The 576,716-nt window shown below is 47.5% G+C and overlaps 1 protein-coding gene across 1 annotated transcript; it reads left to right on the top strand.

The window, feature by feature from the left end:
* Positions 1 to 236,409: 236,409 nt before the first annotated feature.
* On the top strand, positions 236,410 to 485,364 carry LOC138521623 (transmembrane protease serine 5-like). Its single transcript, XM_069634585.1, has 14 exons — positions 236,410 to 236,852; positions 239,219 to 239,278; positions 357,169 to 357,304; positions 359,013 to 359,150; positions 371,458 to 371,607; positions 381,331 to 381,475; positions 382,241 to 382,360; positions 406,872 to 406,915; positions 407,444 to 407,609; positions 409,247 to 409,416; positions 431,370 to 431,465; positions 483,973 to 484,115; positions 484,536 to 484,688; positions 485,233 to 485,364. The coding sequence occupies exons 1-14, from the start codon at positions 236,829 to 236,831 to the stop codon at positions 485,251 to 485,253; spliced, it is 1,566 nt and encodes a 521-aa protein (XP_069490686.1). The 5' UTR covers positions 236,410 to 236,828; the 3' UTR covers positions 485,254 to 485,364.
* Positions 485,365 to 576,716: the final 91,352 nt, after the last annotated feature.

The raw sequence follows: 576,716 nt of genomic DNA, 5'->3' as shown, positions 1-576,716 counted from the left end.
GCCCTTACGGTGTGTGAGGTCCGCCGATGAGTGGTGCATGTGTTGTGGGATGTGGCCTGGTCACCTGTTAGTCATGTAGTGTTAGGTGTCGGCCTTACTTCATCACTGTGGGATTTGGTAATCATGTGCCGTTTCACTAGCTCAGGAGCACAGTGTTCGGTGAGGTGCACATCATGCACTGGCGTCAACATTTCCACCCAAGTGGAGTATGCATCTCCCCCCTCTTCCCACCCAGGTGGAGTATGCATCTCCCCCCCCTTCCCACCCATGTGGAGTATGCAGGTACCCATCTCACAACCCCAATGCACTGCCATGGCCCAGTCAGGCAACTCACCAAGCAGCCAGGCACGTCGTCCAGCATGTCGCTCCATATAGCGTGGTAGCGTGGAGTTCCGCAGGACCAAAGAGTCATGAGTTGATCCTGGATATCGGGCACAGCAGTGTGTGATGATCTTGCTGGCGCTGCATTCCATCTGCATGTTGATGGTGTGGTATTGCTTGCGGTTGCGATACGCCACCTCCATGGCATGCGGGACCACCAACTCCACGTGGGTGCAGTCAAGGGCACCTATACAATTTGGCATGCCTGCCAGTGCATGGAAGGCAACTTTTGTATCGAATAACTCCTGGGGAGTCAGTGGTAGGGATATGTAGTCCCTTGTGTGCTTGAGGAGGGCATCCAGCACTTGGTTCAGTATCCGGGAAAATAAGGGTTGTGATATGCCTTGCATGTGCCCCACTGTGTGCTGGTCGGTGCCTGTGGCAAGAAAGTGGAGCACAGACACTACCTCCAGGAGAGGGGGGATGGCGGTGCGTATTTCTATGAGGCTCACTATGTCGTCATGTATCAGGTCCACTATGGTGGTGATGGTGTCACGGTCAAGCCGGTACAGGGTGTGGATCTGCTCTGGTGTTAGGTTGAAGGGGGTGGCTCTGATGCGAGGGATTGGGGGCTGCCGACGTGGTAATGGTGGGGCATGCTGGGCCTGTCTCACCCTCCTTCTCTTCCTGTGTATCCTCTGTGGTGGGGGCTGTGGTTGTTGTTGTTGCTGTTGTTGTTGCTGCCTTGCAAGCAGGGCCTCCAGCTCCAGTAATGCTACTGCTATTAGTATCATCTTGGTGTGGGAGGGGGTGTGGTGTGTGGGTGTGCTCCTTTTGTGCTGTGCCAGACTCCATTGCCTCCACCTGTGCTGACTCTATGCACCTGTGGCTCTTGGAAACACTGCTCAGGGTTCTTAACACCTTCTCGGAGATGCCGGTATTTACTCCATGCCGGTAAGGTACTTTTCGGGCTTCAGGAGGCTGTTATTTGCATGTCCGCATTACTGGGGATCAGCTCCGGTTTACGGCATGCCGCTAATATCAGCAAGGTGTGTCGCGGGCGCGACCCTAGACCGCTATTTACGGCATCATACTTTACGGTGCCGTAAATAGCGGTCTTGTTGGTCAGAATAGCCCGTAGCGGTAAGCGATGCCAGTAATCCTTTACCGGCATCGTTTTTCCCTTACCTCAAACCTCGGAATGACCCCCATTGTCTGGGTAGATCATCGGTACACTCTTTTGCCACAATCAGTTCTCTTCTTAGAGCATTGGTCTCTTGACGAGCCGAATGCACCTCTGCTCTGAGTTCCCCCAAATGCTGGGCTAATTGGTCAGTCTCTGAGGTTTTCTATGGCGCCCAGTTAGAGGTTTGTGTGAAGGCTTTGCATTCTGTTACGCTCACCTGGTCTCCACAGGGGCACCGAATGGAACTGGACGGTCCAATGCTGAATGGCTCCATGTGCCCCCTCTGTTTGCCCCTTCCGTCACAAAAAGCAGATTTGCCTTAATGTTATGAATGGCGGACTCTCCATCCTGCGACTGTATGCAGGGGTGCGTAGCAGTTCAAGGATCTAGTTACTTCACTGATCCTGAAGAGTTCCAGACAACTATGACTCAATGGGGTAAGTCTTTATATCAATGATATGGCGGCTTGCTTTAGAGTTCAAGTTGTAAAAAGTTCACTCTTGTGCCTCTTCTTTGCAGGTTTCCCCTTGGTGCATAAAATGAAGCGGACTCCTCCCCAGAAATGTTGAGCTGAATTCTAAGGTAAGTTTCCACACCAGTGTTATGCGATAATGTCTTAACATACCGATTGTTCTTTTGTGCAACTAACCTGCTGTTCATTTTCTATTCTGCAGGTGAGGTACCTCTGGGGCGGAGAACGTGTGATGATGTCTTGAGGGACCGCAAGGAAATGCAGCCTTCAGGTGAGTAGTAGCGCTGCGTGTGATTTAAATGTCTTTAATGAGGCCCTTCCCCGTTGCGCAGCTAACCTGATGCCTTATCTGTGTTCGACAGGTGCGGCAGCTCCGGAGCGGCGATCAAGTGAAGTTGCTTCGATGGATCACAAGGGTGATCTGCCTTCTGGTAAGTATTAGCGTTGCGCAGCGTTGTAATGTTTTTAACGTGGTCGAAGTGTGGCTAACCTGGTGTCTTCCTTTTCAGCTCAGCAGAAGCGGAGACTCCCGAGCGATCGAGATGGAGCATCAGGTAAGAGTCTTGTTCAGTTTCTCCCCTCTCTTCTTTCCTTGCAGGTAGCTCGTGAAAATCAGGACTGGCATGGCTGAAGACTGGCTTGAAGTTAGCAGACACGGTGAGCGTTACGCTGCAGGAGTGCAGAATAACGCAAAGCGTGTTCTGTTCTGAGGGCGTGGTTCAAATAGCCTTCCAGAAGTAGCCCCCAGGTAAAGTAGTCCCTCCAACCACACCCTATCAAATAGTCCCAGGTAAAGTAGTCCCTTCAGCCTGCCTCAGACTGGTCTGCAAGTGGTTCTCTTATTTTGTAACCTGCCTTGCCTGAAAGGGCAGTATGAGACTGGCGCCAACTGCACCAGGACCGAGTCCAGGAAGCTCTTAGGCAATCCTTTGGGGCCTTAAAGGTCCACATGAGTGCCAGTACCCTGGGCAGGCTGGTCTGCTCCTGATGTCTGGGGGCAAGCACCGTGGCATTACCTGAGTCCTGTTCTTCTTCTTCACCCTTGTCAGTTGCTCCAACTGCTTTCCTGGGTGGTTTCACCGGGCATTCTCGGAGATAGTGACCTGCCTTACCACAGTATAAACAAAGCTGCTGCTGTCTCCTTTCTCCCTTTCTGCCTGGGTGAGTGGGCTCCGCAAGCCTCCGATTTGCATTAGCTCTGATCCTGTGATTTGGTTTGATTCTCACGGGGTCGCACGTAGACCGGCTGCGCTTCGGCCTGGGCCCGGTTCATCTTCTGATCCTTCAATCTGTGATCGAGCTGCACTGTCAGGTCGATGTATTGAGCACATCTTTCCGGGGGATTTACTACTTGGGCTAGTACGTCCTTAAGTTCCCCTCGCAAGCCTCGGTAAAAGAGCGTCATTTTTTTCTCCTCTGGCCAGTTAGTTTGTGCTATCAGACGATTGAAGGAACCGATATATGTTAGTAGGTCTTGATTACCCTGCTGTAGTGATAACAGTTCATTGTCCAAAGCCCGCCCTTGAGTATGCCGTGCAAATAGTTTCTCCATTTCACGCTGGAAACCTCTGAAGTCTTGAAGCAAAGGATCATCCTGATTTACCAAGGGTATTGACCAGTCTGCTGCACTCTCCCAAATATGAGAGTAAAAATGCCACTCTCGCTTGATTGTTGGGGAATTCCCCAGGTCTGCACAACAAATGTAAGTGACATTGATTCATAAAGATGGCATACTTATTCGGATCGCCTGTGAAGCGTTCTGGTGGGGCCAGGGGAACCGTCCCTGGAAGAACCACCTGTACTGACATGGGCTGTGGAGGCGCGGCAGGAGGGGCATACCCCGGCAGTGGGACCTGGCCTGCCTCTGCCTGGAGCATTTGCCTTGCTAGTTCATCTCTCCACTCCCGTTCACATTTACATACCTCCTTAGGGCATTGGTTTCCTGTCTTGAGGCTTGACTTCAGCTCGTAACTCTCCCAGTAATCGGGCCAACTGGTCAGTTTCAAAAGTTTCCATAACACCCAGGCAGAGATTCGAGAGGCTTTGCATTCTGTTATGCTCACCTGGTCTCTGCGGAGGCGTTGGGGCTCAGTTGTAGCCCTCCTGGGGTGAGGTCGCTCGGGTCCGACTTTGCCCTTATGTGGTGACTGGTGGTATTAGGTGATGCTGTTCGGGACTGCTCCTGTTGATTAGTTTTGGCAAGCACTCCGTCCTGCTGCTTCTGGCAGGGGCGCTTGTATTATTTGGACTGATTTCCTTCACTGGTCCCTTGCATGTGGTAGTCCAGTCCTGCTGCGACTAAGCCACTATACTTCAGGTAAGTGTTCCTGTTTCCCTTTGTCTTTTGTTGTATTGTAAAGTTTGTTGTCTTGTATTGCTGTCCGTTCCACTTTTGATGTTTGCTCTTTTGCTTTCTTCCCTTGCAGGTGATGTTGCCGGCCTGGCAGAAGCTGCAGAGCTCAGGGCGACAGCCGGAGGGAATGAGGAATGAAGCTGAAGCGGTACAGTAGCTGGTAAGTTGTTAACTAGGGGGCGCGCTGGGTTCAAATGGAGCACGGCCCTTGGGCAGATGTTCTAACCTATCTCTCTTCTTCTTCACAGGATCCGAGTTCATGGATGCAGAGCGCGATGCTGCGGTGTCGGGATAAAGATCATTGGATGTCAGGAGATGTCAGGAGATGAGTCTGCAGATGAAGCAATGAAGCACCGGTTTCCTGGAGGTGAGTATGCAGGAGAACGCCTGGTTTCAAAGGTAAGTAAACTGGTCCAAGTGGCCGTGAGCGTCACGTTGCATGCGAGTGCACAGTAACGCGAAGCACCGGCCTGAAGGATGGAGCAGCTTATATAGCTGAGCTTCTGAAGCCACACCCACCAGGTTCTGCCTGCCTGCCACACCCTACCACACCCGATGAGTCAGCACATGAAGACCATGCCTAGGGAGCCACACCCGATGAGTCAGCACATGAGGATGTTCTCTGGAATAAAGGCTTTCAGCGCCTGGAAAGTTCTTGTAAAATAAAAGCACTCCTGCAATGAAATAAAGTGTTCCTGTTCACATCTCTATATGAGCCAGGGCCCCTGTGTTTATAGATCCCAAAGGGACATAAGTAAGTCAAGTGACCCACTTCCCCATCACTAGATGGTGTGGTTTTTGTTTTCTGGGGCCTGTGGCCATGACAGCCACCTTACGCATTCCATTTCCACTCAGCTGCCCTATATTTGTGTTTAAGGGCAGCCAGATCAGAGTTGTACCAAGAGTTGCACTTTTTGGAAGGCTTCAGTCTGACCCTCATGACAGGGGCAAGAGTATCAAGGGTGTTAGAGATAGAGAGATTGAAGTTAGTGGGGGCTGTGTTAGGGTGTGAGTCAGCCACAAGATTAGAAGGTGGACAGTAGGTGGAGGCAAAAGCAGCCGCTGTCACTCTTTTCATGGGTCTGGTGACTTTGAAATCGAGGGACCGCGCGAGGTGTGCCGATGCAAGGGCAGAGGAGAGCTTCAAGTGTGAAGAGAGAAGAGAGTGATCAGTCCAAGAGAAGAGGTAGTGAGAGGGATAGAGAGAGGGGTGTCGGTAGGAATGATAACATCCAAAGTGTGGCCCACTGTGTGCCTGGAGCCAGAAGGTAAGATAGAGAGGAGGAGAAAATCACATAGGTTCCTGAAAGGTCCTGAGGAGTCAGGAGAGTCCAGATGGCGGTTGAGCTCACCCAGCAGGAGGAGTTGAGAGGACGAGGAGAGTAGAGAGGAGGCCAGGTCAGCCCATTCCTAGAGGAAGAGAGTGGACTGTCCAGATGGCCGGCAGAAGGTGGCCATGAGGAGAAAAGATTTAGGAGAGAGTGAGAGCCTGCAGGCTAGGCATTTGAAGGAGGAGTAGACCTGAATGGAGATGATTGTCATGATGCCTACCTCCGGGGACCCAGACCAAGTCCAGCAACCCCGGAAGCAGGCATCAAGTTACCCCAAGCAAGCCCAACAACCCCCGCTAGGGGCTATTTGGGAGCAGTACTGGCGCCTACGGCGCCAGGCTCATATGGAGAGTCAGTCCTGGCGCCATACGCCAGGCTCATAGATTAAAACGTACCTGATGCAGACCATGCTGCAAGAGCTCCAAGCCAAACGAGGCTTGGAAGGGACTATTTTACCTAGGGACTATTTTTTTACTCGGGTGGGGCTGGGGAGGAATACTTACCTGGGACTACTTTGGAGGCTTTTTAAACCACGCCTGAAGAGCAGCACACACTTCGCGTTATTCTGCATCCAGCAGCGTAACGCTCACCGTGCCTGCAAGACTGCATCCAGTCTTCTGCCATGCCCGCCTCGAGTTTGGAGCTCCTAGAAAAAGGGAGAAAGAAGGAGAAAAGGTTAGAACAAGAGCAATACCTTTAATCGTTACCTGAATTCCCGATCCATCGCGCCTTCGAGCTGGAAGAAAGAAGTTATTTTATGCGCGTCGCCTCGCCTGCTGCAGCGCTGCGCTGAACTCACCGGCCTTCGCACCATCTTCATATTTCACCGCATCCTCCTCCATGTTACTGCCGCACTCCGGTACCTAAGGAGAAGACAAGAACAAGGTGAGCCAAGGGAATACACAGAGGAATACCCCCCATAGACTTACCTGATTTTACCACAGGGGGTACTATTCTTCTTCACGGGTCGGCGCAGCTTCCACTGCATCCTAGCCGAACCCCGGCCCCTAAGGGGAAACAAAAGGACAGCAAGGTGAAACAAGGGACTAACAAGGGGAACCCTCCTCACCACAAAAGGCTTACCTGATTTTACTGCCGGAGGCATTATTCCCCGAGACTTCATACTTTCTCTCAGCGCCTGAATAAGGGAGAAAGCAACAGGTTACATATGGACATTTTTTTATCGAACTGTGTTGGATAATACAAATCCTTACCAGAACATTACCGGTTACTCTTCAGTAGGGTCAAGCTGCAACCTGCAAGGAATCGGACAAGAGTGAAAGTCAGGCATTTGAACTCTTACGAACTACATACTTACGGCGTCTTGCCGGGAATATCAGAGTCAATATTGTCCTGGACCTCACCAATTCCTTCGAGCCAGTGAAGCAACTGGTTATCTACGTGCCCCTGTGCTCAATGCAGGATGGAGAGCTCATCTTTTCAAATCATCAGGTGAGACTATAAGAGGGAACATCCAAGGTGATCAGTGGGGAGAACAGCGGGGTGGGGGGATTTATGCTCAACTCCACGGGTGGTTAATTCCCTTTCTCCACTTGCAGAAGAATATTCCTACGGGCCAAGCAAACGAAGCTAGGTGGGCAGTCCAGTCCGTCATCTCGGCCCTATGCATCACATTGGTGGAGACCGCAGCAGTCCAGTCCATATCAATGATTCTGTGGGAGCCAGGTGAGCGTAACAATGATAGACACAGGTATCCATTCTGGGAAGATCAACGTCACCCCCCCTCTTGAACCCTTGGGCCTCGCACAGAGAGGATTATGTATCCATCAGGGAGGAGTGTGGCAAAGCTTGTGACAGAGCTGTCCTTGAACCATGTCTCTGTGATAGCAAGCACATCAAGATCTATGCGTTCAAGGAGGTTGCAGATTTCTGACGAGTGTCAAGAGAGAGTTAAGCATGGCAATATAGAGCAGCTTGCCATCTTTGAAGGTCTTCCGCGCTAGGGGTGCAGGGGACGGTGGTCCACCCCCAAGGGTGGCAAGAGAGCCAGGGGGATAGTGGAAGATGGCGGAAGGGGCCAAGACCGACAAAGGAGCTGGGATAGTGAGGCAGGGCAAGGGTGCCAATGTGGAGGAGGAGGAAGGCACAACAGGCAAGGGAGCCTGTGCAGAGAAGGAGGAAGGCACAGCAGGGAAGGGAGCCTGTGCAAAGGAGGAGGAAGGCTCAGCAGGCAAGGGAGCCTGTCTGGGAGAGAGGTATGGTTTGAGAATCGAGGTAGGAGCCTGTCAAAGGGAAGAAGGTTGGGTTGAGGACCCTGAACCACGATGGTTCCATTCAGATAGACATTAATGATGACCCTGGAAATGGCGAAGAGGTCAAGGAGATCCTCCCAGCGGGTGCCACCATTAATGGGAGAAGAGGCTAGAGGAGAGAGAAAGGCAACCATGTGCCGCGTCCATAGGTCGGGTGAGGTAACGATAAAGAGAATGTATGCGAGAGTCTCCCTGGCGGAAGCCATGACATAGGTGTCTGCAATAGGAAGGTCTGGGTTGGAGCCCAGTATGTCTTTCTTAAGTTTCTTCCAGACAGATTTAGTGAATGGGGAGGGATAGGAAATAGAGAAGCAGTTAGAGAAGATAGGAGAGAAAATAGTGACATAGCTAGCATCAATGGCGAGGAGGGCACTTAACAGGCTGATGTCCTGAGGCACATGGGAGGGGGGGGTGTGGAGCAAATAACACGGGGTGGGGACAAGAGGGTATGAAGGGGGGGCACTGAGGACAAGGTAAGGTGTGCAGAACTTAGGGCAGGATGTACTCAACACCAATCACTGTTTGTAAAAAGGTAGTAAGTAACAGTTGAGCACCTAGCAAGAAGCGGTTGTAAGAATGGTAACACCAAGTACACCGTCAAGTTCAATTTTAGTTAAGGCAGAAAGAAACCCATTGCAGTATGTGCACTCAGTAAAGTTCCTTCCTAGCTAAGGCAGAAGGAAACACAATGCAGCAAGTACACACAGCCAAGTTTGAGATTGTGCAAAGCAGAAAGACCACAGTGCAGCGAGTAAGGTGAAAACACAGTTCTGAGCCTATCCACTTGGCAAAGTAGGCAAACAGTAGGATGGAGGCACAACTAAAAACAATTTTCAGGCAAACAGGCACTTTCGAAGCAGGAAGGAGACACAGCTAAAAACGATTTTCAGGTAAACGGGAGCTTTCAAAGCAACAAGGAGACAGGCACAGACGTAGAATTGCACAGCAAGTGCAGGGCAGCAGTAAAGTAGTTGTTGACAGTGGGAATGACTCACAGAGAGTGAAAGGCAGCATGCAGAGTCACCCAAGAGCATGGGGCATCTTGAAGGTGGATGACTTGGAGGCAGAAGAAATGAATTCAGTGGCGCAGAGGCAGCCACTAATTGCACTACTCACGTGATGGTCAGGTAGGGATGGCACAATCCTGAGGGGCATGGCAAGGGTGAACCATCTCCTGCAGCCGCTCGAGCATGGACACCCAGTGCAAGGAAGGGGGATCTGTGTACTTCCAAGCACCCTTGTATAGTGATCAGTAAAAGCAATTATTAGTGGGAAGACCTTGTTTCGAAGCTGTGTTTTCTGCGGCCTTCAAGGTAGCCAGGGCTGCTGGGTGCACAGTACAGTCTCAATGCGTCATCAGAAAGTTGTTGTCACCAGGTTAGTGCCCCCCAGAACTCTTGATCAAAAACCTGTGTCTCTGCGCCTGGTAACTCAGGGAGAAATGGGAGACAAAGCAGCTCTACTCGGGCAGAAGTCGGCATGTGTAGTTCATTTGTGGAGGTATGCAAAGTTGACCAGGTCGTTAAATGTAAAGTTTGCACATTGCATGCAAGCCAATCCAGGCCATGCAGTCCTGGAGTGAAATCTCTGTCAGCTAATAATGCTGGGCAGCCCGCATCCGCTGCGTACTGCGATCCCATCTCGCAGCACCACAACATCAAAGAGGACGCATCCGGCTGTATGCTGTGTACCTAAGCAGGCCTCGGCGTGCAGCCGCTCAGCACACTCCACATGTCGATCTCCCATGCAACGGGACCACTGCCTCCAACACCGCAGTCCTGTCCTGGAGGTAGTGGTCGCCAGTTTGGGCACACTCCCATGCCTCCTCTCCCCACACCATTTGGTCATCACTGAGGCCCCTCTCCCGTGTGCCGAAAAGTGCAACGTGATATGGTGTTCCGAAGGGGGCTGCTTTTTTTTAGTAATGTAGCCGCTCAGTCTCCCAGGTGGCTTCGAGTCTCGGCACCATCCACAGCTCCTAGTACATTCCACTGCAGCTCCACTCGCAAGGTGGGGGGCAGCATGAAGAGCCGTTGCCCCTCAGTCAGCCCGCAGTATGCGCTCAGTGAAGCGCGGTGGCCATCTTGGTTGGGTGAATGCCTCGGGATCAGAGATATTTTGCCTTCTAGAGAGGGCTGCTCCCTGCGCTCACAACCCCAAAGGCAACCCAATGCCACCTCGGACCACAACAGCAAAAAGAGGTGCAATAAATATAAAAGCAGCACCGCTGGACGGATCTTTTGCAGGATCTCAGCAGGATCTGGTCAGGAGCTCATCCCAAGCATGTTTGCTTGAACCTGACCAGAGTCCCGGGAGGGGCTAAATGGTGCCTCTACATTGTTTGGGATCAGATTAAACATAAAACAAAATGACCACTTGTGTCAGTGTGAGTTAACCCCAGAAAAACAGGGTATGTGAATTACCCTAGGTGTGTTCAGGCCATGATATCATACACCCCCACAATGAAAAGGTATGGAGGTGTCCAGGGAGGAGACAGATGGTGCCGATACATTGGTTGGGACCACAGTAAACACACAACAGGTTGACCACTTGTGTTAGTGTGAATTACCCCAAGAGAAATAGGGGATGCAAATTTCCATAGGTGCAATCAGGCCATCATATCTTGCACCCCCCATAATCGAAAGGTATGGGGGTGTTCCGGGAGGGGCTAGAGTGTCCCTCTACATTGGCTAGGACGAGAGCAAACACAAAACAGGATGACCACTTGTGTCAGTGTAAATAAACCACAGGAAGGCAGGGGATGTGAATTACCATAGGTGTGTTCAGACCATGATATCTTGCACCCCCACAATCAAAAGGTATGGGGTGTCCACAGAGGAGCTAGATGGTACCTCTACTTCAGTTGGGTTCAGATTAAACATGAAACAGGATGAGCACTTGTGTTAGTGTGAGTTAACCCCAGGGAGGCAGTGGATGCGAATTACCAAAGGTGCATTCAGGCCATGATATATTGCACCCCCGCCCCCCACAATCAAAAGGTGTGAGGGTGTCCAGGGAGGGGTTAGATGGTGCCTCTACATTGGTTGGGACCAGATTAAACATAAAACAGGATGGCCACTTGTGTTAGTGTGAGTTAGCCCCAGGGACGCAGGGGATGCAAATTACCATAGGTGAGTTCAGGCCATGATATCTTGCACCCCAACAATCAAACGTTATTGGGTGTCCAGACAGGGGCTAGATGGTGCCCTTACATCATTTGGGACCAGACTATACATAAAACAGGATGACCACTTGTATCAGTGTGCACTAACCCCAGAAAAACAGGGTATGTGAATTGCCATAGGTGCGTTCAGGCCATGAAATTATGCACCCCATAATGAAAAGGTATGGGGGTGACCAGGGAGTAGATAGATATGCCGATACATTGTTTGGGACCTGAGTAAATATAAATCAGGATGACCACTTGTGTTAGTGTGAATTACCCCAAGAGAAATAGGGGATGCAAATTACCATAGGTGCAATCAGGCCACATTATCTTGCACCCCCACAATCAAAAGGTATGGGGGTGTCCCGGGAGGGGCTAGATGGTGCCTCTACATTGGTTGGGACCAGATTAAACATAAAACAGGATGACCACTTGTGTCATTGTGAGTTAACCCCAGGGAGACAGGGGATGCCAATTACTGTAGGTGTGTCAAGGCCATGCTATATTGCACCCGCACAATCAAAAGGTATGGGGAATCCAGGGAGGGGCTAGATGGTACCTCTACATCGGTTGGGACTCGAGTAAACATAAAACAGGATGACCACTTGTGTTAGTGTGAGTTAACCCCAGGGAGGCAGGGGATGCGAATTACCACAGGCGCGTTCAGGCCATGATATCTTGCACCTGCCACTTTCAAAAGGTATGGGGGTGTTCCGGGAGGTGGTAGATGGTTCCTCTACATTGGTTAGGACCAGAGTAAACACAAAACAGGATGACCACTTCTGTTAGTGTAAATTAACCACAGGAAGGCCGGGGATGTGAATTATCATAGGTGTGTTCAGACTTGATATCTTGCAGCCCCCACAGTCAAAAGGTATGGGGGTGTCCAGGGAGGGGCTATATGGATTGGTTGGGACCAGAGTAAACATAAAACAGGATGACCACTCGTGTTAGTGTGAGTTAAGCCCAGGGAGGCATGGGATACGAATTACCATAGGTGATTTTAGGCCATGATATATTGCACTCTCCGCAATCAAAAGGTATGGGGTTGTCCAGGGAGGGGTTAGGTGGTGCCTCTACATTAGTTTGTACTAGATTAAACATAAAACAGGGTGACCACTTGTGCCATTGTGAGTAAACCCCAGAAAAACAGGGTATGTGAAATAGCATAGGTGCGTTTAGGCCCTGATATCATGCACCCACCAATGAAAAAGTATGGTGGTGTCCAGGGAGGAGATAGATGGTGCCGATACATTGGTTGGGACTTGAGTAAATATAAAACAGGTTGACCACTTGTGTTAGTGTTAATTACACCAAGAGAAATAGGGGATGCTAATTACAATAGGTACAATCAGGCCATGATATCTTGCACCCCCCACAATCAAAATGTATGGGGGTGTCCCGGGAGGGGCTAGATGGTGCCTCTACATTGGTTGGGACCAGATTAAACATAAAACAGGAGGGCCACTTGTGTCATTGTGAATTAACCCCAGAGAGACAGGGTATGTGAAATAGCATAGGTGCGTTTAGGCCCTGATATCATGCACCCACCAATGAAAAAGTATGGTGGTGTCCAGGGAGGAGATAGATGGTGCCGATACATTGGTTGGGACTTGAGTAAATATAAAACAGGTTGACCACTTGTGTTAGTGTTAATTACACCAAGAGAAATAGGGGATGCAAATTACAATAGGTGCAATCAGGCCATGATATCTTGCACCCCCCACAATCAAAATGTATGGGGGTGTCCCGTGAGGGGCTAGATGGTGCCTCTACATTGGTTGGGACCAGATTAAACATAAAACAGGAGGGCCACTTGTGTCATTGTGAATTAACCCCAGAGAGACAGGGGATGCGAATTACAGTAGGTGTGTCCAGACCATGATATCTTGCACCCCCACAATAAAAAGGTATGGGGTGTCCACGGAGGAGCTAGATGGTACCTCTACTTCAGTTGGGACCAGATTAAACATGAAACAGGATGAGCACTTGTGTTAGTGTGAGTTAACCCCAGGGAGGCAATGGATGCGAATTACCAAAGGTGCATTCAGGCCATGATATATTGCACCACCCCACAATCAAAAGGTGTGGGGGTGTCCAGGGAGGGGTTAGATGGTGCCACAACATTGGTTGGGAGCAGATTAAACATAAAACAGGATGACTACTTGGGTGATTGTGAGTTAACCCAGAAGACAGGGGATGCAAATTAACATAGGTGTGTTCAGGCCATGATATCTTGCACCCCAAAAATCAAAAGTTATTGGGTGTCCAGGCAGGGGCTAGATGGTGCCCTAACATTGGTTTGGACCAGAGTAAACATAAAACAGGATGACTACTTGTGTCAGTGTGAGCTAACCCCAGAAAAACAGGGTATGTGAATTACCATAGGTGCATTCAGGCCAAGATATCATGCACCCCCACAATCAAAAGGTGTGGGGGTGTCCAGGGAGGTGATAGATGGTGCATATACATTGGTTGGGACCTGAGTAAATATAAAACAGGATTACAACTTGTGTTAGTGTGAGTTAACCCCAGGGAGGCAGGGGATGCAAATTACCATAGGTACGTTCAGGCCATGATATCATGCACCCACACAATGAAAAGGTGTGGGGATGTCCAGGGAGGAGATAGATGGTGCTGATACATTAGTTGGGACTTTAGTAAATATAAAACAGGATGACCACTTGTGTTAGTGTTAATTACTCCAAGAGAAATAGGGGATGCAAATTACGATAGGTGCAATCAGGCCCTGATATCTTGCACCCCCCGCAATCAAAATGTATGGGGGTGTTCCGGGAGGGGCTAGATGGTGCCTCTACATTGGTTGGGACCAGATTAAACATAAAACAGGAGGAACATTTCTGTAATTGGGAGTTAACCCCAGGGAGGCAGGGGATGCGAATTACCATAGGTGTGTTCAGGCCATGATACCTTGCACCCCCACAATGAAAAGGTATGGGGGTGTCTAGGGAGGGGATAGATGGTGCCTCTACATTGTTTGGTACCTGAGTAAATATAAAACAGAATGACCACTTGTGTTAGTGTGAATTAACCCCAGGGAGGCAGGGGATGCAAATTACTGTAGGTTTGTTCAGGCCATGAAATCTTGCACCCCCACTATCAAAATTGTTTGTACTGTTCCTGTTAGTGTATGAATGCTGCACCTCTGGTACATGTGCATAGTATTCAATGCTGTGGTGTACGGTATGGGTCATGATTTGCCAGGGCCCCATTGTTTCCATGTAGTTTTGCATGTAGGTCTGATAAAATGTCCTTTCTAAACATAATAGAATATTCTCTGCAGGCGCGGGTGAAGATGTGTGGGGGACCATTTCAACAATTGGGGGCTCCCCTTGCTTAGAGCAGAAAGCAGTCTGAGGCTCCTCTGACGAGGAGGGCATTCATTATAATGGAGATAAAGATAGGGTTAATAGCCGCCAATTATCTCGAGCCAGTAGGGAGCTGGAACACTGAATGACCGCTGAATAGTTGTGAATGATCCTTCTTCATAAGAAAGTGGCTGATGTGGAGGAACCAGTGTTGAAAGTAGGTGATAATATTTCTTTTTCCTCAATGGAAGTGACTGCAGGATGGGCTCCAGCAGCAGCTTGTTAGATGAGCACTGCAAAGCGCATACTGTAAGACCCAGAAAGTGAACAATATATCAAGGAATATATTGCTGTCTTATTACACTGCTGAGTGGCAATATGGGGGCTGTTGCTAGGTGCCCCCTGAGGCTCGAGGAGCCTTTCATTTGAAAGAGTTGAAAAGCCATGCCACCATCCCTGATTCTCTGCTAATGTGCTATTCTCATTGCTGACTAGCAAAGTACACAGAAAACATGTCTGGGAAGAACCTAGCAGCTACTCACCAGGGCTATACAGCCGTAGAGTTTTGTTAACATAAAACGATAAGTTCATAACTGGTTTATAAATACACATGTATAAACTGAGCTAAATACAACTGTTCCATTTACCTGGATGTGGACGTTTGGCAGTAGATTGTGTTGTTGCAGAGCTTGCTTGGTGCCCCAATCTTTTCTCCAAGACTGGCTTGCAGAGTTTAGGTAAAAGGTATTACGTGCAGATGTAATGCACTAGTCCCTGCGCACTGATTTTTTTGAAGGGCTATTCCTGGCACCTTTTCTCCCTATGTCTGGTCCCATTTTTAGAGGCTCGATATCATAGCATAACAGGACAGAGCAGAGTGTGGGGCAGTACTCTGGATGGCCCAAGCAACTTCAGTGGCTGGGAGCAACAAGGGAGAAAATGTAATGTTGGTTCTACCACAGTTAGTCCGCTATACTAGAATCTCTGATGCACTGAATGGATGGTGAGACTATGTCTGCCTGTCAAATGAAGTGTTAAGAGACTGGGGGAGGACCAGTGCAGCAATAATGCAATTTTATGTGACAGTATTGGAGCTACTAGCAGAGGATCACCAGGATACACCAATGTGTCCTTACACTTATTAAAACTGTCCTATTTTAAGGGTGTAAACGTAATCATTTACAAGCACTCACATTTTTGCAGGTGACGTCAGGGTGTGATTACAATATTTGCCCAGGATCACACACTTACGCAAAACAGCAAAGAAGGGATTTTAACCCACTCTGCAATTTGGGCACCGCCACCTTCTTCCGCGCTTTACTTGGAACACATATTGAAGTTTTGGGTGTCAAGATGTACAATAATACTGTCCTATAGAGTTTACTTGCAAAATACACAAATTTCATAGTAAAGCATCATGACAACATGTAAATACTTATAGCAGCAGCATGTTGGGCCACAATAATGTCAGTGTACCTTTATTTTACACATCCTGAATGGAAAACTATAAGATGCAAAATATCTATTTACCCACTTTATTTTCAGAGCTTTAAGGCACACAATAAAAGACGTGTAAAAAACTCACTTATGTTTGGAGATCCAGCGTGTTATGCATGGTTTTAAGAACATTCCACTGAGGACATGAAAGCACACTTGACTTTTTAGCATATCAAGCTATTAGACGTTATGGGTATGAACACATTTTCAAAGGGTGCTTTATTGTGTTGCTCCCTTTAACCGTCACAGATTTGCAAGGTGACTGACTGGTGGTCTTTCAGCCTGTGTGTCTGGGGGGTTGGAGGGGACATTTCTTGATCATCTGACCCGAGCAGATAGTAGATTTGCCCAGAAGAAACAAAATGCGCCCAGAAGCATGTTCCTGATCACTTGAACTGTTAAGGGGCGCAGAATCCCCGGGCCCCAGCTAATATTATAGGAGCGTGGGGGGGGGCTTCAGCCCGTCAGCTCAATGACTTTGTGCACTCGTGGTGTTGTACAGTGCTTTAAGTGGGCCGGGGCCTGCCAGGGCCATGCCCCTGCAGTCTCCAGAAAGTGGGGCAGGGCCGGGGCCCTGCCGGAGCCCCCAGTCCCACACAACATTGGCAGGACACATTATCCCGCGCGGCCGAAGCCGCGACGGGAGATGCGCCCGCCATTATGTCAGGCTAGCTGACAGAAATGCCAGCCAGCCACAGCGACGCTGAGGCTGGCGGTACATCTGTCAGTCAGTGTAACTTCCTCTGATGGCCCCTCATCAGGGTCAACAAGGAAGTTACTGTCCCTTTGTTTGCCCTCCCCAGGTGACTGACCCTCGCGAACCCACGGGCTCTGTGATCTAATATGCAGATTAGATCACGGAACCTGCGGGTTCGCAGAGGGTGAAACAGAGCAGAGATCACAGAGCCCAAGGCGCCTTTCTCCGTTGGCAAAGCTTTATAAAAGATGCCTTGAATTGTGTACCTTTCAAGCCATCTTTTATAAACCTAGAAATATTTCTATGTTTATAAAAGACGGCTTGAAATGTACACAATTCAACGCATCTTTTATAAAGCTTTGTCAACGGACAAAGCCACCTTGGGTTTTGTCCGTCATCAACGCTTTATATATATGCCTTGAATTGTTTACATGTCAAGCCATCTTTTAGAAACATAGAAACATGTTACAAATGTCTATGTTTATAAAAGGGCGCTTGAAAAGTACACACACCATAGTAAGGTAAGCACACAAGTGTGCGTAACTTACTATGGTTTGTGCGCTTTTCAAGCCACCTTTTATAAACATAGAAATATGTAACATTGCTACGTTTATAAAAGATGGCTTGAAAAGTACACAAACCATAGTAGTACGCATACAAACATTTAAATGCTCACATGCATTTATATATTTGTTTGTGCACCTTACTATGATTTGTGCACTTTTAGGCCACGCCCACAATGAAAGCCACGCCCCCAAAGGAGCCCCCCCCTCAATTTCTCACCCCACTTAAAGCACTGGTGTTGTATGATATTCACAACAAACTTAGAGAGACCAGAGGTATTATTTTTAACGACCACTAGTAAACAGCCCTTTACCGAAATGTTTGTTTAATATTACACTATGTTTACAGGGTCACTTGCTTCCCCACAATCCTATTGTGATTTTTCCTTTCTTACATATGATTTATACTCATTATATTGTCATATACCACACCAATTTGTATCAAAAATATTCATTTATTATTTTTTAGCATATTATTAATAAAAAACTTTTTTTATCTTTTCTGTTATACAATTGTAGAAATTTGTCACAAAATGTATACACAACAAACATCAACTCAATAATTTTCAATTTGAATATGCACATTCAATAACATGTAGTATTTAATTATTTAACAATTATTTAGAATAAAAATGTCATAGGGATCTGTTGTTTGTTCTCCGCTCTCATAGAGAAGTTCATCCGAGTCCATAAAACATTTCAATCTATGTTCATATCACCCATGCTTACTCTCATACTGCATTCATACCATACCCGACATGTTTCATTCCTTTCACACTTTCATACAACTTACAAGGAAATTCTTCAGGGGTAAAAAATCTACCACATTTCATTGAAATGCACAATGTTGTTTGTCTTCTTATAGGTTTTTCCTAGGGATCAACTGTCAATGAGGTCCCGTTTATCCTTCCATAAGGTCCAAACATCAAGCAGATAGCTGTGGGAAGCAAGTGTGGGATATTCGAATTTTAGTATTCAAATCAACATCCCGGCTGACATTTTTATTATGTACAACCTGCTACCTTAACTAGTAACAACAAGGAGTAGCTTATTCTATTGGCTCCTTATTCACATCTATTAAAAACATCATCTCTCCATCTAATTTAGTGCAGGTCACTCGCCAAAATTTCATTTGTGGCAGGCTTTATATTACTATTTTTGATTACTCAAAGATTTGTCTCGCCCTATGTATTATCGATATACATAATTGTTTGTCTTGAGTGAGTTTACATAAATTACCTTATTCTTGTCCACTTTTTTGTTTTATCCAATTCGTATGGCCCATCTATTTCTCTGTCAACTTTTGTAGGTTACTCTGTTATGTCGACCTGGGTGCTAACTGCCAATTGCGATCTGAGGGAACCACTATGCTCTTCCCCTGTTTAAAAAAACATTACTTAATTACTAAGGATTTTGTTAGCCCATTTTTATTTCTTTATTTACTTCCATCCTACATTAAGTCATTTTGGTATTTCTCATACTGACCTAATATTCTTTTCAATCTGGTTCCTGATTTTAGTGATTGTTTACAGCTCCTGCCATGTTTCTGTCTACTGGCTGGGTCGGGTTAGATCGGCTAGTCTATCCTTTGTGCGAAGTGCTCCACTTCTGTTTTTCTACAGTGGAGAAGCAAAGCGGGCACAGAGTTTTACTCTTTGGGCGTATGTGTAATCAGGTGCACTTCTAATAGTTTTATTACTAAAGCCGTTCTTACCTTGGCATTGTCTTCATGCTCCTGCTCTTTCCAGGCTCCGGGCATCAGCTTTCATCCCTTCTTTGCGGACTGTCTCCCGTCTTTTTCTCACGGCTGGCATCTCTATCCGTTTATGTTGGTAGCCTGCGTCCCTCAATGTTGTCCGCCTTCACTTTTTATAGCTTGCCACTGTCCATGTGACTAATTCGGCATGTGATCCATGGGCGCTATGTTAGTCAATCGCCTTCTTGTTTATTCTTTTTTGTGCATTTGCTGCCTTCGGCCCCCTGTTCTCCACACTCAAGGGCTCCGCAAATCAAGCCAAGCGACGCAGCCAACCTCACGCTCCAGATGGGCGGCGCGGCGCCCGTATTCACTAAAATCCCTTCACGTGTTTCTTGCTCCGTAAGTAATTGTGAACGAACCCTCACAGGCTCATTCTTTTTGTCGTTTAAAAACGCTTTGTAGTAGTGAATACACTATATATTTCTAATTAGTTTGGCTTCTATAGAAATAACGGGCTCATTATTTGTATCACCTAGAGACGCCTTGGAGTGGTGAAGACATAATTATAACTCACACTGTCATGGGATAATATATTCCTTAATTAGATTCTGTTAGAATCTGACTCCCTTTCCATTATCGTGTATACTTCTTGGCACACAATGGTTACTACTATCCCCATTGTTTCTTTTTCTCATAGGGTCACTCTGCTGTTTTAATCCATTTCCTGAGAGACAGATGAATTGTCATTCTGTTTTCTCATTCAAACCCAATTCTATGCTTTTAGTTAGGAAAATTAGTTCTTTCTCTTTCCGAGCTAGTTTTCTTCTATCGAGGTTTGAGTCATTTGTTTGCCGAACTGAATATACAATCGACATCTCAAATCTTCCACTTTGTGTACCATCTCTATAAAGTGTTCCACTAGGGGGGCGGAATGCACTCTGTTTTTTATGCAGCTTTTGTGTTCTGTGATCCGAGTCTTAATTTTTCTTTCTGTCTTCCCTATATAAATCTTTTTACAGGGGCACCAGATCACATAGACTACAATGCTAGAGTTACAATTCGTCACGACTTTTTGTTTCCATGGATTTTTCAAGCCTAAGTCTATTTCCGTTGTTTTATTGGTTTGTTGGCAACACACACAGGATCCGCATGGGTAATGTCCCTCTGATGCCCGGATCCCCCATGTTTCTGTTAGGGTGTAAGATATTCTGCATCCCCCACAGATGACAGGAATGGGCAGGCGTAGAGCTACAAAGATCATCACTGGACAACCCCAGGAACAGAGTTGTTGGAGGGCGGGCTATGGGCGGGGTATCCAAGTGAGCATGGCTCCAGATTGCAGAACACTGCCTCCCTCATGCTGCCATGGGGATACAGGATATCATACAACACCATCTTAGATCGTTTTACAGTTCACAGCTTCTAATACCGAGCTAGAGGCCTAACATCCCTCAAGCAACCGTGTAAGCAATGGGCGCCATGCTGGTGGTGGATAAAACAGCCATGCAATTCCCTGCTTTTCCTATGGAGCCACCAGCATTTGCAACAAGACATTATCTATGTTATCCTCTGCGTTATCCCAAATTTTAAGAGTAACGGGGGCTTGGCGGTACCTGACACAAATTATATTTCATTTCACGTTGGTACATTAAAAGTGTTTTCTAGTCTGCAAGACTTTTTCTTATACTGAAATCCTTCCAAATGACCGCTTCTTGTACCTGCTACCGTGTTAGTTATGTCTTGTTTTTTTATTTCAAGCTGCTCCTGCTTGGTAAATATTTTATATACTAGAAATGATAGTGAAAACAACCCTTGGACGTGGTTTGGGAGGTGGAAGATATCTCAAGCTTAAAAGAATAGTGTTTGTTTTGTTCTACATTTTCTTTGAAGTATGCCTGTTTCATGCCTCTCAACTCTCACGCTTTTGGCGAGTGTCACCCGCCCTTTAGGTAGCTAGCTCCCTCACGGCCTGCCTACCCTCCCAAAGTTTGTTTGCAGTAAATGCCAAACAAAAGTTTCAGACATTTCCCTTACCTGCCAGGAAGGTAGAGTACCACACCCTTCATAAAACCTCCTTGCCAATGTGAGTGGGATAGTAGAGTTTGCAAGCCCTGATGTGGGAGAGTTTCCTGGGTCGCTAAGAACCCACAAACATAACTGAAAGGTATGCTGCATTAATGGAAAATAATGTCAATAGTGTCTATTATACACACTTGAGAATGTATGTGTTTGTGTGTGGAGATTGAGTTTACTTGTTCTGGAATTTGGGGCTGCTGCATTGTGGGGTTGGGCCACTGCACTCTGCCGTGGGCCAAAGAATGATACTTTCCCCACAGGCCAAACGTTGCCAGTCCCCCTCTCTGTGGCGACCACAGATATTGGTGAGGGTTATGTGAGGAAAAACTGCTGTTCGTGGCTCATTCCCAGGCCCCTTCGGGGATAAATGACATAGAAGTAAACTACATTTATCATGAACGCTTATGCACTGGCTGCAGTCAAGTGATCATGCACTCCCTGAGGGACACAGTCACGTGGTAAAATGTACATTCTGCATGGTTGAACTGGTAACAGGCTTTTGGCTTATGTTTCCCTGGAGCTGATTATGGATTGTGCTTTGTGTTTGGTGATTTCTCTTTGGACTGCCTATCCTTCAGGCTAAGTTTACGACAGCCAAGGGAAATAGGATGGCGTTACCTATGCATTGATATCTATAGACTAAGAAGGCCCATTTCCTGAATGTAAAATTGAAGGGAAAAGTGTGCCGTGTTTAGTAGACATTAAAGCGAATCGCTCAGCAATCCGATCCAATCATTTCCGAGATGTGGTGCTTTCCACCAGTGTGTTCGAGTCCCATCTCTGATTAACACGCTTTTCTCCTAAGCCTGCTCTGCCAGTATATATGCTGCGGTGAGATTTACTGTGTAAATGGAGGAGCGGGATGTATTGTACTACAGAAGGCTCATTTCTAAGCATTCCAGGTGACAATGAGGTAGTAGTTGTGTTACTGGAAATCAGTGCAGACTGATGAAGTTAAACTGAGATTCGAATGCATTATTATTTAAAGTACCTAGTAAATTGTGGTTGCAACATTTTATCTATTTATTTATTGTGCATTTGTAAGGCGCTTATACGGCAAGTAAACTGTGTTTCAAAGCTCCCACAGGGCAACAGGGAGGGAACATGGGATAGAAAAACAATTAAAACACCGAAGGACAAAGACGGACCTACTAGGCCTTGTTAGCATTCAGAACGTGCAAGTGCAGAGAGAGGAGAGGGGGAGAGGGAGTGCAGAGTAAGTGCTAGGAGTGCCCGTGCTCGTGATTGAGCAGCAGATGTAAGTTCCCAGTGGAGGAAGTGATATGGAGAGGTCCCATGCCAATAAGTAGGTAAGTGCAGGCCTACAGTGACATAGGCCAGTGGGTGCCAAGGCAAGTGCTGGGAGCGGCAGGGTGCTGAAGGTGATTGGGTGTGGGAGGCCAGGGCCAAGAAGGACACATAAGGGCCCTGGTCCCCAATCTCAGCAATTGTGGGATTAGCAGAAGAGGGAGGAAGGGAAGGAGGAGGTGAAGAGGAAAGTCTTGAGGAGCTTCCGGAATTTGAGGAGATACGGCTCAAGACAAAGAGGAAGGGGGAGGCTGTTCCAGATAACGGTGTCAGCTGAGGAAAGAGATCTACCAGCAGCCCTCTGTTAAGCAAAGCACTTGACACACATGGGGCCTCATTCCGAGGTTTGCGGTAAGTATGGGTTTTTACCGGCATGGCGGAAAGACCGAGTCCGGTCTGGTACAACGCTGCAATTTACAGGCCATTCCGACTTCGCGGGCACGAGCTTTCCGCCATGCCGGTAAATCCCCTAGCGGCATACCGCTAAAGGGCCCGTAAAACCCCTTAGCGGCATGAAGCGAGACGGTCGTTACAACACCGCCACCGAAGCTCTGCTATCCGTTATTAGCGGTGACCGTAATTTACGGACACCGTAAATTACGGTCACCGCTAATTAACGGATACGGAAATTACATCATCGCACAGGAACGGGAAGGAGCGCGGCGGCCATCTTTAAAAACACAATCCATTGCCATCCCCTTGATACAGAACCCGGAGGAAGATTCTGAACCTGAGACTTCCCAGCATTCACCTATATCATGCCGAAAGCACTCAAAAAAGGAGCCGCACGCCTCCGCAAGGAGCGCTTTACACAGGATGAGCTACAGGTCCTGGTAGACACCCTGCATGCCAATGCAGAAGTGGTGTTCAGCACTGATATGCGCAAGGCCACCATAGCAAGAAAAAAACAAATATGGGACCTGGTTGCCCAGAGGGTGAGCGCTGTCGGCAACACCCCCCGCACAACAAGGGACTGCCGCAAAAGGTGGGACGACCTCCGTCTCAGGGTGCGGGCCATCCTATCGGCCAACAGGACCCAGGCCTTGGAGACAGGAGGAGGCCCAGCATCTCCAATCAAGATGATGCCCTGGGAGCAGACTTGTGCCGACATGATGGGCCCTGAATCCATCGAGGGGGTCGGCGAGATGGAGTGCGGTGCCCCGTCATCCGCAGATGGAGGTGAGTGTCATGAGTGAAGACAGTAAATGCATTCCCAATTCAAGCCACCGCCAAGGGATGGGCAAGCAGTCATGTCACATATGCCCCCCCCCCAATCATGCCGTAACAAGTGAGACCCAGGCTGATGCCACTTGCAAGGCTACAACCCATACTGCCCATAGCACACAAAGAGGCAGTCACTGTGAGTCAGCACAGTACTCTTCCAGCTTGATTGACCCAGACACCTGCATGCATTTACCATCCTAGCCCAGATCAATGTCCCACTCACCACCCAAATGTCACCCAAACGCTGCAACACCATTCTCATACCATAGCCTTGAAGCGATGCTGACCCCCAAATCATAGCTAATGCCATCTCTCTCTTCCACCCCACAGGCAGCGGACATGAAACTGAGGGCCATGAAGCCACCCAGCCCTCCACCTCCAGGGGCACAGGCAGGGGACAGCGGAAGCCTGTAGGAAGGAGGAGGCCACAGGCAACGCCATCTGCACCAGCAACCCCCATGGAGGCTGCACAACCCCCACCCACACCCCTACCCATGCCTGCACTGGGAACGGACACATACCCCACAGTCCACTCGGAGGAATCCAGTGTGGCAGGGGAGCACGCTGCCATGTGCCTCATCGACGAGCCGGAGAGCCCTACATCGGTTCACCTATCTGACGTGGGGGAGACATGTGACACAGCGTACAGGCCGGAAACACCATCTCACACACAAGTCGCAATCAGCGACTCTGGGGAGAGTGACACCCCAATCCTTACAGGCCAAGGAGCACCACCTGCCTGTCCTGTATCCTCCTCCCCTGCCGAAAGCCCACAGAGCCCTGCACGGTCAACACCACGGCTGGCTACCACATCTGCCACACCATCCACGGATGGAGTGCACGGGCAGAGCATCACAGCCCTGCTGGAGGACTTCCTACGGGACAACCGTCAATCACATTCACAATGCCACAATGACCTGCAGGCCCTGGGTGAGGTAATCACTTCAAACACCAACCGCCTCTGTGAGGTGCTGGGCCGGATTGCTGATGCCCTGGAGGCAGCACACCCAAGACCACAGCCCCAGTGGGAGTACCCACCATCACAAAGTTCATCCACACAGACCAGCCCTGTCCGCCGGTCAATGCGGACACTCCGCCGCCAGAACATGAATCCCCCTGGCTCCGGAAGTGGCCAATGAACATCCTGGCACACACATTTGGGAGGGGGAGGGGGGTGAGGGTGTGTCATTGGGAGTTGGGGGGAGGGGGAGGGGGGTGAGGGTGGTGGTTTTGTTGTACACGTTCAAACTTAAACTTTTTAATACACTGGTTGTTCATTCACTAAAACAGAGTGGACATTGATCATTTTGCTTGTGTATTTTAATGTCGCACAGTACATGGTGTACATGTATCCCCACACCCCGTGCCCAATGTCCTCTCATCCTGAAACCCTCAGCTGACTTGTGAGTCAGAAATATTGTCCAATCAATGCTTGACGCACAGAACGTCCCTCCTGTGCATCGGGACCCGGCTGCTGTCCTGCCATTCCTACCTCCTCCCCCTCATCGTCATCTGGTGGTGGCATTTCCACGTCAGGGGGCAGTGGCACGTTCCAACGGATGCACATGTTGTGTAGCATTACACATGCCATGGTGATCTTGGACACCTTCTCGTGGCTGTAGATGAGTGCCCCACCTGAACGGCTGAGGCTACGAAATCGTGCCTTCAAGAGCCCGAAGGTCTGCTCTATCACCACGCGTGTACGGGTATGGGATCTGTTGTAGTCCTCCTCGTGCCTGTTCTGTGGGTTGCGGACGGGGGTCATGAGCCACGGCTTCAGAGGGTAGCCAGCATCACCTGCATGGAAGTGGAAAGGAGGTAATCGTGTGTGCCCTCATGGTGGAAAATTGTACTGGTCATGCATGGCCACAGATGATTACCGGGATGAGCATGCATCCCCCCCTTCCCGGCCAGGTAGAGTATGAACCCCCCCCTTCCCAGGCAGGTGGAGTATGAACCCCCCCCCTTCCCAGGCCGGTGGAGTATGAACCCCCCCCCCCTTCCCAGAACTACTCACAGCCCCAAAGCAACGCCATGGCCCATTCAGATGACTCACCAAGCAGCCAGGCACGACGTCCGGCATGTCGCTCCATGTAGCGTGGTAGTGTTGAGTTCCGCAGAACCAAGGAGTCATGAGTTGATCCGGGGTATCGGGCATTGCAATGTGTGATGGATTTACTGGCATTACACACCATCTGGACATTGATGGAGTGGTATTGCTTGCGGTTGCGATATGGCACCTCCATGGCATGCGGGACCACCAATTCAACGTGGGTGCAGTCGAGGGCACCTATGCAATTTGGCATGCCTGCCAGTGCATGGAAGGCAGCTTTGGTGTCGTAGATCTCCTGGGGAGTCTGGGGTAGGGATATGTATTCCCTTGTGTGGGTGAGGAGGGCATCCAACACTTCTTTGAGTATCCGTGAAAATATGGGCTAAGAAATGCCATGCATTTGCCCCACTGTATGCTGGTAGGTGCCTGTGGCAAGGAAGTGGAGAACAGACACTACCTTCAGTAGAGGGGGGATGGCAGTGCGTATTTCTATGCGGCTCACGATATCATCATGTATCATGTCCACTATGCTGGTAATGGTGTCCCAGTCAAGCCGGTACAGGGTGTGGATCTGCTCTGGTGTGAGGTTGAAGGGGGTGGCTCTGATGCGGGGGATTGGGGGCTGCCGGCGTGGTAATGGTGGCTGCACCGGTAGGGCATGCTGGCCCTGTCTCACCCTCCTTCTCCTCCTGTGTATCCTCTGTGGTGGTGGCTGTGGTTGTTGTTGTTGTTGCTGTTGTAGTTGTTCTTGCCTTGCAAGCAGGGCCGCCAGCTCCAGGAATGCTGCTACAATCGGTATCATTTTGGTGTGGGAGGGGGTGTGGTGTGTGGGTGTGCTCCTTTTGTGCTGTGCCAGACTCCATTGCCTCCACCTGTGCTGATTGAGTGCACCTGTTCCTCTTGGAAACACTGCTCAGGGTCCTTTACACCTTCTCAGCGATGCCGGTATTTACTCCATGGCGGTAAGGTACTTTGCGGTCTTGTGGAGGCCGTTTTTTCCATGTCCGCTTTACTTGGGATCAGCTCCGGTTTACGCCATGCCGCTAATTACGGCATGGCGTGTCGTGCGCGTGCCACTAAACCGCTATTTACGGCATCGTACTTTACGACGCCGTAAATAACGGTGTGGTGGGTCAGAATGGGCCATAAAGGGAAACGATGCCGGTATTCCTTTACCGGCATCATTTTTCCCTTACCACCCAACTCGGAATGAGGCCCATGGAGTTGGAACTGGAGGAACGTAAAGATCTAGAGGGAGAGTATTTAGTAAGAGCAAGTTGTGGATAGTGCGGTCCCCGGCCCCAGACAACCTTATGGATGATGCAGAGGGTTTTGAATTTGATCCTTTCAGCAACCGGGAGCCAGTGAAGAGTTTTTAGGGCTGGAGAGATGGGGTCCCTGGGCATGAGGCCAAGGATAAGTCTTGCTGCCCTATTCTGGAATAGCTGGAGGAGTCGTAGAGAGGAAGAGGGTAGATTCAGGAAAAGGCTTTTGCAGTAGTCTAGCCTAGAGAGAACCAGAGCTCTACAGACATTACGCTTATGGGTGACAGTGAGGAAGGGGTGAATTCCTTTGAGAAGGAAGAGTTGAAAGTGGGACTTCTTGGCAAGGTCCTGAATGTGAGAGAGGAAGGAGAGAGAGGAGTCAAAGATGACTTCAAGTTTTCTGGCTTCGGATCAAGGAGATGTGGGAGAGCCCATAGAGGATGGTCAGAGTGGGTGGAAGAAAGACGGAGCAGGAGTCCCAATAGGAATGATCTCAGTCTTGCTGGCATTGAGGCAGAGCTCGTTGGCAGTGCACCAGGACTGAATGGCAGAAAGGCAGTCCGGAATGACGGAAGAAGTAAGGAGTGGGTCAGAGGGAAGTTCGGGGAGGCCAGCTTCTCGAGGAGTTTCCCAAGGAAGGGGGTGACAGATATAGGGTGGTAGTTGGCTGGGCAAGTGGGGTCTGCTGAAGGTTTTTTTCAGGAGGGGCGCACAAGGGCGCTTGAGGGAGGAGGGGAAAAAACAGTGGCAAACGAGTGGTTGCAGAAATCAGTAAGTGCAGGGGAAAGAGAGCCAATGTTGTCCTTAATTGTCCTAGAGTGTAACCCTTACCTCTGGTGCCCTGCAGGAGTGTATTCTCCTCTGCGTGACCTCTGGTGATGTGCTGCATGCCCAACCCACTCTCTTCCCACTGTTCGGCTGAAAAGGCTAATTGCCCAGCGAGCGGGTGAATTGGGAGTGATTTGGAGGTCTGGATATGGTAATTGTGGTTCAGGCCCCTCTGGTGGTATCTACAGGTGAACAGATAAGAGGAAAAGGTAAGCACTGTGTTTTCTGCTTTCCCCCACCTCTCCCTAGGGTGCACTGGCTGGTTGCTCACCTTGATATGCAGGTGGATGCAGAATGTCAGATGGGCATCTGTCTCCTAGTTGCTTCACTAGAAACAGAGGTCCAGACCAGCTGCGGCACTCCTGATGCCAATGGTAAGTGTCCTGCCTTGCACGTTGTCTGTGCGTGTGGTTTAAATATTCTGCTGCTTTGCGCGTTCTAAGATTAGTCTGCGTGCGTATTTTGAAAGTGTTCTGCTGCTTCTGATCAAGGTTGCGCTGCGATGCGGAGCGCGGTATGAAATTGTCTTTCGCAGTATGTTTGCAGTTTAAAGTCAGTTCGGTGGAAACTAATGTGTTTTCTTTTCTCTTTAGAGTCAGTTTGCGGCTCGTTATCTCCAGATGGTGCCCCCGGTGAGGAATCAGCTGGAGTGAGGTAGAACATTGCTGCGCTCCGGGCAGAGGTAAGCAGGAATGTGATGGGGGCATGCTGGAAGGCTCCAACTGCTGACAGGTGCTTAACGGTGTTGTTTCTTCTCTCGTAGGTGGTGCCGTCCTGGAGTAGAGCTTCCGGATCGGATTCGGGAACTCTCACAGTAAGTATACTGATTGGAGTGGCTCCAGGACTGCGGCTTCAGAGTCCTGATCGGAGAAGCTATGAGATTATAGAAGAGCCGCAAAGCACGTGGTGAGTTCCATGGAAGCAAGCGTTACGCTTCTTGAACTCAACAGCCAGAGAAAACGCTAAGCACTTCTACATAGCTTATATAGCCCTGGGCTGCACCCAGCATCACTAGACCACCAAGGATACTGTAGACAAGGATTGCCAGGGGCCATCTTGGTTTCCATATGGCATCCTACTCCAGGGGCCATTTTGGAAGTGGCAGCTGTCCATATAAACAGACTGCAGCCTGCACTTGCGCCAGCCAGCAACCCTCAGTGTCCAGACTCTACCTACACTACATGTGTGTATTTTGGGGTTCCTACTAGGGATCATGATAGCACTCCCTCCCAAAAGGCCCCCCCCCCTAAGGAGAGCTACATCTGGCCCTGGACGCTCCGGGTGATTGTGGTGGCAACGGGCCAAGAGACGAGAAGCATGTATGTTTTTGGCTGGTTCCCAAGTCCGGTCTAGTACACTATACCCTCTCCAGTCAACCAGATAATAGAGTTTTATCAGTAATATTTTGGAATCTAGGATATCTCTGACCTCATATTCGGCCTCCTCTCCCTGCACCTCTACCCGAGGGGGTCGCTTTAGGCAATCCCGTGTACCTGGGTGCATGGGTTTTAACAGTGACATGTGAAAGACTGGATGTATGCAATGTGTGGAGGGCAGTACTAACTTCACCACCACAGGACTGATGATGGCTTCCATGGAATATGGACCGACATACCTCGGCTGAAATTTCCTATGCCTTTTCAATTGGATATGTCTTGTAGCAAGCCACACTTTTTTTTTCTTTTTAAAAAAAATAAATATATGGTTTGAAGTCAAACCTGTACTTATTGTGTTTACAATCATCAAACAGGTATAACACTTTCGACAAATGTACAATTTTTAAGCAATAGAACAAAATTAAAAATCTACCAGATCATAAGTGAAGTAATTAAAAAGTAATCATACAATACACTAATTTTCACTCCACCCTTTTAAGTCTATTTAGGGGATTTAATGATGTTGAACATCACCTGTCGTTTGCTGTGTAGCTATATAGGCCCCAAGGAGTTGATAGCTCTGTGGCTCCATCCTTGATTCACTGATTTACGGGTGTGCCAAACTTACACTCTAACGCTAACATCTGTTAAGCGTTTTTCAAAAATAACATTCAGAAATGCCAAGAGAACCATAGCCCAAGACACTTTTTCTCCTGAAATCAGTAGTGACCACCAGTCTTCCAAATCAAGTGTACGGATGTCTACCACAAATTTCCCAAGAGATTGTGTTCTAGAGTCCTTGAGTGCTGGGAAAGTGAAGACCAAGTGATGCAGTGTTTCTCTTTCCCAATCACAGAGTCTGCATGAGAAGTTCCTCTCCCCTCTTGGACTTCTTACATCTAAGATTTCCCTTGTTGGGTACAAGTTTAGTCGAAATCGCATAAACTGGTGGTGGGCCAGGTGATCCGGAAATTTAACCAGGTAAGGCGGAAGGGTGCCCCTTGCCCTGGTTTCTAGTCTCGCCCTGCCATACAGTTTACAGCCGTCTTTTGTCTCCATTGAAATAATTCAATCTAAGTCCAGCAGTTTTTTCTTGACAGAGTTTTGATTTTTTATGAGATCGTCCAGGGTAGAATTGACACTTGTCAGATGTGAGATACAGATCTTCTTCCAGAGGTCTGAAAGAGGCTTTGACTTTGCCTCCTGAGCTCTTCTCAGGACCATCAGCCGTCCTTCTCCTTGGGCAGTCATGCACTTACTAAGTAGTACCAAGGATATCCAGACGGCCACGATGAAGAGTGAGTTTAACCCAAGTTCTACTCTGATGGCCTGTATTGGGGTTGAATTTGGGAGGGCGAGTACCCTTCTCCAGAAGAGGCCTTCCAGAGTTGGCCATAAGTTGCAGGGTAAGGCCAACATTGCCTCCACACCGTACGTCAGGATCAGGGTAATCTTTTTAGTGTAAAAGTCGACTACTGGTTTTGGAGTGAACTTACAGTATTTTGCTTAAATCAGTCTTGCCTGTGCCGCCAGGGTTTTTACCTTAATCCGCAGTGTGCTTTCATAATGACTGTCCATCTCACTGTTACCTATGTCCACTTCCAAGTATTTCAGTGAGGCAACCTCGAGAATCATTTCCCCTTTCTTATACCAGGTATGCCGGGAATGTTTCCCACCTTTCCTTCATCCCAGTGTCAGGACCCTTGACTTTTTAACATACATTTTTAAAGCGTTAGTCTCAATATAACTTTCCAGAGCACTTAATTGTCGTTGTAACCCTATCTGGGTCTGGTCCATGAGTATATAGTAATCTGCGTAAAGGAGACAGTTTATGTCGTCGCCCATCAGCCTTGGCGGGAAACACCTTATGTATGCGAATGCCGTACCAATATCAGAGATAAATAGGTTGAATATTGCAGGGGCTAGCCTGCAACCCAGTTTCAATCCATTCTCAGTGTTAATTGGTTTTGTCTGATTTCCTTTGGCGTCCAATCTAGCAGAGACTGATGTTCCCGTATGAAGTGCCTGAATCGGTTCCAAGATGTTATTTGGACATTTCTAGCTGGTCATTTTCCACCACAGTTTACCTCTGTCTACTGGGTCAAATGCTTGGGCGAGGTCAATTGATGCAAGGAAGATTTTACTTTTTTCCTTTGACTTTGCTCTCATTTTTAATAGATTTATCAGAAACAGGTTAAGGGCCGTTCTTATGCCTCTGACAAATCCTGTTTGCCAGATGTCGCGATGTTTAGAAGCCATCCTCCAGTCCGTTAGTTCTTTCAGAAGAGCCACTGCAAAAACCTTCCCCATTGCGTCCAGTAGGGCGATAGGTATGTAGTTGTTTGGATCAGACCTATCGCCCTTCTTAAAAATTGCCACTACAATAGAATGAGCCCAATTCTTGGGCATCTTCTTTGTGGCTTTTATATGTGAGAATAGCTCCTCAATAAACATAGCCCACTCTTCTGGATTGTTTTTCATCATTTGGTCGGTTACACCGTTGGGACCTGCAGCCCTGGAATTGCTGGCCTGGTAGACCAGTGATAGAATTTCCTCTGTATCGGTGTTAAAGGCCCAATGGTCTGGGGCGTTTAATGTTATCAGTGTTTCGATGTTACCAGAGCTTTTAAATAAACCTATGAAATGAGTGGCCCAAACATCTGCCGATACTGCGTTAACAAGGGATGATTACTGTGGGCGACTCAAATAGTTGAATGTCCTCAATATTTCCGTGGTGTTCTTGGCCGCGATCATCTTTAAAAAAAAATCTGAGTCTTGTTGTAGCAATAGTAGTTTGTGCAATTTAACCCAGGTTTTGAATTTCTGTTCAAGTTTTTTTCATTTCCAACCTTGCATTTGTTGAATTCATTTTCACCGGTTTTCTCACTTCCTTTTGGAGCTGTTTTTTCCTGGTTGCAACATCGGAGTCATAACGGTGTTGCTTGACAAATGTTGTTTTCAGACTCCCAGGGCTTCTTTCCGTAAGTGCCAAAAGGATGGCCAAATATTCATTTTGCTTGCTGGATTGTAGATCCTGTACTGCAGCTAGTTTTTCCCTCAACGCTTCAGTCATACTGCCTATTTTTGCTGGAGCTATTCTTAGCCTTGTACCTCCAGAGTTTATTTTGATCTTCTGGCATAATTGGGAGAAACTGAGGTGTGACCAGTGGGTGAGAGTCACTTTAAGGATGTTATGGTCGCTCTATATGGTTTTCACGATCTCCAATGACTCTAGACTATCAAATAGTCTACCTGAGGCAAAGAAGTAATCCAAAATCTTTTCCTCCCTACCCCTCTTCCAGGTTGGCGCTGGCGGTATATCCCTATGCAGTTGGCCATTTATCAATTGTATGTTGCATGCAGCCAGTTCTTCTCTCCACCTTTAGCCTTTGGTTACTGTTGGAGAGGCATGCAAAGGGAGGGTAGTTATTAATTCCCCCAAGGCATCAAAGCATTGTAAGTTAAGATCTCCGCACACGATACATTCCAGGTTATCCCAGTGTTCCATAGTATCATCAATTAATTGTAACACTTGTTGTTCAACCTGTTGTGCCATGTTCGAGGCCGGGTTCCAATACAAATTTTGAGTCATAATAGTTCCACGCGGGTGTTCCTTTAGTTCCTGGATCAGTGGGGTAGGGTGCATGATTTTCAGTACTTTTCATACCTCTAATGTGTTTTATCGCCGTAAGTAGGCCCGCCATGGGTCTACCTTTAGGACCCTTATAAACTGGATTAAGGTATAGCGAAAACCCATCCAAGGCTAGTGCTTCCATCAGCCATGTTTCCTGAAGAAACACCATGACATACTGGTCGAATTCAATGTCTCCTTTCCTAAATAAGTGCTGATACCCTCTTATATTCCAGCTTCCCAAGGTCACGTGTGGGGCGGATATCACATCCTTGAGTTTTTGGCGTTATTGCTTATGCAGTGTAGTTGCCAAAACCCCTGCAAGCCAGCTCCAGTCTTCTTCTTCAACTCTCCGTTTCTCAGTGTCCATTGATTTCTTTTGGTTAAAGCCTTTAATCGTTATACTCAGGTCCTCATTCTCTTGCAAGTCAGGCAGAGTTTGGCGATCTCTTAATACTACTGATGATTTCCTTGAGTCCTTCCAGGATGACTTTGTATTAAACGCTGAAGTTTGTTTTTTGAAGTGAACTGGTGCGTTCCTCTGCACCACCTGGTCGGAAAATGTTGTTTTTTGGGTCAACGAAAAGCCCATCTGTAGTAATCTGCCAGCCTCCTTTATCAACAGTTTATTTAGTTTGTCTGAAGAAAGGTTGATAATTACCTTATACAAGCGATGTTCATCAGGAAACTCGATCAGTAAGATTTCACCTGAGTTTATTGATTTTAAGGAAGAAATGGAGTGAAAGAGTCTCAAGACGTTAGCCCTGTTTAATGTCAGTCCTTCTTTTATGTGCAACACCCTCTGTAACAGGAATTGATGAGCACCAAAGGTTTGTCCAGCAGAATCATGATTTAAATTGTGAATTTGGTGTCTTTTTCTAATTACTTGATTCTCTGTCTTCATTTTCTTATCTTTTTCTTCTTCCTGTTGCTTAGTCACCAGACTTTTCAATCTGTCTTCCAGGGTCTTAAAAGAGAAGCCATACTTCCCTATGATTATCACGGGGTCAGGTTTGCTTCTTTCAACACACCTACTGTGGGATGTCATTCTATTTAGTTTCTGTGAGTTCACTCTTTGGCCTCGTTGATCTGCTAATACTCTCAATCTTTCTTTGAGAGTCCTCGAAGGCAATGCATCCTTTCAAGGTGCAAATGGGTCCAATTTACTTCTCTCTGCCCACAGTGGAAGTTCTTTTCATGCTTGCTTATCCAATTTCTCACTACTCCCATTGATTTTGGGGTTTTGAGGATAAGTTCTGCTTCTGGCAAGGCTTTTCAGTCTCTCAGTATTCTCATTTATATGTTCATTTTCCGATTCACTACTGGAGGTATTAACTTCAAGTATACTGTCCCGTAAGCTTCCCTCATGTTGTGAGTTCTCACAGTCCTTTTCAATGGAACGAGCGGCATCCCAACTCCACCCGTGTTGAGATTCACTTTCTACATATGAATATGCTCATACGTTCATTAGATCCTCGTAATCCGAATCATCCATTTCGATTATCAGGGATCCTACATTTTGAGGTAGACAGTGAGCTATATCTGGCAGTATTACTTCACTATCCTGTTGTTTCATTCTCTGCATTTCTTCCATTTGTGAGTCGAAGCCAGACATAGCTGCTGCAAGGTTTTTTTAGCAAGGTTTTCTTTTTCCGAGTTGTCACAGTTGGGTGAACTGGAGTTCAGGCTTTTTGTCATGCAGGACTACTTTTCACGTTGCTCTTTGGAAGTAACACCTTAGGTTGTTTAAGAGGTTTTGGTGGGGCTACGAAGCTTAAGGTCCCACTAGCCTATTTGCTTGGTTTCACAAACATGTTAAATTGTTTCTTTATCAACGCCTTGGTCGCTAGCAACTCAGTTTGCGTGGTAATCTCAGCCTCTCTTCTTATGCCTTCAAGCTTGTCCTTGGTGGCCAAACTAATAGGTACTACATGAGAGTCTGTTTGTGCTGGTAAAGGCTGATTACCTGCTACTTCCCGTGCGGCCATGTGGGATACTTTACTTACTTCTTGGCTCATCCTTGTTAGTTCCATGCCTTTTGGAGTGGGCTGACAGTCTGCCCTGCTTCCCTGTACTACAGAGGTGTGTTGTACTTCTGAGTAAATTGTGTCCAATATACTACTACTATTTTCACTTCCTTGCGACTTTTTTCACGTTCCGTAATAATTGGATTTATTATCGCATGTAAAATATCAGTTATCTGAGAGGTGTTCTTATCCAAATTCGATCGTAGGGCCGTCACAAACCCTTCCATAAAGATCAGCTTTGTATGTAGCAAGGCAAGGACTGTTGTCTGATCCTTTTGTGCATCATTCAGCGATTCGTAAAGTTTTATGTTTATGTTTATTAGGTTTATATAGCGCTTTAACCCAAAGCGCTTGTGTTATGAATGGTGACATTGAAATTGTGAGGGCCGCCTTTGTACTTGCGTCTATTCCAGAGGTTTCCTGAAGGCTGTTACTGGCCGTAACCTCAGGGGAATTTCCACTTGTGTTTGTGGGTAAACCATTATCAGGCGAGGCTTCCACTTGAGCTGCTACCATGTCCAGTAAAAGGTCCTTGTCCGATATGGCGTCCCCATTACCAATCCCGTTGTCAGTGTACTTCCTATGACTCTTATCCAACATTCCTCCATCGCTTACCAGTTCAAAACAAATGTGCTCAATGTCTTTTCTTTTTTTTGCTCTCGTTCCCTCTTGGGTTCCCATTTCCATATTTGAGGGTCGTAGCTGCTGTCTTGAGGGGTCCAAGTCATTCGCTCAGGCTTTTAAAGCTGGGGAAGGATGGACAGTGTCTTTAGTCTTGTCCTCTCAAGGGGCTATTACTCCCATTGCTTCAGTAAGTTCTTCCAAATGCTTCAAGACTAGGGGAGTATTGTTTGTCGGATGGGGTATGTTCACTTTTTGTGGCTGATTGAGCCTGCTCCTTATTGAAGGTGGAGTCAGAAGTGGTTGGACTTTTAATTGTTGAAATTCCAGATATATTTAGTGAAGCCATTACTCAGCTATTGTCTCTCTGCGAGTCTGTTTTTTTTTTATAAAAGAACTTTTGCTTTGAGAGTGGGACTGTTAATAGCCCACTTGGCTGCCACACTTTCTTCAGAGAAGGTTCCCACAGTTCATTTTTTTGAGGGGGGATAGGCTGTCCTCGCTGACCAAATGTAAAGATTTGCGAGGCACAAGGGGGTGTTGTTCCCTGAGTTGTTCCTTGATCTTTCGTCAGGTCTATTACTCCATTCAGATGTACAGTTCCTTGCATCAAAGGAGTAGCCATTGTTGCACCCCCATTACTAAAGTCTGGTGGTTCTAGGCTCTGTGCGCTTTCCTATGGAGGAACTTCCACTGAATCCAGAACGATTGCCCCCGGGTTTCCCGACCCATGCAGGTCCTTAACAGACATCAAGTTCATCGGAGAGGGGGTGCATTGACCAATCAGCACTGAAACCTCAAAAAGGCAGTGTGCCCTTTCACTTTCAGTCACCTTCTCCTCTCGGGGTGGTATTTCCTTTTGTTTGGGTGTAACGGTGTCCTCTGGGATCAGTACCTGGTGGTCCAGTTGACCAGGGTTTTGCAGCTCTAATTGTTCCATTACTCCTCCAATCAATAGGTGATTTGCAAGTTACCTGCAAGTCCCGGGCTAATTCGGGTCAAAGGGTTTGTACCCCGGAGTCCCCGAAAGTCTCTAACAGCCCTTTTGTTTTAGTCCGAGTTGTGCCTTTATTTAATTAAATGTAATTACATTTGTGCCTCACTTTATCGCCTACTTGGTATTTGGGTTCCTTGGTTCTCTTCTTATCAGAAAAATATTTGTGAGCTGCTTTTGACTCCAGGAGGGCTTGGGTGGCCTTTTTCAGGGTTTCCTTAATGCTTGTGTGTAAGGTGCTAACGGCAGGCATGTCTAATGGCATATTCAGATGCCCATAGGAGATCCACCCAACTTGAGTCTGTCTGAGTAAGCATGCATCAGAGGTATTGTTTGAGAGTTTGGTTTGTCCTTTCGGTCTGGCCATCAGTCTGTGGGTGCTGACAATCTGGGCTTTGGCACAACAGTTTTTCCAGAACCTGGAAACAAATTGACTTCCCCAGTCTGATATCACCACTGAGGGAAAGCGATGCAGTTTGAAAATATTTGTTAAGAAAGTCTGCCCACGACCCCTGCCCTCAATAACCCCTTGAAGGCGATGAAGTGTGCCATCTTAGTTAAGAGATTGACAACAACTAATATGGTGTTGTCCCCGTTGTAATGAAGTCCAGAGAGATGGTATGCCAGTGGGCCGGTGGAATGGATAATGGATGGAGTAACCCCTGTGGCTTGCTTCTTGGTGTCTTGTTTCTGGCGCAGATGTCACCGGTCTGTACATATTGCATAACATCTTTCTGCCACGTGGGCCACCAGAAATTCTGCTGGACTTTTGCCATTGTTTTTGCAATACCTGGATGTCCTGCTGTCAGTGCATTATGGTAGGTTTTAATGATCTCGTTATGCATAGTAGAGTGTGGTAGATACATTCTTTTCTGATAATACGGGAGGCCGTTCACTTCTGTCCGTTGAGTTCCCTGTGAGACCCAGGCTTGTACATGATAAGATTTCATGATTCTTCTGACTTCATCCTGCAGCTCCTCAAAAGAGAGTGAGCTGGTTCCTGTGATTCCCAATAACTTTTCCTGCGGTATAATTGGTAAGGGCGTAGGACTTGCATAAGCATCATCTCCTTCAGCATCCTAACAAATTTATGACAGCACATCTGCCTTCCCATTCTTTACACCAGGGCGATAAGTCACTGTGAAATCGTATTATGCAAAGAACTGAGCCCCCCGTAAGTGGCGAGGAGATTGCACCCTGGCTGTCCTTAGGAATTCCAAGTTGCGGTGGTCTGTAAGGACTGTGACTGTTTGACGTGCTCCGAGGAGATGATGTTGCCACTCTTTAAAAGAAGTCTTAATAGCAAGTAATTCTTTATCAGTCACAGCATAGTTCAGCTCTGCTGGGATGAATTATTTGGACCAGAACCCCACTGTATCTAACTGGTAGGTATCAGGATCGCGTTGGGACAAAACTTCCCCCATAGCCACGTTTGATGCATCAGTCTCAACCAGATATGGGAGTTCAGGATCTGGGTGCCTGAGTACAGGTGCAGTGGTAAACCGGTGTTTCAGTTGCACATAGCCCTGCTCAGCTTCAGGGGTCCAATTAAAGGTTTGTTTTTTCCGGAGTAAAGAAGTGATGGGATGAAAGATGTCTGAAAAATCTGCAATGAATCGTCTGTAAAAATTAGCGAACCCCAGAAAGCTTTGGACTGCATTGACGGAAGTTGGTGATGGCCATTGGAGTATTGCTTCCACCTTGCGGTTATCCATCTGGATCCACTGGGAAGTCAAAATGAACCCTAGGAATTCTACTTTGGCTACGTTGAATGCGCACTTCTAAAGTTTTGCAAACAGATGATGCCGGTGTAATTTCTCCAAAACTGCTCTGACATGGTGTATGTGTTCTTCCAGTGTCGTGGAGTAAATTAGGATGTCATCTTTGTACACCATCGCACAGACATCCAGTAATTCCCTCAGGACGTCATTCATAAAAAACTGGAATGCAGCCAGGGCGTGGCACAGCCCAAAGGGCATTACAGTGTATTCGAATAACCCAAACCTTGTGAGGAAGCCGTCTTCCACTCGGCCTTCATGCAAACCAGATGGTAGGCTCCTCTAAGGTCGAGCTTGGTGTTCATTTTTGCGCCCTTCACTTGGTCCAGTTACACCGGGATTAATGGCAAAGGATACTGTTTTTATGGTATTTTTGTTAAGTACCCTGTAATCTATACAAGTTCTGAGGTCTCCTCCTTCTTGGCGACAAAAAATAGAGCAGATGAGGCGGGTGATTTGGTTGGTCGAATAAACACATTGGCCAGGTACTGGTCTAAATAAAAGTGCAGATGCTAGTTCTCCTTCTCCGTAAGTGCGTGAATGCGACTGTATGGAGCTTGGGCTCCCGGAACCAGGTCGATTTGTCATAAGGCCTGTGGGGCGCCATGGTGTTGGCTTGGTCTTTTTGGAAGATGTCCTAGTAGGTGTAACGCTCACCTGATTCCCGTAGAGGCGCCGGTCTTGACTGGGCGTATACCGTATCTTCAAAGGTGATGTGTAACACACGGCTGGCTCTTTGGGCTGGACCTCTGTGCACTGTATGTCTGACTCGAAGGGTAAGATGTTTTAGGTAAGTGAACGCCGTGCTCTCCATCTGCCTCGGGGCAGGGTGCTGTAACCAGTTTCTTCACTGGATAAGGGGAGCAGGCCTCTTGACTTCAGAGGACTGCTGTCCGTCGTTTACTGCACGAACGGTAAGTTTCGAGTAATTCTAAGGTCTTTAAAGTCTTTAGTAATGATGTTTCTTGTTTTGCAGGGTTCCGGCGATGGCGGATGACGGGCTGAAGTGAGTTGAAGATGGAGCCCGTGTGATGAATAGAAGCGCCTGGAAGCACGTAAGTAAGCGCTTGTTGCCTGCTTCACGATGCGCTCTAACTGTCTTTTTATTTTGCAGGTACAAGTTCGGAGCGGCTGCAGGGTGCCGGAATACCCACTGGGTTAGATGTGGAAAGGAGTAATGGCACGTGAGTATTAAAGTTCCCCAATGTCTTTAAACGCACCTTGTTTTGTCTTTCAGATGCGGGATGCAGCGCCGAAGGCCTCCTGAGCGTGCGAAGAGTTGGTAAGCTTTTGTCTTTCAGATGCCGGAATGCAGTGTGAAGACCACCGGAGCGCACGAAGAGTAGGTAAGCCTTTGTCTTTCAGATGCCGGAATGCAGCGCGAGGCGTTGGTGACAGCCGATGGACCAGGTAAGTGAAGAGCTGTCACTGAAGACTGTAATGCTAACCTGTTCTTTCTTGTCTTTATAGGTGTTGCTGAAGACTGGATTCAGGATGGTAAGCCTTTTTCCTTAGGCCCAGGATCAGATGCAGAAGACATGATGAGCGTTCTGCTGCAGAGGATGCAGAATAATGCAAAGCAAGATTCATCCATCGGGTGTGGTTTAAATAGCCTCCTGTAGTGCTTAGGTGTCTCCTTCCACAGCCACGCCTATGTAAGAAAAGAGTTCCTGCTTTCCAGAAGAGTTCCAGTGTTCTGAACCTAGGGTGTGGCTCCTGCCCCACCCAACAGGAAAAGTAGTTCCAAACAGAAGAGGATCAGAGGCTCAACTGGCAGGCAAGTAAGCAGCATGGTCTGCTGCAGGTAAGTCCACCCAAGCATTATGAGCCCGGCGCTTCCAGCGCTGGGACTGGGCATATTTATGAGCCTGGTGCCACTGGCGCCAGGACTGGGTCCAAAAGGTCCCAATTGGGACTGGTTGGCACTCGGAACCTGGGTTATGGATCTGCTTCCAAGGGAGTTGGGAAAACCCTGACCTTTTGGAAGCAGAGATCATGACAGTACCCACCCTCAAGGCCCCTCCCAAACCGGGCTTCTCCGGGGGTTTTGGCTTGTCAGGAAATGTTCGGTGAAATCTTTTGATTAGGCGAGGAGCGTGAACATATTCAGCAGGTTCCCAGGATCTCTCTTGGGGGCCGTAGCCTTTCCAGTCAATTAGGTAAAATAGTTTAGATTTGGAGATCTTGGAGTCCAGAATGCTTTTGACTTCAAACTCGAGTTCTCCATCAACTAGGATAGGTTTTGGAGATTTAGTTAGTCGGGTTTAAGGTTGCACGGGTTTTAATAGAGAGACGTGGAAGACCGGATGTATCTTCATGTGCGGGGCAAGTCCAACTTGACCGCTACTGGGTTTACTATGGTAGTGATGGAATAGGGACCAAGGTATCTTGGGTTGAATGTGCGTGGCCCTTTTAGAGGTAGATATTTGGTGGATAACCAGACTTGATCCCCTACTTGATATTGAGGGGCTTCCTTCCGATGTTGATCTGCTCCTTTCTTGTATTGTTCTTTAGCCCTTTGAAGGTGAGAAACAGCTTCCTTAAAGGCTTGGGTGATTGTAGAATGCAGGTAGTCTACTGCTGGTGTTTCAAGATCTTGGAGGGGATCCAACTCCGAGGTTCGAGGGTGACTGCCGTACAAAAGAAAAAACGGGGTTTTCCCAGTTCCCGAATGGACAGAGTTATCGTAGGCATATTCGGCTATCCAAAGGATGTCTTTCCAAGTTTTTTCAGTTTGTTGCAGCATGCAGCGTAAATACTGTTCCAGAGTTTGATTGGTCCTCTCGGTTTGTCCGTCGGTCTGAGGGTGGTGACTGGTCGATAGTCTCACATCAATTTGAGCCGACCGACAGCAACTTCGCCAAAAATGAGAAATAAATTGACTACCTCGATCCGAAATTAGAACCGAAGGAAAACCGTGCAGTCGGACGATGTTTTCGAGAAATTCTCGGGCCGGAGTTGCTGCTGTTGGCAAGCCTTTGAGCGGAATGAAATGCGCCATCTTGGAGAATAAGTCCATGATTACTAGAATCGTATTTTATCCGGAGCATGGAGGTAGATCGGTGATGAAGTCCATAGAAAGCGTATGCCAAGGGCGAGGTGGGATGTCAATAGGGCGTAAGAGGCCTGCTGGTCTTTCCTTTTGACTCTTGTTTTGGGCGCATACTCCACAGGACATTATAAAGTCTCTGATATCTTTTTTCCAAGACGGCCACCAGAAGTAGCGCTTGATCTTTTCTGAGGTCTTGGCCATACCGGGATGTCCTTCCATCAAAGAATCGTGATAACAAGAGATTACTTTTTTCTGTTAATCTGTGCTGGGTAGGTATAATCGTTCTTGGAAATACAATAAGTTGTCCTTTACTGCAAAGTCCTTTCCCTGCAGATGCCAATTCTGTATGTCTGCTGGAGTTACAAGTTGCCTGGCTTTATCCTTAACTTCCTCTATGGATTCTGTGGCGATTACACCCAGAATTCTTTGTTCGGGAATGATTGGTACAGGTTTAGGGTTGATCAAGTGTTCTTCCACTCCCATCCGAGAAAGGGCATCAGCTTTACCGTTCTTTGTACCAGGTCGATAGGTAATTATGAAGTCAAACTCGGCAAAGAATAATGCCCAACGGAGTTGTCTAGAGGATTGGGCTTTTGCGGTTTTCAAATATTGCAGGTTTCGGTGATCCGTAATCACAGTAACGGTGTGTCGGGCCCCCAGCAGATAATGCCGCCAAGCCTTAAAGGCAGACTTGATAGCCAGAAGTTCCTTGTCAGTAATCGTGTAATTGATTTCAGGAGGCGAGAATTTGCGGGACCAAAATGCCACGGGATGCAACTGATTGGTTATCGGGTCCTTTTGTGATAGAACTGCCCCCCATGGCAAGGCTTGAAGCATCAGTTTCCACGATGTAGGGGAGTTCGGGGCGAGGGTGTTTTAAGATTGGTGCAGAGATAAATTTAGTCTTCAAATCCTGGAAAGCTTGTTCCGCCTCGGTAGACCATTCAAAACGTTTGTTTTTCTTTAACAAGGCAGTGATGGGCTGGACTATTCGAGAGAATTCGGGGATAAACCTGCGGTAAAAGTTAGCGAAGCCTAACATGCTTTGCACACCTTTTACGGAGGATGGTGATGGCCATTTGAGAACTGCATCGACCTTCTTTGAATCCATACGCACTCCGCCAGGTGATAATATGAATCCCAAGAATTCAACTTCAGTCACGTTGAAAACACATTTTTCCAACTTAGCGAAAAGTTTGTGTTGACGCAATCTTTCGAGGACCATTTTCAAGTGTTTCCGATGTTCAGATTCCGATGAAGAATAAACGAGGATGTCGTCAATGTAAACAACAACACACACATCTATGAGCTCTCTGAGGACATCGTTCATAAAATATTGAAAGGCAGCCGGGGCATTGCAAAGTCCGAAGGGCATGACCTGATATTCAAATAGCCCATACTTGGTGCGGAAGGCCGTCTTCCATTCATCGCCCTCTTTTACTCGTACCAAGTGGTAAGCTCCTCTAAGATCCAGCTTTGTATATATGCATGCTTTTCTGACTTGGTCCAGGAGTTCAGGGATCAAAGGTAACGGATATCTATTCTTAACGGTGATCTGGTTCAGGGAGCGATAATCTATACAAGTTCTAAGGTCTCCTTCCTTTTTTGGAACGAAGAACAAAGCTGAAGAAGCAGGGGACTTGGAAGGACGAATAAACCCATTTGCCAGGTATTTATCCAGGTATTGTCGAAGGTGAAGGTTCTCAGGCTCGGTGAGAGCATAAATTCTACTACAAGGAGGAGTAGATCCAGGTATCAGGTCTATCTGGCAGTCATAAGACCTATGAGGAGGTAGAGAGTTAGCCTGATCCTTCCGGAAAACATCTTGGTATTCTAGGTATTCGGGAGGTAACTGGGGAGTCTCTGAAGAAATTGCTGCCAGTGCAACACCAGGTGGAGGGTGACAAGTAGAGACACATTCTGGAAACTGGACCGTTCTTGCTCGCCAATCGATCAGAGGATTGTGTTTCTCTAACCAAGGTATTCCTAGAATAATCTGAAACTGAGGGGCCTTGATCACATCGAACACGATCTTCTCATGGTGTCCATCTTGACTTACTAGCATCACCTCTTGAGTGGTATGCGTTACTGGCCTGGAGGCTATCTCCGTACCATCCACCGTAGTAATGACGTCCTTTACAGCCTTGGGACAAAGAGTTAGATTCATCCTCAAAACCATTTAATGATCCACATAATTGCCGATGGCACCGCTGTCGACGTAAGCTTCAATTGCATGTAATCGATCCGGATTATCAGGGCTAATGAGGACCATAGGTATCACGAAATGCGAGGTCACGGAACTGGTTTTCACGCTCGGCAAGAGGACCTCTATTCTTGTCGGGCGAGGTCGTTTCCCTGCTCAGAGTTTGTAACTTTGGTAACTGCAGCTCCTACTGCCTTCTTGGCAGGTTTCACCGGACAGTCTCGAAGAAAGTGCCCTGAGTTTCCGCAATAGAGGCATCATTGCAACTGTTTTCTCCTTTCCCGCTCCTTTTGTGTTAGAGGACCTTTCAGACCCCCTATTTGGATGGGTTCCCCAGAGTCTACTCCTTTGGAAGGAGTTGGCGGTTTGGAAAATACTCGAGCATCAAACTTGGAACGATCGGCCTTCCTGTTCTGCAGTCTGTGATCTATTTGAACGACTAAGTCTATATAGTCCGAACAATCTTGTGGGGGATTCACTACTTGGGCTAAAACATCTTTGAGCTCTCCACGTAGACCTCTATAAAACAGCGTAATCCTTTTGTCCTCAGGCCATTGAGTTTCCACTATCAGTCTGTTGAAAGACGCAATATAAGCCAAAAGGTCTTGATTACCTTGTCGCAACGAAAGAAGCTCATTGTCCAAGGCCTGCCCCTGTGAATGTCTTGCGAACAGTTTTTCCATACTGAGCTAAAAAGCTTGAAAATCATGGAGGACCGGATCATCTTGATTTACTAGAGGGATCGACCAGTCTGCCGCATTGCCACTAAGGTACGAAAGCACGAAAGCTACTTTAGCTTGATCAGTTGGAAAGGCTGCTGGCCGGCATAAGAAATGCAACCGGCACTGATTGATAAATACTGCAAACCTCTTTGGGTCACCAGAAAATCGTTCGGGCGGAGCCAGAGGTACATTCCCAGGTAGGTTGATCTGCACTGGATTCATAGAGGATGTAGAAGGAAGATTTCCCCCAGATGCGGGTAACGGGGTCTGTCCGGCTTGTAACTGTAGCAATTGTCTAGCGAGATCATCTGTTCGCTCCTTGGAAATAATCAGTTCCCTTCTTAGAGCGTTCGTTTCCTGACGGGCTGCATGCACTTCTGCCCTTAGTTCCCCAAGTAACTGGGCTAGCTGGTCGGTATCCGAGGTTTCCATAGCGCCTGGACGGGAGTTTTGTGGTAGGCTTTGCGTTCTGTAACGCTCACCTGATTCCCGTAGAGGCGCCGGTCTTGACTGGGCGTATACCGTATCTTCAAAGGTGATGTGTAACACACGGCTGGCTCTTTGGGCTGGACCTCTGTGCACTGTATGTCTGACTCGAAGGGTAAGATGTCTTAGGTAAGTGAACGCCGTGCTCTCCATCTGCCTCGGGGCAGGGTGCTGTAACCAGTTTCTTCACTGGATAAGGGGAGCAGGCCTCTTGACTTCAGAGGACTGCTGTCTGTCGTTTACTGCATGAACGGTAAGTTTCGAGTAATTCTAATGTCTTTAAAGTCTTTAGTAATGATGTTTCTTGTTTTGCAGGGTTCCGACCATGGCGGATGACGGGCTGAAGTGAGTTGAAGATGGAGCCCGTGTGATGAATAGAAGCGCCTGGAAGCACGTAAGTAAGCGCTTGTTGCCTGCTTCACGATGCGCTCTAACTGTCTTTTTATTTTGCAGGTACAAGTTCGGAGTGGCTGCAGGGTGCCGGAATACCCACTGGGTTAGATGTGGAAAGGAGTAATGGCACGTGAGTATTAAAGTTCCCCAATGTCTTTAAACGCACCTTGTTTTGTCTTTCAGATGCGGGATGCAGCGCCGAAGGCCTCCGGAGCGTGCGAAGAGTTGGTAAGCTTTTGTCTTTCAGATGCCGGAATGCAGTGTGAAGACCTCCGGAGCGCACGAAGAGTAGGTAAGCCTTTGTCTTTCAGATGCCGGAATGCAGCGCGAGGCGTTGGTGACAGCCGATGGACCAGGTAAGTGAAGAGCTGTCACTGAAGACCGTAATGCTAACCTGTTCTTTCTTGTCTTTATAGGTGTTGCTGAAGACTGGATTCAGGATGGTAAGCCTTTTTCCTTAGGCCCAGGATCAGATGCAGAAGACACGATGAGTGTTCTGCTGCAGAGGATGCAGAATAACGCAAAGCAAGATTCATCCATCGGGTGTGGTTTAAATAGCCTCCTGTAGTGCTTAGGTGTCTCCTTCCACAGCCACGCCTAGGTAAGAAAAGAGTTCCTGCTTTCCAGAAGAGTTCCAGTGTTCTGAATCTAGGGAGTGGCTCCTGCCCCACCCAACAGGAAAAGTAGTTCCAAACAGAAGAGGATCAGAGGCTCAACTGGCAGGCAAGTAAGCAGCATGGTCTGCTGCAGGTAAGTCCACCCAAGCATTATGAGCCCGGCGCTTCCAGCGCTGGGACTGGGCATATTTATGAGCCTGGTGCCACTGGCGCCAGGACTGGGTCCAAAAGGTCCCAATTGGGACTGGTTGGCACTCGGAACCTGGGTTATGGATCTGCTTCCAAGGGTGTTGGGAAAACCCTGACCTTTTGGAAGCAGAGATCATGACAGTAGGCTTCATATTCTGGAGGTAGTTGCCCCATGATACCGATCACCACCCTGGGTTCCTGGTTATGTGGTCCGGATCCTAGTTCTTGAACTTTGACATCAACAGACGCAGCTGGATAACATGCCTGAGCACACTCGGCTGAGAAAGTCAATGAGTGGGTTCGCCAGTCTATGGCCGGGTATCACACTCCAACCAGGGCATGCCTAGTATGAGCTAGAACTGGGGTGCATTAATTATGTCAAAGACTATGGGCCTCATTACACGGATGGCGGAGAACCATGGCGCTATTAGCGCCATGGTTCATGCCGGTAAAATACCGGCACCGCCTTGGCGGAAAGGGGAATTACCGCCCCATTCCAAGGTTGGTGGGGCGGTAATTCCCCCTTCCACCATTGCCCTTCCTCATTCCCATTTTTGCCCCATAGGGCTCAATGGGAATGGGGAAGGCGCTAATTACGGTACTGCAAATTGTGGTACCGTAATTAGCTCCCTGGGTCCCTTTGCGGGTTGGTTTTTAACGCCTGCAAAAAGCAGGCGTTAAATCCCCCAACCCGCAAAGGGACCTCGTAGTAAGGCGGTAAGGGTTTACCAGTGCCGGTATTTTACCGGTACCGGTAAATCCTTACCACCATCCGTGTAATGAGGCCCTATGTGTTCCCGTTGGCCGTCATGGCATAACAATACAACCTTCCCTGTACATTGGGGTACTGGCCCGCCCGAATGACAGTTGTGTTCCATCCATGGATCCAATGTTGTATGCCTTTTCCCTTCTTTGAATGGGTACACCAATCCGTAGGGCAACATGTAGTTTCCCACTGTCCCACAGTCAATGTATGCTTCCAATGTAAGCATCTGTTGAGGCTGCTCGGGGCATTGCAGGATTACTGGTGTTGTAAGATGCAAGACCGTTGACGTCCTTTTCTTTCCCGACAAACTGATCTCTATTCTTGTCGAGCCATAGAGTTTTCCCACAGCTCCTTTGGTTCTGATATGCTTCAATGGCTCCCAGTGATTTACAAGGTATCTTTCTTGGGCAGTCATTTAAAAAGTGTCCTGCCTTACCGCAATATAAACAGAGGTGTTGCTTCCTGCGTTGCTCCCTCTCTTCCTTGGTTAATGGGGACATACATACAAAGGTCGTCCCTCAAACCGAGACCAGTCAGACCGTCTTTCCTGTAGCCGCTAATCCAGATGTACCACCAGATATATGTATTCTGCACAGCATTCAGGAGGGTTCACTACCTGCGCCAAAACATCCTTTAATTCGCTTCGAAGAACCCGGAAGAATAGGGTGGTTCTCTTGCCTTCGGGCCAGTTGGTCTCAGCCACCAGCCAATTGAATGTGGTAATATACACCAACAGGTCCTGGGATCCCTGTCGAAGGGCCAGCAATTCCCCATCCAAGGCATGCCCCTGAGTTCAGCAGGCAAAGAGTTTATCCAATTCCTGCTGGAAGCCGATGAAATTGTACAGAATAGGGTCATCCCGGTTAACCAGCGGAACCGACCAACTGGCTGCATGCCCCCCTAGATAAGACAGGACAAAGGCCACCTTGGTTTGGTCGGTCGTGAACGCCCCTGGGCGATACAGGAAATGAAACCGACACTTATTCATGAAAATGGCTTGTTTTTGTGGGCCCCCCAGGTATCTCTCAGGTGGGGCTAAAGGGACGGTAACTGGGGTAGTCACTTGGATCTGAGGCGACGCTGCTGCAGCACCATCAAGTGCACCTGGTAAGGGGGTCTGTCTGGCTTCTGTTCTAGTGAGGTGCTTTGCCACCTCCTCTGTTCTCTCCCTCTTGACTACTAATTCCTTTCTCATTCCGTTGGTCTCAGAGCGGGCAGCATGTACCTTTGCTCTGTCTAACAATGCGGCTAACTGATCAACCTCTGACGCCATGACACCCAGGCAGGGCGTATGCATGTGGGGTTAGCGTTCTGTAACGCTTACCTCTGGTGCCCTGCAGGAGTGCCTTTTCCGGCAGGGGCGTTGCTGGGGGGGGGGCTCAGGGGGCTATAGCCCTGGATCTTTTAGTTGTAGCCCCAGATAGAAACTCAGGAGCTTGAACCAAAAGGCCAGCTAGCCCAGAGTCCTGACAGCCTGGACATTCGCGTAGCCCCTGATCTTTTCCAGACCTAGCAACACCCCTGTTGTCCGGAATCCCCTCTGAGTGACTTCTGGTGATGTGTTGCATGCCCAACCCACTTCCTTCCCACTGTTCGGCTGAAAAGGCTAATTGCGTAGTGAGCAGATGAGTTGGGAGTGATTTGGAGGTCTGGATATGGTAATTGTCGTTCAGGCCCCTCTGGTGGTATCTACAGGTGAACAGATATGAGGAAAAGGTAAGCACTGTGTTTTCTGCTTTCCCCCCACCTCTCCCAGGGTGCACTGGCTGGTTGACAAAGCAGGGGTGGTGTTCACCTTGAGATGCAGGTGGATGCAGAACATCAGATGGGCATCTGTCTCCTAGTTGCTTCACTAGAAACGAAGGTCCAGACCAGCTGCAGCGCTCCTGATGCCAAAGGTAAGTGTCCTGCCTTGCATGTTGTATGTGCGCGTGGTTTAAATGTTCTGCTGCTTTGAGCGTTATAAGATTAGTCTGTGCGCAGATTTTGAAAGTGTTTTGCTGCTTTTGATCAAGGATGCACTGCGATGCGATGCGAAGCGCGGTATGAAAGTGTCTTTCACAGTTTGTTTGCAGTTTAAAGTCTGTTCGGTGGAAACTAATGTGTTTCTCTTTTCTCTTTCGCGTCAGTTTGCGGTTCGTTATATCCGGATGCTGCCCCCGGATGAGGAATCAGCTGGAGCGAGGTGGAACACTGCTGTGCTCCGGGCAGAGGTAAGCAGGAATGCGAGGGGGTGTGCTGGAAGGCTCCAACTGCTGGCAGGTACTTACCAGTGTTGTTTCTTCTCTCATAGGTGGTGTCGGGCTGGAATAGAGCTTCCGGAGTGGATTCGGGAACTCCCACAGTAAGTATACTGGTTGGAGTGACTTCTGGACTGCGGCTTCAGAGTCCTAATTAGAGAAGCGATGAGATTACAGAAGAACCACAAAGCACGTGAAGAGTTCCGTGGAAGCAAGCGTTAAACTGCTTGAATTCCACAGTCAGAGAAAACGCTAAGCACTGGGTGTGGCATCAGGGGGGGGGGCTTATGTAGCCCTGGGCTGCACCGAGCACCACTAGACCACCAAGGATACTGTAGACAAGGATTGCCAGGGGCCATCTTGGTTGCCATATGACATCCTACTCCAGGGGCCATTTTGGAAGTGGCAGCTGTCCATATAAACAGACTGCATCCTGCACTTGTGCCAGCCAGCAACCCTCAGTGTCCAGGCTCTGCCTACACTACATGTGTGTGTTTTAGAGTTCCTGCTAGAGATCATGACATAGAGGAACACAGGGAAACCTGTTTGGAGGAGACCTTCATGGGGTGAACAACTCCTTTGACCTCATCAGGTGTGATAGGAGAGAAGGAGCAGAAGAAGGAGGCTGATAGGCCATAGGAGGCAAGGGGGTGACGGAAGGTGGTGGGAGGAGGGAGTGTTGCTCAGGGATGTCCTGCGTTTTTGTAGTGAAGTTTGTGACCAATGCATTGCAGAGGCATTGGGGATTGAGGGTATGGGAGGAGGCTGCGGAAGAGTTGGCTAGTTCCCTGCAGATTTTAAAGAGTTCAGAATGTTGTTGGATTCTCCAGAGACGCGCACCTGGATGTGGGTCCTTTTCTTGGCACGGATGGAAAGTCTGTATTGTCTTTGGAGCAGGCGACAGGCCAGTTTGTCAGAGGGTGAGTCAGAGGTCTGCCACTTCCGTTCCGCAGTTCTGCACTTGTGTTTCAGGGCTGCAAGTTCAGAAGCGTACCATGTGTTACACTTCGAGACAGGTTTCAGGCAGATCCTCATGACTGGGGCAAGAATGTCCAGAGTGTTAGTAATGGCCAGATGGAGGTTGCTGCGACCAGAGTCAGAGGTAGAGTCTGCAGTGGGGGGAGAGGGGAGAGATGAAGGTGGATGCGAAGGTAGTAGCTGACACTTGTTTCATCGGACAGATGTTCGCGAATGAGATTGGCAGGGCTGGCGGAGGTATGGTCAGAGGACCGAGAGGCCCCTGGTGAGAGGTGAGAGTGGTCTAACCAGGAGAGAGGAGTGATCAATGGAGAGGCGAGTGAAAGATCAAAGTGAATGAATGCATCAAGATTGTGTCCAGCCGAGTGAGTTGGACCAGAGCTGCAAAGGTCACGGAAGAGAGTGGTTGCCATGATAGAGGAGTCCAGATGGATGTTGAAATCGCCCATGAGAAGGAGTTTAGAGGTGGTAGTAAGTAGAGAGGATCAGAAATCAGCCCAGTCGGAGAGGAACAAGGTGGTAGAGCCAGATGGCCTGTCGATAGTGGCAATGGTCAGAGAGGAGGGGGGAGGGATTACCAGCTTGCAGACCAGGCTCTCAAAGGAAGAGTAAGGCTGGGTGGGCATGAGGGAGGAAGGGACCCACTCAGGGAAAATCAGGGCAACCTCACCGCCAGCATGGTTGGGGCGAGGCTTGGAGATGATCTTGTAGCCATCAGGGAGAAGGGAGTCAAAAGCAGTGACTGAGCTGGCATTGTATGTAAATGAAGTGTGTCTTATTGGAGATGCTTAACCAGAAGGAATGCAAGCTATCGCAATGAAACTGGGCAGAAGATCTAAGTAGATTATAAACCTATACGAGTGGGACTCTCTGTACAGATAGTTAAAGAACATAAAGCCTCAGTTTGAAAAGTGATTTGCTCAGGATCACATAATGTATGAAGTGTGGAAGATGAAGATGTCAGAATTTGAGGAATATGAGAAGTCTTTGTTGCAACAATTGTTCATGAAGCATGCATCCATATCTTTGTCAGAAAAGGGAAGGGAGTTGAGTCAGTCCCACAATCGGGTTCAGTGACATGCAGGTCGGGTATAGATCTCAGCAATAGTCAACAACCTGCTGATATACCTTTCCAGATTGGTACCTCTGTCTTGTGTACCCTATTTTCCTTACACATCACCCTCCAGTGTCTTTTCCTTGTACCTGATCCTTGGTACCCCTTTTACCCCCTTACTTACAATTAACTTTCAGATCTCTGTTGCCCTTTTGCACCATTCTTTAAACCTTAACTCAATCCCTTTACCTTGCCTCACACTTTTTCCCTTGCCCCCCTTACATTGCCTTCACACACATATAGATAGTAGACCACCTTGATTTGCCAGTTAGCCTATGGGGTCTGCAGTTGGACAACACATACAGAAGGGACAGAATTGGCCCTTTTGTGCATATAAAAAATGTATGGTATGAACCACCACTGTAGTGTATTGTAATCGTCATTTATATAGCGCCATTTTCCCATTTATATGAAATCAATGTGCTTTGTGGTTGGAATGCCCTCGGGGACCGACGTCCAGGTTCAGAAAAATGTTCTAAGAGTCGACTTTAAGATGGATGTGCATTTGGCCGAGATTAAGATTTAGGAGGGCTGACTGGGCTCTATTAAGCAGCCCAAGAATTTTGGTATGTGGGTGGGTGCTCTGGGTGGTCATGACAGAGTGCTAGTGCAGGATACTCGATGCATACTCAGCTAGACCAAATTTGCCATAGGTTGTCGCTGTATGATAATGGCAGACATGCTGAGGCAAGTCTGAGGTTTCAGTGCGAAGCTGGTGGCCAGCTAGAATACATTTGTCATAGCCGTAGCTGCATTCTAGACTGCGTGGATGGAGAGCTGTGCCTGCGGCAGATGTCCACAGAAGTGGTGCATTTATACATGCCTGAATAGGGTTTAAAATGAAGATTCAATGAGCAGTAGTTAAATCTAGCCCCTGGATCTTTGACATACCCAAGTAGGCAGGAGTTACCACTGGAGAACCAGAAGCAACCCAGTACATCAAAAATCTAACTTCCACATGCAATTCACACTTTAACGTTTTGTCAAGTTTTTAATGATTTTGTTTAAATGTGTGCTAGATGTGGCCTCTTCTTTGTAAGCATTCTCAAATACCCAGTTATGTCACATGTGACTGTTTGTAAGGTATCAATTGTCCTAGGGAGCCAAAAGTAACTCCTGGTTGCTGATCTGGCTCTCCTAGGCTAGAGGCAGGAGCTAAATAGCTCCCAGCTCCCCTCAATTTCGAACCCTGTCTTAAACTCAGATAGAGTTTAACTTCAATGTCACTGTGAGCAGATTTTCCTGGCCCTATGGGCTGGCTACCCCCAAGTCTGCCAAGGCGATAGGCTGGTTGTCCGAAAGCATCTTCTAGTAGGGGTAGCATGCTACCATGGAAAAGGACCTGTTGAATGGGATTCTTTGAGTACAATAGGAAAATAAATTAAATAGACATAGCTACTACATTTCTTCAACATTCTGAAGAAGCTTACCAAGTAATCTAATAAGTGCAATGTCAAGGGACACTTGCATGTAACCACTGTGTGTATCAATGGCTAACCTAAGCAGTTATAAGTGCACTGTTGATGTTTCTGTGAGTCTGGGGTGGTGTTTGTGTGCTAGGGCCGTCATGGGAATGCAGAAGGAGGGGATTCAGGAAAAGGAAGGGAATAGCCACGTTTGAGGGGCTTTCTGAATGTGAGGTGGATTAATGCAGTGGATGTGGAGAGGGAGAGAGTTCCAGATGGTGGGAACTTGGATAGAGAAGGAGGATCCTCCCAATCTGGTTGAGTTACAATGGGGGATAACGAGGAGAAGTTCTGTGCCGGATCTGAGGATCCTAGTGGGTTGGTAGCATATGAGTTTATTTTGGAGGAATTTGGGGCCAGTGTTGGGGATGGCACAGTGAGTAATGCAAAGGTAGGCCATCGACAAATAGGGTGCCAGTGCAAGACTCTGAGTGCAGGACTGTAGTGTTCTCTAGGTGGGAGGCCAATGAGGAGATTGACAGCAGCGTTTTGTATTCTCTGGGGTTTCCTAAATTGGAAAGCCGGTGCGCCTAGATAAAGGAATTTTGCATAATCTAAGCAGGAGAGGAAGATGGTGAGGATGGCATAGATTCTGTGTGGGAAGATGAGGTATGATAAGATTCGCCTGAGGGTGCATACGTGGACGAAGCAGGTTCTGGATACAGAGTTGATGTCTTGGGAGAGGGATAGATTTGAGTCAAGTGTGCATCTGAGGTTTTAAAAAAACATGTACAAAATCCATTTCTACCTTCCCATGGAAGGTGAAAGTATTTCTGAGATACTGATGGAGGTATCCCAGAAATACTACCTCATGCGGTGGTAAACTCTGAATTGGGTGGATTTTCAAAAACTTTCTCCTGCAATATTTCATAAAGTCCCGACGAGTGCCTCACCCCATCTAGAAAGAAGCTCTGCAGCACTCTGTTCCTTAGAGGAAGCCTGGATTATGGCCGCATACCGACTAACTGTCCCCTTTTTTAGGTCTGGGATGTATAATGTCTTGTTGCATTTGATGGATTCCTTTGTTGTAAATACACAGTTCATATTCTTCTTGCTTCTACACTTTCACTGGTTTTTCCATCGCCTCGATTCACATGAGTTTTGCCACATGCTCATTCCAATAGTCTCTGCATACAGCATTCACCCTTTTAATTGCTTCTTCTCCGAATCCTATGAGGCCTCCCGCCATGCAGTTTATTGTAGTCTCTTCTCATCTATTTCCCACAAATCTTGCACCCTCTAGCTTCATGCATGGCCGTTGTAAGCACTGTGTGCTTTTAGGATTCTGCGCACATTGTTATCCATCAGGGCGAGTGGTATGCTCACGCCTGGAAAGTATTACGCAGTCTGCATAATGTACCTTGGTCCTCCAAGAGTGGAACCTCTTGTGGCATTAATACTTTGGGGGCCCCAAGGCATGTGTTATCAATGAGCAAATGTAACGGTTCCCATTAACCCTCTTTTTCCCCACCAACCTAATGTATGCGTAGCAGGTATTACTCAATTCTGGATGGTGCACATCCTCTATTACATCCAAACCTAATCCTCAATACTCATCATACTTATTTCTCTTCACTTGTATCTTAAAACGTTTAAATGTACTTGAATTTGCAAATATATCACTAAATATATTAGGGAATAATAATGACATGGCAAGTTTAGTGACATTTGTCATCACCTTTTGACCGGTATTCATAATAATAACAGTCACATTATTTTTCGCTGTCCCCCCATTCAATGATGACATATTGACATTCAGCGATAACATATTCACATTCAATGATGATGATGAAATGTTGGCATTTCTCTGTCCCCCCTCCCTTTTATATTCTCTTCCCATATAAAACTATATCCCAAATATATCCCTAATGCAAACATAGATAAACTAACAATACAGATACAAGGACAATTGTATTACCATTGCAAGAGCTATTACTGGATCTAGATTAGATTACTGCAATGCCCTCTTCCTGGATACCTCCACCAAAAACATGGCTAAACTACAAGTAATACAAAACAATGCTCTGCTTGCTGCCATCGAAATCCCAAAAATGGAGCATATCACAGCCGCCAGCAAACAGGCGCACTGGCTCCCAATCAAAGAAAGAGTCCTCTTCAATGCCCTTACTCTCACCCATAAGTGTGTCCACCACACTGCCCCACCATACCTCTCAGAGAGAATACACCCCACAATCTCCACAAGACCGACCAGAGCACCCTATACCAACATGTTCTCAATCTCCAGAGTCAAGAGAGCCCTAGCCGGGGCCACTAGCTTCCTTTACCTGTCAGCCCTACTATGGAATGCCTTGCCACCATTCCTGAGAGGAGAATACTCTCTCTTAACATTCCGCAAAGCCGTGAAAACATTACTCTTCACATAGGCACAGACTAGTTCTGCTGCACAAACCCTTCAGCACCCGTCTTGCAATGTATCATGTATCCATGTATCTCAAGACTGTTTCTTATTTGAAATGTCTACCTGAATTACATGTATAAGTCTGCCCTGTAACCAAACCACCCACAAGTAACAGCGCTGCGATGCCTTTAGGCTGTATGTGCACTATATATTAAAAATAAATAAATAAAACAGTGCATCACACAAGTATAAGAGGAAGAAAATGCAAGTGCAACATAGTGCTCACAGCCAGAATGCTGTGAGCGGGCCTTAGGCACATCCGCATATATCTGTATTTTCTTGATGTCAAAAGGGCGGAGAAAGACAAGAGGTGCGAAAAGATAGAGATAAAAAAGTGGAGCTGAGGGGAAAAGGAATAAAGAAATAAAGTGCAAACCGTGTATAGCAGTGTTGAAAGGGTGATAGGTATGAATAATATAAACACAATAAGAATAATACAGTGAAAATGTGCTGTTATAAATAATATTGCAATACTACTGGTTTACCACTGGGTATATACATATGCACAGGTAAGTCTGTTGTTTCGACGTGTCCGTTTTCTGTCACCGCGTTCACATCTCGACTTCTCGTACAGGGGGTGCAGGATGGGGTGCCTTCCGGACACCTGAAAGGTGTATCCAATACCGTTGCTCCTTAACCTTTACCGTCAGAGGAGTGGCACAGACAACGGTGAAAGGACCGTTGTATTTAGACTCGCTCCATCTGCAGACAACTTTTTTTGATGAAAAGGTGATTCACTGGGAACAGCTGTAGTGGTGGTGATGTCTCTGGGGTAGATGCAGCACTGGTTGCATCTTCAGACTGCAGTGGTGCTATCTGTTGAGAGATAAATGTTATGGCTTTTGTTAAGGCAGAAAGATAATCACTGAACTCATCCCGTAGAATGGACTCAGCCCTGTGAGCAGCTGTAAGTGATTTCAATCCGGCACAGACCCAAGTCCCGCCCAGCACACCCTTCTCCTGAGACTCCCCCCACTCCACGGTCACACTCAGCCAGGAATCAGGCTAGTTTGCAAAGGTAAATATTTATTTATGTACTTAGAATTCAAATCACAATATATTTTAATAGGTAAACAACAATCACCAATTGGGTGACAGAACACTGAATAGTATATTTAATACACTAGGAATCAAGGAATGAGCATAAAAGAAACACAGCACACAAAAGAATACTTTTGTGTTGGGTTGGATCAAATGGCACTATGGTTAGGAGTTCCCCCTGCAACACCCTTCAACCCACCAATAGGCAATGTAAGGAGATGGGAGGAGAGAGCAGGTATTCAGGAATAGCACAAATCAAACAGAATATCAGTCCCACCTTCCCCCTTCAAACACAAGAGAAAAACGGAATTGACTTTTTAGCTGTCAGCATGGCTTTGAAATTGTCTTTGGAATTGACTGGGCAAAAACACCAAATGTGGTCAAAAATACTTAAATTATCATAAATTCCTATGAGAGCGGCTTTGAACAGTTGCAAACAATCACAGGCAATGATTTAGTCAGAAGAAAACTTTTGAAATCTTAAAGCCCAGGTGGGAAATAAATTACAGCTATTTCACACGTGTAAAATTTCTCAGAATGTAAATCGCGGCAAACTTTTCCTTATGCGATATTCGCTATAACGGGGGAATCACACTGTTTTGCAATGCGGTTTTGAGTTCTATGGATAGCTAAGGGTGTTAGGGCCAAGTAGGAGTTGAAATATCGTTTCTATCATAAAAACAGAAGGAGTTATAGAGGTTTTAATGAGAAGCGTTTTTACAAAATAGGCGCAAGAATGGAAAACAGAAATGCACTTTGAAAATGAAAGATGGGTTTGATTACACTATATTATGACTATGAAACAGAGGATGCCACACATGACTCTCCACAGTTATGAGGCCAGCATAACCCTTCACATGGTGGATACTCAATTTCTTTTTGGAATGTACTTGAGTTACTTAAAATCACTAATGACTTATGATTTTATAAAACAAATGAGAGAAAATCAGCGCAAGAAAGGTTCTGACAATTCTATGATTCCGAATTTACAGATAGGATGGGTTGAGATTGGGATAAGACAATGCAGAGATATTAGGGTCCCTTTTCTTCCTATTAATACTCACAGAATAGGTTATTAAATTGGACCGTCAGTTCTGGTCATGTATTGGATCTGGTCTAGGAAGAAAAGCACATCAGGCATGGGATCGGATCAGATAGGCCGGTCACCGGATTTGCACAGGATCTGTCCTTCTTATTTGTGGATATTTCAATCAGCTGGATAGCGAGTTCCTCAGGCAAGCCTTGTGGTGGCCAGCCAGAGAACTTCAGGATACTAGTTCAAAAGGCCTTCTCACACCACAGCGCATCACTGGGTTGCAAGAATATGTTTGAGGATTTGGGCCTTGCTGAAATCAATAGTTCTCTACTGCTTTGCAAGAGTCTTGGCATCTGGATCTGGAAGGATGTTAGAGCTGGATGTAGAATGCTGGATCAGAGTGCTTCCCCGGAATCAGGAAGGTGAGTGAATCAGTGAGTCCCTATGTGTTGTCAGCTGTCTCTATTTATCCTTTCAAATGACATCACAAAATGGGTCTATGGGCCGGCTTAACTCAGCTTGCCCCTGTGAACTGGGATTGGATCAAAACCTCATCTCCGTCTTGCAACTGAGTGATTGGATCAAGGCCGGATGATGTCACATTTTATGGTTTGCTTTACAGTTCTTAGAAACCTCCCTTTAGCCACTGGTCTCAAAATCGAATTTTATACTAAATATACATTTCTACATTGGTTACCTTTACACAAATAACACACAAAGATTCCATATTTCACATAGCATCTGTTCCTCAAAACCCTGCAGCTGTGGGATCTTGTTTCAACTTTCTACAGAATTGTGTCCTTTTTGCTATGAACACAATTTCCAAACTTTATGCAAATGTCCACAAATGTGTGTGTTTAACATAGGGATGTGTGTGTAAATTTTCACAATTCTAGGATTAATACATTTCACATAAAACCACATATATTGCCATTCCTGTCCAGAACATGTCACACAGTTCTACCACCTCTTAAAACATGCAGCCAAAAATTAGACTAACAGATCTGTCCTTGGTATTTTTTTCACAACTTTGAATCACAAGTTTTGAGTCTTTAAAAATTGTTCTTTGTTCATGCTTAACAGCAGATGGTACGCCACTTTTTCTCTCCCTGGAGCCAAGGAGCATCCCCCTCCTTGGGGAAGTTCCTTCCAGGAGCCATTTATGACCCTCGCACACCTCCGTTTCCTGGGCTGTAGGGTCTCCTATTGTTCATTCTCTTTCTGTAGACAAAAGTCTGGGTTAACCCACAATTATCATCTCCCTGTTAGTTTCAGCTGAGAGAATTTCCCTCCCTCTGGGAGAAACCTGTTTGTCCACTTCCAAAGGGTTGCAGCTCAACCAAGCTAATTTATTCTTAATTAAAAATCAGGAAAAACCAAACTTGTTGCATCAAACATAATATGTTACTTTCTTGGCTTGAAGTCTGTGGGATAAAAAAAACAACTTAGATCTCTATTCTTTTTAGCAACAATCCTTTTTATGCTTGCTAATCCGGCAGACTTTTTAGTTTTAGATCACTTTGAAGTTTCATCAGTAACTCATCTGACAGCTGTCATTCACAGGTAGCTCAGGGTACTGCACCCAGATTCTGACAAGGGCTGTCAGTTTACAGACAATCCAGTTTTTCGGAAGAATGTTTTGCTCTTTACATTAGGACTCTGTATGTTCGCAATACTTCATTAGATTACCTGAATTTTAGCACCAAGCAAGATTTTGAATGTTGAGAAGTTTTGTGTTATAGGCATTTTGGAGTTTTTAGCAACAAAGCAAATGTCATTTATATGCACATTTTGGAGTTTCATTTGCAAAAGCGCTGCTTCTTTCTCTGCCCTCTGTTGGCTGGTCATGGAGCCCACTGGCACATTTTCTGCAGTGTGTGCTCTATTCCACCACACATGCACCATGGGGGGCAGGTTGTGCATCCATCTTTTTGTGTGTTTGAGAATGCGTTTTTTGTAGGTTTTTGGCATGCACAAGAGTTTTGCCGCCACTGTTGCAGTTCCTTGCACCATACTATCAGAGTGATGCCGCATAGCATAGCAGAGTGGATCAATACATCCCACACATCTGAAGCTTTTCTTATTGCAGATAGGGGCATGTGCATTCGTCGTCCTGTTAGCACCTCATGAGGTGATAAACGGTGATCCTTGCAGGGCATCGTGTGCATACTGAACAACACCAGTGGCAAACAGCGCCCCAATTCCTCTTCAGCGTTGTGCACAACTTTGAAAGTTTACTCTTTAACAGTCTGTTGATTCGTACTACAACCCCATTGGCCTGGGAGTGATACATTGTGCGCATCCGATACTAATGCCCAATAATGCAATGACTTCCTAAAAGAGTGAAAGGAAAAAGGTTTTGGTGGGAATCGGAGAACCTGGCACTTCGAACTGAGATTCTAAGTAAACTTCTTGAGTTCTTTGTTAGAACCCATGATGGAAGAATCAATCCTATTTAGGGTTGGTTTGCATTAGTGTTTTTATTAGTGTCCATAGGCACCTTGAACACTAATACAAAAAGTAATGCAAACCAACTCAAAATATGGTTGATTCTTCTCTCATGGGTTTTAACAAAGAACCAAAGAAGTTTACTTAGAATCTCAATACAAAGTGATAGGTTCTCTCAATTCCCACCAGAACCTTTTTTTTCCAAACCTTTGGGACACATGAACACTGTCCCATGAGAATCTACAAACTCGCAGCAGGACGTATGCCACAACAAGAAAACTCTGATCAGCCCGGCAACCATATGTTCCCAGTGCTCTAAACTTTGAAAAACTTCCTTTAAGAGCTCATTAAAGGAATGGGTGGTGTTATCTGACTGCAAGACATCACAAACACCCCAACGAGGGAACACCTCCCTTACTAAACATTTGGCAGCATTTTTAGCACCAGGATGTGCACAAGGGCCAGCCTCGACCCATCGTGAAAAAAGACATACCAGAACTATTAAATACCTTCACCCATTACACAGCTCCCCCATATCTGCATAGTCGATGTGGAGCTCTCTGAATTACCTAGTAGGGCAGGGCAAAGTACCTTGTGTAGTTCTTAGAGTGCTGCCTGTACTATATGTTTGTCAGGTTATGCAATTTATCACCATAGTGGTAGAACCTCCTTGAGATTGGGAACAAACCAGGCCTCCTGTATGTCTGCAGCAATGTGTTGTTTTGACAAATGTGCAGGATGGTGCAATTGGTCAAAAGCAATTAACAAGGGTCTGTGCAGCATAACAACTTTGCCTGTGCTATCTTGCCGCCATAACAAATCTGTAGGGGACTGTCTACACACTCACTTCCTCAACATCTCTTTCTCCTCTTGGGGTGCCTGCATTTGTAATTCATTGATCTGAGCTATTGGAAGGGAAGTGTATGGGGCTGGGAGCTGTTCCTGTCCGTGTGTCACTGGATACTCCAAAATGACACCCACCGGGAGATACGGAGCTAGTATGGCGTTGCAGAGGGAAAAAGTGTATGTGTCATTGGTATGGGTGGCGCATTGGACCACTGCCATCACAGAGTGCTGGGAAAGTGCTTTGGTCTGTTTTTTTTCTTCAATAAAGCTGCTGTCATGATCTCTGCTTCCAAAAGGTCAGGGTTTTCCCAACTCCCTTGGAAGCAGATTCATAACCCAGGTTCCGAGTGCCAACCAGTCCCAATTGGGACCTTTTGGACCCAGTCCTGGCGGCAGTGGCACCAGGCTCATAAATATGCCCAGTCCCAGCGCTGGAAGCGCCGGGCTCATAATGCTTGGGTGGACTTACCTGCAGCAGACCATGCTGCTTACTTGCCTGCCAGTTGAGCCTCTGATCCTCTTCTGTTTGGAACTACTTTTCCTGTTGGGTGGGACAGGAGCCACACCCTCGGATGTCATTACTACGGTGGATGGTACGGAGATAGCCTCCGGGCCAGTAACGCATACCACTCAAGAAGTGACGCTAATAAGTCAAGATGGACACCATGAGAAGATCGTTTTCGATGTGATCAAGGCCCCTCAGTTTCCCTGAACCAGATCACCGTTAAGAATAGATATCCGTTACCTTTGATCCCTGAACTCCTGGACCAAGTCAGAAAAGCATGCATATATACAAAGCTGGATCTTAGAGGAGCTTACCACTTGGTACGAGTAAAAGAGGGCGATGAATGGAAGACGGCCTTCCGCACCAAGTATGGGCTATTTGAATATCAGGTCATGCCCTTCGGACTTTGCAATGCCCCGGCCGCCTTTCAATATTTTATGAACGATGTCCTCAGAGAGCTCATAGATGTGTGTGTTGTTGTTTACATTGACGACATCCTCGTTTATTCTTCATCGGAATCTGAACATCGGAAACACGTGAAAATGGTCCTCGAAAGATTGCGTCAACACAAACTTTTCGCTAAGTTGGAAAAATGTGTTTTCAACGTGACTGAAGTTGAATTCTTGGGATTCATATTATCACCTGGCGGAGTGCGTATGGATTCAAAGAAGGTCGATGCAGTTCTCAAATGGCCATCACCATCCTCCGTAAAAGGTGTGCAAAGCATGTTAGGCTTTGCTAACTTTTACCGCAGGTTTATCCCCGAATTCTCTCGAATAGTCCAGCCCATCACTGCCTTGTTAAAGAAAAACAAACGTTTTGAATGGTCTGCCTAGGCGGAACAAGCTTTCCAGGATTTGAAGACTAAATTTATCTCTGCACCAATCTTAAAACACCCTCGCCCCGAACTCCCCTACATCGTGGAAACTGATGCTTCAAGCCTTGCCATGGGGGCAGTTCTATCACAGAAGGACCCGGTAACCAATCAGTTGCATCCCGTGGCATTTTGGTCCCGCAAATTCTCGCCTCCTGAAATCAATTACACGATTACTGACAAGGAACTTCTGGCTATCAAGTCTGCCTTTAAGGCTTGGCGGCATTATCTGCTGGGGGCCCGACACACCGTTACTGTGATTACGGATCACCGAAACCTGCAATATTTGAAAACCGCAAAAGCCCAATCCTCTAGACAACTCCGTTGGGCATTATTCTTTGCCGAGTTTGACTTCATAATTACCTATCGACCTGGTACAAAAAACGGTAAAGCTGATGCCCTTTCTCGGATGGGAGTGGAAGAACACTTGATCAACCCTAAACCTGTACCAATCATTCCCGAACAAAGAATTCTGGGTGTAATCGCCACACAATCCATAGAGGAAGTTAAGGATAAAGCCAGGCAACTTGTAACTCCAGCAGACATACAGAATTGGCATCTGCAAGGAAAGGACTTTGCAGTAAAGGACAACTTATTGTATTTCCAAGAACGATTATACCTATCCAGCACAGATTTACAGAAAGAAGTAATCTCTTGTTATCACGATTCTTTAATGGAAGGACATCCCGGTAGAGCCTCAGAAAAGATCAAGCGCTACTTCTGGTGGCCGTCTTGGAAAAAAGATATCAGAGACTTTATAATGTCCTGTGGAGTATGCGCCCAAAACAAGAGTCAAAAGGAAAGACCAGCAGGCCTCTTACGCCCTATTGACATCCCACCTCGCCCTTGGGATACGCTTTCTATGGACTTCATCACCGATCTACCTCCATGCTCCGGATACAATACGATTCTAGTAATCGTGGACTTATTCTCCAAGATGGCGCATTTCATTCCGCTCAAAGGCTTGCCAACAGCAGCAACTCTGGCCCGAGAATTTCTCAAAAACATCGTCCGACTGCACGGTTTTCCTTCGGTTCTAATTTCGGATCGAGGTAGTCAATTTATTTCTCATTTTTGGCGAAGTTGCTGTCGGTCGGCTCAAATTGATGTGAGACTATCGACCAGTCACCACCCTCAGACCGACGGACAAACCGAGAGGACCAATCAAACTCTGGAACAGTATTTACGCTGCATGCTGCAACAAACTGAAAAAACTTGGAAAGACATCCTTTGGATAGCCGAATATGCCTACAATAACTCTGTCCATTCGGGACCTGGGAAAACCCCGTTTTTTCTTTTGTACGGCAGTCACCCTCGAACCTCGGAGTTGGATCCCCTCCAAGATCTTGAAACACCAGCAGTAGACTACCTGCATTCTACAATCGCCCAAGCCTTTAAGGAAGCTGTTTCTCACCTTCAAAGGGCTAAAGAACAATACAAGAAAGGAGCAGATCAACATCGGAAGGAAGCCCCTCAATATCGAGTAGGGGATCAAGTCTGGTTATCCACCAAATATCTACCTCTAAAAGGGCCACGCACATTCAACCCAAGATACCTTGGTCCCTATTCCATCACTACCATAGTAAACCCAGTAGCGGTCAAGTTAGACTTGCCCCCGCACATGAAGATACATCCGGTCTTCCACGTCTCTCTATTAAAACCCGTGCAACCTCAAACCCGACTAACTAAATCTCCAAAACCTATCCTAGTTGATGGGGAACTCGAGTTTGAAGTCAAAAGCATTCTGGACTCCAAGATCTCCAAATCTAAACTATTTTACCTAATTGACTGGAAAGGCTACGGCCCCCAAGAGAGATCCTGGGAACCTGCTGAATATGTCCACGCTCCTCGCCTAATCAAAAGATTTCACCGAACATTTCCTGACAAGCCAAAACCCCCGGAGAAGCCCGGTTTGGGAGGGGCCTTGAGGGGGGGTACTGTCATGATCTCTGCTTCCAAAAGGTCAGGGTTTTCCCAACTCCCTTGGAAGCAGATTCATAACCCAGGTTCCGAGTGCCAACCAGTCCCAATTGGGACCTTTTGGACCCAGTCCTGGCGCCAGTGGCACCAGGCTCATAAATATGCCCAGTCCCAGCGCTGGAAACGCCGGGCTCATAATGCTTAGGTGGACTTACCTGCAGCAGACCATGCTGCTTACTTGCCTGCCAGTTGAGCCTCTGATCCTCTTCTGTTTGGAACTACTTTTCCTGTTGGGTGGGGCAGGAGCCACACCCTAGGTTCAGAACACTGGAACTCTTCTGGAAAGCAGGAACTCTTTTCTTACCTAGGCGTGGCTGTGGAAGGAGACACCTAAGCACTACAGGAGGCTATTTAAACCACACCCGATGGATGAATCTTGCTTTGCATTATTCTGCATCCTCTGCAGCAGAACGCTCATCGTGTCTTCTGCATCTGATCCTGGGCCTAAGGAAAAAGGCTTACCATCCTGAATCCAGTCTTCAGCAACACCTATAAAGACAAGAAAGAACAGGTTAGCATTACGGTCTTCAGTGACAGCTCTTCACTTACCTGGGCCATCGGCTGTCACCAACGCCTCGCGCTGCATTCTGAAAGACAAAAGCTTACCTACTCTTCGTGCGCTCCGGAGGACTTCACACTGCATTCCGGCATCTGAAAGACAAAAGCTTACCAACTCTTCGCACGCTCCGGAGGCCTTCGGCGCTGCATCCCGCATCTGAAAGACAAAACAAGGTGCGTTTAAAGACATTGGGGAACTTTAATACTCACGTGCCATTACTCCTTTCCACATCTAACCCAGTGGGTATTCCGGCACCCTGCAGCCGCTCCGAACTTAATAAATAAAAAGACAGTTAGAGCGCATCGTGAAGCAGGCAACAAGCGCTTACTTACGTGCTTCCAGGCGCTTCTATTCATCACACGGGCTCCATCTTCAACTCACTTCAGCCCGTCATCCACCATCGCCGGAACCCTGCAAAACAAGAGACATCATTACTAAAGACTTTAAAGACATTAGAATTACTCGAAACTTACCGTTCGTGCAGTAAACGACGGACAGCAGTCCTCTGAAGTCAAGAGGCCTGCTCCCCTTATCCAGTGAAGAAACTGGTTACAGCACCCTGCCCCGAGGCAGATGGAGAGCACGGCGTTCACTTACCTAAGGTGAGAGCGTTAACCTTCGGGGTTCTACAGGAGAAGAGAAAGGGAAGAAAAGAGAGACATTCAATAACCCAGTTCATTAATCCCATATTTTCTATCTGCAGACATCTTACCCTTCGAGTCAAACATACAGTGCACAGAGGTCCAGCCCAAAGAGCCAGCCGTGTGTTACACATCACCTTTGAAGATACGGTATACGCCCAGTCAAGACCGGCGCCTCTACGGGAATCAGGTGAGCGTTACAGCTGCATGTTGGACCAGGGTCCCATCAGTTCTTCTGAACACTCTCCTTTTCCACGGTGCCAACTCTGAATGTACCGTCATGCTAAGATAAGCGGAATCAGAATAGATGGTCACTCAGCACCCTCGGGGCGTGAGATCGCTTCAATAAGCACTATTAAGCTCTGCTGCCTGCGCTGAATAATGCATTGCCGCCTTTTTTGCACCACTACTTCATATTCTCCATCCACTAGGTGGACCACTGCCACACCTGTTTGTTTCAAGCCTGTCCCCTGGTCAATATTTGCTGACCCATCAACGAAGAGTAACCCCCCCCTTCAAGCGGACTGTCTTTTGCTTTTGGTATGTCCTCCTCCTCTCCCTCAAATGTTACACAGTCATGCCTTGCAAGGACTTCCTTAGTACACAATTCTGTTAAAAAGCTAGCAGGGTTTACTGTCTTAAACTGGATAGCATGATTTCATACGCGGATGCCCACTGAGTGGTCAGCATTGATGAAGATGGCTCCAGAGTGGCAAATACACTGCATGCTCCACATAGAATGTTACGGAGCACCCCAGGTTAATAGTGGAGCTTAGTCAGTCGCAAATGCAACAGCGGCAAAGTGCCTGTTTGTAAGGGAATTGTCCCTGCCTCACGGAGTCCAACATCCCACTGTAATAGGCCAGTGGCTTGTGGCCCATTGTGCTTTTTTGGGTGAGCAGTGCTGTCATCATCTGGCCGATTGTAATGGGAGAATAAGTAGAACTCTTGGGTGTAGTCAGGGGTTGCTAACACTGGGACAGTCGAGATTACCTCTTTCAGCTCATTAAAGCTAGTGATCATGTCCTCTGTCCATACAAACTTGTCACTTTTCTGTGCCTCTTTAAGCCCCTGCAACAAAGGCCTGGTGTATGCTGCATAATCTAGAATCCATGCCCTACAGTAATTACACAACCTGAGGAACATTTGCATTTTCTTGACAGTCTTGGGCTGGGGAGCACTGCACATAGATGCAGCATGTTCTGGAATATTTTTCTTCCCATGGATGGATAGCAATTGCCCCAAGTAAACTACTTCTTGCAGACAATATTGTAAGTTTGCTTAGTCTACCTTGTACCCTTTATATGCTAAGAGCTGCAAGAGGTCGACCCTGCTGTTCACTGTCACTACAAATTAGCAGATGCTCACAGGGTTGGGAACTGCAGGGGATTCTGCCTGTACAATGTCATTCAGAGGGCGGAGATCCTGAATCACTCTCCAACTTCCCCCCTTGCCCTCTTTTATGGGGTATAGAGCCGTGATGCATGGGAAATTGAAGAGCACAATAATCCCCTGATTTACGAGTGCAGTAATGGTGTCGTATTCCCTCCTCTGCTTCTTTGGATAGTGGATATTGCTTCACTAGGGACAACACTGCGCCTGGTCTGAGTGTGATTCTTGCGGGTGCCACTCCCTGCAAGAGCCCTACATTGTGGGCACTGATAGTCCATAACCTCTCAGGGACCTGCTCTAAGTCTTTATCATTGAACGAGGGTGGAGTGGCAAGGACCATCAAAGAACATTGCACCTTACGATATTGCACCATAATCTCACAGGGGATGAAAATAGCCAACAGTATCTCTCCCTCATTGGCCCGATCCTCAAACAATTCTGTATCTGTTACTTCTTTTAGCGGTACTGTTGCTCAATATACAATGCAGTGCGCCACTCACATCCATCTAAATCAGTTCCCACTACAACAATCCTTTTTGTGGACACCACCAACCCCTGCAAATCCAATGAAAGTATCGTGCCTGCCACAAGCTCTGGGGTCAAAAGGGACCTAAAGATGAAATCCGAAGGTATCCACCAACATGCCTTAACAATTTGGGGCACGGCATCAAGTAAAACTGAAATCCCATACACAAACATGTTGGGGTCAACAGAAATGCCACAAACCACCACCTCCCCTCCTCTGGCCTGTATTATCACCATTGTCCTCAGAGCACACATTACAGTGTTATTCCTTGATCAGTGAAGGAGATGGTTATATTCAGTTTACTCAGGAGGTCACGCCCTAACACATTTCCTGGGGAGGTTTCTGAATATAGTAAGGGTGCACGCACCACTTTTCCTCCTATTTTGATAGCTACTTCTTTTGTGCACGGAACCGTGGTGATAGCCCCAGAGAAAGCTTGCATGTCGAGAGTTTCACCTGATAGTGGGAAGTTTCCCTCATGATGCTTGATTTAGTTGCACCTGTGTCAACCATAAAGATGAATTGCTTGTTTCCTATCTCAACTCCTGCCAAGTGTTCCTCATCAGGGTGGGTAGTCATGGACAGGACTGGGCATGCAAGAGCTTTCTGTGGGCTGTCCTAGTCATCATAGGTATTGGTACCAGGAAACATGAAAGGGTTACCTGCCAGGAAACTCGCCCCCGATAAGGTGCCACTGTCCCATTTGGGACAGTATTACTTCCAGGCATTGGGCCACCGTATGATTGGTTCAGCGGTGATGCCTGCGCTGGGGTGCTGGGTGGGGCAGGCAGTTGTGCTTGTGGAAGCCACGATGGCAGCTGTGTGTATGCTTGGTGTATTTTGTATGGAATGGACGTGAGCATCTGGGTGCACGGAAGTGTTGTTGTTGTGCTGGGCCTGCAGGGGTGTATGGATTATATCCCGCCCCCATCCTGCTTCTACATTCCTTCGCAAAATGACCCCATTTTCTGCATCCCCAGCACTGAACTGGTCCTGCTCACCCCCTCCAGCCCCACTGCTGCAAATCCACCCCTGACCCCTCTACTTCCTTGAAATCCCCTTCTTCCATGTTGCTGACCTCCTTGGTATCACTCTGGGTACTGCAGCTGAGGTCCATCGCTCCATTGCCCTTGTCCTCTGCCTGGCCAAAACACTGCTACTCTTGTGCCGGTTTGCACTGCTGCCGGTTCTGCATCATCTGTTTGTGTCACTGGTGCTCGCGCCCTTTCAACTGCTATTTTTGCAAAACAATTTCTGTACCAGTTTCACTTCCTCAGCTTGCAGCCTTTGTACCATTTCCTTTTCTGTTGCTTTTATTTGTTTACAATAATAATAGTCTGTATTTTGGCCCATCCTTTCGCTTCTACGCCTACTATCTTATCGAGAGCTTTCTGCACTTCCTTGGGTAACCCCCGTTTAATAGCAAAACAGAAAAGCGGAACTGATAGGTGCCCCTAGTCTTCCGTCTCAGCCCTCCATATCTCCTGTACCTTTAAAATGCACTGAGCGGGGTCTTCATCATCCCCCATTTTATATTGCATTATGGACTACAAGTCCGGCGTGTCGGGATATGCCCGCCACAGTGCATCTCACACATGCACTATGATATTATTGAAAGGTGCCCCATCATGTATGTCTTCATCTAGTTTCACGTCCTGATATCCAGCCTTAACCCAAACATCTCCTGTCTGATCTCTTACAATAGCTACAAGCAAACCTTTTATGTCTCCCACCACTAAATGTATTCCTGTTGTCTGTTTTGTGAATGCATATATCCACTTCCCAGCCCCTTCAGAGAAGGGCGGGAAGGCTTTAATCAGGTTGTTCTTATCCATCGGAGCCCGGGGTACATACTGCACTCTCCCGGGGCCTTTGTGTAGTAATGGCAACTGCATGCCCACTCCCCTTCTTCTCTTTCTGCTGTCACTTCCCTTTTTCCTAGCCACTGCTGCCCGCCCAAACCTGTTCCTCAACTGCGTACCCCACAGGATCTTTACCCGTAGGCTGACTGCCAGCACCTCCTCCTCATCTTCCAACTCATCCATAGTGTTCCACTCCTCCTCCTGAAAGTCTGTTTGTATCTCCATCTGATCTCACTGTCCCATAACCTACGCTCCCGCTCCTCGCTCATCACTCTTCTACTTCTCAATATATACATCCGTAATTGGAGTGCTGTCTAGTCAGAACAAAATACCTGTGGCCCTCCATTCATCTTACCCATACCCAGTTTACTCACTTTTTCCTGGAGGACCTGCAGCCATGTCAACTCTGCTTGCACCATCTGTAAAGCTTCTTCTAGTTCTTTCTGGGCGTTCCTCTCCAGTGGCATTGCAGTGCTTGTGTTAGTTTGATATGGGGGTTGTAATATTCCTAGGGTGGGGGTGGGGCTGTGGCGGTTGAGTGCACATATGTGGGGTTTCGTATATCCTGTGGCAGGAAGAGTTGAGTAAAGCCCTATTTGGGGTGGGAGTAACTGTGTTTCCTCGGGTGCTGCTGATTTAACTACACTTGGGGCTGCGGTGCTATTGCATTGGGACTTGCACTCTTATTCTCTACACCCTCTATCATCTTCTACAGTTCTAGGATCTCTTTCCTCCTTCGCAGCTTCTTACCCTGTATTTAGTAGCCAAAAACATGTACATGTGTTCCAATATTCCGCTATTATTAGTACCCTGTTCTGGCCATAGGCGGAACATCCCCTCTGTGTCTTTGACACCCACTGCTTGTGGTATTTCTCAATCTTATCTTTATACAATGGCAATGCACTGCACATGTACTCTAACTGAGTCATTCCCCCGATGTTGACAACTTCTAAGTAAAAAAATAACAACTCGTATTCAAAATACAATTCGTCAGCAATGTTCCTACCAGTCGTTCACTTCCCGTTCCCCGGTAGCTTCCTACCAGTACTCCCTACACAGACAAACTCACACTCACACCCACCTCACACCCAATATACACACTACTTCTTCCACAGGCCTGCCCTTGGCCTCCGCTTGCTGCACAATAAAAAAAATGTAACACTAAAACAACAAACTAAAATAACAACCACTACTTCCTCTTATTCCACCACCCAGAATACACTGGTCACAGGAATCCGAGCTCTCTAATTATATGGAACCCCTACTTCTTTATTCTCTTATCACAATTAAAATATGGCCCCACTTTCTTCCCTAGCTCAGAAAGGATCCTTCTTCTCATATACTTATAACAATAATAAAAAGATTAATAAATGCCATGTGGCCAATACACATCAATTTACCTCACACTCTCTTTCCTTCCCATGCACAAACCCACACAGCACTGTCCCCGTTCCCCCACTTCTCATTTAGCATCATTCCCCGTTGTCACCTGCAAGAGGTGCACTTACATCTGTGTGTTCACCCGAGCTTCTCCGTCACGGGGTCCCAATAACGGCCTGCACCCTCCTAGGAGCCTGCTTCAAAGAGCCAACAGGAATTCTGTGAAAATGGCTCCTGTGCATCACTACGGGTTGCGAGCTTGGGACTGTTCACTGCAGATGTGCGGCCTGGAAGCCTCTGTCGTTTGCAGAAAATCTGGGATAGCATTCGGGTCAGAAAAATGTAGAGAAGCCCCACAACGCTCAGATTACAAAAAATACAACCCACTAGGGAAAAAAGCCCAGCACACCTCTTGCAAGGAGAACAACGTTTATTCTCATAAAAACAAGTATGCGATTGGAGAGAACTCTGCTGCCACTGAGCGCTCTGGCAAATTCAGCATAAGCAACAGTTTTTGTAGATGAAATGCCTCTCACCTGACATACATGACATAGGGCCTCCTTACGAGTAGCACTGTAAAAACGGGGTCATTACCGGCATGGAGGAATGGGCGGGTCCGTGCTCGTATGATGACACTAATAGCGGGTGATTACGAGTGCGCGAGCATGCAGCAACCCCCATGCCGGTAATGGCCATACCGGCATGCCGCTAAAGGCCCTCCAACCCCCCGATAGCGACATCACGGGACCCGCCGATACCGCCACCGCCTAGGAGGAACCCCTAAATACTGACCCGGTAATAACAACCAGGCTTGCAATACCGGACCCGGAAGTAACGCCATCGCGTCGGAACGGGAAATGGGCCGGCGGCCATCTTTAAAAACACAATCCATTGCAATCCTCCCTAACCACCAGTTGTTTCCATGAGAGCTCAGTGGCAATACTTCCATAATGTCTAAGGCAACCCAGAAGTCTACCCCCCGGCTGCGGAAACAGCGCTTTTGCGATGCTGAGTTAAACTTGCTGGCGGACACCCTTGCTGCACATGCTGATGTCATCAAATCCCAGAACCTGAAGCGTGAGGTGCAGCAGCAGAAGAAGGACATCTGGCAGGAGTGTAGTGTAGTGTCAAGGATTGCAGGAAGCGGTGGGATGACCTCCGCCTCAGGGTCCGTAACATCATTGCAAGCAACAGGAGGGAGGCCATGGCCAAAGGCGGGGGTCCCCATTCTCCTGCCAAAATTACCACCTGGGAGGAGACCACAAGCACCTTCATAAATCCGGAGTCCATCGAGGGATTTGGGGAGATGGAGACGGGTGCGGCATCATCACCAGAAGGAGGTGAGTGACCCCGCAGATCCCTGTAGGGGAAACCATGACGTAGCACAAGTGATGTGGAAGAGAGTCTAGGCAAGGCAATGCATGTTCCAACACCCACATGAACATATCCAAGTCCAGATGGCGGGCCAAACCCTGCCAGACAGAAATGCATGCTGAGTGCCAATCCCATAACCAACACACAGCCAACACGCATGGACCGTGCCCAAGTAATACATCACACAAACCCCAACTCAACGGCATGCCACCTGCCATGCAGCAAATGGCAAAATGCCCCCTCAGACTACCCTGTGTGACACACCTGTAAAACATGAATGCATGATTAAATGAATAATGAACAACACCATAGTATGCTTCTGGCATGTAACACCATCACTGATGCCCTGCATCTCTTCTACTCCCCCAGGCACCGATGGAGAAGATGCCAGCCAAGACACCACCGCGAGGGCCTCCACTTCCCCCCCATAAAAAAGGGCTACTGCCACCACCACCTCCGGGGCAGCCACGCAGCCCACACCTACAGCCAGTGTGCCTGACACAGTCGAGACCCAGCTGCCCACAACCACACCAGTGGAAGGTGAGTCCCTACAAGCACTGGCCACCACTGAAGATGACATGGAGGAGAATGTGGACTAGGAATGAGTCACGGAAGTGACATGTCCACCCACCCCAAGCCCCGTGTCCACCCCCCGTCCCAAACTCAGCCCTCACCGACCTACAGCAGTGCTGATCCCTGCCTGCATGATTCGGACCTGAGCCACTTCCTGGAGGACAGCACTGAAAATGCAGGCCCCATGACAGCCCCCCCCACCACTCCTGCTCCCACCAACGCCCTCGAGTCACGGCTGGCGAGGGTGGAGGCCCGACAGGAGTCGATATTGGAGCTCCTGCGGCAATACATAGCGGATGGCGAGGACACCAGGCGGAGAATTGCCACAGCCATAGCGGGGACCACTGCCGCCATTACAGCCAACACAGCCGCAGTGAATGCCTCGGCAGTGCTTATGAGGGACTGTCTGGGGGCCATAACACAGGTACTAACATGCATCCTGCTGCACATGCAGTGGCCACGACTTGCAGCAGGCGTGGAAGTCCCCACCGACTACTCATCAGCCACCACACCTGCTTCCTCAGTCCCCACCAGCCATGTGCGTCCTACCAGAAGGAGTGCAAGGCGCACCGAAATGCAGCCCCCGGAGGGCAAAAAGTCCTGCAAATAGTGTGGGAGGACAATGGGAGTGGGTCACATGTTGTTGGGGGTGAATGGGAGCATTTGGGGGAGTTTATTGGGGGGGTTTGGAGTTAACTGGGGTTTTGGGAGTTCACTGGGGGGGTTTGGGAGTTCACTGGGTGGGTTTAGGGGGTGGGGGTTGTCACATTTGATGATCTTTGCCACCTTCTCAGGCCTATAAAGGAGTGCTCCACCAGACCTGCTTAGGCAGCGGGACCGCGCCTTCAACAGGCCAAAGGTCTGCTCAATCACTACACGGGCACGGGTGTGTACCCGATTGTACTCCTCTTCATGGCTGTTCCGGGGGTTCCGCACAGGAGTAAGTAGCCACGGCCTCAAGGGTTATCCTCCATCACCTGCAAGCAAATACAAATAGGTGTGTGTCACTCTGAGCTGCCACCTTCAGGAATCACAGTCATGGCCGCAGCTATTTGGTGTGGACATGTACATGTCCCTCTACGTATGCACGAATGTCATCTAGATGCATACTATACTGCTATGAGGTCTGGTTGTCTGGATGGCGTTCAATAGATGATGCAGGGTGAAATGATGCATGCTGAGGGGGATGCACTGTGGTTGTACGACAATGTTTAGCCTCCCATTTATGCTGTGTATACTACACTGTGCATGGACACAGTAGCCACATTGGCACAGTTGCAATCCTGTTTAGTCATGCATTGCTTGACATACACATGGAGGTCAGGTTCTGCGTCTTACATGTGGTCATTGATATGCGTTAATGGTCCGATGTGTGCCAATGATGTGTCCTGTTGGGATTGGGGAGGTTCAGGTCAGGTGTCATTAGTTCAGCTTGCATTCTCCACTCACCGTCCATTCCCACCGAGGTGGTGTATGCCTATCCCCATTCCCACCCAGGTGGGGTATGCATCGCAACACATCCCTACCCCAATGCACTGCCATGGCCCACTCAGGCAACTCACCAAGCAGCCAGGCACGTGGTCCAGCATGTCGCTCTGTGTGACGGGGTAGCGTGGAGTTACACAGCACCATGGCATCATGAGTTGATCCGGGAAATCGGGGGCAGCAATGTGTGATGATCTTGCTGGAGTCACATACCATCTGCACATTGATGGAGTGGTATTGTTTGCGATTGCGGTACACCGCCACTACGGCATGGGGGACTACCAATTCGACATGGGTGCAGTCCAGGGTACCAACACAATTGGGCATGCCTGCCAGTGCATGGAAGCCTACTTTGGTGTTGGCTATCTCCTGGGCAGTCCGTGGTAGGGATATGTGTGTGCTAGTGTGCTTCAGAAGGGCCTCCAGAACTTGGGTCAGCATCCGTGAAAATAGTGGTTGTGAAATGCCATGCAGCTGGCCCACTGTTTGCTGGTAGGTGCCTGTGGCCAGGAAGTGGAGCACAGACACCACCTTCAGTAGTGGGGGGATGGCAGTGTGTATTTCTATGAGGCTGCCAATGTCGTTGCCTATCATGTCCACTATGGTGGTGATGGTGTCCCGGTCCAACCGGTTCAGGGTGTGGATCTGCTCAGGTGTTAGATTGAATGGACTGGGTCTGATGCGAGGGATTGGCGGCTGCCTACGAGGGACTACTGGCTGCACTACTGGTAATTGCTGGGCCTGTCTCACCCTCCTTCTCCTCCTGCGTCTCCTCTGTGCTGCCTGTTGTTGCTGCTGTAGTTGTTGTTGTAGTTGCTGTTGTTGCTATAGTTGTAGCAGTATAGGCATGTCCTCCAGCGCCATGATTGCAACAGCTAGTGGTAGCATTTTGGTGTGGGAAGGGGTGTGGTGTCTGGGTGTACTCCTTTTATACTGGGCCAGACTCCATTGAGTGCACCTGTGGTGATTGTGTGCACCTGTGGCAGTTGGCTTGAGTGCTGATTGCTGTTTGCGGGTGGTCCGCAATGCCTGTATGGCCGGCATCGTGCAGCCCCTGATTACCTCCTTTGGAATGCCGGTATTTGCATGTCCCCGTGGGTTGTGATTTCCTCCTATTACCGGCATGCCAGTATCTGCTCCCCAAAGGGGCGCATGTACACAAACATTCCAGTATGAGGGGGCACGGTACGGGCGGTGCCGGTATTGACAGGTTGTCGGGTCGGAATGCCCCGGACCCATTAACGATGCCTCTATTACCATTCCGCCTTCCTTTTTTCATTACCTCCATTCTCGTAATGAGCTACTACAAATCCAAGTAGCTGGTTGGTGCGACCCTATACATAGGCAGCCTGCTCCATGGGGGATGCCAGGCCATTGGTCCCAGCTTCATCTGCTCGTCTTCTTCCACGTGGGATTCTTCTTCATACGTCTTTAAGCGCAGAGCTCATAATTGCCAATTAAAAAACAGTTCACTACATCTCCTATCTGTGGCCCAATGTGCACCTGGTACTGCAGACCTGGGCAGAGGATACTTTTGATGTCACAATAACTCTAAACACACTGGAATGCTGGGGTCTTGGGATGGAGGTATCTGGGCACTATAACTTAAGGTTTGGACTGGTGTAAATCGGAGCCTTGTGCCCTCCTTCTCGTAGGATAGCTTTTCACAGGGAGCTCTCGGCCCCCTCATGGCCTTGCAGGGCACATTGCTTCTGAGATACAAATGCTAACAGTGTGAAACAATGAAAGGTGTATGGGTCTCCACAGGTTTGGTTGTTCTCACAGCTGCCTACATTACAACCCGGCCCTGCATGCACACATGTATTTCTCTGTTCTGGGACTGGGCCTACTACCCTGGCTGCAGCGTGGCGCTAGGCCTCAATTCCAAAATGGCTATTGTTTTCTAGGATAGCGTTTCAGTCTTAGCACTATTTACACCAAAACATATACTGAGCTAGCCCCAGGGCAGCTTATATCAATGCCTATCAAGCACCTACAACAGACTTTTATGCCTCTGCCTCATCCGAAACCTCTTGGGGGCCTGGGAAAATTGTTCCCGCTCCTCAGCAAGGTAGCAGATGTGGATGTTGGTCATACACCACAGAGTATGTATGTGGAGAGTTATTGTATGTGGATTCCGCTGCTGACGTGGTGGGGCTCTGTTGTGACAGAATGGCTCTCAGCATAGAATGAAGCATCCGCTTCTATCGCAAAGGATAGCTCAGGATTGGGATGCTGTAATACAGGTGCAGTTATAAGGCATCCAATGCTTCTTGAGCTTCTTCTGACCATTTGAAACCAAGGGACAGGCTGGTTAAGTGTATTAGCAGTGCTACTATTGAATGAAACGCCTATAGTTGGCGAATCCTAAAAACGATTGCAGGGCTTTTAGGGAGGTGGGAACAGGCAAACCTAGAATGGCTTTCACTTTGGAAGAGCTAATGTGTACCCCTTTTGCTATTAATACGAGCCCAAGAATTCCTCTCTTTGTTATGAAATGTACACTTCTTGGCTTTTGTGTACAATGAGTGTAAACACAATCATTGCAATTATTATTATGGTATTTATTGGAGGCAGACCCAGCTTCGAGAAGCAATGGAGTGCTTTACAGAGGTATACAACAATACAGATGTGCAACAGTGCTTTTCAGAGGTAACAAATGCACAGATATACAGCGGGGGTAGGATACATGCAATGCCTTTGTTACATGGCCAACATGTTTGTCATATGATGGGGGGACCAAAAAATCATCCTGGTAAAGTATGACATACATATGTAGAATTTCATGGAATATGTTATTCACAAACCTTTGAAATGTAGCAGGGCCATCACAACAACCGAAAAACGAAACCAAGTACTCAAAACCGCCATACCTGGTACAAAAAGCAGTTTTGCATTAGTCTCTGCAATGAATATGCCCAAAATTATATCCCACTCTAAGGTTCAGTTTTGTGAACAGGATCACCTTATTTAGCTAATGTGACAGTACTTGGATCAAGGGAATCGAGTAGCAATTTTTAACAGTAATCAAGCTGACCCTCCTGGAGTTGATACAAGCCTGATGGTCCCCTTCTTTTTTAGGAATGAAGAAGTCGTCACGGGGGACTCTGAGGGGTGTATAAAGTCATTCTTCAAGGCTGTATCGATGTGCTCTTTTAGGACTCCATCTTCTTTCCATGGTAAAAAATGCACTCTATCACAAGCTATTGAGAGCTCTACAATAATCAAACACAGGTGAGAAGGGAATTCAGCCCTAGAGTTAGAAGGGAGTGATTTAAGGGAATATGCATCTCATGTAGTATTATCTCAGTTAATAGATGTTATAGCATTTCTATTGTTGTCATTTGTTTGTTCAAACAGAAAAAGAATCCTAAAGGCTCCAAGGTATCAGGTCCACATGCTGGGAAGGTATTACGCTCCCGAGGAGTCCAGGTAACCGTTACACAGAGATGGTGTTCGCAGCCAAGGACAGAGGTCGGGTGGAAAATTCCTGATTCCCGAGGCGGTGATCCACCTGCAAAAAAAAGAATATAATCCTCATAATTGTAGACATAAAGACTCTGTTTTGTGGTCCTCGCACAGGTGACCCAGCAGAGCCGAACAATGCCTTTTTATTCATGGTGAGAAGAGGAGCTGTTCCTAGCGTAGCGACAAGATTAATGCATGCGTTGTCCACCAAAAGCTGCAACCTGCAGGCACTCGCTCAGGCTAGGTCATCAGACCAGTGGCAGCAATGGGGACACACAGGGCCTCATTACACGGATTGCGGTAAGGGAATAACGATATCGGTAAGGAATACCGGTATCGTTAAAAACCCTTCCCAATTACGACCCGGCCAACCGCAATTAGCGGCACCGCTAAGAACGGTGCCACTAATAGCGGCTAGTCCGCAGGCGCGCGACCCCTCATCCCGTAAATAGCGGCATGCTGCTATTAGCACACCATCACAAGCCATGCGGACATGCTAATAGCGGCATGGAACAGCCCCAAAAAGCCCATACCGGCATGGCGTAAATACCGGCATCGCGAACCACCCGCTAAGAGAAATGAGCAGTGTTCCCACCTGCCACAGGTGGACACAATCAGCACAGGTGGAGGCAATGGAGACTGTGGCAGCACAAAAGGAGCGGCATGGAACAGCCCCAAAAAGCCCATACCGGCATGGCGTAAATACCGGCATCGCGAACCACCCGCTAAGAGAAATGAGCAGTGTTCCCACCTGCCACAGGTGGACACAATCAGCACAGGTGGAGGCAATGGAGACTGTGGCAGCACAAAAGGAGCACACCCCTTCCCACACCCCTTCCCACACCGAGATGGTTCCAATACTAGCAGCATTAGATGGGCTGGAGGACATGATTGCATTGCAGCACCAACAACAACAGGCAGCACAGAGGAGACGCAGGAGGAGGAGGAGGAGGGCGAGACAGGCGCAGCAAGCCCCACTAGTGCACCTAGTAATACCACAGAGGCAGCCAGCAATCCCCAGGATCCGAGCCAGTCCATTCAACCTAACCCCTGAGCAGATACACACCCTGTACCGTCTGGACCGGGATACCATCACCAGCATCGTGGACATGATACATGACGACATTGTGAGCCTCATAGACATCCAAACTGCCATCCCCCCTCTACTAAAGGTGGTAACTGTGCTCCACTTCCTGGCCACAGGCACCTACCAGCATACAGTAGGGCAGATGCATGGCATCTCACAACCAGTATTCTCATGCCCGCTGCCTCAGGTGCTCGATGTCCTCCTCAAGCACACAAGTGAACACATATCCCTGCTACGGACTGCCCAGAAGATCTCCCACACCAAAGTTGGCTTCTATTCACTGGCAGGCATCCCAAGTTGCATCGGGGCCATCGACTGCACCCATGTGGAATTGGTGGTCCCACATTACAATGAAGCAGTCTACCGAAAAAGAAAGCAATTCCACTCCATCAATGTGACTCAAACAAGATAATCACACATTGTTGTAACCGATATCCCGGATCAACCCATGATTCAATGGTCCTGCGGAACTCAACGATACCACGCTACATGGAGCGACAAGCCGGACAACGTTCGTGGCTATTTGGTGAGTAGCAGGGCAAGCACATGGCAGTGTGATGTGGGTTGTGATTGGGCGGGGAAGAGATGCATACTCCAACTGGGTGTGATTGGGGGGGAAGAGATGCATACTCCAACTGGGTGTGATTGGGGGGGGAAAGAGATGCATACTCCAACTGGTTGTGATTGGGACGGGAAGAGATGCATACTCCAACTGGGCGTGATTGGTGGGGGAGATGCATACTCCAACTGGGTGTGATTAGGGGGGAGAGATGCATACTCCAACTGAGTGTGATTGAGGGGGGAAGAGATGCATACTCCAACTGGCCGTGATTGGGGGGGGGAGATGCATACTCCAACTATGGGTGTGATTGGGGGGAAAGAGATGCATACTCCAACTGGGTGTGATTGGGGGGGGGAAAGAGATGCATACTCCAACTCGGTGTGATTGGGGGGGAGAGATGCATACTCCAACTGGGTGTGGACTGTCGTCTGTAGAACAAATGGACATACAGATGTAGGCCAATGTCTACCAAGGCAGGCCACAATTGACCAGAAACAAAACAACATGCAATTTGAAGCAGTACAACATTGAAAACAATCCAAGATGCCAAACATGACACATCCATCCACATTGCACATCATACCACACCCCATATGACACAAATCAGCAACATGGCACCAATATGCGATTAGAAAATTTGCGCTGCACAACATCACTACAGCTATGCGCCCTTGAGTGCATGCGAAGGGATCACCTCTAGCCATTGTACTGAACCACACCCCACACCACTACTGAATTGATGCTTCACAGCATGGCGACATCGATTTCAGAATGGCAGTACACTAGCAGTGTGGTACCAATTTTGCCTGGGCCCAGGAACACCTAAGACCTGTCCACACCCAGGACAGGCAATTACTGGCAGAGGCATGCATGGTGCATGTCCACTTGCAGGGACTAGCTCACCTTCTCACATTGCAGTTACACAGATCGTCACCATGCATGCTGGGATTCGTGGATGCCAATCACAATGCAAACTGGATTAGTGTGATATGTGCAGGTTGCACTTGAGGTGAACAGTAACAAGTCCCCATTCTTCCACCCATGCAGGTGATGCTGGCTATCCCCTGAAGAGGTGGCTCCTTAACCCTGTACGGAACCCACAGAACAGGCACAAAGAGGAATACAATCGCGCACATACCCGTACCCGCGTCGTGATTGAGCAGACATTTGGACTTTGAAGACATGGTTCCGGTGCCTAAGCAGGTCGGGTGGGGCTCTCCTGTACGGCTATGAGAAGGTGGCCAAGATCACCATGGCATGTGTCATGCTGCACAATATGTGTATCAGACAGAATGTGCCACTGCCCCCTGACGTCGAAATGCAACCATCTGATGAGGATGATGATGGGGATGAGGAGGGAGGGGACGGGGCTGCAGGTCATGCAAGAGGCGATGCCCAGGATGGACGCGATGTGCTTCAGCATCTGATCAACCAAATATTCTGAATCACATGGTTCAATGGATGGATGTGGGTATTAGTGCACTGGTGTTTGTGGTGAAGCGCACAATGGGCCCTGTCCCCCAATAAAGTTCACATACACAATGATGAAGTCCAAGCTTGTGTCTTAACTTGGCACCAGCAACCACCCTTTCCCCCATCCCCCCACAACACTCCCAAAACACCCTTTCCCCCTTCCCCCACAACACCCCCACGTGTGGCTTGCACAACGTTGGTGTCCTGCTTCACATGTGCCAGCTAGATCCTGCTGGCCCTACTTCCCATGCCCACCACCACCATTAGGAGGTTGGGAGGGTGTGCGCCTCATGGTGCGCAAGGAGCGGCGGCGGGGGCTTGTCTGCCTTGCACTTGCAGAGGAGGAGGTGCCTGGTTGTTCCTGTGGTGGTGGTGGGTACTGTCGGTCCATCGCGTCCGCTATGCGGGTGAGGACCTGCCTCAGTTGTGCCATCTCCTCGCACAGCCTGTTGGTGCAGGCTTCCATGCCCTCCCTCGACTGCCTAGCATTCTCCCTGAACTCCTCCCTCAGACGGGCTGCCTCATCTAATGCTGGTCAACCAGCGCTGTAATATCCTCCTGGCGCTGCCTGATGGTGGCCAGGTCATGGCCACTGTGTCCAGCTCATGGGGTGGCTGCTGCACCTTGGTGTATGTCTCGGCCATGAGGTGAGGGCACCTGTGGGCTCCAGCACCCTGCCATGGTCTCGTCGCCAGACTGGCCATGGCTACTGGATCGATGTGTTGGCCGTGGGCTTGCTTCTCTGGATCCTGGGGGGCTGCGGGTCTGCATTTGCATGGGCAAGTCACTGGTCTCCTCCACGTCAGACAGCGGCGCAGTGGCTGCTGCCTCACCAGTCGAACTGGTGGCAGCAGAGAGTGGGCCCTCTGTGGGTGTTTCCTGTGTTGGGGGGATCACAGCAGTGGGTGCAGCAATTGTTGCAGCCGTAGCTTCAGGTCTTGGTGCAGTGGCTCTCTTGCTGTGTTTGCCCCTCTGCAAGTGCTCACTCATCCCTGTGCCCCTTGATGTGGTGGCGGTGTTCCCTGTCTCCTGTGCCCTGGCTTGTTTTTTGGCAGGGGGAGCCTGTGTTGCAGTGTCCTGCTCATCGCTGTCGGTCTGTGAGCCTGTGGGGGACAAAGAGGGGGATGGCATTGATGATGGTTCAACGTGCTTCATGCAGATTTTGTTCATCATGCTGTTCTGTGCATTGGGACTTCATTAGTGGGCATTCAGATCATGGGGCTGTTGGGTGGGTCATCCATGCATGGGTCTGTGTGGCACGTGTCTGTGGTGATGCGTGCATGTGTGTGTGTTGGGGTGTGACACTCACATGGGCAGGGTTGCGTGCATGTATGTTTGTGGCCGCATCCATGAGGTGATTCTGGGCTCACATTTGGGGGGTGTCTCACCTTTCACAGTGCATTGTTTCATGTGTACACTCACCGCCATCTGATGTTGTGGGCGCACCACGCTCCATGTCCCTGACTCCCTCTATGGATTCTACGCCAATCATGCTGGCACAGGTCTCCTCCCACTCCCTGAGTTTTATGGGGGAATCAGCGCCACCTCCTGTGGCCATGGCCAGCTTACGATTTGCAGACAGTATGCTGCGGATCCGGAGGCGGAGATCGTCCCACCGCTTCCTGCAGTCTTTAACGGTACGGGTGGTGGTGGCCACCACACTGACTTTCTGGGCCACCTCTGCCCAGATGGCCTTTTTTTAATCAGGGTCTCACACCGCATGTCAATCGCGGAGACAACATCCGTGTTTGCAGCAAGGGTCTCCGTCAGCATGATCAGCTCATCATTTGTGAATTTCTCCTTGTGCTGGCAATCTGCGGTTTTCTTGATTGCCTTGGTCATTGTGAGGGGATCCTTGATGCTTTGTGTTGTATTGCCGGTTCGCGGCCGGCGCGCGGGGGCTGGTATTACGCGGGTAGGCCGCGCGGCCTGTGGCGCAGCTCCAGCGGGAGCTCGCAATGACTCACACCCACGCTGGATACTCGTTCGCCCGGAACTGCTCCCCGAACGCGGGGGCGGGGCTTTTATTAAGGACGCCCTGCGTCACCGCGTAGCGGGACGCAGGGCGGAACATAACATTCCTCCTTTATTATAAAACAAAACAAAACACACAACTCAAACAGCCGACCAACGGCCAAATCGAGCATAAGCGCTCAGTCTTCAACACTCAGCCACCTTGCCATTGGGTTTCATGGCACTAGTGCACCAGTTACCACACATAGTCACTTAGCTTGGCTGGCGGTCTCGTCGTGGTTCTCAGTCGGTATCGTCCTTCTCGGGGGTCCTTCCCCCTTGCTTCAGACTCGGTTCCATCGTCGCTGTTCGGGTCCTCGAGGCCAGGTTCATCCACCGGTTCCCAGCTTCCATCCCGCACTCCATCCTCCTCGGGGATGGCCTCCGGCTCTTCTTCGCTGGGTGGATTGTCCATGCCTTCCCGATGGCATTCCTTATCAGTCCATAGTGTACGGGGTATGGCTTTGAACCATGACGCATTTCTCGTCACTTGGCGGTTACCTCGTGTCACAGTGACCATGGTTCCATGCCGGTTGCTGACGGTCCATGGAAGTTCCTCGTACCTTGTGTCAAGTTTTGACTTGGAAGGGTTGCGTAGCATGATAACCTGGTCACCCACTTGATGATGGGACGGCCTCGCTCTCCGCTTGCCACTCATGTGTTCGTTGGCATCCCTCCTCCTTCTCTCGGTGCGTTCTTCGTTCACCGTGTCCGGGGTTCTGCTTGGGTGATGCGGGATCGAGGATCTGATGATGGTGCCGAACATGAGGTCCGCAGGCGGTATGCCGGTGGTGCTGTGAGGCGTGACCCGGTAATTTCGGAGGAATCGGAAGAGATCAACCTTCCAGGGGCTGGCGTTGGCCTTAGACACTCGGAGTACCTTATTGATAGTCCGCATGAATCGTTCCACGTCCCCATTTGCCTGGGGGTGTCTTGGGGTGATGTGGTGATATTTCACATTGAGGTCCTGTAGGTACCTTTTGAAATCCTCTCCCGTAAACGGCGGGCCATTGTCGCTTTTGATCGAGATGGGTAGTCCATGGGTTGCGAACATTTTCTCTAGGGCCGGAATGACCACTTCAGCTGCTGTGGACTCTACTATCTCAACCTCCGGGTATCGGGAGTGGTCATCGACGGCCACCAGCAAATGGAGGCCTTCCCGGAGCTTGCAAAAGTCAATGCTGATGGCCTCCCAGCGAGAGCGGCCCCGTTCTGCCGATATGATGGGTTCCGGGTCTGGCGGCCCCCCTGTTATCTGACAGGCTAAGCACGTTGTGATGAGTGTCTCGACTCGCTCCTCGATCTGGGGAAACCATACTCGGTGCCGAATGCGGGCTTTCGTCCTTACCAGTCCTTGATGTCCCTCATGTGCTAGGGCCACTATCCTGTCCTGTAGTTTGAGAGGGATTACGATGCGGTTTCCTCGAAGTAACAGTCCACCCTCCGTGACTGACAAGTCTTGCCGGACTGTGAATATGCCTGACAAAAACCCTTTTGCTTCCGCTGTTCTGTTGTGTGTATGTCTCATGAAGGTCTTCCAGTCACCGGACAGGATGGCATCTTTCACCAAGTCGCAACACGGGTCTTGGTGTGTTTCCGCCTCGATTTCCTCGATGCTCACCGCTTTGGGCCTCATTGCTCGCACCACTTGGCATATGTGTTCCTCTGTTTCTGCCGCTACTTGGATCTCTTGTTGAGTGGCCTCTCGCGGATGCCTGGATAGAAAATCCGCTGGGTTCCCGCTGCCTGGTTGGTAGACGAGGTTGAAGTCATATTGCTGGAGGTGCAATAACCACTTGGTTATTCGTGCCGGAGGGTGTGCTGAGGTTCCCATGAAAATTGGTAGGAGGGGCTTGTGGTCCGTGATCGTCGTGAAGTGACGTCCATATAGGTAGAGGTGAAAATGCCGGCACCCCCACAGCACGGCGATGGCCTCCTTTTCGATGTGCGAGTACCTTTGTTCGGTCTCGGTGAGGGCTCTCGATGCATACGCGATCGGTCTTTTCTCCCCTTCCCTCGTGACTTGCATTAGGATGGCTCCGAGCCCCACGGGGCTGGCATCCACGAATAGTTCTGTGGGCAGTTCAGTATTGTAGTAGGCCATCTTGGTGTCCGCTGAGAGGGAGTCCTTGATGTTTTCGAACGAGTCCTGGCATGTTGGCCCCCATTCCCACTTGACGTTGGCTTTCGTGAGTTCCCGCAGTGGCTCAGATAGTGTGGCCAGGTTTCGGATGAACCTCCCGCAGTAGGTGGCCATGCCTAGAAAGCTGCGCACTTCCGTGGGTGTCATCGGAGGGCTAGCCGCCTGGATGTCTGCGACCTTCTGCGGGTCCGGGGAGATGCCTGTGCTGCCAAACTTGTATCCGAAAAACGTGATCTCCGCTTTGAGGAACTCACACTTTTCCCGATGTATTGTGAGCCCAACCTCTTGTAGTCGGCCCAGTAGGGCGTGAAGCCTCTTGATGTGTGTCTCTTTGTCGGGGGCGTGAATCAGAATATCATCGCTCACGTTGAGGACACCAGGGATGCCCCGGATGACCTCCTGGATGGTCTGCTGGAACACCTCCGCAGCTGATGATATTCCAAAACTTAGGCGTTTGTACCTCCGCAGCCCCAGATGCGTAGAGAATGTTGTTATGTATCGAGAGTCTCTGTGGAGCTTGAGTTGATGATACCCCGCCTTTAGGTCAATCTTTGAAAATATCTTCGACCCTGTGAGGTCAGCCACAATCTCGTCGATTGTTGGGGTTATGTGGCGTTCCCTTTTAATGGCAGTGTTGGGGAGACGCATGTCTATGCAGATCCGCACCTTTCCAGGCTGCTTGGGCTTCCGTGTGACTACCATTGGGGAGACCCACGGTGTGGGCCCTGTGACCTCCTCAATGATGCCCGCTTCCTCCAGTGCCTTGAGTTCCTGCTCCACTTGTTCCCTCATGTGGAACGGCGTTCTGCGGTGCCGGACGGCTTTCGGCTGCACAGTCTCATCAATATGCAGTTTGATGGTCTTGCCTCTTAGACAGCCTATGCCTTCTTGCAAGTCAGGGTATTGGTTAAGCATCTGCTCGATCTCCATTTCTTCGTTGACATGGCAGACGAATTGAACCACTCCCAAGTCCTCCGCTGCGTCCCCACTCAGGAGGCTCTCAACACCTGCCTTCACAACATAGACTTTGGACCATAGTCTGTTCTCCCCGTGTTCCAGCGTGGTGCGGAACCTGCCAATTACCGGCAGGGGCTTTCGACAGCCGTATGCAAAGAGCAGAGTGTCGGTGCTTTTCAGCTCTGGTGGAGGGCTAGAGTCAGGAAAATGCTCTCAGGCATTACGTTCACCGAAGCGCCTGTGTCGATGGTCATCTGAACGCACTGATTTTGGATGGTGACCATGCATTTGCGCCTTCGGGTGGCTTTTCCTCGAGGTCCACGGTCCTGGCATAGTGCAGACACTAGGTATACCTTCCTTCCTTTCCTGTCTGTGTCCTTGGAGGGGGCCTGCAGCATTGCCGAGACATCGTCCCCTTCATCCTCCGTGGAAGAGCTGGCCACTGCGACCCTTCTGGCACTGGCTTGCTTCTTTTTCTTGGTCGCGATCTTCTCCGGCTGGTTTTGCTGAGGCTGTATGGGGGTGTCCGTTGATCGGCATACTTTCGCGTAATGGTCCTTCCGGCCACATGCCCCACACGTGGTGCCTTGAGCAGGACAGTTGCGACGGCCATGTCGTGGGCCACCGCACCAACCACACTCAGTGGGTCCCGGAATACGCGGTTGCCACCTGTTTTGTCCGTATCCGCCACTGTTGTCGTCTCTCGAGGATTGTTTGGTGGCGATGCGGGCCACCATAGCCGTGTTGAGAGCAGGTTGCAGCCTGTGTAGCGTGGCCTCCATGTTGGCCGCTCTAGTGTGTGCCAGTTCCCTCTGACGTCCTAGTTCAAGGATACGCTGTAGGGGGATGCCCTTCTCGCTGAGTATCAGGCGCCTCAGTTTTTCCGAATAAATCCCGTTGATGATCTGCCTCCTGATTTCCCTCTCCACATTTGTGAATTCACAGGACATGGCTAGCTTCCTCAGGCGGGTGTGGTACGCATCAAGGGTTTCCTCCGCTGTCTGTAATGTGGTGCAGAAGAGAAACGTCTCATAGTCTGGGTTTAATTGAGGGAGAAAGTGATCGGTGAGGGCGTCTTTCGCGCTTCGGTACCCATCTAGGCCATCATCAACGTTCAGCGAATTGAAGATGCGCAGTACCTCATCACCCACACTGAGTAGCAGGTGTGCCTTCAGTTTCCTGGGCGCAGTGATCTCTTTGCACTCCATCGCCATCTCGAACTTCTGGATCCATAGCTGCCATCTGGGTCCGCATGACGACGGGTCCGTGAATGGGTCAAACGGTTGGACCAGTGTCGACGAAGTGCCTTGGGTTCGAGGTGGAGGCGGCGTCATGGACAGGTTTGCCGCAATTCTGGACGGCGTGGAGGGCCCAGGCGTGGATGTGCCGGCCGCCATGCTGGCGTGTACCTGATCCGTGTTGTCGTGGGTGCCTCCGACGGCCACCAATGCTGTGCTGCGACGTCTGCCTGCCTTGGAGGTGCCGCCGTGTCCAGGCGCCGTGTTGCAACTCCTGGCCTGGCACTCCCCACACTCTGTGGTGCTGCTCTCCTGTGGTGGATGGGAAGAGCTGTGGTCTTGGAGGCAGAGCTCATGAGTGTATGAGAGAAGAGAGAAAAAAAAAAAAATTTTTTTTTTTTTTTTTTTTGGGGTGGGGGGTCACGTGTGTGATGGCACCCCCACCGGGTGTCCAAAAATTAAGCCGCGATGGCTGTGTGTCGTTGTGGTGCCTTCAGAGCACCGAGCTTATTGTGGAGCTCGTCTCTCCTCGTCGCCATTGTTGTATTGCCGGTTCGCGGCCGGCGCGCGGGGGCTGGTATTACGCGGGTAGGCCGCGCGGCCTGTGGCGCAGCTCCAGCGGGAGCTCGCAATGACTCACACCCACGCTGGATACTCGTTCGCCCGGAACTGCTCCCCGAACGCGGGGGCGGGGCTTTTATTAAGGACGCCCTGCGTCACCGCGTAGCGGGACGCAGGGCGGAACATAACACTTTGGTATGGCACTTGTGTGGAAACAGGTCCTGGGGGCAGAGGATGGCAATGGATTGTGTTTTTAAAGATGGCCACCGTGCTCTTTCCCGTTCCTGTGCGATGACGCTATTTCCGTTTCCGCAATTTTACGGTGACCGCTAATAGCAGTGACCGCTATTTGCGTGTTGCTGGAGGGCAGAAGTGCTATTAGCGCTTTCGTCGGTGCCGCTAAGGGTCTTTAGCGGCATGGTGGTAGGGTCATTACCGGCATGGCGCTGTGCTCGTGTCCGCGTACTCGTAATGGCACGCAATTAGCGGCCTCTTGCCAGGGCGGACATGTTAATGGCGCCATGCAGGTAAGGGCAGTATTTTACCGCATTCCGTGTAATGAGGCCCATAGTCTTTCTCATTACCTTGAAAAGGTACACTGAACGTTGTTAGCAGAACAGGGTCTGAGGCCTGGAGGAACCCGCTCCTGCCAATCCAGAAACTCAGATCTTGGGGTGGTGTAGAATGTTGCATGGGCCAAGGAACTTTGTGCGACCCTCCAACAAAGTAATAGATCGTTTTTGGGGACGTCTCAGGCAAAGCCACCTGACATGGTAAACCAATGGGATACCTAACATATGGGACTTCTGTAGGTAATAACACCCGAGCTAACAAATGGGGATGCCCTTTAGGTTTGAGCTCCCAGCTCCCCTCAGTTTTGAACCCTGATAGTCTTGTATTCTTTGGTATCCCAGGATCAAGTGCCCCAATAACAGGTCAGATGTACAACAGAGGCTGTCAGGGTGTAGTAGGAATACTTGATGCCAGAGAGCAATGGTCTGTGAAAGACTCGAAACTAACCTCTAGAGCCCTTGGGACCGATTCTATACGAGGCTTATGTAACTGAAGCCATGGAATAGCGAGGATGATACTAAACTGCAGGTCTGCTAGCAAGTCAAAATATGTCCTCTTGGCACTCAGAGGGAAGGAACATAGTGAATAGCACAGCTTATTGACACACTGGGCCAGGGGCCAAGGCTTTACCGTCAACCAGCTCCAGTTCTGTTTTGTCTGGAAGGGAATGTACACATCCCTCTCAAGAGTTATATCAATATAATTTCCAGTGGCACCGGAATTCAGGGTTTGAAATTGCCAGGACCTAGGGGCTATTTAGCTCATGGTTGTAGCCAAGGGGAGCCTGGTTAGCGTGAAAGAAACAGCTACCAGGAGCTACTTTTGACACCTGGGACAAACCTAGCTATGTGATATTAACTGTATTGGTTTGGGACTGTATATAAAGGACAATAAATAACACACTTAAAGGACATTTAGAGCATACTGGATAATATGAAATGGACAAAAAGTTAGTTCGCATTTTGCATACAGTTAGTTTTGCTGTGCACTCTGTACTAGCTCCTGGGTCCCCAGAGGTAGCTCCCTCCTAAAGGGTTGTGCCTGATACCCAGGAGCTGCTTTCTGCTCCTGGCCAACAAATCCCAATTTCAATCCCAGTGAATTTAATAGCACCTTTAGCTGGGTCGGGTCCTTACCAGAAACAAAAACTGTGCTACTACAATATAATGTGCCGGATTACACTGTTGGGGTTTGACCATGCGCCAGGCTCATCTAACAGCTTGGGGAATGCTGAGGGTATGGATGAAACCACTGCAAGGGCATATTTCATACCTTCACTCAAGCCCAAGAAAAAAACAGCAGTTTTCTTCTGTTCTGGCCATGCTGTTTCAGTAGTCAATTGATTGAATCAGGATATATAATCCAATACCCCAGTTCTTTCCTGTGTAAGGTCCAGAAGCTCCAAGTCTTGGGCCTCAACCTTGTAGCGGATGTCAAATACTTTATTTAGTTCTCTCAACAAAGCATGCAAATCATTGAGAACGAGGGTATTTGCTTCCAACAACATGTGAGCCCATGTGATGACCATGCCTCCCAAATGAGAGAGCATAATTGCTGCCTTAGTCGTTGCATCAGGGAAAGCGGCCAGTCAGCAGAGGAAATGCAATTTGCATTGATGAACAAGTGCAGTATTTCTGTGGATCTCCAGAAAAATGCTCAGAGGGAGCTAAAGGGGAACAGGGTTGGGACATACATTGGGGCAGTCACCTCAGGAGGTTGTGTACCCTGTAGGGGGGTTACTTGGGCCTGCATCACCAAACTCTGTCCGCTAGCAAAGGTAGCCAGTAGCCAGGTTCCTTGTGTAGTATCTAAGCAATGATTTGTTGCAGCATGAGATGCAAACATATTGGCCCTTAATTTGGCTATTGCTTGAACCAGGGCATTTATAAGGCTGCATAAGGCTGATTTCTTCATCTCAATAGGGAACAAAAGGCTTCATGTTCTGTCGTGGTTACCCAGCTAGTGCCTACCTTACCAGACAGAACCTCCCCAGTTAAGCAGAAGAAAAAATCTTACTCCTAACTGACCCCCCAGGAAGAGGTAGAAGAACTCCTTGGTTAGCCAATAAGGCAAAAGGTCTGAAATCCACCTGGCTTCTCAGGAGCCTGCAAGGGTAAATAAAAAAATGCAAGAACAAGTAATGATGCAAATCAGTTCAGTTTCCCTGACTCTTTCCCCTTTTTCACCTGAATAGGGATCTCTGCAGGTCCATAGGAAAAGCAGAACAGCAAAAGGGGAATGAAGCCAGAAGGGGCATTAAGATGATATGATATGATATGGCATTTGTAACGCGCCTAAATACAAGTGTTTCAAGGCGCGAAAGATGGACAACTCCCCACCCCGCGGATAACTTCAAGGACAGGGATAAACGCACTGGAGCTGTCCTGGGTTGCACAAGGGTACAGCTAGGGGGAGAGAAGGACCCGTCCCTGTAGTCAGTTCTGTGATCCCTGTAAGAGTCTTTACAAAGTCCAAAAGATATTCAGTTAAATGTCAGAGTGGAAGCATGATTATAATCCAGTGTTTCAAATAGAGAAAAATTGTACAATACCAAATCACGACCAAAACCCAAGGATAATCTAACTCAATCCAAGTTCAGATTTGACCCACAGACCTATAATGTTCAGTCTGTGTGACTAATTCCCTCGGGCGGGAGTGCTACTGGACACACCCCCTCAGGTACAAACAGGATTTGAACAGAAGATACAGTTGGCAAGATAATTAACACAATTAGTAATGGCCAGATAGTAAAAGAACAAGAATATATTGAAACAATCATTTCACACACTCATCATAATTTATGACATTCCTGATGGTTAAAGAACTCCAGAGAATAATCCTTCCTTACTTTTGCTAAATACCTACTTGGTTTTAGACACTAGAAAAACAGGACGCTCTGGTCCAAAGCATGAATCGAAAAGCAGTATCTTGCGACCCTTGTGAGACACAGACATGAATCCTTTCTGTTGAAGAGGGGGTCCCTGGAATGGCCCTCATGTCCAATATGTGAATGTCAGCCCGAAGAATGAGAAACGAAAGATGCAACTCACTGTTTGGCCAATCACCAGGCGCGCCAGTGTATCCCGCATATGCAAAGAGATATTCTCTGAGACGACACTTTAAACCTTACCCAGTTGATGGTTTCGAAGAGATAGGTGCCTCATCGATGGATCAGGTTGACTGATAACAAGATCCAGCCGTGATGACGTCTTTAGTGACAACCCATCGTAGCAGCATTAGTCACGAAGCAAATTTGCATTCCTGCACGAAGATACGCAGACACAAACACACATACACAAAGAACATGCTTACACCCTCTATAGATAGAGCACAGATACATGTACATACTGTCGAGAGATATTCCTTTTCATTAGCCAAACGCAGAAACCCAAGAAAGCCAAACATAGATGGACTGAGCTTGCAACCGCTTTACCGCAACTAATCAGAAGGAGCTACGGGAACGTGTAAGGGACCTCTAGAGCTCTAACACAACTAACTTCTAAGAAGATGTTATAATACATAGGGAAACCATAGAATGATTGTAGTGAATGCACATAAAACCACAGGCCTCAAAATACATGGAGGGAAAAGTGCAGTCCCTGCAGCAAGAAGCACAGAGATGGTGTTCGCAGCCAAGGACAGAGGGTGGGTGGAAAATTGCTGATTCCCGAAGCAGTGAACCACCTGCAAAAAAAGAATATAATCCTCATGATTGTAGACATAAAGGCTCAGTTTTGTGGTCCTCTCACATGTGACCCAGCAGAGCCGAACAATGCCTATTTACTCATGGTGAGAAGAGGAGCTGTTCCCAGCGAAGCAGACAAGATAGATACATGCGTTGTCCACCAAAAACTGCAACCTGCAAGCACTCCCTCAGGCTAGGCCATCAGACCAGTGGCAACAATGGGGACACGTAGTCTTTCTCATTACCTTAAAAAGGTAAACCGAGCGCTGTGAACAGAACAGGGTCTCAGGCCTGGGGGACCCCACTCCAGCCAATCCAGACACCCAGATCTTGGGGTGGTGTAGAATGTTGCATGGGCCAATGAACTGTGTGCGACCCTGCAAAAAAGTTACAGATAGTTTTTGGGGAAGTCTCAGGCAAAGCCACCTGTCATGGTAAAGCAATGGGATACCTAACATATGGGACTACTATAGGTAATACCACCCGAGCTACCAAATGAGGATGCCCCTTAGTTTTTTGGGGATGGTGTTAATGTTTCCACATCACCGTGATACAAAACCGGGTGACACACGCTTAGACGCTGAGATTGCCAGAGATGTTGTTGTTTCCTGTAAGATCCCTGTCTATTGGAGAATAAAAGACAGTTTATTTGCCCCATGGCTGAGTTCTCTGTTATTGCTGGGGGGAAGGTTCTGAATGGCCCCCAGATACTATGCAAACTTGTGGTATTGTTGATGCGAACACCCCCGTCCTCTGGTATACTATTACACTGTGTTTTGTCTACACGGACGCAAATTCTCAAAAAGAAGAAAACGAAAGAAAGGACCCACTGACGTGATGACGTTCACCATCAGAACGTCCCGTTCTAGACCATAGTTGGAACATAGTAGTCATGAGGGCTACTGGCAGCATCGTGCACCCAGCCACCAAGAAGAATGTAAGCCCAGCGATAATAGCCAGGGAATGCGCCCTGCAAACTCCCAACCCTTGTAGGTGAGCATTATGGGTGCATGATCCGCTGCTGATCCCTAACAATCTGCTTGCTCATCTGTCACAGCCTCTCAAATCCCTAACAAAGCCACTCTAGCATCCAAGTCCAAAAGTCACAGCAGCACCTCAGTAAGATAATTGGAAATTCCACTCCAATGCACCTGAATTGGGGACAAAACCGGGATCATGTAGAAAAATGAACCAGTGGCACTCAAGCATTTAAGGCGAAGGGCACTTACTGATCCTACCGATTGCATGCAGCTTCTCAGGAGAATAATACCACATATGAAGAACTTTGAATTAGATCTGCCTTATTCTCACACTGATGGCAATCTCCCTGGGGAGAACAAGGCATCCAAGGCATTTTCGCGCCTTGAAACACTTGTGTATAGGCGCGTTACAAATGCCATATCATATCATATCATATCATATCATATCATATCATAACCAAAGCTCATCCTCCAATGCACCATCTTATACAGAGCAAGCTATAATACCTGTACTCCCCAATGATGGTCATTGTTATGGACAATACCAGCTGACACAAAAACAAAAGTAGATCGCTAGCGCACAGGGAAACTCTATCCTCCCCTCCTGAGGGCCAACAAAACCCTCCAAGCACTGAATGTTGTCTCAACCAAATATCTAATGTTTTAATATCATGGGAGAACAGCATCTGGAGACTCAAAATACCTGAAGGGTTGGTTTCATGTGAATTCCCTTGAGACCACTTTTGCCAAAGACCGGTTTCCCAGGTCCGACTTTGGCACTGCAGGGAATATAGTTTAATTCTTCAGCCTCTTTACCCTCCCCTTGTGTGGGGGACACCCTGGCTGCCCGCCCCCATTGGCCCCTCACCGCTTCACTCACACCCCAACCTTCTCTTTTTAAGTGAACACCCCAAAGGCCCCACTCTCCTGCTAAACCCTGCGCCTTTGTAATCTATAAGCCCACCTCCCTCCCACAATCCCCATGCCCCCCCGCAAATGTAAACCGACTTCTCTGCACCTCATTGTCTCCCTTCTTACCTTTTGCGGTTCCAGCGCCAACTTTTCCTGGCTCTCCCCAGTAATGCACAATAAGAACATGTGCTATTCCTGAGAAGCCACGATTCAAGCAAAGCGGGCATTTGGGAAATCACCCACAGTTAAAATGGGCATTGATCTCACTGCTATCGCTGTCTGGTGAAAATATCTCAGAGATATGCCCATTATTTTTTACTAATACCTGTGGTGCAACCTCCAACAGCTGTACCCTACCCAGAAACAGGTCAGAACCCGACTTTGTACAGCATTTGTCAAATGAAATGACCACTCTATCGAATCAAAAGCCTTGCAGGAGTACAGGGACAGCAACCCCAACTCCATATTTGGGAGTTCACCCAAGCAGGCCAAGGCATTGAAAACCCTCCCCAGGTTCTTCCGCATGGACCTGTCAATGATCAACACACATTGGTCTCCTTGTACCAGCAAAACAATGATTCTTAATAATTGTTTTTCCAAGACTTTTGCTTTATTTTCTACTCCCAAATGAAGAGTGAAACAGGCATGTAAAAGTCACATAAATCCAAAAGCCAACCTCTGATTTAGCTTGAGAAAACCAGCCCTCTTACTGCCCTTGTACAAATTATGTAAATACTTGCTGATTTTTCCCACAATAACTCTGTTGGGAGCCAGTAGATTTGCCCTGTTGTAGTTGGTGAATCCAATGTGCAGTCTCGGACCCAGTAAAGTTCATGTCAAATACGGCCTTCTTGCCAAGGAAGGGACAAAGAGGGGATCATTACCGAAAGCTGCAAATAATTTAGCATTACTAGTTCTGTTACTCATATATAACTGAGCATAGTATCAGGCAAACATCTTGGTGATTTTTGCACCATATTCAACTTGAAGAGCCTTCTCATTCTCTCTGCCATGTATTGTATTGTATTTGCGCTTTGTGGTTGGCACACCCTCGGTAACCGTAGTCAATGTGCAGGAGAAGAACTACGGAATGCTGGAGGTTTGTAGTTCTATTTTAAAGGGCCTATCTGCCAAACAACTGGTCTATCGTGTACATGTCATTGTTGTCTGTTTGTCATGTTTGTTTAAAAAAACACTGCTTCTGTTTCTACTACTGTGTTGTGTTGTATCAGTTGTTGCATTTGATGGTATGGTTCTATGATTCTCAATTTGTCAGGTTAGGTTTAACAGTTTGGGTTAATGTTTGGTTTGCTTCATACACAGGTTAAAGAGGAGGTTTAGATCCTCATTGCATTTTCATGTGATTTAGGCATATGGCCACCGTGGGATGTTACGGTTGATTTTTGGTTTTTGAGCAATGGAGACATTCTGCTGTCTCCAGGTTGAGTGAGTTTCAGAGTCGCTGCACCCGTGGTTCATGTGTGCCACCACATATACACTGTTTGTGACTAGGTGGGTCCAGGTATGGTGACCACATCCAGGGGATGGCCACAGGAGGCGGTCCGCCTTCCCCCATCAAGCTTGTCATATGGAGGGAGATCTGCAGCGCCATCATGAACATGGAGTGCATCAAGGGTGTCGGACATGCGGAGATGGGAGATGTAACTACGGATGATGAAGGAAAGTCTCCTTTACTGTAATTCCAAAGTCACACCACACACCTTCCTCCCCAACCACAATAGAGAAGTCCAAATACCAAGTAGGTGGCACTGCATTCCTGCTGCATCAGCACCCACCTAAACCCTGACACACCACACATGTCCCCATAATTGCCAACACAAGCACCAACTGCCTGCGCGCACACACATACACATCACTGTACAGCTGCAGCCCTCACCACTGTGCCACCTCATGGCAAGATGCACACATCACCTCCACCAGTTGCACACCTGACACACCCACCATGTACATACACACAGTGTAAATATCAATGCATCAACGTACAGAATGGGTGCACATTAGTTCATCAATCAAACACATCATGGCATACAGCCCCTGTGCCATGGCCACAACACACAAACCACTACACACCTGTAGACCACCCAACAGAAGCCATGCACAACATGTCCGCACCAGAAGGCTGCTCCGACACTGCACCACCCCCCCCGCTCCCAGTCCTATGTGTACCATGCCAGGCCCTACAACATGTCCATGAGAATGTGCATGACTCCGAATGTACTAGCATCAATGTATGTCGGTTGTATGCACGCCCATGACTAATGGCCTGCCTCACTGTCCCCCACAGGCACAGGAACAGACAGCGAGGGTGAACACACCACAACACCCCTGAAAGACGCTGCACGTCTGGACAGAGGCAAAGACAACACCTCCAGCCAGGAGCCATCCACCTCCACGATGAGCCCGAAGCGTGCCACGCCTTCCATGCCACAGTCCCCTGCCAAGAGGACACACAGGCCGGTCAGCAGCCAGAACAGCTGCTATCTGCCTCTAGCAAGTCCCCCAGCAAACTCTGAGTCCTGGCAGCAAAGCCATCCGGCCTACATCCACTCCTGGCAGCAATGCCCCCAAACCAACACCTATTCCTGCCACAAAGGCCCCTTCAGCAAATATCCACATCAAGGGCACAGAAGCTACTGCAAGGGGAGGAGCCGGAATCCCCTGTGGCCAGTGAACACAAGGAGGCACATTCAGCGGTTCAGAGTGAGCAGGGGGAGGTGGCGCAATCCGCACTTCACAGTGAGGAGGAAGCAGCAGACTCAACAAACCGCAGCCAGCAAGGGGAGGGTGAATCAACACCACCCAGGCAGGGAAGCCCACCTAGGGCACCTGCACATGGCCCAGGTGCGCACTGCACAGTGAAGGATATAGCCCCTGACACCTACAGCGACAAAGCTGTCTTTAGCTCGGAAAGTCTTCACAGCCCACCTCCCCGGCCAGTAGACGGTCCACAGCAGATTAGGGACTTTGAGGGGAGACTGACACGAATGGAAGGCCGGCAGCAGGCTATGCAGGCCCTGGTGACCCAATTTGTGTCGGACGCAGAAGAAACACGGCAGGCCATGCAGGAAGGCCTGCAGGGGAATGCAAGGATGGTCAGTAGGGCTATGTAACACATGGACAGGTGCTTCCGTGAAGGCAATGCTGCAATGTCTGCCCTGGAGAAGTCCATCACATTATTAGCAGCCGCCATTGCTGAGCAGCGCAATGTAGCCACAACCCCGCAACCCGGTCCATCGTCGAGTAGCAGACTGGCCAGTTTGATGCAAAGGAGCCCAGTGTGCCACTTGCAGCGACTTGTGCGCCACATAGAGGCTAACTCCCCCAACCCCCGAAAAGGTGGCGTGAATAGGGGAACTCAGAACTGCATTTTGGGTTGCAGTAGTTGTGCAGTTGTGTTTGTAGTGGGGGAGGAGGATTTGGGCTATTGGGTGTGTTGGTAGTGGGGGAGGGGGCATTGGGGTATTGGGTGTGGGGGTAGTGGCAGAGGGGACGTTGGGGTCAATACAAGGGGATAGCACTGGTAGTTCTGCAATGGCCCTTGTACTTAGTTCTTCAATTATCAATACAGCAGTTATGAAAAAAGAACATTACGGGACATTGCTTCTTGAGTGTGTGTATTAATAATAATAGAAATCAGGGTGAGAGGTCACATATTGTATGTCTATTTCATGGAAGCTTGTCGTTTGTGTTGAAAGAGTGATTAGATCACAAAGGAATGTTTCAATCTAATGTGTTTAATTCACGTATTTTCTTAAAAACAAATGTGGGGATAGAGTACCCAGAGACATTCAGACTCAATTTTACAAAGATTACAATACAGGTGAGTACAAACCAGTCAAATGGACTGGATTCAGATGAACGAACATGTTTTGCTTACATTTAACGACATATTGGGGTTCATTATGACCAGGGCGCAAAGGGATACCGGGCACCGGTAATGACATCGGTGCCGGTAATCCCTTTGCGCCCTATTCCGAGGTCCCTTTGCGGGTCCTTCCCTTAACGCCTGGTTTTAGCAGGCGTTAAGGACGGGACCCGCAAAGGGATACCGGGGTCAATAACGGTACCGCAATTTGCGGTACCGTTATTGCCGCCTTCCCCTTCCTATTGAGCCCTATGGGGGCTCAAATGGGAATGGGGAATGGCATTTCAAATGGGGATTTACCGGTCCCACAAAGGGTGGAATGGACCGGTAAGTCCCCATACCACCATGTCGGTGGCGGTACCGGTATTGGTGCTAGTCATGGCGCTAGCGCCATGACTAGCACCAACCTCGGAATGAGGGCCATTGTGTTTTACAGATACATGGTGAACACAGAAATAATTTTTGTGAACTTAACAAGAAATCTGGCAGTGTGTGGTATTAACACTGGAGCAGTAATGGAATCGTCTACACCAGGGTTGTCCAACATGCGGCCCGAGGGCCGCAATACGGCCCTCCAAGCCATGTTATGTGGCCCTCGAAGCCCAAGAGCACAGACAAAGCTTTAGGGTTACTTTTGTACACTTTGCATTTATTTTATACGCAGTGAGTGTTGTGGCTGCAGTTTCAGGGTAGGAATCGTAGTCCACACACATTACGATTTCCATTGGCTGAGAAACAGCCAATGGAAATACTGTTACCATGCAAGGCAGGTCGTAGAGGTGGCAATAAATACAATAAATACATGCCTTGCACGGTAACACTATTTCCATTGGCTGTTTCTCAGCCAATGGAAATCATAATCACGTAATGTGTGTGGGTGGAGTTACGGGCACACAGAGCCACCTTCACACATCTGTGTTGCCGAGCCCAGGGCAGAGCCTGCCTGAACAAGCAGCTCAGCCCAGCCCAGGTTCACAGTGCCATGTGCGGTGCACACCGAGGCCTAGTTCTCCTTGCCTCCAGCAGTGCGAAGTACTGCCTGCTATAATTTCTGACGTATGTTTGCGGCATGCAGTGTTTTTGAGCCTCCAAGATACTGCTGGCCAGATACACCGAAACACAAGTATCTGGCCAGCAGTATCTCGGAGGCTCAAAAGCAGCGCGGGTGTTACGCTCCCCTGCACCCCACAGGCGCGTCGATCGGACCTGGACAGCTGTGGTCTCCTTCAACGTGATGCGTAGTGCAGAGATGACTGTCTGGACTGGCCCGCCTAGTCTTGTCTGCTGGACCCGAAGAAGTATTTTCCCTATATTCGTAAAAGATGAGCTCTCCATCCTGCGTGTCTTGCAGGGGCGCGTAGATACCAGTTACTTCACTGGTTTGAAGGCGTTGGGAGAATTCTGGTAAGTATTGACTCTGAAGTCCCTGGCGGGATTGGTAAGTATCAAGTTCAAAGAGTTCAATGTGCCCAATGTTCACTCTTGTCCCCTTCCTTCCTTAAGTTGCAACTGAGTTCGTGAGAAGGTGGTCTCGTAGCTGGAATAATACCGCCGGTGGTAAATCAGGTAAATCTATGGTGGTAAGAGGTTGTATTTGTTGATTCCCTTGGCTCACCTTGTTTTTTCTTGTGTCCCCTAGGTTCTGGATTACGGCGAAGAAATGATGGAGACAGTGCCGGATCGAAAGATGCTGTGAGAACTGGTGAGTATGGCACCGTGCTGGAGCTGGCGAAGCGACGCATGCAGGACTGATGTACTTTCCAGGTCTGGAGATTAAATGGTTCCGGAATTAGGTGAGGAATTTGAAATAAGTTTGTTTTCTAACCTTGTCCTTTTCTTTATTCCTTTTCTTTTCCGGATTCGAGGCGGGCGTGGCAGAAGACTGGATGCTGGCAGCAGGCACGCAGGCGTGGCAGAAGACTGGATGCTGGCTGCAGGCACGCGGGCGTGGCAGAAGACTGGATGCTGGCTGCAGGCACGGTGAGCGTCACGCTGCTGGATGCAGAATAACGCGAAGCATGTGCTGCTGTTCGGGTGTGGTTTAAATAGCCTCCAAAGTAGTTCCAGGTAAGAAGTTCCCTAGAGCCACACCCGAGTAAAAAATAGTCCCTGTAACAAAATAGTCCCATCCAGGCCTCATGTAGGCTTGGACTCTTTTGCACCATGGTCTGCATCAGGTAAGTAAAGTCTATGAGCCTGGCGCCTATGGCGCCAGGACTGAACCCAGACAGCCCCTAGCCGGGGCTGCTGAGGTTTAAACAAATGTCTGGATGCCTGCTCCCGGAGCTGAGGGCCTTGGTCCTGATGCCCGGGGGTAGGCATCATGACAGCGGGCCGCCTTAATGTTTGAACATTCCGCCTGGGGAGGGAGTGTACAATTTGCATCACATTTTGACAAAAACCTCCCCCTTGGGTACTGTTCAAATTGCGTCACAAAAGGAATGATTTTCCAGATGATTTTACCGCATGTGGGAATTAATTCTTTGCCAAAATGGCTAGCCAACACAATCACGCCATCCATACTCGGAAAAGCAGCACGGCAGGTAAAATGCCTGGGGATCTATCTAGTTTTTGTTTTCGCAACTGACAAGTGCTAATCTGGAAGAGGCAAAACAGCCTTTGGGAGGTGTCAGTGCCCTTGCTGGAGAAAGGCCAGCTGGGGAGTGAATTTTCAGAGCGCATAACACCAGATCTAAGACACTGTGGGCTTTACAGCAGACACCATGAGGTCAATTCCTTCCTCGGTTCCTACAATATGGCCCTCCGCTCAGCTGGAGTGATCAGAGTACTGGCGCACCGGCCGCCCCTGGGCGCTGGGAGAGGAGGGCATCCGGCCATGTCTAGTTCTTCATACTTTAAGATTGTGCTCACATTGCATTTCTTCAATTAGGTTCACCCTTGCGTGATCGCTTTTCCACATTTTATCTGTTGAATTGGATTATGCTTCTTTCATGAACACAGAAGTAATTAATGTATTACAGTAGATAAGCTGCCATATGTATTGGGCACACTGCACAAGCAGCATCAATCATTAACACAGAAGTAATTAATGTCTATTACAGAGATATGCTGCCATTTGTATTGGGCACACTGCACAGGCAGCATCAATCATTACCACAGATGTAATGAATGTGTATTACAGAGAATAGGATGGCATATGTATTGGCACAACACTGCACAGGCATCAATCAGTAACACAGAAGTAATTAATGTGTATTACAGAGATAAGCTAGCATATTATTGGGTACACTGCACATGCTCAGGTAGCATCAATCATGCTTTGTACAGGACAATGCTGGCCTAAATTGGGAATAGCCAGGATAGACATGTTTCTACAGAGGCATATTGTGAGCACAACCAGCATGACAATTTGTTACATCAGTGACAGTGCTGTCTTACACTGTGGACACATAGATCATTCAAATGTATTGTCTGCTGTTGGTGACATGGAATGTTCATGTTCCCCTTTAGAACTGATTGTAAACTTATGGCTTTTTGGTCACCTTTTCTGCTGTAAAATGCACCATTTCGACCCCATATTTGAAAAACCATCCCTAGATCCTTATAGCTCCCTCGCTACGCTCGGTCACCCCCACTATTTCAGGTAAATATTAACACATATACACTGAAAGAAATCACAAGCAACTGACCTTGGATCATTTGATGGAGGAGCCCCCTTAGACACTCACTGCCCCTGACACCAAAAGCTATCTTTGGGACTGCATGGCTCATCATTGCCTGTGATGCTATTGTGTCAAAGGTCACACAATATTGTTTATTTTTTTGTTTAGCAATTTTTATTAGGCTTTGTAATGGATAAATACAGGATATAATCATCAACAATTAACCATTAAAATACTTGCTAACCAATAGTCCAAGATACAAATTTAGGTTGAGTTAACAATTAAAAAGGCACAATGTAGTGTATCAAGGTTACAATAAATGTAGAGCTGCACTAAACGTTCCTTGCAAAATTCTAACATAAGAATTTATTGAGGTCAATATCGCTTTTTAATATATTGCTTTGAGTGAGGTTGTTGACTCTTTGCTCGCCGGCCCACTGGGTGACAAAAAGCTAATGCTTCGGCCCCACATTCAAAAAGGTTGGACAGGCCTGGTCTACACTGTGGTGTTTCGGCCTATAGTCAAGCTGTTCAATGAAGCTTGTGTGTGCAGGCCTTCACCAGGACGTGTGAAAAGGTAGTTGATCCAAATCCTAGGTCCTCTATCTTAGACTATAATCTGCTATGGCAAGTACGTTGATCCACTCTTGCATAGGTGGGATCTGGTGTGTGAGTAGCCAAGAAGAGATAAATGGTTGTAGCAGAAGGATTATTGCCTCCTGATGGATATTGTTCTTTTGAGTCTTTGCCGGGTGTCTTGTTGGTGGAAGAAAAACAGCTGTATCTTGTATCAGCTGATTGCTCACGAGAGTAGTTGGAGGTAGGGAGAGCGAGTCCTTTAGTCTGCCGAGTCCACGGTCAGTGCAGAAGAGTGTGTGTCAATTTAATTATGTACAGTGACCAGTGCCCAATGTGACCCATCCCCAGTGCCCTTGTCTTCTCCAGTCCATCGGAGGTAGTGGTCAATCACATCCTGCCGTGTTGCACGTACCTCATTCACATTGTGCCGATAAGGAATTCCACCATCTCTCCCATCATTATCCTCATCCTCAGGTGGCACCATGTCCATGTCAGGGGGCGGGGGTTACGTTGTGCTGGATACACATGTTGTGTAGCATGGCACATACTTACACAATTTTACCCACCTTCTCCGGGCAATAAATGAGTGCCCCTCCAACCTGCTGAGGCAGCGAAACCGGGCCTTCAACAGCCCAAATGTCTGTTCAATGGTGACACGAGTGCTTGCATGTGCACGGTTGTAGCCCTCTTGGTGCCTGTTGACTGGTAGCCTGATGGGGATCAGGAGCCACGGCTTCAGTGGATACCCGGCATCACCTGCATGGGAGCAATAGGAAGGGTACGTGTGAGTCATATGTGATTTTCATGTTACCACTCGCTGCACAGTGTTCATGATCACATGCAATTAAGGATTCATTACTGCACATGACTTCTTCCATTTTCAGAGACCCAGGGATGCATACTTAGGGACCTTCCAATGTTTGGGGGGGTGCTGTTGACATCCCAAGGACCATTCATGTGTACCTGCACTCTCACAAATCAGGTCCGAACGTCCATAATGTCCTCAGGTTTCATTGATGTGTCTCCGATGGGAATGGCCTGGGCATGTTCAGTGCATAATTGCGCATCTGCCTATTGTGCATCATGTAACAAACTGGTGTCCACCGTATGCAATCTACTGATACATGTGAGCATGTACATGTTCATCGACACCTTCACCTATATGAATTGTTCAGATTCTCATTGGTGGTGTGGGCCACGGATGAAGGGTTACGTTTCTGTGATACGGCTGGGTGGAGCTTGGCATGGTGGTAGTAAGGAACTTTGGAAGGGAACTAATCCTCTCATTCATTTCTTGGTACTACTACATGTTTTAGGATTTCATTCATTTCCATGCTTAACCCATTGTACTTGGAGGTGTCCCTTAAGGTGACACGACTGTCATACTGATCTGTGGTATACCTGTGAACTGAGTGCAGTGACTGTGATTTTGCTGTGTGACCAATGGATTTAGCTCTGGCAGGGCATCATGACTCATGATTTCCTTTGCTGAGATCATGTATTTCATGCATTTTGACTGCAGGCTGGTGCATTGTGGTACCTGTGGTTCATGTTTTCAGATGTACCAGATGCATGTGCTGGTGTGCGCACTGTCTCTGTTGATTGCATGTAAACCCAGCTGTGTGGGCCTGGCACATATGCAAGCATAGCCTGTGTTGCACATTCTGTTGCTTTTACTGAGGTCACAGATTTAGCCACCCAGGACGCAGTGTGTGCTCTGGTTCCATTCTGTGTGTGTGATTTTATGTCGTGCAGGTTGGGGATGTAGAGGTTGGCCGGTCTGATTCCTCATCCAGCTTTGACTTCTATTGCCCAGACAAGTGTCTCTGCACTCCATTGCATGCCTTGTGATGCTTACGACTGTTTGCTGGAGTGATGATGGAATCATGCCTGTGGCGTCCACTTGTGCTCCTCATGCATGAAATCTTTTGCTATGCTCCAACCCCTCTCATGGGCCAGCCAGCAGGCACGTTGTCTATGCTTGTGATCCCCCCTCCCCAATCAACACTCCTCATGGGCCAGCCAGCAGGCACCTTGTGTATGCTTGTGATCTCCCCCCAATCAACACCCCTCATGGGCCTGTGGTTGCACTCACCCAGCATCCATGTATGTTGTGCAGCGTGTCATGCCATGTAGCAGGGAAGGGTGGAGTTGCGCAGCGCCATGGCGTCATGTGGCGAGCCAGGGAATCTTGCACAGCAATTCGTGATGATTTTGCGTGCATCGCACACCATCTGTACATTCAGGGAATAATACAGCTTCGTGTTTGGGTGCACTACCTCCACAGCATGCTGAACAACCAACTCCACATGGGTACAGTCAAGGGCACCAATTACATTTGGCATGCCTGCCACTGCATGGAATGCTATTTTGATTGCATTCACCTCCTCTGCAGTCTGTGGTAACTTGATGTGGTTGCTTGCCTGTTTCAGAAATGCATCTAGCACCTGGTTGAGCGCGCAGGAGAAACTGGGTTGTGAGATTCTATGCAGATGCCCATTGTGTGCTGATAAGTGCCTGTGGCAAGGAAGTGTAGCACAGACGCTACCTTCAGCAAGTGGGGGATGGTTGTCCAGATATTGATCAGGCTCACCAGGTCATCATGGATGAAGTCCACTATTGTGGTGATGGTGTCCCTGTCCAGGCGGTACAGGGTGTGGATCTCTGCAGTGGTTAGGTTGAACATGCTGGCCCTTAGGCGAGGGATTGGTGGCTGCCTGCGGGGTACAATTGCCTGCACAAGGGGTATGTGATGGCCCAATCTCACCCTCCTTCTCCTCCTGCACCTCTGCTGCATTCTCTGCCTCACTGCCACCTTAAGGAGTACCAGTGCAAGCATGTTCTCCAGCTCCAGCAGTGCAAGTGCTATTGGTAGCCTTGTGGATTTGGGTGGGGTGTGGTGTGTGGGAGTGCGCCTTTTGGGATGTGACAGATTCCATTGCCTCCACCTGTGCTGATTGTGTGCACCTGTGGCAGGCTTCTACACAGCAGATTACTATGAACGCCTGGGCCGCGATGCCGGTGTTAACAGCATCATTGTTGCCATTATTCCTGGAACGTCCATGCCGGTGATTGCATGTCCGTGCACCTCCTAATTCACACTTAACTGTGGCATGCCAGTGTCACTGGCACGGCAGCCGCGTGTCGCCGCTCATACTGGCACCTGAGAGGCCGGTCACGGCGGGTCCCTGTCGATGCCAGAAACACAGGCCTCGCGGCTCGTAATACTCCGGTCCGGTAAATGATGCCGGTACGGCTCTACCGGCATCGCTTTTCCCGGACCAGCAAGCTTGTAATGAGGCCCAAAATCTGTTTTCCAGAGGGCATGATGCAATACGACAAACAACAAAGTTCCTTTCTCCTTAGGGTTTCACACATACAAATTCTCCAGTGATTTTCTGTTTACCCCAGGTCCCCCTCCGCCGGGCTAAAACCCACCTTCTTAGGATTTCACACATACAAATTCTCGGGTGATTTTCACTTCATACCGGATCCCCCTCCATCGGGTACAGACCCACTTTAACACAAAGCTCTCAACTGATCTCCCTTTTCCAGGTTCGGACCAACTTTATCAACTTTGCCACAAATGTTCTTACTGTATCAACATTGAAGACTGTCAATTGTGCGCGGGGTTTTGCAAGACCCGTCGCATGACCACTTCAATTCACAATTCTCTATAACTCTTTCACTTTTCAGCTGGATACCTTACAGAGACCTTTGATTGAGCACCCCTGTGGTGCCGGACCACTCTGTCAAAGGTATCGGATCTTCGTTTCAAAGTTCAATCACTCATCAGCAGTTCAACTTTACTTGCATCTTTTATCACACCTATTTCAAACAATGTTCGCTCCAGTGTTCACCATACAACGTTTCCACTTGCAACCTTGGCTTCAACACAGACCGGTCTTGTATCACTCTCCCGAATGCCAGCACGCATGCCGTAAAGACAGACCTCCACGAAGCTCCGTCCGCGATCCTGAGACTAATGCTTAACTTTCGCTGATTCCAGGTTCACAACACGAGTTGAGGCCAGAATATTGTGGGGGAACCGATTGCCAGCACTCGCCAACAATACTGGGCGGAATCGGAGTGCGGACGACGGAAAACGGGAAGCCCGAAGCCGAGCCCCCTGGGACTCCAAGATGGCGGCGCCCGCCGCGGAGTAAGATCGAGCCGGCCTCGGCCCCCCGGGTCATCCTACGGACCGCTGCAGCTGGGGTGGCCGCTGTGGAGGAGCCTGTCGCCTGCTCCGCCGACGGACACTCGAGAGCGGGAGGCCGACGTTGGTTGCTGCCGCGGCCGCGGAGGTCGGAGGAACCGTGGCGTGGGCGCGGCCAGGAGGAGGTTGTGTCCGCCGCGGACGCTGGAGCCTGGAACACAGAACAGCTCCAGCGGCATGAAGGTGAGCGCGACCACGATCACAGCTCACAGCTGAGCGGAGTTACGGGGAACGGTACAGAAGGCGGCGGGACACTGAAAGCGGGACCGGGTTCCCTTCACGACACTTCCTAACGGGATCACATGAAATTGCCCCATACGGCCTCCCAGCAGCCTGAAGGAGCGAAGGCCTAACGCTGACTCTCGCGAGGAGGACTGGCCTAGACCTGTGGGACCCCGTTCGCCCTAGAGGCTGCCTGATACGCAGGAAGTTCCAGGTGAGGTAGACCCCAGCAGAAAGATCCCACTCACTAAGGCCTGAGGAAGAGAAGGGCGAATAATATACTGGGAGCCCCAGGGAGCCTGACCCACAGGCGGCGGGACGACACCTGCCTGCCAGTAACCCATTGGAGACGCAGGCAGGAACCAGAACTAAACTGATCGCTACCTGCAGCCCGGGACTTATTTGCACCACTACGACTTCCAGAACTAGGCCCTCCATACAACCTGTGCCCACAGCCACTGGTCAAGATCTTGAAACCTAATTGTGGAAACACCAGCGACCAGAAACATCCGAAAAGCTGGGGTTGGATCCCTGGGTCCAAAGTTCCCTTGAAGCCCACACGTAAACTTTGATACAGGGGTCGTCGACAGATCTGCACTCTGCAGGGGGTAGCACTTGTAGTCCTCAAACCAGGAGATGTCTCCCCCCAGGACCAAGCCGAAACTAGTCACGATGGACTCATTCACGACGGTCAGACCCCAACGGCAGTCATCTCAACAAGACCGAGAATTCCCTGAAGACTCGCCTCAACAAGAGGAAGACCTTAAACACACGCAAGTCCTCCAAGCAATAGCCGCCCTCCGCACATCACTCGAGGGACGGCTTGAAGAGGTGAAGTCAGACATGCAACTCATGCGACAGGACGCCCGTAACCTAACGGAAAGAGTTACGGTGACAGAGACCGCTCTACAGGAAAATGTTGAGAGCACCCGAGACCTAAAGATGACGGTCAGAGATCTAGAACAAAAGGTGGCAAGGCTAGAGGCCCGCTCTGAGGATGCAGAAGGTCGGGCGCGCCGTAATAACATTCGTATACTGGGGATCCCGGAAGACCTAGAAGGTCCAGACCCGACGACCTTCATTGAAACGCTCCTACAGCAAGAAATAGGGGCGGCGAACCTCTCCCAGGGGTTCTCTGTCGAAAAGGCCCACAGGTCTCTCCAGAAACGTCCCCCACCTGGATCTCATCCACGCCCAATCATAGCAAAGATTTTAAATTTCAGAGACCGCGAAACCATACTGCGGTTCTCTAGAGAAGGCGGGGAGATAAAAAGAAACGACTCAACAATAGTTATATACCCGGACTACACCCCTGCAGTACAACGAGCCAGAAACTCTTACATTCCAATAAAAGCCCGGCTGAGAAAGCTCAACTTGAAATACATGCTCTTATACCCGTCACGTCTCAAAATTCTATATAAAGGGAAAGCAACGTTCCTAGAGACCCCAGCCGCAGCAAACATGTGGCTTGAGCACAACAACCTGGCGGACGACAAGGAAGAACCACTGAACTCAGATCGAGGATGACCACCCACCCCCCGACGAACGCAAGCAGAAGGCAGCCCCTGCAGATAACAAAAGGAAATCAACACGAACCGTAGTCGGACGAACCACTATGAAAGTCCTACTACAAATCTCGCAACATCGGACGCGAGATCGGAGGAACACGCAAGCGGCGGACAAACAACCCACCCCACCAGAAAAGGTGTAAGCAGTTTGCTCACACACAATCCTGATCCGGAAGGCCAGGAGTGGCCTGGAAGGCTCAGGAGCCCCTGAGCGCTGTAAGTTAAAAGCAGCTGCTAGGGTCTGTTTGGAAAGTTTTGTTTAGTTTTTTCCCCCATTCAACACAATGGGATTTACACAAGTTCAAAAATCTCCAACCAGCGAAAGACTTGGGGCCGGAACGAGAGGACAGGTGGGGAGAAGATCAGGACAGGATGGAAGGACCAACGAGGTCAACAGGAGACGGACAACTGTGAGTGTTACTCAACTACCCCGCAATGGCGGCTAAAACAAATATAAAAATATTGACCTGGAATGTGAGGGGCCTGGGTTCATACCCACGCCGGAACAGAATCAAGTCCTATTTAAACAGAAAGAGGGTGCAGATAGCGCTACTGCAAGAGACGCACTGCACGGCTGAATCCCTAGCGAGGCTAAGTGAACATTGGGGAGGCCAGGGGGTCGGAACTTCATACTCTAAGTATGCTAGAGGGGTATATACCTGGATTCACCCACAACTCCCTTTCCAAGTAATTAAGTCCGAGGTAGACCCAGAGGGAAGGTTTGTAATACTATGGGGCAGGCTAGAACAAATAGATATTTGCATAGTGAACTCTTACTTCCCCAACACTAACATCCCATCGCACCTAAACTCCATGTACGCCAAGATTGCGCCACATAGGCATGAAATCCTTTTTTGGGGGGGAGACTTCAACTGTGTCCATGATCCGATAATTGATAGGTCCTTCCCGCATCCAAAAGGGCCCTCAGCGGCCACAACAGCCCTCTCCCTGTTAGTCGACAGGCTACACTTGGCAGATACCTGGAGAGAGTGTCACCCTGACGCTCGAGGGTACTCATATTTCTCCTCTCCGCACGGTCTCCACACCAGATTGGACTATGTTTTCATAAGTAACGAACACCTGCCACAAATAGAAGAAGCCCAATATCTGGGCAGAACCATTTCCGACCACTCGCCACTTCTGGTGGGTTGGAATCACACTGGCCCCAGACCTCCTATCCCAATGTGGAGAATGCCGATAGATGCCCTGGGAGATCCGACATTTAGGGAAGACCTACACAAATTCATAGAAAGCTTCATAGAAAGAAACACCGGAAGCGTAGATCGCTTAAGCACAATGTGGGACGCCCTAAAAGTAGTAACGAGAGGGGAAATAATAGCAAAGGCAGGGGGCATTAAGAGACAACTTACGGACGAGCTGATCCACTGGGAGCAGCAAATAGAGCAATTGGAAGCAGCCCCGGGCGCCACAGAACAAAGGGAGGATAGCCTCAAAGTACTCAGAACTAACTCTACCTTAGCATGGAATAGGCTCGCCAAATTTGATTATGCCACCAAAACTAATAGAATACACACGGAGGCAGACAAACCAGGCAGAATGCTAGCTTGGCTCTGCAAGAAAGAACACCCCAGACATACAATCACTGGGGTACAAACTGAAGAGGGGGGGATAGCACAGACCCAGCAAGCCATAAACGATACCTTTAAGGGCTTCTACGAACGCCTTTACTCTCATAATGACCAGATCCCCCTAGACAAAATCATGGACACCCTCGAAGAGATTGAACTCCCCAAGATGCCCCCTGAACAATCAGAGGCCCTAGATGCAGAAATCACAACCGAGGACATCACAGAAGCTATTAGATCACTAGCTACTTGCATGGCGCCTGGGAGCGATGGTCTGCCCACGGAGTTTTATAAGGCGTATGAGTCCACCCTAACGCCCCTGCTACACGAGGTCTTTCAAGAAGCACACGAGACAGGGATATTACCCGATAGCATGAGAGAGACCCTCCTGATCCCGATTGTTAAGCCTAATAAACCCCCTGACAGATGTGACTCCTACCGCCCGATAGCAATGCTTAACTACGATGCGAAAATTCTGACAACAGTGTTAGCAAGTAGACTGGCCAGAATTATAGGGGGAGTAGTACATGAAGACCAATGCGGCTTTATACCTGCCCGAAACACAACCATGAATTTGCGCAGAGTGCAGCACGTTATCACCCAAACTGAAGCTTGCACAGAAGCATACGCACTGCTGTCCCTGGACGCCATTAAGGCGTTCGATTCGATCTTTTGGGAATGGCTATTGGCGGTCCTGGAGGGGTTTGGCTTCGGCCCGAGGTTCATTAGGTGGATCAAGATACTATACACGGAACCTAGAGCCAGAGTAAAAACTGGGAAGCACATATCGGAGGTCTGGAACATATGCAGAGGATCTAGACAGGGTTGTCCCCTCTCTCCCATGCTCTACGTACTAGGCCTAGAACCCATTGCTATCTATTTCCGTAAGCAATTTTTTGATGCTGGGATCCGGCTGGGAGACACTGACCACATTATCTCTCTCTATGCGGACGATATTCTTTTATTTGTTAGAGACCCATACTACAATGTGCCCACGATGCTGGAGGTCCTAGACAATTTCGCGAAGGTTTCAGGAATAAAATTCAGCAGAGCTAAATCCTGCCTCTTCCCCCTGGCAAATCTTAAGGGACAGGAAGAATCGGAGCTTCCCTCGGTGGGAATACGGTGGGAACATACCTCGTTCAAATACTTAGGCATACACATAATGCATTCCCCGGAACAAATGCATGAGCGCAACACTAAGGCTGCTCTCCCGGTCTTGAGGAAATCTATAGCCTTCTGGGCAAAACTTCCCCTATCCATGATGGGCAGGGCCTCCATAACTAAAATGATCGTCCTTCCCAGATTCTTGTATGGATTTCAGAACGTACACTTCTACATCAAAGTGCCCTTCTTTCGCCTACTGGAAAGTATGCTGAGAGATTTCCTGTGGGGGAAGGGAAGACGCAAGATAGCGCTTACCACGTTGTCATTACCGTATACTCAGGGGGGAATCCAACTCCCGAACTTTGAAAAATACTATCTGGCAGCGCAGCTTAGCTTTGTCACCAAGTGGCTAGCAGACGATGCCACATCGGAAACCCCTCTCCTGCAATCATTGGTCTCCCCGTTGTATATGAAAGAACTTTCCTGGGCCCCCACCCACCTGATAAGAAATGCCCCCCTAATGGTCACTCTTGGACGCAAAATCTGGCATAGGACTGAATCCCTCGCCCATGTCAAACACCAATACTCCCCGAACATACCGCTTGTCTCGGACCTATGCAGATCCCCCGGGGATCTGCAACACCTCAGGCACTGGGAACAGAAAGGGATATACTCATGGGGGGACTTATACACGGAGGGGGTGTTCAAAGAATTTGAAATACTTCAAGAAGAAAATGATGTCCACACAGGCCAGTTTCTGTGGTATCAAAAATTAAGATCCACGGCACGCGCCAGATGGTCGACATGGCCGGAGGAACCAGACACAAACCCCCTGCTTACGCTACTGTATGAACTGGGAGAAGGAGGGAGACCAGTGTCTCAGATCTATAGCTACCTAAATGATACCCCCAACCCACGCAGTGATGGACTGAAGTCCAGATGGGAAACAGACATAGGCCGAGAATTAACAGTTGGGGAATGGGAAAGAGCTCTGACATTTCCAAAAACAGTATCCAGAAATCATAGATTTAGACAAATACAATTGAATCTTCTGCATCGGACATATCTAACCCCATCCAGGCTGGCCAAACTCCATAAAACCCAGAGCTCCAAATGCACCTGGTGCGAGATGGACAATGCGGACCTGTTCCACGCATTCTGGCGGTGTGCCAGAACACAGTCCCTGTGGTCTTTAATTCAGCAGACAAGTGAAAACCTGGGGCTGACCAGATATAAATGGACTCCTGCGGAGTGCCTACTCGGCACATACCCCAGACCAGCAAAGCTAAAGCACCTCGTTAGATTAATGGACATTATGTGCATCCTGGCCAAGAGGACAATTGCAATGTCCTGGAAGAAACCATCGGGACCGCAACAGAAAATCTGGCACAGTGAACTGAAACGATGGGTGCTGGCAGAAACGAGAGCCTGGGAGGAAAGCGTGGCCAGATCCACAGATGTCTCGAGCACGACCTTAGACGCCTGGAAAGGACTCACAGACCCCTTGTTCTACCCCTCCGACGATAAGCCCCCATGAACCAGCACAAACCCACAGTGGGTAGACCCACGGACAGAATTGGACCCCTCGAGGCAGCCCATTCCAAACTTCATGCGATCCCTGCCACGGGAAGTTTCCCCCCCCCCCCTGAAAGTCCCAATCCCCCCCTGTGCCCCACTCGGCACCGGCTTCTCAAGATACAAACATTTGGAGATAGTTAAAGTTTTAATGTTAAGTTGTAAATGTTAATAATCCGAGATGCAATGTGATTTATTGTTTGATGGCACTCATGGCACTTTTCCTGTGCTTGTAATAAATAATAAATGCCAATAAACAGATTTGAAAATAAAATAAATCACTCTCCCGAATTCACCGGCTGTGTTGATTTCACGAATGCTGCTTTGATGTTGGAGCCAAGGACAGTACCACAGCGTGTAATTCTCCCAGCCTTGATTCTTGATGCGGGACGTCCCCAGGTATCTCCGACACACGATGCAGGATTTTTCAGCTTGTTTTCCTGGCCTTACGCTTTCCAACCCTGAGGGCTCATGAAAGCAATGGTTCCTTGTCGAAAAGGTCAAGGGAACTTCCCTCCGTGCAATCCCCTTCTGTTTCGCCGTCTTTCTCCTCTTGTTAAACTGCCATATTGGAATTGCTGTTTCCTCGTGTGCTTTGCCTCACTCAGAGCATGCTCTCGTGCTCCGTCTTTTATCCGTGTGTGGAAGCTTAATGGAAGTCAGGTGTATGCGATGGTCAGTAATTGCCTGACCTTGCATGACCATTGTATTGGGACACATCAGGTATTCAGCTCGGGTGTTAGTCAGTTTTCTCTCTGTCTGTGAGAAAGTGTTCATGTTGGAAAGGGGTGAGGGGGTTGGAGTTCCTAAATATCCCATGGGGTGAAGGTGTTATAAGGAAGGGGATACTGCGTCTCACCATCTAGTGTCCCACTCCCCGAAAGACCCCTCACACAGGTGATCCTCCCGCACTGGTCCACCCCCAGAAACTGGATCCAAAAGTGATGGCCGTGTCCTGGCCACCTGGTTGACAGATCCCCGGGGACTAGTGGGTGAGACACCTTCTGGTTTCTCACATATGCCGTTACCACACAAATCCCTGGCCTATACCAGACGTCTTTAATTCTATGCCTGCAGGACTGCCTTGTTTAGGGGATTGACCCTTGAGGTTACTAGTCATTGTGATTTCTTTTGCGTGGTTAATTGACTTTGTGTTTATTTTCTTGATTTAGTGGTGGCACCGTTGAGATTTTTTTGCTACTATTCACCAGCGTCCTGTCCATGCTACAGATAACTTAGGGCACATACATACGTACATGCTTTTCTTCCATGCACGGGGAGGCCTTGATTGACCAGAAAGAAAATGTTCCTGCATAAACTACATTTTTGTCATTGGCCTCCTGCCTTCATTGCTTTACCTACCACAACACTGAGAGCCTTGTGGTCTATATCTGTGTAATAGTTTCTGCTGAAAAGGCGATGCAGATGGATCTTGGCCAATTGGGAGTTAAGTGCCAAGTGTTATTGCGGAGGCAACCCTGAAGCAGTTCCTTTTGTACATCTTGTCTTACTTTATCTTTATTTTCAGGAAACTCTATCAATCCTTGCTTGCTCATGTCTCCTCTTATTTACCACCTCTGCGGTCGGTCTTTAAGCTGTCACCACCAGTAAATACCAATTGCCGGGAGGTTCTATGCACTACCCCTCTTGATCTGCAGTACCTGCGGGCCTACCTCCCTTTGTGTCTCCCCACTCTTTTGATTTCTAGACTTAGACATGGGCTCTGAGCTTTACAAAACACTAATTACAACTGCAGTAGGGACCAATGCCTTCTTCATGTTTTCAATATATGGGGCATTCACCTGTAAATATTAGAAAGAGTGGAATTTCAGTGACCGCTGGAGGGGTCGTTTCATGCAAATCACCTTGTTGTCTTGCTCAAGACTTTGGAACAAAGAGAGTATAAGCTGTCAGATGGTCATTGGTCGTCTTATTTCGCCTGGTACAAAGTGTCTACAGACAGATTGCATGAATATCAGACTAGATTGCTTAAGAACTCTCAGGCTAGGTTAGATAAAGAATTAGAGCAATACAAGCATCCCTCCAAGCAGGGGCGTTGCTAGGGGGGGGCTAAGGGGGCTATAGCCCCTGATCTTTTGGTTGTAGCCCCGGATAGAATCTCAGGAGCTACAGCCAAAAGACTAGCTAGCCCCCAGTCCCAACAGTTCCGACATAAGCTTAGCCCCGGGTCTTTTCCAGACCTAGCAACTCCCTTGCGCTCCAAGGCTGTCTGGCTGGCCAGCCGGCCAAACATTAAACATACTCGCAAAACAGGCCTCTACCCAAGTGTTTGTGCAGGCACTATTAAAGAATCCCTTTCAGAAGCACCATACTCGCCTCTTTTGAGGGCCTGCACACCACCTACTCTACATCAAATGGATCCACAACCCCCCATGCCACAGCAAGTCATGGCAACCCTCCCCCTTCCCCACCTCCACTTCGGCTGCCAGCGGCCTCTACCTACACACCACCCTGGACTTGTTCACAACCAAGTGGGTTCCCACCTCAGTCTTCATCCACTCCCCTGCCGACCACCCAATCTTGCAGGGACTGGTCAACTCTTACACTTAACTCCAGACCAGGACAAAGTTATTCAACTGTCATATTCATCCATGTCTGAGTCACCCTTGCTACACACTATGGATGCCTCAACAGCCTCTGCTGCAGCCACCACCCTTATGCCTATGCTCACCTTCCATCGGACAAATACTGAGGCGGAATCTATGGGAATTCACTCTCCGTGGAGCTCCATTGACTTATACCTTATGGCAGAGGAACTCCCCACGTTGCCTGATAACCCCACTGCTTTCATGGAACATTTCAACACAGTAATTGACTGTTATGATCCCACCACTGGGGACCTAAAACAACTCCTATAGACTGTGCTCAAAGACACTATATACAAACAAACTATAGACAAACTGCAACGGCCTGTCACACTGGTGGATGGTGAGGCTAGTTCTTCTAATATTACCGCACTTACTGCCCTCATCAAAGAGTAAAACCCTGTCAAAGCTGACTGGTCGAGGATCGCCACTTGCAAAATAAATCAGTTTTAATCTTCCTCTGACTACCTATCTAGAGTAACAGACTGTTTTACTAAATACTCTGGCATTGCTTACGCTAGGGAACAAGCTAAACTGGCATTAGTTTCTCATTTTGTGAATAGTCTCTTTCCTGAAATTTCAAACAAAATTAAAAATGTGCAAATTCGGTGGTAGGATGAATCTATTGAGAAAACACTGCAAGCAGCTCAACATTTCTATGACAAACTCAAGTGCTAGTGGCTTTGCAGATACAGCATGCTCAACAAATGACTGCCTCTGGGGCCGAGAACACCCGGGTACCTCACACAAGCCCTATGCCCAACAGATTCCTTCACCACCTTATCACCAGGGCCACCTGCCACAGCACACTTTTGCACACCCATTTTTGCCTGCCCAGCAGCCCCTGCCACAGCAACCTTTCTGCAGATATTGCAAGCAGACGGGCCATCTCATCCAGCAATGTCCTACCAAACCTTCCAAACCACAGAAATGTGGTCCCACTACTCCATGCAATGATTTAATTCCCCATAACTGCTAATCGCTACCCTACACCCACACCACCTCCTCCTTCTAACAGGGGCTACCAGGACATTCAGATCTCCTATGGTCCTTAATGACATTGCAGAGGGACCCTGCCATGCTGTCTGCTGCTTTGCTCCCACTAAACCGGTCTGGTCCCCATCTCAAATGTGACATCCAAGGGAGGAGCGTGAACTGTTTGATTGCCAATATTGTCAGGCGCCTCCCGCTGCCAGCGGCTGAATTTCCAAATCTGGATGTCTCAAAGGAAATTGTCAATGCTGTTGGCATATCCGGCACCACTATCCCACACCCAGTATCACATTCATTGTCTATTTCCATTGGTCCCCTAACTGAACACCATGCCTTTCTGTTAAGCCTGTGCTCACCTGCAAATCTGTTAGGTAATGATCTGTTATGCAAGATGCATTGTGCCATTTATTGTTCTCCTAATGGTATTTATCTAGAGGTTCCACACTCTAGGCAAGCTGAATGTTTGATTCTCCTCCAACAGCCCACTCACCCAGAGCATCCTACAGAGAGTCCTGCACTACTCACAACCGCACAATCTACACTGGTACAGCATTTTATTGACTCTGTGCCAGTGGCCCTCTGGGCAGCACATGCCAATGAGGTAGGACACATTCTCTCTGCTAAACCTGTTCGCATCACTCTCAATCCAGAGGTGCCTCTCCCACATGTGCCCCAGTACAGAATATCACCACAAGCAGAGGAAGTTATCAAGCCTGTCTTCTTTTCTCCCATTGATCAGGGAATCCTCTACTACACCACTAACCCTTGCAATACTCCGATGCTCCCTATTGAGAAAAATTGCACCAGCAAATTCTGTTTTGCTCACGATTTATGAGCACTGCACTTAATAAGGGGGGTAATACCTTCACATCCGGTGATCTCTGGCCTCCTGACCATTCTCTCCTGTGTCCCGACCCACAACCGATTTTTCATTTGCATTCATTTTGCCTCTGCCATTTTCTCTGGTCCCCACCCACCATGACTCTCAGTGTCTCTGCATTCAAGTACGTCTGCTCACTTACAGGTTCCTTTCAATGGGTTTTATTGACTCCCCAGCTCTCCTCTCCCAGATTCTGCAGAAAGGCCTCCAGGATGTCACCTTTCCGAGGGGTTCCACTATGATCCAATACATGGATGACCTCCTGTTAGCATCACCTTCCTTTCAGGTCTCCCTCACCAACTCCAAAGTGCTCCTCGCTGCCTTCCGCCGACCATTTCCTTCTCACTTCACCCCCACCCCCCTGTGCCTCCTCCCGTTTTCACTCCTTCCAGCTCTTAGCTCCTCTACACTGAAACTCCCTTCCTCTTGCTATCCGTTCTTCCCCCACCTTCACTTAATTCTGCACTTCCCTTAAATCTTTCCTTCTCCATCCTCCTCCTTGAAACCCCTACCCCATTCTACTTCCCCCTTCTTTACTCTTTTCCCTGACTCTCTCCCCTCCCGTCCCCTAACCCCCCTCTTCTACCCTCCCTTTCCTCCTCCTGCCCTCCTCCTTCACTCCCCCAACCTGTCCCACCTCCCTTTCCTCCCTCCCCTTCAGTTAATTGCTCTTTTCATTGTTTGTTTGATTCATTTTGTAATGCTTCAACAGTTTTATCGTTCATGTTTTATGTATTATGTTGTTCCATGTACAGCGCTTTGGCGTAAGGCGCTTTATAAATCAATAAATACAAATACAAATACAAAAGGTCACATAGTAAACAAAGAAAAATTGCAGCTCTGCCTACCTACCTACAGTCCGCTACCTAGGACACAATATTTCCCACGGCGGTAGGTGCCTTGCCCCCTCTCGCGTGTCCTGCATCTTACAATGTCCCATTCCAACCACTAAAAGGCAGCTGCTCTCCTTTTTTGGAATGAGCAATTTTTGTCGCCCCTGCATCCTTGATTATGCCTGCACCGTTGCACCTATGCAAAAGATGCTGCCGGACTCCGAGCTTGGCAAACTCACATGGTGTCCTGACGCTTCCACAGTCTTTGCCAAGAACAAGACTGCACTCTCGATTGTGCCCACACTCACCCTTCCTGACGCCTCTAAATCATTCACCCGGTTCTGTGATGAGAAAGAGGGGTAGGCATAGGCGTACTCACACAGAAACATGGGGACCTACAATGACTGGTAGCCTATGTTAGCTCACAGTTAGACCCTATTGCTTCCACGTTTCCCAAATGTCAGAGTGGTAGCTGCTACTGCCCTTCTCCTTACAGAAGCTTACATCGCCCTAGCACACCACATAAAAGTAGCAGTACCGCACTCTGCATTGGCATTCCTCCTCAGGGGTAGAACACAACGCCTATCTGCTGCACGTCTCATCAAATATGAAAAACTGCTCCTCTCTGCCAACATCACTCTCATCAGATGCACCCCACTCAGCCCTGCCTCCCTCCTGCCTACACCTGAGGACGTTCACCCGCATGATTGCCTTGCAGCGGTTGAGGTTGTATCATCACCAAGAACAGACCTCAAGGATATCCCCCTCCCCAATGCAGACCTCATTCTCTTTGTTGACGGGTCTCGTCTTAGAGATTCCACAGGTAGTATACAGGCAGGTATTGCTGTTTGCACCTCCTTTGAAATATTAGAAGCTTTTCAGCTCCCATCAGTACGATCAGCACAAGTTGCTGAACTCATTGCCTTAATATGGGCTTGCAGAATCGCCACACAACGCACAGCCACGATATACACTGATTCAATTTACGCGTTTGGTATATCACATGACTAGGGTACGCTCTGGAAACATAGAGGTTACCTAACTGCACAAGGTACTCCCATTCTCAATGCACCCTATGTTGAAGCCCTGCTTAATGCGATTCTGCTACCAACCTAGTTGGCTATTGTGAAGTGCAAAGCACACACTCGACTTTCTGACAGCACTGTGCAGGGGAACGAGCTGGCTGACGGCCATGTGAAAATTCGACCCTCCATGGCCTTCAGGCTCCTGATTATGTGCTGCTGTTTCTCATCCCACAGGAGGACCCCTTGGCATCTCTTTCCGTCCTAGCGAACCTCAAAGATGTGCCCCCCCCAGGCTGAGAAACAGGGCTGGGAAAAGCATGAATGTGTTTGTTGCTCCGATCGCCTGTGGAATGATAACACAGGCCTGTTGGTGGCCCCACTAGCTCTCCTACCATCTCTTGCACATGTTGCTCACTCTGTGTCCCATTCAAGCAAGGGAAAGATGACCTCAGAGTTCCAGAGATGTTGGTTTGCCCCTATGTTTCCCTCCATTGCTCAGAAATACTGTTCTCACTGCCCAACATGTGGAACGCTGAAACTTCGACATGAAGCTCTGCCTTGCCACGGTCTGCCAGGAAACCGGCCTAAAATGGCCTGATGCCCTCCCTCTTGTCCTCATGGACCTAAGAAACTCTGTAATCTGAGTATATGGACCCCCCTCACAAGATACTCATGGGGATGCCCAGGAGAATGCCAGTTACTCCACCACCTTCCTCTGAACTCTGTGACTTACAATTGAATGATGATCTTGTGGCATTCTATGCAAAAGACTAATGCTCGTTGTGAGTTCTGACTTCCAGCAAATTCAAGAAGCTCTGCATCAACCGCTTAAAACACTGTGCCACAGCCTCCGGTCGGGAGACTGGGTGGTCCTGAAAGTGCATCATCGAAAATCATCCCTGCATCCTCGCTGGGAAGGTCCTTTCCAGATCATTCTGACCACCACACCACTATAAGCTGTAGTTCTTAAAGGAGTACCAGAAGCTAAAACACTGATGACTCTGCATCCAGCACACCTCTACTACCTCTCCCAAAGTACAACTTGTGGCGTTCTGCCACAATCTCACCTGACATCAGCAGGTGAACCATCGCTCTCAGAGGTTTTGCTACCCTTGCCTCCAGCGGGTGGCCCATTGCTCTCAAATGTTTTTGCTAACCTTGTGTCCTGCAGGTGGCCCATCGCTCTCAAAGGTTTTTGTCACCAAGCAGCCACAATAACGCTGCACGCACCTTGAGTGTATGTGGATATGTCCTCCAGCCCAAGGGGGTTTTGGAGGTCAGCGAAAGGTGCCCAGCGCCGCAACTGATTTCTTCCAGTTCTACGCATCTGTCATCGTCATCCTGCCCGGGATTCTGACCCTTTGCATCATCGTCTCTCCTGTCTATGGGTCCTGTAACCACTAACACTCTTTGGAACTTTTGGGCATAAGGCCCAAATCTCCGTAGGGTTGGAGTGCTAAAGATAGAAATAGTGATGCTATTGCATTAGTAAATGTGAAGTATTTGCACCATGTTGCTTTTCCTTACCATGATATTTGCTCTGCCTCATCCTACATCCACCATCCTACACCCAGACACCAACATGTTTCTCAACTTCTCTTGGGCCTATGCTGACCTAATGAAGGCCTCTGATTGCTATATATGCTCCCACACTCCTAAGTATTCCAGTGGGAGGGATTCCCTTAATCGGCGTCCCGTTCAATCTTGCTGAATTGTGTTATGACCTCCTTATCAATGACTCTTCTTGTCCCAATAAGACCCACCCCTTTCCACAGGGATTCTTCTACCCCAGCTACGCCAATACATTATCTCCTAACATACCGAATGCATTTGTTCCACACGCACTGATCTCTTTCACTGCTTTCAAAAACATTTGGTTCACTGGCCTCTTCCATTCTACATGGTATTTTAATCATTGTTGTTATAATTGCTGCCTTTGCAATGGTAGTTTTTCCTATTCGCTGCCTTCTGTCATGCTGTGCTAAACAGGTGTCTCACTTGATCACTGAGGCCAGACTGCTGGCACTTGAAATGGAGACGTCTTGGCTTAAGGAGGATGCCTCAAAAGACGTTTCCAATGACCAGAAAATGTTAAATGTGTTAGGACATTTGTCTGACGTTGAGTTATATGAAATTTCTAATTAGGATCGTAGAAGGTGACGACCTAGGCCTCTGAAGCAGCATCCATTCGGTAACAATCCCTAGGCCTGTGTGCCATATCCCTATGTTACCAGTGTATCTGGGCCTCTTTCATTGATGCTATACCCCAATCCTGCTCCCTGCGGTCTAAGCCCTGTCTCAGGGACGACCAAATGGTGGATTGATGTGGCTGAATTATTATTATGCTATGCTATGTTATGTAGGGTTGTTATACTATGCTATGCTAGCTTAGGCTCTGCCATATAGTTAGGCCTCAGACCTTCCATGTCCCCTCCCTCTGCACACAGCACCCCAGACATGCCCAACACCCCTCCTGTGGCAGATAACACATCAGCCCTTCTCTTCTGCTTATTCTCTACAAGTATAGCAGTAGCCCCATCTATGGGAGATAACAGTATTATGCCGCTTATCCATAATATAACATGATGTCCTCGCAGGGCTGCATCGCAAGGTCACAAGTAAGATGGCATTTCTTGCCAAATGTCTGTAATATCGTGCCAAGTAGCACCCCGCAATGTGAAAGTGCTATAAGATATTTGTGTTTGCCTATGATATGATATATAACCAGCACTCCTGGGGTGGTCCCTAGAGAGCTCCATGTGCCAACTTCCTGAACACTTGTCCTGCTGTGTTCCCTGCTGTGTATTTGCTATTTAATAGAAGAAGCTTGGTTTACGCCAGTCTGTGTCTGATCTCTTTCTTAGCTACAAACTGAGGATGGCCAATGGGGCCTCTTGGGAAGGGGCCCAATCTTGGCCACCACAATAGGCATTCCCTTTGGCAGCTCAATTAGATCAGGAGCTCCAGTCTGCTTGCCATCCCCGGTCCTTGTTCAGTGTGCAACGCTTTCTCCACTGTCAGAAGTAGAATGAAGTTGGCAATCATGGCCCTTGCCCTACAATGAGAACTGAAGCCCAATGACGCTGCATGCTGTGCCCCGAACCACATTGCATGCCAATGAGCACTGGTAGCAGTCATTGAATGCCTTATTCCAGATAAGGCATCTGGAGATAAGGGGGTGGGGTCCTTCTTCAGTCACCCTAAGGCACAAATCGATCAACCACTAGTTGAAAAAGACTGCACCGCGTGTGAGTGGTTTGCTTTCCCCACCACTACCAAGCTTTTAATCTGAGGAATTCCAGCACCATCAAGAGAGAAGACTCCTCTCCTCATTGCGGCTGCCAGCCATGTCCCCAAATCAGAGTATTCTTAATGAAGTAAAAATATATTTGTAATTTTAAAACAGATATTTCTTGTAATGGCACTGCTAAAATCAGTCACAACACACCTATCAGGCAAACCAATTGGAAACCAAGCAGTAAAGCCTTCAGGTCCTTCAGGAACTTCCCAGTGGAGGCACGCACAGAAGACCTCACATAGGCTGATGCAGCTTTGATGAACCAGGACTGCAACTCGCTTCTCCAAGAACTCAACACCCCCCTCACAAACAACATCAACCACCATCCCCTAGTTAAATAGCGCACCCTCAAGCATAAACCTTCAGCACCCTGTTACACTCAAGAACTGAACCTCAACAAACAAACCATCAGAAAGCAAAAATAATGGGCAAAAATCCTGCAGAGCATCCAACCTCGCCCTGCTCAAGGAACTCTGTGCTATATGAAGGTGTAAAAAAACACTGCCATCAACTCTTTCTTCATTAACAAATTCAACATGATCTGCCAACACATAGTCACCAATGCCACAACTTGACAGCACACTAAACAAACCATGTTGCAAAACCACAACTAACTGGAAAACTTTCAAGGTACTGACTATGGAAGACCTCACTTCCACCTTAGCATTCCCTTAAGGTCAAATTGAATGCAGATGACATCCTCCCTGCCTCCTTACTCAAGGCTCTCCTGGCTGAAGCACTCCTCCCAATCCTGACAATCAGCAACAGCTCCATAAATCAAGGCACCTTCTCCTCGGCCCTTAAGACCCTACAAATCCTCCCGCTTCTTAAGAAACCAACACTGGACCCTGATGATCTCAGCAACTACCGCCCCATTACCCATCTTCCCTTTCTAGGTAAGATACTTGCGAAAGCAGTAGCCACAAAACTCCTACAACAAGGCAATAACCTCCTCCGGTCCTACAAATCTGGCTTCAGACCCCGATGCATCACAGAAATGGCTACCGTCAAGGTGATTGAAGATGCCCTTACAATCCTCAATGATGGCCATCCCTGCCTCCTAGTTCTGCTTGACCTCTCTGCAGCATTTGACACAGTAGACCACGAGACACTCGCCAACAATCTAAATTGCTGCATGAGGATCAGCAAGATCGTCCTCATCTGGTTCAAACCCAACCTTGCGAACTGCCAACAGTTTGTACAAATGAATTCTTTGAGATCAGCAACTCTACCCATCACCTGTGAAATACTGGCTGCAAGGATCCATTCTGTCCCCCGTGATCTTCAATCTTTACATGGAACCACTCTGAACCCTCCTCTCTCCAGATGACGCAGAGATCTTAACTCCATCTACCACATCATTCAAACTTGGATGGCCACGCATTTCCTCTGCCTAAACGATGACAAGACCGAGCTTCTCATTTCCGGTCTGCCCACGGTGCTCCGCACTTTCAACCAGCAATACGCATCCTTCACCATCGATGGTATCTGCATACATGTCTCCCAATCAGTAAAAACCCTGGAGGTTTACCTAGATGCATACCTCTCCATCTCTCAGCAAGTCAACGCCATATCCTCCTCAGCCGTCCATACCACTAACCTAATCAATGCCTGCAGACCCTTCCTGTCAAGGGACAGCTGCCTTACCATTGCCCGCACCTTCATTGGTGTGAGACTTGACTACTGCAATGCCCTGTTCACTGGCATAGCCAATAAAAACCATTCACAAACTGCAAGTGATCCAAAACAACGTGCTCCGTGCTGCTCTAAACATTCCCAAACACTAGCACATCACCACGGCCAGCAGAAAGGCGCACTGGCTCACCATACAAGAAAGAATTGTATTTAAAACACTGACAATCACACACAAATGCCTCTCCAAGACTGCCCCTCCTTACCTCACCCAGAAACTCACGAGAGCCCTGTCGACAAGACCAACCAGAATGCTTATGCAAAAAGGCTCATCCAGCCTAATTTCAGACTAGCAACTGCGGGAGGATCTAGTTTCCCTGTCATCGCAAACAAGCTATTGAACAAACTACCCCAAAGCTAAGAGCAGAACAATCCTACTGGCCCTTCTGGAAACAATTGAAAACTTGGCTGTTCATGTAATTGACCCTAACGCCTTGCCTCCAGACAAACAACCCTACCCCTTCTCTGTAACACTATCTAGAAATGATCTTTCAATTGTCTGTTATTTTGTGTTTTTCCTTTCTCCCATAAAAGCTGTGCCTTGATGCCCACAGGTTTAGTGCGCAGTACAAATGCAACAAATAAATAAATACATCTACCTCAAGATATCCTCCATCGAAGACATCCACAGGCTCAAGGCCTGCCTCACATTGATCCAGTCCTGGATGTCCATTGCTTATCTGAAGCTCAACCCCTCCAAGATGAATTCCTACTGCTGACGAACAACACGAAACACCCCGACATCCAGACCTGGGTCTCTGCTATGAACCTCAAGGTATTCATACCCCAGCTGGCCCCCGGTGCCAAGTCTCTTGGGTTCAACAGCAACAGACACCTCACGTTCAAACCGCACTTAGCAAGGAAGACACAAACAGCCTGGTACCAACTTTCTCTCCTATGGAAAATCAAGGCCTTCATCCCCAAAAACAACAGAACCGCTGTCCAAGCCTTGGTCCTCGCCCACCTGGATAGTGGCAATGCACTTTTGGAAGGCCTTGTGGCGACTACCCTGGCACCCCTGAAATGTGTCCTGCATGCTGCAGCAAGACTCATTGAAGTACTCTGCAAATTCGACCACATCACTCCGACCTTCATCGAACTGCACTCGATTCGACTGCAAGCCTGTATCATCTTCAAATACTGTTGCATCATTTACAAGGCTGTCATCTGAAAGTACCCAAGCTACCTCATTGAGAAACCCAGCATCTCCAGAGGCCTGTGATGCATCAGAAGTAAGTAAATGGGCAGACTTGAATTACAACCGCGTAGGAAGGACAGAACCAGAAGACAGGTCTTCTCTGTCGATGCACCAAGACTTTGGAACATCCTCCGCATCAACATCAGACGTGCCCTATCACTTCTACAGTTTAAGAAAGAGCTCAAGACCTTGCTCTTCAAAGAATGGCTCCTCCTTAATAGCTAGGTCCACACACCATGCACTCCCCACCATACCTGAGACTCTGTGATCTGCTCCCCACTGTCTTGCCCCATGCCTCCAATTACCCACCCTCCTCTGTTAGCTCCCCGCTACTTTTTTCACTGCTTCCCTCACTGTGTTCTTCCCCAATGATTTTAAAGCACTGTGTTGCTTCCCCAAACTAGGCCCATGCTCAATAAATACCCCAATAATAATAAGGACATACATTTGCAGGGCTCTTCTTTGATGCACGTATTTTGTATGTCTCGGACATGAATACATTAAAGAAGTAGTACTGGTGGCATCAAGATGCACAGGATGCAGACACCTGTGTACTGTTACGCTCTATTTTCTGAGTGTTAGCCTGATTTTAGGGAGTTATATTGGCAAATAGGTCTCTTATTTGGAGTCCTGGTGTGTGTGTGTATCTACATTTCTGAAAAATGTCAGAATTTGGGTGACCATGTTCAGTCTCATAGCACTGTTCATCCACTCAACTATTTCCACCTATCTCTTTGAAATCTTTCCTGTGTGGGGTATAACATAATTTGACGGAAGTAAGCAGCATTGTCTAATGCAACTAACAAAGCTTCAGGCATTTGCCCATGAGAGTTGTCTGATTTCTGGGGTATCCAAGATAGGTGCTGGCCTGAGAAATCAAAAAACAAATAAGGGTGCAGAGCGAACCGGGAGCACTTTCAATCTCGTAGACTTTATGAAATTGAAACTTTGGCAATCGTGATTAATCCGTGGTATCATCACTTGTTTCCCGGCAATTACCTCCTCCCATGTGGCCAGGGGCAGCAGCCGCTACCTGATCTTTACCCTGGTGGCGGTTACATGAGGGAGGACCACAGGGGTGGAGGCAACCTCCGGGGGAGGGTTATGGTATCATCGGGTGAGACATAGTATCCCCCTCTCCTTTCTGAAGATACACTTCCGATTCCCCATGCCCGGACAGCCTATTGTAATTCCTTCCTTTTCCACCCTTGGAGAGTAGTACACATCTTTTGTTACACCCCAAAGGCCAACTCTCAAAATCTAACCACCCTTGTTAAAATTATGAAATACACTTTTCACAATTCCACATACTCTTCTTCCAAACCTACTTTGCCTTAAAAATCCATTGCAAACATTCATACAGTGTTTTCAGGAAGCGACTACTTTTCCCACAATCCCCACAACACTGGGAGAAGGAAGAGGAGCGAAGTAATGCAGAGCATGGGAATCAACAGGCACAGGCAGCGCTTTAGTTGCAGCGAGTGCACACCTGTGCCCAGGACATTTAAATCACTGAAGTAAGGAACACAGGCAGACTGCAGGCAGGAGCGAGTTGCTCCTCTCTGTGCAAAGGAATGTCTGCAAGAAAGTCGGTGGAACCAACCAGCTCGGGAACTTGAAGGGAGAAGGCTTCTGGAAGCAGATGACACGCAGCGAGAATGCCAGAAGCCAGTGCAGGGCTCCTGTGTGTTTTATGGCACCGGAGAACAGCGTTTTTCTCACCGGAATCCCATGTGAAGCAGACAAGCTCAGTGGAAGCCTCTGGAAGGAGGTAAACAGTGGAGAAACGGTTGCCAAGCAGAAAGCAGCAGGAGATCATCACCGACTGACCACAGAAGAAACAGGAAACCCCATCAAGAACTGGTGTGACCACGAAGGAACAGAGGGAACAGTGGGGTGTATTTACGGCCCTTCCAAACTGAGATAATTATACATAGCGAAACCAAGAGAGAGAGAGGAAAGGAGCGGTTTATAAAACCAGAGAAAAAGAATGAAAGAGCAGTTTTCTAAGAAGGCGACTTTCAAGTTTGTCAATGCATGTTGCAAGCATATAAGAGAGACACTAAAGAGGCCATATATAGGAAACCAAGGATATTAGCAAATAAAGCCAAACAGCGGAACCATCAAAGATGGGAGAGTGATCAGGAGCTCCCATATGAAAAGCCCTGGCAGGAGAGTATACCAGGTAATTGTGGGACATAGATTAGGCAAGTTGTTATTTGTAACCCAAGAAAGCAATGAAGAACCAAGGAGAAGGGGAGAACCCTCTGAAGAAGGATACCCATCCTTGATAGACTTCTTTTTGTTGGAGTTATAAATCTTTCCTTTCTTTTGAACATTTACAGAGCACTCAAGGCCAAAGAAATTATCATTTTTACCTTAGAATTCATTTGTATAGAGTGTGAGGGTCAGTGTAGTACCTTGGACACAGAACAGTTTTGTTTTGGACATTATGACACTGACAGATCCTGGGTTTTGAGTTTAGTTAGGGAAACTCTATTAGTGCAGGGGCAGTGAGGCCTTTCCCCAAACCCATTTGTTTTCTAATAAAAGTCTTTAGCCACAATCATGTTTAACTTGCGTTCGGGTATCATTCCTGTCTCCTCACAGAAGTCTCTTCAATGGAAAATTGAAAATAACTAGCAATGTCAAAGCCAACAGATCTATGATTGATGGGGAAATGTCAAGGCTTCTACATGAGGTTGGACTTGGAGAAGACAGACTTGGGCAACAGGGTTGTTTCAACCAGAATTAAACTTAACCACTCTCTTGATGGCGGAAAGACTGAGCAGTTGGGCCAAACTAAGGTGGGAAGATAGTACAGTTAACACTCACAAAGATGATAAATAAAAAGGCAGCAGACATGTAAGCACAAACATAGTCTCATGTATTACCCTAATAATGCCTCACAGTCGTGCAGGGGTGTTGGGTTACAGGTTCAAGGAAAGGCAGAAGGATGGCATATCAAGGCCATGTCATCTTTTAGAGGACTTAAAACACGAGTAGTAGCCATTTTGAATATATGTTCCTCCTAAATGCATTACCACAGCTAAATTGGTGGTGGCGATGTTGCATCTGAAAAAAGGTAGCAACTGCCACCAGTCTATTGCATGGAAAGCAACAAAAGGGTTACTTCTGTCAAAATAAAGGGAACACAATGGGCCTCATTACGAGTCCGGCGGTAACCGCGGCGGTAAAACCGCCTGGTTACCGCCGGACTCGTATTACCATTCCGCCTCCGTGATTCCCAGAATTACCGGGGCATTACAACCCCGGTTTTCCGGGAATCACGGAGGCGGAATGGTGTAAATCCCCATTCCCATTGAGTCCTATGGGACTCAATGGGAATCGGGATCATGGAAACACCGGCAGCATCTCGTAATGCTGCCGGTGTTTCCTCGTCCGCCTGCATGCGGGAGGTGTTAAACCCGCCAGGTCAGACCTGGCGGGAACATCACCTCCCGCCTGCAGGGGTCGGGATCAGGCGGTCCGGAAACAACGGTGGCGGCGGGTTTACCGCCACCGTTATTTCCGGACCGCCAGGGTCGTAATGAGGCCCAATGTGTCCCTACAGTACTCCATGCACAATGGCTTGTGCTGCACAGGAAAAATTACATATGTTATAAACAGCCATGAAATGACATGCCCTGCACTGGTTGGCACATGGTCTACACTGTGCACCCCAAACGACACAGGAAAGCGGCCCTTGGAAGCCTCTGCAATCACTTCACAGAAGGTGAGGTGTCACACCTTAAGAAAAACACATGCCAGAGTAAAGGGAGATGTCGCCCAGTACTAGTAACCTACAACAAGTGACCCAGTGTCCCCAGAACAAAAAGGAATGCAGCAAGGAGTGAGAATGAGAAATCTCACTCGCCTTCAAAACCGAACTAGCTTTGAAAAAGTACAGGGCAGGTATTTTTGGGTGTACCCGACTTTTCCCAACTACAACTTGGCCCCAAAAATGTTCCAGATTTTTTTTGTTTTCACTTTCTTTTTTAAAACACTACTATGGCCGGATTTGGTATAAAGAAGAGGGCCATGGCGGGGAATGTACCTGCTTTTGAGGTAAGAAAGTGGCAAAAAAATACAGCAAAATGGTATTTGGCGAACAATACTTGGAAAATATTCATAGATCCGTATTTTTGTCCTGTAGGGGATGTACAAAATATCCTATACTTCACATTAACAAAGCTGAACCTATGGACCGCGCCAATTTTCTTTTAATACGTAGTAAATGTGAACAGTAATCGAATGCACTTTAAAACAAAAAGGAAATCAGAAACCCACATGACAGTTGAAAGATGTCACTTCAGTTTACCACTTCATCATGTGTGTGGTGCTGCCCCCTTGAGGGAAGCGCACGCGGCGGCGTGATGTTGCACGCTGCCCTGTGCATTATAAATAAAGGGGGCCTTCCCAGCCGCGATAATGCGACTGGGGAGCCCAAACTGAACAGACATGTGCGGCTCATTCTGTGGGGTTAGGGACTCACGGGGATCGCTACTTGGGTCACAGAGAGACCCCCAGCAGTGGCGACGAGGTCGGTACGTTGCCCGGGCTTGGCGGTGAAGCATGACACAATTTTTGAAGCAGAGCGGATGATTGTGATTATTCGTTCCACGCCGCGGGCCGGGTAGACTCCACGCGGCGGGTGGCCATTTTAGAATCCTGGCAGGGGATACTCACGCTGCGGTGCTCCGGTAGGGCCCGTGTGGGGCATCCATGCCTAATTTTTGGAAAATGTGATAGCAGGCAGCTATATCTGTCCAAACATGCCCAGATTTTGAATTTATTTTGATTTTTGGGCGAGCTACGTCGAGTGAAGGCGAGGAGCTGGGGGGAAGGATGCTGAAGGCCTGCTTAACCCCTAAATCTCGCTTGCTCATTTTTTGGGACATTCATGCTGGATTGTGAATCCACCTTGCCATCCTGCAGCTGAGGGTCTTCATCTTCATTATCTCCTTCATCATCATGCCCAGCTGCTGTGTGTAAAATCACATTTTGGACCGGCGACTTCTGTGGCCTGCAACATCTGCTACTCATCATCATCATCATCATCACGTCTGGACAATTACCTTTCTCTGTGTGTCTGGACTGGTGCACTCCACGCCCCCCAAACCCCCCTTTTGGGCCTGTGCTGGCTGGGTGAGTTGCAGCCCCCAGTTCATTTTGGGGGTGCCTGTGCGCTCTAACCCATGAGTGCACCTGGTGACCAGGGCGGTGGGCAGCCTGCAGATCTACAGCAACCTCAAGTCCAGCCCCAACCTCAGGCTCAACCTGTTGCTCAGCCAGTGCCCCAAGTCATGGCGCAGATGCGGGCCCCTGAGGCGCTCCAGCCAATCCTAGAATTTGATGTTTCGGACCCCCCATCCAGCATGGGGCCCAGTTGGAAACGGTGGGTGGACCGTCTGGACATGTATTTCAGGGCCACCATGGAGACAAATGATGACAGTAAGCTGGCAACGCTGCTGTATGCTGCTGGGCCTGCAGTGCAGGAGATCTTTGAGTCACTTCAGACCACTGATGCCTCTTATGGTGCCGCCAAAACAGCCCTCCGCAATCATTTCATACCACTCGCCAATGCAGATTATGAGAGGTTTGTCATGCTGTCGGCCAGACAGAAGGAAGACGAGACGCTGGACACTTTTTATGGTCGTTTCAAATGCCTCTCCCTGGCATGTGCGTGGGGTGACCCGGATGACATGATTGGAACACTCATGATACAGGCCTGTTCATCGGCAAAACTAAGGAGACAGGCACAGAGGGAACCGGGCACCACTCTTGCTCGCATCCTTGAACTGGGACGCTGCCATGAAGTTTCAGAGGCTAGAGCGTCCAAGATGGAAGCTGGAACACGCCCAGTGAAGACGGAAGAGGTGTGTGCGGTGGGGCGTGGTGGCAGAGGTGCCAGGAGGCCAGGTACCAGCATCTATGACAGGGGCGGGAGAGCTGGTGAATCTTGCCAAAAGTGTGGCTGTGACCTGCCACACCCCGTCGAGTGCCCAGCGGTGCGGCCTCGCTGACCACTATGCTCGTGTGTGCAAGGCGTCCCTGCCCGTAATGGTGCCCAGGGGCCCGGTTCGATCGGGGTTCCTGCGTCAAGCCCGCCCACCTAACGTGGCACAGGTCGACCAAGGAGAGGATGGTGCCCAAGCAGAGAAAGAAGAGGAAGAAGAGGAGGAGAATATCTTCTTTGTGTCAAGTGTGGGGGCTCGAAAGTCAAAAAACAGACGACAACCCAGGTGCGTGGTGGCTGTGAATAAGTCGCCCGTCTGGGTGCTCGTAGACACGGGGGCGTCGGTCAACATGATTGCCCGTGGATACTACGATGCGATGGTCACTCCACCAAAACTGGTCAGCCCGAGAGCCCGCATCTTCGCTTTTGGAGGGTCAGAACCGATCCCATTGGATGGCGCATTCGTGGCAAAGGTTGAACATGATGGGTCAAAGATCATGACAAGATTCTATGTGACACAGGTGAGCATGAATAGACTACTGAGCTGTTCTGCGGCAGAGGCCCTAGGCATTGTAAGCTTTGCTTACTCCGTCTATCTGGACGACATACATGATCTATTGGACAAGTACTCTGCCCTGTTGCAAGGAATCGGTCAAATGGCCGGCGATCCAGTGAGGCTGCACATAGAGTCTGTGCAGCCCATAGCTTTGAAACATCAGAGGGTGCCCTTCCATCTCAGGGACCAAGTAGACAAGGAGCTGGACAATCTAGTGAATTTAACATTATTGAGAAGGTCGAGGGTCCCACACCATCGGTATCATCGATAATGGTGGCGAGAAAACTGAAACAACCTGACTCAGTAAGGATATGCATCGATATGAGGCTACCCAACAAGGCCATCAAGAGAGAAAGACATTTGACGCCAACGATCGACGACATAATTGCGGAAATGCAGGGGGCTCGCTTCTTCTCGAAGCTAGACCTCCGGGTCGGTTACCACCGGGTCGGTTACCACCTGCATCCGGAGTCAAGGTATATAACGACCTTCACAACACACAGAGGCCTGTATGGGTATAAGAGACTCAGTTTCGGCGTGTCATCGGCAGCTGAGATGTTTCAAAATATCATCAGGGGTGCCCTAGCTGACCTGGATGGAGTCCTAAACATCAGTGACGACATCCTGGTGTTCGCCAAGACTGAGGTCGACCACTTACGCAAGCTGGCCAGGACTTTCGAGAGGCTGCAGTTATTAGGCCTTACGCTCCACAGGGAAAAGTGAGAGTTTCTGCGTCTGACAATCAAATTCTTTGGATTTGTGTTCAAGGAAGTGGGTGTGTCACCAGATCCAAGAAAAGTAAAAGACATCAAAGAGGCCGACCACCCGAGAATGTATCGGAGCCACCAATGAGAATTGAACGCTGGATGCTCGCAATCCGGGAGTACGGTGTCTCCTTGGTGTACAGACCTGGCGCAAACAATGCGGCGGACTACCTGTCCTGTCACCCCGGGGATGGCAGCAATGAATCACCAGACGCTTGTGCTGAGGAGGCGGATGACCACGTACGGATGGCGGTGGAAGCGGCCCCCCCAAATGCATGCCCCTCGAGCACCTGGAGGCGGCAGCAGCCCAGGACGAGTGTTTTCAGGTCATGGAAAACTGTGCTCGAATCATTGGCCGGACGCACCCAAGAAGCCAAGGTGGTGCTTGAACAATTGTGGAAGGTGAAGGAGGAACTATCGTTCTCGGCCACAGGCCTCCTGTTGAGGGGTGACCGCATTGTCGTGCCCCAAGCCAAGATCCACGAGGTGATAAGTTTGGCCCACTAGGGACATCAAGGGGCCGCGAAGACTAAGGCCCGACTGTCACGATCCCTTCCACGCACACACCAATACATCATGTAGTCCCCAAGGCGCTTCCCCACCCCCGTCTCACTCTTCCCTTTCTTCCCCCCTTCTCCGGGACTCACGTGGACTCTCACACGCTTTGCGAGCGCGCCGGCGCCTGGTCCGTAACAGGACTGCTGTCAGGCTACGGCCGTTTCTTCATTGGCAATTACCCTGGCACCTAGGATCGCGAAGGGCTAGCATTGAGCTTCCGCGTCACGGGACTGTAAGGTCACGTGACGCTCTTGCCCGATCATGTGACTCAGCCACACATCACGTGATCAGAAGCGCGAGTACTTAAACACGGAAACCCAGGTACTCGTTGCTTCACAGCTGTGCTCTGCATCCTGTTTGGCGTTACGTACCTTTGGATCACAGACTGCTCACGGAATCGACCTGGCTTGCTCTACTGGTCTCTTCTTGGATCTACCCCTTTGGATTTGTTTGCATAGTGATATCCGGCTCTTGACCATAGACTGTTATTGGATTGCCTCCTGGATCTCCCTCTTGCACCTTGGCTCTTTGGACTTCTTGTCTCATAGCTCCGCAGTTCCTGCTAACAGGCGAACAACTGAGGACTACTCCTCTTGGGGTACTTCAGTCCACGTGGGTCCCGGACTTCTCCACTATGTTCACTACCTCTTCCTTGACCCTGGTTGGTAAGACCTTTCTGCTTTTTCTAAACACTGTGGTTACTGTTTATTGCTTGGTACTTAAATCCGCATTTTCTTGCAGCAGCGTGGGGTCCCAGAGGTTTGCGGTCCCGGACTTGAACAACTTCGCCTGTGGCCTCAACAGCTGCACAGAGAGTGGCTTTAGGTTCTCTCTGTGCGGCATTTGGGGACGGAGGCCTCTTCTGCCTACACGACACTCAAGTCACAACAGACTGTGAAGCCTATTGTCGTGTAGGCAATGGAGGGGAACGCTGAAGACCCCATGACTGCTATAGTCCAAGCCATTACAGTGCTACGAGCCGATATGGCAGCAGCCAACACGGCTATCCATCAACGTCTCGACAACATACAAAGTGTCAGACACCCTTTACCCCCAGATGCAGAATTCGGAGACACACCCCATGTCTCCCAACCCGTTCCACCTCTGATTCTCCCACCTCAGAACCCCGTTCCCGTGGTACTACCTACTCCGTTCCCGTTGGCAGCCCCTGAGAGATACCATGGGGATCCCAAGAAATTCAGGACCTTCCTAAACCAATGCAAGTTGCACTTCCTGTGTCGACCTCAGGCTTTCCCAGATTCCACCACGAAAGCAGCGTTCACCCTTTCCCATCTGGCTGGGATGGCCGCTGCATGGGCCAACCCCTTGTTGGAGAATGACAACCCGGCCTTATATGACTTCGATCTCCTCGTCACCGAGATGTCCAGGGTTTTTGATACTAGACACAAGGTCCAGTCTCGAGATCTGGAACTTCTGGATTTGTGTCAGGGTAGGGGTTCTCTCATTGAATATATAACCCGTTTTAACCAGCTCTCCGCTGAAACTTCCTGGCCCGAGGTCAAGAAGGCAGTAGTCTTCTATAGGGGTCTCAGTAATCCCATGAAGGATGCCTTATCAGTAGTACCCTCATTACCCACTGCATTCCAGGATCTGGTTGACTTGTCGCTCCAGGTGGACGCACGTAGGTCCGAAAGAAGGGCGGAAGCAGGTTTCGCTCATTCCTCCACACCTCACACGGCAGTTCCTTCCTCTGACTCCTCTCAAGAACCCTTGCAGATCGGGGGCGTCAGGAGCCCGATATCTCCCCTAGAAAGGGAATTTAGGAGGGTGGATAACGCCTGCTACTATTGTGGTTACTTTGTTAAGGAATGCCCACGCCGTCCCAAACTCAAGCCACAGGGTTTTCAGATAGCTCGATCATAGTACCGGGGACGGGATCGAGCTATACCACGTACACCCCGAATCCAATACCCTCTTTCGGGCGTATCCGGCCCATTCATGTACAAGCCACTCTACAGCCCACAGCGTCAGTTTCGCATCCTGTTACTCTGATAATTGATTCAGGGGCAACGGGTAACTTTATCGACATTTCCTTGGCCCGTTTATTAAATCTGCCCCTCTTGACCAAGACCAGGCCTGAACCAGTACATGCTGTAGATGGCTCTTCTTTGATTTCGGGCCCGGTAAAACAACAAACAGCCCCTTTGCTATTGAACATACAATCCAGACACAGGGAGACCATAAGTTTTGATCTCATTACCATGCCACAGTTTGGGCTCATTCTGGGAATCCCTTGGCTTCAGGAACATAACCCCCTCATTGATTGGAAATTGGTTTTGGTTCACTTTGAGTCGGACGTCTGTCAACATTTCTGTCTTCCCACAGACACACTCAGCGACAATCCTGCTCAGGCTATAGCTCAGCTTCGGTGCAGGATCCGCAAGAAACACCATCAGAACACGTAGTCGGGTTAGTGGTGACAGACGTTCCCCAGGTATACCGAGATTATGCGACTGTGTTTGACCGTGGTTCCTCTGAAACACTGCCTCCACATCGCCGTACGATTGCCCCATCGATCTACTCCCTGACACAGTGATTCCCACAGGGCGGATCTATTCCCTCTCACCATCTGAAGAAACGACTCTCAAGGAGTACATTCGGAAGGCCTTGAGCCTAGGGCACATACGACCATCCACCTCGCCTGCAGCAAGCCCTATCTTTTTTGTGCCTAAAAAGGAAGGCAATCTGCGCCCATGTGTAGATTATAGACGCCTGAATGCTATAACGAGGAAAGATCTGTACCTTATTCCCCTCATCACGCCCTTGCTTGATCGACTCACACACGCTACCATTTTCACCAAACTGGACCTCCGCGGAGCCTACAACCTGGTCCGCGTCCGTTCCGGGGACGAATGGAAAACCGCTTTCTGTACCCGGTACGGCTTATATGAATATACAGTCATGCCTTTTGGGTTGTGTAATGCCCCGGCGACCTTCCAGAGGTTTATGAATGACATCCTGAGCGATATCTTAGATGTCTACGTCGTGGTTTACCTCGACGACATCCTAATCTTTTCTCAGTCTCTTGAAGAGCACGTGCGCCACGTTCGTGAGGTGTTATCACGCTTACAAAAACACTCGCTAAATGCCAAACCGGAAAAGTGCCTGTTCCACGTTGATAACGTTGACTTCCTCGGGTTTTGTATCACTCCCGGGGGGTTGTCCATGAACCACTCCAAGGTTAAAGCGGTTTTGGATTGGCCTATTCCTGCGAACCTGAAAGCTCTTCAGTCCTTTCTGAGTTTCGCGAATTTCTACAAGAGGTTCATCTCTGGTTTCTCTTCTATAGTGTCCCCCCTCACCGCATTAACCAGTCCTAATGTTCCCTTTCTTTGGTCTGATACACAACAGAAGGCCTTTGATTCACTGAAGACTGCTTTCACCACAGCCCCTGTCCTCCAGCATCCCGACTCAGAAGTCCCTTTTATCGTGGAAGCCGACACCTCCTCCTTCGCTCTTGGTGCCGTCTTGTCCCAAGCATGTCAGTCCACGGGTCGTCTGCACCCGGTTGCATTCCATTCCCACAAGTTCACCACCCCCGAGTCACACTACACCGTGACCGAGAAGGAGTTACTAGCGGTTATGGACGCATTCCACGTGTGGCGACACCACCTCTTGGGCGCCAAGCATCGAGTCACGGTGTTCTCTGATCACCAGAACCTGCAGGATTTGGCGCCCCTGAAATGTCTTAACAGTCGGCAGGTGAGGTGGCATCTTTTCTTCGCGGCATTCGACTTCCAGATCCGACATCGGGCTGGTTTTGCACACGGCAAAGCCGATGCGTTGTCCCGCTCTCCTGGGGGGGTTTCTCTGCCGTTATTCCCTGACACATTGTTAGACAACACTAAGGTCATTTGCCTATGTACCCCCTCAGTGCCCTTAGTGGACGCGGTACGCAAATGGGTGTCCTTGCATCCCGACCAACTATCAGAGTGGGATCCGGTATTCCAGGATGGTCTCCCGTTTGTGCTGAACCGCCTATTCTTACCCACTGCCGATACACGCAACATGGCCATGGAATGGTCGCACGATGCCTCTGTGAATGGTCATCCTGGCCAACGCCGTACGTTATCCCTCCTGAAACGTTGGTGTTGGTGGCTGGGCATGAAGAGGGACGTGGATTGCTACGTCAATACCTGCACCATTTGTACACAATGCAAAACCCGTAGGGGACGCCCATTAGGCCTGCTTCTCCCTTTACCAGTACCCCCGAAACCATGGCATACAGTAACCATGGATTTTGTTACAGAACTTCCTCGGGTACAGGGTTACGACACTATTTGGGTGGTGGTGGACTCTTTCTCAAAGATGGCACGCTTCATCCCCTGTAAGGGTATTCCCTCCGCTTCCGTCCTGGCCACCTTGTTCTTTGATTCTGTCTTCTGTCTCTTTGGGTTGCCCTCTGTCCTTATATCTGATTGGGGTTCTCAATTCACTTCTCGCTTCTGGCGCGCTCTGACCAGATTAATCGGTATTGATGTCCGTTTCTCTTCGGCCTACCACCCGGAGACGGATGGTCAGACCGAAAGGACGAACCAGACCATGGAGCAATATCTCTGCTGTTTGATCCTGCAGCAGCAGTGCTCTTGGTTGCGTGCCCTCCGACACGCTGAATTTGCCTACAATAATGCGGTTCATGCATCCACTGGGTTCTCCCCCTTCTATGTCCTCTATGGCCAACATCCCCGCACGCTGCTGGTCCCTGACCTCGCGGCCTCCACCAATCCGGCCGCTAGTGCCTGTCTTAGGGATCTGTCCTCTATCCACGCCCAGACTGCATTACATCTCCGTGAGGCCCAGTCTTCCATGAAGGTCCAGGCATATAAGAAGCGGCTGTTGGCCCCGGCTTTCTCGGTGGGTTCCCGGGTGTGGCTTTCTACCCGTCACTTGAGGTTAGTGGGTTGCAGGAAACTTTTGCCCCATTTTGTGGGTCCCTATGTGGTGTCCCGGGTAATCAACCCTGTCACGTACCGCCTGGTTCTCCCGGGGTCTTGGAGGATCCACCCTGTGTTTCACGTCTCCCTTCTCAAACCGTGTCCGGCCCCTTCCCGCTTGCGCGCCACTGCTGCCCCGGTGTCCTTGGCATCCCTGGACGAGTATGAGGTGTCCTCCATCCTGGGCTCCCGGGTCTGCAGGGGGCGCTTGCAATATCTGGTTGATTGGGTCGGTTATGGCCCGGAGGAGCGCTCTTGGGTCCCTGCTATTGATGTCCACGCTCCCCGGTTGGTGGCTCGCTTCCACCGGGATCACCATTCCTGCCCACGGGGTTGTGGGCCTTTGAGGGGGGGTTCTGTCACGATCCCTTCCACGCACACACCAATACATCATGTGGTCCCAAGGCGCTTCCCCACCTCCCGTCTCACTCTTCCCTTTCTTCCCCCCTTCTCCGGGACTCACGTGGACTCTCACACGCTCTGCGAGCGCGCCCGCGCCTGGTCCGTAACAGGACTGCTGTCAGGCTACGGCCGTTTCTTCATTGGCAATTACCCTGGCGCCTAGGATCGTGAAGGCCTAGCATTGAGCTTCCGCGTCGCGGGACTGTAAGGTCACGTGACGCTGTTGCCCGATCACGTGACCCAGCCACTCATCACGTGATTAGAAGCGCGAGTACTTAAACACGGAAACCCAGGTACTCGTTGCTTCACAGCTGTGCTCTGCATCCTGTTTGGCGTTACGTACCTTTGGATCACGGACTGCTCACGGAATCGACCTGGCTTGCTCTACTGGACTCTTCTTGGATCTACCCCTTTGGATTTGTTTGCATAGTGATATCCGGCTCTTGACCACGGACTGTTATTGGAATGCCTCCTGGATCTCCCTCTTGCACCTTGGCTCTTTGGACTTCTTGTCTCATAGCTCCACAGTTCCTGCTAACAGGCGAACAACTGAGGACTACTCCTCTTGGGGTACTTCAGTCCACGTGGGTCCCGGACCTCTCCACTAGGTTCACTACCTCTTCCTTGACCCTGATTGGTAAGACCTTTCCGCTTTTTCTAAACACTGTGGTTACTGTTTATTGCTTGGTACTTAAATCCGCATTTTCTTGCAGCAGCGTGGGGTCCCAGAGGTTGGCGGTCCCGGACTTGAACATCTTCACCTGTGGCCTCAACGGCTGCACAGAGAGTGGCTTTAGGTTCTCTCTGTGCGGCATTTGGGGACGGAGGCCTCTTCTGCCTACACGACACTCAAGTCACAACACCGACTACGCCTCAAGGTGTGGTTCCTGGAGTTGGAACGGAGGGTCGATGAATATGTGCCGCATGTGTCTGGTGCCAGGCAGCGTCTCCGGCTATTGAAACCATGCCTAGAGGGATGCGACCGTGGGAGGTGGTGCATGCAGACTTTGCGTCCACCACACTGGGCACACACTTCCTGGTGGTGGTGGACGAGTACTCCCGCTACCCGGAGGTGGAGTTTGTGGACTTGGTGGCCTTTGAGTATGTGGTTGTGGCCCTCGAGAAAGTATTCGCCTCTCATGGGTTTCCTCATACCCTGTGCTCGGACAATGGGGCGCCTTTTCAGAGTGAGCACTTCTCAGAACTGATTGACGGGTATGGGGTTCAACACCAGAAGATCACCCCGCTCTGGCCAAGAGCCAACGGTGAGGCGGAAAGGCTGATGAGAACTCTGAAAAAGACATTCCGGATAGCGCAAGGCCATGGGCGCTGTCTGCAAAGAGTGCCATATCAGTTCCTGAGAGTCTACCGCACCACTCCCCACGCGTCGTCAGGGGTGGCCCCAGCCGAGGCCCTTTTCAAACGGTGCCCCCGAGGGCTGCTGCCCGAGATTGGCTAGAAGGAGCCTGAAGTGATCAACGACCAGCAGGTGGATCTCGATCGCAGGCTGCGGACGGAGTAGGAGAATGCGAGGAGAGAGCTCCGCCCGCAACGTCTAGAACCTGGGGATGAGGTGCTCATAAGAAATATGCACCCCCATGAGAAGCTATCCCTCCTGTATGAACGGGAACCGCTGGACATGGTGGCCGTCAAGGGGTCCATGGTGGCGGCCTCGGACAGGAGATCAGCAGTCACCAGGAACGTGAGCTTCTTTAAGAGACTAGGGGACACAAGAACTGACCCACCTCAGGAACAAGAAAGTATGGAAGTACCCGCCACGTGCATTATAAATTAAGGGGACGTTCCCGGCCGGGATAGTGGACCGGGGAGCCCGAACTGGACAGACGTGTGCGGTTCAGTCTGTGGGGTTGGGGGCTCACGGGGATCTGTACCTGGGTCACAGAGAGACCCCCAACAATGTTGGTAGTATTTTCTTGTGCAATACGGCAGGATTCTAGTAAAATAACAAAGGAAACAGTACAGTCTTAATTGACACTACCCAGTGCAGGTTATGTAATCTGGCCTCCGGTTTGTCCATTGCAACAATGTCCATAACCGCCAGCAACCGACCGTTACTGGACGAATGCGCCTACCTGTGCAGGGCAGCTAGCTTTACCACCTGGAGTGGACTGGGAACCAAAAGAGGGCCTGGAAATCATTTTGAAAGTTGCTGCATAATTACACATTTTCAGCAAGTCCAACACTTTTCGTATGAGAACATTTGAAAATAAAATAGGTTGCCACACGAAAGGAGCCCAGGGGGCAGAGGCTTACTTGGAAATCTCCAGAGTTCCCTCTAGGTGAGTCCACCCCTGGTTACCACCAGCTGCAGGCAGTAACGAGGTTTGGAGTTCCTTACTTATTCATTCTGTTGTGTAACGCGCTGTTTGCTGTTGTGGCCGTTGCAGAGCGGAGAGAATGAGATACGCTATTTATTTTCTGCAGGAAACGATCACAAACTTGCTATTTTCTGGCTATTTACTGGCTGCTACTCGGACCCTGGTCTATTTGTTGCCCAGTTTACCCTTTTTTCCTTTCCTCGTGTGTGCAATGATTACACATACATGCTTCGATGTGCTTGTAAAGAACGAATCATGCCAATGCCTTTGCGATTCTTCCTACAGCCGTGGTGAGTTTTCCCCGGGCAGGCGGACGTCCGTCCGTGGTGCCATTACTTTCCCGCGAGGATAGTTTAGGGGCAACGTGCTCATCATGGAAGCAAGATGACACAGAGCAACACCGGTGTTGTATGCTATCCTGCCTCCCATGGTAGCTTGTGGGAGGCAGTGTTCGGCAATCTTCGTAGTCACGCCCACTCGATGGCTACAGCCATACATACAGCCCGAAATGAAAATCTAATGTAATAGCCTGCCCTCCTACATCTCTGTTCAGGGATTGTCCAGAGCTACCAGGTGGGCGTATAGCCCGTCCACTCATCTGCACACACAACTCCAGGTCACGCTCTTCATTGAAAACGCTACGAACGGCCCTTACGTGCAAACCAACCTCTGTTACTGTACACACGATGTAGTCAATGCTTCAGGTCATGGAAGAATCCCAAGTATTGATTTCCAGTCAAAGGGATGCTTATTCTTGTATATTGCTACCGTTTGAGCTTTGAGTCCTGGATTAAAATGGCGTTTTCCGCGACCCATCACTGTAAAATCGGCCTTTATATCTGTCAGTGGGTGAAAAATGGACTCCCACAAGAGCAGCATATACTAGAACGTTTTCCTATGGAATTGTGCCATTATTAAACTCTTCTGTGAAGTGTCATTTGACGCATGGCGGTACCCATTGCATAGAATCTACTGAACATGTTCTTGATCGGTGTATTAAGGCAACACCTGTGCCTTAAGTGGCACTACAAATCGAGCCGGGGCTCATCGAGGGGGCGTGGCCTAACAACGGGGGTCTTGATGGCCCGTTAGACCACGCCCCCTTGACGAACCCCGGCTCAATGGGCTACTGGCACCCAGGGGAGTTGCTAGGTCTGGAAAAGACCCGGGACTAGGCTGATGTCGCAACTGTTGGGACTGGGGGCTAGCTAGCCTTTTGGCTGTAGCTCATGAGATTCTATCCGGGGCTACAACCAAAAGATCAGGGGCTATAGCCCCCTTAGCCCCCCCCTAGCAACGCCTCTGCTGGCACCCCTGCCAGGCAGCCTTTTGTAGAGATTAGCACCCTCTCCCCTTTGGGGGAGAGGGTGCTGATCTCTGCATTTATTTTTATATAGGCTTGCCTGGCAGGGGACAGCGCCTCGCCTATTCAGCCTTAATGGTGGCGCTGCCCCTCGCCAGCTGGGGAAGGGCAGTGTCACCATTAAGGCTGAAAGGGCGAGGCCACTGGAAGCAGAGGCCTTTTTCCTAAAGACTGAAGCTCCCGCGAATCTGCGGGAGCTTCAGTATTTAGAAAGCAAGGCCTCTGCTTCCAGCGGCCTCACGTTTTCTCCATAATGGTGCCGCCGGCCCACGTGCATCACTTGATTAAAGGGATGCCTCGCAGGTGCGGCGCCACCATTATGGCTGAAAGGCATTTTTTTCTGAAGCCTGAAGCTCTCGCACACGAGCGAGAGCTTTAGGCTGTAGAAAAAAATGTCTTTTCGTGTAGTGGCTGGGGCTGCCAGGGGAGATTAGTGTGCCCCGGCAGGGCCCTGCCTCAAAACGAAATTTCGGAACCTGCCGGGGCTCGGCCCCGGCAGGCCCCGGCCCACTTAAAGCCCCGGGCAACACACTGCAGATACAATATGCCACTGCCAGACTGGATAACATGCTTATCTTTCGTGTTCTCAGAACACTGCGTTTACACAAATTTGAGATTTTTAATCTTTTTATATTCCTGCCCCAAGAAGGATAGCACCCCCACATAATGCAAAGTAATCTAATGATACAGAGGGTGATGTGCAATATCCTCTGTAACCCTCCCCACAATATCCACCTGTCTGAATCAGGCGTGCCTGTAAATAAGTGAACACAAGGGAGGCTGCAGTCTTGTGGCAGGATGGATGCCATACTCCCACTTGTCATGAATCCTCCTTGCATGTTAATTCCACTCTCTTTATCACGGAGAATGGTCATCATGGTTTCCACAGTTATGTTGCCTGTTTGAAAACAATTATAACGCACATCAGCAGGGAAGTTTCTAATCCATTTGGTGCCCAGAGCGAAACACTAGGAATACACCCCCCCCCACACCGCACCCCGCGCGCCAACCCCAATGCACCCGGCGCGCCAACCCCAACGCACCCCGCGTGCCAAACCCACTGCACCCCGTGTGCCAACCCCACTGCACCCCACGCGCCTACCCCACTGCATCGCACCCCACGCCACTCCCAAACTACACCATTAAGGGACTCCTACCCAAAGTCAAACAGTCCGTTACACAAGGAATGAATTGCCATTTGCAACAGTGCGCCACTTTTTCATTGGTGCCCAAGACAATTGTATGCCCCAGTCCCACTTAGGCTCCAGATAATGAGGACTGGGCACACCAAGAGACCATAAATATGGCACAGGATGCAGTATATACAACCAACAAAGAACACAAGATGCTGAAGGGGGTTTGGAGGCAACCTAAGCCAAAAGGGCAATGACAAGGAGACACCCGAACACAATAAACAATGACTTTAAAATTCTTTGAATGGGAATCAAGTGTATGCTTTGATACAGTAAAGTCTGACTGTTAACTTGTTATAAGGATACATGGAACCAGATTATTTATTTATTTATGCAATGTTTGTCGGATACAGGTATCCGATAAACATTGCATAAATAAATTAATTATCTGTGTCCATGTACCCGACAAACATTGCATACATAAATAAATAAACCGGGCCATGGCTTAAAGAATATTTACTCAGCAACACTGATCAAAAATATTATCAGCATGAAGAAGTAACTCATCACCAGTACCATGGAAGTGGTTTAAAGTGGAATTGATATATAGTTTGGAAAAGAAGCAGCATGAAAGAAATAGCGCTGCTTTAAACTATTATTTTGGGAGAGGCAAAGCCGCCTACAGTGCACGCCCACGCCCCACACCACCTCCCCTACCATCACAATGTCAGCACAAAACCATTCAGTGACTAATGGCCCACCATTAGCAGTTTCCTGCCTGCATTGTTATGGGAGGGGCTGTTTTAGCTGCAGGGGACCTGATGTGTTTTAATTGTTGTGCTTATGCCCCCACCCCAAGTGGCGCGAAAGTGGTCAGAGGAAGCCTCTGACTTCTGTAATGTCACGTAGTACTTGTGTACTACGTGACATTACAGTCGGAAGCGGCAGCGGCAGAACCTGACCCGCAGAACTTTCCCCACGGCAATGCGCCGCCCCACAAACTGGGGAATTTAATCCCCTCCAGAAGCTCCAGGGAGCAGGGTAATTGCGAACTCCCCTGGCGATTGCGCCCCGGGCAGCTGCCCGCCTCACCCGGGCCAAGACACGGGCCTGCACCTCAGTGTTAACGATTTCTCCCAGTGCATGGATTAGCATTCTTTTTTATTTATTTTTCCATTTGTGCTTTGGTTTCCAGCAAACCGTGCACACGAACATGAATATTTAAAAGTCTCCTATGCACAATTAGACAAACAATACAGGCCATAAATATAAACCATCTCCCCAGATAATACAAAATCATACACAAATATAAACTAGTCAAGTCACAAAGCATTCTTGTTGCAGCTCAATTAAGCCTACACATTTCACAATATCAGAACAATTAAGTATCTGTTAAGTATAAAAGCAAAATTCTATAACTTTTTTCCCAAACCTTTTATTTAAACAAGGATGCGAGACATACATAGACAGTAAAATATGGCTGAATGCATAATGCACAACATTCCCGGGTCCAACAAGCCATCCCACCACCGAGGCCCTAATGCGATAATGCATAACCCTGTTAAAATAACTAAGTACCACACCAAGGACATCACATCAGGGAATAGTTTCAAAGTAGAGATGGTTTAAATGTTAGGGAGGGAAAATTCTGGTAATAGTCAACAAATGGGAGCCAGAAATCTAGATACCCAGGCAGCGCATTGTTTTACACATGCTGTAACTTTTTCATCAACCAAGATGTCCAATACCTTAATCCACCATTGTGCCAATACTGGCCCCATAGGAGCCTTCCACGATCGTGCTATTGATATTCTAGTTGCTAAAAATAGTTGTTTCGCCAATTGTGCTCTGCAACCCGATTTAGGGTACACATCTGCCACTGAGCGACCCGATAGGCCAACTAGTGGAGCGAGGGGTAAATCCACTGCAGTTCTCTCCTTAATGTCAGACAGTACAGCAACCCAAAACGTGTGGCTCACCTGGCAGGACCACCACATATGAAAGTATCTTCCCGAGGCCGCACCCCCTCTAGCAAGCCGAATTCAAAGCAGCATTCATTTTATGTAAAGTTAGCAGAGGCCGGTACCATCTGTAGCAAAGTTTATGCATACATTCTCTATTGGTTAACATCTATAGGAGGCGTGGTTTCTAGCCCAGATCTCTTCCCATAAATCCTAGACAGGGTGTCCCACATCCGCTTTCCAAATGGCAATGTAGGAGCATCTGGCGGTTAGTAAGTTGCCTCCCAAAAGTTTATAAAAGCACAAGATTGTACCCCCATCTACGCCATCCTGTTGGGTACATTCCAATACTCTCACCTCGCGCGTCATCTGGCTACTCACACTTGTGAAATCCAGTGCCGAATATGACCATATCTAAATCGTTCGCCTTTGGCTAGAGAGAATGGAGCCTTACATTCAGACACGAGAGAGGAGAGCCCTCCTGGTACAACTGATGCAAGCTATGCACACCCCCATTATGCCAATTTGAAAAACTATTCACAAAGAATCCTGGGTAGAATTCTGCATTACCAAAGACTGGAGAGCACGGTCTGAAACCCGGATTCACCCCCTTCTTTATAAAAGCCATGCGCCAGTAATACAGCAAGATCTTTGTCGAGCTCAAGTGTGTCTCAGATCGGGGAGCTTACTATGGTCGATAAAGGGTAAGAAAGATAACTGGCAGGAGGAGTTGGCTTGCTCAAGAGCTACCCATCTGTGAGGGGACCTCCAAGCCAAAATGTGCGTAACCCGAGCAGCCACATAATACATGAGAAGGTCCAGAGCCGCCATTCCTCCCCTCCGGGCATCGCTTAAAACCTCAGCTTTTGGAACTCTAGGCTTTTTGCCCACCCAGATAAATTGTAGGACGCTACGCTGCAGCATACGTACTTCAAGGTTGGGTATCTTGACTAGCAAGGCTTGACAAAGATACAAGAATCTGGGTAAAAGATTCATTTTTACTGCAGCGATTTGTCCCTTCAGTGATATTTCCTGCTTACTCCAACGTTTAAGATCTTCTGCAAGATCCTTAAGCAACCTTGGGAAGTTGACCCAATATACATCCTGCGGGGAAACAGGAATCCTCACCCCCAGGTACTCAATAGTGTCAGATGCCCACGGAATTCGGCAGGTGGATCTCGCAGCGGCAATGAATTGCTTGGGCAATTGCACACTTATGGCATGGATTTCTAGTAATTGACAGAGAAGCCACTTCAAATCATCTTAATTCAGACATGACAGCCTCAAGGGAGGTTGGTATATTAGTTAACATGAGCAGGACATCATCGGCATAAAGAGGCATTTTGTGTTGCACCCAAGCTACCTCAGTCCCTGTGATCTCCGAGTTGTCTCTGATCCTTTGCGCAAATGGCTCCATTACAAGAGCAAAAATAAAAGGAGACAGTGGACAACCCTGCTTCGTTCCAAGAGCGATAGGGACAGGGGCAATTAACCCTTATTCGAGTAAAAGGTCAATGGTAGTTAGCCAATGGGCCAAATCCAAAAGCAAGCAGAACCTCACAAAGGTAGGGCCAGTGCACTCTGTCGAATGCTTTAGTAGCATCCAGTGTCACAGATTTCCCCTTTTCTCACCTCTTTTCTCTGTTTTGCGGAGTCCTTTGTCGAGGTTTTCTTTCGAGCAGTTCGGGTCTTGTACAAGCCCACTCGGCCGTCTTCGGATTCCCAGATTCGATCAGCTTCTTCGTCCAGGATCTAGGAAACTCCAGGAAGCTTGGAATGGAGACAGCACACGGAGGCGATCTGCGCGGAACGCGAAGAGACAGGATCAAGGAAGGTAGTAGGAAAGGAGAAGGAGGAAGGTCCGGGGACCAGGAAGCAACACAGTTCAGGAGTACGAACTACGGACTACGTCAGGCCACAGCTATCGGTAGCGTTGAGACGTGCAGAACCGCAGGGGAGTGGCTAATTTATAGAACGTGCTGCATAGGACGTAAAGGTCGATAGACCGCGTTCTGTGTATACGGCCATGTTGGGTGTACTACAGCGAGTAACCCCCGACGTGCCAGGGACCAGGAAGACCAGAAGGGCCGTGATCGATGGATCATGACAGCATGCCCCCTTCTAAAACCCGTTCCACCGGGTTTACCTGGATGTATTCGGTGGAACCTTCTGAGCAATCTGGGGGAGTTTAAATTCAAGACTGGTTCCCAGGTACGTTCACTGGGTGGATAGCCCTTCCATTCCACCAGGTATTGAAGCCGGCCTCGTCTATATCGGGAGTCACAAATACGAGAAACTTCATATTCCAGCTGGTCATCGACAATCACAGGACTAGGTCTAAGAGTAGTCCGGGTGGTTTGGTTGAATGGCTTCAACAGAGATTTGTGAAAAACTGGATGTATCTTCTTCCAGGAGTCCGGAAGTTGGAGTCGAAAGGCCACAGGATTAGCCATCTCGAATTACCAATTTTACCGCCCAACTCAGAATTTGAAATGGCCGCCCAATGGCTGCCCAATTCCAATACCAATTGGGCGGAATTGGACGGCCATCAAGGCCGACATGGAGACGGCTCAGGCCTTGGGAGTTTTGCAGCAACGACAGAAGCCCTTTCGGAACTCCGGAGGCAAGCAGGGTGCCTCCAAAGGATTCGGCGGCGGCTCCTCAACGTACCGCCAGGTGGCCCGTTCCTCGTCGCAAGAGGCCTACAGAGGACGCGGCAAATCAGGAGGATCTCGTCGTCGTCGCCAAGGAGGCCAAGGCGGCAAGGCCGCTGCCAAGCAGCACTGAACCAGCCGTAGCGTCGGGCCCCCACCTGAGCACCCCAGTGGGAGGCCGGCTGGCGAAGTTCGTCAGCGTGTGGGAGTCCATCTCCACCGACCGTTGGGTGCTGGATGCCCTGGCCCGCGGACACACTCTCGAGTTCCTAAAGAAGTACCCCCGCATTCCACCCGTGGCCAGGAAGGAAAACCACATCCCTCAACTGCTGTTGGAAGTAAGGGCGATGCTGAAGAAAGGAGCCATCAAGCTCGTCCCAAAGAGGCTCCGGGGCTCTGGGGCTCCGGAGTTTGCTCACGATACTTCCTCGTAAGAAAGAAGACCGGTGGTTGGCGACCCATCCTGGACCTGCGTCGTTTAAACAAGTACATCAAGGCCCAGAAGTTCCGGATTGTCACCCTCCAGCACATGCTGGGACAGCTGGAGGAAGGCGACTTCCTATCGTCGCTCGACTTGGAGGATGCCTACTTTCACATCCCCATTCTAAAAGGACATTGAAAGTTTCTCAGATTCGTAGTCCAAGGGCGGCACTACCAGTTCAAGGCCCTTCCGTTCGGATTGAAGTCGGCGCCCAGGGTGTTCACCAAGTGTCTAGCACCAGTGGCGGCGCGGCTGCGCCTGCAGGGGATCCACGTTTACCCCTACCTGGACGACTGGCTCATCCGAGCAAAGACAAGAGAACTCGCCGTCGGGCCCACAGCGAAGACTGTCCAACTGCTCACGGATCTGGGATTCTCCATCAACTTCTCGAAATCCCACCTGGTCCCGTTGCAGGCCGCACTGTTTCTGGGAGCCAAGCTCGGCACAGTAGCGCGATTGGCCTCTCCTTCGGAGGAAAGGACGAAGGCCATCCTGGGCAAGGTGCAGCGCCTGTTGGTCATGGACGTGGCCAGGGTGAGGTCCATCAAGTCCCTTCTTGGCATGATGTCCTCATGCATCTACCTAGTGCGTCGTTGCAGGCTGCGGATGCGTCCACTGCAAGAGTTCCTCGACACCCGATAGATGCAAGCGGCGGGCAGCTTCGAAGACAGGATCCCGCTCTACGAGGCTTTCCACCAAGCGATCCGGTGGTGGGGCACCCACGCGCATCTGGCGGCAGGCACGGACTTCCAGACCCCGGCACATCAGGAGACGGTGACGACGGATGCCTTGCGGAGGGATGTGGAGCGCACACCGGAGATCTCCACGCAAGAGGCCTTTGGCTCCCGGAGGAGAGGTCACTACACATCAACGTCCTGGAGCTCCGAGCCGTGTTCTGGGCCCTCAGGTCGTTCCTTCCATCCCTCAAGGGCAAGGTGGTGAGGATCTTCACCGACAACACCACCACGATGTTCTACATCCGGAAGCAGGGAGGCACCAGATCCCCGGCCCTCTCCAAGGAGGCCCAGGATCTGTGTCACTGGGCCGTCGCCCAGGGGATGTTTCTGGTGCCCTTCCACCTGGCAGGAATAAGGAACACCATCACCGACTCACTCAGCAGGGAGCTGCGCTCGTGCCACGAGTGGGAACTGCGGCAGGATCAAGTAGACCGGCTGTTCCAACGATGGGGCAACCCCCAGATTGACCTATTCACGACGGCGGCGAACACCAAGCGCCAGAGGTTCGCCAGCAGGTTTCCCGAGCCGGGGAGCATGGGCGATGCCTTCTCATTCCCCTGGGATGGCCTGTTCCTGTATGCATTCCCACCGTTAAAGTTGCTCCTGCGACTCATCAACCAACTCAAGCGGTCCCGGTGGAGGATAATCCTCGTCGCACTGGCGTGGCTGAGACAGATCTGGTTCCCGGACCTTCTGGACTTGTCAGCGTCCCCTCCAGTCAAACTGCCGACGGATGCAGATCTTCTCGCCAGAGAAGGAGGCGCCATCCTCCATCACGACCCGAGGTCGCTGAACTTGTAGGCCTGGCTCCTGCAGCACTAGAGTTTGGAAGGTACGATATCCCGGCGGACTGCAAGGAGGTGCTTGCAAAAGCCAGGGCGTCCTCAACTCTCAAGTGCTATGGACACAAATGGAAGAGGTTCTCTGTCTGGTGCCGGGCACTGAAGATTAACCCTCTACGGATTATGGCCCCTCAAGTGCTGCCGTACTTATTGTCGCTGGCCAAGGCGGGGCTGGCCTATGCCTCCATCAAGATCCACCTAGCGGCTATCTCCCGCTATACCAGAACTCTGGGGCGCTCATCCCTGTGGTCCCTTCGCCTGGTGAAGGAGTTCATGAAGGGATGAAGGGACTGTTCTGATCGTTCCTGCCGGTGAAGGCTCCGGCCCCGGCATGGGAGCTCAACGTGGTGCTGACCAGGCTCATGGGGCTGCCATTCGAGCCGCTGCATTCGGCACCGTTGAAGTTCCTGTCATGGAAGGCAGCGTTTCTTGTGGCCATCACCTCTGCACGATGAGTGGCAGAGATCCAGGCCCTCTCCTGTAAACCTCCATACCTGACATTCCACGAGACGAGGGTGGTGCTGAGGACGTACCCCTCCTTCATGCCCAAGGTGCCGTCGGACTTCCATCTCAATGGTGTTACCTGTTTTCTTCCCATCGCCTTCGTCGCCGGCCGAGAAGACTTTGCACTCGCTGGATGTAGCTATAGCGAAGTTCTACGTGGACCGCACAAAGAGTTTTCGGAAGACATCACAGCTATTTGTGAACTTTGGACCTGTGAAACAAGGGAAGGCCCTCTTGAAGGCTTCCATTTCCAGATGGCTCTCCGGCTGCATCATGCACTGTCACCGGTTGGCAAACAGACCGTTGCCCGGCCGTCCGAGAGCCCGTTCGACCAGAGCGATCGCTGCTACCACAACGTTCCTATCTGGTGTGCCCCTGCTGGACATCTGCAGGGCTTCTACGTGGAGGTTGACGCACACCTTCACAAGATTCTACTGCATCGACCGGGATTCCAGGGAGGAGTCCAAAGTCGGCCAGGCAGTGCTGCGCAACCTGTTCGCCTGAAGGTGGACCTGGTGAGGAGGTAAGAGATGCTTAATGTTGAGTTGATGAAATGCTTAATGTTGAGCCTTGCCACCTCCCGTGGTTGTGCATGTGTGTACAGCTATGTATTCTTATATTCATGAGCATGTGAATCCATGCCAGACACCATGCTGGAGAAGGAACACGTTACTTACCGGTAACTGTTGTTCTCCAGCATGGGTCTGGCATAGATTCACATGCGAACCCTCCCTCCTACCCCTCTGCGGCTCTTCAGTTGGTCCTACTGCCACTTTACGTGCTACCAAATCTGAGGATGGCTGTCAGGGGAGGGTCTTAGAGAGAGGGCAGTCATTGGCTGGGGGCAGTATGACCCAGAGACCAGTGATTGGTTACTACTAAGAAAGACAGTTCAGAAACGAAACTGAAACTGATTTTTTCTTTACCGAGGATTCCCAGCCTGACGACGGGGAGTATTCATGAGCATGTGAATCCATGCCAGACGCATGCTGCAGAACAGTTACAGGTAAGTAACTTGTTCCGTCTCCTCTAGATTCTGTATCCTCAAGAACACCTGCGTACGAGTGAAACTGTATGCCGTGCTTCCTCAGAATGTCCATGAGTAGTTTAACATATAAATCAAAAAGCAGTGGAGAGAGGGACGATCCCTGCGGAACTCCACAGCTTTGTAATCCTGAATCTGACAAGAAATCTCCAAGTCGAACTCTTTGTTCTCTTCTAGAGAGAAAAGATTCAAACCATTGAAGAGCTTGTTTCCCTACTCCACCCACTTCTCTCAGACGTTTCAGCAGGGTCCCATGGACAACCGTATCAAAGACGGCGGACAGGTCCAACATGACCAACAGGGACACGCCCCCCTGATCCGCCGTCTCCAATAGATCGTCCCAGACCGTCAGCAACGCCGTCTCCGTCCCAAAACCTGGTCGGAAGCCGGATTGCAGTGGATCCAGCAGATTCTCCTGATCCAGATGTTCCTGCAGCTGTGCTGTCACAATTTTCTCCAGAATTCTCGATGGCCATGACAATCCTGCCACTGGCCTGTAATTCTGGACATTCTTAGGGTCTAAATTAGTTTTTTTAGCAGCGGCGTGACCACAGATTTCTTCAGAATCATCGGTACAACCCCTGATGTAAGAGATTTGTTGACAAATTTTGTGATAAATGGGGTAATATCTGGAGCTATTCGTTTAGCTACTGAAGATGGAATAACGAAGAGCACATCATTAGTAGCCTTCAACGCAGAGAGCAAGGTGCAGACCCTTTCCTCAGATACTTCCGTAAACATAAATAGCTTCTGATCCGCCCCATTGTCTTCATCATGAGATATGAATTCTGGGCTAACCTCCTCTGTTACTTCCAAATCCTCTTTGGGAAGTAATGGTTTAATTTCCATAATCTTTCCTTGTATTAGATCTATTTTATTTATAAAGTAATTATTAAAAGCATCCACCTGTGCTTGTGATGATTCAGGTGCTGCTGACGCACACTCAGGATTTGCTAACTGGGAAATAGCAGCGTACAATTCCCGTGGCCTGTTCATGACTTTGTCAATTTTCCCCGTTATAAATTTAGCTTTGGCTTCAAAAATGGCTTTTCCATATTCTTTTTGTGCGCTCTTTACCTGTTCTAAAATTCTCTCTGTACGATGTCTTCTCCATTTTTTTCTCTAAAGATCTCACCTTTCCCCTTTTCTTGGCCAAATCTGGCGAAAACCACGGGTTACATGGCTTTGTTTTGTTGGAGCTGGGCCTGTTCATTACATAGCATAGTCATGATTTCCATGCCTTTATTGAAGAACTCCTCACATGGAAGAGCCTCTCCAATCTGTGCCAAAGCATGTTTCAGAGTTTCCCCTGAGATTTTCAATAAATCTTTTGGCTTGCGGAACTGCCCCATCCAATTTCCCGTGTGCACTTCCAGAGTTTTTTTATGCACTCTCAATTCAAATACTATGGCATAGTGGTTCGTCCATGATATTGCGATTGTCTCAACATAACGAATTATCTTCCCTCGATATAGCAGGACATCAAGACAATGGTCCTGGCAATGTGAAGGGGATGATGCTAGAAGTTCCAAAGCATGGGCTTCCAGGGTCTCCTTTAATTCTCTCCCATCCCCAGATGTCACCTCCTCAGCCCATATATTGAAGTCCCCCAAACATAACAGCTCGTCATGCTTATTCCCCGTGTCTGCCAGAAATAATTCTATAATTCTAATTTCTCCAGGAAAGCCTGTGCTGGGCCAGGAGGTCGATACCCAAAGATAATTTTTATAGTTTTATTTGAAGAACACTGAATACAAGCATGCCCCATCTGACTTGATGGTCCGCACCGTGGCAGTCTTCAGTGTCAACAGCCATTGCACCTTACCCAGCATGGCCACTATCCTCTCTTCCAAGGGGGCGGTCAGGCAGGAGACCAAGTTGAGCCTGGCCCCCAGAAATAGCGCGTTCTGCGATGGTATCAAGCAGGATTTTGGATAGTTGACGGAGAACCCCAGATCTGTCAGCAGCTGAACGGTCCTCTCCGTGTGTTGAACTGCTACTTCCCTGGACGTGGTGCGGATGAGCCAGTCATCAAGGTACATGTACACATGTATCCCTTGTAGTCGCAGAAGGGCCGCCGCTGGCGCCAGGCACTTCGTGAACACCCTGGGTGCCGAATTCAGTCTGAAGGAAAGGGCCTTGAACTGGTAGTGCCTTCCCTGTACTACAAAGCACAGGACCTTCAGATGCTTCTCGTGAATGGGGATGTGGAAGTATGCATCCTCCAGATCCAGTGATGACAAGAAGTCCCCTTCCTCTAGTTGGCCGAGCATGTGCTGCAACGTGACCATCCTGAATTTTTGGGACTTGAGATATTTGTTAAGGCGCCGCAGGTCTAGAATGGGCCTCCAGCCACCAGTCTTCTTCTTCACCAAGAAGTATCTGCAGTAGACTCCGGAGCCCACAGTCACATTGAAACCAGCTCTATTGCCCCCTTTTTTAATATGGCCCGTACTTCCCACAGGAGCGGAGGGATGTGCTGCTCCTGCCGGGCCACCAGTGGTATCCACGGACACTTCTGCTGGAACTCTAGAGAGTGTCCGTGGGCGGGAGCGTCCAGCACCCATCGGTCGGTGGAGATCTTTTCCCACTCCCTGGACCAGGTCAGCCCCTTTTGCCTTTGAGAGGGCGGCCGCCACCAGCTCGATCCTCAAGGATGACTTAGTCTGGACCACCTGGGCCTTCAGGGGCAGGTCGGACACCTTTCCCTGCGCCTTGGTCTTCTCCGGCTTCTCCCGCAGCTTCCCTGGGTTAACCGATTTCCTCTTCAAGGAGGCAGATGGCGAAGATGAACGTGCACTGCGCATCGTGGGACAGACTTGTGCAGAAACCCAGATGGAAACAGACTTGCAGTACTTGGCCTTGTCTTGGGCCCCCGCGGATCGACCACCCTCAAAGGACTTAGAAGCCAGCTCTTCGGACCGGCCGGTCCTGTGTAAGGCATGCCCCTGCTTGCCGCACAGGGTAGAGGCCTTGGCGTTGAGCCATGCCGCCAACCTACTGTGACTGTCCTTGACGGTTAGCATTAGATATCAAAAAAGCGCAAAAACGTAGAAAAGCTCTCTGAGCACAACACGCGGACTCCCAACACTTGAACGTGCAGTAAAAATTTGAAGATGGCTGCCAGTGGAGGGGCTTAGGGAGAGGGCAGTCATTGGCTGGGGGCAGTATGACCCAGAACTCAGTGATTGGTTTATTGGAGAAAGACAGTTTGTAAGTGCAAGAAAACAGTTTATTCTTTTACCGAGGATTCCCGGCCTGACAACGGAGAATATTCAAGAGCATGTGAATCCATGCCAGACCCCATGCTGGAGAAAGGGAGATATGAGCCAGAGATCGATCCTTGAGAAAGTCCTATATACGTGTAAAATTTGTGTTGTCAAGTTCTCCCTTGTGCAATAGCCTCCACAAGTAAACCAGATTCATTTCCCTCAGAACGTTAATTAAAGACTGGGCCAGTTTAAAGTCTGTAGCAGAGGGTGGGTGTGATTAATCATGGGGTCAGGCACTACATTATAATCCCCCTACCCCCACCACCAAGATCACTTGTCCATCTGCAAAAGCAGTCCTTTCCGACAGAAAGTCCACCAGGAATCCACCCTGCTTTTCACTGGCGGAATAAAGAGATATGACAGTAAACAGATGACCGCCTAACAAGCCCGTGACCCCTATAAACCGACCCCCCGGGTTATTCTTCCCTCCCAACTCAACAAAGAGAATTCACCGGAAGAATAAGATCCCTGTTCCACCTTTATTAGTACTGAAATAGGCCAGATATTGTTTAGCAAAGTGTCGATTGCGCAGTCTATGAAAATCAGAGTGACACATGTGCGTCTCCTGTAACAAGGCTATGGAACATTCCTTGTCCCTCAATCGCTGCAACACAGATTAAAGGGGGAGTTCAATCCGTGCACATTAAAAGCAAGTTCTTTAACTCTGGCCCAACGGGGAGTCCGCTAACACGACCTCAGTGCTAAGTGGAAATAAGAGATAAGCTTAAAATAAGCAGCTGTCACACTCTACAAGTAGCAAACTGAACATGACTCTTACCATCCCGCATCCAATTTTACCTCAACATTTACGAGAACCCTTCCAAAAAAGCCCATCCCACACCACCAACAAGAAAGACTTGTATAAAAATAAAAACGGCTCAGAAGAGGAGCTATTATCACAGACCGGGGCTATTGCCTGCTGTCACCAGGCCAAAACACAGTTGCAAATCAATAGAGAGAATATTCATGCCATCGCCAAGTCCATCCGCTCACAGCCTCTAGATCGTCCAAACATTTAAAGTGAACCAGAACCTATAGAGATAAGTAAAAAAAAAGCACCCAGAACTACTTCACCTGCATGGGGCCAATCACCTTCATTTTACTCCAGAGGGGCCACCAGGGTTTCGCGCCTTACCAGCTCTTGACCACAATCCCCTCTGTGGTTTAGGGACACAACCTCATGAGGGCCAGTTGGCCATGATGACAGTAAGTCCTAAGCCTCCTGATGTGAAGTTATTGACCAATGTTTCCCCTCCAAAGTGAAGAATAGAGCAGTGGAGAAGCCCCATCTGTAGTGAATACCATCCTCCCTGAGCCACACAGTAAGTGGACAAAGCATCCTGCGCCTCTGGATTGTGAAAGTCGCCAGATCCTGGGATATCTGAAGGTCAACGACCCAAAAAGTGAAGGCTGGTCTGCACGTGCCGCTTCCATGATGCGCTGCTTAAAGGTGAGGAAATTGACTCTACTGGGAACATCAGGTGGCTGGCTTGATCCGTCTCACAGAGACCCTCAAAGACTATGGGTATGGTCCAGTTCCACCTTGGCATCCTCAGACAGTCAGAGAAGAGACTGGAAGAGGGCGCAGACCTAATTCAGCAAATCTGAGTCACTTACAGATCTATGTATGCTGCATAGCCTGACATTGTTACGTCGTGAATGATTGTCGATGTCCTCCTGCTTGTGTTCCATGGCCTCACACCTCGGAAGGCATTGGGAAGCATTGCAAGACTCCCAAGGTCTGCTCAGAAAGAGTCCTCAATGTCCCTAATACACTGTTCTGCCTCCGTCACACATTTGTCAATTGTCACAACTTTAGAGGAGAGCTCGGCAACACTGTTTTGGAGTGCCCGCTTCAGTTCCCTTAGCAGGTTAGCCAGATCCGGTTTGGTAGCCAGTAGAGCCATGTCCTCTACCCTCTCCTGGGGACACTGCACCAGCAGGACAGCGTTGTCAATCTTCTTAGGTCCTTCACAGGCATGTACCAAGCACGCAATACCACCACCTGTAGGGGTCTTTCCCCTCTTTGCCATCACAGCCTCCAGGTAACAAATCCAGGGACCGGAGGTAGCCCCAGCACCAATAAAGAGAGATCAGGCAGTATGTGATCTGTGCACAGGGACTGAGGGCTCTTAACTACAACTCTCGTGAAGAGAGATAAGGCAGCATGTAATCCATGCACAGGGACTCCAACATATACCACTATCACCCATGTAGTAGGAGTCACAATACACCCAGGCACCACAAACCTAGGACCAACCAAGGCCCTCATGGAGATGCTCCGTATGCGCCAAGAAATGAGTCAGGCAATTGGCAAGTCCTCGCGGGAAGCCTCCAAATGCCAGAGCACTCACCAGCTGGGCAGAAAGCATGTAATTCAAGGCAGCTCCCAAAGTAAGAGCGGAGAAAGATGCAGAGAAAAAACAACAGGTACCCCAAAGGAAATGCTCCAGTTAGACAGCTTAGTGCAAGTTACAGTCCCAGACCCACGCATCACTGCCCTGGAGAAGAGGGTCAGCTGCTCAGTTTATGGCGAGCAAGGGTTGCAGGCGCCATGTTGGAGTTGGTGCGGTCCCCGCTCCGCTGATTCCAGGATTCCCAAGCCTGTCCAGCGAGGGCTGTGGGTACCGAAACTCAGTCCCTGCATGCCTCGAGGCTTCACCTAGCCAGAGTGAGGATTTTTAGGCTCTGGCGACACTTATGACGGCGCCATTAACACTGAAGGCCCGGCGATGTCCGGAGACTGTTAAGGAGGCATCCGTGCATGGGCCTCCCAAGCCACACCCCCCATCAATAACTTTTAAACATGTTTCACAATGGATATTTAAATGATTGTAAATTTGTACCAAAACGCATCTTTTTTATTTTGCATAGAATCTTATTATTGGTTCAAGGTCTGCTACAGAAATAGAGAATTTCACTTTTGGCTCTTACCCACCTTTAAAGACAGCAAAGATCAGAAGAAAAAAAACTCTCCAAGCATCAACCATGCCACCCAATGTTGCTAATCCATACAGTGACTATACCAGTTTCACATTTTAGAAAGAAATCAACACAGAAACGCTCACCACATTAAACAACTATTCCAAGGTCGAAAACAACTGAGTATGAGGTAGAAGGGATTAAGGAAAAAGAGTTATGATGGAAAAAAAAGGCAAGGCACTTAAACCTTACCTGGAAGAAGAGGAACAACAAAAAGAACAGGAACATAAACATCACTGAAAGCTTTAAGAGATCGTAGAATAGCCATATCCAAGCCAAAAGCCCAGCTGGTGGATACCGCTCAGGCTATCATGAGAACCAGACAATATTACTGCACCCAAGTGAATAAAGGGAACATAATGCTGGCCTATAAACTACGGCCGGCCAACACTAGGAATAGTATACTGTGTCTTGCTGATGAGAGAGGGCTGGCCAATTACAATGAAGAGGGGAAACCAATCTAATCCAAATTATTTCTGGGAGTGTGCTAGAGTGCAGTCTACTGCAGTATTGTGACTGCCTGTTTCCCTGGGACCTGGTTGCTGGAGGGCTGGTTTTGGAGTCGCACCATCCTTTGAAAACTTCTCGTAGCGCTGAGTCCTGTGGTGGAGTGCGTTAGAGGGCAGTCTGCTGAAGTCCGTAGCGAGAAGCAGCCAGTAGATGAGTCAGCGCTGGACCAGAATTGTGGTGAATGCGTGCCCAGACAGTTATATTATGCCATGATCATATGATTTTCGAAGCAAGACGTTAAGAACTCTGTTAAACAAGGACTCTGTAATTAGAGACTCAAAGCTTAATGACCCAGATCTGGGCAACCTGGATTCTCCCCAAGCACTAAACAGGGAAAGTGTTTTTGCTCAAATATTAACAAGCAAGAACGTGGCAGCCAAACTGGCTTGCCTTACCTGCGCTAACGACCCAAGTCTGGGCAACCTGGATCCTATCCAAGCACCAAACGGACAATGCATATTTGATGAATCCGATGGAGTCATCACTGTTTACCCAGCGGTGTACTCCTTCCATGTAGCCAGGGGACGACAGCCGCTACCTGATCCTGACCCTGGGGGCGGCTATATGAGGCAGGATCACATGTGAGGAAACAACGACCTGGGAGATATCATGACTTAATTGGAGACGTGGGTTGTTCCCAGGAGAAAGACCCTCTGATGCCCAAGACCTTAATGGCCTATTGCCATCTGTTTGTTCCCCCTTGTAGAGGAAGTAAAGAAACCTCTTCCCAATATTCTTGATGTCAAACTCCCACCTATGACCTGAAAAATAAAAGCTCCAACAAAACCCCTTTTGCCTCTGGTGCACCTTTATGTGAGACTGCTCTTTCATGTAAAACCATTGAGAGACTATCCAAATACTGTGGGCCTCATTACGAGGCTGGAGCTCCCGAAATGAAGGGTGCCGGTACGGGACCGTTCATTATGGGAACCCTATTACGAGGTTCGGTAAGGACGCCCTCAGGGAATCCCTCCCCAATCCCAAAGGACCCTCCACCCAGGTGATCCTCCCTCGCTCGTCCACCCCCAGGGTTGGGATCCAACAGTGATGGCCCTTCTCTGGCCACCTGTAAAGAAAATCCCCCGGGAATGGGGGGAAGACCAAGTTTTCCACACCCCTTACAGTATCGACTCCAAAATTGCTGAGTAACGCCATGGCAGCTAAACAGGCTTGTCTTACCCGTGCTAAGAAACTTGCCTCATTAACTGTCACTGTGACAGGGACGTATTTATTAATTTTTTGACTGTTAGGTGTTTATACAATAAGAAAATACTGTTTCAAAGCGCCCACAGGGCAGGGAGGGAGCAAGGGTGGGAAATACAATAAAAAAACACAGTATTTAAGAGCAGGGGGAGGTAGAAAGAACAAACCTACTATGCCTTGTAAGTATTCAGAATGTGCAAGTCCAGCAAGGAAGAGGGAAAAGGGATTTAAGTGCTGGGGAGACCGAGCTCATGAGTGAGCCACCAATGAAGTGCTATGCATGTTGAGTGCTACACGGACTGGGGCCGCAGGAGTGCGATCCTCGTGTGCAGATGCAAGTGCTGTGGAGAGACAGGAGCTTGGCAGATTGCTGTGGGAGGTCAGGGCCCCTAGAATGCATAAGGGCCCAGGACACCAATCGCAGGAACTGTGACGGCGTTGTATGCAAAGATAACTACTTTCTTTGCTTTTGAGAACATTGAGCACCTGCAAGAACCGCATACATTGGGCTTATTAGTTAACCAAGACCAGGGAGAGCCAAATGAAATTCTGCACGCAGACTTTTCAAGCCTGTGCCAAACGGAGAAGGAGTTTTTAACAAAAACAGAGTCCCTAGCAGAACCCAAGCGCTTTTCTCAAGATTTACTTGTTGGGTATTCTTGTGTTTTGTGCACCTACCACTGGACTGCAGCAAGCACAATCTGTTGGTGGCAAGGGTTGGACTGCGCTCCTTAGAATCACCCCCTGTGAAGGGAATGAAATACGCTGCAGGAAGCTGAAGCAGCCACCAATCCCATGCATAAGGGCCACACCTTTCAACCTGAGCCAAAGCCAGATCCACACCCTGTACCAGCTAGACAAGGACACATCACTTCCATAGCGAACCTGATCCATGACGACTTGGTCAGCCTGATCCATATCCGTACAGGTACAGCCATACCCCGCACTTGCTCAAGGTAGTGTCTGTGCTACATTTCATAGCCACGGGCACATACCAACACACTGTGGGTGAACTGCATGGGATATTGCAACTCTGTTTTTCGTGTGCCCTGTTTCAGGTCATCGATGCACTCCTGCGTCACGTTGGAGACCACATCATCCTACACAGGACTGCTGACCAGGCCAATGCCACTAAAATTGCCTTCCATGCCCTTGCAGGCATGACTGGATCTCTGTTCTGCCTTTGATATGGTCAACCATGCCATCCTGCTCAACCGTCTCCGTGATAACCTGGGTATCACTGATCACACTGATCAGGCCCTGGCTTGGCTGACCTCTTTCCTCTCCGATCGACACTCCCAGGTCTAACTTGGATCCTTGCTCTCCTCTATCTCTACCTGTCGTGTTCCCCAGGGGTCTAACCTCTCTGCCTGGCTGTTCAATTAATACCTGGCACTTCTTGCCCACCGCATTGCTGCTCTCTGCCCCAACTTTCAGTTCTATGCGGATGACACTAATTTCAGGCTCCCTTCTGCCACCTCTTCTCCCTCTCTCATCTCTGACTGTCTGTCCGCTATCCAGGTGTGGTGCATCGCCAACGACATCTGCCTTAATGCCAGTAAGACGGAGATTCTCCTCATCAGCACACCTGCTCCCTCCTTTACTGTCGCTCTCTGGCCAGCCTCTCTTGGCCCTCTTTCTGTTCCCACCTGTGAGGCTAAAAACCTCAGGATCATCTTCGACTCCACACTCTTTTTCTCTCCTGACATCTCTGACATCTCTAAGAAGTCACACTACCAGCTGCACCTCCTCAGAGGTATGCTGCCTTTCCTCTCCTTCCTCCAGAAGTTCACTGTCTCTAGAGCTCTGGTTCTCTCTAGGCTGCACTACTGCCTCTTTCTTAATCTGCCTGCTTCTACTCTGCGCCCTCTGCAACTCATCCAGAACAGGACTGCAAGACTTGTCTTTGGCCTCAAGCCCAGGGATCGTATCTCTCCAGGACTGAAATCTCTGCAATGGCTCCCAGTGGCTGCGAGGATTAAGTTGAAAACCCTCTGCATTGTCCACAAGGCCTTCTGAGGCTTGGAGCCTCAATACCTTCAACTCTCTCTTCCTAAATATCTTCCTTGTCGAGCTCTTTGCTCATCCTCCTCGAACTCCCTCAGGGTCAGTCGCTTCTCCAAGCAACGAGTTTGTGGTATATCTCTTTCTTCAGCTGGGGTCTCCCTCTGGAACAGCCTCCCTGAAACTTGAGGAGAACGATCTCCGGTTCCGGAAGCACCTCAAGACCTTCCTCTTTGCTTCTTCTCTCCCACTTTCCCTTGCTGAACTCCTGACTGAAACTGCATTGGTCAGCTGGCTACCCTCTGATCTCGGGCCCAGGTCCCCTGCCCCACCAGTTGCACACCTGAACTGCCTCCCAGGCAACCCCTGCACTTGGGGGGCTATTTCAGTATCCCTACAGTCCCCTACCAGCTCTTGACACTTGATGTCTGCACTTACCCCTGCACTTGCCACAAGCTGGCTGCACTTTTACCTATTGTTTTTATTTTATTTATTTTTTACTGTTGATCCTATGTATTGCACAGCCACCTCCTCCCCCACACTTTTCCCTTTCCCCCCTCCCCTGCACTTGTGCAATCTCAATGTCACCTGGCCTAGTAAAACCGTTGTCTTTGTCTTCCCTTTGTTTCCCCTCCCTTGATTCATCGCGCCTTGAAACACTTGTGTATAGGCGCGTTATAAATCCCATATTATATCATAGGTGTATTGGACGGAACACATGTGGAGCTGGTGGCCAGGCATGCTGTGGAGGCAGTCTACCGGAACAGAAAACTCTATCACTCACTGAACATGCAGATGGTGTGTGATGCCTGCCACCTCATCACCCACTGCTGTGCCAGATTTCCTGGTTCAACCCACAACTCCATGGTGCTGCGCAACTCCATGCTGCCTGGGGACATGGCACGTCACAGTGGACTGCGTAACTGGCTGCTGGGTGAATGTAACTACAAGGGCATGTGCACTGTTGAATTATGGGCACTTATAACACCAATCAGCAGTGGCTGTGTGCAGTGTATGCATTCCTTTATATGTTGTTCAACTATTCTGCGCTCATGCAATTAGCAAAACACCCTGAAAGCGCACAGAGGGCAGACAGGGTTGGTAAAGGGGAAGGTAGACCATGAATTAGAGCAAAGATCAATAATTGCTACAATAGTACAACAAGTAATGATAAAAAAAGGTAAGGGGAGGCAAACCCCTTACTATTGCTAGTGAGTGCATTGAACGTGCAAGTGTAGAGGGGGAAATCAAGGTGCAACACAGTAATAGCATTCGTGAGTGCAAGGGCTTGACAGGTGTGTCTCAATTGAAGAAAATGATCCAGTGCATGCGTAACAACATCCATTCCGTACACCAATACGAAAATCACTACATGTACCAGAATGCACCACACAAGTGACAAAAAGAAGCACAAATACAGTCAAGAAAACCCACACCACCTGATGCAAAGACAGAGAATACATATGCTCCCACCCACATACCACTGTTGGCCTGCACACCAATTACCCGGGTCCCCTGCCTGTTAGAAGTGCACGATCACATATGCTTCGGATTGGAATTTTAAATGATTCGCAGTACATATCTATGATTTAGTGTCACGGACATAATAGTATTATTGCATTGTAACACAATACATCAGTTCCATTTGTGTGAGTTGTACTGAAAGGGTCAGAGGTCATGTTGGCTGCTGCAAAATGGGCCACTTCATGGTCTCCTGTCACGTGAGCCTAGGATGGAAATAGAGTTCAGATTGGAGTCCTAGAACAACGATAGTGAGAGACTGCACTCCCATATATTCCCACAGACAAGGAGGCTTTGCAAGGCCAATTTCTAAAACAATCTTCATGGCAGAAGCCATGGTTGATGAGAGATACTGGGCTAATTGTGTGGGGAGGTAATGTCCAGTCCACCTCCTGGCACCTGGGTTTGAGCTTACGTGCTGCTAAGTGAACCGAATGTTCCAGACATGGCACGAGCGTGCCAACCAATTGTAGAGGGCCATATAGTGAAGGGCCTTATAGTTTGAAGACCAATGATAAACTGTGTACTTTACAAGTTTCAAGAGGAAGGCATAAGTTGTCCACCTGACAGTGGGCAGCAAATCACAATCCTACTCCCTATGCAATGTATACTTAGTTGTTCCCCTTAAGCCTATCACAGCCTTTGATAGGTTTCCTATTATTTGCCATGCAGTATGACATCACGTCTGACGTATTCTTTGCATTTAAGGATGTTTTTATAAGAAAATCGTCAAGAGCCTGAGCGAACGTCCGTTGATGTCCGTTGTAACCTCCCTGTTTTGGATAATTGTTAATAAAAGAGTACCTTTGCCATCTTCCCGAGTTGGTTCCATTATTTGGACTCAGAATTATTCTGCAACCCCATCCATTGCATGCACGTTACTAAAGAGCCATATGCTCACGTGGTAGCAGTGCGGATGGTTGAAAAAGATCCAAACTAGTTTGTCTCCAGAGTTTCGGAGGATCGGGCATCAACCGCCATTAGCCGCAAGATCACAGGGTTTCCTGTGGGGAGCGGCCGATAGAATTAAATTTGCAATAGGTGTGTTCGGTCCATGATATCTTGCACCCCCACTATCAAAAGGTATCCAGGCGTCCAGGGAGGGGTTAGATGGTGCATCTACATTGATTGGGAACAGATTAAACATAAAACAGGATGACCACTTGCATCAGTGTGAATTAACCCCAGGGAGGTAGGGGATGCGAATTACCATAGGTGTGTTCAGGCCATGATATCTTGCACCCCCCTCAATCAAAAGGCATGGTGGTCTCCAGGGAGGGTTTAGATGGTGCATCTACATTGGTTGGGACCAGATTAGACATAAAACAGGACGACCACGTGCGCTAGTGTGAGTTAACCCCAGGGAGGTAGTGGATGCAAATTCCCATAGGTGTGTTCAGGCCATGATATCTTGCACCCCCCACAATCAGAAGGCATGGGGGTGTTCCGGGAGGGGGTAGATGGTGCCTCTACATTGGTTGGGACCAGATTAAAGATAAAACAGGATGACCACTTGTGTCAGTGTGAGTTAACCCCAGGGAGGTAGGGGATGCGAATTACCATAGGTGTATTCAGGCCATGATATCTTGCACCCCCCACAATCAAAAGGTATGGGGGTGTTCCAGAAGGGGGTAGATGGTGCCTCTACATTGGTTGGGACCAGATTAAACATAAAACAGGATGACCACGTGCGCTAGTGTGAGTTAACCCCAGGGAGGTAGGGGATGCGAATTACCATAGGTGTGTTCAGGCCAAGTTATCTTGCACCCCCCACAAATAAAAGGTATGGGGGTGTTATGGGAGGGGCTAGGTGATGTCTCTCCATTGGTTAGGACCAGAGTAAACATAAAACAGGATGACCACCTGCGCTAGTGTGAATTCCCCAAGAGAAATAGGGGATGCAAATTACCATAGGTGCATTCAAGCCATGATATCTTGCACCCCCCACAATCAAAAGGTTTCGGGGTGTTCCGGGAGGGGCTAGGTGATGCCTCTACATTGGTTAGGACCAGAGTAAACATAAAACAGGATGACCACTTGCGCTAGGGTGAGTTAACCCCAGGGAGGTAGTGGATGCAAATTCCCATAGGTGTGTTCAGGCCATGATATCTTGCACCCCCCACAATCAGAAGGCATGGGGGTGTTCCGGGAGGGGGTAGATGGTGCCTCTACATTGGTTGGGACCAGATTAAAGATAAAACAGGATGACCACTTGTGTCAGTGTGAGTTAACCCCAGGGAGGTAGGGGATGCGAATTACCATAGGTGTATTCAGGCCATGATATCTTGCACCCCCCACAATCAAAAGGTATGGGGGTGTTCCAGAAGGGGGTAGATGGTGCCTCTACATTGGTTGGGACCAGATTAAACATAAAACAGGATGACCACGTGCGCTAGTGTGAGTTAACCCCAGGGAGGTAGGGGTTGCGAATTACCATAGGTGTGTTCAGGCCAAGTTATCTTGCACCCCCCACAAATAAAAGGTATGGGGGTGTTATGGGAGGGGCTAGGTGATGTCTCTCCATTGGTTAGGACCAGAGTAAACATAAAACAGGATGACCACCTGCGCTATTGTGAATTCCCCAAGAGAAATAGGGGATGCAAATTACCATAGGTGCATTCAAGCCATGATATCTTGCACCCCCCACAATCAAAAGGTTTCGGGGTGTTCCGGGAGGGGCTAGGTGATGCCTCTACATTGGTTAGGACCAGAGTAAACATAAAACAGGATGACCACTTGCGCTAGGGTGAATTACCCCAAGAGAAATAGGGATGCAAATTACCATAGGTGTATTCAGGCCATGATATCTTGCACCCCCCACAATCAAAAGTCAGGGGGTCTCCCAGGAGGGGTTAGATGGTGCATCTACACTGATTGGGACCAGATTAAACATAAAACAGGATGACCACATGCGCTAGTGTGAGTTAACCCCAGGGAGGTAGGGGATGCGAATGACCATAGGTGTGTTCAGGCCATGATATCTTGCACCCCCCACAATCAAAAGGCATGGGGGTGTTCCAGGAGGGGCTAGGTGATGCCTCTACATTGGTTAGGACAAGAGTAAACACAAAACAGGATGACCACTTGTGTCAGTGTAAATTAACCACAGGAAGGCAGAGGATGCGAATTACCATAGGTGTGCTCAGACCATGATATCTTGCATCCCCACAATCAAAAGGTATGGGGGTGTTCCGGGAGGGGCTAGGTGATGCCTCTACATTGGTTAGGACCAGAGTAAACATAAAACAGGATGACCACTTGCGCTAGTGTGAATTACCCCAAGAGAAATAGGGGATGCAAATTACCATAGGTGCATTCGGGCCATGATATCTTGCACCCCCCACAATCAAAAGGGATGGGGGTGTCCAGGCAGGGGCTAGGTGATGCCTCTACATTGGTTAGGACCAGAGTAAAGATAAAACAGGATGACCACTTGTGTCAGTGTAAATTAACCACAGGAAGGCAGAGGATGCGAATTACCATAGGTGTGCTCAGACCATGATATCTTGCACCCCCCACAATCAAAAGGTATGAGGGTGTTCCGGGATGGGCTAGGTGATGCCTCTACATTGGTTAGGACCAGAGTAAACATAAAACAGGATGACCACTTGCGCTAGGGTGAATTACCCCAAGAGAAATAGGGGATTCAAATTACCATAGGTGTATTCAGGCCATGATATCTTGCACCCCCCACAATCAAAAGGCAGGGGGTCTCCCAGGAGGGGTTAGATGGTGCATCTACATTGGTTGGAACCAGATTAAACATAAAACAGGATGACCACTTGCGTCAATGTGAGTTAACCCCAGGGAGGGAGGGGATGCGAATTATCATAGGTGTGTTCAGGGCATGATATCTTGCACCCCCCACAATCAAAAGGCATGGGGGTCTCCAGGGAGGGGTTAGATGGTGCATCTACATTGATTGGGACCAGATTAACCATAAAACAGGATGACCACGTGCGCTACTGTGAGTTAACCCCAGGGAGGTAGGGGATGCGAATTACCATAGGTGCATTCAGGCCATGATATCTTGCACCCCCCACAAATAAAAGGTATGGGGGTGTTCCGGGAGGGGCTAGGTGATGCCTCTACATTGGTTAGGATCAGAGAAAACATAAAACAGGATGACCACTTGCGCTAGTGTGAATTACCCCAAGAGAAATAGGGGATGCAAATTACTATGGGTGCATTCGGGCCATGATATCTTGCACCCCCCACAATGAAAAGGTATGGGGGTGTCCAGGGAGAGGTTAGATGGTGCATCTACATCTGTTGGGACCAGATTAAACATAAAACAGGATGACCACTTGCGTCAGTGTGAGTTAACCCCAGGGAGTTAGGGGATGCGAATTACCATAGGTGCATTCAGGCCATGATATCTTGCACCCCCACAATCAAAAGGTATGGGGATGTCCAGGGAGGGGCTAGATAATACCTCTACGTTGGTTAGGACAAGAGTAAACACAAAACAGGATGACCACTTGTGTCAGTGAAAACTAACCACAAGAAGGAAGAGGATGCAAATTACCATAGGTGCATTCAGGCCATGACATCTTGCACCCCCACAATCAAAAGGTATGGGGATGTCCAGGGAGGGCTTTGATGGTGCATCTACATTAGTTGGGACCAGATTAAACATAAAACAGGATGACCACGTGCACGTGTGTGAGTTAACCTCAGGGAGGTAGGGGATGCAAATTACCCTAGGTGCATTCAGGCCATGATATCTTGCACCCCCCACAATCAAAAGTTATGGGGGTGTTCCGGGAGGGGCTAGGAGATGCCTCTACATTGGTTAGGACCAGAGTAAACATAAAACAGGATGACCACTTGCGCTAGGGTGAATTACCCCAAGAGAAATAGGGATGCAAATTACCATAGGTGTATTCAGGCCATGATATCTTGCACCCCCCACAATCAAAAGGCAGGGGGTCTCCCAGGAGGGGTTAGATGGTGCATCTACACTGATTGGGACCAGATTAAACATAAAACAGGATGACCACGTGCGCTAGTGTGAGTTAACCCCAGGGAGGTAGGGGATGCGAATGACCATAGGTGTGTTCAGGCCATGATATCTTGCACCCCCCACAATCAAAAGGCATGGGGGTGTTCCGGGAGGGGCTAGGTGATGCCTCTACATTGGTTAGGACAAGAGTAAACACAAAACAGGATGACCACTTGCGCTAGGGTGAATTACCCCAAGAGAAATAGGGATGCAAATTACCATAGGTGTATTCAGGCCATGATATCTTGCACCCCCCACAATCAAAAGGCAGGGGGTCTCCCAGGAGGGGTTAGATGGTGCATCTACACTGATTGGGACCAGATTAAACATAAAACAGGATGACCACGTGCGCTAGTGTGAGTTAACCCCAGGGAGGTAGGGGATGCGAATGACCATAGGTGTGTTCAGGCCATGATATCTTGCACCCCCCACAATCAAAAGGCATGGGGGTGTTCCGGGAGGGGCTAGGTGATGCCTCTACATTGGTTAGGACAAGAGTAAACACAAAACAGGATGACCACTTGTGTCAGTGTAAATTAACCACAGGAAGGCAGAGGATGCGAATTACCTTAGGTGTGCTCAGACCATGATATCTTGCACCCCCACAATCAAAAGGTATGGGGGTGTTCCGGGAGGGGCTAGGTGATGCCTCTACATTGGTTAGGACCAGAGTAAACATAAAACAGGATGACCACTTGCGCTAGTGTGAATTACCCCAAGAGAAATAGGGGATGCAAATTACCATAGGTGCATTCGGGCCATGATATCTTGCACCCCCCACAATCAAAAGGGATGGGGGTGTCCAGGCAGGGGCTAGGTGATGCCTCCACATTGGTTAGGACCAGAGTAAAGATAAAACAGGATGACCACTTGTGTCAGTGTAAATTAACCACAGGAAGGCAGAGGATGTGAATGACCATAGGTGTGCTCAGACCATGATATCTTGCACCCCCCACAATCAAAAGGTATGGGGGTGTTCCGGGAGGGGCTAGGAGATGCCTCTACATTGGTTAGGACCAGAGTAAACATAAAACAGGATGACCACTTGCGCTAGGGTGAATTACCCCAAGAGAAATAGGGGATTCAAATTACCATAGGTGTATTCATGCCATGATATCTTGCACCCCCACAATCAAAAGGCAGGGGGTCTCCCAGGAGGGGTTAGATGGTGCATCTACACTGATTGGGACCAGATTAAACATAAAACAGGATGACCACGTGCGCTAGTGTGAGTTAACCCCAGGGAGGTAGGGGATGTGAATCACCATAGGTGTGTTCAGGCCATGATATCTTGCACCCCCCACAATCAAAAGGTATGGGGGTGTTCCGGGAGGGGATAGATGGTGCCTCTACATTGGTTGGAACCAGATTAAACATAAAACAGGATGACCACTTGCGTCAGTGTAAATTAACCACAGGAAGGCAGAGGATGCGAATTACCATAGGTGTGCTCAGACCATGATATCTTGCACCCCCCACAATCAAAAGGCATGGGGGTCTCCAGGGAGGGGTTAGATGGTGCATCTACATTGATTGGGACCAGATTAACCATAAAACAGGATGACCACGTGCGCTACTGTGAGTTAACCCCTTGGAGGTAGGGGATGCGAATTACCATAGGTGCATTCAGGCCATGATATCTTGCACCCCCCACAAATAAACGGTATGGGGGTGTTCCGGGAGGGGCTAGGTGATGCCTCTACATTGGTTAGGACCAGAGAAAACATAAAACAGGATGACCACTTGCGCTAGTGTGAATTACCCCAAGAGAAATAGGGGATGCAAATTACCATGGGTGCATTCGGGCCATGATATCTTGCACCCCCCACAATCAAAAGGTATGGGGGTGTCCAGGGAGAGGTTAGATGGTGCATCTACATCTGTTGGGACCAGATTAAACATAAAACAGGATGACCACTTGCGTCAGTGTGAGTTAACCCCAGGGAGTTAGGGGATGCGAATTACCATAGGTGCATTCTGGCCACGACATCTTGCACCCCCCACAATCAAAAGGTATGGGGGTGTCCAGGGAGGGGCTAGGTGATGCCTCTACATTGGTTAGGACCAGAGTAAAGATAAAACAGGATGACCACTTGCGCTATTGTGAATTACCCCAAGAGAAATAGGGCATTCAAATTACCATAGGTGCATTCAGGCCATGATATCTTGCACCCCCACAATCAAAAGGTATGGGGATGTCCAGGGAGGGGCTAGATAATACCTCTACATTGGTTAGGACAAGAGTAAACACAAAACAGGATGACCACTTGTGTCAGTGTAAACTAACCACAAGAAGGAAGAGGATGCGAATTACCATACGTGTGCTCGGACCATGATATCTTGCACCCCCACAATCAAAAGGTATGGGGATGTCCAGGGAGGGGTTAGATGGTGGATCTACATTAGTTGGGACCAGATTAAACATAAAACAGGATGACCACGTGCACGTGTGTGAGTTAACCTCAGGGAGGTAGGGGATGCAAAATACCCTAGGTGCATTCAGGCCATGATATCTTGCACCCCCCACAATCAAAAGGTATGGGGGTGTTCCGGGAGGGGCTAGGAGATGCCTCTACATTGGTTAGGACCAGAGTAAACATAAAACAGGATGACCACTTGCGCTAGGGTGAATTACCCCAAGAGAACTAGGGGATGCAAATTACCATCGGTGCATTCAGGCCATGATATCATGCAACCCCCACAATCAAAAGGTATGGAGATTTTCTGGGAGGGGCTAGGTGATGCCTCTACATTGGTTAGGACCAGAGCAAACATAAAACAGGATGACCACTTACGCTAGGGTGAATTACCCCAAGAGAAATAGGGGATGCAAATTACCATAGGTGCATTCAGGGCATGATATCTTGCACCCCCCACAATCAAAAGGCAGGGGGTCTCCAGGGATGGGGTTAGGTGGTGCATCTACACTGATTGGGACCAGATTAAACATAAAACAGGATGACCACTTGCGCTAGTGTGAGTTAACCCCAGGGAGGTAGGGGATGCGAATTATCATAGGTGTGTTCAGGCCATGATATCTTGCACCCCCCACAATCAAAAGGCATGGGGGTCTCCAGGGAGGGGTTAGATGGTGCATCTACATTGATTGGGACCAGATTAAACATAAAACAGGATGACCACGTGCGCTACTGTGAGTTAACCCCAGGGAGGCAGGGGATGCGAATTACCATAGGTGCATTCAGGCCATGATATCTTGCACCCCCCTCAATCAAAAGGTATGGGGGTGTCCAGGGAGAGGTTAGTTGGTGCATCTACATTTGTTGGGACCAGATTAAACATAAAACAGGATGACCACTTGCGTCAGTGTGAGTTAACCCCAGGGAGTTAGGGGATGCGAATTACCATAGGTGCATTCAGGCCATGACATCTTGCACCCCCCACAATCAAAAAGTATGGGGGTGTCCAGGGAGGGGCTAGGTGATGCCTCTACATTGGTTAGGACCAGAGTAAAGATAAAACAGGATGACCACTTACGCTAGTGTGAATTACCCCAAGAGAAATAGGGGATGCAAATTACCATAGGTGCAATCAGGCCATGATATCTTGCACCCCCCACAATCAAAAGGTATGTGGTGTCCAGGGAGGGGCTAGATGGTACATCTACTTCGGTTTGGGACCAGATTAAACATAAAACAGGATGACCACTTATGTTAGTGTGAGTTAACCCCAGGGAGGCAGGGGATGCGAAATTACCATAAGTGCATTCAGGCCATGATATCTTGCACCCCCACAATCAAAGGGTATGGAGGTATCCAGGGAAGGGCTAGGTGGTGCCTCTACATCATTTGCGACCAGAGTAAAGATAAAACAGGATGACCACCTGTGTCAGTGTGCGTTAACCCCAGAAAAACAGGGTATGAGAATTACCATAGGTGCGTTCAGGCCATGATATCATGCACCCCCACAATGAAAAGGTATGGGGTGTCAAGGGAGGAGATAGTTGGTGCCGATACATTGGTAGGGAGCAGATTTAATGTAAAACAGGATGACCACTTGTGTCATTGTGAGTTAACCCCAGGGAGACAGGGGATGTGAATTACCATAATACATGTAGGGGGACTGGTGGTGCCTCTCCCTGCATATATATGGGGTGAAAATGGGGTTGAAATAAAAAAGTCAACATTTAGGGGGTCATAATAATTGGGGCACAGTAATCACATAGATCTGTCTTGGAAGCAGACACAGAATTGATAGTTGTAGCTGTAAGGGGAAGGGGATCTTTCCGTTGGAAATGTCCCATTGTAGTGTGTGATGGCTGAATGCATGAATGCCGAAGAACAGCACTGCTGAGGAAAAAAGGAAAGGAATTACACAGACTCTCACTAGTCTGCATTTCATCCCCATACAAACAGCCCAAAATTTCAGGTAGGGGGCTGTAGCCTCATTAACCCAATGGTGTTGTATCCATGACATAGCGCAGCCCATACCAGTCACTTGCAGCAGTGTGTGATAGTGTGCACAGTTTACCAAGCCGGGGGTGAACAGGGAGCTTAACAAAAATTATGTAAAATACTGGTGACTGCCCTTCCCAATAACACATGCTGAAGGGAGACCCTACCGTGCACCCCCCTGCATTATGACAGAGTTGTGTGACTAACTGAGCCCCACCTCCCCCTTTATCCTTAAGAGAGGCTCCTGCAGTGATTGCTCGTGTTTTAATGTTGGAATCAAATATAGAAAGGTTAATTATGCCATAAAAAATGTTTAAGCGCCCCATCTGCTGTCACAGTACAACCTTTCCTATTTTGACTGTAGTGGGATGTTGGAATAAAATATAGAAAGGTTAATTATGCCATAAAAAATGTTTAAGCGCCCCATAGGTTAATTATGCCATAAAAAAATGTTTAAGTGCCCCATCTACTGTAACAGTACAACCTTTCTTATGATTATACCATTTAAAATAATAACATGTGCGCAAATGTACAACTGAGTGAATGCTAGGCTCCCAGACTTTGCACAGTATCAAATAAAAAACATGGGAAGCCGTATATTATACCATACAGTATGATATTCGGCTTCCCATGAGAGAGTGAAGGCCCTGAAACAACGCCCACAACAACGCCCACCTGGTAGCTCTGGCCAATCCCTGAACAGAGATGTAGGAGGGTGGGCTATCACAGTAGATTTTCATTTCGGGCTGTATGTATGGCTGTAGCCATCGAGTGGGCGTGTCTACGAAGATTGCCGAACACTGCCTCCCACAAGCTACCATGGGAGGTAGGATAGCATACAACACCGGTTCGATTGATGGGTCCTCGCTTAGAAACCTCTGGGTATTAAGCGCGTTATAAATAACCGTCATATCATTAGCCCCACGCCAGCTCGAGGGAGTCTTTCAAGTGCTCCCCCGAGCGGATTTAGTGGGAGAAGGTGGCAGGTGCCCTTTTGCGCAGGTGCATTTAATGACGCAGCACCCTATTTAGATGCTTACCTACCCACTCTGGTGTGGGAGCCAGGATATTTCATTGGAATAGGGCGCTCATGCATTGTATTTTTATTGTATTTGTGTTTTGTAGTTTTAGCATGAGCAGCCTATTCTAGTGATTAACTTCCTGCCAGGCGCCGCAGCAGGGAGTTAGAAAAAAAATGTGGCACACGCCAATTTCTTTTTAAACAGCCGGGGCGCTTCCTCCTCTAAAGCAGGCCCTGGTGTTCCCCATCTGATGACGATGCTTGTGCACTTTTTAAAGTGTTTTTGCACCACTTTAGCATCATTTGTAGGTCTTCAGAAGTCAGATAGCGCTACTGAATGCAAAATAAGGCACTCCCATCATTTTTACAATAGGGGTGGGTGACATTACTGTTGGCGAAACGAAATTGGAGAAATTTGACGTACATTTTGTTTCAATGTGAGTGTTATGATGAGCTAAGGCATAACACTGTAAGTGTACTAATTTAAGTTCTATAGTAGATGTGTATTACGTAGGAGCTCCACTATGAGCTCACGCAGTTCCAAGAATGTTTATGTTTATGTTCTGTTAACTTGTGGAGGTCGGGATCAGTTGGGGCTGCCGCTCTGACAAGGCCTGCTGTCGCTTTGTTACAAATAAACCTCAATGCGTGTTACTGCTGCCTGGAGCCTCTTTAATTTCTTTAAGTCAGATAGCGCTACTGAATGCAAAATAAGGCACTCCCATCATTTTTACAATAGGGGTGGGGTAACATTACTGTTGGCGAAACGAAATTGGAGAAATTTGACGTACATTTTGTTTCAATGTGAGGTGTTTTTTTCCTCCTATTCTGCCACTTTTCCTGGTAAATGATGTCCTGTGACATTTCTTTTTTTCATCAAATTTCGCTCATTTTGGGGCCAAAATGTTTTGTGGCCCCTTAAAAACGAAATTTTGTGAAAAAGAAATGCCATCGGGAAAAAGTATGAAATTGCTAATTTGACTCTTGTGTTGAAATTGTAGAATCAGCCTAATTTGCCCTGAATTCGCGAATTATTTCACAGCATGAAAATGTGCCCATTTCTCCCAACACTATTCAGCAGAAAAGTGCCCAGGTTTCTTCTGGGTGTGTTATGTTACTCTGCCTTCATACTGCGCCAAAGCATTATTGTAGTAGTTTAAGAGCACTTGACCCTTGTCCATGGGGTACTGCGCCCGCTTATGGTGTTCCTCCAGACGTGCTCTGCTTGGCCAAAAGTCAGCAAATCTGAGGAATGCAAGCAGGGAGTGGGAAGTTAGGCAAAGGAGGAAATGCGTTGTGTAAGGGTGGATGTGTGTCACTCCATCTTATATGGACTGTTTACTGGAGTTAGAGAATAGATATATGTATTTAGATAGCATACGTAATTTGGTTCCAAGGCACTTTTTGGAGACCTATGAAATAAATATCGATTAGTGCTGGGCGTGTAAAGGGTTCGAGAACGTTCTCGGGTAATTCTGGTAGAGGTGGCGGCTTAATACATGCTCTGCATCATTACTGCATGTATTCCCCGAAGGAACTTCTGGGACTGCCAATCCAATCTTAAATCAGAGGCTTAGTCCAACCGTTGAATGGGCATAAAGGGGAAAGTTGTTTTTGTGGACGAGGATGAGAGGTCGAGGGAAGGCAAGGGATTTCAGAGAAAACAAATAGTCTGGGTGCGAAAGCAGAAGGAGGAAGCTACCCTACCTCTCCCCAATGGCCGTCCACCTCTTTCTGAATGAGTCTGCTCCTCTGTGACCATCCAATTATGTAATTCTCCTCTGCATTCCATAATAAATGGGAGGTTGAGTGGGGTTATGGGCAGGATGGGAAGCTTTGCTTTATGGGAAATGCAGTCATGTTGTATTTGTCTTTCCATCCCGTGGCATTTTAACGTGCATATTACATCGAATATGCTCATTGAATTGTTTAGGGGGGTGTGGGAAATATAGGCAATAGACAAAAATAAGTGTGCGGGGGGACCCACCCCCCCAAAAAAAAACGATGAGCATTTTCGTTGGAATGTACACGTTAAAATGACGGGATGAAATTGCAGGCGATGCAATGACATGGAACTGCTTTTATACGGTTATTGAACGCTGCCATGCATTATAAACATAATAAAAAGAAACCTACATGTCCCTAATGCGGTAGAGTGGTCTACAGGAACCAGGGTATGTGTTTTTCAACTTGACGCTCTCTCAGCAGAGTGGTCTACAGGAAACGGGGTCTGTACTTTTCAACTTTACGGTCTGCTTCTTAACTTTACGCTCTCTCAGCAGAGTGGTCTCCTGGAAGCAGGGTCTGTACTTTTCAACTTTACGCTCTCTCAGCAGAGTGGTCTACAGGAAACAGGGTCTGTGTTTTTCAACTTGACGCTCTCTCAGCAGAGTGGTCTACAGGAAACAGGGTCTGTGTTTTTCAACTTGACGCTCTCTCAGCAGAGTGGTCTACAGGAAACGGGGTCTGTACTTTTCAACTTTACGGTCTGCTTCTTAATTTTACGCTCTCTCAGCAGAGTGGTCTCCTGGAAGCAGGGTCTGTACTTTTCAACTTTACACTCTCTCAGCAGAGTGGTCTACAGGAAACAGGGTCTGTGTTTTTCAACTTGACGCTCTCTCAGCAGAGTGGTCTACAGGAAACGGGGTCTGTACTTTTCAACTTTACGGTCTGCTTCTTAACTTTACGCTCTCTCAGCAGAGTGGTCTCCTGGAAGCAGGGTCTGTACTTTTCAACTTTACGCTCTCTCAGCAGAGTGGTCTACAGGAAACAGGGTCTGTGTTTTTCAACTTGACGCTCTCTCAGCAGAGTGGTCTACAGGAAACGGGGTCTGTACTTTTCAACTTTAGGTCTGCTTCTTAACTTTACGCTCTCTCAGCAGAGTGGTCTCCTGGAAGCAGGGTCTGTACTTTTCAACTTTACGCTCTCTCAGCAGAGTGGTCTACTGGAAGCAGGGTCCGTACTTTTCAACATTACTCTCTCTCAGTAGTGCAATGCGCTGATCGAACAGACAACCGGGAAATGGAAACTGCATGGTTGAGCACTCTATCCACCACAATACACTCTGCTAGTCTACTACAAGACCTGGAACTGTCACACGCACATTTCAGCAGGACATCCCCAAACTCCACAGTGCTGGTCTGCTGGAAGACCCGAACCAGAAATGACAGTCTTGATGATGGATACCATGCAGCTGAAACAACCAGCTCGAAGACTACAACGTACAAGGTCACTAGGTGACCAGGGTCCGGAAGGGGGGCCCCGGGGGGAACGCGAAGCGTTTCCCCCCGGGGAGTATTTTGGCGCTGCACACGGCCAGCGAGTGGCCGTGGGGGTGTAGAGCGCCCCGCCCGGGGTATTTAAGGGATCAGGGAAGGTTCGGGAGGCAGGCGACGGTTAGGACTTGGCGATTGCACAGGTCCCGTTGCCTGCTCCCGAGGCTTCCCTGTGTCCCCTGGGCCTAGTGGCGGTTTAGTGCAGGTGAGATAGGGAGTTTACTAGCGGAGGGAGGTTAGGTATGTAAAAAAAAAAAAAAAAAAGTTCGGTTGATTAACAGGGTAGGAGGGGTGCCGTAAATAAGACACCCCTCGTCTTACCGTTTTCTCCTGCTTCCGCGTCGTTGAAGCGGTAGTGCGCGATCGGGGGGGCGTGGGGGCGCCGTTTTATTTGGTTAGAGAAAGGTTTACTTCCTTTCCAAACCGCGGTCCGTGTGGGCATTGGGGCCGAGGGAGGAGCGGAGTGTCTGGGCTCAGCAGCGTTGTCCGCGGGGCGCCTGGGTACTACTTCCTCGCCGCCTGTGAGCGTCAGGTCCGTGTGCGAGGGCGTGTTAAGAAGCGCTCGCTCGCATAGGGGGCTGGGCGGCGTGTTAAAGGAGCCGTGTCCCGTTTGGGCTTGCTGTAGTGCGGTGCGCCCGGGACACAGACAGGTGGCAGTGTGGGCCTGTTAGCAAGTGCTAACTAGGCCAGGCTCTTGGACGTTCAGGACTCCTGCTCCTGGATTGGGTGGTGGGGAGGGAGAGGGTAAAGTAATTAGGGGTAGTTAGGAAGGTATATAATAAAAAAAAAAAAAAAAAAAAAATTATAATTCATAACTTTCAATTTAGCAGCTAGGAAGGACAAAATAAAAAAAAAAAAAATTTTTTTCCAGTTTAGGTAGGTTAGTTTAAAATTTGTTGCCTTTATTAATTGGCACTAGTAGGGAGACTGATTGCAGGGTGTCAACTAGGTGGGGTGTGTTTATTGGGGTTTTTTGGGGGCGCTTAGCTCCTTTCAGGTTTGAAGTTTTTCAGGGCCAAAAGGGCTAGTTCACGGGTAGGTCTCGGCTCGGGGGCATTAGGGTGTTTAGGGGAATTTTTAAAGGGTGATATCTGCTGGGCACACACATTTTAGTGTGCACAATGACAGGCCGGGGGGCGAGCAAGAAGGGGCTGGTGGATGCCGGGGCCCTGAAGAAGGCCCTGGAAATCATTAGCAGGGCAACTAAAGCCCAATTGGAAAGTGCGGTGGTAGCTTGCACCCCTACGGCAGGAAAAGGGGAGATGTGGGAATCTAGGGGCAAGAAGATGAGGAGGGAGATAGACAGGAGGGCAGATGGGGGTTTAATGAGTTCAGGGGGTCAGCCAGAAAGGGAGGAAGGGTATGATAGCTCCAGGGTAGAGGGGAGTTCTCGTGAGGGCGGAGACCGAGGGAACAACAGTGGGGGCAGGGGTGGAGGGCAGGTGGGTGTGGCAGGGCAGAGAGGAAGAGGGGGAACATACCTGCAGAAGAGTGTGGGTGGGAGAAGGAGGGGGAGGTCCCCGTCAATTGAGGAGGGTAGGGTGGGGCGCGGAACGGCCCCCCCGGATAGGAGGAGTGGGGGCGGAGGGCGCTGCGCAGCCCCCGCTGTGCAGATGGAGGTTGAGGGTTTTGGTACGGCCCCTCATCAGTCAACGCAAGGAGAGCCTAGAGGGCACAGCACGGCCCCTAGCAACGAGGATGTCAGGGTGGAGGTCGGAACGCCTCGCCCAAGAGAAGAGGACCAGGCAGAGGTTCCCACAGCCCCGCCGAGAAGACGTCAGGGGAGTGGCGGGGCGGACGCCCCGGGCTCGGAGGAAGATCTGCAAATAATCTCGGGCAGGAGCCCGCATCCTTAATGGTATTTAAGGGGTGATGAAGTTGGTTGGGATGAATATGGGGGGCAATGGGAATTTGAGGATTACAGGGCGGAAAGGGGAAGGGCGGAGGAGAGAAGAAGTTCAAGGTGGGACGGGGAAAGGGAAGTACAAGGGGGTCGGGGCGAAACGGGTCGAGGAAATTATTGGCTGGGCGATTGTGCTGACATGTTTTGTCCCCGCAGCAGGAGCCCTCTGAGAATGGAGAGGAGGAGCAGCGGTGTGGAGGCCAGGCCGCAGATGGCAGGCGTGGAAAGAGGTGAGAGGGAAAGAGAATGGTCATCTGCATGGCAGAGAGGGGTCACAAATAGGGGGTTGGGGGATGACCGGGGTGGTCTACAAGGTGTGTTGAAGGAAGTAGGGGTGCAGGCGTTTGGAGCTGAAGGGGTTGGAAAGAACATTTGCTCAGTGGAGGTCCAAACGGACAAACTGGTGGAGCCATTGGTGCTCGAAGTTCAAGCTGGAAAGAATAAGGAGTGTGAAGTGAAAAGAAGAGAGAAAAAATGGCCATACATGGGGATAACAAAACCATTGGGGGCGCACTTGATGGCAGCGACCAGGGAGAAGATTCAGGCAGGGGAATTTGTGGATGTCTTTAAATTGCTCCATAGGGAAGTGAGAGCAAAGGAGGGGTCTAAGGAGGAAGAGAGGGAACTGGCGTCACGCCCAAGGGTCCCGGTGACTATTGAGAATTGGACGTCGGCGTTTATTATTTATGCCAGTGTGTACTGTGAAAAATTTCCGGAGCGTTGCGTGGCCCTGCTTAAATATATGGACGTAATTAGGAAGGCTTTCACGAGTTTTGGGGGTTTTGCCTGGGTACGCTATGATGAGGAATTCAGGGCGAGAATGGCGGAGGATAGTCAGGTGGTCTGGGGGGAGATAGACATGGATCTTTGGCTGCAATGGATGGCGCCAATGAGCCCTGCCCCGACATTACACACAGCAAGTGGGCTGCCTGTGCCTTACCGGCCCTTTCTTGGTCGCCCCGCCCATGAGGGGGCGGGGGGAGGAGGCGGAGGACAACCCTCAACAGCATGTTGGGCGTTCAATAAAGAAAACTGCACGAGGTGGATGTGCAAATTTAAACACGAGTGCAGCAGGTGTGCGGGTCGGCATCCGGTTACAGATTGTTTTCAGGCAGGGGACAGTGGGTCAGGGCGAGGAGCGGGGCAAGAAAGGGGGGGGGGAAGGTCCGCATGCCAGGTAAATCGGGTTGTGCTGGTAGGTCGGGCTCAGTTTATCGTAAAGGAGGTGGGGGGCACAAGGTTTGATGAAAGGTTTGTTGGGAGCAAATTAAAGGGGGCAGGAGAAAGGTGAGGAGGAAGATGCGTAGGTAGGGGAGGGCCCAGGGGGGAGGTAACGGTGGAAATTGTTAAGGGAGAGGTAGCTGTCGTTGGGAGGGCAGGGTCGACGGTGGGGAAGCCCTCACGCTTGCCGCACGACAAGGTGAGTAGGCTTCAGGCTGCATGGACGGAGGTGCGGGAGCGCCTCTGGTGCAGCAGGGGGGAAGTGAGGAGATGGGGCTGCATGGACGGGGGTGCACTAGGGCCCCTGGTGCAGCTAAATTTAAAATTAAAAAAAAAAAAAAAAAAAAAGTGGGGCAGAGAAGCGAAGTGCCGGAAGAGGAATTTATGTGTAATGGTCTGCATGGACGGGGGCGCAGGTTTGGCCCCTGGTGCAGCGGTGGAGAGGAGTAAGGAAGAAAAGGGGCCTGCATGGACGGGGGTGCACTAGGGCCCCTGGTGCAGGCGGGAAAAGGTGGTAATGGATGCGAGGAGCTTGAAGAGTTATATGGAAGGGACTGCATGGACGGGGGCGCAGGTTTGGCCCCTGGTGCAGCGGTGGAGAGGAGTAAGGAAGAAAAGGGGCCTGCATGGACGGGGGTGCATTAGGGCCCCTGGTGCAGGTGGGAATAAGGTGGTAAGGGATGCGAGGAGCTTGAAGAGTTATATGGAAGGGCCTGCATGGACGGGGGTGCACGTGGGCCCCCGGTGCAGGGGGGACAATGGGTGCGGGGGACAATGCAGGAATGTAAAGGAATAAACTGGGCACAACAAGTGGAGCAAATGGTTTATTGCTTGTAGGGGAGCGGTTTGCGACTTGTTTTACGTGGGTATTGTTTGGGGGCTTTCAGGGTTTTTGAGTTGGTCGGGGGAAAAGGGGGGGTAGGGGGACTGCAATGGGAAGATGTTCAAATTACAGAAGTAGGTTTAGGCATCAAGATTAAAAGGCTAAGTAGGATAAGGAGGGAAGGGACTCTTGGGTTCGGCTGGGTCGTGGGAGCAAGGTCTTATGCCCAGTTTCAGGTGCTAGGGGTATTGCGGAAGGAGTTGGTGGCAGTGGGTGAAAAGGAATAGGTTTTTGGGACTCATTACTTTAGGATGGGCGCAGCATCTGAGGGTACCGGGCTGGGTTTTTTCAGAAGCCAAGGTGAAAAGATTGGGTCGTTGGAGGCTGGGAAATACAAGGGGTACGGCAGGGAGTTTGATGATGGGGATGCTGAAAAGGTGGTTAGGTTTTTGCGGGCCAACTGTTGTTGAAATATTTTGACTTGTCAGTGATTTTGTATTTTCTTTTTCAGATGCTGCGCGAAAGGAAGGGGAGTTGGCGCAAGTTTTGATTTGTTGGCCATTCAATTGTTAAGTGGGCTGGGGAAAGAAGTGGGGGAAAAGGGGTTTGGAAGGTAACAGGGGTGCAGTTACAAGGAAGTGGTGGTGAGACGGCACGGGTTGGGGGGCCTGCGGTGGGATCACCTGCTTCCTGTATTGGCAGGGATGAGGGATGCTTGGGGTTCCAGAGGTGGTGATTATGCATGCAGGGGAGAATGACCTGGTGAGAGATACGGGGTTGGCTCTGCTAAGGAAAGTGAAGAGGGACTTAGTGTGGTGCGGGAAATGTGGCCTCGAGCAGTGGTGGGATGGACTAAGCTGTTGCCGCGATGAGTGTGGAGGGGAGTGAAAAGGGGGGAGCAATAGAACGGGCCAGGAAGGGGATAAACAGAGAAAGGGTAAAATTTTGTGCCTCGGTGGCAGTGCAGGTCATGGACCATAAGGAAATAACATATGAGGGTCTCCTTAGCTTTAGAGAGGTGGGGGTACACTTGTCCGTGTATGGGAATAATCACTACCGGGCGGACTGGGGTGCTTGGCTGGGAGAATGGGTAAAAAGTTTGAGGTAGAAAAGTTGGGGGGGGGGTTGAGAAAGAACTCCTCGGGGGAGGGTTTTTCTGGTGCCGGGGGCATGGCCCCTTTTGATGTGGGGGGAGGGAAGCACAATGGGGGAATGACACGGGAAAGGAGGGGGTGGCGCTGTTTGCACAAGCAGGTCACCCCGGGGGATCAGGTATTGAGCCTGGAGGGGCATGGCCCCTGGGGAGAAAGCGGGACGCCTGGAAAAGGGGCAAGGATACGGTAGGATCCAAGGGATCATTAGGGAGGAATGGGTTATTTAATTATTTAACTGTTGGGGGAAAATGGGAAATGTTTAAGTTATTTAATTGATTGTTCAAATAGCTATTTAGTTTGTTAGGCCATGGAGCCAGTTAAGCGTTTTGATTGTAAGCTTTGGCCTGTCACATTAAAGCGACCTTTTCCACTTTTAAATGAGTCTGGGTTTTTGTGCAATAAGCCAAAAGGGGGGCCCCGGGGGGAACGCGAAGCGTTTCCCCCCGGGGAGTATTTTGGCGCTGCACACGGCCAGCGAGTGGCCGTGGGGGTGTAGAGCGCCCCGCCCGGGGTATTTAAGGGATCAGGGAAGGTTCGGGAGGCAGGCGACGGTTAGGACTTGGCGATTGTCCCGCCCTCCCACCCCTTCATTTTTGTTTAGGGAAGTTAGTTATGTAATGGGGGGGGGACGTTCGTCAGAGGATTATGAGGGGGAGGTGGGGGTTTATGGTTTAGGGGTCTGTTAAGAGGGCAGGGTTGGTAGTTTGGTGTGACAGGTCAGGGCATCGGGAAAGGTGTGTGTAATATTGTTGCTGATGTGGCAGGTCAGGCTGGCTGCAGGTCACAGGTAAGAGGAGTTTGGTGTAGAGGGGAGTTTCAGGGGGTCAAAGTTGGTCGGGGTGCCGGGGGCATGGCCCCTTTTGATGTGGGGGGAGGGAAGCACAATGGGGGAATGACACGGGAAAGGAGGGGGTGGCGCTGTTTGCACAAGCAGGTCACCCCGGGGGATCAGGTATTGAGCCTGGAGGGGCATGGCCCCTGGGGAGAAAGTGGGACGCCTGGAAAAGGGGCAAGGATACGGTAGGATCCAAGGGATCATTAGGGAGGAATGGGTTATTTAATTATTTAACGGTTGGGGGAAAATGGGAAATGTTTAAGTTATTTAATTGATTGTTCAAATAGCTATTTAGTTTGTTAGGCCATGGAGCCAGTTAAGCGTTTTGATTGTAAGCTTTGGCCTGTCACATTAAAGCGACCTTTTCCACTTTTAAATGAGTCTGGGTTTTTGTGCAGTAAGCCAAAATGTGCACTTTGCAAATGTCCTGATACTGTCATAGGTCAAACCATGCAAAAAAGTAATTCCTCCTGTTACCTGCACAGTTGAGACTGCACCTTGCAAATGAGGATGACATCTGAGTAAATGAAGCTGTCACAGGTCTAATGCAGAGCTGTCAACTGACCCGCAACTCGTGGGTTCGACCCGCAAAAGAACAACAAACTGTCAGGAAACCCACGAGCAGGGAAGGCTGGAAAAAAGGGTTATCACTTACTAAAGTGATCATCCTTTTACAGGCAAAGCGACCCTTTCATTTCAGTGTAATGGCTTTACTGAGCCCTGCTTCTGCCAGTGACAGAGCCTTGGCCTCCTGTGACCTCCTAAAGACAGCAGATTTTGCAGCCCAGAAGTGTAAAGCCTTGTGGCCTGACTCCAAAGCGCTTAAATAATTTTTGTGTTTTATTTGTAGATCTGGCAGCAAGTTATTAGTGTGGCTGGATTGAAATAAAAGCCAATTGCAAACAAATAATTAATGGTCTGATATCACACGGGCCGCGGTAGCGGGCATGTAGTTATGGTTAAGTTGCTAAACCCATAGGAAGACCAATTTTCGGCAGCTTATAATTTCCCTCCCCCTGGAGGAATCCTCACCAAAGCTTGCAAAAAATGTATATGGCCCACTCTGAATTTTCTCAGCAAGTTTCGTGAGGTTTCGTGCAGTGGGGACAAAGTTATAGGGGGGTGCCAAATTATTTTTTTTCCATAGACTGAATGGGGAAACATTTTGCGCACGGCTACAGGGCGAACGGCTGGACGGTTTGTCATCAAATATGCGGCAGGAGAGGGAGCTTGGTTCAGAAAGTGTGCTTTTGTGTGTTTGGTGGAAATCTGACCAGTACTGTTCGTCTAAAAGAATTAGTGATATATGGCTCCGCTCGGCGGACCCATTTCCCTGTTCGCTCCACGGACAGAAGTGTCATTCGCTTGACATACTCCGGCGTGTCGGCGAACATTGGTGGTTGGCTGGAGGGAAGCGTGCTGTGTGTCAAAATTGGAGGATAGTGTTTTGGTGTGGGTGCCAAGCCCCTAAGGCATTGTGTGCATGGCTGGGGCTCTTGTACGTAACAGTGTGGCCACAAAAATTTGTCATATCTGGCTCCGCTCCGGCGTCCCATTTCTCTGTTTGCTGCACAGTCAAGAGTTTGATTGCACTGCAGTGTGCGGCGACGTGATGTGCGTCATAGGTTTTCGATAACGCCGGCATGTTGTATCCGAGGACAATGCGGCGGCGAAAGGGCCTGGAAAACATACTTTACGGCCTCTGGTGGTGGGATGAAGGGATGGAAAGTGTGGGGGAGCGAGAAGTGCTTCATCTGATATATCTCATTAGAAGAAGACGGTGGTGTGCCAGCGGTATCGGTGCATACTACGCCAATTTGCGGTTACCTCAACAGGCAACAACCTTTTGTGGTGATTGCAGGCAGCCTTCGTTATGGCATGACAGCTCCAGCGACGATCTCTTTCTGTGATGAGTGGTGGCAGGCTGACTTGCAGAAGGGGAGTGCATTCCACATGACATGAACATTTAAACATAATGTGTACTATGGTGTGTTGTGTGTGGTAAGTCCATAGCCCCTTCGATGCATGGCTGGAGCCCTTGCACAGAAAATTATGTCCACTGGTTGAAAAGGTATGTCCACTGGTTGCAAGTAGGTGTCACTTTGTTGCTTTATGTGTGTGGTTTGGCTGCATTGCACACATTGTTGGTTGCATTGGTATGATGATTGTTAGAACATCCTACAAGTTGTCAGTGTATGGGTGGAGATGCGGCAGTGAGCAGTCCTGCAGTGTGTCCACTGGGTGCAGTGATGGAATAGTGCCATATAGAAGAGGGTACGTTTAAACTGGTTCTTATATGTGTTTGGGTAGTCTGCATTGCACAGATTAGTAAGTGTTGTAGTGCACTATGCAGTATTGGTTTTATGCACGTACTACAGTGTTGGGAGCAAGACCAATATTGTGAAGATTTTGTTGTTTGTTTGGCATTAATACAATGCTTTGTGAGTGGAAGTGGGTACCAGTGCTAAACACTGTGGTATGTTTGTGCATTATGGTAAGTGGAACATGTGTGTTTGGAGCCCTGCTTTATGGTGCAGCAGTTGGGTAGAAGTGCTGGTCCCTATGTTGCCTTTGTGAAATCTGGCACATGGCTACATGTTCGCCTGCATGGTTCTGTTATTGTCATGATGCCTGCCTCCAAGGAGCCAAACCAGGCCCGGCACCCTCAGAGACAGACACCATGCATTCAAGGGAAGTCCCAGCAGCCCCAGATGGGGGCCCTTTGGACTCAGTCCTGGCGCCGTTGGCGTAAGGCTCATAGGGGATATCAGTCCTGGCTCCATCGGCGCCAGGCTCATACAGAAGTAGGTTGGGAGTAGTGCTTGGTGTAAACTTACCTGTGCAGACCATGCTGCAACTTCCAAGACTGGAAGGAACTATTTTTCTAGGGACTACTTGATCTCTAGGGTGTGACCGGTGGAGGAATACATATTTCTGGGGGAAGAATACATACCTGGAACTACTTGAAAGGCTATTTAAGCCACACCCAAGCAGCAGACCACGCTTCGCGTTGTTCTGCACTTAGCAGCTGGACGCTCACCGTGCCTGCTCCTGCCTTGGTCCTCCATCACGCCTGCCAGCATCCTGGAAACACCTAAAGAAGAAAAGGGAAGATGAACAGGTGAAAACAAGAACCTTACCTGATACATCTGCTCTCCGGATTGTGCACGCCGACGATCCTGCAAAGAAGGCAAACATTTTAAACGCGCATCGCGTCGCGCGCAGCACGCTGCATTTCACTCACCTGCACGTGGCGTTTTCGAGTCCTGCGACGTCCATCCGGAGCTTCCACCGCCATCCAGCACCTATTGGAAGGAAGGAGAAAGAGAGGTGAGAAGGGAAACACGAATCTAAGTAGAACTTACCTGTGGTTCAATTCCCTCTCCGCCTTCGGGTTTGTGCCATACCTTCGGCATCTCAGCACCCCGGACCCTAAGGAGAAAAGAAACAGACATTGTATTAGTGAGAGCATGTGAGAAGATTAGCAATATGCTCACTCAAGACTTACCCATTTGCAAGAGAGACACAGCAGCTCTTTTCGGGTCAGCGCCTTACCTCCGGCATTGCCGTACCCCGGCCCCTATGGGGAAAAAGACATTGGACATTAAAGGAGATACTTAAAACTGCAAAGGAATCTCTCATCGGAATTCTTACCAGAATTTGGCTTCATCCAAATCGCCTGCAGCCCGGAATCTTCTCCAGCACCTGCGAAAGAAAAGAACAGATGAGTGAATATAAACCCAAACTTGCCATAAACATTTGCGGTACAACGGGAATGGACAAACTAGTTTAAACTCATCAATCCAGTGAAGTAACTGGAATCACAACGCGCCCCTGCATCAGAAGCAGGATGGAGAGCTCCTCATTTTGGTCCCTAAGGTGAGTCTTCGCAGGGAATCCCAAAAGGGTTTCACGGAGGGAGAGAAGGGAAGTGGGAGGTCGGAACATCACCCGCAGACTATTAACCCTTCCTTTTCACACACAGTGGGATATTCCTCCGAGTCAGAAAAGCCAGGTTGGGGAATCCAGTCCAGTCCATCTTCCGGGTCTTACGCATCTCTGCAGAAGAGGTCACAGCAGTCCCAGCCACGCCCGCGCCTCCGTGGGAGCCAGGTGAGCGTTACAGTTATGTTGTTGTGGGCAAGGTCTAGACTGCTGGGTGCATGGCCGAAGGCCGTAGGCCATACACCCAACAGTCTAGGCCTAGGTCTGCACCACAGCCACCACAACATAATGCAGCAATGCAGTTGTAACTCTGCATGTCTTCGAAGGTGGGGACCTTTTCACAATGGTTGTGGAGGACATTGTAGACTTGGTAGAACAGCAGAAGTGAGAAGTGAGCTGCTATGCGTGCATAAGCATATGGTGTAGGTCATTGTACGTGTTGCACATTAGGGAGTCACACGTGACCATTTGCGTTTGCTAGGGTTTGCCCTTTATAAGATCCTTCAAATGTTGCGTTGAAAGCATGGCTGGAGCCCTTGCACCGACAAGTATGTCCACTGGTTGCAAGTAGGTTTGACATTGTTGGTTTGTGGTGATAGTTAGAACATCCTACAGTTGTCGGTGCTTGGCTGTAGATGCTGCAGTGAGCAATGCTGTAGCGTGTCCAGTGGGTGCAGTGTTAGAATACTGTCCATATAGAAGAGAGTACGGTTGAAGTGGATGAAATATGTGCTTGGGTAGTTTGCATTGAGCAGATTAGTAAGTGTTGTACTGTACTCTGCATTATTGCTTGTATGCAGTTACTTCTTACAGTTGTCGCTGCATGGGTGGAGATGCTGCAGTGAGCAGTCCTGCAGCATGTCCACTGGTTGCAGTGTTGGAATACTGTCCATGTAGAAGAGGGTATGGTTGAAATGGTTCTTATATGTGCTTGGGTAGTCTGCATTGCGCAGATTAGTAAGTGTTGTCGTGCTCTATGCAGTTTTGCTTCTATGCACTTACTAGAGTGTTGGGAGCGGGACCATTGTTGTCAACATTTTGTTGTTTGGTTTGCAGTAATAGAATGCCTGGTGAATGGAAGTGGGTAGGGGTGCCAACCAGTGTGGTATGTTTGTGGATTATGATAACTGGAATATGTTTGCATGTATCGCTGTTTTATGGGGTGGCGGTTGGGTAGAGGTGCCTGTGCCTATGTTGCCTTTGTGAATTCTGGAACCTGGCTACATGTTCACCTACATGGCTCTGTTATGTTGTGGTGGGTGTGGGCAAGGCCTAGACTGTTGGGTGCATGGCCAAAGACCGTAGGACTTAGGCCATGCACCCAAACACCTAGGCCTTCACCACAGCCACCACAACATATTGCAGGCATGCAGTTGTAACTCTGCATGCATTTGAAGTTGGTGACTTTCACAAAATGGTTGTGGAGGACATTGAAGACTTGGTAGAACAGCAGAAGTGAGCTGCCATGCGTAGATTAGCATATGGTGTAGATCATTGCACCTGTTGCACAATAGGTAGCCTGTTACTCACCACACAGGCCGGGGCGTTGGCTATGGAGACCCTGGATGTTGGAGAAGGTAGACAGAAGCACTCCCTTCAACTTTTCAAGCCTAGGTCCATCCTGGACCAATGCCTCCTCAACTTGAGGGAACTCTTTATTATGACGTGCCCCTCTGCTGGGTAGCGAACAGACACAGGAGCCGATCAAACTAAAGAGCAGGGAAACACACAATGCAAAACTACAATGCTGTAAAGGAAAATACAACAGGTTAATAGTAGAAGATTGTGAGAAGCAGTAGAAAACTCTGGTTCACTATGCTTATACCTTATGGATATATTGCTACCATGAATAGAAAGCCCTATAAGGAACAGAAAAACCCAGAGTTACTTAAGAGAGAATGAAGGTAATCAGAACTAATTACAGAAGAATAGAAACTCAGTCTCACCCCCAACAGGATCTTGAATAAACCCAAAGTCCTTGGAAATCCAGAAACAACGACAGGATAAAATAACAAACAGGAAGTTAGTTAGGGAAAGTAATCCCGAGCGGCACAAGGGTCACACTTGTGCCAGGTTGGTGCACACACACACAGCAGATCGCCCAAAGTGCACTAAAGTATCCAGATAACGGTTCACTTAAGGACAAATGAAGGAAGGAAAATAGTAGGAGGCAGTTGATATATGGCAGAAGTAAGTGGACAGTAGCGGAATGGAATGTAGGAAGACAAAAGTCCCTTCTTATTTATTCCCCAAGCTGTTGACAGTGCTTAGAAAGTAGAAACAGCGCTTACCGGTGTACCGAAGGTATTAAGCTTGCAGCGTCGGCAGGAAATAGCACTGAATCAAGCTGTGCCACTCGTCTGTCGTTGGTAACCAAGACGCTGAAGTAAGCTGCACCGGGCGAAGAGTGCGTTGAAAGGAGTCAACGCGGGATCCAGAGACAGTCCGGGTTCGGCAACATGCGGACTGAAGAAGTTCCGAGGTAAGATACGAAGGCAGACCAAAAGGCAATCCGGGTTCGGCAACATGCGGACTGTGACAGTACCAATGAAAGTATCGTAGGAAATCCACAAACCAGTCCGGGTCAGAGATTGGAAGGTCAAAAAAGTACATAAACACAGAGAGTTCGGAATCCGATAACAAGCCGCGGTTAGGATCAAAGGAAGACAATTCAGAAAGTGTAGATAAGAGTAGTGCTGCATGCGGCCGTGGCCAAGTTTAACAGAGCCACATGTGACCATTTGCGTTTGCCATGGTTAGGCCTCTATAAGACCCTTGCTTTAGGAAGTGCTTTAAGATATTGCGGCTTGAATGGAAGTGCTCAGCAGCACACATGTAAAATGTGGCCAATGTACACAGGTGCCTACATACCGTTCAGCACACCCAATGCAACATTATGCAGTCATGCATGCAAATATGTGGCCAGGGTGAAAGCTGGCAGGCCCAATTGCAGATGGGGAGTGCATTGCACATGACTTTAGCACTTTAACATAGGGTGTACTATGGTGCGTTTTCTGTGGCGAGGGCCTGGTGCATTGGATTCATGGCTGGAGTGGAAAGGGAAGAAGGACTATCCCTGCACGGCCCTCACTGTAGCTGGGAAAGCGCACGTGCCACATCCTGCCCTTTTAAGCATGGTGGGCATGGAAATGGAACTGTAGGAATTAGCCAGGTGTCAAAGGTGTGCCTCACAGGAAGGGCCGGTACTATTTTTCCCCATCAGTCTGTGCAGTGAGGGTGGCAGGCAGCGATGGAGAGACACAGAGTCCTAACAGTGGGTGATACCTTTGTGTAAGATCTGTACAAGTATGCCACGCAAAGAGGCATGGCTACTAATTTTGCGTTAGAAGGAGTGGAGGCTTTCTGGGGCACTGTCTATGAGGACAGTTTCGGCAGTATGGTTGACCTTTGCAGATGTGTGGCCTTTGTCAGTACTGTTGATGTTGTCTTACTGTATTATGGAGCTCTACATTTGGGTACATGTCGTGTGAACATTTGCCCCGTCGCTTAAAGAAGTTGATGGAAGAAGTGATGCAGATTTTTCCCACTGCCAAGGTGGTTTTCTCAAGCAAACCACCAAGAGGAGCATGGGACCATGCCAGTGTAATTTTTCCCCAGCCAGAAATCAGAAGATGTTTCATTAACAGAAGCATGTGTCAATTTATTTCCACTGCTGGGATGTTCTCCACTGACTATGACATCATTAATAAGCGAAATTTGCACCAACATGGCAATGCTGTTTTGTTTTACACTGTGTAAAAAGGGTTGAAGACAATCCTGTAACAATGTAAGGAGGCAAACAAAAGAGAAACTCAGATAAAGACCAAAAACAAAAAAGGTTCTTTGTAAGCATGTAAAAAAACACAAAAAAAGAAAACATCTTTTCCGAGGGACCAATAAATACCCAATCCCCTAGCCTGTTTCACACTTCTTGCCCCCTCCCTCCTCCCACTTCCTAGCACAATAACACTGCAGATTCCGCAGTAGTTTCAGGATTAAACATGCCACATCTGGCCCTTTTCAGGATAGTAGTCATGGAAATGGGAATGTGGAGGCAAAGAGATTGCTCAATAAGGTTTCTGGGTGTGGTGTGTACCGAAAAACTGGCAGAAGGTCTCTTTGTACAGAGAAATGCAGAAGACTATGGTGGAAGTGTGCAAGCTAAGGGGCAGACATCCTGTTTGTATGCATGCACTGTATGTACTTGTTTGAAGTTGATAACATACACTTAGTGTTGCTTTTCTGCAATCATTTGTCCTCAAGTTTGCAGTAAGTGCAATGCTGTGGAAAAAAAATGTGTGATGTGTATTAGGGAAGTGGCAGGCATCCTGTTGTTCTGAATGCAATGTGTGTGTAATATCATATGATGTGATATTGTATGGTATGCCATTTATACTGTGCATATACACAAGTTTTTGAAGGCGCGCCGAGTTAAGGGAGGGGGAACAGAGGGGAGACAGAGACAACAAACCCACTAGGCCAGGTGTCACTCAGCTCGCCCAAGTGCATGGGGAGAGGGAGGAGAAAATGCAGTACATGGGAAGAAGAAACAATGACAATAAGTAAAAATATGGCCCGATGGTGGCAAGTGCAAGGATAAGTGCAAACATCAGGTGGTGTTACGCTCACCCGACTCCCACGGAGGCGCAGGTCTGGTTTGGAGTGTTGTTGCTTCTTCTATGGTGAAGCGCAGGACCCGGAAGATGGACTGGACCGGACCTTCGAATCTGGCTTGTCTGGCTCGCAGGAATATCTTTCTGTATGTGAAAAGGGAATATTAACAATCTGCGGGAGAAAGTATAAGCCTCCCGCTCCCTTCTCACCCCTCTACGAAACCCTCTTGCGACCCCCACGTGAAGTCTCACCTTAGGGTTTGAAAGGTTGAGCTCTCCATCCTGCTTCTCATGCAGGGGCGCATAGTATCCAGTTACTTCACTGGGATTTTGATTGTAGAGGGTTCAAGTTTTGTTTTCCCGGTATAGTACCGTAAGGATTCTGTTAATGAGTATGATTCCGCAATAATAATTGTTCGTTGTCTCTTTTTCAGGTGCGGAAACTATTCCGAGAAGAGCTGTGGAACCGAAGAATGAGACTCTGGTGAGCTTGATGAGAGTTCTCTCAGTGTCCTTGTATCAATGCGCTCACTAACGCTGATGTTTTTTTTCCCCATAGGGGCCGGGGTCCGGAAATGCCTGGATGCGGCACCGACCCGAAACGAAGCTCAACCCAGAAGAAATCAGGTAAGTCTTTAATGGGCGTTTGGGTAATGTCTTTTCATGCGCTCACTAACGCTGATGTCTTTTTTCCCCATAGGGGCAGGGGTCCGGAAATGCCTGGATGCGGCACCGACCCGAAACTAAGATCAATCCAGAAGAAATCAGGTAAGTCTTTAATGGGCGTTGGGTAACGTCTTTTCATGCGCCCACTAACGCTGATGTCTCTTTTTCCCCTTAGGGGCCGGGGTCCGGAAATGCCAGGATGCGGCACCGACCCGAAATGGAGTTGGAATAACCCAACAGGTAAGCTTTGTAATGGAAATTAAGGTTTCCTTGTTTTCTTTCCCCTCTCACCTTTATTCTTGTCTTTTTCTCCCTAGGCGCGGTGATGTGGCTGCGAGTCCAGATGTCGCCGTAGAACGTGGTGGTACCTTGTACAGGTGAGTGAGATGCGGCGCTGCAGCGATCGATGCAATGTGCTTTTAAATGGATGTCTTCCTTTTCAGGACCGTCTGCGAGATGTCTCCGGAATGCGGATTTAGCAGGTAAGGACTCTTCTTTACCCTTTTCTCTTCTCTTCTCTCTTTGCAGGTGTTCCAGGATGCTGACAGGAGTGGCAGAAGACAGAATGCAGGAGCAAACACGGTGAGCGTCCAGCTGCTAGATGCAGAACAACGCGAAGCATGAGTTTCTGCTTGGGCGTGGCTTAAATAGCCTTCAAAGTAGTTCCAGGTATGTATCCTTCCTCTCAGGTATGTATTCCTCCCCTGACCACACCCGTGTGGTTAAGTAGTTCCAAAGATAATGTAGTCCCATTCATGCCTCAGAAGGCCTGGATGTTGCAGCATGGTCTGCATCAGGTAAGTTAACACTAAGCACCTTTAACACAAAGTCCCCTTTTATGAGCCTGGCGCCTATGGCGCCAGGACTGTGGCCCGATATGAGGCTGGCGCCAAAGGCGCCAGGACTGAGTCCAAAGAGCCCCTACTTGAGGCTGTTGTGACTTCCCTTGAAGACATGATGTCTACCTCTGGGGTAGCTGGGTCTTGTCTGGCACCTTGGAGGTAGGCATCATGACAGTACCCCCTCCCAAGGCGCCTCCCAAGGTCGTCCTTTCCGGGGGTTTCGGCTTGCTTGGGAATTTTCGTTGGAATCTTTGCACTAATCGCGGGGCGTGTACATGGTCACTTGGTTCCCAAGATCTTTCCTGAGGTCCGTACCCCTTCCAATCAACTAGATAGAAGAGTTTTGATTTTAACATTTTGGAATACAATGTGTCCTTAATTCCCCATCGATTTGAATTGGTTCAGGTGGTTTGCTTAGTCTGGTTCCAGGCTGCACCGGTTTTAACAGTGATGCATGAAAAACGGGATGAATTTGCATGTTGGCTGGTAGATCGAGTTTAAAGGCCACCGGGTTAATTATAGCTTTGATGGGATAGGGTCCAATGTATCTGGGATTAAAAGTCTGCGGTCCTTTGAGAGGCAAATGCTTGGTTGCCAGCCACACCTGGTCTCCAATCTGGTACGAAGGTGCTTCACTACGATGTAGATCAGCATTTTCTTTGTATTTTTTCTTGGCTTGTTGCAAATGAGTTGTAGCTTCCTTGAAGGCTCGGGTTATAGTAGAATGCAAATGATCAACTGCAGGCATTTCCAGGTTTTGAGGAGGGTCTAGGTCTGAGGTTCTAGGATGATGACCATACAAGGTGTAAAAAGGGGTTTGTCCTTTTCCAGAATGTACAGAATTGTTATATGCATACTCTGCGATCCATAGAATATCTTTCCAGCTGTTTTCAGATTGATGCAACATGCACCGAAGATATTGTTCAAGGGTTTGGTTAGTCCTCTCGATTTGACCATCGGTCTGGGGGTGGTGACTAGTGGATAAGCGTACATCAATTTGTGCCAGTTGGCAACATTTCCTCCAAAAATGGGAAATAAATTGGCTTCCTCGGTCTGAGATTAATATGGATGGAAAACCATGCATACGAACTATGTTTTCCAGAAATTCCTTGGCCAAGATGGAGGCTGAAGGTACCCCTTTTAAAGGGATAAAGTGGGCCATCTTGGAGAACAGATCCACGATTACCAAGATAGTGTTATATCCATAGCAAGGAGGCAGGTCGGTAATAAAGTCCATTGACAAGGTGTACCAAGGGGCCGGTGGAATATCCAAGGGTTGTAGGAGACCGGCTGGTCTCTTCTTTTGACCTTTATTTTGGGCGCAAACTCTGCAAGACATCACAAAAGATTTTATGTCTTTTCTCCAGGATGGCCACCAGAATTGTCGTTTGATCTTTTCCTCAGTTTTTGCGATACCAGGATGTCCTTCCATTAATGTATCATGATAGTGAGCAATGACCAATTCTTGCAGTTCTTTGTTGGGCAGAAATAACTGCCCCTGGAAGTACGGTAAATCGTTATTAACGGAAAAGTGTGACCCCTTTTGAGTCCATTCTTGCAAGGCTGTGGAATTTAAAAGTTGTTTAACTCGAGTTTGAACGTCCTCTATAGTTTGTAAAGCGGTCAAGCCTAAAATTCTTTGTTCGGGTATAATTGGTACTGGTTCTAAGTTTGAATTTGTTTCATCCATTCCAATCCGAGATAAAGCATCCGCTTTGCCATTCTTGCAACCAGGGCGGTAGGTGATTATGAAATCAAATTCTGCAAAGAATAAAGCCCATCGGAGTTGGCGGGATGATTGGGCTTTGGCCGTTTTTAGATATTGCAAATTCCTGTGATCTGTAATCACCGTAATGGTGTGTCTTGCGCCGAGGAGGTAATGACGCCAAGCCTTGAAGGCGGACTTAATAGCTAGTAATTCTTTGTCGGTGATTGCGTAATTGATTTCAGGAGCCTTGAATTTCCTGGACCAAAAGGCTACAGGGTGCATCTGGTTAGTTTCTGGATCCCTTTGAGACAAGACAGCACCCATGGCCAAACTGGAAGCGTCGGTGTCAACAATGTAAGGGAGATCTGGGCGCGGATGCTTCAATACAGGGGCGGAGGTGAATTTTGTCTTTAGGTCTTGAAAGGGCTGTTCTGCCTCAGGAGTCCATTCGAAACGTTTATTATTCTGTAAGGGGTGTTATGGGTTGAACCACTCGAGAAAATTCCGGGATGAATCTTCGATAGAAATTGGCAAAGCCGAAATTCTAGAACTGCCAGCTTCAGGAATGGCTGCCTGAAGGCTGAGCTCCTGCACCTGGACTGAATCCCTACCCTACACTGAGATGGCTGAACCAGCTTCACCTGATACGAAACAACCTGCTAAGAGGCAGAAGGGGGCTGGTGAGAAATCCTCAGATGAGAGAGATGAGAGGGTTGATAAAATTCTGGACATGCTCACAAAGCTGACCTTGGATGTGAATGAGATTAAGGACAAGATGTCCAGCGCAGAAGAGAGATACTTGGAGCTCACTTCAAGCTTTAGCAGAGTGGAATCTCATCTGACTAATGTGGATGACACAGTGGAAAGGATGGGAAGACAAATCAGGGATTTGCAATCAAATAATGAAAGACTGTTTCTGAAACTTTCTGAGCAGGAAAATTTTTCCAGGAGAAACAATCTAAGGGTGGCTGGCCTTCCTGAAGATTTGGAGAGGGGCAAGCCACTTGAATTTATCGAGAGAGTATTGATTTCAGTTCTCAAGCTGGACCCTAAGACTCACCTAGAATTGGAAAGGGCACACAGGAGCTTGGGACCTAAGCCAGCACAAGGCCAGCGATCCAGACATTTTGTGATTAAGTTCCTGCGCTTTCCAACCAAAGAAATGGTGCTAAGAAAGGCCCGTGAATTACGTGACCTGTCTTGGAATGGTCACAGAGTGATGATATTTGGAGATCTCAGTCGGGATGTCTTGGATAAAAGAAGAGAATTTAATATGGCCAAAGATAAGGCGAGACTGAAGAACCTTAAGTACTACATGGTGTATCCTGCCATCTTCAGGGTGATCAAGGATGGCAGGTTGTTCTCCTTTAATGACAGCAAAGGAGCTGAGGCCTTCTTGAGTGACCTGGAGGGGACTGAAAATGGGAATGATCCTGAGCAACCTATGGAGGCTCTGGAGGCTACTGTGTCTGCTTCACAGAGAATAACAACGAAAAAGAAGAGATAGACTACCTGGTTAATTGAAGCAGTGGAGTTAGTGTTGTGTTTTTTTTTTATTGTGTTTTCTTCATTTCATTGATTTACATTTGATTGTCATCCACTGGTAATGATTTTAGACGTAACGATCGTTAATTACAGTTGGGATTGATTTTTCGTTTCAAAACACAGTCACGGGCCATTAGAGGAAAGGACGTAGTGTTTTTGACGTTCCTGCACGTCGTTTCATGTCACGGGGACATGATTAATGGAGGCCGACGTGTATTCGGAAGGACGCGCGTACGAATGGAGGACACTATGCTGGGGGAATGATTTGGCGGTATGTGGAACGTTTTACACACTCATGAATGAGGTGCTCGGAAATGTTGGGTTTCTTCCGCTCCCCCCCCCCCCCTCCCTCCATTACCCCGCCTCCGGAGACGCCTGTATACTTATACGCGGGCTTTAATTGAAACTGGGCCTCCCGCTTGCACACATATACAATTGCGTGACCTTCCCTGAGCCTTCCCTGAGCCTCCGTTTACATTGACAGCTTGCCCATGATGGGGCTCTGCCAGATACTTGAAAAACGCAGCAACACACCATATTCAATTGCGCTGGGATAAATATGAATATGGACTGTGGTGACTGAAGCAGGGATTGACAACGCGCTCATGGAAACTTACGGCGCCGCATTATCATTCACTTTGTCTGGTTTGACTGCTTTTGCCCTGGTGACTACAGTCTTGAGGAATCATATTAAAGGGCATGGAAGGAGGTGTATTGAGGCACAATGGGGGAAGTGCAAACAGACATACTTTTTTAACCCCAGTTACATGCAGATGTCTTCTAAAGTGGCCACACACCTGAACCGAACGGGTCATGAATCAGATTCTCCTGCCTTATGTGGTTCATGCACAGTATCATCTCTCTTGGGATACACTGTACAGGGCATTTAGTAATTGGCTGTTTGACTGCCTATCCACAGCACACGGGATACATATCTGTAATGGAGTGTTTGAGACTGTGGTGGTTTGGGGCGAATGTGATGGGTCAGGGTATTCCCTTTAATCTGATGGCAATAGTATGGTAAATTCCTTATTACTGGATGTGCATAGTTAATATAGGAGGTGGGAAGGAAATTAGGGGTATGTTATGTATTCAATGGTCCAATGGCTCGCTGTGGACCTTGCCACGACTGGACTGGAGCTATTCTTCAGCAGTGGTCTCTGAGATGAGGAGGATATTAGGTCTAATGGTATACGGTGTCTCTCACTGACCTACGTAAGTGGATGTCGGGTATCATAAGTGTAGGCATTCACCTATGGTCTGTTTTTTAGTAAGAGTAATTGGGTTAATGGGGTAGTAAGGAGGATCGATGAGTTTTGTGGATAGTGTTAGGGGTTATGGGAATGGAATATTAGTATAATTGTCATTGTATATGCATTGGGTGTGGATTTTGGGGTAGTTGCAGTTCGAGACTTTACTGTTTTTTGTAAATAACTGCACTCATCATCACCTTACAGTCTTGCGGGGTGTATTGTTTGATTTGCTATTATGTGTTCTTGAAATTGCATTGTCTGTGTTTGTTTTGTATTGTTTTATGTGGTTTTGTGGAGTCTGTATGCTTTACTTTGACTGCTCCCCTTTAGTTTTTGGTTTGGATTTGTCCAACTTTAGTATGATTGGTCAATATAGCTGGTGTGATTCGAGTTCAAATGTCGTTGAGTGATTTGAGAATGTGTACCTGGAATGTTAAGGGCCTGAATATTCCGAGGAAAAGGAAGGAAGTACTGAACAGACTGAGGAGGGAAAAGACGGATATTGCCTTCATCCAGGAAACTCATTTGTTGAATGAGTCAGTGCATCTACTCCGAAATAGATGGTTTACTAAGACCTTTTTTAATTGCTATGGTTCCAAATCAAGGGGGGTGGGTATACTGCTGCGCAAAGGCCTAATGTTTCAGGTGGAGAAAGTGGTGATGGATGATGAGGGGAGAATACTTCTTATTGATGTTACGTATGAAGGCAGATTAATCACAATTGGTTCGGTCTATGGTCCATGTAGTAGTGGTGGCCCTTTTCTTAAGATGCTATCGACACTATTAAGGGAGATGAGAGGGGAACATGTAATTTTAGGAGGTGATTTCAATAGTGTGATTGATGGTAAAATGGACCGTTCGGCGCAGTGTAGATTTACTGCTGGAAGCAATAGCAGATCCTTTAAAGAATTTGTGGATAGTCAAGATCTAATTGACGCTTGGAGATTTTTTAACCCTACAGTGAGGGAGTTCTCCTTTTACTCACCGGTGCATGACTCTCATTCAAGGATTGATTACTTTTTTATTTCTGAGCGGTTAGCTGAGGGTTTGCGGGGGGTGACCATAAAAGAGAGGAGTATTTCAGATCATTCGTTGATTACGATGCAGTTGGGTATGGGACAGGATAGGTCGGGGTTCACTAAGTGGCGACTTAAAACTCATATTTTACAAGAACAGGGGATTGCTGATTCTCTACACGGTTTCACAAGGGATTACTTTGATATTAACATTGGGAGTGCATCTGAAATCATGGTGTGGGAGAGCTTCAAGGCGACTGTGAGAGGGGAGCTGATGAATATTACATCGCGGGTGCGGAAAAAAACCCTGGCGGAGATTCAGGAATTGGAAAGGGGACTAGAAAAAGTGCAGAAAGATTTTGCAGTGTCCAAACGACCTGAGGATAAGTTGTTGGTTGGACGGTTTAGGGACTTACTTAAACAGAAGATGGACGACCAATATGAGAAAGGTATGTTTTTTATGAAGCAGAAGTTTTGGGAACGAGGTGACAAAAGTGGAAAACTGTTAGCAAATAGGTTACGGGGACTAACGGATACTTCTTTTGTCCAAAAACTAGTTGATGATAATGGTGTTCATATTAGTAAGAAGGATGAGATATGTAGTGGTTTTCGGACGTTTTTTGAAACTTTATATCAAGAAGATCAGTTCCCAAGTCAGGTAGACATGGACTCCTTTTTTGATAAAATTGTCATGCCAAATTTGAGTGTGGACCAAGCTGAAATGATGGATAGACCTATTGAGGAAGAGGAAGTGTCAATAGCTATTGGTCAGCTCAACAAGGGTAAATCACCAGGGATAGATGGCCTTCCGGTAGAGTTTTATCAGACACTTAGTGGGGTTCTTGTCCCGCACCTGTGCAATCTATATAATGGTTTTCTGCGGGATGGTATGCTTTGTCCCACTATGAAGGAAGCTTGTGTAATTGTTATCCCGAAGCCGGGGAAAGATGGTAAGAGATGTGAGAATTACAGGCCGATTTCGCTCCTGAATGTAGATTTAAAAATTTTCAGCAGGATTCTGACTAATAGGTTGAATATGTGCATAGGCAAACTGATCAGTGGATCGCAGGTTGGTTTCATGAGAGGCAGGTATGGTTATGATCATATTAGGACATTGATAGATTTGATGGGCCTACCAAAGACAAAGACCAGAGATACATTGTTGTTATTCATGGATGCAGAAAAGGCATTTGATAGGGTCAATTGGTCCTTCCTTTACCACACACTCAAGAGAATGGGATTTGGGGACACATTCATCAAGATCATCAAGGCGATGAATTCCAATATTAGTGCAAAGGTGTGGGTCAATGGGGTTATGTCCTCCTCTTTCTTGTTATTTAGGGGAACTAGGCAGGGTTGTCCATTGTCCCCGTATCTGTTTAATCTGGCCTTGGAACCTCTCATCCTATACTTGAAACAAGAGCAAGGTCTTCGGGGGCTTAAATTTGGTGATGCGGAAATGAAAGTTCTCTGCTACGCTGATGACATGACAGTGATATTGTCTAATCCGGCTGAGGGATGTGTACTACTTAAACAGATGTTCGATGAGGTGGGACGTTTATCGGGCCATAGAATCAATTGGGGGAAGACTGCGGCTTTCCCTTTGGATGTTAGTGTCCCGCGTGATGTCTTGGGCTCTTGGGACTGTCACTGGGAGGTGGGAACTATGAAATACTTGGGTATACATTTAGTTAGGGATTTGAAAAGAATGACCACTTTCAACGTGTCAAGGATACTGGAGGTACTTAAAAGAGACATATTGAGATGGGGCCGGCTGCAGTTGGGAATTTGGGCCAAGGTTAATGCTGTTAAAATGGTCCTTTTGCCAAAGGTTCTTTACATCATGCAGTCCATTCCCTTGAGGTTTACGAAGAAAGATGTTGCTTCTATTGATAAAGTTTTTCGGGATTTTCTTTGGGGCGAAGGTAAACGGCCCAAGATTCCTAAATTTATTTTGCACGGTCCAGTAAAGGACGGAGGATTTGGATTCCCGAACTTGATGAATTATTGCACTGGTTTTCTCTTGAAAAAATCGACCCCATATTTCTCTGAGATTCGTGAATATGTTCCCAATTGGTATATAATTGAGAGTCATCAGTTTTCGCCTTATGCGTTGAGAGACCTCTATTCAATGTCTAAATTGCCCGCCTCAGTACAGAAGCTGCCCACAATGAGTGCGACTAGGGAAGCGGTGATGCGCTTTCTGGACTTTGGAGAGGAAAATGATGGGTTGCACTATGATGCATCTTTATGGCAAAATGCATGTTTACAATTAGATAATAGGCCCTTATGCTGGAAAAGCTGGATAGGTAGGGGCATTCTTAGAGTCCGTGATGTGTGGCATAATGGTGACATGATCCTCTTTGAACAGTTAAGAACTTCTTTTGGTATTGGAGCTAGAGAAAGAAATCGTTATGTGGCCTTAAAGAGGCTCTTGACTGAAAGGACAGGGATGCTGGATGGAGGCATGAATGAGAGGCCTGCATTGTGTGAACTTCTCCGATCAGCATCGTATGGAGTTTCAACTTATCTGAAACTGATGCCGGCAGATGAGAGTGATGTGAGAGCTTGGGATAAGCTTCGCCAGGCCTGGGTGGATGATCTTGGGGTGGACATCTCGGTTCGGGAATGGACGTATTTACTTCATGTGGGAGTACAAGCAAAGATGGACATGCAACTGCGTTATATCAGGCAAAGGATCCTCTTTAGACTATATTGGACTCCGTCCAGGATGGCCAGATTAGGTCTATCGGACACTGATTCATGTTGGGGTTGTGGATGTGGTGTGGGCTCTTTGATGCATATGTTATGGACGTGTCCGAGAGTTTCTGACTTCTGGACTGGGGTATTGGATAGACTGGACCTTGTATTAGAAGAGAATCTTCCTCGCTCTTTCCTTTCAACTATTTTGTTATCCAACAGAGGTAGAGGAGACGGAGCTAGGGATTGTACGGAATGGATCAATAAAGGGTTGGTTTTAGCAATGAAACAAATACTACGGGTCTGGAAGTCAAGGAAGAAGCCGAGTGTGGATGGGTGGTTAACAGATATGCAGGTATTGTCAAACTATGATAAAGTTTTGCTTATTGGACAAGGTAGAGAAAGCCGTTACTCTCGACTTTGGGGACCTTTCAATGATCTATTTGGCTGAAGGTTGGGATCTAAACCCGGGGGGGTAATTCCCTCCTTGAGTTGGGGATGCTTTGATATGTCTGGAGTTGGGGAGCTGTTCCGTTGTGTGTTTGTTATATGTTTTGGTTTCTTGTTGTCTGTCTTAATTGTTGAGTATCAGGAATTTTGGTTCAAATTGTATTTGTTTTTTGCAATTATTATCGAGGTTCATGTGTTCAGCATTATTCTGTTTATCTATTCTAAGTTTCTTTTAAGATTTTGTGATTTGAACATGATGCAATGTACTGGAGATCGTTTTTTCTTTGTTTGTTGTTCGAATCTTTAAATAAAGTGATTAAAAAAAAAAAAAAAGAAATTGGCAAAGCCAAGCATACTCTGAACCCCTTTAACAGAGTTAGGAGATGGACATTTGAGGATGGCATCCACCTTTCGCGAGTCCATTCGGACTCCTTTAGGTGTCAGGATGAATCCGAGAAACTCGACCTCTGTGGTATGAAAAACGCATTTTTCGAGTTTCGCAAACAAGTTGTGCTGGCGCAATTTCTCGAGAACTGCCCTGACATGTTTTCTGTGTTCGGATTCCGAGGAGGAGTATACCAGGATGACATCGATAAATAGGATGACACAAACATCGATAAGTTCCCGAAGAACATCATTCATAAAGTATTGAAAGGCGGCAGGTGCGTTGCATAATCCGAAGGGCATCACCTGATATTCAAAGAGCCCATATTTGGTGCGGAATGCAGTCTTCCATTCGTCGCCTTCTTTTATACGTACGAGGTGATAAGCTCCTTGGAGATCTAACTTGGTGTATATACAAGCATCTTTTACCTGGTCAAGAAGTTCCGGGATCAGAGGCAGAGGATAACGATTCTTAATCGTTATTTGATTTAGGGCGCGGTCGTCAATACATGTTCTAAGGTCGCCTTCTTTTTTCGGCACGAAGAACAGAGCTGAGGAAACAGGAGACTTTGACGGGCGAGTAAAACCGTTGGCAAGATACTGATCTAAATACTGACGCAAATGAACGTTCTCAGGTTCAGTAAGAGCATAAATCCTACTACAGGGCAGTTGCATTGGGTACCAGGTCGATTTGACAATCGTACGACCGGTGGGGACGTAACGTGTTCGCCTGTTCTTTTTGAAAAACGTCTTGGAACTCTTGGTATTCAACCGGTAGTTGTATCGTGGTGGAAGTTACTGTGGCCAGACCCATATCTGGATTTCTTGGATAACAAGTCAGTTCACAATCAGGAAAGGTTATTCTCTTTCCTCGCCAGTCAATTCGAGGATTATGTGTTTCTAACCAAGGGATTCCTAGAATTACTTGAAATTGTGGGGCCTTGATTACATCGAACACAATTGCTTCCCGATGTCCATCCTGTCCCACTAGTGTCATTTCTGTAGTGGAATGTGTTACCGGCCCTGAGGCTATTTCGGTTCCATCTACTGTAGTAATGACATCCTTGTTAACTTTCGGACGGAGAGGAAGATTAATCCTGGAGGCCAATTCACGATCTACGTAGTTTCCAATAGCTCCACTGTCGGTGTATGCTTTTATAGCATGCAACCGCTGAGGCTGTTTCGGGTCCACGAGCACCATTGGCATGACAAAATGCGTGGTCAAAGAGTCTGTTTTCAAGCTCGGCAAGCGGACCTCTACGCTTGTCGGGCTTGACCGTTTCCCGAATCAGGTTCTATTAAATTGTTGTCCGTGGCTCCAACCACCTTCTTAGGTGGCTTTACCGGGCAGTCTCGTAGAAAGTGACCAGAAGCCCCGCAATAGAGACATAGTTGCTTTTGCCGTCTTCTCTCTCGTTCCTTCTGCCTCAATGGTCCTTTAACACCGCCGATCTGCATAGGTTCTGAAACGTCGGTACTCTTAGGGTTAGTGTGAGTTTTGATCAGCACTCGAGTTTCGAACTTGGACCGATCTGCTTTTCTAGTTTGCAGTCTGTGGTCAAGTTGGACCACTAAATCTATGTATTCTGCGCAGGCTTGAGGTGGATTTACTATTTGAGCTAGAACATCCTTAAGTTCTCCACGCAGGCCTCGATGAAATAGTGTGATCCTTTTATTTTCAGGCCACCCTGTTTCTACAACCAGCCTATTAAAGGTGGCAATATAAGATAAGAGATCTTGGTTACCTTGTCGTGAGGATAGTAGTTCGTTGTCAAGGGCCTGTCCCTGAGAGTGTCGAGCGAATAATCTTTCCATGCTCGCCTGGAAGCTTTGAAAATCCTGGAGAATTGGGTCATCCTGACTTACCAACGGAACAGACCAATCGGCAGCACAGCCACTGAGATAAGATAATACAAAGGCTACCTTGGTTTGATCATTAGGGAAGGCCCCAGGTCTGCATAGAAAGTGTAGGCGACATTGGTTCATAAAAACGGCATATTTCTTGGGGTCCCCCGCAAAACGTTCAGGCGGGGCCAAAGGCATGTTTCCAGGTAGATTGATTTGTACCAGGTTATTCAAAACCATTGACGAGGCATTACCCCCAGAACTAGGCAAAGGAGTTTGTCCTGCTTGACCCTCCAACAATCGTTTGGCCAGGTCATCAGTTCTTTCCTTGGATAAGATTAATTCTCTTTTGAGAGCATTAGTTTCCTGGCGGGCGGAGTGTACTTCTGCCCTTAATTCCCCCAAAAGCTGAGCCAGCTGGTCTGTCTCGGAAGTTTCCATAGCGCCCGGGTGGGAAATTGTAGGTAGGCTTCGCATTCTGTTACGCTCACCTGACTCCCACGGAGGCGCAGGTCTGGTTTGGAGTGTTGTTGCTTCTTCTATGGTGAAGCGCAGGACCCGGAAGATGGACTGGACCGGACCTTCGAATCTGGCTTGTCTGGCTCGCAGGAATATTTTTCTGTATGTGAAAAGGGAGTATTAACAATCTGCGGGAGAAAGTATAAGCCTCCCACTCCCTTCTCACCCCTCTACGAAACCCTCCTGCGACCCCCACGTGAAGTCTCACCTTAGGGTTTGAAAGGTTGAGCTCTCCATCCTGCTTCTCATGCAGGGGCGCGTAGTATCCTGTTACTTCACTGGGATTTTGATTGTAGAGGGTTCAAGTTTTGTTTTCCCGGTATAGTACCGTAAGGATTCTGTTAATGAGTATGATTCCGCAATAATTATTGTTCGTTGTCTCTTTTTCAGGTGCGGAAACTATTCAGAGAAGAGCTGTGGAACCGAAGAATGAGACTCTGGTGAGCTTGATGAGAGTTCTCTCAGTGTCCTTGTATCAATGCGCTCACTAACGCTGATGTCCTTTTTCCCCATAGGGGCGGGGGTCCGGAAATGCCTGGATGCTGCACCGACCCGAAACGAAGCTCAATCCAGAAGAAATCAGGTAAGTCTTTAATGGGCGTTTGGGTAATGTCTTTTCATGCGCCCACTAATGCTGATGTCTTTTTTCCCCATAGGGGCCGGGGTCCGGAAATGCCTGGATGCGGCACCGACCCAAAACTAAGATCAATCCAGAAGAAATCAGGTAAGTCTTTAATGGTCGTTGGGTAACGTCTTTTCATGCGCCCACTAACGCTGATGTCTCTTTTTCCCCTTAGGGGCCGGGGTCCGGAAATGCCAGGATGCGGCACCGACCCGAAATGGAGTTGGAATAACCCAACAGGTAAGCTTTGTAATGGAAATTAAGGTTTCCTTGTTTTCTTTCCCCTCTCACCTTTATTCTTGTCTTTTTCTCCCTAGGCGCGGTGATGTGGCTGCGAGTCCAGATGTCGCTGTAGAACGTGGTGGTACCTTGTACAGGTGAGTGGGATGCGGCGCTGCAGCGATCGATGCGATGTGCTTTTAAATGGATGTCTTCCTTTTCAGGACCGTCGGCGAGATGTCTCCGGAATGCGGATTTAGCAGGTAAGGACTCTTCTTTACCCTTTTCTCTTCTCTTCTCTCTTTGCAGGTGTTCCAGCATGCTGGCAGGAGTGGCAGAAGACAGAATGCAGGAGCAAACACGGTGAGCTTCCAGCTGCTAGATGCAGAACAACGCGAAGCGTGAGTTGCTGCTTGGGCGTGGCTTAAATAGCCTTCAAAGTAGTTCCAGGTATGTATCCTTCCTCTCAGGTATGTATTCCTCCCCTGACCACACCCGTGTGGTTAAGTATTTCCAAAGATAAAGTAGTCCCATTCAGGCCTCAGAAGGCCTGGATGTTGCAGCATGGTTTGCATCAGGTAAGTTAACACTAAGCACCTTTAACACAAAGTCCCCTTTTATGAGCCTGGCGCCTATGGCGCCAGGACTGTGGCCCAATATGAGCCTGGCGCCAAAGGCGCCAGGACTGAGTCCAAAGAGCCCCTACTTGAGGCTGTTGTGACTTCCCTTGAAGACATGATGTCTGCCTCTGGGGTAGCTGGGTCTTGTCTGGCACCTTGGAGGTAGGCATCATGACAGTGGTGTTGAAACTGTTAGGGATACAGAAAACAGTCCCCAATTGCTGGGTTTGCAAGAAAGGCAGTGCAGGGGTGAGACTGGCGGGGGAGGTTGCCTGGGCCCGAGATCAGAGCGTGGCCAGGTAACCAGTGCAGAATCAGTTTAAGCCATGAAGTCAGCAGGGGATAGGAGGAGAAAAAGCAGAGGCAAAGAGAAAGGTTTTGAGGTGCTTCCGGAACCGGAAATGGTTCTCCTCAAGTTTCAGGAAGGCAGGGAGGCTGTTGCAGAGGGATGCCCCAGCTGAAGAAAGAGATCTACCACCAACTGGTTGCTTGTTGAAGTGAGTGACCCTGAGGGAGTTGGAGGCGGATGAGGGAAGAGTTCGAGCACAGAGATATTTAGGAAGTGAGAGTTTCAGGTATTGAGGCCCCAGGGGCCCAGAAGGCTTTGTGCATAATGCAGAGGGTTTTGACTTTATTCTTCGCAGCTACTGGGAGCCAATGCAGACATTTCAGTCCCAGAGAGATGCGATCCCTGGGCTTGAGGCCAAGCACAAGGCGCACAGTCTTCTTCTGGATGAGTTGCAGAGGGCAGAGAGTACAAGCAAGCAGATTTAGAATGAGGCTGTTGCAAAAGTCTAGCCTAGAGAGATCCACAGCTGTGGAGACAGTGAGCTTTTCGGACGTTGCTTAAGGTTGCTAACATACATTCAGTGCTGGTTTTGGTGCCATCATTTTACGATTTATGTAGGAGATGCGTTAATGGGGAAACAAATTCCTAGTATTGTCAGAAGGAAATAGGAGACTTCCTGTATCGATATTACAAAGGGAGATATGGGTAAATGGAAACGCGTCAAGCATATACAATTGAAGCGTCACTTGACGGTAGTGGATGGGAGAAAAAACAGTAACGCTCACTGGCAGATACCGTGTGCACACGCACTTATTACAGAGTTGTAAACATACTGCAGAAAAAGTTTTCATATATCCACTTTGTGGTTATGGGTGCTCATGTGGATGATTGTTGATGCACACATCTTACATTCTTTTACTGAACTTTCTACTGGATGTACTTTCCAATGACACAGCACTTGGAGGCTTAGTGTGCAACGGTACTTATGAAGTATTGTACAGTGACAGTGTTAGATGCTAACGTCTTGGATGCCATTGGTGGATGCAGGTGTGACTATTTCACAGTACCCAATCAGGCAGTGATGGACAAATAGTGGAAAAGAAAGAAGGACTGCTCCTGCTTTACTGGGGCGCGGCCCCCACAGTACTTGGGGAAGCACACATGCCACATTCTGCGCTTCTCACCATGCTGGCCAATGGAAATGGGACTGTGGGGATTGTCCAATCAGGTGCTCAGGGTGTGCGTCACAGGAAAGGGCGTCAATATTTTTTCATTACTCTTTGTAGTGAGGGTGGCAGGCATACTGTTTTGATAGTCGGTGATGCCTTTGTGGAAGATCTGTTCCAGTATGCCGTTGAAAAAGGCTTTTATGGCAATTTGGATTTAGAGGGAGTGGAGGCTTTGTGGTGCTGTGGCGATGTGTGCAGTTTCGGCATTCTGCTTGCAGAATGTCAACGAGTGGCCATTTTTGCTACTGTACATGGTGTGGTCATGCGCTATGGAGAGTTGCATTTGGGTTCCATGGCTTGTTCCCGTGTGTGCCGTCAACTGAACAAGTTGCTGAAAGCAGTGAAGCGCATTTTTCCCACTGCCCAGGTGCTTTTCTCATGTATACCACCAAGAATAGTATGGGACTATTCCAATGATTGTTGTCGCCAGCCAGAGGTCGGAAGGAGTCTTATCAACAGAATCATGTGTGACTTCTTGAGTGCTGCTGGGATGTTCTCCTGTGAGAATGACAACATTGGTTCTCGATATATACATCTTTTCAATGCAAATGGCATTTCTTTGTCGACCAGTGGCAATGATATTTTGTTTTACAATCTACAGGCTGCACTGAAGACCCTATTGTAAGAATGTGAGCTGAACTACAAAACACAAAAATACTTATAAAAACGGAAAAAAAGGAGTTTCTACGGAAGCACCTTTAAAAAAAAGGTTATTTTCAGAGCCACCACTACTAACGAAGTCCCCTACTCTGGTTGAAATGTATTCCCCCATTCCTGCACGCGGAAAGCACGAAAAATCTGCGGACATCGCGAGATTTGCAGGGTTGCACGTGTCACATACGACCCTTTTGCAGATGTCGGCCATAGAAATGGGCCTGTGGAGGCTACGGGATTGCTCAATAAGGTTTCTGGGTGTGGTTTGTATGCACAGACTGCTGTACGTGGTGTATTTGTTGACAAAAATGCAGAAGGTGCGGTTATGGCTTTGTGTTTCACAAGCCACAGCGTACGGTTTTTGGGGGAGGTCTGAATACATTAATTGAAAGTAAATGGAAAACACTGTGTTGTGGCTGATCATTTTGGATTATATCATGTGGATTTGTACTTCTATGGAGTACCTACATTGAAGTGATTGATTTTGGTTTGTCTTTGTGAGACTTTGCTGATGCGCGATCATGCCGACATTATTGTTCTTCATTGTGGAGGTAACATTTCACAACATGTTACATGAGTTTCAGTGCCGTTTGCGATGAAGGAGGCCCTTGCCCAGGTCATGCATCTTTTTCCGATCTCCTGCATAATCTTTTATCGCATTACGCAGACACAGATGTGGCCCTGCATCCGTTCATTGGCAATTCCATTGTTCAACTCTGAAAGGAGCTTTCTTTATTTTCTTTTTCCTTTTCCAGTTGATTTCTATTTATTTTGGTCTTTAACACACGACACAGAAGGAACGGAAGGCAAGGGCCGGTACGGAAGGGACCGCACCTACAGGGACAACATAGGGGACGTGCAGAGAGAGGAAAATGTTGGGTGGCTCTCACTTAAATAGGCGGCAGTCATTGTCATGCTCCCGGACTGACCCTTCCCAAGCACTTCCAAGTTGCTTCCCTCTATAGAGTAGCGCGTCGCTGTACATGCACAATACAATGCCCTTTGCCAGGTAAGGTTCTGTAGCACAGCATATGGTCTGCAAGGATGTTTTAAAGATCCGCTGCCCTACAGGAGTATCCCTGTTGTTGGCTGCAGCAGATGTGGAGAATGCTGTAAATGAAATTACCCTACTGAATTGTTGGAAGGGCAGTACACTGCCCCCTGGTCCCTTGTGTGATTTCAGTTCTCGTCACATGCAGTAAAGACACTTCATGGTACGGCATTAGCCGTAGGACCAGTTTTTACAGAGATGAATACATTCTGAAATACAAGAATGCTAACAGCATCGAGAAATGCAGCTTCATTACGTGGAACAGGAAGATATATATTGAGCGATACCCATGCGGCTACAGAACTTTTCTAACCACCACTGATATTATTTGCGCTCCAAAGAATCTGCTGTTTGCTTACTTCTCTTTACATGCACTAGTATGTGAGTGACAAAGCCACACCAGCTTTGCCATTTTGCAGACTCACTACAAACTGTCACTACGACATGCAGGCGAACCCTTGGCACTTTGCATCACAGTGCTCAGTGCAGAGACAATGGGCCTCATTACGAGTTTGGAGGCAGCCATGCCGCTATTTGCGGCATGGCTGCCTCCAAACTCGGGTCTGTGTCCAGGTTCCTTCAATGAGGAACTACCGGGCCATTCCAACCTTGGAGGACCCGGTAATTCCTCATTCAATTTACCCACCCCCATTTCCCATTCGAGCCCCCATAGTTCATAACAGGCCCAATGTTAGCTCCCTGGTCCACTCGCGGGACCCGCAAAGGACGTCTGGTCTGACCAGACTTCCAGAGCGGGTCCTGCGAGGGAACCTCGTAATAGGGCGGAATGGGTTTAACGGCACTGGCACCCTTATGGGCGCCGTTAAACCCATTCTGCCTGGGTCGTAATGAGGCCCAATGTGTCAGTTTCACGGGTCATGGAAAGGCAAGCGGCACATCAAATTAATCTGACATTTATCACGCCCACTGTACACTGGATGTTGCTGTTCCTTGTTTTCCAGTGGGCCTCATACAGCCACCCACGTAGTCACCAGGAGTACTTGAAATGTGGTAGCCTACCATATGAATCCATAGGGACTGGCGACAGGGGTGCTGTTACCAGCACACAAAGAATGCCCTGCGCATGTGCATAGCTGTGCAACTGACAAATGTGCACTCCCACAACTAATTAAACATGAATTAGAAGATGCGGCCATGCGGCCTGTACTGGAGTACTACTGATACCTGCATTGTGATTGCACATATGCCGCCCAGGTTCAGTTTCCCTAGGAAACCTCCATATTGCTTACCTGCAGTCATCTCGGACAGTAATGTGCAGCACAGACTCACTATGCAATGTTAACACCAAAAGAAAACCACTCACATACTCACCAACACTTAACATGTACACCTTTAATTTCTAAGATACACCAACACTATTAGGAAAGGGAAGGGGTAGCACAAATGGATACATACACAGGGGAATTTGGGCTTTCCCCAAGCTCATCATGAGGGCAACTAAGGAGTCAGTGACAAAACTTTGTTAATGGGACATTATGGTTCAGTTGCGGTACCAAAAACCTATCACCTTTAGAGAAAACACTATGCTAAAGCAATGTTCCGGTTACAGTGCCAAACTAAGAACCTATGAGATTCACTAACGAAAAACATTGTTAAAAGGACGTTATGGTTAAGTTGCGCTACTAAAAACCTAGCACCTTTACTGAAAACACTATGCTAAAGCAACGTTCCAGTTACAGTGCCCTACTAAAAACCTATGAAATGCACTAACAAAAAACATTGTATAAAGGACGTTATGGTTAAGTTGCGCTACTAAAAACCTATCCCCTTTACTGAAAAAACTATGCTAAAGGAAGGTTCTGGTTACAATGCTCTACTAAAAACCCATCAAATTCAGTGAAAAAACATTGGTAAAGGGATGTTATGCTTCAGTTGCCCTAAGAACAACCTAGCAAATGCAGGGCAAAAACTTTTGTTACAAGGACGTTACAGTTACATTCCACTAACAACAACCTATCCATACTATGGTTACAAGTAAACCAAAAGAAAAAAAAAGATATTTGCCAGTTATGGTAAGTTAAGCAACCATAATTCGTGCCACCACTGTGCACTGCTAAGACTAACACCCATGACATCAAAGATGACATCACAAATGTCATTGACGCACTGTAGTAGGTCTGGAACCCTTGCTGTATTATTGCTGAGAAGAACATAGCAGTCCTGCTGAACAGCTTAGGTGATGGCGGTACTTTGTCGAGCGCAGCTTCTGATTTGCCCCATAGTTAATTTCCTTGTCTCTTTACTCTCCGTAATGTGGCATCTTTGGTGATGTCATGACACGGTGGTAGTGTAGTAGGTGATAACGATCTTTTCCTTCATTTTCTGCGTTCATCCATTTTCAGGAAGTCATCTATTTTGACATGTTTCTGGGGTACTACTAGCGAGGGTAACTTGACATGCACCAGGTAGCAAATCCCTCCCCAGTTAGGTAGCAGTTTGTCGTATGCTTTTGACCCACATGCCCAATAATGGTCCATCAGTACCGCATTGCCTGATCCGATGTCTCCAATCTTCTCTATCTGCCTGCATATTTCGTTTGCCCGCACTTCAATATCCCAGTCATGTTGGTAGCATAGAGTCAGTGCTGTTAGAGGGAGGATTGTTAGTGGTCCGTCTTCTTTATCCAGCCATGTCAGCAAGCTTGCACTCCTGGCCCATTCTTTGAGACATTTGTCATTTTCTTCCTGTACCTTGTTTACTGCAGCTTTTGTCAACGTTAGTGGCTTACTTCCCACCACTCCATCTACCCATCTTTGGTATATATCTTTCTGAACACCAACATCTGAGAACGTTCCCAGCAACCAGGTTCTCCGCCCGTTTCCCTGGTGTTTCATTTGCACGGTAGGTAGTCCAGTGTCACTTCCTTTGTTTCTCCTTTCTCTGGTCTGTCAGTTATATACCGTAGTGCTTGAGTGTGTTGCCAGTAGTTATCGAACATAGGCAATGTCTTAATGAAGCTATCCTCATACAGGTATGTTGCCTTTGATCTCCATCGAAGTCTTGCTGTTTCCCCTTGGAATCTTCCTCGTGTCTGGAACAGTGCGAGATATAGGAGACATTGCGCCATTGTTGCTGGTACTTCTGTGGCTACAAAGGTTCTGGAAGCGCTCATGGCATATGGGATCAATGATCAGACATAGCAGCTGTCCTGTGCTGTGTTTGCCAATTTTCAACATGTGTTTGTACCACATGTTGTTTGTGATGTGCACCGTACCAGTGAGATATGTGTCAACCCCATTAACATCAGTACCGGCACTATGCTTACCTCTCCTTACCTTTCCTTCCGTCCTGGTCGTGCCATCTGACCAGTGCTTGATTCTTGCAGCTTGGATAGGGGGAACGTTAGTATTGGGGGTTGCAGAGACAAGCAGGGCTGAATACAATTGCCAATTTACAGCGGCTAGTAGTCTGGTGGATAACATGTGCCACACGGTTGTCAGAACCAGTTTTATTAATACAGCCATTACTATATATATATAAATATATATATATATATACTTCTTACCACCTTATCCAGTTGTTGATGCGATGATAAAGTTGCCCGCCTGAAAATCAGCACAAGAAGCGTTATTATGTTAGTATTTGTAAGTATTTCAAGCCCGGGTTACTAAATAGTCATTTAATGCCCATGCAAATAGTTCCTCCCAGATTTTACGTATTGATCTAGTTCTAAGTATGGGTAGGGCGTCGTGGAGTCGTGGGTACGTTTGGGCTACGTAGTCTATAAAGGAAATATAATACATGCATTTTAGAAGAGATGCGCTAGCTCTGTCAAGATGGGCACATGTGTTCGGGGCATACGGTGGTGGCTTGTGCGTAGGATTTGAATAGCCCTCTGCTGCGGTTAATTCACAGGGCTCCGTAGCTTCCTTTAGCTCCCTAATCGGGTATAATCCCTGCCCCTCCTCCTCGTCCGCATTGTCTGCGAAAATGCTGGGGGGGGGGCGGATCACAGGAGTCCCCTACCTCTTCCTTCACCTCCTGTATGCTCAACATCCCAGGGTAATACCCCTGAAACATTCACCACAGCTCAAATATTTCCATGCGGTTTGTTATCTTCTTCCCCTTGTATGTGTTGTGTAGGTAATTAAGTAGTGACTACATCCTTCGAGAAACTACTGTTAGGCGGCCACGGTACCGTTAGTTTCCCATCCATGCCCTTAGTCCATTCTACACTATATTTTACTATTCTGTCTTCATAAATGGGCAGTGTCTTACAAATGTGCTGGAGTGGGGGTCAGTGCAGTCTCATGGGCCCCATATGGTGCTCCTCCCCCACCCCCCTGGTACATCCTTGCCTTTACTTGCAGTTTTACCTGACCTCAAATTGATGATTTCGAGTTTCCAGTGTCAGGACAAGGGTAGAAGATTTATTTGTTAGGCAGTTCAACGTTTAATCAGCAATACGTGAGGCCCTTAACAGTCACACTTCTTGTGAGGCGTACTATCGTACCGCCCGCATTTATGGAGCTGCCACGATCTGGCACACCCCCTCAATGTGTCCGGCCCCCTGTGACCGTACACCAGTGTGGCATACTATGGTACCACCCTGCCTTCGCTGGGCTGATGCCGCTCGGCACGTCCTTTCATCACAATGAACACTTCGTACACGTATTATGCACAGACCCGCCGCCATTTTAATTCCACACATAAAAACCCACGATCCCCACAGCTGTCTTCCCACCTCCCCCGGAGTGGAGTATACGTCATCAACCAACTCTTTTTGTAATTGAACAGCACCCATCACGTTGTCTGACGTGTGATACGCTTCCTACCCCGGAAACGTAACCAGTCAATTACCTTCCGCAATCTTAAGATAGCAACGGCTAACTTGTACGGGAATCCGACATCTATTTAGCGAGCTAAAATGCTCAATTAATTGGAAAACCACATCTATACACCGAACTACAATGTCGATTCATCAGAAAACCATGCCCCTATACACGTGTTCACTGTCCAGATCTATTGGCACAACAATCCTTCTGTCACCTGGGGACCTGTCTCCTGCCCCCAAAACGCTCACCAGCACAAGAAGGAACTACCTCTGCTCCGTTCCCTACACTCGTACACGTGCCAACCTCTGCCTCGGTACCGAACGTTATGACAATGTTATATCACCCTCCACCCTAGTTACGCATCATCCCCCCACCCGTACAATAGGTTGTTGCTAGTTGTGTGGACCACACTTACTTTAGGTGCACGTCTGCAGGCGTCGCTCAGCTGCTCGCTCCCCTCCTACTTGGTTTGTCTCGCCTCTTCTGGCCTGCGTGTGGACACTCGCCAACCGCGGGTGGGATGATTTTTGAAGTCTGCTCCCGATGTCCAATCTCCGGTTGCGCTGTCCAGTGGTGTCGCAATTTTGCAAGGGTCCTGCAGTCCTTCGAGGTCCGACGGCGGAGGGGGCCACACCTTACCGAGCTGACGTCACAAGCGATCTCGCTGGGGTCTCAGAGCGCATCTCAGCAATGCCTCCAACTTGTTAGAGTCCTTTCTGGGGTTGGCAGAGCCGTACCTAGGCTCCGTGGACCTCCAGCTCACGGAAGGCCCTAACTCCTTCCGATGTTCCAAAGAAGTCGAGGTCCACACAAGGAGCAAAGGGTTACTGCTGTTTTATTATAGCAAACAGGCAGGGATAACACACATGGAGCAAAATCCAGTCCAAGCTCATCTCATCGTATTTGGGCTTGCAGGCCACTTTTGTACAGTTGTGACGTCACACTCACGTCACTCATAAAAATCCGTCCCCGAACCTAACGCCACCCCGGGTTGGCACCCAGAGTGGCAGGTCCAGTATAGGGCTTAAGATTATTGGTGGCCACTGTGTCAGGTGGTGTACTTGGATCGTCCCTAAAAATTGCTACCTGAGAAATGTTGCATTACAAACCCTGATGATTGGCCGGAGATTCAGGCCGCCATCTCCTAACCCCAAGTATCCTCATTGGTCAGGCCGTGGGCCCCCAAGCCTGGGACTATCATTGTTCCCAGCCCGCAAGACACCTGCTTTCGTCCAATGTGTATCCACAAGGTGTGACTATGTGACGGTGTGTAACAATGGGAGGTCTTACTAATGCCATGAGAGCGGTCCAGTCCCAGCACATGTTGTAGATGGATTGTTGCAATTTTGTTGCAAGCTCAGTCCCAGACGTGAGACGACTGCATCGTCTCAGCTTCGAGGCCTTGGCATCCTGTCAGGTCGGCCGGATCACGTGTGATAAGACCACTGGTGCAGCCGAATTACTTCGATTTGATTATTTGATTTGTATTGTAGCTTGGAATTTGCTCCCCTGTAGCTGGGCCCACCGTGGTGCGGTGAGCTAGGAATGTCACTTGCAACGTCGTGGCCTTGGCGGTGGCGGTTCCTGCGCCTGCCAGGGTTATTCTGCTTGCACAGCAACTTGCAGCCTCAGGATTTCTTGTGAGATGATTCTCGTGTGCTGGATTTGTCTGAGGCCTACTTCAGTTCTGGTTACACATTTGACATAATTGTCCATAGGTTAGGGTTTGTCATGGTTGGTCAGGTCTCTTGAATGCTCCCGTCGACCCATAGGGTTAGTAGCATGTAGCTTCTGCAAGCATATACATGAGCTCTTCTGTCTTCTTGCGTTTCTGCGGTGCAGTAGCGAACCTATGTGGCAAAATAACAAACATGCAGACAGTATTTATATGTCACTGTCATCTAGCTCATAGAACTGTACGCGTATGTTCTTTGTGTGGATTTGTGTGTGAGAGTCCCGACTGTGCAGGTTGCACGTGTGCTTCTTGTCTAACGCGATTATGTCGTCATGGAGTCTCTAACGACCTGCAGCAGGGCTTGAGGATCGTCAATCAATTTGGTATATATAATCATCTCCAGCTCGGTCTTGTATTTCGTTGCTTGGATTGGATAGAGATCGTACCACAGCAGGGTTGTATGGTCGAGTGGCTGGGTACCGTTCATGACGTGTGCTTATGCTGGGAGCAGTGGGGATTGAGGCGATCTCATGTGGTCGATAGCTATTTTGATGGGGTGCTTCTTCCGGTTGGGAGCCCCATCAGGAGGGAAGGGACATTCAGATTTTTCCTCTTCACACTGTAACCAGAACCTTCCTTTAGCATCGTTTTCTCAGTAATGGGGATAGGTTTTTAGCAGTGCAACTTAACAATAACGTCCTTTTAACAATGTTTTTTGTTAGTGAATATATATATATATATATATATATACATATATATATATATATATATATATGTATATATATATATATATATATATATATATTCAGTAAAAAAGAACTTTGTTAAAGGGACGTTATGGTTACGTTGCACTACTAAAAACCTATGCAATTCAGTAAAAAAAACTTTGTTAAGGGGACGTTATGGTTACAAGTAAAATCGAAAAACCCCTGAACTTCACCAGTTATGGTAAGCTAAGCAACCATAACTCATGCCACCACCGTGCACTGCTAAGACTAACACCCAGAACATCAAAGATGACATTACAAATATCATAGATGGCATCACTGATGACATCACATGTGCATTTACATTTCATACAAGGGGTTGTGAATGTAATGTTGTCAAAAAAGTATCAAGGATTATCGGGAGATGTGTAATACACTACATAGTTCATTACGCAATGTAGTGTTGTAAAGAACATTCCATTGCAGTGTGCTTTCTAGTACAGGAACCTATTCATACAGAAATGTAGGTACAGTGCGTGTGCGTGGTCTTCGCAGCTATGTGTTATGTACAGTGTTAGCGCATGTGCGTGGTCTTTGCAGCAACGTGTTTTCTACAGCGCATGTGCGCGGTCTTCGCTAGTACGTGTTTTCCGTTAACTCCTGTGCGTAGTTTTGTTCAACACGTGTGCGTGTTCAAATAAGGCGCGTGTGAGCTCGGAAATGCGCCTGCGTCGTCTTTGTAGCTACGTGTTTTACACAACACGTGTGCATGCTCTTCGCAGCTACGTGTTACCTACAGCGCCAGCGCGTGTGCGTGGTCTCTGCAGCTACGTGCTTTCTACAGCGCGTGTGCGCGGTCTTCACTGGTACGTGTCTTCTGTTAACTCCTGTGCGCGGTTTTGTTCAACGTGTGTGCATGGTCTTCTCAGCTACGTGTTATCTACAGCGCGTGTGCGTATTCGGATAAGGTGTGTGTGAGCTCAGAAACGCGTGTGCGTGGTCTTTGTAGCTACGTGTTTTCTACAACACGTGTGTGTGCTCTTCGCAGCTACGTGTTATGTACAGCGCCAGCGCGTGTGCGTGGTCTTCGCAGCTATGTGTTATCTACAGCGTGTGTGTGTGGTCTTCGCAGCTACGTGTTATGTACATCGCGTGTGTGCAGTCTTTGCAGGTATGCGTTTTCTACAGCGCGTGTGTGCAGTTTTGACTGCTACGTGTTTTCCGTTAACTCCTGGGCGCGGTCATCATTTCTGCACGTTTTCTTCAACGCATGTCCATGTTCGGATGAGGCGCACGTGCGAGTTTGAAAAAGAAAGTGTGTGCCCATTTTGACTGGCGCGTTATATGTCAAGAGCGGGTGAAGTAGTTCTGTGCATGCGCTTTACTGTGTGACCGTGATCTACACCGCTTCGTGCTTTCTTCGCGTTTGGATGTTGTTTAGTTAACAAGTTTTTGTGCTCATCACCCCTCATCTTCCCAAACATTATTTGATCAGTTTGACGAGTGCAATGTTGTTTTTATTAATATGTTTTGCCGCCATGTCCGTGGACACCGGACGAGAATCCAAGATGGCGGCGTCTCCAAAAATCTGACGCACTTCACGCTTCACCCCAGCCAATCGGAGAGCATGTCATATGTCCGCGAACATCACGCAAGCCGGTTGGCCAATCCGTGTCCTGTTTGCAGAGCGAACAGGGAAGTGTGTCCGTGGAGCGGACCTAGATATCACTAATTTTTGTGCCTTACATTTTGGTCATTTTCAAGAAAACTACTGGACGGATTTACACCAAATTAACAAATTAACACGCTTTCGGGACCAAGCCGCTGCTCCTGCCGCAAATTTGGTGTAAATTCGTCCAGCGGTTTGGGCTGTAGGCATGAGCAAAGTTTTTTCCCATTATGTCTATGGGAAAAGAAGACGTTTTGGGACCCCCCCCCCCATAACTTTTCCCCCCCTGGACCAAACCTCACCAAAATGTGCAAACAAATTCAGAGTAGGCCATATACTTTTTTTGTAAAGTTTGGTGAGGATTCGTCATGTAATATATATATGAACAAAAAGAAAGATTGGAAGCCAATCAGGGGCACAACGGCACTCCGGCGATGCTCTTGATGAAAAACTGGATATCACAAAAAATCCACAGACAGTCAATGTGTAACGTGCAGCCAAAGTGTCCTTTATTGATTTAAAATGCATGGACAAGGGAGGCAGCAACAGTTTCAGTGCAAAGAAGAACGACGCGTTTCACCCTACTCGGGCTTCGTCTGCTATGTGATAGAGAGAGAGGACTGTAGTATTATAGACAATGGTGTGTAAGTCCATTTTCAGTGTTTAGCACTTAGGTGAAATAGCAGTTGTCAGACAAAAACACGGCCATGTTGACTACTCTTTTAGTGCCCTCATTTGAAACATATTGTTAAAAATACAATATTATAATTCCCCTTGAATTTGTCCCAAATACCAATTTTCCCTAGTGGGTTAAAGGTGGACAGTTAGCACGGGATTATTAGTTTCATATATGTTCCATTCCGATTTTCCTCCGTTACAAAAATTGTTTAAAGGAATAATTGTTCAACATTTAGCGCTTACAAAATACATATTACAAAAATTACTATTAAAAATACAGATAATTCATATGTATTAAAGTGCTGTGTGCTATGTAAACATCAATGGACTATTGAATAACAAAGTGCTAAGTGCTATCATAAGAGTGCATTTTGTAAAGCCAAGTATGATTCATACATAAACCTGGGAGGCTGTATGTCACCCTTGCGGGTGCCTCTATGGTATGTTCTATAATACGCATTTCAACATGAGTATACAGAAAAAAACATGAAGATCAAAGATATTTGTTATAAGTATTCATAATAAAGCACATGAGTCGATGTAATCTAACAATGGAGGCAGTGTGTTACCCTTGCGGGCGCCTATATGTTGTGACTTAACCAACCCATATCTTAGATAGTCTAATAAAAGGTAACAAATGTAAATACAAAAATATATGTTACCTTTTCACATTATTATAATGACATATCAGATATGTTAAAGTGCTTAGTACTATATGTTAGAATCACATCTCATGAATTAATTACAAATATATAAAAAAAAAGATCCTCAATGTGTAAATATGTCGCTTAATAAGATAAAATCCACAAGTAAAAATTCAAAGTGCAGGGTGCTGGATGTTACAATCATATACTAATATATTATACTTAAGGATTATTTAAGAATGTAGGTCACAATATTTCTAACATTACGGTTATTAGCTTATCATTGGTCTAAATCATATTAGTTATATTAGAAGCAATCCGTGCAATTCGTAAATGATTTTAAACTTTCCATACAGTCCACTACTTAATGATAGTACATTTTGCATATTAATGAAGACAAAACACGATTTCTATGCATATAAAACATCCTCTCCTATTTTCCAAACAAGTGTGCTAGAATAGTGATTTAAAATTGTTACTAAATAAGGAAAAACAATAAAAAATGAATGCAAAAAAACTGCAAACTGATGCATGAACGTCCAAATCAAACATAATATACTAGAAACCTTAATTTGTTATGTTTGCACACCGGGTATACAGAGATAGAGGGTACTCAGAGAGTTCGTACAATCACAGAAAGAGCTGTGTCATCATATAAGTACAACACAAAACAAGATCCCAGGAATACATATAATTCTTCGTCACGATTGTGATCCCGTAATTTGGTGTTAAAATCTACTATATATCTAGATTACCTTTGTCTTAGAGTTCGCAATCTGTCCCCTCCTCTTGGATGGATTCCCACTGAGTCAATGATGAAATATTTAAAGGATCTAATGTCATTTTGATGGACCGCCTCAAAGTGTTTTGCAAGTGGGTAGGACATGTCATGATTCTTGATTGCACGTAGATGTTGCAATATTCGTAGCCTAGCTTCCAGCTTCGTGCTACCAACATACCACAAGTTGCAATCGCAGGTGATCACATAGATAACAAATTGTGTAAAACATCTCAGATCTTGTTTGATTTTAACTTCTTACTTAGTTCGGGGATTTGTGAAAACTTTGATGTTCATCCCATGACGGCATGCTTTGCATTTAGCACAGGTGTGGAAACCTGTTATTCTTGTTGTTAACCAGTGTTAGTACTTTGTTTGGGTGACTGGAACATACTAGGTGAAACTTTATTTTGTATAGAAGGTGGTTTTCTGTATGTCACAGTGGCATGTGTTGGCAAGTGTGGACTGATATCAGAATCTTGTTTCAAAAGGTACCAATGTCTTTTTTAGATCTGTTTTTGTTTCTTTGGCTCCAGAATTAAATGTGGTAATATATCTGAGTGAGAAATCTTCATGTGGTTGATCCTTTGTTTGATCCTTAAGTATGTTTTTTTTGGCCAAAATCATCTCCTGGGTTTTGTTACAGGTTCGGTCATAAGCTTTATTCATAACTGTTTTCTTATAGCCTCACCTTAGGAATCTGGCTGCAGTCTTTTTAGCATTGGTTTCCCATACTTCATTCTCACTACAGTTTCTTTTCACCCGCAGGAACTCACCATACGGAATACTATCCTTAAGACATTGTGGATGTGCACTTGTAGCATGTAATAATGTGTTGGTGCTCGTCTCTTTTCTGTGCAGCTCTGTACTTATGTGATTTCCAATAAATTTCACCTTTATGTCTAAATAGATTATTTCCGTTTTGCTTTGATGTTCCGTACATTGTAAGTTCTGCTGATTTTGATTCAGAACATGAAATAAATGTGTCCATTCAGTAATCGTCCCACTCCAAATGATAAATACGTCATCAATATATCTTTGCCACATAATTACTTTGTCTGTGTGTTCCTTGTAGTTGTCATTGGAGAAAAAATCTTCTTCCCACGCACCCATATACAAATTTGCAAAAGTTGGAGCCACTGCTGTGCCCATTGCCGTTCCACAAATTTGGTTATAATATTTGGAATCAAACATGAAAGTATTGTGAGTCAAAATAAAAGAAAGCATATCCAGAAGCATAAGTGAATGTTCTCGGTAACTCAAAGATCTTGTTGACAGAAATCTTTTAACTGCTTGTAAAACTTTAGAATGGGTAATACAAGTATAAAGAGAGACACCATCTAACGTGACCAGAAGAAAGTTAGATTGCCAAGGAATGTGTGCTATTTGGTTCAAAAATGCTGTTGTATCTTTTGTATAGGACAGTAAAGTTTCCACAAAAGGAAACAAGAAATTATCAACAAATAGAGAATCTATTGATGCCACAATCGGTCTTGCCGGCGGTCTAGTCATTGATTTATGGATTTTTGGTACAAAGTGTATGATTGGAATCTTAGGATGGTTTTTGGTTAAATAGTGTTTCTCTTTGATGGTCATGAGTCCTAAACTATACCATTTATCCAACATAGTATCACACTGCACTTTATATTCCGGGTAGGGGTCACAGGGTAATTTGACATAATTACTTGTATCATTCAATTGCTTTTCTGCTTCTTTTTGGTAGTCCTTGGTATTAAGGACTACCACATTTCCACCTTTATCTTACCACATTTCCACCTTTATCTGAAGATCTTATAATAATTGATGTAACTGCTTGTAAATTTTCCATTGCTGCATATTGTAATTGTGTTCAATTCTGGGCTATTCCCGGTCTGATCACCAGTTTTTTTAGGTCATCTGTGACAAGGTGCTCAAATAGGTCTATTGTAGGACAAAAAACATTAGAGGGATTGAATTTGGACTTGTTCTTCATACCACTAGGAACCGCCATGCAAGTATCTATTTCTGTTGGTAGTTCAATTTGCCACTCATCTTGTGCTGCATGGAGAGGAATCTGGGTGGTTTCCTTTTCTCCTAAATGTGCAAGAACTCTTAATGCTGGTATATCCCTGATGTTCAAATGTGATGGAATTATGTTCAAACCAGGCATTGATACATTATCCAGATTGGCATGAAATTTGGTCAATCTCAATTTGCGGATAAACAGTATAGACCAATTCTTACTTGGGAATAGTCAAAATTAGCAGTAGGGCAAAAAGAGAGACCCTTTCCCAATACTTGTTGTTCGTACGGAGTCAAGGTTCTGTCTGATAAGTTAATTACTTGCATTATGTCTTTTACTGGGTGTTCTTCTTGTTTTTTCCAGAGGTTGTCAGACGGCCTGTCGACTGCTCTCTTTTTCTTCCTCTGTCCCCGACGCCCCCTTGTTGACCTCCTTTTGCTGACATTGTTTTTTGGAGTTGCTTGCCTTTGTTTGTATTTCGCACTTGTGTTGTTTTGCCCACTTGGTGTAATAGTCTCATTTCCTCTAAAAATTTTTACCTAATAGGGGTATCTTCACTACTAGAGTTTGAGACATCTGTGGAAGTGCTTGCATCCTCCTCTAGTTCTGATTCAGTCAGACTTGCGCTTTCATCATTGGCCTCTGCCTTCTTTTGAATAGCTTTGCGTACATTGTCATATTTTCTTGCAAAAGTATAGATACGACCTGTGGCATAGTCTTCCTTATCTCTTAAAAACTTTCTCTGTTTGCGTTCTTTTATTTCTTCTTCATATTTGCTAATGCTAGTCTGCATTTGGATCTTAATTTTATTGGCTGACTCAGCATCTGACCGTTATATACATCATGCTCAAGCACTTCAATCTCTTTAAGTGCTTTAATTCTGTCACTCTTGGCATATTTGACCAATATTGTCAACATTTTGAACGAGCATTCACTGGTAGCTTCCCCCCATTCATTTAACATTGCAGGGTCAGGATCCTCATACGTTGGTATAGTAAAAATTCTAAGGCCTCTTGGTATTCTCCGATTATCTAAATAATTTTGTAGTGACTTAATTTCCCACCATTTATTCGTTTCCTTTTTATGTAGTTTCTCCAATTTCAACATCTTCTGTTGTATCGTTTTCATTTGTTGCGGCAGTGCTTACTCAGCCTGTTTTGGCAAATGTTGCAAGGTTTCATTGAATAAAATGGACGCCTCTGCATTCCTGCTGCCTTCCTTGTCTGCCATTGTAATGCGCTTGATTTACTAAATAAACAAACAGTTACATATAGCTGCTGCGGATAAGCTTAACGTCTTTCTTTTTCTATATATATATTCACTATGGGGTCGATTCATGGAATTAATGTGCGCCGAAAATTCCCGCGCAGAGGTGCCAAAACGTGCAAATTGCAGTAAAAGTGCGAAAATCGCAGTGCAAGTGCGAAAATCGCAGGAAAACCAGCGCACATCGATTCATGGAAGTCCGTGCGCGAGAAAAACATTGGATGGGCGCTAAAAATGTGAGCTGCGCACGCCGGCGCACTGGTCATCCAACAGCGTGCACCACGGCCACTGCGAAATCGCACATAGCGCGGCGCACATCACACAAGTAGGCGGAACACGGGGCGTAACACTTGGAATGGGGAACAACGTGTGAAAATATGGGCGTCACGGGGGAAGTACAGGAGGCAAGTGCGCGGAACGCCCACACGCTCGCCTACAACCCGTATTCATGGAATCGAATAGGGCAAACCAGCGCACGGTCAAAGACGCACACAGGGCCAAACAAGTATGCCACAAGAAAGCAGGCGGTAGCGCCCCTGCGCCTGAAAAAAATGTGCGCCAAAATGTGCGCTAACAAAAAGCACCCATATACAGCCATGATGAATGGTCCATACAGTGGCCCTGTAGGACAAATGAGGTGCAAAGGGGTACCGACAAACACGGACACCCGCTGTGTGAAAAATAGCGTGTGCGTGTGTTCCTGGGTGAGCGGGAAGTTCCACACGCGATTGGCCTGGGTACGTGTACTTCGGGGTGCGCGGGAAGTTCCACACGCGATTGGCCCGGGTACGTGTACTACGGGGTGCGCGGGAAGTTCCACACGGGATTAGCCTGGGTACGTGTGTTTCGGGGTGCGCGGGAAGTTCCACACGCGATTGGCCTGGGTACGTGTACTACGGGGTGCGCGGGAAGTTCCACACGGGATTAGCCTGGGTACGTGTGTTTCGGGGTGCGCGGGAAGTTCCACACGCGATTGGCCTGGGTACGTGTACTTCGGGATGCGCGTGAAGTTCCACACACGATTGTCCTGGGTACGTGTACTTCGGGTGCTGGGAAGTTCCACACGCGATTGGCCTGGGTACGTGTATTCCGAGGTGCGCGGGAAGATTCACACGCGATTTCAGCAGGGTACGTGTATTTCGGTGGTGCCGGGGAATGCTACACGTGATTTGGCCGTGTGGGTCCTCCCAGGTGTTCCCTATACACCCTCCACGGCCCCTGCAGGCAGCCCACACCACAGGGGACTACCCTGCACCCCTGCTCATGTCCCACAGGCAACCCATCCGCCATGGCCATGCTCACCAGCCAACCCACATGCCACCTTGCACTACTGATCACCAACACATGTCTCCCAGCACCCCCACGCCCCAGCTACCAGGGGCACCCTCCACCAGGCCCCCACTCATGTCTCCCATCACCCCCACCCCCCAGCCACCAGGGGCACTCTCCACCAGGCCCCCACTCATGTCTCCCACCACCCCCACGCCCCAGCAGTGCAGGGTCACCCTCCACCAGGACCCCACTCATGTCTCCCATCACCCCCACCCCCCAGCAGTGCAGGGGCAGCCTCCACCAGGACCCCACTCATGTCCAACTCATGTCTCCCATCACCCCCACCCCCCAGCCACCAGGGGCACCCTCCACCAGGCCCCCACTCATGTCTCCCACCACCCCCAACCCCCAGCAGTGCAGGGGCACCCTCCACCAGGACCCCACTCATGTCTCCCATCACCGCCACCCCCCAGCAGTGCCGGGGCAGCCTCCACCTGGACCCCACTCATGTCCAACTCAGGTCTCCCATCACCCCCACCCCCCTGCCACCAGGGGCACCCTCCACCAGGCCCCCACTCATGTCTCCCACCACCCCCACCCCCAGCCACCAGGGGCAGCCTCCACCAGGCCCCCACTCATGTCTCCCACCACCCCCACCCCCCAGCAGTGCAGGGGCACCCTCCACCAGGACCCCACTCATGTCTCCCATCGCCCCCACCCCCAGCAGTGCAGGGGCAGCCTCCACCAGGACCCCACTCATGTCCAACTCATGTCTCCCATCACCCCCACCCCCCAGCCACCAGGGGCATCCTCCACCAGGCCCCCACTCATGTCTCCCACCACCCCCACCCCCCAGCAGTGCAGCGACAGCCTCCACCAGGCCCCCAACCATGTCTCCCACCACCCCCACCCCCCAGCAGTGCAGGGGCAGCCTCCACCAGGACCCCACTCATGTCCAACTCATGTCTCCCTGCACCCACACCCCCCAGCCGTGCGATTTGCCTGGGTACGTGTATTCCTGGGGTGCGCGGGTAGTCTCTCATACGATACCATCAGGGTACGTGTATTATGGGTCCGCGTGAATTTCCACACGCGATACCAGCGGGCTACGTGTTTTACGGGGTTTGCGGGAAGTTCCACACGCGATTGCCCTGGGTACTTGTATTTCGGGGTGCTTGTGAACTTCCACACGCGACTGGGCCTGTGAGAGTGGGGTACGTGTATTCCAGGGGTGGGTGGGAATATTTATTCGCGACTGGGCCTGGGAGAGCGTGCTACGTGTATTGCAGGGGTGGGCGGGAATATTCACACGTTCGCCTACGACCCGTCGAAAAATAAATGGTCCAATCCTGAAACACGTACGCCAGCATGAAGCAGGTGTACGTCGACCCGCGCAGCATAAAAGTGCGCGCAAACAACAAACATACTCAGACGCCAGGATGAATATACCGTTCCTAGCAGCACTGTCTGTGGGTTACCAAAGGAGGAGGAGGAGGATAGTGAGGGCCCGAATTTTCACTCCCAGAACCAGCCTTTTTGGGATGCCTGATGACCAGGTGTATGGGAGGTACAGGTTTCCACCATACATAATACTGGACCTGGTCAGTGAGTTGGAGGATGACCTCACATCACCCACCCTGTGCTCCCAAGCACTCAGCCACCTGGAGAAGGTCCTCAATATACTGCACTTCTTGGCCACAGGATCATTTCAGCGGACAAGTGCCATAGTGGGTGGGGTGTCACAGGCCACGCAGTCACGCTGCCTACACCAGGTCTTGAACATCATCACTGCACGACCATCAGTCTGTAGGCACATATACCTGCCCAGGACACCTGCAGAAAGGCAGGCTACCACCCTCGATTTCTACGGTGTGGCACAATTCCCAAAAGTGCTAGGTGCCATTGACTGCACCCATGTGGCACTACGTCCCCCCCAGGCCATCTGAGCACATCTATAGGAACCGCAAGCACTGGCATTCCATCAACGTGCAGGTAGTATGTAATGCCAAGGGAATCATCACCTCAGTATATGCCAACTATCCAGGGTCCACCCACGACAGCTTTATTTACCGAATGTCTACCCTAAGCCGGGACGTAGAAGCTGGGCGGCATGGCGATACATGGCTGCTTGGTGAGTATGAATGCCACTGCACATGCATGCATGTCAGATGCAGAGTTATGTCACTACCCCACTAATGATACCCATCACCTCCTCACCAGGGGACAGTGCCTACCCTCTGAGCACCCACATGATGACGCCAATTCGGAACCCCATCACGCCTCCAGAGGTAAGATACAACACAGCCCATATTGCAACCCGGGGCATAGTGGAGCGCACATTCGGAGTGCTCAAGTCACGCTTTCGCTCCCTTGACCGTTCTGGCGGGCAGCTGTTATATGCGCCCCCAGTAGTGTGCAGGATCATAGTGGCAGCATGTGTCCTGCACAATGTTGCAACACGCCGGGGCCTGGCTGTGGACATGGTGGTGCCCCCACATCCCCAACCACATGCACGCCCGCTGCGCATGGGAGGGGAGAGGGCACGGGGTGAGGCAGCCCGTACGCAGCTGGTGGCTAATTACTTCACATAGAAATCACACCCCTGTGGAGTGCACACAGCCCTGGCACATACCATTTGATAAGCAATGATGACTCGACCTGACAATTATGATGAACAAAGGGACAGTCAACTGTCAGAACCATAGCAGCCTGAGATTGTTCATGTGGAAGTGTCAGAATGTGTGCATCCCTACCTACACAAACACCACCAATGCAGTGTCATCAAAAGACACACTTCCATGCTGCAGAAATGAATACCCACTTGCAAAATACTACATGAAAACAGTGCCATGTCACCCAACCCCTCCCCGGCACGGCCACACAACACACCATGGCATGTCATGCAATGTGAGAGGAAACAAATTAATCCCCACAACATGCCCCAAGTGTCACCAGCTACAGTGTCCCTAATGGAAACATAGGCACACATGAAATGCTCACAGTAATGCAGGACCTACAACACACATTACCAAATGCTTACCAAGAATACCAATCACCTACACAACCTCCAACCTACCTTAAACATGACATTACAGACTTAAAAATTTGCTAGCCTCACTACCTGATGATGCCAGCACTCCGAACACTTCCAAGTATACAGTGTTAGCGCCACGCAAGAGTGTAGGTGCACTGCTTACAACATGGACTCCAGTTCCAAGGTGGACCGCCTTGTGAAGACATGAGAAATGGACCTGCAAATTAGGAGGATGAGATGGATGCAGAGGCACATATCAATACACCATGCAGTGTACAATACAACAACAACATGCACTATGAATGTATACACAGTATTGACTACAGACTGCCCACACATCGAATGGGAGTCCAATGTCACCATGTACGTCAATGTCACTTGGGCACACCCTTTGCAAGCCCATGGAAACGGGAAGCAGGAGGGGTGTGTGTCACAAAAACCCAAGCATCTGAACCAAATTCATGACAAGGCTGCATGTGCCCAGCCACAATGCAGCGTATGCCCACGGGAGCCACACAAGGCAACACACTGTCCCAAAAAAAAAAATAATAATAATCGAAAATGGCCATTAATGGGCCCGGGGGGATGGGGGAGGCCACCCAGGAGGTCCGAGGACAGGGTGCAAACCAAAACCCACGTGTGTGGATCTTGCGAAAAAAAAATACCTCCATGGGCTCATGGCCTACACGGCTACCCTATTGTGGGAGAATCACTGCTGTCGCTCTCCTCACCCTCTGCAGCTGCATCAGGAGGTGGTGGCACTATGGGAGGCAGCCCACGCAAAGCCCTAGTCTGTTCCTCCATGGCTGCAAGCATGCGGGTGTGGTAGGTCTTGTTCTGGAGGATAATTGTGCGGAGGTCCCCATGCAACAACTCATGGGATGCCCGGACCTCCGCCCTAGTTGCCTGCATCTCAGCTGAGAGCGTACGTGTGAGACGCTCCAGCTGCTGTTCTGTCCTTCTGTTTGTTGAAGCCTCAAGCTCAACAAGAGTCGTCCTGAGGTGAAGGAGTTCCACCCTCAGGGCTTCCCTGTGGCCCTGGGACTCTATGGAAATGGCTTCCTGCAAGGTCGCCAGTGCCGCCCGCCTGTCCCTGTCGGACGCCAACATGTCCTCCCTGTGTGACTGGCAGATGGAGTCTGTTGCCTGCTGTAGTCGCTCCATCAGCCTTTCGGGGGGGACAATGGAAGTGGCCACCCTATCCATGGCCTGAGCCATCATCTCTGATGATGCTGCCTGTTGGGTTGCCATACCGTATATGGATTGCTCCCATGCGGTATTGCCAGGTGGCTGACGGCCACCATGTCGGCGGGCACCACACCTGTCTGGGGCAAGGCGAACTGCACCTTGCTGTGCCGGCACTGCCTAAGGCTGCAGGACTGCATACCCCCTCTGATCTGCTGGCCCAGGAACAGGATCAGATGTCGCGGAGTGTGACCCTGCATCCGTAACCACCAAAGGCGTTCCTGCCAACACTGACATCCCCATTGAGGGTTCTAACCCTGGTGCAGGTGGGTCGGACAGAACAGAATCCCTCGCAGGAACACTCACATGCGACGGCACATAGTCTCATCATCCGAATCGACACCTGAATACAGCTCGGGGGAGGTGCAGCCAGAGACACCCCTTGAGAGCACGACCTGCAGCAGTTGTGGGTTCTCACCCACCAGCACACCACATCCCTCACTGGTGGTCGGTCGGCCCTCAGACCCCTCCTGGGTCTGCACCATCTCCACAACCCCAGCAGTATCAAGTGCGTCATCCCCTGCAAAGACATAAAAGAAAACAAATGGAAACAGGCATTAGCACTATGGCACACAATTAGGGCTGAGAGGCTACAGAAACAGTACTTGATTGACACATGTCCCACATGACTAAAAACCTCCCATGCATGCACCGTCACTGCGTGTGAAGGGTAGGCAGATGGCACACATTGATGATACCAAGATGGAAGATGAACACATTTGCTGCATGCTGCCTAGCAGTGGCATCACACATTGGCCAGTGATTGGCAGGTCAAATACACATGCCATCACACAGATGGCATGTACCCTAGCCATGAAGTGAAGAGGGAGAGGGGGGCACCAATTGTTCATTCAGTCCAGTTTGCTCATGAAATTGATTTTTACATTGAAATGGTTCAAATGTTTAACCTGGAGCTGCCAGTCCAAAATGGTCCTCTAGTACAGGGACATGTCTAAACAAATCATGTCCAGGAAACAAAGCCAGTCCACTGTACCATAGCCATGTCAGACATGTGACAATAGGACTGAGAAATTCCGAGTAAAAGTGGTGGTATGCAAACAATCTGCCTGAATAAACAGAGGTAAATAAGCAACAATATTGTGGCAAGATGACACTCCAAGGGCAACTGGCGTGGTGTTGGGCTGGATGTCTAATGTTGGCAGAAGGGATTCTGCTATACCCAAATGCTGGTGCGCAGAATGTATAGGATGAGGCACATGGGTGACCCAAACCACTCATGCACACACACCCTCACCTGGCACCCAAACAGAAGCACTCCCACACACACCATGCACATGGATGACACACACATGCATGTGCACTCACCGGACAATGCCTCGTAATCTGCCAGTTCTCCCACGCCTTGGATCTGTTCCTCCGTGACGTAGGTCCCAGCAACCTGCTCATGTGGAGTGAGTTCTATGTTCTCTGCGGGAGACCCACCTCCAGTCACTAGAGTTGCGGCATGACTTGAGGCCAGCTTATTCTTTGCCCTGCGCTTCAGGTCATTCCAGCGCTTGTAGCATTCAGTAGCTGTGCACCTCACGATTCCAAGGGCACTTATGATGTCCTCAATGGTCTGCCAGTGTGCCTGATGTTGTGCATGTGTGGTCTTGGATTCCGGAAAAACAATCACCATTTCGCGGTCATGTGCGGACACATACTCTACAAGTGCATTCAGTTCGGCCTTATTGAAGCTGGGGTTCCTTGACGGTCCGGACTGTGTAGCCGTGTCTGGGGCATCAGCCTCTACTGGACGAGCACTCTTCCTCTTCCGCTTGGAAGGTGGTGGGGATCCTGAGTGTCCTACGCCGCTCTGGACACTAAGGGCAGGAGCCGCGGTGGACTCTGTACTAGGAGTGTGGGATTGCACACTCAGCATGGGAGTTGGTGCAGGCATTAGCTCAAGTGTGATGGTGTAAGGGGGAATGTCAGCATGATGGACTTGGACCGACACTGTCCTGGCTGGGTGTGTGAGAGGTCGGGTGGATCGAGCCGCAGCTGCCCCTGCAGCCTCCCCAGCCTGCCTACGCGGGGCAGCAGATGACCTAGCTGCCCCTGATCCACGTGGCCTGATGACACCAACGTTCACCGGCGCACGTGGCCTAGACCTGCTGACCTGGAAGTCAGCCATGGATTCACCCTGTGCCAGGTCTGGTTCCACAGTGGGCTGGTCCAACAAGGGCTGAGCATGGATGGTGTCAGCCACGTTAACCTCAACCAGGGGGGGGGCATGTGTGTCCCTGACTGCTCCTCCACACATGGGGGGCTAGGGGCACCCTGCAAGTCATGGCCACGTCCCCTACCGGATCCACCACGCCCACCACTTGGGGCTCGGCCACCTTTGCCACCCTTAAGGCTTGTTCGCCTCCCAGCCATGGCACTGATGTTATTGTGCGAATGGGAGTCGATGTGAACTATTGTCCTTGGCCATTGGGGGTCAAAGGGGTTGGGTACCAGATGGTAATCGTACCCTAGTGCTCTAGCAAGGCTGTATGTCACCCCTGGGGAAAGATGACGGGTCACGCAGCGCACAGGCACCCCAAAAAAGGGAAGTAAGGTACACGCAACCCCTCCTAGACCACGTGCGTGGAAAAATAAACCTGCACTACGCTGTGGCACCCAGAAACACAAGAATGAACGTATGCGTGTCACACGCAGCCTAGAATGACCTCTGAAGGTGTACGCGACACACGGGGCAAGCACAGATGTTAAATACGTGCGCGACTCACCGTCTGCCAGGAACAAAAGCGTGAAAAATATGATCGTGTGCGCGTTGGCAACACCCCCACCAAAAGAAGAATTGTACGCTGTCTGAGGAGACAGGACAACAGTAGAAGGGAACGCTGTTTGAGGAAACAGGCCCAGGAAAAAGAGGAAAAGAGAAAAAGCTGTCAGAGGTAACAGGGAGTACGAACTGGAAACGCCATGAAGTAAATCGCGTGTGAACCGACAAGAAGTATAGATTTCACCCACTCGCTCTCCACGAAAAGCACGTACAAAGAAATGGCGTTCTACACGTACCTTTTATACACACGTCACAGATGCGCATACGCGATGAGGCCATTTCCACCAATTACACGCTTTGACACTCGGACATGTATCTTTTTTTTTTACACGCGCCATTCTCTACGGCCATGCGCGCGACGTCACAGCTGCGCATGGGGGCCTTTGGGCCAATGAAATCGCATATGCGTGCAGACGCGCTTACGCGCTAAGGGCCTTTCCTCGAATTACACGCAGACGTGCAGGACTTTTCACGTGCCAAATCACTCCGTATCAAGCTGGTCACGCGTAAGCACACGGAAGACCACGCTCCTGCCCAGAAAGCCGATTTACTGTCCCCCAGAGCCCCAAGCACGCTCCCACCTCTCATCTGCTGCTGCCTGACTGCCTGCTGCCCACGTGCCCTGCCATTTGCTGCCTGCACATCAGCCAGGGGTGCTGTTGCTATGACCACCCCTGCTGGAACCGAAGACTCCCGACTGGGATTCCATCGCTCCACAGCCCAGCCCCAGGACCAAGTTGCCCACCCACTCCTGCCTCTGGGGTTGTCATGTCGGGCACTGCAACATCTGGCACCACTGACAACCCCCGGCCAGAGAGGCAGAGGGGCACCAGCTTCAGTGCCAGGGAAGTTGGTGTCCTGGTGGAGCAAGTCCTGGGGCAGTATGATGCCCTCTACGGAAGGGTGCGCGCCGACAAGGAAGGACGGACTCGGATCTGGACGGACATCGTGACTGCCATCAACGTGGAGGGGGTGGCAGTCCGCGACTTCCAACATGTCAAGAAGCGCTGGGAGGACTTCAGGTCCAGGACCCTCAGCAAGGCCCGGCGCCTCTTGAAGGCAGCGGATGCTAAGGGGCGCCGGGGCCACTTGTCGTAAGATCAGATGAGGGTCCTGGACGCATATCCCCAGCGCTCCACGTCCAGGTCCTTGAGAGGCAGACCCGTCTGGAGTCGAGCGCTAACACATGCGAGGGCTGTCATGTGTCAGACATGGATGGTGCTTGTGTGTGTAGGCTTGCATGCCAAATGCAGTTGTGTGGGCACACATGTTTGGATGAATGTGTATGTAAGTAGGCATGTTCGTGATGTCACGCATGTATGTTGTTTTCAGCTGCATGTATCCGCACTGTGTACATGTGCATGTGTGTGTATTTGACAAGGGTGCAACAGTGATGCAACATGGCTGCATGTGACAGCCGGATGTGGAAGCCTGATTGGCAGATGTGACATGGATGCCCATCGGAACACTGCGACAGTTGGCTGAGGTGTACACATGCATGCAAGTGTGGTAGTGTGCGTGCATGTGTAGTGCACTCCCTGTGTTGCATGTGATGTCTGGCTCACCTTTGCCTGCTCATGCTGTTGTATGTGTATGGATGGTGCTGGCAGTTGCGATGTGGCTGTGGTATGGCTCATGTGTGCATGTAGAAATGACATGTGTGTTGCCAATTGTGATGCCATGTCTGGGGTTTGCCAATGCCACTCATGTGCAGCTGTCATGTGTGTATGTGTCCATTGTACAGTGCTCTGATGCCTGTGTTTTATTTCTCCCTGTCTGCAGCGTCAACTGATGAAGAGGGTGGAGAAGGTGCTATGGAGCACAGCGGCGGGGATTGCACTGCCAGCCGGAGACGCAAGGCCCGGCTCCCCTCCCAGGTTGTGATCTCGTCGGGGAGTGAGGAGTCCGGTGCCGCGTCCCAGGCCGCAGCTGCCGGGGGGAGGTCCAAGAGGCGGAGGTCGAAGTTGGACTCCTTGGCAGCAGAAGGGGCAGCTGGGACCCCACAGGGCCCAACGGGGGAAGATGGCACGGAGTCATCCAGGTTGGTGGGGGGTTTGGTGGAGGAGGAGGCCATGCAAGCAACAGAGACGGAGTCTGGAGGTGAGGATTCCACTGGTGCTAGTGGTGCAGTGCAGGACCAGGGACAGGAGGCAGCACAGGTCGCCGCGGAGGTGCCTGTGTGCAATCCTGTCCCTGATCCTGTCACTGTATCATCTTGCACCAGCAGGGATGCCTACTTCGAGACCCGTTTTCGGGCAGGGGGTGAGCGCACGACAACTGGCCTTCCTCTGCCTGCGGACATGGCTATCCGGGTCCGGGTTGAGCCTGTCCTGACTGGTGTGGCGTTGCGTCAATGGGCCATGCAAGGTGACCTGCAGTCTTTTCATGAGGAGACTGCACGTCATCTCGAATGGCTCGTTGACCGCGTCGGCCTACTGGGACAGGTCACCCAGGCCGGATTCCTCCGTTTGATGGGGCTTGCTCAGACCCCCTCCTCAACTGAACCCCCTATACGCCAGTCATCCTCCGTGCCATCTTCCCACCTATCAGTCAACTGGGTGCCCTGTGGAGCTGCCTCTGACGGTGCGGCCAGGCTGGTGGAGGAGACATCCCTGCCACAGTCGGGAGTTGGACGTCCAGCAGGGGTGGCCACATCAACGACTGCACCCCAGCAGCGGTTGGGCCACGCCATAGACGCGGAGCGGCAGCGGGCGGAAGAGGCACGGCTCACGATGGTCAGGGCGGAGAACACTATGCGGAGGGCCCTGAGGCGGGCCGAGTGCCTCGAGGCAATCCAAAGGGAGTTTGGGGGGAACATGTGGACGGCCCTGCGGACTCTCGGGGCCATGGAGGAGGAGCGCCTCCGGGACATTGAGCAGGAGTTCGATGATGCCCTGGCCCGGAACATCCCAAAGTGAGCCGTCGGACTAGCCCGCTGCCCTTGTAAATAGTTCTGTAGTTAGTGTTAGGTTTCCTTTGGTTTAGCATTTTTTTTGGACCTTTTGGACAATGGGCCACGATTTTGTATATATTTTATTTTTTTAGGTAGTGTTATTTGATAGGTTTCATTTCTTCGGTTGGGATCATGGACCCTGGATTGTTTCTCTGTATATAGTTGACTTTTGGATTTTCATTTTTTTTTATGATTTCCCCATGGAGCAATGGTTTTCGATTTTAATTTTCCATTGGATTTACTTTTGTGGACTGTGACTTTGGACACCTTTCGTTTGCATTATGATTTGTGGTTTTGCATTATTTCACGTACCTGCTGTTTTTAAAAAAAAAAAAATTCCATTATTGTTTGATTATTTTTGATTCAATGTATGTTGCGTTTAATACATATTTTTTCTTCAAACTTCAATGTGTAGTATCATCTCATTGGTTTCATGCATATCATGATATGGGTTTTGACATTCACTGACACCCATTGGGGGTATGTGAGGGACATGTGTTCATTTCAAAACTTGCAATTGGGGTTATATTATGTTTTTGCCATTTCTAAGTGGGTGGATGCAATACTCAGGTGGGTGTTTGGCATTTGGAGGCTGACCATAAGGGCCAGGGATCTAGATTGTGGTGACATGTTGGCTGGGGACATGAGTGGGGGCCTGGTGGAGGCTGCCCCTGCACAGCTGGGGGGTGGGGGTGATGGGAGACATGAGTGGGGGCCTGGTGGAGGCTGCCCGTGGATGCTGGGGGGTGGGGTGATGGTAGACATGAGTGGGGGCCTGGTGGAGGCTGCCCCTGCACTGCTGGGGGGTGGGGGTGATAGGGGACATGAGTGGGGGCCTGGTGGAGGCTGCCCCTGCACTGCTGGGGGGAGGGGGTGATGGGAGACATGAGTGGGAGCCTGGTGGAGGCTGCCCCTGCACTGCTGGGGGGTGGGGGTGATGGTAGACATGAGTTGAGGCCTGGTGGAGGCTGCCCCTGGTGGCTGGGGGGTGGGGGTGATGGTAGACATGAGTGGGGGTCTGGTGGAGGCTGCCCCTGCACTGCTGGGGGGTGGGGGTGATGGTAGACATGAGTGGGGGCCTGGTGGAGGCTGCCCCTGGTGGCTGGGGGGTGGGGGTGGTGGGAGATATGAGTGGGGGCCTGGTGGAGGCTGCCCCTGCACTGCTGGGGGGTGGGGGTGATGGTAGACATGAGTGGGGGCCTGGTGGAGGGTGCCCCTGGTGGCTGGGGGGTGGGAGTGGTGGGCGACATGAGTGGGGGCCTAGTGGAGGCTGCCCCTGCACTGCTGGGGGGTGGGGGTGATGGGAGACATGAGTGGGGGCCTGGTGGAGGCTGCCCCTGGTGGCTGGGGGGTGGGGGTGGTGGGAGACATGAGTGGGGGCCAGGTGGAGGCTGCCCCTGGATGCTGGGGGGTGGGGGTGATGGTAGACATGAGTGGGGTCCTGGTGGAGGCTGCCCCTGCACTGCTGGGGGTGGGGGTGATAGGGGACATGAGTGGGGGCCTGGTGGAGGCTGCCCCTGCACTGCTGGGGGGTGGGGGTGATGGTAGACATGAGTGGGGGCCTGGTGGAGGCTGCCCCTGCACTGCTGGGGGGTGGGGGTGATGGGAGACATGAGTGGGGGCCTGGTGGAGGCTGCCCCTGCACTGCTGGGGGTGGGTGTGATGGTAGACATGAGTGGGGGCCTGGTGGAGGGTGCCCCTGTTGGCTGGGGGGTGGTGGGAGACATGAGTGGGGGCCTGGTGGAGGCTGCCCCTGCACTGCTGTGGGGTGGGGGTGATGGGAGACAGGAGTGGGGGCCTGGTGGAGGTTGCCCCTGGTGGCTGGGGGGTGGGGGTGGTGGGAGACATGAGTGGGGGCCTGGTGGAGGGTGCCCCTGGATGCAGGGGAGTGGGGGTGATGGTAGACATGAGTGGGGGCCTGGTGGAGGCTGCCCCTGCACTGCTGGGAGGTGGGGTGATGGTAGACATGAGTGGGGGCCTGGTGGAGGCTGCCCCTGCACTGCTGGGGGGTGGGGGTGATAGGGGACATGAGTGGGGACCTGGTGGAGGCTGCCCCTGCACTTCTGGGGGGTGGGGGTGATGGGAGACATGAGTGGGGGCCTGGTGGAGGCTGCCCCTGCACTGCTGAGGGGTGGGGGTGATGGTAGACATGAGTGGGGGCCTGGTGGAGGCTGCCCCTGGTGGCTGGGGGTGCAGGGGAACATGCGTTGGTGGGCAGTAGTGCAAGGTGACATGTGGGTTGGCTGGGGGGCATGGCCATGGTGGATGGGGTGCCTGCGGGACATGTGCAGGGTAGGCCCCTGTGGTGTGGGCCACCTGCAGGGGCCGTGGAGGGTGTAGAGGGAACACCTGGGAGGACCAACACGTGCAATTCACGTGTGGTGCTCCCCGCGCACCCCTGGAATACACGTACCCTGATGGGATCTCCTGTGATACTTCCTGCGCACCCCTGAAATACACGTACCCTGTTGCTTTTGCGTGTGATACTTCCCGCGCACCCCTGGAATACACGTACCCTGATGGAATTGCGTGTGATACTTCCCGCGCACCCCTGAAATACACGTACCCTGCTGCTTTTGCTTGTGATACTTCACGCGCACCCCTGGAATACACGTTCCCTGATGGAATCGCGTGTGTTACTTCCCATGCACCCCTGATGTACACGTACCCAGGACAATCGCGTGTGGGACTTCCCGCGAACCACTGAAATACACGTTCCCCGCTTGGCGTTTGCTGTTTGCCAGCCCTGTGAACTGGTCCAGGGTTAGCGTAGCCCTTTGTGATGATTTGGGGATTTTGAAGGCTTTTCCTTGCGCGAGGGCGTTCTTGGGGCGTAACTGGCGCTGCTGCAGGGTCGCTGCGCCACTCTGCGCCACGGCTGGTTTCGGAGGCTAAAATCCATGAATACGCTGTGCGATGAAAAGGATTTTTTCGCACGCGGCTGGCGCAGTGTATCGCACGGGGACACTGTGCGCCAGCCGCGTGCGCCATTTTTGTGCGAATTTCTATGAATTACCCTCTAAGTGTTTACAATTGGGTTAATTGTAAATCCAAATAATGGTCTTGTCCCATCACTACATATATTAACAACTGATGTTTCAAATTGTCAAGAAAGTCACTGCTAGTGAAGACACATTCTCAGAACAGCCTCAACTCGGAGTATCTACTGCTTATATTTTCTATTAATCCCTTATTGAAGAGTCTGGGTCCTCCCTGGACATCCTTCGGGCCACCCAGTTTGAAGGCCACTGCTCTATATTCTGATTGCAAGATCGGCCCTGGAACATACCTTTCTGTCCTCCAGTTTACCCTCTGTAAAGGATGGAGGGACTTTGACTTAAATGGAGTGTAAAAAGGTGATGTCAGGTAAACAAGTGGTGTCAGGTGTCTTCCTCGCCCCATCCCTGCCATTGTCCGGTTCCAGTTTCTAGGGAAGCGCCTATCACTCGTGTGCACGTGCCAGCCAGGTGTGGCGTGTAACAATATCCGCCATCCAACCCCGGGCCCTCCTGCCTGGGGTATCCGGTTTAACCATCCTCTCTCGGCGAGACTGGACAGCATGTCAGCGAACTCATGAGGACGTGGGCACACAAGAAGGCAAAATTACACCCGCAAAGACGAACAATCAAATTAAACATCCATGGAGGGAAAACCCCTTTCGGAAAAGAGACACCTGTTTGCTTCTTTTTTTGTCCATGACACTCAGAAATGACAGGAACACGGACTGCACCGCACGACGACAGAAGCAAGCGGCGTAGAATTGCACTGTCGATGCCCTGGAAATAAGCAGCCACCCCGGCGGCTTTTGGCATCACTTCTCGGTCTTGTGAGTTTGGCGCTTTGAAACTGGCAGGTGTGGTACTTCGCTGACAAAGGCCACACAATGATGGCGTGCCCGTGAGAACAGGTAGACGGTACATCTTACTCCGCGAGCATGGGAGAGAAGGCTACTACCCGCTGAGGACTGCCCACAGCATGGCATGCATGGCGCCATTATGACACAGGTACACAGAGCTTGGCTGGGGGCCGGTGGGTACTGTGGATAGGGGTGGAGGAGTCAAGGATGCGTGACCCCACACCCCAACACCTACCACATTCCCTCTCACCTACGGAAGCTGTAGAGGCAGGCAGGAGCTTAGAGGTGCTCAGGGATGGACTGGGAGCCAAAGGTAGCCCTGGAAAGGGGTTTCAAGTGAGCCCCGTTTTACACTGGGTTAGAAAAGGCAAGCGCACCCCGTCTACGTAGGGCTTGGGGGCTCACCACCAGAGAAAATGCGCAAAAATGGGTCCAAATAAATAATTTGTAAGCGCATCCATATGTTATGAGTGGGAAAAACATACTGGAAGGTTACCACCACATTCGTTGCAACACAGCGATATGGGGGATGAGGAGGGGTGGAAGGAAATGTGTGGGATGGCTAGGAGGAGATGACAAGAGGAGCAGACAACCAGGGTAACCGGGCAAAAGAGGTCCACGGTGCATAGACCCACTGGGAGATCTCCCAAGTTCCCTGCAGGCCAGTCCACCACTGTTGGGGCTGCCATCCCATACTGCCAATCCTCCTGTCCAGCTTCAGGTTCCTGTATGAATGTAGTCTCGGGGAAGATGCCTTGCTGGCTTACCCCGATCACTGGCAACCGCGTCCAGATGCCAGGCCCATCTGTAAACCTTGCACTCTCTACTTTTCTTCAAAGTGGCGCCACGCCACTTGTAACAGGCAGGGATTGTGAACTCCACTCACCAGATGCCTAAACTAAAATGAGGGGAGCAGTCTGATCACTAGTAATCTATGGTTGAAAAACATCTAGGCTAGTGCTAAACATAACTGGCCAGTTGTTCATGTACCTCGCAGTGCCCGGGGTCGTGGTGCTAAGTGCCGCCATCTTGTAATACATGGGAAGTGAGTAGCCACTGGCAGATAAAGTCATTAGGCAAGAGATGGCCAGGTGTGGAAGCCAGGATTGTTACACTATGTATGCCCCTCCCGACACCCACTTTTGGTCTGTTTTGTGCTACGTGTCCTGTGTGCAAATGTGCCATTGTGCAGGACGGTGGTTCTTATGACAGCCCTTCAGGGGAGGGTACTTGTGATGTTAGGGACCAGACGAGCGCCAGTGTCTGCTCGGAAGCCCTTCTTGGGGGAAATTCTAGCATGGTACATATGTTTGTCTGTTTATTTTATATAGCGCTCGGGACCCAGGAGTAAAAGGGCGCTTACTGTGGCAGGTTACAGAAGTACAATATATACAGGTGATGCAGTTAACAACAAATGGGGTAATATACAATATACAACATATACAAACAGTGATATTTAAAGCAAACTATATGGTATGTACAGTATGACATATGGAATTGCTTTCAGAAATGTGTTTTACTGCCGAAGTTACTGACCTTAGAGCATATGGGCGTGAGTTTTAATCCAGGCTTCTGCCCTTGGCCCAGTGATTGTGTGAGCCTGTGTGGGTCATTTTGCGACAGTTCATTGAAAACGTAAATGAGCGCCATAAAACGTATATATACAAACAAATAAGCGGGCTGTCTAGTATTGTCACATTTTAATTGGCCCACTGCCCGCAACCCATCCAATTCTGGTGTCTGTCATCTGGTCTCAATAAGACGCCACACACCCAAAGTGTTGTTTGTACAGGTCCGCCTGAGAGGCTCGGGGTGGGGGGAGGGTGGTGGCCACGTGAGACGCTCCTTGTGAAATAATCAGCTACACTTATTGGAATTGGTTCCACAATGTATCAACACCCCAAGAGAAAAGATCTCCTGCTGCGCCTAGAAGACCACAGACCACCACCTGGGCTCGGATGCACGGAGAGCACCACCAATAAGGGCATTAGCGCATGTGTAAAGTGCTGAGTGGGTAGTAGGGTGGGTGTATAGAAGCATGTAAGTTCACTGTGGGAAATCTGCATATGCTTCCAGGGCAGGGCTCTAAGGAGGGCTGTGGAATGCTGCTATGCCGCCATTTACAGAGTTCCATACACGGTATTGAGTTGTTTTTTTTTAAAAAAAAAGGTCTGTAAGGGGCCAGAGCTTATGTGGAATTTGGACAATTGTCTGAGAGGGTGGCGCTTCTATCAGGCCAGTTTGCCTCAGGTAGAGTCATATAGATTTCGTGCTCAACCTACCTTCTCGCTGACCTTTAAGCCTTGTGGTTTGACTGCAACATCCCTAGTGGCAAATTGGGCGCTTGCCAGACCTTACGATTTCTCTCTAGGCCAGTAAAATGCGGTCACAGACTGCCAGTTAAAGTCTTTTTGGAGTCAGAACGTGAAGAGGGAAATTCATGTTCTAGACCCCTTCGAGCTATCTGATTGGAGCCTGGTGTGACCTCTTGATCTCTGGTTTGTCTCCCCACAGCTTGAAGCCTCCACGAGAGTCTCCCTGTTTGACATCTTTCCCAGGACCCCCACTGGACAGGTAAGAAACTCTCTGCTGTATCCTTTCCCCCTGCCTGATCCCACATACTGTTGGGAAACAACAGATCGCTAAAATCTGCCACACAAATGGAATTCGCGCCTCACTATTGAATGTCAACAATGGTCCAACCTGTGAAGGGCTGGTATGAGCGCCGTGGGAGACCCGGGGTAGGCCCACCCGCCGTTAATAACTACGCAGAAACAGGTCTGTTGCCGTCAGACTCAAGGCGCGCTCTGACCCTTCAGACGCAGGAACGCACCCTTTATTAGAAAACGTGCAACGGCTCAAAGTAGCCGTCACACCATCATGTGATGCATTACATTCCTCCCTTTTTATAGGGAAGAAAAACTGAAAACAACACATAGGGCCTCACTACGATCCAGGCGGAAAACCATGGTGCTAACAGCACCATGGTCCATGCCAGTAACTTACCGACTCCGCCATGGAGAAAGGGGGAATTACCACCCCATTACAAGGTTGGCGGGGCGGTAATTCCCCCTTCCTCCATGGCCCTTCCCCATTCCCATTTTTGCCCCATAGGGCTCAATGGGAATGGGGAAGGCGCTAAGTACGGCACCGCAAATTGCGGTACCGTACTTAGCACCAAGGTCCCTTTGCGGGTCCCTACTTTAACGGCTGGTGTAGACCAGCCGTTAAGGTCGGGTCCCGCAAAGGGACCTCGTAATCAGGCGCTAATGGGTTAACGGCGCCGCAGCCTTTTACGGCGCCGTTAACCCATTAGCGCCAGGGTCGTAATGAGGCCCATAGTCAGTTAAGAAAATAGCTCCACAATATCAATGAACATGGCACGACCCAACGTGGCTGTAACATTAGATGACCAGTAAATTACCCTGAGTGTCCTGCCTTTAGCCAGGGTAGTCCAGCCTCACTTACTCTGACATGACATGACATAATCCTCAAAGTGGGTGGGTCACCTTCTACTTTCCCAACAAGGGTACCTGCCACCTCTACTCTCTACCTCCCATTGCCTGTTCACTTACCAGGACAGGGCCGTCAGGCTCTTGGGCAAGCATTGGGTCATCATCACTCTCAAGGCTCTGGGCATCTTTCCCCTCCCTTACCTCACCAGTGTTTAAGTACCACTGGGCGGATCGACTGGTCGATGTGTAATTTAATGGGTTCGCTGCTCGTCTTCCCGATCCCCACAAACACGGTCTTGAACTTCTCCAGGACGGCATTAATGTCTTCGGTGTACACCCCATATGCAAAGTGCACAATCCCTAAGGCTTCAGCTGCATCACAGCTTAACAGCGTGTCCTTACTGATGTCTGTGACAAAGAATTTCTCCTTGATCTGATGTCCGTCATGTGTCACTTTGGTTATGTAAGCGCCCTTCAGCGGAATGGGTTGTGTGCCCCCGAATGTGAAGATCTTGGCCTTTGCAGTAACAAGTGTTGGCAAGTCTGGAAGAGCTTCATAGGGCTTCATTACACGGATGGCGGAGAACCATGGCGCTATTAGCGCCATGGTTCATGCCGGTAAAATACCGGCACCGCCTTGGCGGAAAGGGGAATTACCGCCCTATTCCAAGGTTGGCGGGGCGGTAATTCCTCCTTCCACCTTTGCCTTTCCCCATTCTTGCCCCATACGGCTCAATGGGAATGGGGAAGGCGCTAATTATGGTACCGCAAATTGCGGTACCGTAATTAGCTCCCTGGGTCCCTTTGCGGGTTGGTTTTTAACGCCTGCAGAAAGCTGGCGTTAAATCCCCCAACCCACAAAGGGACCTCGTAGCAAGGCGGTAAGGATTTACCGGTACCGGTATTTTACCGGCACCGGTAAATCCTTACCGCCATCCGTGTAATGAGGCCCATAGTGTTGCAATGCCATCACGCACACTGATCCCCCGTGTCCACTAGGACTGGTGTCTCTGCTCCTTCAATGGCCACCATGCATTTTGGTTGTCTCTTTTTATTTTGTCTTCAGTGAGCCGATACTCGAGATGAAGAATACCTCCTCCTCTTCCTCTTTCTCTTCTGCTATGTCATGCTCCTCAAAGTCGCCCCCTTGTTCCACCACTGCTACTTTCTGTTGATGCCTCGAGATGTTGATGCTTGTCCTTCTCAGACCTCTCGGGATCGCCACTGGAGTGGGGGCCTTGAACATTCTGGTGAAGTGTCCAGTTACTCTGCAGACCCTACCCTTTGCCTGGCATTCACTCGAATGAGGGAGGTCATAGCCACACTTTGGACAGGGTGTGGTATTTTCCCCCCTCTTTCTCCTGGGAGCCCACCTTGGCTTTGCGGCCGTGGCCCTTTCTGTCGGCCCACCACACACACCTCCTTCAGCTTGAGTGAGCAGATTGCCACGTCCATCTTGATGACGCTGACCTCTATCAGCTCATATGACCTGCCATCTCCGGGATGCAAGAAAGCGTGAACACGGGCTCTCTCAGTACTTGGTGTCATAGTTTGCCAGAGGCACAACCCTGTATGAGCTGGTTGTGGACCATCACTTCCTCATTCTCCTAAGCATATGTTGTTGCAAGGTGCCTGAGGCATCCATAAAATGTGTCAAGGGATTTGTCCTCCTTCTGCTTGGCGGTGCACATGTCGTCTTGATTCACCAGCGGCATGAAATGCTCCCTCAGGCAGTCTTTCGCTGCTTGGAACGAGTTGTCAACTGGTGTGAGGGTTTTAAAGATTTTATGCACCTCTGATCCAGCCGAGTATACGAGGGTGGACACTTTTGCATCCCCATCATTCTCCCCTGTGGCTCTAAAATACATGTCTAGTCTCTCAATCCAGAGGTACTATTTGGGCCTCAGGCTTGATGGATTGATGCATGTCGTGTCAAACTCCGGCATTGGGGCCAGAGAGCCTTGATGGAGGGGTCCTTCTCTTGTTCGAACGGCACCTTCTGCAGGTCCTTGATCATGTAACTGAGCGTCACCCTCGTTCTCACCCGTGGTTCCCTTCCTCCTGCAAGTCTACACGTGTCCGAGCACACAGGCACCTCCTGAAATGTATAGGCCGCAACTCCCATGTGCTAGAGTGCACAAGCACCTCTGGGCAGGCAGAGGCCGAAACTCAGAACGTACTCCAACATCAATCTGGGGCAGGATACCTTTCCTTTGTGCTCCAAAACACCTCCCGAACTCTTGAGCTCCTTCTAGCGTCCTCACAGCCTTTACCCTCCTGGTCCTCACATTCACTCTTGCACCCTGTTCCTTCCCCTGGTATTGATTGAATCCATATGCATTGTACATTTTTTTAAATGGAGAACTGGTCCCTATTTTGGGCCCTCTGCGTGGTGTGCACACTGCAAGGTGCTGCACAGAGGGTTCCAAACATTTTCCCTGGGTGCACAAGCACTTCACGTGGGAGCCGCTGTCACCGGGGTGATCAAAATGGCAGTTGGAGTCTTACCGGGATCTGCAACTGGCAGGCACTTTGAGGGATGAATGCCGCCACCCGCCATTGAGGTGCGGACCGAGATCCTTTCTCCTGCCCAGGCGCCGTCCTCGTCGCCAATGTTAAGGGCTGGTATGCGCACCATGGGAGACCCGGGTTAGGCCCACCTGCCATGAATAACTACGCGGGCACAGGTCTGCTGCCATCGGGCTCCGGGAACGCTCTGACCCTTCAGACACAGGAACGCCCCCTTTATTAGAAAACGTGCAATGCCCCAACGTAGCCGTCGCACACATTACATAACCCACCTGGGACCCTGCACTTAGAGCACATTGGGGAACGCGGGGGTACAACACACTGGGGGACGTGTTCCCAGGAGGTCAACTTATATCATTACACACATGGAGCACAGAACACAAAGGCACACCTATAGAAATAGTAGTTTTACAGATTGAGGACAGCGGAGAGGCGTTGGTGGGAGTGCTGCCCGATCAAGCCACCTGAAAATGACCTAGTGGCCTATTGTCAGATATCCTGAAGCACGGTTCCGTGTTGACCCGTCGTGAAGAATATATTTCTTCCTACCAATGTGATTCTCAGGAGTACGAAAGGACAGTCTGAGAAACTAATTGATCGGAAGATGGTGTAGAGTCGTTGGGATCGGTAGAGTTGAGCGGCCCGCAAGCTTCACGATAGCTGGAGATTCCAGGTTCCGTCCAACGACTGCAGAATATTACACTGATTAACAATCAATTACACCCCTTCCAGATAACGTTTAACAAAAGATTAACAGACTAACCTGCAGAAAACGGGTTTAACCAGAAGTGTTTCATGCAAGAATGTCCTCAATACTGGGGAAATCTGGAGACCATAAGAAGAGAAAAGACAATCAGTACCAGATAGTGAGTTGTAGAGAATGGTAAGGAAAGTTAGGTTTCTTACCCTGGTTTCCCTGGAAGTGATCGTCTCTGGCAAACTCCTTCTCCTTTTCTGTGGGAACAGTGTGATGGTATCTGCCCCCCCTGTCCGACGAACCAAATAATCCAATGGTGCAAGGAAGTCACTAGTCCAGCAGCAACCTATTCCCGCCGGCACGAGGACGCCTAAAAAGGTGCTCAGGAAGTCTCTAGTCCAGCACCGAGCCTATTCCCGCCGGCACGAGGACGCCTGCAGCACCCTGGAGGAAAGGACAGGGAAAGGAATAGAGGGGAAGAGGAAGGAAGGAAAGAAAGAAGGTAAGAGGTCTCCCAACCTTCAAAGTCCGAATCCAACTTAACCAAATCACTAGGCAAGAATAACCAAAAAACAATCCGAGGTCAAAAATACTTGAACAGGTAAGGGCAATCCGAGAGCAAATCCAGTAAACGTAATCCGAGATCAATAAACCACAAAAATTTCCAAGCGAGAAGAGCCACTGTCAATATGGGATCAGAAGCAGCGAGAAGTGGGCGCCGGATCATTAAATACCTGAACTACCGGCAGCAAGATGGTCACGTGACCCAGTACGTTTTCTATCACGTGGAAGACGCTGCGCCCACTGACGTAACCTCCATGGTAACTGCCACGTGAGGCGTCGGGAACTACGTTCCCGACGCAAATGTCTACCGCGAGTAGAGCGTGAATACTGCAAGCCCGCCTCCTGTCTGATATTCGAACGCGACTGACGCTTTTGGCTACAAGAAGACAAGAGAGCCGAAGGGGTATCACAGGACCTGAAGCGTTTTCTAACAGTATCCTCCCCCAAAGGACCCCCATGCCCCCGAGAGGCCAGAAATCGGGACACCAACAACGGGGCATGCACATTCTGCTCTGGTTCCCATGTCCGATCTTCTGGACCGTAACCTTTCCAGTCCACTAAGAAATACCGGGTACCACGAGAAACCTTAGAATCAAGAATGGAATTGACTTCATACTCCTCTACCCCTTGAACCGATATCGGGGACGGAGAAGCCACTACCCTGGTACTGTCCACACAAGGCTTAACCACGGACACATGAAAGACCGGATGTATTTTCCAAGAGTACGGCAATTCTAACTTGACTACCAATGGACTCAAGACGTCCTTAACAACATAAGGACCGACAAAACGTGGCAACAAGCATCGTCGTCCCGGAATGCGTAGATTTTTTGTGGACAACCACACCCGTGAACCTGGAACGTAGTTGGGTGCAGGACGGCGATTCCGATCAGCGTACTTCTTTGCCTGCTCTTGAGCATGTTTCAGATGTACCAGCACCCTATCACGGACCAGAGACAGGTCTTTGATACACGATTGAACTGCCGGACAATCCTCAGGTAGTTTCCAATCAAGAGGTAGGGTGCGTGGGTGTTGCCCATATAAGGCATAGAATGGTGATGTTCCCGTAGATGAATGGCTGGAATTATTATAAGCGAACTCCGCTAATGGAAGAACGGCTAACCAGGATTCCTGATGTTGAAGGATGAGACACCTGAGGTACTGCTCCATAGTAGCGTTCACCCGCTCTGTTTGACCATCCGTCTGGGGATGGAACGCTGTGGAACACCGTTCATCCACCCCTAATGAGAACATAAGATGCCTCCAGAAACGTGACGTGAACTGGGACCCCCTGTCAGAAACCACAATCTCAGGTAACCCAAAAAACCTGAAGACATGTCGCAAGAACAACTCTGCCAGCTTAGCAGCTGATGGCAGACCTTGGCAAGGAACAAATAAAGACAGTTTAGAAAAGCTGTCAACCACCACCCATATAGTATCAAAACCGTCGATCAAAGGCAACTCCACCACAAAATCCATGGTAATCATCGCCCATGGTCTGGCCGGCACTGGTAATGGCTGTAGTAACCCCATAGGTTTCGCGGAATGGGATTTACATTGGGCACAAATGGCGCAGGTCGAGATATATTGCAAGACGTCTCTTCGCATAGAGGGCCACCAACACCAGCGTTTGAGGAGTTCGAGGGTTTTCTGTGAACCAGGGTGCGCTGCTATAGCAGCGTCATGACATAAGGAAATAGCTGTACACCGGGTATCCTGATCAGGCATAAAGACACGACCCTGGACATAAGGAAGACCATGCAAAATATCCATGTTATATTCTGCCAATTCTGCGGGCTCTTTATCAACCCAGTTCTGGAGCGTTGACTTCAGAGTGGGTTGTAGAACACAACTACAAACCACTTGTGTTGGTAATAACAATGACCCATCCTGTGGACGTGAACCATCATACCCCAAGCTTCTGGATAGCGCGTCCGCCTTGGAATTCAAAACACCTGGGCGGTAAGTCAACGTAAAGTTGTACATGGAAAAGAATTCATGCCAGCGGGCATGTCTCGCAGTGGTGCACTTCAAGGACTGCAAAGCCAACAGGTTTCTGTGGTCAGTAAAGACCTGGACCGGTAGTTCCGTACCAAGAAGATGATGTCGCCAGACCATAAATGCGTCCCTAACGGCCAACAATTCCCGTTCAGTAACGGTATAATTACGCTCATAGGGCGTTAATTTGCGTGAATGATAGGCGACTGGATGTAATTCTCCGGTATCAGCGCAGGTCTGGGACAGGATAGCTCCTACCGCAACATCCGAAGCATCAGCTTCGACAACGAAAGGACGTTTGACATTTGGGTGTAGCAAAACAGGAGCTGTAGTGAATGCGGCCTTTAAAGACTCAAACGCTATTTGGGCGTTATCGTTCCATAAATAAGGTTTCTTGTTACTGGTCAATTCGGTGAGGGGTGCAGCAATAGAAGAGAACTGTCTAATGAACCGCCTGTAAAAGTTAGAAAACCCCAGAAACGATTGCAACTCTTTCCTTGAAGTTGGTACAGGCCAGTTTAAGACCGCTTTCACCTTATTGCTACTCATCTGCACTCCTTTGTTGGTGATGTCATATCCAAGGAACTCGACCTGATTTGCATGGAAAACGCATTTTTCTAACTTGACAAAAAGGTGATGCTCCCGCAAGCGTTGTAAGACTTCTGAAACATGACGTACATGTTCTTCCATAGATGGAGAATAGATGAGTATATCATCTAGATAGACGATAACGAACCTGTCGATCATGTCGCGCAAAACGTCGTTGATGAAATTCTGGAATGTGGCCGGGGCATTGCAAAGCCCGAATGGCATCACCGAATACTCGAATAGGCCATATCGAGTCTTAAAGGCGGTTTTCCACTCATCCCCTCGACGAATCCGGACCAAATTGTAAGCACCCCTTAGATCCAATTTGGTGAAGAATTCTGAAGACCCTAACTGATCCAGTAAGACAGAAATCAGCGGAATCGGGTACTGATTTCGGATAGTACCTGCATTGAGTTCCCGATAATCGATACAAGGTCTTAAGTCACCCTCCTTCTTGGGTACAAAGAATAGCGGTGAAGCAAATGGAGAGTGAGAAGGCCGAATAAAACCTAACTCGAGGGCTTTATCCAAATATTCCTTAAGGACGATTTCTTCCTTTTGGGTAAGGGAATAAATACGTCCCGATGGTGTCTTAGCGTCTGGTTTGAGAACAATTGGGCAATCGTAGGGCCGATGAGGCGGCAGAATCTCTGCTTTCCCTTTGTCAAACACGTCCTTATAACTTGTGTATTCGGCAGGCAATACTGTGTTAACAACTGCTCCAATGGTAACCACAGAGTTCAACAAACCTCGACTAGGAGTGTCAGGTGCTTCATACATAGACTCTAGTGAATTGCATGATCGAAGACATTGCTGAGAACTGAAAGCGATAGCCCCGGTCTCCCAGTTAATGACCGGGTTATGAAGCTTGAGCCATGGTAAACCCAGGATGAGTTTATATTGTGGTGCCATAATGACGTCAAATGTGATGGTTTCCGAATGCTCAAGGCCAATGGTTAACAGCAACGGAATGGTATGTTCAGTAACAAGCCCAGAAAGAAGGGTTGATCCGTCAACTGCATTGACTACCTCCGGAACACTCTTTGACAATAAGGGAATACCCCATTTCCGAACATATTGGGCATCAATGTAGTTACCAGTTGCCCCAGAGTCAAGAACAGCTGCAGAACTCCAAGGCGTGACCTGGTCATAACTCAACATAACGTCAATATAGAAGGGTGTGGACAACAAGGAACCCTGCATGGAAGAGCTCGGCGTAGGGGTTCCGTCTACGACCGGGCCTTGGCGTTTCCCGACTTGCGGGGTCTCTTTGGGCATGCACTGAGTAGATGAGTAGCGGAACCGCAATAAAAGCACAGATTGTTCCGTCTGCGATGTTCTCTTTCTTCCGATGTTAACGGGCCCCTTACTGCCCCGATTTGCATAGGTTCGTCACCGCCAGAAACAGGAATTGGGGAAACCGTAGTATTGACCGGAATTGCTCTCTTCTCCCCTTTTCTTTCGGTGCGTCGGGCATCAATCTGAAGTACTAGGTCCAAGAAATCAGGAAAGGACGTAGGAACCACCGGAACCGTGGCTATAGTATCCTTTAGTGTGTCCGACAATCCTTTATAAAATAGGGCTGCCTTTTTATCTTCCGGCCAACCAGTTTCAGCAACCAACTGATTAAACTTAGCCAAATACGACAACAAAGGAGCATCCCCCTGACGGAGATTTAACAATTCCAGATCCGTGGCTTGAGTCTTGTAGCGAGTATCAAACACCCTAGTCATAGCACTGATCAATGCATCACAGTCGAACAACAGCGGACTGCCTTGTTCTAATAAGGGATTAGCCCAAACCGCGGCCATACCACCGAGGTTTGATAAGACAAAGGCAGCTTTTGTAGTCGCATCAGGAAACGAGGAAGGCCGACACAAGAAATGCAGCCTGCACTGGTTAATGAAAGTCCGAAAGAATTTCGGATCCCCAGTAAACCTTTCTGGGGGAGCAAGCGGGAACTGAGCGGCCATGTACACATGCGTAGAATCAGATCTGACCGAAGGCCCTGCCTGACCTGAAGTGGAAGCGGAGGCCACCGATGGTGATCCTATAACCACTTCCCTGATACCAGCTTGCATTTCATCAATGCGCCGGTGGGTGTCAGCCTGGGCTGCCGTCATATCGGCACGTAGGTCGGCCATTAACTGAACCAAAACGGCCAACGGGTCATTCGCGGCATCCATGGTAAGGCTTCTGATTCTTTCAGATATCCTGAAGCACGGTTCCGTGTTGACCCGTCGTGAAGAATATATTTCTTCCTACCAATGTGATTCTCAGGAGTACGAAAGGACAGTCTGAGAAACTAATTGATCGGAAGATGGTGTAGAGTCGTTGGGATCGGTAGAGTTGAGCGGCCCGCAAGCTTCACGATAGCTGGAGATTCCAGGTTCCGTCCAACGACTGCAGAATATTACACTGATTAACAATCAATTACACCCCTTCCAGATAACGTTTAACAAAAGATTAACAGACTAACCTGCAGAAAACGGGTTTAACCAGAAGTGTTTCATGCAAGAATGTCCTCAATACTGGGGAAATCTGGAGACCATAAGAAGAGAAAAGACAATCAGTACCAGATAGTGAGTTGTAGAGAATGGTAAGGAAAGTTAGGTTTCTTACCCTGGTTTCCCTGGAAGTGATCGTCTCTGGCAAACTCCTTCTCCTTTTCTGTGGGAACAGTGTGATGGTATCTGCCCCCCCTGTCCGACGAACCAAATAATCCAATGGTGCAAGGAAGTCACTAGTCCAGCAGCAACCTATTCCCGCCGGCACGAGGACGCCTAAAAAGGTGCTCAGGAAGTCTCTAGTCCAGCACCGAGCCTATTCCCGCCGGCACGAGGACGCCTGCAGCACCCTGGAGGAAAGGACAGGGAAAGGAATAGAGGGGAAGAGGAAGGAAGGAAAGAAAGAAGGTAAGAGGTCTCCCAACCTTCAAAGTCCGAATCCAACTTAACCAAATCACTAGGCAAGAATAACCAAAAAACAATCCGAGGTCAAAAATACTTGAACAGGTAAGGGCAATCCGAGAGCAAATCCAGTAAACGTAATCCGAGATCAATAAACCACAAAAATTTCCAAGCGAGAAGAGCCACTGTCAATATGGGATCAGAAGCAGCGAGAAGTGGGCGCCGGATCATTAAATACCTGAACTACCGGCAACAAGATGGTCACGTGACCCAGTACGTTTTCTATCACGTGGAAGACGCTGCGCCCACTGACGTAACCTCCATGGTAACTGCCACGTGAGGCGTCGGGAACTACGTTCCCGACGCAAATGTCTACCGCGAGTAGAGCGTGAATACTGCAAGCCCGCCTCCTGTCTGATATTCGAACGCGACTGACGCTTTTGGCTACAAGAAGACAAGAGAGCCGAAGGGGTATCACAGGACCTGAAGCGTTTTCTAACACCTATATATGTAATTGCTATGGCCGTCGGAGGATACTAGCCACACTATATAGTAAGAACATAGAGGGAACTCCTACAACTGATTCCCCCTCTGCCAGTAAATGGGCTAGGGAACTGAATATGGAAGTTCAACCTGATATGTGGAATAGGACGTGTGCTTTGACCAAGCAAGTATCTATAAACTCGAGATTTAGGTTGATTTAGTGCAAAATTCTACATATGTTTCATTACATCCCCGAGAGCGCTTAAGGAAATGTACCCTGATTTGCAGGGCCAATGCTCTCACTGTAGTATGGAGGAGGCGGGATATTTGCACATGATGTGGGGTTGTCCTGGGTTGTAGGGATTGGGTTGTCGAACTACAGGCCTCGAGGGCCGGATCCATGTTGGATTTTCAGGATACCTTATTAATATTCATGAGAAGCATTTGCATACAATGATTCTAAATGAATGCAATTTTTCTCATGAATATTTATGACGGATATCCTGAAAACCTGTCAGGTTTCTGGCCCTCGAGGCCCGGGTTTGGACATTGTATACAATACTATGTCTGAGGTCTTGATTGTACAGCTGGAAAGATTGCCGGTCAGTGGCCTGTTTGGCATGTGGAAGTTGGTCACAGACAGACGTAAGCGCTCTTTCTTAAACATGGGTTGTATGGTAGCTAAAAGACTTATCCTTAAGAAGTGGCGAGACCATCGCCCACCATTAGAGAAAGAAGGGCTGAGGGACCTAACATGGTCGAATGAATGTGAGGAGGATTTTATTCTAATGCAGCCAGTGTGCTCCACACCTCGTGATATATGGTGTGAGTTCTGCATGTTTCTTGCACGTACTCAAGCCAACGTCTAAATATCTTACTGAAATATTTGTTCATAGCAACCCAAAGTATGTGTACTGTACCGTGATAGTTGGAATAATGAACATGTCTAATTGTTGGTATATTATTGATATTGATCCTGTGTCTACCAAGCTTAAATAGTTTAAAAAAGCATGTAAAGAAAGGCCGATTTGATCGTGTTGTGAAGTGCTTGCAATGTATGTCTGTGTATGATGAGCTGAGACAATGTTGGTGTGCTGCGGTGGAATGTTTGGGTGTGAATGCTATGCAAAGTTTCTATGACTAGTCAGTTGCTAGAAGCTAGCCTGAGTGATGGGACCCAGTGGTTCTCTCTATAACATCTTATAATGAACTATGAATAAAGCTTACTTGAAGAACCTAAGCAGATTGTCAAGAAGATAGCTTTTCTACAGATCGATTGCCTTCACATTCCCTTTGGGCACCGCCTTCTCGATATTTGGGATGAACATGGTGTCACTGTCGCCACAAGATGCAGCAGTCTGTTATCCCCTTAGACCCCCACCTCCGCCTCCCTTCTTCTCCGTTGGAGTCTGGGCGGTGTTCCCCACTGGCTGCCTGGGGTTTACACTGTGTATTCCTCCAGAAGGGTTCACATTACCATTTATATTTGATGGAGAGATCTGGCAGCGTTTTGACCTAGTTCTCTGTTTGCAAGGTCGCATGTCCTCGTTTCTATGAGTTGCATGCTTGTTTGGGGATCAGCTAGCTCTCAAAAGGGCAACTACTGGATTCTAGGAGAACACAAAGCGATCACTGGCCAATTCACACACCAGTTTGCAGAGGAAGTAAGATGACCCAACAGAGACCAGTTTTCAGAATTTCCAACAGTCCTCTCATGCATTTTTCAGAATTGCCAGCAGTGCTATTATGGTTTTCCAGAAAAAAGAACCCAATGATAATTTAACCTAATAAAGATATAGATATATGCTTTTTTGGATGAATTTTCAAGAGAATTATGTCCAGATACAATATATTACAGGGGAATTCAGACAGGATTGAAATGGAATAGCTGCTGCTGCTGCCCGACTTCTTGGGGAGAGACTCAGCATGGGTAGGTTGACGGACACAAGCCACACCGCTTCCCCAGGGTAAGGTATAAGGTAACTGCGGCTTGATTAGCGCAACCATAGCATTTGGACAGCCTCTTGGTAGACAGGCAACATGAACCTCCCGGATCTCTCCACCTGTGAAAATAAAGTATTGACAAAGCCAATTGTTTTGGCTTTCGTATCGTGAAAACCACTCGAATAATATACCCGATTTTGTGAGGACCCAAAAGAACCATCAGAGATTCAGAAAAGGCTTCAAAACAAAAACACACCTGCTTGTCCAAGCCCACAGCGCAGGAGTCACATTAGTGTCCAACAACGACACTTGGGCTGGACCCTCCGGCCTGACTACTGAGCACTCATGGACTTACCACCTGCTGCTGCCCCCAACCAACTTGGGCCTGTCCGACTGGCCAACCTGAACACTTACCTGCATGCTAGTCTTTCCCTTTTCAGTTTAACATCTTTTTGTGAGGTATTCCCTTAGGCCGCACATGTGCAAATCATGACCGACCTACTCTGCCCATTGTTCCCATTCAACCCTGCTTTAACCTCCCCCTTCCCACATGTCGAAGTGAAGTATGCAAGGTAACACATCAAAATAAATAAATAAACCTGTTTTCTGTGCTGCTAGGTACTGAAATCATGCACCAGGAGACCACTATGGTGGTAAATGGTGTGGTTCAAGGGCATGCTACATTACTTTGCATACCTAAGCATCACCATCTTTTTCTAGGGACTGACAGGATACGCTCAAGTACTCATTAATTAATCAGGTACTCCCACCTCGCTGCAAGCTCCTCCCATCGTGGGTGGGTTTTGCTGCCCTATTGACTAAGGTGCCCACTCCATTTGCTAGTTTTTGTTATATCAGATGCCCAACTGCTCACGCCATTTTCCAAGCATTGCAGTCACTTGCCCATGTGCTCACACCATATGGCAGGCATTGCCAATAGTTGCCAAAATGGCGGATATCGGGGGCCTCCTTTCTAACAGAACAGAGAATTGGGTTTGGAGTAGAGCATCTGTTCTCTTACCCTACTCTGCCTGGTTCTCTTTCAAAGGCTGCCGGGTCAGGGGGATACGCAGGGCAACGTGCCCTTCCCTGCCTCTCTTACTCTCCCCCTTCCACCATCGCTGACAAGCATGTAGGTGGCTCTGGCTCGGCTGCACCGTCTTTTCCTCAGTATCCCCACAGACAGCACACCTCTGCTCACGTGGGTAGGTGGTCTAATATTTAAAATGAATAACAAAGGACAATTAATAGCCCCATAGCTGCATCATGTTAGGACCAGGGCTGTATGAATAAATCCAATACTTTGCATGGTGAATGCACGTGGAAAGCTTTGTGTTGCTTGCTGACACTGCAACCAAAGTAACCCATTCAAAACCTAAGTGACGTCAGGGCTCAGATGTGCTCCACTGGCCAGCCCTGTATTGCTTCAACTCTTTTAGGCTATGGCAAGACTGACAGGACAGAGACACCTTCAAGCACATGCCAAACTTGTGATTTGCTCTGCCCCGCCCCTTCCATTCCAGCCTTTTGGAGATTCTGGCAGGTCAGGAAAAGCACTGATTTCTCTAGAGGCAGACACGCCTCGCTGCTTTTGAGGGTATATGTTCTGGCAAGTAAGTAGAGGGTTGTGGTAAAAGGTGAACTGAGTTTGATTTCTGACCCCCACGTTTGACTGTGTTGTTTAATCCTAGAGAAATCCTGTTATCTTACTGGCCGTGAGTTCCCTTACCTGCCAAAGTTGTGCAATGAACCCTGCAGAGTCATCACTGATCCCCAACCTAAAGTCCTCTCCTATGTGGCCAGGGGAAGGCAGTCCAGACCAGATCCTGACCCTGGGGGTGGTATTCTGAGGGTGGATTACATCGGAGGAGATGGCTGTAAGGAGAAAGTGGTGACTCCACATGGAAAAAGGCCTTTTACTTCTCTTTATTATGAACAAGAGCCATTAATTCCAGGGTTTTTGATGGTAAGGAATAAATATGTCTCTTTTAAATAAATGTATTTAAAAATAAGACTGATTTAGAAAGACCGCTTGGAGACCACTCTGAGCGTGCTTTCTAAATCGACCTGCCCGCCCCTGCGACGCACAGGGACTGACAGGCAGTGGGGGGACTGGAAAAGGGAAGACACAGACGTCTCAGGTGTGTACATTTTTTTGATTTTATTTTGTGTGTATGAGTGTGTGTGTCTGTGTGTGTGTATGTTTGTCTGTTGGGAGGAGGGGGAATGTTAGTGGAGGAGAAGGGAGCGGGAGGGGAGCAGGTGAATATGTACACGTGTGTGTGTTTGCGTTTTTGTGTGTCCGAATCAGTGTGTCTATGTTGGGGTTTGGGAGAATGCTTTGCGGGGAAGCGAGATGGCAGGGGAGGAAAGGAAAGGAGGTTTTGGGGTGTGAACCTCCCCAATTTCTGAGAAAAACCCACCAGGGTGAGGATGGGGTTAGGGACCGTAGGGGAACAACTTGCCTGGGGGCTTGAAACCCCTCAAAAGTGTGATATTTACACGTTTTGAATGCTGCACAAAATGGGCACAAATTAAACAAAAGCCCGAAATATCACATGGAATCCTGTGCACATGTCCAGAGCAAAGAATGGCGCTGGCAGGATTCCCCTCTCCCCTGCATTCACTCGACTACTTACAGCATATATAGTGAGCTTCCTTGGGGCTATTATGTTCAAAGTATCATTTCTATGGCCTGTAAGATGTTTGTAGCACTGCGAGTCTGCATTGCGCAGGTCAGAAGGATAAGCCTACATACACCCACAGGCCCATCTAAAGGGGAAGCAGTACCAATGTGATGACCCCCTGCTGACCCGTCCCTGTGCTGTGGGGGAGGCTAGGAGATCCTCCCCATGCTGACCAGGGTTCCACATCACAGAGCAGGTAGCGGACCCCGCCCTCAGGAGTCACGCCCATGCCAGCAGCCATGGCCCATCAGGGAACATCTCCATAGTGTCCTGTTAAGAGAAATGTCCCCTTGGAGAAAAGCAGGCATAGACGCGACCTTCAAGGGAAGTGCCCATGATTGTGCTCATTAGAAAAATGTGCCCCTCCTGGTAAGTATACATGCATTTAGCTCCTTTATGTCGGCAACATAAATGGGCTCCTTTAAGAAAAATGAACATAAATGTACCTCTGAACAGGAAAATTTGCCCTTAAGGAAAATGCAAATAAATGTGTCTTGAAGAGATATGTACACGCATGTGTGGCTCATGCATGTGTGCCTTTAATATGTACATAAATGCCCCCCTTTTACAGAAAGGTGCATACATGCTGAGCATACTCTTTCCACATGTTTTAGAAGATTGCCAATCATACCCTGTTGGAGAATACCATTACTTTCTTTGAAAATAGAATGTTTTCATCCTCCCCACCCTTTTCAATAACTATCATGGGCACCAGTACTTTGACAATTTATTGGAAAAATAACAAATCCTCTTCTCGTTTGGAAACGTCTGGAAGATGGCCACTGGTTTAATGGTACCAATACAAGTCTCTTCGCCAGCATGGGCTCCAATCAGCATTCAGTCACGCTCAGGCGATTATGGGCACTGAGCTCAGTATGGGGTGGGTTGTTTCAGAAGATAGGATTCCCCTTATCTGACCTCCCGGTAAACTCTGTTTACACCATGGTGGATGGCGGATTTACCGCCCCATTCCAAGGTGAGTGGGGCGGTAAATCCCCAATCCCCATTTACCCTTCCCCATTCCCATTTTTGCCCCATAGGGCATAATGGGAGTGGGGAAGGCGCTAATTACGGCACCGTAAATTACGGTGCCGTAATTAGCGCCAAGGACGCTTAGCGCCTTGGTACTTAACGCCTGCTAAAAGCAGGCGTTAAGGTGGAAATTAGGCGTTAAGGGTTAACGGCGCCGACGGCGCCGTTAAACCCTTAACGCCTGGGTTGGAATGAGGACCATAGACTGTAGGCTAGTATGCAGCACCTCATATAATTCATGCACATTTACTACCTTCCCCTTCATGAAATGAGGTCATTAGCATGTTCTTGAACAGAAATCATGGGGCGCCTTTGTGAGGAACTCATGGCGACAACAGTAAAGACAAACACAAGTGATCAGAGTTCAAGGGTGTTTATTTAAACTGTATAGGCAGGTTGGGAAAACGCCTAATCTAAACCTAAATCTAAGATAGGAGCAAGTGTCAACCATTAAATGAAAAATAAGACAGTCCTGGTGGCGTTGTGTCAAATAATAAGGGCCTATACTAAAAAGCCTATTGCCAAACCTCATAACTAATACAAAAAGGGTGTGGGATGGTTTTCAGGAAAAGAAAGAAGTGTTCGTAAATTATATGTCAGGATGCGGTAGCTTGGATCTCCCTTCCAAGGTTTTCTGCACCGGTAAAATGGGAGCTTGGATCTTCCTTGCGCACATTTTCTGCAAGAGAAAAAATGGGAGCTTGGATCTTCCTTCCGCACATTTTCTGCAAGAGGTAAGATGGGAGCTTGCATCTTCCTTCCGCACATTTTCTGCAAGGCGTAAGATGGGAGCTTGGATCTTCCTTACGGACATTTTCTGCAAGGGGTAAGATGGGAGCTTGGAGCACAGAACACACGCGAGCTTTCCCAGCATGAGTTAACAGTTCCAATGACAGCAATCATGACCGTCGATGGCCAAGTCTCGTTTCTCCTGAAAATCTCTTGCCTTCGAGGGCCTGATGTATCCAACAAACAAATTAACAAAAGGTTCTCTTCCACAGTTCACATTAGGTGGTGACTTCACCCTTGGGTTCCCCCTCTTCCGGACACAGACCCTTCGCTCACAATTTTCAATGTCCTTTTTAAACAGTTCCGGTGGACATCCCTTGGTCATGTCACCCTCGTCAACATCCTGTTTCTCTGGACTTTTAGACTTTGCCCCTTTCTCATTAGCACCCCTCTTCTGGGTTCACTCTTGCCAGTTTCACCTTCAACCTTTTACTCTCAATGTTCACAGGATTCACTTCCCTTTCTCAATGTTCATGGGATTCACTTCCCTAACTTTCACCATGTGGGATTCACTTCCCTTACTTTCTTGTGTTTATAGATCATAGTCTTTCGATTGTACGAGGATTTTGCTAGACCCCCCAGTATGACCACTTTGACCTCTTCTTGCGGCTCTCCTACAGCCTTCTGGTTTCTGTAGTTTCATTCACTCAATGGGGATTCACCAGAGTCTCTCTGAGTGACACCCACGTGATGTTGGTTCACTCTGCAGCTGGTCTCCCCTCAACACTTTCACAGTTAATTGAACTCAGTTCATCTTGCCACTTTGCGACTATCATTCACCACAGCACGGCTTTTATCGGCTCTCCCCTCGACTCACCAGCTGTGATGAACCGCTTAGCTGTCTTCGTAACTGGAGTCAAGGCCGGTACCACGGTAGAAGGAGTCTTCCTCACTCCCGGGTTATCAGTGTCGACACGCTCTGTGCACCGTTGACATTTGCTGCAAGACACTTGGCCCACTGTTCGTAGTCTTAGGCTCTTTTCTTTAAAGGTTCCACGGGCCTGGGACAAATGGGCAAGGACACTTATTTCCTTGCTACCCTCTCGTGTCCTGTCATATTTCTCCTTCTCTTGAACTGCTGCGCCTGGTTAGCCGCCTCGCCGTGCTGTTTGCCGTGCTCGTACTGTGCTCCCTTACTCCACCTTTCATCAATGTGGGCAAGTGAAAGGGCCGTCAGGTGTGTGTGATTTTGATCAATTGCCTGACTCTGCCTGACCCCTGCATTGGGACATGTCAGATAAAGGGCTCTGGTGTTAGTCCGTTCTCTTGTGTATTGTATGAAAGTGTTCGTATCAGAAAAGGGGGGGGTAGTGGTTTTTAATGCCCTACATGCTAGGATGGGGAAAAGGTGTCAAAAGAAGAGAGATACTGCATCTCACCTGTCAGTGTCCCATTCCCACTCCCGGAGGACCCCCCATCCATGTGATACTCCCTCACTGGTCTACTCCCAAGAACTGGATCCAATAGCGATGGCCGTGCCCTGGCGACCTGGATGACAGATCCCCGGGGACTAGTGAGGGAGACACCTTCAAGTTTCTCGCACATCCCCAACCCACACTCTTCTTTAGGCTCCGATTGCAATGGGGGGTGTCACATGGTTGACATTGATCGACCAACAAATGGCGCCACACAAGAACTCAATAACCAAAGCTTTGTTAGGGGTTTGGTATAGATGAGGACACAATAATAAAATAATAAATATGGGGACTTTTAACTAAAACAGAGTTGTCAGGCTGGTGATTCTCCAGGATTTAGGCAGTGATTCAGGACAACTTAAAAAGAAATGGTCACCCAGGGAAGACAAAGTGCCTAAAGAAAATGTTCTCCCAGTCCCAGTCCCTCCCAGCAGATTAACATAAAAAAGTATGCTTAGGGTCTCTGTTTTAAGGGGTTCATCTCAGGTCTTTACTAATTCTCTGCTTCTTGGTTCTCAGTACCTGGATTTAGGGGTTCCCACATCCTTTTTCTATTGTCTTCTTTGGGATCCTCTATCCCCTTGGTTCTAAGTCTCAGGCCAATGGCATTCCTGCACCCGTCTTCTGGTTTTCACAAGAGGTCTCTCCTCCTGAGTATTAGCTCTGGATTGGAACCTGTTGACATGCTCTTTAGGTGGTGTTGTGGTTGAGATGCAATTCACCCAAGGGCTAGAGCTCTAGGGAGACTGCTTTGTCAGAGTACTCCCTATGCCACTTACCACCTCCCTGCCTCTCATGGTCCTGTTTCTCCAGCCATCTATATCTTGCTTGTAGCGTCTTACATCCAATCTTGTTCCTGCAAGGTACTGCCCTGGGCCATCCTATTTTTCATTCTTTTCATTTTTCATTCTTTTCATTCTGATTTTCTCCTGCACCTCCTAACCACATCATCACAAGCTCATTCCATCCTTTTTGTTGTAAGCCTTGGTATCTTAGTGTCCACCACCGTCCTGGTTGTAAGCCTTGGTGCCTAAGTCCTACCACCTACAGCAAGCTAGGCAATGGGAAATCATCAAAGAGCGTGTGAATGATAATGGGAGGGTGAATCACCTCTGGAAGATGTGTTAGGATGGGGTGGGCAAAATTGCTTCAAAATATTGTGAATTGATTTGCAGAGAGTGAATTTCTTGATGATGCTGTAAGGGGATTGGAGATGGTGAATAACAACCAGATCTTTGCTGGGATCTGAGGGGGTGGGGGTAAGTGGCTTCTTAAGGCTTGCAGGGAATTCTTACAGGGTGAATCTGCCTGAGGGTCTAAACATTATAGAGATATTGAACCACTTCCGGAGACTGTTGTTGGATGAGGCTGATTAAGGCTGGGATTTGTTTAGACTCTTTTAGGGAGGAAGTGGGGTCTCTTCCTGTGACTTTGATTGGATTTGATTGGTGGAGGGGTACAACTGTTTTGGAAGCTTCAAACCTGTGAATAGAGTATGATTCTCCATAAGCTAGCTCTAGCTTATGGACCTTCGACAGGACCTTGAGACCACCAGGATGAGGTGCCTAGGGACCGCCGGGGTCCTCCTGGTGAAGTCAAGTTCTCACCAAATGTCCAGAAGACTACCAAATGATAGGGTCCATAGGAGCATGTGCTCTTTTCAAGTGCAGATGTCATTACTAGCAGTATTTTTCAGTGAGCCACATGCATAAAGCCATCATTGCTACCCCTTCTAGACAGGAGGTTGCCCGAAAACTGTGCAAAGTAGAATATGGCTTCTAGAAGTGCCCCTCAAGGACAGGGCCAATCCACATGTTTTTTTTTTTTTTTTTTTTTTAATTATTGTATTTACCAAAAAACCATTGGTTTTAACAAAATTGTCAAAGTCTATTTCTTCTGTTTTCATCACGAGAGCCGTATAGAGAGGGGCACTTGTATGGCTTAGCTTTTCACTTCTTCTTCTTTACTTTGCTCTATCAAGATGAAAGCCTGTTACAAAATCTTTGCCGTGGCAATTGCCCAGGATGTTTTTTGTCCGCTAATTAGCCGTTGCCACCAAGTCCTCAGCGACAAGTTTTATTCTTCCCAGAAAGCTGTGTTGGAGGTTCCTCCTGGAAGGTTTTTTGCATACGTTTCAACATTTGCTTACAGCTCAAGTTTGAAAAAATGCAAAATTGACTTCAGCAGAAAATGCTAAAAAAGGAAATGTACCTTTTACATAACTCATTATCTTCAGGATGCCTTTCCATATGTCATCTTGTTGGTACCTTGCTGCTTAATGTGGTCCCTTGTAATCCTTCTTCTGATGAAAGTGAGAGATGTTCTCTTTTTCAGGAGGACTTTAGATCATAATCAATTGTGGACTGACTGAACTGTAACTTTGTACTATAGGGGAGACTTGGGATGTTTGTGTATTGAGACAGTGAAGAGAACATTAGATTTGTAACTGAGTTCTTTGAGGAATGGGAACTGCTTACACATACCAGAAACACTGACATGGCTCCTCAGACATTTCAGCGAAATGTGGGGTGATCTTCTGGTTGGATATTCCCCCTGTGAGAAAGTCTCCTGCTGGTTAACTGTATCTGCTAGGGAGAACCTTAAGATGAGGATTGATGACACCTGGATTGACCATGAGGCTGACCATGCGAAAGCCACCATTGACTTTTTTAAGAGGGTCTCTATTTTGAAACCTACAGTAGGAGCCCATGTACCTCTCACAGTAGAGCCCAACTTCAAGGCACAAAAGCCTTGAGCACCAGTGGATCAAAGCTGTGTCCACCTTGTGAGGTTGGCTTAGAATGTGTGTGGCTGTCGAACACTTCCTGGCAATCAAGAACCCAGGTACTGACTACAGCCTACCTCTGAATGGGGAAGATGCAAAGGACAAACACTGTAAATGGCTTTCATGCTTGTCCTCTACATCTTCCTTATTCTCATGCTGATGGTGCATGAGGAGTTCCAGGATTGTGTGGCAGAACCACACTAGAATTATGTCACAGGTGCCCCCCACGGTATGGGAATTCCTTGTGCACCATGGGAGATCATCTTTCTGATCCCTATTTCGTGGCATGATTCCAAGGATTGTGCCCCTGTTCCCTGCCCTCGGTGGAAAAAGCAGGCTCAACAGCAGATTGTCAATGTGGGCATGCACACGTCATTGAGCATATAGTGTCAGAGGCAGGTTGTGGTACCAGAGGGAGTGCGCGGGGGGGGGGGGCCTAAGTGGTGCTCATGGGACACCATCAGTCAGTAAAATGTAACTACTTTATGGGAGGTTGGGTGTGCACATGAAGGATCTGGGGACCACCACCCCCACCCATCCACTGGGCTCTGCTAGTACGATAAAAAGAGAAAACTTTAGATTCTGCTGGACTGTGTGTGAGTACAGAAAAGAAGGGACGATTTTCCACTTCTCTTGATGTCTCCAAATGAACTACCCCCAAGCAAGAAGCAACACATTGCAGAACTAAATACCACAGAGGCAGGAAATGCATCAACATATAACTATAATAAACAAGCATATTCATGAAAACAATGAAAAAACCACTGTACATATGTATGGCTGTACCCAAATCCCTACATGTTTCAGACCCCGACAAAGAATGAGACATTCTTCAAGAGATAATCAAAGCTGTTTAGTGAACATACATAAATGACCAGTGAAAATATAAAAGATAGTAAGTAAAAATGGGTTACATTGCCAACAAGCACTGCAGTTTGAAGGACACGCAAGGACATTTAAAAAAAAGTGTCTCCTATTATCCCCGCCGCCCCCCAATGAGGAGACAGTTTGCAGAAATTGCAGCTCCTCAGGATATCATAAGTATAATACCAGACCCATGGAGACAATTTCAAATGTAGTATTTGATAGAATGGTATAGAGGCAGTAAAATAACACACATATCTTGCCTGCAGAGGAAAGGCTCATCTGGGAAAGATGTCAAACAAGTACACCATGCTTCTTTCGTCAGGTTTAGTTTCAAAAGTACTAAAAAGAAAAATGGTTGAAAAATAATAAGGGCCAATAATTGTTGGCCTCATATGAAAGAAATTAAATAAAATATCAAATGAGAAATTAGAGACTTTCTAGAAAATATTGTGTAAAAACCTAAGATGAGTCTCTCCCAGGCTGAAAACGAACCTTTGGAAGCCATGTTGATCAGTGTTTATCAAAAGTAAGGAAAATGTCCTGTAATCATCTAATTAAAACCCAGAACGAATTGAAGAACATTTCTTACCAACCTTGTGTTGATAGGTGGTCCCTGGAGGCCGTGGGGCATATATTCACGAGTACAGAATCGATGTAAGTGAGTGCTGTGCCAAAAACACAGGTTTTACAAGCAGTTGGCTAATTGATCAAAGTTAGACAGTTTGTCTTGGAAAATGGCTGGCAAGGATGGAGAGAAACACAACCATATTGATAATGGATGGATAATTGGACCGTTGCATCAAGAAGATGGATACCTAAGATGAACAAGGGTGGCCATATAACTAGTAGTGATTCAACAATGAATAACTTAAAGAAAAAAAGAGGGCTCCAAGTTAGGGGTGGGAATAACACATGATTGTGGATCTAAAGTGAATGATCCACACGCATCAGGCCTGCAACAGCAAAATTACAGCTTACATCCACAAGCAGGATAAACTCATTCAAAAGTAGGCAAGAACAACTGTTTAGCAAAGCTATAATACTCCCTGGAGCAAACCATTTTGAAGGGATAATGATCTGAGAGCACCATAATACTTACTCAATGTGTGGAGCAACGACAGGTTACTAGACCATGCAATGCCCATGATGCTATATGATGTTGTCCAAGTTTGATATAGGGGGGTGTGGGCCAAACCATGCATGACAACAGGAAAGAAACCATAATAATGCAGCGGATTTGGCAAACAATCAATACAATGTCTTCATTAAGTCCTATTTCATGTGCCCTGGTCTTAAAAATGAGGCGTTATTCTCATTCAAAGTCTACTTTCTGTGTGTTTTTGATGCATCCAAAGATGTCAGTATTGATCAAAACATATTATTGTCAGAGTCCCTTTCTCTAAGACGTTTTGCAAAGAGGGTTGATGGAATAGTATTACTCATATGTAACTTCTGTGCTATTCCACCTGGACCTGATCGACCTCTTTATTGTGCTCATGTACCACAAGCCACAAGGGCAAATAATAACATAAAGCACTTAAGTACCATTGTACACAGTTTAAGTGAAGTTGTTTCCAAGGTGACTTGAGGCCACTGTCACGTCCCTTACTGTGTTTTGTTAGATGTTATTCTGAGCAGTTTGCGCATGGGTTCTAGACTATGTGGCAAGGCAGGCCCCAAATCTTAGCCAGTGTCAGTTGCGTCCTAGAGGTTTTTGGTATCACATCTGTGTGCACGTGTAATGGGGAGTGGTTTGTGTACATACTAGGTGAGAGACAGGCATAGGCAGGCAAGAAGAAACTATCATATCTTTTTCCTTCAGCACACCCATGACCCACCTCTTACCTGTCTCGAGCGCCCCCGCTCTCCCTTGGTGCTTGGAACACACCGGGGTTGTGCTGCAATAAGGAAGAATGGACATGCCAAGTGGAGGAAAGACAGGTTACAAAGGAAGGTCCCCAACCCCCTAAACAAAGCAATGACACTATTACACTTCCATCAACACACAAAGCGACGCATGATACACAGACCACAAGAATGCTGGGGCACAGTTGCTTTAGAAGAGTTGGATGCCTACTAGGTCTCCTTCTTTGCCCCTACATGGAATGGGGGCAAAGCTGATCCAGTACACCAGCCTTTTTATTTAAACATTTTAAATAAAAAAGGGATTACAATACACAAATATCTCTAAATGCTTCCAATGTATCCCGACTCTGCACCAAGGTGACCTTACGATGGCCCTGAGGGAAAGGTCTGGGACAGCATGCCGTTGTTTGGTGCCCAGTCCCAATACAATTCTCTTCCAGCCTACGTTTGGTTGAGTGTGAGGCAGAAGCAACAATATGGAATATTAGGAGTTTTTCTACCTAAATGTAATTATATCAGACCACCTTTCACATCAGAAATAGCTTGGAAGTTAACCCCTGACGTCATTTAATTTTAACATATTTTTATTGGCATTTGTATAGGTACAACCATGCATTTCAATATTTCACCTTCTATTCATGGCATGCATTTACACCAGTGTTTTAATAAAAACAAATAACAACAAACAAACAACTTCCTAGATGTGCCATATGTTGTTTGTGTGTTTTGTGTCTGGGGCTCAACTCTTCCTTTCACTCTTCAGGTCTCACGGTTGGCCATTGTCAGTTGGGTACGATAGGGTGACTGTCCGGACAAGAAGTGAATGTCTCTTGCCCTGATTGGCACGCTCAGCGGGGTTTGTGGTTGGATGGGTGGAACATGTCCCACACCAGCACCTTCCATGCAACCCACTTGTCATTGCCATCAGGCTCCGACCTGTTAGCCCCTTCCCTCCACATCTTGGTCTCTGCCTCTGCCCACCTTTCAAATTCCCTGTGCCATTTTCCGCACTGTGGCCCCCCCAGCAGTTTTGCAGGACATGGCGATGGTTCTCTTGGCCAATATGCAAGCCATATCCATAAACCTAACCACATTCTTGTATTTACTGATTCTGGGGTAGGCAGCAAGCAGGCATTCTTTCGGTGACTACTCATACCTTGCTACTCGAGCCTCCCTGCAGGCTTGCTCTATGCGTGCCCAAAAACCTCTCACACGCACACACCCCCAAAACATGTGCATTAGATCAGCTCCCTCGCCGCCACACCAGGGGCATTGTGAACTTGCGTCCTTGTTGGATGTGGCTATCCTGTGCGGTGTCATTTATGTGTGATACAGCACGTTCAGTTGTATTAATTTGAAGCAATGGTTCCTCGATAGTGCTTTGGGGAAGCCCAGTATTCTCTCCCATTCCTTCTCCGTTATATCTGTGCCCATATCTTTCTCCCATTGCTCTTTCAATACTATGCCCTTAGGGTTGGGTGTGTCTATTAGAATGCTAAACAGCCGGGAAATTGGCTGTCAGCCATCGTTCAGATTATACATCAGGGTTAGTAGTGGATCCGCCTGTGGTTCCTCTGGCCAACCCTCCCACTTTTCCTTCCCACCTTCTGGACTCTCTGGTACTAGAGAAACTGGCCGCCCGGCACCTCCTCTTTTTCTTGCATTGAATGAAGCTCCCTAAAGACCCCGTCTTCATATACATCTCCCCATGTATATATTCCCCTTCCCTCCCATCTTCTCACCCATGCCATGTCTGAGCTATCTCTACATGTGTCTGCCACTATCGGCACCTCTGGTGAGTGGGGGTTTACAAGTTTCAGCAAGGCTTGTGCTCTCCTCCATACCTTCCTTCCCAGTGCCACCACCATTGGGGTGTGTTCCAGGCCTTCTTGTGTTACCCACAGTATTTCTTTTAGTTTAATGGGAGCCACCAAATGTTGCAGCAAGACAGTTTCTTAGGTGGACTCGTCTGCCAGCCATTTAATTACATGACTGAGTTGGGCTGCCAGGTAGCACCTCTCCAGGTGTGGCAATTTCACCCCTCCTTGGTCGTATGGTAAATATAGCGTTGCTAGCGAGAGTCTATGGTGGGTAGCGCCCCACAAAGATTCTCGGAGCAGCACGTCCAATGATCGGAAAAAAGACACCTTAACATAGCAGTGCACATTGTTGAAGAAGTACAAGAATCTCAGCAGGATAATCATTTTGGTGATGGCTACCCTACCTAACATCGATAGCGGCAGCTTAGACCAGAATTTCATGGACTTCCTCAAACTCTGCACCACCTTCGCCGGTTGTGTTCATGCATCTGTTCTGTTGTATGTTTTATGCTTACCCCTAGGTATTTGAACAAGTCCACCTCCCAATTGAGTCCCACAGCTGGTAGTTCACTGACTCTTCTCCCCCTCCGCCCAGCTATCAGGAATATACAAGATTTGGTTCTGCTAAAACTGATTCCCGACACTGTAGCATAATTATCGAGTATATCTAAGATCACTGGGACATTTAGATGCAGGTCTCTCATGTATAGCAGCACGTCATCTGCGTAGAGTGATAGCAAATGTCCCACTCCTCCAACCCAGATGCCAGTATCTAGGTATTGTTTCCTGAGGTATATTCCTATTGGCTCAAGGCCCAGCACATATAGCATTGGGGACAGCGGACAGCCTTGTCTGGTCCCTCTCCTTATATCCCAGATTGCTGACACCAACCTCACAGTTTTTAACCTAGCTTTTGGGTTCGTATACAGTATTCGCACCCATCAGATAAATCCCCCCCCAAATCCAAATTCTATTAATGTTGCCACCACACACTCACAATATATTGGGCCTCATTACGAGTCAGGCGTTAAGGGGTTTACGGCGCCGTAAACGGCGCCGACCCTTAACGCCTGATTACAAGGTCCCTTAGCGCCATGGTGAGTTTAATGCCTGCTTTTTGCAGGCGTTAAAATCCATGGCGCTAAGGGACCTTGGAGATAATTACGGCACCGTAATTTACGGTGGCGTAATTATCTCCTGCCCTACTCCCATTATGCCATATGGGGCAAAAATGGGAATGGGGAAGGGTAAATGGGAAATGGGGATTTACCGCCCCACTCACCTTGGAATGGGGCGGTAAATCCACCAACCACCATGGCGTAAACGCAGTTTACGCCATTGGGGTAAAGGTACGACCCAGGCGGTAACTTACCGCCTGGGTCGTAATGAGGCACATTGAGTCAAACGCCTTTGTGAAGTCTAGGGAAAGTATGGCATATTCTTTTTGGGATCCCGCTGTTTGTGCAAGGGTGTGTTGCAATCTGCGTAAGTTCAACGCAGTGCTGCGCCCCGGTATGAAACCATTTTGGTCATTGCCTATTAGGTGCCCCATTATCCTGCTCAGGCACTTAGCTAGTATCGTGGTCAACATCTTGACATTGTAATTCAGCATCGCCAGCGGGCGGTAAGAATCTCATTCATCCATTGGTTTCCCCGGCTTAGCTATTGGTATAACTAGGGTTTCCCTCATGGACCCTGGTAACTCCCCTTTAGTGTATGCCTCCCAGAAGACCTCAAGCAACACCGGAGTCAGGATTGCCAAATATGTTTTGTAAAACTCTGGGGGGAATCCATTGCTTCCTGGTGTTTTACTAGAGGTAAGTGGCCTTATCGCTTCCGCAATATCTTCCCCTGTTATCTCTGCCTCCAAGGTTTCCTGCTGTGACGAGTCTATTTTGGGAAGGCCTATTTCGTCTAGTATATCTAGTATGTCTGTTTGTGACACTTGGTGGTCGTGGCTGTAAAGATAGGAGTAAAAGTCCCGAAATGTATCGTTAATCTCCTGTTGTGTCTTGTACACTGTGCCTGTTGTGTCTTTGACCTCCGTGATTTGACATCGTGGGTGTTCCCTTTTACACAGCCAGGCTAGCAATCTGCCTGGCCTGTTGCCCTCTGCGTATGCTTTGGCGGTTTTCACTGAGTAGTCAAATCTGGAGAGTCTCCCCCATGCTTCCTGGCAGTTCTCCCGCAACTGTGTCAGCTCTGTCTCCTCCTCTCGTGTCCCCTGTGCGTTGGCCTCTTTGGCCCTCATTACAAGTCAGGCATTAAGGGTTTAACGGCGCCGTCGGCGCCGTTAACCCTTAACGCCTGATTCACACTTTAACGCCTGCTTTTTGCAGGCGTTAAAGTCCAAGGCGCTAAGCGACCTTGGTGCTAATTATGGCACCGTAATTTACGGTGCCGTAATTAGCGCCTTCCCAATCCCCATTATGCCCTATGGGGCAAAAATGGGAATGGGGAAGGGCAAATGGTGAATGGGGAATTACCGCCCCACTCACCTTGGAATGGGGCGGTAATTCCGCCATCCACCATGGCGGAATCCGGCATGGACCATGGTGCTAATAGCACCATGGTCCAACGCCTCACTTGTAATGAGGGCCTTTGTGTTTTATCACATCCTCCAATTTATCCAGTTCCGCTCTTAGTGTTTTCTGTATGCCCCCCGCTCCTGCAATGGCCTCTCCCCTCACCACCACTTTCATTGCCTCCCAAACTGTGCTCCATCTTTCAACGCTACCTACGGTTCTCTCTACAGATTTCGCCACTTTGCTTTCCAGCTCTTCCGTGAAAGCCTGGTCCATTAGGACATCCAGTGCCATGCGCCACAATGGAATGGGTGGTCTATGGCCCAGTGGTTTCCAAGTCATCAGCAGTGGTGAGTGGTCTGATATTGACCTACCCAAGTACTGTGCTGATTCTATTTGTATTTGATGGTTTTTAGCCACAAACAGTCATTTCTTGTGTGCAGGGTGTGTTTCGAGGAGAAGTATGAGTAACCGTTATCTGTAGGATGGAGCTCCCTCCACACAACCACCAGGTCCAGAGCATCTACCAGCGCGTTAAGTGCCCCCATTGCTGCTTCATTTCTGGTGGCAGTCGGTTTAGACCTGTCCAGCTCCCAACACAATTGAGGTCTCCTCTCCATATGAAAAAACTTTCTCGACATTGGGCTAGTTTGGCCCCTAGTGCGTCTAGATGTTTCGGGATCCCATGGTTGGGGAAACACGAATTTATTATACAAACATCCACCTGCTCAACACATCCCTTTACTATCAGGTACCAGCACTCTGGATCCGCCTCCCAACTCAGTAGCTTGAAGGGAACCGCTGGACTTATCCAGATGAGTACCCCCCGGGCATATTTTGAGTAGGGAGCACCATAGCATTGCCTTTCCCAGTGTTCCATTACCGCAGCCATAGTTTGTTGCATCAGGTGGGTGTCCTGCAGCAGCGCAATCGCCACCTTTTTCCTGTTTCAAAGGATTTCATCCTATTCCTGCGCATATATGTTCCCAGGCCCCTAACGTTCCATGTCAATACTTTAATTTCATTGGCCATTCCAACATGTGGGCCCCCAGCCCTCCAGCCCCTCTGGTCCCAAATTCCTGTTTGAACCTCCCCAAATGCTCCACACCCCAAGTAGCCCCCGTCCCTTTCCAATCACACAAAACTACATACGCACACTTCCTGGCACATACCTCTCCTTGTGTAGGTTTCAAAACATTACCAACTTCGAACCAAACCAAAACTAGAAAACTGCGCTCAGCAGCCACGTTCCGATCGTGGCGCTCGAGCGCCCTCACATTTGCTTGGCCCAATCCGGGCTTCAGCGTGCTGGCTGTACTGCATCAGCAACTGGCCAACGCCTAACAATTGGTGGGGTGTGTCTGTTTGCTCTGATCGAGGTTCCTACCTCACTCCTGCCGTATGACAGAACAAAGTACTCCATTGTTCCGAGTCGCTCACCCGCAGGCCCTTCCCTTGGCGTGTCCCTCCCTCACCCCATTCCCTTTCTGAGCCGGCCACTCCTCATGTCACCGCCTCCTTTCCTTCATCCAAGAACACAGCTTGTCCCTTGTAGAGTACTTTAAGCCTGGTCGGGTACATCAACATGCAGTTGAGGTTTAGTTTCCTGAGTTTGAACTTAATTGGTACAAATGAATTCCTTGCCCTTTGCACTGCAGGTCTATAGTCCGGATATATGGCTATGTTGGCGTTATCCTGACGGATCACTTCTCCCTCTCTGGAAAATTTCAAGATAGTCTCTTTGTCGCGGAAGTTCAGTATTTTTGCTATCATGGGACGAAGGTTTGAGCCCTGCGGCGGTCTTTTTTGCAAGGATCTGTGTGGCCCTTTCTACTATGAACCCCTGCAACAGTATTCCTGTCCCAATTTCCTGCAGTATCAAGTTTTCAACAAAGTCAGTCGGATTGGATCCTTCCATTCCCTCCGAGACTCCCAGCAGGTGCAAGTTTTTGCACCGAGCGCACCCTCTGCATCCTCCGCCCGGGCCTCTAGTGTCGCATTCCTTCTTTCTAGCTCTGTCAACTGCTTTTCCAGGTCTTTGGTGATTTCTGCCATCGTTTTTACCTCTGTTTCAGCCGTCGTGATCCTCTCCGTAAGGTTGCGAACATCTGCCTCATCAGCTGCACATCAGATTTGACCTCTTCTATTTTTGTATCTATGAAGGATCTTAGAGCTGCAATAGCTTCCAGGACTTGGTCCTCTTTAGTGGTGTCCTCCTTGTCTGACTGTGCAATTTTTATTCCTGGGGCATTTTGTGGCTGCCCTTTGTGTTTGGCAGCATTGAAGGAATCCTTTTTGTTTTTCGTTGAGGGCATGTCTTCACTGGCGCATGGCTATTCAGTGAGTGCAGTCCGTGTGTTGAATGCACTTCTGATTTGGTATTGATGCCCCTCCCGTGTAGGGGTCCCTGAGATCTGTCCAGCGCCTTGCCACCAGGATTCTTATTTGTGTGTCTTAGGGCCTATGTTTCCTTGCTTATAGCCGCAGCCTATGGGGGCTTGGCCCTACTGTGTGGAGTTACAGCATATCTTGTTGGTGTTGTATGAGTCCTCCTCTATACCGTGCCTGTGTTGCGTTGCGATTACCACGGCGTGGTGGGTCATAGTTTCCCTTTCCTGGACCCAAGCAGCATCACTTTTTGTGCCCAGCACTCCAACCGTCCGAGCTATGCCCTTGAGGTGTGTCCCAATTGCAGTGTGCAACTGCCGCTGCGTTCATCCCTCACCACTGTGGTCTGCTTTTCTTATCTCGTTGCCCCAGCCCTCCGCTTAAGCTTGGGTCTTCCCTTCTATTCGCTGCTTTCCCGTGGGCCGTGGCAAGGTTATCGCTTTCCCGATGTTGTGGCCCGGCCTCGTGTCCCCTGGCCCAATTTAATGCAGTTTGTGGGGAGCTTTCTCTGCAGCCTCACCGTTCTGTGTCTCTACGCCATTAGGTGCCACGGCTTACCTTCCGCCAGTGTCAGAGCCTCCTTCGGGTCCCTGCCGTGGCAATCATGTGCTTCTAGGCCTGTGCTTCCACTGCATTGCTTGCCTTGTTCTCCGTGCTCCCCTGGTAGTCCCTTTCCTCAAGATCCTTCTCCGCCGGGCGCTCGTTTCCCGCGCTGGTGTGCTGTTGCCTTCACGATTCCGCTACTGTGAACTTTCAGCTTGTTGGGGCTGCCCGCTTATCTGTGCCGCTGCCTTCGCTTACCAATCTTCTAGTTACTCAGCGTGCGACTCCAAGTCCATGCGTCTGCCCTCTCGCGTCGCCTCCGTTGCTTCGTCTCCTGGGTCTGATCCGCCTCAGTATGCGAGGCGACCTGACAGCCGTGGCACTGGGCTCGGTGCGCTGGGTGTCTTTGCTTCCTTGTTCCGTCCTGTGTGCGGAACCTTGCCTCCAGCCACCGCCGGTCCTCTGTGCTGGGGCACCCTGTGTTGTCTCACGTCTCCGCTTGCCCCAGTCGATGTTCCTCTTCACCTCTGGGATGCAGCGTCCGCCATCTTGGTTTCGCAGGGGGCGCACTTTGCCGTCGTCTCACCCAGCAGCCATCTTCCGATTTTTAGCCACCTTTCGCCTGGGGGTCAGGGAATGCTGTAGCTGCTCAAGTCGTCTTCTTTCTGTGAGTTTTATAGGATCTTTGAAGGATCTCGGCAGTAGCTCTGTACGAACGCAGCCTCACACCATGAGCTCAGGCCATGCCCCCCTCTGACATCATAATGCCCGATAAAACCCCCAAAATATTTGAAGCATTTCTCTTCAAAAACCATGTTAAGGATTCAAGAAAACTACAGAGCATTTCAGACTCCTTTCGTGTTGACTTTGGATGACAGCTACCACTTGTTAACTAATAACGAAAAATTCAAAGGCCCCCTACCCTGTTTTTGCCATGCTCTTCTCAAGTGTAGGACAGCACCAACGGTCTGGCAATGTTCTTATGCAGGTTACAATAGCCAGTCTTTTTTTTTTTTTTAAGTTTTTTATTTGATTTATTTGAGAAAATCAACTTTTCAAATACAGATAATTTATAATTCATAGACAAATTTAAACAAGTTAAAACATAATCATGGAACATATGAAATTGTCATAGTAGCAAAGGAAAGGAAAGGGTTGCATTCAAAATACATCAAATTTAAAAAATCAATAAAGGAAAGGAAAGGGTTGCATTCAAAATACATCAAATTTAAAAAATCAATTAAACAATACTCTAGAAAAAATTTAAAGTATCTAACAGATCCTGCTTGGGATAAAGCTGAACACGTTTCATATTTTCCAACTCAGTATAAAATTTCGCGAATTGCTACTAGTAAACTGATTTGGTTACCCAGGAGTAGTATAAGGATGAGGTAACACACTTGTGAATAGGAACAGAAGAATAAGGTGGTAGAGAATGCTATATATAAGTTCAGATGGATGCAATGTTGAATGAAAATGCAGTACAGAGAATACTCAATATGATTTCAACAAAACAATGTAATCACTTTTCTCTGGCAATCCACTCCCCCCCCTTATGCAATGTAAGGAAATGAAGAGTAGCACACAGTTCTCAGACATGCAATCAAATGTAATTCAGTTCACCCCAACAAGCTTAGACTACGGATAGAAGTTGAAACACAGGCCCAAAATGCTTTTATATGTGCTGGCAATGAAGTGAGGAATATGCTGAAAATGGTTTTAATTCCCTTTAGGAGGTTCAGGGTGAGTGAAAGATACTTGGGATGAGCTCAGGCTCCCTTTAACAATGCTCTAGGAGTAACTAGCAGGTTAAACGAATTTTTGGCAAAGGAAAGCAAGGAAGCTGCTGTTTTCAAACGTGGCTGGATTTTTAACCAAATCGCGAATCGCGGCAAAATTCGCAAATGCGTGAATCACGATTACGGCAAAAGTATAGGGAGTAGTAAGTCGGTCGTTTTTCGAATTTAAAGTAACTCAAATTGACAGGTGACAGCTTTTAAAAATGACAGGTGACAGCTATGCGGCTGCAGAATTGACAAGTGACAGTTAGGAGGCAGTTCTACTTAGATTAAATAGATTGAATTATATCACTGGAAACTAAGAGATTTGGTTTCACACCGTCCTAGCTGTACTCACAATGTATTTGGAAGGTCTAGGTCTCACGGATCGGGTCAAGATGGCTTCGGTTCTGGTTTCGCCCGGACGGTCTCTGCGCACAGCGTCTGGTCTCTGCTCTGCTGGTCTGGTCTGACACTGCTCCTGGCCCGGCTCCTGGATCTCTGGGTACAGCGTCTGTGCACAGCTCCTGGATCTTTCTGCACAGCTTTCTCTGGACACAGCGCTGATCTGCACGGCTCCTGGATGCTGCTACCGCTGTTAGGTTTGCTGGATGCTGAGGCCTGCTGAGAAGAGTTCTCAGTTTATGGGTTTAGGCCCTTGCTTTGAGTTCTGAATCAAGTTCTTTGGAGTTTTAAAGTCTAAGTGTTGGATCTGGTATCTTCTGGATGTTGTGTGGTCCGGCAGAGCGCGTTGCAGCAACTGGATTTGAATCTCTCTACCTGTCCCAGCAGTCTCTTTTTATGTGTTTTGAAAATGGGTGTGTGCCTGGGCCTAGCTAAGCCTGCCCCTCTCTAGTTGTCATTGGCCCAATTCTCCCCTCTCCCATGATTGCGGGAAGGAAATGTGAGTCAGAGTGATGCTGTAGGTTTTATGGGTCAGAGGATCCTCCCCTGGTCAGTTTGCCCACAAATCTATATTTGATTCAAACACATATTGCACAGATACACAGTTGTTTAAAATTACATGCACCCATCACATATCACATGAGGTATACTCTGTTCAAACTCTGCTCTTCCTGGGGGCTTGCATTCAGAAATGGCAACATTTTGCACTTTTTAACTGGTTTTGCAATATCGGACATTTACCCAAATTTACACACATGTGCGCAAGGAGTGTGGACATTAATTGATGAAGTGTCAGATTTTTAACATGCAGACATTTGGAGTGAAACCCTATTTTCCGCTAGCAACCCCCCAGATCATACCACCAGGTCCTAAAACCTCTTAAAATGTGGGCAGAAAAATCACAAGAATTATGGTATCATTTAGATAATTTTGACAAGTCCGCACCATGAGTTATACATCTTTCTTAAAATCATATTCTGGCCAACAGGGGTGTGTCTTCCCAGGTCACATGGTGGAGAAACCAGTCTATCCACTTTCTTTAAGGTCAGCCTGTCCTCAGAGGGGCTGCCCCTCCCCGTTTCTGCCAAGAGGAAGCCACTTTACAACCTCCCCTATAAACCATCTGCCTGAGTCAAGGAAGGGCTATGTTCAAAAGGAAGCCATTTACGACCACCCTAATAAACCATCTGCCTCGGCCCAGGACAGGCCTTTGTTCAACTCCCTGTAGCTGCTCCACCCCTAATCTCATCAGAGAGGTGACAACTCCTTTTGGCAAGGGGAAGAGTGGCTGAGCAGGTTTTAACTCCTGTGGGGGTAGATGTCAGGCAGAATTCAGTTTCATTAAGCCAGGTTTCAGATAAAATGTCACTTTTTGTCCCCCAGTTTAAGTCAATACAATTTTTACATACACATTAAATAATTACTTCCTTCATGTCATTTCAGAGTTTAGTTTTACATTGTATCCACCTCTTAGCAAGTCTTTCCTTGGTCTGGTTTTGTTTCATTTGTTCAGTTTTACACAAAAGTCTGGTGGTTTTAAAACACCGGCTTTCTGATAGTGGTGAGTACTGGTAATGCAACCATTTTTGGGATTTAAGAAGATAAATTCCCCTCAGTTCTGGGTTGCTTTTGGCAATCAGCATTGCCATTCCCAATGGTTTCAGGCTACTATGTGGGTAGCCCAATGGTGGTTTTAGGCAGTGCCCTCCTGTGCTCACAACCTAGGCAAAAATGGGTGGCAGCCTATTCTTCATGCATTTCCCTGTGCATTTTCTGGGAAGTTCTGGCCATCATGATGTTTTCCATGCCAGTACTGCACAGTTTTCCTATTCTGGCGTACATGTGGGCTTTTTGGCCATCTTGGATTTTCTAAGCCCACAGCACCAAATGTTGCAGCATGATAGCTCAAACGTGGGTCAGGACACCCAACAAAACAGCAGATTAGAACAAAGGCAGCAAAGATGAGTTCACTGATTCAGTGAGACGTGGCCAAGCGGCACTTCTTGGTACTTCCTCCGGTGCGCGCCAGTCAACTATGAACATGTTACTTACCAGTAATCTTGATTGCTCCCAGCCCTTCCTCGTCACAGTAATTGGATCCAACCTCCATAATCTGAATCATTCTCCATCTTAATTTATTTAATCCTCTTCACCTGTAGACATATCCAACATCCAGTATCCTATAAACCCATAATTTCTTTGCCAATATCGATCAGGGTCCCCTCCAGATGCCAGGAGGCTGAGGTAGGTCGTCAGTACTGTTATGAGGAAGAGTTGGACTTGGTCTGATGAAGATAATCGGTATGCAAATTCAGTCATTACCTCTGCAATCCTCTTCCTAGTCCCATATAAGGCACATCAAAGGTGGCAATGAAAGGGACCTATCTAAAGCCATTCAGACCACCGGGTATGCTGCTGCGCACACCCCATCACCAATTTATTGTCCTCTCTTTCCACACCCACTTTCGCCCATGCCCACTGCATCTTTAAAAACACTAAACTGGTCATGACTTTGAACATCCGCTGAATTTCAAAGGTTTTGTTGCGTTAAATCTGTACTTACCTGCACCTTAACTACCTTTGTTTTTGGTGAATATATTTATATATTTACACAATATCAGCATGGTGTCCAAGTTGGATCACAAACCATACCTTAGAATGTACACAGATGAAGCATTATCAATATAACAATGACTTGGAGTGGGGGTGTGTGGGGAGCAGATGTTAAGAAATTAAGTCTTATAATGATATACGGCAACACCAACACTAAGCCTCATTAATCCAAGCCCTAACCTTGAGAGAACATTTAAAAATGGTCAAGGTAAGAAGCCTTGTTTGGTTTCTTTGGAGAAAGTTCGTGATGCTATTCATAGTTTTTCCATAGTGATCATTGACCTTGAGGCAATAGTTGAGGCAATGGTAGTACTATAATCAGTGCAATATTTTTGATGTCTCCTGGGTATAGTATTGATTTTTTATTTGTATCGCGCTCGTGCACAAGTGTTTCGGAGCGCGACAAGGCATGGGAGGGGAACAAGGAAGAACAAAAACAACGATCTTACTAGGCCCAGTGACATCGCAAATGCGCAAGTGCATGGGAGATGGAGTGGGGAGATAGTAGGGGCAGCTACCTGTCCAGTTCATCAATGGTGACCCAAGTAAGAATGCTCAGGTTCCATTACCAAAATCCAGTACCGTGTAGCTACAGGACCAGATTTTGTGCCTGCTAGGATGAATTGCGAGCAAGGGGGCTTCAAGACAGGTGCACCAAGGCCCCTCAAACCTCGATTCATACAGTACACAACCCCAGGTAAATTCAGTGGTTCAGGTCTTTCAAAAGTGGATAGATCACTTGTGTGGACTTGGCGGAAGATGCATGAAGTACTCTGAGATGATTCCCACTTGGTTGGATGACCCCGCCTGGACACCTTATGAGTGACAAGTAGTTGGATTGGCCCCTCACGGGGTCTGCAGGTGTGAGGAAGAAGGATCATAGGGCTCAGGCTCCACCTGTGCTACTCCTCTTGTTAGAGAGCATTAGCAGCAGAGCAGCAACACCACAGTTCCATGGCTAGGATGCACTGCCCAGTTCACAGCACCAGGAGAAGTTCCCAAGTCAGATGATGTGCTCCAGGCACAGGACAAAACTCATCAGAGCGCCAGAAGAATGGCCATGATGATACAGGGCACAGAACTGGTAAGGTCCACTTGTTCCAAGGGAGGGAGAGACACAGGAAGCTCCCGACTGTAAAGGGAAGAGTAGAGCTTTGCTTTGGGGATTGGCTTGGGCAATGAAGGATTCGACAGCAGTCCTCCGGTGTCCATTAATGTACTTGGCTCCAGTGCTCGACTGCTGAATGGTTCCAGTTCCCCTGCTTGCATTCAAAATCCTGGGCTGTGAGACCCCAGCCATCCAGTATGAAGTCCTGCAACATTCAGACACTTGAGTCCAGCTTACGTACAGCCATGACTCCCACACGGTTTGGGGCTGTCACAGTACCGCACAAAGACCAAACCAGTTCGAGTCACATAATGAGCCCAATTCCTGGGCTCTGCACCGAGCCTGCGAAAAGGAATTACTATGTATGGCCGCATCCTGCCTCTGCATGAGAAGAAAACATTAAACTCCGTGGCCAGCCATTTGAGCAACATATTGCATAAGACTTCCATGTGGTTAAAAAGAAATGGTGCCCAGGAGTAGACTGAGAAATGGTTAACAATAAGCTGCGACTGCCACCAGTCCGTCTGGGCTCGCCTCGCCGAGATGGTGTAGAAACATGTTAAAAAGTAAAAGGAAAACATAAAGAGAGACAAGTCTCCTCGCACTGTTGTCCATATGTGATGTAACAATGCTTTCCCTGATAGACCTGGGGGAGCCAGAGATTTCATCGGAAGGGCTAAGCTAGGGCCAAGCCTGTGGGGTCTGGTCTGGCCTTTAGGGCCCAACACGAGCCGAGCCTGGGAAATCGCTCTACAAAATGAGAAGGGGGAGGGGGACTGTCAGAGTCAAAAAAGGGGCTGTTGGGAAAGAAAGAGATTGTGGCAATAAAAGAGGCTACAGAGGTTTGGGGCAACAAAAGTGACTGAGGTGAGAAAAGTGGTTAAAGGCAGCAAGAAAAGGGAATAAACAGTTCTGGGGCAATGCAATTAGCTAAAGGGGGCTGGGGCAACAAGGGACAGGAACAGGGGCAGAACGGGGCACAAACAGGTGAAAGGGGCAACAAAAAGGGCTAAACGGGACTGGTGGGCAACAATCGGTAAAGTGTTTTGGGCGTACAAAAGTAGCATGCACAGGGACTAAAGGGTAATGGGGGCAACAAAAGGGTCTCGGGCAACAAAATGGGGCTAAAGGGGGCAAGAACAGGGATTATAAGGGACAGGAACAAGGGCTAGAGGCAATAAAAGGGGGCTTAGTGTGTCTCAGGGTCACGAAAAGGGGCAAAACGGCCCATGGGGCAGCCAAAATGGTTAAGGGGCAACAAAAGGGGCTAAATGGGACTGGGGGGGTCAAGAAAAGGGATAAAACGGGCCTGAGGCAGCTAAAAAGGTTAAGGGGCACCAAATGGTCTGGGACAGCTAAAAGGCTTAAGGGGCAACCAAAGGGGCTAAAGGGCTAAATGGGACTGAGTGGTCAACAAAAAAAGGCAAAATGGGCCTGGGGGCAGCTAAAAGGGTTAAGAGGCACGAGAAGAGGCTAAATGGGACTGACAGGGGCAAGAAAATTGCCAAATGGGTCTGGGGCAGCCAAAAGGGTTAAGAAGCAACAGACGGGGCAAAATGGGACTGGGGGATCAAGAAAAGGGACAGAACGGGTTTGAGGAAGCTAAGGAGGCTGGGGCAACAAAAGGTAGAAAGGGTGCTGGCAGGAGAAACAAAGGGGCTCACTTACCATTTTGAATTCATCGCTGCCTAACAGAACCACCAGGAAGTGTTCCAGTCGTGCCGTGGCTGGGGCGGGATAACAAAGACATGCTCCTGGTGTGCCAGAAGCACTTACAGGAGCACATCTGCCTGACTTCCTATTCTGCTGCCTGACTTCGTGACCCGCCCCAGCCAATCAATGAGTCAGCCAGCCAGGACCGGAAGACAGGCAGGTGCGTTTCAGTAAGTACTGTCAGCACATTTACAGAAGAACTTTTCTTTTTAATCTAAGGAGTGGGTGAGCACCCATTGGGGCTCATAGCCGGCCTCTGATTTGGGCAGGCACTGGCCGAGAGGGGGGTTAGGTCAGAGCACTAGGTGGGGCTCGGGCCGGTCCGAGTCCCGCCGGGCACGCCCAGCTCATCTTTACCATGGACATAAATGGGGGACACGCTCCCCGCACTATTAGTCTGGTGCTAAGGACGAGTATGTATGTGATAAATTCTCATAAGGAATGATTGCAGGCTACGCCCACTCCAGCAGTTAAGCGGACTAATAAGTGCCCCAAACACAAATGAGTTAATCAAGGAAGTGAGGTTGAAAAATACCTCACTCCCCAAAATCAGTCAGGATCACACAGTCTGCAGATCTACTGGGGTCGTTTGAAAGAGATGGGAAAGGTGCAAAGGATTTTCCTAAGAGAGGCTGGCACCTCAGGTAATAGGTTGTCGAAGAGGGAGGTACAGGAAATGAAAGTGACCCACGTTACACATTTAAACAATTAAATCTGATCTATTCCTTCAACCACGACGTGCTCGCCTGGAGACGTAGGGCAGACACAGCCCTTCATCATCTCGATATCGACACATTGGGAACCACTGTGGTGCTGCCCCTTTAAGGGCGTACACATGCGGTGCAGTGATGCAACTCCGCTGCGTGAGCTATAAATAAAGGGGGCGTTCCCGGCCGCGGTAGAGCGACCGTGGAGCCCTAACTGAATACACGTCTCTTGCGTGTGTGTGTGTGTGTGCAGTGGAGGGCTCACAGGGGTTCGGGATGGCATTGGAACAACCGCAACCGTGGCGACGAGTCAGGACACCAACCCAGGCATCGGCGGTGAGGGAGCAGTGAATTTATTTACTTTGTTCTCTGTCTTCTGAATGCCGCAGAGCCATCAGTGACCATGTGGCTTGGCCGCCATTTTGCACACGTGTCGGGAGGGTTGCGGCTCTTTTTAAGAGTGCTTGTGCGCCCATCCACACGTAACTTTTGGATTCCCTGATGAGGGACAGCTGATGCTGTGAATTTTCGTGTTTGGAAGTGTTTTGGACATTTCTTTTACATCGATTGTGAGCCGAGGAGCTGGGGAGGCCTACCATCTTTTGTTCTTTGTCCCCTGGTCCCACCGTACTCAATTTTTCGGAGCCATTATCTTTGGCATTGGAGTTCCTTCTTTGTTATTCCTGGCTGTTTGGAGGTTGGTGAAAGGGTCTAGTGAGTGCAGCACCCTAGGGTGTTAGATTGCCAAGGGGCTCTACGCCTACATTTTTGAACAGTTGAAGAAGGTGCCTGGGAGGGCATTTGGCTGGCTGTGTGGTGGTGGAAGAAGATCATCAGAAGCAGTTGCAAGGGGTGTCCGATCAACTTCATCACACTCAACATCTGTGCACTGCTGTGCCTGGAGCACCACATCGGTGAGTTGCGGCCCCCGTCCTAGTGTGGGGTGCCTGTGCGCTGGCTACCATGGCTGACCAGGCTGCTGCAGCGGCCGCTGCCGCCCAAGCACCACATGTGCTGAGACAGCAAGGGGCACTTACACCAATGCCCGAATTTGACATCTCTGGGGCCCCATCCAGCCTGGGACAGATATCGAGAATGTGGATTAACAGGCTTGATATGCATTTCCGGGCCACTGGGGAGACGGACGAAGACAGTAAGGTGGCTACGCTGCAATACTTGGCAGGACCGGCAGTAAACAAGGTTTTCCAGTCACTGCAACCTGTAAATGCGACCTATGCTGTCACTAAGGATGCCTAGTGGGAACACTTCATGCCACTTGCCAATGCGGACTACGAGTGTTCTGTAATGTGCAGTGCCTCGGCAAAAGGACGATGAGTCCCTGGATAATTTCTATGGACGGCTGCACTGCATGTCCCTGCCGTGTGCCTGGGATAATCCTGATACGATGATAAAGAACCAGCTAATACAGGGAAATTATTCAAGCAAGCTGCTCAGGCACGTGTTGGGAGAGCCTAGAATCACACTGCCACGCATACTGGCACTTGGACACTGCCAAGAGGTGTCTGAGGTGAGGGCGTCAATGACGGGGGCGGCTGTGCGCCCTGGGTAGGTAGAAGAGGTGTGTGCTGTGGGCCGCGGTGGCAGAGGAGCAAGATGTCCAAGTTGAGGTCAGCAGGACAGGGGTGCAAGAGCCTCTGAGTCATGCACAAAATGTTGGTACGACCTCCCACCCCCTGCGGAATGCCCAGCGCAAGGAAAATCTTGTGGACGTTGCAGAGTGCTGAATCACTACGTTTGCATGTGCAGAGCTCCAGTGCCGGTGGTGATACCCAGGGGGCCAGTAAGAGCAGGATTCTTCAGGTCACAGCGCCCATCAAATGTCACCCAGATAGACCAAGGCGACGACGGTGCCCCTCACGTGGAGGATGACAAAGAGGAGGAAGTGAACATATTCTTCATCTCAAGCGTCAGTGCGCTGTGGACCCCACCAGAAGACAACCACGGTGTCTGGTGAAGGTGAATGAGTCAATGGTGCCGGTTCTGATGGACACAGGTGCATCTGTCAATGTTATGGCGAGGGTGCACTATGATGCCATGGTGGTGCCGCCCAAGCTACTGAAGTCAAAGGCCTGCCTCTTTACATTTGGCGGTGAACAACCAATCCTGCTGGCTGGGGCATTTGTAGCCAACGTGGAGCACTGAGGGTCATCCATCAAGGCCCGGTTCTATGTCACAACGGTCAGCAGCAACACCCTCCAGAGTTGTGCGACAGCGCAGACCCTCGGCATTGTGAGCTTTGCGTATGCAGTGTATGCCAAGGATGTGCAGGGGTTGCTGGCGAGATACAGCCAGCTGTTCGAAGGTATTGGCCGCATGGCGGGTGACCCGGTGAGGCTCCACATAGACGAGTCGATCCAACCCATTGCCCTGAAACACCGCTGAGTCCCATTTCTTCTGCAGGACTTAGTGTACAAGGAGCTAGATAGCCTGGTAGTCTTGGACATTATCGAGAAGGTGGGTGGCCCGACTCCCTGGGTGTCTCCGATCGTTATTGCCAGAAAGCCCAAACAACCTGACTCTGTATGGATCTGTGTGGACATAAGGCTCCCAAATAAGGCGATCAAGCGCGAATGTCACATCACCCCCACGATTGATGACATCATCACAGAACTACAAGGGGCACGCTTCTTCTTCTCCAATCTCAACCTAAGGGCCGGATACCATCAGGTGGTGTTACACCCGGACTCTTGTTATATCACAACTTTGACCATGCACCGCAGCCTCTACAGGTACAAGCACCTGAGCTTTGGTGTGTCGTCTGCGGCAGAGGTCTTTCAGAACATCATCCCTGGGGCCCTCGCCGACTTGCAGGGCGTATTGAACATCAGCAATGACATCATGGTGATTGCAAAGCACCGGGACAGGCTAGACAAGACCTTGGAGCGGCTCCAGGCACTTGGGTTAATGCTACATAGGGACAAGTGCGAGTTCCTCAAAAAGACCATCAAGTTCTTTGGGTTTGTGTTTAAAGAAAGGGCTGTGTCACCGGATCCTCATAAGGTAAAGGACATTGTGGAGGCACGGCCCCCGGAGAACGTATTGGAGATCCGAAGCTTCTTGGGAATGGTCACATACTGTGGCCGGTTCATCAAGAATCTCGTGTTTCCATCAGAACCATTGCAGGCGCTAACCAAGAAGGACGCTACATGGCAGTGGGGACCCCTTGAGCAGTTTGCATTTGAGGACATGAAGGGGGCGCTGACAGCAGAGGACATGATGGCCTTTTTTGACCTGGCCCTGTCATCAGAAATTGTGGTAGACACCAGTCCATTTGGTCTGGGGGCCGTACTCACCCAGACTGATACCAACGGTGAAGCCCGGCTGGCTACATATGCAAGCAAGGTATTACCACAAATGGAACAGCATTACTCCCAGATTGAGAGAGAGGCCCTGGCGGTCCTGTGGGGATGTGGCCATTTCTGCCTATATGTCATGGGATGGCTGGGACCGTGGTTATGGACCACAAGCCTCTGCTGCCGATCCTGGCTGGTTCATCATCTAAGCCTCCTGCCCACATTGAGAGGTGAATGCTGGCGCTGTTGGAGTCTCCTTGGTGTACCGGCCTGGCAGCAATAATGCGGTTGACTACTTATCTAGACACCCGAGGTGCGAGCCGGATGGACAGGGTAATATCAATGCCGAGGAGGCCGATGAACATGTGAGGCTGGTGGTGGAGGCGGCAGCTCCCAACTCAGTGCCCATCCACGAGCTGGAGCAGGCGGCGACCGACGATGAATGCTTTAACATCTTGAAGGCAGCCCCTCAACAGGGTTCATGGAAGTTGGTTGTGGATACGCTGGCTCAGAGGACCCAAGAAGCAAGAGCGGCGCTAGAACAGCTGTGGTGGGTCACAGGTGAGCTGGCGTTTGTGGAGTCCGGACTACTACTCCAAGGGGACCAGATAGTAATACCACAGTGCAAGGTTCCCCAGGTCATCGAGTTGGCACATGAGGGACACCAGGGAATTGCCAAGACCAAGGCCTGCCTGCGACAGAAGGCGTGGTTCCCAGAGCTTGAGAGGCGGGTTGAGGAGTTTGTCGCTGCCTGTGTATGGGGCCATGCAGCGTACCCGGTGCAGAAGGACCCTCTGATTGAGACTATGCCAAGAGGGACAAAACTCTGGGAAATTGTCCACACTGATTTCGGGTCCACATGCCGGGAAACTCACTTCCTGGTAGTCGTAGACGAATGGTCCCGGTATCCGGAGGTGGAGTCCATTGAGTCAGTGTAATTCGATAAGGTGTCTGTGGCGTTGGAGAAGATCTTTGCTACCCACGGCCTGCCTCAGACCTTATGTTCTGACAATGAACCACCATTACAGGGGGACAGTTTTGCCCAACTGATGGAGTATGGTATCCAACACCACAAGATCACTCCTGTCTGGCCTCGGGCGAATGGCGAAGTGGAAAGATTTATCAGGAAGCTAAATAATGTCTTCTGCATCGCCCATGGCCAACGACATGGCTTGCGGAAAGCGTCATATCAGTTCCTAAGGGAGTGCAGGACCACCCTGCATGCGTCCACAGGAGTGGCCCCGGCAGAAGCCATGTTCTGACGATGCCCGAGAGGCTTGATTTCGGAAGTGATAGAAAGAGAACGGGCCGTCATCGACAATGCGCAGGTGAAACAGGAGAGGAGTATCAGGACAGAACAGGAGAATATCAGGAGAAGACTCTGGCCCCAGCAGCTAGCCCGGGAGATGAGGTACTCGTAAAGAAAAGGCACTTTCAAGGCAAACTGTCGCTGACATATGAGCCTGGTTCAATGGACATGGTGGCGGTGCACGGCTCAATGGTGACTGCTTCAGACGGGACTGCCACTGTCACCCGCAATGCCACCTTCTTTAAGAAGGTCGGAAATACAGGCCAGAGGTGATGCAAAGAAGGGACTTTGGTGAGGTACCGGACGAGGGCGTCGGCCTGGCCCATCCGTTGAGTTCCTCTGTTCAGGGGAACCCGGGTGAGGAGGGCCTGATTCGGGAAGGTGGGCAGGAGGTATCCCCAAAGGGTCGGGAGGGGGAAGCCTGCCCATCTCAGTGACTATATTTTGGACCCTAGACTGGTGGGCCCAGCCCATGCACTGGAAAGTGACTGATGGGTGGCATGTTATTAAAGGAGTTTTTATTTTGGGTGCAGTGTATTGTTGTGTGTTGTGTGTATGTTACCTCCTTTGCTGTTTTGTTTTGAAAAAGGAGGAGTGTACACACGGGGTAGAGTGACGCAACTCCACCGCATGTGTTATAAATAAAGGGGGCGTTCCCGGCCGCGGTAGAGTGACCATGAAGCCTGAACTGAATACATGTTTCCTGTGTGTGTGTGCAGTGGGGGGCTCAAGAGGGTTTCCGGATGACATCGGAACAACCGCAACAACCACTAGTGGGTGATGCTGATTATTACTGTGCTTAAGAACTGCAAAGGATCCGGTATGACATATTATGTTTAAGTCTGCTTGCTGTGCCCTACAGGATTCATGTTCAGATGTTTTATTTGCACAACCTGAATTCCACATTTATTTCACATACCTGCAATGGAAATGTGTTTGAATGCGTTCAAGGGTTCTCCAATACTATATGAAATAAAGCCTTTACAAAAGTAAGATAGTGCAAGTCACATTCGATGCGTTGTAACTTGGGAAAAAGGCTCGTGCATACAATGTGTTAAACGCTAGGGGTCAAGTATCCCTGCACGCTCAATGCACGGAGCAACCACCTTGAACACTTCCGGGGCGAAACCAACCTTTAGCCACAGAAGCAGGCCAAGGCCAACACATAGCAAAGCCGGCTTAACAAGATGGTAATCGTTGTGTGGTGTGATGGAGGTGGCGGGGCTTTGCAGCCACATTCATTTTATGGGCAATTTCAGTGCCAGAAATGGAAATAATGTACCTTGGGTTCCCTCCAGCGATGACAGGCTGTGATTGTCCTCACGAACACATGCAAAAGAACCCAGAAGAGGAGCGCTTCCTATAATGTTGCTGGCAAAGTATAAAATGTGCGCAGCTCATAAACGGAAGAAGCTGTACGTAAATTGTCCCTGCAAAGCACATTCCGGGGAGCAATTTCACAGGCATTGTGATCAGACCTTTACGTGGTCTTGTGGGGATAAGTGGCTCCCACCAGGCTTCGATTACCTGCATTCAAGCCCTGACTTCGTCGCTGTTTGAAACAGTCCCAAACTGACTAAACACTGGGCGGCACATCGTTCTCTTGGACACGGCCGGGCTTTGGAGGTTTTCTGGATGCGACATCCGGGTAGATGTGTTTTGCAGGATCTGGGAAAAGGGAAAGAGCTGCTCCAATTCCAGCACTGGGCGACTTCAAATCAAACTGGAGCAGAGGTTGCTGACATGTTGCCGACCTTAGACCAGTATTGTGGCTTTTTAGATGTAATAGCCTGTTGCATGACTTTCTCACTTGCGGTAGAATCTTTTGTAGTAAGGGTGACACATTTCGGAGTGGCCGTCAGTACCTGTGTGTGATATTCAATACGCTCCGACAGGGACATATTAAGCACTTTTGGGGCCCTGGGCAAGGAACACTTGGGGGGCCCCCTCTCCACCACACTTTGTCACACTTTGTCCCATTTTGCAATTCAAGCTTTTTGGAATTTGTGAAATTGTCCCCCACTTTCCCTTTCATGTATACGGGAGACACCCCCACAACCGCGCTACCCATAAATACCGAACTAGTAGACCGGGGACACCCCCACACCCACAACCCTTACTCGCCTAGTTCGGTATTTTCGTATTTGGTATTTTTTACATATGCCGAATGGGACAAAAACACGCATTCAGTTTTTTTTATTCGATGCCTTGGGGCAATACCACCAATAATATCTGGAACTCTCCAGTCACCCCACCCCCATCACGATCGCAACCTATAGGTTGATAACTTGATATGCTGGCCGCAGCCTTCACAATAAGCATGTTTACTCTCTTTAATTCCCCCTTACCCTCTTCATTCTTGCTGTAATCAGAATGATAAGTAGCATTTGAAGGCTAACATCTATGAAGAGGTTACTTCTGTTCTAGTATAGATACAGGATACTTAAGATACTTTTTATCAACATCACCCAGGAAAGTATGCAGCCTGTAGTATTAATACAGGACCGTATGTAAAAGGTACATGTAACCCAGAATAGACAGAGAACTCACATTAGCTGTCTCACAGATTGCAAAAGTGCTGAAGCATGGCTACAAGAGACCAATTGGAAGGAAGGAGAAAGCCACATATTCCATAGCATGGCTAGTGGATGAAGAGTAAAAGCTACCAGGAAGGTGGCTGTATCCAGACGGACTGAGATTAGAAGTAGGACATGGTTTTCAAATAGTGTTGCCAATAGCGAACAAAGGAGCAAATGCCTGTGGTGTTCAATGTATCAATGCTCACTATTATAGTGGAAGCAACTATAGCTAGTGAAACCATGAGTGAGGCATTTTTGAAGGTCATACCCTGAGAACAAAATCACTCTGAAGGGCTGACTATTTTGAAAGGTTTAGGAACTGGCAATTTTGAGAGGTTAGGCAATACAAGATTAAATGAGATGCCCAGGATCACACATTGGTTGATGGGTGAGTAAGGATTTGTGCCAACTCTGTAGTTTCTTCATTTGAACAATTTCTTTCCAGTTCTTAACATTAACTAAAATAATCTCATTTTATAAAACAGACTTGGAAAGTACACAAATAATACTAAACATGACCATTTTTAAAAAAAAAATATTATAGAAGTGTGTTCCGCAAAATGCGAATGATTCCAGCTTCATCCTCTCCATCATCAAGGGAAGTATATAAGTACCAGTAAACCAATCAATGTGATTTAACAGATTTAATCCGGGGTTGCCTTTTGTATTTTAAAGCTTTGAGTACTTCCAAACCACTGGCTGCGAAATTGTCATTTATAAACGTGCAGAAAAGCCTTTGACTTTGTCAAATGAGCAGATCTTAAAATATGCTTGCATGAGGCCTGCAACTTCTGATCCGCTCTCTTGTGTCTACCACCCCTTCCACTCAAATGGCCTACATAAGAAGAAAGCTCAAGTAATGGGCAAAACGATGCAATAAGCATGCAAAAAGGTAAAGCTCACAGAAGACACCACAGAAATGTAAGAGATATTAGATGATTTGACCAAACTCACTGTATTGTCTGCTGGCAAAGCCAGGGTCCAAGCATGAAGGCTTTGGTTCCGCAGTCTTCAATGTGGATACTTATTCACCTATTCGACTAACAGTTTATGCTGATCATTGGAGGTGATTGCCTAGGTTTTACAACACTCCATCTGAACAAACCAATTTCTAAACCTTCACCATAGTATGGCATGTTAGTTTTTATAGCAACCCCTATCTGGTGCAGGTACATTGCTGATAATAGCACCTGTTGTGCTGCAAAACCAAGTACATATGCAGGCAGGTTTATAAACTTCAAACATCGACAAGGCTCAGCCTGCCTTGACGGAATGTGCGATTCTAATCTTGCATATGAACACATATTTCTGCAATGACTGCTTAACACACTGAGCTAACTTCTGGACCATTGTGGCACTCAATTTATCAATATGCTTTTCAACTTTGGCTTTTGCACATGATCAACATAATTCCCACAGGAAGGAAAGAATGCTACTGAGTTGTGCAGCAAGGAACGCACAAACTATGTATACCACGGTGAACACAGAAAGCATTACATGATGAATTGAGCAAGGCAGAATGTACTTGTCAAAACAAAACAGACAAGCAGTAGGTTAAAGCCTCAGCAGCACACCATCAAATATTCAAACGTTTGCTATTTAAGTTTGGTGAACAATGGAATCTTTTTTTAGATCAGACAGCCGTGTGGGGCCCCCTCCAGGGTGGGGGCCTGAGGCAAGAGCCCCTTTTGCCCTCCCATAAAAACGTCTACCAGTATCCCCCGTTATGCTCCGAAGTCTCTGTGAGCAAGATGTTAGAGGCTAGTGACCAAATTATCGGCGTGCAATCAGAACAATTAAGCACCGGTTGACCTTTTTCCAGTGTTGATGTCCTTAGCAGTTTGGGCAATGGTTGAACTGTTTTTAGACGTACTATAAGATGCATACTAGGTAGACAGGGATAGTTCTCACTCTTTTCTATTAGATAGGTGGCACACCACCGTTGACCTAGAGACAGCACTTCCCTACAGGGATAGGCTGTGCTTCTAACTAGGGACAGTGTTAGTGGACTCACTAATGGAGTATGTGAAAAACTCACGTATGTACTTAGGTGTGCTCCTTAGTTGTTTTTGTGTGATATATCAATTATCCAACGGTGGAGCTGTTACCCGGTGAGGGCGCTACAAACTGTTTTAGTCTCTGACTGTTTTTGTGGTCTTTACTTTGACACATCAGAAACTGGCAATCAAAACTGAGTTTTTTTCTTATATGTAAGAGAACTGCAGTCTTTAATGATGAAGTTATAAGTGCTGAGACAGGAATTGAAAGTGACAATGTATTTCATGTCCATAGAATGCACCTGAAATTTGACTTTCCGTTCTACATTGTTTCATCGAAGTGAATAACTTTGGTCTGGCTTTGATTTTGATGGGCAGAGGGTTCCAGTGGATTGGCGCGAGTAGGGAAAAAGAGCAAGAATTAGAGCAGGTACGGGGTGGACAATGGACAGTGAGGTTGAGTTCAGAGAAGGAGCGTAAATAACGAGATGTGAGTAGACAGAGATGCAGAAAGGTTCTGAGGACTAGCTTTGTAGACTGGAAGAAGGAACTTGAAATGGGAGCAGTTCTGCATGGTGAGCCAAAAAGCACGTTTTCAGTAGGAAGATGTGGGCGAGGGTCTGGGTAGGTTGTAGAATGTATGGGTAGCAAACTTGGGTATGCAGTGATGTAATCGAATGAATAACAAAAATACAATTTTGGATGAACGCAACACAACGAGAGAGTAAATTACGAATTATAGAAGGGTAATTAATTATGGTTGGGAATGGGAAAAGTGGTTTGAGGGGTGGGGAAAAGTATTTTAAAAAAGGGGGGGTCAGGTGTAACACCTAAAACAATGAAAAACACATTTTTTTAAATTTCATTTCCAATGTTTTGGGTTCTGTAAAAATACATTCTTTGTTTTTTTTTCTGGATAAAATCACATGTAACCCCAACTTGAAGTCTTTGTTAGGAGGAAGGATTAGAGAGGAAGGCCAAGGAGTACAGCAGTTAAGTTTGCTAAGCACAAGGGTGTAGATTAGGGTTTTCATACAGTGATTAGTAGGACATTTACACATTTTCTCAATATTGAGAAGCTTATCATGAACAGCCGAGGCAGAGGGCGCTATCAAAAAAGGACCCCAAGGTTGCAAACCTTCGGCGAGTGAGAAAGGTCAGGCGGGGTCGAGATGGGAGAGGGAAGGGCAGGGATGACATTGGAAGCCGGGAGAAAGATGGCTTCCATTTTTTGAAGAGTTCAGCATGGGTCAACCTTGCGCCGCCTAATGACGAATTGCAGTGAGACAGTTGGTAATCCATTCTGAGATGGCTGGGGTGAAGGAGGGAAATAAGAAATATATTGGATTCCCAACAGCAAGGTGACGATAGTGGCATCCAAGGGAATGTACGGACAGGGTTGTAAGTCAATGGCGAAAAGTTAGGGGCAATTTAAAAAAAAGGTGGGCAACAGGAATGATAGTGGGTTGAGGCTTCTGAATTAGTAACTAAATTGAGCCCCTGATGGCAGAAGGGGGTACCAAAGGGCAAAATAGTACGTACACCGGAGGAGACAAAAGGGCGAAAGGGAGAGAGATGGCACTGTGAATGGAGTGAAAGACGGCGCTGAGTAGCAAGTGAGCAGTGAGAAAAAGAGGGTTCCCTGCGACCCATCCTGGAAACCAACAGAAACCAAAAGGTGCCTGCTCTCAATAACATTGACCAGACAGACCCTCCTCCGCCTAGTTATACAAACATGCCACGGACCTAAACACAGCTCACCAGCCAAAGACTATGGGAGATCGGGCTCCTTTGGGCAAGTTCCCCCACCTTTAAATGGAATAGAACCTTTATTGTTGCAACCATGCAACAGACTGAACCTCCTCTGCATGTCACAAACCTACAAACAACACGTCAGCCAAGGAACACCTGTCAACCGATTACAACCAAATACTCCAATAACATTGGAGCAACGGTCTTGAACTCAAAGGTTCCCTTTCGCCTAACCATTCCCACACCCCTATGAACAAATCCCATCGTCATCTCTTTCTACCTTACACTCACACAATAAACCCTTGCGCATGGCAACAAGCTGCCTACAGACACACCACATTAACTGACCAACACCATTGCTCAATTCTCTAGCTCTATCCCAGCTGCTAACTAAGTACTGTTAGGGTAAAAGTGGGAGTAGTGAGTATAGGGCAGTGCGCCTTCCTTGGGTTAAGTAGTAGTGAATCTTTTCAAAGGTTTAGCCTGGCAGCAGATCTTAGCAAACACTGATACTCACTGGTCAGTTGGATTATAAGGTTTGCAAAGTAGAGGTGTGCTAAGTGTGATTCATGTGCCTGGGCTCTTATAGGTTAAAGAAAATAATTTGCTTCAGTCTTAAGTACTATTTTGAGGTCTTGGTTTAATACTGTTAAGGTGTACGTCTTGCAACTTGGACGTACCTCTGTTTCCAGATGATGTCCACGTTGGGGAAGCCAGTCTGAAATTCGGATTAACCAGTAGAGAATATGGTACAAGGAAGCGGCCTCAGCCCCGTCCTGATAGTACAGGACTGGACGGGGACCACCCCCCAGCACCAAAGATCTTCTTCTTGTAGTGACCTTGGTTGCTGTAGTTGGCACAGGCGAGACGGGCAACCAGGAAGTCGAGAAGTCCAGAGAGGAGAGAGCTCCGTAGAATGGCCCAGGGGAGAGAGCTCAGAAGATCGCCAGGAGAGCCAGACACACTCAGTTCAAAGGAGTTCCAAACAACAGTCAATTTGCAGGCTGTGGAAGGATGGGTAGCCAAGTTGACGGAGAGAGTCCAGGCCCAGGCACATCCGGAAGGTGTTGAGGTTAAATTGGAGCAGGCAAGAAGACTGGTACCCCAGCAAGGCAACAAGATAGGGACACCAAGGAGGCGGCAGATTGACCTCAGGCAACCTCAAAGGATTGAACCAGGGGAAGGTGGTAAGGGAATGACAGGGAGGCCAGACAAGGAATAGGGAGCCAATCTGGGAAGCGGGGATTCCAGGCAAAAGGAGGGAACCAGGCAGGGAAACCAAGCAACAGAAGGCAGTGGGTCCGGTGGGAAATGCTAGAGAACCAGGCAGAGGGACAAGATGGCCTGGCAGGAAAGCAGGGACCCAGGTGGGCAAAACTGGAAAGTCTGGTAGAGGAACAAGAAGACCAGGCAAAGGAAGGGCAGGGATCCAGGCAGAGAAGGGAAGCAGGGCTGCAGAGTCCAACAGGAGCCGGCGGCGAAACAACGGTGAGTCAGGAACGAACCGCGTTAAGACGCGATTCGTTCCTGCACCCGATCGCTATTTACGGCTGCGGTGCGAAACCGAGGCTTGGAGCGCGAAGAGAACCGCGCATGCGCCGCGGTCCTTCCGAGGCGAGAACGAGGCTTGAAGCGCAAGCCTTCGATCGTCTTGGTCCGTGGCTCACGCGTGCGCCCATAGCCTGGACCACACAGCTGATTGGGGCATCGGAGAGTCTCCCTCCCACTGATCCGATACCTAGAATAGAGCTGCCAAGGAACGTAGCGACCCGCAGCCTTCCAGGTACGTGTCCTAACACCATAACCCCCTCCAGAAAGGCCAGGAGCCCCAGGTTTCCAGGGATGACGGCGATAAAACTCTCTCACTAAACGAGGAGCATGGACATTACCCACAGGTTCCCAAGTGCGATAACAGACAGGGTTACCCTTCCAATCGACCAAGAATTGCAATCTCCCCCTAAGGTAACGGCAATCACATATTTCTTGAACTTCAAATTCTGGCATACCCTCAACCTCAATGGGTGCTGGACGTGAAGGGGAACGACCATAAGGGTCGGGGCGATAGGGCTTCAACAAGGAAACGTGGAATACTGGATGTACACGCCAGGACGCGGGAAGGGCCAATTTGAAAGCCACCGGAGAAACCCGTCTGATTATTTGGAAGGGACCAAGAAATCTAGGAGCCAATTTCAATGGTAAGTTACGGGCCGGTAAGTACTTAGAAGATAGCCACACCCAATCTCCCACTTGAAATTGAGGCGCAGGACTCCAATGTTTATCGGCGGTCTTGCTCATGTATTCTTGTGCCTGAGCTAGGGTACCAGCTGCCCGAAGGTGGAGGGACTGAATCTCGGCAACCAACTGATCCGCAGACGGGACTGGACTGAGTTGAACAGGAGAAAGAGGCAGCAGCTTGGGATGAAGTCCAGAAGAACAGTAAAAGGGGCTGAATCCGGTTGCTGAATGGACAGAATTGTTGTAGGCCTCTTCGGCCAACACAAGGTGAGAGGCCCAATTAGATTGAGATGCGTTTGTGAAACATCGCAGATACTGTTCCAAAGTCTGATTCGTCCTCTCAGTCTGCCCATTAGTTTGAGGGTGATGACCAGAACTAAGAGCTCGATGAATTCCCAGATGTCGACACAGCTGGCCCCAAAAAGCTGAGATAAACTGAGAGCCCCGATCCGAAATAATCTTCTCTGGTAACCCATGCAGGCGAAAGATGTTTTGTAGGAAAGAGTTAGCCATCTGAGTTGCTGTTGGTATCTTCTCAAAGGGAATAAAATGGGCCGTCTTGGTGAAACAGTCCACCACCACCATGATACATGTGTTGCCTTCGGAACTTGGAAGGTCCACAATAAAATCTGTGGCGAGTGTATGCCACGGATAAGGCGGCCTTTCAGTAGGATATAATAAGCCCAACGGTTTCCTGCGGGGAGTCTTGACTTGGGCACAGGTGGGACAGGATTCTACGTACTGCTTGACCTGAGTCGCCCAACCAGGCCACCAGAATTGGCGTGCTATCACTTCTTGTGTAGATCGAACTCCTCGGTGTCCCCCAACCTTGGAATCATGTAAACCATGCATTATTGCTTTACTTAGAGCTTCAGTAGGTAAGTACAGTCTATTTTGGAAGAGCAGCAGGCCTTCTTTCTCACGCACTTGTGGATGTGTTAGCAAAGCAGACCGTTTGGAATCCACTGACGTTTCTTTGGCTACTCTCTGTAAGAATGGTACCAAGGCCAGAAGGAAATGTTTCGGGGCCAGCACTGGCTGATCTCTGCCTTCATGTTTGATGTCATCCTCAAGGGATCGAGACAATGCATCTGCTTTCACATTCCGAGAGTTCGGTACATAGGTGATGTTGAAATCAAAATGTGAGAAAAAGAAAGCCCAACGGGCCTGCCGAGAAGTCCTGCATTGAAGAGATCGTAGAAATTGTAGATTGCGGTGTTCTGTGCGTACCTCCACCGGAAACTGGCCCCCTAGAAGGTGGTAACGCCATTCTTCAAAAGCGGTCTTGATGGCCAGAAGTTCCTTTTCAATAACCGGATAATTCCGTTCACTGGCCGAGAGTTTCCTGGAATAATATGCTACTGGGAATTCCATGTTCAATCTGGGATCATGTTGTAACAAAACAGCCCCAATCGCAAAGTCGGAGGCATCGGTCTCCACTATGAACGGTCTATCCTCCCGGGGATGACAGAGTATCGGGGAGGTGCTGAAGGCCTCCTTTAACTGTTGAAAAGAAGTCTAGGCTTCCGATCCCAACTCAAAACTCTTCTTGGTACTGGTTAAACTGGACAGTGGAGCAGTCACCTTAGAAAAAGCTGGTATAAAACGGCGATAGAAGTTGGCGAAACCGAGAAAGCGTTGGAGAGAACGTCGGTCCTTGGGAGTCTTCCATTCCAAGATAGCACAGACTTTTGCCGGATCCATATTTATCCCGGAGGCACTGATCACGTATCCAAGAAATTCGATGTGATCCTGATGAAACAGACACTTTTCTGGTTTTGCATATAGATGGTTCTGTTGTAGTCGCTTAAGGACCTCCCTCACTTGAGTAGTGTGTTCCTTCAAGTCTTCAGAGAAAACCAGAATGTCATCCAGGTACACCCATACAGGAACTCCGATTAAATCAGCGAATATATGATCCATCAGACGCTGGAAGACAGAGGGGGCATTACATAGGCCGAAAGGCATCACCCGATATTCGTAATGGCCCAATGGTGTCTTGAATGCTGTCTTCCATTCATCTCCAGGCTTTATGCGCACCAAATGGTAAGCCCCCCGTAAATCTAGCTTGGTAAACACTCAGGCTTTGTGCAAGGATTCCATAATGGTGCGAATCTAAGGAAGCGGGTATCTATCCTTTCGGGTGATTTCATTCAGCTATCTATAGTCGACGCAAGGCCGTAAGGTACCCTCCTTCTTGTTGACAAAGAATAATGGAAACCCGGCGGGAGAATTTGAAGGTGCGATATAACCCTTCTGAAGACATTCCTGCAGATATTCTCGTAGTACCTCCCTCTCTTGGGACGTCAAGGAATACACTTTACCATGCGGAATCTCTGAATCTGGTAACAGGTCTATGGTGCAGTCCAATGATCTGTGAGGAGGTAGAGGAATATCCCTAGGTTCAGAAAAAACTTCTTGAAATTTGGTGTACTCAGATGGAATTAAAACGACAGAATATAGACTGTTTCTGTTCTCCCCATCGGTCTGTGTTGAAGCGGGGGCAGTTGTTTGAATGGGGTCACAAATACAGCATTCCTTAGAGCAACGATCAGAACAGAACACCAACGTTCTATTCTCCCAATTAATGTTAGGATTGTGATGCAACAACCAAGGTAACCCCAAAATTATGGGGTACGTAGGTGTCTTAATTACATCAAGTGAAATCCGTTCCCTATGCCCTTCAATCTGTAGATGCAAGGTTTCAGTATGTTGGTGAACAGGGCCTGAAGACAGAGGAGTCCCATCGATTACCTCCACCATTGAGATGCGCTTCTTTTCAAGCAAGGTGATTCCATTTCTGGCCACAAAATCGACGTCAATATAATTACCAGAAGCTCCGCAATCCAACAAGCCTAGCACTTCAACTGGTTTGTTACCCGACCAAGAAACTTTAATAGGCAGAGCCATGAGAACCACAGGCTGCATGGGCTGTCTCTCCTGTGTCTTCACTGGAAGGTCTGGAAAAGAAGAGGGGCCTGACGTAGCCTTCCCTACATACGACAGGCCATTTAGTTTTCCGACTTTCGGAGTGGTCGAAGCGGGCAGGTACTGAGGTAATGTCCTGAGGCCCCACAATACAGACACAACCTGAGATCTCTTCTTCTCTTCTTCTCCGCCTCTGATAAGGGGCCTCTGACGGCTCCGAGTTGCATCGGTTCTGGCGCCGATTCAGTGGAACCCGATGCCTTGGATGGAAGATTCGGGAATCGAGGAAGTGTTTTCTCCAAACGCCGTCTCTCATTTCTTCTCTCGGCCAGCCTGTGATCGATTCGTAAGACCTGTTCTTGGAGAGACTGTAAGGTATCTGGTTCTGGAATATAAAGTAGCTCATCCTTGTACTCTTCTCTTAAACCCCTTCGGAAGAGTGTCTTCTGGGTAACCTCGGGCCATTGAGAATCGGTGGCCAATTGCCGGAAACGACTGATGTAGGAAATAATATCGGTTGACCCCTGTTTTAAGTCCATAAGTTGGTTCTGAGCGGTAGCCGCAAGGTTTGGTGATTGAAATACTTCCAAGAATGCTTTCTCAAAAGCCACAAAATCTTCGAGAATGGGACTCTTGGCTACCACCAGCGGGGTTGCCCAGGCCAATGCATTTCCAACTGAGTTTCCCAAGATATATCCAATCTTGGCCTTGTCTTGATTGAAATGTGTTGGACGGCACAAAAAATGGATCCTGCAATGGTTACAAAATTCGGCCACTCGGCGAGGATCACCATCAAATTTAACTGGACTAGTCTGAGCCATTACAGACTCTGCAGAGATGACTGAACTAGCCCCATGTGCCACTACTTGCTGCAGGGTAAGATTCTCTTGACGTAAGTCTGACATCTCAGCATGTAGGGCTCTGATTTCGTTTCTTAATTCTTCGGTTTCATCCATCTCAGAATCTGAACTGGTGGTAAGGCGTCTTAATCTGTTAAGGTGTACGTCTTGCAACTTGGACGTACCTCTGTTTCCGGATGATGTCCGCGTTGGGGAAGCCAGTCTGAAATTCGGATTAACCAGTAGAGAATATGGTACAAGGAAGCGGCCTCAGCCCCGTCCTGATAGTACAGGACTGGACGGGGACCACCCCCCAGCACCAAAGATCTTCTTCTTGTAGTGACCTTGGTTGCTGTAGCTGGCACAGGCGAGACGGGCAACCAGGAAGTCGAGAAGTCCAGAGAGGAGAGAGCTCCGTAGAATGGCCCAGGGGAGAGAGCTCAGAAGATCGCCAGGAGAGCCAGACACACTCAGTTCAAAGGAGTTCCAAACAACAGTCAATTTGCAGGCTGTGGAAGGATGGGTAGCCAAGTTGACGGAGAGAGTCCAGGCCCAGGCACATCCGGAAGGTGTTGAGGTTAAATTGGAGCAGGCAAGAAGACTGGTACCCCAGCAAGGCAACAAGATAGGGACACCAAGGAGGCGGCAGATTGACCTCAGGAAACCTCAAAGGATTTAACCAGGGGAAGGCGGTAAGGGAATGACAGGGAGGCCAGACAAGGAATAGGGAGCCAATCTGGGAAGCGGGATTCCAGGCAAAAGGAGGGAACCAGGCAGGGAAACCAAGCAACAGAAGGCAGTGGGTCCGGTGGGAAATGCTAGAGAACCAGGCTGAGGCACAAGATGGCCTGGCAGGAAAGTAGGGACCCAGGTGGGCAAAACTGGAAAGTCTGGTAGAGGAACAAGAAGACCAGGTTAAGGAAGGGCAGGGATCCAGGCAGAGAAGGGAAGCAGGGCTGCAGAGTCCAACAGGAGCCGGCGGCAAAACAACAGTGAGTCAGGAACGAACCGCGTTAAGACGCGATTCGTTCCTGCACCCGATCGCTATTTACGGCCGCGGTGCGAAACCGAGGCTTGGAGCAAGAAGAGAACCGCGCATGCGCCGCGGTCCTTCCGAGGCGAGAACGAGGCTTGAAGCGCAAGCCTTCGATCGTCGTGGTCCGCGGCTCACGCGTGCGCCGTAGCCTGGACCACACAGCTGAATGGGGCATCGGAGAGTCTCGCTCCCACTGATCCGATACCTAGAATAGAGCTGCCAAGGAACGTAGCGACCCGCAGCCTTCCAGGTACGTGTCCTAACAAATACTAGTTTGGTTTTCGATTGTACATGGTACCCTCATTCTCCTATTTGGAGGCACGTGTAATTGTTTTGCCCTTACCCAGTCTTTCTCAAGGCCCAATAATAACTTTTTTAATATTACCTAATTGCAGGTATGGTTGTGTACAGTACATATATGTTGATCAGGTTTTATCATGTTCATTAATTGGGCATCACACTTGTCCAGTTTACATTCAAAATAATAATTCTCTTCGTATTGTATTGGTACGGTTTACATTCAATACTGATGGGTCTCAGTACAGTTATACAGTTTTCTCATGCACACAACTCCATACATTCACAATAGTTAATGTGTCATCGATGTTGAGTTTTAGTGTGTCAAGTCGTTTGCAATCAGTCCTCTTTCTACTAAGAGCTCCTCAGACTTGTTATGACAGTGTTAAATTCCTAGGTGGCACCTGTATAATCCAATATGAAAGGATTCCAATGTTGTTAGATTCTTCTCACTATGCCTTTGCATTTAGCAGTATAATATTCTAATTTGTTGTTCTCACTATGCCTTTGCATTTAGCAGTATAATATTCTAATTTGTTGTACCTTGTTAGGTTGAGGAGTCCTCTCCTCTCGTATTCTTTCAGGGTGGCGGCGTTCCGCGTTGTTACACCTAAGTCCTAGCAGGGCTCACTTCATCTGATTAATCTTGGGCTTTCCCTTCTTGATGAAACACACACCCAAGGTTTCTTGGCCACTAACCACTACAATTATATCAAAATGGAGGACGCTTCAAGCATCAACACCTCAGGCTTCAAACCAACCTTTCCTTCTAACCCACTAACAACCACCCTCTCTTTTTTTTGTAGGCCCATGTGCAGTAAGACTGCCAGAATATGCCAAAGAAGACCATTTAACATTAGATAACATTATATTACATGCTGGCAACAAAGCATTTCAGAGAAGAGGAGGTAGTCTGAAACCTCACTTTGAATGTTTCCTCCCGGGCAGCATTTTCTGTCGCAGCATGGCGTGTACATATCCCAAGAGTATGTCTTCTGCCCTTTGACACTATACGGACAGAAGGGCACTGGAGAAGAGCAGTGATTTCTCCCAGCAGCATAACAGTCGGCACTTACACTTTATATTTAAGACGTATCTTTACAAAGCAAATCATGTTTCTAAAATAGTTGGCAAATCGTTTTTTTGTGCAGTAGGGGAATTGTCAGGCAGGCACATTTGTTCCAATTTAATGCTTTTCTAAACAATCCAAACTGTTGAAAATGAATAAAATGTGCTCAATCGAAAGGATTCACTTTCATTGTTTGCCTATTAAATGGAGAAGTTGCCATGCACATTTCTTACAATCGGTCACATGCAACTTTAGATTTTCTCTGCAAATTTGGACTTTTTTCGTGCAGATTTTGGAAAATGTTCTCAACGTTTTTGGCATGTTTTTCTGGGGAACAGGGAACACATTACCCCTGGAGGAACTCGTTGGGGTGGTAATTCCTACGCTCTAGAATGAACGACAGGGGAAGGGATATGGATCGCAGTTACAACATTGGGGGTTGAAAATGTATTGCTACTAACAAACCGTACTAAAAACTCGCCGTTCTGCATACACCTCTCAAACTCTGAACCAAACACAAGCATACCTCTATAGCACCACAAACCACACGTACTTCACAACACCACAACAGTGAAACAAACCACATACAATGTCGCCAGAAACCACATAGTGGCCACCAACCGGAAAACACACCTATGCTCGGTGACCGGTGTATCCAAACTGAGGCTGCCAACAGCACATCACATAACTCTTGCTCTTTCTCCCGCTCAAGCCTACTAACATACCTGCCACCCTCCTTGCATTACAGATCCGCCAGCGTGCCAAGAGACCACACAGGTGGCAAGAGTTTGCGATATAAGAACCTTTAACATAACTACCGCTAGCAATAAAAACAACATTTGCTGTGTTCTACTACACTCCCTGTGCGCCTGCCAACCTACCCACAGCCCCACCCTTATTTCTTGTGGCAAGCAACACACCAGGGGCCTTGCACACACCAGGGCAGATGTCTCACTATAATAAGATTAGAGGTGCTTACCCTGTGTTCTGTTCTCCATAATCGCCTGCTGAGAAAAGAAAAGCTCTTTTTCGACACTAAGCACATAATGCTCGAGTTAGAAGAGATTATGGGCAGTGCACGTGGAATGCTCTGCTCGTGTTCACGTGAAGAAAAGGATACGTGTGGATGCATTTTGCGATTCACTGTAATCAATTCGTTTCCCCTGAGACTTCTTCCCATCTGGAAAGGAAAGTGACAAGAGATGACACGACACGGCACAGTATGCATGGCCACCTCTGTATTTGTATTTTCAATTCAGCACTTTGCACATACGGCATGGTGATAGGGGCGGGCGTATCATCGGCAGCTGCATGATATGTCACTCATAAACAAGAGAGCCGAAACCTTCACAGACAAGGACGGGCAGCCTCATGGCTCCGAAATAGGGGGGGGCAGCGGACTGCAGCAGCGAATCACTGCACAACTTCTAGGAACAGGTGTCTGGACAAACCTACTGAGAGATATTTCAGAAAACAAACAGGTACCAGATGGCGAGAACAAACAAAACAAGCAACAGCATACACAATAGTTTTGACTTATGTGTAGGCGGTGCAGAGATATTATTTAGGTATTCACCATTTGTGAACAATATTCATCATATGCCGAAATTAGCCTTTGGCAGTATACATCCCAGCACTGCACAGACAGCTCATAGCAGTGCATGTACGCGTGTACACACACACACACACACCCTCCTGCACACACCAGTCTAAGCACTGTAACACACGGCTCTCTGTCCTACACACATACACATGCACACACACACCCTACACACACTACCCTGCCTGGCCCCGACACACAGTGTCTTCAGCACCGCACACATACAGTCCTCACAGAATCATGCTTTGCATTGCTAAATGGACATATCAGAATCTGGGCTTACCACCAGGGGAGGACTGGCAACATTTGGCCTGGGAGGACATTTTGCTTTTCTGCCCCACAGTGCATTGGCCCAAGCCCAAATTATTTTAGTGACCCGGACCCCTGGAAATTCTCCCACTTACAAAACAGTCAATGGGCCTCATTACGACCCGGGCGGTAAGGGATTACCGGTACCGGTAAGGGCACCGGTACTGGTAATCCCTTACCGCCCTATTACGAGTACCCTTTGCGGGTCCTCCCTTAACGGCTGGTAAAGCCCGCAAAGGGACTTTAGAGGTAATAACGGTCCCGCAATTTGCGGTACCGTTATTACTGCCTTCCCCATTCCCATTGAGCCCAATGGGGGCTTAAATGGGAATGGGGAAGGGCCATGGTGAATGGGGAATTACCGCCCCCGCCAACCTTGCAATGGGGCGGTAATTGCTCCGGAATCAGTAAGGTTTTGGAGGCAACCATGTCGCTAATAGCGCCATGGTTACCTCCAGGGTCGTAATGAGGCCCAATATATTTCACCATAATAATATAATTGGTGACATTGGATTGCTGGGATTTGAGCCCAACGTTCATTGGGCCTCATTACGACCCTGGCGGAGAACCATGGTGCAATTTGCACCATGGTCCATGGCGCTAAGCTGCCAATTCCGCCATGGTGGTTGGCGGACTTACCGCCCCATCCCGACCTTGGCGGGGCGGTAAGTCCCCAATCCCCATTTTGCCCTTCCCCATTCCCATTCTTGCCCCATAGGGCATAATGGGAGTGGGGAAGGCGTTAATTACGCCACCGTAAATTACGGTGGCGTAATTAACAACAAGTCCCGTAGCGCCATGGATTTTTCCGCCTGCAAAAAGCAGGCGTAAAATATCACCATGGCGCTACGGAAACTCGTAGTCAGGCGGAAAGGTACGCCATGCTCTACGCCGGCGTAAATCCCTTTCCGCCAGGGTCCTAATGAGGCCCATTGTGTTTCAGTTCATAATTTGACAGTAGGCTACATCTCCTCCCATCCCAACCCATATTTAGTTTTAGAACAATGTAAAAAGGTGGCAAAGCTAGAGAATCCATTGGTAGAGCAGAGCCATTGCTGAAGCAAGGGGTCTGGGTTTGCTCTCGGAGCCAAACATGAGCTGACATGGCAAAATATCCACACTTGGCTTCCTGCCTGCCCAGCCACAACACAAAGCCCATACCTGCACTCTGTGTACCCACCCACCAGAGCATAAGACTTTCAATTGTCATCCTGCCTCCTCACCATCATGCTTAATTATGCTTAACATAATTTGTTAAAATTATAATGAGTTGTAGAGAGGACTACAGAGTTTAGACCCATCTGAGTGGGCTATCTATACATAAAGGTAAGGAAAATAAGGCACAGTAATGAAATGTGATTTGCTCAGGATCACATAATGTATGAAGTGTGAAATGCAGGTATTTGAGCCCTGTCTTCCTGGTTCCAGAGCTTCCAAATAAAAAAGCAGGGGAAACTTCATCTTCTCCTATTCCATTTTCAATATTAGAAACAAGAAAATGCTTTCTCCAAAGTTGTTATTCAAGGGCTAAACTAGTATACTGTTCAATATATCTATTTTTCAAAGCACCAATGTATCCTCCTAATCGTCTGTGTCCTGAGTCAGATGCATCTGAGAAACAGAATAAGAGCATAGTTATAATGAAAATGAAAATTATGATTATAATATTATACTGTACAATTGTGTGTACCTTCAAACACCAAGTAAAATAGCAACGCAACATGAAAAAAATATAAGAGAAGTAGTAATTGAAACATATGTTCATAAAGCAAGTATGCATCACAGAGTCAGAAAAAAGGGGGTAGAGCCAATCCCACAATCAGATGCCGTGGCCTACAGGTCAGACATAGATTTCAGCAACAGTCAACGTGCTTACCTACTGTTCCACATGTGCATCTCCGTCTCATTTACCTTATTTTCCTTACCCATCATTCTCTGGTGTCCTTCCCTTCAACCACATTCTTAATGACCCCTGCTTATTTTTTTTTTTTTTTTTTTATTACTTGTATATAATCAAAGAGAAAGATTTTTACAAGGATGCGACCTAAGAATATGGGGAGCATCTTCAGATTTGGGGACAAAATCACAGCGTGTCGTGTGCAGTAGTGGTCTCAAAGGTTTTCTGTGACGCGGACATCAGATGCTAGGAGCCTTGCCACTGGAAGTGAATGGCCAATGGAGCGCCTAGGTTGCAGCGTTGATTTTGTTGAAGGTAGCTTCCATTATTTTGGCCGTCGCAGCAGCCCAGCGGGATTTTTCACCAGATATCAAGCGGTACCACCATGTTTGCTCATCGATCAGTACCGAGTCGAGCCATAGGGGAGATAGAAAGGCTGTACGAACTTGAGTTAAAGCGGGGCAGTTTAGGAGAAGGTGGCGAACGGTCTCAGTAGAGTCCGGAAGTTTGCACAGTCTGCATGTAGTGTCGGTCGCCAACCTTCTCATCGCTAAGATTTCCCGCGTATGGAGCAGATTTAAGCGCGCTCTTAGAAATATAGAGCGAAGCTTTTTGTCCGGGAATCTCAGACAGTACGCCATGGGAAGTTTCAATTTATTGTAAGTCGGTGGAAGATGATTAAGGAACTTGGTTGCCGCCGCTTTGTCAGAAGTGTTGATCCAGTCTTGTAGTTTCAATTTTTCACTGACTCTTTGCGGGTTTGAGATCAGGTCGTTTAATGTACAGTGCAAGTCTTCCAGTTTGGTTTTTTGAAGGTGAGTCCAATTTTGGACAGCCTTACAGTTCGATGACTCTAGTTCTTGGCCGATGATGTTGGAAATTGGCAGGCCGTCCTTAATAAGAATCTTCCTGAAGAGGGCCAATGAGGACCCACTGACGGAGGCACTTAGTGATAAGAGGCCCAGGTCTCGTCTGATGGCTTCGATTGGAATGGCGGTGGGTAGGCCTAGGAGCGATTTCCAAATGTAGGCTTCCAGAGACCGCCACAGTGTGGACGGAACAGTGAACATGGCGTCCATGCCATAGGTCAGGGTCGGTACCATTTTACCTTTGTAGAAATTAATGGCCGGTACTAGCGAGAATTTGCTATACTTTCTGTCGATCGCTCTTAGTTGAGATGTAAGTTGTTTAGTTTTAGACCACAGACGTTGTTGCATTGTGAGTTCCTGCGAGGAGCCATCGAAAATCACTCCTAGATATTTGAAGTGCGAGACCACTTCAATGTTGGTTTTACACACTGACCAGGGTCGAGTTTTTTTCTTGGAGCGGCCCGATCTGGAGAGGATCATGATTTTCGTTTTCGTCTGATTGATCTGAAGATTGTTGATGGTCATGTAGGCTTCCAGATTGTCCAGCTGCCGCTGGAGACCGATCGGGGTTTGATCAAACAGAATCAGGTCATCCACGTAGAGAAGGCGTGAAAGGGAACTGTTGCCAAACTTCGGCGGGAAGCTTCGGACCTGGGCTTCCGAGTCTTTGTAGTCCCTCAGGAAAGCCACGAACAGAGCAGGGGCTAGAGGGCAGCCTTGTTTAACTCCTCTGTGAGCGGGGATTTCTTTAGACAGTGCTCCCTGTCTGTTCAACCGGACACTGAGTGTATTGCTGGTATGGAGGGCTATTATTGGTAGTAGCACGTCTTTCGGGCAGTTCCAGTTTTCCAGCTTTCTCCACAGTTTACATCTCTCAACTTTGTCGAATGCCTGAGAGAGGTCGATGAACGCCACGTAGACTGTGGGGGACCCTTGTTTTATTTTGGCTTTCAGAATGGTGAGTATGAGGATGTTTAATGCAGTGCCGCCGTTTTTCTTGAAGCCTAGTTGGAATGGGTCACTGCAGGGGGCCAATTTCGCCCATCGGTTGAAATGGTTCAAGAGGAGAGACGCAAAAAGTTTACCCATTATGTCCAATAGGGCGATTGGGCGATAGTTTTCAGGCGCTTCCCTGCTTCCTTGCTTGAAGATTGGGATGATGATTGCTTTGGACCATGATGCTGGAATCTTTCTAGTGGATCGACAGTGGTCAAACAGAATACTGATGAAGCTGGACCATTCCAGGTGGTGTTTCTTTAGGTCTATGTTCGTCAGGCCGTCTGGGCCCGGAGCTCGTGAAGATTTTAGTTTTAGAATAGCTGCACTTATGTCTGCTGGAGCTGACAGATCGATCCAGGGGGCGGCCGTAGTATCAAAAGACGTGTTAGTGGCAGAGGGCGGACTGGCGAAAAGATTGGTGAAAAATGTGACCCAGACTTGTTCCGGGACTGCGTTGATCATAGTTGAGGTTGTGATACCATGGGAGGCGTTTACCAGGGACCAGAAGTCCGTGGTTTTCTTTGACATTAAGACTCTCGTCATTGATTCAGCGTTGTGCTTGTAAAGTGCGGCTCGGCGCGCTCTGATCCATGATTTATAGATTTTATTTTCGTCTTTCCATCGGTCCCATGCAACAATGGTGTTATCAGCCTTGGCGCGTCTTCTGAGTAGTCTCAGTGCTTTTTTTCTCAGTGCTATTTGTTTATCGTACTGATGAATATGGGCTTTTGGGGACGCCAGCCGTTGTTTCACATGATGCATATGCTTGAGAAGCATAGGTAGGTAGTTCGGCCTTGGTGATGGAACGAGAACCGTTTCTGACTTAATGTCTGAGACGTACTGTTGAGTGATCATTCTGATGTTGGACGATGTCAAGCGGAGAGGCGTTAGTTGGGGATTCGTTTCGACCGATGTCAGGTAACTCGGTGCAATGCGGCCGGTAGAAGGCCAGGATACTGTTAGCATATTATGGTCGCTTGGTAGAGTTTTGACTACGCGAAAATCTTGAATAATCGCACACAGTGCTTGGGAGGCGAAGATGTAATCTAGAGTGGCAGAAGACCGGTTTCTCTCCCAAGTCGGTAGATGTGGCTGGCCTTCTAAGATCCAGGCAGCGTTATGCAGGTTCCTTGATGTCATCAGGGTCATCCAAGCTTGGCCCCTGAGCTCCGCTGCTGTGGTGATGGTCGAGTTTCGGGGAATGTTTTGTGGTTGAATGCATTTCGCATTGAGGTCCCCGCAGATAAGTAAATAAGGGGTGTTCCATTCACTAAGAATCTCGTCGATTGCCTCAGCAATAGTTTGACAGAAGAGTGGTGTGGAGGACCTTTGTGGATTCCACTAAGTAGTAAGCAGAGCGAGCGGTAGGACTGAGGACTGCTTTGCTTGTGGTGTCGGGAATTCGTGTGCCGGGTTCCATTCAATTAAGACCGCCAGCACCTCGTAGGATCTTGCCGTTGTTTTGATAAGTTTTAGGTTTTGATCTGACCGAATCCCAATCATAAGGCCTGCTGAGGGGCAGCCTAGTCGGCCTTTAACAGCTGGCGAGATCACGATGTCATAACCGTCCAGAGATGGTTTTTCCTGGAGCCATGTTTCCTGGAGACAAAATATGTCAAATTGACCAAGGTCTACGGTACTGTGATCAGTTAGGTGGGAGTGTCCTCTGGTGTTCCAAGAGGCCAGCGATAAGGCCTTTTGATAAAATTGGGTATCGGCTTCTTTTGATAATTGCTATCTAGTGCGCTTTAATGATAGAGCATCTTTTATCCATTCCCATGGGCCAGATGGAAATGTCGAGTTTATGCTAGCGGTCGGCGAAGATGGTTTACGTTGCGCCCGGCGGCTGTAATTAAGCCGGACTCTTCGCGGGGACTGGTCTCTCCAGCTGAGCTTTCTGTTCTCCCGACGTGGTCTATGGGCTTGAGAATGGGGCGGGCGAGTCTTAGCAGGATCTTGTTTTCTAATATATTGGATTTTCTGTGGTGACCGGTTTAGCTCGGAATGTTCACAGACTGGTCGTGTCGAGCGGGCAGGTGAGTCTAGGCGCGTTTTCGGAGTCCCGGGTGAGAGTATGAAGTGAGATTTCAGTTCAATTCTACGGTTATCGTGTCGATTAGATGGAGTGTGGGCGCTTGACCTTCCTTTATTATGGTGTGTTTCTCTGATGGGGATCTTGGGATCCATAGTTGGTAGTTCCGAAAGCCACAAGCCTTGGGCTTTTAAGTCTTCACCGGCTTGGCGGCAGATGTCTTGTATTGCGGAGGAGTAGATGTGGAGGTAGGCTTTAGCCTTATTGTCTCTGTGATAAGGCTCAATCCACTTAAAGTCAGCCGAGTTTAGGTTCTTTAGGGAAGGTAGAGACGATGTTATCCTTAAGACAGTACTTCTGTTCAAGATGATATATTTGTCTTTGCTAGAAATGTATTCTAGCTTGAAGAGGCGGGTGGGGTTGGCCCTCATATTGTCAGCATGTTTTAGTGCTTGCTGTCGGGATGGGCAGGTGCCTGACACAGGCGACCTCGTTGATCTGGTTCTTGGACTTGGTCTTCTTTGTGTGGCCGTCGCATGTCTTGGAGGGTCTGTATTGCCAACGCCCTGAGTGGACTTGTGGGGACTCTGAATCATCAATGATTGGAGTTGGGGGACCTCTGAATGCTTGAGGGTGGAGGTAGACGGCGATGATTGTGAGAAAATGCCTTTTGAGGGACCTACCTCAGGCACTGCTTGAGCGTCGTCAGAAGATTCCATCAGTATGAGACTTGAGTTTAGGGAGTCTTCTGTTAAGACCGAGGCCTTGGGTGGGTCCGTTACGCAGCTCGCTCGAATGGGACCACGAGCGGAGGGTCCCGCATCGGTGTGATGGTTGAGCGTCAACACTCCAAACTCATCCTTTCGTTGGGTCCGTTGGTGGGCTGGGACAGGTGATTGATCGGTCATAGCTAATTTTAGAACTTTCTTAGCTGTGGCCGTGTTTGTGCTTGACGATGGTTGTAGCTTGTTCGCGAATATTGTGGCAGATTCGTTAAGGTTTTCCGGGTGGGAGGTCTGAGTGGATTTGTGTAGTCGTATGTTTGGTGCAGAACCTTTTTTCAAACAGGAGGGAGCTGCGGCCATGGGCGACACAGGGCCTGCCTCCTGACTTGTTGTATGCGTTAGGTCATACTTCAGGTCGATAGCTGTTATATATCCATCTAAGAAGGTAAGCTTTGACTGAATGTTCGCCAAAATGGCCGTGTTGTCCTTTGAGACGTCGCTTAACGTTTCATACAGCTTGCAGAATGGGGCCATAGCAATGGTTATGGCTGACATGATTGTGGTCAGATCCTTTCTGTTGTTAGGGGACTCTTTGTGGGGCGATGAAGGAAGGTCCCATCTTCTTCCCGTCCTCAGTGGCGTGTCTCTAGTTCCTAAGGATGCGGGGTTCGCCAAAGAGTGTCTACGAGTGGGATTGGTGGATCCAAAATCCCGCGTAGACGATGGTCTTGAAGCTGGTGGTCTCGTTTCGAAGATGGGGTCGTCCCGACAGGAGAACTGGGATGCGGGGACTGGGTGACTGAACTTGGGCGAGGCAGGGGTTAAGACGGGCTTTACCTGCAGGTGGGGGGGCGTTTCTCTGTGTGGCCCTGCTATTGGTTGTAGTAGGTCTAGAATGTCCGTAAATCCCTGAAGTGGCAATCTGGTGGTATTTATTGGATCTGCGTTTGCGGATGCCACCCGCCCCGGGGTGGGTGGTGGTTGGGACCTCGCCAGCAGGTCTGAAGGTGTGACCGAAATGTCAACAGACGGGCAGTCAGAGCCCGGATGGGAATCAGTTGGTGCGTCCAGTGAGGATCCAAGGAGGTGAGTGCTCAGAGGCGGAGTTTGCCCGGCTGAGGATAGATGAGGCTCGGTGGAAGCTGTAATTTTCCTGGATTTGGGCACTGGAGGGATCTCGTCAAAAACTTCCAGGATTTCCGCGTCTGATAGTTCAGAGTCATTGGATAATTTTCTTTTGCCTTGTGTCTTGAAAAAGTTAATCAGAGCGTTGGACAAACGCGGGGTGGAGAGGGCAAGTTTTGCGTAGCCCTTTTTCCTTTGTGTTTGCTGTGAAACGACCTTTTTATTCTGGTTGCTAGCTTTATAAGAGCCGGGCGCTGGATTTTGCTGTTTCTTTGTCGAAAGAGTTTTGGAGGTTGTGGCTGCAACCGCCGTGGGCTTAAGTGTCAATTTGCTTTTATTCCTATGTGTTGGTCTTTTTGCAGGATGATTGGTGGAGAGTTTGGAGCTGGAGTTATCCAGTGTGTCAGGGGAGATGTCGGAATCTAAATCCGGATTCTCCTCGTGGAGGGCAATCGCAAGTAAAGGGTCAATATGGGTGTGGGAGTGCGTGGCATCGTAGGCCCTGTTTTCCGGAGATCCGGTTGGGTCTAGAGGGGGCGCTGTGGTCACTGGCATCAGAGGCGGCGTAGACATACTGGGTGACAGGTGTAGGGTAGTCTCTTCGGCATCCTTAGGTGTGGTTAGGTTCCGTGAGTGAGTAGCGTCACCCGTGCCAGGTGAGCCCGGTTGGGCTTCCTGAGCCAGGTGGATCTGGGCCGTGGTGGTCCGAAGGAACGGGCTCTTCCGCCGGTTGCAGGGATTCTCCAAGTCAGGAGAATTGATGATCCGCAGTGTAGAGTTCGCCGCTTCTGCAGCGAGCGGGGCTGGTGCCCGTCTGCCCGTATCATCACGGGTGCTGGGCGCTTCAAAGGTGGCCGCTGGCTTTAGGGTGATAACCGAAGATGTCGAGCAGCGGCCGTCGTGCGCGGCAGCCGTCAGCGATGTGGCCACCCTCAGACCCCCTGGCAGGTGCCCTCCGGCTCCCGCACAGCTTGGGTCGCTCGCCGAAGCGGTGGGGGGGCGGCCATCATCGGTTGGTGCTGACGGGCCTTGTCGTTGGTCTTGGAGGAGACCATAAGTTAAGACTGAGGAAGTCTTGTGGTTGAAAGCTAGAGGCTGACTCGAGGTAAGTGGGGTCCTTTTCGTGTGGCTCCTTAATAAGCGTTGATCTGGATCTTCCTCCTTCTCAGATAAAGGATGCTGGAAGGGGAAGGCAGGGGGGAGGGGGGAAGGAGAAGGGGAAAAAGGAACGGAGGACGGGACGAAGGGCAGGCACAGGACCGGGGAGGGAAGAAAGGGAAGGGAAGGAACGGGTGGGGCGGGATGGGGTGGGGAGCAGGAGGATAAGGTGTCAGTGACAGCAGATAGCAAAGATCGGTCGACTGAGCAAGACCAAGGGGGGCTCAGAGCTCACTTTTAAGCCCCACACTCGTTTCGGTTTTCTGTTTCTGTTGAGCACAGCTCAGTTCAGTTCAGATTAGGTTCAGAACAAAAGGGAGCCCCGATAGGGGGATAGGTGGCAGTGCAGGACAAAGAGAGAGTAACCGCTGGGCGGTAAGGGCACTGAACGCCTACCTCTGTGTCCTGGCAGTTCTCATGCAGCACTCTTATGTCGGTGAGTCCGCCCGACAGCCCCAGCTCCCGGAACGGCCTGGAGCAGACTGGAACTCTGCCCGGAACTCCGCGCGCGCTCTGCGCGGAAGAAGGGTTTTTATGGAGGTTGGGCTTGTTTTCTCCAAAGGCCCAGCCCCAGCCAAAAGCAGAAAAGCAGAGGAAGCAGCACGCACGTCCTCTCGTGGTGTGGGATGGAGCAGACTGGAACTCTGCCCGGAACTCCTCTTTACATTTGTATAGCGCACAAACAACCCTTAGGCATCGAGGCGCTGTTACTTGTGGGGTATTTAGTTACATGGTACATACAGATGGGAAATGCATTTACATGTTGTTCATTGAAACATTAGGATACATTGTCAATTTATAAATGAATTTTGAGGTTTGTCAAGCGATGCATGTGATTATAATGGGTGTGTCAGACGAAGAGCGTAGTTTTCATAGCTTTGCGGAATGACATGAGAGATACCTCACCTCAAAGGGTAGGAAGTAGGGCATTCCAGTGTGAGGGAGCGAGTTGGGGAAGCTAGCGACCCCTGCTCTGGCTCTCTTCACCATGGATAAACAAAGCATGTTGGCGTAGGGAGTTCTAGTTAGGCTTGTGTTCTTACAATGAACTTTTACCCTGGTTCCCCTTTTGCTCCATTCTTTAACTTTTAACTCAATCCCCTTCCCTTACCTTGCATGCACCTCCTTCATTTGTCCACATGGCTGAGTCTCCAATTCCTTGCCACACACAGGCTTTAATTGCCCATCACACCAAGCCCATTCTTTGCCCTCCCCACCTTCCATTGCCCTGCCTTGCAGCTAGACAGTAGACCACCTTGATTTTCGCAGTCAGCCTCTGCCAGACACAACAAGAAGCCGCGGTTGGGGTCTTGCTGGTAATTGGGGCTATGAGGTCTACACTTGGGCAATGCAGAGGCATAGGCGGTGAGAAGACATGGCTTTGTTTGTGCTGCCAAGTTGCACTTTCTTGGTAAGCCAGATGCATATTTCAACTCACAAAAGCAGAGAGAACTGCAAAGGGAATATGCTTTGGACTTGGTGGTGGAGGGACCTTAATACACTCCTGTTTTTTTCAAATATGGTGGAGCGTGTGCGTTCTTGTTCGAGTGTATTTGTGACAGTGTAAAGATTAGGTAGAAGAATGTATCGGTGTTCATGTGACTTTGTATCTATCAATCCGATGGTGGTGGAGGTTAAAAATCCAACCTGGCCCCAAATAGTTTAAATCTTTCTTTTTACTGTACAGAACAGAAACACGCAAGCTTCCCTTCAACAAAGTGAAAAAGGTGGCCAGGTAGTTCCTCCACTATTGCTACAAGCAGGGCCATTCTTAGGATCTTGCAAAAAAGTGTGGATATCCACATCTCTTCTAACAAGGGCCGGATAAGCTCGAAGAATAAACACAAAAATAGCAAGCATGATACGATGCACATAACTTTCTGGGAGAACCATAAAATCAGCCAAACAAATTTTCAGTAAGAAACGAATCTGGGTACTGTTCATGTTTCCAATTCTTAACCAAGTGTTGTTGTTTAGGCATATTCATGAAATATCAGCATTTCTCTAAAATTAATTCACAAGATTCCTGTTGCTTAAGCAAAAGAGTTGCATGCCTGCTATAATCTCTATAAGGAGTATCCAAGACAAAGTCCAAATGCAAATCTGCATTTATTAGTCAGTTCTTAGCCATCTCGTCCTTCTTCTTTGTAATCAATCGAGTCTGCACACGCTGAAATTCTTCTTCTGGTCTTGCTTCTGGATCGATGGTTGGGTGTGCTGCGGCCTCGCCGGTGTAGAGTTTAACGTAGTTCAGGTGGTTACAAGCTCGTCTGCCTTGAACTTTCATTGCTGAGGGAGTAATGTTCTCTACAACATACGGGCAATCAAACCTTGGCTCGTGCCACTTCCTAGTGAAGTTTTTATCAACACAGTGTCACCAGCAAAAAGTCTTGCTGATCGAAGTTCAGAAGATCCAGATGCTGAATGGCTTTCATCTGTGTTCTCAGACCGACCCCCCTGGCGTTTGAGTTGATCTGAAATGAGAGAGATAGTTGCGGTCATACATGTCAAATAATCACGTAATTCATTTTGTAACATTTAGTCTGTACTATGGGCATCACTTCTACTCCTCGATGGGGGAGTCAAAGACGTTCTCATACGTCTTCCTGTCACTCGTTCGTGGGGTGTGAGGTGATCTTCTGAACCAGGCTGATTCCTTGGGCATATAAAGCTAAGGGCAGGCAATATAGCCATCCCTTTTTTTAGTGACAGCTTAAGCTTGGCAGTCCTTTCTTTAAGGAGGTCGTTGAGTCTCTGGCATATCCAATTCGCTTGCGGGTGATAAGCAGAAGAACATGTGTGCTTAATACTTAACAATAGTCCTATCTGTTTGAATACTTCATTAACAAAATGTGGCCCATTATCGGCTTTCAGCACCTTACATCCTCGCCATCTTGGAAAGACTTCACATACTAAAAACTTTGCATGCGCAAGTGGCATCAGGGTGTGTACATGGACCTGCTTTGATCCACCTAGAGAAGGGACACACCACCACTATCAGATACCTGCATCCACTACATACTTGCAGCATATCAACATAGTCAATATGTAAATTCTGAGAAGGACCATTAGGTCGAGGAATTACTCCTCTAATCGTTTGCAGTGTATGCACAGCAGTACACTTATGACATACAATGCAGTTTACTATATAAAATGCAACATGTTCTAACAGGTTTGGACAAACCAGTCTTCTGCAATTGTTGCACGAAGACATTCCCTAGTTATATGCGCATGATAGTGCAGCTGTTCAAGTGTTACCCTTAACAAGGCTACTGGCATCACCAGCTTTCCAATGCTATCCTGTCGCCATAATGCCTCAGTGGGGGAAAAAGAACACTCCCTTCGGTTCCACAATTCCTGCTCTTCCTGTGGTGCGCTTCCTTGAATCTCCATTAATTGCATTCTTGGTAAAAGATTAAATCCTTCTTTCTCTACCATAATCATGACTACTTTTTCCTTAACATCTGGAGTATCAAAACTTGAAATATCTGTTGAATACGCAACCCTTTTGGCTTCTGTGTCCCGGCTTCGTTCCAGCAAGAAATAAAGTCAGTTCGCTTAGAATGCTTTGCGCATTTCACGATTGCTATGGCTACTGGGCGTTGTAGTGCCTTAATAAGCCTGTCCAATAAAGATGCGTGCTGCACTGGAGTGCCGTCCGCTCGGAGGAAGCCCCTCCTTTTTCAACGTGCTAACCCTGTGTGTACGGTTGATGTCACATAGGCGGAGTCACTGTACACTGTCACCTCCTGCCTTGCCTGATTTTCTAGCGCAACAATAAGTGCTAGCAATTCTGCCACTTGCGCTGAAAAGTGAGACGGTAGTCTTGCACTTGCTACAACTTCAAACTTGCCATTTTCTCTGTGCCTCACTACAGCTGTACCAGAATGCCTTTCTCAACTCGTTTGGTCAATTTTTGAAGAACCATCAATGAAAAGAGTCAGAGGAGTGGTCAGAGCACTTGGAACTGTTGGTTACTGCGCCTAACTTCTTAGTAAGGTACCAGATTTTATTGCATAAGCAGTCGGTTTGTAGGAACCAAAGGGCACGTGTTCTAGTGCCCCAAGTCTGTAATGGGTAGGTTTTTGTTGGGTTCCTACCTAAATGGCGCTTGCAAACATGATTATAAGATTTTTTTTGTTTGTTTTTGTCATTCACTGTTCAACATAATATGGTGAGTAATCCACACGTTTATTTCTGATACCATTGTTGATTTTTATTTTCATTTATTGATTTAATCACCATAGGTGCCAACACATGTTTCGATCAACAGAAGGTCTTCAGCAAGGCTACAACCATTTACAGGTGATTTGTTTAGATATTGAGCATCATATCAAACCATCATTTTCAAGGGTGCAATCATGTTTGCAAGCACCATTTAGGTAGGAACCCAGCAAAAATCAATGAAAAGAATTTCCCCTCCTGACAACGTATTGGGCCTCATTACGACCCAGGCGGTAAGTAACCGTCTGGGTCGTACCTTTACCACCATGGCGTAAACTATGTTTACGCCATGGTGGTTGGCGGACTTACCGCCCCATTCCGAGGTTGACGGGGCGGTAAGTCCCCAATCCCCATTTACCCTTCCCCATTGCCATTTTTGCCCCATAGGGCATAATGGGAGTGGGGAAGGCGTTAATTACGCCACCGTAAATTACGGTGGCGTAATTAACATCAAGGTCCCTTAGCGCCATGGATTTTAACACGTGCTAAAAGAAGGTGTTAAAACCTCCAAGGCGCTAAGGGACCTCGGAATCAGGCGGTAAGGGTCGGCGCTGTTTACGCCGCCGTAAACCCCTTACCGCCTGAGTCGTAATGAGGCCCATTGTCTTTTACACGTGATATATCATCATAAAACTCTATATAATTTGCACAGTCATGCACATGTTTGCCCTCTGCCACTGGCTCAGCTACAAAGGTGGCAGGGTTCACTATTTTACATCTGACAATTTTATTAATCGCTGGGTTTGAGATTATTACTTCATAAGCAGAATCTCTCTGAGATGTCATTGTTCCTTTGGGTTTCTCTAATATGGCAAACACAACATGTTCTACAAAAAGCATCATAGAGCAGCCCATTACAATAATGGTAGATTTCTCAATTGCGACTGCCAATGACTGTTCGCAATGGAAGTGTCCCTTCATAACTGGGTCTAGAATCCCACTGTAACATGCTAGAGGCTTATACCCCAATGTGGTCCTCTGTATAAGCACTGCCGTCAGGACTGTCCCATTTGTGTGCGAAAATAAGAAAAACTTTTCAGAATAATTGGGAATTCCTAAAACAGGAGCTGTACAAATTGCTTTCTTTAACTCTTCGAACCCCTCCTCCATTTCCTCACTCCATTCTATTTTCTCCTTGTTTGCCTGTGCTTTCTTTAAAGCCTGCAAAAGAGGTCTTGTGTACGAACTGTAGTCAAAGACGCAGGCTCTTACATAATTACATAGCCCCAAAAACTGCTGCATCTGCTTCACCGTGTGTGGTTTTCCAGTTTTCATGATCGCCTCAGCTCTTTAAGGTGCCGCTCTCTTTCCCTCATGTGAAATTAACTGGCCTATGTATAACACCTCTTCTTGACAATACTGTAGCTTCTCTTTGTCTAGCTTGTATCTCTTGTCTGCTAGGATAGTCATCAACTGAATCGAGTCATGCCTGTACTCATGTTCTATGGTGCTACAAATTAAAATGTCATCTATGTACTGTATCACAGCACTCTTCAAATCAATATTGCCTAGGTCCATCTGAAGGACTCTATTAAAGATCGATGGAGATTCACAGTTTCCCCTTGTAAGCCTAGTGTGTTTCAGATGAGTCTGGTGAAACGTATATGAAGTCAAGTCTTGTGAGTCTTTGTGCGACGGGATTGAGAAAAATGCATTTTTCAAATCGATCACTGTGAAATATCGAGCTTCGACTGGGATACTGCATAGTATCGTCACCGGGTTAGGAACTAAAGGAAACTCTGCATCTACAATCTGGTTCAGTCTCATATCTTGTATAAATCTCCATGACCCACCCTTAAATTTCTTCACATGGTACACCGCAGTATTGCACAATGATTCTGACGGCACCAGGATGCCTTGTTGCATCAGTGCTGACATAGTCTTAAAAATACCCTCATCCGCCTCTCGAGACATTGGGTACTGTCTTGCGCGAGGTAAAATTGCTCCTGGATTCAGCTTTATTTTAACTTCCCCTACCCCCTTCAATAGGCCTACGCCATAAGGGCCTGTAGTCCATAAAGTGCTTGACACTTTCTCCAAGTCTTCGTCAAATAATACTGGGTGCTGCCGCATTATCAACATGTGTTGTGGGATCTCCGTTTTCTCTATTCTAATCCAATATGTAACGCTCATAAAGAACAGTGCTTCATCATCTGCTGGGTCATCTCTAAACATGTCATCGTCAGTGATGTCAGTCAATCTATTGCCTTCTTCAATAGCTATCACTGTTCTCCATGGTCTACCCTCGTCATCCGTTCCTTCGAGCATCGCCATTTCCCCTCGTACTATGGCTGCATTTAATTCTATTGGGATGTGTCTCCCTTCTTCGTCCATTGGTATCTGTGGTCTGAACAAGAATTTGTCAGGTATCCTCATGATCTTCTAGGTAGCCATGTTAACAGAATGCTCACCCCATAAGGAAAAACCTCTGGTTCCATTGGAGTGCCTCGCAGAGCCTTTTGCCCTTTAAATGCCAATATAAATTTGCCTACACTCATGTAGTGTATTGCAGGAGTGGAACACACTATCCATTCATCAGCAAATAAATCGTCATGTTGAGTTTTGTCATCAAATCTCTTCCCAAAATGTTAACTGGTGTCTGCCGTGAATACAACAATGGAACAAACATGTCACACTCTCCTATAGATGTGTTCTCTGAAGTACACAGGGGACCCCACACTCTGGATGGGAGTATTAATATAACAATTAATCACAGAAAGATTTCCAGAGGATACAATTCAAAAGTTTGGTATCAAGGATTTTTATTAGATCTGATACAATTTTAGTATATGAAACAAATCATGATTTAATCTGCACTTCTAGCAGCAATTTACATAGCATTCATCCACATGCATCCGCCAAACAATCCACTCATACCAAGCACCAATGAGTATACAATATAAAATCTATAAAAGAATTTCATGACATATGATTCATCAGAAAAATGTATAGAAAGAATGTTCAATCAATATGTGAGGCCACAATAGGTAGTACCAATGGCCAAACAATTGAGATGGGTCTCAGAAATCTCCAACCACGACCTCATCCCAAGTTTCACTCAACCGGTTTCGACGTATATGTACTTTATTATAGTGACGTCTTCATCAGAAGTAAAGAATTTACATTCTTAGCTTTGACGTAGGAAGGCTGTTCATGACTTCCTTTGATTTTTGACTGGGTCCACTTGTGTATGTTAGTTGACAAAGTCCCAGGGATGAATCCAAGTGTGTCCTGTTGATGACACAAAGCAGTAGGCGGATATGCGGCTGCCCATGGGAGTCCGAAGTAGGCTATACCGATGCTTGACGTGCCTCGAGGTACCAAAGATCTTATTCCACTCGCGAGCGCCGGCAACACGTCTGGAAGCGAGCTCCAGGAAACTAAAACATTCGGCAACCAATTGTTTGACGGATGCATGTGGATAAATGCTTTGACGATTGAATAGTATGAATTTTATCATTTAGATGTTTCTTAAAAAGAGACTGGTAAATCATCAGTAAAAGGAACTCGACTTGTAGCTCCAGAGAACCCTTGAGTATTCATGGCATTTCCCGATTTGCCTCTTATAGTCATATCGACCCTTGGTTCCTCTTGGGGGTATGGTGTCACTTATAGTACTGAACACATCAAGTCACCCTGTGAGATGTCCTATTGTGGATACATGCATACCCCTGTACCTGTGAAAAGATTTCCTCCCACCACAGTGACACCCCCTATTCTAGTTGTCAATAATTGTCCTGTGTTTGCATTCTGCTGTATCTGCATAGGGGTGTGCTGTAGCTGCCCTGGATTCATTTGTGCTGGCTGTAATTGCTGTGGTTGCTGTGCCTGTTGCATTTGCAGCATCTGTGCCTGATACACTGTCTGATCTTGGGTGAACCCTTCCCTATCTTGTGAGCTATATGCTGGGGGATACGCTGCCCCCCCCTTGAGAATTGACCATTCTGTACATACCCTTGCCTCCCGTATACAGGTGCAATGTGCCCTGTTATCCCACAAGTCCACCGTACAGGAGGAGCCCTTCTAACAAGTCCCCCTTGTGTGAACCCTCCTTGCACATTCTGATTCTCATTCTGTGCTTTCTGAAACCCACCTTCATTGTTTTGAAATCCACCCCTTCCTCTGTATCCTATGCCTCTACCTCATGGTACAAACCCATTCCCTCCTTGGTCCATCGGGCGCTGATTATTCACCTGCAATGTACCCGCTGCTTGCTATACTACCAGTCCTTCTCCGCTTGTCAATATCGGCCCTTCTATGGCATATTTTGACAATTTCATTTCTTCTGTACTAATTTAGCTTCCTCATGTTTCCTATCCTCGTCTCTCTTCTTGTTTTTCTCCTGCAACAGCCGAAAGTGATGCACTATTGTCAACTGTATTTCTGCCCATGGCTTTGCTTCCATTCCCACTTGCTTTTTCATTTGCCTCTACACTTGCTTGGGCAGAATAGAATTAATATAGAATGTGGTAAAACATTGGCACTGTTTTTGCCCATGGCTCTTGCATTTCAAGAGTCCAGCGCTTTTGAATATCCTGTGTAAGCAAGATGATCTTCGTCTTTCATTTTATGTGTCAAAATTGCACCCATGTCTGACGTGTCAGGATACTGTACCCTGAGAGCCCTCCAGACATCTGCTCTGCAATTATTGAATGGCGCTCCATCGTGCGCTGTGTTCTGAGCTGTCACACTCGAGTAGCCTGTTCTCTTCCATACGTCATCAGCTCTTTCCCCAAGGATGGCTGCTAGGATGGCTGCTAGGAGACCCTTAATGTCCCCTATTGCTAGCATATTTCCTCCTGTTATTTATTCCAATTCATAAATTCATTTTCCAGCACCCGATGTCAAACTAGGAAGTTTGCATCTTAAATTGTCCTTGTCCATCTGCGGCCATGGAATGTACTGTGGTCTTGCTCCTCCTTTTTCCAATAAGGGAAGCTGCATAAACTCTAACCCGCAATCGGCTCCCATCGTCTGATTATCCATAGTAGGGGCAGTGGTTCCTGACCGCCTCCTCCCTGACAACGATCTTAACCTGCTCACATATGGCAGTGGTTCACCCTTTTCACTATACAATCATCCTTTGGGAAGCTCTGCATATGCTATGGGATCTGGTGTTCTATCCTTTGGTTGCTCTAGATCAGACCATCTTACTTCCTTGTCCGCCTGCAGGCTTCCACTGGGGCACTATGGAAGGATTCTCTTTCTTCGTCTGACATATCTTGTCCCCAACTATTGTGGCTTTCGTCCCCTCACCCTTATATAAGGTCAGTCTGCTTAAGGATAAGGCTCCATGCTCGAGGCTGAATGGACTTTCTTCTTCGCTTCGTGATTGGAAGACCAACATGTGATCTCCCTTCCCTCGGCTTCCTGATTTACTACATTCCCTTAATTCTTGATAGGCTTTATTGAGCCTGTCTCTGATGCTTATTTTATCAATATTATCTTCTGTGCGTACTCTAGATGGCCCTGACATTACTCTGTGTAATGGGAGGAACTCCTCTATAGTGCCCCATTGTATCGCTGGACTTGGCTCCATTAGCTCCTTTTGAATGAGGCTAATATCGCTGTCTTCTCTTTCATTCTAGTTCTTCATCTAATTCTCTTTGCTTTCTCGCTTCCCATCTAACTCTCTCCTCTTCCTGTCTTATCTCCTCTCTCATTGCCCCTGCTCTCCTTTCATCCTCTTCTTTTCATCCTTGTATCTTGCCTATTCCGTTCTTCTATTGCTCTCTGCCTATATGCTTCCTTTGCTCCTCTGCCCTTTCTCATTTCTTTTGTTGCTCCTCCTGATACAACTGTTCTCGCCGCTGTCTGCTCTTTCTTTTATGCACATATTCCTTTACGCTCCTTTCTCGTTCCATGTCTTTTCTATCCTGTTCATCCTGATCTTCTCTTTGCCTTACTTCCTCGCTACTTTTCCCATCTAGCTTCAGCAATATATGTCCTCCCATCCATTCGTTCTGTACGAGCGTTACTTCATCAGCTTTTTCCTTCTCTCCTTTTCATCTCTTAATTTCTCGCCCTATCTCTGTTGATATATTCGATCGCTCACTTTTCTCCCCTTTGTCCTGTAAGACCATAAAGATCTCCTTTTTTCTCTTACCCTCCTCTGGATTGTCATCACTGCCATAAGTGGGTGGTTCGTATATATCGGATTACTATACCCTGTTGCCACTTTCAGTTCCTTTATCTGATACAATCCTACATCTTCTGTAGTGTCGCCGTTTACTTCGGGCGAGGTAAGGGGAGCTGAGGGCTCAACAACTTCTTCCTTACTCTGATTAAGCATCCACTCTTCAGGTGGTGGATCCTCCCTCTCTTCCTGGTACATCTTCCAAAGCTCTAAAATTGCAAATCCTTTTCCTAACTTCTTTCCTGTGTACGCAACGTGCAAATATATGATCCCCCCTTGTGGCCATGGCATGAATATCTTGTCTGCTGTGCCTTTCACCCATTCCAACCTATACTGTTTGAGCTTGGGCATGTGCTTTGGCAATGTGTTACATAAATGCATCAAAGGGGTAATGTCTCCCATTGTGACAAGTCTCAATTGACTGTCAATACTTACAAGTGTTTACAAAATACCTTTATAAAAACAGCAAATATGAGCACGCTTCAACAATCGCTGCTCAAAACCTTTATCTCTCCAATTTTCTCTACCTCTGGATCAGCACTGATTGTTTCCCTTAGATAGAGAGTATAACTTTTTTACCCTGTCTCAGTTCTCATACAACAGTTTGTGTCACTCCTCGATGCCTTAATTTAACATAAATATATAATCAGACAGACAAGTCGACTGTACACAAAAACTTAGTGATCACTCTTAATCTCTGCCCCGATTTACAGAGTTTAGATTGTCACCTTATGTGGATCTGTCCAGCACGTTAGCCTAGATTACTCCCATTGGAGTGTGAGACAATCTCTTCTAAAACCCCTTGGGTTAGGACTCTAAGGCCTTCTATCTTTATCTTCATATACTTTGTCTCATTACTTTCGTTACTTGTTTAAATGGTCACAACACCATCTCCTTGGTTTGCCATTCCCCCTAGTCTACTCACCATTCGCTCGTTCGACCACTTTCGCCTTCCGTCTGCAAAGCGCCTGTGGAAACCAGGTAGGGATTTCGTCAAAGAGGAACCCTGCCCACTGTCTCGATTCTACTTGCAAGTTTTCTGTTCGGCCGCTCTCCACAGGAAACCTTGCGATCTTCCGTCTAGATGGCGAAAGATGTACGATCGTCCGAAGCTCTGGAGTCAACAGGTCGATGAGTCTTCCGTGCAACCACCCGACAATGCTACCAGGTAAACCCATGGGGGGCCTTTTAATCAGTAACGCGTCATGCAAGGATGGAGATGCAGAATAACTCTTACACCAAATAATAAGACCGACTCAGGAAGTTGGCAACATGCCTCCTCCTACTGTTTTATTTTCAATTGTCTAAAACAGGGAGTTACAACTGACATCAACAGACGTTTGATCGTGCCCTCGATCATTTTGCAAAGAAAATACTTAAGTACTAAATAGTCATACATGACGTCATACTACGTGGCAAACTAAGAAATCCTATGGGGTATTGTGTTTTGCTCAAGGGGAACATCTAAGTATGCTTTCTTTAAGGGATCGGGTTGTGATTGGGTCTCTACAGTCAGGTGGACAACTTATGCCCACCCCTAGTGCAAGTCATCTTCATTAGTTACTAGATACACGATACACTATTGGCTATCAAACTATAAGGCCCTTCGTTATATGACCCTCTACTATTGGTTGGCACGCTAGTCCCCTTCTGGAACATTCTGCTCACTAGCAGCATGTAAACTGGCACCCCAAGTGCCAACGGGTGGACTTGACCTTGTATCCCCACCCAATTAGCACAACAATCCTCATGCCTTCTGCCATTCAGATTGCCTTTGAACTTGTCCTTGCAAGTATCACTGCTCCTGAGAATAAAAGTGAGTATAGGCACACTCCTATCGCAGTCCAGGTCTGTACGACCAACTCCTATTTCCATCCTTGACTCACATGACAAGAGACCGTATTTTGGCCTGTTTTGCAGCATTTAATTGTCTTGAATTAATAAACTTGGCACTCATGCTGTTCTTTCTTGCACCTTAACAAGGACTGATTCAGTTTCTCACATTCACTGTTCTTCAAGGATAGATAACCGGTTCTTGGCCGCTCCATACATTGACACCAGGCCAGACAGCTATTCCAGGCCTTTCCTTGATCTTCAGCTGTTTTATTACTGCGAGACAGCCCTCCAATACTGCTTTCTTCCTGGGTCTGAGTTTACTAAATATGTGACACCGATGTCCAGAATTCTATATAATGGCAGCACCGCCTGTAGTCTATTCACTACGTATAGCCAGCCTTTATGATTACTTAATCTACTTGCATTGCTGCATCTGTACAGTTATAAAACGGCTTGCATTTTCTGCAGTGCTCTTCACAAGTGCAATCTTCATTTCGAAAATGAAAGTTTACTCGAGTCTTTACTTCGTCATCAGATTCTATAAGGTCTATGCATCTCCTTCTTTGACCATTTTTCTCAGTGCGTCACGCTCATTTCTTGTGATGTCACCAGCCTCCTTTTCTCCTATTTTTATATTCCTTAGGGGATTTCCTCCAAGGGATTGTCATCACTACAGGGGTACATCATATAGGGTTTTTTCAATGGATACCTTTTCTCAAAGTCTTTCCGTGGAATTAGCACCATCACTGGCTTTATGCATGTGGCAACTTCTAGCTTCCAACATATAGGCAGAATGGGGGCAGGACTTCCTGCAGAGGCATTTAGCGGCTCCTCTACAACCCTCATGGGAAATAAGATGCACCAACACCCCAAAAACCACATGAAAATGGAACACACATGGAACAGGGATTGTACTCACTGCACGACCTACATGAAATCCACACACACTACGTAAGAACTCTCTACCACTGGCTCCGCCACTACACTGCACTACTCTGCTAACACTGCACTCCACCCCACTCCGGCCTCACCAATAAAATTAAATCTGAGAAGAACACCCATCGACATGGAAAAGGGCATGCATCAAACCTTCCAATCTCAACAAACCCAGGACCGACAAGCAAATCTCAAGAACAAAAATAAAAATGCAGCAAAGCCACCTGTCCAGATCTGCCCCTCGAGACCTCAGACCTGCCACACCCAAGCGTACCATTACCCGTAATAAGCATCGCTTAACTAAGCAACATGTCCACTGACGCTGCAACACCTTTCACACTGGGCTGCCCCATAGACCCTCAGGCCTGCCACGCCCGAGCACAACCTGCTCAACTGTGAGCAACACATAGCACAAACTACTCAACTCATCGGCCCCACTTTAAATCTCAGCAACAGAACAGAGAGAAACATCCCAGCAAAAACCAAACTCCCAACCAGAGAGCACACCAAGAAAACTTGCTACAACAAAGAAAACCTGCTACCAACATCGCTTCCACAAAAGAAAACTCACAAAAGAACCCACTATGTACTACTAACACCATGACTGTAACCAAGAGTCACACCAAAATACATCTTGACTGTAACCAATAGCCACACCAACAACATCTTGATTTAAACCAACAACCACCCCAACTACACCTCCACTGTAACTATGGCTTAACTGTAACAAACAGTCCTCCAAACTACTTCTTGACAACAACCAACAGTCACACCAACTACGGAACCCACCCAGCATTCCATAGCCACGCTCACTGTAAACCACAGAAGAGAAAATACTCTACTTAATACACCATGATCGTGACCAAACGTCACCAGCTACAACACCCTCACCCCCGCATTCATCAGCTGCCTTCTACTGTAACTAGCAGTATTAACACTGCACCAACTAAAGCACTCCGACTGTAAGAAGAGTCACCACATACCACAGAACCCGGCAGGTATTCTGTGGGGGCAACACCAATACATGGTTATGGTATCCTACTACAATTTCCTTGACTGTATCCAACAGCCACCACTCTACAGAACACACCCGGCATTCTGTAGACACCCACAACTGTAACCAACAGTTTAACAATGGACCACAAAACCCAATTAGCATTCTGTAGTTGCCCACAACTGTGAACAACAGTTTAAGGATATGTTACACACGCAATTAAGAAACACCCACAAAACACTCTCTTACCTGCCCTGACTGTAACCAACAGTCACCAGACGTTAACTAGAGAACCCACCTACAGAATTCCATAGTGCTATAAACAGACATAACACATAACACAATGATTTCTGTACCACAAATTAGAAACAGCCAATTGAATTCACAGTGACCTGCAGTGGAATTATTTGACGGTTTTCAGAATAAAGTCTTTGTGGACCACACACCCACATGTCCAAATGCTCGCCGACTTCTTGCTGCCCCCTCCGCAGAAGCTACAGCATCCTCGTAGCCAGTGAAGTAGCAGAGTTCTTAGGTTACACACCACGCCGGAGCCAGCAGGTACATTTCATAGGTATGCTTATTCCAAGTATGTTACAGGTATGCTTATTCCAAGTATGTCACTAGCACATCCCATCCAGCCAGCTTCCAGATCTTAACTGACAAACTTGGAACTCTCAGAGCCACTGACACATCAACACTACACAGTGACATGGGTAGATTCCACACACCTAGTTGTCCATGACATCATGACCCATAACTCACATTACAACACCCTACACCTCGCTCATCTTTCCTTCCAACATAAACAATTCATTTTCCACCACCTAATATTCTATCCCAGAGCATAGGATGGATTAGTTATCCATTTGTATAAGTGTCACATAATGTCGAAAACTGCAGCCCTTTGAGAGGAACCGGTCTGGCTGGAAATTTCCTGCTTTCTCTGCGACTTTGTTAACCTTCAGAAAAGGGCCGAATCCATACTGACTATGACCACTAGGTCCTTTTCGCTCTTGCACCACATTTGTCTCTTGCTCAGCTGGTGCTTGCCAAGGACATTGGTCCACCCATATGTTGTGCATTGGCGGTGCCCATTCTTGTACCAAATCTTCATCTGATACTCGAAGGTTGTTGGGTAAATACATGACGTGGCTGCAATCTCTTTAACAGTTCACGCCAGTGCCACGTTTTGTGTCGGTGCTCCACGCCCTGTGTCCAGCAGTTATCAGTTTGCAAATAAACCCACCTTCCTTTACAAGACTCTTTGCTGCCAGAGCAGTCCAGCAGGCACTGCAGGAAGCAGGTGTGTCATATTCTATGCTGACAGTAAGAGTATTTTCTGTACCCATGATGCAAAAGTACAGTTGTCTATGCAAGCAGTGCCTTAAGTGGGATAAGAAATTGACGCAGGGGCTCTAAAACGTCATAGCATCTGCATTTTGGGGCGTGCCCTAAACAGTGTTGGTGGGGCCTATCAAATAGCAAACAAATTAAAAATACAATCCTTAAAATACAAGATTTAAGACATACTTGCCAACCCTACTGATTTAGGCAGTAGGCTACTGCTTTTTAAGCACTCCTACCGCCTACAGATTTGGGTGACAGATCCTACTGCTTTTTCCAGCGGCAGGTAATTTATGTGACTCTAAGGCAATTAATCTGTCTGTGCGGTGGGCGGGTAAGTGATACATTTGAGTGATGGCCTCAGGTCAATCCACTGACCTGACAGCTACCTGACTCTGCCCTGCACTCTTGCAAGGACAGACCTTAGGTGAACCACCAGTGAAGGCCAGTGGCAGAGCGTAACACCATCACCCAGCATCTGCCTATCAGACTGAGGAGGGGATCAGTCTCCATGTTGTTCAGTGTTAAACCTGCACTGCAGGAATAAATATATACTGTCCGGGTTGCTGCTACAGAGAGTGGCAAATGTTGCTTACCAGCTGTGTGATTATTTTCTGTGAAGTTAGGTAATTGAATTTGGTTTTACAATTATGAAAATTAAACATTTGAGTATATTTCCATGTTGTTCTGTTTGATGGGTTGTGCATTTTAGAATGCTCCAGTGGTGCCAACAATGTATGTTTTGTAATTGCCTGTGTTGTTATTGTCATGTTAAATGTCAAATGTTAAATGTTAAAGGTATTTGCAGCGCGCACCGTCACCAACGCAATTGGTCCCCAGGCGCTCTGGCGGATCTGTAAATGATAAGGTGGGATGGGTTAGTAAGGTGAAGAGGGAGTAGGATAGTGAGAGGAGTGGTGTTCTGTTGGCAGCTTCAGCTCAGTATACACCAGATACTGAGCTTTGGTGCAGGTATTGGATCGGTGTCAGTCCGCGTGTGCTGTTGCTCCGGCTTATGTGTTGTTGCAGTGTTGTGAAGTGCGTGTGGCATGTGGTGCGAGAGATGGTTGTGTGAGTTTTGAGTGAGATAAGTATGCAGAGTCTGAGGTTATATTGGTTAGTGGGTTACCTGACCTTTAGCATACTAATATTCACAGTTTTCTCTAAGTGATCACAGTCCTATCTAGAAGCGACACAGGCCAATGTTCACAGCTCTATCTAGGTGTGGGCATGCTAACATTCATAATGCTATCGAGGAGTGGTGCAGGCTGGTGTTCACAGTTCTAAGTGAGGCACATGCTAATATTCGAGTTTCATTTAGGCGCGGGCATGCTATCCTTCAATCAAAACCATTCTCGATGCGACGCAGACTAATGTTCTCATTCTATCCAAGTGTGGACATGCCGACATTCACAATTATATCGAAGCGTGGACATGCCGACATTCACAATTCTATCCAAGTGTGGACATGCTAGCATTCACAACACTATCCAGACGTGACGCAGTCCAACGTTCATAATCCCATTCAGATGCGACGCAGGCTAATGTTCACAAATCTAAGTATGGACATGCCAATATTCACAATTCTATCTAAGTGTGGACATGCTAATACTCACAATTCTAGCTAGGTGTGGACATGCTAATATTCACAATTTTGGCTAAGTGTGGACATGCTAATATTTACAATGCTATCCAAGTGTGGACATGCTAATATTTATAACTCTCTCTAAGTGTGGACATGCTGATATTTACAACTCTATCCAGACACGACGCAGGCTAATATTCACAATTCTATCTAAGTGTGGACATGCTGATATTTACAACTGTATCCAGACGCGACGCAGGCTAATATTCACAATTCTGGCTAAGTGTGGACATGCTAATATTTACAATGCTATCCAAGTGTGGACATGCTAATATTTATAACTCTCTCTAAGTGTGTACATGCTGATATTTACAACTCTATCCAGACGCGACGCAGGCTAATATTCACAATTCTAGCTAAGTGTGGACATGCCAATACTCACAATTCTATCTAAGTGTGGACATGCTAATATTCACAGTTCTGGTTAGGTGTGGACATGCTAATATTCACAATTCTAGCTAAGTGTGGGCATGCTAATATTATGGCACTCTATGTTATTGGGAGGTAAGATAGAGTGGCAGTGGTTTTCTGGAGCAGAGTGATTGCTCTACTCCCCACCCATGCCACACTCACAGTTTCTGTTGGTGTCTGTTGACTGCTGGCTTCACTGGCTTCCCCTGCGGACACCTGCAGACACATATTGGAGCCACTGAGGTCGGAGCCGCCCTTGGCCTTGGGGCCCTTAGCCGAAGGGGGCTGCCGGGCAGAGGGCTGCCCTGGAAGGGTCGCTTATGACAGCCAGATGGTCCAATCAGGGAGGTGGGAGGGTTGGGGAGGCGGGAAGAAGCACACGAACGAGGACATGGAGGCAGGGGAGGGGTCTGGGAGATGGGCTGCACTCGGACGCTGGGCCACATGGAGGCCTTTAAACAAGTACAGTGTGGCCCAGGAGGGCAGGAGGGCCGCTGAGGGGACTGCCAAGCCAAACGCCGCATTTGGAATGGCGTTGTCCCACGGTGCAGCTGAACTCCTGCAAACATTGCTGGCCCTGGAGGACCAATCACGGGTGGGGAAAGGACCGGGAGGCGGGCGGAGGGAGGGGAAGAGGAAGGAGGGGGTAGGGAAACAGAGGCTGCACGCGGCTCGATGGGCCCACAGAGACACATCCCAAAAATGGAAATGGGCCCAGAAAGGGTCGGGGGCACTACAGCTCACCTGGGAACGCCGCGTTTGGAATGGCGTTGTCCCACGGTGCAGCTGAACTCCTGCAAACATTGCTGGTCCTGGAGGACCAATCACGGGTGGGGAAAGGACCGGGAGGCGGGCGGAGGGAGGGGAAGAGGAAGGGAGGGAGGGGAACACTTATGCTCAGTATTATTTTTGAAACTTGAAAAATCCTACATCTTTTTGGTCATAGGCTGTTGGCAAGTATGTTAAGATTGCATGTTATTTAAATGGACGTACCAATTAAACTATCTGAGCTGGCTACTTAAATAATACCATTTCCAACGTGTGCCAAGTTGTGGATGAAGCGCTACTAGCCCAGGCTCCCTGTTCTTTGTGCTGCTGAATGATAAATCCACGTGGCTTTGGATAGATTCTTAAGTAACCTAAACGTATTTACTTAGGTAAAACATGTTAGTTGCACTACGCTGCTAAGGCAATAAATTGACTCTGTTGAGAGCCCGAGTTTAGTGAAATGTTTTGGTGTCGGGTCTCCCAGGGGAAAGAGCACATTTACAGTTTTGAATTGCGTCTGAAATGCTGAACGCCTTGGGGCTGGAAGTGAAGTGACAAGTTAACTTAACAATGGCCTGGCTCCATGAAACTGCCATGCCCTCAATTCAAATGGGAAATCAGTGTGAAGTAGTTGTTTGGCTGTGTCTCAGCCATGGTGGAGTCTTGACAAATGGAAGACTCGAGCAGGGTTTCTGGGAGCTATGGTCAGGTTTACCCCTTTAGTGACAAGCATCGAGTCGTCGGCCAGCTCATTGCTCCTGTGCACTCGCTCTTTACTGTTGATGTTCTGTGCGGCAGTAACAGAGTGCGTGCACAGGAGAAATCCGGTCGCCTCAGGGCTCGGTTCGCTGGATGACTCGAGGGGATGTGGGTGCAAGGGAGCCCTGGAAAAGCCCTGGATCGTGATTCGTTGGCTGAGACTGACAAAGCACTTCCTAGGAATGTCTAAACTGGATGCTCATGACAGAATACACTCCTTTTGTGTTTGCTTCATGATTGTGACAGAAAGAACCCCTTGTCAGTGATAGTAAAGATGACCCATAACAGTTTGTTCTAGCATACATAAGAAGGGAGCCTGGTTGCTGGGGCCTCTTAGCCAAGAAGGCCCTGATAAGTGCAACTGGACAACTGTCGCAGAGGGTGGATTTGTACAGCACAACCCACTTCCTCTTGCCACCTTGGTCAGTCTTGCACTGTCACAACTTGATGTTGAACACCTCCCTGTCAGCCCTTGAACCAAACTGCACATCCTTCAAGGCTACAGCCTTCCCGGAGCGGTCATCCTTAGCTGCTGTTACTAATTACCTGACCTGAAAAGCCCCAAAAAATGCCAGTGAAAATGCCGCCCTGAACAGTGCCACTTCAAAATCATCAAAGCATACCCCAGGCAAGGCGCGTAATAGCTTTTGCAACAACCTAGTCGATGGGTTTCCGACCATCCTGCTTGGGTCCTTCTGACCAGCCCCATCCCTTCACTGCCATGCGTACTAAGGGGTCCTTCCTTCCCCTTAATGTGCAATAAAAAGCGATGGCTGCAAGGTGCCCCATCGCCCAGCTCCTGCTCTTACCCTCACCATGCGCCCATGCCACATATGCACACACCTGCTCCTCTAGTGAACAGTCTGATTTTTGCAATGCTTCTGACACACTCAAGAACGTACCATAGCCCTGCCGGTACCTGCACCTAATGCATGCTGTGAGCAAACACACCCCCAAGTTTCAGAGCACCTTGTCTATGACACTATCTACCACCACTTGCTCCTGAACAACTTCCCCTGCTTCCTTGCTGTTTGATGGGCCTCCTGAAACTTGCGCCACTGAAAACGAGAAAGAGCGTCAGCAGCAACATTCACCACACCCTGTACATTTCGAGCTCTGAACTCGATATTTCTGTGTAAGCAGACCTCTACCAATCTCCTTAAAAGGCTCAGAACTGCCGGGCATGATGCAGACTGCTGATTCATGGCCTGAACCATTGCCTTGTTATCACACCAGAAGCGCACCCTCTTATTTTCCAATTCCCTGGGCCACAATGTGAGTGCTACGACAGTGGGGAAGAGCTTGAGCACCACGATATTCTTTGTTCTCCCCTTCTTGTACTACTGGATCAGCCATTTTTATGCACACCACTTTTGGCCCAATATTTCCCCAAATCCTTCATTACCTGAAGCATCTGAGTATATCTGTAACTCACCACTGGTTTGCCATGGGCTTCTCCCCAATAGCACACCATTAAACTCTAAGAAGAACGACTGCCACATGCGTAAATCATCCTTTAAGCCTGACCCCAGCCATATGTGGTGATGCCCCTGTGAAACCCCGGCTGTTGCCCTTGCCAATCTGCAAGCGAACACCCAACCTACGGGAATGACCCTAACCGGAAAAAATGCAATTTTTTCAACAATTGTTGCACTCCCTCTAACATGGTCCTATCTTTTGACAAAGTGCTCTCTATTTCTGTAATCAATTTAGACACCTTCTCCCGTGGCAACCTGCAAGTGCCCTTTATTGTATCTATCTCAATCCCTAAAAAGCTTAATAGCTCAGTAGGTCCTTGTGTTTTTCTGGTGCCAGTGGAATCCACATCCTCTCCATCAAGTTGTTAAAGGAAGACAGAGCATGACCACAGTCCATCGACCCCTTCCGGGTCATGAACATAAAGTCATCGAGCTAATGTATGATGTTACACCGCTGCTCCATTCTGCGCGCTGCCCATGCTAAGAATGTGCTAAATGTCTGGAATAGTGCACAAGACACAGAGCAACCCATTGACATGCATTTGTCAATGTTGAAACCGCCCTCCCATTGAAACGCCAAAAGATTAAAACTCTCTGGGTGTACAGGTAGAAGGCGAAATGCTTATTTTTTTGTCCAACTTGGCCAAGAGTGCCCGTTTTCACATGGCAGTCACCATTAGCATGGCATGGTCAAATGAGGCAGAATGCAGTGAGCGGAGGTCCTGTTCCAGCCAATCATTTATTGTGTCACCTTTCGGCTATGAAAGGTGGTGAATCAATCTAAACTTGCCCTTTTCCTTCTTGGGCACAATGCCCAAGGGGGAAACTATGCAATGAGGGAGCGGGGGGTGGGAGAAGGGGCCAGCCACCCTGCCCAACTCCACTTCTTTCTCTATTTTGTGTCTTACCACATGTGGCTGCTGGAGTGCTGAAGGGAGGTTCCTGTCCACCAGACACGTCAGTGGTCCACCATAAGGGATCTTGAACCCCTCGCTAAAGCGTTCCCACAACAAATCCTGCTCCTCCACCTTTGGGTACTCCTGCAAAAATTCCAGCAAAACTCTCTTTTCCAGCAGGAAAGGACCTTTCACCCATTCCCCACTATTGGGCACCTCTGTGCTGCCCTCTGCCCCTGGCTCCCCCTTCCGTTTTGAAACAGCTGGTAATCGGGTGGCTTCCCCTGGATTTGGAGCATTGCTATTGGAATCTGCACCTGGGCCCCCAAGTACTTGACCCTTTGTTAAAAGATCTGCAGGCCCGTCCAGCCGAAAAACCCCTGTGTGCTTGCACATTACCCCTCTATGTTGAGGGGGGTGGCTGAAAGGGCCGCCAATCAGTTTTCTGATTGTGCTCAGACTTACCATACCATGGCTTCCTTGAACCCTTAGATATAATAACATCCCTGTATTTCCACAAGGCCGGACCCTGTCCTTGATCTTTTCCCATCCAAAGCGTTGCCAACAAAGAGAATACCTTGTTCCAATTGTAAATGTTCTTCTCCAGCCTGTTTCTCTTCTTCCTCTCCTTGTCATCCTCCTTGCTAATGGTAATGTCAGGGCCTGCTGTCTCCACTGATAATAGTGAAAAGATATTGAAATACTCCTACTCTGCCAGATCCTTTACTTTACCTGTCTAGGGATATGCCAAAGCAAAAACAAAGAGGTGATGGCTGGAAGGTTTAGAATTAATCTTAACCACTAGCATTGCTCTGGGCAACCCTCCAGACCATCGTTTTTCGCCTGCCAAGCCATTACAGAAGGGGAAAGACCATATGCAAATCAGACTTGGTCCCACCCCAAAAGGGGCAGTCCAGCCCGAACTGCTAGGTCACATCCCTTCTGCACGAGACCACAAGCATCCCCAAACATGTTTCGGCCTTGTTAGACCTCATCAGTGAGGAGTAACTTGGGTCTCTAGGCCCAGCAGGCACGGTCCCACGTCTGGGCATACCCGTCCCACTCGGGGTGACATAGCAAAAACAAAGAGGTGATGGCTGGAAGGTTTAGAATTAATCTTAACCACTGGCATTGCTCTGGGCAACCCTCCAGACCATCGTTCTTCACCTGCCAAGCCATTACAGAGGGGGAAAGGCATTGTGCAAATCAGACTTGGTCCCACCCCAAAAGGGGCAGTCCAGCCCGAACTGCTAGGTCACATCCCTTCTGCACGAGACCACAAGCATCCCCAAACATGTTTCGGCCTTGTTGGGCCTCATCTGTGAGGCCCAACAAGCTGCATTACACTGCAAGCTGCATTACACCACTATCATCTCCCTGCCCATCCATGCATAACCCAATATCATCCTGCTTCACACACAGCCTAGTGAAAAGGGCGATGCGTACATCTCTCAAGGAAGCAAGGAAACCTTTGGAAATGATGCTTATATTGGCTTGCCTGAAACGGAGTCACACAGCAGCGACACTAATGCAAGACGGTGACATTATTCAACACTTCTGCATTTATCACAAGAATAATCTGTTCTTTTCATAGCACTCTCACTGAGGCACTTTAAATAATACACTTTTATAAACAATCAATATTAGCCAACTGCAATTAGTGTGCATTTGGCGACCTCAGAAGGATGAAAGGCTGAGTGGACCATGGCAGGATTGGAACCGGCAGAGCACACCCATCTCAGCAGCGAGCACTGAAACCTGCTGTACTGTCTTAACAGCCATTTATCGAGCCGGCTTTTGGTAATGCCTTGATTCTGAGGGTTAGATTTCATGATAATGTAACACCTATTATTACAGCGCTTAGGAGCAGGAAGTGTGTCATGGCGCACTTCTGATAAACGTGATAATATTAATGTTGTATTTTGCATTTGAAAAGCAGAGTAGGGCACAGAGGACAGGAGAGGCGGAAAGTTCACAATCATCGAAATGGTTACACACCCCAGTCATCTGTGCAGAGGGCTATCCAGGCACACAAATTCACAGACTGCGTGTGGACACTCTCACAACCGAACACAAGGACACCTGGGGCAGCAACAGACCTTGCCCCCTGTCAGCGTACCTTCACTCCCCTAGCACTGAGTCAGGGCCTTCACGTTCCCTTGCAATCTATGCAAAGCTTCCTGCATAGCCAGCTCCGCATGCGCACATTAAGGGACTTCACTGTTGACACCCTGATTGGAGAGTGCCACGTTCATGCAACTCTTCATGCAGATCCTACTCCCTGAACTCGCATAGCTGCCAAGTTGCCCACATACATGCCTGACTCCTCGAGCCAGTCCTGTTTCTGTTCCCCACTGCATGCTGGGACTTGTAGGCTAATCCTTACAATGGGAAAAAACAAACTACAAGTTCCAGCATGCAATTGGAAATACAGATTAGGACTAGGCAGGGGTGCATCTAGACTAACATTTCATCAGGGGAGCTGGGGCTAACCGTTCAAAGGTTGGGAGGGGCGCTAACATCACAGACTGTGGGGGGGACACTTCGTTGTGTGGGGGAAGCTAACTTCTTTACACATTCAAAAGAGACTATTCTAGTGCACTCACAATGTTACAAGCAATTAACTCTCCCCTTCATATCTGAAACCACACACACCTAATAACTGCCGTGAGAATGAGTGGTCTCCTGAGCCCCCTAATCTTCCGATCCCTCCACTGACATGCAAGTACTAACTCCCCTCCCCATCCCCCCACCCCACCAATCCCGATTTCAATTGTCTACAAATACATGTATAAGAGCGCAAGTACTAACAGTGAAAGGTGTTAGGTGAAAGGTGTTACATTAGTAATTGCCAGGCTTGTGTTTATTTATTTTCTGTGTCCTGCCATGACTCTGTGGGTCAGTTAGGCCACACCAAAATAGGCCATAAGAAATAGTCGGTCACAGACTCACATTTCAGAAATCCTCATGACGATTCCCTCTGATCATGAACACGTAATGAAGGACTACTCTGTGCGCACCAGCGTTACTTATTAACACTGCATGATTGTCGCATTGGAAATTACACCAGCCAGTAAAAAAAAAAATAATAATGTGTAACTTATGTCCGGCGACTGCGGGCCCAGGGCCCCAGGCGTGGGCTTCAGCAACCGGCCCCAGTGTCACTGCCTCGCCCACGATTTCGGCCCGGCCACGGGCTGAATGTCCGTCGGGTGACGGTCAATCAGGCTGAGCCCTCTCAGCACCAGGAAGTTCAGGAACTCACACGACCGGCCCAGCCCCAACAACCTGCCATTGCAAATGCAATGAATGGCAACAAAAGGAGCAGCTCCTGGCCCAGGAGCCGCTCCCCTTGCCGTGACCCACTGCATTTGCAACAACTGGCGCCACACTGTCGGCGGATCGGCCCAGGGCACCACCTGGCCCGTGCATTCACCAAAGAAAGGCAACACTCGCGTGTTACCTCTCTTTAATGAATGTACACGCTGTGCACCGTGCAAGCCAGCCAGCAAAACATTGCAACCTGGGCCCGGCACACCGGCCCACACACACAGCAACCCGGACCCCAGGGCCTCGGAACATATCGGCCACGGGCTGATTGGTCGACGGACCAGTCCAGCCCTGGGCAACAACCCCGTCACCATCCCCTCCGATGCTGGCAACACCGGTCGTCCCTGCTAACACGCCAGGCTGCCGAGCAGGCTGATGAGCAAGTACTTTCAGAGCTGGGGCACCCCCACCCCCTTTTCAGATAAGAACTGCACCCCTGTGCCCCCCAAAACTGTTTGATTCTGCAGAGCTAAAGAACTTGGAGAAGATAACCCCCCACTCCTTGAGTGCTACCAATACCTGAGACCCATGCGACTGCAGCAAGCTCTGGGGGGGCCGTCCCATAACCTTCGAATGGTCGCAATGGCTGAACCCTCGATTGGCGTCTGCACTTCTCCCCACAATAATTACAACATTTCGCCCAGTGTCTCATTCAACTTTTCACTCATCCCTGCAACTACTGCCGGGAGTGAACTTACCAAACAGCTCTCTGGCTGTTCAATGGTTGGCGAAATCCCATTAATATTTATAACACCTAAATCTGTAGCTGCCACCAAGGCAGGTTGCCTACTTCCCCTGCAGGCGTACGGATCGACCCCCCCCCCCCCTGCTGGTTCTTGTGGCAGGACTTCCCCCGTCTTACCCTTTGTCTTTCGCACTGCAACGCTTCTTTAGTGGTGGTGCCCCAGGAACACCCTTACCCTGAGATAACACAACCCCTTCTGGCAATAATGATGCAACCTCACCCTTTGGCATCCGCGTTGCCCTTTATGTTTTGGACAGCATTATGTCAGCAGGTATCTCTTTCGCCGGTGGGGTGTCCAAAACTGGAGGCGCACACACATGGGCCTGCACAATCTGCTAATGAGAGAGCAATTCCTGTTCGTCCTCCAACATCTTTTTTGCCCAGTCTTTCCCCCTCTTGCGCATTTCTTCCTGAAAAAGTGGGAACATCCCGACCTCTTCATCAAATTCGTCCCTCAAGAACTATTCAAAATAACATTGATTCCTGCAAACATGTCTGGTGACCCTAGTTGAGACATGGCGTGAGTCCTATATTGGGCCAAAATGTATTTTTTTGTTATTCGATGAGAAATGTACTCAATGTCACTTATCCCCCTTTGATGTCAGCAGTCTCAAAAACCATTAATCCAACCCAATACACAATGCGCTTGCTTTCCCCCTCGTCTCAGATCGAAAATGTATTTAATAATTCCGTAGCTCATAAACTTGTTATATCCATCTTTACAGGTCCGTTTCTGCTCTTCCAATGTACCTTGGCAGATTCAAACACAAGTAAACCTTTCCTGCAACCTTAAACCTGTTTGTGTGCAGAAAATTACATAATTATTAACGCACAGTGAAACAAATGAGCTTTACCAGTGTTTGTGCTGCCTTGCCCTGCAGCCCTAATTGTCCATATCCCCCAAGCTCCCTATTATCACATCCCTCATAAACCCGGGTTGCAATTCCAACGTGCGACCCCAACAATAAGAAACGTGCCCTTGCGCAGCATACATAAAATAACACTGAACCCAGATTAAAAAATGTGCAGGATGAAAATCCTCGTTGCTCTGCGTCGTCCTGCTTCCAAGATGAGCACAATTGTGCATTTTAAAGGATGTTTATTTAGAACCCCTTGTCAAAACTACTAGCTGAATAGGAAGTAATTCATCAAACTGGCCCACATTGGCCAACCAGTGGCCCAAGTTGAACCAAAAAAGGGCCCAATGCCTTCTACGCCAGTTACACCCCCCAAATAAATCAATGTGCGCCACTCAGGCTTATGCTGGAAGTGTGCATTTAAATTCAGCCCCCAAATATGTCACTCTGTGCCAATCATGCCACACCCGGTTAGCAATTTGACAAGAATGTAGGGTCATTCTGAGGTATGAGAGTATGAGGGAAGCAGATGCCACTACAGTTCTCTTATGACTCTTCAGCCTAACCTTTTAGAAGACAACGTGATAGAGTTCCTTAGACCCTCTCAGAGGGAAAGAGTCACTACACCTTCATCACAGCTTCTGCTGGGAGCCCAAGCTGCCACTGCCTCCTTAACCCAGCCTGTGTTACGGAGGTTACGCATCTGAGATCCGTAATGTTTTCCAGTATCTATAGGATTTCAATAGAAAAGTCTGTAATTGTTTCCTCATTGATACTGAACCACTCCCTCAGTGATTGAAGTTATTGGTGCACATCACTAATACTCGTTTAATTTCTTCTTTAGAGGCAGACATACATTGTTTAATATTCTCACGTAACTCCCCCAGGCAAGCTGTTAGTTCCTCCTTGGATAGCACCAAAGAGGTACATTCTGGTGCTGCAGATGCAGAAGAGAAAGAGCTATTTGCATAGCTCTCTATTTCACATACAGTTGGTCAATTTAGACTTTGATGTGCCTTTTCGGCCTTTTGCCAGAATGAACTGGCCATAGAGCCGTGTGGGATTTCCTGTGTTGGTTTGTGGCAGGCTGATATATACTGAGGGCACTGTGGATGTCTGTGTTTCACCACCCAGCCCTGCCTAAGGCTGTACTGATGTTTGAAAGCATCTCCCGTTGGTCAGTAGTGGATGGCCGCATTACACTTTATAATGTCCACTTGGGTATTATGGTGAACCAGTAGAAGGACTTGGACTACATTGGGTCATAGTTAATGATGTTTATTTAAATACAAATATAAAACGCCTCACTAGCCCTATCGCTATGAGGAAAGGTCAGTACTTGGCAAAACTAAAACTAAGGGTGCATGTAAAGTCCAAAATAAAACTCTTCTGTCCAAATCCTAACCAACTAACTTGCCCTATCACTTTAGGAAAGACCTAACTAAAAAGGAAAAAGGGAGGCTTGCACAACAGCCTTGGGTTGGGGTTCTGCCTGGCCCAACTTGTAATTGCCTTGCTCTCAGTCTCAAAGTTCCTTTAGAACATAGTGGAATAGTCTGCACAATCGTTGTATCGAGTGCTTTGGGTAAAATTATAATTATGATCTGTATGGTGTTCATTTTCCCCTTGATAAAAGAAAACTGTCTCTTATTTTTAAACATTCCAATCCCTCAAGAATTACTTGAAACAACACTTCTTTCTTTGCCACCTTCATGGCACTGGAACTCGCCAAAGTCCTGTAGATTGTTTCTCAATCTTAAAATGTATCTTAGGTATCTACCCGCTGGGGTAATACAGGTTCCCGAGGCCTCATGCACTTTGCTATCCATGCTACAGAGCATTCACCTACCTTTTACTCTGTTTTAGCATAGGACTTACGTCTGTCCTTCTTTGATAGCTTTGTGGGCAATTCCAGCCTTGATATAAAGGGCCTCATTACGACCCAGGCGTTAAGGGTTAACGCCGTCGTTAACCCTTAATGCCTGATTCCAATTTTAACGGCTGCTTCTAGCAGCCGTTAAAATCCATGGCGTGAACCCGCCATGATGCTAATTACGCCACCGTAATTTACGGTGGGGTAATTAGCGCCTTCCCCACTCCCATTATGCCCTATGGGGCAAAAATGGGAACGGGGAAGGGAAAATGAGAAATGGGGATTTACCGCCCCACTCACCTTGGAATGGGGCGGTAAATCCGCCATCCACCATGGTGTAAACGTAGTTTACACCATGGTGGTAAAGTTGGTGTAATTACCGCCTGGGTCGTAATGACCCCCAAAGTGTTTGTATCTCTTTCTCTCTGGTTTAGTGGGGCCATGTGCCCATTACATTCTCTCTATTTCTCGTACATGCGTTGGTTTCGTTAATCCTGCAAACCAGCAGTCATCGACCTCTCTCGCCTCCTCGGTAGCGCCTGTTTCCCCGTCTGTATCTCTCTCGATGGGAAAGGTCGCTTGCCAGGAAGAGCTCAGGACCTCAGGCTCCTTTCCTGTCTCAAGTCTCAGCGTTAGTTGCTGGGCGCCAGGCTCACCACTGCGATTCAGTGCTCACACTACCCGAGAAGACTCTTGTCTTCCCGTCGTCTGTCTCCCCTTGACCAAAGTCTCTTGCTTGATCAAGGCACTCGGCATCCAGCCTTCAGGGAGTGGGTCACATTTCCTTCACGCCACTGCTGGCACTACATGGCTCCGCCCCTACAGGATGCCGATGCTACAGAGTCTCGCCTCTGTGTGAAGGTCGTTCTCCTCCCTCCGTAGGAGTCTCTCCTCCATTCACAACCCGCCCACTCCTGATACATGTCATTGCAACACAAGGAATTGTATCTGTCGTCCTTGATCATGGCATTCAGGCGACGTGCAGCATTACTTGAAGCCAATAGAGACAAAGAGGGATCTTTTTAGAACATAATCATTACAGGAGATGTCAAAGTCTTTCCAACATTCATATAGGTAGAAAGGATGGTTTGGACTGGGAGATCGGTCATGGAATGTGAGTCCTTGTCCCGAAGAGGGGAGTCACTACCAGTGAAGTCCCACTTGTCCAGCCCTCTATGGAAGGTCTTACGTAGTGGGCTCACCTCCCTAGACTCAAAGAGGGTGGCTCCCATCTGGGGAGAAAGAGCATATTGTCCAGATTCATCACAAACCCCCACGTTGAATGAGAGGCTCCCCATTGTTTAGGAACTGGCACACGACTTAAAAAGTCCACATTGCCTTGTTCTTTTACCTTTCGATGCTCTACTGAGAAACAAAATGGTTGTAGATTTAAAAACCATCTCATGACTCAGTCATTTGAATCTTTTCTCAGACTCATCCAGGTTAGGGGAGAATGGTCAGTCACGAGCCAGAATCTCCTTCCTGTGAGATAGTATCGTAAGTCCAGGATTGCCCACTTGATGGCTAGGGTTTCAAGTTCCACTGTCGCATATAACTGTTCTCTGGGGAATCATTTCTGGCTTGTGTATAAGACAGGTCGTCTTCTTATGACAACACTGCTCCCAGTCTGACCATAGAAGCATCTGTCTGAAGAATACATTTGCGGTTGAAATCAGGCATCTTTAGGACAGGCTCTTGGCAGAGGATTTGTTTGAGGCCTTCAAAGCTTTGTTGGTCTTCACTTTCCCAGACAAGCTTTTGGGGATGTGCATTTTTGAGCTTGTCAGTAAGATTGGCGGCCAAGATCGAATAGTTTTGTATAAATCGTGTTTAATAGCCTGTCAATTGTGGTGGGTCAGAAGAAGAACAGACATCTGTTTATTCCATTACTGTACTTTTATTCAAAGTAAAGAGAAAAAAACTGTTAAAACTGTTAACTGTCCCTAAGATATGGGATTTACCTACCTAGCACAAGCTAACTAGCACAAGCTAATTAGGGTGCTCATCAGACGTCGATGAGTCCAAAAGGAAGATCTGTCCTCTGTCCAAAGCAAAACTATTCTGTCCCTACCACCATTAAAACCATTTTAAGCACAGGGGAATGACTGCTTTTCAGCATAGTCACTTCAGTAACTTAAACATAGATAGTTCTTTGCAACTATTTTGACCAGTTCATACAGTTCAGAAGTAGGGCACTTCAGTTTCTCTCTTGTGTCCTCCCTTCCTTTCCCCTTCTGAGATTATCCTTGGCTTGCTCTTTATTTGGTACTCTGGGTACTACTTCTATAGACAATGGGGATCATTACAAGTTTGGTGGTGCAGTAAAAGTGGCAGTAATTCTGTTACCAGCACTTTTACCGCACCGCCAAACTACTGGTTTGCCGGTGGGGGTTGCCTGATTTACCTCCAGCCAAGAGCTGCCACTATTACTGGTGCCTGTAATACCGACATTCCCCTCCACAGAGTCTTATGAAACTCCATGTAATGGGGATTTACCGCCCTTTCCATCACCTTATTAGGCAGCGGAAATGATGGGTCAGTTTGCCGCTGGCGGGATTCCAGCAAACTTATAATGACCCCCAATGTTCACTGTTTCTCCTACCTGGGCAGTCATAAGGATTCTCAAGTAGACTCTCTTTTCTCTCTTTCTCTTGACAGTCACAGAGACTAGTATATAAATTCCCCCAAAGATTCTCACTTGTATCCACTTTATTGGTTTAACTGGGGCATATCTGAATGTTTCCGTAATGATTCGCTTCTGTTTATACTTCTTCAGGTTTACTGGGATGAGCATGAGGATACCATTAATGATTCTCACTCCTCTTCACCTCTTTGTTATTTCTGGGACGAGTATAAGGGTGCCAGTATTGATTCTCATTTCTTTCAGTCTCTTTAGTATTACTCGGATGAGTAAAAGAGTACCAGTAATGATTTTCAATTATTTATTCCTCTTTATATTACTGGGATGACTAGGAGGATACCAGTAATGGTTCTTGATTCTTTCCGACTCTTAAATATTACTGGGATCAGTATGAGTGTACCAGAAATTATTCTCACTTCTCTTCACCTCTTTGTTATTACTGGGACGAGTATGATGGTGCCAGTAATGATTCTCACTTCTTTCTTCCTCTTTAGTATTACTGGGATGAGTATGAGAGTACCAGTAATTATTCTTTTCATTCTCCACTGTCCTTTCTTTCTTATCACTGTCCCCATATAACTCCCCACTCTCTTTTGAGAAAATAGGGTTGCACTCCTCACTGGTATGAGTATGATTATGTTGCTTGTTATGCTGATTATCCCTCCTGGGTCACCCGCCTTCCCTGTTACCTCTCTCACTTGGGGTAAGCATCACCGGGCCTGCGATCGGACCGGATACTTCCTTCTGTTCGTCAGGGTGTCCTCTTGTCTGTCCACTTCTCTCTCTCTCATTCTCTGCATCCTATTAGTGTCAGGAACATGTCTGTGGTCTTGGTGTCATTTTTGGACTGATCAGTCCACTGATTCTCGGTCACTCCACCACTTACGACTCGGTGGGAAGTCTGAGGTTTCCTTTCCTCAGCTCTCTCGCCTGCACTCTTTCCTTGCGTTGCCTTCACTCAACAGCTTGTTTCCTGGTTTCCAAGCAGTTTGTCTCAGTGCGAGTCAGCTTTTTCCATACAGCTGATTCAAACCTCCCAGGCTTCCTCTTCGGACAAGATTTCTCCTCCTCTTTTTATGACGCTTAGCTGGGCCTTCCCCGGTGGTGCATCCAAGCCCTTGCTTTCTGTTGCCTGAGTACTCTGCATGCCTCTGACAATCTTGTTCTTCACAGTATTGTACTTATTTCCATTCTCATAGCAATTTAATGTTTCTGCGCCACACTAACAGACATTGATATGATATGATATGATATGGCATTTGTAACGCGCCTATACACAAGTGTTTCAAGGCGCGACGAGGCAGGGAGGGGAGAACAAGGGGAGACAGACAACGATCCTACTAGGTCAGGTGTCATTCAGATCGCGCAAGTGTATGGGTAGGGGGGACGGGAAAAGTGCAAGGGGGAAAGGGAGAGGGGAAAGTGCAGTACAGGGTTAGTAATGAACAAGATAATTAATAAGGGCCAGCTGGTGGCAAATGCAAGATAAGTGCAGACAAGTGCTGGGAAGGGGGGCTGTAGGGATACAGAGACAGTCCCGCAGTGCAGGGGTTGCCAGGAAGGCAGTGCAGGGGAGAGTGGCTGGGCCAAGGACCGAGATTGGTGAGTGGCCCAGTTGCTGATTCAGTACAGTTTCAGTGATTTAGCAGGGGAGAGGGAGAGAGAAAGCAGAAGCAAAGAGGAAGGTTTTGAGGTGCTTCCGGAACCGGAGATGGTTCTCCTCAAGTTTCAGGGAGGCAGGAAGGCTGTTCCAGAGGGAGGCCCCTGCTGCGGAGAGAGATCTCCCCCCAACCCGTTGCTTGGAGAAGCGGCTGACCCTGAGGGAGTTGGAGGTGGAAGAGCGAAGTGCTCGAGAAGGAAGATATTTAGGAAGGGAGAGTTGAAGATAATTTGGCCCCAGGCCCCAGAAGGCCTTGTGGACAATGCAGAGGGTTTTGAACGTAATCCTCTCAGCCACAGGGAGCCAGTGTAGCGATTTCAGTCCTGGAGAGATACGGTCCCTGGGCTTGAGGCCAAGGACAAGTGTCGCATTCCTGTTCTGGATGAGTTGCAGAGGACGGAGAGTAGAGGCAGGCAGATTTAGATAGAGGCTGTTACAGTAGTCCAGCTTCGAGAGAACCAGGGTTCTGGAGACAGTGAGCTTCTGGGGGAAGGAGAGGAAAGGAAGGATACCTCTGAGGAGGTGCAGCTGGTAGTGTGACTTCGTAGAAACGTCAGAAATGTGAGGAGAGAAGGAGAGTGTGGAGTCGAAGATGACCCCGAGGTTTTTTGCCTTGCAGGTAGGAGCAGGTAGAGGGCCAAGAGAGGCCGGCCAGAGAGCTGCAGGGAAGGAGGGAGTGGGTGTGCCGATGAGTAGAATCTCGGTCTTACTGGCATTAAGGCAGAGGTCGTTGGCGGCACACCATTCCTGGATAGCAGAAAGACAGTCAGAGATGAGGGAAGGAGAAGAGGAGGTCGAGGGTAGCCTGAAAATGAGCTGGTTATCATCCGCATAGCACTGAAAGTGCTGGTTAATTGGTTCTGCATGAGTTCATTGGATGGAAGCTGTTGGAGGTGGGTTGTGGTTGAGTAATTTAGGGCATTCCTCTTTGAAACGGGAGTCCTTGTCCCCAAGGGGGAGTCTCTCCCGGTGAGGTCCCCCATGCCTCTACCCCTATGGAGGGTATCACTTAGTGGGCTCACCTCCCTCCCTCACAAGGAGAGAAGTGACTGAATCCCGCGATTCGTCACACAATCCAAGGACAATGTGAAGGTCTCTTTTGGTTTTTCGTACAGGTGTTGCTTGTACTGCTTTGACCTGTTCTGTCTGAGGTTAATCAGTCCATTTCCCACAAAACAGCCCACATACTTTACAGCTGTCTGGACCAGGTGAAATTTGTTTGGGTTGGATGTTAAACCTGCTCTCCGGAGGGCTCTTGCAATCACATAAAGATGGTGCATGTGTTCGATCCAGGCCTTACTATGTATAATGATGTCGTGTACATAGGCTCTGGAGAAGCTAGAATATGGTCATAGGATTTTATTCATCAATTGCTTGGATGTTTCAGGGGCACCATGCAACACAAATGCAGTACCTTAAATTGAAAGGGCCCCTGAGGGATATAAAAGGCATTTTTCCCTATCAGTGGGATTTTGCAAAGCGGCCAATAACCTATGGTTAGTTCCAGAGTGGAGATGTATTTGGACGATCCTAGCTTCTCAATGAGCTTGTCAATTCGCGGCATAGGGTAATTATCAAAAGTGGAGATGGAATTTAATTTCCTAAAATCTATGCAAAATCTCCAAGACTTGCCCAGTTTAGCTACCAACACAATGGAGGATGACCACTGACTCTCTGAGGGCTCAATGATATTGGCGTTGAGCATCTCATGGAGTTCAGTCTTGAGAGCTTTCCTCCTTTCCTCCGGGATTCCTGAAGGTTTTAGATTCACTGTTTGCACAGCTGGCCTGCAGCTATAGTGGAAGGCATTCTGCACTCTACGTGATTGCTCAGAAAAGGCCTCTTGAAATTGGTGTAAAAGGTTGCAGATATCTTCCTGTTTGGAGAGTGTTAGATGGGTAGAGATTAGCTGCTGTTCAAGGTCGGGGTCTTCTGTACGGAGGTTGGCATGGTCACCGTAGTCTCTTCTACGAGGTCGACCTTTCTCTCTTTGAACAGGTTTATATGATACATTTGGGTTTTCTGTCGTCTTTCTGGCTGGGCCACTACATAGTTCAATGGACCTTTTTTTCAAGAATCATGTTGGGAACATACCATTTGGATATCATCTTGTTCTCTGAGGTGGGAAGGGGAACTAGGACGGATTCCCCAACAGAAAAAGACCTGGTTACCTCTTATCTATCATGTAGGAATATGTGATGTTTTGGGCTCTACCTAGGTAATGTTTGACAATTTCCCTTACAGTAGCCATATGGGATTTTAACTTCTTAACTGTCTGGTAAATGGGTAGGATGGCTTCTTCCTCCCAGGTCTCGTTCAACATATCTAGCATGCCTCGAGGTTCTCACCCATATAGTAACTTAAAAGGTGAATAGCTTAGAGAGGGGGTTTTCTAACCACAAATGGAGACCGTGCAATCATAACGTCCTAATTTCTACCATCTCCCTCTACCAACTTGTGGAGAATGCTTTTCAGGCTTTGGTTAAACAGCTCCACAAAGCCATCCATTTGGGGATGATAGATGGAGGTCCTTAGGTTTTTGCCTTGGGGAACCCTACTCTTGACAGAAAAGGAAGATGTTTTAGGATCTGTTGACTAGTGTTATTCCGGAGAGGAAAGGCCTCAAGGTAGTGGGTGGGGTAGTCAACGATCACAAAGATGTACTTATTCCCCAATTTGGATGCTTCTAGTGGGCCCACTATGTCCATTGCTATTTTGGAGAAGTGGTTGTAATGGGGCTGGGGGAACTGGAGTAGCTGCTGTTTTCTGGAAGAATTCACATGTGGCAACATAGTTCTTCACATCTGCAAACACTCCAGGCCAGTAGAACTGAGGTCTCACCTGGCTTTGGGTCTTCCCTATCCCCTGATGGGCGGCCGTTACATGGGATTGGGCCAGCCCCAGCACTACCCTTGTGTAAAGACTGGATAGGATGTCTGTGGCACTACACAATATATAGTTGGGGTAGAGGCACAGAGGCATCCCAGCCAAGGCTCTCAAATAGTAGCAACGGATGAGCAACCAAGGCTGAGACTCAAGGGATGTGATGCAGGCTGGTTCTCTACAGTGAATCCCCAAACACCCAACAATGGAATGTACAGACACTATTATATGTGGTAACACAGTTCTTTTATTAAAAAGGTTAGGTTTAGAGGAATATATGCACAGAAATAAGACTCACGTTGTACTTAGAAAACTCTACTCCAACAGTTAACACAATATATGCAGTTCTATGTGGTACCACGGTTATTCCTAGCTTTAGTAATAATGCATCAATTGGTCTATGTCATAAAATGCACTAAAATTACTAAGCACTGTTTAACTTCAAAACCATCAATGTAGAAATGCAGGCAAATTACTTTAGAACACTGGCAAAATACTTTTCATGGTGAAATGCAGTTCTGTGTAGAAATCCACCCACCTGGGAAACCTGCAATAAAAGGGTAAGTTATACTTTGCTTTTATATTAATGTCCAGTATTTAACTGTTCAGTAATTGTCTGCTTTTCTCTTTAAAGGTCCCACCACCACAAAGTGCCTGGGAAGCAACAGGGGAGCTGGGCCCAAGACAAATCTGAGACCCCTGGATGGAACCTGAGGGAGGAAGCCTCTCTTCCTCATCACAGCACCTTGGGTGCCTTGGAAGGCAAAGTGGTGGAGTCTCTCATCTTTACTCAACAATGCCCTTGAGGATGGACCCCTTCTAGAAGAGAAGTCACTGGGTCATCACTGTCAAGCAGGCAAAGGGAACCTAGCAGTGTCGGAAAGGCATCAGTGAAGGTCTATTGCGGTGGCCTCCTTGGTTGGGTTGCTACGCTGGCTGTGGATGCCCCACGAAGATGAAACTCACTGTCGACCACGACAAGGCTTGGAAGGTGAGGATGAGTGCTTTGGTTTTCAATGATGACCTTTGGCGGTGACAGGTGCAGTGACAGAATTAGGTGTCGGATTTCATCAGTTTGCAGTTTGTCGCTATTCGATTCTTTGGTGCTACAGCCACAGCAAGGAGCACAGGATGGCTTCTGGTGACTTGGACTCAAGCAATGGACTTTGCAGCCAGCCCCCAAGTTTGGACCCTCAGGACTCGTTCTTCATTTTGGAATTGCTGGAATACCACCGGTGGGCACTTCTCTGCAGGCAGCGACACTGGACCTCAGCCAGGAAAAAGTTGACAGATGTCGAGGGCGTAATGCCACTTGAAGACTTCTTTCATTGGTTGTAAATTGACAAGCCCTGGGCATCAAGAAGCACTATGCCAGGGGACCCCACTCTTCTGTGCAATACACTGCAGTCTGGTTTTCCAACGGTCACAAATAGCCTCTGGACCCTGGGCGATGCTGTGGGACTTCTTGTGCTCAAGATGTCCATTCACTCTTCTTCTGGACCCATGAAGATAATTCTGCAGGATGGCCGCACACCGGACTGGCTTCCAGGACACTTTGGGTGAAGAACAGAAGTTGCACAATGTCCTCTCGTAACTACGTGAAGAGGTCACCTGCCCAGGTCCTCTCTTGATCAGTCCTTGAATCAGCATAGCAGCTTTTGGATTTGATGAAGAGTTGCAGCAGCAGACTTATTCCTCCATCTGGATTCAGGATATGCCTCCAGGAATACTCCAGGTTTCTGCACAGAGGTAAGTGAGGGGTCTTCTGTTATACACAAATCATCTGAGACCCTTGGATGGACCCTGAGGGAGGAAGCCCCTCTTCCTTATCACAGCACCTTGGGTGCCTTGGAAGGAAAAGTGATGGAGTCTCTCATCTTTACTCGACAATGCCCCTCAAGGGTGGAACCCCTCTAGAAGAGAAATCACTGAGGCATCACTGTCGAGCAGGAGAAGGGAACTAAGCAGTGTCAGAAAGGCAGCAGTGAAGGTCTATTGCAGTGGTCTCCCTGGTCGGGTTGCTACGCTGGCTGTGGATGTCCCATGAAGCTGAAACTCCCTGTGGACCACGACAAGGCTTTGGAAGGTGAGGATGAGTCCTTTGGTTTTCATGGATGACCTTCGTTGGCGACAGGTGCAGTGACAGAAATAGGTGTCGGGCTTCATCAGTTTGCAGCTTGACACTATCCAGTTCTTCGGTGCTGCAGCTGCGGCATGAAGTGCAGGATGGCTTCTGGTGACTTGGACTCGAGCACTGGACTTCTCTGCCAGCCACCAAGTCTGGACACTCAGGACTCATTCTTCGGTTCAGAATGGCAGGAAACCCAAAGGTGGGCCATTATCTGCAGGCTGCGGCACTGGACCTCAGCCGGGAAAAAGTGGAAATATGTGGAAGGTGTAGTACCACTTGAAGGCTTCTTCTGTTGGTTGGAAATTGGCACGCTCTGGGCATCGAGAAACACAATGCCAGGGTACCCCACTCTTCTGGGCAATAGATTGCAGTCTGGCTTTTCAATGGTCACAAACAGCCTCTGGACCCTGTATGATGCTGGTGGACTTCTTGGGCTCAAGCTGTCCAGTCACTCTTCTTCTGGATCCATGAAGATACCTGTGCAGTATGGCCGGCACTCCGGACTGGCTTCTAAGACACTTTTGTTGAAGAACAGAAGTTTCACAATGTCCTCTCGTAGCTACAGGAAGAGGTCACCTGCCCAGGTCTTCTCTTGATCAGTCCTTGAATCAGCATAGCAGCCTTTGGATTTGATGAAGAGTTGCAGCAGCAGACTTCTTCCTCCAGCTGGATTGTGGATATGCCTCCAGGAATACTCCAAGCTTCTGCACAGAGGTAAGTGAGTGGTCTTCTGTTATATACAAATCCAGCCATTCACTCAGGCTGAGCTAGGCTCAGTCAGCCAGTCACACACTAGGAACCTTCATCATGCAGCACCCAATCAGGCTCACAGGCATTCAGGCCATTCACCCAAAACAGACACCCAAAACAGTGATGTGTATTAAGGGCAACCCCCAGCCTTTCAGAGCACACCTTGCATTCACTCCAGTTTCAGACAGCGCTGGATAAGCAGTCTACAGGCATTGTGACACACAGCCAAACCCAGACACCCACAACACAGAATGTGATTTGACGCATTTCTCAATTCAGTCAGGTCAGGGGCGTAGGAGACCCATTAAATCTGGGAGTGTGGGGGACAGGGAACAACTTGCAGACTTTGCTTTTTTTTATTTATTTATTGTTTTGTAGTCAAAGAACGCGACTTTTCACAAAATTAAAATAGCAGTATATATTAAATTACATATATCATCATTGTATAAAACAAGAGAAAAGAAGAAAATTAAGAAAAAGAAAAGCAGTTCAGAGTATTAAATCCTCCCAGCAATGGACGTTTAGAGAGGTCTTTTATAATACTCTCACCTGCGCTTTAAGTGCTGATGCTTGATGGAGTTTCGCCAACCCATCCTATCCTATTCCTGTTGAGCCCCTTTACAGCAGTGTATGGGCTGCAATCACACCTCAGCACCAGGGTATTCATTGGATTGACATGGATAGCGGAACAGGTGCTGTTTCGAAACTCGAGGCTCTGCTTTATTTTTTTCTGGGTCACCCAGATGACTTATGGTGGCCTCTATTAAAACTTGTCTACAACTCATTATTCAGCTGGTGGTGGGTACCAAAAATGCAATTGCATCCCTATTTTAAAGCAAGTATTGGCAACGCCAACCGTTTGGGCTTTAATGTAGGCATGGAAAAGGCACTTGCCAAACACTGCCATAGTGGTATTAGGTAACCACTGATGCTTCTGCAATGTGTGCAGGGGCTATGAAAATGACACGTTTGGTATTTTGGGCTGGGCGGAAATGCCATGTTTCTATTTGTTGGGATACAGATGAAGTGGCTGCATGTGTCTGTATCTCCTATGGTAGCAGTGGGCAGGTTTTTATGTCCTGGAGAGGAAGTAATAGTGGTGGGCTCAGAGTCTATTCTGCTTCTATTGGTGGGTGCATATCACCAAGATGTGATGGCCTCTCCCAGCTACTGCACTGCATTCTATTCACAGCACCTACCATTGGTTACACAAACTCTTCCATCATCCAAGGGCTAAGCAGATAGAGTTCTTGGAGGATCAAGATGACCCCCTTCCCCTTTTGTGCTCCCACATCCACCTTTACTCAGCCAACTCTTGCCTCTTACACCCCCAGATTATCCTCACCATTTAAACATGTTATAGTCAGAAAGAACCCCCCACAGATCAAGGGCACGCTTGAGCACATCTTGATGGGCTAGTCTAGTGCAATGGAATCAATCTACTAGGAAGTGCTTCCTATGAAAATGGTTTGGAGTCACGGGTGGGTGTTATTCCCTCTTTTCCTCTGTTACCATTTGTGTGATCCTCGGCCAATGATTAGACACACCTTTACTATCACAACTATCATACTCCTTTCCCTCAGTTTCATGTCATAGTACTACCTGCAAAACACTGGTTCTACAATATATTGTTCAGATGACATAAGATCATTAATCGTTGCTGATCAACGTATCATGTGTGCTGGGAATTATCTGAAAAATGTGGTAGAATAACCTAAGACAGTGTTAAGTAAAATAAATTCTGGCAAAACCTTTTGAAAACCGAAACGCAATGTCGGCTTTGATTTTCCATTCCACCACGCGCCCCGTCAATTGTCAGAGTCAACTATTTTTCGTTTCAGTGGGGCGGAGGGGGAGTTTGACATATTTTTTTAATGGGTGTTTCTGTAAATCCAATTTGAGTGGGAGATCTCACCCTGTACCCAGCTATTTCCCATGGCACCCTCAATGCCGATCTACCTCCCGAACACTCCCCATTTCACTTTTTACATTCCTTCTCTGGCCTGCGCAGACTGGCCCTTTAAAAAAAAAAAATCGTTTTTACAAGAAAAACCTTTAAAATGACAACAAACAAAACAACACAATACATCTCTCTACCCGAATTTTTACTTCAACTTCGACTTAGTCTTCCCCTCCCTTCGTGTTCCTTCCCTCTCGTCACCAACTCGTATATGCTGTATCTCTCATGTAATCTACAGTGGTTCTAGCTGCAACCGACTTTCTATTTAGGCTAGCAAAAATGTTAGAGGAATTAACAGTTTCATGTCCATGCCAATATACTTTTCTGCCACCAATCGTCAGCACACAGAGAGGGATGTTTTGTTGACCCAGGTCCCAAATGAATTGCCCTCACAGATCGCAAATCACCACAAAACAACACCAAATGTTTGAGGTTCTCCCTCTTGCCTTTGCAAAGTCTACACGATCCGCCTTTGCCTGCATTCTCTGACCATGCACAGAGACGCTCTTTAGTTCTGAAGGCATTCAAACGTAACAGCATAAAAAGTCTCCTTGCGTTTAAATCGGGGAATCAGGCAATATACTGTTGGATGTGAGTGAAGCCCCTTGCTTCCGGTGGTGCATCTGCCATCATCTTTTAATCAGATCACTGTGTCGAGGTCCGGTCCCAATCAGCCCTCCAAATCTTCAGCTTTGCCGCATTTGGGTTCCCATGTAACTGCTCCAGAGTGATGTCATACTCTGTCAACAGACTTTCGCAGCACCTTATGCACATCGGGGTGATATCTTTGCCATCTGATGTTGCACTGTGAAGAAGTTCAAATTGAGGAATTTGTTCTCTCAATCTAGTTTTTCGAAATAGAGACATTGGGCCTCATTCCGAGTACGGCGCTAACCAATGGCGCTATTAACGCCTTGGTTGACGCCGTACCCGGAACGGCAGCGCCTTGGTGGATGGCGGAATCACCGCCCCATTCCAAGGTTGGCGGGGCGGTAATTCCCCATTCACCAAGGCTCTTTCCCATTCCCAAATGAGCCCCCATTGGGCTCAATGGGAATGGGGAAGATGCAAATAACGGTGACCGTTCATTACGGTCACCGTTATTGGCTTGGAGGCCCCTTTGCGCCCTCGACTTTAACACCTGCTCAAAGCAGACGTTAAGGGCGAGGGCGCAGAGGGAACTCGGAGTATGGCGGTAAGGGAATACCGCCACCGGTCTCGTTACCGGTGGCCGCTATCCCTTACCGCCATACTCGGAATGAGGCCCATTAACTTCCAACAGATTGTGGCATGTATTAATATCAAAGAAAGTTCATATCTCATGCAGGCCGTTGACGTCCCCTTTGGCAAACACAATACTTTCGACCAGTAGATGTTCTTGAGAGTAGACCACAAGTCGTGGGGGCATCCAAGCGCGTTTTCCGTTGGTAAAAAGCTAATACCGGTTTTAAGGAGGATTTGCCGAACCTTCTGTTCGGCACACATGCTTGGCTTGCAAGTTGTTTGCATTTACTTTTGATTTCTAGGATCCAAGGGCCGTCATATATACTTTCACTTATTGTCATTCCCAAGTATTTTACACTGCTAAGAATGCTCAATGGTTCACGTGGTAGGTACAAGGTGTTTTTTTTACAGTTTTATTTTTGCGGATTTCAGATTTTTAAGCACAAGGATCTCGCATTTTTTTGTGTTGATCGTCAATTTATTGCGATTCACATATTCCTGGACAACATTGAGTTTTCTCTGCAGACCAATTGGCATTACGTCCAATAAGATTAAATCATCTGCGTATAAAAGCCAACTGAGATGAGATTTGTGTAGCTTGGGTGGAAACGATTTTACAGCATCTATGCTGGCTCCAATAAAACTGGCCCTTATCTGCTGATCTGCATGTAGAAACTCAGTCATTGCATGCTACCTCTCCAGCTCGTTACCCAACCAAAATGAGTGGGGACACCCTATGTACCCCACGCCTACTCTACTCTTCCTCTCACCTTTTCCTTTTTCATCACCCAGCCGCATACTTGTCAACATGTCCCATTCTAATCTGTATGTGCTCATCCAGTCCTGGTTATTTTCTTTGCATTCTGGCACTTGTAGTTCCACTCTTCCCATTATAAAACTCGGTCTACAAGTCCCAGGTTGCAAAGAAAAAACAGGACTGGATAAGCACCTTCAGATTGGATTGGGTCATGTTGGCATCTCTGCATCTGCATTCCGGTGATGCAAAATCCGAGCAATGAAAATAGCAAAAAGCTTTCTTTAAACTCTGTTTGAAGAGACCGTATTTTATGGGCCGATTATATGACACCTCCGCCTTAAATTTCTTAAATGTAGCTCATTTTCTAATCCCATTTCTCAGACCCTCTCCTCTTTTCCCGTTGGCCTTTCCCACACAGACCACGGTCTGGTTTGCTTTGGGTGGAGGCACCATATACCACTATCCAGACAAGGTTCAGCACCATGTGTGCACTACAGTGGTGAAGAGTGCAATACAAATGCATATTAACATAACATAACATAGAGGCATCACCCGACAGTGCACGCAAGATGCCTCATCCCCGGCAAGGATAATGGCACTGACTGCAGAGTCCGCTATACTTTTTTAACCCCACCCTGCAGTTTTCTAATGCCTTACTATTCAGAACTCTCCCATAATCAGGGAAAATGCCAGCTTGCATATTTCAGCCAGGCCCAGGGTGTTTCTAATCAGTTAATGTAGCAAGGTCTGTTAGTGATATATGTGTGTGACGAGTGGCACTTGCGTGCTCACCCCTTGTGCAAGCGCAGTGCAGGGGAAGGCAGCTTCATCAGACATGGAGGATTCCGGCACTATCAATGAAGCAGAAGTGGGGGGGCACATATAATACGGAGGAGCCTAAAAGAAGGCAGTATTACTGACCCCAGACAAATCCCCATGTGGAATACTTGCAACAAGATACATACACGTGGCATTGAGGTGAAGGCGCTGGAGACACACATTATGGGGCGGGATAAAAGCTACAAGCAGTCTCTGTGAAGGCTCCTACCACTCTAGCAGGGGCAGTACAAGAGCCATATAGGGTCCTTCCACCCAGCATCCAATCAGGGAAAAGAGGACAGAGGCAGGGCTTCTCAGGACATTGAGAAACAGGAAGGGAAGACAGTGGGACTAGCCATATTACCTTCGTTTAGGAATCCATTAATTCCTATGGCAGGGCCTGGGTGTCCAAATATGGGGGAAAACCCAGCAGTCCTGCAAAATCAGCATGTAGCTGCCACCAGCCCCTGCCATACTCTGTGGGGCAACACACAGGTGCCCAAAAACACACACTAGGGGTACCAAGTTGTACCCCTACCCATGGGTGCCACAAGGGTATCCCAGGGGTCTTGCTCACCAACACTAAAACATGAAGAGCTGCACTGCCAGAGGTCCAGACTGGACTCCTGTGCAGAAAACCGACAGAAAAACAGCAACAAGGAAGTAGTGGGATGGAAGAGGCCCTATCCCTCCAAAGCATTTCCTGCATCACATGAGCATCATTATGAGCAGGAATTGTTCATAGCCCAACAATAGTCTGAACACGGGACTTAACTATCCTCTACGTGCCTATCACCTTATTTAAGTCTTTTGTAAGTCAGTCTGTTATCTGTTTCCTTGATTAAATATATGCTATGATTGCGGCGAACCAAACTGTAACCTGGTCCGTCACTACCCATTGTACTTCAACTCTGACCATTCTGTAACCAGGTCCCTTGAACCATTCACTGTACTGTATTATATTCATTTTAGCTGTATGTGCAACATTCTGTAACCACTGTTGATCTTAAATATTTTAGCGCCCAGTTATCCTAGGGTTCTGCTACGCTCTACAAATAAACAAACTAAACTAACACCTTGGATGACCTACAAGGAACCACCAGTTGTTTCTGGTGAAGCCCGTCCTTCCTCATGTCTCCTCGGTACAGTACTCCCTTTTTCAGGAAGAAAAAGTGACTAGCTTGGTTATGACCTTGCTCATCCGAGGTTACCCTCACAAAGGCGACCATTAGATCAGGGTCGTTCCTACGTGTGAAGGCAAGATCGGGTAACAGGTCCATCTCAAGTAAGGTTTCCTTTTCCTGATGTACTGGGGTGAGGGCTTTCTCAAGGATTCCCTGGGCTATGGCCTCCCCCACTTTAACTAAATAGTCACAGGACCCATGGTTATGGAGGATCACTTTCACCTCCCCTCTATAATCGGAATCTACTACCCCAGTGGCAACATCTAGGGCATATCACTAGGCTAGTCCGGATTTAGTTGTCAGTCTAATATAGGTCCCAGGTGGAGGGGAAAGACATTGACCTGTTGGTATTAAGTGTGTCTCCTTTGGGGGTATGGAGATGGTTGCCACACTATATAAATCAAAACCAATGGATTGGGGAGTGGCCATGGTAGGGGCTTTGGTTTTATCAATGATCTTGGTAAAGAGGAGGGGTCCCCAGTTTATATCAACTGGCCTACATCCCACTACTGACACCATATGTGGTGAACAAGAAGGACTCTGACTACATTGGGTCATAGTTAACAATGCTTATTTTTTAAAAAAAATCCAAAATGCCTAACTAGCCCTATCCGCTATGAGGGAAGTTTGCTACCTAGAAAAACTCAAACTATGGGTGTGAGTCAAGCCCAAAATACGTCTTCTGTCCAAATCATAACCAACTAACTGGCCCTACCACTTTAGAAAACACCTAACTGAAAGGAAAAAGGGAGGCTTGTATAGCAACCTTGGTTTGGGCTTCTGGCTGGACCAACTTGTAATTGCCTTGCTCTCAGTGTCAAAGTTCCTTTAGAACACAGTGGTATAGTCTGCACAATCTTCATATCAAGTCCTTTGGGTAGAATTATAATTATCTTCTGTATGGATTTCCCTCTCCCTTTGATAAACAAAGCTGTCTCTTATTTTTAAACGTTCCGATCCCTCCAGTATTACTTGAAAAGATTCTTCTTATAATCTTCGTGGCGCTGGGACTCCCCAAAGTCCTGTGGCTCTGTGGTAAATATCTTGTTTCTCAATCACCAAATGTATCGTAGGCATCTGCTCGCTCGGGTGATACAGGTTACCCTGGCCTCATGCACTTTGCTATCCGTGCTGCAGAGCATTTGCCTTTGTTTTACACTTTTTTTAGCGTAGGACTTATGTATGTCCTTCTTTGATAGTCTTGTCGGCTCTCTTTCACTCTGGTTTAGTGGGGCTGTGTGCCCGTTAGCATCTCTTAAGTTCTTGTGCCTTTGGCAGCAATTCCAGCCTTGATTTACAGTGTTCGTATATCTTTTACTCTGTTTTTGTTTAGCAGGGCCGTGTGCCTGTTAGCTTTTCTTACGTTCTCATAACTTTGGCGGTTATTCAAGCCTTGATTTATAGTGTTCATATCTCTTTCACTTTGGTTTAGTGGGGCCGTGTTCCCATCACATTTTCTCTCTTTCTTATACCTGCATCGGTTTCGGTACTCCTGGAAATCAGCAGTCATCAGCCCTGCTCGCCTCCACTTCTGTTTCCCCGTCAGTACCTCTCTCTCGAGGGAAAGGCGCTTGCCGGGAGCAGTTCGGGATGCTCACCCCCTTTCCTGTTTCAGGTCTCACCGTCGGTTGCTGGGTGCCAGGCCCACCGCTGCAATTCAGTGTTCACGCCGCCTGAGAAGACGGTTCTGTTCCCGTCGTCTCTCTCCCCTTGACTGGAGCCTCTTGCTCTATCAAGTTACCTGCCGTCCAGCCTCCCTGACCGAAACCCTCGGACGGGAGCATGGTCCCATGTCCCACTTCAGCAAAGTGTTCCAATTTAGGTCTGCAGATCTCAGTGCAAGCCTGGGAAGGTGGTGGTCTCAGGCCTCGCGACGCTCCAACAATGCCTCTCAGAGTCAGGTAAGACACACGAGACCCAGCCTATGCAGAATGTGCGATGTCCCACTAGCCTAAAAGAGAGCCCCCTTTCTTACCCCAGAGAGGATACTTATCTCTGTGGTGCAGATTTTGCACGGTGTTGCGGTCACGGCCCATAAGGGCCCTGTCACTGCGAAATGCCAAACAAATGAAAAATAATTTCTATCCTTGTTTGTGGGATAGCAATGGTTCATATCGTTGCTGTTCCACTAAAAGCAAATGCATGAGAGGGTTAAAAATAACACTCACGCAATGTGCATGCCCCTGTACCAGTTCCAAACAGGCTCAGGGAATGCCTTTATTTTTCTGCATTTTAAAGTGCAACCCATTTTTTAATATGGAATACACTTTAAAAGGCACAAAAATGGCCCCTGATTGGCGAAAATGCGCAAAGTAAGTTAAAGTGAGCATTTGAATGTATGGACAGGACCTTTGAGAGAATATTATCATGCATCCTTTGGAGCTCTGACTGCTATAAGATCAGAACGCAAGTTTTACAGTCTAGGTCCACATTGCACAGTACTCTAACCCCACTATACAGGACCCCCACCAAGGCCTGTTGAGGAATGTTTGGCATTTTATAGAATAGGGTAACAGTCAGGGTATACGTCCTAAATTGTTATCTATTCTTTGCTTAGTTTGATTCTCAATACTTCCAAAACCTTTACCTCTCTTTTCCTTTTTGAGTTTCGGCTTAACCTGACCTAAACCTAATGTTGAAGATGACAGCCTTCTATATCTGTGACATTCTATGACTCTCTACTGTCGGAAAGTGGGGGATCTGGAGGCAGGGTCACACTGGGCCTTAAAAACATTTTGGGCACCAATGAAAAAGTGGCCCACAGTTGCAAATGGTATTCATTCCTTTAGTGACACTGTTTGAATACTGACCATGGGGGAGTTTTTTGATTAAGTGTGATGCAAATTGTGCATTTTAAAGAATATTTATTCAGCAACACTGGTCAAAACTACTAGCCGCAGAGTGAATTAATTCATCAAACTGGCCCAAATTGGCCAGGAAAGTGGCCCACTTTCAGCAAAAAAAAACTGGCCCACACCACCAGCATTTTGTGTTTTTGGTCTGGCCGTGGGCCAAATGCCCTATAGGCCAGTCCGAGCCTGTCTGGAGGGACAGTGGGAGACAAGGATCTTTCCACATAATTCCTAGCTTTGCTTTTCACAGAAGACATTGGCACACTAACTGTAGTCCACACATCTGGTCCCCCCGTCCTCCGTGTAGGCACCTCAGTCACCTTTCACAGGTGCTCTTTCAGACAGTCGGCTGGGTATTCGCCAATTTATCTCTCTGTGGCTTGTCAGGTTTCGGTAACACCCAACGGAAAAACAAGCCTTCACGCTTCAAGGGCTTGAGCACATTTCAAGGCCATCACCCATCGACTTCCTGACTCATTTTCACTACTTGCCTATAAGTACCAGATAGTGCCCACGTGGATATATGTTTGATCTCACAAGATTTTACGCCTTTGCCCTTTTCTGATCAGCGCTGTGCTTCGGTCATTCTACACTAACTCTACAGGTATGCAAACTATCACAACCTCCATCACTATCCCGTTCACTTCCTAGCCTGTATAAATCAGTCATGGGTATTATTACCCTTACTCTTCTCTGCTGCCCTTTTTTTTTATCTCTCACAGACTGAGGTCTTGTTACCCCTGGCGGGGGCATAATACGCCAATCTCGAGACAAGCCTCGGTGCTGTTAGACCACTACACTATGAATGGTGCCGTAGATTAAACTCTTAATGTAACATAACCAGAATTCGATGTGTGTGGAAACACGATGTTAATGCGTCCATCTGTAAAGTGTCTTATTTGAAATGCTCCCATATTTCTCAAATGTTTTAATAATCTGAACCTGTGCAATTAAAACATTGCATTTAGAAAATAACAAAGGATTTACGAGTAACAAGTCACAGAATGTAAACGTATGAACTTTTGAAAGAAATTTTCTGAATCAGTATTTGGTTAATGACAGAATCCTCCATTCACACCTTTCCTTCCCAGTCAACTATCAGCCCTCGCCTGGAGCATCAGGTGACTGACGAACAACGTCCCGGGAACCCGGACGGTCCTGGTTGTCCCGCGCCTACTGACGTGTCCTCCGTCGTTATCCAAACCCAGGGCGAAGCTGCAAAAGCAGGTAACTGTAATCCCGTAACACCTCCCCCATTTATTTTAAAATGTTTTTATTGGCATTTTGTAATTATCATTACATCTTCGTCAAACTCCCTCCCCCTCAGATTCGTAACACCTCCCCCATATATACAGAAGCTGACAAAATATTTCAGTGTACATTTTGGAATGGAACATGTTGTAGGTAGTTCAAGCTTCCACCACACAACCAATAGAACACTTTCCACTCAAAACATACCAAGTGTCCCGCCTCCTCACCCACCCACAAAACCGAGCCAGTACCTAGCCTACTCCCCTTCCACCACATTGCCATTCAAGACACCTCCCTAATGATTTGCCTCAACACCCCTCACGAGCAAGATCCCTACCTGGCTATTGGCCTTCCCAACGACCCCCACAACACAAGAACCCAACCTGGCGCCCTGTCTTTCCACCCTCTCAAACAAACCCCCTGCCTGGCATCCTTCCTCTCTGCCCCCCAACTCATACCCCCTGTCTGATAGTCCACTACCGTACATGATGACTCGACGCTCCCCCGCCCCCATCAACACTAGAGCCTTATCTGGCTTTCTGCCATCCACACACCTCATGTTCCTAAACAAGAGAGAGTCAACAGCCGCTATCAAGCATGGTGAATTGGATGGGGTTTGGAGTGGCCTTTGAATTAAGCATTTCAACGTGGGAGGAAATAAAGAGGGGGGATGCTAGTGGCATGGATTTGGAACTGCACGTCATAGCAGCAAAGGTTGGGTGGTTTATTTGGGCGTGCAGGCAGCGATGCCCTAGCATTTGAACTGAGGGAGAGCTGGGACAGGGGTGCCACGATGGGAGATATTGCTGCAAGTCAACTTGCTTGCAACTTCTCAATATGTACCTGTTAACCCTCCTCCCAAGGCCCGAGACAATGCTGTGTTCTGTGAAGCTGGGCAGAAGGGAAACCCTCTAAGCACCCCCAGCCAGTGAACATTTAAAGAAAATAACACTAACGAAAGGCAGCAGGCTGAGTCCTTGTTTTGACTGATTAGGAACTTAAACCTAAGTCGGGCAAGAGCCTGTCCCATAGCCCACGCTGGCACAGGCCCGAGCTGGCTCTCCGAGCAGTCACAGCCACCAGGGCTCACACATATCCTGGTTTAGAGTGCCATTAAGCCACTTGGCAAGAAGGAATTACAAATACCACCTAGAGTCTGAAAAACACTGTTATGTTAAATTGAACATGAAACTATAACATTAGAATGTTTCCCCATTTGGCCTTAAGTGGAGCATGAAACCTTGTGCACGGTGTGCCTTCCACCGTGTCCAGTCTGTTTGTCCTTGAGTGTGCCTACTTGTATTGTTTCCCTGCCCGTTTGCAGTGTGCCTGCCCCAGTGTGTCTCCCCCTGTGTGGCGGGTGTCTGTGGCCTCTGTATGTGCCATTAGGTTCAGTTTGATGGTCTCTGTGCACTGAATATTGTCCCCATATGTATTGGGCCTTCCCGTGAGCACAGCGTGGCTTCTCCTCTGGGTAATCCTGTGTGTCATATGCATGTAGGTCCCTGTGTAGTCTTGCATAGGTTGCATCTGTCAAACCGTGTTTTTTGTCTGTCCCTGAGTGGTGTGAGCCTTTCCCAGAGCTTGTTTATCCCAGAGTGCAGTGTGCCTCTGGGTCTGCCCCTTTGTGCAGTGTGCCTGTTTCTTAGCTATTAGGCCTTCTTCAATGCCCTTTTTGTTCCAGATGCCTCCAACCTGGAGCAGCTTAGTGAGGAGGAGGATCTGGCCCTTGGCTGCTCGCGACAAAGATTTTACTTCTTGTTCATAAACGTCTCTATCATATTAGCACTGACGGCTGCCGCACTCTCCATTTGTCTCATATGTAAGTGTCGACAACCACAGTACAGTGTTTTCAGCTCTTCCAATGTCAAAGCATGTTACTGAGAGGTAATTACTTTACCATAACCTGCTCTTGCAATTCTAATATATGGGATTGGGAGGCAGTCCTCATAACATGTGACACTGTGAGGGGAGGTTCCATCTGTTTTCTCAAAATGAGACTGAAAAATCAATACCTGGCCTTCTCCTCTTTATCCTTATTCGATCCCAGAAACTGGAAGGTGAAGGCCTCACTGGCCATTTTCAAGTCATACCATTGGTAGACACAGGTTGCCTTGCTCCTCCAGGCACCATTCCAGTTAAGTGTGTTATCTACAAAAGGAAGTTAAATTCCTTAAAAGGTGCCAAACACACATGGGTATCCTATCTGGTGGTTAAATAATACTATGATACTCAAAAAATACAAATTTTATTAGTCATACAAAATCATTAAAAAAACCATCATAAAAATGATTATATTCTATAAAACAATCAATCAATTGTAAAACAACACAAGTGAATCAACCTAATTGGGTTCTATTCATAAATTCAATTTTGGGTCAACCCGTGTAGTCTAATTACACTGAGAACCCTTAGCCTTAGATGTTAATGGCTATTGCGTATTTTGAATTTGTAGATTCCCAACTTGTACAAGTTTCTGTCCCGTTAGCACAACAATCTAGGACATTCTTCAGGGGTATGAAGTATCTTGTGTCGATTCTATTCAAGATCAAACTGTATTATCAAACCTCCGTCTTCTTGCAAAGACGATGTACCCTGTTAATAAAAAGGAGGTGCTGAGTTACTACCTAAAGTCACAATCCTAATCCATTAGACTAGTAGTGTACCCCTTATCCCCATAAGGGTGAAAAGCATGCTATTGATTTACATACCTCTCTAACTCGAGGGCTTAATATCCTGGAGTCTACTCTAACCTTGATTGGTTCTCGTACTGGCAAAATTCCAATTACTATAGAAATAGATGCCTTGTTTCCTCTATCTTCTGTCCTAGTGTACAACATATATTGACATTAGACTTATAATAGCCTGATATATTGTGTTACCATATCCTGGTTCCATAACAAGGGGGCTTACCATATTATTATAAACACATGATCCAAGTGTTTACTTCTCCAAGTAGGTATCTGTTCCCTGAAAGATATAATTTATAGAGAAAAAACTCCTCTCAGTGGTTTGTCCACTCAATAAATTATAAGCTGGTGTGCTTATTATATTAAAAGCATCCACTTACTTGACACACAGCATAGGTGGGAAAGTATCCAAGACCCCCAGCCTATAAGGCTAGTTGTTATTTTCAAATTAGGCACTCCCCAAATGGAGTTATCCTCTTCGTTCTAGGTAGCTGTAAAGTCACAAAAAACAGAGAAACCTCATGTGGCCAACTGGTCTTTTAACCGTGAGGAAAAACAAAAGTACTTATTTTGTAAAATACTCACTGAGTAACTCTTCAACTGGCCAGTAGCTTGATCCGGGGGTATGCCTATAGCAAGAGCTGTTTTTAAAAAAATTGGGATCCCGGGATCGTACTCGCGGCGGACGTGATGACGTCATCACGGCGTGGGCCAGCGTCATCGCGTCGACGCACGCGTCCGAATTCTGGGTAATGTAGTGCGGGAAAAAAACCTGTATATGTAGTTCTATGAGTCAACTGTATAGGCGCTAGACCTATAATCCGGACTGCAGTATTTATTTTAAAGGGGTGTCCATCTCGATAGAGTTGACTGTTTCACAGTAGATTCTGTACGCGATTTTTGGAAGATGAGGAGTATCACCTGTACATCTCACAGAAATTCTTTGGACACATCCCTCCTTTATACATTAAGTAAATGGACCTAACAATGCATGTACATATAGAGTATTGTATCAATTCAAAAAATTACGAAACAATGGCAGATGTGTTCCTATGTTCCTATGCACCTAGTCAAACATATGAGTATATTTTAAACATCTGCAACCCGGTTATGTACACATCTCATTCTTTGGTACATATCAAATGTCAAATATGCCAATGTACAGTCGGTGAAGTGTTCCATGGGTGCTCTAGCAATTACATAAGTACATTTACCCCAAGGTCCTAACCAACAACGATGATCAAGTCAAAAGGAAGTTACCTAAGCGTTATGCCATTCCACCCCTTCATTTAAACCGTCAATATGGCTTTTGGATAGAAAAATCAATTTCTGTTCTAATTGAAGTAACTTTTTGTTGATCAGTTCCTGTGAATTCCCTTTTATTTGTTTCAGGATGACCCATTCAAATTCGTTACTAGTATGTTTCTTTTCCAAAAAATGTTTCACCATTGGTGCTTGTTCAATTCCATTCCTAATGCAACTCCTATGCTCGATCATCCTTGTTTTACATTTTCTGTTTGTTTTTCCTATGTAGATACATTGACAGGGACATTTAATTAAGTAAATAACATTACTTGTTTCACAATCTGTATGCTCAGTGATTTTCCACATTTTGACAAAACCCAAATCTACAGTCATGGTTTTTCTAGTTTGTGTACACATTGTACAATTGCCACAGGGATGATGTCCTGTTACTGGTGGGAGTCCCCATAAATTAGTCTGTTGACATACTCTCTTCCTGTTCTTCACATCATTTCTCATGACTAGATTATGCACAGTAGTGTTTTTTTTAAAGCTCCAATCGGGCTCCCCACATCTTTGGTCATAATTTTCTTCCAATTTCTGTGAATAATACTCTTGATTTTATACGAGAGATTGCTAAATGTGTTCACAAAAACCAATGGTGTCTCTTTTGTTTCTTCATCTCTGCGTATTTGTTGGTCTAAAAGGGCTTCTCGATTATTGTTAAATGCTCTCTTAGCACTTTTTTTAACTCGAGGAATAGGATATCCTCTCTGAGCTAATTTGTCAATAAGAGTATTAGCTCCATTCTCGTAAGAGGCATTGGTACTGCTGTTTTTCTTCAACCGGAGAAATTGCCCGAAGGGCCGATTGTTTTTCACATGCTGTGCATGGTGACTGTTGTAATGCAATAGAGCATTTCTATCTGTTTCCTTGGTATAAGGTTTAACCAACAGCAACCCTTGATCATGATATATGCAGATATCTACACAATATATCTGTTCATTACTGATATTGATAGTGAACTTTAGATACCTGTTTTGTTGGTTCAACCATTGTACAAACCTCTGGGATTCCTCTTCACTCCCTCTCCAAATGACAAACACGTCATCTATGTACTGTAATCAACACAGGATATTCTCTTGGAATGGATTAAGATTAGAGTACACTATTGTTTCCTCAAACATATTGACATACAAATTAGCCACATTTGGTGCCATTGTCGTTTGGAGAGGGAGTGAAGAGGAATCCCAGAAGTTTGTACAATGGTTGAACCAACAAAACAGGTATCTAAAGTTCGCTAGCAATATCAGTAATGAACAGATATATTATCTAGATATCTGCATATATCATGATCAAGGGTTGCTGTTGGTTAAACCTTATACCAAGGGAACAGATAGCAATGCTCTATTGTATTACAACAGTCACCATGCACAGCATGTGAAAAACAATCTGCCCTTTGGGCAATTTCTCCGGTTGAAGAAAAACAGCAGTACCAATGCCTCCTACCAGAATGGAGCTAATACTCTTATTGACAAATTAGCTCATAGAGGATACCCTATTCCTCTAGTTAAAAAAGCTGCTAAGAGAGCATTTAACAATAATCGAGAAGCCCTTTTAGACCAACAAATACGCAGAGATGAAGAAACAAAAGAGACACCATTGGTTTTTGTGAACACATTTAGCAATCTCCCGTATAAAATCAAGAGTATTATTCACAGAAATTGGAAGAAAATTATGACGATAGATTTGAGGTGCCCGATTGTAACTTTCAAAAAAAGCACTACTATGCGTAATCTAGTCATGAGAAATGATGTGAAGAACAGGAAGAGAGTATGTCAACAGACTAATGTATGGGGACTCCCACCAGTAACAGGACATCATCCCTGTGGCAATTGTACAATGTGTACACAAACTAGAAAAACCATGACTGTAGATTTGGGTTTTGGCAAAATGTGGAAAATCACTGAGCATACAAATTGTGAAACAGGTAATGTTATTTACTTAATTAAATGTCCCTGTCAACGTATCTATATAGGAAAAAGAAACAGAAAATGTAAAACAAGGATGATCGAGCATAGGAGTTGCATTAGGAATGGAATTGAACAAGCACCAATGGTGAAACATTTTTTGGAAAAGAAACATACTAGTAACGAATTTGAATGGGTGATCCTGAAACAAATAAAAGGGGATTCACAGGAAGTGATCAACAAAAAGTTACTTCAATTAGAACAGAAATTGATTTTTCTATCCAAAAGCCATATTCACGGTTTAAATGAAGGGGTGGAATAGCATAACGCCTAGGTAACTTCCTTTTGACTTGATCATCGTTGTTGGTAGTAGGACCTTTGGGTAAATGTACTTATATAATCGCTAGAGCACCCATGGAACACTTCACCAACTGTACATTGGCATATTTGACATTTGATATGTACCAAAGAATGAGATTTGTACATAACCGGGTTGCAGATGTTTAAAATATACTTATATGTTTGACTAGGTGGCTCAGAACATGGGAACACATCTGCCATTGTTTCGTAATTTTTTGAATTGATACAATACTCTATATGTACATGCATTGTTAGGTCCATTTACTTAATGTATAAAGGAGGGATGTGTCCAAAGAATTTCCTTGAGATGTACAAGTGATACTCCTCATCTTCCAAAAATCGCGTACAGAATCTACTGTGAAACAGTCCACTCTATCGAGATGGACACCCCTTTAAAATAAATACTGCAGTCTGGATTATAGGTCTAGCGCCTATACAGTTGACTCATAGAACTACATATACAGATTTTTTTCCCGCACTACATTACCCAGAATTCGGACGCGTGCGTCGACGTGATGACGTCATTGCGCGACGTCACAGAGACGCTGGCCCACGGCGTGATGACATCATCACGTCCGCCGCGAGTACGATCCCGGGATACCAATTGTTTTAAAAACAGCTCTTGCTATAGGCATACCCCAGATCAAGCTACTGGCCAGTTGAAGAGTTACTCAGTGAGTATTTTACAAAATAAGTACTTTTGTTTTTCCTCACGGTTAAAAGACCAGTTGGCCACATGAGGTTTCTCTGTTTTTTGTGACTTTACAGCTACCTAGAACGAAGAGGATAACTCCATTTGGGGAGGGCCTAATTTGAAAATAACAACTAGCCTTATAGGCTGGGGGTCTTGGATACTTTCCCGCCTATACTGTGTGTCAAGTAAGTGGATGCTTTTAATATAATAAGCACACCAGCTTATAATTTATTGAGTGGACAAACCACTGAGGGGAGTTTTTTCTCTATAAATTATATCTTTCAGGGAACAGATACCTACTTGGAGAAGTAAACCCTTTTTCGGAGAAGTAGGAACATACCATGTTTGGATAGAGTGAAACTTGGATCATGTGTTTATAATAATATGGTAAGCCCCCTTGTTATGGAACCAGGATATGGTAAGACAATATATCAGGCTATTATAAGTCTAATGTCAATATATGTTGTACACTAGGACAGAAGATAGAGGAAACAAGGCATCTATTTCTATAGTAATTGGAATTTTGCCAGTACGAGAACCAATCAAGGTTAGAGAAGACTCCAGGATATTAAGCCCTCGAGTTAGAGAGGTATTAAATCAATAGCATGCTTTTCACCCTTATGGGGATAAGGGGTACACTACTAGCCTAATTAATGGATTAGGATTGTGACTTTAGGTAGTAACTCAGCGCCTCCTTTTTATTAACAGGGTACATCCTCTTTGCAAGAAGACAGAGGTTTGGTAATACAGTTTGATCTTGAATAGAATCGACACAAGATACTTCATACCCCTGAAGAATGTCCTACATTGTTGTGCTAATGGGACAGAAACTTGTACAAGTTGGGAATCTACAAATTCAAAATACGCAATAGCCATTAACATCTAAGGCTAAGGGTTCTCAGTGTAATTAGACTACACAGGTTGACCCAAGATTGAATTTATTAATAGAACCCAATTAGGTTGATTCACTTGTGTTGTTTTACAATTGATTGATTGTTTTATAGAATATGATCATTTTTATGATGTTTTTTTTTAATGATTTTGTATGACTAATAAAATTTGTATTTTTTGAGTATCATAGTATTACTTAACCACCAGATAGGATACCCATGTGTGTTTGGCACCTTTTAAGGAATTGAACTTCTTTTTGTAGATAACAGATAGTGTTCCACAGAGTAAGAAGTTTGTGTAATCCCCTCTGTGGCTTTCAGCCGTTTTGAGAACAGTGCACCATTCCAGTTAAGCCACCAGAAGGTGAAGGGATGACCCTCCCCTCTTATACAATTTCTCCCTCATTGAATTCAAGCACATGAAATGGGACACTCATGACACTGGGAGAGAAATGTGTGTCAATATTTTTCTGATCCAATCTCAAAGCTCGACACTGGGAATTGAAGGCTTGTTCATCTCCTCATTCAATTACAGAGCATGGCATTGGGAGTTGAAGTCTTGTATATCTCCTCCTTGTCGATTGGCATACCATAATAATTGGAGGTGATAACATATAGTCTGCTTCTCAGACAACCATAATCACATCATCACATTTTAAAGTATGACATTTAGAAGTGAAGATCACCAATGGGATTTATGTGATTCAGCCGGCAGAACAATGCAAGCTGAACTTTATGCCGGTGTTGTGACGCCCATCTGAATGCGTCCATCTTGTCCTTTCTCTGTCACTCCCCCGCGGCCTGTGTGCATTGCAGTGAAATCTATGTGTTGCTGGCATTTTGTGTTTCATTGTGGTCTTATTGGTGGGTTTCCCCCCAAAACTAATTTCCCCCTCTCACTGAACACCCCATTCTGCTCCCCCTCCCCTACCTCTGCTCCCCCCCCTACTTTCTGTTTTATCCTTGCTCCCCGATGATCCTGCGCTCCTCGTGCGCACCTTTCTTCAGGACCAGCTATGTCCCAAGGCCTGTGGTCCTCGCGCTCATGCGCGCACCTTTAATATCTGATCAGCTGTTTCTCCAAAATCAACCTTTTGGCCCTCGCGCTCGTGCGCGTACTTTTCAAATCATAATCAGCTGTTTTCCATTGCTGCGGACCTCACGCTGTCGGGCGCACCTCTCTATCTGGATCAGCTTTTGGTCCCAAAGCCTCTGGACCTCGTGCTCACTGTGTGCACCTTCCATCATAAAATCAGCTGTTTGTGATTTTTACCGAGCACATCTCCAGCAACAGTGCCTCACTTTGCTTAGGTAAGCCTTGTGGCTCCCATTCTTCTGCCACTGCCCCTCCCCCCCTCTGTGAGTAAAGAAAATGGCCATAGTTGTTTAAAGGGAAAAAAAAGAAAAGAAAACAAATGAAAGTTTGAAGAAGTGAAAGTGCATTTCCTATTTGCGCACCTAATTACAGCCACATGTTTAAGAGAGGCACGTGTGCAGAACCACGTGTTTTCGCACAGCATATAGCTGTAGAGTCCTCCTGATTTGCTCTGTTGAGAGCCTTTGTCCTCCATTTGCAGTATCCGGCAACCCATTCAAAAATGGCTGCATGATTATTACTGCATTCTGGGCTGGCTGCCTTTGGCCCTGATGATTGGCTGCCGCTATCGGAACTTTGGATTGGTGAGACCGGGAGGCGTGGAGCTGGCCTGTTGTTCCAAAGCCCCCTTCTAAGGCACCTTTTTGCTCCTTGTCCGCTACCGGAACGCTACATGAATCCACTACCGCTACCTGACACTCCATGGGGCTACCAGCTCACTCAGCTATGAAACTGGGCTACCAAGACTCACCGCTCTATGTGCTAGTTCCCCCCCTTCTGTTACCGTTTCTCCTCCCTTCATGTTCCTCCACTCTCCCTTTTGCCTGCTCCAACTGGTCTCCTTGTTTCACTCTCCAATTCTCTCATTTCTGCTCTCACCTCTAACTTATACCTCTTTTCTTTTATCTATGGTGACTTAGCATCTGCCTTTGAAAGTCAAATTTGGGTGTGTTTTGGAAAGTCAAATTTGGGTGTGTTTTTTCATTTACTTTTGGCCTGAAATTGTAACCTGCTAGCCCAGTGACTGCTCCTTTACCACTGTACTTGTATATTTCTCCTACTGCCTCCTCCCGCTACCTGCCCATGGCGTTATCTGTTTCTCCTATCTACTCCAACTGCTTCTCCACCAACTATCTTTCACTTCTCACTAAGTCTGGTAAGAAGAAATTCAAAAAGGATATGTTGGCCTCCAATCCAGGCCTGCCCATTGCTGATACCTATTCCAGCACCTCTGCTAGACAAACCGTCACTGACATCCTCTTTGTCGTTCCTTCACCAGGTCTCTGGACCCCTCATATGATCTCTGTGCTCTGTCCTGTGTCCTCCTCTCCCATTAATGGCGGCACCCGCTGGGAAGTCCTCATGGATTCCATTGACTCCTCCAGAGTCATCATTAATGTATACCTAAATGGCACTGTTATGGTGCAAGGCCCTTAGGCCAACCTCCTCCTCTTTGATAGGCGCTTCCCTCGCCTCATCAACTTCCTCTCATCTCCAGTTGTCCCTCACCCTCCTCCCTTGGCTACCTTGCCATCTTTTCCTTCTTCCCTTGCCCCATCTCAAGCGCCCTCCACATCTCCACAGGGTGTACCTCTTATTTGTACCCCTCCCTGGAAGATCTTTAAGGCTGTCAACCTTCTTTACCTTAGCACTCTCAACTCTCACTCGGCTGTCAAACACTCCTCTGACATCTGCCACCTCCATGAAGAACTTGACCTTGATGTCCTCGGCCTTACTGAGACATGGTTCATGGCCAGCTCTGTCACAAGTTTTGACACTCTCCTCCATGACGGCTACAAAATCCTCTCTGCCCCCAGATCCACCTGGCCTGGAGGTGGTGTAGCCCTGATCTTCCCTGAGTGGATTCCTGCCTCTATCATCCGCACTCAGACTTACACCTTTTTCAAATGCCTTGTCTGTAGGCTCTCTCTCTCTCCTAGCCACTCTCTTACTGTTGCTACTCTCTACCAGCCCCCCGTCAAAGCACCTCTTTTCTCTCTGAGTGGGCAGACCTATTCTCCTCCCTCCTGGCCTCAACCACTCAACTTCTCCTCCTTGGTGACCTTCATCTTGATTCTCCCTGTTCCTCATCTGCGCTCTTTCGCGACCTCTGTGAGTCGCTCTCCCTCTCTATCCTCCCATCCGGCCAACTCACTCTGCTGGTCACACACTTGATGTCTTCATCTCCTCTGGCCTCCCCCTCTCTATTCCCCTCACCACTCCTCTCTCCAAGCCAAGCCTGCCCCAAGACTGCCGCCCACCTTCTCGGACATCCGGTCCATGAAGCGTGTGTCATTCGAGGCTTTCGCTGCCCTCTTCTCCCTCCCTCCCTCAACCCCTCGCTAACTCACACCCTGACACAGCCCTGTCCCTGCTTTACTCCGCTATTTCTGCCACTCTTGATGCGTTTGCCCCTGTCATGAGGATCTGTTTGAAGTCCAAAGCAAAGTGCAATAATTGGTATGACTCTGACCTAGGTACACTCAAACGTAAGTGTAGGGTGGCTGGGAGTAAAGGGAGGGCTTCTTGCTCATCCTCTGACAAACTGGCCTGCTGCCTGCTCCAAAGGCAATACCGACCATCTTGTCCGCACTAAGAAGAGAGTCCACATTCAAGCCTGTGTCTCTGCAGCATCTAACAACTTGTCCGAACTCTTTAAAATCTGTAAGTAGCTTGCCAACCCTGATGCAGTATCCACCCCTCCCTTCACCTCCCAGGCTTGTTCACCCTCTCCTGCTCTCCTCCTCCTCTCCCCTCTCCTCCTCTGCTTGCTGACCCTCCTTCAGCTACCCCCTCCCTCTTTCTCCTCCTTTCCTCTTTTCTCCCCTGATGAGGTCGCTTCACAAGTCCGATCTATGAAAGCCTCATCAAAACAGATCCATCCCTGTTCCTCTAAAACCTTTAAGGGCCACATCGATACCCTTGCGCCGGCCTTTGCCAATTTCTGCAACCTCTCATTTGACTCTGGATCTTTGCCCTCTCCTCTGAAACACTCCCTTGTGCATCCTCTCCTCAAGAAAACCACAGCTGATCCTTCTTGTCCGGCTAACTACCGCCCAATTTCCATTACACCCTTTTTGGGTAAACTCCTGGAAAAGCTGGCCATCTCTCAGCTTAACCTTCATTCTGATTCTGTTGGCTCTCTTCATGACCACCAATCTGGCTTCAGAGCTGCCGGAAGAACGGAAACTGCTCTCCTGAACATCCGTGAAGACCTGCTCTACAACCTTGACTCTAACATTCCCTCTGTCCTCATCCTACTTGATCTCTCCTCTACTTTCGACCCGGTCAACCATACCACCCTGCTCAACCGTCTCCATGACAACCTGGGTATCACTGATCAGGCTCTGGCCTGGCTGACCCCTTTCCTCTCTAATTGACTCTCCCAGGTACAACTTGGGTCCTTCCTATCTTCTGTCTCCCTCTCTACCTGTGGTGTTCCCCAGGGGTCTCAGCTCTTGCCCTGGCTTTTTAACCAATACCTGGCAACTCTCGCCTACTGCATTTCCATTTTATGCTCAAATTTCCAGTGCTATGCTGATGACACCCAACGCATTTTTAGGCTTCCTTCAGCCACCTCCTCTCCTTCCCTCATCTCTGATTGCCTAATCATCATTCAAAATTGGTGTGCCGCCAATGATCTTTGTCTAAAAGCCAACAAGACCGAGATCCTCCTCATTGGTACAGCTTCACCATCCTTTCCCCTCACTCTCTGACCGGCTTCCCTTGGCCTTCCTCCTATCCCCACCTGTGAGGGTGACTCTACACTGTCCTTCTACTCTCACATCTCTGTTGTCTCTAAAAAATCAAATTTCTTATTGCACCTCCTCAGAGGTACTCTTCCTTTCCTCTTCTTCCCTCAGAAGCTTGCTGTCTCCCACTCTCTGGTTTTCTCCAGATTGGACTCTTGTAACAGCCTCTTTCTAAATCTGCCTACCTCCACTCTCCGCCCTTTACAACTAATCCAGAACAGGACTGCAAGACTTATCCTTGGTCTCACGCCCTGGGATCGTATCTCTCTGAAATCATTCCATTGGCTCCGAGTGGATGCAAGGATTACATTTAAAACCCTCTGCATTGTTCACAAGGCTTTCTGGGGCCTGGGTCCAAAATACCTTCAACTATTCCTCCGTAAATACCTCCCCTCTCAAGCCCTTCGCTCCTCTACTTCTAACTCCCTCAGGGTCAGTCTTTTTTCAAAGAAACGTGCCGGGGGTAGATCTCTGTCTTTTGCTGGGGCCTCCCTTTTGAACAGCCTCCCTGCCACCTTGAAACTTGAGGAGAACCATCTCCTGTTCCGGAAGCTCCTCAAGACCTTCCTCTTCGGCTCTGCCTTTTCCCCTCTTCTCCCCTGTTGATCTGTTCTCTCTCTCGGCACCGTGCACCTGACCATCCTCTGACCTTCGGGCCCAGGTACCTGCTCACCCTGCCACCCTCCTGCACTGCCTACGGGCCACCACTTGCACTGGGGTCTGTATCTGTACCCATACAGTCCCCCACCCACTTTTCTTCTGCACTTATCAGATATACCCTATCTGACTAACCTAGCACTTACTACTTTTTTATTTATTTGTTTATTTTACTTACTAAAATTCTGTTCTGCACTTTCCACATCTCCCCCCTTCCATGCACTGTCCCCCTTTTCCATTTCCCATGCACTTGCACGCTCTTAATGTCAATGGGCCTAGTAAGAACGTTGTTTTTTTTGTTCTCCCCTGTTCCCCTCCCTTTGCCTGGTCGCATTCTGAAACACTTGTGTATGAGCGCCATATAAATAAAATATGATTTCATTTTCATTTCATTTACCTATGCCAACCATTCTTTGATCCCCCACTGACCACATTTTACCCTCATTTCCGACCCCATGCACGTCCCTACTGATGAGACAGGAAAGGTCCCACCTCTCCCTGATGCTATGCCACATGTCACCAGCATTTGTGTCAATACAGGGTGTTTTCCGATGGTGTAAACACACTGGCCTATCAGGAGGCTGTCGCATTCTGTCTAGCGTATTCAATGGGAATGCCAATGTTCTGGTGGGATCATCTTATTGAGGGAGGAATGCCAATAGCAGGAACTGACCGTGTTAATCGATTCAGATGGTTAACCTTCCCTAATATATTTCCCAAATCTGTTTCTTGATTGAAGTTCAATACTGACTTAGCCCTTCTGCTGAAATTTCCACAGTAAGATATATCTATTTCCCGCCGAGCCAGCGTGCCTGCCCAGATTACGTGGAGCTGTGCATTCCTTCAGACAATTGCTCGCAGGCCTATGGCACCAACGCCTGCTCAGCCGCCAAGCAAAAGGCCAACAAAAGCTTCACCTCGGCCACCAGTGAGTAATGGGGCAACGGGCAAGGGAGAGGGGTCTGTGAATAATTGGAAGGCCTTTGGAAAAATCTGGCTGTAACCTGGAATGTCAATAATGCTGGAGCTGGGTACGCTTATCCTTTGGAAGGTAAATGGAAGGTAAGAGGGTTGAACCGGAGTGGATTACATGATCAGATCATCTCTTAAATGCCTGTGGAGTGAACATCTGAGGAGTGAGTCTATTTGCTTCTCAAACAGTCAATGAACTGGCACATTCCACCCTTGTCTCTTCAGACTATTCCTGTGGTATCTTCCAAACCTGCTACAGTGTGGCCACTATTCTACCTGTCCTGGAAAAACACAAGCAAATGAATGGCTGGTCTTCCTTCTCCATTACTGCTCAAGTTCTGGAGCATGTGTTGCTCAACCAATCCGCTACATACCTGTAGATAAATAGACTTTGCCATCCCCTTCACTCTGTGTTCTGCAGCAGTCACTCCACGGAAAAGATACTCAGCCCTGTCTAACTTCCTTGCCTGTGCTCACATTTACTGTTTTTACCCAGGCGTATCAGTCTCAATCTCTTGTCTAGCTTTGACACTAGTTCATCCTGCTCTTCTGCTCCTCCTTATTTGGACTTCAGCTTCCAGGATGCTTCCATTGCCTTCCTCACCACCTACTCCCCTGACCACTTCTTGTTCATCTCCTGGAACAGTCACCTTCTATGCCACGTCACACATTAGGAGTCCCTCAAGAATGCATCATTGTCCCTCTCCTCTTCATTGTATATACCCCTCTCACTGCCAGACTCTCAAATAATCTTCTCTTCCCTTCCTTCACACCTGCAATTCACTCTTGTATCATCAACTGCTTTTCGGCTATCCATCAGTCAATGGCACGTTAATTCCTAATCCTACATTCTTTGAAAACTGAGGCCATCCACCTCAAAGCTTCTAAAGCCTTACTGCTCACCGGGTACCCCATATCATTACTCCTGTTCTCCTGACCCCATCCCAGAAGGTACTGAACCTTTGGGTCCTTTTTTGATAGCGACCCCAAACTCAATATATTCTTTACCTCCTCCACCACCCTAGCCCGGACTCTTCTCTTGAACACCCAGTCCCACCCTATCTGCCATGTCATCAAAATCATAATCTCCACACATGTCCTTAGAAGGCAGGACTACTGCTCCATGCTCCTTGTGCAGTCCCCTCGCTATTCGCTTGCCACACCAAATAAAGTACTAAACTTTGCAACCTAGACTCTCCCTATCACACTAGTCCCACCTCAGTCCATTACCTCATGCAGAGTTCTGGCCCAAGCATCAACTTTGCCTCTTCAACTTCCCTGGTCTCATCTTCAAAGCTCTGTCTGGCCCCTCTCTAGTTTGCTGACTCTACCCACTGGCCACTCTCCACCCCGGATTCTGCTTTTCCCTGCCCTTCTCAAGCTCTGCATTCACCCCCTCCCCCTCCGCACACTTCCTTCTGTTTCTGCACATTCATCATCCTTGATTTCTTCTCCTTGCACTTCCTATCCCCTGTGATCAAGATTTTAACTATGCCCAAACATTTGAGAATGCTTTAGAAAAGCACCTTCACACACCGTTCAGTGACATCATACCTGCATCGTAATCTTCCAACCGTCCCATTGGCCTTACCCCATTGTCCATAAGACGTCATGCTGCATTGTTATCACTTTATTGTGCTCTGTGCTATTTTCAACTTGTGTGCCATCCCCCACATGCCAACTGGTAGATGGCTCGGTGTATTACCATGTTATCGTGTTTAAAGCACCCAGTGATGGAATCCTCTCTGTGCCACTGTTGAACTGATGCAAGAACTATTTGATAGACTATTTTCCTCTGTCTTTCCCTCAAATACAATTGCAAAGCTTGCCTCTGAAGTGCCACTTCTCAAGGTTTGAGATCTACAGAAGCTCGTGGGTCCCCCTCCAGGCCAGCTGGGACTTCATCGGGGCCACGCAATTGGTTTGAAGGACCAGCCTTGGTGTGTTGGCTTCCCGAGTCTCTTGGTGCACATCCTGAAAAGAAAAAACAATAGACCATTAACTATGTCTAACAGCCATAACAAACAACCACAAACAGATCAATGTGACCCAATCTGGTACCTGTAGAGCTAGCAGGAAGGACAAACAACCACACTTATAAAGTTGCTTGAACCGGTAATGTCTTTGTGGATTGAGGTTTGGTTTCTTGCTAGATGGCAGTTAATTAAGCCCCTGACCTGGTTCTGACTACTAAAGGTACACTTATCAATTCCATGGCAAACTGCAATCTTCTATTGTGGAGCCTCCAGGAGTTCAGATCAGTCATAGTGTGAAATCCGACAGGCTCTGTCGGGACAGAAGGTGCCAGCGCAGCAGAAATGAGATTTCACATTGCTAGGAAAGGCAGAGCCCAGGCCTTATAGTCGGTTTAGACTTTGTGAGGACTTTATTTTAAAAAAAAAGTAATTTTCTATAAATGTGTCAGACGGGGCAGAACTCTAATCTGGTCGTCTTGGCAGCCACAGCACGTGCGCATTCACTGAGGAACAATTTAGGCTCGGACCATGGCCTTCAAGTCTCAGGATGCAACAATTCCCAGCTCAGCCTCTGGCTGAAAGGCGAATAGGAATATGACCTCCAAGATCCAGGATCCGGCACTTCTCAACTCAACTGTTCTCTCGAGGGCAGGGATCAGGATAAAGATTTGATGAGCAGAACCTGAAAGCTGCTCTGGGTACCAGACATCTCCCAGTACGCAGGAGCCGCCTCGAGGATATGGACAGCTAGAGCATCGCGCCTAGCTACTATAACTTGCACATGAGATGGAACTATAACTTTTTGTCCATCATACATGACCCATTTACTTTAAATTCCTTTTAGATGTGGCCCTAATGCCCCTCTAAACACATTCGCAAACACGCAGAGTTCATGTCACATACATCTTGTGATGCGTTAGCTATTACAGTCTAGACAACAAACATAACATTCATTTTCATTAAAGACTATGCTGTTGGCCAGGCTGGCACATCTTCTTTAGACATGACCTTTAGTGTTGCTGTGACCTCTACATACCTCATAGGGGGGTTGATTTCACCACTCCGCCTTTGGCAAGCCCAGAATGCAGCCTGCACAGAAGGCATTGGATTGTCACATGAAAGCAGAGGCCTGGAAAAGGGGTGTCCTAGTGGCATGGACTCGTCTTGCCTTTCATTCTCTGTACACAAAAGGTAAACCTGAGCAATGATGACATTAAAGGCTCTAACACCCAAGCCACTAGAGTTCTGAGAAGGTTGCCGCTGCCCACATCAATATACACCATCATGTCTAGAGCATGAGGACATGTGCCACCCAACATGAAATGCATACAGTATCAGTGTTTCTCTTTATGTCGAGCTCCAAAGAAGAATACCACAAGGGTATACAATTCTCTCAGAAAATAATCTAAGCATGTACAAGATAACATCATGTGTCTGCCCTTTCCTAGGAAAAGATCCCACAAGCTCAAGCCATAAACATCTCATGTAAACACTGTGACATGTGACAGCGAGAATCTCATGTGGTGAACGAACGAATGGATGCACAGGTGCACGGCTTGACTAGTGAGAAAGCTTCCATTGCAAGGACGTCAACAAGCAGTGCATCCATGATCTATTCCATTTGCAAACTTTTATGTGCGTAGTATTCCGAAATACATTTAGCAACACATTAAAAACATGTGTTCAACTCTGCAAAATAGTGTACAGACACACTTTTAAAACCTGAAAGAGAAACAAACGATGCATGCATTTACAACCAAGTTAAAATAGCTTTGACTCTTGCTGTCAAATGAAGAAAAAAAACAATCAAGCACATCAATGAAAAATCTCCTTGAAATAAAAGAGGGTGAGAGGGTAGAAAGATATGTGTGCCACCCAGCATGAATGGTATTTTAATGATAGTGATGACAATAAAGCATAAGTAGGCTCTAGTCTGCGACGAAGGTTTCATTATGTTAAATAACATTGAACATATTTTTAAAACACAAAAGGAAAGGAACACGTTAACTGTGAATGCGGGCTGAAAAGTACCCGAGAACTTTCAGAATGCATTGACTCGCTCAGTCCAAGTGTCAAACGCTCCCGGGCCTTTATCATCAGGTCAGCACACGCCTGCGGCCAAGGAGCAGCTCCGAAATTGCTCAGGTAGCAGCAGAGTAAACATGACGTTTATTTTGTCAACTGGAACTATACTACGACGCTGCTTACAGCAAATGGATGCAGTGCTCGTTACAGCTCCAAAGATGTGGCCGCACAGCAACTATCGCCCCCTGGTGCTAGCAAGAACACGTCGCTATGCGTCACTGTGACTGGCCATAACGCCTAACTTATTACCATAGCTGAGCCTGAGCATAAGGAACCAGGCTAGCCGCACTGGGCCATGGACAGTGTGCTCTGGGCTAAGGCAGGGGGGTTGCAAACTTTGGCTCTCAGATGATTTGGACTACCACTTCCATCATCCCCAGGCAGCCTAATGAATGGCGAGGGAGAATGGGAGTTGTAGTTCCACACACCTGGGGAGCTGCCAGTTATAGACCCCTGGGCTACGGAGTGCATTTGCAGCTGCAAGCACTCGTTGCTCGCCGAGAAGTGCATTGCCAATTTAAATGGAAAATACGTAAGAAAAGCCAATGGGCACTTTGGGTTCCACTGTAATGCGTGATGCTGTCAAATGGGGCAAGTGTGAGGGATAGTGGTGGACTGAGGGGGCAATGTGGTGAGGGTCATAGCAGCATTCGTCACAAACAGTGTTCGGTACCAGGGGAGGGCGGGGTAAGGTGAGGGTCAGAACCGCACTGGTGGCAAACGATGTGCTGAACTGCGGGGACAGTGTGAGGGTCAACGCGGCCTTTTTTTTAATTGTGATAAGGTCAAATGAATTCGACCTTTCACAAACATGCTCAAGTATTATATAGCATCCTCCGTAGTGATTACATCACATTACCAATCCTTTACAACCTATGACCCTAAAAATGACATAAGATCTTCACAACTTTAATTCATCATTAAACAACTTTATTCGGCCAAAAAAGTCCATCAAAGTAAATACATTTCTAAAAAAAAGAAAATACAATTCAAATGCAAAGTTACAAAAAACAGAACAAAAGGCAGGGCAACAGAGCAGTACAGAAGTCCACCCCGTCAATAGAGAGCCCCAGGCCCCTGGACGAGTCGTTCAGCCCGTAATCAGGTCCCACCACCCCCTGGCCTCAGCCAATTTCCACGGCGCCTCTGGCCCAAAGCAGTCAAATTAACCCCTGAAAGGGGACTATTGCTAGGGGGATCCCCAGTGTAACACAGGAGGGCATGAGTGGAGCTAGAGCTAACTATAATGCTGCTTTTCATTGATTGGCCGTGGCCATTACACTTTTCCAGAACTGCCCTTGCCATGGGGCAGTCCCCAAGGACTAATCAGTGTCTCTTTTATCGGAAGGATTCGACAGTCTGGTGCACTCCAACAAATAACCCCTGGTCGCAAACCCACAATCCCCCACCACCCGCAGCCAGTGAAGACATTTGTTTGAAGGGCATCCCCTGGTTCTCTTGAGTCACAGGAAGGTTTAGGGGCACCATGGAGCAACACCCTGCTGCAGCCCGCGGGTAGATGATTCCCAGACAGAGGCCTACACAGACCACGGGTTAAGGCCCTATCCTCCCTCCCTGCTGAGCACAATTTGCCCTGGGCTCTCCCAGCGGGCATCCGCACTAGTAAGGGCTCGACCCACAGGGCTGGGGACCCGGTGGACTCCCCCGTACAGATGATACTGGGGGATGGATCACCTCTGGTCGGCTCCCCGAAAATGGGGTGGGACTAACCACAGAGGCAGTGGGCAGTTCATGATATGAGGGATGTGTTTCTTTAACGCAGTCTGAGATCCGTCCCCCTGACCCGGCCCCTGATGGCCCCAATCCTCCCCTCCCCATACCTCCTTCATCCTTAGCCGCCAGCACCCCCTTGATCAGGACTAATAGAAGATTTTTGATCTCAGCCAGCTTAGGGAGCAGTTAATGACAAGTGCAACTTGACAGATGGGTGTAGGCTATGGAGAGTGAGGCTGGAGGGCAAAGTCCTCCTTTTGTGGGTGGTTTAGAAGCCCAAAGGGGGCAAAGACAAAGGAACAAACTGGCCTCCGAGGGAGCGTCCGACAAGAGCCGACTCCCACCCAAGCCCGAGCCCAAGCCATCTTTGCCCGCACCCCCAGGATCTGTAAACATGGGCCCAGGAAGCAGGTGTAAGTGAACTTCAGGAAGGACCGATGACGACTTCATGGGTAGAATGTTGGGATTTAGGCCTAGGGTTTGGATGCAGGGGAGCCAGATCCAGAACAGAAGCACAGGATCCAGCCATGGCCAGAACCGGCAGAACAGGACCACAAGTAAGCTTCTAAATTCCCTTTGAGATCCTCTCACAGCCAGTTTCCAGGATGTTCCGGAGATCGGCCGTGGCCACACAGTCAAAGCCCCCACCGGGGTTAAGCAGGTTAACAAGGGGTGCAAATCCTCCAAAAGGGGCTAGCCAGACTATTTGCAGGGCGAGAGAACGGCACGACGCCGCAGGACCCAGTGGGCCATAGTAAGGGCCCTGTCAGTGAACTGTGCGTGTGGGAGTGTGAGGATATGGACTCCCCGGAGACTCCCTCATTACCTCTCTCTTTATCACTGGCCACAGCCGAAGGTGCCAAGGGTGCTCCATTCCCACATGAGGTCCCAAGAGACGCTCCATTTCCATTTCCCTGCATGACCCCCGGAGCCACACACATCGGGCCTCTCCTCAATCTTCTTCCTTGAATGGGTTTACGGTGTTCCAGGGGGACTGAGGGTCCGTGAAGGCTCGACAAAAGGGAGGATTGCGAGAGGTAGTGGGGTGAGTAAGGGGAAGAGATGTCTCCTTCTTCCGAGGCAGCAAAGGTTGCACCGAGAGGGGGGCCAACCATCATGTAGTGGGGGAAGGTGGGAGGCCGAGAGACCCCTCAAAAGTGCCAAAAAGTTTCCAGCATCCAGGAATTCTTAGCTCCAAAAGAAGAGAGGGTTCACCACAACCCCCACAGCCCCACAGAGTTCTGTTCTCGACTTTAGTAGCCATTGGAAAAAAAGTCAGCACCCCCATTGCGCTCAAGGTGCACCACAGTGGCTGGCTGGCTCACCTCAGAGACCAGTCCGGTCTAGTCCAGTCCATCCATCTGGGAAGGCCCACACGCGGCCGCCAACACACAGGGTTCACAGAATCCTTACTCCTTTTTGCGCTGGCCTGGCTTTTGCACCTCTCCCTCTAGGCGCCGAACACCCTATGGGAGCGCAACACCCGCGCAATATGGTCTCCCGCGGGCTAACTTTCATTAATACAATGGATCTACGTTAAAATAACGAAAAAAAACAACAAGGTTGAAACACAGAATTTCTTTTAGTCAAATTTCTATTTTTTTTTCTTTTTTACACATTTATCTGAAATGTAATGCAGTTGAGACTGCCCGCACCTCCCACGCACATCCCCCACCATCACGTATTCCCTAGTCCAACTACCTATCTATTTTGAAAAAATGCACGAAAATATGAAGAAAAGTGATTTTAAAAAGTCAGTGTTTTCAGTCTCGTGGTTTTGGCATTCGTTTTTTTCAGGCGATACCAATAAGATATACATAAGACTATGTAAAACATCAGTTCAGTAAGCCAACTTCCTTTAACATCTTTAAAACTTCCATTGTTAAAAGAACTTCATTACCCACACCTAACCTAGCCCAAAATTCATCTGGATGGCCCCACTCAGTTTCATCAATGAATCTTCCTAAAAATGGCTGCCGCAGATAGTGCAGGCCAGGGCATAATACCACCCTATGTTTTAACGTTTGCTTTGTTTCCTTCATTAAACATACTTGACATAAACCTTCATTGCCCAATGCACTCTGACGAGCCGCTAAAATCCCCCTCCCCCAGGCAATACAGTCAGACGGAATCTCAGGAATTGCTCTTGCATAAAAGCCTGTGGAAATTTGCTTAGGTACTTAGGGAGGAGACCCAGCAGTTTATCGAATCTAGTATAGGTAGAATGCAAGCAGTAACTTCCCACTCTATCAATTGCAGCGATCCAGTCGACCTACAGGATGATTTTCTTTAGCGGCTCTGGGTTTTCCCCTAGATCAGACCCAGACCTACTACAATTTTCCAATAGCGATTCAACTTTTAAATTTAACTTTAACAATTCAGAGGCTGATTTTTGTCATCATTGCTATCTTGAGATGTTCATATAAAGTATGCTTCAAGGGAGATATACATGTTCCCATGTGATATTATTCGCCACTGCAGCCGAGCCTTTAGTGAAGTTAGGCCAAGCTCAAAACGTAGGGAAGTTATTGGGAGGGAGAAGGGGAGAGTTAACACTTTTTTTTCCAGATTCAACCTTGAGGTCTGCTCAGACCCCTCTCGCCCCTTTCACTTTTCCCTGCATCTGGCCTGTGATAGGGAAGGCTGGGTATAGGGGAAAATGACGCGGGACTGGTGCATCCCTTGGTGAAGCGGGCTTGCGCTTAAAGATCCACAGCCGCTCCACCACCCAGCACCATGCCCGGGATAATTATTTTTGTGATTCATTCCACCTGCAGAATGCAGATTTTTTTCCTGACTTGTAAGTACAATTCTCACTGATAAGTCAGGAGCATTGAGCCAGGATGGTAAGGATCGGGCATTGTTTTCATAGCTGGTACCAAACCCAGTAGAGGAGAAGCCTGTAAGGTGCCTGGGACTGTGAACTTGGCCTCTATCCCTGGCACAAAGGTGTCCTGGCCCCGCCCCCCCACTCCCCGGGGCAGGTGCGACGGTGCCATGCATGTTCTGGGTGTGTATGTTTGATGGTTCACAGCTTGGTCTTTGATCCAGGCACTTGCATCCTCTGTTACATGGGAAAATAATTATAACACCCTTATTTGGAGCTGAATGAATGACGTCACTCTCTACCCACTGATCAGTGGCTTTACATCAAACTGAATTGGAGCTGAAATGATTTTGGTTAAGGCAGTACTTTTGAATCAGAGAAAACTGGCACCACCAAATGCCACTTGTTCTGAGAAGAGGCCAAGGAGAGGGTAATACATTTCCAACCATAGACTAGGGTGATCAGATAAATAAAATAAAAAAATAAAAAACACGGGCCAGGCCAACTAACATTAAAGTAGGACTAACTTTTGAATGTGGCTGTCAAGGCACTACAATTCAGTATCGTTTGGAGGAGAAGGGGGTTTAAGTGTTAATGTTCAAAGAAACACATATTATAATTAATTCATCACAAACTAACACCGTCTTAAGGTGTAAAATGCAGCATTTCTTCTGTGCGAGATTGTGCATTCCTGCCTGCCAGCTATGAAGACCTACTACTAAAATACCGGGACCACTGGGACCACTGCAGTTTCCAATGGGAGCAATCTTGAGAAAGGGGGACAGAGCACCAAAAACCAGGACAGTCCCAGTGAAACCTGGACGTCTGGTCACCCTACCATAGACGTCCCCTGTGATTGTGTTAGCATATGGATTGGCTGTGTCTGGAGACTGAATTTACCCCTCTATGTGATCTGGCAGAGGGCCCAAGGATTGCATGTGCCTGTGTGCTTCACTCTCATTGGTAGGCTGTTTGGTGCTGCCCTGCGAGAAAGCTACATAAGTGAACGCATGTGATGGCCCCGACCCTTTGCCCAAATCTTGGTTCCATCCTCCAGATTACAGGAACCCGGTGCTGCTGCTAGGCGGAAGCTTGCTGCTGCAGGTGTACAACGGAACCGAGGGCCGCTACTACACTGTCTGCCACGAGGGATGGGATCCAGCGTATGGATGGATCACCTGCAGGGAGCTGGGCTTCAACAGGTGGGTGAAGGAGGAAGTAGAGGGAGGGCCCGGGCCGCCTGGAGAGGGATGGTCAGAGAGGGCGGGGGAGGCCAGTGTCTGTGGCAGGCCGCTTCAGTCTGGGCCACTGGGCCTGAGGAAGAAGATGAAGTAGGGGACTTGCAAGGGGGAGAAGGTCAGAGGGCGGGCCCTAGAATATAAATACATTACCTGCAATGTCGCTGGACGGAGTTATAGAAGGAAGAAAAGTGGGGTTCGGAGGGAGGGGTTGCCCGAGTCATGGGGTGGGGCGAGACTGTTTTTCTGCTTCCTCTTGACCTGTGCTTCCGTTCACCTTCTTGCTAACTCTCCCCCTGCCACAGGCTGCATTTCCCACTAATCCTCCCTCCTTATCTGTCTCTTTCCATCCTGTTTCTTACTGTAATTTTCTTGGACATGACACTCCAAGTCTCCCATCAGCATTCTTACAGAGCATCTCTTTCTTTGGTCACTTGGTGCCACATGCTCTTCAACTCCTGGCCTCCTGCTGGGGCTTCTATACCCCAACTCTATGCTAGCCCACTCTGTTGCTTTGTGTCCCTTTCCACGTCCTGTGCTATTTGTTTGGGACAGGAACTGATATCCAGAGAGCTCAGGCGCTGCCTCATGAGCGCAGTTTCCTGAATGTAACACAGTACTGCTCATTTGAGCCTTGCTTATTTCAATCGGCATTGTTTTGTGCTTGGTTTGTTCACACGTCCTTATTTTCTGTTTTCTCTGCCCCGCCTCTTGCCTCACTGGTGCCAGCCACACAGACTCGGGGGCCGTGGAACTAATGAGCCCAGACCAGTGGTGCTCGGATGGCTTTGCTGTGGTGAACAGAGCTGGGAACCTGCCCAATACCATTGAGAGCTTTCTGCAGCCTGTGTAAGTTCCACCCAGAGGTAGAATGGACTGTTTCCTGGGTCAAAATCAGACATTGTGTGTACTGGGTGGTGGTACTGGGGGTGGGGGATATGTAGAAGTGAAGTAGTTGCAGCACAATTTACGGATAAAACACAATACGGTGCATTTCGTGAAGGTTAGTGCTACCTCCACTTCAAAGAGATGGTCTCATATTTTTACACAAGGCGACGGTTCTACTCTGTGACTGTTATAAACATGTTATCTGTATGAAGAAATGCGCCATTTTGTCCGCACTTGAAATGGAAGCCTTTGTGCCCCATATCTGATGGTGTCAGCATGCAAATCGATGAAACATCCTGGGGTGTTGATAGGCCTGGAAAAGATCCGGGACTACGCTAATGTCGGGACTGTGGCTAGCTAGCCTTTTGCTTCTATCCAGGGCTACAACCAAGAGACCCAAAGCTATAGCCCCCCAAGCTCTCCGTAGCAATGCCTCTGCCTAGCAAAGTTTTCCTGTGAGCATGAATTCTGGGAAAGAACATGGCATCACTAGCGACAATTCTCCCTAATACTAGGGATGAAGTTGCCCGTAATTTTGCAGAGGATCTCAAGGAAACCAGAGATCCCACAGAAAACCTGCTCGAATTCCCTATACCTTTCACATCATGAACACTTCTTTGCTGTCCCCTTTTTTTGCCCACTTTATTGAAATGTTTTCTTTATTTGGGGTATTTATTGTGCATGGACCTGGCTGGGTACGTGAAAATGGTGATCAGGCTCTTGATCTCCCTTCTGAATTGCATGAGGGTGGGCCCAAGTCTAATGTTCACGGCTATGAAGGTCCACAGCCTGACAGGGTAAGATCGCAAATATTCTTTTTAGGCCTGTATGCCAATATCAGACCATCTGCATGCGTTTCCACGCTACTTTGCTCAGGAAATGTGGCTAAGGCAGGCTCCATTTTGCTTGATGATTCATGAAGCAAAAACTCCAAGGACACTTCGTTCTGATGTGGCATTTCTGCCTGGGCCATGCATACATTGTGGGATCATGTCCCGAGTAGGGATGGCCGCTTTCTTTCGTCAGACACAATTCTGTTTCACTGGCAACTTTGTGAAATTTCAGATTTAACAAATGTTTCACCTTTTAATCCACGAACAAAGATAATGCATTCGAACTGAGGGTTGTTCAAAATAAGAAACGCCTCGTGCCGTTGGCCAACCACCTTTTCTTGTCTGGACTTCATCCAGAATAATAGCGAATACGGTGGGACATGGTCCATCCATCACACTCAATAAGCATGAGGCGTCCTAGCCTGAGAGCATACTCACTGGTCTATTGACCGTGAGGGATCGGATCAGTTGCAAAGTGGGGTGGTGGGGTGTTGAAGTGGGGACAGAAAGGGAAGCTGGAGCAATAGGTTGGAAACATCTACTGGAGGGGTAGGTGGAGCAATGGAGGGGGCACAGCTTGAATGGAGGCGAATGGGACCCGCTTGCCCTGTTGAAAAGAAAGTATTGATAAAAACAATGGGAACACAAACACAAAGGGCAACACAAGAAATAGCTTTTACATTCCTTTTTTGACATTCATTATTTTTTCGATGACCCACAGCACCTCTTTTGCTAAAAATGAACAATGTCGTTAGGCCTGCCGCTGCCCCACCTTGGCCAAGCTATGCCCGGGACATACCGACCACTGCATGCACAGTAGCAAAGGAGGCCCCCCAATGGATGGAAGAGGGTGGGCAGAAAACCTCATGGACCTGGGCAGTGAAAAGAAGGGCCCGCAAATTGAGCGACTCAGGACATTGGGCAGATATTGGACCCCCATCACACGAATGCCTATGGCACCTCCCACAGACTCTCGCTGTGGAGCATGGCAAGCGGTGAGCATGTGACCACAGCAGCAGCTTTGAAAGGACACAACGAAAATATGCAACTGCTACCGTCTGTAACCGCAACTAATATGTCCCATGGCCAGTAACTTTGAGGAGAATAAACTGAACTGAAGGGTAGAGGCGAGTTATGGCGCTCATCACCCGTGGGCATCTGAGACCCCTTAGTAGTAATAGCTAGACTTACTTATTTTACAGGTAAGACAACCTGTACCCCACTCCGGCAGACAGGGATGCAAGGGCCTGGGTGCAATGCACAGGCCCTCGCAGACCCCCAAACCTTTGAATTAGCTTCATTTAATTCTAAAAGTTGTATTGAAGTCTGGTTTTGTGGCTTCAATGTTATATTCTTTGATCGGTTGGGGAGGGGGGTTTGTTTTCTGGGGAAATGATACCTGTCCGAATGCCACAGAGTTCACTCACCTGTAGATCCACGCACATCTAGGGCTGGAGTACAGACGCAAGGGGTCCATCAGCACAACACTTAGAGCCTGTTCATGCTTAGGCTGTCGGTATAGGAAGATGACCTTGCTCATATGTATCACCCTTTATGTCCAGGGGTTGGGGCACCCCTATCAGGTAGCAACGGTTACTGAAGATGTTGCAAGACCTACAGGGAGACGTCATTTTTACGCAGGAAACTCACCTTAACGCCAACAAATCGGCTAAATTGTGCAGAGGGTGGGTGTGGCTGCTCATTCCCCTTCCCATGTTAAGAGAGGGGTATCCATCCTTGTCCATCGGCGGGTGCCCCTTTCTGTTCTGACCATGAGGGCTGATAAGGAGGGACAATTTGTACTTGTTCAGCGACAAATATATAGCCACACAGTTACCCTCATTAATGTCCACAGCCCCAGGACCGACACCCCTGAATTCTTCACGCACCTATTTGCCACCTGTGCCCCATTAATGGGACCCCCAATACTGATTGGGGGGGGGATTTCAATGTGGAACTGCATCCTGAGATGGATCGGTACAATCCCGTGCAGCCGCAGCCCAGTCTCACCCCTAAAAAAACCTGTACTCTCTGGTCCCTTGTGGCAGACCTTAGGTTAGTGGACGTGTGGAGACACTTACATGGGCAGGCTAGAGACTACATATTCTACTCTAACCACCACCAATGCTACTCCCGACTTGACTATTGGCTACTCCCATGTACTATGCCACACATGGCCACCTCTAGCTCAATCCTCCCTATTACACTGTCGGATCACGCCCCAGTCCTCATGCACCTCACCTTCCCGAATACACCACCCAAAGCGCCCTTGTGGATGATGAAGCTTATTGCTCTACAATATCCCGACATAGTAGAACTGTTGACACAAGATGTAGGAAGGTTCTGGCAGGACACTCTTGCTGAAGGGTACAACACACTCCGCTGCTGGTATCCCTTCAAGGTATGCCTCAGGAGACATTTCATATCACGGATGACACACAAAAAAAAGCCTGAGCAGAAAGGGAGGTTCAACTGACGACCGTATACACAAAATGACCAGAAACCCACAGACATACCCCCAAATACTTAAGTTGCGCTCCGAGATGAAACATATTACCATGCTCAGAGTCAAGAGGGCCTTTTCTAAATGGGCACTGGATTTATACGCCTCCGAGGATAGACCTCTCTGCATGCTTGCCCTTGCCCTGAAGGGGAAACAACAGAACCAGCTAATCACTGCTATTCAAAAGGAGAATGGGCGACTCCTCATGGGGGATCAGGTTATCATCGATAGTTTGCTGAATTTTATCGGGAGCTGTATGCTCTCCCCACCTGATAGGGACAGCGGTCAAATCATAACCTTCCTCAACAACATTCCCCTCCGACTCTCACTACTGATGAGCTCGAGCTGCTAAATGCATCGTTAGATGACGAGGAAGTACTCCGAGCTATTAGGGCCCTAAATTCCAGTAAGACCCTTGGGCCAGATGGCCTTCCAATAGATTTATACAAGCTGATGCAGGAGGATGCACCACGATTGGGGCAGATGTTCCGGGAAGCCGCTGAGGCAAACCAGCTGCCGACATCCCTACTAAAGGCCAATATAGTTCTCTTCCACAAAAAGGGGCATGACGCCACACTTTGCGGGTGTTACCACCTGAAATCCCTTATAGACGCTGATGCTATGAACTTGGCAAAATGCTTGGCTAGCAGACTGGAGAGATTGCTACCCAGGCTCATAAACAAAGTCCAGACAGGGTTTATCCTACATAGTCACTCCTCTGACAACCTACAGCGCTTGCTGCACATCTTGGAAGGGGACGCCCAGCCGGATGACGTGGTCCTATCACTTGACGCCGCAAAGGTATTCGACGAAGTGCACTGGGACTACATGTTCACAGTGTTGCACAAATTCGGCTTTTCAGGGTACTTTCTTCACATGGTGGGGCTCCTGTATAAAGCACCATGTGCCTCGGTGGTTATACTGCATGACGTCCGATCCCTTTCCTCTGCGTACCAGGAATCGACAGGGATACCCACTATCCCCCCTTCTGTATGCCCTTGCAATTGAGCTGCTGGCCACCAAATTGAGGAATGACGGGGAATGACGGGGAATGGTATGGCATAATCAAGGGGCCAGAGGAGCACAGAATCTTGCTTTACGCCGACAATATATTATTATACATCAGCCACAGTGCCAGATCCCTCCCTCGCATTTCATCCATATTGCGCGACTATGGATCTGTAGCCGGCTACAGCATCAATTGGGACAAATCGGAGGTAATGCCAACGAGGGTTGAACAAACTGCATGGGCAATGCTGTTTGGGCAGGGCCTTGAAAATTGGCATGGGGATGCAATGACCCATAGGCTGATTCACATCATCCTGTTGACCACCTGTAAGATTATATTTTTGAACTGGAAAAAATCTGGGCCATCATCGCTTCAATAGTGGGGAACACTTCTGTCCACAGTCTGCTCAGCTGAGCAGAGTTGCTATCGAAGGACTGCTGAGCCCATGCGAGCTGATGAGTTCTGGACTTTGGCTGATATGTTTGTCTAGACCTCTAGTATCTGCTTGGTGTTTCAGCGAAGTACTAATTATGGACGCATTTATCGAGACAAGTATCTTTCCACTTGTTTGGTTTGGTTTAATAAGGAGTTTCCCTGCTCCCCAAAGCTGGGTATTATGACCACTACATCTCATCTTACCTGGTGACAGGGACTCGGGGAGTAGAGGGAGATTTTGTCCTGAAGGGAGGGGGAGGGTAATGTTGGGGTTAGTTACTAGCGAAGGAGGATATATAGGGACTGTTCACTGTCACTTAAGCTCAATAAGGGGCATCTGGGCACATGATGTAATCTACCAATGAGCAAATGTTGTTTCAAATGCAATAAAAAGATTAGATTTAAAAAAAACATAACCCCCGAGTTCTCACCAATCTCAAATTTCTTTGCGCCAAACGTATGATTCTAGTTGCACAGGTTAAAGTACTTACTACTCAACCACCATCACACCAGCCTCTAATAGGAGCGAAGCTCTCTCTGAAGTAGCAAAGCATTGTATCAAACCCCCACCTGACCCCGAGGTGCCAGCAACTCGGGGGAAAAAATCAAATAAATCAACACATTTTGTATGGAAAATATAGACATAATTCGACAGATCATCAAACTAACCTCCCAAAGCATTAGGCCACCTCCATGCCAGCGTGCACACTGCCCCTATGGGCCGAATTCTGTCCTCTCTCTACCCACAGACCTCTGAAAAACAGTCAACTCCCTCAAACCTACTTCCTGCTCTGACAATATCATCCCAGCCTCCATCATTGAATAATTGGTGGGCCTGGCGCTTAACAAAATCCTCAGCATCATTAATTCCTTCCTAGAAGGGAGCCCTCAAAAGCCCAGCCAAGCACTTGTATATCCGACCACAAAATCCTTCTGCCAGAGTTCGCAATGTACATTAGCCCGGTGGGGGAAACTATCGGGATCGCCCTGGATCCGGCTGGCTGTGTCAGCGAGCCAGAGTCGGCAGGATGGTGCCCGGCCCTGAGAGCTGAGACTGGGACCTCTTCAGGAGCAACAGAGGGACCCACACCAGTGGTCACAGTGGGGGAAGAAGTGGAACGTAGCCGGCTGAGAAGGTTGCTGCAAGTTGGGTTGGGCACCGCATGCCTCGGCCCTACCTCGATCCTGATGAGTGCAGCGACACTGAATAAGTGTGTGTGTAAATGCACGAACATCCTTGTAATGTCAATAAGATCATCTGCGCTGTCTGAAGGGGAGATGCTACAGATTGTGGTCTCTGTGCCGTGGCATTGGATGCTCTCACCTTTTTACCAAGACCCCCAACATCGAAGGAGAGCTTGGATAAGCACAGTGCCAGGCTGGACGCGACAGAGGAGAGAATCTCAACACTAGTAGACACAGAGAAATCCAATTAAAATGGGACTATGCCAATTCAAACATCACTAAAGGCTCTACAAGAATATTAGGGCAAGCTTGAAAGTAAATCCCACAGGAACAATATTAGAATTACAGTTGCCTGGAGCTGGCCATGACAAGCTCTATGAAGCTCTTTGTGGAACAAATGCTGAATGAAATCCTGGACCTGATGCGCTCTCACAGTATTCATGTAAAGTGGGTCCATGGAATTCCACGTAAGAAACCAATTCATGGGTCTACCCCATGCAAGCTTATAGCTTGCTTGTTAAATTACAGTGGTCCGGGCAATATCCTTTGCCTCGCTCGGGAGAAAAATCATTTGCAGTACCAGAGTTCAAACCTCCAGGAAAACGTTTGCAATCGTGAAACCATCATTGAGGGCCACAAATATTAAGTACTCAATGATGTTCCCAGCAAAACTCAGAGTGGAATACATAGGAAAGATGCACTTCTTAATGACACTAGAGGCAGCGTTTGACTTCTGTGAGTCCTCGCCTACTGACCCCTTCTGGGCTTCTGTCGGCCATCGGATTGATGGGGCCTCTGCTGCAGCGAAAACTTGAGGTGGACTAAATATACCTGTGAAATTTTCATCGAAGGGGGCCCCAAGGACTGTATGTAATATGTGGATCAATGTAAACACAGAAGTTAAGATTAATTCTAAACCTTCCAGCCATCACCTCTTTTGGTTTGCTATAGTCACCCCGAGAGGGACGCGTAAATCCAGACGTGGGTCATGAGCCTGATACCCAAGCTACTCCTCACTGATGACACCCAATGAGGCCGAAACATGCCTGGCAATGCATGTGGTCTCACGCAGAAGGGATGTGACCAAGCAGTTCGGGCTGGATTGCCCCTTTTGGGGTTGGATCAAGCCTGATATGCATATGGTCTTTAACCTTTTCCAATGGGCTAGGAGGCAAATAATGATAGTCTTCAGGGTTGCCCAGAGCAATACCAGAGCTTAAGAGTAATTTTAAACCTTCCAGCCATCACTTTTATTTTTTGCTAACACACATATTTGGCCACCAGTAGTTTATGGGTATGGGTGTCATTGGCTGGCTCAAGTGGTCCTCCTGGTGAAATCCACCACTGTTGGACCGGGTATGGGAGGGTGCATATTTGCTGGCCGGTTGTGGTTGTTGGTAGGGTGGAGATTGATTTAGCACATTGAAGGAGTAAAATGGTAATGTTCTCTCTTTTGGTTGACAACACTTCAGTAAGAGATAGGCAATGTTGGTACCTGAATATTAAGGGTTATTATCCAATGTTTGCTTTAACCGGGTGGTGTGCCGGCTTTTAGGGCACTCAAGCTTTGGGAGTTCCCGGGCTGCTTGTAGTGAGCCACTGTAATGCAAAATAAAGGCCTGATTAATCTAATGTCTTGGAATGTCCGAGGGGTAAACCATCCTACTAAAGCCCAAAAAAGTATGCTCTATTTGGAATGATTAGAGCACGGGCAATTCTCAGTCGCACTGCGCCCAAGAGTGCAATATAGGCATGTGTTGCAAGTAATTTAAGAGAGATGTGGTTATAAGTCCGATGGATTTATTTGCAAAGTAGCCTGACACGTGTTTCGAGTCTAAACCGAATCTTCATCCGAGGCTGTAAATGGGAGATGGGACATAAGATAAATTGAATGAAGCACAGTGCCTGAAATCTTTCTCACGGCTTCGCAATTGCGGTCATTTCAGCAGAGCAGGAAAAGCCAAAGTGATGTGAAAGGAAGAAGCCTCTGTTCATAGCGGCTTGGCGAGTCCAACAAATGTGTGATCTGTTTGATTTACCGGATATGTGGAGAAATAGGTGGGCTGAGCAAGGGGGCATGCCTAGGCGAAGAGTGAACACACGTGACACATAACTTCTTTGGATGTCAAAACCGACCACATTTTAATCTTACAGCAAATTAGAAATGCACTCCCAAAAATGTGACGTTACACTTAATACACACTATTAACAATTTCCACCTAACAACATGTTCTGCTGGCAAGTGGTCCAGGCGGACCATGGCTCTCCTCCCCGCACGGGGCGATGCATGGTGGTGAGGCCCTGTCCCCTCCCCACCATGCCCTTCACGAGAGGCGTCACCGGGAGGCAGCCCCCCTTTCTTATCAGGTCCAGCTGCCCCCCGGTCCCGCTGCCCCCTTACCCCGCCAGGAGCCTCTGGTCACCATGCCCCATTTCGGCTACGGAGTCCCCGGAAAGGGATCTCAGTCTCCCCGTGGTCCTCCCCATCTACTCTCCCCCCCACTCCTCCTAAAACAGGGTGGGTGGGTTGGGAAGAACAGCTCCCAGGTGCCTCGAAGGCTCCATGCGGTGGTGCAGGCACGGCGGCTACAATCCAGGCAGGACGAGGTGAAGACCTGTGCTCACCTCGTCCCCCCAGGGCACTATATATGCCCCCAGGATTGGTTGGCACCACCGTGCCCCCTCCCCCGACGCACCTGAGCCAGTGAAAACTGCTGCCCCCCACCCCCCCTGGGGAGCCGGTACCAACAGGCATCCACCTGCTCCTTCTTCCCCGGTAGTCTCCTGCCCGCTCAACCCAGCGACCCCGTAATTGTGGGCTTTTCGCTTTTGAATCCGACGGAGTGAGACTTCTCCTTTTATTCAACAATACAAAGGGCAGCCACACGAATTGAGTTTATGTTAATGTCTAATGACGATGCTAGATGGCTTGAAGCGAGTGCAATCCATGCTTGACCTTTGCCCGACCATTATAAGCATTGTGTACAGTATTCCCACTGTTAGACCACCCGGCAGATGTACATGGTGGGCATTTAAAACAGTCTCACTCACAGATCTGGTTATCAGGACCTCGATAGTGGAGGAAATTACGCTCTTCTTTGAGATTAACCAGGGATCGGTACAGACCCCAGCCAGGGGAGTATCCAGCATTGCAAGAGTTGGGGGGTGGGGGTGGTGCGAGCCACGAAAAAAGTCCTGCTACTTTTCCCCCAAATGCAGTGCGTGCAATTCCATATGGTCTCATTCGCGCCCACAAATTGCCCACCCCTGCCCCAATCTACTTTTTTTGGTAACATTAGTGGCAGATGGCATTTTAACACATAACAATTAAAAGAAAACTGCAGATTCATTAAAAATGCAGGAAACTCATCTATTGAGTGCAAGCGCCCTGGGACAAAATAGATGCACACATCCAAATGTGCATATGGATTGCACCAACAGAAGTGATTTCACAGAAAAGGACATTTCAAGGAGTATCATCAGTCTTTGCTACTTGGAGGCACCATGAAAGTGTCTTTAGAATAAGTTGCCATAAGCAATCCAAGTGGCAAATAACTTTTTGGTGAATACATAAATTGCACTATTGTTATATCTGGAGCAACTCCATAGTCAGACGTTTTTTTCAGTAAATGACAGCATGATATGGTCACATAAACTCTAAAGTGAATCACTTACATAGCTGCAGATAAGACAGTGTGATTAAATGATCTGCCCAGGACCACACACTTTGGTTAAATTGTGAAACCGCGATGTGGACAATTTAGGCAACAGAACACATCTTCACAGGTTTAATTGATATAGATATTTATTAAGGTTTCCCTTTGCATTTCATGTGCTTCAAATAATACTTTATGTATAGCAATGCCTTTTAAGCAAAGCACGTTACACAATAAACTATCCTTTCATAATTAACTTTGCACTATATACATCATCATAGAAATACGTTGAGCAACAAGCGGATAGCTTTAGTTTTATTCTCCCCATCCCATCCTGCATGTAAGGTCACAATATTCAATTCATGCAAATACATGTGAGCCTACCAAATCCCCCATGGGAAAATCCAGTCATTATTTCATAAAGTCTGCAGCATTATGCACCCTTCTCACTGCTGATCACTCCCTCCCATGCACATTTCTAAAGAGATAAAAGTCCCTGCTAATAGTTCCCCTCTCCCCTATCAGTGCCTAAGGGCTCACATTCTAATGCTCTGTTTACACAGAGCAACGCGTGAGAACCCCTCTGCTGCCTGGAGCTCCTTGGGCATTTTCCGGGCAGTGGGGCACCTCTGCGCACACATTGTCCTCCCAGCGGGACACCTTTCACGTTGGGCACCCTAATTGAGGTGTCGAAAGGGAGAGGTGTCCCACTGACAAAAGTCCCACTCAGGCTCTCAAAAGAGTGCAGCTTGCCTCCTTGCCCCCCGCTCGGTAAGCCACTGACCCCAGCAGTATTGTGGGAAATATTTCAACGCTTTATTGGATGGATCTGCATAGCCAACGAGGCAGGGGTTCTCAGAGCCATCCGGGTGGGACTTGCCCAGCATGAGGCCAAGATTAAAGATTTGGAAAGGGAATATCTTTTGACCCAATGGCCCCAAGATCTAGCTGATATGCAAGTCACGTTGCCGCAATTCATGGAGGCAGAACATCGAAAATGTAAATACTTGGTAAGGCTCATTAGCGCAAGACAGTATGGGGAGGTTCAGAGACCAGGCAGGATGCTTAGGTGGCTGGCATGGGCAGAAAGGCCCAGAACTCTATCCAAAGCCTACCAGTTGGGAAGGCCCCCAGTCTGGAAGGCCTAACTACAGATTTGTATGTAGCAATAATCACCCATTCCATGGGCTGGAACAGGTGGTAACGGCCCAGGCTGGAGTTCAAGGCCTGATCGCAGAGCTGCCTGATTGGTTGCTCCCCCCTACCCTGGGTGATAATAAAGTATATGCATCTAGTCTGGTCTTTCCCCTCCTCTAGGATTCCAACTAGGCGCTCCGATGTGGAATCCTGCCTGCTACTATTGGAGAGGTGGTAATCACTTTGTTACTCAAGGCAGATAAATGCCCCACAGATTGTGTGATTTACAGGCGGATCTTGCTTATAAATGTGGATAATAAAATTCTTTCTAAGATAGTGGCCTATAGTCTCACACCATTTATGTCAAAATGTATCTTAGCGAACCAATCAGGGTTTATCTCTGAGATGTACACTTTAAATGGCCTCAGACATATATTCAGTCTAATACATGCTCTGGAACCAGACCTACCTGCAGTCACTGCCCTATTGGATGCTGAAAGGCTTTTGACCCCATAAAATGGCAGTTCTTATTCATAATACTTCACAGAATGGGAGCGAGTTTCGCTTTTGCTTAATTCGCTGCTTTGCTATATAATTAGCCAGTGTCTAGGCTGCTTATTAATGGGGGGCCTTTCTAATACATTTCCTCTACCTAAAGGTATGAAACAAGGTTGCCCCCTTTCCCCTCTATTGTTTGCACCCCCATTGGAAATCTTAGCGGTACTAGTAAGGGAAAGGCATATACATCTGGGTTAACAACTATATTTGCACAAGCTAATTATGTACCTTTATGCAGATGATATGACAAGGTTTATAAAGCTCCCCCAAACTGGCCTGGAATCAGTAATAAAAGACATTCAAAGATTCAGAGAGTTCTCTAAACTTAAAATTAATGCCTCCATATCAATAATATTCCCCACCGAAGGAGGAGACACATGACTGGGGTAATAGACTAGGATTTCATTGGCCGGCCCATAAGATGAAATATCTGGGGATAGAGATCATTAGGAGCTGGAGGTACTATTCCAAAGCAATTATGGAGTGGTGCTGAAAGAAGCAGAAAACCATAGTAGATAAATGGAAGAATCATGCGTTTTCATTATATAGTCAAATCTCACTAATCAAGGTGGTTTTTGCTCTCCAGGTTGAACAAACCATTGATACACCCTCAATCTTTTTTAGGGGGTTCAAGAGCATTTTGTTGGAATTTATTTGGGCTAATAAGCAGGCCAGACTCGATAAGCCGATGGCCCCTCTTATCAAAGGCGGACTGTGTGAGAAACCTGATGGCATTCTCACATCTACTCCCTGTGGATCCCCTGCTCAGCTGTCCAGGGAAGGGCCCTCGCTTTTGGATTCTGACCCTGGGTGTGGACAAGCGAGGGAGGATCACCTGAGCCTGAGTGGTGGATCCTTGGGGTTTGGGAGAGGGTGCCTGGGGCGGAGACATGGTATCCCCCATTCCTGACATTGGCTTACGTTGCCCTCCCTCTGCCTCTCAAGTATATTGCTGCCACTATCCTAATTTTCCCCCTGAAATGACACAAAGTACTGAGAAGAAGATGCCTCAGAGAGTAATGCAGACTACCAATAGGAAACACCACTATACAACTGGGACCAAGAAGAGGGATCCCGATGACTACAGGTGTGGAGGTCAGGCGTGTCCCAGTAATTGGCCTAATTGGAGTCAGATTAACCAGGCGAGTGAATCACACCTGTGATGGGGCTCAGCTGTATAAAAGGTGGAGCATCAGAGAAAGAGGAGAGAGAGCTTCCTTGATGGAAGGAGGGAGAGCAGCAGGGATGCCAGGATGGACTGCTGGGAACCAAAGGAGAGCGAAACGCGAGAATGCTGGAAACTTGCAGAGCATGGTGCACTGCGTAAGTGTGGCGAGGGAGCTGTGTATCCAGGGAGCCGGTGAGGTCAGAGGAAGGAGGCTGTGTGAAGTGTCAGCCCTTCCGATTGAGTTTTGCAGTGCTCGTTCCCCTGGGAAGAGGAGCCGTCTCAGGAGTGCCTGTGCGGCAGGTGGTGAGACCCTGACTTCATTCTGTGAGAAGTCCTGAGAGCGAAGGAGCCGCAGCATCCAGAAACGTGAGCAATGAGTTTCTGTGTGAAGAAACCTGGTACGCAAGTGAAAGAAGGGAAGATACATTGTGACAGAGGGGGCGCAGGCTGCCGGTCTATTTATAAACACTTCCGGACCGAAGTAAGAATAAGGACAATCGAATGCTACGTTAACAATGCAGAATGTTGAAACCATGTAGCAGAGTGATCACGTATAGAAGATTTGCATGTTTTTGTAAGCCTTTTGAGCAACTGAGAAATACTGATATGTTGGCAATAGAATACTTTGAAACTGGGTATCAGAGAGGTCAGCTGCAGGATATTTGCACTGTTAGGAAAGTCTCTGGATATCTGAGGAAGAATGAAAAGTATCTAAAACACTACGAATGAAGAGAAAGTATTTAAAAGCTATTGAGCGAATAGCAAAAGGGGGGTCAGTGAAGTGGAAGCGAAAAGAGAAACCTAAAAGCTGCATACCCCAGTGAAGGAAGAGACAGATTGAATATTAAAGTTGGCAAGTGGAAATACAGTGAGCCAAGTATTACCAAGGAGGAAGCTTGGACAAGACCTCAAGCCAAAGGTATGAAGCCAAGTGCCCCTGGTTGCGTGACCTGTAATGGGTGGACCGAACTGGGCCCAGACCAGAGAGGGCTGGGGAAGGAAACCCTGAGCTCCTTTGGAGCATTGTTTTGTGAACCAATGTGTAATAACTTGGTACCTGAAGAACACCCGGAAAAGCAGGTAAGGTTTTTGTAGGTTTATTGTAAGTTAATTGCCACGAAGATAAAATCGGCATGTCCCTTCATGCCAGCTTAGCTCTCAACTGTAAAACTTAGAACCAGTATTCAGAACATAACATCCCCAACACTCCACACACTCTGACTTCACTTCATTCCATCCAACAGTGATGTCACCACATTCAGATACACATTACAACACCTCTCCCTCCTTATGTTTCTTGAACAAGAAGGACTTAACTGAAACTATCACTAACACAATCCCCTACATACACGTGTGGCCAGCACGTAAATGCACCAACTAACCAGACTCCACTGACGACAAGAACAACTGCCGCCTGGAGCTCACTATCACCCTCAACACATACAATTATACAACACTACGGAAATGCTTAGCAATGAAACCATGGAACATGGGACAAACATTACCTACATGGCACCCCAAGAATACACACCCTAACTCAGGGACGTCATTTGGGTGTCACCAGAGGTCGCAACTGCGACCTCCGAGGTCTCCCTTGCGGCCTCTGGTAAAAAAAATAAAAAGAAAATGTTTTTTTTTTTGTAATGCAGCCTCCTGGGCTTTGGCCAGCACCATGTGACTCTTTACTTCTGGAGTTTCTATTTCAGGCCCCTTAAAAAAATAAAATAAATAAGAACAGGAGTGCCACAAGTCTAACACTTTCAGCACTGACCCTAAATAAGAAAGAATAGGAATACCAAATAATGTGTCTTTCTGGAATTCTATACACTAATTGCTAGGCTCATTAAAGTTTTATTTCAGGCACACGTTAGGGGGTGAGCCACTGATTTAGTCTGTTCTTAAATGCCTCAACTCAGCCTTTCATCCTTCTGAGGTTGATAAATGAGTACCAACACAGGTTGGGTGAAATTGGGTGTATATTTCTTTATATAAAGTGCTTAACCGTAAGTGCTATATAATAACACATCATTATCATTTGGTCATGGACGTCTGCTTGCATTTACAGTGATAGTGGCCTATACACACTGATCTTAATGATACATATGGTGACCCATTCTTGTATGAAATGTATATCACATTATAGTGATATCGTAACCATATTTTTCGTAGTGTACAATGCTATGTGATGCCACTCCCTGTTTTGTCAACGGGTGAAAGGTTGTGTTCCATAGCTTCCCGCGATATCACTTCGGGTTGGGTCAAATGACATCACTTTCTGTGATGTCATCAGGGGTCAAGGGTCGTGTGATGTCACTTCCGCTACCCCTGGCATTTTAGTGAAATGACGTCCCTGCCCTAACTGTGACTCCAACAAATTGGACAACAAAACCAAACCCGTGTCAGCAAAGACACACCCAACTCCAACTCCACTCCTTCCTCTCAAAACACATACAATGAGGAACCCACTGAAATAGAATAAGGGCTAACTCCTCCCTTACAACCAGAACTGGAAATACACTTGAGAAACGAAAATAATAACCTAAGCACTACCACCTGTTTCAAGCTGCCCCTCGAAACTTAGGACCTGCCACGACCCAGCGTTCCCAAAAATAGACTACCTTACACGCCAAACCATCCGTGCACAAACAAACTTCCTCCCTAGTCTGCACCCTAGGGCACCAGGGCTGCCACACCCGGACACGATCCCAGCTCACCAAGAGCAACAACAAGCATACCATCTCAACATCAGTCCACAACAGCACCCCTACAGACCACCCCTAACACAACAAGAACACCTAAGAAAACAATCCAACAAGACTGCGCAAAAACACCTTCCTTAGGCCACCACAATGCGAGACACAAGTCCCAACCAACTGCCACTGACAGTACACTACACACCTAGGACCCCTAGTCCAGCCAAACTGCAACCTTGCAGCGCACCAACACCAAACCTAGGACCCCTAGTCCTTGCCAAAAATGCACATGACAATGCATCACCACTACAATTTAGGATGCCTAGCCCAAGCCAACCGCACCACCACAGCACACCGTTACTACGACCCAGGACCCCTAGTCCTAGCCAAACTGCACCACGCAGCACACCAACACTACCACTGAGGACCCCAGGTCCTAGCCAAACTGCACTTGCAGCAACACACCAACACTACCACTAAGGACACCAAGTCCTAGCCAAACTGCACTACCGCAGCACACCCAACACACACCTAGGACCCCTAGTCCTGCCAACTGCACTAAAGCAGCACACCCAACACACACCTAGGAGCCCTAGTCCAGCCAACTGCAGTACTGCAGCACACCCAACACACACCCAGGAGCCCTAGTCCAGCCAACTGCACTACTGCAGCACACCCAACACAATTCTATTGCTCTGCTGCCACAGTCCCACACATATGACAGGGAACACAGTACAACAATAATGACGTTGAAAATAAAGTCATAGCTGGACGATAAAAATCCCAGTTTCTAGTTCCCATGTTGAAAAAGAAATATATGCCAAGTTGAACCTCACCCTAAAGTCCAACCCACCCGAGAGTCCAGGTCAACTGACCAATCCGACAACCCCAGCTGTAAAGGAAATTCTTATTTGCATATTTAAAATAATTCAGTACACAATACTAGAGCCCACAACCCACAAGTCCAGGTACCCAACATATTCCCTCCAGAAAGAGAATGATGTTACCATACAGATAAAATGAAATCAAACAATTCACTGCTATAATTCGACTGCAAGAAGCACATTACCATAAGTCATAGTTAACTTGCAACACACACACACACACACACTCATGGGCCCCAACACACTCATACTGGTGCCAAAACACACGCACAAACTCACACTCAACACACACACATACTGGCCCCAACTACCACTCACTCAACCTAAAGGCCACAACACGAAGACAGGACACCATACACACCGGCCTTACAAACATGCTGGCTTACTAACGTCCTGGAAAAACACCAACAGTGCTCCTCCTCCTCCTGTGGTGCTGAACAAAAACAAAATTCGGCACCCCCACAGCTCCACATCCAACGTAGCAGCAAACATGGATGACAGGTATAAACACCCATCCGATGCGTCCAGGTCTGCAAAGACGTTGCTGCTGATTTCGCACGTTCTCATCTCCAGTTCAGGCGCAGCACACTCCGCAACAAAGTTAGCAAGATCAAGGAATGATCTCCACTTCCTGGTCCTGGACGCTACATCACAGCACAAAGGAAACATGGTTCCCACGTTCGTTCTACGAATGCGTACTGTACACGCAGCTGCTCTGAATCCTCTTCTGTGTTCCAGCAGCCCACGCTGGAAAGCATCCTGATGACTCCACGACGTCATCATTTGGGTAAAAGCACCGCACAGTCCACATCTCTGACGCCCTCCTATCGGTCGAACGCTGGCACCCTCTATGGTCCCAGGTTTGTTACCGACCCCACTGGGCTCCTTACATGCGGCATCAACCTAGTTCTCCGACGCCACCAGTGCAGTGCATCCCGGCGACTAGACCACCCGGCATCCAGTCAAGCCTGTAGGTAACTTGCAGCCTTCCTCCTCCACAACGGTACTATATGCGCAAAGGACAGCCATACAAACACACCGGCACATCTCAGCCGACCCTTCGAGGAACGACTCACCTTCAACCAACTTGCAGCCTTGCCCCTCCACAGCGCCACTCAATGCGCAGCGGACGGCTGCACAGGACACACCAGCACCTCTCGGCCGGCCCTTCTTGGCCCGGGTCTCCTTGACCCACGACACTCCTGGTCACCTTCTGTGCCGCTTGCTCCGAACGGAACAGTTAACCAGGCCATCCAGTATTAGGCAGGGCCCAGCTCTCCTTGGTCAATGTTAAGGGCAAGCAACGCAGAACAGCTGAGACCAAAGGTGCTGTCCCACCTGCTGGGCCCTTACAGATGGCGCCCTCGACCCGGCGCACCCTCCAGCACCGCACACCGACCTGTGTGCCGCTAGGCTGTCCACAGCACCACCCGGCCTGCTGAGTATTATCAGGTGCCCAGTTAAGAAAACATGGACCAAAATCCAGCCTCCTGAGACGTCATCTCCCAGCCAGGAATCAACTAGCAGCACCCCTGGGACGTGGACAATTGGAGAACCGATGTTCCTGGACTTCAACTACTGCCCCCTCCACGACAGGATCCCATCCTCGTCACCAGTGTAATAACTTGGTACCTGCAGAACACCTGGACTAGCAGGTAAGTTATTTGTAGGTTTATTGTAAGTTAATTGCCAGGAAGATAAAATTGGCATGTCCCTTCATGCCAGCTTAGCTGTCAAACTTAGAACCAGTATTCAGAGCATAACATCCCCAACACTCCACACACTCTGACTTCCCTACATTCCATCCACCAGTAATGTCACCACATTCAGATACACATTACAACACAGCGCTTGCAGTTTGGGGAAGTGAACCCTCAGCTCCTTTTGAACCGTGTCTTGTGAACCAGTGTTTCAAAACCCTGAGCTCCTTTGGAACGTTGTTTTGTGAACCAGTGCTTGAGGCTAGGGGAAGGAAACCCTGAGCTCCTTTTGAACATTGTCTTGTGAACCAGTGCTTGAAGCTTGGGGAAAAGAACCCTAAGCTCCCTTGGAACAATGTTTTGTGAACCAGTGCTTAACGCTTGGAGAAGGGAACCCTGAGCTCCTTTCCGAACATTGTTTTGTGAACCAGTGCTTGAAGCCTGGGGAAGGGAACCCTGAGCTCCTTTGGAACATGGTTTTGTGAACCAGTGCTTGAAGCTTGAGGAAGGGAACCCTGAGCTCCTTTGGAACATTGTCTTGTGAACCAGTGCTTGAAGTTTAGGGAAAGGAACCCTGAACTCCTTTGGAAAATGGGTTTGTGAACCAGTGCTTGAAGCTTGAGGAAGGGAACCCTGAGCTCCTTTGGAACATTGTCTTGTGAACCAGTGCTTGAAGTTTAGGGAAAGGAACCATGAGCTCCTTTGGAAAATGGGTTTGTGAACCAGTGCTTGAAGCTTGGGGAAGGGAACCCTGAGCTGCTTTTGATCTTTGTATGCTAAAACCAATGGTGTTTGAAACTTGGGGAATAGAAACCCAAGTCTTGATGAAACATTTGAAACCTGTATCTTGAACTTGGGGAAGGAAGCTAGAGGTTGCTCCAGACTTTGGGGGTCATTACGAGGTAGGAGGTAACCATGCCGCTATTAGCCGCATTGCTACCCCCTTACCGGGTACTGAGTCCGGGTTCCTTGAATGAGGAATTACCGGGCCATTCGACCTTGGAGGGCCCAGTAATTCCTCATTCAAGGAACCCATCCCCATTCCCATTCGATCCCCCATAGGGCTCAATGGGAATGGGGAGGGTGCTAACAACGGGGCCGTTAATAGCGGCCCCGTTATCAGCTTCTTGGTCTGCTCGCGGGACCTGCTAAGGGAGTCTGGTTTAGCGGGTTCCCGCGAGAAAACTCGTAATGGGGCGGTAAGGGGTTGACGGCTCAAGAAACTTTTGCGGCACCGTTAACCCCTTACTGCCTAGGTTGTGATGACCACCTATGTGTTGAACACTATTGAGGTAGAATAATCCTACACTACACTTTTGTATTAGACGTGAGGGCAAGCACAGGTTTTGACTGATTTCTGATTTGGACTTACGAACATAGACTTTCCATAGTTTCTTTAGGTAGGGAAATCCCCACCATAGCTATAGGGCAGATAAGGCAGTACACCCACCCTGATACTTAATAAACATTCTACTGTTGAATTCTCAATCTGTTCTCTGTGTCATCTCTTGACACCATGACTGTCTCACAACTGTCTCGCAACTGGCATTCACAAATTTCGAGAGGTATTACCTGGTCACGCAGGCTCCATTCCTCTCCTATTGTTACTCCCTGACCCATGACCGACCGCATGTACGAAAAGAGCATTCCTTAGAACAGTTATCTTAACGACAATCCAGAACAATCTCAGAGAAATTAACATTTTGGCTTCGACATGTGCTGCATGGACCTGTATAGCAGCAAAAGTGGGTATAAAGGTGTTATATTTGCCATTACTTCCCAGGACCTAATATACTAGGAGCTGAGATAACTCATGAGAAGGTTTACATACAGAGTGTACATAAATGAGGCCTTCTGACAGTGGCAGACTTCTTCCCAGACAATTAGTTTATCTGCTCAGATAGATACAGATCTTTGGGTGATCCTTTGAGCGAGTTGCACCTTTAGAAATACTCTTGTATTTTGGGATACGCAACACATTCAAGGGCATCTTTGAAAAGTTACCAGAACAACAATGCTCATTTTACATTCTTCAGGAAATTATAAGGCTGGGTGGGGAATGACAACTATACGCTCTCGGTTATATTCTAGAATAATTGAGCTAACAGCAGGGGGATCAGATGTGATGTCATATGATATGATAAGTCATTTATAACGCGCCTGTACACAAGTGTTTCTAAGCGTGACAAAACAAGGGAGGGAAGACAGAGGGAGAACAAGACAAATGATCTTACTAGGCCGTGTCATTCAGGTCGTACAAGTATGAGAATGCGAAGTGAAAGGGGAAAGGGAGGGCGGAAGTGCAAGGGAGAGGGGAGGGGAAAACAGGACAGAAATGCTCTGAGTAAGTGTAGCCACTGCAGCATGGCTCTGGGTAGTGCAAGGAGAACAAGGGACTATAGGATTACAGTTACAGCCCCTAAGTGTGTGGTAGGCCCGGAGGCAGTGCAAGGGCGACTGATCAACAAAGAGCCTGGGACCCAGTGAGTCTCTGAGGGTAGCCAAGCAACCAGTCGGTACAGCAGACTGGTAGGTCAGGTAGGTCAGCTGGGGAGGGAGAGAGAGAAAGCAGAGGAGAAGAGGAAAGGTTATGTAGTGCATAGAATATGGGAACCATCTCTAAAGCAACTTACATTTGATGAAGTTTGGAGGTATGTACGTGCACAAACGAAAAGGTGTTCTTTTAACAGTCATTATAAATGACTACACTTAAAACGTTTGCATCAGATGTACTATACACCTGCCTGTCTACACAGGTACTACCGTTGGTCATCTCCCGCTTGCAACAGGGGCAGGAAAATTCAGCAGATTTTCTGCATTTGTCCTGGGCTTGCACACCAGTGCAGAGGTTCTGGATAGAGGTCTTCAGAATAATGGGGGAGAGTGGTTAAAACAGCTAAAACATCCCCTGTAGTAGCCATACTGGGATACATGAGAGACATCCCAGCATTGTCTTGAAAGCTTTTAGGCCTTCAGATAATCCTAGTTGAATGGTTTATCACTAGAGCATGGTGTAACAGCCCTCCCTGTCTGGTACAGACCTGGCTGTGTGATATTGCAATGTGTAAAAGGTAATGGAACAATTTTACAGAAATATGTTGTCTGTTACGGGCTTCCCGAAGAACATTTAGGGCCCATATCAAAATTACCTGATTAAGAGGAGTTCGTTTTTAGAGCCTCATCAGAGGCCGAAGGGTCTTTACCACGGGACATTAAAGATCATACTTGATTTTGCTGTCGCTCCTCTGTTTACTGGACTGAAAATGTAAAGCTGATATATGGACAACATTTTATGTTTGCACTGTACTGCTTTCTAACGAAGGTTAATTCCTGGACACACTCAAGACTGGTCTCATACGACCTCCTTTGAAAAATACGATTCTAGACCTAGACGACCAGGCCAACTTCTGGCCCATTCATCCTGTTCATTGGCAAAATCTTGGAAAAAGTAGTTGCTACACAACTACTCACCAGCATCTAGCAACTACACCTCACCTAAATGGCTATCAGTCGGGGTTCCGCCCCAGGAGTAGCATCGAGACAGCCACCATCCAGGTGGTAGATGATGCCCTCTGAATCATGGATAAGGGTGACTCATGCCTCCTCGTCCTCCTTGACCTCTTGGCTGTATTCAACACAGCATCCTCCTCTCTCCCCTCACCAACAGGATGGGATTCTCTGCCATTGCTCTAAATTGGTTCACCTCCTGCCTCTCAGGCAATGACCAGACATTCCAGATGAACACATTGGGTTCTAACCAACTCCCAGTCTCCTGCGGAGCCCCCCAAGGCTCCATCCTCTCATCGATACATTTTAACATCCTGTTTAACTTTGACATGGAGCTACTGGGCACACTCCTCAAAATCCCGATATAGCCATTCACCAATATGCGGATGATCCTCAGTTGTACGTGAGAGTAAAAAGTCCATAGGGCATCAGTCATCTCTGCGATTACCTATCCATCATCCAGTCCTGGATGCCGACTGCCTTCCTCAAGTTTAACACTTCCAACACTGAATTCATCCTCATATCTCCCCCTGCTAAACAACAACATGTCCAGGAATGGCTCATTGATATGCACCTAAACGTTTTTGATCTGTAACTCTCAGATTCAGCAAAACCCTTGGGCTTCACCATTGACAGCAGCCTGCCCTTCCTGGAACACATTGCCAAGAAGGCCTAAATGGCCTTGCTCCAAATCTGCACCCTTTGCAAAATCAAACCCTTCATCCCGTAACTGAACTTCCAGGCCGTGGTGCTGACCATTGTGATCTCGCCCATCTATGGTGGGAAATCCCCTCCTGAAAGTGCTCCCAGCTGCCCACTTGGCCCCTCTAAAAACAGTCCACAACACTGCAGCACACGTATTTCAAGTGCAGGCAAATTTGACTGAATCACCCTTGTGCTACGCAAGCTAAATTGGCTTCATCTCCGGGCCTCGCTACTGTTCAAGACTGCATGTATCATCTAAACAAAAGAAGTCTCGAGTAGCACACAGCCATACCTGGTGGCTAAACTCCACATACCTGGTGGCACACTCTCCCCACGCAGCAAAACAACCAACCTGCTCGAATCACAACTCGTCCGAAAAGAGAGGGCCCACAAACAATCCTTCTCTTGTCACACACCCATCCTCTGGAACTGTATTCCAGTATCTGCTCGGAATGCCCCCACAATTCTCCAAATTTGCAAATCCTTCAAAACGTGGATTTTTTTCAACAACATCTGACCAATGATTAATCCAAATTGACGCACAGAGCTCAATTCACAGTAATGTACTACTGTTAAAAGATGACAGCCCAACGGCTGGCCACTCACACCCTGTACAGCACTGCGCTGCTCTGGAGCTAGGGCCGTTCTTTAAACAATCAAATAAAATAAACAATAAAATAACCTCCATGGGGACGAGTCATCCCTTTTGACAACTGTCAACAGACTGTGAAATATGACTGCAAAACTCCACATTAGATTTGTGTTGGAAAATCCCCACAGTCGAGCCTTGGCCCTGACAAGTCTGTAAAGGGCCCATCCCCCTGTTTATGGCATATGCACTTGGGAAGATTCAAAGCCATAATATTTTATAGCAGTTGTCATCTAAAGCAGATTAGAAGCAGTAAAAGGAAATGGCACGCAAAGCTTTTCCCTTTTCCATCCCACACCTACAAGGACGACTGCATAGGTCACTTTTTTCGGTTTCACGCTGGAACACTTTATTTGCCAATTAACATTTGAGTTTCGTGGTGAAAAACCTGTCACAAGAAGGTTGCTTGGAATTCTAAACAACATTTATAAAGTGCGTCATTTACACTCTTAAAATGCTTCATGCAATGTCTGACATTTAGGTTATTTAAGTTATGTATACGTTAACATCCAGTTGTATGAAAGCAAATTGTACATGTTTAAAATTAAAAGGCCGACATTGTCTCCGAAAAAGTTAATCGTTTTTTTTTAACTTTTTCTAAAAGGTTATCATTGAATGTCGAAATTAATGCAAAAACAATCCTAAGTATAAGAAATGTCTTTATACATTTTGTAAACTTTTAAGATGTTAGCATTGTTTCTTAAAATGTTAAGGTTTTTAAAGCAATTTGGGCTTCTTTCATTTACGTACTTTAAAAAGTGTGTGTCAGAAAGTTATAAAAGCTTTGTGCTCTATTACAAATAGACTTGTTTGTAATTGGCAAACCTGCATTTTCTAAAGTTATAAAAGTTAGGAGCTTTTAAGAAATAGTAGTTTAAATGTCTTCGGTATGTTTTGTGAACTTGTGGTTTTGCAGCAGTGTTTTAGAAGGAAGTGGGATATTTTCAAACATCCCTGAGTCAAGATCACTCCATTGCAGATGGAAGTTTTGGGCAGAAACCCTACATTGGGCAAGAACCCCTATCTTTAGCTCTGCCATACTGTGCAAATCATTATCAGAGTCACCTGTGATATTCTTCTGCAGTGAGAATCACCATTGTGTCTAGCCACACTGCAGTGGTAGATAATACCAGGGATGGCCAGAGAGGAAATAAGATTATGTACGTATTCATCTGTCGAGCCATTAGAGCGCTCCATTTTCCTAGGAGGGCACCCATGGCCTTTTCATACAAGGATGCGTGTGGGTGGACCAAATGTGGTTAGGCCCACAAGAGGACCGATCTGAGCTCTGTATGCTCTGCAATGGTGCTGATCCCTGTTTAAGCTCCGACCAGTGCCACAGGGGTTCAGTTGCTGATTGCCAGCAACGGTTGAAACAATCTGTCCTCTTCTACACCAACTAATAAGGCATTGGATTGATGAGTTCCCCACACCGCGGCTACCTGAAGTCTAATGGAAACAGGTTTTGCCAGATAGATGTCCAATGCCTCATAGAGATCTGCCTCCAAGGGATGTTGAGGAAGGCTTTTGCAGATAGTACTACAGCTTCAACTGACTTGATTTGAGGCTACAAAATATTGTTGGACTCAGCCCTTTTCTTTTTATGGGTAGTTTATTTATTTATTTATTTATTTATTTATTTACTTATTTATTTTGACATTTATATAGCGCACATAGCCCAAAGGTATCTAGCACATTGTGAATCTTCAGAATGGTATAGTTTGTTATGGCAGAGTGTTGAGGAATGTGGTGTGATGAGGCAGAATCATATAGCCTACTCTACATTGGTTAAGAGGGTGAGCAGCCCTAACCGTGTCGACTTTCTGGTTCTTTCCTCACGATGCATGAAGTCAGAGCTGCCCAGCTCAGCAAGGCGTCTCCTTGCAGTGCACAGGTAATGCGCAAACAGTCTCACCTGCTTTTGTGGACTAGTGTGGTGTGGGACACAGCCTGTGGAGTTTCTTAAAAGGAATGCCTTGCTCACAGACTTGTCTATGCATGTGAATGCAGTGAGGTTGGGGGTCATGGGTTGGTCAGATTTGGGGCAATAGTAAGCTCCAACAAAACATTGTGAGGGCAGACACATTGTTTGCCCAAACTCTGCCAAGTCGCTTCTTATTACCAGATCCTTTGCAGGTTCCGCCTGACTTCAAACCTTACCGTGTACACAAGATGACCTCTCAGAGGCTCCCATCTGGGTGGAATTCTCTTAAGGTTTCACACGGGAAAAAACACAGTTGTGTACACTTGCGCATTGTGCGGCATGTTTTGTGTGAATCTCTTATTCTGCTAGCTAGAGTGTTATTGCGTGTGTTGGTTATGTGAGTCTCTCTCTGGCATGACGTGTGCTCTGCTGTGCCATCTGTCTTACCTTACCGTGGAGTCTCCTCAGCAGCTCAAAGTGGCTCTCTCCCTGCCTCAGATTGTGGTCATCGGCTGGCCGTGGGACAGCGCATTGTCGGAGGGGCCCCGTCGGCAGAGGGGAGTTGGCCTTGGCAAGTCAGCCTGCAATGGGAAGGGCAGCACATCTGTGGGGGTTCCATCATCTCATCTCAGTGGGTCCTGAGCGCCGCCCATTGCTTTGTGCTGTGAGTAGTCTCCTTCGATACGTGTTCTGAGTATCCTACTCATGCACAAGTCATGGTCCCCACACAATCCATGCGCGCTCTGAGTTTCTCTCTTGTCAGATATACTTTCACTGCATCCTTAAGTGTTGTGAGAATCCTCGAATTCTGGTATAGATCTGCCCTTAAGACACAAATAAGTATATATGCCCATAAGCGATATATAAGTGTCAGGGTCAACATATTTCTTCTAGCCTGTGACATTCTGGTTCCCTGGGCATGTGGATATTAGCAGTTAAATGGTTACGCCTGTACAGGGGCTTACAGTCACTCCCCACTGCTCCTTGGCTATCCATATTTGCTATGAGCATCCTCCTGCTATCCATAGGCTCAAAATGGCCAGATGCACATGCATTTGTTGGATATGTGCTCTTACTTGTACACATACATATAGTATCATATATTTAATTTCCCATATATTACCCGGCTCAGTGGTTGGGGAGGAGGTAGTTAAGAAAAGGAAGGTGGGGGGGGGGGGGTAAATCGTACCTCTGTACCCGTAATCCACTAGCATCACATCCCATAGGAAATTGAGATTTTGGTGGGCATTTCCCAAAACATATTACTTCAGCCCCTTTCTCCTTGGGCTAGCATAACAACGCTGTGGCTACTCTGGCTCCCCGAGTAGCATCACTGCAGGCCTTCTCTTGTGTATCCTTCCCCCTGGCTTATGTTTCCCATGGAGGTTCAGATCAAGGTTGTGCCCGTCTTTGCTTTCATGCACAGTCTCCTCCAGAAATTACTTCATCATAAGGCCCAAAACTATGGTTATGTCTAGCATAGGCCAAAAGTTTTAATTCCTGAGGGCAGCTGATCTTCAGCATTGTTTTATGTACCCACTGTCACTTACAAAGCTCATGATCATGCCAATGCCATGCTTTTTTTTCCTTGTGCGTCATGCCAGGTCTAGCATGAACATCTGAACCCGGTCTTCTCAGTGCTGCCTTTTCCATAATGCTGAAGGCCATGCTTTTGTCTAGTCTTCATTCCCTGAGCATCCTGCTACCCAGGCCAGCCGTTTGTTGTCTAGTCATTCCTAGTAAACATACCAAATGCACAGTATGGTCAACTGTGCATGACTTCAGGGCTGTCGTCCTTTTTTTAACTCCTCGTTTTTTAAATCTAGGCAAGGCAAAACAGGACATGTGATAGGTCTGTCCTAGCTGGTTGCATCGCCTGATGTCTCCATACAATCTGTTGTATGCTTTATGTAGTGGTAGCCCACTCTAATCTCTTAGTCTGAAGAACACCCTAAGGTTGTGACTAAATAGCACCCCTAGCATAAGGAGGCAATGTTCACTTAAATCCACCAAAGCCCACATTCCTCACTGACCCAACTCCTCCTTGGCTTAGTATCAGTAACTCGGTACTTGCACCCCCATGTTAGCACTTTGACATTAGCTCAAAACATTGCTGCTCTAATCTGGCCCTTTTCTTTTTCATCTACTGAAATGTTGCCCATGCTATTCGCCATACTACAGCATCCTGTCCTTGTCTATTCTGCTTCCGATTTCTCTGCAGATCCTTGTTTCTCTTGGTTTCCATAACAACTGCTTCATTGTGAGTCTCTGAAGAACACCTCCCTCTGCCCTCTCTTCTAGATCCAGCCTGTTTACTGTCAATAAGTGGAGAGTTCATGCTGGCTCCATCGCTATTAGCAGTTCTGGGTCCTACACAGTGCAGAAGATCTACTACAATGCCCAGTTCTCTCCACTAACTACTGACTACGATGTTGCCCTGCTGAAGACATCGCTACCACTACAGTTCTCAGGTAAGGGAGCCTCGCTTCTCCAAAACAGTCACATGTTACAGTTTTAAGGAGAGAAATGTCTTGAAGAGCATTAAAAGGAAACCTCTCTGGGAAAAGATGAGTGCAGATCAGGTTGTAGCTGTAAGCAAAGTCTGGTGTAAAAGTGTAAACGTCAGCAAAGCATAGTGCTACCAGATGATCAGATAGCTCCAAAAACATAAATCGAAGAGATAAAAGGTAGTGTTTTGAAATTAAGGGATTAAAAAAAGCTGTATGATGAAGAGTGGAAGAACGAGAATGTGAATAAAATGAAGAATTGATTCAGGAGTGGAATTAATAGAGATGAGCAAAGTACAGCGAATGACACGTGACGTCGCCATCAGACATTATCATCATTAGTGCAGTTGAGCAGTCTGTAGAAAAGACACACAATCTACTGAAACATGTTTAAACCATTCGAACTCCTCTTGAAATAATGGTAATTATTCAGATACTGAAAGAAGCTAAATATTCCCCAAATCTCAGTACAATGGTGAGAACTATGGTGTACTTATTATACGTATAACACTATGGAGTTGGACATTCTTGTCCATTCCACATATTTCATGGCTTAACCAGATGTCTTTCGTCTATTTCTGTTGTATTGACTTTGCAAAATTGTTTTTATTTTTTATTTGAAAATTCTGGTCATCCAATGGCGTTAGTCGTTACTCCTTCTAATTGTATCCAAATCAGTGTACCCTACTAATATATGTCCTTGTTGTACAGCGCTGTGTTGCTTCACAGCTCGGTTTATGCTATATGAAACCCAGAACATAATCTTTTGAGGTCAAAAACACTACAATTCTGCAGGCTTCTTGGAAACGGACTACACTTTACTATGTCTGAAATTGGTTTGAAAAATGTCCAAAACGGCTGCAAAATTGGCAGCAACTTCCAACTGTCAAGCGTAGAGCAAAGACGCGACCTTACCCGTTGGGCTGGACCTCTAGATATGGGTGACCCGTCCCTTCTACCAACCTTTTCCTTTTCCTGTTTCCTTTGAGAAAAAAGCAAACGGGCATAAACAACCCAAAGATGTACAAAGAACGGGAGCACCATAAACTAGGAGCCCAAAAACAACAGGAAGGACTCAAAGAAAGGATGCACAGAAATCAGGCTAGCAAAAAAAAGGGAAACAAACAGAAAGGCGACAACAAATAACATGAGGGAAAAAAGGAAGACAGAAAATCAGAAGTAAGGAAGCAAATTCCTATATTACAGACCTAAAAAAAAAAAACAAGGGAGTCTAGACTTCTGGGCATTGAAACCAACTAGAGAAGGGTACCATGATGGAAAGATGCAAAAGCATTTCGGTGCCCTTGGACCGGGCCCTCCAGCCCGCTTTATCCTGTCAAGCTCTGAGGTCAGTGTTCCTGGACCTGAAAGTGACATAGCCTGCATCGCTGTAAGAGGAGCCATTTTGATAGGGGTCTGAAGCGGTGTAGCGTGTGCAGTAGCAGTGAGAAGTTGGTAAAAAAAACAGCTGATCCGGGACCCACAGTGTGCCAACGCAGCGCAAGCTGAAAACATTACTCCTGCTCCACACCTTCAAGCCCACTCCTTCAGATGCTGCAAACAAGGTAAGGCCTGCTGGGAGCCCCGGTCTAGTGTAGGACAGCGACACACTGCCAGCATGCGTATAGAGAATTCAGCGTATAGTGGGGGGGGTTGTAACATTATACCCTCCTCCCAGTCCCCCAGGTTTCCGGGGGAATCGGCGATGAAAGGCAAGGCGGAGGCAATATGCATACACCTGGGTCGCAGGTTTCCAAGAGCAATCCGCTATGGAATATCCCTACTAAAAGACGAAGTAAAAGAAAAGAACCCTTCATGAACCAGGACTCACAGATGACATCAGTTCTGCATTCTGGAACCCCATCTCGATCACCGGTGTGTGTGGAAGGCAAGGCCACTGAAAGCAAAATGTTGGGAACTCTGGCTTGACTTTGAAGTCATAGAATAAATAATGAACCGGTAATAAGGCAGGCAGAAATAGGCATACTCTGATTGGGTTCAGTACTTTCTGAATCACATATGGGTCCACATAACGAGGGGATCCTTTGGAAGTCTGTTCTCGGGTATGTAGGTATTTCGTCGACATCCACACCTGCTATCTGGTAGCATATGCCAGGGCAGCAGTGCTTCATGGGTTGGTTGACCATGCCATTCGTATCTGTGCTTCTTACAATCATTGGGAGACCAATTGCTGGCGGGTTTTCAACAAAGTGGCAGTGTCAGGAATTACACTCTGAGGTACAGTCAGTGGGAATGTTCGGTGATGTAGACGTACAAACAAAAATGGGGCAGTCCCTGTAGCTAAGTGCACTGAATTATTGTATGAAAAAATGTGGCCTTGGGTAACAGAGATGCCGAGTCTGAATGTGCAGCATTAGAAATGTACCAAAGGTACTGGAGCAGAGTTTAATTCTGACGTTCCATCTGACCATTTGCTCGTGAATGATACAGCAAAGTCAGGGCATGCGCCACCCATAGGTGTACACAAGAAGGCCCCAAACGGGCCACATACTGGGACCTCTCTCTGAAAGCATCTTGTTAGGTGGTTTGTGTAAGCGGACCATATCTGAAAGGAATACTCGTGCCAATTCTGGAGCTGAAGGCAGGCTCTTCAAAGGTGATAAGTTGTCCTTTTTAGTGTACAAGTCGAGTTTGACCATAATGGTATTTTACCCCAAGAAAAGAGGGAGATATGTTATAACGTTTGTGGATATTTGTTAACCCAGAGGCTGAAGGGCGTTCCAAGGGGGCTTAAAAGACCCCAAGGATGGATCTGAGGTGTTTACGTTCGGGCATATAAAGGACACCCTGCTACATTAACGTTACCATCGGTAGAGAGAGAGAGAGGCTACTAGAATTATTGGGACGCTGTTTTAAAAAAAAAAAGTTTCTGTCACACCTCAATGTCAAACCATAAAACCTAAGTGGCAGGTACTGGGTACAGGAAGAAGGAAGCACTGGGTAATTTCCGATATAAAACAGTACCCCTCATATTCCTGCAAGAGTTCTGTACTAGATCCAATCACTATGTCACTGCAATGAAGTTGTGAGGGTGTAGAATGTGGGAAATGAGTTGGGAACGGCGAGTGCTGATGCACAAGAGCGTCAGCAATTCTGTTCAGAATTCTGGGTTTTTACGATACAAAGAATCCATACAAGGCAAATAAATGCTCACTGCGCTTGTCTACTGTTATGAATGACATTCACCTTTCTGAAGACCTTTAAGTTTCAATGGCTGGTTCTGACTTCCATATCAGGGAGTCTAGAAGATGTCTCCACTCTTTACAAACCTCTTTCATTGCCAAATGTTCACGTTACAGCACTGAATAATTTCGTTCACAGTGGCCAATATGACAGGAGCAAAAGAGAATATGATGATCCAACCCTTTCTATTGTTTTTCAAGCATCACTGCCCCGAAGGCTGAGTCAGAGGAATTGTTTTCATACGACTTAGCCATATCTGAATGGCCGATCACAGGGGCAGAGGTGAATGCTCTTTTAAGAACTGTAGATACCTCTCAAGCGTCTTTGTGTAAGGACCCGAGGTTCCAGCCGACAGTGGTAGCGCCTCTGCGACTTACGCCATCATTCTGGACCACATTTCCTGGCAGTACACAGACCGACACATTGCAGGCTGGACAGTCACGTGGCACACAGGGGACATTGCGTCAATCACAATGGGAGGGCCGGAGCTCCTGAAAAGACATGATGAGTAATGCGTCCGAGCTTCTCACCGGTTTCCTTAAAGTTACTTGCCATTACTGACCCCAGACTGTTCATATCTTGGATTGTAATTAGAATTGTTCTTTTATAACGTGCTCAATACCGTAGACCAGTCTCTAAGCGTGGGACCGGGATTCGATCAAATGCGTTGCCTCTGAGCTATTCTCCCGGCCTTTGCTTCTTGGTGTTCTGATTTGGCTTTCGTGTTTGTTCCTGTCTTTTGGTAATTTTGACACCTTGCAGTGTTTATTGGGCTGCTTGGATTTACCTTCTGGATTGTGATTTTGACTCCTGTGTACTGACCCTGGCTCTTGAATCTGGATTGCTTTGGAACTCCTCTGGAACGGTTACCTGGAATTGTCCTTGACCTATCCCCTGGAACCATATTGCGCTCACCTATTTCTCCTGGACTCCTGGAACTCTGAGGCATTGGACTGTGCTTTTCTTTGCCCCCTCCCTTTAGATGCACCCTTTTGCCATGCGGATGAGTACCCTTGTGTGTTTTCTTTTGCGCTCTTTAGTTGCCACAGGTCTGTTTTCCCTGACCTTTCCTTCTGAGCCTTCCAGATTCTCAGGTAATCAGGGTGGGCTGGTGGGGTACGGACAGGAAAGCTTGGTGTTCTCTGTACTGTTTTGTTCTTGTTTTTCTTTACAGCCTGGTGTTTTCTGGACAGCAGTCCACTGCCCTTTTGTCCAATCACCTAGAGAGTGTAGTATTTTATCCTCACTGTCTAGGGGGACATTGGAGAAAAGTATTCAGTCCACCTGGAATTCAGTTTGAAATAGTGACAGATTGAGAAGCCTTTATACCCCCACCTCGCCTGAAATGAAGGCTGCCTCAGCGCCAGTAGCCACATTAATGCAAGCTATTACCGCCCTCTCAGTAACATGAGCGCAGCCAATACAGCGCTTAGCTAGAGGTTAGATGCTATACAGGGAGCACAACATGCACTTCCTGTAGATGCAGAATTTGGGAATTGTGGCCTTGCAGTAACTCCTGCTGTGGTTGGAGGTCCATCAGTCCCTGTGCTCGTGCCCATGCCCTTTCCACTTGATTTATGTGGGACCCACATTAATTTAGAACATTCATTAACCAGTGCAAGCTACACTTTCTATCTAGACCCACAGCTTTCCCAGATGCTATGACTAAAGCTACTTTCATTCTGTCCCATTTATGGGACATTGCATCTACTTGGCCAAACCCCTTGTTGGAAACAAACAGCCTGTTATTTCATAGTTTTGATACTCTCTTGGAAGATATTAGCAAAGTGTTTGATGCAAGCTTCACGGCATATGCCCAGGACTTAGAACTCTGGGACTTAACCCAGGGTAGGTCTTGCGTTTTGGAACACATTGCCTGGTTTGTTCAACCGCTTGGCCCGAGCAAAAGGAAAGCTGCAGTGTTTTATTGGGCCTTAAAGGTGCGATTATGGATTCCCCGGTTGTAGTCCTGGCTTGGCCATTGTACCCCGAACTAGTCGACTTTGTGTTACAGATTGAGTCACGCCAAGCAGAACAGAAGGGGGAAGTCTATCTTTAGGCTACCTAGCGCTAGCCTAAAGTCTCTATCGCTTACCCTAACGTATGCGGTTCTGCAGACATACAGACTACTATGTAATCTGGTCTGTATGCTTGCTTTTGATAATTCGACCACCTGTAACTAGGTCGACTTCTCCTATTTTACCACTAAACCATAATGTATTGACGGCCACTTTGTAACCTGGTCATCACTATCTTTGTGCTCTCTGCTCTGCATTTGCTGTACACTTTAACTGTAATTCAATGCTCTCAGCGCACAGATACCTCAGGGTTAGACCACGCTATACAAATAATAAACTAAACTAAACCAAACTAAGTTTGGGTGGTGGTTATGTCTCCTTTAGTTGGGCCTGACAATGATCCCTCTTATAGCTCAGACAGTGCTGCAGAACCCATGCAGATCAGAGGTCTAAGAGGGCCTCTCTCCCGTGCCAAAACACAATGAAGGTGTACTGCTGACGCTTGTATGTATTGTGGTTGCATGGGGCATATTATCAGGCAGTCTCCCTCGAGAGCAAAGCAGACATTAGGTTTTGCCAAGACTCATCTTTAGATGGGGAATGTGGACGAGCCTAATACTGGGTAAAACCCCTGTAGGTACTGCCTTCATACCAGCATCCAATTGTCTTTGTCTTTGGATCCATAAAGCATGAAGTGTCCATCCTAGTGGATTCATGTGCCACTGGCAACTGTATGGACATAGTTCTTGCCAAAAGGTTGTACATACCTGTAGTGGATAAACCCATGAGAGCCGTTAACAGGGCGGCACTTTCGGCTGGGCCAGCTCATCACTGATCTGCTCATGGTACTCCATCCAGGCCATCAAGAACACATAGGGTTTGATCTTATTGCTGGTCCACAGATTGGGACTATACTGGCATTCCTTGGTTACAAAAGCATAACCCGCAGATTGATTGGGTTTCAAGGACTGTGGAGTTCAGTCCTTCTTTCTACCGGTAAATAGGCTTCCTTACTGATGACCTCATGTCACCCCCGATAGCTTGTCAGGCTCTGTTATCTTCTTGCATATAGTAGGAGCCATGGCCCAGGGTGCATTGATCATACCTGTTGAATAGCAGGGGTTGAAGGATGTTTTTCGATAAGAAACAGGCAGAACACCACATCATCCTTATGACTACCCTATTGATTTTGTGCCTTGGGGTGTGATTTCACAGAGCACAGTATGTCCTCTTACACAGAAGGAGGACACTGTTCTTCGAGGATATCTGGATGCTGCTCTAAAGAACCGCTTTATTAGACATTCACTTTCCCCTGAGGCTAGACCCTTGTTTTTTGTGCCTAAGAAAAAGGTAGACCTTAGAACCAGTACAGACTATAGAAAGGTGAATCAGGTCACCAATAAAAATAGGTATTCAATTCCTCTGATTTCTGTTCTGCTCGACCAATTGCAGAAAGCAGTGTGGTTCACCACTTTAAACCTTCAGGGAGCATACAACCTGATGCGTATATGCCAGGGAGGTGATTGGAAGACCCCCTTGCACCTGTTACGGTCTATTCAAGTATTTGATCATGCCCTTTGGGCTATGTAATGCACTTGCTACATTCCAAAGATTTATGGATAATATCTTCCACAGCATTATCAACCCTTACGTTATAGTCTACTTGAACAACATTTTGATCTATTCCCCATTCTACCAGATACATGTACAGCACATTCAGGAAGTACTAAATAGATTGAGGGTACATTGTCTCTATGCCAAAGCCGAGGAGTGCCTTTTTCACGTTAATGTGGACTGTTTGGGGTTTAAGCTATCGGCGGATGGTGTACACATGAGTGCTTTGAAAGTTCAAGCTGTCCTGGATTGGCTGGTTCCCACTACAGTAAAGGCTTTTCAGGCATTCCTGGGGTTTTATAATTTGTATAGACTGTTATTCTAGGATTTACCTCTTTGGCAGCACCATTGATGTCTTTAACCAGCTTTGTTGTTACATTTCATTATAATGAGAAAGTGCAAGAAGCGTTTGACATGCTAAAGTGAGCACTCGCTGCCCCATCAGTGTGGCAGCAACCCAACCCCGATTTGCCTTTCATGGTAGAGGCAGATGCCTCCTCCTATGCTTTAGGAACAATCCTATCTCAGATATGCCCCACTTCTGGAAAATACCATGCAGTCGCTTTCCCTTCACGGAAGCTTAACCCAAATGAGATGAATTACAGTCACTCAAAAGGAACTCTTGGCTATCAAAGACACCTTTATGATCTGGAAACATCATAGACTGGGTGCCAAGTTTAAAGACTGGAGGGAGATATCTGTACTCCTGCCCTCCATATGGCAGAGTAGAAGCACAGAGCACCTGTTACGCTCACCTGGCTCCCACAGAGGCGTCGATCTGAACTGGACAGCTGCGGTCTCCACCTATGTGATGCGTAGGGCCGAGATGACGGACTGGACTGGCCCACCTAGCTTTGTTTGCTTGACCCGTAGGAATATTCTTCTGCAAATGGAGAAAGGGAATTAACCACCCGTGGAGTTGAGTGTAAATCCCCCCGCCCCCGCTGTTCTCCCCACAGATCACCTTTGATGTCCCCTCTTATTGTCTCACCTGATGTTTTGAAAAGATGAGCTCTCCATCCTGCATTGAGCGCAGGGGTGCGTTGATAACCAGTTGCTTTACTGGCTCGAAGGAATTGGTGAGTTCCAGAACAATATTGACTCCGAAAAGTATGTAGTTCGTAAGAGTTCAAATGCCTGACTTTCACTCTTGTCCGATTCCTTGCAGGTTGCAGCTTGACCCTAGTGAAGAGTTCCTCGTGGCAACCGGTAATATTCTGGTAAGGATTTGTATTTTCCTACACAGTTCGATAAAATAATGTCAATATGTAACCTGTTGCTTTCTCCCTTATTCAGGCGCTGAGAGAAAGTATGAAGTCTCGGGGAATAATACCTCTGGCGGTAAAATCAGGTAAGTCTATTGTGGTGAGGAGGGTTCCCCTTGATAGTACCTTTGTTTCACCTTGCTGTCCTTTTGTTTCCCCTTAGGGGCTGGGGTTTGGCGAAGATGCAGTGGAAGCTGTGCCGACCCGTGAAGAGGAATAGTACCCCCGGTGGTAAAATCAGGTAAGTCTATGGGGGGGGTAACTAATATTCCTCTGTGTACTCCCTTGGCTCACCTTGCTGTTCTTGTCTTCTCCTTAGGTGCCGGAATGCGGCGGGAACATGCAGGAGGATGCGGTGGAATGTGAAGATACTGCGAAGGCCGGTGAGTTCAGCACGGGGCTGCAGCAGGCGAGGCGACGCGCATAAAATAACTTCTTTCTTCCAGCTCAAAGGCTCGATGGATCGGGAATTCAGGTTAGGGTCAAAGGTATTGCTCTTGTTGTAACCTTTTCTCCTTCTTTCTCCTTTTTTCTAGGAGCTCCAAACTCGAGGCGTGCGTGGCAGAAGACTGGATGCAGACTTGCAGGCACGGTGAGCGTTACGCTGCTGGATGCAGAATAACACGAAGCGTGTGCTGCTCTTCGTGGTTTAAATAGCCTCCAAAGTAGTCCCAGGTAAGTATTCCTCCCCAGCCCCACCTGAGTAAAAAAATAGTCCCTTAGGTAAAGTAGTCCCTTCCAAGCCTCATTTGGCTTGGAGCTCTTGCAGCATGGTCTGCATCAGGTAAGTTCTACTCTATGAGCCTGGCACAAATGGCGCCAGGACTGACTCTCCATATGAGCCTGGCGCCATAGGCGCCAGGGCCGCACCCAAACAGCCCCTAGCAGGGGTTTTTGGGCTTGCTCAAAATAACTTGATGCCTGCTTCCAGGGTTGCTGGACCTGGTCTGGGTCCCCGGGGGTAGGCATCATGACAGCACCCCAGCCAAGGGTCTCTGTAGGGTAGCAATGGACGAGCAATCAAGGCGTAAGCTCTCAGGAAGTGATGCAGGCTGGTTCGTAATTACAGTGTAGTCCCCAAGCCCCCCAGGAAGAAATGTCCACACACTATGCTATTTGTACTCAAGCTTTGATGAGGGGTTATGTAAGGACCCAAGGTCTCGGCCCACAGTTGTGGCACCTGTCTTGGCAGCTCTGTTACGTGCGCCGTTAATCCGGACCACATTTCTCAGCAGTACCCAGACCAACACAATGCACACTGGCCAATCACGTGATGCACAGGGGACATTGCGTCAACTGCAATGGCGGACCGTAGATCCTGAAAAGACACAGAGAGTAACACGCCCAAGCTTCTCTGCTGTTTTTTTACAGTTGCCTGGCGTTTTTCTGATCTTATTGGATTTGCATTTACTAACCTCAGACCGCTCATATCTTGGATTGCTTCATGGTGTTCTGATTTGGCTTTGGTGTTAGTTCCTGTATTTTGGTAATTTTGGCCCCTGGCTGCATTTACTGGACTGCTTACTGCACTGCTTGGATTTCCCCTACAGACTGTGATTTTTATTCCTGTGTACTGACTCACGCTCTTGAATCTGGATAGCTTTGGACTCCTCTGGAATTGTCACATGAAACTGTCATTGACTTACTCGCTAGAGCCTCCTGGAACCATATTGCGCTTACCTATTTCTCCTGGACTCCAGGAACTGTGAGACATTAGAGTGTGCTTTTCTTTGCCCCTCCCTTTAGTTGCGCCCTCGTTCCGAACAGATGAGGTCTCTTGTCTGTTTTCTTTTGCATCCTTTCATTTACTATGGCCCATGTTTTCACTTTCAAATATGTCCGCAATTATGAGTATTCGGTGCCGGCCTGAAATGGTCAATTGATGAAGCCCTCCGTGGTTGTTACATTGCCTGAGCCCTGCCATTGTTCTTGGTGTGAATAGTAAGGGTCCTGCAGGAGACTGAGAAGGGACAATCAGGCCGTTCGCTAGATGCACCACGAGGTACTCTGGGAGGCCTTTCTTCTGCACTTCAGACAGAGTGTAAATGTGCCCAATAGGAAACAAATCATCAGGTCAGAGATCTATATGACAGTCATGGGCCCTATGTGGAGGTAGGGCATGTTCAAAAGACATCTAAGAAGTTGTGATAATGGGTAGGTATGCCTTTGAGTTCCGGTTGTATTACTGAAATCATTGATGGCTGTTTCAATGAATAGACCTACCAATACACTCTGGAAGAACATTAGGTGGAACAGAACATGGAAGAAAAAAGCGCATGTGCCAATAAGTTGATAAAAGGATTGTATCGTTACAACCAGGGTAACCCTAGGATTATAGGGGACTGAGGAGCTGAAATAAGATCGAATGAAAACATTGCCTGATGTTCTGCCATAGTCATGAGAAAGAATGCAGGGGATCCCTGCACTGGGGCAGAGGCAATTGCCTTACCATCTGCAACACAGACAGTTTCAGGTGCTTTGTTTCTATAATGGGAATGTTATTGCACTCGGCCCAGTCTAAATCCATATATAAACCTGAGGCCCCTAAATCGATATAGGCAGGTCAACCCCCCTTCCTGTCATTCTTCTTCTCAGCTCAGCTTTCCTGTAGCCTATAGTCTAGCTGGAGTACTGGATCTATCCTAATCGACATAGTGGTAGGGCACGTACACCAGTATTTAATGTCTTCACAAAGGCAGCGTCGAAAAAGCATTACCTGAGTGTGTTTTGGCAACCCTGTTTTGTGAACAATTTGTTGGAATTTGGGAATATATGAGAACATATCCAATGACCCTTAGTGTATCTCTGACTATTCCTCTGTTGATAACAGCGCACTCGATTGCTGAAACATGGTCTTTGAAAAGGGGCATCATAATGATCAAGAGCAGGATCTGTTGTCACTAGAGGAGCTGGCAAATTCTAGGCATTACCAGTCATTTAACTACTTAAATCCCTACTGTAAAGAGGGATATTGTGAACTGGTACAGTTGAAAAACGTGAATAGAAGGTAACAGGTATCTGAAATTCTTTGAACATTCTTGGGTCTCCATCAAACTATTGCCCAGTCATTCCAGGCAATGGGGCTTCTAATCCCAGAGCTTTGTGGGAGGCCTTTATCTTCTAGAGTCTGAACTTCAGTTGTTCAAGGCCTGAAATGTCCTCAACACCTACTGCATCTGTGGCATATAAGGTGCTGACGGTTCATGGTGCCGCAACCTGCCATGCGCAGGGCAGAGTGGTGACCTTTCTGTCTTAGGCTGGACCTGCAGATATGGGCCATCGACCCCTTCAGCCACCTTTTCCCCTTGAATGATAGCATGGTTTAAGGTGATCTACGTGAAATGACTCTGCACTCGGGGAAAAAAACACAAACATTTAAAAAGACAAGAATATGATTGAAGGGCGGAGGCACTGAGAATTTGGAGTCCAGGGAGAACAAAAAATACACACAGAAAAGGACGGCCAGATCAATGGTGGGCAAAACCATGAGGAACACCTAAGAGGAAGGAGGGAAGAAAAACATGAGTGAAAAATGAAAGAAGGAAAATGCAGCAGGAATAAAACAAGACATAGGTCATAGACCACAACAGGATAAAGAAACAAGATATCTAGACTTCTGGGCATTGAAACGGACGGGGAAGAGGAATGCAGTGGGAAGATGCAAAGCGTTAAGGCACCACAGGCCGGGGGCCCCAACCCCCCATTATAGTTGCAGACTCTGAGGTCGGAGTGTTCCCATGCCTGGAGTGATGCAGTTGTCTGGTATATATATTTTCTTGTTCAATGTGATTCATGAACAAGTTGTCCAGGCTGAAAGCCAACATAGCACCCATGGCCATTCCACTGGCTTGTTTATAAAATTGCCCTCTGTATGAGAAAAAGTTGCTGGGAATGCAATTTCAGCAACTTGCAGTATAAAAACAGTTCGAACTTCCCATTTTTCAATTCTATTCAGTTGGACCTCCTAGGGAAGGAGAGGGCTCTGTTGCAGAGAGTGTAGCTGCTCTGTACACCCCTCCCGTTTCTCATCATGATAAGTATCACGATACTTACGTACATTGGACGGTGAAGCAATAAACCTTGTTAAAGACCTTGCCTGGGTCATGTCTTCATTGCACTGGTGACGAGGATGGGATTCAAACCCACGTGTGCAAAGCACAATGGATTAGCAGAGACAAAGTTTGTTAGAGAGACTGGAGCGGAGGTAACTGTGAAATTCCTTGAGGATGCGCTCGAAGGCAAGGATACCCAGCAACTATTTTGGTGGACAATGGGACACAATTTTGTGGCAGGGTGATGGAGGCGTACTTTAGGTCTTGTGGGATTAAAAATAAGATGACGTATTTATATCATCCTGAGAGTGAATCGCATTATGACGGATGCCGTAAGGATGGCTGGAGTGTGTGGGCAGGGGAGGAAGGAAGCTGTGGAGGAGAGGAAAAGGGGATGAGGATGTTGGCTCATGCTGCAACAGGTGAAGTCCATTTTGTGCTGATGAGAGGAAGGAAAGGAAATTCATCCATGTGTCTGGCCTCGTAAGGGCAGGCAAAAGCTGCGGAAGTGGATCTAGAAGAGGTGAGAAGAAGGTGTGTTCTGCGTAAAGAGAAGGGGAATGCGGAATCGGATGCAAAGAGAGGTGTGAAGAAATTGGTATTGAAGAGGGGATATTGAGTGAGAATATAGAAAGGAGTGGAGAGGAGTAAAGGAGATTTATTGTGCAGTGATCAAGTGGAAAGAGTGTATGCCGGAGCTGTACAGGTAAATGCTGGGCAGGTGCGATATTTGGGAAGAGTGGCGAAGGTCAGAACCCCTTACATGGGTGTAATGGGATTAACTCATAAAAAGGAAGGGAGATGTGTGGTGTACATGCATATATTCAAGTGCGTAGGTAGGTTCCAGGAGTGGTGCTTGAGTGAGAGCGGTGGAATGGAAGAAGGAGCCCGTGTGGGGGCACTTATCACGTAAAGCAATAAACCTTGTTACAGACCTTGCCTGGGTCCTGTCTTCACTACAGCAACCCTTCACATTTGGGATTGTTAACTGCGAAGAATCCAACGCAGATATGGCCCTGTGCATCATAGACTATTTTACTAATGCCACCTCACCACTATCAAACTATGGAAATGTATCTCTTCAACACTTAACTACAGATGTGTACATGTTGGTTTGCATATTGCATCGTTTTCCCCCAGACCTCGCGTTTCATCAGAGGTGTCAGAATGACATGGGAGGCATGTTCTTACAACTCTTCTTAACATGAGTTTAGAAGGGCATCTTTCACTCATACCTTTAAGGGAATTGTGACAAATTCTCAACAACTGACAACGAGCCTGCGCTATTGATTATTTGGTTATGTGAGATTTCTGAAGGTTACCCATGAAATGTTACACTGATATTGGCTTGAGCAGGGGCAGAGCCAGCGGAGAGGACGAGGGAGGTGGGTCCCTCCTCCTGGATCCGCCAGGTTTGCGCCCATGCCACCTACAGGGCGGAGCTCAATCAAGACTGGCACTGACTGAGCACCAGCCCAGATATTTAAAAGAAAACAAACCTATGTGAGTTGTGAGCCGATGTGTGTGATGCAGCGCACCACTCACAGGGTTGCTGTGGCAACCATGTGTGCATTGCTGAACGCGCAGCACAGGCGCTATCCAGGGAATCACGTCCTTCCTCGGCGTGCTGGTACCACGTGCCTACATTTGTCTAGTGTACTGCCTGGCTGGGCCTGTGGCCCTGCCCCTCCGCTCCCTGGAAGAGAAGACCTATGGCAAGTGTAGGTGTGTGTATGCTTGCGCGTGTGTCTAGATGTACTGCTTTGTGTGCATGAAGGACTAATTGAGTGAGTCTCTAGCTGTGCATGTATGTATGTGTGTGTATATTTGTAGCAGAGTGTTTCTGCACGTGAGTGTGTGTGCATGTGTTGGTATATTTTCTGCAAGGGATTTACAGTGACCTACCATTCTATTATGGTTGGTCGCTGTAAATCCCTTACAGAAACTGTGGCATATACAGTTGTGTCAGCAGCTTCATGCATATGATTTACGGTGACCATTTTCTGGCACAGTTAGGTTGTGACCCACAACCTGTCCATTGCTACGCTTGGTCGTTCGCATGAATTTGAGGATATTTTTAGGCTCCTCAACTCAAAATATTCACCAGTCATGCCTGCACACCCATGAATCAGGAAATGTACTGGATATTTCTGTTGTCTCTGTAAAGAAACAATTATACAATTATATGGCTTTTCATCCCATGTTTCTAAAAAATGGTGCTGCAAAGTGCACAATTTCAGCACATTATTTTAAAAAATGTTCTCGGAGGAGGACCTCCTTGATGTTTAGGGCTCCCTCACTACACTTGGTCCCTTGCACTAATTTGGGGGAAAATGTAGGACCCTTCACTGAAAGCCTTCACCCATGGATTGTTTAGCAACTTGGTGCCCCTTCAGGAGCTATCTGCCCTCCTGCCCACGGCACCAAAAGCTGCCTCCGCCACTAGGATTGAGGCGATAATGGGGTCACTTAAGGGTGCTGGAAACCAAAATATCCTGAGAACAGTTTGAAATCATGTCCACTGAAAGGTGGTCCATTGTCATTCTTGACTAATCGGGAAACTCATAAGCAGAAAACATTGATCTTAAGCAGGAATAAAAGGGCCTGCTGCTGCTGAAGGAATCCCCTGTATTTCTGGGTGTCGCCAGAATTCACCGAGAACCACCATGGCATGAGCACCAGTGAGAATAGTTCCAAATGTTTTCCCCAGTTTTCCTCACGGCTGTCGTAGACGTTTGCATATTTGCCGTGGCGTTTTCATCGCGCCCATTTTCAACTGTGTATTTTATTTTGTAATGGGGGGCTCCCCCAAACCTCCTCTAACCCACCCCTACCATCTCACCCTGTTACCCACCCCCATAACCCTCTATCCCAAACACACAGAGCGTGTTTTTATTTAAAAAAAAAAGAAACTCAGTGAAAACGGTCGAGGTGAAAACACCACGGCAAATATGCAATTGGCTATAGCCACGAGGAAAAGACACTTACCGGCTCCAAATAAATCAAAGGGTACACCCTCCCAAAGAGCAGTGGGTAGGAGGGTCGTCTGTAGTGATTTTGGAAAGGTATTGCAAGTCAGACTCTGGCACATTTAAGGTCGTTTTCGCCAGTATGTCCATTTCAGGGAACCACATTTTTTGATACAATAGCCATGTTATAGCCTCTGCACCACGATGTTCTTTGTGAACTAGTGCTTTAACTTTCTGCTCCATGGATGCTCGAATGACAATTCTATTCATTGTATGGATTATTCCTGCTTTGGTCAAGAATAGTTTTCTTGGATGAGCATGAAGGTTTCAAACACTGTTGTAAAGTGTGGAGACATCGTTTAGACTCCCTGATACAGAATCAGAACCAGCCATTGCAACATAAAGGTCTCCAGAAAGGTGAATGTCATAACAGTAGTCAAGCGCAGTGAGCATTTCTTTTGCCCAGTATCGATTCTATGAATCGTAAAAACACAGAATTCTGAACAGAATTGCTGACGCCCTTTTGCATCAACATTCACCGTTCCCAACTAATTTCCCTAAGGCCCGTTCACACATTCTACCCTCTCACAACTTCATTGCAGTAACATAGTGATTGGATCTACTACAGAACTCTTGTAGGAATATACCCCCCCAACACCTACTCCCCCTCCACATGATCCTTTATTTGGTTTCAGTAAAACTATCAAAACAATTAGGAGTTCTGTTTTAAATCGGAAATTATCCAGTGCTTCCTTATTCCTGTACCCAGTACCTACCACTTGGTTTTATGGTTTGACATTGAGGTGTGACAGAAACTAAAAAAAAAGTGTCCCAATAATTCTAGTGCCCTCTCTCTCTCTACCAATGTAAAAGTTAATGTTGCAGGTTGTACTTTGTATGCCCGAACATAAACATCTCAGATCCATCCTTGGTGTCTTTTAAGCCCAGTGGAACTCCCTTCAGCCTCTGGGTTAACAAATATCCACACAATTTATAAACAGATCTCCCTCTTTCCCTGGGGTAAAAAGCCATTATGGTCAAAATCGACTTGTACACTAAAAAGGACACCTTTTCACCTTTGAGGAGCATACCTTCAGCTCCAGAAAATTGGCTTTCAGATATAGTCTGCTTAGTCTGTCTCGTTTAGTTATGTGTGTGCCCTGAGGCCTACGGGCATGTGTGTGCGGCACGAAAACGTAAATAAATAAAATAAAATTACACAAATCACCTAACGAGATGGTTTTAGAGAGAGGTCCCCAGTATGTGGCTAGTTTTGGGCCTTCTTGTGTACATACCTGTGGGTGATGCAAGCCCTGACTTTACATCCTTTTTCTTTTTTTTAGGGGTAGCAAAGGAGACCACAGGGGTAGCAAAGGAGTGCTCAGGGCGACACTCAAATGACTTTCCTGACTGTAGCACTAGCTAAACAATCATTTCTGGCTTTTGCCCTAGAAGACACGCTCCTAAAATGTTCCCATAGCCAAAGCATATCTGATTTGTAAGACCAACCTCGATGCCCTATATTCAAGACTAAAGCACAACCTATACACAAACATTTGTTTTTGTATGCTACCTAAAGCAGCAGTTAAAACAACTTGGAATTCACATACGAAGGAACAAATGAGGCTCATTACGAGTTTAATGGCCTCTCTGTGGTAAATCCACCTAGATGCTACCAAAACGCATTACTGCTACTACCACTTGGTCCGTAGGTATTACTGCCATCCACAGGTGGCGGTGGCAGTGTAAATCCCTATTTTTATTAGTCCATAGGACTCAATGGGGTATTTTTGCTGGAATTACTGTGCCAGTAATTCGACAGTGGTAATTCTGGCAACATTTTGTGGAAAGCTATCAGATTTATCTCTAGCGCACAGCTCAAGGTGAATTCTCTAACTTTCTGGCAAAGTTATAGTTGGGCGGTGTGGTAATGTGGCGGTATATGGTAATAGCGCTGCATTTTTCTCTCATCACCCAATTTGTAGTGAGTCCAATGTCCCCTTTGTGATGGACAGCAGGAACACTGCAGCATTTTTGTTTACTTGCTCACACTAAAAAAACATTTTCTGCAGAGACCTGAAGATATACTGAAGACAATATGATGTGAGAAGCTGCTAGATGCTGATTTTGTTTACAAATCATCATAATAGGGAAGGAAACAACTTTTCAATTAGTCCCAGATTTCCGTGCTGCTGACTAACCATCATGTGATACAGGACATGGATGAAGCCCATTTACACCTCCACCCGAAAGCTGAGGATGCAGTCCCTCTTTATTGTGGTGTGGGTTACAAGAATGTCTATTCTGGAGCAATGGTCATTACAGGTGCAGGTGTTTGAAAACATTCCCAGACAAGGCAATGGTGTTTATGAGCCGTAAGGAGAGATATCCATGGAGGACGGTTGATTTATAATGCAAGAAATGGACTGTGCGGCTGCTGTGGCATTTCCTAGGTGCTTTAGGAAATGTCACAGCATCGAGCATAGTTATGTGATTGCTTATCAAGAATGATTTTTACATAGCATAGGATAAACAGCGGTAGATTACCTCCTACTACGGTTTCTCCTGTTTACTGCAAATAAATTATTCCCAATGGCCCAGGCTCGCACGCTGGCCCAATTTTGAGGCTCAGATCCAACTGGTTAGGAAACTCGAATGCTTCATCGAACGAACCAAGATTTTGCAGGGCCTAGATATGCTGAATGCTACTCTTCAGATGCACAATCAAATAAAACATTATATAACATTTTTTGAATCTTGCTACCAGTACATTGAGCCTTCTACTACTCCCATAGGAGATGAAGATGATTTGGCAAAGGAATTTGTGACGGCTGCTGTAGTGGAACAGGATATCTACATTTCCACAGTCCTTTGCAAACTCAACCGAACATTCTGGTGAAGGGAAAGACTTGTACTTGCTGACATGACCTGTCAAAAACACAAACACCTTGAAAAAGAAACATACTTTTCTGTGTTGTAATGTAAAATATTTTTCAGTCTCTAAGTGCAGCTGTGAAGTCATTAAAACATGTCATTATCATCTATGTGCTATCACATTGCAGGTGCGTGGTGTGAAGTTGAAGAAGAAAGCTGGTTTGTTGCCCAATAATGTTATGTTTCCTCAATAATTTTCTCAAAAAAGGAAATCTTCAGAATGACCCTCCATTGAAAATCATCCTGTTCCTCCAAAATAGTGAAAGCCTCGCCTGAAAGTCACAAAATTCCACATACCCATCCACAAAAAACACAGAAAATATCTGCGGTTTATAGGAGGCGGGTGGCAATATTACCATTCCAAAGTACTAAGAATAGGTTTAAGAATGTTTATCAAGTGTCTAGCAGATGTTGCGGTTTACGTCCCTTGTCAAGGACTTTATGTCTACCCATGTTTGTAAGATTGACTCGGTTAACCTTGGGCCCCGAATCAGGCATTTATGTCCCTTGAATAAGTGGTGGAAGTTCTTGCATCAGTGAGATTCTCCAGGAGCTTCAAACAATCAAACTTGGCTCAGCCCAAAACACATTTTATTCCTGGGAGCAAGTTGGCACAAGTTAGGCCGTCTCTGAAGCGGATCCGAGCATTAACAAACAGCCAACCTTGTCAATCCAAAACTTAATTCAAATGTATCCATGCAGAATGTACATAAGGGCTTTACAGGAATACCTGGATGCAGGGTGAGGGAACATCTCAGACAGTTAGGAAGAAAACATAAATCTCAACTCTCAAATCCACCAACCACTGGAATAATGGATGATCTGTATGTATCCGCTTAATGGAATTCTGTTCCAAGAACCCAGATTTACCAGCACCATAGTCACAAATGTGTCCATGGAAGGGTGAGGCACCGATCCTGGGTACATGAGGCCAAGAACTGTTGGTGAACCACAGAGACGATGTTTTGTGCAAATGTTCTGAGCAGTCATGATCACTGTGATCATATCTGTTAAGTCTGTTGTAAGAGGGCTGATGGTAAAAAAACCTCCATGTTTACATCCCAAAGTAAGGAGGTACAGGCCAGCAATGCGTTCAGAGGAATCACAAACTCCATGGAAACAGACAGCCAAATGGAGGAGTTTCTTCAAGCCAACAACTCCCAAGGGCCACTATAACTGAGGGTATGCAGAGCCGGGATGGTTCAGTATCCCTCCAATGGGAAATGGATCAGACATGGTTGGTTGAAATCTTTGTGGGTGGTGTGGGAATCTCAACCACAGACCTCTCGTGAACATCAAATACAATCCTTCACCCTCAGTTTCTTCCAAGTGAGCAGGCAGGGGTGGGGGGGAGGGTGGGTGCTTGATTCGCAGATCAAGGATATTTGCTTACACTTTTAATCTGTTCCCATGAACACAGTGGGTCCTTCACTGGAAAAGGTTAAACCCTTGCAATATAATATTAATAGCAACAGCCTGGACCTGGCAGGGCTGGTATTCAGATTGAATTGAAATGTCCATTCAAGATCTGATTTTTAAATCTCTGCATACCTCTGTTCTGAAAGGCCAGGCTCGTTGCCATGATTGTCACTCTTGAAACAGGACTACAGATGTTTAGAGTTACCTTACATGTGCCAAGCAGTTCTTCAATCATCCAAAGCTGCTAGTAGCATCCTCGTGAGACCATGGCAGAATGTGGATTGAAGTGGAGCAAGAGAGGACTAGCCATCAGAGAGGAATGGCAGTGCGGCTAACTTTCCAATGTACTAAAGAAATAAAGGATATATTGCACTTACCGGGCATGACGCAATATCCTTATTTCACTGCTTCAATGTTAAATACCTACAAAACTGAATGGAAATATCTGTTTCAGGCGTGCGAGTGAAAAGGGGTCTAACAGTCCTCTACCTTCCCAGATGTAACCGCATCTCTTGACGAGCAGCTTGAAAAGTCACTTCTTGAAAATGCTCCCATCAGAATCAATTTTGTGTCAGTCTTGCATACCAGAAGAATCAGAAATTACAGCAAAGAAATCATGAAAGACTTGTTTCACAAATATTTTCTCTGGAGCAGCAGATCCCTCCAGCATGACAATTAAGTACAGACCAGCAGAAATCGATGGCAAATCTTTTCAAGTCCATGCACAAAGTAAGATTGAAATACGTTTGATGGAATACAGCATTCCTCAAGATTCAAACCATCACGGTTAATGAATCATAAACTAGATGTTACAGAAACAAGGCAGTGTCACAAACTAACCCAGTTTTTTACCCAATGCTTCTCTGGAGTTTCACTTAAAACAGTCAGTGGCTCTGTCCACTTTCTTTGTCAACCCATCTACTTTGTTGTGGATGGCACGCCATACTTTAGATGGAAAATGTAAATTGCTTTAATATTTGGACTGAATGAAACAGATCTGAAAACACAATCATCTGATTGTGACGTTTGATGACAATAATAAGGGACACATAAACTCAAAAGGATGCCACTAAATGGATCACAGCTTGTAATGTATTGTTTCACAGGCAAGTTAACAGACCGTTTGCAGGAAGAGTGTGAGTATGCATTACAAGAGGGATGTCTGCTGTTGTGAGCATAATAACTGAGATTCTGATACAAGATGTTTGCTGGGAATCACCTTTACGGTGCAATAAACCTTTGTCAAGCTTCATTGTTTGGGAATGGATGACAGGAAGGAGATGAGAGCCGGAGAAGCAAAACCTGTTCAAATACAAGTTAACCTCATTTACACTCCTACCCAATGCTGAAGGGGTGGAGAAGAAAAACATTACTTACCCTTAATTACAGTTCTTCAGTGCTGGTTTCTTTCATATATCATGTGATCCGCACGCCTGCCCTTATGAGATTTTACCTATGCTGAAAACACTGGTGTATTACTGAAAATTGAAGATAGCTTTTGGGGGTGGCTCCTAGAGCCTATAATCTCATTAGCTACAGGGTAAGTGACCCACAATGAGGTGGACAGGCTACAATAATTAATGCAGTTCTGATTTTAAATTGCTGTCGAATTGGGACAAGGATGTACAGAATGCCAATGGGAATACTCAAACATGTGAACCTATGAAAGGGAACAATGGTAGATGGAGAGGAGGAATTACAGGAAAAAAGCTTTTTCTTAAAATTACTGTTCAGTTTATCTAGTAGGAGTTGGGGGAATCACTGTATATGGTGTGGGTGGCTGGGGAGTTCACTGCACTAAAATGTTCTGGTCGGGACAGTCACCTCAAAAATATGTGTTTTAACTGTATGTTAAAAGCGTGGAACTTAATGTTGGAAAAATGCATTAATATCAATAAAAATAACACTTAATATCATACAGAGTGAAAAGGGGCAACACATTGGGCCTCATTACGAATGTTGCGGTAAGGCAACAATGGCGCCGGTAGTTCTACCGGCGCCGTTGTTGCCATGATGCAACATTACGAGTTTGCTCGCGGGGGCCCTATGGGGGCTCAAATGGGAATGGGGACATACCGGGCCCCGCGAAAGGGAATTACCAGGCCCTCCAACGTCGGAATGGCCCGGTAAATCCCCTTTTGTGGGACCTGGACGCGGACCCGAGTTTGGAGGTAGCCATGCCCTTATTAAAGGCATGGCTACCTCCAAACTCGTAATGAGGCCCATTATTTATTGAGCAGCGTGCACTGTTGTGCCCTAGCGTTATTGGCAATTTAAAGATACAGTGGTTTTTTATGTTTTTGTGGTTGATATTTTTTTCTCCAGGTTTTTGTAGGCCAGTGTTTAGGGTCACTTCGCTTTACAGATAGAATCTGTTTGATCACTCCCATTAACGGCCCTCTGCTCTGACCTGGAGCTGCTTCACTTTCTTGTCTTCCGCAGAAACTCTAAGGCCTGTCTGCCTTCCTGGATACCGACAACAGTTCCAGGCGAATGGCAACTGTTGGATCACCGGTTGGGGCCATATAACAGAAGGAGGTATGTTGGAAAGGGCACTCCTTGCAAAATCCCTCACATGGTTATTGGCCATGTAGGTTGCAGCAGCGTTCTCGCTTCTGTTGTTTGGTTGAATTTTATCCCAGTTGCTTTGCCCATATGTACTAACCTTATCCCTAATTATTATATGTGTGTATAACTTTTTCTTAAGGTGGTTTTAACATTTATATGTCATCAGACTGGCTGAATGTTGTACCAGCCATTTCTACAGGTGTACCTTAGCACAGAGCCGTTGACTAATGACAAAAATATGTCTCCACCTCTTGAAGTCATTGCTTTTTGATTCTATTACATTCAAATTTGGTAGAGCATGTAGTCCACCATCTTGGGTCTCGGAGCGGTTTATGCAATAAAAGAGGCCCAAACCAACTGTTAACCAGGGCCCACACTCTTTTATAGACACCAAATATTCAGAACAAACTGCTTTGTTTGGATTATTGTAGGTCACATGAGTAGCCTTGCACAACATGTTTCATGCATTGCTCTTTTGTCTGGTGCGCTCTAATAGAAAAGAAGTAAATAAGGATGTTTATACACAGTTAAAATTACTTTTTGAAATAAATATTTCAGCAACTAAATCAGCATTCTGGAATAAAATATACAGGATTGTTGAGGAAAAAGGATCACTCACAACTCTTGTGGATTGGTGAACACTTTGACAGCACAAACCCAACAGCAACACCAGACACACATTCCGAATGTCCACTTCCCTTCGAACCCACCAGCCTTTATACCCACAAGGACACATGCTTTCCAATGTAAGGGGTGTTCCCAACAGGGCAAGGTTGCACACTGAATTCAAACTGCTAGCAAAGAACAAAGCCTCATTATATCAGCCTTTTAATCCAGCTATGCTCTTTCATGTAAACCAGAAAAAACAGTGAGGTCACCCTGTCGTAACTCAGGTAGTCAAGGTGCCCACACTTTTTGAAGATTCCCATACTCTTTCAGGCAAGCAAGAGCATTAGGATTATGATGAAGTCTGCTCCCCTATGCCGCTTTTCTTAAAAAGCAAGAGCCTAGACCCTGCTTGCATATGTCAAAAGGGAAACACGTCAGAAGCCAGACATGTGAAAGTGAGCATTCCAACACGCTAGGCGAGAGGCTTTCATTGCAGAGTATGTGCCACCGTGTCCACCTCACATAAGCATGACACACTGTTTAAGCATGGTAGGTTACAGGGCCTAGTGACTATAAAACTGCAGTGCCAGGCATGGGGAGTACATACACATTTTCATTTCCCAATGTTCCTCCACAGTCCCCTCCTATGAGACCTTGACTCCAGTCTCATTACAATCATCTCTAGAGGAACAAACATCACATTCCATCAAGTTGTAACACTTTATATCTTCTTCAACATGACAGTAAAGCATGTTGTGCCACTTCAGAACAGGTGTTACATAACCGATTGTAAAGGCTTTTGCCGACTGCCACGAGACTGGGGTATGAACATGGGCATGAACAGCCTTTCTGCCTGCATATAGGCCATCTTTGGCCTTTCCAACCCTCCACGCCCTCACCACGCTTGTCGGCTGCTTGCAGCTAGCTAGTTCCTCCTTCCCCCTCCTGCTGCCCGCCCTCACCGCATACCTTTGGTGTTCCACAGTTGACGAGATCCTGAACACCACATTTAGAGCTCTCCCCCAAGGCAGTCTTGTCCGGGCAATCAGCGAAGGGCACAGGCTAAGGGCGTTTAATCTGGGGGCCTACCACCCCTGTTTTCCTGTTCACCTTGGTGCCTCAACCCTGCAGGAGGCCAGGCGCTACAGCTACTCCCAGGTAAGTGACGCCTAATTTGTAGTTGACCGCAAGAACCCCAGAGGGTGATTTTGCCACTTTGTTATCACACCACTATTCATGTTTTGGCACACTTGTGTTGTGGCCCCCAGAGTGTCTCAAATGTAGGTGTTGCAGCTTGTTATCTCGCTACTGTTTGTATTTTGCCACTATTCGCATTTTGCAGACAAATGTAGGTTTTGCTGCCTGTTATCTTGCTACTGCCTGTATTTTGCCACTACTTGCATTTTGCTTCAGAGAGTGTTTCAAGTGTAGGTTTTGCTGCCTGTTATCTCGCCACTGTCTGTATTTTGCCACTGTTTGCATTTTGCCACAGTGTCCCAAATGTAGTATTTTCTGACTGTTATCTAGCCACTGCCTGTATTATGCCACTACTTGCATTTTGCCCCCCCCCCAGAGTGTCCCAAATGTAGGTTCTGCTGCCTGTTATTTCTCCACTGGCTGTAATTTGCCACTACTTGCATCTTGTCCCCAGAGTGTTCCAAAGGTAGATTGTGCTACTTTATCACACCACTATTTGTGTTTTAGCACACTTGCTTCTTACCCCCCAATGTGTTCACTACTAAAAACACTCTAATATTCTAAATACTCACCGTCAAACACTCAACAAATCACACACACACCTCCGCCCCAGAGGGGGAAAAAACTCTGCAAACTACAGACTGCGAGAACACCCAAAAGGAAACTAAACCAATCACACACAAAACATCCCATACAGACTCATGCACCAAGCAGCACATAACATCTAACAACTAAAAGCAAACCAGCACACAGTGGGCCTCATTACGACCCAGGCGGTAAGTTACCGCCTGGGCCGTGACTTTACCACCATGGCGTAAACTACGTTTATGTCATGGTGGTTGGCGGACTTACCGCCCCATTCCGAGGTTGCCAGGGCGGTAAGTCCCCAATCCCCATTTACCCTTTCCCATTCCCATTTTTGCCCCATAGGGCATAATGGGAGTGGGGAAGGCGTTAATTACGCCACCGTAAATTACGGTGGTGTAATTAACTCCATGGTCCCTTAGCGCCATGGATTTTAACACCTGCTAAAAGCAGGTGTTAAATCCGCCATGGCGCTAAGGGACCTCGTACTCGGGCGGTAAGGGTCGGCGCTGTTTACGCCGTCGAAAAACCCTTACCGCCTGAGTCGTAATGAGGCCCAGTGACTGCTTTTTCCAAACTGAAGCTACCAACAGCACATCAAATCACTCTTGCACTTTCCCCTCCCAATCCTACTAACTAAACTCTGCCAACCCCTTTTCTTTTTTGGATCCAGCAGAGTGCCTGGAGACCATGAAAATTGCAGTGGTGTTATATATAAATCCCAATAGCATAACACTATTGATAGAAAAGACAGCTCTAAGATGATGACAATGACTACAAGCAGGATCTGCCCGATATATGCTCCCAGGTATCCCCAACTTCCCATTGATCCACATCCCGAAGGACCAGGATGTCTCCGGCCTAGAGCGCAGTAGGCTTACAGTGTGCTGAATGTCAGTAATCATGTCAGAAATATTGCTTGCATAATCAGGTATAAAGTGCAGCTCTCACTATTTACAACTGCACAGATGCCTCCCTGGGAGGCCAGAACCATGTCTAATGCCGTAAGATTCTGAAGATCGGTGGTTCGGAGGGTTACCTGTTCCCTGGACAGCATAGACAAGGAGAGGGGGTGTCGCTTTGGCAATATCCACTACCACCAATGAGAGCTGGGTTAAAAGATTTCTATTTATTTTAATCCCTAGAGCCGCTATGGGGTAACCCTGGCCTGCAACAAAGTCATCCCATGAAATGCTTTGCTTACGACGAGCCTGTGCAGGGAATGTAAAGGTGTGGCGCACCTCTACATGTAGCAACTCCCTCCCCAATTGATGGGTAAACATGGGTATGCCTAATCTCCACAGATGAAATACGTTCCGAGATAAGTAGTATATCCAGCCTGGAAAAATGGGAAATTCTGGTAGAAGGCAAGTGCAACATTATCAATTACTACACTAGTGTTATTGGGAAGATAATACCTGCATCTGCTGGTTCCCATGAACACAGACACTTGGTTAGTATTAGACAGGAGACCCACTGCCGGAGATGATAGGTGGAGGGCAGCAGGTTTTCGGTGTACTAGGTTTGCCTCAGGGACACTTTGAGGACCCATGAATCCCAACGGGGACTGAGCATCCCGACATGGTTTCGGGTCTTGTGACTGGGAGACCAGCTTAAGGTCCACCCACCAAAAGGAAATCATGATGACAAATCCTGGGGCAAGTGGGCACACACCCAGCAGTTGATCACATTAGAAATACAAACATACTGCCAGGAGCGGTGCAAATATTGTGAGACAGGCATGTTCATCCGCCTCCAATTCCCTCAGGGTTAGCCGCTTCTCGAAGCAACGAGCTGGGGGTAGATCTCTCTCCACGGCAGGGGCCTCCCTCTGGAACAGCCTTCCTGCCTCCCTGAAACTTGAGGAGAACCATCTCCGGTTCCGGAAGCACCTCAAAACCTTCCTCTTTGCTTCTGCTTTCTCTCTCCCTCTCCCCTGCTGAACAGCTAATTTAATTCCTCACTGAAACTGCACTGATCCTGCAACTGGACCACTCTAAACGGCCTCGGCCCTGGGCCCTGCCACTCTCCACTTGCACTGATGCCCTGGAACCCCTTTGCACTGCGGGACTGTCTCTGTATCCCTACAGCCCCCCCCCTCCCCCAGCACTTGTTCTGCACTTACCTCACACTTGCCACCAGCTGGCCCTATTTATTTATTTATTACGTTACGCCACTTACCTTGTACTGCACTTCCCCCCCTCCCCTTCCCCTTGCACTTTTCCCCCTCCCCCACCCCTGCACTTGTGCGATCTGAATGACACCTGGCCTAGTAAGATCGTTGTCTGTCTCCCCTTGTCCCCCCCTCCCTGCCTCGTCGCGCCTTGAAACACATGCGCGTTACAAATACCATATCATATCATATCATATCATATCATATCATAAGAGTGACACAGACTCAAAGGTGTTTGTTTCAAAACCTTTATTTACTAAGGTTCCTGGGTTAGTGTAATGCCTGACAGGCCCTAACTGAAAAGGGATGGTTCCCTTAACTGATGTTTCAAAAGGCAGTCGATGTCTAATAGTCCAAAATAAAAACTGTCTCTAAACCTATGCTCTTTACAAAAATGTGATTGGAAGTCTTTAAAAAGGGAAATAGTGGTTTAATAGAAAATTGGAAACCAAAGTTGGTTTCAGGTGGTCTTCTCACCAGGTGTACTTTGGTCAATGTCACAAAAAAGAGTCCAATCAAAAAGGGATGTTCATAAGACCTTCTCCACAGAGCCCTTGCAGTGGTCTCAAAATACCTTCAGTGTCTTCGGGTTCGTTGTGGTTCCCTTCCCCAAGCTTCAACTTGTCCAAGTTCCAAATACCATGAAAGAAATATAAGGCAGTTCCTTTTGAAGCTGTTCAGGGTTCCTTCCACAAGCTTCAATCCTGTCAGCACTACAAAACAAGTCTGCAACTTGGTTGGGCCTCTCAGGGCTCCCTTCCCCATGCACAGGTCCCTTTCAGTTTCCAACACAAATTCAGTTTTGTGCAGTGGTAGAAGTGTACCAGCAAATGTAGTGTAGCTGTGACTCCGACGAGGGACAGAGTAGGCAGGAAGTGAGCAACGTGCAACACATTTTTCAAGGGTGGCAGCCATGCTCGTTGACAGCCAATTGAGTTGAAGCAGATGTAAGTTTAGCTGTAACTGCTATCTCGTGTTAAAGTGGAGAAGTGTGAATAAATAGTGGAACTGTTAACAGTAAAACATAAAAGTAGTGGCATGCCGCTCCCGACCATTCCCGCTCACTTCGACCACTGGTTTTGTCAGGATACACTTTGCTTTCTTTGTTAGCCACTCGGGGTTCCCTTCCCCAAACCTAGTCCCCTTTTTGGTTTCAAACACAAGTTCAACTTGCCAAGATCTATCTTTCCTTTTAAACACAGTTCTTTCACACACATCACATGGTTCCTTGCTCCTCCTAGGCATGACCACTCTGATCTGTAACCCATTTTTTAAATTCTTTATTCTTCTTTTTAAACCTTTCCCATTCAGGTGCTTCTTGCACACCTTCTTGTTTTCCTTGGCTTCTTGCTCATGCACACTTGCACCTTCCCTTTGCTGTTGCTTTTGTTCCACTGTGCACTTTTGCACTTTCCTTTGTGTTCTTATCGTGCCTCTTGTGCACCTCACATCCTTTTGCTTCACCGTGCACTCTTGCAAGTGTCCATTTTTTTCTCATGCTTCCTGCATGCCTAACACGCTGTCCTCTCTTTACTGTGTACGCTTTGCACTTTGCTTCATCCTACACGCTTTGCACTCTTTAAACTCTTCACATACCTTTCTTTTGCTTTTCTCTTATTCCGCGCTGCTAGCGCAACTTCCTTCCTTCGATTTCTCGTCTTCTTATTTCTTATACTTTCTGTCCTTCACACACTTTCAAACCTTTCCATGCTGCTTTAAAACTGTGTCTTTCTTCCACTCCGCTTCAGTCAAACACACGCTCCCTCAGTCAAACGCACACTCACGAGTTTCTCTCTCTCACTCACTAGGTAGCGTTGCGTTGACAAGCGGTTCCTCTGGATACACAGGGTTGAGGTCAGGGTCTCACCACCTGCCCCTCAGACGCCCTTGGGACTAGCACATGTCCCAAGGGAATGAGCATTTTCCCAAATGCCACTGCAGGATCCAGACTGCCTTACTCCGGCTCCGTGGAGGCACAGCTCCCTAGCCACGCTGCAGCCCCTTTCAAACACCCGGGCCAGCGTCTCAGCATGCCGTTCACCTCCAGGGTTTTACTCCTGCTGCTCTCTGCTCCTTGGCTTCTTGAGTCTTGACACCATCCCCAGCTCTCGTCCTTGTGAAAAACCACACCTTTTATAGTTAAAAAAACAGTCAAGTGGAGTCAGCTGTGAGTGATCATTATTAAATGCTTGACCCTGCCTAGCTCTATTAGTGGGACAACTTGAGGTCATTCTATAGTATGTTTCCCTTACTTTCCCATGTTGTTTCTATGGGTAATCTTTACTGCTCTTAGTTACCTCCTCCTCATATCAGTATTTGTTGGAGATGGGGTGAGATTGAAAATACCCCATGAAGGCTGAGGGAGAGTAGGTTGGGGCATTATTGGGACTGGGGGAATACCATGTCTTGCCCTTGGGTATCCTCTTCCCAATCCCTCATGACCCTCCTTCGCTTGTCCACCCCCCGGGTCGGGATCCAAAAGTGATGGCCCTTCCATGGCCACCCGAATGGAAGATCCTGAGGGAGTAGGTGGGAGAATACCATCAGGTTTCTCGCAATATATATCAACATTCCAACAACATTTATACTAACAGAGATAAAGTACAACATCATGCCTCTGGTGCTATTTGTCGATGGTCCTTTTCAAGCTTTAAGCCACATCCTCAGGACAATAGTTTGCAGGTTGCAGACAAAGTTAATTCACTAGTTCATTGAGGTAGATAAGGTACCTGACACTGGTTGAACTGTTCTCTGGACCACCTCTTCAGTCCAAAATGTTTATACTCTGTAGTACAAGTCTCACTGTTCCACAGTCACGCTTATCAAATGTCAAGCAGCAGAACCCAAAGCTCACAGTTAATGGTCGACAGATCCACCCAAGAATCCAAACTACAGACACTGAAAGTACCAGAGCCACACAAATATCAGCGTCATGGTAACGAAAAGCATGACCAATACGTGAAAGCAGCAAGGTCCTTCGCCTGCAGATGCTGGGGACCTTGCAGCATCAGCCTCTGCTCTCTGCTGTTGCACACCTCCTCAGAGGGACTCATCGTTGTTGGGGCAACAAATCCAGAGGTGAATAACTTCACTAGTTGTCACTTTGATCAGAAGTACTGACTCTTGATTCTTCCCGCGTGAATGCAGTGCATACCTCTGCACAGATGCGTGGTGAGGTCCAGTAGAAGTGGCTGCTGGAGATGGGATGCCAACAGTGGAAACTTGCTAGGTCTCATTCCTAGTTGTGCGTCGACTGCCTGCCGGAGAAGCCGTATCAACAACTCCCTCTGAGACTTTAGTGTGTAAAAAGATTCAGCAGCTGCGGCTGCCGGTTCTGTACATGTGCATATTGTCTGATCGAGGGCTGTGCCCTTGCTTTCTGATACTGACACACACTTGGCGGGGTCACTGGCAGTGGTGTCGGTGGTCGTGGAGGAATTGGAGCCAGTCTGCGGAAGACTGGTGGCCGGTGAGGTGATGTCATTAGCTGGGGGAGCGACCTTGCAACAATGTGCACATGAATCCAAGCCATATGCTGGGGCACTTCCTTGCTGAGTTGGTGGTTAACAAAACGTGAAAGGGACCACGCCACCACAGCTGAAGTGCAGACTTGCGCTGATGGCTTGTACTAGAACCCAGTGTCCTGGGTGCAGGGGGTGGCAGGGTCCCTTAGCAGGTTCAGGCAGTGCCTCACAAACCTGAGCATGAAGAGTTTGGACAGTTTTAATTAACATGCTACAATATGTCATCAAGGTGTCGTCCTCTAATGATAAACTCTGCATTTGGGGAACTGATGGAGGTGCAGTTCCCATTCTCATAGGGCGACCAGTAAGCATCATGTAACCCGACAACCTATGTTTACGCTGGGGATTGTTTCTCTATGCAAACAAAAACCGGGGCAGAGCATGGGGCCATTTCAACCAGGGCTCCTTGCACACTTGAGATAGCCTTAAGTTGAGATTGCCATTTTGGTGTTCTACATGTGCACTGGAACGAGGATGATAAGAACGGTGGATTTGTTGTCTTGTCCCTAGCCCTACAGATAAGGGGTGTATTGGCCACATTTACTCCCTGTAAATAGGCAAATAATCCCAAAAAATAAAATTAGGAAGTAAAAATACTTGCATAAAAAAATAGGAAACAGACACGTAGGACCATATGCCCTTGCTTACACCCACGCAGATCCAGGGATATGTTTGGACCAGGAGTGCACATAGTACCACAGGATGCTACTCTTATTATAACTGCCTGATCGGAAGAAGTAAACAAGTATCTTTTAATGTGCATGAATTACTGTTTTCCAGTTTTCCAGTTAAAAACATATTTTTACTTGCTTATCAGATACCCTCATTGGGAATTCGACATACATTTTTACTGCCTAAAAATATCAATTTTCTCCCAACTTAAAAAACATTGTAAAATAATCCCACTTTCAAATCCTATCTGCAGCACTGCTTGTCCCCAAAAGCTTTACACATCTCCCTGATAACCTGACCCATAAAGTGGGAACCTCAGTCACTGTCTACACATAAGGGCAATCCAAACCGAGGTATAAATTCAGCAAACAATTTCTTGGCCACAGTGACTGCATCTGATTTCCTACAAAGATAGGCCTCCACCCAACCAGAAAATACATTCACTATGACCATACAATAAAGATATCACATGCGTGTGTGGAGCTGTATGACGTCTGTCTGCATGTGTAAAAATTGATCCTCTGGTACAGGCCGTGCAGACGGCTTCGTAAGCATCTCTCTCCCAATACTGTGGGTTAGGCAAACAATACAATTCTCACTACAATTCTGAGCCATAGTGGCAAACCCATGAGCCATCCGATCTCGTAACTGTTAAAAAGTGGCATTTTTACCTGAATGGGCCACACCATGAGTCTCATGGACTAAGTAGGGGAGAAGTACCTTGGGTGCCACCATGCAGCCATCTGGGGGACACCTCAGAGAATCTCCCCTGGGTACACAATTACGTTATGTCCAGGTCACCTTTTCAGCTTCAGGAGCTTGATCTTGGAGTATTGCCAGACTGGCCATGGAAGGTATAGGTGACTGTGGAACTGCAACACAAACGAGACATTCATTAGAAGCCATGGGCCCTCTCAAGGCCACTGAACGAGCTGCACCATCAACCAAATCATTTCCATGGGTTGAAAATGACTGTGAGGGATTGTGCCCTTTACACTTCACGATAGCTACTGCTGCAGAGAGTAACAAGGCGTCCAATAATGCTGACACATATTTTCCATTTAGGATTCGGGTACGTGTGGATGTTAACTACCCTCGCTGCTTCCACAAAACTCCGAAGTCGTAGACCACGCCGTGGGCAACCTGGAATCGGTGTGGATCGTGACTGATTTATCCCAGAGTATACACGCGGGTGAGAGCCATGAGCTTGTCCACTTGAGCTGACTTAGCCACAGGTAAACAGAATGCTTCTAGTACAGCATGGGGGTCACACAGAATATCCTGAAACCAATTCCCCCTTTTCAGGCACACAGATGCATGATCCATCCACAAACAGAATCAGATCAGGATTAAGCAAAGGTGTATCAGCCAAGTCCGCATAGGGAGACAAAGTTATTTCCACAACAACCTGACTTCTTTTGGCTCCACATCCTCCGGGGTAGGTAACAGTGAAGCAACGTTTAGAACTGAACCATGATTCAGGGTGGCATTGGCAGCAGAGATGAGCAACTTCTTGTAGTGTGTAAGGTGTGAATTTGACACATGCTGTGTCTTTTCCTTAAGTAACAGTGGCAATACTGCACGAGGAACAGAAAGAGTCACAGGAGGGCCTTTTACCAGGGTGTCTGTTTTCTCCACCAAATGTGCAGCAGTGGCAACAGCTCACAGACATGCTGGGAGTCCTGCAGCTACGGGGTCTAACGCTACACTATGATAAGATACAGGCCGGTGCTTATCACTTCGTAAGTGAGTCAGCACACCTAGTGCAAACCCTCTGCATTAGTTGCATAATAAGACAAAGGGCCTGCTATAATCCGGCACAACTAAAGCCAGAGCCGTTACGAGTGCTTGCTTAATGGTGACAAAGTCATCTTCAGCTTTCTGAGACCATGGCAGGGGTTTGGGATTGAATCATGTGTGGGGTTTTGGAGAGTCTTTACTATGGAAAAATAAACCAGGAACCACTGCCTACAGAATGTTTCTGTCTTCAGTAAGCCCACTTCTTGATGGGCCATCACAGTTCCACTCAAACTCCAAAAGGTCACCCAAGACTGGAGTACTAATTGCACACTACAGTCTAGGGTAGAGCCCTAACGGTGGGGAGGATATATGACCCTGCACCGTCCGTGTGCAAAAAAAAGTAATCCCATAGTTCGAAATCAAAGTTCAAAATCAACTCCGGTATACAAGAGGAAAATATTCAAAAGGGTCTTTGCACAATGTGTAGAAGAGGTAATCCAAGGAACACAAAAGTAGCAAAGAGAGAACATTTTAGGCTCAACACGAAGCATGGAAGAAAACACCGGGACACGTTGAAGAGCGCTAAGCACTAATTCAATCCCTGCATTGACTTGTTAGCACATACGCTCACGCATAGCCCCGAGTAATAGCATAACGTGAGCATAGAGATGTATGGGGCTTGTAGTCTGGGAACATGCAGTCTTCCCCAGCAGAGATGCCAATTCGCCCACTAAATACAGCTTGTCATGGTTCATAAGGAGAAATTCTGACACCATCCCGAGGAACGCTCTCATCTGCTTCTTTGTTTGGGTCTTAGGGACCTTCTGGATTGCTGCAATTCGATCCTGAGACAATAGTATGTCCCCTGCAGAAATCTCATGGCCCAGATACCGCACCCACGGCAGACATAACTTTAATGTGTTTTAGCTGACTTGTGACCCTTTTCAGCGAGTACTGTCAACTGAACCATTGTGTCTTCCTCACATTGTTCAAAGGAGGGGGAAGCTAAGAGTAAATCATCTACTTATTGCACCAGCGTTGACCCTTCTGGAATGGAACAGAAACCGTGTCTTTCTTCAAAAGTTTGACAAACAACCTAGGGCTTTCCACATAACCCTCTGGAAGCCTTATGAACATGTACTGAGTTGATTTATGGGTGAATGAGAAAAGATACTGTCAGGATGTATATGTATACAGAAAAATGCTGAACGCAAATCCACAACAGGAAAATATTTGGCTGCATATGGAATACAAGAGAAAATAGTAGCTGGATTGGGCACAACCGCAAAATGCAGGCAGCACTGCTGCATTAACTGCACCTACGTTGTGAATAAACATAAACTCTTTACCTGGTTTCTCAGTAGGCAAAATCATAGTATTAGAGGGGTTGTGAGTTGGGACAACAATACTCTGCTGGAGAAGGGATTCTATCAAAGGATGAATATCCTCTTCAGCCTTTCTGGAAATAGGATACTGCAGTACACATGGCATGGACTTGGCAGGGTTCAGGGTAATTTTAACTGGTTCAGCGTTGACCATATATCCAGGATCATTTGCATGGGTTGATCATAATTTGATTGTGCCTCAGTCTAACAGCAGGGCAGTGAGTCAGGCTCCAGTGGAAACGTTGATGGGACGGAGGAGTGGGGGTGTGATGAGTAGTCATGCCGACTGGAGGTGGCAGGCTGGTCCGCAGAGTCCAAAAGGGCGATCCTCTGTAATACTGCCAGCACATCATGCCTCTTATGAGCTGGAATGTCAAGATATACACCAACCGGGGAATAGTAAATAGAGCAGCTCAGTTTACATAACAAATCTAATCCAAACAAATCCACAGGGGAACAAGGGCTCAGCAAGAAAGCATGTTGGTCGGAAATGGGACCTATTGTAACCTTAAGCAGAGGGGACACAGGATGAGGTATTAGAGTCCCTCCTATGCCCAAAACATTAACTACCTCAGCAGAAAGCATCGTTCGTGAAAACTCAAAATCTCTTAAGATGGAGCGTGATGCCTCAGTGTCAACCCAACATGACATTTTCTGACCTGTAGTCCACATACGGGCAGTAGGATCAATCGAAATGAGCGGTGCAAGATGTTCAGGGACCCCTTGCCAATCCTAAACATCAGCCTATAGCACTGCGGTGTGGGCGGGAAACTTGCCATTTCCCTTGACGTGGGTGGCTGCCCGCCTTAACCATCATACTCAGGCTGATGTGGACACACATATTTCCAGTGTACAAACTCTTTACAATAGTTGATTGTTCGCTATACGTGTTGGTGTAACACTGTTCAGCAGTTTGAAAAGAAGAGTGGAAAACTTTGCTGTGCGCCCAACTACATTTTTCATTAAATTTCTAGTAGAATGGTTCAATTATTGATTCTTCAGTTATAAATTTGACAAGACAACTGTTGCCGGTTTGAAATATCTTTAATGCAAAGCCGAAATTTTTAACAAATTAAAGTGTGCCCTCGACACGTGTTTCACTGTCATAAGGTTGCTGACAGATCTTCAGGAGGGATAAGCCTTTTGTTTGGCTTTGACTTACAAAACAACTATGAAAAAAACAGAAGGATAATCTTTTTAAGAAATAGTATTGTTGATCTTATCTTAAATAACTACATTTTGCAAACATTTTCACTGAATAGAGCATATGGTTGCCCATTGAATCAAGGACTACCTCATGTAAACTGATGGTTGTTGTACTTACTATAGTGCTTTTATGCCCTGGTGCAAACGACTGAGGCGCTCCTATCCCTCTTCCCTGTCCTCGGCCACCCAGAGCGTGGCGAAACCCTCCCCTTCCCTGGGGAGGTTGCAAACTCTGGATTTGCAATGCCATTAACTGGGCTCTATTAGTTTATTTTTGGCTATCAACCTTCTCATGAAAATGCAGTGCAGCCAACAAAACCTCTGCTAATCATTTTCCCTCCCATCCTAGCAACAATGGCTTAATTCCTTCAGACACTTACAGTTGCAGTCCCTTCACAAACTGGCCCACCACAGTTTGCAGTGCTATCAGAGCCGCATCCACAATTCCAGAATACGGTTTGCACGTACTTTTAGCAAACAGTCTGTGGGGAATACTACTACTAGCAACTGATTTAGATCAACACAAGTGGGGTGAAAAACAGTGAATAATGACATGCGATTCTTCCTGAAACTTAACAAGGTCTTCTTGTATCTTTGGAATCCTTTGAACAATGTTAAACAAATCAGTAACGCACCATGGGGCATGTACTGTCATTATAGTATCTCTCTCTCCCAGGAGCTGTATGAGCGGGTACGAGTGGTAATATTAATCTTTGTGTTTGCAGACCCTTCAAACGTGCCAAAGGATGGGGAGAAGAGCCTAGAAATCCGGGCTCATATTTAGGGAGTAAATGGACCTTCCATGGTCTATATTGGGGCAGACTGATGATGTGTTGGCCATTGAGCAGAGCCCTGACTAACCAATCGCCTGCCAGGTGCTTCATTAAGAATAGCCAGATTGTATCTGTACAAAATATCTTCATGACTTTCCTTTAACAGGGGCTCCCCTTGGAGTCCAGGATATAATCTCTTGTAAGAAGGATAATAGAAACCCACTGTGTATTGGCGCTGGAGCCGTGAGTGATTCAATCACATCTGGTTGATTTCGATAAATGAAGGGTCAAGACACTTGATTGTGTATTAAGTCTTGATTTAATCAGCATGTAATTGCCAGTGTTTAGCTGGGCATGCATAGTGCTGATCACATGAGGAAATCCAACACATATTTCGACCGTAGGTCTTTATCAAGGCTATGCAAAATGATGGTGAGGTGCAAGTGTTTGTTGGCGACATAGTAAGTTTCCATTACATAACGCGATGCAGCATGTTATGTGACATCAAGTAAAGTGATATAAACATACATGTTTCATGTTTATATTGTGATTAATGTGTCGAGTGGTGTTGTGACAGGAGGACCATCAGAATTTTGATATATACATCATTAAAAATCATGGTAGATAAGTTTTTGCACCAAGGAAAGACACGACATAAGATGATTGGAAAGGGCAGAAAGAAGAAGGCTGGTTAGCTTGCGTGGCTCAATTCAGTTGTTGCTTAATCAATGGCTGGTAAGATATCTTACCGGAGTATTTAGCTGAGTGCTGGTCCTTGAATAAGGATGCTGGATGTTCACTGGGGCGGAGGAAAAAGAAGAGGGACCGAGTTCAAGATAGCATGTTAGCATAGGGCTGGTTGGTGACTGAGCGAATACTGCAGAGTGGAGGGTGATAAATGAGGGTATCACGCTGGTACCTGGGTTAGTGCTTGTGACTAGATGTAAGGGAGGGGAGTTGCTGTCACCAGTAGTGGCGTTTACCCAATATATGAGGGTGACCTCCCGAAGTGGAACTGGAGGAATTTGTGTGTTGGGCCAATGGGGCAGTGGTGACAGTGGTCCCAAGGATAATTTAGGTCAGCCTTAGCAAAATATCAGTGACAGAGTCAGAGTAGTTGACTTGCACTAGGCGCAATGGTGCAAGTGTGCAATTCTAAATGTTGCATAGGAGTATAGGCTTGAAGGCATGGGAGAGGCTATTGTTGAGAGGTAGCAGGGCGGGCAGCGGTGGGGGGTAATTGTGTGCAATCTGTGCTTGGGATGGTGGGTTTACCAAATGCCGGTGTACTGTTCTAGTGGCAAGATGAACGTGCTGTGTACACGTTGGAGTGGGCCCGGACTGTGGTGGAAGCACCGGACCAGTATTGACTGAGTGCGATTTGCAGCAGCGACATAGTGGGGCGAGGGATCCGTAATGGAGTAGACAAGGCAGACCCCTGTGGGGCATAATGTAGCAGATCAAAGCGGTTGGCAAGTGGGGATTTGAAGTAGAGGCAAGACTAAGCATTGGGCATTCTGTTGAGGCATAAAGATAGCATGTTCATGTGCTGGATGGCCGCGTGTTACGGTGATCATGGAAGGTAGCGTATGCCATGCACAGTAAGGCATCTGTACGGGCCAGTTGTGTTAGTCAACCGGTTCCATTAGGGGCAGGGAGTCGGGCTCCAGTGCAAACGTAGGTTGGAGGGAGGAGTGGGGGTGTGTTGAGTAGTCATGCCGATCAGCCAGAGGATGCTGGCAATGTAATGAGAACTCGACGAGTATCGAACGAAAAATAAAAAATGAATTGAATAAGTGGCATGTGTGCGGGGTGCTGGTCGCGTGAGTTGGAAATGGTAAATGATGTGCACACGTGGTAGGCGAACGCGTGCAATGGCCGCGGCCAGGTGTATTAAGTGCATCAGTGTTATGAAGGCTAAATCAGGCCCAGAGAGGGCATCCTGCTGCTTACCTGGAAAGCCTGGAGTGCTGCAGGAACAAGATGCGCGGTCATGGTGATCTTATGATCCTGTCCGCCATCTTGGTTCTGTTGTTAAATAAGATGTGCCGGCTGGACGGTCCTCAGTAAGCTGGAGGCGGATTGGTTGTCACGTGGAGCAGGGAGGGAATGGGAATGGATGGTGGGCGGTGTCCAATGTTAGTTTACTCTTAAAGGAAAGTGAAGTAATTAACAGATTGAGTTATGTGTATGTGCTGGGCGAACCTGAGATAAGGGTTGAGATGTATTTGTAAGTGCAGGTTAGCTGAAAAGGCATACTTAGGGTTAGGGTTCATAACACTGATGCACTTAATTCACCTAGCCACAGCCATTTCACGCATTCGCCTCCCACTGTGTGAACATCATTTACCATTTCCAGCTCACGCAACCAGCACCCCGCACAAACATCACATATTCAATTCATTTTTTATTTTTCGTTTGTTACTCGTTGAGTTCCCATTACTTTGGCAGCATCCTCAGCCGATCGGCATGACTAATCACCACACCCCCAATACTCCCCCGCCAACGTTTCCACTGGAGCCCGACTCCCTTCCACTAGTCGAACCGGTTGACTAATGTAACTGGCACCACATAGATGCCTTACTGTACATGGCATGTTCTACCTTCCCTGACCACCTTAACACACAGCCATCCGGTGCATGGACATACTATCTTTATGCCTCAACAGAATGCCCAATACTTAGCCTTGTCTCCACTTCAATTCCCCACTTGCCAACCGCTTCGATCTGCCACATTATGCCCCACAGGGGTCCGCCTTGTCTTCTCCATCGCAGATCCCGGGCTCCACTATGTCGCTGCTGCAACTCGCACTCGGTCAATACTGGTCCGGCGCTTCCACCACAATCCGGCCCCACTCTGACTTGTACACAGCACGTACATCTTGCCACTGGAACATTACTCCAGCATTTGGTAAACCCACCATCCCAAGCACAGATCACACACAATTGCCCCCCCCCCTGCCTGCCCTGCTACCTCTCATAATAGCCTCTCCCAAGCCCTCATGGCTATACTCTTATGTAACATTAAGAATTACACACTTGCACCATTGCGCCTGGTGCAAGTCAACTACTCTGACTCTGCCACGTATATGTTTCTAAGGCTGACTTAAATTATCCTTGCGACCATTGTCCCCACTGCCCCAACGGCCCAACACACAATTGCCTCCAGCTCCACTGCAGGAGGTCACCCTCGTTTCTCGGGCAAACGCCACTACTGGTGATGGCAACTCCCTTCCATCACATCTAGCCACAAGCACTAACCCAGGCACCAGCGTGATATTTATCACCCTCCACTCCGCGGCATTCGCTCAGTCACTGACCAGCCCTATGCTAACATGCTGTCTTGAACTCGGTCCCTCTTGTTTTTCCTCCCCCCCCAGTGGCTATCCAGCATCCTTATTCAAGGACCAGCACCCAGCTAAATACTTTGGTAAGATATCTTACCAGCCATTGATTAAACAACAGCTGAATTGCGCCAACCAAGCTAACCAGCCTTCTTCTTTTTCCCCTTTCCCATCATCCTATGTTGTGTCTTTCCTTGGTGCAAAAACGTATCTACCATGATTTTTATTGATGTATATATCAAAATGCCAATGTTGCACATGTCACAACACCACTCACCACATCACAATATAAACATGAAACATGTATGTTAATATCACTTTACACATTGTCATGTAGTATGCTGTGTCGCAATTTGTCACAGAAGCTTACTATGTCACCAAAAAACACTTGCACCTCACCACCATTTTGCATCGCCTTGAGAAAGACGTACGGTCGAAATACGTGTTGGCTTTCCTCATGTGATCAGCATTATATGTGCCCAGCTAAACACTAGCAATTACGTGCCGATTAAATCAAGGCTTAATACACAATCAAGTGTTTTGACCCTTCATTTATCGAAATCAACCAGATGTGATTGAATCACTCACGGATCCAGCGCCAATACACACAAGGTTTCTACTATCCTTCTTACCTCGACATACAGCAATCTGTGTGCTTGTTTCACTGAAACCCTGTACCCTGCAGCAGGAAGAAATCAGGCCTCTTTGAGACCCAGTCTAGCGCAGGGGTCCGCTTTTCCTACAAGCACACAACCACCATTTGCATATGATCGTTGGTAACCTGTCTTATGGGTCGGTACCTGCAGGTTAGACTGTTCGGTTTTCAAAACTTTTACTTGCTCCTGGAGCTTCTCTTCATTGTCTTTTAGCGTCTTGGTTTTAGATTCAGTCTGTCTTTTATTAACTTCGGTATACCACTCGAGATAACTATCTCATTGGCGTTGGTGTACATGTGCGCCATTCTTCTCTAGCACTGTAAGCAAATTAATCATCCTGTCTAAATCAAAAGTGCCTTCATGGGAAAAGTGCCTAGGTGAGTCAGTCTGTGTATATTTGTGTCATTGTTCCAGTGCTTTTGGCGAATAGTGTGTAAACATGAAGTGTGCTGGACTTCCTTTAGGAGGAAGTGACACTTGTCTAGTCTGCTCTGAAGCCATTCTCTTGTGGTAAGACAAGATATCGCTTATTACGGTTCCAAGTGCGTTCCTAACTCTGTCTGCTTCTGGACGCTCTCGAGTTTGTCGCGTATGTACGGCTCATCAGTTTAACCACTTTGCTGCATCTATCCAGAGGCTCAGGTATCACATCCAGCCTCCGTTCCTCCCCCAGTACTATGTGAGAAACCTTAGGGCATCTTCACATCCACTCCCCTTGTATCCTCTTCTTAGGTGGCCAGGGAAAGGCCATTGCTTCTAGATCCTGACCCTTGGGGAGGAGATGCAAGGGAGGGTCAAGTGGGTGGAGGGTCCTTGGGGAGTGGGGAGAGGATGGCTTTAGGCGAAGCATGGTATCCCCCTTTCCCTAGTGATAATAAACGCTAGCCTCCCCCTACCTTCATAGGTTTTTTTTCCATGTATGTCCTCTTATTTCCCTTCTTTCACACCACTCTGGTGCTGAGACGAGGAAGAGGCCTGGAAACTATTGCGAGGGTCAGGCATGTCCAGAAAACATCAGTTATTGCGGTCAGGCAATTGAACTCAAGGGCTCACACCTGCAACCTGTTAACAGGTCACAGATGCATAAAAGGTGGAGCCGCCAGCAAGGAAGGGGAAACCAGCAGGAGAGAAGAAGGGCTGGGAGAGACGGGCCTGAGAGGGGAGAATTCCTGCCCAGAAGGGGGCTGCTGGAGGCCAGGATGCCGGCTACTGCCGAGGAGAGACGGTGACGCTGGGGCCCGGGCGAGCCGTGAGAGGTTCAAGGCTGCCAGAGTCTCCTCTGCCGGCTGCCCACAGCCGTATCTGTGAGGCACTGAAGACTCCCAAGTGCTGCAGGCCACCGGTAGCATCAGTGAGTGAAGAGCAGAGCTACCGGCAACCCACAGCAAGATTCGCAGAAGGCGAGCGTTGTTCGCAAGCTCTGGAAAAGTGTGCACAGAGCCGAAAAATGCAAGGAGAACAAAGAAAGAGGACAATCGGAGGAGCTTCCGAGGACCGGCGAATGAATTGAAGGCACCACTCGTACCAGGGCACTACCAGGGCTATTACTAGGCATATGGTAATGCCGGATTAACTGAATTATGTGTACAATTGATGGTGAACCCAAAGTGAGGGGGTTTTGAACACCATGAGTGGGCGCTGAACTATAAGTGAAGGAACTTAAATATAAAGCAATCATTATTGAATACTGAACTAAAGGAAAGCTTTGATAAGCCTACAAATGAAATGAAAGCATATGTGAAACACACATAATGAACACTTAAAGATAAAGAATGAATCTTTATGAATAAAGTAAAAACCAAGTAATGAGCACTTATGAAGATTGTGAAAGCTAGGTGGTGGAAGAGAGTGAGCACAACAGAGTGAGTTGTGTGGAAGAACGCACAGTGGAAAAGCCAAGAGACTGTCGAGGAATAGCCAAAGGGAATGTAAACCAGAGCACAGGTGCAGTGAAAGAGAAACCTGTGTGGGCAAGAAAGCCTAGGGTTATCGGTTGTGTGACCTGTAATGGGTGGAACGTGTGGTCCGACAATGCGCCTAGACCGAAGATACCCTGTCTGGAAAAAACAAGGAAAGTAAAGATAAACCATCTCCACTTTTGAATTCGATTGCTGAAGTGAAAGGGAAAGATAGCAGACGGTAAAACTATTGACGAGCCTGAAGGATTGTAAAGTTGAACTGGAACTGGTTTTGAGACTTAAGAGACTTGAACTGATTGTCAGTTGGCAAGCTGGAAGAGCTGATGTCTTGGGAAAGGTAGACTGGAGACATTGGAAACTGGGTTGTCGCCTTGGGGAAGGGAACCCTGAGGTCCTTTTTGCAAACTTTGTTGTCACCTTAGGGAAGGAACCTTGAGGCCTTTTTGGAACTGTTATCTTCTTCGGGAATGGGACCGGAGTCTTTTTTTTTTTTTACTGTTTTGAACTTGGGGAAGGGGAGCTGGATTGTAAACCAAGAGCTGGAAGAAGCTCCAAACTTTATTTGGGACACTATCTCCTTTGTTGCTTACATCCCTACACATTGTTTATCTGTAGTTGTGAGGGCAAGTATAGGTTTTGGACACAGACAGACTTTTAAGTTGAACTTACTGACTCGGACTATCCTTAGGTTCTTTAGGTAGGTAATTCCCACCTTAGCATAGCGCAAGTTGGGCCTTACACCATCCTGACATTTAAGTTAATAAAAGTGTTTTGTTTGAACCTTGAATCTGTTGTCTGTGTCTTGCTTCATTATGCCTTCACAACAGACATTTCAAAAACCCTCACAGGTGTTGGTCAGATTCATATGACTGCTGGTTCTCATCCTGTATCCCCATTACACTACCCACAATGCAGAGCGGTACTCAGTTTTTCAGAGACACAAATGGGCAAGAGTCACATTCATGACACATAATTGGTAGAAACACAGCCTAATGCAGTTCCCGTACTAGAGAAGAGTGTGAAAGAAAAGGTGGGATTGCAACCTGATTTGCATATTTAGGCTTTCCAGTAACAAGGTTTAGCTAATACAAGACGATCATGGGGTTCTCATCCAACATATTTTCTTTGCACTCCTCCACACTCACCCTAATCCCTGATTGGTCCTACACTACTCTGACCTGTACCACAGTCTCAGGTTCTCTTACTTCAGTACAGGCTTTTACACTGCAGTGGCCAACTACTTTAATTGTTTCCTTATTCAGATAAATAATACAACAGGCAGGGTACTTTCCCTTCTGTATCCCCTGGTAATCACTCCAGATTTCTAGATTCCAGAGACAAACGTCACCCTCCCTGACCCCGTTTCAGACCCCACCATATAAGACATACCAGTACATTGACACAATTACCTGTGTTCATCAATTCACGATTTCTGGTCGCATCTTTCTTTTGCATCTGCTCTAGCCTCCCTGGGCGCTCCGGCCAGCACACCCCTCTAACGAAATCCTCTCTTTTGGACTCACAGGGATCACTGGGAAGTGTGCGCGCCAGTCCCTGGACCTGGCCGCAGAGTAGCGGGAATACGACATCTAACAGCACCAATCTGGTTGAGGAAAAAGGATCACTCATGACTGCGGTGGATTGGTGATCACTTTCTTAGTAGAAAGCAGTGACAGCACAAACCCAACAGCAACATGAGACACAGATTCGGAACGTCCTGTCCCCTCCGACCCACGTAGCCTTTATATCCACCAGGGCACATGCTTTCCAGTGTAAGGGGTGGTTCCAACGATGCAGATTGCACACTGAATTACTCCTACTGGCAAAGAACAAAGCCTCATTATATCTGCATTTGACACCACCTGTGCTCTTTCATGTAAGCCAGTGTTATCAGTGAGGTCACCCTATCGTAACGCAGTCTAGGTGTCCCCACTAATTAGCAATATGATGACTTCCGCTCACCGGTGCCGCTTGACTTAAGAAAGCAAGAGCCTTGCCCAGCTTGCATTTGCCAAAAGCGAAACACGTCGGAAGCGAGAGATGAGAAAGCGAGCATTCCAACAAGCTAGGCGAGAGGCTTTCATTGCAAAAGCATGTGCAGTGCATCTTACAGTGTCCGCCTCACAAAAACGAGAAACCCGGTTTAAACATGGTAGGTTACAGGGTCTAGTCACTATAATACTGCAGCGCCAGGCATGGGGAGTACAGAAACATTTTCATTTCCTAATGTTCCTCCACAGGATCGAACATAACTGGTGTCCCTTTGCAAAAAAAGAGCAGCTGGTTGGTTCTGTCTCCTTTAGTGCATAGTTATCCGCCCAGGATAAAGCAACGTATCCACACCAATTTCCCTTTTTAAATTGAGGAATCGGAGTGTAGCGGGACATTCAACCAGTACTGGGGTGCTTCAATGCCAGGATTTATCATCAAACAACATCTACCATTTTCTGTACTAATCAAAGATATAGATAGCAGGAATAGAAGACATACAATTGTGTCAGAAAATGTAAACATGATCAGGGTATATCACTTGTGTATAGGCGCGTTATAAATGCCATATCATATCATATCATCATATCATAAGGAGTTTCCACAGTATGGAATGTCACCGGGGGAGGACCGAGCCTTTAGCATTAGCCGAGTATTGTGAAGGACACTCCAACAAAGCAGGTTTCCCTGCCATATGAGTGTAACATCAGGGCATGAAATGCAGGGCACGGGCCAGAGGAAACAGATGGATCACGGCCTAAACCCTTGTACACAATGCAAAGGAATGTAGACAACAACGTCGATTGAATGGGCAACACATAGAATTCTGGACATATTGCTGACATGTGGTACAATCTATGATGATCACCAGCCTGCAAGGCATTTGTTACAAACCCAGAAGAGGCAACATGAATTTGGGGAGTCGTTGAAGAATAGAAGCACATTAATCTATGTTGGATGGCATTAGAGCATTAAGTGCAACACACACATGAAATTCAATGTGTCTTCTTCGTAAATTAAGATTTGAAGAACAAAACTCCTTTGAGGAAGGAAACCAATGATTGCATAGATATAGAGTGTGAGCTCTATCCAGCACTCTTTACCAGCACTACCTGGCGAATAGCATCCACCAGCATCACTCTGCTGGTACTGCCTCACAGGTCGCATCCACCAGCACCACTTTAGGGGGCACACTTCATCAGCAGTGACTATAGGCAGAATCCGCGAGCATTTCTCTTTGGACTCTCTTCACTATCACTACTTGACAGGCAGGATCAACCGGCACCTGTCTACGGGTACTCTTCACCAGCGCTGCATGACAGGCAGCATCCATGAGCACCGCTCTATAGGCACTCTTCACCAGCGCTGCCTGACAGGCAGCCTCCACGAGCACCGCTCTATAGGCACTCTTCACCAGCATTGCATGACAAACGGCAACCAGCAGCATCACTCTGCAGGTACTGCCTCACAGAGAGCATCCACCAGCACCACTCTAGTGCCACCCTTCACCACCACTGACTTTAGGCAGCATCCACCAGAATTGCTGTTTGAGCCACGCTTCATTATAACTACTGGACAGGCAGCATGCACCAAAATCCTTCTGCCGGCTCTTTTCACCAGCACGGCCTAACAGGCAGCATCACCAGCACCGCTCTACGGGCACTCTTCACCAGCATTGCCGGACAGGCAGCATCATCAGCACTGCCTTCTGCGGGGACTCTTCACCAGCATCACTCTGCGGGCACTCTTCACCAGCAGCGCTCTGCGGGCACTCTTCACCAGCATCTGCCCATAGGCAGCCTAGCAAAATCACTGGTCAAAGATCAGTGTGCCCCTGCCAGATTGAGGAAAGCTACCCTGGGAGAAGAAAAACCAGGGGAAGGGTGATGCTTATCAAATTCCAACCTAAGATCAGACCCAGGTCGATTTCCACGTGCACCCTTTTGAGGATTTGTAACATTAACTTAACTGCATCTGTCACAGACCCGAGGTTCAACATAAAACTTACACTATACAGTGTGTTGAATTTCAGGTTTATTAGACACTGAGATGGGAGTAAGACCTAGAAGGAGAGATTTTACAAGACAGGGTCGTTTCTAAAAATGACAGTGCAGAAGATCCAATATTAAGCACATTCTGGCTAGGGGGATAGCAAGGCTTGGCTTTAGAACAGATCTTGGGCCAGAGTCTAAATCCCCCGGTCTACAATAACTCTGCATAGTTCATACAGCGTCACTTGCAATTCCTGGAGAAGTTCAGGGGCCAGACTTCTTCTGAGCGCGTCAGCTGAAAGGTAGGCCTCGTAGGCTTGGCAGTGCAGCATCTATATGCAATAGCGGACTTCCTCTTTTGTCCTGGGTGGATTTTCAGGCTGCTTATCACGCTAGTCAGGCTCAGCCAAAGACAGGTAGATTTCAGTATTCAGTCAGCTTCAACTAATTCACCTCCTAAGGGAGACCTCCTGGCTTGGGTTCTCTGTGAGCAAGTATTCTCTGGTTGCCTTGATGGGTTTGCCAATCCTGCCACAGCCTTGCTTAATAGCCTTGGCTATCATATCATTCTCTGTTGCTCCCTCCCTTTCTCGCTCTGCTACTCCTGGGTGTCGGATCACTCAGACGCTCTGCAGACGTAGGTTTATTCTTCGTCTTTTACACCTCCCACCCATTACCTTCTAGACTGTACCAGTGCCTAGCCTTCTAGGAAGGCTTACATGCAAAAACGACACTAGGGTCTTTGGATTTTTGGGCTTACCAATCACTGGGCCCAGGTCATCAAGGCTCTCCACTTCTTTAGCATCTGTAACCTAGCTGTACCTTAGTTTAGGCCCCACAGGTCTTACTTCTTGCTACTCATTGCCCAAGTTACCTTTTTGCTGCTTTTGGTTTGGGCAGTGCTGGCCCTCCGGTCTGGATGTCCTTGTCCACTTCCTCCTCCATCTCTAGCCTTTTGCTGCTTCTGGTGTTCTCCTCCTTACTCTCTCCAAGTCTCTGCTCAAACCTCCACTTGTTCCAACTTCCCATCTCCTCTCTACTCTGTCCCTTCACCAACTCTATCCTCTGCCTTGCATTCCTTCCTTTCTCCTCTATGATCTCACCCTCTTCCAACTCCTCTCTGGTGTTCTTTCGCTCCTCCTCCTTTCTAGCTCACTTCATACACCTCCTCGCTATTGTCCTCGTTCAAAGTCCCTCACTGCAGGCCTTTACCAACTCTCCTTCATATCTGCACTCATTAGTGGATCAGGGTAATGCGGTTCTTAGCTGGGACACCTGGGTTCTATTGGTAATGTAAGTGCTTGACTGAATGCTGGTCATTGGGCACGCTCTCTGCTCACGTGTTCCTACTCTTATTCTGATTGCTTGGTGTGGCCCTGGTGTTCTGAAGGCAAAGGGAACACAGAGGGGGCCCACCACCCTGGAGTCAGGTTGTCCTGTCATGGCGACTGTCTGATTCTGCCATAGTTTCCTTGGGCATGTTTAAGTATTGCTGGGATTCCCTGCCTACCCGCAGCTCCCCTCTGGCCATGCTGCAGAGAGGAATACCCGGTAAGATTAATATTGTGTCCATGTTAATAATAATAATAATTTAGCATTTAGATAGCGCTGCGAACCCTCAGGCATCTGAGTGCTGCTTATTATTATCCATGGTGTGTGGTGCTCATTTATCGACCCCGGAAGGATGAAAGGCTGAGTTTGGCCCTGCCAGGATTCGAACCTGCATCAGCAGGATCTGCACAGATGTCAAAGCAAGCGCTCTACTCGCTGTGCTATCCGATCAGCTATGGACTGCGCTCCCTTGAAGTCTTCCCCTCCTGCTTTCTGTGTTGAGCTTGTCGTTCAGACTTGTGGACCACGGTGGCCAAACGTATTACTTTTGTAGTCTTAACTTGTTGCATTGACTATGTCTGGAGAGGTGTAGGTGACCAGGTGAGGAGGTTGGAGATTTGGTGGGAGACCATGGGGATCTGCCTTACACCACCTCCAGAGTCAGCATCCTGGTCAGGGCTGCTTTCCCTGTCACGCAGGGTCCCACCGCTATCCCCAGCCTCTCATCTGTGACTATGTCACACTTCCTGGACAGCCGTTTTGTTATGTTATGTTATGTTATGTTATAGGTACTTGTATAGCGCATCGTCACCAACGGAATTGGTCTCCAGGCGCTCTGGCGGCTCTGCAAACAGGAAGGGTGGGTAGGATTAGTCGGGAAGAGGGGAGAAGGAGAGTGGGAGAGGTTGTGTGCTGTTGGCAGCTTAAGCTCGGTATACACCGAGTGCTGGGCTTTGGTGCTAATATCGGATCGGGCGAAGGCCTCGAGTGCTGTGGGTGAAGTTTATGTGTTGTTGATGCAGTGTGGTAAAGTGCGTGCAGATTGCTGGGAGAGAGAGGGTTGTGTGGTTTTGTGTGGGCTTAAGTATGCAGAAGATTGAGGGTTGGGTTAGTGGGGTCCTTATCCTGATTCAGGTACTTATGGTTCCGTTACAGTTGTATACCTGTGGGTTGGGATGTTGCTGGTTCTTCGTGGGCCGACTCGCTTTGGTGATGTTGCGCTGATCCAAATGTATCCTATTGAGTATATTTTGGATTGGTAGGTGCGTCTGAACCTAATCTTCAGGTGTGGGACTGGGTGGGTAATAACTATTCTCAGGTTATCTAGTGTCACCCTGGTCGGTTAAGGCTTTGAATGGTTCAGGGTCGGAGTCGTGTTGATGTGTTTTTCTGGTGGATCTGTCTTGGTGAGCCTGTGTATTCAGATGTTCGTATCCTTCTATCCTGACTGGTTCTTTGGTTTCCGGGGGGTGAACATCCTTGGCACTATTCTTTAGTTGTAGTTTTGTGTGGTGGGGCGTTGTGCTGCCTGCTTTGTATTGGTGGACAGTGTGTAGTGATGAAACATTCTGTTTCTCACCCATTGCATTGTGGCCCGTGGTGCAGTGCTTCCTTACCCCCTCTGTATTTTGTCCTTAGGGCTGTTGGGGAAGGTAATAGTTAAGGTCATGGTCCTCTTGATGATTTGTTCTAGTCTTTCTGTCTTAGTTTGCTATGTTAACTGTCTTTGGTCGTATTGCGGCTGTCTCCCATTTGGTCCTTTAGTATGTCGTGGGATGTTTACCTTGGCTTTTCCCATTGATTGATCGGTGTGCATCACGGTCGTTCTACGTTCATTGATGTTTTTTTTGTTATGTCGGTGCCCCTGTGGCCAGTCTTTCTAGTTATGATGTGAAGAGTCAGGTTTTGAGTAATTTCCTGAATAATAGGTGGTTTCTTGTGTTACGTATGTACTTTGGAAGGTCGTTCCAGGTTTTCGGGGCTTTGTGAGAGAAGGAGAATCCTCCAAGTTTTATTTTGTTGTAGGGCTTCGGTTCCAGGCGGATGTCAATGCTTGATCTGAGCGTTCTTGTTGGTTGATGTAGGTGCAGTTTGTCTCTTAGTAACTCAGCGACTTCGTTGTGTACTGCTCTCTGCGTAATGCACATTGTTTTGAATTTTATTCGTTGTATTATTGGTAGCCAATGTAGTGTTTTCAGCGCTGGTGCGGTGTGTTCTCTTCGGGGTAGTTTCAGAAGTAGTCTGGCTGCCGCGTTTTGAATGCGTTGTCATTTTTTTAGGAGTCGTTCAGGCATGCCTAGCTATAGGCTATTGGCGTAGTCTACCTTAGACATGACGAGTGCGATGATGGTGGTTGTTTTGTTGGCGAACGATAGGAACGGTAAGATTCTCTTTGCCGCTCACAGGAGGAAGAAGCATTTCTTGACGAGAGCGTTTACTTGTGCCTCTAGCATGAGATTAAAGTCCATCAGAACACCCAGGTTTTTTACAATCGGCGAGGGTGCTGGGGTTCTCCCGAGTTCCCTTGGCCAAGGGATGAATTGGTTTTATCCTCCATTTTTTGTGATGATCATTATTTCAGTTTTGCTTGGGTTGATTTTGAGGGAGTCGGAGTTCATCCAGAAGAATACTTTGCGGAGGCAGTTTTCTAGCGTTGAGTTTCTTTCCGGGTTGTCTTGTATTTTGAAGATTATTTGTGTATTGTCAGCATAGTTGTAGCAGGTGAGTCCATGGCTTTTGATGATTCTGATAAGTAGATACAGGTAGATGTTGGATAGTAGCGGGGAGATGGATGATCCTTGTGCTACTCCACATGTGGAATCTCTCGGCCTGGATTTGAAGGGTTTCATCCATATGGTTTCCGTTCTGTTTGTTAGGAAAGATTTGATCCATAGTAGGGCGGTGTCTGTTATTCCACTGTGTCAAATGCTGCCGATAGGTCTAGGAGTATCAAGGCAGTGCTGTTGTCCGAGTCTGCCTTGAATTTTAGATCGTCCCATATTGAGAGTAGAGCTGATTCCGTTCCTCTCAGTGGTCTGAAGCCAACTTGTGCCAGGTCTAGTAGGCCATGCTCTTCTATAAACTCTTGGGTTGTTTTGTATATGTACATTTCGAGCATCTTGGCTGTATACGGTATGTTGGAGATGGGTCTGTAGTTGGAAAGGTCCTCTACGTTTCCCGCTGTATCTTTGAGTAGTGGCAATGTATGCAGTATTGAAGGCTTGTGGCACTTTCCCAGCTGCGATGGAATGGTTGAGGACGTTCCTGTGATATTCCATGGGCATTCCTTGTTTAAGAATCAATTTGCATATGTCTGGTGGGCAGGGGTCTTCGGGGGACCCTGAGTTATTGCTTTCATACACCAGTTTGACGAATGTCTCCACTGATATTTCTGGAAAGCTTTGTAGTTTGTTTGGGTGCTCCTCCCCGGTGTAGGTTGGGGTTGTGGTCAGATCAGACGGTCTGCTTTGTATGGTTTGTTGGATGTTGGTGATTTTGTTTTTGAAGTGGTTTGCAAGGTCGTTGCAGAGTTTCGCGGACGGAGTTGGTGTGTTGTTACATCCCAGAGGGTTTTTGATTTCGTTTATGATTTTGAAGAGCTCTTTTTGGGTGTTTGGTGCTTCGAAGATTCGGTTGTCGTAGTGTTTCCTCTTAGCCGTTTCTATTTCATTTTTGTAAGCCCGGTTGTTTTGTAGGAATTTCAGTTTGTTTGCCGCGTCATTTTGTTTTCTCCAATCAAGTTCTGAACAAGTTTGAACAAGAAAGTCACCGTTGGCATAGTCTTCTGGTCGAAGCTGTTTTTTACCTTTCAAGAGGCAGTCCGTTCATTTACAAGTTGTACACTGTCAAATGCTAGTCCTCTTTTAATGTACGTGAACAGTGTTCCATTGGACATGTGTCTATTTAGAGCCACATTACATATTTACCTTAAACAGGTAAATACATACTTTGTGAGGAGGCCAAGTATTGCAATAAATAACATGGCTCTTACTTAACACCTTTCGGCATCGATTCATGTACAGAAAGGATCTGACTGAAAGTTTCAAAACTGTTATAATGATAATGATGCGTTATTTATATAGCGCCTTAATCCAAATCGCTTTACAGAGAACAGAACATACGATGAAGGGCACTGAGACCTGAAATACAAAGAGTTTTTCAATTGGATTTTCCCATTGAAAAGGCTTTTGCAAATCATGCCCTAAGTGTACACACGACAGGCCCAGCTGCTGTGAATTTCACACCAGCAAAAGAATATTAAAAGTGCCCCCAAATACTGAGATATCAAACACAAACATTAGCACAGTGGACAATATTCGAACTTAAAGACAGGGGTGAGGAAAGCGGGCTTTGTCACCAGTGCTGTATTCTCTCACAAGCAATCGCAGGTGGTGCACATAAGGGAATATAAAATGCAAAATAAGAGGTGGTGGCTGGAAGGCTTGGAATTAATCCTAACCTCTGGCATTGCTCTGGGCAACCCTCCAGACCATTGTTCATCGCCTGTTAAGTCATTACAGAAGGGGAAAGGCCATATGCAGATCAGGCTTAGTCCCACCCCCAAAAGGGGTAATCCAGCCCGAATTGCTTGGTCATATTCTTTCTGAACGAGACCACAAGCATCCCCAAACAAGTTTCGGCCTCATTGGGCGTCATCAGTGAGGGGAAGCTGGGTCTCTAGACCCTGTAGGCTTGGGACCCACGTCTGTGCATACCCGTCCGACTCGGGGTGACCTATGGAAAATAAAAGAGGTGATGGCTGGAAGGCTTTGTTCTTCAGCCTGCCAAGCCCATATGCAAAGCAGACAAATACCTGCTGCAGACCAGACCAGACTGCAGAGAAGCAAAGAATAAGAAAATGTGAAACACTATGACCTAAAAATGGCTTTTCAGCTTAAGAACATTATTTTCATTCGAGCATAGATTGAGTTATATCCATAGTCGGAGTCCAAAAATATCATTCAACGGAAGGACAGCATCGACAGATACTGTAGCCTAGCTCTGAAATGCAAGATTTGGATACACTTGCCAAAAATAAACAATTCCTTGATACACAAAAAAAAAGCACGGCAGCAAAAACGGATCTGGGTCATAGCAACGCAGGCAGATCCAATAGGGGCCCCAGCTGTTATTAAGCAGGCAGGCGCGCACTGCAAGATATGCCCCAATAGTAATATATTAAGTATTAGAAGGTTCAATGAAATGCGTCTGTAGAATTTGAGCAGTGTCAGTGCAAAGGACTGTACTTTGACTCTCACTAGATCACAACTCTTGCACGAAACGATCAAAGTCCACATATGGGCTCTGCTTGTATGCGAAAGCTGCCTCTTCGGTGTGGGTCGGTGAGCTGTGACCATGCTGTCGCTGGCCTACCCTGAGACTGTCTGTAGATTCTTTTCAACCCTTGCCAAGTCTAAACCACAAGCGTATTCCTTTCATGGCTCGGAAATGTATCCAGGAATATTGACATTTCTTAATCCAGGCCGTGCTTCTTTTTCAAAAATGCACTCCGCCAACACGTGCCTTGGCAGGGAGCACGAGAGCTGTAATGTGTTGAAATATTACCCGTTTTAGGTTCAGCACTGGCTTCCAGGGAGTGCTGCCTGCTTGCTGAGACAGAGAGAAAGGTCCATGACGAGTGAGCACTTCTATCAGCACAGAGCCTTCATTGACTACCTTCTCTTCCTCATTGATAGAGTGATCTTATTTCCATCCAGGCACCCATTGTTAGCAGGAAGCTGGCTCTAAGCTCCTTTATGTTCCTGATGCCAAGAGACTGGCTCGAATTCAGACTGGGGGAAGGGTGTGTGGTGTAGGGAAAGGGTAAATAGGCTAGAGCCTGCACCAGCAGTATTACCCCATGAACATTCAGGCAACTTGTCTCCTCATCCTTTTCATAACATTAGTAGATTCTTCTTTACCTACTTCCGTGGCGGGGTGAGGGGTCGGCGGCTTGGTGAAAGTGGTTTGTCCTCTTGAAGGTTGGCCAGTGTAAATCACTCAATGTTCTGCTATCCTTAGCGACACTGCAGGGGTTTCTCTACGGTTCACATGCCGGGACGCTCCACTGCAGCTATTCCTAGGTTTACTGCAGGAATGGTCTCAGTAGTTCTCATGGATGGATGCCCTCTAGCAGGTATCCATAGCTGTGCTTCAAGAATGGTCTCACTATATAACTTGGATGGTCCCTCCCATCTCTGCTATACCTAGCTATACTGAAGGAATGGTTGCTGTGGAGCCTCCCCTCTCTGCCATCCTTAACTCTACTGCAGGAATGGTCGCTATAGTTCTCATGTATGGTCCCTCCCATCTCTGCTTTCCCTAGCTATACTGAATTAATGGTTGCTATGCTTCTCATGGCTGGAGCCTCCCTAGCTATACTGAAGGAATGGTTGTTATAGTTCTCATGGATGGAGCCTCCCCTCTCTGCTATCCCTAGCTATACTGAATTAATGGTTGCTATGCTTCTCATGGCTGGAGCCTCCCTAGCTATACTGAACAAATGGTTGCTATAGTTCCCATGGATGGAGCCTCCCCTCTCTGCTATCCCTAGCTCTACTGAATGAATGGTTGCTATGCTTCTCATGGCTGGAGCCTCCCCTCTCTGCTATCCCTAGCTCTACTGAAGGAATGGTTGCTATGCTTCTCATGGCTGGAGCCTCCATAGCTATGCTGAACGAATGGTTGCTATAGTTCCCATGGATGGAGCCACCCCTCTCTGCTATCCCTAGCTATGCTGAACGAATGGTTGCTATAGTTCCCATGGATCAAGCCTCCCCTCTCTGCTATCCCTAGCTACACAGAAGGAATGGTTGCTATAGTTCTCATGGATGGAGCCTCCCCTCTCTGCTAACCCTAGCCCTGAGGGAAAGGTTTCTGTGAAACCTCCCTTCTCTGCCATCCTTACCTCTACTGCAGGAGTGGTTGCTATAGTTTTCATTGATAGAGCCTCCCCTCTCTGCTATCCCTAGCTATACTGAAGGAATGGTTGTTATAGTTCTCATGGATGGAGCCTCCCCTCTCTGCTATCCCTTGCTGTACTGCACCAATCGTCATACTAGTACTTATTAATGGTCCCTTTTCTTTTATCTTCAGATGTACTCCAGGAATTGTATCTCATCTGCTCATGACTGGACCCTCGTCTTCATGCTATGCCTAGCTGTACTGAATGAATAGTTGCTATAGTTGCCATGGATGGACCCTGTACCTTTTGATAGCCGTGGTCTCTATATTTGCATGGATGTGTCCTCCACACTCTGTTCTCCCTAACTATACTGAAGGAATACCCCCTTCTAGTTCCCAACTTCCCACCCAGTCTTCAACCATCTCCTCTCCGCCACCCTATCTCTATTTCAGGAATGGACCCTCTAGTTCTCATTGATGGGCGCTCTGATCTTTGCTATCATTAGGGATAGTCTCTGTACTTCTCATACTTGGCTCCTCTCCTCTCTATCCTTCATGCTTCAATGACCCTGCCCCCTTTCCTCACTACAGTGAAGCAAAGGCCCTCTACTCCTAAATTCTGTACCCGTCCGCTCTTTCTCACTTAGTTATTTAATAGCGCAGTTTCATCTCTGGTACCTCTGTTGAAGAGGTCACTTGGTCCTTAGGGATGTTTTTCTAATAGGGAGCAGCAAAAGTACTCATTTTCTGAACGGGTTCTGTAGACAGACATAACACTCTCATCAATTGTTGAAAATGAATGATCCTGTAGGTCGCTGTTCCGCCTCACCCTTTGTGGTGCAGTTTGTTGCGATGAACTGCTGTGGAAACATCTCGGAAATCGTGAATCCTAGGGCTTTGAAACGTGAGTTTTGTTCCTCGCATCGGGACCGGTTAAGAAATCAAATGTTTTGTTTCCCTTCCCAGTGAACATGGTTAAGGGCTGAGGCACCATCTCTCAAAAATCGTCTGGAAAAGTAATTTCACCTGATGCAGCAACATTTTTTGTTTCCCTTTGCGGTGAACATGGTTTACGGCATTGTAACGTTTGTTTAGAAACAACATTTACTGTTTCCCTTCCCGGTGAACATGGTTTACGGCTTCATCGGCAGGCACCATCTCGCATACATCCTCTGGAAAAGTAATTTCACCTGATGCAGCAAACATTTTTAAACTTCTGGAATGCTACCTGCCTTCACCTTTGCCTCTCAGGTCCATTCCCCTCTCATACTCGTTTTGTTTCCCTTCCCAGTGAACATGGTTTAGGACTTCGTTGGCAGGTCACAAAGCCACAAACAAATTTGGACTTTTGTTGAAATCTAGGGAAAGGGGTGGGGTGTCCAAATGGCATGTATCAGTAATGTCCAGAGGGTCCTAACAGGTAAGTATGCACAATTTGGTGCAGATTGGTAAAACGGTGTGGACTTGTATAAGGAACAACAGTTCGCTAAGGTACAAAGCCTTAAACACATTTTGATTTTGATGAAATCCAGGGAAAGGGGTGGGGTGTCCAAATGTCATGTAGCTAGTAATGTCTGGAGGGTTCTAACAGATAACTATGCAAAATTTGATGCAGATAGGTGAACCAGTGTGGAATTGTATAAGGAACAACGCTTGGCCCTACAAACCCACACACAACCTTTGACTTTTATATGTACACTAGCAGAAATACCCATTCTCCGAAATGGGCTCTGTAGACAGACATGATAACACTGATACTGTAGGTCGCTGTGCCGATTCGCTTAACGCTTGATGTGCTTTGCACCCTTAAGTAAACTGCATGAGAATGGGCTTGTTTGGCTGGCTGACATAACCCGCAGCAGACATAGGGGGGAAGTTGAGAGTTGGTGTGCTGCTGCATACTGGGACCTTCTGTACTCTCTACCTACCTGTTGCCTAACCCTGGCATGGTGCAGTTCATTGCGGTGCAAATATCTTGGAAACCGTGCATCCTAGGGCCTGGACCTCGAGTTTTGTTCCTCGTGTCGGGACTGGTCCTCCTATGACTACATTGATGTTTTGCCGATTTCAGGCAACTGTCTTGTGTGTGAGGGTGCTGATATCCAGGGAAAGGGGTGGGTGTCCAAATGTTATGTAGTTAGTAATATCCAGAAGGTCCTAACAGGTAACTATGTAAAATTTGGTATAGATTGGTGAAACGGTGTGGAATTGTAAAAGGAACAATGCTTCGCCAAGTCACAAACCCAGAAACAAATGTTGACTTCTGTTGAAACCCAGGGAATGTGGTGGGGTGTCGAAATGTCATGTAGCCAGTAATGTCCGGAGGATCCTAACAGGTAACTATGCAAACTGTGGTGCAGATTGGTAAAAGGGTGTGGAATTGTATAGGGAACATAAGCGAATCCACAAACCCAGAGACTTTTGCTGAAATCCAGGGAAAGGGCTGGGGTGTCCAAATGTTATGTAGCCAGTAATGTCCGGAGGGCCCTAACTGGTGTCTGTGCAAAATGTGGTGCAGATTGGTGAAGCGCTGTGGAATTGTATAGGGAATACGCAAAGCCACAAACCCACAAACCCGCACCCAAACTTTCACTTTTGCTGAAATCCGGGGAACGGGGAATGTATATCATGTATCCAGTAACGTCCAGACAGTCCTAACAGGTGACTGTGCAAAATCTAGTGCAGATTGGTGAAACAGTATGGAATTGTATAGGGAACATATGCCAAGCCACAAACCCCCGCCCAAATGTGCACATTTGCTAAAATCCAGGGACAGGTGTGGGGTTTCCAGATTTCATGTAGCCAGTAATGTCCGGAGGGTCCTAACAGGTGACTGTGAAAAATTCGGTGTATATTGGTGAAATAGTGGGGATTGTATAAGGAACATACGTGAAGCCACAAACCCACAAACCCACACATTTTCACTTTTATATATATAGATCGATAGGTTCACACTAGGTAAATCTATCATGAAACACATGCTGTGTGGTAAGAAGATGCAGTGATAAAACAAAGAATGATAGCGGGGGAAGGAAAGGTGAACGCTAAGGACAGAGGTTGACCATGGTAATGGTACAAGTGGTGTTAAAAGAGCAGAGTGTTCTTCTTTTTTCTGAAATGTAGAAGCAAATGGTTGAGTCTGATGAGTGAAGACTTGTTGCTCCATGGTCTGAGTGCACAGCAGTAGAATTCTTGTTTTCATTTTTTCCTACTTACTGCTCCTAGTTTTTAATCTGCAGATGGCCTTAGGATGCCACAGTGGCCTCTGAAGATGGTGATTATTTCTGCCAATTGGTTGTTATGGCTTAGAATGTGATGTAGCTGTCTTCAAGGTGATGCAAACACAGTTCTTCTGTTCTGTGATGAGGCAGGCAGTGGCGTAATGCACAGCTTCCAGGTAGTCCAGAGTGGAGGAAATGACTTGTATTTGTATTTATTGTTTTATATAGCACCTTAATCCAAGGCGCTTTACAATGAACAACAAAATGTACATTAAACATGGAACAGTAGAAGCAATAATGGTAAACATGAGTCAAACCAGAAAATCAGCATGTAGAACAATTTACATATGAGAAAGAAGAGGAGAGGAGGGGGGTGGAGAAAGAAGGGAGGAGAGAGAGTAGTGAGTAAAGTGAATAGTAGGAGGAAGGGAGATTTAGAAGAGAAGGGGAAGATAAAGAAAACAGAAGGGTAGAAGAAAGAGGGAAAGAAGGGTAAGAGGGGGGAAGGCGATCAAGGAGGGGACTTGCTAGGAGAGTGCTACGACTGTCGATTTGGGAGAGAACCAGATCCTCAACAACTGTTCCACAGTCATGGGGATGACAGATCTGACTTTACAGAGCAGGGAGAGCTTATACCAGACTGCCTGTTTTTTTTGTTGCTATATGTGTTGTGATAGGTCAGACAGAGGAGGCGGAACACAGACGCATAGTTAAAAACTATTTTATTGAGGAAAATAAAGAAACCATGTTCTAGTCCCTACTTCTGAGATGAGTTCCCTATGCTTTAAAAGAACAAAAAGATGCTCATCATGATGCTTTACCAACTAAAATCAGTCCTCTCTCCTAAACCTAGGCTAACCTAACACCATGCTATTCTATAGCAAAGAAGATAGAAAGGAGAATCCTAAAATACAGCTTATTTAAGGGTTACTTCACCCTGGGAAGTAGTGGTGGTTTGTTTCTGACCTTCAACCCCAGAATTCAAAAAGTATATTGAGTGGCAAAAATCAAAGAAAGTCTAAAACAGAAAAATAGCTCTCAAATTTCCGGTAGTGCTCAAAAACAATGTTCTCACCCAAACTCCCTTCTCTAGTAATAAGCAGATTTACACTGGGAGTTTTGGTACCCCCAAGTCCAAAAAGTTTAATTCCTGGGCCCTCCTGGCCTGTCCCACCTAATATCCCGGGATAGATACCAGGCTTCCTCGATCCGGTTCACGGTTTCTTCCATTTCTCGTGGTTTGTACTGTTCTTAGTCTTTGGTGGGCTCTGAGCGGTTCTGCCAGTTGGCTGTTCAGTTTCGGTCACCCAGTCCTGGGTTATGTTCTTAGTTGCCCCTCAAGAGCTAAAGGCTTTTCTGGACCCTCTGCTACTGCAGCTTTGTGTACCCCGTCCTGGCTTAGGGTTTGTCCCTTGCAGAATCCCGGTTTATCAAACCCTTTGGTGGGTGCTGTTTTGCTTCCTCTCCTGGGGTATGCTCTCAGAAGGCCCCTCTCGGGCTATGGGTTTCTCCAGACCCTTCGTTTGCTCACTCTCCTTCACCTTGGCATGGGTATGCTCTTGATCAGGGCTCTTGGGTTACTGACTATTTTGGCCTCTTTATTTATTCAGCTTCATTCACCCCTCCTGGCCTATGCTCTCGTTGTGGGCCCCTCTCTGGCTATGGCCTGTGCTGGCCCCTTGGCATATTCGGTTTTGTACACCCCTTCCTGGGGTAGGCTCTCAGTTGGACCTTCTTAGGCTCTGGTTTTCGCTGGCCCCTTCATTTGTTCGGCTTCATTCACCACTTCCAGGGGTATGCTTTTGGTTGGCTCTTATCTGGCTATGGGCTCCTCTGGCCCTTTGGTTTGTTTGACTTTGTTCTCTCCTTCTTGGGTTATGCTCTCGGTGAGCACTTCTCAAGCTATCAGCCCCACTGGGCCCTTCAGTGTTGCTGCTAGGAGCAGTCTTTTCCAGCTGGGAGCGCAGGAGTCTTCACTCCATGACGCTGGTACCTATCGCATTTGTTGGCGGTGGTGCTTCCTGCCTCAGCGGCCCCTCTCAGGGTTACACCTTTGTCAAACCTACAGCAATCTCTGTGCTGTCTCCTTGTTCAACCCACCACAGTTTCTGCTGCATATTCGGCTCCTCCTCTGCACTGCTCCTTGAGGCTGCGTTACTTGCTGCGCGACTGCACTTCTCCCATTTGCTGTTTGTACATAGGCCTTTAAGTTCCATCCTTGGAATGGAAGAAGAGGCTTGATTGGTGCTGGTTCACACAAGATGTTGATGGAAAATACAGGCCAGAAACCGAGCCATCCACATTAAAGGACCTGTGTACATAATTATCCTGTTCACTTCCCATATAACCAATGAACATGTCAGGCTTGTGGGCAAGAGAAGGTGGGGTGTTATTCTTCTTCGGGCATTCCTTGTTTTCAGAAGGGGGTCAGTCCCAGTGGGATTCTGTGTCACCTGTCCCCTATTGAAGGTGTTATTCCCAAAGGGGGTGACAATCCTTTGGGGAGAAGGGATTAATTCTTTGGATCGTCACATACCCTTTCCGATTGAGAGTGGCTCCGTCCTCTTTGGGAACGTTTTTGTGTAAAGACTCCCTTTTCCCAAACCCATGGTGGTTCATCGTTGGTATCTGGAAATTCCTCCCATGGTAATAAAGGGGAGTAGGGTTTAGAAAGTCGTCAATGTTTGGAAATTGGTCCGAATAATTACCTTCTTGGGTAGCCTGGGGATGACAACCACTTGCTTTTCTGTTGGATCTCCCCTGACTTCCAGGGTAAATGGGACCTTAGGGTGTACATCAGCATATTTGTCTATGCAAGTTATTTTACCGCCTCTTGTGGGTCTAGGTTGTCAGGGTATACTAAGTCCTCCCAGACTGCGGTATGTCGACTACCGGATTGAACTAATGCTTTGGATCAGGTATTGTTGACTTCTACTTTTTCCCAAGCTTGAAAGGGGCCATTAAAACATAGGATATCGGCTTCCTCCAGGGTTTCCTCTTGGGGTTCTTCCCAGTCCTTCCACTCTTCCATACCTGTCTCCATCGGTTCTTCTAATTTGATCTTGGGACAGGCACGGGTTAAATGTTCTTTCTCCCTAGTGGGAATGACTCTTACTCTGGGAGTAATTTTCTCTGTTACCCTGGGGTGTTTGGAAGAAGGAAAAGGTCATGTTCTTCGGCTAACCTGCTCCATCTTCCTAGATATAATATGTGTTGAGGATAGGGGAAGGTGGTATGTACCCAACTGGAGGTCTGAGATCTCTTCTGAGTTCAGGAATATTCACATCATGTTGTCAGAGGTATTTATAGGGTGTCACACAACTAAAATCAGTCCTCCGTCCTATGCCTCAGCTAACTTGGGGGTCAGAAATGTGAGGCAGACCACTCTGCAAAGGTTTCTCAACAAATGTAATTTTATTATGGTAGAAGGTTGGATAAATGCCTCACTATCCCTACCCTGATGAGGATTTCCCAGCCTAAAATAAACTAAAGGAAACACCCTAACAAAGGATATCTGTCCCTCACACTTATTCATACAATAAACAAACAAGGAAATGCATGGCAGTTCAAAATGGTAGTGATTGAATGTGTAATGTGACCACGGTCTCCCTTTATAACCTGGGTGAATTCTCCTTCCCAGATTTAAACGGGATTCTGCTTCACAGTTCAAGAAAAGAAAAGAAGGAAATCCTAGTTTGCAACAAAAGTAAGAGTAAGAGTCATTCCCACTAGGGAGAAAGAACATGTAACCTGTGCCTGCCCCAAGATCAAATTAGAAGAACCGATGGTGATAGGTTGACAGGAGCATGAGGTGGCAGAAGCCAGGAGGTCACAGGAAAGAACATTTGTGGACTTGGGGGTACCAAGACTCCCAATGTAAATCTGATTATCCCTGGGGAAGGGATAAAACCCGATGGTTGGGAGAGAACATTGGGCCTCAATACAAGTTTGGAGGTAGCCATGCCTGTAATACAGGCAGGCTACCTCCAAACTTGCAAAAAAATCCGGTCCCTTGATTTGGGCTGTTTTGTTTGCCACTTCCTGGGGTATAATCTCAGTAGGCCCTTCTTGGGCTACGGGCTTCTCTATCTGCTTTGCTTGCTCACTCTCATTTATCCTTTTGTGGGGTATTCACTTGGTCGGCCCCTCTTGGGCTGCAGAATTCTCTGTCCTCTTTGTTTATTTGGCTTTGTTCACCTGGGGTATGTGCTCAGTAGTCACCTCTCGGGCTATGGGGTCCAGTGGCCCCGTGACGTGTTCGATTTAGTTCACCCCTTCCTGGGGTAAGGTCTCGGTTGGCCTTTCTCAGGCTATGAGCTAGACTGCCCCCTTTATTTGTTCGGCTTTGTTCACCCCTTTCTGGTGGATGCTTTTGGTTGGCCCTTAGCAGGCTACGGCTCCTCTGGCTCTTTGGCTTTGTTCACCCCTTCCTGGTGTATGCGTTTGGTTGGCCCTTAGCAGGCTACGGCTCCTCTGGCTCTTTGGCTTGTTCCTCTGCGCGGCTCTACGAGCCTGCTTTACTTGCTCTGCGGCTGCTGCTTCTGCTCTCCCTTTCACGGCTTGTATGTCGGTCTTTAAGTTCCTCCTTGGAATAGAAGAAGAGACTTGATTAGTACTTATTCCCATAAAATGGTGACGGAAAACAGAGGTAAAAAACCAAGCCTTCCACATTAAAGGGCCCCTGTACATAATTACCCATATCACTTCCCAAATAACCAATGAAGATGTCAGACTTGTGGGGAAGGAAAAGTGGAGTGTTATTCTTCTTTGGGCATTCCTTGTTCCCATGGGGAGCTGGAGGCGTTAACCCCAGTGGGATCTCGCTTTCCCTGCCCCCTAGAGAAGGTGTTGCATATCTGGCTGAATCCCTAGTCCCAAAATGGGTGGCTCCTCCTTGGAGAAAAGGGATGAATTGTTTGCATTCATCAGTGTCTGGAATGAGAAGTCATTGTCAATCATGAATTTGAGGACGTTAGAGTGGGGGCAGGGGAATGGTGTGCAGCCTGTTTACAGAGTCTAGACTTGGGGTTGCTTGCCAAGGTTCGATTGGAGGATGAATTAGTCATTGTTGGGTTGACATCAACCCCTACTAGCTATGGGGGTGATGTCTGTCCTTGCATAACAGTAAAAGCATTCCTCGCTTCGCATATCTCTATTATAACTACATTAGTTAATCAGACAAGGAGTGTCTTGTGCTGAAATGCATTAAGAATGCGTGGATCAAACCATTATTAAGAAAAACAGGGCTTGATCCTCTCCTTCCGGCTAATTATCAGGCAATTCCTGCTTAAAATCTTTCATATGGCATACTTGCAAGCCCTGGATCAGCTGTAGAGCAAAAACATTCTGAGTAAATGACAGTCTGGCTTTAGGCCATCCCACTGGACTGAGACAGCCTTGCTAGACTTGAAGTCGAGGATTTTACAATCCTTCGACAGGGGGAAAGTGGTACTAATCATGTTAGCAATCATGTTATTAGATCTGTCCGCAGCATTTGATCTGGTGGACAATGCCTTGCTGACGGATAGACTCCTGAAGGAAGCCACTTTTGCTACCACGGCAGCTGCCTGGGTGAAATCATTGTTGGAGAATCGGTCTGCAAGGGTCTGTAGTGGTACTGCAGAGGTAGCCCCAGTTAAAGTTCTTTATGGGGTCCCGCAAGGAGCCTGCCTCTCATCATCATCATATAACATCTTCACCCTTCCACCTTTTCAACTACTGAAGGACAAGGGAGTTAAGTTCACAAACTACGCTGACGATACTCAGTTCATAATTCCCTTGTACGGGGTGTATCAAGAGGACCTGAAGGATATCAATCAAGTATACTCTTTGATTTAGTAATGGATGGTAAATAACGGGCTGGCTCTTGATGATCAAACAGAGCTTATGATTGCGGGTACCGTGGCCAGACTATGCAACCTTAACCGAGAATATCAGCATTTCTTGATTGCCGGATGTACGATTACCACGCAAGGAAAAGCCAAGACACTAGGTGTCTATCTGGAACAAACCATGAGCATGCATGCCCAGTTTAATAACCTTGTCTACACTTCCGCATATTACACCAAACTGCTGAAAGAGATTCGGCCGTTTCCATCAAAAACAAATTGTGTTACCATAGCCAGGGCTGTTGTTGGAACTAAATTGGACAACTGTAGCATCCCTCTGGTAGGCATTAATAAGGGTGATTTTTCAAGACTGCATGTGATTCAGAATAGCGTGGGAGGAGCAGTGGAAGGGATAAAGAGAGAGCATGTCTCCCAAGCCAGAACAAATCTCCATTGGCTGCTGATGAAAGCCAGGATTTCGCATCACATGCTTACAATCACTCATAAGTGCCTTGCAGGCACCAACCCGAATACATGGCGGCGACCCTGGTGAGAAGGCCTATCCATAGGTCACCCCAATCTAATGATAGTAATTTGCCTAATGTGCCCAGGACTAAATTGGCCTCAGTGGGTAGGAGTGCATTCTATGCAGCAGCCCCTACGGCGTGGAATGGCTTGCCCCGGAACTCAGAGAAATCAAATCATTTGGAATCTTTAAGCACAAGCTGAAACCATTCCTTTTTACTTGATACTGCCTCATTGTTGGTTCTTAGGGCTTATTGACAGAGCATGCCTTCTCCTTGCTGAATTGTTCTTGTTTTTAGTTGTTTTTGCTTGTACCCGCTTGTTGGGTAGCACTCCCATGCCTTTGGGTCCTTTTGGTGCTTTATAAATAAATTCAATTAAATTAAACTTCAGCTAAGGAGTTGTCATCCAAGTCTGGATGAGGAAGAGGCAGTGTCTCAGATGGTGCCCATTGTCCAATAAATTTGATCCTGAGGTAGAGTTGTGTGTCATGTGACAAAATCACAGGCTGGAGGTTAGGGGATGGGAGTGGGGGAAACCTGAGGGGAAGAGCCCACCCCTTGCTCTGTGATGCAGGAAAAGGAGGTGGTATTCAGATGATCCACCCAGGTCCTTCACCCCATCCTTAGCCTCATGTGTAAGATATCGGAGGGACCCCTATTATGGCCTAGGGGTCACACAAGCAAGGGTGAAAGTAAAAATGAGAAGGAAAAGAAGTAAACCACTCGTGGACCCGCCTATGTGGATTCTTTGAGCCATGATGCGCCAATAAGGAATCTTTTTTGTCAGGAGAAGTTGTTTGCAAGCAATGCTCAGGTAGAATGCCCTTGGACCTACTCAAACCAGCTGTGAGGACCTGCAATTGTCAGGATGGGGATTAGAAACCATACTGTGGAGGTTTTTGTAAGGGAGGGTCAGGTGACCTTCAGGTGGAATTGGCAGACTGAGCACTAATTTCAAACGTATTCCAAGATGGTGAATAGCTGCCTTGTAACCATTGAAGGCATAACTATAGGGTGGCCTGATATGCCAAACACTCCACCTGGGGAAATACTAGTAATTCTGGGTTTAACCCAAGCATCAGACATGTTCATACTTTTCACGCAGCTAACACCAATCACACAATTACACAGCCTGGACCTACTGGCCAGCAGAAGGTAGGTTTTGGTGCTATTAGTCGGAAGTGCAGGAGTCAGAAGGAGAGAGGTGAATGCAGAGCAGAGTGTGGCCAAGTAGCAAAGAAATGGAGAGAAAAGGTATGGAGAGCGAAGTAGAGAAGGTGAGTAAGAGAAGAGCATAGAGCGAACAGGAGGAGGTGGTTAGGATAAAGAGAGCAACAGATGATAGGACGGGAGAAAACAGAGGGCAGGCATTGGAGAGGAGAGTAAGAGATGGGGAAAGGAGCGAAAAGGGAATTAGTCGGAAGGAGGTGGAAAGGCAACAGAAAGAAAATAAATAAAAGAAGGAAGATAATCTGGAGGAGAGGAGTAAAGGAGAAAGTGGGCGAGTTGGTGTGCTGTCCTTCAAGATATGGGCCACAGGGAGTTTCTTAAAGTGGTTGCGAAGGGTTCAAAGTAAAGGCTTGAATATGAACCAAGGAGCCCAAGCCTATGCTGGGTACAGAGACGAGTTTACTTATTACAACCTAGAGGGGAGGGTAAGTACCCTGGCCTCCATCCAGGTACAAATTGCTTGAGGCACAACCCGGAGTACCTGGGGGTACATGCTAGGAACGTCCAAGAGGACCAACACCTGATCTTGATGACCTCAACCTCAACCAATAAAGACACAGATCCAAGAAAGAATTGCTTTGGTCACTATAAAGCCCAGAGAATGCGAGTGACATCTTTGCCCACTAAGGATGTAGTCTTAAACTAGGGAAATCGAGGGAAGGACTGAAGACCAAATGGTCTTGAATGATCTATTGATCCACGGCTATGACAGTCATCTGCGTATTGGCGAATACTGATTTTGAGACAGGCTTAGTGATCCCCCGGTGGCTGCATGTAGAGGTAGATGTTGACTGGACCATGGATGGACCTTGGTGGAACTCTGCAGGGGAATTCATTGCATCGTGATCTGTTGAGGCCCATCTGTTCAAGTTGGGAAATGTCTGTGAGTTATGAAACAGGTCAGTGCAGTATAGCATCGTCAAACCCAGTGCAAAGTTTAGTTTAGTTTATTATTTGATAATGCGCTCCAAACCCAGGGGTAGCCGGGCGCAGCAGATACAAGAATGCTTAAGCTTGAGTTACATGCATAGGAAACATACACAACATACACAGAGATATAAGTATGCAAGGTGTAAGAAGGACTGTTATCAAGTAACAGTAGCACCCGACTTAGCGCTTCGGCGCTGAGTGTGAGTCATCATTAGTCCAGAGCCAACTTTTGACATTGCATCTAAATCTGGTGTAAGGTAGATTAGCTCTCAGTGCAGAAGGCAGTGCGTTCCAGGCATGGGCAGCTTTAACAGGGAAGCTTACTCCACCCGCTTTGGATAGTCTACATCTGGGTATTTCAAGTAGTAGGTGGTTGGAAGCTCTAGTATGGTAAGTAGTGGGTTTTCTGGTCAGTCTAGCCGCAATGTAAGGGGGTGCGGTGTTATTCAGGCCTTTGTAGTTGAGGGATAGCGTTTTGAGGAGGACTCATTTGCTAATTTTTAACCAGTGGTGGTCTTTGCTAATGTTAGAAATATGGGCTCTACAGGGTATGTCCAGGGCTGCTTCTATCAGCGCATTGTTCTGGAGTATTTTTAATTTGTTTATGACTGTTTTACTGACACTCGCATAGAGGGCGTTACAATAGTCTAATTTGGACATTACTAGGGCATTGGCTAATGTGATACAATTAGTTTAGGAAAGGTATCTAATTAATTTGCAGGTGTAAGCTGTGGAGGAGGCAAGGGCATTAGCTTGTTTTTTAAGGGATAGAGTAGAGTCGAGGTAGAAACCTAGTGTTTTTACCTCGGTTGCTAATTTGATTATGTTGCCATCTATGTTGAAGTGTAACGCTCACCTGATTCCCGTAGAGGCGCCGGTCTTGACTGGGCGTATACCGTATCTGCAAAGGTGATGTGTAACACACGGCTGGCTCTTTGGGCTGGACCTCTGTGCACTGTATGTCTGACTTGAAGGGTAAGATGTCTGCAGATAGAAAATATGGGATTAAGGAACTGGGTTATTGAATGTCTCTCTCTTCTTCCCTTTCTCTTCTCCTGTAGATCCCCAAAGGTTAACGCTCTCACCTTAGGTAAGTGAACGCCGTGCTCTCCATCTGCCTCGGGCAGGGTGCTGTAACCAGTTTCTTCACTGGATAAGGGGAGCAGGCCTCTTGACTTCAGAGGACTGCTGTCCGTCGTTTACTGCACGAACGGTAAGTTTCAAGTAAGTCTTTAGTAATGATGTTTCTTGTTTTGCAGGGTTCCGGCGATGGCGGATGACGGGCTGAAGTGAGTTGAAGATGGAGCCCGTGTGATGAATAGAAGCGCCTGGAAGCACGTAAGTAAGCGCTTGTTGCCTGCTTCACAATGCGCTCTAACTGTCTTTTTATTTTGCAGGTACAAGTTCGGAGCGGCTGCAGGGTGCCGGAATACCCACTCGGTTAGATGTGGAAAGGAGTAATGGCACGTGAGTATTAAAGTTCCCCAATGTCTTTAAACGCACCTTGTTTTGTCTTTCAGATGCGGGATGTAGCGCCGAAGGCCTCCGGAGCGTGCGAAGAGTTGGTAAGCTTTTGTCTTTCAGATGCTGGAATGCAGCGCGAGGCGTTGGTGACAGCCGATGGACCAGGTAAGTGAAGAGCTGTCACTGAAGACCGTAATGCTAACCTGTTCTTTCTTGTCTTTATAGGTGTTGCTGAAGACTGGATTCAGGATGGTAAGCCTTTTTCCTTAGGATGCAGAGGATGCAGAATAACGCAAAGCAAGATTCATCCATCGGGTGTGGTTTAAATAGCCTCCTGTAGTGCTTAGGTGTCTCCTTCCACAGCCACGCCTAGGTAAGAAAAGAGTTCCTGCTTTCCAGAAGAGTTCCAGTGTTCTGAATCTAGGGAGTGGCTTCTGCCCCACCCAACAGGAAAAGTAGTTCCAAACAGAAGAGGATCAGAGGCTCAACTGGCAGGCAAGTAAGCAGCATGGTCTGCTGCAGGTAAGTCCACCCAAGCATTATGAGCCGGCGCTTCCAGCGCTGGGACTGGGCATATTTATGAGCCTGGTGCCACTGGCGCCAGGACTGGGTCCAAAAGGTCCCAATTGGGACTGGTTGGCACTCAGAACCTGGGTTATGGATCTGCTTCCAAGGGAGTTGGGAAAACCCTGACCTTTTGGAAGCAGAGATCATGACATGAAGGCACGGTAGTTAGGATTGAGTTTTTTGTGGTTGGAGTCGGAGCCCAGGAACAGTATCTCTGTTTTGTCGTCATTCAGGCAGAGGCCGTGGGATGCCATCCATGCCTGAATGAGGAGGTAGATCTTGTTAACTAGAGATGAGTCTTCTACAAAGTTGCCAGAGAGTGGTATGAGGATCTGCGTGTCATCCGCATAATTAGTGCAGGTTACCCCCAGTCTGTCAAGTTTGTCGAAGAGTGGCTTAGTGAAGATGTTGTACATAGTGGGAGAGACACATGAACCTTGTGGGACGCCACAGGTAATTTGAATTGGGTCCGCTGATGCTAAGGGGGAGAACACTCTCATCGTACGTTTGGCTAGGAAGGATTGTACCCAGTCTATAGCTTCACTTGAGAAATGGGCGGCAGATGCTAAGTGGTTGCATAACACTGCGTGGTCCACCAGGTCAAAGGCCGCCAATAGGTCAAGGAGTAGGAGCATAGCTGTTTTACCTTTATCCTTCAACTCATCGATTTGTGTCTTAAGGTCGATGAGTGCCGTTTCGGTACCATGAAGTGGTCTGAATCCGGATTGGCGAGAACCTAGTAGTTGGTGTGTCTCCAGATAGTTTTGGATCTGGAGGTAAGCTACTCTGTCTATGATTTTAAGGAGAAATGGGACTGTGGTGATGGGCCTATAGTTGGTAGGGATAGCTGGGACAAGGGTTTGTTTTTTAAGCAGGGGCAATACCCAGGATTCTTTGAGGTTAGCGGGTACCGTGCTTGTTCTGAAGGATGCGTTAATTAGTTTCGAGATGAAGGGTGCTAGATCTCTTGCTGCATCCTTAATAACTTGTGCTGGGCAGTTGTCGCCTTGGCAGTTAGACGGCTTTAGTGATAGGATCACCTTTTCAGTTTCCAAGATGGAGATATTGGTGAATCTGAAGGGTTCGTGGCTACTTTGGGTGGCTGAACTGGGTGCGTCGGTTAGGTGGGAGGCATGAGTTTTTGTCGGGCTCAGGGCGGCTTTCTTCTTAGCAATTTTAGTTTGGAGGGTTATGATTTTATTAGCTAAGGCATTTTGGATGCCAGTGCACCAATGTTTGTCCTTGGGGACGTTGTGTAAGGAGCAATAGGATTTTCCATTTCCCGGAGGATAGTGAAGAGTTCTTTCGAGTTAGAATTAGCCTTGCTGATCCTCTTGTTAAATGAATCTTTTTTGGTTTGGATAATTTCCTTCTTGTATTTTTTGGCGTGGTTATCAAGAAGGGTTTTGTTCTCTGCCGAAGGTGTGTGCCTCCAGATGGCTTGGAGTTTACGTTTTTTGGATTCGTAGCTCCTTAAGGTGCGGGGAGAACCATGAGTTGAGGTGGGATTCTCATTTACTTTTACGTAGTTTGGTCGGGGCAATAGTATCCAGAGCTATAGACATGGCACTATTGAATGTCTCAGCTAGTACATTAGGGTCAGGGTTAATATCATTTGTGATGAGAGCTGGTAGGAGGAGTGGGAGTAGTTTTTCGGATGTGATTTCTTTTTTACTTCTAGTTGGCATAGATGGTACTATTTCCTGGTTGTTTGGTTTAGGTGGCTCGAAGGTTGAAGAAAAGCAAATGAGGTGGTGGTCGGTCCATGTTTGAGGTAAAATGTTAGAGATGGTGATATCACAGTTTCGGTTAGCTACCCAATCTAAAGTTCGTCCTTTTATATGAGTAGGGGCTAGGACTTTCTGGCTGAGGCCATGATCAGCTAGTATGGATTGAATGGAGTAGGCTTGTTTGTCCTCGTTATCATTGAATCCAAGATTGAAATCTCCTAGTAGGAGGAGCTGGGTGGATTCTTTGATATGGTTGGTGAGGAGGCTAGATAAGTCCTCCTCAAAGTTGCTTAAAGGACTTGGTGGTCTGTACACCAGTAGTACAGCTAGTGTGCTATTATTAGAAATAGGTATTTTGGCCGAGAGAAGTTTGCAAGATTTAATTTCCGGGTGAGGGGTGAGTCTTGCATCTAGCTTGGTTTTGGTAATGATGGCTAGGCCCCCTCCCGTGGAGTTGGGCCGATCCACTCTTAGTATATTGTAATTGTCAGGTATGGCAATCATGAGTGCAGGACCTGCGGCGTCATGGAGCCACGTCTCAGTAATTGCGAAGAGGTCTAAGTTATCCATGGCAAGTATATCGGCAATTTCAGAGTTGTATTCTATAAGGGACCTTGCATTGATGTGTGCTCCTGCTAGGGTAGGAATTGTAGTTTTTTCTTTGGTGAGTCTAGGGTTGGGAGTATTAGGTCTCTTTTGGTTATAGGAGGAGTCCGTTTGTGTTTTGTGATGCCTTCCTGTCATCGGTGCAAGAAAGTTAGAGTCGGGCATAATTGAAGTTGGTGTAGGCCCTGTTGGTCTACTTCTTTTATTTTTGATGTCATAGAGGCAAGGCAGTCTCGCTCTAAGTCGTGAGTTTCTATCTTGCAGGTTGCAGGGTATGGAGTTAGTCAGGATCATTGTTATGGCAATGGTTAGGAGAGTCCCAAGCAGGGTACAGAATGTGTATATGAGGGCAGTTTTAGTAGTACACATGATGGGCTAAGTCACAAAGGGCGGCTATATTTATCAGACTCGACAATGGCAAAGATGCATAGATCATGGCTACCTAGATTCGACAGTCCTCAGCAATGGCAAAGATGCATAGATCAAGGCTACCTAGATTAGACAGTCCCCAGCAATGGCAAAGATGCATAGATCAAGTCTACCTAGATTCGACAGTCCCCAGCAATGGCAAAGATGCATAGATCAAGGCTCCCTAGATTAGACAGTCCCCAGCAATGGCAAATATGCATAGATCAAGGCTACCTAGATTCGACAGTCCCCAGCAATGGCAAAGATGCATAGATCAAGGCTACCTAGATTAGACAGTCCCCAGCAATGGCAAAGATGCATAGATCAAGGCTACCTAGATTCGACAGTCCCCAGCAATGGCAAAGATGCATAGATCAAGGTTACCTAGAATCGAGGGTCCCCGGAAATGGCAAAGATGCATAGATCAAGGCTAGCTAGATTCGACAATCCCTAACAAGATTAGAATACATACATGCATGGCACTATATATGATAGCTCCCAACCATGACTAGAATGCATATAATGGGGGATACTCGATTAGGCAGAAGCATGGATCTGTGTTTGCCTAGGGTAGAGTTGGTACAAGCATGCATGGCTATACAAGATGGTACGGCTATGGTAATAGAGCCTATTGATAGTTAGTAGCATTGTGCCTGTGCAAGGAAGGTGCAATAACAGTACATTTAGCGAGTGCGTGGGCATCAGCATAGCATTTAGCACTGGCTATTACGACCCCATGGATTGTTTGTGGTAGCGTCGCGTTCAGTTGCATTCGGATCACGCGGCATGTAGTGGCCAGGTCATTGAAGGTTCGCAATGGGTCAGTTAACGGAAATGAATCAATCGGAGATAAACTTTCTTTTCCAGTGTTAACAGCGAAGTAAGCAATAACGATAGGGAAGTGTACTGTACTTACAGGCGTGAAAGTGGAAGTCAGGCTAAGGAGTCTGGCCGATGCCGCGTATAGCCACGGACAGACGCAGACAGGCCCTTCGAGTCGCAGCCCTTAGATGCGAGCGGCCTGCTTCCGCCTGCGGTCAGCTGTAATCACGGAAGTATTGGCGCACGGCCAATCAGCTGGACTGGGAGGGGAGGCTGGCTCAGAGGAACGCATTGGTGATCACGGCGGCCATCTTCAGGTGGCTAATAGGATATTGCAGATAGATATACCCTTGCTGTAAATACATTGTAGCATGACGAGTAGAGTGATATCGATGAAGCTTAAGGTGGCTTACTTCATCTGCTGGTGCTCGTGGGCATCAGCCGGTGGTCAGCAGTTCTGGAAATTGCCACGAGGCAGAGGGGCTCCTGCCCTGGCCGAGGTGGTAAACAAAGTGTAGGACGCAGACAGGCCCTTCTAGGCGCGGCCCTTAGATGCGAGCGGCCGACTTCCGCCTCTGGTCAGCTGTAATCACAGAAGTATTGGCGAGCGGCCAATCAGCTGGACTGGGAGGGGACGCTGGCTCAGAGGAGCGCATTGGTGATCACAGCGGCCATCTTCAGGTGGCTAATAGGATATTGCAGATAGATATACCCTTGCTGTAAATACATTGTAGCACGACGAGTAGAGTGATATAGATGAAGCTTAAGGTGGCTTACTTCATCTGCTGGTGCTCGTGGGCATCAGCCGGTGGTCAGCACTTCTGGAAGGTGCCACAAGGCAGAGGGGCTCCTGCCCTGCATGGGCTTGTGAACAACTGCATCAATGTGGTGGAGAGGCGATCAATACCAATAGGCATAGTCCAGTTTGTCCAAGATGTCATGGTCATCAATGACATGAATGGCATCTGCTTTATTGCTGCAACGTGGTTGAAAACCTGACTGGTCATCTGTGGCTTGGATGTTCATCTCTTGAAGATGTGCAGCAATGTTTGTGTCACTGATTTTTATATGGATGATAGGTGAGTGATTTGGTATTAGTTTGTGAGGCTTGTCTGGGCAAGTTTCAGCTTCCTTGGCTGGAGAAGGATTTCAATGGTCTCAGTGGTTTGGAGTGAGGCATTGTTTCAACAAGGCATTGATTTGCAAGGGTGAGCTGAGTGCTTTTCATGAGTTGATTTTTATAATGGCTTTGGGGAGCATGCCATCCTCAGAAGAGGTGGCCCTGAGAGCTGTGAGGGTGTTTTTCAGGTATTCTAATGTTCCAGTCTTTAATGTCGACCATCTATGTGTTTTTGTGAGGTGATTGGCGGTATTATTGCTGAATGTGTTGTGCTGTCAAGGAGTTCAATGATCATGTCTGTGAAGACCTTGTTGATGGTGTTTAATTTGTCATTGGAGGAAACTGTAGATTTGGGCAGTCGGGCAACACAGTGCTTGACAGTTGCAAGGAGGGCTCTTCTCTTGTTGGTAGCTTCTGCTATGGTTTGATGTAGTGGTTGTTTTTCCCTGTTTTCGTGAGTTATTGGTGAGCTGCACAAATGGTTTTAAGAATTTTGGGTTGCTCATCTCATTAGTGCTCTCTCCAGTAATACTTTTGTTTGATTACAGAAAGTTTGTTTGCCGATGGAAAGCTCCTATGTATGCAGAGAATCAGATTAATTATGTCAGTTGAGTTGGCATTTGAGTGCAGTGTGGGGGTTGACAGTATCCGTCAAGATGAGGTTGTGTTTGTCCAGCAGGATGTTGATGTTAGTCAAGAGGTTGCATGAGGTTGCCAAGGAGATGAGGTGTCCATCCAGTGCATTTGGTGGGAAGTTCTGTGAGGAGCCATGGGGTGACATAGATTGGCTGACTTTGATGATTTGTGTGTCTGTGTTGTAACCAGATGGATACAGTGGTGTGGTCTGATCAGGATAGGACTGTAGATGGAGGGTATTCAGCAAACAGTGATCCTGTGAGTACCAGGTCGAGTGTATTGCCATTGATGTGAGTAGGTTCAATGATGATATACTGGGTGGTGAGTCTGTTGAGTATGTCAAAGAACATTTTTGGCTGCTTGCATGCCTGCCAGATTGATATCAGCAAAGAAGATATTGAGAGGATGATTGACAGTGTTCATCAAGAGGTCAGTGGTTTCCTCGAGAATGGCTGGGTTGGTCTAGGGTGGGCAGTGGGATAGGAGGGGGCAGGAAATAGCAGGTGAGGGTGCAAGCCCATTTGATCCAGTGCATTAGTACAAGATTCACCTCCAGTTTTAACTCTGCGGTTCATTCATAGAATGCTGTATTCTGTGAAAATGAGGATGTCTGTGGAGGTGAGGATAAATACAATCCAAGCAACGACGACAATGTGAGGGTTGATGAACTTGGAATGTTTGTGGCGTTGAGTCCTGTGAGTATGCATGGATGACCATGAGATTGCATGATTCTAGGTCTTGGAAGTTGAATGGCGATGAGCTGGATGTAAGGGAGGTTGTGTGAATTGGAGGTTCGTGGGTAGTGTGTGTATGTATGTGTGTGTGTGTGTGTGTGTCTGTCTGTGTGTGTGTTTGTTGTTTGCATGGACTTATTATGGAGGTGGTCTGGGGGTGACTGTGGTGTGATAAACATGAAGGTGGCTTACCTGGAGCCCTCAGCTGGCCCTTAGAGGACCAAACAGGAATCACTTGTGTCTCCTTTAATCCTACAGATGCCTGAGCAAGGATGCCCTGTGAAAGGTGTTAAACAAGACAGGGAGTAGTCACAAGACATTTGAGAATCTCTCTAAACTCAGATTTAATGATCACAGAGGCTATTCAATTTTAATAATTTCTCTGGTTGTCCAGGTGACCAGAATATTTTTACTATTATTCTGTATTTAGTAATCTAACTCCATTTGGATCCGCTGTGCCTTATGTCTCCCTGAATGCCTTTCCATCCTCTCCGAACAGCCATGAAGAAGTGTTCTAGGTTGCCCTGCCATCAGTCACTGAAATAGCCCTGCTCCCATCCCACCCATTTCTCCTGCAGGCAGGGGCAGCATCTCGGGTCACATAGTGACTCTCTCAGCGATATACTAACCTATCCTCCCTCTGCTCCCACTCTACAGGAAAGGTCTCCCCGGTCCTCAGAGAAGCCAAACTGCAGCTGATTGATGCGATGACCTGCAACAAATCACAATACTATGATGGCACCATCACCCCTCGCATGATGTGTGCCGGGTATCTGGATGGCACAGTGGACTCCTGTCAGGTGACACCTCATTCCCCTTCACTAATTCTCCCCATATGGAGCTCTGTGTGTTTCTGCAGCTCACAAAGTCCTGGAACACAACGATAGTGTATTAAGACCGTCACACAAGCACGGCTGGGCTAAATTACATTATTATACAGTATTGCTTGACACAGAGGCCCTTAGATGAGACCAGCCGTAAAGTGAGACAACACAGGTGCCTAGCCAGGAAGGCCAGTTTCCAAGCACGAACCAATCTAAACCATTTTTGAACAATGTAATTGGGCACATCTTTTCTGAGAGATTGGTTTTTGGATGATAGTTGTGAAAGATGGTGTCATAAGAAACTGTTGTGAGGGATGGGGTTATGCAAAGGGGCACTTACTACCTCCAAACCTAGTCTGCCCTTGACATGTCATCCTCCTCTTTCCTCCTCTACAGGGTGACTCCGGTGGACCCCTTGTGTGTCAGGAGGATGGTCTCTGGTGGCAAGTGGGAATTGTGAGTTGGGGCGAGGGCTGTGGCAGGCCAAACCGTCCAGGGGTCTATGCCAACCTCACTGTGCTGCTGGACTGGGTTTATCACCGGCTGCAGGTAAGCGCTTTTGATTACCAAACACATGAGCCATCCAATCAATCACTAAAGCCAATTCAGCCCCACTAGTGACATGCTCTTTATATTGCAGTAACTTGCGCTCATCAAGTGGTGGAGGCTACAAGCTCTTTCTCCCTGCGCCTCCCTTTGTCTTATAACTGAAACTCTTGGTAATCCTGTGCCAACTCCATAACCTATGCATTGCTAGGGAAGACTTCTTGCTCCAATTCCGTGACTCTTGCAGTTCTACTAGCGACCAAGCTTGCATCTGCGGGCCAGTCCTCCAGCTCTAGAAATGACAGATCATGTTTCTTGCTGAACCATCCATATGTAGCGGTGCCAGCTGCTTATCCCTGTGCCAGTCTTTTCAATCATATATTTAGAGAATGACCAACCTGGTATCGGTGTTCCAATCAACAAACTCTTCCAGCCCTAGGGGTGAGAGGCTCACTGCCCCCGTGTTATTCTCATACCCCATCTGGACTAGCATGTTGCCATACTACACCTCGTCTATTCCAACCTCTAATTCTTTTTCTCACCACAGGTGGATAATGAAATTCCCTGATGTCAGGTCCACCTCATCAGGCTGAGAGTTACAAAGGAAGCAAAACGATTGGCCCCAACTGGAAAAGGCAGAGAAAATGAAATACATTCTGATTTCAAAAATAAATTGTTCAAAACCAACCTTTTTCTCTGTTATTTATGGTGAGGGCTCTGGGCAGGGGTTGGGGTTGGGGTGCCCTTTTTCAGCATTACATATAGGTTTCTTTTTAGACCTGGCTAATGACAGTGGGCCTCATTACGAGTCGGGCGGTTCGGAAATAACAGTGGCGGTAAACCCGCCGCCACTGTTAATTCCGGACCGCCCGATCTCGAGTCCTGCAGGCGGGAGGTGGCGGTCCCGCCAGGTCTGACCTGGCGGGTTTAACACCGCCCGCCTACAGTCGGACGTGGAAACACCATCACCATCACGATGAGTGCCGGTGTTTCCACTTCCCCATTCCCATTGAGTCCTATGGGACTCAATGGGAATGGGGATTTACTGAATTCCGCCTCCGGAATTCCCGGGACACCGGGGTCATAATGCCCCGGTAATTCCAGGAATCACGGAGGCGGAATGGTAAAACGAGTCCGGCGGTAACCGAGCCGGAAAAACCAGCAGGTTACCGCCAGACTCGTAATGAGGCCCAGTGTTTAGCTCTTTGACAGAACTCTTGCATCAGTCTGTAGTGGAGCCTTGGTGTCAGTCAACTGCTGCGTGATGCATTAAGAGTGCATTGTGGTGGAAACTCTGGTAAAGTGTCAGTCATCATGTAGAAGCTTATGCAAATGTGCGTGCTATGGAGGCAATCGCTGAAGATTGCTTTTAAGAGCTTCTTTTGCTCCATGCTGATGAACCATTTGTTTTTCCACTTCTGTGCTACATTTCAGTGTTGTAGTTAAAGAATGTAAGGTTGGGGCTCCCAATCCATCACACCCAACTGCTCTGTGATGTAAGACATTGCATCTTAACTAAGGCAGTATTTCCCAAGTGCTGCCTTGCCTGTGTGATGAAGCCACGCTGGGCAGATCATCGTGAAGGATCAGGCGACAACTGGGGCAAGAGTCAGCCCTGGGGGTGGTAAATGGGGGACACCCAAGAGTCTGTTTCCCCTTCCCAACCTAGGGCTAATGCCACAGCCCCACAGATCTCAATTAACCCAAGCTAGAATGGAGATGAGAGACTAGATTTCCTAAGCCTAGGAATGTAGGAATTTACAGAGGAAGCGACCAGGGCATTTTAGGCCATCAGTTCTACTGAAGTGCATGGAGACCTTGGTTAAGGAATTGAGAGATCAAAAGTCGGTGAGGTTGAGGCAAGTTGGGGAAAGGTGTCCTTAAAACTCCAGAGCCAGCTCAAGCCCAGGTCAGCCAGAAATACAAAAGGGAAGAAGACAGGCGGCTTAGTTCTATTGACCTCTATGGAAACTAAGACCCTGTAAAGTGGAATAGGGTGGAGTGAGCCCACAGTCCTTCCACACATCCGGAGGCAATCTCTAGTAGAGCCCGATCCCAACAATGCCAATGTTTAGCAAGGTCCAATTCATTTGCTTTTAATGGAACCCCCAGTTTCTGAGAAGCACCCAGAATGAGTCAGACGCAAAGGAAAACACACAGCCACATGTGCTAATAATGCCTTTCCATCACTCAACAGGGACTGCACATTAAAAAACATGAACCCTTCCCCATTCAGAAGTAGGGCTTGCACATACATAACACTCTTTCAGCCTTAACCTCACACTGGAAGCACCACTTAGAAATTCCCAAGGCAAAGAGAGGTAAGAAGACCCGAACAATTTGAAATTTCCCAGCAGTAAACCATTTTACCTGCAAAGGGAGGTATCAAACGAGGGAGAGATGGAAATATGCTTCTCCACAAGCAAACCCTCCCAGTTCATGGCAAGTTTCCAAGATGGGGACCAAACCTCATGACCAGTCAGATCACTACAGCAAACCACTGTGCCAACCCAGCAAATTAGAGAGGAGATACTTCGCTCAGGCAGTATCAGTCTGGGTGAGGGGAATCAGGTGTGCAGATATACCTTGCAGAGCAGACAGAACCAAGCCAGTTGAAGGTCCAGAACAGCTGAGAGGAGACAGAGGGGCCAGGGGCCTTGTGTGACTGCAGAGACCAGAGTACCATTTCATTATATGGTAATAAGGGCACCCTATCGCTTGCAGAGGTGAAGGAGTTGTAAAAGTGCCAGTCTATGGGAGTCAAGGTGGCCGAGGGCAAGACCCAGTTGGAGAGCCAGATCCTGTGAAGGAGCAAACAGGGTAGACCTATAGCTCCAGAGGGAAGCCAGGATAGCTTACTGAGAGCTATAACTCAGTAATTGATACCAAGTCAGATACAAGGAAAGATGGATGCAAGGAGCCTGCAAGTTGCCATAGCTTATCTTCTGGCCAGAGACAGAAACCACTGAGATGAAAAGAATATTGCTAGCCCACTTGGGGTTATAACCCAGACTAAAAGGGAAACCAGTATGGATATCACCCCTGCTTTGTGGGGCGTACATGGCCTTTAAGGACCCCCCAGCTCAAGCCCAGATAGGCCCAAGTAAAGCGAGGACATTGGCCAGAGCTGGGGGCCATTAACGGCCATGTCCACCCCCATAGCAGATGTGAAAGCCATTTGCACCACAGGGTTTAATTGGGGTGTGGATGGTTTCAGCACCAATCTCCGGACGGGAATAAAAAAAAAATAAGTAACAAAGATGACTGCTGCCATAGTGAAAAGGTACAAAGTCCCTACATTTCTATGGTGGCAGCCGGGAGTGATTGGAACGCCGGGACCAGAGCACAAGGTTCTGGTCCAGCAGATGAGTGGTGAGGGAGTGAGGAGGTGGGCAAGAGGTTAGGATTGTTTTGGGTGGTGGAGGGTTGGGGAAGCAACAGGGAGAGGATCCCTGTTGCCTCCCCACATAATTTTCTTTTTTTAAATGGTGCCACCTGGTGAAGGGCCTTGGGTGGCTGGAACAGCAGGTGGAAATTATGTATTCTTGCCTGCTGTTCCAGCCACCTGATTGGCTTATCACACTTCTCCAGATGCGAATGCATGTTGTGGGCTCAAGCTGAAAAGGACAACCACACCCTGTTGTGGGTTCAAACTTGGAAGGAGAATTGTACTAGTGGAAATCGGAATCAAATAACTACCCGATTAATTATCGCAGGAACGGGATGACCTGACAAGCCAGAAATAGTTGCATTAATTTGGCAATGAAATACAGAATATTCCATGCAAAATGTATGACACCGGACTTCACTGTTCATGAGGAGTTATGTCCCCAAGAATGCCACATACAAACCTACACACCCACAGACAAACACGACTTTGTTTTATATATATAGATTCTTGTTAAAGGGTTTTTCACTCCAGAAATAAAAAGCAAAGATCAGAGAGGACAGTGGCCACCACTAACTAGTATCTCTCGACAAAGAGATCTCGTTCAAGGTTTCCCCATTATTCAGCACTCTGTTGACTTAGACTAAAGATCGCCAACCCTTCTTTGGAAGTGCTGTGAGAGGTCAGAAATGTGAGGCAGACAACTTTGTGAACATTCTTCAAAAGATGAAATTTTATTAGCTTAAACGTTTGGATAAACGCCTACTATCCCTACCCTGATGACCATTTTCCTGCCTAAAATAAACTAGAGGAAACACTCTGACAAAAGGTTTCTGTCCCTCACACCTAAACAACAATTCAATTAGGTAATATATGGCAAATCAAAAATGACAAATATAGCAATTAAATCCACAATCTGAGAACTGTGTCTCCTTCCAATCTTGGAGAATTCCCCTTCCCCCGATTCAAACAGCAGTCTATTCAACAGTTCCAAGAATAAGGAAACTCAGTTCTTTTGGTTACATCTTGACAACAAAAGTTCCCAGATAGTTCCACTTGTTCCAACTTGAACTCAACCAACTATTCAAAAGAATTCCACAAGGTTTTCCTCTTTTTACTTTTGACATAAGAGCTTGAAGCAATTTCTTCTCCTAGTCCAAGAATGCTTTCTTGTTTCATTAGAATCAACCAAAAATGTTCTGTAACAGTTCACAAAAACACTTGTTTCATCAATGTTGGATAATTCTGCAACAGTTCATACAATACTTGCTTCAGTGATATATGTTTGTCAGGATGATTCTGTAGCAATTCGTACAACCATCTGAGTGGTTCTGCCACTTCTTCTTCATGGCACTTCACCACCACACCACAGTACTTCATCGACTTCCACCTGGTCTACTCACCTAGCAGGCCTAATAACACAAAGTTCTCTGATCTGGTGTACTGTGCTTCCAGAACAGAACAGAAGGGCCACACACTCCTCTGACCTGGTGTACTCTCCTGCCAGGCCAAGGTAAACTTCAAACTACAAGTACTTCTTTGGTAAAGCTAAGCTTCCAACAAATTATAAATGTCTCTTAGTTTACAACATAAAATTTAAGAATCTCTTCGGGGAAAACAAGAACCACACTGGTGCTGTTTGTTACACACTTGTGATTGCCCCATGCAATGCAGGTTATACTCCAATCCTTCTGAATACTTTTTACCAGAAGGGCAGCCTTCCTGACACTCTTGTTTCCCCTTTCATTCAACAAACCACTGTGAACAATCTTCATTTATCACATTTGCCCTTCTTTGTCTTCAGCAATATTGTTCATAACCATTCAGTTGTGTTATTGCTCTCTCTCTAAATTGCCTGTAGAAAGAGAGCATGCTTAAGAATCACTTTTCCTTGGCTTTTATAATGTGGGTTATGGGTAGCATAACATTTCCTTGTGTCCACAATGTTTCTGCTCTGCCCATTTGGCTTCTTAATATCAGTTTGGTGTTCAAATGTATGATTAAAGGCTACTTACAGGGTGTTCCAGGGTTTCCACACTTAGTCAAACTCACTGGTCTCTTTGCTCACGTCCATGTGATACACTGCCGATGCTTCTTCTCCTGCTTCAAGGGCTCCTGCCCACTTCGGTTGCTCCCCAGCGGTCCACGCTACTTTGTAAAGGAGCTTTCTCTGCCTCTTTGGCACTCTGTTGCTTGCCAGCCAACCAGAGTGAACAAGAATCCAAATGGTCCATACCCATATACCCTGAAGCTCTGCTTTTCGACTGCTCAGCATGCATCCTAACTGTTTGAACACCACCCCATCCGTGCCCCCTTGTGACTGTCTTTTTTTAATATAATGGTTCTGATTAAATGGTCCCTCACAGCACTGCTTCCTGCAGCTCAGAGCTCCTGCTCTGATGAACTTCTCAGGACCCGGCTCTGCGTACACACTTGTCGTGGTACCAACATCTCCTGCATTCAACAATGGCTGCTGACAGCTCTCACCACTACTCCGCCTCCAGCTACTTCTACTGGTTCACACCTGAGGGGGTTTTAAATACCTCCCAGTACTTCTCAGGTGTGTGTCATTAACGTCAATTAACTGCATACGGCAGTCGTGTGCCTCTGTATCCCTCGTTTTCATTGTAGTACTTTGAGAATTGTGGGACTTGAAGTCCACAATGTTCAAATTACTTCTTTTCATGACAGTATATTATTAACGTTATGTCTATCCTTATTTAAATTCCTAAAGGAGCATTATAAGGATATAATGAAGGTTTATTTTACAGAGGAATTCAAGTTTTTTTAATCTCCATTATAAATGTTTAGAGTTTCATTTTTAATCCCCTGTAAGTCATAGGAGCTTTCATCTTTGGGAATGTTCGTGACCACAAAGGGGGTTTTCTTATTCCCAAGGCATAAGTGTTTAGGATTGTTCTTATCCATATTGACATAATTAGTAAGGGAAGTTAACAGCTCTTTGTGACTGCAAGCCATTACATATTTAGGTATAACTGATATTTCTTCCCTTGGGGCAGATAAATACAGCGTCTCATGCAACAGAGACCTCCTGTTCCCCTGGGACTCTTCTCCTCCCAGGTGATGCTCCCAGCAAATAAAGTCAGGATCAGAAAAGTCTGTCTTTCCCTGGCCACCTGCGAGGAGACTTTAGGTAGGGGTTTTGTGAGGACTCTGCAGGATTCATCACAGTGCTCACCCAGATCAACTTTCACAAATATTGCTTTTGAAAAATGGGCCAATTAACTTGATCGAATGCCTTTTAGAAGACGAGCTACATGAAGGCAGAATCCAATCTTTTTCTTTTTCCTCCAAGAGAAGATGCATAAGACTAAGCATTTTTCTATTGTTGTATGACCCTGCCTTCTGTTAATAAAATGGACTTACTCACCATGAACAAGTTGTGGTAAGTATTTATCCAATCTATTAGCAAGCACTGTAGCCAGTATTTTCATATCTGTATTTAATAGGGAAATTGGTTAACACAGGGGTTGTTCTAGCGGATCCGTCCCCTCCTTGGAGATGACAATAATCAAGACTTCCATGATGCCTTTAGGCAACGTATCTCCTGTTCAGATCCCATTAAATCTTTTTGCCAAAAATGGTGCATGTATATGTTTGTGACATTCCCAATACCTGGGGATTTTCCACTCTTCCTTCCCTTAATGGCTGTTTTGATTTCTGTTACACTCACCTGCTATCCACGGGGACGCCACCCAGCCAGTTGGTCGCTGGTATCCTTCTCAGTGATTTCCTGGTATGGTTCTCGGTGGAAGTTCCGCCTGGAAATACAGGAGGACTGTGTTTAGGACTGGCTGACCAAGGTAAGCTTTCCCCCCACCTCCCGTATGACTTTGGTCCCTCTGGGCCCTCTTCTCACCTTGTTGTAGAAGTTGGCGAGCTCTACGTCATGCTTTCTGGGCAGGGACGCGTTGTCTCTCGTGGCCGTGTGCGGTCCAGTTACTTCACTGACAGCGGCCCAAGTAATGTCTTTCAGGTAGGTCTTATTGCTGTTTATTGAGTTGTTATTCTTGCATGCCTTTCTCTGTTTGATAATGTCTCTTTTTATCTCCCTTAGATGTGCGGAGCGTCCGCTTGGCGAACTGGCTAAGCTGGGCCTCGCCGGTAAATGATGGCGCACAATAAGCGCTATGATGCGGTAAGTAAGTGCTTTGCGCAGCGCTGCGATGTCTTGTCTTCGCTGACCTGTGTTTTCTCCCTTTTTCGTAGGTCACGGTGTGCTTCCAGCACGTGTGGATTCCCAGAGCGATGCCGGCCAAAAGGCGATCAGCCAGGTAAGTCTTTTAAGCAATTTGTGGTTGAAATGTCTCTAATACCTCCTTTAATGATGTCTTTTCTTCCTTTTTCAGGTCCTTTGGTCCGGGCGGAGCGTAGATCCAACAGAGCTACCCAGGAGCTGCGAGCAGTGAAGAATGGAGATCGCAGGTAAGATGCTGCTGCTAACGATGTTCTTTTGTCTTTCTCAAGGTTCTGATTTTCCAGGCTCGTGAGTAAGCTGGACACGGTGAGCGTCACATTGCTAGCTGCAAAGTAACACGAAGCGTGTTGTCTTGTTCGGGTGTGGTTTAAATAGCCTCTGCAAAGTAGTCCAGGTAAAGTAGTCCCTAGTCCACCACACCCAAAACACTATACCGCATAGCTTGGTTCTTAGGAATCAAGCTATGTGGATGCCTCCATGTTGGAAGAAAGCCTAAATAAAGTAGTTCCCTGAGCAGATGTCTTTCACTGTGTATGGGCCTGGCGCCAAAGGTGCCAGGACTGGCCCCAAGAGGGCCTGAGATGTGGATGCCAGGCTTTATTTGAGATCCGAGTCCTTATTCCGCCTGGCCAGTGGGGTTGCCAGTGGAGATCAGGGCTGAGGGTCGTGACAATTTCCTCCTCTGAGATTGCCTCTCCTGGAAGTGATGTGTCCTCAGCTGAAAGACCAGGCATGTTAATCTTCCTCAAATAGGTCAGTATCTCCTTCATATTATATCACCCTGGCTTTCTGCCCTATATATTGTAGTTTAGAAATCTTTTAAATATCATCTCTATGACTGTTTTCCCCCTTTTAACCATGCCAGATACATTCCATGTACTAGAAATGTGTCTTTAAATGTGTTGCTCACATAGCTTACCCACAGGAAATGTGTCCCCTTTATTATAGTATTTTGTTTCAAATAATTCAATTTAGATTCAGTTTTGTTTATCATTAATGCCTTAACCTCCACTCTGAGTATCCTGAGTAACCAGTTATTTTCAATCAATAGATATACATCTTTTTCACCTCCCCATATCTCCGCAGCGGGATGTATTCACAACAAATCCAATTTCCTTAATGTGCGGATCTGCCTCACCCCAGCTGACTCCACTCATGCTGCTCACTAAAGAGATCGGCTCACACCACAGAAGCCTCCTCATCCGCGCTCTCGAGGTAACTTGTAGCTTAGGTATAGAGCATCTATGCAGAAAACGCTGCCCCCCGGAACAATGTCACTATCCATCTCTACTGCTGTCCTTTCACTGTGGGTGATCTAACCTCAGGCTGCAGACTGGCTAACCCGAGCTCTCCTCAAATGCAACATTCACATTCTCAACAGTTTCACAAAGTATTGTCGCATATTTTAGTGCTAACACACCTCAAGCAGCTTGTCGTGTGTAAAAACACATAGGTAGGAACACAGAGCTCAACTACAGAGCTGCCATCCGGCCCCCCTAGTGGCCTCATGTAATGATTCTTGAGCCATAAAGCCTACAGAAAATACAAACAACTATAGTTGTAGTCATGTTACAAAGGTGAAGAGTATTCAGATTTCATAAATGAGATTTAGAACAAAAAGTGGGATTTGGTATTGCCTTTTAAGCAACTGATAGTCCCCCTGGGGGTGGTACTCAGAAGGCGAATCTCATGGGGAGGGAAACCCTCCATGGGACCAGTGAAGATCACCTTAGGAGAAGGCGATATTCCCCTCCCTCATTTCTGACCCCTCCTTCCTTTCACCTTAGCACCTTTTACCCAATAGTCACCCACACCTCTATCTATGTGTAGTTAAGGAAACCAAGTCCAAGGAGAATACTGAGACAAAGAAGAGTGCCAGTCTACTCTGTGATGATCATCAGTTCAGTACTGTGACGAGGAGTAATGAATAATACCTATGGATACCAGCATATGCAGTCTAGTTGCCGGAGACTGCCTATTGATCTCCCAAAGTACAAATTAGAAGAAGGACTGTGCCATTGTTCAAGTCTGCCCCGAGGAACCGAGAGTGAAGTTTGAATGCCGCAGACAAAGAGATACGGGAAGAAGCTGAAGACTGAGACGATGGTGGAGGGAAGCTGCCTTCTCAAAGGCTGCTGCCAAGAAACAAAAGACTTGGAACCACAGTTAGAGCAGAGAGAGAAGGTTCAGAAGCTTGCCTAGAGAGTCAGAGAAGCCTGAGCAGAATGCCACACAACAGGAAACTGAAAACAAGGTACAGCTGCTGCCTGGGTCCATGAGAGGGGCTGGGAACTGAACAAGGGGAGCCTAAGGAGGGCCGGGGGCCTGATACGAACTAAAGCTGATAATACATGGCTCAAGGAACCTCAAAAAAATATAAAGACACCGACATATGCCGCATCAGTGGACACTTGACAGGAGATGGAACTGAGTGTCCCGGAAGGTCAATTATTAGGGGTCTGGGACCAAAGCAAAGAGGCTGATAATACACGGGTCAAGGACCCTAAGAGAATTATAATGAAAGAGACATGTGCCACATCAGTAGACCCTTAGCAGGAGAGTAAACCAAGTGTCCTGGAAAGCCAATACAAAGGGGTCTGTGAGCCAAGTGAACCACAGAGGCAAAGCCAAAGTAAATAGGGGACCCAAAAGAGATACAAAGGCAAAGCCGAGATAAGAGAGTCTGGTACCCTGAGAAAATCAAGAAGAGAGAGATTGAAACAAACTGTATACAATATCCTATGTGGAACAGTACATGGTAGGAGAGTACAAAAGGTATGGCCATTTGTACATTAAGTGAAGTTGGGGTAGAGAACCTGCGAAAGCAACACACCAGGGTCTGGGACTCATATGAATTTGGGTGAGGTACACAAAAGCAAAGCACGAGGGTCATAGTTAAGGGGCTCAGGCCCAGAGCAAGTCAGAGAGAACACAAGAGAATATAAAGGGGTCTGAGACCCACATAGAAGAGAAAGAAGTTGTGAAACAAGTCGGGAGAGCCCAAAACAACCCAAAGGGATCTGGGACCCATGTAAAAGAGAAGGAGACATTTTCTGAAAGTATGAATTCTACAGTCATGTCTGGCAGGATAGTGTACCAGACTTTGTGCTTCAGTTTTGATTTGGAAGAAGAAGCGATGGGCGGAGACTGCCCCGCATCCCCCTGCCCACCTGTACAAGGAAAATATGTTTTGTGACAAAAAGGTCTACAGTTAAATCTGACAGGATAGTGAACCAGACGTAACACTACGTTTGGAAATTGATATTTGGGGACTGTGTTTAAAGAGCCACTCATTGTGTTTTCATAACACAAACTGAGGTTTAGGTATCCGGAACGAGAGAAGCCTCCTTGTGGACCAAGAAGACACTCAGTTATTGCTTAGTTAGTTTTAGTCTAAGGGACGGAAATAGGCTTGGACACAGGATGGTGGACATATTATTTTCCAAGACATCCTGACAGAGTCCTTAGTGTTTTTGTTGAGGTAGGGCAACACCTCATAGAAACAGGGCAAGATATGTTTTTCCTTTACTTTTATAATAAAAGTATTTTCCAACAAGCATACCACCACTGTGTCATACTTGTACTTCTGCACCCTTACAATAGTATGACAAATGTTGCAATAAGCTGGTATTAGGCAGGGGGGGTTGTTAACTGTAGCAAGTAGTGCCTTGTGATCTTGGGCAAATCATATATTCAGAGCTATCATTCTGTTATGCCATATAGGTTATTTGTAGAGTGCAAAACTATCAACACCATAGTGGTATATGTGTTCTACACGAGGGATGCTTCGGGTGAGTAGTAAGTCTAATAATTAGCACATTGTAACTGCTTACTGTGTGTGGGGAACTCAAGGCAATGATATACCCTATGCTTAATGTAAAGGTTAACACATTTTGATTGAATGTCAGGTTAATTAGAACTGGGTTTGGACAAACAACTAAGGAAACTAGGGGAAAGTCTAGATCTAAAGGGTCCCTTCTAAATTAAACAGTTTAAGGATGATCTTACAAAATGTGTGGGTTTCTTGTGGGTTCCTCTGAGTGGGCATCCGCTTAGTAGACTGAATGCACCAAAACATAAAGCAAAGCACAATCTTAAGAGTCCTTGGCCTGTCTGGGCACCTACTCTACACATAAAGTTCCAAAAGATATGACCAACAGAAAAGTCCCATTCAAACGATTAACAAATCTGTTACCCTCCAGGCTACATTAGTTTAATGACAAAATGTTTCAAAGTGTGGCCAGCCAAAGAGTTCTTAAATACTATTCTTAAACTCACACTCTAAGCGAATCAAATCAAACAAACCATTGTTCCCGAGAAAGCTGGTGTAGGAAGTACGAACAGTTTGGTCTTCTTTTAAGTGCTCAGATTCCACCATATTCCGGACCTTCCCCAGGTTGGTCCACAGTCTTTTCGTCTGAGGTTTCGTAGCCCTCAACAAGGGACAACAGGTTTCCCCAGGAGCTTTAGGTTTCTTTAGGATTTACTAGGGGGCTTTCCTAGACCTTGGGTTTCTTCAGGTTTTGCAATATGCACCCCCTGGCTCAGCCGATATTCTTCTGCTTCCCTGCCAAGGGCCTAAGTCCATCTCTAGGGGTAGCTGGCGGAAAACCTTTGGCTCTGGGTTGCAAATTCCCCCGAAAGATTTGAGATGGACTTTTGTGCCCTTCTGGTTAGCCATCATCTCCCAGAGCTTCCATGGCTCAGTGGCACTCCACCTCTCCACCGTACCTTGCCAGGCTAGACCTGCCTTCCGCGAGGCAGTGATCCTCCCAGTCTTCCTCTCTCCAGCAGCCCCCACCCCCCTCTTGCAGGCGAGCATCAGCAGGCATGCTGCTTCTTGTGGGCCCAAGGCACTGAATTCACTTTCCCAAACCCTTTATACACATTAGGCCAGAGGTATTCAAACATTGTGATGCTGAGCCCCCTGTACGCTAAAATATTGTTGCTGAGACCCTCCTTGAGTAAACATTTTGTTTTCGGGGCACCCCTAGATGCCATATCTGCTCATATTTTCTATTAAAAGCAGGCACTGTACATTTTTGAAGGGCCTCGTGCACCCCTAGACATTCTTCAGGCACCCCTAGGGTGGCCAGCCCCACAGTTTGAAAACCACTGCGTTAGGCTGTGTGGTATTTTGTGGTGCCAACTATGATTGCTTCTTCCTCAATTGCTCTTGCAACCCTCTCTGGCGTTGGTTAGTCCTTTCGGGAGTCTAAATTCCCCTTATTATAGGTTTATTGGCTGTGGCCAATGATTGGTTTATGGTTAATGGTTTCTATTAGGGTTTACTGGGAACCGTAAGGTGTCATAAGTATTCTAAGCATTCATGGCATGCATCGTCATCTCCTCAAGGTTGATGGCTCTGCAGTGTCCCGCGGTTTCTTCTGCCTGGGGAAGCCCCTCACATGTTATGGGCAGTGGAGGTCTTGTTTGGCTAGCGCCCTACTGCTTGATTCTGTATTCCAATGTACAGACATGTCTGTTTCCTCGCAGTGCATTCTGGGGAATGGAGTTTCCGAGTACGATACTGCACAGGGCTGTTCTTAAGGCCAAGTTACCTCATCTATGTGGAGATGGGGAGCCAGCAGGATCCCTCCTCATTGACCCTCTGTTTGACATACCGGGTAGAGGCAGGACCATCCCAGTCCCCACCGACTTGCTCCCTCCTGTATGAAGGGATCGTGTTATAGAATGAACAGTGCATCCTGCAAAGTATTTTAAAATCTGCACGTGGCTTAACTGGAAGCCAATTAATTGTGGTAAGTTATTTGTAAGCGCTGAAATAAAAGTGTTGCTGCATTCTCTGCTCTGAAGTCTCTATCCATCTGTATTTTAAGAAGGCCTAGATAGATACTATTTGTGTAATCCAAGTGAGATCGTGACCTTCACTTACCTTCTTTGGGATAGAAATTGAAAAATACCTCTGAGAAGCCTCAAACTGTAGAAACATTTACTGAAAGTGTTGTGGAGGTAGGTCAGTAATGAGAGATCTCAATTTTGCAATGCTCTGATTTCTTACTTTAAGAGTAGGGATGAGACAGTTTCCTCATTTTTCTGAGGGACATACTTCTTACGGCCAATTTTGTGCCAGTGCTCAAATCCAGTTGTAGGACAAATGATCAAATCTAAATGGTCGACAGGACAAATGGTCGACACCAAAAGGTCGACAGGTCAAATGATCGAATTATTATTTATTTTTTTCACTTTTTTTTGGGGGGGGGGTCCCCGCAACCCCCTTTTTTTGCTTAAAACCACTTTTTTCCCTAAACGAAAACCTAAAAAAATATATATAACTAAAAAAAAAATTTGATCATTTGACCTGTCGACCAAATTGTGTCGACCTTTTGACTGTCGACCCTTTGTCTGTCGACCATTTGACTAGACACCCTCAAATCCATAGGATTTCTGTTTTTGATGGGTTCATTTTTGGGATATTGTTTTACATACAGCAGACAAGGGGCAGTAGACAATTCGAGAAAATAGTAATAGATTGTGGATCATTTGAAGGTAGCTGAAAGTAAATCTGCGTTTCATCTGCATAATTATATGCCTTGACATTAAACAATTGGATGACTTTAAGGGCATCAAGACAAATGTTGAAGAGAATGGGGGATAGAAGGAAATGCTGTTGAAGTCCCCAGTTTAGGGGGTAGATGTAAAGAGTCTTAAGGGTGCTGTCTGTGATTTACTTATTATGAATGATTCCTGTCATTAGTGAGAAAGTCCATGTACTCTGCTCTCTAATAGCAGAGTCCGAAGAATTGAATAATTAATAGTGTCAAATACCACAACTGACCGTTTAATCAGGACTAATGCTCCTGATCAACCTGCATCAAATTCCATTCTCATGCCATCCACCATTTGACCCACATCTCTGTTGTTTAATGAGCCAAAGCCCACGTCAATGGGGATTAGAATAGAGTTGCATTCCAGAAAAGCGATTAGTTGATCAGCCGCAGTTTCAAATAACTTAGCCAAAAAAAACAATACGTTAGTAATGGGGTGGAGGTTTGCCATCGGTCTGTGGCTTCTTTCGAACAGGAGTAATATCTGCATGCTTCAAACGCTCAGGAAATGCCTGTTGTGAAAGAGATGCATGCACGAATGCATTCACGTTATAGGAGAAAGCTTCATTAGAAGCAAGTTCCTTAAATATTTCATAATAATCCTAAACAAAAAAACAATTTAGCTGACACCCCAGAAAGCAAGCGCCTGCACGTGCACATCCATTTTGATGGCCTGAAGAAACTATATATTTTTTTTAATGGCTTCTGGAACTGAGCACTATACAATAAGAGACACCTGCCATCTCACGCAGGGCCAACCTTAAGTAGAATTAATTGTCAAGCCTAGTAACCGCTTTGAGAAAACTCCCTGTGCCACAAAACACATGTTGGCTGATTTTGTTTCAAATAGCTCACTACCTGAGCACCACTTTTTCGAGAAAAATCCCCTTATCACTCAGGGCAATGTGACATCTGCAACATTTGTCCTCATGTCCTTAATTATTTCAGGTGAAGCCCGTTGTTTCACTTTCAGATAACAATTGGCCCACGTCTCATCCAAGGACAGGTTCACTGCTCAAGTGAACTTCTCAAATCGAGCAACTTTCTAATTGGATGATATCGGAATTGGCTTTAAAATTCTTCATAATTGTGGATATTTTGGTATCAAAGTTCAGGGTCTAAACAACTTTGTGGAGGGCAGCTGTGAAGGACTCCCCCCACAAGGTCTGTCTTTTGGCTCCCACTGCTTGGACCCGCTGCCACACTCCCTATACCCCAACTCTCGCCTGCCCCTTCTCCCGCGGCCTCTATGCCACTAACCCAGAAACCTGCAGCACTGAGTGGTGCGCAACATGACCTGGCCTTTAGTGCATCAAGATTCCCGGAGGGCAGCCCATGGCCCACAATCGTAATTTTCAATATTATCACACAGAACTTGCAATGGAATTATGGAAGTCGCTATTGCATTGGGATTTCGAAATTCTGAGATGACTTTGTGTCATGTCTCCCAACGTTCGTCATCATCACCCACCTGTCATTCACCACCATCGGCGCTCACATGACTTTCGTGTCCCTGTACACGAACGGCGGCGATATCCCGCCAAACAAAGGAGACCCGTTCATTACGGCCCGATGGCTCTCAGCCCCTTTCTTCACTGGCACCTCCCATGGAGATTCTCGCACGACTGGCGCTGCCGCTTGGGCACACACAGGACCACGCGTCACGTGACGAGGCATCCACAACGGCCTTCATCATCATCACGGGTCATGTGACACGGACCCTCACGTCCCCCCCCGTGATGTGAATCAGGTGACCCTCCACACAGTTAAAGGAAGCAGAGAAACATGGAAGCACCGCTTCACAGCTGCTTCCTTCACGGACTGCTTTGGCGTTTTTGGATACTTTTTGAATACTACATTGCTCGACCATGGAACGTTTCACGGATTGCCTCATCTCTGCCCCTGATATCACGTTGCTTTGTCTGCCTTGCTGGAAATCATCCCTGGATTGTCAACCTGCTGGTTTCCATTGCCTCCTACTGGTTTCTTGACCCGGATTTGTTCACTGGACTGCCCACGGATATCCTTTTGTACTGAATACTGAACTTTATGGTTACCTTTTTGGCCCTCGACCTCGGAACTGCCTTTCTGGACTGCTCACGGATTTCCCTACGTATTTGTCTCAGGTGTTTCCATCTTCTCGAGTACTGTCAGAGAAACAACCGACCAGTGTATGCTGTACCCCCACTACTCCTCCATATCTCACAGGCCGCCATCTCCCTCACTTTTGGGTAAGCCCCTTTCTGATCTTCTATCACATGGCATTGTTGTTCATTCCCTGTTTTGATTAACCCTCCATTGCCTTACAGTGGTCAAGGGGTCCTTTGGCGTTTCTGGTTCCTGATCGACGGCATTCTTCACCTGTGACCTCAAGTGCCGCACGGGTAGTGTTTCTTTACTTCTGTCCGTGTGGTGCTTGGGGACGGAGGTAGTACTAATCTGCACGACCATCAAGACTCGAACACTTTGAAAAGTTCTATTTGCAGCCATTTCGCTTCGATGAGTCAATAATAAATATCAGCTTATTCACTGCACGCTTATTGGCTGTTAAGTAAACGCTGCACCATTTTTTCTCTAAAGATCTTTTCACTGGGTGCGTACCGAAATTCGACTTAGTGTAAGTATGCCGCTGAATTACAGCTGAAACAAAGATATTCACTTCTGGACGAAAAACTTCCTTGGTATTCCGTGATAGCTGAATACTTTCTCTTACCAATTGAATTAAAGGTTACAACTCACAGAGGCAAATATGGGGTGTAGATTGTGAAAGGGAATTGAAAGAAACATGGTCTGAAAGCAACCCTGATTAAATATAGGACTATGGGCACCTGTTTCTGTTTTGGAGAGAAGGAACATTGGGGTGAGTGGGGGGTGACCCTATGGGAAATGTCTATGGAGAAACTTACAATTCACAACAGGTACTGGCGACCAGTAGGACTGACGTAGTCCATTATATATCAGGCAGAGTGGTGTTGGGAAGGAAATTATTATATCCCACCCCCCTGGGCGCTTTAAGGTGAGGCGAACCCCCTATGAAGTGATGTAGTGTATAAGGGGGGAGAAAACCGCACTATGACGCCCAATGTAGAAGTAATGTAGAGCCAACAGTAGATGTGCGGTACTAGAAAACACAGAGAGAAAACACAATTTTGTAGTTAGGCCAAAAGCACAGGCTTGCATGGTCACGCTACACTCGCCCAATTCCATGGAACCACTTCACTAGGCACAACATCACTAAGGCAGGACTATGCTTCCCCCATGTCCCCTCACTGTTGCAAACATTTAGTATTTTTTGCAGGAATGCACCCTGCAAGAGCGTGAGACAACACCAGGCTCACACTGTGCCCATTCATCACCACTAAGCTGGCAGTAGGCCTCTAACCCCCACCCGACCAACCCAAAGACAGCTCCATACCATTGACCCGACCCCCACATGCCTGAATTCCAAGATAAGCAAGCAACCCCCCGCCCTAGCATAAACCAAACGACCATCAAAGATCTAAGCCTGCACAACTATTTCACCCCTCACCATAAATACATCCTTTGTAACACGAGGTACAGGGAGGGATACATTGTAGACCAAAACCCAGGTTGGAGACCTTGGGTGCGAGAGGAGCGGTATCAACAAAGCCTAGATTGTGTGGGTCAGTATGATATGATATGCTATGATATGATATGATATGGCATTTGTAACGCGCCTATACACAAGTGTTTCAAGGCGTGACGAGGCAGGGGGGGGGGACAAAGGGAGACAGACAAGGATCCTACTAGGCCAGGTGTCATTCAGATCACGCAAGTGCAAGGGTAGGAGGACTGGGAAAAGTGCAGGGGAAGGGGAGAGGGGAAGTGCAGTACATGGTTAGTAGAATAGAAGATAAATAATAGGGCCAGCTGGTGGCAAGTGCAAGGAAAGTGCGGTACATGGTTAATAGAATACGAGATAAATAATAAGGCCATCTGGTGGCAAGTGCAAAGGTAAGTGCCGGGAGAAGGGGCTGTAGGATACAGAGACAGTCCCGTAGTGCATGTAGGAAGTGCAAGGAAGAGTGGCTGGGCCAGGACATGAGATCGGTGAGTGGCCCAGTTGCAGATTCAGTGCAGGTTCAGTGATTTTAGCAGGGGAGAGAGGGAGAGAAAGCAGAGGCAAAGAGGAAGGTTTTGAGGTGCTTCCGAAACCGGAGATGGTTCTCCTCAAGTTTCAGGGAGGCAGGAAGGCTGTTCCAGAGGGAGGCCCCTGCTGCGGCGAGAGATCTACCTCCAGATTGTTGCTTGGAGAAGCGGCTGACCCTGAGGTAGTTGAAGGTGGATGAGCGAAGGGCTCGAGAAGGAAGATATTTAGGAAGAGAGAGTTGCAGGTATTTTGGCCCAAGGCCCCAGAAGGCCTTGTGGACAATGCAGAGGGTTTTGAACTTAATCCTTGCAGCCACTAGGAGCCAGTGTAGTGATTTCAGTCCTCAGGAGATACGGTCCCTGGGCTTGAGGCCAAGGACAAGTCTCGCAGTCCTGTTCTGGATGAGTTGCAAAGGGCGGAGAGTAGAGGCAGGAAGATTTAGATAGAGGCTGTTACAGTAGTCCAGCCTAGAGAGAACCATAGCTCTGGAGACAGTGAGCTTCTGGGGGAAGGAGAGAAAAGGAAGGATACCTCTGAGGAGGTGTAGCTGGTAGTGTGACTTCTTAGAGACGTCAGAGATGTGAGGAGAGAAGGAGAGTGTGGAGTCGAAGATGACCCCGAGGTTTTTTGCCATGCAGGTAGGAGCAGGAAGAGGGCCAAGGGCGGCTGGCCAGAGAGCTGCAGGGAAGGAGGGAGTGGGTGTGCCGATAAGTAGAATCTCAGTCTTACTGGCATTAAGGCAGAGGTTGTTGGCGGCACACCATTCCTGGATAGCAGAAAGACAGTCAGAGATGAGGGAAGTGGAAGAGAAGGCCGAGGGTAGCCTGAAAATGAGCTGGGTATCATCCGCGTAGCACTGAAAGTTGGGACAGAGAGCGGCGATGCGGTGAGCAAGAAGTGCCAGATACTGGTTGAACAGCCAGGGGGAGAGGTTAGATCCCTGGGGGACACCACAGGTAGAGAAAAAGATGTCACAGAGGAAGGAACCCAGTTGGACCTGGGAGGGTCGATTGGAGAGGAAGGAGGACAGCCATGCCAGAGCTTGACCAGTGATACCCAGGTTATCATGGAGACGGTTGAGCAGGATGGTGTGGTTAACAGTGTCAAAGGCAGAAGAGAGGTCGAGCAAGATGAGAACACAAGGGGTGTTAGAGTCAAGGTTTGAGAGCAGGTCCTCATGGATGTTCAGGAGAGCAGCTTCCGTGCTTCTGGCAGCTCTGAAGCCAGACTGATGGTCATGAAGACTACCAACAGATTCAGCATGGAGATTAAGCTGGGAGATGGCCAGTTTCTCCAGGAGCTTGCCCAGGAAGTGAGTTATAGAGATTGTGCGATAGTTAGCTGGGCAGGAGGGGTTGGAGGAGGGTTTCTTAAGAAGGGGGTGCACAAGGGAGTGCTTGAGGGGGTATGGGAAGACTCCAGAGGCGGACGAGTGATTGCAGAAGTCAGCCAAGGCAGGCACCAGGGAGTCGATGTGGTCCTTGATAGTTTTGGAGGAACAGGGGTGGACCTGTTTGACGAGACTTTCATAGATGGGACTTGTCCCGAAACCTCGTCAGCAGAAAAAAGGGGAAAGGCAGAAAAGGAGGGAGGAGGGGTGGCTGCCGAAAGGCCAGAGGGAGAGCAGGGAATAGGGGAGGGGAGGTGATAGGAGGAGAGTGAGGACAGGATGTCTTGAGTTTTTGAAATGAAGTGAGAGGCCAGTGCCATGCAGAGGGCCTGGGAGGGGACAGGAGAGGTGGAGACTGCAGCAGGGTTGGCCCGCTCCTTGCAGATTTTAAAGAGTTTGGCCGAATTGTTAGATGCCGCAGAAATGCGGGCTTGGATAAGGGCTCTCTTCTTAGTGAAAACGGAGAGTCGGTATTGCCTTTGGAGCAGGCAGCAGGCCAGTTTGTCAGAGGATGAACATGAAGCACGCCATTTCCTCTCTGCCACCCTGCACTTGCATTTAAGGGTGACGAGATCTGAGTCATACCAGGAGTTACATTTGGCTTTGGCTTCAGGCGGATTCTCATGACAGGGGCAAGGATATCAAGGGTATCAGATATAGCAGAGTGGAGAGTGGAGAGGGCTGTGTCAGGGTGGGAGTCAGCCGAAGGGGGAGGGGGGGTGAGAAGGTGGTAGCGAAAGCCTCAACTGACATGTGCTTCATGGGTCGGATGACCGCAAAGGTTGGTGGCAGTGATGAGGGTGGCTTTGCCTGTGGGGTAGGGAGGGTGAGGTGGGAGGATAGGAGAAAGTGATCACTCCAAGAGAGAGGTGTGGAGAGAGGGACAGAGAGGGGAAGGTCCGAAGAGATCAGAGCATCAAGCGTGTGCCCTGCAGAAGGTTCGGCCCAGACGGGAGAACAGAGAGTGAGAGAGAGTTGCAGAGGTCGCGAAAGAGTCTAGAGGGCGGACAGGAGGCATCAAGGTGGATATTGAAGTCTCCAAGAAAGAGGAGTTGAGTGGTTAAGGACAGGAGTGAGGAGGAGAGGTCAGCCCACTCAGAGAGGAAGGAGGAAATTTGACCAGGTGGCCGATAGATAGTAGCCACGGTAAGGGAATGGCTAGGAGAGAGAGAGAGTCGGCAGACAAGGCATTCAAAGGAGGAGTAGGTCTGCGTAGGAGTGACAATGGCAGGAATCCACTCAGGGAAGATAAGGGCCACACCCCCCCATCACAGATGGGCCTGGGCAAGGAGAGGATCTTGTAACCGACAGGTAGGAGTGTGTCAAAGCTGGCGACAGAGCTGGCCGTGAACCATGTCTCAGTGAGACCGAGGATGTCAAGGTCCAGTTCCTCAAGAAGGCGACAGATATCAGAGGAATGTTTGACGGCAGAGCGAGAGTTGAGAGTGGCAATGTGGAGTAGGTTGCCATCCTTGAAGGACTTCCGGGGAGGGGTGCATATCAGAAGTACGCCCTGTGGAGCTGAAGAAGAAGGAGCCAGAGAGAGAGCAGGGTGAGAGGGTGGAGGCAAGGTAGCCGAGGACAGAGAAGAGGGGACAGCAGGAGAGGAAAGGAAGTTGATGAGGCGCGGGAAGCGTCTATCAAAGAGGTGGAGGTTGGCCTGAGGGCCTTGGACCAAGACGGTCCCGTTAGCGTAGACATTAATGATGGCCTTAGAGGAGCGGAAGGGGGCCAAGAGGACATCCCAACGGGTGCCACCATTAATGGGAGAAGAGGAGAAGGGAAAGAGCACAGAGACCATATGAAGGGTCCATTGGTCAGGGAAGGCACGAAAAAGAGGATGTCAGTAAGAGTTTCCTTAGAGGAGGCTGTTACGCTCACCTGGACCCACAGGGGTGTCGATCGGACCCGGACAGCTGCGGTCTCCTTCAAAGTGATGCGTAGTGCAGAGATGACTGTCTGGACTGGCCCGCCTAGTCTTCTCTGCTGGACCCGAAGAAGTATTTTCTTGCAAGTGGAGACAGGGATTAACCACCTGTGGGTTTTAGTGATGGCCTCCCAACTGTTCTCGCACTCCCCCACTAATCACCTCCGATATCCCCTTAGTAACCTCACCTTATGTTCGTAAAAGATGATCTCTCCATCCTGCGTGTCTTGCAGGGGCACGTAGATACCAGTTACTTCACTGGTTTGAAGGCGTTGGGAGAGTTCCGGTAAGTATTGACTCTGAAATCCCTGGCGGGATTGGTAAGTATCAAGTTCAAAGAGTTCAATGTGCCCGATGTTCACTCTTGTCCCCTTCCTTAAGTAGCAACTGAGTTTGTGAGAAGAAGGTCTCGTAGCTGCTGCTGGCGTTCAGGTAGGAGTCTGTGTTACCCAACGCTGTCCGGTAACTATTGCATGCGTTAACGTGTTGTTTTTCTCCCTCTTTACAGATGCGGCATATGAAAATGTGGAGAGTTATGGAATAATAACGCCGGTGGTAAGTCTATGGTGGTAAGAGGTTGTATTTGTTGATTCCCTTGGCTCACCTTGTTTTTTCTTGTGTCCCTTAGGTGCCGGATTACGGCGAAGAAATGATGGAGACAGTACCTGATCGAAAGATGCTGTGAGAACTGGTGAGTATGGTGCCGTGCTGGAGCTGGCGAAGCGACGCGTGCAGGACTGATGTACTTTCCAGGTCCGGAGATGAAATGGTTCCGGAATTAGGTGAGGAATTTGAAATAAGTTTGTTTTCTAACCTTGTCCTTTTCTTCTTCTTTATTCTAGGAGCTCCGGATTCGAGGCGGGCGTGGCAGAAGACTGGATGCTGGCTGCAGGCATGCGGGCGTGGCAGAAGACTGGATGCTGGCTGCAGGCACGGTGAGCGTCACACTGCTGGATGCAGAATAACGGGAAGCATGTGCTGCTGTTTGGGTCTGGTTTAAATAGCCTCCAAAGTAGTTCCAGGTAAGAAGTTCCCTAGAGCCACGCCCGAGTAAAAAATAGTCCCTGTAACAAAATAGTCCCATCCTGGCCTCATGTAGGCTTGGACTCTTTTGCAGCATGGTCTGCATCAGGTAAGTAAAGTCTATGAGCCTGGCGCCTATGGCGCCAGGATTGATTTCTATGATGAGCCTGGCGCCTAAGGTGTCAGGACTGAACCCAGACAGCCCCTAGCCGGGGCTGCTGAGGTTTAAACAAATGTCTGGATGCCTGCTCCCGGAGCTGAGGGCCTTGGTCCTGATTCCCGGGGGTAGGCATCATGACAGCACTCCCCCCCAAGGCCCCTCCTAAAGTTGTTCTTCCCCCTGGCCCCGGTTTGTCTGGGAAGTTCCGATGGAATCTTTTCACCAACCGAGGTGCATGAACGTGGTCGCTAAGCTCCCATGATCTTTCTTGTGGTCCGTAGCCCTTCCAATCGATCAAATAAAAAAGTTTTGATTTAATCATCTTGGAGTCCAGGATATTTTTTACCTCGAATTCAGGTTCTCCTTCTATCAAGATGGGGTCAGGTGGTTTGGTTAATCTTGTCCCTGGTTGAACTGGTTTTAGAAGTGAAACATGAAAGACAAGATGAATTTGCATATTAGAGGGTAATTCCGTTTTGACGGCCACCGGGTTGATAATGGCCTTAATGGTGTAAGGTCCCAAATATCTAGGATTAAAAGTCTGAGTTCCCTTCAGAGGTATATGTTTTGAAGCCAGCCTAACTTGATCCCCAATCTGGTATTGTAGAGTTTCACTTCTATGTTGATCAGCATTTTTCTAGTATTTCTCTTTTGCTTGTTTCAAATGTTCTGTGGCTTTCTTAAAGGTTTGTGTAATAGTTGAGTGCAAATGACTAACTGCGGGCATTTCTAAGTGTTGAGGCAAATCGAGTTCTGAGGTTCGAGGGTGATGTCCATATATGGTATAAAAAGGGCTTTGTCCGGTTCCTGAATGTACAGAGTTATTGTATGCGTACTCGGAAATCCATAAAATATCTTTCCAATTGCTTTCGGTCTGGTGTAGCATGCAGCGTAGGTACTGTTCAAGGGTCTGGTTGGTCCTTTCCGTCTGACCATCGGTCTGGGGATGGTGACTTGTTGATAGCCTCACGTCGATTTGTGCCAGTTGAATACATTTCTTCCAAAAATGCGAGATAAATTGACTACCTCGGTCAGAAACCAATACGGAAGGGAATCCGTGTAATCGAACAATGTTTTCGAGGAACTCCTTGGCCAGAATCGAAGCAGAAGGTAACCCCTTTAAAGGAATAAAGTGGGCCATCTTGGAAAAAAGATCCACAATAACTAGGATGGTGTTAAATCCATTACATGGAGCTAGATCTGTAAAAAAGTCTAAAGACAAGGTGTGCCATGGTGTAGGTGGAATATCCAAAGGTTGTAAAAGGCCAGCGGGTTTTTTCTTCTGGCTTTTGTTTTGGGCACAAATGCCACAAGACATCACAAATGACTTTACATTTTTTCGCCAAGTGGGCCACCAGAACTGTCTCTTAATTTTCGCTTCAGTTTTTGCGATACCTGGGTGCCCTTCCATCAGGGTGTCATGGTAATTGGAGATGACTAGTTCTTGTATTTCCTTGTGTGGTAGAAATAGTCGTCCTTGATAGTAAGGTAGGTCATTGACGACTGAGTAGTCCGGGCCTTTCTTTACCCAGTCCTGCAGGGTTGCTGGATCGAAGAGTTGTTGGATTTTTGAATGAATATCTTCTAGTGTCTGTAGAGTAGTTATGCCAAGAATTCTTTGCTCTGGAATTATTGGCACCGGTTCCGGGTTTGCATATGCTTCTCCCTTCCCTATTCAGGATAAGGCATCTGCTTTGCCATTTTTGCAGCCTGGTCGATAAGTGATCACGAAATCGAATTCGGCAAAGAACAATGCCCATCGAAGTTATCGCGATGATTGGGCTTTGGCTGTTATTAAATACTGCAGGTTCCGGTGATCGGTGATTATGGTAATAGTATGCCTGGCACCAAGAAGATAGTGCCGCCAAGCCTTAAAGGCGGATTTGATGGCTAATAGCTCTTTGTCGGTAACCGCATAGTTTAACTCAGGTGCTGAGAACTTTCTGGACCAAAACGCTACTGGGTGAAGTTGACCAGTTTCAGGATCCTTCTGGGACAGGACAGCTCCCATGGCTAAACTGGATGCATCAGTTTCTACTATGTATGGAAGCTCAGGGCGTGGATGCTTTAAGACAGGTGCTGATGTGAATTTCGCTTTCAGCTCTTGGAAGGCCTTTTCAGCCTCTTCGGTCCACAAGAAGCATTTGTTTTTTCGTAAAAGTGCTGTGATGGGGTGTACAACATGGGAGAAGTCCGGAATGAATCTGCGTTAGACATTAGCCAATCCAAGCATGCTTTGTACCCCTTTGACTCAACTGAGTGATGGCCACTTGAGAATTGCGTCCACCTTTCGAGAGTCCATTCGGACTCGTTTTGGAGTCAGGATAAATCCAAGAAATTCAACTTCCAAAGCATGAAAAACACATTTTTCCAATTTTGCATATAACTTGCGCTGGCATAGTTTCTCAGGGACTGCACGCACGTGCTTAACATGGTCTGATTCTGAGGAGGAGTACACTACAATATCATCTATGTATACGATGGCACAGACGTCAATGAGTTCACGAAGGACATCGTTCATAAAATACTGGAAGGCTGCTGGTGCATTGCACAACCCGAAGGGCATCACCTGATATTCGAATAATCCGTACTTGGTGCGAAAGGCAGTCTTCCATTCGTCGCCTTTCTTGACACGTACCAGATGATATGCCCCTCGGAGATCTAACTTAGTGTAGATACAAGCATCCTTTACTTGGTCTAGTAATTCGGGGATCAGAGGCAATGGGTATCGGTTTTTTACCGTAATCTGATTTAATGCACGGTAAGGTCACCTTCCTTTTTTGGCACGAAGAATAAAGCTGAGGATGCAGGAGACTTGGAAGGACGAATAAAGCCATTAGTAAGGTATTGGTCCAAGTATTGCCGTAGGTGACGATTTTCTGGTTCCGTGAGGGCGTAGATTCTACTGCATGGGGGTTGTGCACCGGGTAGGAGGTCGATTTGACAATCGTATGATCTGAAGGGAGGTAATGTATTGGCCTGTTCTTTTTGAAAAACATCCTGAAATTCTTGGTATTCCTGAGGTAACTGCAAGATTGGGTTAACGACTGTAGCCAGGCCTTTGTTCAAAGTTTTCTCCGGGTAACAGGTGTATGCACAATCCGGGAAGGTTATTCTCTTCTCTCGCCAATCTATACAAGGATTTTGTGTTTCCAACCATGGCCTGCCCAGTATTATCTGGAACTGTGGGGCTTTTATTAGATCAAACACAATAGTCTCTCGATGCCCATCTTGACTCAACAGTGTCATCTCTGTAGTGGAATGAGTTACAGGCCCCGAGGCAATCTCAGTTCCATCAACTGTGGTGATGACATCGCAAGTGGTCTTTTTGCAAAGAGGTAGATTCATCCTTGACACCAATTTGTGGTCCATATAGTTTCCTACGGCCCGTTATGCCCTGGCCCGCTATGCCCTATGCCCTTACTGCGTGCATACGTGATGGCTTCCTGGAATCAAGTAGGACCATTAGGATGATCAGATGCAAGGTCTGAGTGTCCTTCTTTAAGCTCGGCAAGCGGACCTATATGCTTGTCGGGCATGGTCGTTTCCCGAATCAGGCTCTATGTGGCTTTTAATAGCAACTCCTACCACCTTCTTGGGTGGTTTTGTAGGGCAATCCCGTAGAAAATGTCCTAAGGTTCCACAGTACAGACACAACTGCATCTGTCGTCTTCTTTCTCTTTCCTTTTGAGTTAAGGGTCCTTTAACCCCCCCAATCTGCATAGGTTCAGATGCATCTGTTCCTTCTGGGGCAACGTTGGGTTTAACCAATACCCGGTTCTCAAACTTAGCTCGATCAGTCTTTCGGTTCTGAAGTCGGTGGTCTAGCTGGACCACTAAGTCTATAAATTCTGTGCAATCCTGAGGTGGGTTCACAACTTGAGCCAAGACATCTTTGAGTTCTCCCCGAAGTCCACGATGAAACAATGTAATTTGTTTTTCCTCCGGCCACCCAGTTTCCACCACCAACCTATTGAAGGTTGCAATATAGGTCAGCAGATCCTGGTTACCTTGTTGTAAGCATAAAAGTTCGTTGTCCAGGGCTTGACCCTGTGAGTGTCTGGCGAATAGTTTTTCCATGCTTCTTTGAAAACCATGAAAATCCCGGAGAAGAGGATCATCCTGGCTGACTAATGGAATGGACCAATCCGCTGCGCTGCCACTAAGATATGACAATACAAAGGCTACTTTGGCTTGGTCATTTGGAAATGCTCCCGGTCTGCATAAAAAGTGCAAGCGGCATTGGTTCATAAACACAGCAAACCTTTTGGGGTCCCCAGCAAAGCGTTCGGGTGGAGCTAACGGAATATTTCCTGGTAAAACCACTTGCACTGGAGTGCTTGATGAAATGGGGGTTGGGTTTCCCCCATATCCAGTTAGGGGCGTTTGCCCAGCTTGGTTTTGCAGTAGTTGCCTAGCCAGATCATCCGTGCGCTCCTTTGAGACAATCAGTTCTCTCCTGAGGGCATTAGTTTCTTGGCGAGCGGCATGTACTTCCGCCCTAAGTTCCTCCAATAATTGGGCCATTTGGTTGGTTTCCAAGGTTTCCATAACACCCGGGTGGGTATTTGTTGAGAGGCTTTGCGTTCTGTTATGCTCACCTGGACCCCAGAGGGGTGTCGATCGGACCCGGACAGCTGCGGTCTCCTTCAACGTGATGCGTAGTGCAGAGATGACTGTCTGGACTGGCCCGCATAGTCTTGTCTGCTGGACTCGAAGAAGTATTTACCTGCAAGTGGAGACAGGGATGAACCACCAGAGGGTTTTAGTGATGGCCTCCCAACTGTTCTCGCTCTCCCCCACTAATCACCTCCGATATCCCCTTAGCAACCTCACCTTATGTTCGTAAAAGATGAGCTCTCCATCCTGCGTGTCTTGCAGGGGCGCGTAGATACCAGTTACTTCACTGGTTTGAAGGCTTTGGGAGAGTTCTGGTAAGTATTGACTCTGAAGTCCCTGGCGGGATTGGTAAGTATCAAGTTCAAAGAGTTCAATGTGCCCAATGTTCACTCTTGTCCCCTTCCTTCCTTAAGTTGCAACTGAGTTTGTGAGAAGAAGTTCTTGTAGCTGCTGCTGGCGTTCAGGTAAGAGTCTGTGTTACCCAACGCTGTCCGGTAACTATTGCATGCGTTAACGTGTTGTTTTTCTCCCTCTTTACAGATGCGGCATATGAAACTGTGGAGAGTTATGCAATAATACCGCCAGTGGTAAGTCTATGGTGGTAAGAGGTTGTATTTTTTGATTCCCTTGGCTCACCTTGTTCTTTCTTGTGTCCCCTAGGTGCCGGATTACGGCGAAGAAATGATGGAGACAGTGCCGGATCGAAAGATGCTGTGAGAACTGGTGAGTATGGCGCCGTGCTGGAGCTGGCGAAGCAACGCGTGCACTACTGGTGTACTTTCCAGGTCCGGAGATGAAATGGTTCCGGAATTAGGTGAGGAATTTGAAATAAGTTTGTTTTCTAACCTTGTCCTTTTCTTCTTTATTCTAGGAGCTCTGGATTCGAGGCGGGCGTGGCAGAAGACTGGATGCTGGCTGCAGGCACGCGGGCGTGGCAGAAGACTGGATGCTGGCTGCAGGCACGGTGAGCGTCACGCTGCTGGATGCAGAATAACAGGAAGCATGTGCTGCTGTTTGGGTGTGGTTTAAATAGCCACCAAATTAGTTCCAGGTAAGAAGTTCCCTAGAGCCACGCCCGAGTAAAAAATAGTCCCTGTAACAAAATAGTCCCATCCAGGCCTCATGTAGGCTTGGACTTTTTTGCAGCATGGTCTGCATCAGGTAAGTAAAATCTATGAACCTGGCGCCTATGGCGCCAGGACTGATTTCTATGATGAGCCTGGCGCCTAAGGCGCCAGGACTGAACCCAGACAGTCCCTAGTCAGGGCTGCTGAGGTTTAAACAAATGTCTGGATGCCTGCACCCGGAGCTGAGGGCCTTGGTCCTGATGCCCGGGGGTAGGCATCAGGACAGAGGCGCTAGTGTAGGTATCAGCGATAGGGAGGCCTGGGTTGGAGACCAGGATATCCTTTTTAAACTTTTTCCTACCAGACTTAGTGAGGAGAGCAGGATAGTCAATGGAGAAGCAGTTAGAGAAGATAGGAGAGATAGAGAGCACCATGGAATAAGGAGGGAGAGGGGGGAAGACAGACGAGATCAAGCGGAAAGGAATGAAGCGGCAAGCCCTAGTTACCACAGTTTCAGAGCAACAGTAACACAGTAAAAACGAATTAGGTACCCAGTGTAGAGGCCACCTAACTTTGAGAGTCCTGCGAGGGGAGAAAAAGCCCTAGTTTACCACAATTTCAGAGCAAAAGTAACACAGTAAAAACGAATTAGGTACCCAGTGTAGAGGCCACCTAAATTTGAGAGTCCTGCGAGGGGAGAACAAGCCCTAGTTTACCACAATTTCAGAGCAAAAGTAACACAGTAAAAACGAATTAGGTACCCAGTGTAGAGGCCACCTAAATTTGAGAGTCCTGCGAGGGGAGAAAAAGCCCTAGTTTACCACAATTTCAGAGCAAAAGTAACACAGTAAAAACGAATTAGGTACCCAGTGTAGAGGCCACCTAAATTTGAGAGCCCTGAGAGGGGAGAATAAGCCCTAGTTTACCACAATTTCAGAGCAACACTAATGTAAAGTATGACTGTATTTCATCCTCCCTTCCACCGGGCACCAACCCCCGAGCCGCAGATATTATGTTTTTTGATTGGCTGCCGGTTATGTGGACTATGACGAATCCAGGGAATTTGTAGGAAGCTTAGCGTATTAGTTTAGGTGCAACGTTGTTTTCATGAGCGACATGACCTTCACCCGAGACCAAGATGAGCCCAGTAGACCCACATGGAGGCTGATGGATGGCGAAAGAACCAACCAATTGTAGTCTGGCATCCCCTATGGAGTAGTGTCATGTATAATGTCCTGCAAATCATCTGTACAAATGTAGAACGTATAGGTTACGTCATCAGTGATGCTGTGGCATCTCAAAAAGCCGTGAGAGTCCATGGAGAGGCAGAATGTTCTCGAGCAGCAGAGTTATTTGCTGATATTTGTATTCTGTACAATAAACCTTTGTTATCCTTCAAACTATCTCGTGGCCTATTTCCCTACAAGGTTGTATTCACTTTGGAGTGTGCATTAACAGGGACTTGCCTTCATTGCCTGATAAAAAAGGCCTCTGAGAAGAGATTCATGTTGGGAAATCTCTTCATTTCCCCGGGGGGGGGGGGAGGGGTCAGTCTGCCGGAGGGGTAGCGAGATAGGTGTGAGGACTAATTTTGTGTGTGACATAATGGTATGGTATGCTGGTATGCTGGTGAAATTGCTAGGAGGGGAGGATTTTTGGAAATCGGAAGACTTCCCAACACGCCAGGTGCCTCTCCAGAGTAATAGGGCTGGGGACGAGTCCGTTGCATATCAGTCACTGTACGATGTGGCTGACATTTTTTCCAGCCCATAACGGCCTCCTGGAAGAATGTGTTTATTTGGAAATCTATCGAATAACATTATAGTTTACTCTGCCCCAACAGGAAAGGTATAAGAGGTGAGAGCACTTTTCAATGTGGACAAAGAGAGATAGAGTGCACTCTATCTGCCCATGTTGTGGGGTAGAGGGTTCAAGAATGAGAGGGATAGGAACCAATAGAACTTTACAACCTCTATTGTGCTGTAAAGGGGGAGTTAAATGGACATGGAAATAAGTGACGGCCCAAAGGGCATCTTAAAGCTTGTAGGGTTTGGGCAGATTTAGTGATATTTCAGGCTTTTATACGTGTGATTACCACTGCTCCAACCACATGGGACCCTTTGAGAGAGTCCTCTCCCTCGTTTGGCTAACAAGGGTGAGGGAAATAGTCTAGTGAAATAGCCGAGAGATGGTGTCCACTTACCTCATGTGTGTACCCTTGACTTGCGCCCTTTATGAGCGAACTGGAGCCATGCATACATTTCTAGATAATCCCCTCGTAGGTTTGAAACTCATTTTCCAACTAAGATACCTTGCCAGTCGCAAGCAATTGCAATGCGTGTGATTAACAATGGCAATTTCAAATTGCAGTGGCCATGTTTTTAATTGCATCCTAGCACTTTGCATTTGTACTGTCTGACATATTAGATATCGCTACTTGTGTACATGCATCCTCATTCAATACACTTGGTCCCTGCTTTTTTGTTAATCTATTCTTTTCTGACTTGTATGATTTAAATAAGGATGATAGGCTGACTAAAATGAAGAATGCATAAAATATGGGAAGACATATTTAAAATAGCGCTTTACTTTGTTTTTTTAAATGTGTTTTTCAAGTTTGGAACGTGTTTATTTTAATTAAATACCTATTCAGCTTCATATTCGGCTTTGGCGAATACTTGACAAACTATTCAGCATTCAACCAAATAGTAAATATGTAATACGGTACACCCAAACTTTTCACTGTTCTCATTTCCTTTCATTCTTGAGAGACCTACTTTTGTGATCTTATGTTTTTTGATTGGCTGCTGGCTATGGGGACTATGACGAATCCAGGGAATTTGTTCATCCTCCCCAAGAGGGAGACAACCCTTTGGGGCTCGGGAGGTGGGCCCGCTGAGCTTAACGCCCCCTAGGGGACAGGGCAAGCGGGATCCCACTGAGGGTGACTCCCCCTTGGTGACCAAGGAATCCCCTGAAGGGAATTTTATTTATCCTCTCTCATGTGAAGAGTACCATGTGTTTGTTGCCCATCTGGGGATTGACAAGGATAATTGTATGTATGACCCTTTAGAAATAGCTGTTCTGGTTTCTGAACTTTTGAGAAGACCCTTTTTATGTGAACCACAGAATCAACAGACTGTGCGGTCTCGTTTCAGCCCAAACCATAAAAACACCATACGAATGAAAACAGAAGAGGAAAGTGCTTTGGCCTGGAAGAACGCACTAGGCCGTGGTGAAGGTGATATCTTTATTCAACTCTCGTTACACAAGTAACAAGTACACAGTTGCTTCACTGTGACCATACATAGAGTATTATATATATCTAATTGGGTATCAAACTGTTCATCCGAAAAAAGTCCCCACAGGGGTGGATGTGGGGAAGTCCTCTTAGGAGGAGCGTTGGGGTGCCTCTAGCGCAGCCCGAGCACAGAATGACAGCATGCCGGGTCTCGCGTGTGCAGCTCAGCTGAGGTCCCGCGAGAACCGGCAGCCCAGCATCTCACAAGACTTGGTCCACACAGAAAGGGAAGAGGAAACCCTGTGGAGCGAGCCGCAAGAGAAGATATCCTCCTGGAAGGCAGAAACAGGAAGCAGCCCAGCACAGAAGGTGCGTTATGCGGAGCAGCCGAGAAGCCGGTGGAACACTGCTCTCTCTGAGAAGCTCTGGAGCCAACCAATCTCAGCCAAACGGGCAGAGAAGTCCTGACCACTCCTGAAGTTGTTGACTGGAGTTGTTGACTTGCACCCAGAGTGCCCTGTGCCGATGAATCAACCAGCATCGTCCAGACAAAGCAGAACGGACAAACAGATGCAGAGTACAGGGAAAGAAGCTGAACCGCAGTTCTGCGCCAGCCGAGGAGACCACCTTCCCTGAGGAATGCTGCTATGACAGACAAGGTATACAGTTTTTCCCGGGAGGAGGAAGGAGAGACCTGGCCAGACACCAAGATGGGGTGAGAGACCAGACACATAGGCCGTTTGACGGACTAGAGAGCCCTATGCGGGCTGAAACACAAAAGATCCCCAAGACAGGGTAAGAGATACAATACCTGGCGGCAGGGAGATAGTATCTGCACCCAAAGGCAGGGTGGAAGAAGCAGAACCACAAAGGCAGGGTGCGATAAACAAGGCCCCAATGTGGGGTAAGAGAAGCAGTACTCCAAGGTGGGCAGAGAGATACATGACCCCAAGTTTGCGTGAGAGAAACTATATTACAGGGTGGAGTGTGAGACACACAACCTCAAGCAGGGCTGAGAGAAACTATACTCCAGGATGGAGTAATCACAGCTCGATTGCAAAAGTCAGGGACTGTCATACCCGAAGACGAGGAAGAATAAAGAGAAATGTTCTTCTTGAACTGTACAACTAAACACGGGGCCTGGGAGCATCCAGAGAGACATTCGGGTGGGGTTCAGAAGTCAGCCACCATTTCATAGGTTGAGAAGAAATCCCTTTACAGGCCTTTTCTGGTCGAATTTATGTTAATCCTTTTTTATTAGTGGTATGCTCAGAACTTGCAATTTTTGGGATCGAGGACTATGTTAGGTTTGTAATGCTACCTAAAAAAAGGTGGGGTCCGGACTAGTGTCTCTCTCTATCGGGATGAAAATCTAGAAGAAAGAACACCTGTGGGAGACACATGTGTTTATCGTGACTCCAACCAAACATTTATCATCATCTCTCTAGCTCAGTCATACTCCATTCAAAACATATTCTACCTGCAGGAACGTCTGTGCTCAACGGTTCAATGTACAAAAAATAAATGTAAAAAGTTTTAAAAACTCAATAGCACCAAATAACAGTCTGCAGTCCACTCTCGGTGGACTATTTATCACAAAAATTGAGTGATGGGGTTAGTAAAAGTGACTCATAAAAGCTCAAAAGAGAGATATTACACTCATGACTAACAATACTTCTAACAATTAATTCACGTTTCTTATTACATAGACGTCGGTCTGGACTTGTCGCCTAAATGCCTTTCCTCTGGCCATGTACACTATTCACACTCTACTTCAGTGTTTTCTTCTGGCCAAAAGACATGGCAGGCTATACAGTAAGAGCAAAATTGGACCACTTTTTTTGTTAGGGGCTTGTGGGATGTGGCCTAGAATACATAGACAAAAAGGGGGTCCCAGCAAGCTACCTATTGGTGTCAACATATAGGTTGGAGATTCAGACTAGCATGAGGCAACTATAAATTAGAATCTTGAGTGTAAGCATATATCACAAGATATGAGCAGGAAGCCGGTATTACAAACATATATTCAATTTATTATTCAGATACAAAATAGAAAAGCAAGGACAGCTAGGTCCATTATTTTAAAAGAAAAGACAACACATTACAACATGTAACACAAATAAATAAGGCACTGTATTTCAAAGCATGAAAATGTCTGATGGCATATATCAAAGTTCAGTTGATGTGTCAAATATGGGGTCTTCCTTGCAAAATCAACTATACGGTGTAGTTAATTTTCCAATATGTATGAGCACCCTCATACATATTGGAAAATTGACTACATGGTTTATGATTGGAAGTCACCCCTATTTACTAAGATCACTTTATGTTGGCAATGGGCTTAATTGAACTTTGATATATGCCATCAGACATTTTCATGCTTTGAAATACAGTGCCAAAAATATATATGCTTACACTCAAGATTCTAATTTATAGTTGCCTCATGCTAGTCTGAATCTCCAACCTATATGTTGACAAAAGACATGCCAACCACATAACAGTCTATACTAACTCTCAGATGTCAGGTTTTCCGTCTCAGACAGGCATAAATTTCCTTTAATGCACTATGTATTATACAAACTAAACAGTGTCGACAGACATGTGTTTCGGCCTCTTATGGCGGGAGGCACAGGTAGACCTTTCTCTTCTCACATATCTACCACATCAAAAGACTGTGCTGGAGCCCATACTAACTTGTACATTTAAAACGTTTTTAAGAGGAAAACCAAAGGGCACCTTGCTTTACCTGGTTCTTTGTGTCTTTCGGTTCTGCAGATCAAAGCCATTGTAGATACACTTTGCGGAAGGTGATGGAGTAGGTGCTCATGTGATCATCTTTCCTATGACAGTTCCACAAGTGTCCTTAACATTGGATGCATCTGTGGAGTGTCAGGTTTGTCAGCTGTGGCACTTGAACTCTGACTTTCTGAACCCTATTTTCCCTCTCAAAGCATGTTTTAACTCGCGTCAAAAATCCCTGCAACTTCCACTTAATTGGTTTCCTTATCTGGCAAAATTGGGAGTCCCTAGACACTGGCTAATGTTCCTTATGAATGGTTTCATAAAGAAAACCGCACATTTCAGAAGATTTTGGGGCTTAGATAGACATGTTGGAGTTACTGATTTCATTGTGTAACATTTTTGTTACCTGTTATGTAATAAGGGGTTATGTATGTCTATTTTATCAGCTTAAAATGGTGCTCTGTAAAACGTAGTTTGAACTAATGAGTTCCAAAATGTCTTTTATAGTCTTTTGACATTTGTAGTGGACACGATCTTGGTTTTGCTTGTTCTGGCCAGAATGTGAAGAGCAGTGTGTTTCTGTGAGCACTACCTCAAATTCTACTTTCTGAGGACAAACAAACGAATGTAACACTGCGAATCACAACGGAGCCTGTATTGAAGTGCAGCGTGTTGTTTTCATACACCTTCCACTGTTCTCATTGGATGAGCCGGTGTAGAGGGATTGGGAAATGTTTTCCCAATGTATGACATGGTTTCTGGTTTCTTCAGAAGATCGACAAATACACTATTTGAGAGGGTCGATAGCTGTAACTTTCTCTTTTTATCTGGTTTTGTGTCGGCCAAAGCAAAGTGCCGGCTGTTACAGAAGCTCTTCCTTTTCTCACACACTCACTTGCAGTCAACGTTTGAAATTAACCACAAAATATGCTTCCGGGTGCGCTAGAAATTGGAGCTGTTTCAGCCTCGTGAGTTACACCACGTCTTCTTTTTCGTAACAACTCCTGAAGAAACAGCTCAATAAGCAAAATAAAGGCTACAGGACGGAAGTATGAGTTGGGGTGGTCCCTGCCCTAGAAATATCATATTTATTTATAAAAATGGTTCCAAACGATTGCAACAATCCCTTTCCCACTGCATTGGGAGAATAATAATAATCTTGACTTGACTTTTGGACTTGCCCGTCTTAGCCAATTAGGTGGTGCCCATTTTAACACGCTGTATTATTCTCACTCCGAATCTATAATCGCCAGTGGGGAAGTAAAACATATACAATTAAAACCATTCAGGTTTTGTATCTGCTAGCCAGGGTATAAATTGCAAGTTACTAGGGAGGCACAGAGTCAACCGCCCACTCATTTTTCCACATGCACATAAGGTTTAGGTCTACTTGGTCGAAAATATTTGACCTTTTCCAATTTTACCTAATTTGTTATGGTCGTTTTTTTGGTCGAAACTGTGGGGGTGACTCCCCCGCAACCCCCACTCCCCGTCCCCCCACCTTATCCTATTCCCTTTCCCCTCTCTATATATTTATTTCATTTCATTTGACCGAAAAAACGATCATAAAAATATGATCAAAACGAAAAGGTCAAATATGTTTCTATCAAGTATGCTAATACCGCACATTGCACTACGTTTCATACTCTCCTCTGGTTCATTATCACTAGCCATTGGCTAGTGGCGCGTGCTCATTTGGAGGCCTTGTTTTAGGGCACAAAACATCGGGAGAAAAAAAGGCTACAGGCCCCATGTTAGAAGGACATTGGGCCTCATTACACGGAACGCGGTAGGGGATTACCGGCACCGGTGCCAGTAATCCCCTACCGCCTTACTACGAGGTCCCTTTGCGGGACCCGACCTAAGGAACGGGCCCGCAAAGGGACCTTGGAGGCAATTACCGTACTGTAATTGCCGCCTTCCCCATTCCCATTGAGCCCTATAGGGGCTCAAATGGGAATGGGGAAGTGCCATGGTGAATGGGGAATTTCCGCCCCCACTCACCTTGGAATGTGGCGGAAATTCCGCCATTCACCATGGCGGACTCGGTACAGTACCGGCGTCACCGCCTACCGTGTAATGAGGCTCATTATCTTTATTTTTGTTCTCAGGAGCTTTTTGAGTCTCCAGAGTTGCAGAGTATGGAATGTGTGCACAGGACGGGGTAGTACATAAAACTCTTGCCCTTAAAGGATTTATTGCCGATGAGAATGTCAGATCTTATGCAAACCATAATGCCTCCAAAGATTGTGGAAGAACTTTAACCGCGAGTGACGTGACAAAAATTCACTTACTCAAATCACTGGCAATATCTGAATTGTATTGGTATTGACTATGGGTGGAGAGGGGGTATGATCAAATTATTTTTGAAAAAGTCTGTTATTTCATAGCATATAGGCAGATTTTGCATACAGGGGGGTGCCCCCAGAGGAATGTGGTATTGGGTTTCAATCTGGAGGGTCTAGGTAGAATTATGATGTGAAGAATGGATGGAAACCATGGATATTTCACCCTCTAGAGTTGACTGTAGAGTGTTGGGTGCTTTGATATGGGTTGGGGTATTTGAGGATGGGCATTTTGTCATGTAAATACTGAGCTAGTGGCAGGTTCATGATCTGGATCCATAGTGTCACTGGTAGTATGACGAGGCTTTTCACGACGGGATGGTAATTTGCTTTCCTGGGCCCTACAATGTTTGGTTTCCTGATCCCACACTCAGTCTGCTTTTTATAGTGCCTTAAATGTTTATTTCTGCCGCAGCATCTCCACGTTTGTTTTCCTGGGTCTCGTGTTGTTGGTTCTGTTTTGTGAAGATTAGCCATGCTCCACATTTAGATAAAATTGCAAAGATTAGCCATGCGTCCCATTTAGATGGAATTGTGGAGATTGGATATGTGTCACATTTAGATAGAATTGTGAAGATTAGCCTTGCATCACATTTAGTTGAAATTGTGAAGGTTAGCCATGCACCACATTTAAATAGAATTGTGAAAGATTAGCCACCTACAAGAACTTTGAGAGCACCCAATGTACTAACCACCCTGCTCCTGCTCCTTTCTAACACACCACCCAAATACTATACATGCAACTGGGCTAGCCAAACTACACACAAACACACACCCAACATGAGTAACACTTGCATACAACACACAACCCCAGACACTGGTACCTTACCCATGCGGATACAACAAGCCATTGCGCACAACCACAACCTTAAATACCATCTCATCTACACGTAAAACACACAGAGACACACCCAACATAACAAACATTCACATAGAACAAACAACCCAAGCTTTGGGCCTCACACTTACGGGTATAACAAGCCAGTGCTCACAATCAACCATCTGCAAGCCAACACTCAGATGCCAGTTTCTCCTGGTTCTGGACCTATCCTATCACTCTACTCTAACTAACCAACCCCATACTAGTGCCTGGAGACAACCCCTGGGGGGTAATGGTGTGTGGCATAAATGAACATAACATAACATACTGGCTTTGATCGGCAGAAAGTGAAGAGTGACACTAAGGTAGGTAACATGGAGTCTCATTACAACTGTGCCATTCCGAAAACAACGGTGCTGGTAAGCCTACAGGCACTGTTATTTCTGGATCGGCACAGTACAATTCTGCGGGATGGTGCCGTCCCGCCCGCCAGGGTCAGACTTGCCGACGGGACGGCACCCGCTCGCAGAGTTCTCACGGGAGCACCGGCACCGTTATATATGGTGCCGGTGCGCCGTGTCGCCATTCCCATGGAGTCCTATCCGACTACATGGGAATGGGGACTAACAAAATTACCGGCGCTGGTTTTACCGGCAGGGTTACCGCCAGACCCGTAATGAGGCCCATGGTCTCTTTTACAAAGAAGATGACCCTAACTGCTGCAGTTTGTGGTACTTGGATGTACATGAAAATACTGAATGGAGAAATGCATGCTTTTTTGAATAATGCGTGGGCAGACTCCACACCCCTCCCCCACCTTAATTATTACCCTTGCTCCACCCCACACCTATATTTTTTTTAAATGTCCCAAAATTTCCCAACAAAACATGCTGTCATTTTTCCATTCTGTATTTTTCGGGCAAACATTTCTGCGCATACCTGGTACATGGAGCAGGGGCCGAAGCTGATTGGTTTAGCCAGCAAAGAGATTATTACAAAAGTCAGTTCTGGAGTTAGTAAGGGATCCTACCAGAACACATTGCTCCCCTGTGGCATAAAACAAAGCAGTGCCATAAACCTGTGAAAAAAGATCCAATTAATTTGGTAACTGGGTTTATGGTGAAAGATGAGTGTCCTACCTATCTGACACCTACCTTCTTTACTTTGGTTTTGAGTTTGAGGGATACAGAATAAGCAGAAGGTCAGGTCTGGTTTTCCCAGCATTCAACAACAACCACTTGACCTGCATCCATCACGCCACATAAGCTAACAAGATCTTAGCCTTCCGTCGATCGTCTGAGAAGAGTTTTCTTATAAACTGGACACATCACATGCACCAACTCAAGAGGTACATTGTAGATTGTACTTTTCCTTATAAATGCCATGTGATTTAAAAAAGAAAAGACATATGGCCTCATTACACAGTATGCAGTAACCATGGCGCTATTAGCGCCATGGTTGCCGCCGGTATTTTACTGTGTCCGCCTTGGTGGATGGCGGAATTACCGCCCTACTCCAAGGTGAGCGGGGGCGGGGGCGGTAATTCCCCATTCACCAAGGCACTTCCCTATTCCCATTTTTGCCCCATAGGGCTCAATGGGAATGGGGAAGGAGCTAATTACGGTACCGCAAATTCAGGTAAAATCAGCCGTTGAGGTCGGGCCCCGCAAAGGGACCTCGTAGTAAGGCGGTAAAGGTTTGCCGGTACTGGTGCCCTTACTGGTACCGGTAAACCCTTACCGCATTCCGTGTAATGAGGCCCATAATATGGTTTTCTTTATACTACACCCCTCTTCTCAACCTCGATGTTGGAGCCACCAGATAGATTTCATCATCTGGACTGATACTTTCTGCAACTTAAAATGCTCCATCCTGTAAAAGAATGTGCGTTCCTTCCTGAAATGCACCACAGGCCACAGCTACACCGAGTCTGCATGCAGGGGTTGTTGGGAGCATCTTGGGAGACCACCATGAGCTGGTGCTGCTGCCCAAAAACCAGAAGCTACTCATGATCAGTTCCCCCCTAATGACCACGGAATCTGGGAGGGGAAGAAAAGTCGTGGGGACCTTGGAAAATTGGTGTTGTTGTTGGAGCTGGGTCCAGTTGAGGTACATCCACACATCAGCCTTCTCTAGCTATAAGTGCACTTTTGGAATTCATTTATTTTATTATTTTATTATTTGTATAGCGCCAGCAGAAAAGGCCCGCAGGCATAAGGACACTAACACTCAACCGCAAGACAAACACAACAGAACTGTATAGACAGCATATCCACAAGGGACAAGGGTCATAGTAGACAAGCAGACCATTAATGGAAGATATATGTCTTTTACTTCCCCTTAAATGCGTCCACAGATTGTATACTCTTCAGATCCGCTTTACGGATTCGATTATGGGCAGTCTTCGAGTTCCAGAGGCGAGCACAGCACAACCATGTGTGGTGTTCTAGATCCAAATTCGAAATGGCAGCCACCATTCGTCATTCCTGGTGCTCGGATTGACTGTAGAAATTACACATTTAAACGACCCCACTTTCTTCCTCTACTTCACCAAGCAGCATCATGAATGGCAGGTTTTTTGAAGGAAGTTGGAAGTCTTGCTGGATTCTCTGACCAAAACCGATATCAGCTACCATGTGGATGCATGCCAGCAAGACCACACCGGAGATAGAACAGGAATAGGGGAGCGGAACTGGGTGAGCTCGATCTTTAGTCCTTGCAAATATACATCAAGATATCAGAACCACCAGACAACACACCTACTGCTGGCTGCACCCTGCAGATTGCTGGCCCTGGGTTCACCGAGCAGGAGATAACGCCTGTGGAGCAATGTGGCGCATGCAATATGTGCAAACAGAAAATAGAAAAGTGCTTTATCGTTGCTCACTGTAGGGAGACCCAGGTCGACACTGTGGGTTGAAATTATAGCGCGGGAGGAGGGTGGGGGTGCGGCGGAGAGGGGGGTAAAAATGGATAATTATTATTTATAAATACATGGATAAGCTGCTTACTTAATTTAACACAATACTTGTATTATGTAAAGTGTCTTTTTTTAACCCAGGCCACAACACACGGTAATATGCAAGTTCTCCTGAAACTTGACCATGATTTCCATCTAAAACAGCAGGTCTATGTCAGTTTGTCTAGCATTCGTCAGATGCTGTGCAGAACCACTCCCACTGGACTCCCACAGATGTCGCAGAGAATGAGAGATTCTCAGCCTCCGAGTCTCTTGGGGAGACGGGAAGTGAAGGATGAGGATTGCTACCACTTTACTGCCAGAAAATGGCAATGTTGACTGAATTACCGCCGGTGGTAATTCCGCCGAAATCCCTATGGAGTCCTGTGTCAGCTGTTGGTCCTTTGAGGGTGCGGGCTTCGGTTAGCCCCTTCAACTGTTCGCCTGGCATCTGCTCCTCTCGTCCTGCGGACTGTGGCCATGCCCTCTTGGCCTTCCCATCGCCCGCCCGACATTAAATCACCTCGCCTGCAGAAGCCCACTGCTAAGTCAGAGCGTGTCTCTCTGCTGCTTGCAGCTGTCCGCAGATGATCGCCACTTTACCACTGTTTATTCCTCTTTCGCCTGTTCTGTCTTCTCAGGTCTAATGTGGCAATTTCGATATTTCCATCTGCTCGGACTATTTGACTTGCCAGCTTCTCCAAATGCTGCACGCCCCTCCTATTCAGTTGCTGGTTTGAGCTTGTTCACCACCTCAGTGCTGGCCATTTTATTACTCTTCCAATCTGATATTACCTTTTCTCGGACTATGGCTGATATGTCTGCTCCTATTCCTACTCTTTGTACTTTTTATTCACCTGCTCCCTGTTTCTCGGTACGAAATCTAACTAATCTCATGTATCCTTGTTGTTCTTCTCACCCTTCCTCGATTAATCTTGCTCTTTGGAATGTTTGCTCACTCTGTAATAAATCCCATTCTATTTTGAATATTTTTCTTGGTTTGAATCTTCATTTCTTGTGTATCACTGAAACGTGGCTTTCATCTTCTAGTGCACCTGTTCCTGCTTCTCGTTCTACTTCCGCTACTGCTTTTCTTCACACTTCCGGTTCTGCTGCTCGTGGGAGTGGAACTGCTATTCTCTATTCTTCATCCTTTATTGTTTCTCCTTCTTCTTTGTCGCTTGCTACTTTTTATTCATTTGAATATTCCCTAACTACTTTTTCTAAACCGTCATCTTTTACTATCTTACTTGTTTCCCGACCTCCTGGTTCTGCTGTCACTTTTTGTGATGATTTACTTTCGGTTGTCTTACCGTGTTCTATTCCTTTTATACTCTTAGGCGACGTTAATCTTCATCTTTCTTCGATTCATTCCTCACGTCATTTCTTTCTATTCTTGATTCTTATCACCTACTGCGCCTCCTTCTCATGTTTCAGGTTCTATAGTTCGGATCTCGTTTTTGTTTCTTCACTATCTGTGTCTCCTGTTTCTGCTTTACCTGTTTATTCTTCTGATCACCATCTCCTATTCTTGTCTATTTTCCACTTCTTTCTTCTAACACTGCGTGTGCTCAGGCAACTACTTATCTGCGCCGGGATCTGCATGCTTTTAAGACTCCTTTGTTTGTTTCATCTTGTATTTTTGGACTCCCGTCTCCTTTTGCATTTCGTGCTCTTGCTGTGGATGATGCAGCTTCTTCTCTCTCCTTCTCTTTCTTCGTCTCTTGATATGCTTTATCCTGCTTCCTCCCTTTCTCCCTCTCAGAAACTGCCTGAACCTTGGTTTACCTCACATCTCCGTTCAATGCGCTGGGTTCTTCGTTGTCTTGAGTATCTTTGGCGTGAATCCTTATCTGATTATGACTGTCAGTCCTTCTCATCCTATCATTTACTTTATGACGAGGTTCCTCTCTCGGTTAAACGTGGTTATTACTCTGACCTTTCGCACACTGAATCTGCTCATCCTAGTCGCGTGTTTCAATCACTTTCTCTTTAACCTTCTCCACCTATTTCAGACTATTCACTTAATTCCACTCTAGCTGCTTCTGATTTTGTGACTTATTTCTCTTCTAAAGTGGCTTCTCTTCATGCAACTGAGCCCTACTCTTGTTCTTCCTCATTTTACTTTTCTAATTTGGTTATTTCTTGTTTTTCTCGGATTACTAACTCGGATACTTCTCTTTAATTAGCTCACTCTCATGCCACAGGTTCTCCGTCTGATCCTATTCCTTCATTCCTAATACCTAGAGTCTATCCCTCTCTTGTTTCTTATCTCACTACTCTTTTTAATATTGCTCTTCTCACTTCGACTTTTCCCTCTTCTTTCAAGCACGGTTCTATTCTTCCTATCCTGAAGAAACCATCACTAGATCTTTCTCTTCCTTCTAATTTTCCACCCAATCTCTCTTCTTCCTTATCTTTCTAAATAACTTGATTTTAGTAAAGATTCCTCTTTACTGCACCTTTCATTATGATATGATATGATAGGTTATTTATAACATGCTTAATACCCAGCGGTTTCTGAGCGTGGACCCGGGGATCGAACTTGTGTTGCTCCGTGTCGTCTTGCTTCCAAGGTGAGCACGTTGCCCCTGAGCTATACTCCCTATTCCTATTCCTTCAATTGTTATGCATCCCCAAACATTTTCCTTTTATTTTTGATCCTGCCCTGTACTACCTACAGTGCAGTGAAGCCTTAAGCTTCACTACACTGTCTTTTGCTCATCTGTTATGGGGAAACTGACATGTCCTTGAGACTGTCTGTATTGGCAAACATTGTTTCCCTTAGTCTTGCAACCTTGTTACTACTTTTAGTAACTTCTTATCACTTGTGGTAACTTTTTATCATTTTACAATGAATCTTACTATGCAATACAATGGGGTACACGTTTTGCTTTGCCCTAAACTAACACTCAAATCATTTTTGCTTACTTTAGGTGTGCGCAATGGACAAGCTGGTGGCAGCAGTGACTTTTTACAATTTTCTGGTGCTATTGGCTAGTGGGGGTTTCGGCTCTGTTGTGCTTTCCAGACAAGTGTTCAAACCTCAGAATGACTTACCCTATTACACAGAATGAAACTTCTTTGACTCAGGAAGGCAATAATACACACTTTTTTTTAGATCATCAGTTAGAATATAATTGGCTCTTTAACAGCCCTTTATTCCCCGGGGTTCCAACTCTCTTGCCGGATTCTACCTCTCTTCTTATGGGATCAGACAACCCGCCCTCCCATAAGTTACTGACTGGCCCCGGCCGTAGGACAGACAGCAAGGGCCTCATTACACGGATGAATACCAGTACCGGTAAATCCCTACCCCCTTACTACGAGGTCCCTTTGCGGGTTGGGGGATTTAACGCCTGCTTTTTGCAGGCGTTAAAATCCAACCCGCTAAGGGACCTCAGAGCTAATTACGACACCGCAAAATTGCGGTGCCGTAATTAGCGCCTTCCCCATTCCCATAGAGCCCTAACGGGCAGAAATGGGAATGGGGAAGGGCAATGGCGGAAGGGGGATTTACCGCCCCTCCAACCTTGGAATGGGGCGGTAAATCCTCTTTCTGCCAAGGCGGTGCTGGTATTTTACCGGCATGAGCCATGGCTCACCGCCTACCGGGTAATGAGGCCCCAAGACTCCTGTCCAACTGTGAGACCTGTGAAGAGACCGGAGACCCGACTGAAGGAGGCCTGGTGACCAACTTCTGCTGCTGCCCTGGTGGAGCCCTGTCTTGCTCGTGATCTTCAACTGTCCTGTGAGGGAGCTGCGACCCTTGAAGTGGAAGGGACATCCATTCCTGGCGTCTGCTCGATACCCTGCAAAGAAGAGCCTTCGGAAGTGTCCCGGGACCATCCTGGGGCTAACCAGCTCTGAGTTTGGGCTACCGTGCTGCCAAAGGCCCAATTATGAGTTGTAACCTGGAACTTGAGGGATCCTCAGCTTGTCCTACAAGACTTACCTCAGTGAAAATTCAGAGTCCTAGCTTCAAGGAGACCCAAGATAGGAGGGAAAGTCTGACCATGACAAGTGAGGCCCTTTGCATTGTGTGCTGCTGTGACCACCATCCGAAACAGCTTACCTGACCCGAGTCCAGTCCTGAGAGGGGTCCTGCATTGGGTTTTGCTGCATTTTTCATCCAAGAGTCCTTGCACCAGCGAAAGACACCAACCGGAGATCAGCTCAAACCTGCAACACCTGTGAATCGAGGACTGCGACGGATGGTGGGAAAGGCAACCTCTGACCTTATTCCATTGACCTGCCAAGTCTGGAGAAGAATCGGAGTATGTGGGGTAAGTTACAGTGTTGTTACCTGCCCCTGCACTCCCTTTAAATGTTTTCCTAACTTTTACAAAACTTTAATTATACTTTGGTTTTACCATAGCTTTCTGGCACAAGCATTCTGAATGTTGGGGACAATTCTATTAGTTAGAATACTTTGTCCTCTAACCCTTGGAACTGTTCACTGGACCCCAGAGACCCTACCTTCATTTTTTCCAGCTTCACAAACTTGTCAGAGCTTTCCTCAACCTTTGGGCATAAAGCCCCACACAATTTAGGAAAGAATTTTTGAAGTTAGGATTAACTCTGTGGACCTTTGGTGCATAATCTAATCTGTACTGTCTTTTACAGGGCTTTGATTTGTATTATGCACTCAACCACTGACTGTATACATGAAATCTACTATTATTGTTGTGTGATATTTGTACCTGTTTGTGGTCATTGCTCATAGTGTTGTTTGGCCGTAAACAAATAAGTGTATTTTCATACATACTGTCTCAGTGTAATTTGTGATTCCCATTATGTGTACTCATTGTGGACCCTTTCCTCTTGAGACCTTGAGCTGGCTTGGCTTCACCTCGCCAGAGTTGTCTCTGTCACAATATAGGTTGGCCTTCTATATATCTGTCCACCAGACCAAAGTATAGAAAATCAGTCCTAACACTTGAACATCTAGTCTATTCTCAGGTTTCTACCTATGTCACAGATAACGCTATTCTTCCTTGCTTTCAGTCTGGTTTTCGTCCTTCATTCAACTGAAACTGCTCTTCTATCCATGTGTGACTCTTTGCTTTTGGCATGTTACTCTAAACGCTCTTCACTTCTTTTACGATTGGCTCTTTCTGCTGCATTCAATAATGTCGACTTCACATTACTCTTATGTTCTCTTTCCTTATTTGGTTTCAGTGGTTCTGTTCTAGCTTGGTTTCATTCTTATCTTTCCAATCGCACCTATGCTGCCTCTTTAGCTGGGTAATCTTCTGTTCTGTTCTTGGTCCTTTTCTGTTTTCTTTGTATGTGTCTCCTCTTGCTGTGGTTGTCTTCCCTTTTGGGATATCACATAATTTTTATGCTGATGATACAACGTTTTTTCTGGCTTTTTCCTCTTTTCTGTCTTCCATTCATGATAATCTAACTTCTTGTCTCTTAGCTATCAAGTCCTGGATGTCAGATAACTTTCTTGTCTGGAATGTGACTAAAACTGAAGTTCTTTTCTTCCCTGCTAATCCCATTCCTCCACCGTCTCCTACTTCTTCTATCTTTTTCCTTCCTTCTTTGTTACCAATTTCTAGTACTGCTCATAACCTTGGCCTTTATATTGACACTGACCTATCCTTTTTGTGCCATACGGCTACTATTTCTCGCTCTTGCTGTTTTCACCTTTTTAATATTTGTAAAGTTTGCTCCTTTCTTATCTTTAGTGCCACTAAACGTTTTATTTCTTCTCACATTTTCCTTCACCTTTTTTACTATTCTTCTATAGTTCCTGTCTCTCGCCTGGCTCCTCTAAAGTCTGTTATCAATGCTTGTATTTGCATCTTATATTTGTTATGTCCTTGTGACTTTATTTCTATAACTTTATCTTCACTCGGTTCGCTTTCTTTCCACTCTCATCTTAAATTTAACTTTGTCTGTATTGTGTTTAAATCTCTCTATGGTCTTGCACCTATCTATCTTTAATATTTAGTTTTCTTCTGTTCTCCTTCTCGTTCTCTTTGATCTCATTCTCAATTTCTATTATCAGTGCCTCGCCCTCCATGTGCCCAATCACGATTTTGCTCCTTTTCCCTTCTTACCCCTCTGCACTATAATTCCCTTCCTTACTCTGTTTGTTCTATTGCTTCTTATCCGTTATTAGTAAATCTTTGAGAATTCATCTTTTTCATTCCTAATTGAAGCATGTACATTTTGTACAGTTGTCAATTTCATTTATTGTACTGTAGTTTTACTTTTGTACAGCGCTTTGGATAAAGCATTATGTAAGTGGAAAATAAATACAAATACAAATAAATGGGGGCTAACACTGCCAAACTGCCACTTGTAATCTGCCGGTAATTAAGTTGGATGGTAACGGCATTGGTAACGGTAAATCCATTTGGTGGTATCTCGGCAGATTTACTTGTAATGAGGCCCACTGGTCAATGTGTGATAAATCATACTCAGGAGGCGGACAAGCGATCATGCTTCATAAAGCTTTTCATTCTCAAAAGAGATAAAGCATATTTTTTCCCCTAAATCTAAAGAGTTCTTTGCCCTAGTGTACAAAAGAAAACAATAAAGGTATTTGTCAGGATAGCTTTACAATGGAAATCAGCCCTCTGTCACAACCCTAGTCTATACTAAGTCTCTCCCTGCAGCTAACAAAAAGGAATACTATAAACCCTCTCAGAACCCATCTGGAATGAGATTTCTTCGCAGTACTATTTTGCTGATTTCTGACCTCTGAAAAAAGTGTCTCTCTGTTGCCTTTGCAGTTAGACAATTCAACGTTCTATCTGAAAAAAAGGGTCTTTATTCAGGTTTTCCCAAGCCACATGCTTGGTTTTATGGTTGCAAAGTCAGAAGAATATTATCTTTCACATCTCAGGGTTTGCTCTCTGGTACTCCACTGTGGGCTAGTGTGATTTTCACCACCACTCTGGGTATACTGTTTCTTATCTCTTCCTGTGTGGTAGTGTCTCTCACCCTCTCTTTTGGTTCTCTGTGTTTCCACTTCTGCTTGGGGTACTTTCTCTTTCTCCCCGGCGTGTAAGTCCTTTGTTCTCTCACCCCGGCTTGCAGGTCTTTCTGTCTCATCCCGTCTTGGGGCTCTTTCTGTTTCACCCCAGTTTGGGGCTCTTTCCTCACCACGGTTTGTTTTTGTTTGTCTCTCGCTTCGGCTTGGGGGCTCTTTCTCTCGCCCTCCACCCAGTTCTCTGGAACAAGCGTCTTCCTTGGTTGCTACTGTGGTGTTCCACCGGGGAGGCATTATCCGGTCTGGACATGAAACTATGGCTACGGTTTCTCCTTGGCTCTCTCCATCTTTTCCTTGGCTTTGTTTCATTGGCACTCAACAATTCCTTGGCGTCGTTGGTCAAAACCGCCTGTTGACCACCATTGGTGTGGTAGGTTCCCCTCTTCGAGTGCGGTCCAGTCTCCCGCTCTGGGAGCCATGTAGGGGAAGGCAGCGTTCCTCAGGCCCTGAAGCTCCTCCACTCTGATCGGCATGAGGTGGCCTCTGTGCTCCGCACTCCGGGGGGACATCTCTCCCTGCTGCAGGAACTTCTTCCTTTCTCTGGTTGCTTTCACAAGTCCTTTAAATTTCCGGCTGTCACGAGATTGAACAATCGCTGTTGCTGCACGTTAGACACCTTCGTGATCATAAAATGGTCAGAAGCCATATCATCCATGTATAAAGGAACATTTGTCTTCTTTGATTCCCATGTAAACAACAAATGAATGGGACTTCTCAGGTAAGGGAGGATGAATAAGAACCCTGTCTGGGTATTCCTTGTCCCCAAAGAGAATGTCACCCCCAGTAGGATCCTGCATGCCCTGTGCCTTAGGGGGAATTACGCATAGCATGCTCAACTCCTAAGTCCTAGAGGGGGTGGCTCCCCTTTGAGAAGATGGGACGAATTCCCTGGATTTGTTACAACTACCAGAGTACTACGACATACGAGGACAAAGTTGAACACCAGTAATGTTTTTTTGCTAGTTTGGGGTTAAGGGCTTCCAACTCCGGTTAAAACTAGCAAGCTAAGGAACGGCAAGGGGAAAGAAGTTACAGGGAAATAAACGTTTAAAGAAACAGGGGGCAGAAGCACATGGACAGATAGGAAAACAAATCCACAAGATAAAGGTACCAATGGTCCAGGAAGGTGATTGAATAGATGGAAGGACGACGGGAGATGTGTTGCATCGGTCCCATTAAGGTCTGTGCCCCTCCTCCATGCTACGTTGCCGTGCAAGTGCATCTTTCCTCCATGCTAAGGTCCGTGAACCATGGGAGGAGTGAAAGGTGGATGAGAAGAAAAAAAGAAAGAGCGAGCAGTGGAGGGTCGTAGAGGAGCCCGTGCTGTGTCCAAAGCGCATGAGAATCACTAGGAGTTGGGGAATAATGATAATAGTAAAAATAAATATAAGGTGAGCAACATCAACGTGCAGTGCCTTTTTTCCTTCAGTCCTGTACTTTTATTTCCAACCTTCAAAATGTGCCATGGAAGAAAATAGAAAAAAGGAGTAGAACAAGCTAGCAAGATATATCAACTAACTCTGAGAGAATCATGCCTGGGGTGTTCTATTACAATTTGTTCCACTTGTTCCTTGGAAGATCAAGCATGCAGTTCAAGGGGAGGAAGGATAGCTAAGGGGCAACGTGTTTGTCTTGGAAGCAAGACAACGCAGCGCAACACAGGTTCAAATCCCGATCCTGCGCTTAAAAACCACTCACTGGTATTAAGCACGTTATAAATGAAAAATAAATAATAATAAAACATAATAATGTACACCAGGAAACAGACTCATTGCCAGACAACAAACAATGTATGTTTGGCATATTTAGAGGTGAAAGCACACCCTTGACTCTGAGCGACACACCCTGCTCAATGACCTTCCTATCATGGTGTCAGTGGTGGCCATCTTGTGTTGGGCGGATAACAAGTGCAGAACGAGGATGCCTGCTAAACCAAAGGTGGACCCTTGCACAATTTGCCCTATGGTAGTCGGCCCACCAAACATCCACTTATTTAAAACTCAACAGAGAATCCCAGAATGCTGTTTCTTGTAGACTAATATGTTCCTCCTTTCTGCCTCATTTTAGTTTTATGCACATGACAATGCCTGCTCTTGATGTCTTTTATTAGCTTTGGCTACAAACCGCAGCTTTTTCTCTTTGCTGCTATGGGCGAGAAGGTAATTGTGTTGGTATGTGCATGACCTTGATGGTAATGTCTAGACTGAGCAGCACTCATTGAGGAAACTCTATCATTTTCTTGCTTGCTTTGTTCATGTTCGTCCACTGATGTTCCTCTTTTATATGCTCTGTTCATCCAGTTATGCAATTAATCTCTCAAGAACTAGTATAATGTTCGGCAGATGCTGGGTGGGGGTGACCAAGAACAACATGTAGAATCGGGACAAGACTGGCAAGAAATGCAGTAACCTGCCGTTCGTTCTTGAGGTGCTAGTTAACTTTGCAAAACCAGGTATCTCCATCAGCAGAGAGAAGTCGTGTCTATTCCCTCTGGCTAAAATGGCTAAAATGCACAACTGTAGTCTGGAGAAGCTGCCAGATTTAGGTTTTCGTTGGGCAATTCATATGTTCTGCTACCTGTGGATAAACATATGGCATATAGCACAACATATGCATGACCAGAATATCACCAGGGCCATAAACGGAATACTGAAATCTATGAGTTTCTGGAGCTAGCTGCAATTGTCGATAATGGGACAGTTGGTGTTGGTTAAAATGATAATCCTGCCTGCTTACTATACTACTTTACTAACGTACCGTTCTATATTTCTGCCGCATTCTTCAAACGCTAGACTCTCTGATTAGGGGATTTCTCTGGGGCAAAGGGAGACATAAAATTGAGTTGACAACAATGTGCATGAGATATGAAAATGTTGGAGTCCAACTCCCATGGTTTGAGTTGTATTATTTATCAGCCCAATTGCAGCATGTGGCGTGGTGGCTGGCTGATGAACAAGCATTAGATACAGGATTGCTACTTGGGGCCCTAAAAACAATTGTGCTTAAAGAAGCCTTGTGGATCTCATGGAAATACCTGGAGGATATGCCCTACATGCTGTCACTTGAGAGGCAGGTATGGAACAGGACACGGAGGATTCTTAAAGTACATGACGTTTATTCTCCCCATATGTCTTTATCAGTGAATATATGTAAGGAAAGAAATGATCTTACTAGCATGAGAAAATGGGAGGACATGATAATGGCCACCTGGGGAGATGTTTGCAAAGACGGATTGTACAGAGGTTTTGGAGATATGAGGTAATACTATGGGTTGCATAGGGGGTCATTTCTACGGTATATGAGGATCACACAGATTGTAAAAAAGAAATGTCCAGAGTGGTCTCAGGAGCCCAAGCATGACACACTATTGTCATTATTGCATGAGCTGGAGGATGGCTGGAGACCTGTGTTAAGATTATATGGGGGTCTGCTGTTCGGTATGAGTATCAGAGTGTCAAAGACTAAACTAGCATGGGAAACTGATTTGGGCCACGCGCTGAAGGACACACAGTGGGAGGGTGCGCTAATTTTGGGGAAACGTGTCTCTAGAAACTCCCGACATAGGCTGGTGCAATTGAAAGCTCTATATAAGACATGAATGATGCCCCTTAGACTTGTGAAATTCAACAAACAGCCGTCACCCAATTGCGCCAGCAGACATTATACATATGTTTTGGAAGCACCAAATCATTCAGGGTTTATGGCAGCAGATCAAACAGACGCTTGAGAAAGCCGGAGTACATAGGTATCAATGGACCCATGTAGAGTATCTATTAGGTGTGTCTATTAGAATGTGCCTGGCCCCGAAAAGCTACGCATGTGGTGGAATTAATGGACCTGTCCTGCATTTTGGAAAAAAGGCACATTGCTAGGGCATGGAAACAAAATGAGGGTCAGAAATATTCATTGTTGTGGGGGTATATGAAAATGTGGTGCACGCCAGAGACTGCAGCATGGCATACATCTTTGGAGAAGGGTCTCAAAGAGCCCACTACTAACATGGAGGCCTGGAGCACCCTCCTGCAGGTGTTGTTCTGTCCATCAGGTAATAGGCCCCCATAACTGCATACAAGGCTACTCTTAGGTATAGGAAAGATAGACTGAGTTATTATGCCTGTGATGACCCCCACTTGATGGTCTTAACCTGAAATAATAGGAAGCTCCCTCATTCTCACGATGTACCCTCCCTCCGCTCCCTGCATACAATATGCTTATGAGTATGCATTTAAATGTAACTGGCCTGATACTAAACTATGTTATTGAAACGCGTTTGCCAGAATGTTATTCTTGATTATTCTGGAATTGATGGGCTGATGTTTGTCTGGATTATGTGAGAAACATGAAGGTGTCTCCCTAGCTAGTCCCCAGGGATCTGTCATCCAGGTGGCCAGGAGACGGCCATTGCTATTGGATCCAGTTCCTGGGGGTGGACCAGTGAGGGAGGATCACCTGGATGGGAGTGCTAAAGTAGTGGGACACCGACTGGTGAGATGCAGTACCCTCCTTCATTTAAGACCTTTTCCCATCCTCTCACGTAGAACATTTCAAATCACTGTCCCCGCACTCTTTTCCAACACGAACACGAACACTTTCGCACAACACAAAGGACAACACAAAGGACAACGGACTAACAGAGCCGTTTACCTGACATGTCCCAATACAAGGGTCAGGCAAAGTGAGGCAATTGATCAGAATCACACACACCTGAGGTCCCTTTCCCTTCCCCGCAGGGATAAAAGGTGGAGCCAGAGAGCACACTATGAGCAAGGCGAGCACGGCAGACAGCACAACGAGACGGCTAAGCAGGCACGGCAGTTCAAGCGAAGGAGAAAGGTGGGAGGAATCGAGAGGGTGGCGAGGAGAGAAGTGACCTAGTCCTTTTCGTCCCAGACCCGCAGAACCTTCGTGAAAGAGAGCATAAAACCACGAACAATAGCACCAGTGTCTTGTAGCAGATGTCAACGGTACACGGGGCAAGCCTACGCCGATAAGCAGGTACCGGCCTTCACTCCGTTGAAGAAGAAAAGCCAAGCCAGTTCATCACAGCCAGTGAGTCAAAGGGGAAAGAACTGGGCTATGTTGAGGGAGAACCGCAAAGTGGCACGTTTTGAGCCAAGTTCAATGAACTATGAAAGAACTGTAAAGAGTGTAAAAGGGGAGACCAGCTGCAGAGGGAAACCAGCACCACGTGGGTGCTAACTCTGGTCGATCCCCATCTGAGCGAAACTACAAATCCCAGAAGGGCATAGGAGGACCAGCGAAATAGGTCAAAGTGGTCAAACAGAGGGTTAAGCAAAATCCCTGTACAATCGAAAGACTTTGATCGACAAACTAAGTGAAAGAAAGGGAAGTGAATCCTGCAGTGAGAAGAAACAAGGGAAGCGAATCCCAAGAGGGGCAAAGTCTAAAGTCCCAAGAAACAATGTGTTTGTAACTGTTTTACAAGACATTAAGATTTGTGGAATACGATACAAGAAGGGTCAGCATCCAGAGGAGAGAGACCCAGAATTGAAGCCATCACCCTATGTGAAACTGTGAGACAAAATTGAGAAGTGTCAGCGCCCAGAAGAGGGGTACGCATAGGTGAACTCATCACCCAGTGAACATTGGACACAAACTTTCCCTTTGTTAAAGGAACTTTTGTTTTGTTATTTGAACACGTCAGGTCCTCGAAGTCAAGAGACTTTCAAGTGAAATGAGACTCGGCAATCGACGGCCCTGACAACTGAAAGCTCGAAAGTGTGTCCTGAGAGCTGCAATTAGAACTATTGTCTCGTGCTGGAGAAGCCTGAGACTGTACTGTGCTCCAAGTTCCCATCTTACCCTGTGTCCAAAACGTGGGGAAGGGAGACCCATGCTACCGCATCCTGACATATTATTTGCAAACACTTCTTTCTTTTCTTGAGAACTATTCCACACCCCTTTTTCGTATTAGTTGTGAGGTTTGGCAATAGGTTTCGTAGTATAGGCCCTTTTTATTTTGACACAACACCACTAGGACTGCCTTATTTTTCATTTGATGGTCGACGTTTGCTCCCTTCTTAGATTATATGTTTAGATTAGACGTTTTTCCAACCTGCATACTACATTCATTGTCTAATAAACACCCTTGAACTGTGATCACTTGATTCTGTTTTACTTGTTGCCACCATGAATTCCTCACAATTAATGTACTGTGATATTACACAAATGCAAATAAACAGAATTTTAAAAAAATGACTGACAAGAACTGGAAGCAATGATCTATTCCTATGCATAATGATGACACGGAGCTCATCTTTTGCAGTTGGCAGCGTATACAGTGGTTTTATTGAGGTAAATTACTCTGTGGTATTTCTTTCGACAAAATCACTTTGTGGGGAAGTAAGTAAGTATTTGTTTGTTAGGGGACTGGGGGTCTGGAGAGATCTAGAGGGGAACCCCATTAAAAACAATGTGAATTGATTTTGTTGAAGTAAATTACCACAGAATAATTTTCTTCGATACACCCATGTAGAACCATTGGCAGACATCTAAGTGCTAACATTCTCCCAGATAATGGACATGAAGGGACACGCCTTGATAGATTGATTTAGAACTGTCGCGGCACTTCATATATGGACAAGGAAAGTCAAATTAGATACCAAAACAATCATTGAAAGAGTTTTAAAGAATTCATAGAAAAGCAATAAAAATAAATCCATGATGATGGGAAAAAATAAACAGGTAGCACAAAATCTGTTTCAGTTTGTAATCTAACAAAAAGAAAGCATTATACTAAAGACATCTCATTTGTAGCCCATGTACTGCAGTTCAATGCATTTTGGGACATACTGATCCTTTCTATTTGAGCAATATGGCGCCTGTAGTACAGCTATCCACGGTCATTCCCAGGACAGAGCCAATTCGTTATTTGAAAATGTTTGCTTAAAAGAAGAGAATTCAATGTTACTTATTCCTATAGTGTGTTCTTTCCCTTTTATTGTTAATGGTAATGCCTAATCAGGAGTCGCCGCTAGTATTATAATTGATTGATTGTGTAATGTAATTTCATTCCAGACTGAATCAGCACTTTGAGGCCATACCAATTGCAGTTAAACACTTTATAAATGCCCTATATCATAACATGTATTCTTGAACTTGACATGTACCTTTTATCCTCCAGGATCTTACTCAGGAAGGTGAGGTTGGAAATGGGGCAGTAATTAGATAATTAAGATGGGTCTTCTTTTAGTTTCTTCAGAAGAAGGGTCATTATAGCATGTTCAATAATCATATGAAGGGGGCTTATTGATGAAGGAGGTGAAGCCAGAGGTAGAGTACTGAAGTAATCTTTGAGGAATGAGTCTGAACAAGGGTTTAAAGGGTGGTTGGAACACTTGAATGTTTTGCCACGTGTACTTGGATAATACTATGTGATTGGAAACAGGTGAGAGAAACCTGACGGTATTCTCCCACCTACTCCCCCCGGATCCTCTGCTCAGTTGGCCATGGGACGGCCATCAGTGTTGGAACCAGAGCCCGGGGTGTTTTCTTTGCTTTATTCGGCTCTGTGACCTCTCTGGCGAGTTTGAAAAGACTGCTTGGGTGCCTGCTTTGTATATTTGGGAACAGTAGGAGGCCTTTTTTGCCCTCGGACTTACTTTTTGTTAACATCAAATTTGGACTTTGCCATAGACCTTGTTTGTCTCTGCTTATGTCTTTTCTAAATGCTTTTCTAAATGTCAGCCCTGTCTTTTCAGGTTTGCTAGGTCAGTATTGTGATAAGGTTATAGTTCTTCCCCTGACAAAGGGGGCCAAGGACCCCTCTCAATCTGGGGTAGGCAGCCTACCAGGGCAACGCCAGAGCTAGCTCCACCTCAAAGATGGTGTGCTGGAGTTGTGGGGTTACCCCTGTCCCGGCTCACCAGTATGAGTGGAGACTTGTCTGAACTTTGGTACCTCTTTCCAAATGGTTATCAGCCTGTGTCCTGGTCAGGCCACTCTTTATGATCATTCAGGTTGTTACCAGAAAGCAGTATCATCCAGAGAAAAGCCACAAAGTACCCTGGGTTCAATGGATAAGACTGGGTCGAGAAAAGTAGGAACAAACTGGTTACCCTAATGTAAATTAACTATCCTCCCCATTCATGAGCCAAACGGGAGTCTCAACACCGAACCTGGGAACAGGGGCGATCTAGGGACCCTACCCAAAACCTGTCTGAACAATGACTCACCAGGGATAGAAGAGGAACCGAGAACAAACGACTACAGTGACCTCTTGGCGGCTGAAAGAAAAAGGAGACTCAAAAGGGGCCAGTCCCAAAGGCCCTTATGAAGACTACTAGGGGATGTTCCATCCCAGAAGGGAAGGAGATGGAAGCAGTTAGGGTAGATTAGCTAGAGGCTGCCCCAGGGAAACAGCTAAACAAGTATCCAATGGAAGCTCAAGGACGTTTCTAGACAGGAAGAGGAGTACTATAAAAGCCAGCGGAGTCCATGACTTGGAAAATGTGTTCGGTGAGGTTGGAGGAGGTAAAGAAGGGCCAAGAGAATAGAGAGTCGTGTGCAGCAGAAGAAGGAGGACTTGGAGGAGAAGTGTGTCTTGTTTGAAGAGAGTGAAGGAAAGGGGTTGGGACTCAGGGAGAGGTACCAGTTTGGCTGTTTGTATGTGAATGAGGGAGAGTAAGAGAGAGACAGTAAGAGAGCGAGAGTGAAAGAGAGTGAAAGAGAGAGAAAGAGAGAGAGAGAGAGAGAGAAAGAGAGAGAGAGAGAGAGAGAGAGAGAGAATGAGAAAGAGGCAGGATCAGGCTAGTTAAGGGACAGTGGAGATAGGAGAGTTGAGAAGGTAGATGAGGAGGTGCGAGTAGAATAGAGAGGTGGAGAGAAGAGAGAGAGAAGTGAGAGGTACGAGGGTGGAACAGCCTAGAGTCAGGGGGTAGCATGGGGATGAGTGAGTTATGAAATGACTACTGTCCTGCAGGAGTACAAGGATGAGTAGTGGCTAATCTGTTTTCACACTAATGCAAACCAACAGTCATCCCAATCATAAAGGTGAAACAGGCACCGTCAAGAGATATATCTTTACTCTTAAGAGGGTTGTGAGTGTGATAACAATAGGAACCCAAACAGCAAAAGTACAACATTCCAAAATAAAGGAATGCTCAATCAAGGTTCTATAAACATATTTATACTTTATTTAAACACACCAATATGCAATAATAACAGCCTATACAAACACCAACAAAACCCCTGTCCCTGTGGAAAGAACACAGAATATGCAGAATGTAGATGATGCAAGCACTCTGGGTAATGTAGCAGGGGTGAAAGGCAAGACATTGCAAATGATATCACCAAAAAGGATATGCCTTCATGAAAAAGGTGGATTATCAGTCATTAAGGTCCCAAAGCTATACCAAGGGGGCTGATGCCCTCAACAGTAGCTTTTTCAGTTCTTGGGTGGTTCTACAGTGTCATGGCAGGCTTCAGGATGCTGTCTTTGGGTCGAACCAGGTTCTGATGTGCGAGTCAAGCTGGCTGGACATTGAGTTAGTTCGAAGTAGTGTTTGCTGTGGTTCGAAGGTGGTGTTTGAGCGAAGCAGTTTAGAGGGCTTATCAAGGTCAGTTCAAAGGTTGAGCCTGTTCAAGACATTGGTAAGCACTGGGTCGGCACAACAAGTGGCATGATGCTTCCAGTGGTTCGAGTCAAGGACTGGGGCGGTTCAAAGTTGTGACCTTGATAGTGCAATACGATGTTCCAAGACGTGACGGTTCAAAGTTGTCTGCAGCAGTAAGCTGATTGTTCAAACCAAACAGAGAACATGGTCTGCTTGGTATGATTCAGCGCCAAGTCAGTTTGATGAATGCACCAACAGCGATTCAAAGACGTGCCAAAAGCAGCATCACAGGTCATGCTAGTTTCAATACGTTCAAACACAGTAAACTCTGGTTTGAAGGCAGTTCGAAGCTATAGAATGCAGAAATCCAGCAGCTTTAATTGTTCTGGCACTGTGAGTCCCAATTTAGGGTCTCAGGGACCATACTTGCCCTTATTCCCTTCACACCCATCCAGGGGAGGCTACCTGGCACCTGCATAAGTCCTTCCCCTCAAGTGAGGGGCCTATGTACTGGTGCAGCTGGCAGAGTGTGCGGGTCTTGTTCCCTCTGGATGGTTCAGTGACATAGCTTGCCTCTGCCTTGGAGCACCTGCGTTCACCTCACAACTGGAGGACTTTGGAAAGACCTGCTCTCCCAACAGTGTCCAAATTAATTCTTATTTATTTATGTGTTTATTTATTTATTTAATGACAATTAAAGGGAAAACATTTTAACATTGATTTACAGAGTGGAGGACAAGTGTCCTTAACAATGGATGAGAGGATGTGGATATAAGACCAGATAATCCAGAGGAGTTTGAAATATGAACCAAGGACAAGGACAGTAGGGCATGATATAGGAACGGGATAGTGGAGGAGGTGCTAAGGATGAGGGATAAGTGCTGTGGGGTTGTCGTAGAGAGGTAGGGTGAGAGAAGAACAGGGAGATGGTGTTGCAAAGACTGCTATGCAAGTGGTTCTTCAGAAAGGAGGAGAGCGAGGAGGTTGGATTTAAATAGAGATAAAGTGGGAGTAGTGCAGGGAGAGAGGAAGAGCATTCCAGAGTAAGGGAGCAAGGTGAGGAAGAGGGTGAAAATGACAGGGAGCGCAAGGGGCACGAGAGGTGACACGGAGTTGAGCTGAGGATGGATGTAGGGAGAGTATGGAGTGAGATGGGCCGATAGGTAGGTTGGGGCCAGTCTCTGTATAGTTTTGAAGTTGGTGGGAATGAGTTATACTTTTCCCCGTCCCATAGATGATAAGCCTAACTGACGACAGGCTGGAGAGGTGGAGGTGAAGTGGGAAAGATGAAGAGTGTATGGACAGCAAAGTTGAGGACTTTGTCGAGAGGTGATAAAGCAAAGTTGGGAAGGCCACAGACTTGGCTGGTCCAGTAGTCAGATGGAGAGAGTATTAAAGAAGACAGTAGGTGCTAATCAGTGTTGAAGGGAAGAAGATGTCTTGCTTTCCTGATGAGATTAAGTCTGGCCGCTGTGGCAGATTTGGAGATGAAGAGAGAGATGTTGTGAGATGGGTCAAAGATGAAACCAAGGTTGTGAGCAGAATACGGAAGTTAGTCAGGAGAGAAGAAGAGATAGCCTGGATGGGAAGTAGAAAACAGTCTTAGTGGAGTTGAGCATGAGCGAGTGAGATGCCATCCAGTATTTGAGAAACAGTTAGACATTTTTGACCGTAGGCAAAGGTAAGGAGGGAAAGGGGAAGCATATCTGAGTGTCATCAGAGAAGAGTTGATAGAAGCCATAGGAAGAGATCAAGGTGCCAAGAGCAGAGGTATATATAGTGAAGAGAAGTAGACCGAAGACCGACCCTTGGAAAACCAACATTAAGGAGGGTGAGCAGGAAGATAAGGCTGTTCTAGGAACCCTGGAAGTGTTTGGGGAGAGATATGAAGCAAACCAAGTGAGGGCCTTGTCCCTGATGCCTAGGATAGATAGTGGTGAGAGAAGGTCAGAATGGATGACGGTATTGAAAGCAGAAGAGAGGTCAAGAAGAATAAGAATAGATGAATGGTTAGCATGACGAGCGGAAGAGATATAGTTCCTGACATTGAGGAGAGCTGACTGAGTACAGTGCAGAGGTCAAAAGCCATATGGAAGAGGGTCCCAGAACTCAGTGAGTCGGTTGAAAACTACACACTGGATTTTGGAATAGTGTGGTAGAAGAGCAATGGCATGGAAGTTGGAAGGACAGTTGGGATCTAGGCCAGGTTTCTTGAGGATAGAGATGCCAGAAGCCGACCAATAGGATATTGGAAAGGTGGCACTGTCAAGAGAAGAGTTGAAGAGGAAGTAAGATATGGAGCAACACTGGGAGCTATGAGTTTCACTATGTGTGGGGATAGAGGGTCAATGGGGGCACATGAAGGGTTAGCCCTGAGGGGAAGGTCAACAATCTCATCAGTGTTAGTGGGAGCAAAGTAAGACATTGTCGCAGGAGAGGAGTTTATAGGTGGTGGAGAGAAATGAGCAGGTGGGGGGATAGAAGGTGTTAGGCAGAATCACATGCAGTACCCTTTGGGAGCACTACATGCAATTAAGACTACAAGTGTAAGTACAATTTCACCTTTGGTACAAGCCTGTACTAAACAGTAAAGTGGTAGTGATGGCTGAGCAGCCAGACTTATCTCAAGAGTTGAAGTGAGTAGTAGAACAAGTTACACAAAGGACCAACAAACACAGTGATTCAAATATACACTTACTCAAGGTTTCTTGGTAAAAGAAAACACATTTATTTACACAGTAAGTTTGAAAACATTACACTAGCAAGAGCAGCTTAATATCACACACTTAATATACTACAAATACACAACCAATAAGTTACAGAATAAGTTCAGCTCCACTGAAGCGGGAGCAAAATGGCACTTCAGATACTTAATAAAGGGGTTAAAAGACAAGGTTATAAGAATCAATAGCTCAAATACTTGCATAGGCAGGGCAAAGGGTTTCAGTAAACTACAACCAGCAATTTAGTTCATAGGCCTGGGCCAAAGTCAATGGTTCAGAGTCTTTGTACAGGATAGCACAGTTCTGGTAGTAAACGGTTAAGTCTTTGCCACAGAGTTTAGAAGAATTTGGCTAGGCAAAAAGTTTGATGAATGTTTAGGGAAGGACAAGCCTTCGAAGGTGAGGAAAGTTCCATGAACATTCGCGATGGCCGAAAGGATTTCCGGACGCGTTTGCCCAGTACCTTGGCGGTGAAGAAGAGCTGTGGTGGAGGCAGTTGTTCCATGCAGTTTGAGCAGATTTCGCTATTCCTGAGCTTCAGTCGTGGGGACAAGGAGGACGTTAGGGGGTTCCTGCACTGCCCAGGGATGAGGCCACAAGCTTAGCAAAACGTCGTTTTAAGGTGTGAGTGACTTAAAGTCCACAAACTGGTATCCTTCCCACTGGCTATCTGGTTTTCCACAGCACTCTGCAGAAAATTCGACCAGGAGGGGATGGTTTCCAGGCGGCTTATGAGTTGGTTGTTCCCACCAAACTCAAGGGAAGAAGTTAACCTTGAAGGGCTTCTCTGTCGATGGAATTTCAGGCAATTCGGACCTGCAGCAAGGCTTCACCAGTCGTCCAGGAGTTGCAGCAGTCCTCTTCCTTCAGATCGTCTTTGGTTCTTTCGTTCCAGTGGTCGACTCTGCTTTCCAAGTCCCAGAGACCTGCTTTTAAACAGTTTTCCCCCCATTCATTCCAGCCTGGCTGTCACTCACACAGCAGAGTGGCTGTCCTTGATGGACAGCTAGCCGGCCAATCACGCCAGAGTGCATTCGGGTCTCCTAGGAGACTAAGCACAGGGAGTTTCGGGCACCTCCCTCACATCCTGTCCACCCCAGACACTCAGGCGCCAGAGGAGGGCTTCAGAACTGAAGCCCGCCAAAGGCCAATGAACAAAGGCACCAAACCTGGTTTGGTGCGCAGAGGCAAACAAAAGGACGTTTCCTAAAAGAAATGTCGAAAAAGTTCGGCCGGAGTCTGTTTTTACAGATAAGTCTTGGGCGCCATATTGAAAAACATGGCTGATCTGATTTTTAGCTACTGTTGTTCACGGTCGGGAAAAATCATGGTAGTTTGATCTAAACCACTGCCACCAGCCATTTAAAGTAGGAAAGGGTAACATTTGACTGTTACATGAGTGTTTTGACTTAGGGGAAGCTAGGCAACCCCTCCAGCACTCTATAGGAAGATAGTGTGTGCTGGGCCTGTACATTTAAAGAGACTAGTAAAGTCAATTTAACTTTACATGGTCCAGAGAAGATATTTAAACCTTGGGAAGTCTGAAAGACATTCCTGTGCCACTGCACTGAAGGTGCTGTGTGACACACAGGAAAATATGATGCCTATAGAGTTGTTTTAAAACTCCATAACCAAAGGACACAAGTAAAACACATTAAAAATGAAAAGTTCAAAGCCCCAAAATATAGCAAAAGAGCTGGATGGCTCTAAGGTAGAGGGGATTTAGCACTTGTGAGAGAAATCTCCCTAACATAAGGTAATTTACAAGGTTTTTTTGAACTTTGGAGGTTTTTGAAGTAAAGTAGAGAGCTAGATCGTTGGCAGAAAGAGTAGAGGAGATGGGGTGGGTTTAGGAGGTGAGGGAATTGAGTTGAGAGATGTTTGGAGGCCCCTAGGGTGAGAAGAAGAATGAGACAAAATGAGAGAGATCAAAGTCACATTTGGCACAGTCGAGAGCAGAAGTGTAGTTTTGAAGAGCCGTCAGGTACAGTTTGAGATCTGAGGAGTGTCTAGATCAGGGTTGTCAGACTCCAGGCCTCAAAGGCTGCAATCCGAATGGGTTTTCAGGACAGCCCTCATTAGTATTCATAAGAAGAAATTTGCATAAAGTTAGAATCCTTGTATGCACATTTATCTCCCGAATATTAAAGAGGGGAATCCTGAAAGTCTGACATGTTTCTGGCCCTCAAGGCCTGGTGTTGGACAACCCTGGTCTAGATCTTTGGCAAGTGAAAAGGTTTTTACTCATTGTTGTTTTCAAGATGCGGATGGTAGGTGTAATCCAAGGCCGTGGAGGAGAGGGTTTAGGAGTGCATGTCTTAAGAAGGAAGTGAGAGGAGAAGGGAGTGTTAAGAGCAGCATTAAAGTTAGTGAATGTTTTATCAGTGGATGGAACAGTGAATTTTACATTGGAGGAGAGGGAGTGGTGTAGGTCAGAGAGGTAGATAGGGAATTTGGAGAAAGGAAACCTGCACTTGGTAATGGAAGTGGTATATGGAGGGATGGGGTGGAAGTAAGAGTGGAGATTGAGGCAAAGACGAAAAAATGATCAGAGGGAGAAGGAGCGGTGGTGATATTAGGGGCAGAGAGTTGAGAGGAGATGAGAATAAGATCAAGAGAGTTACCATTTGAATGGGTGGGCAGAGAGACGACAGAAGAGAGCGAGCGGTTAAGGAGAAGAGAACTAAAGTCATTGGAGAGGAGTGGAGAGAGAGGGGAGGTTAAAGCCACCAGTGGCAATGAGGTGCTGATGAGCAGGAAGAGAGTCAATTGGTTGGCAGAGGTGGTCAATAAATTGACCAGTGGGACCAGCTGGCCGACAGAGAGATCTAATATGAATACCATATAGGGCAGTGATTGTGGAGATAGTGTATTGGAAAGAGGGAGAAATATTGGGAGATAGGGGGTTAAGAGAGATAGGGAGTTTGGAAGATGTGAACAGTCCAACAGCCCCACCCCTAGCAGTTGGGAGGGGAGAGTGTGTGAAGGTGTAGGCAGGGTTGTGAAGGGCAGCAAGGGTTACAGAGTCTAAGGGGGAAATCCAGGTTTCTGTAAGGGTAATGAGGTCATAAGAGGGAGAATGGGAAAGAAGGATGTCAGAGTTAAAGGAAGTCTTTTAACAGACAGGGTGTGCATTCAAAAAGGCAATATAAAGAGAGTGAGATGTACAAGAATACTGATGTTGAGTCTGTAAAGTAAAGAGGCACTGGGGCTAAAAGCGAGAAGAGGAAGTGTGATGAAGGTTAGGGTAGGAAGTGTTGTGAATAGTGAGAGGAGGTGAGCGAGAAGAGGAGTGGCATCGAGGATAAGAGATGATAGGAATAGGAAGAGAGTTGAAATGGTTTTGAGTGAGCAGAGGAGAATGAAGAAAGAAGTCGAAGAGAAAGGAAGAGATAGTAAGAGCAGTGCATGGTGAGGGCATGCCTGAGCAAAGAAATAATTGGTACTCACAAGCAAGTAGCAGGACAAGGCAAAGCAATAGATCAAAGGCAAAGCGGGTGAAGGAAAGGCTGGAGGTTGGCCCTTAGCTGTTTGTCCTTTGCTAAGTCACCCTAAGTCTTCTTGCCTTAAATGTTCAAAAGGAATCAATGAAAGAGTGATGGACCCCTTCCTTATAAAGGTAAACAGTGACTGGTAATTGCATAAAAACAAGCCTGCTGTAAGGGCTTCAATCCCTGTCAAGGTGCAAGTGACTTTGGACTTCATGTATCAAAGCCAAAGTGCTTGGCTTTGCAGGAGCAGGCGGAGACAGGAAGGAAAGAGAAGGCCACAGAAAACCAAGATGGAAGAACCCTTCCTCCAGTCCCTTCAGTTTTGTCTGACTAATCTAACTCTGCACCTTTCCCATGCCTTCAGCTTCAAAAGCCCTTTAGTGTGCCACACGCCCGGGTGTGAGGCTGGCCCTTTTGTTATGGATGTGCCTCTTTCAAGTATGGTTCGCAGGCGCTCGCCTGCTGAGGAGGGTCCTGGGCTGGAGAAAGGTATTACCCACCCTCACAAAGGGTCAAAGAGAGTTAGCTTCCCTGCCTATTGTCCTGTGAGCTGCAGCAGAGACAGGCAGTCTGGATACAAATTCACATAGCCTTTCATTAGCTGATCTGGGCTCACAGGGTTTACCAGAGTATGGTAAACTCTGACGTGGCTGTAATTATTCTGTGAATTATCAGTCACCATACCTAAACCCAGGTATAGCCTATTCTTAGAGATTACACTGGCACCACATGGATAGTCTGCACAATTCTTATGGTTTTCCATCAAAGGTGCATGTTTAAATGCAACCTCTGTCTGCAGTGGCTTTGGTGTCACTTGAGCTGTCAAACAGGGTACCAGCAACTTTTGAACCTGCTCTTTACCACGGAAGAGCAGCAGGAGCTTCAAATTAGGAGACTGATGCAGCAGGGCACATGTGTTTACTGTATGGTTGGTATGGAGCTTCCTGAAAGTGGGGGTCTGTTTAGCAGACCAGGCTTGCTGCGAGAGATTACCTGCAACATTGCATTATTAACAAAAATAAAAAAGCCACTGCTTCTACGCACTTACCAGATGGCAATCCTTCACACTTGCGTAAAACTCAAAATGCCGCCTGAACATATTTTGCACACTTAGGAACATTAGCTTTTAGATGTTTATTGATCCCAGACATTCGATTTGTTAAAAAGTGCAGGAGCTCAACATCTTTAAAACGTTTTAAAAATGTGTTTTTGCCCTGAGGAAGGCTCGGTGCATAACCTGAATATACTCTTTTGTCTGTAATTAGAAGGCACTAGAGCCATACTAGCGCATAGTTTTAGACATTTGTGACAGAAATCAACTAATTAAGAAAGTGTTGATTATTGTAAAGGACAAAACAACCGTTCTTTTAATCGTTATATGTCTGTGCATTATGATCAATTAGCTTGTGTCATTTGTATGTATTGCAATGTAAAATGTGTTTGTGGTTTTAAATATGGAGAGAATTACAGTTTTATAATTTCTTTCTTGCACTGTGTTTTTTTAAATAAGTGATATGAATAATGCAGTAGCATGTTAATGTTTTTGAAAAAAAAAGCAGAAAATAGTGACAAAGAAAAGTCCCTAGGGAATCATTAGTTGTAATTGGCTCTAAAGTGCCAGTTGTGAGCCAAACCTATACAGCCTCAGTAGGTAGTGCTGAACTACCACCAATGGGCCAAAACCAATGGTGGTGGTAAAGAGTCATGTTTGAGCCTAAACTGATCATTGCAATCAGGTACCACCTATGAGCCAAAAAAGTCTGTAACCTAACTAAGGTGCGGCTAAATTGCAACCAATGCAGGACCTAAAACTAACAGTGACGCTAAAGCCACACTTTAAAGCCAACATTAAACACACATCTGGTTATGTTCTGCCTGTACTATGCCATTCCACGCTGTCCAGTCAAATGGTTGAATATATTTGATCGAATGACAAATTGGTCGAATCAATTTGGTCGAAAAAAAAAGGTTGAATTTTTTTTTAAAAGTATATATTTTTTTTTTGCTCTAGTATAGGTAAAAATAGGTAAAAAAAAAAGGTGTTTTAACACCAAAAACGGGGGTTGGGGGCGGACCCCCCCAAAAAAAAAAAATAATAAATTCGACCATTTTTTCGACCAAATTGATTCGATCAAATGCATTCGACCAAATGTCTGGTAACCCCATTCCACACCCTGCACATTCTTGTCTGCTCTGAGGCATAGTGGTGGGAGAGCCAGCCAGGCTTACTCGGACTAAATGGAGCGCTCTAGCCCGCCCCCTGGGTTGGTACATACCCAATGCAGGGCTCCAGCCACGAGACTCACTAGCCCCGAAAAGAGCTTTGCTGCCCCCAAACAGGGAGCATTTTTAAAAAACCTCTACATTAGCTGTCAATGTAAAGGCCTGATGTATGGCTTCCTGTGCCTCCCCTCCGCCACTCATACAGCACATTGATTAGCTAGTGTAGAACAGGGAGTCACTTCCTCATTTCAGAGGCATACATAACATGGAGGAGAGGAGACGTGCAGCGACTTCACAACATTTCTCAGTTTGTAGATAAGCGCTGTCCACAAACTCCTTGGCCGTCCTCCTTCCATGCCCATAGGGTGCTGCTCCCACCCCCAAACCAATTCTTGTTTCATAACCTCATGCCACCCTCCTTCCACGCCACCACCCAAAAACACCAGAGCTGCCCATCCCCATTTCCAGCCCCAACATCCAGGATGTCACAAACACTTCCCACCTCTGCTTCCAGGGCCGTGACACCATCCTTGCTCTCCACCCCAACCTTGCTACCAACTTATTGTTCGCTCCTTACCCCCTCTCCCCTCAACCCCTCCGTGCCCCTGAGGTGTGTGAATGCATTAGAGACATACAAAGGCAAAACTGTGTACAAAGACCTTGGCTGTGAAGCCAGCGGTGCAGGCAAGTCGTTTCCTTTAATTAGTAGTAAGTTTTTGTCCGAGACATTAGGAATCACAAATATTGGACGTTTTTTCCAAATATAGCAGACTTTTATTCAAAAGGTAATGAGATAAATGATCTCTGTTCATGCAGGTGCCTATAGGGGTGGCCAATGCATTTCAGAATTAACTTCCTTCATCAGGGCCTTGCTTCCCTGTTGTGCAGTGGTGCATGTGGAACTGGCTGGAGAATCTCCCTGCGTGGAGAAATGCGTTCATGCGCATGAAAAATGTACTCTCATGGAAGATCTTGTAACTAGGGTTCTTTCGTAAAACTAAATGGAGAACCGCGAGGACGCAAAGGCAAAACTGCCATTACGGGTCGCAGTGTTGGAAGGGCGAGGAGCGGCCAGGAAAGCAGTGTCAGGCGGATGCCTGCTGGAACCGGCCCTCAGCGGCTTTCACGGGCAGGTGGGGGGGCACGACAGTGCCAATCTAGGGTCTTAAATATATCACCTGGGGGATGAGGAGAGCACTGCTCTGCCTTGTCCTGCCTGGATTGTCGCTGCCACGCCTGCACTGCCTGGCTGGAGCCTTCAGACCGTGGGAGGAGTTCTTTTTCATTTTGGGCAAAAAATGGTGTGGACATTGGTGGCCGGGCTCCTGGCGGAGGGGAGGGCTGTGTAAAAACATAACGTTCTTGGAGCTCTTTCCCATTATTGCAGCTCTAACTACTTAGGGTAAGGAGTTAACGGGAAAGGACGTCGTTTTTTGGTCAGGTAGCATGTCGGCAGTCTGCTCAATAAACAGCCAGATGGCAACTTGCCTAATGGTACGAAGGTTACTTAAGAGATTGGTTTTGCTGTGTATAAAGGCCAATATTCACTTTCGGGCAAAACATGTGCCATGTGTCCTTAACAATGCGGGTGATGCTTTGTCCCATTTTCAAATGCAGGAGTTCCAGCGATGGTTACCAGGGGCGGACCTAGTGATGTATTCCCTGCGACAATATGGGAGCTTAGTGCTCGGAGTTAGCATCTTTGATAGAGGTGCGGTATCAAAGAAGGCAAAAAGGGTGTACGAAAGAGCATTTGGGGAATTCAGGGAATTTTGTGTGGGACAAGGCCTGTAGGATATTTTTCACATGAATGCAACGAGAACAGTTCTTGGTCACTTACATGCGGAGGGGGTAACCGTAGGGGTGGCCAGAACTAAGATGGCGGCCATCAGGTCTTTTGCAGGAATACACGGAAGGGCCCGCCTTCTACGGATTTTGCCTTACAAAGGGCCTTATCTGGCTGGAAGAGACCAGTGGCATCATTGGGGGATAGTAGCAGACCACTGGACCCGGAGAAAAAAACAGCAATGGTACGGGTACTTGCGGGGATAGGCAGAGATTACTGGGAAATTGCAGCTACCACAGCTGTGGGGTACGGAGAAGGGCAAATCAATGCTTTGGGGCAGTGGAAATCTCACGCATACAAGGGATACATCAGGCCAAACCTCTTGTCTTAAAATAACAAGGAGGTGGGGGAGGAGGCTGGTACAGATTAAGGGAAGGATGTATGAAGGTTGTGTAATACCATGAGCTGACTAATGTGCTGTTTTTTGTGTCATTTTTGAGGAAGGAGATAGCGAGACCAGTGGTGTGGTTCGTAGGACACTTTTCCATACAAAGATTGAGCAAAGAGTGCAGGAACGACCAGCGTTGCTGACTGACATGTCAGCTGTTGATATATCCACTGGATTTATCATGGGGGGCTGTAATGTGCCAGGTGCGTTCATTAGTGGAGGAAAGGATAAAGAGGGGGCTGCTGAGCCCTGTATTGGTGATTTTGCACATTGGGGGGAATGACCTGATACGGCTGGGAAGGAAGCAGCTCATCAGTCACTTGCTATCTTTGTTTTCTTGGTTCGGACGGGCCTGCCCGGTGGCATTGTTTGCTTGGTCGCAGACCCTTCCCAGATTTAACTGAGGGTGCCTGGATCCGGCACGCCCTTTGCACATGTCGGCACTCAAACTGAACAATGTCCTTTCCCAGATGGCGGTCGACCAGAGCGCATGCAAGTCATCAGGAACGACCTGTTGAGATGCCCTGGAACTTGGTGTCAGGACGGGGTGCATTTATCTCAGCACGGAACATAACTATTGTTGCAGAACTATTTAGCCTGAATGAGAACAATGTTAGTATTTTGGGTGGGGACACGGACCGGTGGGTCCGCACTCCTGTGGCAGGTGGGGGAGGACCATGGGGACACGGAGATCTCTTCAAGGGAACTCCAGAGCCAAAATGGTGTACGGCGACTGGAGGCTTCTGGCATTCTGGCAAGGGAGGGGGGGCAGCTGGGCCTGGTAAGAAAGGGGGCTGCCTCCCGGTAACACCTCCCGATAGGGGATGGTGGGGAGGGGACAGGGTCCCACCCCCAATGCGATGCCCCGGCCGGGTGGAGAGCCATGGTCCCCCTGGACCATTTGCCAGTAGGAACTGTTGCAACTTGTGTTTTTGAATAATGATGATTATGTCTTGGAGAAATGTCACATTTTGTGGAGTGCATTGATGTTTGCTGTGAAAAAAAAAATGTGTCCGGTTTTGGCATCCAAAGAAGATATGTGTCACGTGTGGTCACTCATCACCTAGGCATGCCCCCCGACCCCCTGCTCAGCCCACAAAGGCAAAACCCCACCATTGTAGGGTCACCGGTTTGGGCAGGTGGGGTCGGCCAAGGAAGCAGTGTCAGGCAGATGCCTACTGGAACCAGCCCCCCAGCGGCGGTTGAAGGCGCGGTTTCATTTGCTCGGGTGCGGCATGAAGGGGGAGTAGCAATGCCAATCTGAGGGCTTAAATAGAGTCCCTGGGGGATGAGGGGAGCACTGCTCTGCCTCGTCCTGCCTGGATTGTCGCTGCCGTGCCTGCATCGCCCGCTTGACGCTCTCAAACCGCAAGAGGACTTATTTTTCCCATCCCACCCCCTTCTTTTAGGAGGAGGGGTAGAGGGGTGCAGGTGGGGGAGGACCATGGGGACACTGAGATCCCTTTCCGGGGGACTCTGGAGTGGAATGGGGCATGGCGACCGGTGTTCCCAGCAGAGCAGGGGGGCGGCAGAACCGGGGAGCAGCTGGGCCCGGTAAGAAATGGGGCTGCCTCTTGGTAAAGCCTCCCGAGAGGGGCATGGTAGGGAGGAGAAAGGACCTCACCACCATGTGATGCACCAGCAGGGTGGAGAGCAAAGGTCCGTCTGGACCACTTGCCAATAGGAAATGTAACTTATGTTTTTGATTACTGATGATTATGTCTTGGAGAAATTTCACATTTTATGGAGTGCATTGGTGTTTGCTGTGAAATAAAAAATGTGCCCGGTTTTGGCATCCAAAGAAGATACATGTCACGTGTGGTCACTCTTCAACTATGCTGAGTTCAATCCTGAGCTGAGGGCATTCGTTTCCTAATCTCTAGTTTTGATCTGTTAAAGATTGATTGAGTTAAAAAATGAACAGTGCAAATGTAGAGAAGGATGGTGTCAGCGTCTAATTTAAGGTTTGCTCCCACGAGCACACACAGAGCCATAGCCAATCGGCTCCTTGCTTCATAGGATTAAGATTTGTGAAGCACCCTATTTTTCTCTAAACGAAGATGACTTTCTAAAATTTCAGAAATTCGAAATAAGGATAGTGATGCATATAAAATCGAGAGATATGACTAAGTTTTAAAATGTACGTCTTTCTTTGTTAGAGGCCATGTTCTTCCTAAAAAATAAGCAATCTAACAAAATGTATTAAACAATTAAATCCTCATTTATGGTTTGGTGGAGCAGAAAAATGTGGCGGTAACAGGATTACTTTTACCACCTAAATGTAAAGTGTCTGAATGACACTCTGAAATTCCACATAGTTTCGTGTGGAGGAAATTTCCACCATACAAAACCATTATCACTGATCAGGCCCTGGCTTGGCTGACTTCTTTCCTCTCTGATCGACCCTCCCAGGTCCAACTTGGGTCCTTCCTCTCCTCTATCTCTACCTGTGGTGTTCCCCAGGGGTCTAACCTCTCTCCCTGGCTGTTCAACGAATACCTGGCACTTCTTGCCCACCGCATTGCTGTTCTCTGCTCCAAATTTCAGTGCTATGCGGATGACACTCAACTCATTTTCAGGCTCCCTTCCGCCACCTCTTCTCCTTCTCCATCTCTTACTGTCTGTTTGCTATCCAGGAGTGGTGTGCTTTCAATGACCTCTGCCTTAATGCCAGTAAGACTGAGATTCTCCTCATCAGCACACCTGCTCCTTCCTTTCCTGTCACTCTCTGGCCGGCCTCTCTTTGCCCTCTTCCTGCTCCCACCTGTGAGGCTAAAAACCTTCAACTCCACACTCTCCTTCTCTCCTCACATCTCTGACGTCTCTAAGAAGTCACACTACCAGCTGTATCTCCTCAGATGTATTGTTCCATTCCTCTCCTTCCCCCAGAAGCTCACTGTCTCCAGAGATCTGGTTCTTTCTAGGCTGGACTACTGCAACAGCCTCTTTCTAAACAGGGCTGCGAGAATTGTCCTTGGCCTCAAGCCCAGGGATCGTATCTCTCCAGGACTGAAATCTTTGCACTGGCTCCCAGTGGAGGCGTGGATTAAGTTCAAAACCCTCTGCATTGTCCAAAGGGCCTTCTGGGGCATGGGGCCTCAATACCTTCAACTCTCTCTTCCTAAATATCTTCCTTCTCGAGCTCTTCATTCATCTGCCTCCAACTCCCTCAGGGTTAGTCGCTTCTCCAAGCAACAAGTTGGTGGTAGATCTTCTTCTGCTGGGGCCTCCCTATGGAACAGCCTCCCTGCCTCTCTGAAACTTGAGGAGAACCATCTCTGGTTCCGAAGCACCTCAAGACCTTCCCTCTTTGCTTCTGCTTTCTCTCCTCCTCTCCCCTGCTGATCTCCAGGCTGTAACGGAAACTGCACTGGTTTACCTGGCTACCCTCTGATCTCGGGCCCTGGCCCCCTTCCCCGCCAGTTGCACACCTGCACTGCACCCCTGGCAACCTTTGCACTGGCAGACTGTTTCTGTATCCTTACAGCCCCCCACCAGCACTTGACTCCTGATGTCTGCACTTACCCTCGCACTTGCTAGTAGCTGACCGCATTTTTATTTATTGTCCTTATTTATTTATTTTTTACTGTTTATCCTATGCACTGCACTGCCCCCTCCCCTTCCCCACACACTTTTCCCCTCCCTGCTGCACTTGCGCGATCTCAATGTCGCCTGACCTAGTAACATCGTTGTCTCGGTCTTCCCTCTGTTCCCCCTCCCTTGCCTCGCCGCACCTTGAAGCACTTGTCTGTAGGCGTGGTAAAAATGCCATATCATATCATATGCATGCCCCTGTGCTCAGCCCACAAGAGGTTGCCATGAGTAAGCCGAGGGACAAATAACTTTGTGGTGGGCAATATAAGAATAGCCTAGAAAACCACAAGTGAGGCTTTTTTAAATAACATAAGCTGCAAACTGAATCACTTCTCGGGACACCAGACTGGGCAGATATTAAAGGATTTGCCCAGATTTTGGTTAAGTGGTGAACGCAGTATTTGCACAACTTTAAATCATATTTTCGGCACTGGGTTGTACAAATATTTGTGTGATTTGCAAAATATTCCATCCCATGATTTACGCAGCCATTTTCTTGGCACCCCTAGACAAAGAGAAATGCGTCACATTTCTGAAGCACTTATCAAACCGTTGTGATGTTTAAATAATGGTTCTCGAACAGTGATAACAATTTCTCTTCCACAAAAAGTAAATGTATTCAGCATTGAATAAACCAATAAGAAAATGTTCAGAAACTGTTTTGCTTAATATTGTCGTGCCCTATAAAAGCATTTTGGAAGCAGTCTACTTGCTTAGCTTGTGCTTATCAATAAATGTCTTTCATTTTGATTGGGGTCAGCTCGTTTTTGGACCCCCAGATTTGGCCCTATCCATGATGTCTGTGGCTCCACCGGCATTTATGAAGGTGGCCGGATCATATTGAAGCATGGTACAGCAGAGCCACGTACTATTGTGGCTCTGGGCATCTGGCCAGCGACTCTTTCAGCTCTGTCCTTGCTTATGTGTCTATCTGGTGATGCAGGTGCCGAGTCTTCAGTGTTTGCAGTACAAGGCCCGGGGAAGATGGCAAGAAGCCAACGATCCGCACGAGTTCTCTGAGAGAAATGTGGCTCTTGCGGGACAATGCTCGCCTATGTGATTCAAATTGAATCAAAACGCCTGTACTATTCTAGTATGGCTCATCTTTAATATGAGAAGCCTGGGGTAGTGGTGGTGAGAGGGTTAACATTCCTCGACTGCTCTCCTTGATCTGATCCACCCACTGCCAGCCAGACACAACGTGCACTTCCTTCTACGCTGTGGGGAGGGACAGCTCTGACAGAGCTCACGGCCGGCACGTAGAGCACGAATCTTCAGAAACTGCTTAGTCACTATAGGCTGTGAGGGAGTGGGCACCCAGGGCGGCTGCCAGGAAACCGTATGCACTCATAGGCCTTGCAAAAGAACCAGGGGGTACTCACATTATCTGCACAGGCGTGTGGGGACGTATTCTTATTGTCTCACAGTGTCACCCGTTATTAATCCTTTCGAGAAATGCAGGCACTCTTAGTTCCTGCTGATACTGCCTGTTACAGCCCTGCCGAGTATTGCTTTTCTTACAGACCCTACAGCTATTTCCTAACAGTACCTGTCTTACAGTGCCTACTTGATAGCAACTGCACTGATTTCCTTTTTTAAGGTTCCTGGTCCTGTTTCCTGTCTCACAGATTGCTCTTAAAACACCTTATTCTCTCAATAGATACAACACAATAAATAATCCACACAGGTATTTACTCTCGCACACTCCCTGGATGATACATCACAGTTGCTGCAAAGTATTTGCTGTCACTTTCACCGTACAACTCACTTGTATATTGTCCTTGTAGGTACTCATTTTCTCACAGTCCTGCTTCATTAACTTCCTATCTGTCTGCCTTGGCGACAGTTCCTGCAGATACATAATATAACATACATGCAGAGTACTACATGTTTAAGACTGTGGCCACCACTGCAGGGGCACTGGGCAGCTTTCCACCCTACAGGGCTCCATAGAACAGAAACAGGGACATTTAAGAGCGGCTCAGGACTTTTTTTCCCAGCTGCTGCCTCGTCAGGAGTGCCCAGTGTGATGCTGGAAATGCATCAGAGGGACAGGGCCTCTGAATCCTTGTCCTTTACTGCTTTTTATCGTGTGTTCTATCATGTTTTCTGCCCAGGAGTCCATGTGGGACTCCTGGCAGTGCAGCTCTCTCTTTTGGTTTGGTGAACAGACCCATGGGATACCCTTATGGCACCCATGGCACCCATGGGTAGGGGTACAACCCTGTGCCCCTAGTGTATGTTTTTGGGCATCTGTGGGTGGCCCACAGAGCAGGGTATGGGCTGGTGGCAGCTCCATGCTGAATTTGACAGGTGCTCTGGGTGTCCTCCATTTTGGGATACCCAGGCCCTGCCATTGAGATCAGTTGATTCCTGATAGGAAACAAGATGGCCCCTGTGGCCTCTTGCTTTCTATTGCCTGTTACCTTGTTTCCCAAAGTCCTGGGAAGCCCTGACTCTGTCCCTTCCCCCTGACTGGCTGTTGGGTGGAAGTTCCATATATGGTGTTGTTGTGAAGGCCCAGCTAGACTGACTGGAGCCTTCCCAGTGACTGTATGTTGTGGGTACCTCCTGTGGGTGGGACCTGGGTGAATGGAGTGTGTGACCAATATACACTCCTTGTTGTGGTTGTCTGGTTTCTGGCATGAGAGACAAAGACTGAGACAGCCCTGCCCGAAACTGGCCTGAATGCAGTGTGTAGTGCTGAATGGCTGGGTACTTGTCCCAATCCACATTCCTTGTTGTGAGTGTCTGAAAGGGAGGAGTGTGGCCTGAATGCACTGTGTGTCTGATTGGCTGACTGACTGCATGAATGCCCTTCTGTATGATTGGCTGCTGAGTGTGTGCCAGCAGTGTGGGTGAGAGACAGAATAGTATATCTGGGGACCTCTCACCACTGGTAATTGGTTCAGAAGCGTTCTGGAGCTGAGTCTCCACTCTAAGAGTAACTGGAACTGCTGATCCTCGACGTCCAGCTGGAAGAAGAAGACTTGCTGTTGCATTTGCTTCGACCGATCCGAAGGCTGCCGAAATCGTCGAAGACTGACCCGAGAGAGGACCTGGTAAGGCGCCCTCTTCCCGTGCTCCGAGGGACCATCGAGCACCGCTCCATCTTCGCCGAAGCGCCCTGGAAGACAGACCCTTGAAAGGCTGCCGACACGAGACGGGACCGCCGAGGAGATTGAAGTGAAGCACCCGGACAGCGCCACCGTCGAAGTCCATTGCCGTCGACCACGGTTCGCAGGTTTGTGTAACCGCTGGAGGCCCGTCGAAGTTGTGTTGCCCAGCCGTGGGAACCACTTGACGCCGTGCCGCTGACGACAGGAGCCGTCCGCTCCTTTGCCTAAGAACATTCGAATCGAAGGACTCCCTCGTCCGCACCGTCAACCACTTTATCCTGCCGGAGAAAGTCGAGGACGACCAACGCGCTGAGGAGAAACCTGCCGGTGGGTTTCCCGCCACCCGAAGACCACAAAGACTCGAACGACTCGACACCCTTGCTGGGCCTCCGTCTCCACAATCTTTGCGGTCCAGAACTATTGTCACCGAGGTGCCCCGCACGCCTCTGCCTTGCAGGACGCCGACGCCCCGACGCCGACGAGCACCGCTCGGACGAAGCTGCCGCCTCATCGACGCCGTTCTACCCTGTTTGTCGACGGACGTTCGACGCCCCGTGTCTCCCGCTTGAAAGGGAAGGCATTCAAGAAGGGCCGTCGATTCCCCGTCGCCGAACGCCGAGTTCATCGACGCTTCTCGACGCCTCTCGACGAATCGTGATTCCCGCTTGAAAGGGGGTCGCTCAAGAAGGATCTGTCGACGCCTCTTCGAAGAACTCGACTCCACCAGGTACATTGGGGGGGTAAAAACATTATAGGAGGGAATAAGACTTGCAGAACAATATATGGACTGGGCTTGTGCTATATCTTTATTTTACAGGTTGCCCAGGTGGGGGATCTCCACACAGAACTGTGTCTAGTGGTAGGGGCCAGTATTCTGCCTATTGCTCAACCATCTTATTTTCTCTCCTCTCTCTATTGCTGGTTTCACTCTATTGATCTGTGTGACATTGTTACAGTATTGTTGATGCACTTTAATGAGATCTAATACAAAGGGTGGTGCCACTTTAGAATTGTATATATTTGCCATTGTTGATTTTCCTAAGTACAAAGTGAGTTATTATGATAAGTGTACATAACCTTGAATATTGATTATATAAAGACTGTGTTCTAACCAATACAGTGTGTGGACATTCCTTTGTGGGGGCTTGGGGACTACACTGTACTTAAGAACCAGCCTGCATCACCTCCTGAGAAGCTAGGCCTTGATTGCTCGTCCATTGCTACCGTAATAGAGAATCTTGGCTGGGGTCTTCTGTGCCTCTCTTCTACCATATAGAGAGCAGAAGTACAGACACCCCCCACCGGTCCTTTACACCCAGTGCATGCATTCTCTGCCTGGGTCCCTCTCATCCGGGCTCAGACCCCTTTTCTACAATTCACAACTTGGTCTCCCTCATCTGGGCTCAGACCATGGGTCCCCCTCATCCAGGCTCAGATCCCTTTTCACACAATGTTCACAATTTGGTCTCCCACATCCGGACTCGGACCATGGTTCCACCTCTTCCAGGCTCAGATCCCCTTTTACACCGGAATCAAAGACTTCCGACTGTGCACAGGATTTGCTTGACCCGTCGCAGGACCACTTCGATTTACAATTCTTTACAACTCTTTAACTTTCTCTTCTGCCACTTCTCTGCTGGATACCTTACAGAGACCTTTGGGCACACACGCGGTGCTGGACTCATACTCTGTCTCACAGCTTTGCTCTTTTGGACTACAAGTCCCAGAATGCACATTCAAGGTTTTGTTCCCACTTCACCAGTTAGAGGCACTTTTGCAATTTACACAAAGTTCTTGACACACCAGGTTATCCCGCCTTAGCTTCCCTCGAGTCACAGGGTCTCCGTCTTTTGCCCTCAGTGATGAGGTGTTAGTGTAACGCTCACCTGATTCCCGTAGAGGCGCCGGTCTTGACTGGGCGTATACCGTATCTTCAAAGGTGATGTGTAACACACGGCTGGCTCTTTGGGCTGGACCTCTGTGCACTGTATGTCTGACTCGAAGGGTAAGATGTCTTAGGTAAGTGAACGCTGTGCTCTCCATCTGCCTCGTGGAAGGGTGCTGTAACCAGTTTCTTCACTGGATAAGGGGAGCAGGCCTCTTGACTTCAGAGGACTGCTGTCCGTCGTTTACTGCACGAACGGTAAGTTTCGAGTAATTCTAATGTCTTTAAAGTCTTTAGTAATGATGTCTCTTGTTTTGCAGGGTTCCGGCGATGGCGGATGATGGGCTGAAGTGAGTTGAAGATGGAGCCCGTGTGATGAATAGAAGCGCCTGGAAGCACGTAAGTAAGCGCTTGTTGCCTGCTTCACGATGCGCTCTAACTGTCTTTTTATTTTGCAGGTACAAGTTCGGAGCGGCTGCAGGGTGCCGGAATACCCACTGGGTTAGATGTGGAAAGGAGTAATGGCACGTGAGTATTAAAGTTCCCCAATGTCTTTAAACGCACCTTGTTTTGTCTTTCAGATGCGGGATGCAGCGCCGAAGGCCTCCGGAGCGTGCAAAGAGATGGTAAGCTTTTGTCTTTCAGATGCCGGAATGCAGTGTGAAGACCTCAGGGCGCACGAAGAGTAGGTAAGCCTTTGTCTTTCAGATGCCGGAATGCAGCGCGAGGCGTTGGTGACAGCCGATGGACCAGGTAAGTGAAGAGCTGTCACTGAAGACCGTAATGCTAACCTGTTCTTTCTTGTCTTTATAGGTGTTGCTGAAGACTGGATTCAGGATGGTAAGCCTTTTTCCTTAGGCCCAGGATCAGATGCAGAAGACACGATGAGCGTTCTGCTGCAGAGGATGCAGAATAACGCAAAGCAAGATTCATCCATCGGGTGTGGTTTAAATAGCCTCCTGTAGTGCTTAGGTGTCTCCTTCCACAGCCACGCCTAGGTAAGAAAAGAGTTCCTGCTTTCCAGAAGAGTTCCAGTGTTCTGAATCTAGGGAGTGGCTCCTGCCCCACCCAACAGGAAAAGTAGTTCCAAACAGAAGAGGATCAGAGGCTCAACTGGCAGGCAAGTAAGCAGCATGGTCTGCTGCAGGTAAGTCCACCCAAGCATTATGAGCCCGGCGCTTCCAGCGCTGGGACTGGGCATATTTATGAGCCTGGTGCCACTGGCGCCAGGACTGGGTCCAAAAGGTCCCAATTGGGACTGGTTGGCACTCGGAACCTGGGTTATGGATCTGCTTCCAAGGGAGCTGGGAAAACCCTGACCTTTTGGAAGCAGAGATCATGACAGTACCCCCCCTCAAGGCCCCTCCCAAACCGGGCTTCTCCGGGGGTTTTGGCTTGTCAGGAAATGTTCGGTGAAATCTTTTGATTAGGCGAGGAGCGTGGACATATTCAGCAGGTTCCCAGGATCTCTCTGGGGGGCCGTAGCCTTTCCAGTCAATTAGGTAAAATAGTTTAGATTTGGAGATCTTGGAGTCCAGAGTGCTTTTGACTTCAAACTCGAGTTCTCCATCAACTAGGATAGGTTTTGGAGATTTAGTTAGTCGGGTTTGAGGTTGCACGGGTTTTAATAGAGAGACGTGGAAGACCGGATGTATCTTCATGTGCGGGGGCAAGTCCAACTTGACCGCTACTGGGTTTACTATGGTAGTGATGGAATAGGGACCAAGGTATCTTGGGTTGAATGTGCGTGGCCCTTTTAGAGGTAGATATTTGGTGGATAACCAGACTTGATCCCCTACTTGATATTGAGGGGCTTCCTTCCGATGTTGATCTGCTCCTTTCTTGTATTGTTCTTTAGCCCTTTGAAGGTGAGAAACAGCTTCCTTAAAGGCTTGGGTGATTGTAGAATGCAGGTAGTCTACTGCTGGTGTTTCAAGATCTTGGAGGGGATCCAACTCCGAGGTTCGATGGTGACTGCCGTACAAAAGAAAAAACGGGGTTTTCCCAGTTCCCGAATGGACAGAGTTATTGTAGGCATATTCGGCTATCCAAAGGATGTCTTTCCAAGTTTTTTCAGTTTGTTGCAGCATGCAGCGTAAATACTGTTCCAGAGTTTGATTGGTCCTCTCGGTTTGTCCGTCGGTCTGAGGGTGGTGACTGGTCGATAGTCTCACATCAATTTGAGCCGACCGACAGCAACTCCAAAAATGAGAAATAAATTGACTACCTCGATCCGAAATTAGAACCGAAGGAAAACCGTGCAGTCGGACGATGTTTTTCGAGAAATTCTCGGGCCAGAGTTGCTGCTGTTGGCAAGCCTTTGAGCGGAATGAAATGCGCCATCTTGGAGAATAAGTCCACGATTACTAGAATCGTATTGTATCCGGAGCATGGAGGTAGATCGGTGATGAAGTCCATAGAAAGCGTATGCCAAGGGCGAGGTGGGATGTCAATAGGGCGTAAGAGGCCTGCTGCTCTTTCCTTTTGACTCTTGTTTTGGGCGCATACTCCACAGGACATTATAAAGTCTCTGATATCTTTTTTCCAAGACGGCCACCAGAAGTAGCGCTTGATCTTTTCTGAGGTCTTGGCCATACCGGGATGTCCTTCCATTAAAGAATCGTGATAACAAGAGATTACTTTTTTCTGTAAATCTGTGCTGGGTAGGTATAATCGTTCTTGGAAATACAATAAGTTGTCCTTTACTGCAAAGTCCTTTCCCTGCAGATGCCAATTCTGTATGTCTGCTGGAGTTACAAGTTGCCTGGCTTTATCCTTAACTTCCTCTATGGATTCTGTGGCGATTACACCCAGAATTATTTGTTCGGGAATGATTGGTACAGGTTTAGGGTTGATCAAGTGTTCTTCCACTTCCATCCGAGAAAGGGCATCAGCTTTACCGTTCTTTGTACCAGGTCGATAGGTAATTATGAAGTCAAACTCGGCAAAGAATAATGCCCAACGGAGTTGTCTAGAGGATTGGGCTTTTGCGGTTTTAAAATATTGCAGGTTTCGGTGATCCGTAATCACAGTAACGGTGTGTCGGGCCCCCAGCAGATAATGCCGCCAAGCCTTAAAGGCAGACTTGATAGCCAGAAGTTCCTTGTCAGTAATCGTGTAATTGATTTCAGGAGGCGAGAATTTGCGGGACCAAAATGCCACGGGATGGAACTGATTGGTTAGCGGGTCCTTTTGTGATAGAACTGCCCCCATGGCAAGGCTTGAAGCATCAGTTTCCACGATGTAGGGGAGTTCGGGGCGAGGGTGTTTTAAGATTGGTGCAGAGATAAATTTAGTCTTCAAATCCTGGAAAGCTTGTTCCGCCTCGGTAGACCATTCAAAACTTTTGTTTTTCTTTAACAAGGCAGTGATGGGCTGGACTATTCGAGAGAATTCGGGGATAAACCTGCGGTAAAAGTTAGCGAACCCTAACATGCTTTGCACACCTTTTACGGAGGATGGTGATGGCCATTTGAGAACTGCATCGACCTTCTTTGAATCCATACGCACTCCGCCAGGTGATAATATGAATCCCAAGAATTCAACTTCAGTCACGTTGAAAACACATTTTTCCAACTTAGCGAAAAGTTTGTGTTGACGCAATCTTTCGAGGACCATTTTCACGTGTTTCCGATGTTCAGATTCCGATGAAGAATAAACGAGGATGTCGTCAATGTAAACAACAACACACACATCTATGAGCTCTCTGAGGACATCGTTCATAAAATATTGAAAGGCGGCCGGGGCATTGCAAAGTCCGAAGGGCATGACCTGATATTCAAATAGCCCATACTTGGTGCGGAAGGCCGTCTTCCATTCATCGCCCTCTTTTACTCGTACCAAGTGGTAAGCTCCTCTAAGATCCAGCTTTGTATATATGCATGCTTTTCTGACTTGGTCCAGGAGTTCAGGGATCAAAGGTAACGGATATCTATTCTTAACGGTGATCTGGTTCAGGGAGCGATAATCTATACAAGTTCTAAGGTCTCCTTCCTTTTTTGGAACGAAGAACAAAGCTGAAGAAGCAGGGGACTTGGAAGGACGAATAAACCCATTTGCCAGGTATTGATCCAGGTATTGTCGAAGGTGAAGGTTCTCAGGCTCGGTGAGGGCATAAATTCTACTACAAGGAGGAGTAGATCCAGGTATCAGGTCTATCTGGCAGTCATAAGACCTATGAGGAGGTAGAGAGTTAGCCTGATCCTTCCGGAAAACATCTTGGTATTCTAGGTATTCGGGAGGTAACTGGGGAGTCTCTGAAGAAATTGCTGCCAGTGCAACACCAGGTGGAGGGTGACAAGTAGAGACACATTCTGGAAACTGGACCGTTCTTGCTCGCCAATCGATCAGAGGATTGTGTTTCTCTAACCAAGGTATTCCTAGAATAATCTGAAACTGAGGGGCCTTGATCACATCGAACACGATCTTCTCATGGTGTCCATCTTGACTTACTAGCGTCACCTCTTGAGTGGTATGCGTTACTGGCCCGGAGGCTATCTCCGTACCATCCACCGTAGTAATGACGTCCTTTACAGCCTTGGGACAAAGAGTTAGATTCATCCTCAAAACCATTTCATGATCCACATATTTGCCGATGGCACCGCTGTCGACGTAAGCTTCAATTGCATGTAATCGATCCGGATTATCAGGGCTAATGAGGACCATAGGTATCACGAAATGCGAGGTCACGGAACTGGTTTTCACGCTCGGCAAGAGGACCTCTATTCTTGTCGGGCGAGGTCGTTTCCCTGCTCAGAGTTTGTAACTTTGGTAACTGCAGCTCCTACTGCCTTCTTGGCAGGTTTCACCGGACAGTCTCGAAGAAAGTGCCCTGAGTTTCCGCAATAGAGGCATAATTGCAACTGTTTTCTCCTTTCCCGCTCCTTTTGTGTTAGAGGACCTTTCAGACCCCCTATTTGCATGGGTTCCCCGGAGTCTACTCCTTTGGAAGGAGTTGGCGGTTTGGAAAATACTCGAGCATCAAACTTGGAACGATCGGCCTTCCTGTTCTGCAGTCTGTGATCTATTTGAACGACTAAGTCTATATAGTCCGAACAATCTTGTGGGGGATTCACTAGTTGGGCTAACACATCTTTGAGCTCTCCACGTAGACCTCTATAAAACAGCGTAATCCTTTTGTCCTCAGGCCATTGAGTTTCCACTATCAGTCTGTTGAAAGACGCAATATAAGCCAAAAGGTCTTGATTACCTTGTCGCAACGAAAGAAGCTCATTGTCCAAGGCCTGCCCCTGTGAATGTCTTGCGAACAGTTTTTCCATACTGAGCTGAAAAGCTTGAAAATCATGGAGGACCGGATCATCTTGATTTACTAGAGGGATCGACCAGTCTGCCGCATTGCCACTTAGGTACGAAAGCACGAAAGCTACTTTAGCTTGATCAGTTGGAAAGGCTGCTGGCCGGCATAAGAAATGCAACCGGCACTGATTGATAAATACTGCAAACCTCTTTGGGTCACCAGAAAATCGTTCGGGCGGAGCCAGAGGTACATTCCCAGGTAGGTTGATCTGCACTGGATTCATAGAGGATGTAGAAGGAAGATTTCCCCCAGATGCGGGTAACGGGGTCTGTCCGGCTTGTGACTGTAGCAATTGTCTAGCGAGATCATCTGTTCGCTCCTTGGAAATAATCAGTTCCCTTCTTAGAGCGTTCGTTTCCTGACGGGCTGCATGCACTTCTGCCCTTAGTTCCCCAAGTAACTGGGCTAGCTGGTCGGTATCCGAGGTTTCCATAGCGCCTGGACGGGAGTTTTGTGGTAGGCTTTGCGTTCTGTAACGCTCACCTGATTCCCGTAGAGGCGCCGGTCTTGACTGGGCGTATACCGTATCTTCAAAGGTGATGTGTAACACACGGCTGGCTCTTTGGGCTGGACCTCTGTGCACTGTATGTCTGACTCGAAGGGTAAGATGTCTTAGGTAAGTGAACGCTGTGCTCTCCATCTGCCTCGGGGCAGGGTGCTGTAACCAGTTTCTTCACTGGATAAGGGGAGCAGGCCTCTTGACTTCAGAGGACTGCTGTCCGTCGTTTACTGCACGAACGGTAAGTTTCGAGTAATTCTAATGTCTTTAAAGTCTTTAGTAATGATGTCTCTTGTTTTGCAGGGTTCCGGCGATGGGGGATGACGGGCTGAAGTGAGTTGAAGATGGAGCCCGTGTGATGAATAGAAGCGCCTGGAAGCACGTAAGTAAGCGCTTGTTGCCTGCTTCACGATGCGCTCTAACTGTCTTTTTATTTTGCAGGTACAAGTTCGGAGCGGCTGCAGGGTGCCGGAATACCCACTGGGTTAGATGTGGAAAGGAGTAATGGCACGTGAGTATTAAAGTTCCCCAATGTCTTTAAACGCACCTTGTTTTGTCTTTCAGATGCGGGATGCAGCGCCGAAGGCCTCCGGAGCGTGCGAAGAGTTGGTAAGCTTTTGTCTTTCAGATGCCGGAATGCAGTGTGAAGACCTCCGGAGCGCACGAAGAGTAGGTAAGCCTTTGTCTTTCAGATGCCGGAATGCAGAGCGAGGCGTTGGTGACAGCCGATGGACCAGGTAAGTGAAGAGCTGTCACTGAAGACCGTAATGCTAACCTGTTCTTTCTTGTCTTTATAGGTGTTGCTGAAGACTGGATTCAGGATGGTAAGCCTTTTTCCTTAGGCCCAGGATCAGATGCAGAAGACACGATGAGCGTTCTGCTGCAGAGGATGCAGAATAACGCAAAGCAAGATTCATCCATCGGGTGTGGTTTAAATAGCCTCCTGTAGTGCTTAGGTGTCTCCTTCCACAGCCACGCCTAGGTAAGAAAAGAGTTCCTGCTTTCCAGAAGAGTTCCAGTGTTCTGAATCTAGGGAGTGGCTCCTGCCCCACCCAACAGGAAAAGTAGTTCCAAACAGAAGAGGATCAGAGGCTCAACTGGCAGGCAAGTAAGCAGCATGGTCTGCTGCAGGTAAGTCCACCCAAGCATTATGAGCCCGGCGCTTCCAGCGCTGGGACTGGGCATATTTATGAGCCTGGTGCCACTGGCGCCAGGACTGGGTCCAAAAGGTCCCAATTGGGACTGGTTGGCACTCGGAACCTGGGTTATGGATCTGCTTCCAAGGGAGTTGGGAAAACCCTGACCTTTTGGAAGCAGAGATCATGACAGTTAGCAGGTCCTCAATGGGGATTCACTTGAGGTCAGGGTCCCAGCACCTGCCCCTCAACTACCTTGGTTTCTGTAACTCACCCAGGGAGCAAGCACTGATTTAAGCACTAGCAGAAAAGTGTAGCTGGAGTTTTGGTTCCCTGGTGCATGGCTCCCTGCCACACTGTAGCCCCCTTTGTACTCCCAGGCGTCATAGTCTTGACAGTTCATTCCCCCTTCTGGCTTCCCATGTTTCGCCCAGCTGCTGACTTCTCCTTCTGGTCGTCACAGTTCCTTCAGCATCCCCAGCTCGCTCACAGTGTGCCGGGGTGGGGGGGGGAAGCGAGGGGGTGGCTGACCTTTTATACTCTTTGAAAGAGTTGATTGAAGTCAGGTGTGAGTAGTTGTCCCTCCCTGCCGACTCTGCCTGATCTCATTATCGGACAACATGGAGACTGCCCATAGGAATCCATTGCCCATCGATTCCTATGGGTAATTCTCATGACTCCTATCCGCCTCTTCTTCGTCCCAGTATTTGGACTTCTAGAATGGAAGTAGGGATTGTGGGAGTTGTAGGCTTTCCTGGAGATCGTGAAAAAAAAAATAGGTTTTTGTCAGGATGAAGGGGGTAAATGTATTGTGATGGGTAAATGGATTTTCTATTGGGTTTTAATTTCCCTTGTCGTGTTCTCCTTTTTCTAACAGAAAGGTACTGAGGTATGATGGGACTCTGCTGACAATATCCCATGACAACTGAGGGGATGTCGGGTAGGGGTGTATCAGCCCGAGGGTGTGTCTCGCCCAAGGGTGTGTCTCCCATAGACCCCGAGGACCCTCTGCCCAGGTGATCCTCCCTCGCTCGCTTGTCCGCCCCCAGGGTTGAGATCCAAGAGCGATGGGCCTCCCCTGACCACCTGAACAAATGATCCCTGGGAATAGCATGGGAGAAACGCCTCAGGTTTCTCACAGGAAGCACACAGGGACCTATTGAATCTGACGACGAGAGAGGCGACAGCATTTGCACCTTTGATTCTATTGTGGGGATCCTGGTCATTCCGTAAGAGTTTGCCCTAAAATAAAATCACTCCCAGGGAAACGCCAGAGCTCGCCCTCAATGGGGAACCAGTGGGCAAGTCAAAATCTTCTGGGTTCCCTAGGAAGCTATGTTCTATTATGCCCACACAATCTGCCCATTTCTTTGTCCTAAAAGACTGCTTATGGGAAAATGTGTTAGCCCTCATAGATAGCGGAGCTACAGGAAACTTCATTGATTGTCTTAAACACGATATTCCTATGCACTCCAAACCCAAGTCAGAACCGACCATATTGATGGACGGATCTCCACTAATCTCCGGTCCTATTTCCCTCCAAACTCAAGTTCTTTCCATAGTTTGCGCACAGTATCATCATGAAATCTTGCGTTCCGACACTATTGCAGTCCCTCACTTCCATGTCATACTGTGTACCCGATGGTTACATCACCATAATCCATTTATTGATTGGAAAAGCCAAACTCTTACATTTCAAGAATCCAATTGTTGCTCGGAATGTTCCTTTCTATCCCTTCCTTTACCTAGCTCACGAAAACCCCTGACGAGCTCTATGTCAACTCCAGTCCTCTCCAAAATGTCTGTGATTCATACAGGGCTTCCTCCGGAGTATACCGAATACCTAGATGTGTTTGATCCCAATGATGTGGATAGACTACCCATGGATAGGGAATACGACTGTCACATTGATCTACTGCCTGAACCAAAGATTCCTTTCGGATGGACGTATCCACTATCTGAGAAAGAAAATGTAATTCTAAAAAACTACATAGACAATAATCTACGCAAGGGCTTTATACAGCATTCAACTTCCCTGGCCGGGGCCCTAATTTTTTTAGTCCAAAAAAGGATGAGATGGAACTTCGTCCTTGTGTAGATTACTCCCAACTTAACGCAATTATGATCAAAAATTGTTATCCCTTACACCTGATCCAATTACTATTGGACCAAGCCTGCAACAGCGCATTGTACACCAAGCTGGATCTTAAGGGGGCCTACAATTTAGTGCGAATGGCTATAAGCGAAGAATGGAAAACTGCATTTCGAACCCGATATGTGCATTATGGGTATCTCATAATGCCTTTCGGACTATGCAATGCCCCTGCAGTTTTCCAGTACTTTCTAAATGATGTCTTCAGAGACCTATTGGACACCTTTGTCATGATATACCTGCACGACATTCTGATATTCTCGAATACATATCATGAACATGTCGCTCATGTCAAAGAAGTTCTGAAACGATTATGTACTTATCGATTATATGCCAAGCTCTCTAAATGCAAGTTTCACTAACAGCGTATAGCCTACTTAGGTTTCATTATAACCCCAGATGGCATCGAAATGGACCCTTGTAAAATATCAGCCGTATTCGAGTTGGCCTTGTCCAAAATGAGTTATAGAGATTCGAAGTGCCAGCGGGACACTAGAAGTCCGTGGACCTGAAGGGCCCAACTCCCTCCCCAGGATACATGGAGGACTCAGTCAATGGCAAGTTCAAACTGTGGTTTATTACAGGCAAAACCAACAGGGATCAGCACAGAAACAGGAGAAATCCATGCACATCTCGCTCTTCATTGGCTTGCAGGCTGGTTTTACCACCCAATTCCGACAGCATGACGTCACAACTTGGGCCCTTCTCCAAAAAAACCTATCGGCCTACGGGATTGGGTATTGAGTATTCTGCCACCTATAGTGGACATTATAGATGTTACTCTACTGGCACTTGCAGGTCAGATGGCGGGCCTGGTCCATCCCCAAGTCACTAACTGTAACATTGTTTAAGTGTTGTGGGCTTACCATTGGCGCTTGCCCGTTGCTACCCACTGTAACGCTCACCTGACTCCCACGGAGGCGCTGGCCTGGTTCTCGCTGCTGTGACCTCTTCTAAGGTGATGCGCAGGGTTCGGAAGACGGACTGGACCGGGCCCCCAAATCTGGCTTGTCTGGCTCGCAGAAGTATCCTTCTGTAGGCGAAAATAGGGGATTAACTGTCTGCGGAGTAATGCAATCAGCCTCCCACTTTCCCCTCTCACCCTCCTCGAAACCCTTCTGTGATTCCTCGTAGCGTCTCACCTTAGGGTCTGGAAGGACGAGCTCTCCATCCTGCTTCTGATGCAGGGGCGCGTTGGTATCCAGTTACTTCACTGGATTTTCGGATTGGTGAGAACCAAACTTGCTTGGCTTCCAGGTAAGTTTTTTGATAAGAGATTCCCCTTGTGTCCATGCATTAATGTACTAATGCTAGTGTCTTTTTCCCCATAGGGGCCGGGGTATGGAATGCCGGGGAACAGGCACCGACCCGAGATGAGAGGTGAAATCCTGGTAGAAATCAGGTAAGTCTTTAATGAGCGTTTTTTGGTAATGTCTTTTCATTCGCTCATTAACGCTGATGTCTCTTTTTCCCCTTAGGGGCCGGGGTCCGGAAATGCCAGGATGCGGCGCGGACCCGAAATGAAGAGGGAATGAATCAACAGGTAAGTCTTAACATGGAGATTTAGCTTTCCTTATTCCCTTCTCTCTCTCACCTTTTGTTCTGGTCTTTTTCTCCCTAGGCGCTGGGGCGTGACTGCGAATCCGGATGATCGCTGCTGAACATGGAGGCGCCCTGTAAAGGTGAGTGGAATGCGGCGCTGCAGCGATCGACACGATGAGCTTTTAAATAAAAGTCTTCCTTTTCAGGATTGTCGGCGAGATGTCTCCGGGATGCGGATTTAGCAGGTAAGGACTTTTGCTTCTTCTGTTCTCTTCTTCTCTTCCTTTGCAGGTGATCCAGGATGCTGGCAGGCGTGGCAGAAGTCAGGATGCAGGAGCAGACACGGTGAGCGTCCAGCTGCTAGATGCAGAACAACGCGAAGCACGTGTGGCTGTTCGGGTGGGGTTTAAATAGCCTTGGAAGAAGTTCCAGGTATGTATCCTTCCTCCAATCAGGTATGTATCCTTCCCTGACCACGCCCGGATGGTAAATTAGTCCCACAGGTAAAGTAGTTCCTTTCAGGCCTCAAGGAGGCCGGGATCCTGCAGCATGGTCTGCATCAGGTAAGTGCACCCAAGCACTTCCATAATGACCTGGCGCCTATGGCGCCAGGACTGATGTCTTTTATGAGCCTGGTGCCATAGGCGCCAGGACACTGTCCAAAGGGCCCTTATATGGGGTTGCTGGGTCCTTCCTTGGGGACTGGATGTCCGCTTTCGGGGACGCAGGGCTTGAACCGGCTCCCCGGGAGCGGGCATCATGACACCCACCCCCAGGGTAGTAAACTGTGATTGGCTAGAGCTGAAGTCCCCAGGCCTGGGATCCGCAAAGGTTCTCAGCTCGCGGTATGTGTCTGCATTGTAACTTGTGTGTACCACCTTAGCTTATGAGAGTGTTCTCCTGATCTCCGCAACACTTGTTGCATATTGTCGCATACTTGTTGCTGTGTGTGCCTGGAGGCCTCAAAACAATCTTACGAGCGTTATGCTGAAACGTAACAACGCGCCTCATCTCCAGTCCTTCCTGTACTTGAGCGTTCTCCTCACTACCACCTGATGCCGAGACTACCGGATCCGCACACCAACATGCCACCTTACGAACCACTAGGCTGTTGCATGGCACAGTGACTGCCATGTTGGGGAATCAGACAATAGCGCACCAACTCAGTTCCAGTGATGCAGGAAGGAATGCTGGTGAAATCAGGATATTACAGTATGCCCCCTCCCAAGAGGGGACAGCCCCGGTTTGCCCAGGTGCAGGCAGTGAAATCATCTGACCAAACGCAGGGCATGAACTGTAGAGGTCGGTTCCCATGCGCGATCCACAGTTGAGTACCCCTTGCTCGCTGCGCCACAGGGAACCAGGCTGCACCTCACTGAGGAGGTCCAACAAGGCTGAAACATGTTTGGGGTTGCTTGGTTTTCTGTGCAGAGGGGACCTGGCCTAGCAGTTCGGGATGGGCTGCTACCTTCGGTAGCGGCAGCTGCTGACTGATTTGCACATGGCTGGTCCCCTTTTGCAATGGCGCAGATGGGCTAAAAAACGGCGGTGTGAAAGGTTGCCCAGAGCAATTGCCAGTGGTTTAGATTCATTCGAAACCTTCCATCCATCACTTTTGTGGTCATCTCGCTCTTCATTGGCTTGCAGGCTGGTTTTACCACCCAATTCCGACAGCATGACGTCACAACTTGGGCCCTTCTCCAAAAAAACCTATCGGCCTATGGGATTGGGTATTGAGTATTCTGCCACCTATAGTGGACATTATAGATGTTACTCTACTGGCCCTTGCAGGTCAGATGGTGGGCCTGGTCCATCCCCAAGTCACTAACTGTAACATTGTTTAAGTGTTCTGGGCTTACCATTGGCGCTTGCCCGTTGCTACCCACCCCCGGGGTAGTAAACTGTGATTGGCTAGAGCTGAAGTCCCCAGGCCTGGGATCCGCAAAGGTTCTCAGCTCGCGGTGTACCTCTTCAAGGTAACAAGAACAACTATGTGTCTGCATTGTAACTTGTGTGTACCACCTTAGCTTATGAGAGTGCTCTCCTGATCTCCGCAACACTTGTTGCATATTGTTGCATACTTGTCGCTGTGTGTGTCTGGAGGCCTCAAAACAATCTTACGAGCGTTATGCTGAAACGTAACAACTCGCCTCATCTCCAGTCCTTCCTGTACTTGAGCGTTCTCCTCACTGCCACCTGATGCCGAGACTACCGGATCCACACACCAACATGCCACCTTACGAACCACTAGGCTGTTGCATGGCACAGTGACCGCCATGTTGGGGAATCAGACAATAGCACACCAACTCAGGTCCAGTGATGCAGGAAGGAATGCTGGTGAAATCAGGATATTACAGTATGCCCCCTCCCAAGAGGGGACGGCCCCGGTTTGCCCAGGTGCAGGCAGTGAAATCATCTGACCAAACGCAGGGCTTGAACTGTAGAGGTCGGTTCCCATGCGCGATCCACAGTTGAGTACCCCTTCTAGTCCACAAGATATTGTAGGCACACATGAAAGTAGCGGGAATCTCAAATACCTGCCACCTCATACTCCGGACCAGAAGGTGTATCAACAGGAGGAGGGCGAACCACAGAAGACCTCTGGAAACGATCCAGAGCTTTGAGCTTCAACTGGGTTACATGGAAGATGGGGTGAAATCGAGACCAGGATGGGGGAAGGCATAACACAAATGCAGCACGACCGCTTGTGCCCAGAATCTCAAATGGGCCAAAGTACTTAGGAGACAACTTGAATGGGACAAGATGCTTGGCGAGGAACTGTGAAGACAACCTGACTTTATCACCTGGACCCAACTGAGGAGCTGCTTTCCGATGCCAATCTGCTGAACGCTTGTATCGTTCCTGAGCTGCCGTAAGGGCCATAACGGCCTGCTTATGACCCTGTTGAATGTCAAAGAGTAATGCATCCACATCCGGAAACCGAGCAGCAGACTGGGATGAGGAAGGGAAGCACTCCAGATGGAAACCATAAGTACAGAAGAAGGGACTTTTCCCAGGAGATGTTGTGAGAAACCTCAAGGTTTCTCACTTACTAGTCCCCGGGGATCTGTCATCCAGTTGGCCAGGACATGGCCATCGCTATTGGATCCAGTACCTTGGGATGGACCAGTGCGGGACGATCACCTGGATGGGGGGTCCTCGTGCAGTGGAAGTGGGACACCGACGGGTGAGTCGCAGTACCCGCTTCCCTATAACACCTTTTCCCCACCCTACCCCGTAGGATATTCAAAGGTTCTAACACCCCCCCGCCCCTTTTTCTGGCACAAACACTTTCCTACACCGTGACAGACAACGGACGAGGAGCGAATTGCCCTTGCCCTTTTCAACTCAGACTTGCGAAGCCTCCGAAAGGGAAATCATAAAACCGGGAAGGACAGCTGGCATATAGTGTGACAGGTGTCAACAGCACACAAAGCCCTCCCAAACTGAAAGTCAAAGCGGGGAGATGCGCTTGCCACTGTGGTGCCTTCCTTGAATCCTGTGACAAGAGTCTCCAACAGTTAAGCACAGCCGGTGAGTTGGAGAAGACAAATAGTGACTACAAACTGTGCTGAGCCCAAGGTTGCATGCAGCAACCTTGTTGAACAAAGAACTTGTGTAATTGCACATCAAAGAAACACTAGTAAAAGGTTCAGAAGCAGAGTGGTCAGGTGTAACGGGGGCACTCATCCAAAGGACTCTGCCTGAAGCCTTTTTGGGGTTGTGTTGTTTTGTTAAAACTATAAAGACCAAGAGGCCTTTGAAGAGGCTAGTGTAAAATGTCAAAGTGGTCCTACGAGGGTCGAGCAGAAACCTCTCATACGCTCGAAAGTCTTTGACAAATGAGAGAAAACTGATTGAAATGTGAACCAGAGTGAGGGATGTTTACAAATCAGGGTAATCAGGGACACACCCGAGAGCCAGCTATTAATAGAACTGTGTGAAGCATGAATGAGGGCTGATACCTGAGCTTAGATAACGAGAAGAACCTAAGAGATTTTGAGAACTCTGAAACTGGAAAATGTGAACCCGACAGCGGGATGCCTGCACATTTAGAACTGTGTAACTGGCATGTGTGAACCCGGCTGAGGGATGCCTGAAAAATGGAGTGAAGTATGATAACCCAGTGAACATTGTGTTGACAAGAGTCAACCCGACTGAGGGATGTCCATAGTGAAAGATTGTTTAAAAAGACATTGGCTTCATTACAAATTTGGCGGCCCGGATATAAGGGTGCCGGTAAACTCACTGGCACCCTTGTTTCAGAATTGCCAAACTATGGGTTTGCCTGCTGGAGTCGCTGTGCCCAACAGGTCTGACCCTGTCGGGCACAGCGGTCACGGTAGGCAAAGCCATCATGGTAGCACCGGCACCATTAACAATGGTGCTGTGCTTCTGTGTCGCCACTCCCATAGAGTCCTATGGGACTCTATGGGAATGGGGATTAACAAAATGACCGGTGCCTGACTTCCTGGCCGCCAGACTTGTAATAACCCAGTAATTTCTTACAGGACCGGCGGCAACCCACCAGTAGCACCGTCAGGGTTACCTCCGGACCCGTAATGAGGACCATTGAGACTCGTGAATGCAACAAGTGAAATATTCTGAGCAAAAGGCCGTAGTGAACCGGACGAGGGAGGCCCATGTTGCAAGAAGGATCGGAGCCCGGTTGAGAGGGATCCAAGGATGAAAAGAAATCACCCAATGTGAAGATTTATTGAAGGTGCTTTTTGTTAGATATTTATGGTCCACCAGGCCTTCTAAGACAAGAGACTTTTGCATGAAAAGAGACTTGGCCCCCAGAAGGTCCTGGTATTGTTGCAAGGAGCTATAGCCTCGTGCTGGCGAGGTCCAGGAGTGTGCTGTGCTCAAGAGCCGTGCCTTGTTCCGTGCTAAAAACGTGGGGAAGGGGGACCCCAGCCATAACATCCTGACTTATTATTTGGTGAAC

This window comes from Ambystoma mexicanum, chromosome 1q (assembly GCF_040938575.1).
Source record: "Ambystoma mexicanum isolate Mex_15411 chromosome 1q, UKY_AmexF1_1, whole genome shotgun sequence".
Lineage (NCBI taxonomy): Eukaryota > Metazoa > Chordata > Amphibia > Caudata > Ambystomatidae > Ambystoma > Ambystoma mexicanum.
This window is presented reverse-complemented; position numbering and strand designations above follow the sequence as displayed.

Excerpts from the sequence above, each read along its gene's own strand:
- LOC138521623 (XM_069634585.1), top strand. The coding sequence starts at position 236,829 with ATGCATGGCGCCATTATGACACAG. Across the intron at positions 409,417-431,369 it reads GCTACCACTACAGTTCTCAG|AAACTCTAAGGCCTGTCTGC; the intron begins GTAAGGGAGCCT and ends TGTCTTCCGCAG. Across the intron at positions 484,689-485,232 it reads GGGTTTATCACCGGCTGCAG|GTGGATAATGAAATTCCCTG; the intron begins GTAAGCGCTTTT and ends TTCTCACCACAG.